General features: G+C 56.3%; 11 protein-coding genes, 3 long non-coding RNA genes, 1 other non-coding gene and 2 pseudogenes across 53 annotated transcripts; 8 read left to right on the top strand and 9 right to left on the bottom strand.

Moving 5' to 3' along the window:
- The first annotated feature begins 11,573 nt into the window (after nt 1-11,573).
- On the top strand, nt 11,574-39,735 carry ARHGEF16 (Rho guanine nucleotide exchange factor 16). Of its 2 annotated transcripts, none has more exons than XM_024355906.3 (15): nt 11,574-11,924; nt 20,159-20,765; nt 23,251-23,296; nt 24,271-24,440; nt 26,019-26,075; nt 26,572-26,732; nt 30,728-30,880; nt 31,039-31,168; nt 32,354-32,428; nt 33,614-33,706; nt 36,505-36,656; nt 37,061-37,249; nt 38,130-38,203; nt 38,425-38,526; nt 39,062-39,735. In XM_024355906.3, the coding sequence occupies exons 2-15, from the start codon at nt 20,178-20,180 to the stop codon at nt 39,199-39,201; spliced, it is 2,130 nt and encodes a 709-aa protein (XP_024211674.1). In that variant the 5' UTR covers nt 11,574-11,924; nt 20,159-20,177; the 3' UTR covers nt 39,202-39,735. The 2 variants fall into 2 exon arrangements, with proteins under 2 accessions (XP_024211674.1, XP_024211676.1); XM_024355908.3 differs by having other exon boundaries at nt 11,683-11,908.
- Nucleotides 39,736-48,467: 8,732 nt separating this feature from the next.
- Nucleotides 48,468-185,132, bottom strand: MEGF6 (multiple EGF like domains 6). Of its 7 annotated transcripts, none has more exons than XM_063805650.1 (37): nt 185,050-185,132; nt 164,127-164,261; nt 156,900-157,009; nt 142,141-142,245; nt 84,421-84,543; nt 75,630-75,755; nt 74,747-74,869; nt 72,238-72,360; nt 71,780-71,917; nt 71,013-71,132; nt 69,923-70,045; nt 69,128-69,298; nt 68,611-68,742; nt 67,843-67,971; nt 66,154-66,282; nt 65,468-65,602; nt 65,258-65,392; nt 60,778-60,903; nt 60,158-60,289; nt 59,947-60,075; nt 59,614-59,745; nt 58,624-58,752; nt 58,416-58,544; nt 57,966-58,094; nt 57,526-57,654; nt 57,199-57,327; nt 55,602-55,730; nt 55,357-55,488; nt 55,024-55,152; nt 54,259-54,387; nt 52,967-53,095; nt 52,716-52,844; nt 52,341-52,469; nt 52,116-52,244; nt 51,194-51,322; nt 49,460-49,507; nt 48,468-49,137 (listed from the first exon to the last, which is right to left on the bottom strand). In XM_063805650.1, exons 3-37 carry the CDS (start codon nt 156,994-156,996, stop codon nt 49,076-49,078), a joined length of 4,347 nt encoding a protein of 1,448 aa, XP_063661720.1. In that variant the 5' UTR covers nt 156,997-157,009; nt 164,127-164,261; nt 185,050-185,132; the 3' UTR covers nt 48,468-49,075. The 7 variants fall into 7 exon arrangements, with proteins under 7 accessions (XP_063661720.1, XP_024211677.1, XP_063661718.1 ...); XM_024355909.3 differs by lacking the exon at nt 185,050-185,132 and adding an exon at nt 172,791-173,180; XM_063805648.1 differs by lacking the exons at nt 57,966-58,094; nt 185,050-185,132 and adding an exon at nt 172,791-173,143.
- Nucleotides 120,931-121,025, bottom strand: MIR551A (microRNA mir-551a). The gene has a single exon (NR_035900.1). It is a non-coding gene; the product is annotated as a microRNA mir-551a (primary transcript).
- On the top strand, nt 120,979-123,826 carry LOC134809442 (uncharacterized). Its single transcript, XR_010155194.1, has 3 exons — nt 120,979-122,058; nt 122,187-122,292; nt 122,969-123,826. It is a non-coding gene; the product is annotated as an uncharacterized LOC134809442 (long non-coding RNA).
- Nucleotides 181,333-191,812, top strand: TPRG1L (tumor protein p63 regulated 1 like). Of its 2 annotated transcripts, none has more exons than XM_016952810.2 (5): nt 181,333-181,404; nt 187,130-187,221; nt 187,419-187,595; nt 189,203-189,356; nt 190,111-191,812. In XM_016952810.2, exons 1-5 carry the CDS (start codon nt 181,363-181,365, stop codon nt 190,303-190,305), a joined length of 660 nt encoding a protein of 219 aa, XP_016808299.1. In that variant the 5' UTR covers nt 181,333-181,362; the 3' UTR covers nt 190,306-191,812. The 2 variants fall into 2 exon arrangements, with proteins under 2 accessions (XP_016808299.1, XP_016808297.1); XM_016952808.4 differs by lacking the exon at nt 181,333-181,404 and adding an exon at nt 186,684-186,979.
- LOC134809441 (uncharacterized) lies at nt 184,911-185,794 on the bottom strand (annotated as a pseudogene).
- Nucleotides 191,813-192,455: 643 nt separating the features above from the next.
- On the bottom strand, nt 192,456-213,740 carry WRAP73 (WD repeat containing, antisense to TP73). Of its 3 annotated transcripts, XM_001151905.8 has the most exons (12): nt 211,411-213,740; nt 208,918-209,070; nt 208,164-208,280; nt 200,547-200,619; nt 198,792-198,895; nt 197,745-197,831; nt 196,837-196,971; nt 196,674-196,751; nt 195,070-195,175; nt 193,903-194,028; nt 193,152-193,343; nt 192,456-192,803 (listed from the first exon to the last, which is right to left on the bottom strand). In XM_001151905.8, exons 1-12 carry the CDS (start codon nt 211,477-211,479, stop codon nt 192,661-192,663), a joined length of 1,383 nt encoding a protein of 460 aa, XP_001151905.1. In that variant the 5' UTR covers nt 211,480-213,740; the 3' UTR covers nt 192,456-192,660. The 3 variants fall into 3 exon arrangements, with proteins under 3 accessions (XP_001151905.1, XP_016808294.1, XP_016808296.1); XM_016952805.2 differs by lacking the exon at nt 193,903-194,028 and having other exon boundaries at nt 211,411-211,766; XM_016952807.4 differs by lacking the exon at nt 196,837-196,971 and having other exon boundaries at nt 211,411-211,766.
- Nucleotides 213,741-213,771: 31 nt separating this feature from the next.
- On the top strand, nt 213,772-293,885 carry TP73 (tumor protein p73). 4 transcript variants are annotated; one of them, XM_016952814.4, is made up of 14 exons: nt 213,834-214,117; nt 243,506-243,603; nt 244,233-244,353; nt 267,806-268,048; nt 282,413-282,599; nt 283,887-284,002; nt 287,105-287,214; nt 287,618-287,760; nt 288,119-288,207; nt 289,307-289,428; nt 289,980-290,128; nt 290,907-291,045; nt 291,443-291,536; nt 292,727-293,885. In XM_016952814.4, the coding sequence occupies exons 2-14, from the start codon at nt 243,539-243,541 to the stop codon at nt 293,057-293,059; spliced, it is 1,911 nt and encodes a 636-aa protein (XP_016808303.1). In that variant the 5' UTR covers nt 213,834-214,117; nt 243,506-243,538; the 3' UTR covers nt 293,060-293,885. The 4 variants fall into 4 exon arrangements, with proteins under 4 accessions (XP_016808312.1, XP_016808303.1, XP_063661776.1 ...); XM_016952823.4 differs by lacking the exon at nt 291,443-291,536 and having other exon boundaries at nt 213,772-214,117; XM_063805706.1 differs by lacking the exon at nt 289,980-290,128 and having other exon boundaries at nt 213,985-214,117.
- A 3,248-nt stretch (nt 293,886-297,133) lies between these two features.
- On the bottom strand, nt 297,134-309,348 carry TP73-AS1 (TP73 antisense RNA 1; annotated as a pseudogene). 7 transcript variants are annotated; one of them, XR_010155188.1, is made up of 6 exons: nt 307,597-309,348; nt 305,066-305,195; nt 304,809-304,965; nt 304,434-304,521; nt 302,167-302,393; nt 297,134-298,499 (listed from the first exon to the last, which is right to left on the bottom strand). The product of XR_010155188.1 is annotated as a TP73 antisense RNA 1, transcript variant X1 (transcript). The 7 variants fall into 7 exon arrangements; XR_010155189.1 differs by having other exon boundaries at nt 304,809-304,962; XR_010155190.1 differs by lacking the exon at nt 304,434-304,521 and having other exon boundaries at nt 307,597-308,332.
- Nucleotides 309,349-314,341: 4,993 nt separating this feature from the next.
- CCDC27 (coiled-coil domain containing 27) lies at nt 314,342-333,602 on the top strand. Of its 3 annotated transcripts, NM_001279930.1 has the most exons (13): nt 314,404-314,752; nt 316,076-316,199; nt 317,415-317,525; nt 318,692-318,849; nt 323,234-323,383; nt 324,573-324,665; nt 325,061-325,159; nt 325,253-325,427; nt 325,659-325,789; nt 328,499-328,576; nt 329,190-329,402; nt 331,737-331,841; nt 333,358-333,602. In NM_001279930.1, the coding sequence occupies exons 1-13, from the start codon at nt 314,435-314,437 to the stop codon at nt 333,478-333,480; spliced, it is 1,878 nt and encodes a 625-aa protein (NP_001266859.1). In that variant the 5' UTR covers nt 314,404-314,434; the 3' UTR covers nt 333,481-333,602. The 3 variants fall into 3 exon arrangements, with proteins under 3 accessions (XP_016813861.3, XP_063640157.1, NP_001266859.1); XM_016958372.4 differs by having other exon boundaries at nt 314,342-314,752; nt 325,061-325,427; XM_063784087.1 differs by having other exon boundaries at nt 314,344-314,752; nt 325,061-325,427; nt 328,499-328,625; nt 329,194-329,402.
- Nucleotides 333,603-334,630: 1,028 nt separating this feature from the next.
- Nucleotides 334,631-337,945, top strand: SMIM1 (small integral membrane protein 1). Of its 2 annotated transcripts, none has more exons than XM_003949278.5 (4): nt 334,631-334,745; nt 335,021-335,139; nt 337,288-337,472; nt 337,784-337,945. In XM_003949278.5, exons 3-4 carry the CDS (start codon nt 337,363-337,365, stop codon nt 337,908-337,910), a joined length of 237 nt encoding a protein of 78 aa, XP_003949327.1. In that variant the 5' UTR covers nt 334,631-334,745; nt 335,021-335,139; nt 337,288-337,362; the 3' UTR covers nt 337,911-337,945. The 2 variants fall into 2 exon arrangements, with proteins under 2 accessions (XP_003949327.1, XP_001160630.2); XM_001160630.8 differs by having other exon boundaries at nt 334,706-334,798.
- A 4,278-nt stretch (nt 337,946-342,223) lies between these two features.
- On the bottom strand, nt 342,224-358,556 carry LRRC47 (leucine rich repeat containing 47). Of its 2 annotated transcripts, XM_003307780.5 has the most exons (7): nt 357,857-358,556; nt 348,852-349,313; nt 347,085-347,201; nt 345,991-346,106; nt 344,669-344,771; nt 343,518-343,607; nt 342,224-343,341 (listed from the first exon to the last, which is right to left on the bottom strand). In XM_003307780.5, the coding sequence occupies exons 1-7, from the start codon at nt 358,469-358,471 to the stop codon at nt 343,093-343,095; spliced, it is 1,752 nt and encodes a 583-aa protein (XP_003307828.2). In that variant the 5' UTR covers nt 358,472-358,556; the 3' UTR covers nt 342,224-343,092. The 2 variants fall into 2 exon arrangements, with proteins under 2 accessions (XP_003307828.2, XP_054534820.1); XM_054678845.2 differs by lacking the exon at nt 347,085-347,201.
- An 18,366-nt stretch (nt 358,557-376,922) lies between these two features.
- Nucleotides 376,923-421,171, bottom strand: CEP104 (centrosomal protein 104). Of its 11 annotated transcripts, none has more exons than XM_016952833.3 (22): nt 420,704-421,171; nt 416,130-416,256; nt 412,449-412,622; nt 411,316-411,454; nt 409,128-409,190; nt 408,746-408,822; nt 403,429-403,597; nt 402,785-402,940; nt 401,110-401,337; nt 400,313-400,510; nt 398,752-398,919; nt 397,583-397,756; nt 394,935-395,111; nt 393,682-393,888; nt 393,165-393,272; nt 390,601-390,637; nt 390,246-390,312; nt 389,634-389,742; nt 385,719-385,857; nt 385,469-385,536; nt 378,418-378,508; nt 376,923-377,656 (listed from the first exon to the last, which is right to left on the bottom strand). In XM_016952833.3, the coding sequence occupies exons 2-22, from the start codon at nt 416,240-416,242 to the stop codon at nt 377,541-377,543; spliced, it is 2,778 nt and encodes a 925-aa protein (XP_016808322.2). In that variant the 5' UTR covers nt 416,243-416,256; nt 420,704-421,171; the 3' UTR covers nt 376,923-377,540. The 11 variants fall into 11 exon arrangements, with proteins under 11 accessions (XP_016808322.2, XP_016808325.2, XP_063661674.1 ...); XM_016952836.3 differs by having other exon boundaries at nt 401,110-401,163; nt 420,704-421,060; XM_063805604.1 differs by having other exon boundaries at nt 411,316-411,926; nt 420,704-421,042.
- Nucleotides 421,032-450,479, top strand: DFFB (DNA fragmentation factor subunit beta). 4 transcript variants are annotated; one of them, XR_008546551.2, is made up of 8 exons: nt 421,076-421,532; nt 422,530-422,656; nt 429,659-429,847; nt 431,857-431,936; nt 433,749-433,919; nt 436,616-436,716; nt 437,175-437,298; nt 448,548-450,479. XR_008546551.2 is itself a non-coding variant. In XM_016952850.4 (7 exons), the coding sequence occupies exons 1-7, from the start codon at nt 421,419-421,421 to the stop codon at nt 448,780-448,782; spliced, it is 1,017 nt and encodes a 338-aa protein (XP_016808339.1). In that variant the 5' UTR covers nt 421,032-421,418; the 3' UTR covers nt 448,783-450,479. The 4 variants fall into 4 exon arrangements, 3 of the variants coding, with proteins under 3 accessions (XP_016808339.1, XP_016808366.1, XP_016808362.1); XM_016952850.4 differs by lacking the exon at nt 437,175-437,298 and having other exon boundaries at nt 421,032-421,532; XM_016952877.4 differs by lacking the exon at nt 437,175-437,298 and having other exon boundaries at nt 421,080-421,532; nt 422,530-422,678; nt 429,609-429,847.
- Nucleotides 450,480-454,183: 3,704 nt separating this feature from the next.
- C1H1orf174 (chromosome 1 C1orf174 homolog) lies at nt 454,184-465,797 on the bottom strand. Its single transcript, NM_001251898.3, is given in 4 exon segments — nt 454,184-455,126; nt 455,622-456,110; nt 458,344-458,457; nt 465,676-465,797. Coding segments are annotated over 4 exon segments (732 nt in total). The 5' UTR covers nt 465,691-465,797; the 3' UTR covers nt 454,184-455,012.
- A 39,991-nt stretch (nt 465,798-505,788) lies between these two features.
- Nucleotides 505,789-518,018, top strand: LOC104005916 (uncharacterized). The gene is made up of 3 exons (XR_679413.3): nt 505,789-506,163; nt 506,459-506,608; nt 517,688-518,018. It is a non-coding gene; the product is annotated as an uncharacterized LOC104005916 (long non-coding RNA).
- Nucleotides 510,034-514,471, bottom strand: LOC107974589 (uncharacterized). 2 transcript variants are annotated; one of them, XR_001717408.3, is made up of 6 exons: nt 514,266-514,471; nt 513,419-514,053; nt 512,737-512,790; nt 511,782-511,925; nt 510,967-511,145; nt 510,034-510,614 (listed from the first exon to the last, which is right to left on the bottom strand). It is a non-coding gene; the product is annotated as an uncharacterized LOC107974589 (long non-coding RNA). The 2 variants fall into 2 exon arrangements; XR_010155162.1 differs by having other exon boundaries at nt 510,967-511,055; nt 514,266-514,469.
- Nucleotides 518,019-535,666: the final 17,648 nt, after the last annotated feature.

Below are 535,666 nucleotides of genomic sequence, written 5' to 3'. Positions count from 1 at the left end.
GCCTCTTCATCCCTCCCGCCCTGCAACCCAGGCAACCCGACCTTTTTATTCTCCACAGTGTTGCCCTGGCCAGAATGTCACGTCGTTGGAATCACAGTGTGTAGCCCTTTCAGATTGGCCTCTTTCACTTAGAAATATCCATTTAAGCTGCCTTCATGTATTTTATTTTTCTTTTTTTGAGGGAGTCTCGCTCTGTGGCCCAGGCTGGAGTGCAGTGGGGTGATCTCAGCTCACTGCAGCCTCTGCTTCCCAGGTTCCAGTGATTCTCCTGCCTCAGCCTCCTGGGTAGCTGGGATTGCAGGCGTGCTCCACCATGCCTGGCTAATTTTTGTATTTTTAGCGGAGATGGGGTTTCACCACGTTGGTCAGGCTGGTCTCGAACTCCCAACCTCAGGTGATCCACCTGCCTCGGCCTCCCAAAGTGCTGGGATTACAGGCGTGAGCCACCCCACCCGGCCTCCTTCATGTCTTTTCATGGGTTGACCACTCACGTCTTTTAGCACTGAATGATATTCCACTGTCTGGATGGACCACAGTTTATTTAACCTCTCACCTACTGAAGAACATTGTGCTAGCTTCCAAGTTTCGGAAGCCATGAATAAAGCCACTATAAAGGTTTTTGTTTGGATACGTTTTCAACTCCTTTGGGTGAACAAGGACTGTGGTTTCTGTGTCATACAATGAAAGCGTGTTTACATTTGTAAGCAAACACCAAACCCTTCCAGAATAGCTGTACTGCTTTGCATTCCCATCAGTAACGAAGGAGGGTTCCTGCTGCTCCACATCCTTGCCAGCACTTGGCATCACCTGTGTTCTGGATTTAGGCCGTTCTAAGAGACGTGTAGCAGCATCGCAATGGGGCTTTAATTTGCAGCTCCCTAATGGTGCCATGTGGAGTGTCTCCCCGCTGCTTCCTTGCCTTCTGCAGATCTCCTCTGTGAGGGGTGTGTTCAGGTAGCCACTTTCTTATTACTGAGTGTGTTCTGGTTCTGCACATGGTCCGGACTTTGGTCCATTTCACCTCTGAAAACAGTGATCCATCCATTGGAAGGAAGACCGCTCAGCAATGATGGGACAGCCGCTGGAGCAGGCCTCAAAGCCACGTGACTGAATCTCTAAGCCAGTGTGCCAGTGAAGGGAGCCACGTGCTGGATGGTTCTGTACAACTGACGTCTGGAAAAGGCAAAGCTACAGGATGGGGTGCAGATCCACGCTGGGGGCGCAGACGCAGGGGACTGACTGCGATGGGCACGGCAAGACTTCTAGGGGTGACGGACGCGTCCTATATCACGACCGTGGTTACACAGGTATACATTCATTAAAACTCACCTCGCTGTATATTTTAAAAGGATGATTTTATTGCACGTAAATTGTGCCTTGATTAACCTCATTTGTCAAAAACTGTGTGTCCCACCCATCCCCACTTTAAGGCTGGGGTCTGTCATGGAGCTGCCGTTCCTGGAGGCCCTGGTGCAGCTGAAAGCAGCACTTTACACCCAGGCTCCCCCCCTTCCCGCGACCTACACTGCTAGGCTCACCCAGGCTCCCCCCGCCCCCAGACCTACACTTCTAGGCCAGCTGGCCACCCCACCCTTGGAGAGACTCTTCCCCCACTAAAGCACAAGCTGACCAGCTGCAAGCCCAGTGGGTCCTCGTGACTGGGGGCATGGGGCGGGGTGGAAGGGTGGGTGGCAAGGAGCAGAAAGGGTCTGTGGCTTTGCTGAGGGCCAGTGCCGTGGGCTCCCAGCCTTGCCTGGCCCCAAGCCTTTGGCGTATGCCTACTTCCAGCCCCTCCCAGTCAGCACAGAGCTTCTGAGCAGATTTTCTGCTTGGTATCATTCACAGAGTTTAAAAACACACAGAGCAGCACTGTAGGCTTTGATGGTTACATATGCCCGTAGCAAGGGAACAAAAACGTGGTATGAGATGGATAAATATCAAATTCTGAGTTGTGGTTTCTTCTGGGAAGAAAGGGAGGTGGTGGGCTGGGGGCCGGCGGGAGTGAAGAGGTTTGGAGGGTGGGCTTCAATTTCATGTGCCGTTGTAGATGCTTCAGGGTCCTCTGAATCACATTCAGGTCATCTGCAGAGTGACAGAGACAGAGACAGGAGAGAGAGAACGAGACAGAGAGAGAGTCACTGTTACATCCTGTTTTACGTTTTGTTGCCTCACTGCACAAGCCAGGCCAATGTTGAGTGGCAGTGCTCAGAGTGGACTTACTTGCCAGGCTCAAGATCCCAAAAAGAAAATCATCCATTCTCCAGCGTCAGGTCTGCTGTGAGCTATCGGGTGCCCTTTATGACATGGAGCAAGTGACCTTCCGATTCTACATCACTGAGATTTTTATTTTAATAGGCGTTGTTGGGTTGGAGCGAATGCTTTCTCTTCACCTGTTGAAAAGTTATATGATTTTTCTCCTTCACTCTGTTAATGTGGCAAATTACACTGACTGAATTTCTTTTCTTTTTCTTTTTTTTTTTTTTGAGACGGAGTTTTTATCACCCAGGCTGGAGTGCAGTGACTCCATCTTGGCTCACTGCAACCTCCGCCTCCCAGGTTCAAGTGATTCTCCTGCCTCAGCCTCCTGAGCAGCTGGGATTACAGGTGCTCACCACCATGCCTGGCTAATTTTTTGTATTTTTAGTAGAGATGGGTTTTCGTCATGTTGGGTAGGCTGGTCTTGAACTCCTGACCTCAGGTGATCCATCTGCCTCGGCCTCCCAAAGTGCTAGCCACTGACTGATTTTCAAATATTAAACCAACCTTGCATTCCTAAGATAAGCATCATTCGATCATGAGATGTTACTGATGATATAATAGCTGGATTTGATTTAATATTTTATAAAATAATTCCGTACCTATATCCATGAGGAATATTAGTCTATAATTTTGTTTTCTGGTGACTCTTTAGTATTGGTGTCAGGGCAATACTGGCCTCATGAAATGAATTGAGAAATGTTTCTTCTTCCTCGTGTTTCTGAAAGAGGTTATGCGAGATTGGTATTATTTCTTCCTTTTGATTGAATGTTTAACTGAATTCACCAGTGTTGTCACTAGGGCCTGGAGTATTCTTTGTGTAAAGGTTTTTTTGTTTGTTTGTTTTTTAATTAAGAATTCTTACCATAAGTTTAGGGATTAAAAAAATTTAAAAAACAGGCTCTGTGCAGTGGCTGTCATCTGTAATCCCAGCACTTTGGGAGGCTGAGACTGGCAGATCACTTGAGTTCAGGAGATCAGCCTGGACAACAAGGCAAAACCCCATCTCTACAACAAATTTAAAAATTAGCTGGGTGTGGTGCATGCCTGTGGTCCCAGCTACTCAGGAGGCTTGAGGCAGGAGAATTGCTTGAGTCCGGAAGGTTGAGGCTGCAGTGAGCCATGATTGCACCACTGCACTCTCGCCTGGGTGACACAGTGAGACCCTGTCTCAAAAAATAATAGTAAATAATAAACAAAATATAAAATTGTATGTTTTCAATAGATACAGTGCTATTTTGATTTTCTATTTGTTCTTATGCTAGTTTTGATGATTTGTGTCTTTTAAGGAACATGGCCATTCCATCTAAGTGATTGAATATATTGGCAAAAGGTTACTCAGAATATTTTCGTATCATTTTAACATCTGCAAGATCAGTAGTCGTGGCCCTCTTTCTCTCCTGATATTGGTAATTTGAGCCTTATCTCTTTCTTTTCTAACCTCGTATTATCAATTGTATTGATCTTTTCAAAGATAACCTTTTATTTTATTGGTTTTCTCTATTATTGTCTATGGTACTGATTTCCATTGATTTCTTATTTTTTAATTTACTTTGGTTTTAATTTGCACTAATTTTTTTTCACTTAAAGATGGAAGCTTAGATCAACTTTCAACATGTCTTCTTTTCTAATAAGCATTCAAAGTCAACAGTTTCCCTCTAAGCACGTTAAGGGCAGTCCATACATTTTCATATTACGTATTTTCATTATAATTCAGTTAAAATACTTTCTAATTTCTCCTGCAATTTCTTCTTTGACCTTCAGGTTACTTAAAAGTTCATTGTTTAATTTCCAAATATTTAAGAATTTTTCAGATATCATTTTGTGATTGTTTTCTAATTTAATTGTGTTGTCAGAAAACATACTCTGTGGGATTTCAGTCATTTTAAATGTATGCAGGCATGTTTTATGGCCTAATACGTGGTCTGTCTTGGTGTATATTTCATGTGTACTTGAAAAGAATACGAATTCTGGAGTTGTTGGGCACAGTGCTCTATAAATGTCAATTAGGTCAAGTTGGTTGATAGTGTTGGTCAAGTGTTTTATACCCTTGGTGATTTTGCTATCTAGCGTCCTATCAGTTGTTGAGAGCAAGTGTTGAAACTTTCAACTATACCTGTGGGTCTGGTTTCCTTTCAGCCTGGTCAGTGGTCATCTGCTTGTGTGTATTTTGAAACTGTTATTATGTGGATATGCACTTAGGACTGTCTTCTTGACCAACTGAATCCTTTATTATTACAAACTGTCCCTTTTCCCCATGGCAATATTCTTATTCTGAAACCCGCTTTTGTCTAATATCAGCATTGCCATGCCTGCTTTCTTGTGACTAATAGTTGCATGCGTATCTCTTACTTTCTTTTTACTCTCATCCTATCTATCCTTTTACTCTCATCAAATATAAAGATGATGAATCTTTATATTTGAATCACCCTATCTAATAAGCATCATGTCACTGGGTCTTGCTTTTTATCCAGTCTGACAATCTCTATCTTTTAATTGGGGTGTTTAATCCATTCACATTTAATAAATTATTGGTATGGTTAGATATAGGCTACCATCTTGCTATTTGTTTTCTATTTGTCAGATCTGGTTTTTGTCTTTTTTTCTGTTCCTCTGCCCTCTTTTGGATGAGTATTTTCTAGGATTCAATTCTCTCTTCTCCCTGGACTTATTAGCTGTAGCTCCTCACCTTAATTTTTAGTGTCTGATCTAGAGTTTTCAGTATTTATCGTCATCATTGTCTATGTTTAAGTGATATTATACTCACTGTAAAATATACAAACTTTACTCTGGTATATTTCTATTCTCTCCTGCCTTTTGTACTTTTACTGTAATATATTTCACTTTTACATATAAATTTGATAATACACTGTCGTTATTTTCACATTAGTCTCTGATCTTTTAAAGAACTTTTTTGGGCCGGGTGCAGTGGCTCACACCTGTAATCCCAGCACTTTGGGAGGCCAAGGCGGGCAGATCACAAGGTCAAGAGTTCAAGACCCGCCTGGCCAAAATGGTGAAACCCCATCTCTCCTAAAAAGATACAAAAATTAGCCAGGCATGGTGGTGTGTGCTTGTAGTCCCAGCTACTGGGGAGGCTGAGGCAGGAGGATCACTTGAACCCAGGAGGTGGAGGTTGCAGTGAGCTGAGATCGTGCCACTACACTCCAGTCTGGGCGACAGAGTGAGACTCCATTTCAAAAAAAAAAAAAAAGGAATGCTTTGAAGCACAGAAGAAAAGCCTCTCACATTTATCGACATATTTCCCATTTCCAATGGGTTTCTACTCCTTGTGCAGACCTGAATTTATATCTGGCATCATTTTCCTTTCGCCTGAAAAAATTCCTGTGACATTTCTTATAGTGTAGGCCTACTGGTGATGAATTTTCTCAGCGTTTGCCTTAACATGTCTTTATTTTCCTTTCATTTTTGAAGGATATTTTCAAGAGAAACGGACATCTTGGTTGACAGTTTTGTTTTCTTTCAGCACTTTAAAGATGTTGTTGTAGTTCTCTCAGCTTTCAGTGTTTCTGATGACAAGCCAGCAGTTATTTTTGTCTTTATTCCCTTACGATTTTTCCCTCTGTCACTGGTTTTCAGCCATTTCATTATGAGGTACCTTGGTGTGGTCTGCTATGTACGTATGCTGCCTTGACATCTTTGTACTTATTCTACTTCATTTTAAGGTCCTTGAATCTGTGGATCTATGAGTTTTTATTACATCTGAAAAATTTTCAGCCATTCTTCCTTTTTTTTTTTTAATAAGACAGAGTCTTGGTCTGTCACCCAGGCTGGAGTACAGTGGTTCAATCACAGCTCACTGGAGCCTTGACCTCCCTGGGCTCAAGCAATCCTCCCACCTCAGCCTCCCAAGTAGCTGGGACTATAGGCATGCACCACCATGCCTGGCTAATTTTTGTACTTTTAGTAGAGACAGGGTTTCACCATGTTGCCCAGACTTGTCTCGAACTTCTGGCCTCAAGTGATCCGCCCGCCTCAGTCATGCAAAGTTCTGGGATTACAGGCGTGAGCCACTGTGCCCAGCCATTGCTTTAAACATATGTTCTTCCCTCCCCACTCCCTCCTTTCTGGACCTCCAGTTACACATATTGTTAGACTGCCTGACACCCGATGCCGTCTCAAGGTGGGCAAGGCTCGGTTTCTGCCTTTTCCCTAGGTTTTTCATCTGTGTGCTTCAGTCTGAGTAACTTGTCCTGGCTTCAAGTTTACTGATTGTTTTCCTCTGTAGTTTCATCTGCTGTTAATCTCATCCAATAGATTTTTTGTTTCCTACACTGTATATTTTCATCTTTAGGATTTCCATTTGATTCATTATTATACTTTCCATCTCTCCTTTGACTGTGATCATAGTTTCCTATAAATCCTTGGGTGGTGTGTGTGTATATATTATATATATATATATGTGTGCGTGTATATGTGTGTCCGTGTGTCTGTGTATATGTGTGTCCGTGTGTGTGTGTGTGTGTGTATACAGAGAGAGAGAGAGAGAGACACGGTCTGGCTCTGTTGCCCAGGCTGGAGTGCAGTGGTGCGAGCTCAGCTCACTGCAGCCTCCAAATCCTGGGCTCAAGTGATCCTCCCACCCCAGTCTCCTGAGTAGCTCACCTAGCTAATTTTTTGTATTTTTTGTAGAGATGGGGTTTCACCACGTTGCCCAGGCTGGTCTTGAACTCCTGGACTCAAGCAACTCACCATCTCAGCCTTCCCAAGTGCTGGGATTACAGGCATGCGGCACCACGCCCAGCTGATCCTTTGGGGTATTTTTGATTGTTGTTTTAAATGCCTTCTCTGCGAATCCTGTCATCCGTGTCATTTCTGGGTCTGCTTCTACTGACTGATTTTTTTCCTAGTTATTTGTCACAGGTTCCTGTTCCTGCTTCTTCACAAGTCTAGTAATTTTGCATTGGGTGCTGGAGGTCGTAAATGTGTAATTTTGCATTGGGTGCTGGAGGTCGTAAATGTGTAATTTTGCATTGGGTGCTGGAGGTCGTAAATGTGTAATTTTGCATTGGGTGCTGGAGGTCGTAAATGTGTAATTTTGCATTGGGTGCTGGAGGTCGTAAATGTGTAATTTTGCATTGGGTGCTGGAGGTCGTAAATGTGTAATTTTGCATTGGGTGCTGGAGGTCGTGAATGTGTAATTTTGCATTGGGTGCTGGAGGTCGTGAATGTGTAATTTTGCATTGGGTGCTGGAGGTCGTGAATGTGTAATTTTGCATTGGGTGCTGGAGGTCGTGAATGTGTAATTTTGCATTGGGTGCTGGAGGTCGTGAATGTGTAATTTTGCATTGGGTGCTGGAGGTCGTGAATGTGTAATTTTGCATTGGGTGCTGGAGGTTGTGAATGTGTAATTTTGCATTGGGTGCTGGAGGTTGTGAATGTGTAATTTTGCATTGGGTGCTGGAGGTCGTAAATGTCAAATTGTTTGAGTTTCTGGATTTTACTGGCCTTCTTTTCAAGCATGTTGAGTGTTATGCTGATGCACAGTTAACGTACTTGTGGATCAGCCTGGTCCTCTCAGGACTTGCTTTGAACCTCTGTTAGGTCATGTCTAGAGGAGCTGTCACCCTAGGATTACTTCAGCCCTTCACCTAGGACATGGCCTTCTTTGGTATCTACTGAATATTCTGGGTGGTCAGGATTTTTTCCCTCTGTCCCTGGTTTTCAGCCATTTCATTATGAGGTACTGTGGAGGGGTCTGCTTTGTACGTATGCTGCTTTGACTTCTTTGTACTTCTCCATTGCTTCGAGGTTCTTGGATCTGTGCATCTACAAGTTTTTATCACATTTGGAAATTTTTCAGACATTCTTTTTTTGAGACAGAGTCTTGGTACAGTGGCTGGAGTACACTGGCTCGATCATAGCTCACTGGAGACTTGTCCTCCCCAGGCTCAAGCAATCCTCCCACCTCAGACTCCCAAGCGGCTGAGGTCAACGAGGGATAGTCAGCGAGGGTGCTTCCTTCCTGGTGGCTGGCGTTCCAGCGTCCCCTGGCCTGGTGTGAACTCTGGTTCCCGGGGGCTGGCATTCCAGCGTCCCCTGGCCTGGTGTGAACTCTGGTGTCACTCTGCTCACAGAGCTCCCTGGTCGCCGTTGGTCCCTGGCTTCATGGGATCTTACTCTGCTTATGCACAGTTCAGTATTCAGCCAAAGGCTCAAGTGGACCCCTGTGGGGATTTTGGGGGCTCCACTACGTTGCTGCCTTCTCTCCAGGACTCTTTCGGGGCTCCCCTGCACTGCTGCCTTCTCTCCAGGACTCTGTCCATAGTCCTTGGCCTCCTTGGCTCCCCAACTCTGTCCCCTGCAGCCCAGTGAGGCCACCAGCCTCTCTTGGCCAAAGGCTTATTTGCCTCTTTCTCCAGGAATGTCTGTCTCTGCACCTGTGGTCCAGTGTTAGAAAGAGTTGTTTCTCATATTTTTTGTTCCATGTTTGAGTTGTTTGTGGTGACAGACAAGTCTGGTACCGACTACTTCGTCATGGCCAAAACACCTGACATGTTTTAAATTCTCAATTTGGGGAAGATACATGGGGTTGCTTTTATATATTTTTATATAAAAATATAAATACTATATGCATGTCTTTGTAAACCAGAAATGGTCCCTAATGATGACTAGGGATCCTGGGCTTTGGCGTCAGACAGACCTGGGCTCTAACTGTGGCTGGGCCACTTACCAGCCAGGTAACAAGGGGCAAAACATTTCTCCTCTCAGTTAAGAGGGGGGCATCTGAGGGGGTTTCTGTAAGAATTCATTAAGATGATGCATGCAAGGCCCCCAGCATGAGGCTGGCACATAGTAGGTGCTTAACGGGAAGTAATGACCTGCTATTTTAGGGTACAAGGAGGAGGGGCATTTGCTCCTCAAACCCAACCTTCTTCCCACCAGCCCAGCCCCCCCAGCCATGGGCCTCCACCCACCCAGCAGAGGCGTCTCTGTCCTCCATCCCACTCACAGCCGCGCCCTTGGGGCCCTTTCCCAGCTGCCTACGGGCTGGACAGGACACCCATGGAACTGCAGTGGGTAACAGGGCAGCCCAGCGTTGAGGGCCTGAGAACTGAGGGCTGTCTTGGCCTTCCCTCCACCCCATGTGCTCCTTAGGGCCCCAGGGAGGGAGGGGAGCAGGTGGGAGCACCGCCCACTCGGCCTGGCAGGGAGGACAAACCTGCCCAGCAGCCTCAGCTCACCCTCAGCCCTGGACATCTACCCTGGAAGGTCGAGCCAAAAGGCCTCCCGAGGGGCTGCTGGCCTCAGGTACCACCTAAGGCCGCGGGCTGTCTGTGCTGTGGCCCCAGTGGCTGAGTAAAAGCTTGGAAAACTTAAAGCAAGGCCCGCAGGAGCTCAGGCCACCTCAAGCCGCAGGAAAGGAACTCTGCTCCCGCAGATAGAGGTGTGCTTTCTGGCTGGCACACTGGTGCTCGGCCAGAGCGCTGCCCACCCTACAGCAATGCACAGTGGCTGTTAAGCTTGGGGGATCCACATCTTCTCCCCTGCCAGTAATGTGGGAGGGGAAGGCCCCCAGGGCAGGCTGAGCCACAGGCTCGGGATCCCACCACAGAGGTGCAGGAAGTGCCACGGGCCGACCCCGCTGACAGGCCTCCCCGGAGTCTCTGTCTCCTTGCGAGCCCCTTAGGTCTCCAAGCTGGTTCCTTCCAACCTCTCCCTTAGGCCTCATGCCAGGGCGATCTCCTGCGTCAGCATGAGGCCCTCATTTACAGCGGAGGTGACAGAGGCACAGAGAGGTCCTGCCGCCAGCTCAGGTGACATCCCCAGCAAAGGGACTGACCCAAGCACACGCTGAGTGGCCTCTGGAAGCCAGCAGGACATGGGGAGACGAAGCCAGACCCAGGGTGGCTGAACGGGCCCAGCAGGGGCTGGACAGAAGGTGTGGGGTTGGGGGTAACGTGGAGGCAGCCACTGAAAGAGGGTTTTACAGGAAAGCACTCAGTGGGAATCAGGAACCTGGGTCCTGCTGACTGGCCTGGTGCAAGGCTTCTGTCCCCTCACTGGGCCTCAGTGACCCCACCGCACCTCAGTCCCCTCACGGGTCAAGGCTCCGGGACACCCCAGCTCCCTCCGGCAGGCCGGGCCTCGTCGGTGCAGTACCCATCATGGACTCAGGAGGGCAGCAGCCACCTGCCTTTCCCAAGAGCTGCCTGGAAGTGGAGCCTCCCCACAGGCGCCTCCAGGTGGAGGCTGCAGCCCACAGGGGTCAACTCTTAGCTCCTCCCTCATCCCCCCTCCCCCCCGGGGGGATGGATGGCCCACGGGACCCATCCCTGAGGCCAGCCTGTGCCCTGCCCAGATGGCACCTGACACCCAGGCAGCCCCAGCCACAGGGCAGACATTGGGGGACTAGTGGGTAGGGCGACCAGTGCAGGAGGGGCAGGGCAGGCCGCCCCTCTACCTATGACACCTGAGAAAATGCCAAGTGACAGCCCCAGAGCCTGTGGTGTCTCCTCAACCCGCAACGGGATCTCACGGCCGCCCAGGCCAGGGAGGCAGGTCCTGGGAGGAGGGTGGTCAGAGCCTCTGGCTGGCGCACCGGTGCCCGGCCCACGACCCCAAGGCCTGGGGTCAGTGAGGGGACGCTGGTAGAAGCTGACCCAAAGCCCAGTGTGGATGTTCACATGGAGGCCTTTGGCAACAGGCCTTTCCTGAAAAGGGGATGATGGAGGCAGGTCAGAAGTGGGTCTGAGCCCTGGGACCTCAGGTCACATTCCTGAATGGCCAGGCCCAAGCTTGGGAGGCTTGGCTCAGCCCCCAGCCCCTCCCACGGCACCAGGTGGCCTGATTCCTGAACCCCCAGCTGGGGGGCTGCTGCAGGCTCTGCCCGGGGCCCCCCCTCACTTTCACACGGGTTCCCAGCAGGCGGAGCAAGGAAAGGCCAGGCTCGGAGTCCAGGCTCAGCCTTGTGCACGAGGGCGAGCGCCTTCCTTTCCAGGACTCGGTCCTTCTCTGTGAAATGGGGATGACCGCGACTCAACCACACCAAAAAAGTGGCCAGAGTGCTTTGCGCCCTCTTGGCTGTCTTTGGCCGCCTGGCTTCCAAGAATCCAGAGGGCCGGGCCTTTCTACAGCAAACATCGGTCCCCGCAGGGCTGGTCTCCTTCCCCGAAGGCTTCCTGGAGGAGGCAGTGGAGCGGGGCCTGGAAGGACAGTGACGCAGGAGGGAGCCGAGCCGCTCTGGCCCCACGCCTGGCAGGCGACGCCCGGGCCGGCCTCGAGGGGGCGTGGGCGCGGGGAGGGAAGGCGCAGGCACCGGGCGGCGGCGGCTCGGCGGGAATCGAGAGGCGCGATCCAGTCCGGGCGATCACGTGGGCTCCAGCCGGCCCAGGTGGGGCTGTGACCTGTGACGCAGGCGGCGCCGCCACAGGTGCCCGGGACGCGCCCCGCCCCCTCCCCGGCCCTCCCCGCCCGGGCCCTCGGACCCGGAGCAGCCCCGCCCGCCCAGCGCCCACCTGCGGGGCCGCAGCCGCCGCCCTCCAGCCAGACCGCGCAGGAAGTGGAGGAGGCGCCCCGGGCCGCACCGCGCGGCCGGAGGAGAGAAGCGGCTGCAGGACAGGACAGGACCCGGCGCTGGAAGCTGCACCGCCAGCGCGCCGCCCCTCCGTCCCTCCGCCCCGCGGCGCAGGTGAGCCGGGGGACAGGTGAGTCGGGGCTCGGGGGAGCCGGGTGGGGGGATTAGCCCGGGGGAGGCGCCAGGAACCCGGGGCGCTTCTCCTCCCCCTCGCTTTTCCCGCAAGCCCCGCCCCGGCAGCCGCAACAACTTCGCGACCCTCCTGGGGCTCCGCCGGGGCGGGAGAGGCGGGGCTCGCGGGCTGAGCCGGATGCGACTTTGGACCCGCCCCCCCCCACACACGAGGCAGCCCCCTGCTTGCCCCCGCCCGCTCGCTCGCTGCCCTCTCTCGACCCCGAGTGGCCGCTTCCTCTTCCTAAAGGAAAACTTCCATGCAACCGGAACCTGGGTTCAGACTTGAGCGCGGAGGACTCTGGAAGCCCCAGGGAGTTTGAAAGAGCATGGGCTGGGGGGCGGAACAGAACGACCCTCCCGGGAGCTCTTTGGGGAATCTGACACCCAAACCTGCTTTGGCCCCAAAATTTCAGAAAAGCCCCGAGAAGGAAGAACCCCACACCCAAGACAAACCCAAACCATACGCCCGTCCCCCACCCTTGGCCTTGGTGGGCGGTGGCAGGGAGGGACCTGCTTTGTCTCACCTGAGAAGGGAGATGGGGAGGGGTGCGTCCCACCTACCAGGGAGCCGTGGCCGCTTGTCTTGGCCGCTCAGCCTCTTTCTGCGCCTGTGAAATGGGAACAGTATCCCTTTTGAGATTTGAGTAGGTGGGGGGACTGAGGGAGTGGCAGCGATGGCAGGTCTTGGTGACCTGCATCTGACCTGAATCAAGGCCTGAATCTTCTCTGTGTCCTTGAGGGGAACAGTCTGTGCACCACCTAACATGGGGGCCTAGGGGGTGCGTGTGGGCCTGGCTGGGACCAGCAAGAGGGTCCAGGTGCTGTGCCTGGCTGCAGGCCCTGACCCCTCCGTGGCATAGTTCCCAGGCGTGTGGGTTTCAGGCTCACATCCTGGCTCTCTGTGAACTAAGCAGCTCTTGGGGCCTCGGTTTCCTCATCCGTAAAATGGGACTAGTAGGAGTGTTGAGTTAGAAGATGTTGACCCACAAGTGTGCCAGGCAGACGTGGCCCCTGCTGTGCGATGCCCACAGCCAGCAGAGGGGAACAGGGTGAGATGAAAGGCACTGTCCAGAGCAGGAGCCATGGGCTGAAGGTGGGCACTCCTCACCCACCCCAGTCCTGCTGGAAGGGAGGTGTCTTGGGGGCTTCCTGGAAGAAGTAAGTCACCTGGACCAAAGTCACCTGGAGGGTGGGATGGGCCCTCCCCCCACCTGGACACTGGGGAGAAACCCTTGTTGGGGGGGCCTCCCTGAGGTCGCTGGCTCTTCAGGGGCCATCTCTGACCCACAGGACCACCCTATGTGGGAGGCACTTTCTACCTACACATGAGGAAACTGAGGCACAGAGGTGAAGCAGTGAGAAGCGGCGTGCCAGGGTCCCCCCAGCTCACATGTGGCGTGCAGGTCCCCATCCTGAGGATGACCGTCTGTGTTCACGTTGTGATCCAGGCGCAGGCGCTCCCCGCGAGTTTGGGTCTGAGTTTTCGTTTTGGTTTCCAGATGGATCTGGGCTGCTCCTGTCCTTAGCACAGGGGACCATCCGTCTGGAGCAGCGTCCTTATTTCTAGTGACTCCCTGGCTGAGGCCAGAACCCCCACTCCCCCCGGTCCCCATTTGGGGACAGCCATCCAGGTCAGGACAGGGCCTGGCCAGCAGTCCCACCCCCGCAGGCCACATTCCCTCTGCACCTGGTTTCCTTACCTGCCCTGGAAAATACCCACCTTCCAGAAGTTTGGGGAGGGGCAGAAGACAGTGGATGACGGGGCATTCAGAGGGCACTGTCTGTGTGTCTGTCCTACAGCGGGTGAACGGGTGGCAGGAGACCTGTCACCCACATGGGCACCTGTCAGAGGCAGGCTCTGATTCCCACCCTTTGGGGGAACCCCGTGAGTGGCAGCAGAGCCAGGGACAGCAGCTGGGTTTATGGGATGTCTCATTCAGAGCCGGAGCTGGGGAGTGACTGGAATGCACTTTGGGCTGAACCAGCTATGTCCAGGTGGGAGGGCCAGGTGCACTTCCCCGCCCCCACCGCGCAGGGTGGCTCTCTGCTTAGCTGCCTAGGGTTTCCCTACCACAGCCCTAGGGACCTTGATCCAGATAACAGGTCTCTCCAGCAGCCTTGCCAACCAGTAGCCAGGACTCCTGACTACCAGCAGTGTCCCCAGACGTTGCCAAATGTGCCCTGGGGGGGCAAAACTGCCCCAGTGAAGGCCGCAGAGCCAAATCCCTGGCCACCTTGCAAACGGAGCTGGCTGATGTGTGCTGCATGATTTGCAAAAGCAAGCCCTCCCCCCGATTATGTGACTGAGTCCGAAGTTTGACGGGCAGAATTACCGGAGTACAAGGGCATCATTGTAGCTTGAGTTTGCCTTCACTGAGGTTGGATGGACAGGTGCTAGAGAGGCCGCGCCCCACTGGGCCGAGTGGGGTCAGCCAGACCTAGAGGCCAGGGTAGGAGGGACAGAAATGCCTGAGGGTGGGACCACATGAAGCTGGAGGCCTGTGCAGCATCCTAACCGGAGGGGCAGCAAACTTGGGGCAATTGGGTCCTGGTGGCCGTGACAGCAGCTGTGCCCAGAGCCCAAGGCGCTGGCTGGGAGATTGTACTGCTATGGGGATGCAGGAGGCACGGGGCTGGCGCCCACTAGACTCACTAGAGGCCCATCTCTCCGGAAGGATAAGGGGGCAGGAGGGCGGGGCTACAGAGCGGCCCACCCAACCAACACTGGGTCCGAGATCCAGCAGATCAGCCAAGGCCAAGTACGGACAGGAACGGACAGGCTGGGCAGGGGGCCCTGAGACTGGCCAGCGACCACAGATTCCACATGCTCGGACAGGCCAGGCGGGGGCCCCTGAGACTGCCCAGAGACCATGGATTCCGCCTGCCCGCCTCTGCTGCACGCCTCCTCCTGGCAAGTCCCTCGTGCCCCATAACTATATGTGTCGGGGATACCAGGTGGGGTATTTAGTGGTAAAGAGAAAAGAGAGAGTTCTGGGCCCCAGGGCTCAGCCATGGGAGGTCCTTTCCAGCCCACCCTGAGCAGAAGCAGCAGGAAGTCGCCCAAAAAGTGGCACAGATGGGCCCAGAACCTCTATGGGGCTGCCCTGGCCCAGCCTCTGCTCATTTTGAGCCAAGTCCCCTTGCAAGTTGGTTCTTGGCACGGAACACCAGGGCCTCTCTGGGAAGACACAGAATCAAGGTACTAGGAGACCAGGGCAGAGCACGTGCCGAGGCAGGCATTTGCTCTTCAGTGTGGAATCTGAGCCCGACTGTGGGGACACGAACAGGAAACTGTCCCTGCCCCGCAAGGGCTCACAGACATGGGGAGATAGGACAGACAGCCAGCCAGCCTGCGGCTCCCTCTGCCCTGTGCATGCCCTGTGCTGAGCCCCCGCTCAGCAAGTCAGGGCTGCCTTTGCTGGGGAGCAGGTCTGCCACTGGCCCGCGTGGCTGCTGCAGGAAATCGGACCTCTCTCTGCGGCGCTGCAGCCGGGACAGCATGGCCAGCTGCTGAAAGGAGTCTGCCCTCTCAGCCCCTCCCCTTCACTGGCTCCACCAGGAGCAGACCAGCATCTCAGTGAGGAAATGGAAAGAGGCCACTGTAGAAACCAGCCGGCCTGCAGGAGGGGCTTCAGGATACAGACCTGGCATGGGGCTGGGGGTCCCATTGGGCCCTCCTAGTCAGACACCTGTGCTCAGGGTGTGTGCACTTGGACCTCCCGCCATCATAAGGCCTGTCTCCTCAATAGAAGCAGAAACAATCAACCACCAGCAGCAGATGTTTGAGGAAAGCCCTGTGCCTGAGAGACAGAGGCCAGCAGAGGCGGAGACAGGAGGAAGTATGTGGCAGGGGCGCAGCTCCAGCAGCCAGCGACAGAAAGAAAGAAACTCGCTCCAGAGAAAACGTAATCCTTCCTAAGACAATAGAAGATGTTACACCCATAAAGCAAGAGCAGGATGCCAGGAATGAAGAGCAGAGGGCTCTTTGAGGATAATGAAAATGATAAGACCAGGGGCCAATAAGAAGTCCAAGTAGAGAAAACCTCACACAGAGAACAAAGTAGGGGAGGAAAGGTAAGGAATTAGGAGAAAACACCAGAGCTTAATACTCATTAGTGGGTATTCCAAAAAGAGAAAACAGAGTGGAAGAGATAATATGAAAATCTGCGCAGCCCTAGACAAGAGTGACCGCCTGGCAGGGTTCCACCCAGTGCCTGGCTCAGTGGACTAACATGGACCCTATGGAGGCACATCAGCACGACAATCAGAGCTCCCAGGCTGGCTCAGTGAATGAATGTGGACCCTACCGAGGCACATCACCAAGACAGCCAGAGCTCCCAGGCTCCAGCAGGTGCGCCAGACCCTCAGTGGGGCCAGGGAGAACCACACACCAGTTGTGATCCGAGAAAGAGATCGAGACACTGGGGCCCTTCCCCAGCAACTCTGACAACAAGGGAAGGGCGCTGCCCGACTCTGGGAGAAAACCATCTACAGTGGGAATGCTCGTCTCCTCACCAGTCAGGGGAGAGGAAGAAACAAGACATTTTCAGGCAGTCCAAAAGATGGCTCCCATGTGGCTTCCTGGGACAGTGCCTGGGGATGTCCTTCAGGGCAGTGAGGGCCGGGAGCAGGTGAGAGGGGCCCCGGAAGCAGCAGAGGAGGTCCTGGGATCCGCCCAGGGTGAGGCCCAGAGCACTGGGCCCTCTGGAGAGGGAGGATGGGGGGTGTTTGGGAAAAACACTGAGCTGGCCTGCCAGACGTATAGAATATATTCTCAAGAAGCACATGGCAGAGACGCCGGAACACTCGGAAAAATTAACTGGGGAAACCAGGCTGGTCAAATGAGAGAAAATCATTAACAAGACGTGGACAAGGCCCTGCCCTGGGGCTCAGCGCCTTGTGCCGGCACAGACATTGTGTGATGGGGCCGGCCGTGATGGAGTCCTCGTCCAACAGGCAGGGAGGGGGTAGGAATGCCCATAGGTGGGGGTCACTGAGAGCAGGCTGTGCCTTTTTCTGGGAAAAGCTGAGGAGCCCAGAGCAGTGGACTCCGGGGATCAGGGCAGCGTGGAAGAGGGGACGCTGGGCTTTCATGCTAAGTCTTTGGTGCTCGTTGACTTTTGAAACGGTGTCTGTGTCTTCATAGTTCTTTAGAAAAACTGAAAAACAGAAGGCAACGGGTGCCTGCCAGGGCCACAGCTCCCGAGAGCCGGCTCCTGGAGGGCTCTGGACTGCCCACACCCCTCAGGCTCTCTGTTAGGCCTGTGGGTGCGGCTGCCTCGCGGGGAGCGGAGGTCACGCCCAGCAATGGCTCAGGCTCTGGCTCGCCTGACAGGTTCCCGTTTGGGCGCCTTCTGGCAGTGGGGCAGACTTTGACCTCTCCTGGGACAGCCGCTGCCAGCCAGGGAGTGCTGCCAGCCAGGGAGTGCTGCCAGCCAGGGCCAGGACACCGTCTCAGAGGACGTGGTCAGGGACAGTCAGGCCTGGGCAGTCTGACCCCATTAGGAAGGAGGAAGGCCTCTATGAGAGTCAGAAGGCTGAGACAGTGCAGGCTGGGGTCTCTGTATTTGGGGGCTGTGGGGTCTTGGGGACATTTGTTTGGTGGGAGATGGGGCACAGTGATGGTGTGGGCATGTCAACCCACATCAAATGCCCCCCAGGTAAAGTAATCACATTTAGAATAAAAGGACTGCAGGGCCGTAGACCGCCTACGCTGGCCACCCGCTGGAGTGCGCTCTGCTTGGCGTGTAGACAGAAGCCTAAAAGAAACGGATTTCTCGGCCAGGCCTGGGTAAAACGCAGACACGCTACTGTGAGCGGGTGATCCTGGGATGGTGCAGACCAGCGTCACTCTGGTCGGTGTCATGGACACCAGCCCCGGGGGAGGCCTGTTGTGTCTGCCGCTGTCCTCGACCAGTGATTCGGAATGTCCTGAGGAATGTACCCTCCCGGCCAGCGTGGGGGCCGTCCCTCCCTGGGGCCTGGGAGGCTCAGCCGCACGTGCCTTCCTGGGATGGTTTTAGCAGAGAATTTGTGTCCTGGGAGAGTTTGGTGGCTCCTGGGGCTGAGCAGGGACAGAGGGGTGTCCCAGGTGCCCTGTGGACACTCCAAAGGTGCTAATCCAGGTCAGTTGTGTGGCTGACTGTAGGCAACCTCCCTGCAGGAAGTGACTTTGGGCGAGTGACTCAGCCTTGTTTTCCCATCAGAAAAATCAGTTTCCACCCGCAAGAGACTCCGGTCATTTTCATGTGTGTGACGTTCTGGGTGTATAGGAGGCATACTGAGTGGTGGTGGTTGTTGTTTTTATTTTTATTTTTTAAAAGGGAAAGAATGAAAGCAGTGAGTTTTCTCCATGTCGTTACCTTTTGAACCTACGAAGCTCCCTCAGCATAGGTAGCATGAGCTTGTCTGTGATTCGGCAAGGCCTTGGTCACTGCGGCGCAGACGCAGGCCTCACGCCGGCCAGGCCTGTTACACACTTTGCACGCTTTACACTTCCCACCGTACCTTCAGGAGGTGGACCTTGCTCTTATCATGCCCATTTTGCAGATTTTGAAACTGAGGCACGGAGAGGCAGCGTCACTTGCTCATTGATCACATGCCTGGGTCAGGGCTGCTCCCTGACACGTGTGGGGAGCCCCTGAGCAGCAGAGGGGAAAGCTGGGAGGCCTGAGAGACCAGACCCTTGGAATCCATTGCTCAGTGGCCTGAGGGTTGCAAGTGCCCAGGGGGGTTGCAAGCAGCCCGGGGCGTGAAAGCTCGCTGTGGGCCTGACCGCTGTGGCCGAGCAATGCGCCGTCACTCAGGAGGTGATGTGTAGCCACAACAGCCCCGCAAAGTGCCTGGAAACAGACCTCTGGGCCCGGCTCCTGGAGGCCGTGTCGGCTGGGGGCTCTGCACATCTCGGTCACACGGGGTCCAGGCCATTGGGGCTCTGCCTGGCCACGCGTGCCTATAGTCATGGCAGCCAGGGAAGACGCAGAGGCAGGTCGAGAGCTGGCTCTCCACATTCCTACCTGGCAGGCACGCATGTCCCAAAGCCAGTCTCAGGACTGTGCCATTCCCAAGGGGCAGAAGGGCAGCCCTGCCTCGGGTCTGGAAGGAGGAAAGTGAGAAATGGGAAGCAGCAGTGTCAGGGGCAGGGTGCCAGCCCCGGACCATGAAGGGAACAGTGGGGTAGAGATGGGCTCGGGGGCACGCGCTGCCAGGAGGGGCGGGCAGGAGTGTGGCGGGGGCGGGGCAGCCCACGGGGTGTGGGGATCAGGCTACAGAGATGTCTACAGGGCAGCTCCCGCTCTCTGCTGGGTGGTGTACGTGGGCTGCCACCCCTGCCACCACCACACCTGCCCAGTGGCCAGGTGTCATACCGGACTCTCGGGCTGGTGACTGGTGGGGCTCCTGAGACCAGAATTGTCAGCTTTATGCCCAGTTCAGAAACGTGGAAAAATGCAAGCGTGTTGCCTGGTGTGTGGAAAGTTCCATGGACAGTCCGCGACAGTCATGTCACTGTGTGGCTAAGAGAGGGGAATCACACTGGCCTGGGCTCGGGCCGGGAGCATGTGGGCAAATGCACCTGCCCCCCCCCCCCAACCCAGCAGAGCCTGGCTCAGGTGCCTGGAAGACCCCAATGAGGCAGAGGCTGTGGTCACTGCCGCTGTGGCTGATGCCGGCCTCAGGAAGCCCCCCAGTGCAACGCCATGACCCTTGCACTCACCATGAGGAAGTGGTTCCAGGAGGCTGCATGGCTGCCAGGTGTGAGCCAGGATTCCAGGCCAGGTCTTCAGGGCTCCAGGGCCATGCACCTGAGCTGCCCCACCTGCCTCCAGGCTCAGGAATGTGTCCTCAGCGCATGCTGCCCATCAGAGGAAGCAGTGTGGCCTCCCAGCCTCCAAGGTCCAGCCTACCCCCATAGGCTGTGCCCACCTGGTCCCTTGGAGCTCGGAGAACCAGCGCCTGCCCAGTCCCATCCTGTGTCCAGCCTCTGGCCTCAGACATGGCTGGCTCCCGGTGATCAGGACTGGCTGTGCCGCTGACCCACTGTGCTCCTGGCTGCGTCGCTGTCCTTGCCCGCTGTGTCCTGGGAGCTGTACTGGAGCCCCGGCCAGACATATGCAAAGGAGTAGGGGGGTGGACACCCGCGGGGGCAGGGGAGAGCAGCCTCACGAGACCTCACTTCTGCCCTTCCCCCAGGACCCCACAGCCGCCCAGCATGGCCCAGCGGCACTCAGACAGCTCCTTGGAGGAGAAGCTCCTGGGACACCGCTTCCACTCGGAGCTCCGGCTCGATGCCGGGGGGAACCCAGCCTCCGGGCTCCCAATGGTCCGTGGCTCCCCGCGTGTTAGAGACGATGCCGCCTTCCAGCCCGAGGTCCCGGCACCCCCACAGCCTCGGCCCCCGGGGCACGAGGAGCCATGGCCCATCGTCCTGAGCACAGAGAGCCCGGCGGCCCTCAAGCTGGGCACCCAACAGCTGATCCCTAAGAGCCTGGCTGTGGCCAGCAAGGCGAAGACCCCAGCCCGCCACCAGAGCTTCGGGGCGGCTGTACTTAGCAGGGAGGCCGCCCGGCGGGACCCTAAGCTCCTCCCAGCCCCCAGCTTCTCCCTGGATGACATGGACGTGGACAAGGACCCCGGGGGCATGCTGAGGCGGAACCTGCGGAACCAATCCTACCGGGCGGCCATGAAGGGCCTGGGGAAGCCAGGTGGCCAGGGAGACGCCATCCAGCTAAGCCCTAAGCTCCAGGCTCTGGCTGAGGAACCCAGCCAGCCTCATACTCGGAGCCCGGCCAAAAACAAGGTAGGGGCCTGCTCGTGTGGACCGTGGGGAGGGGGCTGCTAGGCAGAGGGGCGGCCTGGCCGTCTCCACCACCGTCATCTTCTGCATCATGGCAGCTGCCGTTAGTAAGCACCTGCTGCATGAGGGCTCTCGACTGGTTTATTCCAGTTCAGCCCAGTCTGTGAGTGTGAAGATCCCACCTTACAGATGAGGCAGCAGAGGCTCGGAAAGGTCGAGGGTTCTACCGAGGCCCCCAGACTCTGGTGTCCCCGCTCCCAGCCTTGGTGGAGGGCAGATCCCTGGAAGGGCCCAGTCCCTGTTTCCGAGCTCCGGACAGGAGCCGGCCTGCCTGGATGATAGGGTTCAGGGTGACCTGGCTGCAGTGACTGGCCTGGGCTCCATCTGCCCCGGCAGCTCCAGACAGGGACTCAGGCGGGAGGGACTGAGGCGGGGCAGCTGTGCGGTGGCCTGGGGCTTAGGAGAAGTCTGCACATTCCCTCTGTACACAGAGCCCTGCTTCCCTGCCTGCTGGTGGTGGCTCTAGGTCTGGGGCATGGTGGCGGCAGACCCTTTGCTGGGCAGGGTGTAGCCTGACTGCATGTGTCACTAGGGCCCAGGGGACAGAGCGTCCAGCTGGGGCTCCTGGGCCCAGTGTCCCTCATCCTCGGAGTCACCATCCCCTGTGGCTGGGGGCCAGGCCTTCATTTCAGGCAGCCCTGGAGCTGGAAGCCACGTTCAGGGAGAGTTGCGTGGTACCTGGACACCCACCCAGCCAGGACTGCGACTCTGGCCACCCTGCTTGGTCTCTTTAGCTGGTGGGTCTGGGCTCAGGCAGGGCTGGGGTAGGGGAGGCGAGCTGCCCTGGAACCGCCCATCAGGAGGCCCTGGCAGCCCGAGCACCCTCAGGAATGCAGAGCAGATGCAGGGCTGGCCCCAGGGGCGTCCTTCTTGTTGGGCGCCTTGCTCAGACGTGTTGGAAAACAGGCCCCAAGCATATGGGCTGCCTCAGTGAAGGACGAGGGTGGGGGCAGGTGCTGTGTGACCCAGATGAGTTCCTGAACCTTCCTGAGCCTTGGCTTCCCCATGTGGAAACAAAAATCACAGCCGCCCTCTGGGCATCCTCTGGGCAGTGTCCACGGAAGGCGCGTGCCAGAGCGTCTTCTTCACTGGTTGCCGTCCCAGCTGCCTCCTCAGGCCCAGCTCCTGCCCAGACTGGGAGTGGCAGTGCCAGCCTCAGGAGATGCCAAGACCACCTGTCAGAATGTCCCATGGGCGTCCACTGCAGGCCCATGGTGGCTGAGGTGGGGTCCCCCGTGTCCCCAGCACCAGCCACTGTCCTCGGTCACAGCTCTCTCTTGTTGTGCCTACCTGAGACGCCCAGGACTCAGAAATGCCTCGGCACCTCTGCCGCAGGCCCCTGCACCCCAGCAGCTGGAAGGGCCCCAGCACTCTCTACACCCACCAGGCCCAGGCCCATGGGGCACCATTCATTCATTCACTGTTTATTTCATGCAGTCAGCAGACACTTCCTGGGCACCTGCCACATGCTTGGTGCTGGGGTTCCAAAGTGAGCCCACGGGCGTGGGCCTGGTTCTCAGAGGGCCTCCAGCGCAGGGAGAATGCCGAGGGCTGGGCTGAGGGCAGCTCGGGGGTGCTGGGAGCACAGAGGAGGGGGCTCCCCATGGCCTCGGGTCAGGGTAGGGTCCTGGAGGAAGGAGGGTTAGCGCAGAGGCAGACAGGAGGAGAGGACAGGGTCAGGGGGTGGGGGAAGCAACAGCTCCAGCCAGACCTGGAGGCTGAAAGGGGGCTGGGGGAGTCCTTGAGGTGGGGTGCGGGGCACGGGGCTGAGGGTGCCAGGCCAGGTGCAGCTGGGAGCACCACACACTCCCAACCAGTAAGGGGAGTTTACAGGCCCCAACTCGTTCTGAGAAATCAGCCCCTTTCCTTCCGGGAACCAGCATACCTGTGGCGTCAGGAAAGTGTGGTGTCCCAGCCAAGGAGGGTGGGCTCCAAGTCGGGCACCTGAGCGTGGGGGCTTCCCAGGAGCCCAGCCCTCCCATCACTTCTGCCATCGCGGCCTCCTGCTGGGGCCCCCAGGCCCATGCTTGGGGCTGGACACTGACTGGCCAATCCTTGCTCATCTGCCCCACCAGGTCCTAGTCCCCAGGGGCCTGTGTCCTGCCCCACTGTCCCTTCACAGCCCTCTCCCAACCTCACCTGCCCTGCCATGGGCCTGCTCAAAACTCTTCTGAGCATCCCCTCACGATGAGTTCAACCCTTCCTCCTCCTCCAAGCAGCCCTCAGTCACGTGTCCTGCCTGCTCTGAGCCCTCCTCCCACCTGTCTTGGCCTCTGCTTGGCGGCCGTGAGGCCCTGTGGAGCTGACATCTATTGGGCACAGCTTTGCATGTGGAGCCGAGAGGTCTCTGGGGTCCCAGGGCAGAATCGCTGTGGGCCACACCTGCCCCGGCTGACAGCTGCTGTTTCTGTGTCTCTCTTTTGTGCAGAAGACGCTGGGGAGGAAACGTGGGCACAAGGGTTCCTTCAAGGACGGTGAGTGTGGCTTTGGGAGGCACCGCGGGCTGGGCTCCAGTTGAAACTGGTCTCACTGGGGCACCCTGGGGTTCGGGTGGGCCTCAGTTTGGTGTCTCGGGGTCACCAAAGCTGCTTGACAGGGTCCTTCCAGAGGCTGAGGTCCCAGTGGCTGGTCTGATCATGTAGCCCTGATGAGTCTAGAAAGGTCTAGAAAGTTCCCTTGGACTCTATTCTGTGTGTTCTGAAGGGCAGGGTACAGACAGAGCCCCCAGTCTTGCCCTGAACACCCCATGTGTGTGCTGGGCCCAGCCTACAGTGGCCGTGTTGGGGGACCAAGGCCAGATCAGAGGGCTCCGGCCCCACACCGCGGGCTCTGCCCGGACTCTTCGAGGCTGAAGGGGAGCCATGTGTTGGGGCCTCCAGCATGGGTGGCGGTGGTGCACGCTCAGCCTGCTCGGGGGAGATGAGAACATCCCACAGGGAGGTTGACATAGGGAGGTGCCTGCTACCTGGGTCCAAGTCCCCGGGGGTGTAAAGAGATTAGAGGCAATGAGGCCCGGGGAGGGCTAAGGCCTCGAGTGCCCAGCTCCAGGCCTGAGGCTCCAAGACACAATGGCCCCTTCCAGCCCCCAGAAGCTTTGTGGACAGGCATGGGCCCAGGAGGGGGTACCCAGGTCTCCTCTACAGAAATCCCTGGGAAGTGTCCCCAGGAGGCAGCAGCGATGCCCCACGTCTCAGGGTAAGGCTGGATGGGGGCTGCTGTGAGGGTTTGGAGGCACCCTGAGCCGGGACCAGCCCATTTCAGGTGGGGCTTGTGGCATACGAGAGGTCTTGGGACTGGCGCCCAGCCTGGGGCAGTCCCCTCCCAAAGCCTCTCTCTCCCACACAGCCGTGAGAGCCTGTGGGCCTAGAGGACTCAGCCAGCGGGTTGCAGGGAGGCGCAGCCTTTTGCAATCCCCCAGGGCCACAGGTTACCCTCCTTCTCTGTCTAGACCCCCAGCTCTACCAGGAGATCCAGGAGCGGGGCCTGAACACCAGCCAGGAGTCTGATGACGACATCCTTGATGAGTCCTCCAGCCCCGAGGGAACCCAGAAGGTGGACACCACCATTGTGGTCAAGAGCTACCGGCCCGCCCAGGTCACCTGGAGCCAGCTCCCGGAGGTAGCGCCGGAGGGTGGGTGAGGCTGCCCCACAGAGGCGGGGAGAAGCCACAGGGGTCCCCCTGCTGTTCCTTCCCCAAGCCCAGGTGGCTGGTCCCCAGCAGCAGCCCAGTCCTCCCAGGGAGGGTGGGCAGCCTTCCCAGAAGCCCCTCGGCTGTGGGTGGCAGACCTGGGGGTCTCCCTCCTGTGCCCTCAGAGTCGCCCTGCCCATGCAGGGCCCTGCCGTCGTGCGTGCGAGGGCCAGGCCTGCTCAGACTGCCCTGCAGGGAGCTGCGGGCACCAGGAGTCCCTTCCCAGGGCCCCCGCCCCAGGAGAGGGCTGAGTGGTCTGCGTAGGGAGACAGCTGGGATGGGAGGGGCCGGGACTTGGAGCTGGGGCCAGGGCCAAGACACTCCTTCACTTTCCATACCTGAAATTGGGGGCCCGTCCCTGCCCTGCGGGGGTCTCAGTGGAGAGCGTGGCCCGGCAGTGGTCCCCATGCTTGGGGGAGATGGCTGCTCCTACTCCAGGTGGACCGGCATGTGACCCGCACCCTGAGGCCCAAGGGAGGGGACCATGTGGCCGTGGGCGTGGCGGGCAGCGGGGAGGGCGGGCCCCCACCTGTGGTACAATGGGGCTCCTTGTTCGCCATTCAGAGGGGCTGGCACTGCAACCACCCACCACACACCATGGTGCTGCGTACCCCGGGACCCCGGCCAGGGCAGGCCCAGCGTGGGGTGAGGGCAGGCAGCGGGCAGCCTCCCCACAGATAGAAAGGCCTAGAAGTGCAGTCTTACTCTCCTGCTGGGAGCTGGGGGCGTGTGGTCTCCCTCTGTCGGGGATGGAGTCCAGTACTGCACCCTGGTAACTGCCAGAGATTCTGACCCTGCATGGGAAGGAGGCACTGGTTTGGGGAATGGGGGACTCACCCTTGGCCCAGGCGCTGTTGGCGGCCTTTTTGCCCAGCCCAGTGAGGAGCAGAGCACGAATCAGGGTGGCCTGAGTCCTGCAGAGGGGACCCCTGGGCGGTGTGGCAGCCCTCCTGGTCCTGACGTGCTCTACCAATCGAGCCACACTCCCGCCAAGGCGACCCGCCAGCTGTGGGCCCCGAGGAGGAGGGAGCCCGGGCGGAAACAGCGTCACCCATAGCTTCCAGGCAGGGCACTGACTCGCCTCGCCCAGGTGGGGTCTGAGTCACAGTCCTGCCCTCCACACTCTCTCCCTGGGTGGGCTCCGCACCTCTCCATCTGCCAGGAAGATCTTTGGGACAAGATCCCTCCCGCCCTCTGGCCTCTCCCTCTGGATGCCCCATGCTCTTTCTGGGCTGCTCTGGGGCTCTTTGGCGGCTTGGGGGAGCGGGGGGCTGACCCAAGGAGGGTTGCACAGAGAGGAAGGTGACGGGGATAGGCCCTCGGCAGGACAGGCCTACTCCAGGATCGTACCTCCCTGAGCCCTGGGGGGTGGCTGTGGGTGTTCTGCCCGGGTCCCCGCCTCTGCTGTCCATGTTGGCCCTGGTCCATCAGGAGGAGGAAAGAAGGGAGACTTTGGCCCAGGCTTCTAGGACCTGTGACCGAGAGCTCCTGGGCCTGTGTCCCCCCAGGTGGTGGAATTGGGCATCCTGGACCAGCTCTCCACTGAGGAGCGGAAAAGGCAGGAGGTAAAAGGGCCCTGGGCGGGAGGGCTGTCCCCCATGGCCTGGGCCATGCAACACCCGGGGAGGGGCAGCAGCCACGGTGGCACCACCCAGCCATCCCTCTGCGGCCACCTCCAGCGCCAGGCCCTGTCACGCTGACCAGCGCCTCACACAGCCCCGGGCTGTGCTTCCACCTGCGCCAGGCCCTGACGGAGCCCCTTCGCGTCACCGGGTGAATCCTCGGAGTCCAGGGGCTGCCATCACCCCCTTCTCTGACGAGGACGGGGGTTGTTGCCCAGCTTCATGCGGCTCATAAGGCACCCAGCCAGGGGCATCCAGGGACGTCGGGCTGGCATCTCCAAGCTGGCCATTCTGACAGCCCCATCCAGGGGTGTGTCTGGGGTTCCTGTCCCCACCTGCCCCTGCCACCCGGGTCACGTCCTCCTGTTCCAAGCATTGGTCACCGAGGCACGCCCGTGTCCAGCGTCACTGTGGGGCTCACCCAGGCCCCTCTCCACAGGCCATGTTCGAGATCCTCACGTCGGAGTTCTCCTACCAGCACAGCCTGGGCATCCTGGTGGAGGAGTTCCTGCAGTCCAAGGAGCTGCGGGCGACCGTGACCCAGATGGAGCACCACCACCTCTTCTCCAACATCCTGGATGTCCTGGGTGCCAGTCAGAGGTGAGGCCACGCCACAGCCTTCCACACAGGGTCCTCTGCCAGGAAGGTGCCTCCCCCCGTGGGCACCGCACTGTCATCAGCAGGCCCCGGGGAGCCTGCGCTGCACCTTGATGTGGATGGTTTAGAGCAGCTGCTGGCTCCCGCGGAGTGTGATGACCTCTGAGGGTCCTTGAGGCCACCAAGAGGTGGCCCCAGGGCCGGGCTAAGCACTGGGGCTGTGGCATCCTGGTCGTTCATAAGACGTGGAGCACTTCCCAGGGGTACAACCCTGCCCCACTGCCAAGCACCACCCCACCAGGACGTCCAGGCACAGAGGGCTGCATGACCCAGGCAGCGGTGGCCACAAGCTGCTCACCTGTAGGCAGGAAGCCTCGAGTTGCAGCTCTGGGTCATGTTCCACCCAAAGGTGTCTGGTGGCTGGACCTCAGCTCTGGTTGCAGGGCCTGGGGGTAGAGAGGCTGGACGTGCAGCTGCAGCCATGCACGGGGGTATGTGCGTGGGGTGGGGTGGGGTGTGTGTGCGTGGGTGTGTGTGTGGGGTGGGGTGTCTGTGCATGGCTGTGTGTGCATGGTCAGTGGTGTGTGTGAGTGGGCTGGCCCTGAGGCCTGGAGGGTGGCTCGGGAGCATCCAGCACCCTGGTGTGTATGCATGGGTGTGTGGGGGCAAGGGTGTGTATGCATGGGCAGGGGTGTCTGCACGGGTGTGTGTGCATGAGTGTGTGTGTGGACAGGGTTGTGTGTGCGTGGGCAGGTATGTGTGTGTGTAGGTGTGCATGGGTTTGTGTGCCTGGGCAGCAGTGTGTGTGCATGGGTGTGGGGCAGGGGTGTGTATGCATGGTTGTGTGTGCGCGGGTGTGTGCATGGGTGTGTGTGCATGGACGGGTGTGTGCACAGGCAGGGATGTGTGTGCGTGGGAAGGGGTGTGTATGCGTGGTCAGGGTTATGTGTGAGTGGGTAGGGGTGTGTGTGAGTGGCTGTTTTCGGTCAGGTGTGTGTGAGTGGGTGTGTGTGCGTGGGCAGGGATGTCTGTGTATCTGCGTGGTCAGGGATGTGTGTGAGTAGGTGTGTGTGCGTGGGTGTGTGTGCGTGGGCAAGGGTGTCTGTGCATGGCTGTGTGTGCGTGGTCAGGGGTGTGTGTGAGTGGGCTGGCCCCAAGGCCCGGAGGGTGGCTCGGGAGCATCCGGCACCCTGGTGTGTATGCATGGGTGTATGTGCATGGATGTGTGTGTGGGCAGGGGTGTGTGTGCGTGGACAGGTGTGTGTGCATGGACAGGGGTATGTGTGTGTGGGCAGGGGTGTGTGTGCCTGGCCAGGGGTGTGTGTGTGGGCAGGGGTGTGTGTGCGTGGGCAGGGGTGTATGTGCATGGGTGTGTGTGCCTGGCCAGGGGTGTGTGTGCCTGGGCAGGGGTGTGTGTGCCTGGCCAGGGGTGTGTGTGTCTGGCCAGGGGTATGTGTGTGGGCAGGGGTGTGTGTGCGTGGACAGGTGTGTGTGCATGGACAGGGGTATGTGTGTGTGGGCAGGGGTGTGTGTGCCTGGCCAGGGGTGTGTGTGTGGGCAGGGGTGTGTGTGCCTGGCCAGGGGTGTGTGTGTCTGGCCAGGGGTATGTGTGTGGGCAGGGGTGTGTGTGCGTGGACAGGTGTGTGTGCATGGACAGGGGTATGTGTGTGTGGGCAGGGGTGTGTGTGCCTGGCCAGGGGTGTGTGTGTGGGCAGGGGTGTGTGTGCCTGGCCAGGGGTGTGTGTGTCTGGCCAGGGGTATGTGTGTGGGCAGGGGTGTGTGTGCGTGGGTGTGTGTGCCTGGCCAGGGGTGTGTGTGCGTGGGCAGGGGTGTGCGTTGGTGTGTGTGCCTGGCCAGGGGTGTGTGTGCATGGGCAGGGATGTGTGTGTGCATGGACAGGTATGTGTGCATGGGCAGGGGTGTGTGTGCGTGGGCAGGGGTGTGTGTGCGTGGGCAGGGGTGTGTGTGCGTGGGCAGGGGTGTGTGTGCATGAGTGTGTGTGCCTGGGCAGGGGTGTGTGTGCCTGGCCACGGGTGTGTGTGTGGGCAGGGGTATGTGTGGGTGGGCAGGGGTGTGTGTGTGCGTGGACAGGTATGTGTGCGTGGGCAGGGGTGTGTGGGCAGGGGTGTGTGTGCGTGGGTGTGTGTGCCTGGGCAGGGGTATGTGTGGTCTCGACCCTGTGCTGCTCCCTATATGCAGGAGGACCCCGGAGCATCGAGTCTCCTGAGCCTCAGCCTCAATGCTAACCTGAGGGGCGGTGCCTCTGGTCCCCTCGTGGGTTTGGGTGGCGCTGGGAGATGATTAGGGACCTGTAGTGCCTGGCACAGGGCTGCCCCAACAGTGGTGGTTGCTGGCGCATTCTTATATCAGCCCCGTCCCTGGCGAGTCCCACCCATCTGCTGCCTGTGGGGTGCCCTTCCGGAACTTTGGGGCCCTGAGGGTGGGCAGGGATGGGGCTGGGGGAGGGGGAGGGGTCTGGGATAGCGGCTGCCCCTCCCCCAGCTCTGCCCCCAGCCAGGCAGGCTTTGTGTTCTCTGAGCTCTGTGTCCTCCGGTCCCCTCTGCCTCAGGCAGCTGCATGTTTGCCTCTGACCTCCTCAGGGCTTTAGATTGCTGCCCTGGGGGGGGAAGCTCCGGCCTCCTCCCTCAGCTGGGCCCCCGACAGCTCCTGGCATTCACAGTGAACTGTCTGGGGAATCATCGCTATTTGGGGTCAGCGGCTGGTGGGCGGCTCTCCCAGACCTTTCTCAGAACCTGCAGTCGCCCATGTGAGCTGCTGACCGGCCTGGCCGGCCTGGGCACGTACGCATGTCGTGGCCCTGCTCATCCAGCAACCGAGGCCTCCCATGGCCTGCTGTGTCCTCGTCCACGGGGACTGCAGCTCCATCTGCTGGGGATTCTCAAGGGCAAGCAGCTGTCAGGACACTCTCCCTGCAGGAAGCGTGGCTCCTGCGTGGGTGTCAGGCCCAGTCGGGCCCCGTGAGCAGGGGGAGGAGGGACTCCCGCCCACCTCCACGCTGGGCAAGGGAGTCCTCCGAAGGACAGAGCTCTTGGGCTGGCGGCGGCCTGGAGACACGGATGTGGTCTCGGGTTGGGTGTTCTGAGGGTCTGCAGGATGGACGAGGCTCCAGCCACCGCCTCACACACCAGGTGACCATCGTGGGTCCAGCCAAGCCCAGCCTTGGTGGCTGTGGCCGCCCATGGGGGCAGAGTCCTGGCAGCCCTGGCCTAGCTCTGACCAAGTGTTAACTCCCTTCATCCTGATCACCCTGGGCCAAGGCCTGGGTCATGGAGGAGGTGAGGGGCTGGTAGTCCCTTCCAGGGAGTCTGCCAAGAGCCCACACCTGGTCCCCCCGGCCTTGACTGTTCCTTCAGAACGGGGTGGGGGACCTAGTGAAAGTAAACAGTTCATGAACCCAGCTGGGAGCTTGACCAGCAGAGCTGCCTCGGATTTGGGACTCATCCTTGGAAGGGGTGGCCCCAGGCATCGCCCCTCTTTGTGACCCAGAGGCTGGGCTCTTGTGCCTGTCCCCTGAGTCTCCGTCCTTGAGTTTCTTCCCAGGGGCAAGCTGGTGCAGCAGCGGGGGCCCGGGCCTGTGTGGAGGCCCAGTTGTGTTAGCTGGAAGGAGCTTGAAGGGCGAAGGGCACCAACTGGACAGGGCACCAGGACAGGAGGTCCAAATGGGCCTGCCTTTGGGGACAGTCCCTGGGGCTGCCCCTGGACAACAGAGGGACGGCACCAGTGCGTGGGATTGTGGCAGGGGGCTCTGTAAGGAGCCCCAGGCCTCTGACCACTTCCCACCCGCCCTCCCTGCTGTCCTGCATCCCAGGTCCGGGTCCCGCCCCAAGTGCTTGCTGCGTGCTGCCTCTGGGAGCTGAGCTCAGCTCCTGCCATGTCCATGTATGTGTGAGTGTGCATGCAGATGCATGTCTGTGTGTGCACACATGGGGCCCAACCACCAGGCCCGTGGCACCCTCCTCACCCCTCCTTGCCTTCAGGTTCTTCGAGGACCTGGAGCAGCGGCACAAGGCCCAGGTGCTGGTCGAGGACATCAGTGACATCCTGGAGGAGCACGCCGAGAAGCACTTCCACCCCTACATCGCCTACTGCTCCAACGAGGTCTACCAACAGCGCACGCTGCAGAAGCTGATGTGAGTGGGCGGCCCCGAGGCCCAGAGGCTCAGGAGCATCCTGCACCCTGGTCTCCCAAAGCACATTCCTGCTCCCAGCCCAGCTTCTGCAGGTCCCGCCTGATTTTGGTACAGGCGGGCCATGCAGAGCCTGGAAGGACAGCCTTGTCCTCTTGCAGAAGCAGCAACGCCGCCTTCCGAGAGGTCCTGAGAGAGATTGAGAGGCGGCCGGCGTGCGGGGGCCTGCCCATGCTCTCCTTCCTGATCCTCCCCATGCAGCGGGTGACCCGGCTGCCCCTTCTGACGGATGTGAGTCCACGGCCTGAGGGTGGGGCCGGGCACACCATCCTGGGGTCCCACGGCCAGAGCCCTGCCCCGGATGGAGCATTACGTGCTTGTGACCTTCTCCTCCAGGCTTGGCCTATGATATTGTAATAGTTATGATCCTAAGATGGCTTTAATAACCAGAATAACTTTGTGGTCGCCGCCACCCACAGAGCTCACTGTGCTGGGAGCTGTTCCAGCCCTTGGCGGATTTGTGTTCACTTACTCAATGGTTCATGAGGTTCAGGCACACTGACGAGTTGGAACTGGCATCACCCAGAGCCCTGCTGAGCCTCCTCCCAGCCCCTGCCCCACCAGTCCTCCTAGACGTGGTAGCCCTGTCCCTGGCACCTACTCTCCCCATTCTGTGGATGCAGAGAGGGGCTCAGAGAGGCTCACCAGCATGGGCTGTGTGTGTGGGATGCCAGCCCACAGGGCAGAGGGTACATGAGGGTGAAAGGTGTACACACACACGCACACATGTATATACAGTGCACATGCACTCAGGCATGTATGTGCCCATGTGCACACAATGCATATGTGTGGATGCACGCCAATACACACATGCATGCACACTTGCACACACTGCATTGCACCGATACATGCACATGCGCACACAATGCACACGTTTGCATACATGCACACACAGGCACTGCACACACATGCACCCGGTGCACACACATACACGTGGATGCACACACATGCATGCATATGGTGCACAGGCATATTCACACGTGTGCATGCTGCCCATACACACAGCCCCGCACATGGCAGGACTGAGCTAAGCTCCCTGAGGCTACACATGGCAGGGTTGCCCAAGCCAAACAGAACCTCAAACTCCTGGGGGCCCCAGGGATGTGCAGAAATGGGGCTGCCAGGGGGCCTCCACTGACGATTCCCCAAGTTGGATGGAGATGGCCAAGGATGGGAAGGGAAGGGTTCCAGGCAGGGGTGCTAGCTCCTGTTCCCACTCAACCTGGCCTGACCTGGCAGAGCTCCAGGTGGTGCAGAGGCCGTTCAGGGGCTGTACGTGCTGTGGGACCCTGCAGGAGCCCTCTGGGGGAAGCTGTTGACCACCCTGCAGCCCCACACAGGGTCTGGTGTTGGTGGGAGCCTCCACACCTGGGATGCCAGAGGGGACTTTCTGTCCCATGTCTGTTGTCCATCCAGACGCTCTGCCTCAAGACCCAGGGCCACTCCGAAAGGTACAAGGCTGCCAGCCGTGCACTGAAGGCCATCAGCAAGGTAAGATGGGGCCTGGCCCCAGCCCTACCCGAGTCCTATACCCCGACCCTGTCCCCACCCAACCCCACCCTACCCGATGGCATAGGGCTGGCTACCCCTACCTTCCAGGGCAGCGAGTGTTCTCAGATTATCCATCCCAAGCCTTTCACAGTGCTGACAGGGAAACTGAGGCCCAGAGGTTCCCAGATTATCCATCCCAAGCCTTTCACAGTGCTGACAGGGAAACTGAGGCCCAGAGGTTCCCAGATTATCCATCCCAAGCCTTTCACAGCGCTGACAGGGAAACTGAGGCCCAGAGGTTCCCAGATTATCCATCCCAAGCCTTTCACAGCGCTGACAGGGAAACTGAGGCCCAGAGGTTCCCAGATTATCCATCCCAAGCCTTTCACAGCGCTGACAGGGAAACTGAGGCCCAGAGGTTCCCAGATTATCCATCCCAAGCCTTTCACAGCGCTGACAGGGAAACTGAGGCCCAGAGGTTCCCAGATTATCCATCCCAAGCCTTTCACAGCGCTGACAGGGAAACTGAGGCCCAGAGGTTCCCAGATTATCCATCCCAAGCCTTTCACAGCACTAACAGGGAAACTGAGGCCCAGAGGTTCCCAGATTATCCATCCCAAGCCTTTCACAGCGCTGACAGGGAAACTGAGGCCCAGAGGTTCCCAGATTATCCATCCCAAGCCTTTCAATGCTGACAGGGAAACTGAGGCCCAGAGGTTCCCAGATTATCCATCCCAAGCCTTTCACAGCACTGACAGGGAAACTGAGGCCCAGAGGGTCCCAGATTATCCATCCCAAGCCTTTCACAGCGCTGACAGGGAAACTGAGGCCCAGAGGTTCCCAGATTATCCATCCCAAGCCTTTCACAGCGCTGACAGGGAAACTGAGGCCCAGAGGTTCCCAGATTATCCATCCCAAGCTTTTCACAGCGCTGACAGGGAAACTGAGGCCCAGAGGTTCCCAGATTATCCATCCCAAACCTTTCACAGTGCTGACAAGGAAACTGAGGCCTAGAGCCAGTGGAGCTCTCACACAGTTGATGAGCCCGTGGCACGGCTGGTCCAGGGCGGGCACTGTGGGCAGCCAGAGGCTGGCTGGGCAGGGGTCCTGGGCACACTGTGGGCCGTGTGGGCTGTGCCAGGGCCCTGTAGCACCAGCCTCTCACACGGGAACCATGCCCTGCAGCTGGTGAGGCAGTGCAACGAGGGGGCCCACAGGATGGAGCGCATGGAGCAGATGTACACGCTGCACACACAGCTGGACTTCAGCAAGGTCAAGGTAGGTGGCCCCGGACATCAGGCCACTGGGACCACTTCTCACTCAGCCCTCCCTGCTGGCCTGCGTGTGAGGTCACACCCCTGAGCCTGAGGGCTGGAGAGTGGGTGCCTGCCCCCATGAGGCCTGGGGGCTGGGCCTCCTAGGGCTGGTGGCTTTGGTCTCTCCAGGCCTCAGTCTCCCGATCTGGGAGCGTCCCTTGTGTACCCCTCCCCTAATCCCACTGGGTGGGCCTCTGTGGCCCTTGCCCCATCCCCAGGACTGCACCGGCAAAGGGCAGACCCTAGGCCCTGAGTGACCAAGTTGAGGGGGCAACAGGAGTGGCCCTGTCAGTGCACTTGCCTGGGGCCAGCGCTCCTTGCTGGCCCCTCAGGGGCTGGGCAGGGCCTGAGGACAGAAGGGAGGGGACAGGGTGATTTCAGGGCTGGCCCAGATTTCATGTTTCCCAGTGAGGCTTGGATTCTGGGTAGGGTGAAATATTTCCAGCCCAGGCCCGGGCAGCCCTAATCCCTGCCACAAACGGGCAGGGCTCATACCTCTCCCTCCAGAGCCCCCCACCCATGATCCCACACACTGGCCGCATCCTCTGTTGTCCTGGGACAGCCCAGGGCCCCTCCCCTAAGGCGGGCCCAGGTGGGTCTCCTGTCCTGGTGCCCCATCCAGGGGGTGCCCTTCAGGGTGGAGCAAGGAGTGGGTGACAGGCCACCAGCCACCCTCACTCAGGGCCACGGACAACCAAGTAAGGGTGCAGGGTCCCAGCTGTGGGAGGGGGCTCCCGGGGTGGGTCAGGGCGGGCTGCCTGGAACAGGTGTCAGGGCGGTGACTTCGCGCCGCTGTCACTGAGCCCACACCTGTGCAGGCCTCACGCTTGTCTCCCTGATCCTCTCCAGTCTGGGGTGTAACACCTGCCCCTGCCAGAGCAAGGACCCCCTCCCAGGCCTGGTCCACCCCCGAGTGGGGCTCTCACCCCCACATGGTCTTGAAATTGGTCTTGGAAACGGGTGTGGGGGTGGGGAGAACAGGCCCATCCAGGAGGGAGGGTGGTGGCAGAGGCCGGGAGCAGGAGGTGCCAGGGGCTCTGAGTCTGTAGTGGGCACAGTGGGGAAGCCGGGGCCCACAGGGAGCAGGTGGAGAGGTGTCAACAGTGGCTGAGGAGCGGGGGCTGGTGGGCAGGCTCCTCATTCCCACTCTGCCCACCCCCCCACCCTGTACTGCCACCCCCTACTGCAACGCCCATCCCCGTCACCCCCACACTACCCACCCCCATCACCCCACTACCCACCCCATCACCCCACTACCCACCCCCATCACCCCACTACCCACCCCCATCACCCCACCACCCACCCCCATCACCCCCACACTACCCACCCCCATCACCCCCACACTACCCACCCCATCACCCCACACTACCCACCCCCATCACCCCCACACTACCCACCCCATCACCCCCACACTACCCACCCCCATCACCCCCACACTACCCACCCCATCACCCCCACACTACCCACCCCATCACCCCACACTACCCACCCCCATCACCCCCGCTACCCACCCCCATCACCCCCACTACCCACCCCATCACCCCCACGCTACCCACCCCCATCACCCCCACTCTACCCACCCCATCACCCCCACGCTACCCACCCCATCACCCCCACGCTACCCACCCCATCACCCCCACGCTACCCACCCCATCACCCCCACGCTACCCACCCCATCACCCCCACGCTACCCACCCCATCACCCCCACGCTACCCACCCCCATCACCCCCACGCTACCCACCCCATCACCCCCACGCTACCCACCCCATCACCCCCACGCTACCCACCCCATCACCCCCACGCTACCCACCCCCATCACCCCACACTACCCACCCCCATCACCCCCACTACCCACCCCATCACCCCCACGCTACCCACCCCCATCACCCCCACGCTACCCACCCCATCACCCCCACGCTACCCACCCCATCACCCCCACGCTACCCACCCCATCACCCCCACGCTACCCACCCCCATCACCCCACACTACCCACCCCCATCACCCCCACGCCACCCACCCCCATCACCCCGCCACCCACCCCATCACCCCCACGCCACCCACCATCACCCCCACGCCACCCAGCCCCCATCACCCCCACGCCACCCGCCCCCATCACCCCCACGCCACCCGCCCCCATCACCCCCACGCCACCCGCCCCCATCACCCCCACGCTACCCGCCCCCATCACCCCCACGCCACCCGCCCCCATCACCCCCACACTGGCCACCCCCTGGCCTTTGCCATCCCTCTGCCCCCCACTGACTCCAGCAACTCAGCACCAGGCAGCAGGGAGGATGTTCTGTGGTTCAGGAGCCAGGAAAGGCCCCAGACGTGGAGCATGGCCATCACGGGTGGGCCTGCCCCTGCCAACCCTCCCTTGGGGCTGAGCAGGCCCTTGTGCCTAGGAGGCCCAGCGTCTGCGTAATTGCCACGGAGGGGTGAGGTGTGTGTGGAGGCTTCCCCAGCACTGGCCTTCGAGTCCTGGCTTGGGTGAAATGTTCAGTGGTCACCCAGCCCTGGGCTGTCGGGCAGGGTCTGGTCCGGGGCCTGGCGCACCTCGATTTGAGGCCTGGACACATTGTGCCCCTTTCCTCTGTCCAGCCCCGACTGGGGGCAGCCAGCTGGTCACCCAGTCCAGAGGCAGGGGTCAGTCCCACCTGGTGCTATGCGTCCTTGACCCCCTGGGGACCTGCTCACCCCGGCTCTGTCCCCCCCAGTCCCTCGCACTGATCTCCGCCTCCCGGCTCTGTCCCCCAAGTCCCTCCCACTGATCTCCGCCTCCCGGTGGCTGCTGAAGCGCGGAGAGCTGTTCTTAGTGGAAGAAACCGGACTTTTTCGAAAAATCGCCAGCCGGCCAACGTGCTACCTGTTCCTGTTCAACGATGTCCTGGTTGTGACCAAGAAGAAGAGGTGGCCTTAGGGCAGGAGGGTGTGGGGAGCCCCACTCCATGGACACTGGGCCGCTGGCCCTGGGGCAGGAGGGTGCAGGGAGTCGGCCCTGAGCCCCTCTGACCTCAGAGCTGAGGCGCGGCTTCCACTCGGCACATGCTCTACGTGACACTCGGGGGCAGGTGGCGCTCGCTGTGCAGCCTCTGACCTCCTCTGCAGACCTGCGTCTGCCTGTGATAGCCACGAGGAGGACGCGAAAGCCGTGGCCTCTGTTCTGTGGGACACGGGAACTCTTGGAGCCCGTCCAAGAGTGGTGGCTGCCTCCCCACCACTGCAGGGGAGCCGGGTGGGACCTGGACGGGAGCCCAGCAGCACTGGGTAGGAGCTGGGGGGGACCGTCCCACCGACTGCCCGTGTCCCCACAGCGAGGAGAGCTACATGGTCCAGGACTACGCCCAGATGAACCACATCCAGGTGGAGAAGATAGAGCCGTCTGAGCTCCCTCTGCCCGGGGGCGGCAACCGCAGCTCCTCCGTGCCCCACCCCTTCCAGGTGACCCTGCTTCGCAACAGCGAGGGTCGCCAGGAGCAGCTCCTGCTCTCCTCGGACTCCGCGTAAGTGGGCTCCCGGGAGGGCTGTTCCCAGGCCACAGGCACATCAGCTCCACAGGGACCGGGTTGTCCCCCTGCCTTGCTCGCTGTGGCATGGCTGGCTCTGAACGCCCACCGTGCACCTGGCCCTGCTGTAGGTGCTGAGGTAGAGCCGGGAACAACAGAAACGGCCTTGTCCTCATGGAGTTTATGTTCCCGGGAGGGGACGCACCAACAGTTGGGCCACCAGGAGTGGGAACAAGGGAGGAAACGAGGTGGGGGGTGGGGTGTGGGGGGGTGCCATGAGGAAAGCTCAGCCCATGTGAGCAGAGGGAGGTGGGGCCGGAGTGTGGGGTTGCTCAGCAGAGGCCCCGAGGGCACAGCTGCAGGTGGACAGCAGTGATGCTGGGGTGCGGCAAGCCTGGCCGGTAGGGGCCAGTTCAGACAGCAGGGTGGTCCTGGCACTCAGAATGGGAGGGGGCACTGATGGGGTCTCTGCGGGCCCCCCGTGGAAGGCAGGCACACAGGTGCGCCTGTCTCCATATTCCCTCTCAGCTCGTCTTGACTGAGGACAGCTCTGGGCCCTGTTTCCAGATGAGGACGCTGGGGCTGAGTCTGTCACAGCAAATGGAGGGGCAGGGAGCTGGGGCCCAGTGCCAGGAAACGGGGTGGCCTCAGGTCCAGCAGGCTGGGGTCTGGGTGTGTGGCCACTACCCAACTCTGTGACCCGGGGCTGGGGTGACTTGGGGGTTAGCCTGCCTGGCACAGTCTGCCCAGCCACTCCTGCCCACCCCCACCACCCATCTCCTTGCCACGGCCCCCATGGGTGGCTGTCAGAAGTCAAGGAACATCAGACAGGCAGGATCGGTCTCCAGGCCTGGCTCACACTGTCTCTGGTCCCCAGGAGTGACCGGGCACGGTGGATCGTGGCGCTCACACACAGTGAGAGACAGTGGCAGGGCCTCTCCAGCAAAGGAGGTGAGTGCGGGCTGGGGCCTGCAGGGCTGGCCCTCTGCCGTGGCTGGCACTTTGGCCCCCACTGTAGCCCAAGTGAGCCTGGCACCTGGCCTTGTGCTGGGGCCTGGCAGTCGGGGGATGGGGTGCCCCGGCCCCGGGGGATGTGTCTGCTGGAGGCCGTTGGGGAGTGGAGCCTGGCCCATGCCTCCCGACAGCCCTGTGATGGCCACTGCCCTATGCAGACCTGCCCCAGGTGGAGATCACCAAGGCCTTCTTCGCGAAGCAAGCAGATGAGGTCACACTGCAGCAGGCGGATGTGGTCCTGGTTCTGCAGCAGGAGGATGGTGAGTGCAGGGGCGTTGGGCACAGATGGGTGGGAACGGACAGGCGGGCGTGAGTCAGCGTCCAGCCTGGCCAGGTCCAGAGCATGCCGGGCTGCAGGCTGACCATGTGCTCACCCTCTCTCAAGGGCTTCCTCAAAGGGAGCACTCCCACATCCCCGAACCCCAGAATCAAAAGCAGGTTCATGGTCACTGTGTCCCACGTGGGGAGGAGGAGGTGTCTCTGCCCTCCCAGGGGATCCCCTCTCAGCCAGGCCCAGCACGAGCTTGCAGAGGGCAGGCAGGGCTCCTCCTCATGCCGGGCAGAGCTGTGTGGGGTGTGCTCAGCCCAGCACCCTTCTCAGTGGCGAGCACCTGAGCAGGGGCTGGGTGCCCGGTGACCATGAGCAAGGCCTCAGCAGCTGTCTGCTCTGAGGCAGGAGCAGGTGGTCAGTTCTAGGAGAAGCCTGGCCCTGGTGTGCTCAGGCACAGCAGCTCAGAGGGGCCGGGGGACCCACGGCCTTCCCCTCACCTCCCTCCCACCCCTATCCGGGTTCAGGGTGGCTCTATGGCGAGAGGCTCCGGGACGGAGAGACGGGATGGTTCCCCGAGGACTTTGCCCGCTTCATCACCAGCCGTGTGGCCGTGGAGGGCAATGTCCGCAGGATGGAGCGTCTGCGGGTGGAGACGGACGTGTAGCCCTGGCAAGGCCAGCCGGCGGCAGCACAGCCTGTCCCCGATCAGCAAGTGGCCGTGCCTGGCTCCAGAGAGCGTGGGGAGCTGGTCTCAAGGACCCAGCATGGTTCCCTGGGGCTTCCCAAGAGCCTGTGGCTGTGGTGCCGGGCTCCAGACACTTCACGGAAGGAAGATCACATGTCCCCAGAGAGGCACCCCCAGGCAAGCTCGAGGGGGCCACACCGTGTCCCAGGGAGCCCAGCCTATTCCCATTGGCCGGCTGGGCCCCTCTCAGCTGCTGGGCCCCACCTCCCCACTGCAACCAGGGGGCAACTCCACCCGGACTGATGGGCACAGGAGGCACCAATAGCGATTATTGGGGGCAATGCGAGGTCTCCTCCTGTGCCCTTCCTACCCCTGAGTGGGACAAGAAGGGCCCTGAGTGCCCAGGAGTGCCCCACGTTCTGAGAGGGGGCCGGCCGGAGGGAGGGGACCCGGCAGGGAGATTTCGGTTTTGAGGTTTCTAAATACATTAAAGTTATTTCTTAAGAACCTGGATTTTCACAGTGACTCTGAGCCCAGGCAAAGACCGTGGTCACACATTTTCCAGGGACATACTCAGGATGCCGCGGGCCGGCACCAGGCCCCCTGTGCATGGCCCCCTTGTGTTGGGTGCCGTGTCATGTGTGGTCGCCCCAAGCTCGCCCCTGGTGTGGCCAGTCTGCCCACCGGCTGGAGCACTGGAGCAGGGCCAGTGGCCCCTGATCGTGTACTGAGAACCCAGGGGCGGCACAGCTGCGCCTTGCAGGGCCCAGGCTGGCCAGTGGTTTAGAAGACTCCGGGATTCAGTAGAGCTTTTGGGGATCCCTCTGCAGTGTCCCCAGGGTTGGAAACAGGCCCCACCTCCCTCCCAGTTTTTCCTCCCAGCCATCTCGTCCTGGGAGCTGCAGGCAGAAGAGGCAGTCCCTGAGCCAGTCGGCTGACCTGGGATGGCACAGCAAGAGGAGGACTGGTCCTCTGTCCCAGGAAGCCCCCACCAGCCCTCCTGGGTCCCACACCAATGCCTGTTGCCTTTGTGGGCTTGGGTAATGCTGTCCTCAGGGAGGGAGCACCCAGCATACACCTGAGAATCTGCCCTGATCCTCCTGGGTCTGGGGCCCTGGCTTCTGCAGGAAAGTCAGGGGTGCATCTACCCCATATGCCAACCAGAAATGGTGATAGGAGGCTGCCCTCCACCCCTCCCAGGCCTGGGGCAGCTGCAGGACCTGGTGCATGAGAGGTGGGGTGGGCTGAAAGAACACGCTGCTCCCAGCCCCGCCTGCTGGACCAGGGCTTAGGGGAGGAGGCGAGGTCTGGAGGGCCGTGCAGTGCGAGGAGGGCCAGCTCGTCTCCCGGTCACCTCCATGGCCTTGGGCAGCAGCAATGGCCCAGTCCAGGCTCGGAGCCCACGCAGGACTGTCCTGGGCAGGGCTTTGGTCAGCGGCCGCCTCGCAGGGTGGGGCACAGCCAGGGCTCTGGGAAAGAGGAGGCACCTGGGAGCAGAATCCCCTGAGATGGGGCCAGCCCCTCCACGCCCAGCGTGGCATCTCCAGCCTCCGCTGTCCTGCCTGTGAACTGGTTACTCCCTGGGCTTTTCCTGGAGCGCCTGTGGGAGCAAACTGGCAGCCAGGGCAGGGCATTGTGTGGGCAGGTGGTGTGTGCACACGTGCTAGCATGTCTGTCTCTGTGTGGGGGGGGGGGGGGTAGCCAGGGGGCAGCAGTTTCGTGTAAACCCAGCTGCCTTGCAGCCTCCAGGCAGTTCTCACTGCTAAGTTCACGCTCAGCTCACGGAGCAAGGCGGATCCGGAAAGCCTGGCCTCTGACTCTGTGACCTCACTCTCACGTATGTGACCTGGGGCAGGTGACTCAGCCTCTGCGCCTCAGTTCCGTCTGCAAGTGGCTACAGCAGCCTCTGCATTTTAGCGGGCAGTGAGAATGCTCAGCCTGCAGGGAGGGGGGTCCGGGCCCAGGCTGCGTGGCTGTCCTGCTATGGCAGTGGCCAGGCTGTTGTTGGGGGCATCTGGGGCAACCGGGGGAGGGCCCGGTTCAGGCCTTCTCAGGACGAGAGCCCCTCCCGGCAGAGTCAGGAAGCGCAGGCCTGGGCTGCCAGTGAGGTGTGGGGGCCCAGGCAGGGGTGAGACCTATGGGCAGGAGGGGTGTCAGGAGAGGGGGCCACAGGCTTGTGTAGCCCCGCCCCCAGCACCAGTGCCAGCTCACGCCCGTCCGAGGGCCCCTGCTCAGCCTGGGGTGCCACCTTCACTGGCCCAGGTGCCATGGCCCCCTCAGCAGGACAGAGCCAGCCTGGACCCCCAGGACGATCACCCCCTCCCCGGGGTCTTCTTGCTCACTCTCCTCATGGAACCTCAGCCTGTCCCGTACTTCCAGTGTTGGGGTCCAGGGACACTTCCCCGCCCACAGTCCTCAGATATTAGGGCTCCTGCGGGGGCTCTGCCACACTGGCTCAGCTGGAGAGGGGTCCCAGGAGACAGGGCTTGCCTTGCTCAGCCCTCCTGTGCAGCCACATAGCCTGGGTAGCTCTCTGGCTGCACAGACCCTCCTGTTGCAGGGGGTGAAACTGAGGCCCAAAGACCCTCTTCCCACTGCAGGGGGCTATCAGGGCTCTAAAGACACCCGTCTAGCCAACAAGGCCTGTGCCCCGAGTAGGTTGCCAGGGTGCCCACAGTGCTTGGTGTCCCAGCCCATCCTTCAGGCCATTGTTGGCCTGGGGTGCTGTGGGGGCTGTGTGGCTGCAGGGCAGTGGGAGGGGGCTGCTGCTGAGGCCTTGCGCCCAAGCCCAGTCCCCAAGGCCACCCTGGGCAGGATAGCCCAGGCTTGGGGCAGCCCAGGCCGAGGGCTGGGGTTCATCTTGGCAAACTTCAGTGCCCAGCCCTGGGCGGGCACAGAGTGGACACTGCTGGGTCCAGACAGGCACCACCTAACCTTTCCTGCGGCCAGGGGAGCGAGGGGGGTGTGGTTCACAGGGGCACAGAAGCCAGGCGGGAGTGGCCGCCCCAGCTAGGCCGGGACAACCATCAGAGACTCGACAGGCCACCGGTCCCTCCGTACAGCCAGAGATGGGACAGGCCACCAGTCCCTCTGTCCAGGCACGGAGTTGGGTCTGTCACCTGTCAGGTCCAGAGCCCCACGGTGAGCACATCCCTCCATCCCACCCCCGTGTCCCCGCCACCCCGTCCCGTGTGCCATGTGCATCCTCAGCCCACAGAGCCCCTGCTGCTGTCCTGTGACCGGGAATTTCTACACAGGGTGCGCACTCACATGACCTCATCCTAGTTCCTGCTGTTGCCCAACCACGTTTTAGGATCTATCTGAACGGCTCTGCTCATCTTTCCCCTCCGGAACATTCCAGAACATGCCCCACCCTGGCGGTGTCCTCTGCAGGGACTCCCCTTCCCCAGCCTGCTGCACACCTTCCTCTCACGCCACCTGGTGTCTGGCAAAGGCACTGCTGGCCGGGCCCCGGGGCCTCCGATGACCGGACTGCCGCCGGCTCCAGGGCTGGCCCTGGGACCCTGGCGGTTCATGGGGGGTCCTCACCCCACATTCACTCAGAGCCCTTGGCCTCCAACTTTTGCTGGTGGGCGTAAGCCGTAGACCGGTGTTTTGATGTGCAGATCTCTGGTCTTTGCGAGATGGGCCTTCTCCGTACACTTGGCCTTGGCTGTGGGGTCTCCGTGAATTCTGCCCACCTCCTCCTCTCTCCGGCTAGGCTCGGTCCTCCTCTGGCTCGGCTCGGTCCTCCTCTCTCTAGCTCAGCTCTGCCATTCTTGACCCCAGACCTTTGTCCATTTCAGACATGGCAGGTTGCCCACCAGATGCCACCTGTGGGCTCTGTCGCTGGGCCTTTCCAGCAAACTGGAATGCATCTGACATAGCTGGGAAGTGACATTTTTCATGACACATTTGCCTTCCAGTTGTCATTTGTCAGGCCTTTTGAGGTCTTTATAAACTGTATCAGAAGAATTGAAAGAATCCAGAAATTCTTTCGCCAGATACATTCTCATAGATTTCCAGGTTTTGTTGCCATGTTGAACGGTGTCTTATTTTGTAGTTTTCTTGTCGGTTATTGTTGGTGTTGAAGCACTATCGATGTTATAGGTTTTATACATGTTGTACATTTTCCATGCTTTATAGGATTTTATTGCCAACCTTGCTGAATCCTTATCAGCTATAGCAATGTCTGTTAGCCCTTTGGGGTTTTCCGTGGAGATAATCCTGTCCCCTGAGAACCACGGCAGGTATGTCTTCCCCTGAGATCCTTATACCTCAGTTGCTTCTCCTCATCTGAAGATACTGCCTGCTGGGGCGGTGGGGGGGGCAGTGAGACTGATGCAGGCATCTTCTGATTTGACTTTATTCACTCTTGTGACGACACTCAGCGCGCTCTACCCAGGTCCGGTTCCAGGTGGTCCAGGTATACAGCAAAGCCCCTGCCTCCCGAGTTTGTGCTCTGATGGGGAAGGCCTAGCACAGACGTGGGATGTCACGGCAGGGCTCTGAAGAGCAGAAGGCTGGGAGGAGGTATAGCAGGACCAGACGACTGTCACCCCAGTGGGCATGGCAGGCCCCGCTGGGCGGCATCTTTTGCACAGACCTGAATTCATCGGTTTCTCCCCTCAACATGACTCTTGCACCTAACCACTATCAAAAGAGGTCCTTTCTCAGGTTTCCAAGAATGCCTATCCCAAACAGGCACTGAACTCTGTCCAACGTTCTTTCTGCTGCCATCAATACAGTCATCTGATTTCTCTTCTCACCCAAATGCACCGACGCATTTTCTGATGTGAAACCGTCCTTGCATTCGATCCAGTCCATTCGGTCAGGCCGGTGTTCTTGGTAAAATACTCTTATTTGGATAGCTAGTATTTGATCTAGGATTTTTGCCTACATGGAATGAGTCTGCAGTTACCTTTACTTGTTACTGTCCTCCTTGGTTTTAGAACCAAGTTTCCGCTGCCTTTGTGGGATGAGGTGAGCTGTTTTTCTCCATTTAAAATTTCTGGGCCAGGTGCAGTGGCTCACGCCTGTAATCCCAGCACTTTGGGAGGCCGAGGCGGGCGGATCGTGAGGTCAAGAGATCGAGACCATCCTGGCTAACACAGTGAAACCCCGTCTCTACTAAAAATAAAAAAAAAAAATTAGCTGGGCGTGGTGGCAGGCACCTGTAGTCCCAGCTACTCAAGAGGCTGAGGCAGGAGAATGGCATGAACCCGGGAGGCGGAGCCTGCAGTGAGCCAAGATCGAGCCACTGCACTCCAGCCTGGGCGACAGAGCGAGACTCTGTCTCAAAAAAAAAAAAAAAAAAAAAAAAAAAAAATTTCTGGAACGAGTCCTGGTTGACAAATGGATGGTATACACCTGGTGTAACCATGCATGCTACAGCTGTGCCAGGATTCCTGGGGCTGAGCAGAGGGAAGGAGTGGCTCTCCCATGGCTCTTCACCTCTTCTTAGGCCACTGCCTGATTCGCATTTTTAACCTCTGTTTACACCAGTCTCGGCATTTTTCCCCCAGTTTATCATTTTTCTAAGTGTTTTCCAAGTTATTGGTACATAGCTGCTCATAATTTTTTATACCTTCTTCTCTATTGTGTTTGTAGTTAACTCTTGTGTAGTTTTTTCTCTCGTGTTTAAAAAATCAGTCTTGCAAGGTGTTTTCTTGCTTCTTAGTCTTCAAAGAAGGAAATTTTGGTTTTCTTAAGCGTTCCGTTATTCTGCACCTGCTGAATGTAAAGTTTATACACAGAAATGTAAGTGTGAGTATCACTCACTCATCATCAGAGAAATGTGAATTAAAGCCACGAGGCTGAGTGCAGTGGTTCGCACCTGTAATCCCAGCACTTTGGAAAGCTGAAGCAGTCAGATCGCATGAGCTCAGGAGTTCGAGACCAGCCTGGGCAACATGGCAAAATCCCATCTCTACAAAAAGAAAATACAAAAATTAGCTGGGCGTGGTGGCTTGCACCTGTAGTTAGCTTCCTGGGAGGCTAAAGTGGGAGGATTGCTTGAACCCTGGAAGCGGAGGTTGCAGTGAGTCGAGATGGCGCCACTGCACTCCAACACGGGTGGCAGACTGAGACCCTGTCTTTAAAAAAAAAAAAAATCCACAATGAGATATCATCTCACACCGTCAGAATGGCTATTATTAAAAAGAAGTCAAAAATATAACATGTTGAGGATGCAGACAAAACGAAATGCATATACACTGTTGGTGGGAATGTGAACTCAGCCTCTATGGAAAAGGCTATGGTTTTTCTCAAAGAACTAAAAATGGAACTCCCATTCCATCCAGCAATCACACCACAGGGCACCTGTGCAAAGGAAAGGAATTCATTATATCAAAAAGATGCTCACACTTATGTGTTTATCACAGCACTGTTCACACTAGCAAAGATATGGAATTAACCTGTGTCCATCAGTGGATGACTGGATAAAGGTGTGTGTGGAGGTGTGTGTGTGTGCACGCATGTGTGAATTTTACATATATATATATATCTGCATTCCATGTAGTACGGACATGCAGTATTGCATGCACACACACCATGGACGACTACTCAGCCATAAAGAAGAATGAAATCATGACTGTTCCAGCAACATGGATGGAACTGAAGACCACTATCTTAGGTGAAATAACTCAGAAACAAAGTCAAATACTGCATGCTCTCCCTCATATGTGGGAGCTAAATAACGTGTACAGACAGACAGAGAGGGGAATAACAGACACTGGAGACTGGAAGGGTGGGAGGGTGGCAGGGAGGGATGAGAAATTACTTCATGGGCAGAATGTACACTACTCAGTAATGGTAACACTAAAGCCCAGACTCTTCCACCATACGATATGTCCATGTAACAAAACTGCATGTGTACCCCATAATTTTATATTGTTAAGCTGAAAAGGTGTGTGTATGTGAACACAGTAAACATGTAAGTATAAACACAGATGTACCATGTGTGTCCAAGCTTATTCAGGTTATCATTGCTATGTCTTACTTGCTTAAACTATTGGTTTTTGTAAAGCGCACGTTCAAATCACCCATGACAGCGATTTTTTTCTACCTGCTCTATCCATCACTGCTGGATGAATGTTCGAGCCTCATTGTTGGGTGCGTGTATGTGTATGTATATTTACAGACTGTTACGATGCTTCTTACCCTGAAATATTCAAACGCCTGCCCTAATTCTCCTTTGGTTTACTCTGCATGTCTGTGTTTCTACCCTTTGAAGCATGTCTTTTATAGTAAAAATACTATTTAGTATATTTTTAATGCAGTCGTCTGTTTTTAATGTTTTTAATTGACAAATAATAATTGTAGATATTCATCGGATACACAGTGATGTTTTGATACATGGGATGTCTAGTGATCAAATCAGGGTAATGAGCATATCATCATCTCAAGCGTTTATTATGTGTGTTGAGAATGTTCAATATCCTCCTTCTTGCTGCTTGAAACTATATAATATATGGTCAGGAGTTTGTTTTTCCATCGTCATTTGTAACCGTTAACATTAGGATCTGTGAGCGTGTTTTCTAGTTATTCTGCTTTATTTTCCTCTGCTCCTGACTGCCATTGGATAGCTGAGATTTCCTCCGGATGGGCAGAAGCTCAGCCTGCCTTATGGCTTCCGTAGCTGAACACTGTGTCTTCACTGAGCGGGATGAGTGATTGGTACCTGCCAGGTCCCCCATCCACACCCTCACACCATGCTGAGACTGTCGGGGGTTCCCACTGGGGAGTAATGGTGATATTTTGACTCTCTGAATTCCTAGGCCATTTGGGAACTGTGGTGACTGAATATCTCAGAGCACCCTCCTGGCTTCTTTCTCTTCTGGCTGGAGAACGTCTCTAAGAGCATTTTTAAATCAGGCTTTTCTGTAGAAAAATGGCCGAGGCCTTGAAGGCCTAAGAATAACATGGACTTTGCATGCCTTTGATAGTTTAGCTGGATGTAAAATTCAGCCTTCAAATATTTCCTTCAAACTCTGAGGATGGAACATCACAGTTTTCTGGCTCTCCGTGTTTCTCACGTAAAGTCTGAGGTCAATTCGATTCCCATTCTTTTTTCTCTGGGACTTTAGAATATATCTTTGACATTGATGTTCTTCAAGGTCTTATGGCTTTTTTATGTTATTTTTCCACCTTGTGCATTTCCAGGCTGACTGAGATCATTCACCTTTAGATCTGAGAACGTCTTGGTCATTGTTGCTTCATGTCAATGACTTCTTACTTTTGTATTTTGCAGTTAGATGGATGTGAATGAACACCTCCCTTACCCATTTCCATTCATCTATTTTCTGTACGTTGTCTCTCTTTACGCCTCCCTGCTATTCCTGGGAGAATCTCCTGAGCTGTATCCACTCACCCCATCTGCTGGATGCTTCATTTCAAGGTATGTGTTTTCCACACTCCGTCTGCACCCCAGTCCGTCTCTCTCTGGCTGCTGCTTCTGCATCCCCACCATCCTGCCCTCCCTTATCACTGTTTTACTTTAAAGTCTCCCCACAGCAGTCCATTCATCAGCTTCCTCTGTGACAGCTCCCTTGCTGTCTGTGAGCAACCAAGCTCACTGGACTCCTCCTCCTCCTGCTGGTGAAATCGTCTGCCCTGGGGCCTCAGCTACCTTGGCTGGTTTTAGGGTGATGGGGGGCGGCAGCCCAGACCCTAAGGGGGCCTTCTTAAGGGAGAGAGAGTCCTGTGTTGCGGTGTGAGTGCAGCCCTCTCCATTGGCCACCCCACTCTGCAGAGGAGCCCCCAGCCACCACCTCTACCCTCTGCCTCTTCCGTCCACTCTGGGCCCTTCTTCCAGGAGAAGTCAGCCTCAGCCCATGAGTGCCAGGTGCTCGGGAGGGCTGGTCTGTCCTCACCCAGGGAGTCCCTGCCCCTGCGATGCTGCCCTCCCCCGACTGCTGATGCTCAGGTAGGGGTGGGTGGGGTGAGCCCAAGGGAGTTCGGCCTCAGTCCAGGTTGCCCCTCCACACCAGCCCTCCTCCCCCTGGGCCATTCTCCGGGAACAGCCAGTCTCTGGGTCTCTGAGGTAATGAATGCAGCCCCAGCGTTCTCCTCAATAGCACTGGGAACTGAGATGAGTCCCAACTTCTTCACTTGTGTGGCACCCCCACCCCTGCAAAGGGCCCCGGGTGCACTGGGAGGTCCCTGGGTGCACCGTTATGCTGGCCGGGCCCCAGGGAGGAGCCCACACAGAGTCCATGTAACGCAGCAAACACACAGGCCACGAGGAGGTTGCCTGCTCCTTTACCTTCCTAGGTTTACATGGTACCGGAGCCAGCAGCCTGGTGAGCCCGCAGGAGCCTGCAGACCTGAATCAGGGTTTCTGGGGATTGGGCAGGAGATGACAGGCAGCTTCCAGCTGATCCCAGGGCTGCAGCAGGCATGTGCAGTGGCCCATAAATACCTTTACATAAATACGGGCTGGGCGACTTCCAGTCCCAGGGCCTAGCACCAAAAAGCCTGCCTGGAGGACAGTGGCCCTGTGCCTGCACCTGCACCTGCACCCACACTGGCACCCACACCTGTCCTCAGTCCGACTCAGAGCCGCGGGGAGAGCGGGGCTTCCTCAGCCCAGGCCCAGAGCGTGCCCCTGGGTTCTGCAGAGCCAGGCCAGGAGGCGCCTCTCTTCCAGCGGCCATGCGAGGCTTCCCTCCTCAAGGCCACACCAGCCTCCAAGAGTGACAGGTTGCTGGGCTGTCCACAGCCCTCCACGGCCCTCAAAGGAAGGGCAGTACCAGGAGCTCTGGGCCCATGAAGTGTCCTTCTCAGTGGTCACCAAAGGCCAGGGTCCCCTCTGGCTGGGACTGGAGAGGCGGGCTCCACGGGACTGCCTCTACTAGTGCCTCGCTGGTCCACCGCTCCGGGATGTGGGTCTGCTGGAGGCGGGCAGTGTGCCCGCTGGGGAAAAGGAGAAAAGAGGGCCAGTCCAGGGTGGGGTGGGTGCTCCCAAAACAGACTGGGTTCTGGGTTGGCACCTCTCCCTCCCACCCCTCCCCTCAGCAGCTCAGCCCAGCAGGTGGGCGGGGCCCACCCATCCTTCCCAGCCTGTCCTTCCCAGCTCTGGCCCCAGCCTTGGTCTCTGAGCTCCAGATTCCTGGGGCCCAAGGCCCCAGGTGCAGCCGCTGCCCTGTGGGGCCCAGATTATACTTAAGCACTCTTCGTTGACTTTGCCATAACCCACCCTCCTGGCAAGCCCACGGGCATTCCCCACACCCCTTACCTGAGCCCTGGGCTAAGGACAGGTTCTCGGGGAGCCGGAGGGGCCCACCTGGAGGGGAGAGAGAGCAGGCCATGTTAGTACCCCCAGCCTTGAGTGAGCCACAGTAATGGCAGCAAGGCGTGACCCCATCCAGGCCTTCAGGGACCTCCACTTCCCCCGCACAGTCTCCTTCCCTTCTCAGTCCTTTGCACTCGGGGAAGGAACGGGGGCGGGAGCCGGGGGGAGGGCTCTCCCTCTCCCCAAAGGAAAGCTCTCAGCCCCTCCAAGCCTCTACTACCCGCGACATCAGGGGCTTTACCGAACGCCAAGCCAAGTCCACTCCAGGGGAGGGCGCAGGACCCAGGACTACCCACGCCCAGCAAGACACTGCCCATGGGGCCCCAGGCTCCTGAGGCCTCCAGCTCAATGTCAAGGCACTGCCCCCGGCACCCGGCACCCAGCGCAGGTGCCGGCAGCCGGCGGTGCAGTACCACAGCTGACCACTAGATGCCGCTGCCGGGCAGCCTTTTGTCCCTGCACCAGCGCACAGGCTGCTGGCCCCGCCCCTCCTCTCCTCGCCCCGCTCCACCGAGATGGGGGCTCCCCTGTCTTAAGGCTCTGAACCATCTGCAGCCAGGACTGCCTTAGAAAGGCACAAACAGATGAACACATACACAGAGTCAAGACTATTTGCGGGCCTCCAAGCGGAGGACCCCAAGTGTGAAATCCCCAGTTAGCCAAAAGGCAGAGCCTGCAGCCTGGCGCCCGGCCTTTGCCCCGCCCACATGTCCTGCCCCGCACAGGCCCCAAGCCTGCCTCCCACTTCCCTCTGCAGAGACAACCTTTCCCAACACCGCTGGCGGGTACACGGTGCGGGCGCGGGGGGGGGAGGGGGGTGCGGGCAGCAAAGTCTGAGCTGGCCAGAGGGGTGGGGGCATCCCAAAAGCACTGCCTGCAGGCAGAGAGCACATTCCAGGACAGCCTCAGGGTCCTGAAGGTGGTGCTAAGGAGCCACCTTCACACAGGTGCTGGAGCACGCTCACACATGCCCGGCACACACGCCTGTGCCCCCTGCCGCACATGCATGCACTATTGCGCAGACGCACTGGCTACATTCACACACTGATGCACACGTAACACACAGGCACTAGCACGCACAGGTGCCTGCTGCCCGTGCAGGACTGCGTGCGTGGACTGGCACACACAGGTGCCTGCTGCCCGTGCAGGACTGCGTGCGTGGACTGGCACACACTGGGTGCCACACACATGTACTGGCACACATGCACACACACCCTGCTGCTCGCACTGTTGCATGTGCGTGCACAGACACACCCTCACACCCTGGTGCACGTGTATGGGGGGCAGGAGGGGCAGGGATGGCCAGCGTCCATCCATACTCTGGATGGTCCAGCCCAGCCATGGGGTCATGACCCTCTTCAGGCCCCCGGTGCAGTTTGCAGCCCACCCTTGCAGCTGTTGGGGCTGGGAAGGATGGGCTGTTTCCAGCTGGCAGCATGGCCCACCCCTGTCCCCTGTCCCCTGGTTAAGTGACTGTGAAGCTCACACTCCACCCATCAGAAGCCAAGTGACACTCTGGGTACCGGGTGGGGACAGATGACATTTGCTATGTCTGAATAGCCATAGGGTGACCCGGCCAACTCTGCAGTGGGCGAGAAAGGGATCCTCTGCCAGGGTGGAGCTGAGGCTGATTGGGGGATGGTGCCTTCCCGCCCTTCCCCAGGAAGCCCAGCTCACCTTCCCGGCACGTGGGCCCCATGTAGCCATCCACACAGTGACACTGCCCACTGACAGGGTCGCAGTCAGCCCCACCCCCGCAGTCACAGTGCAGGGTGCAGCTAGGCCCAAACTGGCCCCTTCTGCAATCTGCAAGGCGGAGGGGGCGGGAGACAAACCTGAGCATCATCCCTGCCTTCCCCGAGCCAAGGAGCCTGGGTCTAGGGGCCCGCGGCAGAGCCCAGGTGGAGTGAAGCCTTCCGCCTGGGTGTGTGTGGGAGCTAAGACCTTGGGCCTCGGTTTCCCCTGAGGAGTAAACAGTCCCTGCCCTGCCTTCCTCAGCTACATTCTGCAGCCAGTGAACTCCTGCATGAGAAAGCCCAGGCCCCAGGCATACGTCCAGAGTCACCACCGAGTTCCTGTCCCGCCCCAGGAGGGCAAACAGGAGCCAGTGTTCAGGGATGCCCCCTCAGGGCACAACAGGCCTGAGAGCCACAAGGCCAGGTAAGCAGCCCCAGCAGGTGAGCCCCTCCTATCCTCAGGTGGGTCCCTCCTATCCTCAGGTGAGCCCCTCCTATCCTCAGGTGGGGCCCTCTGGGCTGGAGGGGCCACAGCCCCCTTGATGTCCCCCCATCCACAGCTGGCAGATCAGGGAAGTCTTTCCACCCAACCAGAGCCCCCTCCCATGACCATGGCCTTCCTGGGACGTTGTGGGGGCCACACGGCAGGGCCTGGCCTAAGGCTCCAGCAGGGGGGCCATGCTTGGTACCGCATGTCCCAGCAGCTGACTCCAGCCCCCCCAGGGGGCACAGTCCAGGTGCACAGGCAACAGGAGGGGTTGGTGCCCAGCCCAGGACTGGCACAGGTAGGGCCCAACCAATCAATATTGGTCACTGATGGAGACCCACACCCACGCCCTTCCTGGGCAGGACCCCAGACTCACCCAGGTTACAGGTGGCTCCCGAGCGCCCTGGTGGGCAAAGGCAGAGACCGGTGACAGGGTCACAGGGTGCCCCCCCGTCGCAGTCACAGCGCTGGTGGCAGCCCTCTCCAAATGAACCTGGCTCACACCCTGGTGGGGGTAGTGGGCTCAGTGGCCCCCTCCTGTCCTGCACCCAGACGGGATGGGGCCAGGGAGCGGGGGTTCAGGGAGGCACCAAGCACTCACCCCTCTCACAGAAGTGGCCGTGGAGGCCAGCAGGGCAGAGGCATCGGCCACTGATGGGGTCGCAGGGGGCTCCATGTTGACACCGGCACACCCCCTGGCAGCCAGCCCCGTGGAAGCCAGGGGGACAGGCTGAAGGATGCCGGTTACCACGAGACAAGGGCACACGGTGGCAGAAATGTCCAGTTTGCCCAGAGTGAGTAAAACCCGCCAATTCAGGGACCCGTGAAAAGCCCCCTCCTGCCCGTCCTCGTCCCTCCCCACTGCTGCTGGCTCCCCACCTCCCCACCACTTCACTGCTGCCTGGATCACCCACACGGGAAGAGTGGACAGTGGCTCAAAGGGGCCCCAGCCCAGCTGCACAGGCCCCCAACTCACGGTGCTCGCAGGCCTGGCCATAGAAGCCGGGGCCGCAGCGGCAGGTGCCTGTGGCAGGCTCACACGTGCTGTTGTTGTGGCAGGAGCACTCCAGACGGCAGGCAGCTCCGTAGCGCCCACGGGGACAGGCTGGGGACAGAGCAGGGTGGACAGGGTGGGCAGTCCTTCAGCACCAGCCTTGCCCAGCCCTATGGCAGCCCAGGGCACCTCCCTGAGGGGATGCTGGGGTCCCGCTGGCCCCACACACTCACCCAGCTCGCAGTGCCGCCCCGTCCAGCCCAGGCCACAGGAGCAGCTGCCGTTGCTGGCATGGCACAGGCCCCCGTTTCTGCAGGAGCAGGTGTGCTCGCAGCCCACGCCAAACCGGTTCTGGGGGCAGCCTGGGGACAGAAGGCAGGTGCTGCCTGGAGCTCTGGCCGAGGGCTGGGCTCCCTCTGGGGACATGTCCCCACAGGCTGACAGTCACTCGGTAAATGCTTCCTGAGGCCCGTCAGTGCCAGTCTCTGCCTACTGGGCGGGCACATGCCAGGGAGTGGCACCAGCCACATCTTCTCATTCCTTGGTCATCTCAGGATGCCAAGTGCCAGACCTGGTCTAGGAACTGAGGGTGGCTCAGTCATGAAGGGGCTGGGTGAGCGGCTGCCCAGCCTGTAGGAAGGGGTTCACAGAAGGCTTCATGGAGGCAGCGGCCCACTGTGAACCAGCTGTCTCCCGCTTGGGAGTGAGTGCACATCCTTCAGGCCTGAGAAGTAGCGTGGCTGGGCTGCCGTGGGCTCAGAGGTGGCTGGCTGTAGCCCTGCTGTTACAGCCAGATGCCTGATGACCGGCCCGAAGGCACTATCCTTCCTGGGAGTGAGGCGGGGCCAAGCTACATTCCAGCTGGGGCCTGAGCCCTGGGATCCTGAACCCTGGGATTCTGAACCCTCTGCTGCCACAGGCTCCCAATGAGCCCAGAAGGCCAAGAACTGCTGTGGGGGCAGCCAGTCCCTTGATGCAGACTAAGGGTGGGACCAGGCCAAGAGGCTGTGGCTGTGTTCATGAGCACTGGGCCTGTCCGAGCAGGAGCCACTACGCCTGTCTCCTGGGTCCAGCCCATCTCTCTACTCTTGACTGTGCTCTAGGCCCACCTCCACTTTGGTCCCTGAGCCCTGGGCCTGGCAGAAAGGGCCAGAAGGACTCCACCCTCGGGCAGAAGACAGCCACCCAATCCCTTCTGCAAGGGGCCAGGCAGGTGCTGGGTAGGAACGTGCAGCCCCCACGGCCACCTCTGTGAGGATGGGGTCACTGGGTGGCCTAAGCCTCGGGGGCTGAGTGTCGAGGTAGGGGCTGGGGTGGCATGGGACGGTCCATTCCCCCAAGCAGGGCAGCGTAGTCAACACAAGCTACAGCACTCTCATCTCAGCCCCAGGGTCAAGTGGGGAGCTGGTAGCAGCCAGGATGTGCGGGTGTCTGGGCTGAGCCCACCCCTCCAGCGTCCCCACGGCTAATCCAGTGACATCTCTGTGAAGGGCCCGTGAGCATGCCCTCCGGAGTGAACACTCACCTCGCTCACAGCGGACGCCGGCTCTCCCCGGGGGGCAGAGGCAGGTGCCGGTCACAGGGTCGCAGGCCGCCCCCTGCCCACACCCACACACGTGGGTGCAGTTGGGGCCGAAGCGGCCCTGCGGACAGGCTGCCGGGGAGGAAGTGGTGATCGTGGCTGGCTTCCCTTCTCTCCCTGCCCGGTCAACCCCGGAGTGGGGATAGGACAGGATGGGATGGGGTGAGGGGACCCTGGGTCTGCCCCAGACAGGGTGGGGCCAGCCAACTCTCATGCACCCACCCTGGCATCTCCCTTCCACCCGCAGGCCTGCTGGGGGCCAGGCCACTGCCGCCTGCTCTGCAGTGACTCACTGCCACCCCCGCCCACCCCGCCAGCTCTGCCAGGGTCCCAGAAGGGGAAAGTCCCTGCATGACTGAGGGAAGAGGCCCGTTTCCCGGCAGGACGCTTGGCCACAGCTGAGCTGCCTGGCTGACCTCTGTGCCTGGCTGTGCTCAAGCCCCTGGCAGACATGGCGCAGGTCGCCAGGCACAGCAGGTGCAGGGGCAGAGCTAGCAGAAGCCTGTGGGACCTGGGGCCACATAGACACCCCCAGCGCTGCAGGTCCTTTCTGCCCCTCTGGCTTAGCCCCACTTGGGGCCAGGCCCAGCCAGAGGGGGCTGAAGGGCAGGGAGGTGGGCAGTCGGGGGCCATCCTCCTGCAGGCTGGCTGGCCCTACCCTGGAGACACAGGAGGCACCACTCAGCCCTGCTGCCACCAGCCACTCACTGAGGTTGCAGTCCGCCCCGAGGAACCCAGCGGGGCAGCGGCAGGCCCCCGTGGCCGCATCACAGGAGCCCCCGTTGAGACACCCACACAGCTGTTCACAGCCTGGCCCATACCGCCCGGGCGGACATCCTGCAGGGAGAGGGGCTAGCTACAGGGGCTGGGGCTGGAGGCTTCCCCAGTGCCCCTGAACACAGCAAGGCAGCTCTCCTGAGGCCCCCACACCCTCCATCTTCCACCCCCTCAGATGAGGGCCTTCCCAGGGACAAGGGGAACTGGGACCCAGCATGCCAGGCAGGACTCCCGAGCCCCTGGGTGGGCACGGGCAGCACTCACGTTGCTGGCAGCTGGGGCCGTGGTAGCCAGCAGCACATAAGCAGGTCCCGGTGGCAGGGTGGCAGGCCGGGTTCTCACCGGGACAACGGCACATCCGCGCACAGTCCTCCCCAAAGCTGCCGGGTGGGCAGGCTGGGTGGAGACAGGCAGGGTCGGTCCTGGCCCAGCCCAGCCAAGGAACAGGCAGCCTCTCTGGAATCCCCCTGCCCAGACGCTCCTCGGGGTGGGGGCTTGGGAGCACCTACCCTGCTCGCAGCCGGAGCCAGTGAAGCCAGGGGGACAGCGGCAGGCCCCAGTGACGTGGTGGCAGGCAGCGCCAGGCGGGCAGCTGCAGCGCTGGGCACAGGCCTCTCCAAACCAGCCCCGCAGGCAGGCTGCAGAAAGATGAGGGCTGCGGAGGCTTCTGGGAGGGGCCCGTGGGGATCTGTGGGCCAGGACAGGCCCGGAGCAGGTGCTGTGGGTACGACTCACCCAATGCTGGCTGAACTGGGGACTGTGCTCACCATTCTCACGCCTGGAGCCCCCCACCACCCCGGAGGGCAGAGGCAGGCCCCGGTGGCAAGGTGGCAGGGGCCTCCCCACCGGCAGGCACAGCGCCCCTCGCAGTGAGGCCCGAATGTGCCCTTGGCACAGGCTGCAGGGACCAGACAGATAGGGCTGAGAGCTCAGCCTCTGGCAGCCCCGCCCGATGGAAGGCGAAGGAGCCGGGAGACAGCAGCCGGGGCTCAGCACTGAGGCGACGGGAGCCAGTGACAGCCCTGAGGCCAGCCGAGTGCCCAGGCCCCCCTCAGACAGCAGACCCAAGGCTCCCGAGGCCAGCCGAGTGCCCAGGCCCCCCTCAGACAGCAGACCCAAGGCTCCCGAGGCCAGCCGAGTGCCCAGGCCCCCCTCAGACAGCAGACCCAAGGCTCCCGAGGCCAGCCGAGTGCCCAGGCCCCCCTCAGACAGCAGACCCAAGGCTCCCGAGGCCAGCCGAGTGCCCAGGCCCCCCTCAGACAGCAGACCCAAGGCTCCCGAGGCCAGCCGAGTGCCCAGGCCCCCCTCAGACAGCAGACCCAAGGCTCCCGAGGCCAGCCGAGTGCCCAGGCCCCCCTCAGACAGCAGACCCAAGGCTCCCGAGGCCAGCCGAGTGCCCAGGCCCCCCTCAGACAGCAGACCCAAGGCTCCCGAGGCCAGCCGAGTGCCCAGGCCCCCCTCAGACAGCAGACCCAAGGCTCCCGAGGCCAGCCGAGTGCCCAGGCCCCCCTCAGACAGCAGACCCAAGGCTCCGGACCTGAGCAAGGGACCGCTCAAGTTGCACCCCAAGCAGTGGGGACGGCGCCTCTGCTGGAAGGGGGGCTGGTGTCAGGGGCTTGGGTGGGAGGCTGGGGCTTTGAGGAATGAGGCAGTGTTGCCCTTGCATGTCTGGGCTCTGGAGGGGCTGAGGCCCCGCTGGGTGGACCAGGCCCCGCCGGCACAGCAGCCACAGCCAGACTCCCACTGGCAGGAGGCCCCCAGCCAGCACAGGCTCCAGGACAAGGGGTGAAGGGGCCCCTCTCTGCATGCAAGAAACAGGAACGGCCCCCTGAGCCGCAAAGCATCCTCCGTTTCACCCACCACAGGGCTGACTGGGGCTACCCCTGCCAAGGCAAAGCAGCAGCACTCTGTCCCCACAGGCCAGCTTCCTAGGCTGAGACCCTCCCAACAGGGTCTTAGTGCTCCGACAGCAGCTCTTGCATTCACAGGACAACAAGTGCCCTGGTGAGGCCCCAAACCGGGCACAGTCCTCAGCCCTGCAGTGAGGCTGATACCACCCCTTCCCAGCAAGGCCTGCAGACCCCCCTGCTGCCCCGCCCCACTCACGGCTCTGACACTTGTCCCCAGTCCAGCCAGCTGGGCAGAGGCAGCGGCCCGTGTGCGGGTCACACAGGCCCCCGTTGAGGCAACTGCAGCTGTGCCAGCAGCCAGCTCCGACGTCCCCAGGAAGGCACTCTATGGGAGCAGAGACAGGCACAAGGGTGAGGGTCCTGCCTCCTGGGCCCAGGAGACCCTGACCCATGCTTCCTGCACACAGAGCTGAAGCCTACACCTCAGGGTGCTGCCCCCTGACCCGGGAGCCCTCCTAGGCCTGCAGGCGGGGCTGCACCAAGCATGCTGGGGTATGTCCCTCCTCTGCCGCCCAGCGCTCACCCTTCTCACAGTCCAGGCCGGCCCAGCCCTCTGGGCACGCACAGTGGCCTGAGACAGGGTCACAGGTCCCTCCATTCTGGCAGAGGCAGGAATGCCAACAGTTGTCGCCGTACAAGCCGGCAGGGCAGGCTGGGGCCAGGGAAGAGGGAGCAACCTGCATCCCCCAGCCAGCTGGCCCCACAGGGTCTGTCTGGCTTTCCAGCCCCATGTTGGACTTTGGGGTCAGGGATCTTGCAGGGGGCTGCCTCTAGGATGACCTGCCAGCCCAGCCTGACTCACCATCCCTGCCTGGAGAGGGGCACAGGTGAAAGGCACGGTCCTCAGTCCTAACAGCCCCTTCCTCCCTCCCCCAGGCACCAAGTGTCCTGTGGGCCCCGCAAGAGGCCAGCACCCTCGCTCAGGCCTGGACCCCGGTCCCTGGACTCCTAGGTGTGGCTTACCCTGCAGGCAGGAGGGCCCCATCCAGCCAGGGGCACAGTGGCACTGCCCGTGGACAGGGTCACAGGAGGCCCCGTTAAAGCAGGCACAGGCCTGGCTGCAATTGTGCCCGTAGGTGTGGGCTGGGCAGGCTGCAGGTGGAGAGGGCTGGTCAGAGCCAGGGGTGGGCAGGACCCCAGGGGTTGGCAGCAGATCACAGCCAGCTGGGCAGATCTGCCGGGGTCCCCTCGGCTGCTGTGGCCAACTCTCCCCTCCCTCTGGCTCAGGCCACCCACTCAGCAGAGTGGCCACAAAAAAGGACCAACGCTCTGGCCCGAGTGAGCAAAGCATCACTCTCAGGGGGGTTGCCTGGTAGCTTCAGACACTCAGGACAGGTAGCAGGAGGGAGTCTCCTACGGAGGACCCGGCACCCCCTCCTGCAGCACCCTGGGCTGAGCAGGGACCTCACGCACTCTCGGCACAGCGGGGGCCCCGGCGGCCAGCGGGGCAGAGGCAGGAGCCATTCACGGCATCACAGGCAGCTCCAGCGGTGCAGTTGCAGGCACTGCGACAGTCCAATCCAAAGAAGCCGGCTGGGCAGGCTGCAGACAGCGGGCAGTGATGTGGAGGGGCCCACACTGGAGGCCACCCAGCCTAGCCCCCGCCTGTGCCGTAACTCACCATGCTCGCAGAAGGTGCCCCTCCAGCCGGCCGGGCAGGTGCAGGCCCCGCTGACGTGGTCACAGGCTGCTCCATGCTGACACTGGCACCGCTGCTCACAGCCGGGCCCAAAGTGGCCCTGGGGACACTCTGAGATATGCAGCCCCGGCCCACAGTCAGCCAGAGGGCCAGGAGCCTGACCCAGCCGTGCCCGGGCCTTGCCACCATCCCCAGGACTGTGGGACAGGCCTGGCTCATGAGAAGCCCCTTCCTGCCCAAGGGAGACTGGGCTCACTCACATGCTTCATCCCCCACCTAGGTGGGGCCATGGGAGGCTTGAGGGAGCTCCAGGCATCAGCTTTAGGGATGGGAACCTCCCCAGGGGCTGCCCCTAGGACACCCAACCCAGGCCTCCCCCGGTTCCACCAACCAAGCCTCGGGGGCACACACTGAGGGATACCAGCCTCAGTCCTAAGCAGACCCCTTCTCCATCCCCCAGGTGCCAGGCCTCCCACAGTGGGGGACAGGCCCTGCCCCTTCCTGCTGCGGCTCCAAGTGAGCCTGGTGCAGGTCGGTGAGAGGGTGGGACCTTGGTCCAGGCTGTGAAGCAGAGCAGTGGGGGCTGGGAAAGCTCAGGGAAGGCAGAGGAAGCCAGGCCAGGGCCCAGCCGCAGTGCGCATGTGTGTGCCTGCACGTTTTGGTGGGTGTGTGTGCGCACAGGAGGGGGCACGGCCAAAGGCTTCGTGTGTGTGTCCACACAGGAGGGAGTATTGCCAAAGGCTTTGTACGTGTGTGTGTGTGTGTGCGCGTGCACGTGTGCAGGAGGGAGTACTGCCAAAAGCTTTGTGTGTGTGTGTGCGCGCGCGCGCGCACAGAAGGGGGTGTGGCCAAAGGCTTCGTGTGTGTGTGCAGGAGGGAGTATGGCCAAAGGCTCTGTGTGTGTGCACGTGTGCATATGTGTGTGTGCACGCACTCAGGAGGGTGGCAGCCAAAGGCAGGGCCGGGACTCACGCTGCTCGCACCGCGGGCCCACGTAGCCAGCCTCACACAGACACAGGCCGCTGATGGCATCACAGCTCCCGTGGCCAGCACTGCAGTTGCAGGGGTGGCTGCAGTCAGGTCCCCAGTGCCCAGAATCACAGGCTGCAACAGAACTCAGGGTCACCCGGCGCAGGCCCAAGCGCGGGCCACGGGCACCACAGCCGAGTCAGGCACAGGGGCGTCTCAGGACTGGGGCACGGCCTCCTGCAAGCCCCTAGTCCTCGGGGGCCCTGGGCGGAGGCCTCTCCAGGGGCTAGGAAAGGAGGGGTGTCTGGACAAAGGGCAAGCCAAGGGCCCCCGTACCTCTCTGGCAGCTAAAGCCGGTCCACCCGGGGGCACAGCTGCAGTGTCCGGTGGCTGGGTGGCAGTGCCCATCATTGGCACAAGAGCACCTTGTCTGGCAGCTGGGACCATACCAGCCTGCTGGGCACACTACAGGCAGGCGAGAGAGGGTGAGTGGGGCCTGGCCGCCTACCCCAGCTCAAAGGCTCAGGGGCAGCTCCAGCTCACTCACCGTCCTGGCAGCGGCTGCCGACGAAGCCAGGGAGGCACAGGCAGGCTCCGGTCTCAGGGTCGCAGCGGGCAGCATGCTGGCATGCTGGGCAGATCTCCTGGCAGCCCAGCCCCCAGCGGCCCTCGGGACAATCTAGTGCCCACCCCCATGGCCAGTCAGTGCCCAAGCTGCCCTTGCTCAACACATCAACATAACATGGCACAATGCCCCTGGAGCCACGGCTGAGGAGGCGGAACCACTGTTACCATCTCAGCCTGCCCCGGGGAGGGGAGAGGGCCCGGGCGCCTCCTGGGGCTGCAGGCTGCGGGGTGCGCACCCACAGTAGAGGACCCCCAGCCCCAAGCACCGTTCAGCTGGCAACACAAGGAGCCGAGCCCATTAGAGACGGAGCCTTGTGCAGAGAGGCAGCAGCCCGAGAGGGCAGCCTGGAGGCCCCAGGAACTTGGTGGGGCAGCCACAGACCCCCCCATCCCTACCCCAGGGGAGTGCACTGTGAGCTCTCACACCTGCTATGGACGGGCCTGGGATCCGCAGGGCTGGGGCCCCCACAGTTCACGGCCCCACCAGCTCGGAGCCGTGCAGCCTGGGGAGGCAGAACTGGGGCTGCGGCTGACACTCACCTGCCGCACAGTCTTCCCCGGTCCTCCCCGGCGGACACCGGCACTGCCCCGTGACCCCGTGGCAGGGGGCCCCCCCACAGGAGCAGGAGCCCGAGCAGTTCACGCCAAACGTCCCCACCGGGCACTCTGCAGGAGGAAGCACGAGGGGCCTCAGCCGCACCACGTGGAGTGGACTGACCAGAGCCTTTCCCCCGGGGGCTCCTGGCGAGTGTGCCCCCGACGCCTCCTCACATGGGCTCCTGGCAAGTGTGCCCCCCCGACACCTCCTCACATGGGCTCCTGGCGAGTGTGCCCCCCATGTCTCACATGGGCTCCTGGCGAGTGTGCCCCCCGCGCCTCACATGGGCTCCGGGCGACTATGCCACCGACGCCTCCTCACATGGGCTCCTGGCGAGTGTGCCCCCCGCACCTCACATGGGCTCCTGGCGAGTGTGCCCCCGACGCCTCCTCACATGGGCTCCTGGCGAGTGTGCCCCCCGCGCCTCCTCACATGGGCTCCTGGCGAGTGTGCCCCCCGCGCCTCACATGGGCTCCTGGCGAGTGTGCCCCCCGACACCTCCTCACATGGGCTCTTGGCGAGTGTGCCCCCCGCGCCTCCTCATATGGGCTCCTGGCGAGTGTGCCCCCCGCCTCCTCACATGGGCTCTTGGCGAGTGTGCCCCCCGCACCACCTCACATGGGCTCCTGGCGAGTGTGCCCCCCGCGCCTCCTCACATGGGCTCCTGGCGAGTGTGCCCCCCGCGCCTCCTCACATGGGCTCCTGGCGAGTGTGCCCCCCGCACCTCCTCACATGGGCTCCTGGCGAGTGTGCCCCCCGCGCCTCCTCACATGGGCTCCTGGCGAGTGTGCCCCCCGCGTCTCCTCACATGGGCTCCTGGCGAGTGTGCCCCCCGCGTCTCCTCACATGGGCTCCTGGCGAGTGTGCCCCCCGCGTCTCCTCACATGGGCTCCTGGCGAGTGTGCCCCCCGCGTCTCCTCACATGGGCTCCTGGCGAGTGTGCCCCCCGTGCCTCACATGGGCTCCCGGCGAGTGTGCCCCCCACGCCTCCTCACATGGGCTCCCGGCGAGTGTGCCCCCCGTGCCTCCTCACATGGGCTCCTGGCGAGTGTGCCCCCCGCGCCTCCTCACATGGGCTCCCGGCGAGTGTGCCGCCCCCGCCTCCTCACATGGGCTCCTGGCGAGTGTGCCCCCCGCACCGCCTCACATGGGCTCCTGGCGAGTGTGCCCCCCGCGCCTCCTCACATGGGCTCCTGGCGAGTGTGCCCCCCGTGCCTCCTCACATGGGCTCCTGGCGAGTGTGCCCCCCGTGCCTCACATGGGCTCCTGGCGAGTGTGCCCTGCACGCCTCCTCACATGGGCTCCTGGCGAGTGTGCCCCCCGCGCCTCCTCACATGGGCTCTGGCTCTAGCCCCCGGGGGTGGGGCTGCTGGGCACACCTGGGGTCCCCAGAGTGGCCAGGCAGGTCACAGGCACAGGCAAGGGAGGAGTGAAAGGGGAGCTGACGGATGGGAGGAGAGGGGAGGGGCAGGGCTGCTGGGGCAGCCTAGGAGAGGCTGAAGCAGATCCCTCGGCCATCCAGGACCCTGGAGAGCTCCCGGGAGCCCGAGGTAGGGCCTGCTCTTCCTCCGCCACCGTAGTCACCAGAGGACCTGTCCTGGTCAGGCCAGTGTGTCCCCGGTCCAACCTGGCGATGCTGATCCAGTCTCTCCCACTCCCCTCCACCCAGCTGGGAGCCCCTCCAGGGACTCGGCCCGAGGGCTGGGGAGGCTGTGCACCCACTCACTCCACCCCCAGAGTCACTGCCCTTTCCCTGTGGGATGGGGCTAGAATGGGGAGGGCAGGGGGCCTCCTGGAGGCCTAGGGTCCCCCCTGCTCCACCCAGCAGGTGAATGAGACCCCAGGGAGCACAGAGGCCAGGGAGTCACAGCATCCCAGGAAGGGGGACCTGGGGAGAGAACGTGGGGGCTGAGGATTGGGACCTCTGGAGAGGGCCTGCAGGGGCTGCTCTCCATGGCCTGGCAGAGCCGTGGGTGCTGGAAGCCCTGGAGTGGCCTCCCTGGCAGAGCTTTCCTCTGCCCTCCCACACCTGCCCTGACCTTAAGGGCCCGGCCTTGGCCTCTCCGGTGAGGACAACAGAGCATGAGGCTAGCCGGGAGCTCGGGTAGCAGCGAAGCCTCCCTGCCTCCCCCAGCGAGGCGCAGCCACTCTGATGCCCTGCCTGCTGCTGGAACTAAACCTCTCCCCGGGCTCACAATGGCATCACAGCAGCCCCAAGAAGGCAGTTGACAGAGACCCCGTGCTGCACGCCAAAGATCCACAGAGCCCACGTGTCAGAAGGCCCACAGTGGGGCTGAGAGCCAGGATGTGCCCTGCCTGGGGAGGAGCACCGGTAATACAGGCAGAGCACCAGGCCTGACCCCGCTGAGGCCCTGAGGACACACCCTGGTGAACCCTTGTCACCAGGGCCCATCCCCAGGGGCACCCGCCCATAGGGACACAGGCACGTCCCTGGGACTACAGGCCTGGCACTCACCATGCCCTAGGGCACTGGGCAGTGTGCACAGGGCTGGATGGCCTCAGGGAACCCCCCTCCACTAACTGGAGCAGATGAGTGCTGGGCAGGAACAGTTTCCAGACCCAACAAGAGGGGATGTTATCTTTATAAAGAGTGTTGATCTTTCTATCAACACTCGGATGTCATCGCCTGTGGCTTATCCTCGGAGCACCACAGGCTCTTAAAGAAAAGAGGGGAAGGGGCAGAGGAGGAGCAGAGGAGGGGCAGGGGAGGAGCCTTCCTCCTCTCAGGAACTGGGGGCTCCAGGAGTGATGGAGGTGCTTCTCTGGCGAGGCCTGTTCACTGTCTCTGGTGTAGAGAGCAGGGACTGGAAGGAGGGTCACAGGCATCAGGGGAGGGTGAGCTGCTGGTGTGTGTCTGCATGCACCTGCCTGCATTCATGTGTATGTGTGTGTAAGCAGTGTGTGCATGTATGTGTGTATGTGTGTGTAAGTGGTGTGTGCATGTATGTGTGTACACGTTTGGGGGTGGGGAGCGGGAGGAAGGGTGGGGAGGGGATGCCGGGGAGTCAGGAGGAGCTGAGTCCCATGTCCGCGCACTGATGAAGCCCTAGGGCTTGTGCACAGATGGGAAGTGGGCGCTCAGAGCTGCTGCACGCCGGCCTGAGACCACAGAGCTTCTGCCAGTCCAGGTCAGGAGTCTTGGCCTAGAGTGCTCTGGCCCTCAGTGGCTGAGACCAGGGTGGCCTAAGAGCTGGCTGGTGGGTCCTCGGGTGGACGTTGCTCCCTCTGCGGACCCCTTCTCATTCCCCAGATGGAGGTGGGGAGGGGAAGGGCCCATGCTGGGGGGGCTTGAGTCCAGAGAGCCCCCTGGTATGGCCCCAGGGGAGGCAGAGGAGGGGGCTGGCCCCAGGGGAGGCAGAGGAAGGGGCTGGCGCCGGGCTTCTCGCTCTCTCCAGCCCAGGCCATGGTCATGCTGGTCACACAGCAGGCCCTTGTGGCTCCCGTCTCTCCCGGCCAATGGGCGTGGACAGCATGCGCCGTGCCAAGGGAGGCTCCGACCTGCCCAGGCCCTGTTGGCGGCCGCTGCGGCAGCTCCGTTACTCATGCCGAGGGCGTCTTCCTTCCCCTCATAAGCCGATGACACACTCGGGTATTTCCTATCCTGGTCATGAGACTGAGGAATGACCATCCCGCTGAGCCTCAGACCAGCTTGGTCAGCTTTCTGCTTGGCCAGGACCACACACCGTTGTCCTGGTTATTGCACCTCCCACCAGTGCAAGCTGGGGCAGCCAGGACACCCCCACCTTCCCAGCCCTCTTGGCAAAGCCCCCAGCCCCACGCACGCTGGGCTGGAATCGCGTCGGGCAGTTGGTCCCCGGGTCTCCCAGGAATACCTAAGCATGGACTCGGCTGGTCCATCTCTCAGCCAGCTCCTAACAGCCTCCTCCCCTGCCTGCTATGTGAGCATGGGGCTCCCAGGCTCTGTGCCTGCTCACACCCAGGCCAAAGCATCCACGTGCAGGGGCCTGCAGCCACGACTCCAGGCCGGCACTGCACCCAGACCACTCTCCGAACCGCCACCTCCAGGGGCAGCCTCTGCTGCCGGCTCACATGTGAGGAGGGAGCTGCTGCCCTGGCCTCTGAGAGAAGCCCAGTCTATTCTGGTCAAGCAAGAAGCGAGTGGACCAGGGAGGAGTTTGGAGAGGAACTGGCCCCTCCCCAGGTCAGGCCCTGGGCAGACAGCAGCTCCTGCCCTGAGCAGACCAGACTGAGACTAGCAGCCGCACCACTGCTATGTGACAGGCCCTCAAGGCAACACCGGTAGCAAGGCAGCACCTGGGCTTAGGCTAAGGGGGCCGATAGTGACAGCTGTGCAGCCCTTCTGAAGCCCACCCTCCAGCCAGGCAGGCAGCCTACACCCCACAATGAGACTGCCGGGAGCCCCAGGGGCCGGCCACTCACCTTGGCCACAGTCCTCTCCCTGGAAGCCAGCGGGACACCGCTTCCCACACTCGCCGCTCACGGAGTCACAGGCCACGCCCACTGGGCAGGTGCATGCCTGCCGGCACCCCGGCCCAAAGTAGCCCGGCTCACACTCTGCAGGGCGTGAGAGAGGGGTGGGTGGGGTTAACCGACCCTGGCGCCCCCCCCAGACCCCATGCCTGGACTCACCTGCCTGACAGCGTTCGCCCCAGAAGCCAGCCTTGCAGGAGCAGCTGCCATCCCTCTTGTCACAGGACTGCGTGTGGGGCTGCACACACTGGCACTCCTCCGAGCAGCCCGGCCCAAAGGCCCACGGCGGGCAGGCTGCACCCACAGAACCGTTGAGGGGGGCTCCCGTCTGAAGCCCCGCCCTCCCAGACCGCTTCCACCAGCCCTGGGTCAGCCAGGACGACAGCCAAGATCATGCAGGGAGCTGTCCTCCTCCACCTCTCCCCCTGCAGCCCACCGCCCCTTCCCTGAGTGTCTGAACCCCAGGGATGGGTGACCCCACCAGAGACTCAGAGCTTGGCCTTGCTGCCAGGAATCTCCAAAAGCCAAGATAGGCCTCATCCCCCGGAGGCTTCTGCAAAAGGCCTGGCCCTGCCCTCATCTGCAGCCCTACCACCCATCAAGGCTGGGAGGCACAAGGTTGGGGACCATCCACCCAGCCGCCCTGGATGCCAGCACAGTCACAGTCGAGAGGATGTGGCTTGGAGTCCACAGACTCATGGCGGACCCCAGACCTACATCCCAGTGGGTGACCTGGCTGGGCCCCGATAGCCTCATCCTAACCCAGACTACAGGTACCAGGACATAGACCATCCCTTCCACCCGCTGCCACCACCATGGACACTGGAAGGGGCAGTGAGACTCACTGAGGTGGCAGAAGCGGCCGTAGAGCCCTGGGTCGCAGAGGCAGGCCCCGTAGAGGCGGTGGCACCGGCCCCGGTTGGCACAGTTGCATTTCTTGCGACAGTGCTTGCCATAGTAGCCCTTGGGGCAGCCTGGGGGCAGCGGGGCTCCATGTGAACCTTGGTGGCAGCCAGCCTACCACGTGTGGTCCCCCCATGTGGTAGGATGCGCGGGGGCCCAGGGCCCAGCACAGGAGCTGGGAGCAGCCCCCGCCAGGGCACTAGGTGAGCCTTCTGGATGTGGCCGTCTGCCCTGGCTGGTCTGTCCCCTACATCCCCTGCCCCCAGGGTTTGTGGCAAGGGCGGGTGGAAGAGCACATTCCTCGGCCCACACTGGAGAGATGCACAAAGCTTACGCCCCACTCTCCCCAAAGTCTGGCTCCCATCAGGAGCTGCCTGACTTCTGTCCCCTGGTGGTCACTAAGCTTGATCTCAGAACCTCAAAGCGGGAAGGACATGTGGCCCCAGTAGACAAGGTCCCAGGCCCAAGCCGCAGGTGGCCCCAGAGCTAGAAAGGTCCTCGTCTTTCTTCCCCAAACAATTCTCTCTGGCTGGGTCCTGCCCCACGGTCCTTCCTCCTACTGAAGGCGGTAGTCAGCTGAAGGTACCCCCACAACTACATATACGTCCTAGTCCCCAGGACCTGGAGACTAGGCACAGTTGCATTTGTTGCAACAGTGCTTGCCATAGTAGCCCTACATTATCCAGGCTGGCCCTGAATCCAAAGACAAACATCCTCATCTGAGAGGCAGGCGGAAGCTGAGACAGAAAGAGGAGGCCTGGAGAAGGGGAGGTGACCCCTCAACGCTGCAGGCAGCCTGGAGGGTACAGCACGATCCCAGGGGTGCAGCACCCAGGAATGAATACGGGGGTTCCCCAGCCCCCTGTAGAATAGAAAGGGCAGACAAAGTGGGGAAGGGAGGCACGCTGACAGGGAAGAGGTAGGAAGCCCTGTGCGGCTGCCTGGGGTCCCCACCACCACCAGGCAACCAGCCCTGCAGAGCCCAGCACATACGGCCAGGAAAGCTCACAGGGCCACCTGGGGGACAGGTTCAGGGCTGGCTGTCTTCCTCTCACAAAGGCAGAAAGTTTATGATACGTTAGCTGCACTCTCCATCGAAAGAAGCAGAAATGATGAAGTCTGAAGACTTAAAGATGAAGCTTTAGCCACCTGGGAAACATTTCCTGGACTAATTCCTCCAGAAAGGCTGAAACGTCAGAGTTAATAAGGGAGTCAACATCATCCCTTGCAGCCACTGGCCCCCAAGTAATCCCTTCTGCAAACCTCCCCCAGCCATCACCAGCTCTACTTGAATGCTTCCAGGAACAGGGACCTCACTGCCTCTCAAGGGAACCCATTCCAAAAGTGCTGCTCTGTAAAGTCTTATCATCTGCTACAGTTAGGCCCTGGGAAAATTAGCAACAGTGAAAAAGCAATACCCCTCTCATTCAAGGGCCTCATTCTCTCTCAAGCACAGCCTAAAGCTCTGGAGACAGGGAGGCAGGAAGGAAAGGGAGTCTAGGAAAAGTTTGGTAGCAGTTTCCCTGCTCCAGTGGGAGGAAGGAGACAAGGAGGACATGGAGGGGTGGTGTCTCCCACTTCCCTTACAGCCCAGGGGTAATTCCAGAAGCACCAGAAGAGGCTGCACGCACCATCCTCACAGTTAGTTCCACTGACACCCGGGGGGCAGCGGCAGGCCCCCGTGACAGAGTCGCAGGTCCCACCATTCTGACAGCTGCAGGAGAAGCTGCAGTTCTTCCCAAAGGTGTCCGGAGGACAAGCTACAAACAGTGACAGGGAAGCGTCAGGGTCACCAGCCAGCATGACACTCTGAGACCCCTTCCTAGGGTTGGAGGCTCTGGGTTTAGAAGCAATTACCTAGAGATAAAATGATGGCACTTGTACCACATCACCCCTGCCCATGCTCATGGCAGACATCACTAATCGATCACTGACTCCTCTCTCTCTCTGAACACCAGCAGAGAGAGGAGTCTCCTCCTTCTGAACCAGCTCTTTCAAACAGGCAGAGCCTCACTGACAGTTATGACGGGTCCCTGGCCATCTGAGCTAGAGGAACCCCACCTGCCGGCTGCCCTTCAGCAGACACCCCTTACTGTCTTAGTTATTTGCTGGCTTGCTTGTTGCTGGACCATGAAGACTGATATTTAGGAAGGACAAACACTTTGGCTTGCTTGTTCCCAGGGAATCCTTACTGCCTGGAACAGTGCCTGGCATAGAGTGGACAGTCAGGGGATGTTTATCAAAGGAATTAACAAATGGATGAATGAATGGCTCTGCACAGAGCCCCCTGCCCAGGGCCAGCAGGCAGGAGTAAAACTGAATGGGCTCAAAGGGCTGTCCCCAGGTCTTGGGGCTCAGAGGCCCCTTCCCAGCCCCCAGCCCCTGCCCAGCTGCCTCACTCTCATTGCAGATGAGCCCAGTCCAGCCCTCGGGGCAATCACAGCCATCCAGGCCTGGGAGGCAGGTCCCTCCGTTCCTGCAGTCATCACAGGTCAAGCTGCAGTCATGGCCAAAGGAGTCATCCAGGCAGACTGGGGGCAGACCAGGATGGGGGGATTCAGAGCCTGACCCCTGGCCTCAGCAGGCACAGAGGCCTGGCTCAGACCCTCAGGCCAGGGAAGGGGCATAAGGGGCATCCTCGGCCCATGAGGGCCCCCAAAGGGTGACATGGGGACAGATGCTAGGGCCAGAAGGAGCCCTAACCTGGGAGCTGTGAGCCCGGTCCCGCCCGGCTCAGCCCGCACGAGCTGCGCAAACTGAGCCAGTGGCTCAACCTCTCTGGGCCTTGGTCTAACATGGCATTGCAGGGGTCCTTCCTCACGTCCCCAGCCTCTGATTGGATGGCAGCCTAGCCCGAGGGGTCGCTGGCTGCCGGCCCTGCGAGCAGGAGCCCCCAGGGGCTGGGCCCGCGCTCACCAAACTTCTCTGTGAGCGTGTGTTCGCCCCGCAACTCTGCCTCTTCCTCATCGGCCCCGACATCGTCATCCTGGAAGAGTTGCGGCAGCTCGTCCTGGAGCACGGCAATGTGGGGCAGGGGCCGCACGAAAGGCAGCTCGCCGTCCAGGTCCACCACCGGCTCCTCCAGGGCTGCCAGGGGCACAGAGGCGCCTTAGCCCCTGCCACCCACCTGCCTGCTCCAGCGACTCCCCGGTGGGTAGGGCTGGGCCTGAGCCCCACCCCAGGGCCCCCCACCACCCTCCTACTGCCTCCACTACCCCCACCTCCTCAGCCTGGTCCCAGGGGTCATCCCAGCTGCACCCGACCCTCCTTCTCAGGAAAGAGAAGGCTCTGGGCCCTGAGGACCTGAACCCGGCCCCTCTGCCCCCAGCCTCATCCCAACTCTAGGGACTCTGGGGCCTAGAGGGGTAGGGGTGGGAGCAGCTGCCATCAGTCCCAGGGACAACATCACCTTAGGTCTTGGTCCCTTCTCTCACCTGGTCAGGACAGGTGCTGGGCTCCAGGAGGATGCCTGTCTCACCAGCTTCCCCCACCCCACTGTCCCCAACCCCCACACGGCCCTCAGAAGAGGCAGGACCTCAGTGGGTCCCCAAGGGCCCAAGAGCCTCTGAGGTGTGTTGGCCCAGAGAGGCCAGGGGGCAAAGGACCCCAAGCAGGTGGGGATGGGGTGGGCCAGGCCTGCGGGACGCAGGGTCAGCTGGGGCAAACTCGAGAAGGCAGAGGCCGGTGCTCCGCGGAGGGTGGGAGACTTACGGCTGCAGCCCCTACGGTCCTCGTGCAGCCGGTAGCCGGCCTCGCAGGAGCACTGGAAGGAGCCGGCCAGGTTGGTGCAGTGGTGCTCGCAGCCGCCACGGCTGGAGGCGCACTCATCCACATCTATGGGCGACCCGGGGCCACTGAGGCCTGTGCTCCCGGGTGGGGAACCAGGAAGGCCCCTGCCCACCCAGTCCTACCCACAGGACTGAAGCCCTGGTGGCCCTGCCAGAGCTGAGTAGCATCTCTTCAACCAGCCAGTAAAACTCACCCTCAGCCACAGCGGCCACTCTGGCCATCCTCCCAGCCCAGGGTCAGAGCCATGGCAGACACCTGCTAGAGGGGGCCAGGCTGGGAGGGGCCGGCCAGGCAGCAGCCAGGGGGACAGGCCCAGCTCCAGGAGAGAGCGGCCAGTGACCTCAGGCCAGAGGGAGGGAGGGGGCAGGTCAGCACAGCCCTCCAGGCAGCAGGCACTCAACTAACACCCACAGCCCTGCACACAGCAGGTGCTCAACCAACGCCCACAGCCCTGCACTCAGCAGGCGCTCAGCCAACACCCACAGCCCTGCACGCAGCAGGTGCTCAACCAATGCCCACAGCCCTGCACTCAGCAGGCGCTCAGCCAACACCCACAGCCCTGCACGCGGCAGGTGCTCAACCAACGCCCACAGCCCTGAACTCAGCAGGGGCTCAGCGAACACCCACAGCCCTGCACGCAGCAGGTGCTCAACCAACGCCCACAGCCCTGCATTCAGCAGGCGCTCAGCCAACACCCACAGCCCTGCACGCGGCAGGTGCTCAACCAACGCCCACAGCCCTGAACTCAGCAGGGGCTCAGCGAACACCCACAGCCCTGCACGCGGCAGGTGCTCAACCAACGCCCACAGCCCTGAACTCAGCAGGGGCTCAGCCAACACCCACAGCCCTGCACGCAGCAGGCGCTCAACCAACACCCACAGCCCCAAAGCAAAGCACAGAGCAGGCCGACCCCATGCCCACCATGGGGGTACCAGAGCCAGCCCCGTGTCCTTCCTTAGGGCAGCCCTGCTCCCAGGCCACCCCAGCTGTGCAGTGGCAGGGCAGTGCTCACCCTCACAGCCGCAGCCATCGGCACTGAGCCGGTAGCCGGCGTAGCAGCCGCACTCGTACCCGCCAGGGTTGTTGGTGCACACCTGCTGGCAGCACGGGCTGTCTGCACAGTCGTCGACATCTGTGGAGCACACGCCACGGGCCCCCTGGTACCAGGAACCTGCATGTGCACACGCCCCCACCCACACACAACTGCATACGACCACACACAACCCACGCGCCCGACTGCACCTGCAGCTGCCCACAGCCTCACGTGTGCACACCGACATTCATGGCACCTGCAGACAATCGCACCCACCACACAATCACACCCACGCACATGCACGTTCCTGGTCCCGCATATGTGCACACACAGGACACATGTCACAGCCCCAGGGCCACCCGCCTGTCTGCTGTGGACAAGGTGTTGGGACTGGGGCTAGAGGGTGGGGACTCCATCTGGGAGTCAGGGTCTGGGGTGTGACTTCCAGGACACTGGGTCCTTCCCAGGTGAAGGGGTGGTACTGAGGAGGTGCTGATGGGGCTAAGGGGGTGCCATGAACATGGGTATGGGCCTGGCGGGCCGATGTGGGCACCAAGGTCTTTCCCGGCCAGGATGCTGCCTCTGTCAGACCTGCCCTACCACCCCGCCAGGGCCCAGGCAGCCAGACCAGGACTCAGGGAGACTGACGAGGACCTCCAAGTCATGGCATGGAACTGATCCCAGACCCAGGGCAGCAGCGGGTCCCTGGAGTGGGGTGCAGGCATCTGGGAGGAGCCAGTGCGCACCGATGCAGGTCCTCTGATCTGTGTCCAGCTCGTAGCCGCGGGGACAGGTGCACAGGGGCCCAGCACTGGTGTGGCTGCAGCCATGGGAGCAGCCGCCGTTGTTGGCCTCACAGCTGTTCACGATTTCCATCTCAATCCCTGTGGTGAGACCAGCCACCCGGGGTGTGGGATGGCAGCTAGGATGACCCCCACCTACCTTAGTTCCCCCCCTACCTCCACCCAGCAGCCAGCCTCAGGCCTGGGGACACCCGTGGGAAGCAGCAACATGGAGCTCCCAGGCCTTGTCGGGTCTGGGACTCCCTGCTCTCCCTCGACCCTCTGCTCACCAAGGGCTCATACCCAGGGCTGCCCCTGATTGACAAGGAAGCCCTGCCCTTCAGCCAAAGCAGGCCTCGGGGTCCTGGGGAGCAGCATGGCCATCCCTGGCACCTTCAGCCTGTTGCCGGCTGCCCACTCACGGTAGCACTGCCGGCCATCGGCGCCCAGCTCATAGCCCGCGTGACACACGCACTTGAAGGACCCCTGGGTGTTGAGGCAGCCATGGGCACACTGGGCCAGCCCTGCGGCACATTCGTCCACATCTGGAGGGGAGAGACCACAGGGAGGGCTCAGAGGTGCCGGGAAGGGCCTTTGCATGGGACCAGTGGAAGACAGCGCACGGCCTGCTGACACCCAGGGACTGTGGCCGCATGACACAGGCATTCAAGGCCAATCCCACTGTCCCTGATGACCACTAGTCACAGCTCCGCAGGTCCCCTGGGTTGAAGAAGTTGGCACCCACACGGATCTCACACTAAGCCCGTTGCATGACCAGGTGCCGGTGCCCAGGCAGCACTTTCCTGGTGTCAGTGAGGACGTGGAACCACACACCACGACACCCCGTGGCCATCCGGCGGGGGCCTGACGATATGGTCTGGCTGTGTCCCCACCCAAATCTCACCTTGAACTGTAACTCCCACAATTCCCACGTGTGGTGGCAGGAGCCCGGCGGGAGGTGATTGAATCATGGGGGTGGGTCTTTCCTGCGCTGTTCTCATGATAGTGAGTAAGTCTCATGAGATCTGATGGTTTTAAAAACGGGAGTTTCCCTGCACAAGCCCTCTCTTTTCCTACCGCTATCGACGTGAGGTGTGACTTGCTCCTCCTGGCCTTCCACCATGATTGTGAGGCCGCCCCAAGCCATGTGGAACTGTAAGTCCATTAAACCTCTTTCTTTAGTAAATTGCCCAGTCTTGGGTATGTCTTTATCGGCAGCGTGAAAATGGACTAATACCATTGGAAACTGACCACTGCCTGGTCCGGATACACGCCGCTGCCTCAGAGACTCACCCTGTGGACCACTGGGGCAGTGGCAGCCCGACCCCTCCCCAAGGCTGCTTGGCCCAGGGAAGAGTCAGGAACACCCAGACGTGCAGGGACAGGGTTAACAAATAAACGTTGCCCAGCCATGCTGCAGAGGATGGTGTGGTGTGGCAGAGGGGGCAGCGGTGTGTTCCAAACAATGGCACCTGCCTGCAACCTGACTCTAAGCAAGCACATTCACAAACAGCCCCAGTGAAGCAGCAGCAGAAGCCCATCCCATACGTCCAGGTGTTTCCTGGGCTCAGGAACAATGTCTCCTTTCTTCTTGAGTTCTATTTTTTTTTTATTATTTTACTTATTCATTTATTTATTTATTTATTTTTAGACAGGGTCTCATTCTGTCACCCAGGCTGTAGCACACTGGTGCAATCATGGCTCACTGTAGCGTCAACCTCCTGGGCTCAAGTGATTCTCCTGCCTCAGCCTCCCAAGTAGCTGGGACTCCTGCCTCGGCCTCCTGAGTAGCTGGGACCACAGGTGTGCACCATCATGCTCAGCTAGTTGGGTTTTCTTATTTTTTTGTACATACAGGATCTCGCTATGTTGCCCAGGCTGGTCTTGAACTCCTAAACTCAAGTGATCTGCCCACCTTGGCCTCTCAAAGTTCTGGGATTACAGGTGTGAGCCACCATGCCTGGGCTTTTTTTTTTTTAAGAGACAGAATCTTGCTCTGCCACCCAGGCTGGAGTGCAGTGGCGTGATCATAGCTCACTGCAGCCTTGACCTCCTGGGCTCAAGTGATCCTCCTGCCTCAGATTCCGGAGTAGCTAGGACTCCAGACAGCACCACCACACCTGGCTAATTAAAAAAAAAAATTGTTTAGAGACAGGGTCTCGCCATGCTGCCTAGGCTGGTCTTGAGCAACTTGGCTTAAGTGGTCCTCCCTCCTTGGCCTACCAAAGTGCTGGGATTACAGGTGTGAGCCACAGCGCCTGGCTCATTTCTCCTTTTCTCTTATTCATCTCTTCAGTTTTCCTGCTGGGCAGGCACTACTTAGGAAATACAATAGTTTAGGCCGGGTGCAGTGGCTCACGCCTGTAATCCCAGCACTTTGGGAGGCCGAGGCGGGCGGATCACAAGGTCAGGAGATTGAGAGCATCCTGGCCAACATGGTGAAACCCCATCTCTACTAAAAATAAGAAAAATTAGCCAGGCCTGGCGGCAGGCACCTGTAGTCCCAGCTGCTGGGGAGGCCAAGGCAAGAGAATGGCGTGAGCCCAGGAGGTGGAGATTGCAGTGAGCTGAGATCACGCCACTGTACTCCAGCCTGGGCGATAGAGCGAGGCTCCGTCTCAAAAAAAAAAAAAAAAAAAAAAAAGGAAATACAATAGTTTAAAAACTATAAGCAACACCTGGGCTCCCTGGCTCACTCCTAGTGAAATGAGCCTCGGGCTGGGAGCAGCTTTTGCGAGCCTTCCTACCCTCGCCCCTCAGCCCCCAGCAAGGGAGATGAGACTGCCATATCCCAGGTCACCCAAGGGGGCAAGGCCAAAGGGCCTGGTCTCATGGGAGGCCACGGCCCCAGAGTTAGACACGGGTCCCTCCACAGCACCTGGGTGCGCTTTCTGACCCTGGGCAGGGCGGAGCAGGGGAGGGGCGTCCTACCTTCACAGGCCTTGCCGTCCGCTGCTAGCTGATAGCCCACGTGGCACTCACAGCGGGCGAGGCCCCGGACCACCTGGCACCTGTGCATGCAGCCGCCGTTCCTGTCGGCACACGGACTTCTCCCTGCAGCCACGGGCCCGAGGAGGGGGTTGGGGAGAGGGGACCCCAGTGGCTGCAGGGCGCCTGCCCCCAGGCTTCTTGTGAGACCCCTCACCCAGTGCTCTCCCCACTCTGTGCTCCAGGCTGATGGGCTGGGCAGCGGGTCTCCCTCCTCCCAGGTGCGGGAAGCCCCCAAGACGCTGAGAAGACTCTGCAGTCTCAGGATGCGGCCAGCCAGCCCAGGTCAGGCGGCGGCACAGGCCAGCTCCTCCCACCACCCTTCTTAGCCCAGGTGCTGGTGCTGACAAGAAGGCGGTGGCCCCCCAGCTCTGTGACTCCGGCCCCTTCATGCCCACACTGGGGAGGACCCAGAGGCCAGGTGGGGGCATTCTCTCAGCACCTGCCCCACCCACAGCCCCCATTTCCATATTCTGGAGGACCACTGAGTCTGCCGCACCGTCACCATCAGCAAAGCCCCCCCTTTCCACGCAAGCAGCCCTGAGGACTCAGAGCAAAGTGCCAAACCGGACTGGCCTGCCTCCTCCCAAGGGCAGCAAGCCTCAGGTGGGCACCTATGGAAGTGAGGTGGCCCCCATCAGGTGGGCACCTACAGCAGTGAGGTGGCCCCCATCCTGAGCTTCCTGGCCCCAAATGTGCCATCCCTACCAGGCCTCTCAGCAGCCTTGGGGGCCTCCTGAAGACCCACTTCCCCCCAACAGCCCAGGCAAGGCAGCTTGTCCTGCCTCCACCCCCAGGTCCTCCCTCCCAGGCTGGCAGCACTCACGGACACAGCGCCTGCCGTCCTCCTGGAGCTGGAACCCGGGCCGGCACTGGCAGCGATGCCGAGTGATCGTGAGCTGGACACAGTGGTGCTGGCAGCCGCCATTGCCCAGGGCGCAGGAGTTAATGGCTGGGGACACGGGGAGGACCCCAAGTCAGCCCAAGAGGACGCCTGGCCGACAGTCTGTCCCTGGCTGGCATGGAGCGGGGAGTGGCACGGCCACTTCCTCCTGCTGTAGGACCCCTCCTGGCCACTCCGAGCCCCTCCGCCTTTTCATCTCCATCGTCACACGCTGCTCCCTGCCTGGCTCACAGGCCTGGTTTTGCCTTCTCTGCTGCCTACAGGATCCTCAGGCCTGTGGGGGATTCACTGGATCCTCCAGCCCCGGCCTGATCGAGGGCTGGACACAGAAGGGGACCCCACCCAGACAGAAGCCCAGCACCCCCCAGCACAGAACACTAAGCACCAGGGGTCTCTGAGAAGCTGCGAGCGAGGGCTCAGTGCCCCAGCAGGCTGCATCTCCCTGGAGGAGGATGCAGGCTGGCAGGGGGTGACTGAGACCCAGGCATCTCACCATCGTGGTCCTTAGGCCAGGGTGGGGGCAGATGTGGGGACGCCGTGGACAGCTGCCATGGGCCACAGGCTTGGCCCCCAGTTCCCAAGGGACCAGCACAGCTCCTACCCACCCCAGGCCAGGCCACACCTCACGCCTGTCCCCACGCATTGCCCATGCCCCCATTCCTTCATGCACATTCCTGCAGAGCACGGACTGTGGGGTCAGGTTGGCCCAGTGGGTGCCTGTACCCCGTGGATGGATGGGGCTGTGCCCTGAGCTGGCGCAGGGAGGCGGGGACAGGGCGCTGGGCCAGGCTGGGCACCCAGGGTGGGCACTGGACCTCTGCCAAAAGCGGCAGCCAGCCCCTCAGTGGGGGTTTGGTTACTGTCAAGTCTGGCAGTTGCCTTGTGGTTAGGGAGGGAGTCAGCCCCGAGCTCAGAGGGAAGCCGCAAGAATGTGCTGTTGCCTGTGCCCGGGCAGGGGAGGCCGTCTGCCCAGGCCTGTGCCCAGAGCAATCCCAAACCCCATTACCAAAGCGCCAAGACTCTCTCGGAGTGGGGAGGCTTGAGATGCCGCCTCCTCCGGGGCACCTCCTGGGGGACTGCCACCATCCCTGGGAGGTGGCTGGGCCTGGGGCCGAGACTGGGGAACCCGTCTACTGTTGCTGCATAGCGGATGGGAAGCCCGGCACCATGGAGGGGAGGGCGGTCAGAGGTCAACAGAGCAGGCAGCGGCTGGAGCAGCGGTGTTGCTTCTGGGCCCTGAGAAGGCAAAGCCCCCTCAGAGCAAGCTGGCTTAAAAACCCACCGTGCTCGCTGTACCTGTCCCACAGGGGAGCAGGCGCTGAGGGTCCCCTCCTGGGGCAGAGCCAGCCTTGGGAGGCTGTTGGGGGTCGCAGTGATGGCTCTGTCTCCTGCCCCACGTGTCCCTGGCACGTGCAGGCTGTGGGGAACCCAGGGCAGAACTCAGGTAAGCCCGTCTGCCTCTGAGCCCCTCACCCCATCCACCTAACTGCCCAGACAAGATGGGAGCTGTCCTGGCCCCCAGGCCCGGCCTGCCTCACCTGAGATGGCCCTGCTGAAGCCACTACCGTGGCTCCAGGGGCCTCTGAGCATGGCCTGCGCCGGCACCGCCTTCCCGGGGGCCCTGTTTATTGTGTTCACCGCAGCAACAGCACCCCTGTCTGGAACACGTAATAGGAAACAGACCCCCTCCTGGCAGGGCCAGGCAGGCACAGGGGGCACAGAGCCCATGGCAGGGAAGCTGGGCCGTCAGGACCCAGGCGCCACAAGGGCCCAGGAGGCTGTGGCAGGGCTGGGAAAGAAAGAGGCTTCTCATCACCCCCTCCAGACAGGCAGAGCCCTGAGATGCACCCAGGGACCACCGGGCATGGCGCCCACTGGAGCCCACCAGGGCGGGGGGATCAGAGGCAGGGATCCCCCCAGAGCCTGACCTCTTGCCACTCCAGTCCACACAGTTCTAACACCCCAGATGCTCCCAAGCTGTGCGCAGCCGGGAGCCAAGCCCAGTGTCGTCGCATATATCCTGTGCCACGGATTCCCGGAAAGCTGAACCAGGCATATTTTCGCCAGCGCTGGGATATGCAGCTCAGGAGGGGCCACCCCTGCGTTGCCAGTGCCCAGCACTGCTAGGGATGTGTCCAGACCCCTCGGGACACTGAGACCCAGCTGCAAAACACACAGCCCAGCCACCCCTGCCCAGGCCACAGCCAAAGGCTCACACCTGCTACAGCCTGCAAAGTGGACCAAGCTCAGACCCGGCAAAGCTGAGTGTGCCCATCAGACGTGGACTGGGGATTTGCCTCCCAGTGGGGGAAGACCCTCCCTGTCTGTGCTCCACAGCCCTCACCTGGCTCACCTGCGGACAGATGCGGGCTCGACAGCAAGCCCTACTGTGTCTTTCACTTCTTTAATACTGAAGTGGTGTTTTCTCAAAGGAAAAAATCCCCACCCAGTGAGGGTTTGATGGTCAGCGTGCATAATTGCACCAGGTGCTTCCGCAATCCAGCCCAATGTTTCTGCCCCTTCCTGACTCTGGAGTCTTGTTCTGCCAAGGCCTAACTTCGGTCCTTGTCCACTTCCAGATCAGATGCAACTGACTGTTGTTGGGGGACACTCTGTTATGAATGGAATGTGTCCCCCCTAAAAAATCCTATGTTGGCGCCTTAATCTCCAAGGTGAATGTATTTGGAGATAGGGTCTCTGAGAGGGAAGAGGGTGGGGCCCTGACCAGGTAGGATTCATGTCCTTGTAGAAAGAGACACAGAGCACTCTCTCCATTATGGCAGCCAGAGCTGCCTGGGTCACCCTAACTCCCCAGTTTGCCAATTCTAGGAGACATCACTCCAGCCCAGCCACATGCAGGTCCACTCGGGCTGGGGTGCAATTCCAACCTCTGCCAGCAGGAGGCGGCACCACCCAGGATTCTGCCAAATGTGAGGCTGAAGCTCTGCAAAGGTAAAGGGGCCTCCTTCCGTCTGAGCTGGCTTGGTCTCTGCTTGAGGCACAGCATCCTGGGTGGCGGAGGGAGTGGAGGGTGGGGCATCAGCAGCCAGGCCCAGCCTCTGAGCTCGTTGGCTGACTGCGGGCTGCACCGAGGCAGGGGCTGGATGCAGGCCCACCAGCTCTTCTGCCCAAGCCTCCAAACCCAGCCCAGTGGTTTCCAGGCCAGCTCTACAGGGTGGTTCTGGTCCCACTGGTTTCTGGTTCTGGTCCCTGCTGGTTTCACGAGGCTTGTAATTACTGCCCTCAGATTGGGATGGTTTCTAGATCTTGAGTCTCCTGCCACGTGTGGTCAGTAGTCACCCACAGCCCTGCCTTCTAGGAAGCCCTCTGTTGGGGACAGGGCCAGGATGGCAGGCTGGGGTGCGTGTTCATCCCCCAGCTCCCCTCCAGGCGGCCCTGCCCTGTACACCTGCCCCCATCCCCTGCCCTCTCAATGGGGCCTCCTTGTTGCACAGGGGCACTAGTGACTCACAGCCTGTGAGAGCAGCTGTCCTCGTCCACACGCCAAGGGGTCTGAGCCCATGATGTCACCCCAACAACACAGAGCACCAGGCAAACACTGGCCCTTCAGCATGGCCACCAGGCGTCCAGAAATGGAGCAGGGAGGGAAACGCCCGCCACCCCCCTTCCATGGACCAGGCTAAGCTGACCCCACAACCCACACCCCAGCAAGGCCCCCACCCCTGGCCAGGGCCAGATCATCCTGCCCAGCGCCAGATCATCCTGCCCAGCGCCCGCCTTTCTGGGTGGTCAGCTCGGCCCATGCTTGGCTGCAGTGGTCCAGACCCACTGGCCAAGGTGACAGGTGGGTCCCTATAGACAAGTGCTAGCAGTGCCCTATTGGCCTACCAGGGGCACCGGGTGCTTTAGGGAATGGCGGGCGGCAGTTGGACCACACACATGGAATGAAGGAGGCCAGACGGCGGGGGCCAACGGGGGCACTCCCAGGTGGGAGCTACAGGGCGCACCATGGGCACCCAATGCCCGCGGTGCCTGCACCGCCACACGCGCCTACTCGCTGCTGAGCGTCAGCTCCGAACTGCCCTCCTGGGGGAGGCCCTGACCCAGGGCTGCGTGAGCATCACACGGGTTCAGCTTCTCCAGAGCGTTTAGGAAGGCGCCTTACTTGTCACCAGAGTCCCGGGAGGGCAGGCCTGGTCTATATCGACAGGGCAGCAACCCACTGCCTATGCAGTGCCCGGCACCAGCACACCAGGCGGCGGTCAGAGGGCAGCAAGGCGGCCAGCCCTGGCCCTTCAGCACAAGCCAACGGCCTGCCAGCAGCCTCCCCTCCCGGGCCGGGCCTCCCCTCCAAGAAGGAACCAAGGGGCCAGGGGAGGGGGTCTATGCAGCCTCTCACTGCTGTGATGGGGAGACCCAGGCCTGGGTAGGGAAGAGTCTGCCCCAGGGCACACAGCACACCCATGGCAGAGCCAGGTGGGGAGGCAGGGCTGGGAGGCTACCCCCAGCCGTGTGCACATGAGTCCATCCAACTCTGGGGGACACAGGGAGGGGATGGCCAGGCCACCAGGGTGTGACAACAGAGTCCCCTCTCCAACAGTGTCCATCCCAAAGGCCTGATGGGCATGGGCCGAGAAGGGGAGAAGGACAGCTGGCCCACCTCTTCCCTGGGGTGGCACAGCGTGTTTCATCTGGAGGGACCTCTGCTGGTAAAGCCAGTGACATCTGTGGCCCTCAGACAGGGCCCAGGAGTGCTGCTCAACCCAGGGCACATGAGGGAACAGCCATGTCCAAGGCTAGGGTCCAGAGTCAGCCAGGCCGCCTCCGGGGTCATGCGCGGGCATCGTGCTGGCTCAGAGCAGCCCAGGTACACAGAGGCGGAGGCCTCCAGTGCAGTGTTAGACCACATGGGAGCTGCTCTCCTCTCTGAGTGTTGCACGCTGGCACTCTGCAGGGTGTCAGGGAAAACCAAGAATGATGCCCCCAGACACTCGGGCCAGACCACTGCTCCCTACACCACCGGGGAAGGCAAGGGCGGGCTCAGGTTTAGGGGCTGAGAATGAGAAGCAGGCTTGGCCCCACCCTCGGGCCTCACTAGGCCCTGCTCTTCCCACCCCAGAGACCGGGCGCCCTGGGCAATGGGGCACACCAGGACTGGGCGGCCAGGGCAATGGGGCACACCAGGACTGGGCGGCCAGGGCAATGGGGCACACCAGGACTGGGTGGCCAGGGCAATGGGGCACACCAGCACTGGGCGGGCAGGGCTGGGGAACGGGGACCCACACTCTCACAGTGTGGGAGCCATTGGCAAAGTCCTTCTTGTAGATTCTCGCTTTTGAGAGGGGAACCCTTTTGGTGTCTGATTTCCGTAAGATCATCTAGAAGGCAGGGAGGTGTGGAGGTTGTACCTTTCCTGCCCTCTCTCTGCCTCAGAGACAAGTTCAAGTATGTTTCAAGGCCCCTCTGGAGTGTTTTAAGGCCCCCCTCAGGTGCAGCCTCCTCTGGGGCCTTCCCAGATTGCTCTGGGCCCTGGAGGTGTCAGCCCCCTGAGAGCTCTGGCCCCATGCTGGGGAAGGAAGGGTGGATTTTTAGGCAGCTTCTCCACCAGCCTCTCCGCAAGCCTCACTCCAAGCTGCTAGTGGGGAGTCTAACCGCAGAGCCTCAAGCCCGTGGGGGCATGTTCCTTGTCCCCCTGCAAAGCCCCAGGAGGGGTCACGACACCCTCCCGGCCAGGAGGACCCTGGCAGGCCTGGGGGAGGGGCTCCACGGCAGCCCCAGGTTCCAGCTGAGCAGCCCCGGGTTCCCGCTGAGCAGCCCACCCTCAACTGGCCCATGGGGGTGGGAGAGGCCACTCCTGAGGACCGAGGCCTGGGCAGAGGGTGCCAGTGTGAACCAGAAGATGCCCCCACACTGAGGCAGGAAGGTAAGGCAGTGGAGGGCGAAGGGTCCCAAACTCCCCAGGGGCCAGAAATCCAGCCCTATCCCCATCAAGCCCTCACAGAGTCCCGGCAGCCTGGAACGGACTGGGTGGGCAGTGCCCTCTAACAGGCCCAGGCCGAGCTGCCGCAGGAGACCCCCCACAGGGCAGCCCTTGGCCAGGAGCTGAGATGCCCCAACACCCTCTGCATCCCAGGCCAGCGTCTCAGGCCCACAGCCTGGCCGGGTCCCTCAGCAACAAGAAGCGGCTTGAGACGGTGAGGCACCCCTCAAACAAACACGCCTGGCTTTGCCTGGGAGGTGGCCCCCAGGGGACTCCGTCCCCGGTCTAGAAGCTTTTCAGGCCCCCACAGAGAGCAGCTCCCGCTGGGCCCAGGCTGACAAACCCATGCCTATCCTGGAAACTCCTGGGAGACCGAGGAACCGGCCCCGCCCTTGCAGGCGTCAGCTCCCAGGAACTCGCCATCTGGTATCCCCCACCCACAGCTCGCACACAGAGGCCACCATGGGCAAGGGACAAGGGGGGACAACATGCCCCAGAGAGTGCCAGGAAGGGGGTATGGATGGTGCCCAGGCAGGGTGGCCTAGGAATGGGGCTAGTCCTCACGTGTTCCCAGGCCAGGGGTCGCCAGGCCACCACCAGGGACTTCAGGGAGAGGAAGGCATTTCTCCAACTCAACTAGCCAAAGGCTAGTGGGACCCAAGTCACTCTTGTTGCCAAAGCGAGGGTCACCACCTGTTCCCAGGGGGTGAAACCCCCAGCATCTTCTGTGGCGAAACAGACACATCACAGCTCCGGGGCTGTATTTCCTGAAGCTTCAGCGTAAAGGCCTTGCTGGGAGCCTCAGTCAAGTGAAAGAGAAGGTGCGCTCCGAGGTCACTGCTCTGCCTCCAGCAGACCCCTGAGTAGGTGAACGCACTTAGGTGACAGGCTGGCACACAGGCGAGAGTCTCACCTGGGCCCTCCATGGGGCGAGGAGGCCAGGAGCCGGGCACCAGCCCTGGAGAAGGCTGTGGAGGCACCGGGAGCCCAGCACTCACACAGGGGACACCCTGAGGGGGTGACAGCCAGAGGGGCCCCGAGGTCCCAGGAGCCTCCTGCCAGGCTGTGCAGGCCCTGCCCAGGGGCCCTGGCATCTGGCCCGGAGAAGACCTTTAAAATGGGCGAGCACCGCAAATTAAGCCTTCTGGGGCCCCAAGTGTGCAGACATCCCCAGGACGGCCTACTGGGAGGCAAATCCCAGAAGGCCCGGCTATAGGAGGAGACTCCAGCCGGGTGAGTGATGGGTGGGTGGGCAGTGGGTTGTGGTGGGTGGGGTGGTCCTTGTCCCTTTTGAGGGTTTCAGGGAAGGTCACCATCACACAGATGGTGAAACAAAGCCTAGGAGAGTGAGTGTCCCAAGGCCCCCCCACTCACAGTAGGAGGCCAGGAGAGGGGATTAGAGGCCAGGAGAGGCCCCACTGGGCTGACACCTGGGCTGCCCTTCTACAAGGAATACCCTGCCTGAGAGGAGGGTCGAGAAAAGGACGTGCCCCCCAAGAGCTGCCTCTTCCAGGGGGCCTGAGGGGACCAGGGGGTGCAAGGCTAAAGTGCCCCAGGCTCCCAGAAGCCCCCGCAGGGCAGCGGGCTGGGGCCGCACCCCCGTCTCCGTTGTCCGGAAGTACATCACAACATTCCTGCATCTGTTTCTACTTTCAGACCCAGGGAAACTTTACAGAGCGGCTGCCTGGATCCCCATGGTGGCCGGGACATGTGAGTGTGTGCCGGGGGGGGCCCCCAGGGCTGGCGAGCTGCTCTGCCACATCACAGGCAGGACCGGGAGGGAGGCTGCTCAGAGCCGGCCTGGGCCCTGCTCCGGGCCTCCAAGGCAGAAAGAAGGGGCGTCCTGACGCCCATCACCCAGAGAATGACCCCCCATGCCGCCCAGACAGAGGCCAGCAAGAGGGTCAGTCCCGTCCTTGCTTGGGGCACCTGTGCCCAGAGCCAGCCAGGAGCAGGGGTGCCGAAGGGTAAGGGTGGCTGACTGGCTACTTACTCTTCACCCCACATTCCTGGGCTCCAGCCCCCTGCTCAGCCCTGTGCCGGTTCCTAGAGGCCTGGCACCTCCCTTGCTTCCCTCTAACCCTCCCTCCCTGCGGCCACAGTCCGTGTCCCCGACACCTCCTCCAGCCCATTCCATAGCCAAGAGACCCCGCAGAGGAAGCTGAGGGACAGGGTCCCGCTTCTTCGTCACCCCTACCCTACCTGCCACAGCCCACACCCTCCAGGCTCCCCAAGCTGGGCAGGGATTACCTGGGCCCACAAAGCCTGGCTCTGCAGGCGAAGGGTGGCCTCACGCAGCCCCTGCCCTGGACCAGGCCTCCTCGGCCAGCGTCCCCCACCACCTAGCAAGTGACCTAGGTCTCCCTCAAATCAAATGTAGGGGACATCACAACCAGGCCAGGTCCCTGCTGATCAACCACGGCAGCTTCTGTTGTAGAGAGTCTTTAATAGGATCTCCACCCACGGGCTCACTCCCCTGTCCACTGGGAGGGGCCTCAGCATCACAGCGGGGCTTAGTGTGGCTGCAGAGGGTCTGCAGCCAGGGTCCTGGGGACCTGGCAACTTGGCATTCAGTCCTTTTACCGGCCTGAGCCTGGGGCAAGGTGCGGGCAGGATTCCATAGAGCCATGCTCCGCAGGAAGGAGCCACCGCCAGAGCGGCCTCTGCCTCTCCATGTCCACAGCCACCCTCTCAGGCCAGGCCTGGGCACACCCCAGAGGGTAGGGATGGCCGAAGCCAGGAGCCCAGGCAGGGTCTCCAGGCGACACTCACCCAGGCAGGTCCTGCTGTCAGTGTGGAGCCGGAAGCCGGGCTTGCACTCACAGAGGTAGGAGCCTGGGGTGTTCACGCACCGGTGCTGGCAGCCACCGTTGTGGGTTCGGCATTCGTCCACATCTGAGCAGGAATGGGGAAGGATCAGCAGCTGGGCACCTGCGCCTTCCTGCTTTGCCAACACAGCCCCCCAGGTGCCGGGGGCCCAGACCCAGGTCCCTCCTGTGCCTCGAGGGCACCACCCATGACCCCTCACCCACATCTGCCGGAGCCGGAGCAGAAGAGACAGGGTCTGTGCTCCCACCTTGGACACCTGCTCAAGAAGGAAGAGCCACCGCCTTGAGGGCCGGCCAGAAGGTGGGGAGTAGCAGAGGGCTCCAAGGACAGGCTGGGCCTCTAGCGCCTTTCAAGACTGAACCGGGAGCGCACGCGGTTTTCTTAAGTCCAAATCCACAAAGTGCTTCCTGGGCGGTGTCAACCGCTCCACCAGGACCCACAAGCCCAAAAAGAGAAACTGACAGCTTTTGAGACGGCCATGCCCAGGCTGTGGGGGGGAAGCCTGAGAAAGGGGAGGGCATGCTGGCTTCAAGAGTGTCCCCGCAGTTCATGGCCATCTGGAGCCTCCCAGTGAGGCCTTGTCTGGAAACAGGGTCTTTGCAGCTGTCCTAAGTTCAGGCTCGAGATGAGATTGTTCCGGATGAGGGTGAGCCCTAAATCCAGTGCGCCTATCCCAACAAGAGACACACAGAGAGGGCCATGTGGAGACCAGGCAGATTGTGGTGACGAGGCTACGGGCTAAGGACGGCCAGAAGGAAGAGGCCAGGAAGGTCCTCTCTACGGGTTCACAGGGAGCGTGGCCCCGCGGACACCTTGGGTTCAGAATCCTGGCCTCCAGATGGTGACAGAAGAAACTTCTATTGTTTGTAGCCACCCCGTTTGCCGTGTTTGTTCCAGCAGCCCTGGGAAACCAATGCAGCTGGGGTCAGCCTGGGCCCCCCACACCCACAGGCTCCCCGTGCAAGGACCCAGAAGGCCACCACATCCCAGGGCAGAAGCCCTCACTGTGCCGCTGCCCTCCCCCATGAAGTGCCACCCGCCATCCCAGAGCAGCCCAGACCCCATCAGACCCTCCCTGCCCAAGGGCCAGCTTGGTTGAGAACCACGTGTCCTCAGGTTCCAGACTTAGCTGACGCCCCACTCAAAGGCGGTAGAGGGGAGTAGGAGAGCAGGAAGGGGTCGAGAGCAGCCTGGTCCTGAGGCCTCTCCCCGCATCTGCACTGCCTGGACTTCCACAGCCTGGGGACCAGCCAAGGGGGGCAGAGCAGCAGTCCAAGGCCACAGACACCTCGCAGGACCCTTGTCCCTCCCACTGCTTACCAAGCCCCCTGAACAAGCGTGGCTGAAGAGAGCAGGGAGGGATCCAAGGGCAGGTCCACTTTTGAGAGGACGCCTCCCATCACAGGACACCTGGGCCTACCTGCTCCTGTCCCCAGCCTCGTGGCACAGGCCACAGGGAAAGTGCTGGCTGGAAGCCCAGAGGCCCAGCAGGACCCCCGGGATGCACCATGAGCTGAGAGCCGGTGGTGCTCCAGGCATCCTTCCCCTGAGACCCTGCCAGGGCTGGAGACCCAGGGGGCTGCACCCAGGCCCATCACCACCCTCTGCAGGAACTCAGCGGGAAAGCACAGATGTGGAGATGGCTTCGGGCTGCCCAGCCTCTCATGCCACCCTCCAGGCCCACGTCGCCAAGCTGGGCCTCAGGGGAATCCAGGCAGCGATCGAGGCAAACAGAACAGAGCAGACAGGCAGGAGGCCACAGGCTTCCTGGACACCTGTGTGTGCGGCCCCTGGGCTAACCTGGGTCAGAAGCCCTGCAGCTGCTGGGCCCCTGCCAGCTGGCCAGAGCACCCGGCACACAGGGGCTCTCAGAGGAGAAGCCAGTGGTGGGGACAGACGGAGCTGTGCAGCCTCAGCACTGCCCAGAGAACACGCCATGACCCCCACCAGAGAGACTTCCAGAAGCACTCCAGGAGGACTCTCCTAGGGGTCCAGGGCCTCTGGGCATGGTGGAAGCTTTGGAAGTGCCAGTAGTGCCCCGGCCAGAGAGGCCAAGGCTAACATGAGGGAGAGACCACACGGGCCACATGGACAACACAGACCAACTACAGGAGGTGCCAGGAGAGGAGGGCAAGAGCCCGGTACCCAGGCCAGGGCAGACATGGGCATTGCCCCAGTCACCGCAGTCCACGCCTGCTACTCAGGCCAGGTGACACCTATTTTTTGTTTTTTTTTTTTTGAGACAGTCTCGCTCTGTCGCCCAGGCTGGAGTGCAATGGTGCAACCTCAGCTCATTGCAACCTCCGCCTCCCGGGTTCAAGCGGTTCTCCCTGCCTCAGCCTCCTTAGTAGCTGGGATTATAGGCACCCACCACCACGCCCGGCTAATTTTTGTATTTTTAATAGAGATAGGGTTTTGCCATGTTGGCCAGGCTGGTCTCAAACTCCTGACCTCAGGTGATCCGCCCGCCTTGGCCTCCCAAAGTGCCGAGATTACAGGCATGAGCCACCATGCCCAGCCCAGGTGACACCTTTTATCTGACAACCTCACCCACCCCGCAGCCGGATTCACAGATCTGAAGGGAGGGAGGGGCTGCTGAGAGCTGCCAAAGAGTCACCACGGGGAGAAAGACACACAGGTGCTCTTCCAAAAGCTATGAGCCAAGCATCTGGGGCCCTCTGGCCAGGGTGACAACGGAGGCCCCGCCTGCTGACCTTGCCTTGAGAGGGAAGGCAACATTTAGCTGAAAATGCCACCAGCAGACTCCCACTGGGCTTGGCCTCTCTGGGAGAAAATATTATGATTTCAAAAGACAAGTCCTCGACCGTGTGGGAAACATGGCTGGCCTCATCCCTCGCTTCCAGGGGCTGCACAGAGCCAAGGTCTCCCTAATTCTGCTTAACAATCGCCAGGTCCACGATCGGCTGTGACCACCAAGGCCTTCCCACCACCCTCCAGTTCCCACCCACGGTCCCTGTGAAAATGCCCACCTTCCGGGCTCCATCCTAAAACTCCGGCGTCGGAGCACTGTTGACAGGTGCAAGCAGCCAGCGCCAGCACACACCAAGAAGCTCTTCATAGCTGTCTCCAAGCCTGAGTCAACGGATGGTACCCACCCACCAGGCTGTGCCCGCCACCTATGGAAACCCTGCTGCCCATCCACGCTCTGAGAATGTGCCTGCAACCCAGAGATGACATGAACAGCCCCAGGAGGCCAGGGTCTCTGCCTGGGACCTCCAGGGCCATCCACTGGAGGCACGAGACACACCCACTCTGGGGAGACCCCAAGGGTCCCTAAGCCCTGAGGCTGCCCCCCAGAGGGGGCTGCAAATGAGACCAGGAGCCCCTCTCCACCTGCACCATGAAGTTGCCACCACAACCTTCACAAAGGCCAGGATGGTTTGCGGGAAGACGCTGGAAAGCAAAGGGTTAACGGGCCCCCAACAGCGCCCCAAAGAAGCTGGAGGGACAGAGGGACCTGGTGCCCTCCAATGAGAGTCAGCTGGGGGCAGACTCATGCCCACTGGGCAGGGCAGTGTGGGTGGCACCCACCTGAAGGGCTCAGGAAGGAGACCCTTTCCCCCTGAGCTCAGATCCCTCCATCCAAGACCCCCGAGAGGGTCTCTGAAAAGTAACGATGTAAGTGTCCTCCTGCTACGTGGACAGGAACACTGGGACTCCAGCATCCCAGCCGGGTTCGGCCCCGCCTCTCTCAGCCACTAGTCCCTCCAGAAATTCCACGCTCTCTCTGAAAATGCACAGGCCCAGGTCGGCTAGGCCAAGCCCTTCTCACCCCAGCTGCACCATCTGGCAGTGGCAGGGGGCTGTGGTGGGAGAGACAGGGCCTGGGTGGGGGTGCTGAAGCGCACCCAGGCTTCCGGTGCCTGCTATTTGCTGTCAGCCAGGATCAGCTTCTGGACACAGCGAGCCAGCTCAAGGGTGAAGGATTTGGGGCCTCCCACTTGGACGACAGAGGCCTACAGGGACAGGCACTGGGCCAGACAACCTCCTGCTGGGGTCCCCTCCACTCTGAGATCTCAGCCCCTTTGAACTGAGCAAATCCCCTTAATAGAAATGATTTTCACTCAGAAAGCAAGGTAGGAATGCGTCACCTAAACCCTCTCTGCCCCACTCCCAAGGCACCCCACGTGATGGCAGGGCTGAGCTGTTCTCAGACGGCTCCAAGGACCCCGCAGGTGCTGAGCCGGTGACCCTGGCTGCGGCTGTGATCTGAAGAGCCGTAGGTGCAGTGGCCTTTCAGGACAATGTGGTCAGCTGAGTAATGAATGTCCCCCAGAAATGTCCACATCCTCATCCCCAGACCCTCATATGGCAGAGGGACCTACCTTTGCAGATGGGACTGAATTGAGGATCTGGATGGGAGGTTATCCTGGCATATCCAGGTGGGCCCAACATGATCACAGGGTCCTTATAAGAGGGAGGCAGGAGGGTCAGAGGGCAGGGAGGAGGAGATGTGAGCGTGGAAGCAGAGGTCGGAGGGAGGCAGGGATTGGCAGGTGCTGTGCTATAGGCTTTGAGGATGGAGGAGGGGCCACAAGACCAGGAATGCAGGCGGCCTCTATAAAGCTGAAAGGGGCAAGAGACAGACTCTCCCCTAGAGCCTCCAGAAGGAGCACAGCCCTGCCCACGCCTTGATTTTAGCCCACTTTGGACTGGGCCTCGCAGGACTGTCAGGTAATAAATCCGTGCTGTCCTAAGTGCTGAGTATGTGGTTATTTGTTACCGCACCCACGGGGCACAACTGCAGAAGACACCACTGTCGTCTCAGGAGTCACAGACGCTCGGACCATCTGGGCTGGAAATCGGGGCTCCCAGTGCCAGCTCTGCCAGACCGGCCCCCCGACTCCTGTGCCTCTGTGGGGCTGGTCACACAGCCAGGTTCACGGGAGCCGCGTGCCCTGCAGAAGCTTGCTCCCTGGGTTCCCTCCTTTGCAGACCTGTGATCCAGGACCATCCCGTGCCGCCTACACACAGACCATGCTGCCCACTGAGCCCTGTAGTGGGACCAGGGCCCCCAGGAAGCACTGGCCCCCGAGACTCAGAGGCCAGTGTGGGGGCCTGAGCCTGAGGTTAGCGGGGCCCCAGCAAAGGCCGAAAGGAGCTTGGAGGCCCCTATGAGTCAGGCGACAAAACCTGCTCATTCCAGGGACAACGGCCCACCCTGGAGGCAAATCCACTGTCCCTGTCCAGCCCCAGGCCAAGCCCCACACGGGGCAGGGGGCAGGCCAGAGAGGCCCCAGACAGCTGCGACATGAACCTGGGGGGAGCCATCTGGTGAGAGACGAGTGGGCTCAGAGAGCGGCTATTTTAAGGAACAGCTGGGCCAGGATCCTGCTGCTGCCCTCAGCTAGATATGAGACTATGGACTTTGGCAGCCTCACAACAGAACCGTCAGCACACTGGCACACGGCGACACGGCTGTGCCAACACGGGCTGGTTCACCGGGAGCCTGGCGAGACCTGCAGTGTCTACCAGGCTGGGAGGTGGAGGAGCCTCAGGGAGCCCATGGGGCCCCCAGCGACCACCACCCACGCCCCACAGCTCCCAGCCCAGGACTACACAGGCAGGTGGACAGGCATGGCTGGGCTGCCTCGAACCAGCTGCCTCTGCAGAAACCACCCAAGACGCGCCCCTTCCGAAGCCCACCTGGACTTATAGGAAACTTGGAGGGCTCTGGGCCCCTGCCAGAAAGCTCCGCTCAGGGCAGTTATCAAGTTCCAAGCCCTGCTTTGTCCCCACACTTGCCACGGGGTCCTCACCCCCAGGGAGCACACATCATTACCTATGGGCCTTTCTCCTCTCTCCCCCAAAAGCTGGAGCACGCTTTAGACCAGGACAGGGGCTCCCAGCTCCCGAGCGCCCAGCGACACCCAGCCAGAGGCCTTGGATGCTTCGCAGTCGCAAGGCATTTAGTGGCACTGTGGGTGGACCTGGCCTTGGCTGAGCCGCACAGCCGGAAGGCTGCCTACCCAGTGAAGATGGAGCCTGGGCCACCCTAGGCCAAGTGACCAAGCCAGGGAATGAAGGAAGCCTTTGCCACACTGAGGGCGTGGTGCTTAGTCCTTCACGCAGGAGAGAGGCAGAAGCTCGGCCTGGCACTCGAAACAGCTAAGGAGGGGTGACGTCTCTAAGGAGCCATTTCAGGCCCCCCCCCCGCCAGCCACTGCCTACCCCCGGGTGATGCGGCTGACGACTCACTGGGAGCCACAAACCCCACACCCCCTCCTCCAATTCCACCCCCTCCTCCAATTCCCGAGGGTGCCCAGCTCCAAGCTCTGTGGATCCCAGGGAGTTCAAAGCAACCACCTGGAGGGAGGCGGGCCTAGTGCAGGCGCCAGATCCCAGCTGCAGAGAGAGGCAGGACGGAACGAGAGCAGGGCTGTAACCTGCTTCCCAGGCCACCAGGGTGCTCAGCTGCCCATGCCTGTGGGGCTCCAGGAAGAACGGCACCTGCCACATCCACAGACAGGACCCCAAAGGGGCTGAGCTCTGGGGACCCCGGAGACTCAGCTCCGGGGGTCTCAAAGGGCCTTTCTCTCCAGCCTGCCTTTTCACTTGACCCGCAGAGTCGCCAGTGCCATGGGGAGCGGGGAACCCTGCTCCCACAGACAGTCAGGGGATGTTTTTCTTTCCTCCGGTCAAGGGACCTGGCTGTTAGTAGCCTCTGCCGACAGCCCTGAGAGGGGACGGGGGTGACCGACTCCTCAGCGCCCACGGACCCTGTCCCAGAAGCAGGCGCGCCTGCCGGGCACTGCCTCGCCCTGCTCCCTCCAGCCTAGCTGGCAGCGCCCTGGCGCAAACTTTAAAAAGAGGAAACAAAGGGAGCGCGCCGGGGAGCGCCCTGGCCCCGCCCGCCCTGCCCAGGCTCGCCCGGCGCCCACCTGGCCTCTGGTCACCGGCGCTCACGGGGTAGCCGGCCTGGCCCAGGTGACATGGGTAGCAGCCCCTCCAGAGGTAGCGGTAGTGCGTGCCCGCGACGCGCGCCAGGCCCCCCAGGAGCCCAAGGCACCAGAGCGCGGCCAGCCCGCGGTCCCGGGACGCCCCCATGGCCTGGTAGGCCGGCGGGCGGGAGGGGGCGAGGACCAACCGCGCTGCGCCCTAAGCCGGCGGCCGGGCGACGGGGCAGGCGGCTCGGGCTGGTTCTGGGTTCCGGGCGGGCGCGCAATCCCAGCCCCGGGATCCGCTCCGCTCGGCGCCGCCCGGGAGCCGCTCTGGGCCGGGCGCGCCCCGCCCTTCGCCTTTAAGTTCTCAGCTTTCCCTCCGCCCCGCAGGTAAAGGCCAAGTCCGCAGACACCCGAGGGAGCCACCCCCGGCCCCGCCCCGAGCCCCGCCCCGCCTCCCCCAGGGGGCCGCGCCGGCCCGCCCGCCCCGCGCATTCCAGAGTGCGCGCTCCCGGACCCGGACGCAGATAGGGACCTAGGCACAAACGCAGACATCCACATGTGACCCACAGACACAGGCACACAGACTCACGTGTGCCAACATGCACACAGGAGGTACACAGACACGCAGGACATACGCACAGGCACACACATGCACAAACATGTGTGTTCTTGGAGCCAACACGGAAAAGAAGCCAAAGCAGCAAAGGGAGCCATCCTGGCCGGGCCGCGGGGCGGGGGAGGGGGGCCGCGGGGCGGGGGAGGGGGGCCTGCAGAGGCGGCTGGTGGGGCTGAACTCTGACAAGGGTGAGGAAGATGGGGAACTGGTTTGAAGCTGCAGCACCGATGTGGAAACACGGGCTGAGACACCCCCAGTCCCCACGTCCAGTGCCTGCACTGTCCTGTCCTCCCCTGGCCCAGGACCCCATACTTGGAGGGAGCCTGGGCAAGGGAAAGCTGCCATCCCTGCAGCAGGTGGTGACGGACAGAGAGCAGGGAGAACTTGCCTGCAGGGTGGCCAGCAGTGCCCAGGTGTCAGGCTGCAAAGGCCATGGAGGTGCTTCCAACCCCAGAGCCCTGGGTCCCCACGCTCCTCGAGGGCATAGCCCGGGGGAGGCAGTCCTCCCAGGGTCGGCAGCAGAAGGAACGACAGATTAGAGCCTCGTCAAGCACTTAACCTCTGCAGGAGAGCCAGGGCTGTGATTCCGGCTTGGATCAGAGTCCCCAGAGCCCCCCATCCTCTCTGAGCCCCTTCTCGCACCTATCCTTGGTCGGGGGTCACTGGGCTCCCACTCCTAGCCTCCATGGAGATGGAAGAGCTGTGACCAGCAAGCTGTGGTGCTCAGTGACCCTCAGCAGTGATCCCTGCCTGGGACCAGCCCAGCACCACCTCCAGCACTGGCGGTGGGGGTCCACAGAAGGACTGGGCACCCGCCCACACTGTTCCCGGCCTTTCCAGGAAGGCCCGAAAATCTCCCTCCGAAATGCAGTGGAAGTGTCCCTGGAGCTCAGCCTGTTCCCAGAGATGCAGCCTGTGTCTCCTCTCAGAGGACAATAGGTGAGCGTTGGGCACAAAGCCACATGACTGGGGCCACTGCAGAGACAGAAAGCTTGGGGATACCTTCCAGCTGTCAGGAAGGAGGAGGGTGCATGCTCCCTGGGCCAGCAGGCCCTGTATGTGGGCAAGCCTAGGTCAGGAGCATAGCCACGGGTAGAGCTGTGGGGAAGAAGGACTGCCAACCTCAGCTGTGGCCGCTGTGCCAGGCCCTGGGGTCTGGGAATGCAGTGCCATCCTCACCATTCCCTGCAGGGGAGGGCTACTGTCCCCATTTTAGAGGTGAGGAAACTGAGGCCCAGACAGACTAAGATGCTGTCCTCAGGTCAAATTCAATTGAGCAGAACTCCAGCCCCAGCAACTCAGGGAAGCAGGCGGCCCATCACGGCAGAGCCTCCACCTTCTCTCCACTCTCCACTACAGCCAGGGGCCCACCTGCTGGCCGAGACCCACCCCTCAGAAGCCTGCCCAGTGCTAAGATGTGGCAGAGAGCAGTCTCTGCTGATCCAGGGCACCTGGGAGCAAGGGCTGAGGGGCCATCCTTGAGCGCGTGGGAAAGAAGAGGCCCCACCCAGTCCCAGCCTGTCTCACCTTGCCCCGTCCTGTCTGCCATCCAGAGGCCAGCCCGCCCCCTTGGCCCCCAACACTCTGCAGAAACGGGCCTGCCTGGGCCCTGCCTGTCTGCGGGGCCTCCTGGGGAGCCCCTCCCATCAGCCTCTGAGCCCTTGCCGTGAGGAGCCTCTGTAAATCTCACGGATAGACAGGCTGACAGGTCTGTTTGAAGGCACCTTCCATGCAGGGCAACATCATTTATGACCGTAATGTGCAACTCATTGCCAACAACTCACCAGTTAGTGCCAACAGAAGCTCGAGGGTCCCGCCCTCCGCAGCCACAGCCCAACAGGGCCTCAGCCCAGCAGTTTCCATGGAGGTAGGGGCCAGGCTTGAGAGGGGTGCAGGGGAAGACACCAGAGGCCAGGCCTGCAAGGGCACGGGCTGCGGAGGCAGCATCCATCCTCCGGGAGGTGCACGGCCGGCCACCCTGTGAGCGAGCTCTCCCTGGTCTCTGTCCCTCTCCGCCTGCTACAGGACGGGGCCCAGTACTCGGCGGGAGCCTGGGCAACAGAATCCCTGCACCTCCGACTCCAGTCACCCTCACCAACAGGCGACGGGGCTGGGGTCCTCCATCAGCACCCCATCTGGGGAAGGTCCCTCAAGAGGCCCTTGAAGGGATGCTGTCTCCCAGCTCAGGCAGGCCCCACTCTGACACCCTCCAGGCTCCGGGGTCTTGGGAGGAGGAAGAAGCCCACAGGAAGCGGGAGGCACCAGTCACACCCTCAGGATCCCATGCTGTCCCCCAAGTCTTGCCCACCCTGGGAAAGGGCTCCTGCCTCGTGCTGTCTTGAGGAGGAGGGAGGAGCCCAGGAGCCGCTGCGCGAGGCCCCAAGCAGGGAAGGTCAGGCACCCGGAGTCTACGGCCAGCTGGAGCCCACAAGCCCCAAAGGCCACCGAGCCATGCACCGTGGCTTGTCCCAGTGGACCTGCGTGCTAGCATCACACATGTCACCTTCTCAGTCAGTATGTTCTTAGCAAGAAAGAATAGAACTACCCAGTGAGCCATTTTTATATGGACTGCATGCTGACAAGGATCATATTTGCACCTATTATGTTAAATAAAATATACTATTAAAATCAATTTCACCTATTTGTTTTTGCTTTTCCGACGTGGCCCTGAGAAACTGTGAGACAGCATGTATGGCTTGCGTGTGTGGCTCACATTCTGTTTCTGTTGGACAGCCCCAGCTTTGCTAGTAAGAACTGAGGCCCCAGGCAAGCTGGGGAAACGCTCTGTGCCTCAGTTTCCCCATCTGTAACACTAGCACCTCCCTCCTGTGGGAAAGGCGCTTGATTGAGGATCCATAAAAGTCAACAAACGTGGGAGTGGGAGGCCGAGTCTGGAGGCCTGACCATGCCCCTTCCCGGCCCTTTGCTCCAGCAGACACCCCAAGGCCATGCAGAGACCCATGGCAAAGACAGTGTCCAGAGCTGATTCCCAGAGGGCGGGGGACGTCCTGGGAACTGTCCACCTCCTAAGCCATGGTGGACACAGCCATGCTCCGGAGGCATCCTGGAAGCCAGCCCCCTGGCCTGAGACCTGAGCCCTGGCCCTCTCCCTTGATAGCCATCACCTCCATACCCCCACCTCAGCACCCTGCCAGAGCCATCTGGAGGCCACCACTCCAGCCCCTCCATTCCCCTTGGGGCTGCCATCACCCATTCCATTCATCTGGACTCCAAATCCCGCGTCCATCCAGGGTGAGGGCTGGGCTACCACAGCCCGTGTGCCCAGTACCCAGTGCGGGACTGGGGCCACAGAGGCAGCTCCTGGCCCACTGAGGGGCTGTATGGCATGGCCACGTCCCGGGGCATCTCTGGCCTCAGTTTCCTCATCTGTGCATGGGCAGAGGCCTGAATGAGACTAGCTCAGGGGCCCTGAAGCAATGAGACACGTGACTCGGGAAGGAGAACCAGGGCCAGGTGTGTCACCGCAACGGTGCCCATGGGATCCAGGCAGAGGAGGGCAGCCAACAGAGCAGGGCGAGCCTCCAGGAAGCAGCTGTCACAGCGCAGCGAGGCCTTCGGGAAGCTTCCTGACAACAAGTTCAGGCAAAGGAAATTGTCTTTTCTGCCCCAAAACCCCCAAGAGCTATGGGAGCCTCCTGGTATCACATCCCCATCTCACCCTCAGGGTCATTCGCATCAGACACCGTCATCTGACAGGCAGCAGGGAGGCTGCCCCTCTCCAGAAGGCTGCATCCAACCCTCTGGTCCCCCACACAGACCACCCTGGCCCTACACAGGCTCCTCCTATCCCGTAGCCGGGAGTCCCCCACTTCTGCTCCTCTTCTCATCTGCTGCCCCATGCCCACCCGCCCACCTCCCCTCTGCCCTCACATACAGACCATGATTAAATCCTCATTCTGCCCAGCTGGAACCCCAGTGTGGGGGCCCCCCAGCGGCCCTGGGTCCTGCCTTCTGCCCACGGCTCCTGGGACATTCTCCTGGGGTTTCGCTAAGCCAGTTTCCAGAGGAGAAATGACTTCCCCAGGGTCACGCAGGGAAGAGAAGTGCAGCCCAGGGGAACCAGGTCTGACTCTCCCCCAAATCCTGTCCTCGCTGGGCCACCTCCTTCGGGTTCCTCCAGGGGAGTGGCTCTGGTGGGCACCCACAGGCACCCCTCTAATTGGGCACATGGTCTCTCCTGCTCATCACCCTCCCCAGGCCATGGCAGGCGCCAGGCAGACTGTCGGGCAGGGCTCAGTGCTGCAACTCTCCAAGGGGGCATCCCTGGGGCCTGGACAAAGAGTTTCTAGGCAGCTCCGGCTTCGCACCCTGGCTCTGGCCGTCCTCTGGTGGCCTCGGCTTCCCTGAATGAGCCTTCCCTGGCAGTCTAGACACTCACCCTTCCTCCCGCCCAACAGACCATGACCTCCGATGCATCCTTCAAAGACACCAACTCAGAGGTCACCTCTGCAAAGCCTCCCCAGCTGGCCGGCCCACCCTAGGCTGGACCCCCCTACCCCTGCCCACCCTCCTCTACGACACCCCTTCATTGGCTCATTCATTTAGTTTTTTTATGCAACAACGATGTGTGTGCCCACCACAGGCAGGACATGGCTCTGGGGTACAGTGGCATCGCCCCACCCAACTGAGACGTCCGTCCAGGTCCCCACAACCTGGGAGAGCTGGAGTATAAATGAGCCCCAGCTGAAGCTCTGGGGTGCGGAGGGCTCTGGGCTGTCCCTCCTGCTAGGCTAGGGAGGAGCCTGGGCGTGGCCGTGGGGGGCAGCAGCCCACCGGTAGAGAGCGCCTCTGAGGCCCAGGCTGCACCCACAACACCCCCTCCCCCACTCACTGCCGCCACCAAGCACGTCCCGGCCGGAGGCTGTGGGGTCTGGAAGCTGCTTGGGAAATGCTTTCCCGATGTGGAAATGCAGCCGGCGTCTGTGCCTGGGAATGTGTGTGTGTCAGCAGAAGGCTCTCCCAGCCCCCAGCGGCTGGCTCCAGCTTCTCCCCTCTCCAAGCTGGGTGGCCACCAGGCTCCTGCCAGGACCCAGGCCAGATCGAGGGCCAGTGCCACCCCGAAATGTCACAGCTCCCCCTTGGGGCTGGGCCCTGACTCCGGAACTTCAGGCAAAACCAGAGCCTGGAAGTGGACGAGATCCAGCCAACACCCCCCGACTGCTGCGTGTGTCTGTCCCTCAGTGCTCACCTCCGACACCCGCTCCACAAGGCCCCCCTCCGGCCTTGCGGCTCAGGCGCCTGGACACGTGCCTCTACCTCCCTGAGAGGGAGATGATGCCGGGCTGTCCACACTGCCCTGGCCTCTGAATGCAGAGCTAGTGTTGGGCGAAGCTGGGCTGGGTGTGGGAGCCAGAGAGGCTGTGGGCATAGTGGGGGCTGCCTTCACCCAGGTTCCTAGGGGCTCAGGCATGGCGTGAGGGGGCCACCAGTGGGGCCCAAGGGGGCCAAGGCCCCAGGCAGCCCAGTGCCCAGCCCAGTCTACCTCCTCAGCGGGCAATCTCCCACCTAGCCAGGCCCCTGGGGATGGCATCACAGACCCAGCACCTGGCATGAAACAGGGGGAAGGAGCTAAGCCCTTGGCTGGTGGTGGGGGGTTAAGGGTATGAAAGAAAGGAGTGACACTCAGAGAAGCTACCAGGAGCCACGGCCCATAGTCCTGTCCGAGGTGGCCATGTTGCAGGGAGAAGGTTACAGGCCCAGCAGGCACCCAGGTGGAGCGGTGATCACCACCGCCCACAACTACCTGTGTGTGCTCTGTGTGCCAGGCCAGGGGTGCTCCTAGGTGGGCAGATGGACCCTGAACGAGTGGCCGGGGGGCACCGGGCCCTGGGCTCTGCCCTCATGGACACCTGCAGCTCACTCTTCCCCGCTCCCACAGAAGGCGGGAGAAGGCGGGTGTGGCCACATGAGCAGAGGGCACAGTCATCACTTCCGGCCATGATATTTAAAAGCAACTGTGAGATTCTTGGTCTTCTCATCCCACCCCTGCCCTGGGCACATGCATTGGTAAGGGGACCTGGCCTGGGGTCTGGATGGGATGATGGGGTGGGCCATGGACACCGGAAGGTAAGGGCGTGTCCCCCGCAAAAGTGCTAGTCCATGCACAGGTGGAGACCATCCCAGCTAATGCAGGGAGAGGGTGGAGATGGGTGGCCTGGGAGGGGCTGGGACCAGGCTTGGAGTGGGGGAAAGGAGCCACCCAGAGCAGCAAGGGGTACAGGGCTGCAAGGACAGGGCAGTGGTCAGTGTGCACCTGCTGGCCCCCACTGCAGAGAGCATGGCCCAGAAGGTACTAGAAGGAGGCCACTCTCAAGCTTCTCTTTAATCTGCCTTCGTGGGCTCAAGGCTCCTAAGCCCCAAAGCCATCCCATGCCACCCCGCCCCTGCAAGTGGCACGTGGATCTGCCTGGCGGTTTCCAACCGTTGACTTCCAGAGCCCAGGCCAGAGCAGGAGGTCCATTTGTGGTCTGGGGTCTCACACAGTCCAAGCTGCCTCCCTGCGGAGACAGAGCAGAACGGCCTCCCCAACGTTCCTCGCACCCCTTCTCCCACTGTTGCCACCACAGAGCTTCTATCAGGAGCAGGGGGGCCCCCACCCGGCCTCAGAGCACACAGGGCCTGGCAGGGGCCTCCCCGAACCGTTCCAATGTCAGCCTCATGGTAAACCCATTACCCTGTCTCCACTCCTCGCCCAAGCCAAAGGAAGGAAAATTGAAACCACCGCTGTTTCCGTGAGCCCAGCTGCCATTCCTGACTGCAGCTGTCCCTGGCTGGGGCCAGGCAGAAACAGAGGGGAGCCCCCTTCTCTTGTACACACCAGCCCCCAGGTGAGCCCAGGATGGAGTGGCCCTGTCTCCTGGCTCTGAGGGAGGCATCAGACTCCCAGAGCAGCCCCCGCGAGCCTGAGGCCTGGTCTGTCCCCGTGAGGCTCTGCTGCCGGCCAGCAGAGCATGTGTGCGTGTGCGTGTGCGTGTGTGTGTGTGTGTGTGTGTGTGTGTGACCGCGCTGTCTGTGGGTTCTCTGTTGCTGTTTCCCACCCAGCCGTGCAAGGCCCGGGGGCACCTGAGCCCTCGAGGGCTGACACAGCACCCGCTGGGGATGTAGCCCCCAGGCAAGGCCAGCCCCACGCCCCGGGGCCCAGACTCTCGCTGGGACATCAGAGCTGCCAGGGGAGCGGAGAATGCAGACAGGCAAGAGGATGCCCCAGGTCTCACACTGTACTCAGAGGAGTGATCCGGGAGGCTTCCTGGAGGAGGTGGCACTCAGCTGGCCTTTGGACATGACATTTTCAGGGACATGAACAGGCCTCAGTGGGGTCAAGAGCCCAGTAGGATCCCAGGGGGTGAGGGGTAGAGGATCAGGGAAAGGCCTGGGCCGAATCCAGTGATCAAGGGTGCCCTGGGGAAGAGATGGGGCGTGGTGGGGAGGCGGCCCAGGGCACGGGGTCTAAGGTGCAGTGTCACTACAGACCCAAGGCCCAGAGATGAGCAGGGGCCGGGGACACAGGCAGCAGCGGCCTCCCATCAGGAGGCTGGCCCCCCGACAGAAAGGCCAGGCGGGGCCAGCAGAGATGCATGGGGGAGGGGCCGGGGTGGCTGTGGGAGATAAAAGTAGAGGGAACACGACGGGAGAAGGGGAGGCTCAGGGGGCTCAGCGGGATCTCTCCTTCCTAGGAACACGGCCCCACCTGCACATGCCTGGCTCAGCACCTCAGCCCTGCCAGGAGGGAATGGTGGGTTCCACTCTTAGGAGGCACAGGGGGAACGTGACTTGGCCCGGGTCATGCAGGAGGCACCTGCCCTCCCGAGGCATCCGCAGTTCTGAGAGTTCACAGCCCCTGACTCTGGGGCACAATCGCCCCAACCTCCTCATGAGTAGCCCCTGGGAAACCAAGCTGGGGCCACTGGGGCTTCCGGGAGGACTGGAGAAAAGTGGCTACCTGGGCGCCTCGGTTTCCCCAGCCCAGGAGGCCCTTGGCTTGGTGACAGAAGCTTCTAGGACAAGGGCAAGGCCTTGCCTGAAGCATCCACTAGTCACCTTCCCAGGCCCAGGCTTATCTTCCCAACAGATGGCTCCCGGGCCAGGCCAGGGTCCCAGGGTGCGCTGAGCTTTGCCATGTGAAGGTGTCCACTGAGCCTCCCCAAGCTCCAAGTCTGAGGACTGCAGGCTCCGAGAGTTATGCAGGCCCCCAGGGTCGCACCTGTCCAGCATCGAGGCTGGGATCCAAACCCAGGCCTTCTGGGCTGCTGCCTAAACCCACCAGCCCTTCAGCCCTCCGTGTTTATCTGGAGCACAGCCACAGATGCCTGCAGGCTGCCCAGCTCGGGGTGTCCTCCAGGAAACTGCCCCAGCGTCCTGGTTCTGGGCAGTCAGAGAAAGCCTCTTGTCTTTCTGTTGCTGGGCTGGCTCTCACCGCTGACGCTGAAGGCTATTATTTTCCCGGCTTGGCCTTAACTGAGAACGTGCCTGCCAGGGTCTGCTCATTAGAGTCGGAAATGAAAGCTTTTCACTCACAGCGCCTCGGACGGAGCAGGCCTCTGACCACAGACGCCCTGTCGGAAATGCTGCCATCCTGCCTGGAAGGAACACACTTTGCAGCCGGGTTTCCCGCTGCACTGGGAAGACAGCCAGCTGAAGAATGTTGGCCTGGGGAGGCCCAGATTCAGCCACCCACAGGAACGTGGCCCCAGCTTTGCAACCGGAAGGCCCAGGTTCAGGCCTGGGCTCCAGGGTCCATGGGCGAGGGACGCTGAGGCCTCACCACACCTCCATCTCTTTCCCTGCGAGGACAGCCTTCCCCACAGCTGTGTTTGCTTGTTCACTCCTGCTGCTCCTACAGGATGCCTTAGTCTGGGTAATTTACAAACCCCTGGATGTATGTCTTACAGCTCCAGAGGCTGGGAAGTCCAAGATCCAGGCACGGCAGACCAGCCCTGTGGCTCCTCCAGGGCGGCTTTTCAGGGCAGCTTCACAGGGCAGAAGGGGAACCACTCCCTCCGATCTTTTCTGGGGCAGTCATCCCATTCCCCAGGGCAGAGCCTTCCTGGCCTCCTCACTGCCTACAAGGCCCCACCTCTTCACACCATCCCACTGGGTAGTCCACTCGAACGCAGGAATTTTGCAGGGACACCGACATTCAGGTCACGGCTCCAGATGTTTGTGGAATACCCACTAAGTGCTGGGCGCTTCTGGCATGGGGACTGGGAATGAGTAAGAAGCCTCTTCCACATCCAGAGAAGCCACCAGCTAGAAAGGGGAGATGGCATCCTGGGGCCAAACAGTCAGCAGCCCAGGCGTCAGGGCTGGGTGGGGCCAGGCGCAGGCTGGGGCCCTGAAGGTTGCCCTGGACTTCAAGGGGCTCTGGGCACCTGCCCCCTCTGCCACCCTCCAGCTCTGACTCCGCAAATGCTCCTGCGCTCTCTGGGCCTCTTGCTCCATTCTCTAACTCCCCCATGGCACTGCCCCATGGGGGGCCTCAGCACTGAGCGTCATGGAGCGGGGCTGCCACCCAGGCTTGGCATGGAGTGTGGGTCGCACAGGGCTTGCAGAGGCTTTCGGCCACCATGACCACTCTTCCAGTTCAGCAAGAGCACATTGTCCCAGGAAGCAACAAAGTCCTGGAAGCATTAAAGCCTCCTGGGAGACTCCCGTGGAAATGCCGTTCTCCTGGGTGGAGGCCCTGCCATGGGTGGGACAAAGTGTTGCTCCCACAGGAAGGTCAGAGAAAAAGCTCCAGCACCAAGGGGTTCATGGAGTGCAGGTGGACATGCAGGCACCTGGCCTGGGTGCCAGGACCAGGGTCCAAATCAGGCCCCCTTGCCCACTCGTTTCTCCCGTGCCTGGGCTCCGCGGGAGAGGCACAGCTGGCCCGAGGGGGGCAGCCGGTCAGCGCCCAGGCTTCCTAGCCCGCAGCCCTCGGTCACTTCCCACATGCCTTCCTCTCCCTGGGGACAGTGGGAACCTGGCAGTGCCCTCAGGCAGCAGGCGAGGGTGTGAAAGGCCGAGCCCACAGTGGCAGCAGAGAGTGGGCGGGGATGGGTGGGAAGGGCAGAGCGACAGACTCCCGGGCACAGGGGCTCCCTGGGGGCACCGTGGGGGGAGTCTCTGGTGGTCCCTGCTACCGTGAGCTCACCCCCTTATAGCAGGTCCCTTTGCTCTTGAGAAGGGTGGCATCCCACAGAGCCCACCCGCATCCCACAGACACTCCGATGAAAACCCAGCTCTACCCTGGAAGCCCCCGCCGCCAAGTAGCAGCTGAGAGCCGGGTCCGGCACCGAGAAGGAAGAGCTGCCACTTCCACCAGAGAAGGCGCCTGCTTCCGCCCAGCCCCGGCCTGGCCGCCTCCCCCCACCCCCGGCTGCCCCCTTTCCCGTGATCCCTCCTTATCTCCTGGAAGGAGGGGTCAGCCGGGGTGGGAGCAGCACAGTGTCGGGGCTGAATCCAGCCCCAGTGTGGGAAGGCAGCCCTCGGGCCTGGATGGGTGGAGTCCACCCAGCCTGGAGGCCAAAGGCAGCACTGCTTCCTCCTTCTGAACAGCACAGAACACCTCTGCCCATTACATTGTCACTGTGGTCTTCCAGCCAAACCATGGGCTTAATGCCAGGGTTGGACCCATTTTATAGGTGGGAATGTTCACAGGACTGAACTCCAACCCAGCTGGCAGTGGAGGGAGGAAGCTGGGCTTGCATGGAGACCTGCCAGGGGTCCCCAGGCCTGGATGTAGGGTCCTGGCCGCCCCCCACTCAGCCTGATGTGGGATCCTGGTCCCCGAGGACTGTGGTCAAGAGGAGGCAGAGGAAGGCAGGTGGAGAGAGTGGGGAGCCCAGGCCGAGGGGAAGATGGGCCACACGAGTGGGGCAGCTCTCCTCTCTGTCCGGGGTTTCTCTGCAGCCCGGGCCGTGGGCCCCGAGCATTTTCCCCAAATCCTCTAGATTGCTGTAAGGGCTGAGAGCAGGACTTGCCGCATCTTACAGAGAGAGACTGGAGTTCAGAGTGGCAGAGCTACTCGCCCAAGACCACACAATAAGGAGCTAAGGGAAGTTCAAACCTGGCCCTCGCTGACACCAATGGCTGGTTCTGCGGTGGCATCCCCAAAGCGGCTTCCCTGGAAGGCCTGGGCCATCCTGGAGGTGAGCTCGGGGCCAGGCAGCCCGGGCAGGAGCTCTACAGAGGAGCCTGAATTCCTCCCTAGGGCCTGCCAGCTCTGGCATGCACAGGCCTGAGCCCACCTGCCCAGGGGCCTGGGAGGAGGGTGGGCACATGTCAGAGGCTGCACCCTGCCCAGGAAATGGCAGAAGCAGCGGCAGGCATCCAGCCTCCCCTGGGAGATGAGCCCACTACGGACTGCCCAGCCCAGCAGAGCAGAGCTCAGCTCCTGCCCCAGGCCAGTCTCCCAGAACATGACAAACACACTGGCCTGGAGACGCTCCCAGGGCCGGGGCCAGGGCACTCTGAGGCCAGTTTCCTGCGCCAGCACTCACTCAGAGCTTGATGGGGCCGAGTCATCACTGCAAGCAGGTTCCGGGCCCACCCCATCAACTTGGCACACACTGCCCTGCCAGGGGTCCCCAGGCCCTGCGGGTGACCAAGCAACGTGGCCCTTCCCTGCTCCGAGGGGCCCGAACCCTGCGTTCGTGCTCACGCTCGGCTGCCGGCACCCCCTGAGCCATGCACTCACTCACTCGCTCGGCAAGACTACATTTTCGGGGGAGGCTGGGCTGGCAGAGGGACAGAGAAAACACAGCAGGCTCCTGGCCTTTGGCAGGGCCCCCTCGGCCACACGGTGACTCGGAGCCCCAGCCATCCCAAACACGCAGAGCTGGGGGTGAGAACCCCCGGGCGGGAGGCGGGGCGAGGCCAGGGACAGGGCAGGAGAGGAAGCGTCGGCACTGCTGGGAGGCAGAGTCTGTGGCCCGGTCCCTGGCCGAGATGCCGTCTAGCCTCCTGGCTGGCCCCGGGTCATCCGGTCCACGCCTCTGCCTCTGGCCAGCTCTGCCAGATGGCAAAGACCTTTTCTGTCCATAGGGACCCCTGGCAGAGAGATTCCAACACCTCCTGAAGGGATACGGGTCGAGGCCCGGGCCTAATGTGTTTGCCGTCACCATGCTGGGCTCTGCAGTGTCTGTCATGGAGTTGACATTCCAGAGGCACACCACCTGCCGTGCCTGGACGCCCAGCCCGCGTCAGCCCTGGAGGGGCATAAACACGGCCAGCAGCCCCAGAGCACGAATCAGGAGACCCCCGGCTCTGGCCATGGGCAGTGGGAAGCGCATTCACCACCCGGAGCCGCTCTATCGCGGGAGAGCCTCTGCGCACCGCACCACTCACTGACACAGGAGGCGGGAGTGTGGTCAGTCTGTCTTCCGGGGCCTGACACACACCTGCCAGGGACCCCATTACAGGGCCCACCACCACCCCAGGCTGAGAGAGACATGGAAGGCCCAAGCATCAGGCTAACCCTCTCCCCCCAGCATCGCAGCGGCATCAGGCTAACCCTCTCCCCCCAGCATCGCAGCGGCATCAGGCTAACCCTCTACCCTCAGCATCGCAGCGGCATCAGGCTAACCCTCTCCCCTCAGCATGACAGCAGCCAGCCTGACCAGGCTCTGGAGCCCACCTGAACAGGGGCTCCTGGGGCTGCAGGGCGGCACCTGTCCCCTCTGCCCCCGAGCACCGTCTGCACCCTGTAACAGGTGCTCTCAACCCCGCAGCACAGCCTTTGTGCAGGGGCCCCCGGGGCCTCTCCGTTGGCTTCCCTGGGCCGGCCTGGGTCAGTGGAGCTCCTCCTAGGAGGGACCCCCACGCAGCATCCTGGGTCACCTCAAGAGCCTGCCCTCATGCAGGGGCTGCTGGAACAGGCCCTGACACCAGCAGACGCTGGTCAGCCTGGGGAGTGCTCCACACACCGCAGCCCTGGAGCATCGGGAACCTGCCAGGCAGCCCCCAGCCCAGCCCCCCAGCAGGGTCTTGGGCCTCTCACTCTGCTCTGCCTGGTGTTCCCAGCCACAGGCACTGAGACCACACCACGCCCCACCAAGACCCGGCACCAGCCCTGGCCTGGCAGACCCAGGGCTTCCCACACACCATCGAGTGGGGTTTCAGACCCCACACAGCAACTGGGGAGACGAGTGGGCTTGGGTCGGGGAACAGCGGGGCAGAGGAGCCTATCTGGAGCTGGGGGCAGGGTGGCCGAGGGGGCAGGTGGCACTCAGGGCTGGGTCCATGCTGACCTCGGGAGGATGACTCGGGTCACCGGACAGTGACCCTCCCTTTGCCTCCTACTCCAGCTGGGCGAGCACCCCCACTTTAAAGGGGGGCATATACAAGGATCTTGGGGGAGAAGGAAGCTGCCTGGGTACCATGGCTTGGCGGCGGGGCCAGCCCTCCCCCTAGGACACACAGGCCCCCACCCCGTCAGTTACAACAGGGGAGTTTCAGGGGCCGGGGAAGGTGCCTGTGTCCGCTGCGGGTCTTCGTGCTGCCTCCGCAGGGACTCCCAGCCCCAGGGACACCAGCCCGAGAGGGGTGCACTTCTTTCCCAGGGTTGAGGTGAAATCGGTTCAGCACAGGCCCCCCACAATGCCAGAGACCAGGTAGGGGGGTCTGGTCTTAACTCTGACACCTCAGTCCCTGCCAGGGAGCAGCCCTGGGTGGGGGCTGAGTGGACCCTTCTGAGGGACTGCACAGGCAGCCGCGGGTGGGGAAATGTAAGCTGCCCCGTGCCTCCTGCGTCCCACCTGGGACAGGCTCCTCGGTGGGTCGGAACCTCCAGCTCCAACGTGTGGAGGTGGCCAAGTCCTGGGGCCATCCCATACCTGGAGTGGACAAGGGTGGGGGCCCTGCAGGAGAGAAGGCATGGCAGCTGGGCCCCTCCTCATCCCGGGTCTGGGGGGGGTTCTCCTCCCCTCATCCTGCCCAACTCCACCTGCACCTGGCTCATCCTGGAGCCTCTGGGGCTTTCCGCCACCCCAGTGGAGCCCCTTTCACAGAAACCAAGGCAAGAGCCAGAATGGAGCGGGGGTCCGGGAGCTGGCGGGGACTGTGCCGCAGGTGGAGCCATCTTCCCTCCTCACTGAGCCGGGGCTCCCAAGCCTCCCAGGCCCCGCGGGTCACAGCAGCTTCTCCTCTCCCCCAGCCTCCCGCTGGCCACAAGCACAGGCTGGAGAGGAGCACACAGAATCTGTTTCTAGAACATCCCAGACAGAGCAGATGCCCCTCCCACCTCCCCCGACCCCAAGTCCAGCAGGCTGGCCCCTGCCTCCCTCCAGACGGCTCGCAGCTGGACAGCTGGAGACAGCGTTGCGTTTGGCAAGGGAAGTTCTGGGAGATGATGACAGTAAGTGTCTGACCCGGGACAGCAGAGCAGAGGCCTGAGGACTCTCCCAGGGGCCAGGCTGCCCAGATCCACCCCAGGGTCAGATGCCAGGGCAGAGGCTGGAGCAGGCAAAGGAGTGTGAGTGGGAGATGGGGACAGCTTGGGGCCCCCACTGCCACCCTCCTCGGCCTCCTCCCCCACCTCAATCCTAATCTGTTCTCATCTCTCCCAGTGGGTTTTCCTTCTGTCTGTCCTTGACTTTGCTGCCAGCCTGCCAGCCATGGTGGGGCTGAGCTACAGGGTCTGCTTAGAGCTCGCAAACGCTTCTAGCCCCAGGCCTTGCCTGAGCCGTCCCTGCCCGCCCCTCCTTCCTCCCGCATGGCCCCCAAGGTGCCTCCCACCAACACCAGGTCCTCTGAGTCCCCACAGAGGCAATGTCAGGAGTGGGGAGTGAGTTGGGTGAGGAGTGCCCCGAGTGGAGCCCTTGGAGAAGCCTGTGGGCTGGGAAGGAGGGTGCCAGGGAGGCCACCGAGGCGGGGTGGCAATGGGCTGGGAAGGGGGCTGCCAGGGAGGCCGAGGTGGGGTGGCAGTGGGCTGGGAAGGGGGCTGCCAGGGAGGCCGCTGAGGCAGGGTGGCAGCGGGCTGGGAAGGAGGGTGCCAGGGAGGCCGCCATGGCGGGGTGGCAATGGGCTGGGAAGGGGGCTGCCAGGGAGGCCGAGGTGGGGTGGCAGTGGGCTGGGAAGGGGGCTGCCAAGGAGGACGCCAAGGCGGGGTGGCAGCGGGCTGGGAAGGAGGGTGCCAGGGAGGCCACCGAGGCGGGGTGGCAGTGGGCTGGGAAGGGGGCTGCCAGGGAGGCCGCCAAGGCGGGGTGGCAATGGGCTGGGAAGGGGGCTGCCAGGCGGGGTGGCAGTGGGCTGTGAAGGGAGGCCGAGGCAGGGTGGCAGTGGGCTGGGCCATGCCCTACCTTGGCAAGTCTCGCCATCACCCTGCAGCTGGTGTCTGGGGGAGGGGCAGCGGCAGTAGAAGCCCCCCACGGTGTCCCGGCACCGACCCGCACAGCCCCCATTGGTGCTGGCACACTCGCCCACATCTGCGAGGGGAGAAGCAGGTGAGGTGCCAGCCACGCGGCCACCTCCTCCCTCCAGCCTCGGCCCACCCGAGGCCTCAGAGGGATAATGCTCAGGGTTCCCCTCCAGAACAGGCCTCGAAGGAGGGAGGCCTGGGTGTGGAAACCCAGCAGCAGGGGAGCCGCACTGCAAAATGGAGCAACATTTGGGTATGGCTTGGCAGAGGGGGTGGCCCTCCTCCCGTAAAGCAGCCACACCCTTTTTGTGAGTCCCCAGAGATCGGCTGCCGTGTGTGTGTGTGTGTGTGTGTGTGTGTGTGTGTGTGTGTGTGTTCCGGTCAAGCGGTCTGCCACAGCTGTGGGTTTTCAGGAAAAACCCGGCTTCCCTCGGCTCTGAGGCCAGGAGGAGTTTCACCGTCACCTGCACAGCCACACCCCCTCCCGCCTTAAGACAGCCCCAGGCCCCATCCTCCCTTCCTGGCACGTCTCTGGGGATCACGTGGCATCTGAGTCGGGCCTGGAGAGCAAGTTAGGAGCCCTGAACACCACACCATGTTGCTGAGCCCAGCCCGCCAGGACCCAGAGCCCATGCTCTAGCCCGCCCTCCGTCTTTGCGGGCGCGGGAATGTGGCAGTTCTCCCGGGGTGCGCCTCTGCCTGGTTCAGGCAGCAGGACTCCCCCCGGGACTTGGTCCTGGGCAGAGGCAGCGTCACTGCCTCCCCACACAAGTGACTGGGCCGGCAGGAGCATCGAGGGAAGAAGGGAATCAAGTGACCTGCCTTGAGAAGGTGTGGGACCCAACTTGAGGTGACGCAGGGACCAGGCGCCTCTGCCCACCCACCCCTGCTGAGCTGCACCATCCAAGGTTCCAGGAATGTTCAGTCCCCTGTGCCCCCGCCTCTAGAGGCCAAAGGCCAGGCCCTCCCCAGCTGCATGGGGATCAGAACCTGGAGGCAGGCTCAGAGCCAGTGGAGCCCCCAGCATGCTGAGGACGCAGATGGCCAGACGCCAGCCCAGCCCACAGGGTGCTGTTCCCAGAAGATGAGGCCGACCTTTCCCACCAGCACCCCAGACAGACGGAACACAGCGCTGGCCTTTCCGGACCTGAGCTGGCCCAAAGCTCCCCAGTGCCAGGGGCATTTCTCTCTGTACCTTAGGACGGGCCCTGGAAGAGCCCTGGGCGGGGCCAAAGGCCTCGGGGCGGCCACAGTCCCATGAGAACGGGCCAAGCGGAATGCAGGCCAGCCGTCTCCGGACTGTTGGAATGCAGCTGTCAGCACAGCCCTGCGGAGGTCCATGGTGGGAATTTTTTGGGAATTCCTAGAGAGTTACACAGGGCGAGACGGAGGCTGGCCAAGACCAGGGGTCAGAGCCAGAGTGCCCAGGGTCCCCTGTCTGCCTGGCCCCAACAGACTGCCCTGGCAGGCAAGCAACAGCCCCTTCTCCGGTGTGGGGCAGGCACCCAAGCTCTGGGACCTGTCCTGACACTCGGGCCTTGAGGCCAGGTGGCTGGGAGGGCGGTGTCCAGGCAGGTGGGGCTGGATGCCAGATGAGCTTCCACACAGCTGCTGGCACAGCTGGGTCCCCAGCTTCCCAGGCCTGGAACACAGCTGGCCATGTGAGCACAGGTCCCCAGCACCAGGGCAGCCTCACAGCCCCCCACCCCGACCCTGCTAGGCTACACGGGGAAAGGAGCCCACTGCAGCTGGGGGCCTTCAGGGACCCCCCCCACACCCACAGGAAAAGCCCCTTAGCCTGGCCTGGCACAGGGGCTGCAGGGTCTGGCACTCAGGACAGCCACCGCTGCCTGGTCACCCTCACTGAGGCTGCAATCGCCCCTTGTTCCCCCAAAGCCCCCAACCCCAGCATCTCCATGCTGGCTGAGACCCCGCCTTGGGTACCTGCGGGCGCCGCCTCCACCCCAGGCCGGGCTGAGCTCTAACATCCCCGTGGCTCCGCGCTGGGTGATCTGTCCCCAGCCGGACCAGGCAAGCTCTGGTGGGGACTGGCCCCCCTAGTCTCGGGGCCCCCGTGCTCAGCCCAGAACAAGCCCACAAGGGCCGCAGGAGACCCTTGGTGAATGCTCAAGAAGCTGCAGGTGGACCGGCCACCAGGAGAAAAGCCAGAGCCCGACAAGGCAGCTGGGGCTCCCCCAACCCCTCAGGCTTGGGCTGGAACTCTGGGCACCAGGCAGGCTGATGCCCCATGGCCACAGGCAGACCAGGGCCCAGGACGGAGAAGTTCAGCTCCAGAAGCAGGTGACGGCTCCTCCCCAAAGCCAGCAGAAGCCTCTCTTTCCTCCAAAACCCAGGACCGGGGTGTTCAGGGCTCCAGTCTAGGCGAGAAGATGGGGGGCTGCCTGGGGGCTTCTGGGGGCACATGGTCACGCTCGGGTCTGGGCTGGCTGGCGGCAGGCACCCCATTGGTTGACTGCATGCAGAAGGGTCCATCAATTCACCGAAGACACTGGCATGGGATATCCAGGGCCACTTGGCCCCGCTGCTCCCCACAGCTCACCCCGCTCTCTGGCCCCACAAGGGCTCCAGCTCGGGCTATGGGCGTCACTTACGGCCTGGAATTTACCTAGGCAACACTGCAGCCCAGGGAACCACCCGGAGGCTGACCAGCCTTCTGGTACAAGGTAAGTCTTGAGCAGGGGCCTCTCAAAGCCCAGCTACGTGGGCACCAGACAGGCCCCTTGCTCCAGCTTCTCCCAGGGATGATCCAAGCACAGGCACAGGTGGGCGGTCGAAGGTCAGAACCAGGCTAGGCTCTGAGTCTTCACCTGGAGACTCACAAAGGCCGCCCTCACCACTTCTCGCCAGCCCCAACCCAGGGGTCCCCGCTCTCCCCAGAGCTGAAGTGATCGTGGATGCCACCTGGTGAGTCCAGCCTGAAGGGTGGTGAGGGGAAGGCTCCATGCTCCCCAGCCCTCCCCATCCCGGGAGTTTTCTACCAGCAGAAAGTAACGGCTCCCGACACAAGACAAACCCAGAGGCGCCACAGACCCAGCAGTCCCACCCCTAAGCACCTGCCCAAGATAAATAGAAAGAGGGACTCAAACCACGGTGTGTGCACACGCTCACAGCAGACTTGTCCACAGCCATCAGAAGGGGGAGGCCACCCGGGTGCCCACCAGCGGGTGATGAAGACAGACACGGAGGATGACAGCGAGGAGGAGCCTCAAGCCTCGTGCTGTGTGAAAGGAGCCCCATCTCGAGAGGTCACACAGTGTAGGATGGGGCGTACCTGCTGGCGGGTCTGGGGTCTCCTGGGAGGGTGAGGAAAATGTCTCGGAATGAGATAAAGGTGATGGCTGCACAGCACGATGAATGCACAAAGGGTCGCTATGTTTCAAAGGGGGTTATTTTATGCAATGTGAATTTCACCTTCATTTAAGAAAAAAGAGAAAAATGTCATCCCAAGACTGGATTCTGCACCTCACTTCTCCAGCAGTTTTGATACAGAAAGAAGCGGCCGTGCCCAGGCCTCCGGGGTGCTCCGTGCCAGATCTGGCCCCATGCCAGGGGCCTAACGCAGCAGCAGTGACTGCAATGTCACAAGTGCCCAGCAGCCACCCAACCGGGGCAGGGCTCCGAAGACCCAACCCTTGCAGCCGATCCAGCAAGCACAGGCTGCAGAGTGAGAACCCAAGGGGAGCAAGAGGGGGCCCACACCCCCACCGCCCGTGCGCTCACCCTGGGGGAGCCAGTGTCCCCCGTGTGCTGGTCCATTGGCAGGAGACCCTAACGGGTGTGTGACAGTGGGGCTCTCAGATCAGCCGCCAGGTGTGGACAGGGCCAGGATCCGAGGCTCCAGCCGGCCAGGGCTGGGCAGCTGCCTGTGTGCCTGGGGGCCCCGGAGTGTGAGGCAGGTGAGGAAGAAGATGTGGATCCCAGCTCTGAGAGCCGGGCCTGTGTGGCCATGTGGCCAGGCAGCTCCCCGCTAGCGATGCCAGCCTCCTGGCCTATACCAGGCCAGATGCCCCACAGATGTGAGGCTGCCAGACCCAGCCCCCGTGGTGGTGAGACACCAGAGGCTCCGCTTGGGGGTGGCCCCGCCCCATGCAGGTGACAAAGTGTTTCCTAGGATCACACCTGGGGATGGAGCAGCTGGTGTCAGCCTGCTCCTGCGTGCAGACCCCAGGGGTCTCAGCCAGCATGAATCACTCTGGGAGAGGCTGCTGGGGACGACAGGACCTAAGGGGCCAAAGGGGTGGGATGTGGGGAGCCTCCACCAGGGGAAACTCTCGCCAAATTCCAAGTCAACGGGCAGCATCAGGCCCTGAGCCAATCCAGCTCCACACATCACTCTGGGCAGTGCCTCCCCTGGGACCAGGCACTGGCCATGTGGCCAATACAACCCCCTAGCAGGCTGGCTGGAAACCCTCCCTGGCCAGACACAAGGTCAACACAGACCCAACACATGCTCCCAGGATGCGGGCCAGCTCCCACCCTCTCAGTGGTCACAGGCTGGCTCTGACTTATATTGCCACAGCCACAGGGGACAGGAGACAGCACCCCGCCAACCCTCCCCACACACCCCTCTGCCCAGACACACCACACTGCACGGGAGCCCGAGATGGGGGAGCTGGATGGGGGAGCTGGATGGGGGCATCCAGAAACCAGTAGGGCTGCGACTTCCATCAGGAAAACCAGCCACTCAGGTGATCACCCTGCCTGAGGCCACCCTCTGGGAGCCTCGGGCACTTGTAAAACCCCTGTCACCTCCCAATCCAAGCTTCCACGCAGAAGCCTGAGAGCTGAGCTCCCTCTGGTGCCTCTGTTCGACCAAGCCTTGCTGGGTGCCCAGGTGGGCTGTTCAGACATCAGCAATCCCAGCCCCTTGAACCACACTTGTCCCCAAGTCAACGTTACCATCAGCCCAGGCACGGGAGGGGACCCCTGCTCTGGACACGCCAAACTGTGGCTCAACTCTGGGTGCATTTTCTCACCCAACCCTCAGGACCCCAGCGGTGGCTCCCCTCAGGATTGCCACTCCACCGACGAGCACATAGCCTCCCTATGCCCCTGAGCCCCGGGCACAGAATGCAAACCTGGCCACAGAGGAGCCTTAGCACTCAACCCCGCCCACCAGGGCCAGCCTCCCAGTCAGGACCTTCTCCCTGCTCCAGGCTGTGGGGACATGGCGAGGGCAGGTGTCCAGGCCCCCACAGGAACACAAGCTGCCTGGGGCTGCGCCCGATGCCAGGAGGGCAGCAGGACTGGGGTCTAGGACAGAGCCAAGAAAGCGCTGAGGCATCCTGGTAAGACCACACGTGGCGGCTCACACCCGTAATCCCAGCACTCTGGGAGGCCCAGGCCGGAGGATCTATTGAGGCCAGGACTTTGAGACCAGCCTGGGCAACATATGAGATCCCGTCTCTACAAAAAATAACAAATTAGCTAGGTGTGGTGGCGCACGCCTGTCATCCCAGCTACTCGGAGGCTAAGGCAGGAGGATCGACGGCCTGAGCCCGGGAGTTCAAGGCTGCAGTACGGTATGGTCACACCACTGCACTCCAGCCTCGGTAGCAAAGCAAGATTCTGTCTCTAAAAAAAGAAAAGAAACCCTGGGAGGCTCCCTTGGAAATGAGGAGGCCACAGCCTGCCAGGGTGGCTTGAGGGAAAGGGCCGCTGTGCTCACCCACCGGGCCCAGACCCCCCACTTTTCTCTGCAGCCACCTTGCCCTCCAAGCCCAGCTGGGTCTTCCAGTCCCCCACCAGGTAAGACTGCTGCTTCATCCCGAGGCCCCACCAGTGGACAGATCAGATGCTGCTGCCCAGGTCCCCCCCAGAGCTCAGGCTCAGTCCAAGGCTCAGGGCCCGGCCAGGCCCCAAGGACATCTTGCGAGGTGCCCAGCCCCTAATCCCCTCCAGACAGACCTAGCTGCCACTAGGGCTGGTGGCCAGGGGCCTCAGAGGTAATGCATAGCCCTGTTCTGAGGGTACAGGGAGGCCCCAAGCTCCGCCTAACTACCAGGGCCTCGGAGCCAGGCTGCCCCATCACATGCCCCCGCCCCACTGACCCCCCCCCCCATCCTCTTCCTTCCCTCCCTGGCTCCAGCCTGAGGATGGGGATCCACGGCCAATCGGCTTTCCCACCAGGGGCCCAGCCTGCCCAGCTCCCCCCACCCTAGGGTACTCCGGGTACCCTGTGAGCCTGGCGCCTCCAGCAGGACCCCCGCTGCCTACCCCTGGGCGTGCTGGGTCTTTTCCTGAGAGTCTTCAGGAACAGGCGGAACGGGAACACAGGCAAGAGACCCTCCCCACCCCCGCCAGCCCCAGGAGGAAGAGCTGACGAGGAGGGGGAGCCTCACAATGCAGGATAGAGGCTGGAGCCACGGGAGAGAGGCCGCCCCACACCCCAGGCAGGGGAGCTGTCCTCAGAGATGGTGATCCCTGAGCCAAGTCCGCCCACTGGGCCTCAGGCTACGGCAGGAGCAGGATTTACGAGACCCTGCCTGCCCGAGAGGCCACGAATCTTCCCAGCCTGCAGTACTGGTGTCACCCAGGCAGGTCAGGGCTGGTCCCAAAACCTCAGCCAGGAGCACTGACAAAAACCAGCTGGCCGGGAGTCCGCCACGAGTGGCTCCAGAGGAGAGGCAGGGCAGCGGCAAGCATCGGGGGCTTCACAGGGGGCCCTGCACTGGAAAGGCACCCCTTCAGGAAGGGTGGGCAGCCTCTCACCCCGCTGTGCCTCAGAGGTCCAACCTCTGGGAACAGGTGGGCCCGGGAGCACCCCGTTGGCCAGCATACCAGAAAGTGCCGACGTGGGTGGGTGGCACGGCTGGGGCCTGCCTGGTCTTCCTCCCCAGGAATGTTCTGCCTGGAACCCAGCTGCTCCCCCCCGCCAACACCTCAGGGGCAGGGACAAGCGGGGGGCCCTGTGCGAGCTTGCTCTGTGGGGCCCACACGCCTCCCGGTGTCCTGCGGGGAACAAGCTTGGCGCCTGCTTCCAGAACGCCTACTTGGGGTGGGGAAGAGCACATGCACCCCATCCCGCCCCCGGCAGCCACCGTGACCCCCTTGCCATGCACCCTGCTGCATGCCGTGGGCAGGGGCACTAAGACGACACCTCAGGAGGAGACGGTGAGGACTCTGGGTTGCAACACTGGGCTGGGAGCATCAACCAGCGCCCAGACCAGGCAGCTCCGAGAGAGGGCCGCTGGGGGATGGCAGGGACACTGGAAAAGCCAGCGGGGTCTAACAAGGGGTGGGGACCCAGCCGGGCCAGGCGGGAGGAGGACAGCACTCCAGGGGTCCCGGTGAGAGGGGAGGGTGGCTTCAGCCTGGGGGAAGAGGGGCAGGTAATTCACCTGGAGTCAGGTAAGGGCCCCAGGGTCCCAGCTACTACAGGAGGCAGCTATATCCCTTTCCTGGGGCTGATGTACCAGAGTGTCACTAACCAGGTGGCTTAAACAACAGAAGCCTCTCTTAAAGTTTTAGAGGCCAGAAGTCCAAAGTGAGAATGTCTGGGCCCCCCAGGCAGGTGCTCCAGAGCCTCTCCCACAACCGGATCCTCTCACTCTAGCCTCTGTCTCTGAGGTCCCGCTGCCCCTCCTCTCCTGTGCCAGCCTCTCTCCCTCCATGAGAACATGAGTGACAGTATGCAGGGTCCACCTGGGCAACCCAGGGCCACCTTCCCATCTCAAATTCCTGAAAGTGATCACATCTACAAAGTCGTTGCCATTCAAGGTAAAGGTCACAGGTTCCTGAGATTAGGCTGTGGACATCGTGGGGCCACTATTCTGGAAACCACAGTGTGGAGGCTAGGGCCACTGATTTGGGGGTTGGCCTCTTCCAGCTCCCTCAGGGAAAAGACAGGGCGGCTGGCAGGGGAGTGGGGCAAGGGCTGATCCCAGGCCCTGCCCGGCCCTCTCCTGTCCTGGAACCCAGCCACACCCTCTTGTCCAGGGCAATGGGAGAAAGCAGGAAAGATCAAAGCCCGGATCCCACCAGGCCAACACCCCACGCACGGGGCCTGCTGGCCAGAGAGAAGCACAGGTGGTCCCCACCACCCACCCACCCACCCACCCAGGGCTATGGATCAGGGCCAAGAAGGGGCCTCTTCTGCCCAAAAAGACAGCAAGCAGGAGGAGCTGGGCACGAGGAGGGTGTGAGCTGCAGGAGGCCTCTCCCTGCGCCTCCACCCATGCTCAGCTGGAAGCCAGGTGCCCAAAGGCAGGGCAGAGGCCCTGAGGGCCAGGTTCCAGGCTGGCATGGCCTCAGGCCGCTGGGTGTGGCTGACCCCCAAGCCGCTCTGGGCCTCCACCACCCATGTCCAGACAAGACAGGAAAGTACAGGCAGGATGAGAGCTGGGGCAAGGCGACTCCTGTAAGCACTGAGGGCGCTGTGTTTAATGTGGGCGGCTCAGAAATGAAAGCAGGAGACGGCAGAGCTCCTGGGGTCTGGCCTGCGGCCCCCATCCTCCACAACTAGAACCAAGACCCCTGTGGTTCTCATGGCTGCAAAGGGGGCCCCAGGGAGCTGAACCCGTCAGTAAAACAGCAGGAGCCTGCAGGGCCGAGAGGAGCCTTCTCCAGCCCGCCCTGCCCCGCAGGGCTGCCAGGTCAGGTGCCTGCTGCCGCTCATGCCAGAAGCTCCTCCTGGGGTCTCAGGCCAAGACCTGGAAAGCCGGGCCAGCGGCGGCATCCAAAGGCAGAACTTGCCCCTGCCCCCAGCCGAGGAAGCGAGGTATCCTGGAAGACTGAGCTGGCATCCTTCTGAGCACCTGTCCAAGAAGAAAGTGCCCCAAATCAGTCCCCGACTCAAGCTGTCCCATCATCTCTGGGGGAGGGACTGTGGCTGCAAGTCCACCTAGGACTGGCTACATCTCCAGTCTGCCCGCCCACCCACAGGACTCACGGGATCCTGGCTGGCCCTGGAACCAGCTGGAGTCCGTGGCCACGGGAGCCCCTCTCCAAGGTGGGCTGGGTTCAGAGACCTTGGGGGTGGGCTCCACCTGTCACAGCAGGAGTGGCCTTCCGTGGCCCAGGTGCTAAGTGAACCACGTCCCTGTTGCTGGGCCACCCTGTGAGTCCATGCTCTGCTCCCCAAGCCCCGTCAGGATTTCCCAGGATGGGGAGTGGGGCAGGGTCCCCACACATAACCTAGAGCTCTGTGTGAGGCCCGCAGGCCAGGTCAGAATTAAACTCCATGATCTTGGCACAAAGACACCCCCATGAGCTCCCAGAGGTGACAACGTCACACTCATTACACGAAGTTTCATGGTAAGTGGCGCATCCAAAACCGCTGGCCGGCTGAACCAAATTGGCCCGGGACCTCCTCACGGAGCCACAGCCAGCAGGGGTAGGAGAAACCTCGGCAAAGCAAGAGACGCCCTGGGCCTCCTCTCGGCCGCCCACCAGGTTTTCTGCCTGCTTCCCACTCCAGTGAGTCAGGAGCGGGTCACGGAGGCTGCAGCAGCAGAACTACCTGCAAATGAGAGGACAGAGGACCCGGTGACTGCCTGAGGCCGGGACACACTGGAGACGAATAGGACCGACCACCAAGCAGACTGCAGGCAGCTTAAGAGCTCCACTGTGGACAAGGGGTGGCACGTACATTATCCTTCAAAAAAGGACACTGGAGAGCAGAAGAGGCTCCGGTGAAAACACAAGGATGCAGGTACTTCATGTCCCTGTCCCAACCACATGTGCTCACAGGCCGGAGAATGTTAAAAACTGCCGAGCCTGCCGGGTGAGGATGGTGAGGCTGCTTCATGGTACAGGGGAGCCAGGGCTGTGGAAAGAACGAAGGCTGCCCCTCAGCCGACCTGACCTAGGAAGCCGATCCCGGCTTATCTGGGGGGCCTGGTGGAATCACATGGAGTTTCGTGGGTGCTGGGGATGCGGGGAAGGCAGGAGGGAAGGTCGGAGTCAGAGAGAGAGGCAAGGACATCGCAGCAGCCGGGAGAGACGGGCGCTGCTGCCTTGGAAGGACGAGGAAGGAGCCACGAGCCAAGGAATGTGTGAGCTCCCCAAAAGCTGGAAAAGGCAGGGAGACGGCAAGACTCTCCCTGGGTCCCCAGAAGGGACCAGCCCTGACAAGACCTTGGCGTAAGCCCAGGGAGACCTGAGCTGGGATTCTACCTTCTACGACTAGAGATCACAGATCTGTGCTGTTTGAAGCATTACACTTCTAACCATTTGTCACGGCAGCAAAAGAAAAATTGAACCTTTACCATGAAAAACAAACAGAACGCAGCTTCCCCCGCAGAGCTCTGCAGGCTGCTCCTGGCTGCAGCTGCCCTTGGCTCCCAGGGTGGCGAGGGCATCCTGCCCGGCCAGGCTGGCCTGGAGGGGTCTTGAGGAGGAGCCACTGTCTAAGCAAGCCCAGCGTCCAGGCTACGTGCCCACCTCGCTGGGCAGTTATCTCTGCGCCTGCAGCTCAGAAGCCCTGCCAGCCTGCGGTAGCCAGAACATTCCAACCCCAATTCCCATCAGAGCCCGCCCCACCTTGGCACAGGCCACAGGGAGCCGGACACAGGGCCCGCTCATCCCTCGCTCACTCCCACAGCCAGCGCTGCGGAGCACCGAGGGATGCCCAGCCCTGGCAAGGAGAGACGGGGGGCCCAGGAAGCACCGGCAGCAGGGGGAGTTCAGGGGATAAAGTGCAGAAGGGCACATCAGGGAAGGCCTCCCAGAAGAAGCGGCCTGTGGGCAGACGTCGTTCGCACAGGCTCAGGGAAAACCGTCTAATCTATGAGGCGCCGTCCGGGTGGGCACAGCAGTCAAGAGGGCTGGGTATCTCCACAGGCTCTCAGGAAACAAACATCGAAAGCTCAGCCCTATCATGAGTGTTCTTGGGTGGTCTGCTGTCTAAAGGAGCCACACAGAGCCCTCTGCATAGGAAGCATGCTTCCGCGGTGCAGCCGGCCTTCCCCTCCCCGCTCCGTGCGGTGGTTCAGCCGGGCCAGTGGTCACGGTCTGGATGTGCTAAGTTCAGAGTCTCCTTCAGACCCTCAGCACTCACTGCCTGCAGGACACACATCACCCAGCTGTCCTGGTCCAATGTCACCGAGGTGACAGCTCCAGGAACTGCCTGACCAGCTTTTCTCCTTTCTCCCCTCTGAGGACTGTGCAGTGCCACTGTCCCTGCCTCTCTCGTCCCCTCCTCTCTCTCCCACTCCACCAACTGGTCATGCATAAATGTACATGTGACTGTGTCGACCTCCTTTCTAATTTTCTTCTAAAACTGAACATCTAGGTCTGGTGCGGTGGCTCACACCTGTAATCCTATCATTTTGGGAGGCCAAGGCAGGAGGATCACTTGAGGCCAGGAGTTCAATATGTTGGGACAACTAAGGTCCTCTTCAAAGACTCAACTTCCTGGTCATAAGTTGTAAGGTTGTAAATCAACCCTACCCCCTTCTTGCCCCCACTTCCCTTTTTCTTGCTCGCAAGACGTGCGTTTTCCCTATTTGGAAAGAGTTTCATTCTAAGCCAACTGGGATCAGCTTAGGTTGTGCGGTCCAGCTGCAGCCAACAGGGGAAAGACACAGAAACCAGAACTGCGTTAGGGATAAAAACCCCTTCCTTTCTCTGTTCAGTGTGCTCTTGCGATCGTGATGGATGCGAGCAGCACCCTTCTGCCTTGCTGAGAAGTAAAGTTGCCTTGCTGAGAAATTTTGGTCTAAGTACTGGCTCTTGTTTGCAGCGCTGAGCACCTGCTTCTAACAAATACTAGCCTGGGCAACACAGCAAGACCCCATCTCTACAATTTTTTTTTTAAATTGGTTGGGCATAATGGGGTACCTGTGGTCCCAGCTACTCCGGGGGCTGAGGGGGAGGATCACTTGAGCCCAAGAGTTCAAGGCTGCAGTGAGCCATCACTGTGCCCCTGCACTCCAGCCTGGGTGACAGAGTGAGACCCTCTCTCAAAACAAAACAAACACAAATAAAAATGAAAAATAAAACCGAATATCTTAGAAGATTCTTCTCCATCACTCATCCCCTCCCTCTGCACTGGGAGCTCTGGGAGCTCTGGGAGGCAGCTCACTCTGCAAGGTGGTTGGAGGAGGAGCCCTGGGGGCCTCTGCAGTGCACTAAGGCCATTCGGCATGGCAGCCACTTGCCCCGTCCTTAAACCTCAGGCCCTGAGAAGTCATTCCAAAACCACTACCTTCCATTAGGTTACTGGTCTCGCAACAGAATAGCTTCCTCACACCGCTAGGAACCTCGACATTTGACCATTCAAACATCAACTTGCAGCCCAGCAAGGTAGCACACACCTATAATCCCAGTGCTTTGGGAGGCTGAGACAGGAGGATCACGTGAGCCCAGGAGTTTGAGGCTGCAGTGAGCTATGACTGTGCCACCGCACTCCAACCTGGACAAAGAGCTAGACCTTGTCTCTTAAAAAAAAAAAAAAAAAAAAGAAGAAGAAGTCTACTTGCAAACACTTGTGACAATCACACTTACACACCCAGTGGCTTGGGAGTGGGACGGTGGGAGTATGAAGCCCAGACACTGAAAGCGCAGAGCCATCCTCTGCGGAAGACACAGGAAAGGAGGCGTCTGGACATGCACCAAGCAAGAAAGCACCAAAATAAGCACTCGCCCGGCCGGGTGTGGTGGCTCAAGCCTGTAATCCCAACACTTCGGGAGACCGAGGCGGGCAAATCACGAGGTCAGGAGTTCAAGACCAGCCTGGCCAACATGGTGAAACCCCATCTCTACTAAAAATAAAAAAAATTAGCTGGGCATGGTGGCAAGTGCCTATAATCCCAGCTACTCGGGGGGCTGAGGCAGGAGAATGGCATGAACCAGGGAGGCGGAGGTTGCAGTGAGCCGAGATCACACCATGGCACTCAGCCTGGGCAACAGTATGAGAGTCCGTCTCAAAATAAAAGAGAAAAAAAAAAAAAAAGGAAACACGATGAGCCCGTCTCCTGGGAGTCGGGAGGTGCTCTCGGGGCAGGAGAGGGCCTGGCAAGGTTAGTCCCAGAGGGCAAAGAAGGCTGGGCTTTTTTTTTTCTTTTAACTAATAGATTTTATTTTTTAAAGCACTTTTAGGCTTATGGAAAAACTGGACAGAAAGTACAGAGTTTCCTTCTCCCAACACACATAATTTCCTGTATCATTCAATCCTCCATTGGAATGACCGCTTGGTACGGCGGACGAGCCCACGTTGACACATTGTTGTTAACTGAGTCCAGGGTTCCTTTCAGGGCCCGCTAGGGGCTGTGCATTCCATGGACTTGGACAAGTGTCTCATGGCCTGGATCCACCATTGTAAGATCACGCAGAGGAGTTCCTGCCCTAAAAATCCTCTGTGCTCCGCCTATTCACCCCTTCCTCCCCCCTTCCTCACCCCTGGCACCTCTGCTGTCTCTACGGTGTGGCCTTTCCCAGCAGTGTGTGGCCTTGGACTGCTGTCCTCACTCAGCAACTTGCATTGAGGGGCTGAGAGGCCCCCCTGTTCTCCAAGAGGAACGCTCCATAGGCAGGGAAAGGCTCTGGGGATCCGGGGTCCCTTCCCAGGCTTGGGGGAGGCTGGGTGCCATCAACCCCTCCCCATCTGTGGTTTCCAGGGCAACCCTGGAAACCAAGAGTGGGTCGCCTAGAAACGGTCAGACAGGCCCCACCCACTCTGGATTTCCAGGGTCACCCGGCAGTCCCCTCTGGCAGCCACCGGAGCAGCCAGGAACAGCCTCAGGCGTCGGCTGCGAGGGGATTGCTGGGCTGGTCCCCCAGGTCTCTACGCGAAGGGGGTGCTGGGCTCTACCCCCAGGCCTCTACTACCCTCTGGCACACATCCTTCTAGTGCCCCAGGGGCTTCGGAGGGCAGGGGTCAGCTCTAGGCCCTTCTGTACTCCCAGAGCCAGGCATACAGGAGTCTCTGGGTCACATGAAGCTGAAGGTTCTCCCCCAAGTCTGCCCTGGTCTCTGGCAGGAGATGCTACAAGGGTAAAGGACCCGCTGGCAGGAGAGACGGCCTTTCCAAGGGGAGGCGGCACGGCAGGTCGGGTGGAGGCTGCACGCTGACCTGAGGCTGATGGAAGGGGGAGATGCAGGCTTTGAGCTGAGCTCCAGGCAATGGGCAAGGGAGGGCCCCTCCACACTCAGCTGAGGAGCAAGGGCTATGGGGGCACTCAGAGCTTCCTGTCCAGCCAGGAGCCCCCTGGGGACCCAAGCTGGAGAGGGACTCAGGCATCTGGAAGGGCCGGCAAGTTGGCAACGGGAGGCCCTGAAGGTTCCCACACAGGACCCCAGGGTGAAGAAGTCACTAACACTGTTTCCAGAAGTGGGGTCACCCCGCTGGACCAGAAGGGCCCCATCACCTTCTGCCATCAGCCCAGGACGCAACGCCCTCACCATCACTGCTGGTGGAGAGACCCTTCCTGCAGACACCAGGCCTGGATGGTCGGGGACCATGCACCCTGCAGGGACAGAGTCACAGACCCGGGGGAGCTTGTGGGAGGCCCAGGAGCCAGGTCTGGATTCAAAGTCAGGTGCGGCTGATGACAAAGACCGTTCCCGCCCGCATCCTGGGTGTGCCCTAGGAAAGCTGCCTCTTCCAGAAACGCAGAAGCAGCAACAGAAAACACGGGGTGGGGTGGCGGGGCACACAGCATGGAAGCCTGTCCTGCCAGGCCGTCTGACTTCGCTCTCCTGACTTCTGACAGTTTCTCTGCTTACTCTGAAGTTACCAGGTTTGTCCTGTTTCTACAAACCAGCCTCCAAAACGTGGGAGGGGGCTTTTCGTTCCCATTTGTTTCCCAGAAAACGAGACAAAATGTCAAAGGAAGGAAGCCAAGAACATTCCTTGGTTCCCCCAAAGATCCAGGTCTTCACTCCCCTCCGTGGCCGAGTTCCTGGGACGTTTCATTCTTTGGCGGTGCTGGTGGGAGGCCAGCGCCATGCTTAGCGGCTGCCCCAAACCAAGGGTAAGGGGTAGGGGTAGGGGGCTGGTGTGGGCGAGCCAGGCAGTCTCTCTGCCCTCTCCTCTGTGTCTCTCTCAGTCGCTCTATTTCTGTGTCTCTGTCTCTTTTTGTGTCTCTCTCTGTCCTTTCTCTGTGTCTCTATTTCTCTGCGTGTTTGTCTCTTTTCCTCCATCTCTATCTTTTTCTATCTCTCTATGTCTCTTTGTCTCTGTCTCTCTTCATCCCGGTCCCTCGCTGTGTCTCTGTCTCTTGCTGTCTCTCAATATCTGTTTCTCTGTCTCTTTGTCTGTCTCTCCATCTCTCTTTGTGTCTCCCTCTCTGTCTTTGTCTTTCCCCCAAGGGCACTGATTTCTGACTCATGTGGGGTCCACCCAGATCCCCAAACCCTCGCATAGTCAATACCCACAGGAAGGAACCCAGAGGCTCAGAGGGCCTGGCCCCTGGCATCCCCCTCAGTCTGGACACAGGCTGTGACACTCCCTGCGCCTCTGGCTCAGCCTCTGAGTGCAGATCAAGAAGAATAAGAATCTGGGGCTCAGCACTTTTCTATGATTTCCTTAAGCAGAGCTCAGACCCCCGCCAGGGGAGGGCTGGAGCCTTGCTGGGAACCCCCCAGGTCGGAGAGCCACTACCAGGCTGGACCAGCCAAACGCTCACATCTCTCCGGTCTGAAACCAAGGGTTGGACAGGCTCAAGCCTCTGTTGGTCAAGCACCTGCTGAACAGCCCCTCGACCAGACCACCCCGTCCAGCACTCAAGGCCGGCAGCAACACCTCCCTCTGGGCCAGCTCCGGACAGGGCCTTGGTAACAGTGGAGGTGAGGACCTTGCTGGGCCAGCCCCTCTGTACACCCACCCACAGGAAGGACGGTGGGCTGTCCTCAGGCGCCCCCAGGCCATGGCTGGAGGAAGGCTTTCAGGCACCTCTCTGCCCACCGAGGCAGCCCCCATCCTGGACTGCTGTCATCCCCTTGCTGGTCCTGCCCACACCCCTTCTTGGTCCAGTACAAGGGTCCCTCCCTGGAGGCTGCCTGCTCTGTTGAGCAGCCCTGCCCCTGCCCCCTGTGTGCGAGCCCAGCGCCGGCCCCTCACAGTGAGTCACACACATCGCACCTGCACCTTGTAGGTGGCCTGTCCCACCTGCCCAAACCTTCATCAGGACCATGGTTTCCTGGGGTCCAAGCCCATCTGCCTGTCACTCACATATGGCCACGAGGCTGGGCACTGCAGGCCCCAGAGTCAAGCCCCATGCCTGGCACCTATGGCAGCCCAGGTGTCTGGGCTTGGTGGACAGAGCCTCCCACCGCCCAGAGTACCTGCCCTGTCCACGGACCAGGCCACGCCCCAGCTACAGGTCCGTCCCCTCGTCATAGCTGGAGTCACAGCTGGGGCAGGGGATGTCTGCCTCCCCACTGGACTGTAGGTCCCTGAAAACAGGCCATGCCTGCTCGGCCACCATGGTGTGGCCAGCCCCCGATTGTGCCTGGCACCCGGGAAAGGCCAGCAGACATTTTGGAAGAACGCACTTTGCTGACGGACATGGAGTGAGGAATGTTTCACTCATGAGCTGGGTTTGGCGTCGGTTCTATGGTTTTCTGCAAAGAGTCCCCCTCTGGCTCCCCTGACACCCCTAAGAAAGAGAGACGAGGCTGATGTTCAGGTTGTTTGAATTAAGGAGGCCCTGGGGTCAGCAAGTCCTGCTCCCATTCTACAGCTGGGAACACTGAGACGGAGAGGCTGGCACAGACACCCGAGTGTGGGAGGTGCAGGCCCTGTGGTGTCTGCCTGTCTGGGGAGGGAAGTCAGACCTGCCAGGTGCCCTGAGAGGCCAGAGCCTGCCCCTTCCCAAGGCAATAGCAAAACCCTGCGACCTGAGGGCACTTGTCCTGCCAGGCCAGCCCCTCCTGGGCATAGGCACAAACAGCAACTGCTCGTTGTAAGGGATAATTGGAAGGACAGCCGAGAAAGGAATGAGGCCAGTAGACCCAAGTTCAGGCAAGCTGATTTACCGTCAGTCCTGCCGGGCTACCTCCTGACAAAAGCAGAGGAGGCAGCCCCACTTACAGACTATGGCAGGACTTTATAGGGCGAGGAACTGGGTCAGGGTCGGGGAGCTGAGCTGGGTGTGCAGGAGGGCTGAGTCAGGGTTGGGGAGCTGAGTTGGGGGTGCAGAAGGGCTGAGTCGGGGTGGGGAAGCTGAGTCAGGGGTGCAGGAGGGCTGAGTCGGGGGTGCAGGAGGGCTGAGTCGGGATGGGGGAGCTGAGTCGGGGATGCAGGAGGGCTGAGTCGGGATGGGGGAGCTGAGTCAGGGGTGCAGAAGGGCTGAGTCGGGATGGGGGAGCTGAGTCGGGGGTGCAGGAGGGCTGAGTCGGGGTAGGGGAGCTGAGTCGAGGGTGCAGGAGGGCTGAGTCGGGGTGGGGGAGCTGAGTCAGGGGTGCAGGTGTCTTGACTGTATCCTAGAGATGTTTTTTGCCAGCTTTGTTATGCGAGGTGAACAGATGTTAACCTCATCTTGTAACTGCCTGGACAAACAGCTACTGGAGGGGTCAGTAAAGCGGGGGGTTGTCTTTAGCCCTGGGGGAGCTGTGCAGAGGTCACAAAAGACTGCATTGTAAGACCCATGGGAAGGGAGAGGGAACAGTCTGGCCAGGGTGACCCTAATACTCGTGTTCCTTCCCTCACACCTACTGGAGCCCAAGCTTCCCCTCCCTCTCCTGTGCCCAGCACTGGCCTCCTCTCCCCACTGTGCTGGTCTAAGGTTGCCCTGGCCACCAGCCCAGCCCTGGCAAGAACCACCATCTCCCCTGGTGGCCACACAACCTCCTCACTAGACTGCCTTCCTCGACCTCCAATGTCCAGAGGGAGCTCCCCAAAGCAGGGGTATGGCCCCCACTCCCTTAAAACCCTCAGCCATGCAACAGGGGTGAGTGTCCCACTGGACAAACCCACTCTGCACCAGGCTCCCCCAAAGCCGGGGACGGGCCCCCTTCATCCCCATCTGGGCCCCCCCAGGTCCTCACACAGACAGACCTCCCCTCCTGTGAGGCCCCGCCATCCCCACTACCACGGTCCCGCTCTGGCCGAGGCATTTTCCAGCCTGTATCCTGACATTTTCCACGGCCCCGCTCCAGCCGAGGCATTCTCCAGCCCCATATCCTGACATTCTCTACGGCAGGCACCACCACTGAATTACACCTTTCCTTCCAATTCTGTCCCAGCACCAGGACACGGACCCAGGAGGGCAGGGGTTTTGCTGGACTGGCTGGTGGGTTCCAAGCACGGGGCCTGGCACGCAGTGGGGTCCGGCGATGGACGCATGAATGAAGCCCCCTAGGTACCCCCTTCTTACCCTGGAACCCCCTGCCTGGGTCTCGTCCTCTCTCCCACTGTGTCCCCGAGGCCTGGGCAGTTGGGCGTCCCCAGGCGCCTCCTTGTTTATCAGACATGGCACCAAGATGGCATCAGCAGTGGGTGAGAAACACACGTGCAGAGCCCATCCCCAGACCCCACTCTGCCCCAGAGTTCACCAAGTTCCCTTCCTAGCTGGACCTTAAACCCCCCGGGTCCTGGTGCCTGCTCTGGCGTCTCATGGCCACCAGGGGGTGCCAGCGCCCCACCCTGAGCACGCGGCGAGAAGGGAGGTGGGGACCCCTTGATTGCAGGAGGCCCCTTCCAGGAGGGGTCCAGGGAGCAGGACCAGGAGCCTATCGGTGCCTGGCTTGAGAGGAGGACGCTTCGTGCGAGGCTGCCTGGCCTGGCCCTGGACGGTCCCCATGATAGGACCTGGGGCACAGCACCAGGGTGCCCGGTGTCCAAGAACCTCCTGAATTGCCCAGTTAAACAGAGTGGCATGGGGCTGTCCAGGATTCCCTGTCCCAGGGGTTCAGGGGCCTGTGTGTGCCAAAGCCCACTGCAGTTTCCCAGGAGGGCAGGGGACTCCCAAGTGGAGGTGGCCACGTCACCAAGAACAGAAGTGCGCGTGGACATCCGGGTGCCTTCCAACTCTGCTCCAGCCACACTCGGCATTCGTCCAGGGCAGGCACTGTGGACCCTGACACCCAGCGGCACAGGGACTCTCACAGGGTGCAGTGGGGATCCAGCTTCCTCCTCCCTGAGACCTCAGGGTCAGCTGCTATAGGACCCGCCGTGGACCACTGCCCTGCAGGTTCGTAGAGCCCTGATCCCACCACGGTGGGTGACCTCCCCCAGCGCTCTCAGCAGAGAAGACATTGACCCCTGAGGCTGACCTGGGTAGCAGACCCCTGAGGCCAGCACCGGCTGGAGACTTTAGGAGGCTGTCAGCACCTCAGTCACCTCCTTCTCCTGCAGTCACTGTCCTGTTCTTGGCTAGCCTGGCCTCAGTGATGCTGCCCAGGCCCCCGGCTTGACCGGGCCAGAGGGCCGGGCCCTGCTCTGGAATGCCTGGGGCAGCCACATCAGAGAACAGATTCCAGAAGCACGCAGCCCCTTGCTTGCAGAGCCTCATTCATTACTCCATGGGAAGGGGGGCATGGGTACCGCCCCAGGAATCTTAAAAATGGGCAAAATCAGCAGAGGTCCTGGCATCTGCCTCCCTGAACAGGGTTGGCACTGGGCAGCCAGCGCTAAGGCAGGGTAGGCACAGGACGCCGGCCAACCTGGGGCCCACTTTGGCAGCCAGGCCAAGAACCGAGCTGTTCACAGGCCGCTCTGGAAGACCTGGGTGTTCCCTTGCTGGAAGGAACCCCGCAGGGCCAGCAAGCCCTACCTGTCTCTGGACAGCGTCACAGATAGACCTCGAGGACCAGCTGCTCGGCCCATCAGAGGGACCCCGGGGCCCTTCCCCCAACGCACTTCACGCTATGAGCCCCCCGGCGCCCCATCAAACAGCTGGAAATGGCTGGGGCTGGAGAGGCCACAGAGTCCAGGTCAGCTGCCCAGGCACATGAGGGCACGCCCTAGAGGGGCTTTGCAGGGATCCCAGGAGACACCTGGGCTGGCTGGGTCCTCGGTGCTGCAAAGCGATGGCCCCCAGAGCTCACCCAGACTCAGGAGGCAGCAGTGCCTCTCTCCTCCAGCCTCAAAAATAACTGGGTGCTAGGCTGAGTGCATCCTGTGGAGCCTCCTATCTGACTCTCACCACGGCCCCTACAGCGGCCCTCACTACCACACCTGTTTTCCCAGGGTGGAAACTGAGGCATAGTGAGGCCGTCCTGGCCAGGTGTAGCACCCAGACCCACCAGGGCCCCACACCCCAGCGGCAGGTGCACTTGGGGCCTGCTGCTGCCCTGTGGTGGCCAGAAGGGCCCCAGCCCTGGTCGCACGGTGCTGGCAGATGGGCAACGCCGCATCTACCCTGCCAGAGTGCTAGAGGCAAAGATGTGAGCAGGAGCCGGGCCACACGGTGAGACGGAGCCCTGGTCCCTCCCAGGGATGCACTGGACATGGGCAGGGCCTGGACACGCTTCCTCCCTTCCTACCCGCCAGGGCTCACCCAGCCCAGACCTGCCCCTGAGGCCACAGCTCCAGAAGGCCCAGGCCCTGCCTCCTCGCCTCTCCTGGGACCCTCCCCTCCCTACAAAGGCCCCAGTCTTGGGCATAGCTCCCCAAAGCAGGGCTGTCAGTGGACTGGCACTGCCAGAGGTCAGGTGGGACCTGCAGACCCTGCGTGTTTATTGATTGCACGTGGGCTGCGTGTGGTGGGGATCCCTCCTGCACCCCCAGCATGGACATGCCCCCCCCCCAGGCTCTCCCAGGACAAGCCACCTGCCAGCCAGCACCGCGCAGCCCTGCAGGCTCTGACCACAGGTCCTGTTTGCCGGGGACATGGCCAGCCTGGCCTAGCTCCTTGGCCATCACACCGTGGGCCCTCGGTCCCTATGAGCACCTGGGACCCAGAGCGTCACCCTGCAGGCCGGGGTTGTCCAGCCAGGGGCAGGGGGGCCTGGGAGGCTGCAGGGACCTCGAAGGAGACGGCCCTCCACCGACCTGTCCTCCGGGACCTGGTGCAGGCAGGACAGGCCTGTGTTTCTATGACAGGTTCATGGCAGGACCTTGGCATAGGAAACCCCTCCCCTCTTTCCTCACTTAGGTGGCTGAGACCTGCCAGGAGCCCAGAAACCAGCCTCAGGCTCCCCCAGGCTGCTGCCCGCCACGCTGGACCCTTCTTCCCAAGGGTCTCACAGGCACTGCCATGCTGTGGGACAGGCCCAGCCACGGGGCCCAGCTGCTGAGGAGGCAGAACCCGTCCCATAAACGCCAGAGAGGCCTGGCGTGCAGGATCGCCTGCAGGAATTCCCCAGGAATTTGCACCCGGAGTCTCCACAGCTCAGCCACAGGCTGCAATTTGACTCGTCAACATGTCTACTGCAACCAGGGCCTGGGGTGCAGAGGCTCCCAGAGATTCCTGGAGTGATGAGGGGGTGAAGTGTGCAGGACCTGCCATGAATGTGTCAGACACACTGGGCCTTAGCCCTCAGTGCACCCAGTGTGTGCTTGGGTAAAAACCAAGGCCCCTGAGGGCTCTGGCCTCCAGGAACACGGCAGGGGAATGGGGGCTTTGGTAGTGGTCCTAGGTCCCACATGGGGGCTTCAGTAGTGGTCCTAGGCCCCTCATGGGGCCCACGGAGGCCACCCCTTTGGCTAGAGCAGGACAGGGAGGCTCAAGCAGCAACTCAGCCCAGCAGGCTCCTCAGGAGTCCCAGCATGCACCCACTTTCTTCAGGATGGGGGCCCATCACCTGCACCCCAAGCAGCTCTCCCCAGCACTCAGGCTAAGAGCCCCCCAAATGCAAGGACACCCACAAACCATCCCCTGCCTGGCCCCTTCGAGCTACCTCTGTTGCCCCCATGCCCTGCCCTGGATGCCAGCCAGTGCCCTATGACCTTGCTGGCCAGCCCTTTAGCCCCTCCTGACGGTGGGTTTCTCTACATCAGCAGGATAGGCCGTGAGCACCGCAGGGGACACCTGTGTCCTCTGCACCTTACAGAAGCCCTGTGGGTGAGGTTTGCCCCTCTGCTCCCTCCACCAGCCAAACACAGCCTAAACCCACAAGGGCCTGCAGAGCGTGTTCACAGGGTGCAGGTCTGCACCCCAGCTCCATGCAGCTTGGCCTAGCCTCTCTACCCAGAAAAGAACATGCCAAACCCTCAGTGTGGCCCATGAGAGCTGTCAGGCTGGGCACTGCAGCTTCCAGGCGAGTGGGCAGAGCCTGGCTTCACTCAGCTGGCAGCTGCCCGGTACGGGTCTGCCAGAGGCCAGGGCACAACCCATAGCCCCAGACACTCCCAGAGGGAGCTCCTGCAGCCGACTCCATCCGCCATAGCCACCTCCAGCCCACACCCTAGAGACCCCCGCCGCCAGCCGCCTGTTCGGGGGGGAGACCGAGGCTCCTTCAAAGATGCAGGACCCAAAGAAGCAGGGACAGCCTCTGGGACCCATCACAGGGCACCCAGGCCACACCAATGCCCAGACACCACCCCGCCGCCCCTCAGCCGGGGCTCCCAAAGGCCCTCAGCCTTGCCCTGGGCAGGCGGTCAAGGGCCAAAGGCCAATACCAAATCCATCACTGACTCCAAGCAACTCAAGAACCGCCAGGGGCTCAGTATCCCCATGTGTGAAGTGGAACAGGCCCAGCCCCACACCCGGATGCCGTGGTCAGCCCCAGTGCTGCCCTGAAGTCCAGGGAATCTGGATGGGACAGGATGGCCGAGGCAAGGATCAGGGGACTCAAAGGATCCTGGAGGCTGAAGGTCTCTGACGCACCCAGCTAGTGGGAAGAGCTGTCCAAGGAGACCATCCAGGAGACTGGGGGGCCACGGGGTCTCCGGCCTGGGGCAGGCACAGGGAGCCAAGAGGCCTGGTCGTCCTCTGAACAGTGTTGAAGTGGCCTGCCACCGGGCTCAGTGGCTGCCTGGACAGCCGTCCGTGCTATGGGCAGGAAGACTTGAGGTGCCCACTCACCAGGCAGCATGGGGGCAGTTGGGGGAGCCCACAGAAGCCCCCCACCCCGCAATGCCTGGGTGGGTCCGCCTCTTAATGTCTCCTGCTGTAATTATGTCATTAAAACACCACCCTGTCTGTGAAGCCAGCATGGGAGAGGCCACACAACCCCACTGTGCACAGAGCCAAGGCCCGGGAGGATAGCACTATCCCAGGAGGAAGACAGAGGCCCTTTTGTGGGTGGCAGGAAAGGGGGAGAACAAACCTGGTAATTAAACAATTCACTGCACAGACAGGAATCCCCTTCCCAGAGTCAGCCCTTTGAAAGACAGGCTGGATTCTGCAGGCGGTCTCAGTCTCCCCAGCTGTCCTGTCGAGGAGGTGGCCCAGCCTGAGCATAGCAAGATGGTCGTGGAGGTGCCACACCTGTCCCAGCCGACTGTCATGCAGGGACTGAGGCCAGAGAAGCCAAAGTCAGGCACCTGCCCCACCCACTCAACCCACTGCAGGCGGAAGGGGCCGCCTGGGACTGAGGCCAGTGAAGCCAAAGTCAAGCACCTGCCCTGCCCGCTCAACCCACTGCAGGCAGAAGGGGCCTCCCGGCAGGCACTGGCTCCCACGGGGAAGCGGGACTCGGGGGATTTCCAGGGGCTCAGTGCAGTTAAAGAGGATGTGTGTGGAAAAGCCGAAGGCCACAGGGAAAGGATAGCCAGGCAGGCCGCTGGGCATGGGGTTTTCTGATTACCCAGAAACCAGGCAGAGCTCCTCAAAGCCTGGGACCTGAGGGCAACCAGACAGGGTGAGAGTCAAGGAGGCATCTTCCGGCCCAGGTGCCAGGTGCTCTGTCCACCCGCCGGGGCACACCCGCTGCTCCAGCCCTGCTCAGCGGACAACCACTGCACCACCAACCTTGCCTCCAAGAAAGACCACGTGGGCCTGGGAATGTGAGGATAGGAGGCTGCCCCTGCCCTGCCCCTGTGCCGGGCCCTCACTGCCTGCAGGGCGTGAAGCCCACAACTGGCCTAGCAGGAAATCATCCTGCCCCCTCCACCGCCCAGCCTGGTACCAGGCACAGAGCCTGCCCAGGAGGCTAGTCATCCTCCCCGTTCACACGGCAGAGGCTCAGCCCTCCCTCCAGCCATCCCCTGGGGCCACCCAGTCTCTCCCCTCCACCAATCCCCAGGGACAGGGCCCCAGGGAGGCTGTGGCACACGGGGACACACACACCACAGCCCTATCTCCCCCTCTGAGCCGGCTCAGCACCAGCTTGTCTTCATGGCTGACACCTCCATGTTCCTCGGGGGCCTCCAGGGACCCCATTAACTGTGAGCACAGACAGCCATCAGCCTGGGGAGCAGGACACAGAGAGAGGGTCTGGGGGACCAGGGGTGGCCCTGGACCATCCCACAAGGAGGGGACAGCCATGGCCAGTGGCTGGGTTTTCTGATGGTCCAGAAACCAGAGAGTGCTCCTCCAAGCCTGGAACCCAGAACAGCCAGGAAGGGCAGGAGTCAATGAGGCATCTCCCGGCCCAGGTGTCAGGTGTCCGGTGCTCATAGGACACGACCCCACCATGGAGACCAGAAGCCTGTTCTTGCTCTCAGAGGACTCCCACCCCCGAGCACAGAGAGCAGGAAAACACCGAGACCAAGGCCAGCCTGCCCCAAAGGCCAGAGAGCAAGGTTCCAGAGTAAGGACATCCCCCCCAGACATGCTGGGTCCTCCCCAAGGGTGTTGGGTCCTCCCGGCTCCAAAGGCCAGAGAGCAAGGTTCCTGGGTGAGGGTGTCCCCCCAGACACACTGAGTCCTCCCCAATGGTGCTGGGTCTTCCCCCCAAGTGTGCTGGGTCCTTCCTGCATATGCTGAGTCATTTCCTGGTATGCTGGTCCTGCTGGGTATGCTGGGTCCTTCCTGGGTGTGCTAGGTCCTTCCTGCATATGCTGGCTCCTTCCTGGTGTGCTGGGTTCTCCTGGGTGTGCTGAGTCCTTTCCAGGTGTGCTGGGTCCTTGCGGGTACGCTGGGTCTTCCCTGGTGTGCTGGGTCCCCGTGGGTGTGCTGGGTCCTTCCTTCTCCGATTGGCAGGCACATAGCAGGTACTGGGAGCACCTGCCAGCCAGCCCTGGGCAGGCTCCATCTGGCCGAGAGAGGCCAAGGACCCTTTAGAAGCCTGGCTGATCCTTCCCTTGGTCCCTACCTGGGTGTGCTGGGTTCTCCTGGGTGTACTGGGTCCTTCCTGGGTGTGCTGGGTCCTCCCGGGTGTGCTGGGTTCTCCCGGGTGTGCTGGGTCCTTCCTGGGTGTGCTGGGTCCTCCCGGGTGTGCTGGGTCCTCCCAGGTGTGCTGGGTCCTTCCTGGGTGTGCTGGGTCCTTCCTGGTGTGCTGGGTTCTCCTGGGTGTGTTAGGTTCTCCCAGCTATGCTGGGTTCTCTCAGGTGTGCTGGGTCCTCCTGGGTGTACTGGGTTCTCCTGGGTGTGCTGGGTCCTTCCTGGGTGTGCTGGGTCCTCCCGGGTGTGCTGGGTCCTTCGTGGGTGTGCTGGGTTCTCCCGGGTGTGCTGGGTCCTTCCTGGGTGTGCTGGGTCCTCCCTGTGTGTGCTGGGTCCTTCCTGGGTGTGCTGGGTCCTCCCTGTGTGTGCTGGGTTCTCCTGGGTGTACTGGGTCCTTCCTGGGTGTGCTGGGTTCTTCCTGGTGTGCTGGGTCCTCCCGGGTGTGCTGGGTCTTTCCTGGGCGTGCTGCGTTCTCCTGGGTGTGCTGGGTCCTTCCTGGTGTGCTGGGTCCTCCCTGGGTGTGCTGGGTCCTTCCTGGGTGTGCTGGGTCCTCCCTGTGTGTGCTGGGTTCTCCTGGGTGTACTGGGTCCTTCCTGGGTGTGCTGGGTCCTCCCGGGTGTGCTGGGTCTTTCCTGGGCGTGCTGCGTTCTCCTGGGTGTGCTGGGTCCTTCCTGGTGTGCTGGGTCCTCCCTGGGTGTGCTGGGTCCTTCCTGGGTGTGCTGGGTCCTCCCTGTGTGTGCTGGGTTCTCCTGGGTGTACTGGGTCCTTCCTGGTGTGCTGGGTCCTCCCGGGTGTGCTGGGTCTTTCCTGGGCGTGCTGCGTTCTCCTGGGTGTGCTGGCTCCTTCCTGGTGTGCTGGGTCCTCCCTGGGTGTGCTGGGTCCTTCCTGGGTGTGCTGGGTCCTCCCTGTGTGTGCTGGGTTCTCCTGGGTGTACTGGGTCCTTCCTGGGTGTGCTGGGTCCTTCCTGGTGTGCTGGGTCCTCCCAGGTGTGCTGGGTTCTCTCAGGTATGCTGGGTCCTTCCTGGGTGTGCTGGGTTCTCCCGGGTATGCTGGGTTCTCCTGGGTGTGCTGGGTCCTTCCTGGGTGTGCTGGGTCCTTCCTGGGTGTGCTGGGTTCTCCTGGGTGTGCTGGGTCCTCCTGGGTGTGCTGGGTCCTCCCAGGTGTGCTGGGTCCTTCCTGGTGTGCTAGGTCCTTCCCGGGTGTGCTGGGTCTTTGCTGGGTGTGCTGGGTCCTTCCTGAGTGTGCTAGGTTCTCCCAGGTATGCTGGGTTCTCTCAGGTATGCTGGGTCCTTCCTGTGTGTGCTGGGTTCTCCTGAGTATGCTGGGTCCTTCCTGGGTGTGCTGGGTTCTCCTGGGTATGCTGGGTCCTCCCAGGTGTGCTGGGTCCTTCCTGGGTGTGCTGGGTCCTCCCTGTGTGTGCTGGGTTCTACTGGGTGTGCTGGGTCCTTCCTGGGTGTGCTGGGTTCTCCTGGGTGTGCTGGGTTCTCTCAGGTGTGCTGGGTCCTTCCTGTGTGTGCTGGGTTCTCCTGGGTGTGCTGGGTCCTCCTGGGTGTGCTGGGTCCTCCCAGGTGTGCTGGGTCCTTCCTGGTGTGCTAGGTCCTTCCCGGGTGTGCTGGGTCTTTGCTGGGTGTGCTGGGTCCTTCCTGAGTGTGCTAGGTTCTCCCAGGTATGCTGGGTTCTCTCAGGTATGCTGGGTCCTTCCTGTGTGTGCTGGGTTCTCCTGAGTATGCTGGGTCCTTCCTGGGTGTGCTGGGTTCTCCTGGGTATGCTGGGTCCTCCCAGGTGTGCTGGGTCCTTCCTGGGTGTGCTGGGTCCTCCCTGTGTGTGCTGGGTTCTACTGGGTGTGCTGGGTCCTTCCTGGGTGTGCTGGGTTCTCCTGAGTATGCTGGGTCCTTCCTGGGTGTACTGGGTCCTTCCTGGGTGTGCTGGATTCTCCTGGGTGTGCTGGGTTCTCCTAGGTATGCTGGGTTCTCTCAGGTATGCTGGGTCCTTCCTGGGTGTGCTGGGTTCTCCCAGGTATGCTGGGTCCTTCCTGTGTGTGCTGGGTTCTCCTGAGTATGCTGGGTCCTTCCTGGGTGTGCTGGGTTCTCCTGGGTATGCTGGGTCCTTCCTGGGTGTGCTGGGTCCTTCCTGGGTGTGCTGGGTTCTCCTGAGTATGCTGGGTCCTTCCTGGGTGTACTGGGTCCTTCCTGGGTGTGCTGGGTTCTCCTGGGTGTGCTGGGTTCTCCTAGGTATGCTGGGTTCTCTCAGGCATGCTGGGTCCTTCCTGGGTGTGCTGGGTTCTCCCAGGTATGCTGGGTCCTCCCGGGTGTGCTGGGTCCTTCCTGAGTGTGCTGGGTCCTTCCTGAGTGTGCTGGGTCCTTCCTGGGTGTACAGGGTCCTTCCTGGGTGTGCTGGGTTCTCCTGGGTGTGCTGGGTCCTTCCTGAGTGTGCTAGGTTCTCCCAGGTATGCTGGGTTCTCTCAGGTATGCTGGGTCCTTCCTGGGTGTGCTGGGTTCTCCCAGGTATGCTGGGTTCTCCTGGGTGTGCTGGGTCCTTCCTGGGTGTGCTGGGTCCTCCCTGTGTGTGCTGGGTTCTACTGGGTGTGCTGGGTCCTTCCTGGGTGTGCTGGGTTCTCCTGGGTGTGCTGGGTTCTCTCAGGTGTGCTGGGTCCTTCCTGTGTGTGCTGGGTTCTCCTGGGTGTGCTGGGTCCTTCCTGGGTGTGCTGGGTCCTTCCTGGGTGTGCTGGGTTCTCCTAGGTATGCTGAGTCCTCTTGGGTGTGCTGGGTCCTCCCTGGTGGGCTGTGTTCCCTCAGGTGTGCTGGGTCCTCCCTGGTATGCTGGGTCCTCCTGCGTGTGCTGCGTCCTTCCTGTGTGTGCTGGGTTCCCCCAGGTTTGCTGGGTCCTCCCGGGTGTGCTGGGTCCCCCCGCCAGGTAACCCCTAGTCCTCCCGGGGCATGCTAGGATCATTTCTCACACCAGACACAAAAAGCCTCCCCCAGGGTGGCCTCCTGGCTGAGCCAGCTCCAGGCCCAGATGGAAACCTTCTGCTTGTCTGCGCCTAAAGGTAAGCACGGGAAACAGTGCGGGGAGCCTGGAACTACAGCCCAGGACCAGGGTCAGGTTAACCCGAGGCCACGTCCACAGGACAAAGCTGAGATGCCTCCCCAGGAATCAGCCCAGGCTGGGGCTGCTGCAGGCTGCAGGCCTCTGGACAAGGTCCCATGGCAGGGAGCAGGACCGGAGACAGCCCCAGCTCCAGCTCCAGCCAGGGAGTGCACAACATGGAGAGAGGCCGTGAAAAGAACATCCCTGCCCCAGAGCCCGCCCTTCCAGGAGCCCCGTCCTCCCCTCCCACCACTCCCTGGGGCACAGAGTCTGAGTGCAGCAGCGGCAGCTCCCAGGCCTGGCCGTGGCTGGTCGCCAAGAGCAGCCCTGGGTGGCGTCTGGAGCTCGGGCGAGGGGTCAGACTCCCACCCTCAGACACAGTGGGCAGCATTGAAAGGCAGCGGGGAGGGCCGCTTCCTCTCCATTAATCAATGGTCCCGGTTTAGAAACAGTCGCCCTGAGCCAACGCCAAGGGCTAAACGGGCTCAGGACACCACCCAGTCCTAGCCACCCAATCTTCTCTAAGGCTCTGCTTCCTGGCATAGCCTCAGGGCCCCAACAGCTGCCAGAGCCACCTCCAGCCCACACCCGAGAGGCCCACACCCGAGAGACCCCCACTGAGGGCCTCCTGCTCAAGGCAGGGAAACCGAGGTTTCCTTCAAAGGTGCAGGACTCAAGAGTGGGCCTGGGTGCTGAGGCTCCAGGCAGGACCACTGATGTCTCCCCCGGCTTGGCAGGCACACGGCAGGTACCCGGGAGCACCTGCCAGCTGGCCCCCAGCAACGCCTGGCTCCATCTCACCGAGAGAGGCCGAGGACCTTCTAGAAGCTTGGCTGACCCTTCCTTCATTCCCGACCCCGTACCTCAGGGCCAAAATGACTTTCTCCTCCGCTCTGCTCCTCTGCTTCTGTCTCTGTCCTGTCTGGAAACTTGTCCGGAACAAATTGCACCTCCCAAACCTTCCCCAGCCCACAGGCCCACCTCCTCCAGGAAGCCCTTGGGGCAGCCAAGCCTCTGATGGGCATCACTGGAACCCTGACCACTCACCTGGACCCAGGAGTGAGGGTGGCAACACTCTAGTGTGGTGGTGCCGGAGACCCGTCTGATCTGCCCCTTTGACTGGTGCCGGTGGGGGGGGGCGGGAACTGAGGCCCGAAAGGGAATCAGAGCCAAAGTTACTATTTATTTATTTATTTACTTATTTATCTATTGAGACAGGGTCTTGCTCTGTCAGCTAGGCTGGAGTCCAGTGGCGCAATCTTGGCTCACTGCAACCTCCACCTCCCAGGTTCAATCAATCCTCCTGCCTCAGCCTCCTCGGTAGCTGGAATTAGAGGTGCCCGCCACCACGCCTGGCTAATTTTTGTATTTTTGGTAGAAATGGGGTTTCACTATGTTGCTCAGGCTGGTCTCGAACTCCTGAGCTGAAGTGATACACGTGCCTTGGCCTCCCAAAGGACTGGGATTACAGGTGTGAGCCACCATGCCTGGCTTGAGCCAAAGTTTCTTGAACCAAGAAAGTACCTAGAGGTGACCCAGGCCTCATTTCTCAGAGCCTGCCCTTGTCCCATGAGGTCAGCTGAGACCAGATCAAGAGATCTGTAGAGACTTTTGTGACTTCGTGTACTACAAAAGACAAATCTATTAGGAGGTCATTTGTTCTCAGTAACTTTTTCTTGCTGGTCTTTTCATTACCAATTCTGAGCCAAGCCCAGGTCACCAGTGGGTGTTGGGGAAGGGGTGAGGGCATCCATCCACGCTTGCCAGAGCAGCGCACACAGGTGGGACCCGGGTGCAAAGGCAGGACGAGGCCAGGTTTTCAGCTGTGAAAACTGTTCCTGGTTGGTCTGATGAAACTGATACTCTGATGGGACCCCAAAGTCCTCCCAGGGACAGGGCAGGGGGTCTTTAGAGTCCCCCTCGCTCCTTTGCAGACCCACAGGGCAAGGAAACTGGCAGTCCTGGGGGATCTTCCAAACCCTGGACCACTCTGGGAGACTCCACATGGCAGCTGGGTGCTCTTGTGTAATTACCCCAAGAGCCAGGGTATTAGTCCGTTTTCCAACTGCTGACATACCCTAGACTGGGCAATTTACAAAAGAAAGAGGTTTAATGGACTTACAGTTCCACGTGGCTGGGGAGGCCTCACAATCATGGCAGAAGGCAAGGAGGAGCAAGTCACGTCTTACATCTTACATGGATGGCAGCAGGCAAAGAGAGAGAGCTTGTGTGGGGAAACTCCCCCTTATAAACCATCAGATCTCATGAGACTTATTCACTATCACGAGAACAGCACGGGAAAGACCTGCCCCCATGACTCAACCACCTTCCACTGGGTTCCTCCCATGACACGTGGGAATTATGGGACATACAAGATGAGATTTCGGTAGGGACACAGCCAAACCATATCAGCTGGGGACAAAGTCTGCACCTGAGCCATCACAATGGTTGTCCCTGCCATGAGCCCCACTTCCCGACCCTTCTGCCAGGCCCACTCCGGGCCTCACCTACGTGGACTCATGCAACCTGCACAAAACATCGCCAAATCTCCTCCCTGCTGAACAGAAGGGGGACTGAGGTCCAAGAGGTGGAGTAGGTTACCCCGGTCACACAGGCACAGGCCTGGGGAACACCAAAGCCAGCCCTGGACAAAATGAGCGGCTGGCCCTGACTGTGACTGCACCGAGGCCTGCACTGGGCCGGGGAAGCCTTCACTGCAGGGCCTGCCCAGGGCCGGGCCCTCCACCTTCCGGGCAGACAGGCCCGCTTTGTGCTCCCACGGCTCCCGCTGCTTCTGCGGAAGGGCTCCCAGGGCCTCAGGGAAACACTGCTGCAAAGTCCCCGCCCGCTGCAGACCCGAGACTTGCCATCTGGGCCAAGGAGGGAGAGCTGGGGCTGTGGGGAGCGGGGAGGGCTCCTTCCCCCCACTGCCCTCCATAGCTGCCCAGAGAGTTCCTGTCTCCCTCCCCCACTCCTTTGTTCAAATGAAATAATTTGGGGGAACCAGAAAATATGGCTTTTATTTTCAAAACTGGAATCAATTATAATTGGGGGGTTAGTTAAATATTCCCAACTGCGTTTGAGCTCAGGTCTGCAGTCCCCAGACCCAGAGTGGAGGAGGGACAGGAAGGTGATGGTGAGAGATCTAGGTGGGAGCACTATGGGCAGGGGCTACACCTGCAGGCAGCACCGCCTCACCCCTGGTCCTGCACACCTGGCCCTGCAAACCCGGCCTGCACACTCAGCCCTGCACACTCAGTCCTGTACACTCAGCCCTGCACCCTCAGCCCTGCACACTCCACCCTGCATGCCCAGCCCTGCACATTCCACCCCTGCACACCTGGCCCTGCACACTCCACCCCTGCAGGCCTGGCCCTGCACACCCAGCTCTACACACTCCATCCTGCATGCCCGGCCCTGCACACTCCACCCCTGCACACCTGGCCCTGCACACTCCACCCTTGCATACCTGGCCCTGCACAATCCACCCCTGCACACCTGGCCCTGCACACTCCACCCCTGCACACCTGGCCCTGCACACCCAGCTCTACACACTCCATCCTGAATGTCCAGCCCTGCATAATTGAGCCCCGCACCCTCGGCTCTGCACACCCAGCCTCCACACCCTCCCCTTCTTCCGAGAGAGTGACCAGCGAGGAGGCCGGGCAGCCACCCTCCAGCTTGTCAACTGCCCCCTGTGAAGGCCACGTCTGCCCCAACTGGCCACTCTCCCAGGAGGCCCGCTACCCAAGGGCCACAAGCCAGCCACAGGTGAGGATGCTCCTGCCCCGCAGGGGACCCTGCTCCCCTCTCCTCCAAAGCAAATCTCAACAGCTCCCCCGGGACCAAGGCTTGTCCCTGCACCAGGTGGCAGCATGGCCAGAAGGGAGCACATGGCACTCCTCAGACAGACCTGGCTTCAGCCCCAACTAGGCTGCTTGTGAGCTGAGCACCAGCAGCTGCTGGGTCTCCTCAACCTTGCTTTCCTCTTTCATGAAGCAAATGAAGTGTGGAGTTGATGAGGTGATGCAGGCAGAGAGTGGCCCAGAGCCAGGAGGGAGCTCCCAGCCTCCAGCCTCCCTGCTCTGCGGTGCGTTCCCACGGTGACTGGGGCATGGGGCTGCTGCTGTGGATGCTGAGCCCCGGGCCCAGGCACCGTGAGAGTCTGTGACACAGAAGTCAGAGCCAAGAGGCTGGTGGGGCGCAGGGAACCTGAGTGCACCCCACCCCCAAGCACCCAAGCATGGGCATCTGAGCCCACTCCGCAGTGCTGGCCTGGGCCTGGGGAAGACAGGCCCCTCCCACTGGGCATGGAGCCCCCCCAACAATGCCAAACCCCCAAAGATGCAGAGCCCTCGCCCCACGCTGGACACTGAGCCTCCATGAGACGCCGAGTTCCCCCACAGGGTGTGCAGCCCGCAGTGAGCCTCCTGCAAGCCCTGTGCCTGCCGGTGCCCCGGGGTCCACGCGTCAGGGTCTCAAGGAGCAGGGGGCTTGGAGCTGGCTCCTGACAAAGATGAGGTGGGAGGAGGGGACTGACGGTGGGCAGAAGGCCAGCCCTGAGGGGGCAGGTCAGGTGTCCTCCCTCCCCTCCCAGAGGACACGGCCAGGAAAGGCCACCCCGCAAGGCAACCTCCTCCTCGCCCTCCCCTAGGAACAGAGACCACAGGAGGCTCTGCTTGGCCGACCAGTGAGCCACAGCCCCGTCCCGGAAACCTCCCCAGCCTGCCCAGTCAGCCCTGGTATTTCCGCGTGAAACCAAAGTCAAGCGGCGCACATTGCCAAAAGATTAGACAAATGAGACGGAAAGGCCCTCGGGACATTTCTCAACTCCCACCTGTGGCCAAATGACAGCTCCCAAGAAGCCAAACGTGACAGTGGAGCCCACTCCATCCTGTGTGGACCCCACCTGTCCTTGGAGCAGGGATGGGTCACCTCTGACCAGCCCGCAGAGGGACCACAGGGAGGCCTGGCCAAGGCCTGCAGCCTGGATGTCACAGGGCAATGACAGGGCAGGGGCCCTGGCGGGGGGGCCCTTTTGTCCACACGAGACAGACAGATCTCAGTCCCTGGTCACTACAGCAGCCCTCCCAGCCACCCAGCATCCAGGAAGCAGCAGGCACTCGCGGTGACTCGGCAGGGGCCGTCCCAGCTAACAGACGACATTCAATAAACCCTCCAGCACCAACCGTCCGCCTTTCCAACAATGGCCAATGCCCCAGGCTGCTGGCACCCAGCTCAGAACTCTGGGGAGACCCAGCACCTCTGCAGAACCCCTCCTCAGCCCGGCCCCCAGCGGAACGTGGAGTGGGCAGGAGTGTCACCCAGCTCAGAACGCTGGGGAGACCCAGCACCTCCGCAGAACCCCTCCTCAGCCCGGCCCCCAGCGGAACGTGGAGTGGGCAGGAGTGTCACCCAGCTCAGAACGCTGGGGAGACCCAGCACCTCTGCAGAACCCCTCCTCAGCCCGGTCCCCAGCGGAACGTGGAGTGGGCAGGAGTGTCACCCAGCTCAGAACGCTGGGGAGACCCAGCACCTCCGCAGAACCCCTCCTCAGCCCGGCCCCCAGCGGAACGTGGAGTGGGCAGGGGTGTCACCCAGCTCAGAACGCTGGGGAGACCCAGCACCTCCGCAGAACCCCTCCTCAGCCCGGCCCCCAGCGGAACGTGGAGTGGGCAGGGGTGTCCTTCACAAACACGGGGACCTCCTGATTCATCCGATTTCCTCGAATCGCCTCCTGCTGCCTGCCTGGGCACCGGAGCGCATCTCTCACTCTGCCCTGGCATCTGCCTGGCATGGAGCCCCGGTGGCAACCACACGAGCAGTCCCAAAGCCCCAGGGCCACTGGGAGTGTTTCATGCCATCGGGACGGCCGTGGCTCAGGCTGCCTGAGGCCAGGATGAAGAAACCCGGGACAGAGCAGGAAGCCACAGAGGAAGGGAAGACTCCCGCTTCCCATGGCCCAAAGGAATCAGGACGAGGCTCTGCCGCTTTTCCCCGCATTGGCACACACTTTTCTTTACAGAAATCCCATCACCGCAGTAGCTTGCTTTCAGCCCATCCCCACTCCCTGCAAGCATCTCCTTCGCCACCAGCTCCTGCTTCAACCTGGTCTTCAGGGCCTGTGCGGGAGTCCCATTTACAGCTGTGCTGCGGTTACTCAACCAGTCACCTCGGCTAAGACCCCCGGGTGTCCCCCATCTTTTAACACTGAGGACAACAACAATTCGGCAAGGTGGCAGCACAGCTGGAGACCCTGGGACCTGGCCACCCCCTGCCTTTCTAGGGGGCCAGCGTCCCCATTTATAAACAGCAGGGCTGGACGCAGTGGGCGCTGAGATGATATGCTTCAGCGCCACCCACTGACGGGGGGTCTCTCAGGGTCACCCTTCCCCTCGACACCCTCAGAGGGGCTGCAGGGAACTGGTGGAGGGATTGCAGAACATCCTCAGAAGAATGCCCGTTCACTCGGGGTGTCCCCTACACAGCTGTGCTGGGGACGGCCAGTGGCCGACACATCCCCGCCCCTTGCCCACAGGCTGGCCATGGCCAGGGTCTTGGTCCCCCAGGGGCTCCACTCACCATACTGACAGCGGGGTCCCTGGAAGCCGGGGGGACAGTGACACGGCTGGGCTGAGCCTGGCACACAACGGCCACCGTGAAAACAGAGGCCGGCGCTGCATTCAGCTGCGGAGGGAAGGAGAAAATCGGTGAGAGGGGCAAGGAGGGGTGAGGCAGGGGGAGGTGAGGCCTGAGGGTCTCTCGGGCAGGCAGCCCACCCAGCCTGCCAGGTCCCCAGCCCCGTTCTCTCTGTCCTAGGTCACACATTGCCCGGCCACCAATGGAGGCTGGCGTGTCCCCAAACTCCAGCCACGGCCACATACAGTTGGGGTTAGGCGGAACCCCTCTGGAGGGCAGTAAAGCCCTAACTCACTTCACCTAGATGGGGAGGAACCAAGGGCATTTCCTGGGGAAGGTGGGCAGGGAGTGGGGTCTGGGAGGGGTGGGAGGAGGGAAGGTGGGGGTGCAGGGGTGAGGGGTGGGCTGCCCAGTGATGAGCGCTGCACAGCTGCAAGGGCCGGCTGAGGACCCCCCTCAAGACCCTGATGGTAGAACCTACTAGGTTGGCCCCAGCCCCGGGAGGGGATGCTCTGGCCCAGGCCGGCCAGACCCCAGGGAGGGGAGGCTCCGGCCCAGGCCAGTCAGACCCCAGGGAGGGGAGGAGATAAGGTCCTGGCAGGTGGGGAGCCACGTGATGACAGCGGCTGCCCTGGGGCTCCCCTGCGAAAGCGAGGCCAGGGTGTGAGGGTGGAGGAGGCCACAGCTGGACCTGAGAGGCGAGGCAGGGGCTCTGGAGAGAGAGGGGCGCCTTGTGGCTTGGCAGGCAGCCCCGTTACTGACAGACCCACACTGCCTCGCTGCCCCCTCCACAGCAGGTGCCCCCCAGGCTGGACCAGGTGCCCCCCGGGGGCTCCAATACCAACTTCCTTCACCGGGCAGCCCCTACCCTGCACGTTACTACTTGGGAGGGCAGGGCCAGGGTGGGAGGGCAGGGCCAGGGTGGGTGGGCTGCACCTCACCCCTGAGGGGTGCTTGCTGGGTGACTGCATGGTCAGCACAGTGACCTGAGACCCCCTGCCCCACCCCGGAGCCTGTGTGACCTGTGGGCTCAGTGAGTTTGTGTGTCACTCACAGCACCCCTGCCAGTAGCAGGGAGGGAAGCTCTAGACAGGGGGGCCCTGCCGGTGGCTGGGCTGGGGCTCCTGGGATTCCCAGGCATAGGTCGTGTCAGCTGAGAGGAAGAAGGACACTCAGGCACTCGTCGTCTAAGCAGCCCCAGACCAGGGGCTGTGCCCGGTGGGGAAACTGAGGCTCAGAGACTTCATTACCTGGCCTGGACCACAGAGTGAGCCATGACCGGCTCGGGCTTCAGGGCCTATGTGGCCATCCTGTTTACAGATATGCCCAAGGCCAGCACCCAAACCTGGACTTGGGGTCAGGAGGACCCGGCCTGGGCTGGCACAGAGAAACACGGGTCCCTGTGAATGCTTCTTCCCCCCACCCTCCTGCAATCACAGCCACTACCACTGCCCCAGGCATGGCGGCATCCCCTCCCCGCCTGGGCCCTCACACACATCTGGCCACATTCAGGCCCCACCAGCCTCTTCCCTCCAGCCAAACACCTGCAGCCTGAGGATGTGTCCGAACGCGATAGGGTGGGGGCCGGGGGGCTGCAGGGAAGCCGGATGGAAGTTGCCATGACCCTGGAGGAAGCACAGGAAATTCCCCAGGGACCGGGGACCAACCCGGGGCCCAGTAACAGGAAACATCCGTGTCCCAAGTGTTGAGGCCTGATGCCTGCTGACTTGTGCAACTGCAGCAGCAAGCCAGCTGTGTTTAGTTCCCACCATGAGGAAGGTTTTAGGTTTTCCTTGTCCTGAAGACCTCTAGCCCCAAATAGCCAAGACCAATCACCCCTGGGTGGGGAGCAGGTGCCGGCCTGGAGACCACCCCTAGGATGCTGCCCTCCCCAGGCTCTGCTGAAGGACGGAAGGCAGGACCTGCCCAGATCTCGGAGCCTGGGGAAAAGCAGCCACTCACTGCCTCCCTCCTCCCACCCTGTTTCCCATGGGCTGGGCCCCACCCTCCTGTTCTCAGGGCCCCTCTCCCGGAGCCCGTGCCCACCACCCTGTGTCCCTCCCATAAACCCCACACCCTTGCCTCCCTCCCTGCCCTCCCAGGAAGCATCTGCCTAAATCTGAAACAAAGGGGAAAAGGAGTGTGCTTCTGAAAATCCCAGCCAGACCCAGCATCCCTGCTGTCCCGGCTGAGGACACCATCTCTCAAGGCAGGCGGAGCTGACTCTGCCGGCGGAGAGGGGCACACGGACCCTACCACAGGCGCACCCAGCAGGGCACCAGGCCCGGGGCAGCCACTGCCCTCTCTTCAGTGTCCAGGACAGACATTAATCGTTGGTCTTCGTCCTGGGCTAGAAGGAGGACACGGAGACCAATGATTAACGTCTGTCCCAGGCTGGGAGGGTACGGCCACAAGATGTTCCCCGGACCCCGGGTCAGTCACTGGGATGCGCACACAGCGAATCCTCCTAGCAGCTCACCTAGCGGCTCAGACCAGGGGTCTGGGAGATAGCCGCGTACGCACTGGATCATTCACCTGCATCCTGTCCAAAGCCAGTCCAGTCGGGTCCACCCTCAGGGTATCTTGAACACACCCACGTCTCTCCACCTCGTCTCCGCCATGACACCAAGGCCACCGTCATCTCCTGCCCTCTGCAGACGCCTCTTAGCTGGCCCCAGCTTCTCCTGCTCACTCTATTTCCATTCTCTACCCTCCTGCCATAGTGACTTTTTAGAATACAACTCAGATCTTTGTTCCCCGGTTGCAAACCCTTCACTGGCTTTCCATTGACTTGGCACAAAATGCCGCGGCCCCCAGATCCTCCCTATCAGACCCCCGTCCGGCTCCTGGCCTCACCCCAGACTCAGCTCTCCCTGCTTGGGGGCCTCCCATGAGAAAGCTGCTCTCTGTGTGGACAACTCTTCTCTTCCCCAAATGTCACTTCCACAGGGAGGCTCCCTAACCCATCTCCAAATCAGAGCCCACAGCGCCCCGCTCTTGCCCCCTCTAGTGCCTCTCAACTGTGATTAGGCACTCAGTTGGGGTGACAGCTCACTTCCCATGCCAGGCCCTGGGCTCCCTGAGAGCAGCCCCCAACTCCATCTTGATCGCTGTCACGTACCCAGTTCCGACACGCAGGTGCACCGGCAAGCTTGTTGATGAAGGGGTGAATGAATGAACAAACCACCGCATGGCCAGGCCAGCCAGGTGTGAGGGACCTGTGGATGCTCCTTGGGGAAAGGGAGGGCGCAAGGGGACGGAGGAGGAGGGCTGCCCACGGACTTGCTCCCAAGGGGTGGAAAAACACTAGGAGGCTCTAAAACAAAGATGCGCAAAGCTGCGCTCCAAACCGAGAGCAGGTGTTCCTGGTAGACACCCCCATGCCGTCAGCATCCCCTCCGCACTGCAGCGTGTGCTGACAACGCACAGCCACCTGACAACGCACAGCCACCTGACAACGCACAGCCACCAGACAACGCACAGCCACCTGACAACCCACAGCCACCAGACAACGCACAGCCACCTGACAACGCACAGCCACCAGACAACGCACAGCCACCTGACAACGCACAGCCACCTGACAACGCACAGCCACCAGACAACCCACAGCCACCAGACAACGCACAGCCACCTGACAACGCACAGCCACCTGACAACCCACAGCCACCAGACAACGCACAGCCACCTGACAACGCACAGCCACCAGACAACCCACAGCCACCAGACAACGCACAGCCACCTGACAACCCACAGCCACCTGACAATGCACAGCCACCTGCAGCAGCCCGGCCTTCAGAGCTGTCGAGGGCCACGCCTCTCCCTCGTTCACAGAACGGGAACTGGCAGTGAGGACCGTGGCCATTTGCCAGCTGCCCAGCTTCCCAGGCATCTGCTCTAGGGTGAAACTGGGCAGGTCTGCCTCAAATTCCTAGACCTAAGGCTGGGAGGGCCCTTAGAGGCATCCGGGGTACCACCGGCGCGGGACGGCAGGTTTGGGGAGGGCATGGCGGCATGTCCAGGCCATGTCTGTAGCCTCTTTAACGCCCCCCACTTTCTCACATTGGACTGAACCACAAGCAAACGCCTCTCCCAGTGGCTGGAGCTCATTTCCAGAATCGGGTTAACTGTGGAAAGGGGACTGGATTCCTCTCCAGGGACTCGGTTCCTGCAGGTGAAGACCTTGGGCCACTTCTCTGGAGCTGCCGCTTGGCCAGAGCCCTTGGCAACTTTTCTTCCTGCCCCGTGAACAACCCAGCCATCCTTTGGGAAGTTGGGGTGACCACCAGGCGGATCAAGCCTTCCTCTCCTCCTTCCTCGCCCACCACCCTGGCTCTCCAAAGGTGATCGCTGGAGCAGGGGCAGTGCACCCAGAACCTTCCAGAAGAAGGAGCTCCAGCTGCCACTAAGCATCACTCTGGACTCCGGTGACTGGCGCCACGTCTGTGCCTCATGGCCTGTGTTCCCCCGCACCAGAGTCCCAGGGCAGGCCCACGTCCCCTCACCATGCACCAGCAGAAACCTCCAGGGGACAGGGACGGAGCCGAGGATCAGGGACTCCTGCCCCTTCTGCTGAGGACATTCAGCAGTCCCCAGGCCTGCATCTGAGACGGTAACCACAGAATCCAGGGTAGGTCTCTGCCCGCAAGCACCGGAGAGGCATGGGCGGGCGGTAAGGCCGCTGCCCTCAGCACCTGCACACCCCCTGGATGGGGCTCCCAGCCCGGAGGTGCCTGGGGACTCTAAGGCGTCACAGGGCTCCCCACCCAGCACCCTACAGGGCAGCTCTTGTGCTGAAGAGGGAACAGAAGGAAGTTCTGGGCCAGGTGTGAGGATGGGGCTGCAGCCATGAATGGGAGCGGGTGTAGGTGTGAGTGACACACATCCTGTGTGTGGGAGTGAGTGACACGTGTCCTATGTGTGTGAGTGAGGACACATGTCCTGTGTGAGGACGTATGTCCTGTGTGTGGGTGTGAGTGACACATGTCCTGTGTGTGGGTGTGTGGACACGTGCTGTGTGTGGGTGTGAGTGACACATGTCCTATGTGTGAGTGTGAGCGAGGACACTTGTCCTGTGTGTGGGTGTGAGTGACATATGTCCTGTGTGTGGGTGTGTGGACGCATGTCCTGTGTGTGGGTGTGTGGACGCATGTCCTGTGTGTGTGAGTGAGGACACACGTCCTGTGTGTGGGTGTCTGGACGCATGTCCTGTGTGTGGGTGTGAGTAACACATGTCCTGTGTGTGAGGACACTTGTCCTGTGTGTGGGTGTGACACATGTCCTGTTGTGGGTGTGACACATGTCCTGTGTGTGGGTGTGAATGAGGACACTTGTCCTGTGTGTGGGTGTGAGGACACATGTCCTGTGTGTGGGTGTGTGGACACATCCTGTGTGTGGGTGTGAGTGACACATGTCCTGTGTGTGGGTGTGTGGACGCATGTCCTGTGTGTGGGTGTGAGGACGCATGTCCTGTGTGTGGGTGCGAGTGTGGACACGCGTGCTGTGTGTGGGTGTGAGGACACATGTCCTGTGTGTGGGTGAGGACACATGTCCTGTGTGAGTGACACGTGTCCTGTGTGTGGGTGTGACACATGTCCTGTGTGTGGGTGTGAGTGTGGACACATGTGCTGTGTGTGAGGACACATGTCCTGTGTGTGGGTGTGAGCGAGGAGACATGTCCTGTGCATATGATTGAGCACGGTGTGTGAGCATATGTCTGCACATAAGCATGCATGTGGCGTGTGGCCTTGTGCACGCTCGAGTGAGCATGTATGGGCATGATCGTGAATAGGTGCTCACAGATGTGTGTGCGTATGCGTGTGTGTGTGCCAATCTGTGCAAGGCAGTGCATGAGTGAGCTCGTCTGGTGGGCGGCGGGTGCAGATGCAAACGTGTGCCTGGCACAGGGGTCTGTGAGTCTGGATGTGACTCCATAGGAGAGACCTGGGGTGTAGGGGTGGGGGTCACAGTGGGACAGCAGGTCCCGCCGGGCCATTTGTGAAGCCCGTGCTGTGTCTGCATGGAGGAAAAGGGAGCCCAGAGCCTGGGGCGCCAGCTCAGCCAATTCCCACGCTGGGACTCGGGGCTGGCATGTGGCCCGAACGGAAAAGGAAAAGCAAACGGCGGAGGCAGGAAAATGGAGAGCGGCCCGGGGTCCACAGAGGGCCCTGCAGCCCCTTCCCAGCAGGCCCAGCCAACCAGGTGGGCAGAGGCCACAGGGCCCAGATGACCCAGGAGGGGAGGGAGACCTGCCGGGCCCGCCGACCTGATGGTCCAACAGCTGGACATGGGGCCCCAAGCCCAGGCCTCACCCTGGCACCCCTGACTATAGGTGCCAAGGCCGCAGGTGCACCAGAGCCCAGATCCAGGGCAGTGTCCAGCAGCCTGGACCCCCATCGATTCTGCCAACCCCACCTGTGTGCAAGGAGGAAGGCCACCACCCCCGTCCGGGGTTTCTGCAGCACCACAAGCTGTATATAGCACCCCTGACATAAGTAACTCCATCTTAGAGTCAGACTCTATTTCACATCTCACAGGGCACTTTGCCAACAAGGACAAGATGTCTGTTGCTTAAGAAACAAATTTTAAAAATAAAGATTGCATGCAACACAAACAAGCACACTCTCCACTCTCAGGCCTCACCGAGGACTCCGCGGTCATAACACCAGCGGGCCTTCAGCTGCTGGAAAGGGCTGTCCTCGTGGAAAGAAGTCAGCATCTGCCCCGAAGGCTCTGCCACATCAGAGGCCCTTGTAAGGCCCACGGAGGCCGCCAGGGCCAGACCAGGAGATGCTTTTTGTCTTTGTTTGTCTTTTGTCTTTTCTCCCGTTGACCCTTTCTCCTATCTCTTTTTCTCCCGGTGTTCAATGTGACTTTGTTTGTTGTGAAATGTTTAACCTATAGCATTTATATATTGACTAAGTACACTGTGATATATAGTTTGCAATGTTGACGGGCGTGTGGAGCGGCGGGAGCCTGCGTGCCTGCGGCTCTGACTACAGAGTGAACCGGAAGCACGAAGAACCGCCTCCTCACGAACTTCATGGAGCCCACAGCCTCTGTGATAGAAATAGCATCAATAAAGTCTGACATTGTGGAAAGACAGGATCATGCTCATGCGTGGACCTGGCTATCTCTGAGCCTGCACTGCTCATGAGACAAACCATCGCAACCCCTCCCTGCAGACTCAAAGCCTGCGCAGGCCATGGATTTCCTGAGAATGTGTTTGTCCTCCCTGGACAGCTCAGCATCCCCCAGGTAGCAAGGGGACAGGAGGGGCCAGGAGGGGACAGGAGGGGACAGGAGGGGGCAGGAGGGGACAGGAGGGGGCAGGAGTGGCCAGGAGGGGGCCGGACGGGGCAGGAGGGGACAGGAGTGGCCAGGAGGGGGCAGGAGTGGCCAGGAGGGGGCAGGAGTGGCCAGGAGGGGGCAGGAGGGGGCAGGAGGGGGCAGGAGGCGGCAGGAGGGGACAGGAGGGGACAGGAGGGGACAGGAGGGGGCAGGAGGGGGCAGGAGGGGGCAGGAGTGGCCAGGAGGGGGCAGGAGGGGACAGGAGGGACAGGAGGGGACAGGAGGGGGCAGGAGGGGGCAGGAGGGGACAGGAGGGGGCAGGAGGGGGCAGGAGTGGCCAGGAGGGGGCAGGAGTGGCCAGGAGGGGGCAGGAGGGGGCAGGAGGGGGAAGGAGAGGATAGGAGGGGACAGGAGGGACAGGAGGGGGCAGGAGGGGGCAGGAGTGGCCAGGAGGGGGCAGGAGTGGCCAGGAGGGGGCAGGAGGGGGCAGGAGGGGGCAGGAGGGGGAAGGAGAGGATAGGAGGGGACAGGAGGGACAGGAGGGGGCAGGAGGGGGCAGGAGTGGCCAGGAGGGGGCAGGAGGGGGCAGGAGGGGACAGGAGGGGGCAGGAGGGGACAGGAGGGGGCAGGAGGGGACAGGAGGGGGCAGGAGGGGACAGGAGGGGACAGGAGGGGGCAGGAGGGGACAGGAGGGGACAGGACAGCCTGGAGAGAAGCTCTGGGTAGTCACACTGAAGCGTCCTCCCTGGGCCGTGGGTGCCTGGGGGTCTGCCCCAGAGTCGAGGGCCAGGCAGGCTGGGCACAGAGAAGGGCTCCAAGGTCCTGCAGCCCCAGCCTTCACAGAGGCAGGGCCGGGCCCAAGCTCTCTAGACTCAGTTCTTGCTCCATCTGCAAATCCAGAATCCCACCCCTTCTCTCTGCCCCTCCTGACCCCCCTGAACTGAGTGAGCCCTGTCACCTCTCACAAGGGCCACCATGAAGCAGCCCTCACTCCCACCTCTGCCCTGCACAGCAGGCCCAGCCCCTCCTTTGCACAGACTCTGCCCCTGCCCTCATGAGGGCCCCAGGCCTATCCCCCTGTGGTGGGGTGGAAATCCTGTCCCCCAAATATTCCTGCCTTCCTGTGACCTCTAAATGTGACCCTGCTTGGAAATGGGGTCTTTGCAGATGTGATGAACACCACGACTGAGATGAGGCCCTGCCGGATTAGGGTGGGCCCTAGGGCCTGCAGAAAAGGCCCCAGAGACACACAGAGGGGAGATGACCATGTAGAGACGGAGGCAGAGCGGGCAATGAGGCGTCTACGACCATGGAACGCCGCGGAAGCTGGAAGAGACAGGAAGGACCCTCCCCTAGAGCCTCAGGAGCAGGCACAGCCTTGCTGACACCTTGATCTGAGGCTTCTCTCCTCCAGAACTGTGAGAGAGTAAATTCGCATTGGTTTCAGTGCTTGGCTCGTGGTCCCTTGCTGCAGCAGCCCCGGGAGCTCATACCTGCGCCCCCCACCCCACGCCCGTCCCATTTGCTCCAGCCACAAGATCCTGCCTCAGGGCCCCGCACCTTCTGTTCCCTACTCAGTGACCTCTTCCCAGGGACGTGCAAGGCCCACCCCTCACATCAGTAGACCACCACCACCTGGACAGAGGAGCCTTCCTGGACCCCCATCCAAGCCAGCACCACCCAGCCCCTCTGCCCCTTCCTCCTGCCTCACTTTACTCCGTAGCATTTCTCACTGGAGGCTTCATCCTTTCCTGAGTGTCTCCTGCAAGGACAGGAGCCCCAGGAGGTCAGGGCAGGTGCAGGTTTCTGCTCACTGCTACCCTCTGGGTCCTGAGCACCGCGGCTGGGCCTCCATGACCGTATGTCAAGTGGATCGCCTGCATCGGCCCCGTTCAACACATTTTAGGGCACTGTTTTATCTCTGTGACTTTGTGGCTTCTTTATTTTCCTTTTCTAAGATGGCCTCAAGATTCAAGGTGCAATTAGTTTGGGAAAGCCTGTATAGTCTGTCTCAGGAATCCACAGGGCACATTCGCATATTAAAGGCTCTGAAAATTCCTGCAAAAGAAGAAATCTGCTGAACTATGGTTTAGGAAACGCTTACTGGACCACAGAATCCCTTCCCAGTGCCCATCACAGCCCATGGAGCTGGTGCAGCTCCTAACTGTACGCTGAGGCCCTGCCTCTCCGTCCAGTGGCCTCCCCCTCCCCTGGGCCAGGCCAGCACAGCCCATATGAGGAGGTGCAGGGTACAGGGGGCTGCAGGCAGGGTATTCCTGGGCTTTGTTCCTCCACGGTTCCACCTCAGGGTGTGCATGTGGAAGGACCGGCGAGTCAGCTGCTCCAGGCTGGCGCTCATCTGCCACTCTGCCCACCGGGGAGCCCGGCTTGGAGGAGGGGTGCCCAAGGTAAATGGTGTTGCCAGGACCAGGGAGACTCCGGCTGAAACATGGGCAGTGTCTGGGAAAAACCTGGCACCGGACCAGGATAAAAGTGGAATTCAGAGAATCCATGAGCAGGAAGGACACCCCCCAGCAAGAGGAGTGGGTCCGAACCCCACTGCACCCGGGCCACAGGCTCTGCAGGGCATTGTGGGCTCTGGAAGCCCCGGTCATGAGGCCCCACCGCCCCGCCCGGCACTACGTAAGTGGCTCTCAGGGAAATCATAACACTATGAGCAGCTTCCGGCCAGTCTCACGGGCGTTAGCCTACTCCTCGCTCCTACACAAACACGGCAGGGCTCCCAGGCCCTGACATTGTCCTCCACGGCTGGGTGTCCAGGTCACACAGAAGCAAGGAAATTTCACAATGGCTGGGGGCTGGGGGGCATCATCGGCTCAGGGGCCTCCCCTGTCCCTCCCCTGCCAGCAGGGGCTGGAGGGCGATGGAGAAACAAGGAAGGGGGCAAAGGGTGAGAAAAGAGAGGGCAGAGACAGAGCCAAGCCCTGACCCACAGGGCCCTCTAAAGAGTGAGCGTCTGTCCTGCACAGGGGCCGTGTAAAGAGCGAGCATCTGTCCTGCACAGGGGCCGTGCACCCCACCATCATCCTCCAGCTCACAGGGACAGCGGTGCCCTGGTCTAGGAAGCAGGGAGGACCCTGGCTGGGCGCGGCCCCAGTGCCCACAGGCACACTGGCTGGGGAGACCGTGAGCAGCCGTGTGTGACTCTCAGCAGACCCCACAGAGGCAGAGCCTCCCAGGGGCTGAGGGGCTCCAGCACCTGCAGGGACCTTGAGACTCCCACCCAACACAAGCCCCCGACCCCACCAGCAGCCGCGCCCCGCCCTCCTCGCATGAGCCAGCAGAGATGGGAAGCGCACGGCAGAGCTGGAATGTGGCGTCGGAAACGCTCGGCTAACCCAGGGTGGGAAGGCAGAGCCTCAGCTGAGCACGGGGAGGCAGGAAGAGATATCCCAGAACCACCGAGCAGGGGGTAAGGCCCTGGGCTCGGTCCCCAGAGACCCCTGCTCACAAGCCCTTGCACCAAGCCCTTGGCCAAGGGATGCCATGACCAAGGTGCCCAATCACCGTGTGTGCCACTGTCACTGTCACTGCTACTAACAGGAGTCACCACAGGCCAAGCAGACTTCACCCAGGCCTCCTCCTCTAAGAACAAGAGCTGGCATTGCTTGAGCGCTTACTGTATACAGGCACCAAGCAAAGGCTCCACATGAAGTGACTCATTTAATCCCAGGTTTTCAGGTGGGTGTTGTCACACCTAAGTCCTGGAGCCTGAGGCCTGATGGGGGCGCGGGCGAGGGGGCTGTTGGGGGCTGCTACCAAGGTCTCAGAGCTCACAAGGGACCTGATGGGGGCGCCAGCGAGGCAGCTGCTGGGGGCTGCTACCAAGGTCTCAGAGCTCACAAGGGACCTGATGGGGGCACCGGCAAGGGGGCTGTTGGGGGCTGCTACCAAGGTCTTGTAGCTCACAGGGGACCGGATGGGGGCACCAGCGAGGGGGCTGGTGGGGGCTGCTACCAAGGTCTCGTAGCTCACAGGCGACCTGGAGGGAACTGAGCCCAGTACTGAGCCATGTTTTCCACTCTTGGCTGCTTGGACGGGCATCGGCATCCGGCCCATCAGCGAACACTTGCTCCACATGCTGGCTCAGGTCAGGCCAGGCCAGGGTCCCTGAGGCCACCCATTCTGCCCTGCCAGGGCACTACTGTGGGATGCAGAGAAGCCCCCAGCCCCAGCCAGCCCAACAACCTCACACAGTGGCCCCAGGAGAGCAGCCGGTCTAGAGAGAGGCTGGCACGGTGCCCCCAGGCCTGCGGGTCCCGGCGTGCAGCCCACTGCCCTGAGAGGGGCAGCTTGAGGAAGGGCCTGCAGGCTTCCCTGCCTAGACTGGAGGCCTCGTGGTGTGGGGAGGTCCAAAAGCCTTGGCCAGGCCCCCCGCTGACCCTGACTCACTGCTCCCTCTCTGACGTTCCGGGCTCCCAGGCAGCCCCCCAGACACTCCCACAGTCCCCAGCACCACCCTCCAGGCCCCCAATGGCCCTCATCTGCTCATCCTCACTCCTGCAGGCCTCGTCACACCCTGGCCACAGGAGAAGCATCTGCTCACAGTCAGCATCCCAGCCACGAGCTCCACATGGGCAAGCACCCGCTGCCAGGGTCCCCGAACCCCCAGGACTGGGCAGCAGCTGAGCCAAAACCCAGTAAACAATTGAGTGACCAAATAAATGAATGACTCCGTGGATAGCACAGGACGCGCCAGGCAGCACCCCTCCCACCCTTGGGGCTCAGGCGTAGCCCGTGTGAACCCTGACTCCTACCCACCCACCGCCCCCCTCACTCGCTGGGACCCAGCCATGGGGTTGAACAGGGAGCGGCCGGAGAAGGAGATCACAGGGATTCCCCGGACCATGAAAACAAGCAAAAGTAAAAGGTACAAACAAGCAAATCTTGCGCTAAAAACGAATGTTTAAAAACAAGAAGAAAGCCAAAGCTCAAGTCCAGGATCTGTGTGGAGACCCCACCGACGTGACAACCAGGACCCCCACCCTCCCCTGCTCCCTGCCCCCAGCCTCAGCCCAGCCCGGGTTGCCCCGGGGAGGGTCTCAGCCAAGATGCCCTCCACCCCACTCCGGCCAGCAGGGCTAGGCCAGGGCAGAGCCACCACGTTCTTCTAAGGCTCCAGGGTCCCACATGCAGATGGCGGCCTAGTGCCTGGCCACAGCACAGGCAGGCAGAGCTGGCAGGACGGGCCCAAAGCTCACCTCGAGCCAGGCTGGTGATAGAGATGGGCACACTCACTAGGCCCTGCTGGGACCATCGAGACACTGAGATCCCCACAGCGGGGAGCGGCTGAACCAGCCTCGGGGGACGACCCAGCAGCCCCTGCCCTCAAGCCTGACTCTGAGACAGTTACTGCTGACGCAGGTGAACACAGGGGCACACGAGGATAGCCAGAGCCCAGCTCGGGGCTCGGAGGGGACGGCATCGGGGGAACGCGGCTGCGCGCACCTCTACCTGCAGTTGCCTTCCCTGCCTGGGCTCTCCACCCCCGCCCCACCCAGGACCCCAGGCCCAGGGGCACCCCCACCCCCGCCCCAGCCATTAATGCGGCTGTGCCTTCAAGTCCCCTCCTGGGAACAAAAAGCCCGCTCTCCCCCAGTAAACCCTGGGGACTCGGGCTGGCAGCCCCACTTCCTCTCCCCGCCCCCGGCCTGCTCCAAGCTGCCTATTGTTTCCCCCCATTATTAGAATCCCCTTTGGCAGGCCCCAGAACCCCTGCCTCGGAGTGGAAACCCGGGGGAGCCTTGGCTTTGATGTCTGCCCCCTCCCCACTAAAAGGACCCCTTTGTTCCTCCCAGACGACAGGAGCAAAGAAACAGGCACATCTCAGGTGCCATCAGCAACAGTGGGGGCTGGGACCCCCTCCGAGGGACGGCTGGCCAGCACCCCCCTCCCTGCTGCCAGCAGTGGCCCCATCTCCTCCTTCTTCCTTGTTACTCTCCTCCCTTCCTGGAGAGAATTACCCACTTCCTCTACTGGAAAAACATGGCCATCATCCCTTCTCTTCCCCTTTTCCTGCTGGAGCTCGAGCCAGGACGGGCAACTTCAGCCCCGGTTTGCAGCCCGCATGCTTCCTGTGTGAGAAGAGCCCCTGCGGCTCCAGGCAACTACCCGCCATAAGGACCCCTAGAGCTGGGTTCTGTTCCTGTCACCGGAGCCCAGGGGAGCCCACTGTCCATTAAACCTCAACGTGGAGCGTGCTGGCCGGACATGGTGGCTCACACCTGTAATCCCAGCACTTTGGAAGGCCGAGGTGGAAGGATCGCTTGAGCCTAGGAGCTCAAGACCAGCCTGGGCAACATGGTGAGACCCTGTCTCTACAAAAAATACAATAATTATTCAAGCGTGGTGGTGCACACCTACAGTCTCAGCCACTCGGGAGGCTGAGGTGGGAGGATTGCTTGAGTCCAGGATTTTGAGGCTGCAGTGAGCTATGGTGGTGCCACTGCACTCCAGCCTGGTTGACAGAGTAAGACCTTACCTCTAAAAAATAAACATAAAAAGTAACAAAATAAAAATGTGGGGAGTGCGTGACTCCCGGCCACACTCCACGGCGCAGCCTGTCCCTCACTGGCAGGATGCCACCTCGATTTTTTAGGGGAGGCCGGCTTTATGAGACAGGGTCCCATGACCTCTGGACTGACCCCTCCCAGGGAGGGACACTGACCCCTTTGCCCAGGCGGTTTCACCGGCGGGGCTTCTGTCCCCATGCCTGAAACCCTTCCCAAACATCTCTGTAGCTGTGAGCCCCATTCCTTTTACAAAGCAGAGGCTTGAGAGCCGCCCACTCAGCTCAGACCACCCAATTCCAGTCCTGGGCCCCCATCTCTGAGCCCCAGCACATCAGCACCTGCCCAGGTCAGGTCGTATGCAGCACGGGCCTCTCCAATTGTGCTGGCTACATAACGGAGAGAGGAAGGAGCGGCTCCCTTACACCCACTGAAGCTGAGGCCCGCCACCCGGCCCAGATTGGCCTTGGGAGAACATGGTATAGGGAAACAGGGCAGGGAGAGGGACTCAGGGAGCTGGGGGTGAGCGTGGTGTGGCAGGTAAACCCCGAACTAGGCTCAGGAGTACATGAACCACAGACACCAATGCATGGCCCCAGGAAACCCTCAGACACCCTGCCAATGGCAGGCTCCTGTCCTCCGGCAGAGCCAGCAAAGTGGACTGACCCCACCCAGCCCCAGCTCTCTCTTTCCGGAGCTCTGCCAGCCTCGCTGACGTCGCTTTTGCAGCCTTTGGCAAACGGCGTTGCTGAGCGAGTGGCCCCTGAGTCTCTCGTGTTGCTGGGGAAGGGCGATCCCCACCAGGCCCGGGGCAGATTCATGGCTCTGCTGAGTCCTCTGGGGTGGAGGTGGAGGGGAGGGCAGGGAGGCGCAGGCGGCACTCACCCGAGAGGCAGCCCTTCTCGCCGGGCTGCTGCGTCCACCCTCGGCAGCACCTGAGCACAGTCCGGGCCTCCGTGGTATACACCTGCCTGTAGCCCATGTAGTAGACGGTTCTAGAAAGAAAGAGAGAAGGGAAGTGCTTACCGTCGCGGGACTGGCTGTATTCGGCTCTCACTGCACCCCTGGGGAGACTGACTCTGCGTCAGCCGGGTTCCCGGTGGCACAGGCTGCAGCACCAAGGTTCCTGGGTGGGGTGGCTGATGCCAATGCCCAGCCAGGTTCTTCTGAATGAGGGGGCAGCATGGAGGCAGCAGGGGCCGTGCTGGAGCCAGCGACAGTGGCCTCGTGCTGCATGCAACCTGGGAACACGCTACCTCACTGCCCCTGCCTGGCCCCCTCCCTCCCGACGGTGGTCCTGGCTCCAGGCTGGCGTTGGGATGCACATCTCACCGCTCACTCGGCTCTCAGTGCCAGGCAGGTCTGTGAGCATCTCGGGGAGTTGGAAGTGCCCAGCCCTGGAGCCAGAATGGCTTCTGGGATGAGCCAAGTGGGCCCATGGTGCCCGGGACCGGGTGGGCTGTGCCAGGCAGGGGAGGTGCCAGTTCAAACTCCATATTCTGAGTCCATCAGTGAAGCAGACGGCCCCAGTAGGAGCCCCACACACAGGTGCGATGGCCACTGCCCCCTACACCTAGGAGGACAAAGCTGAGCTGGGGAGACAGAGGAGACCTGGAGGAAGCAGTTAGGGGAGCAGCAGGAGGACCTGTGTGGGCCCAGGTCAGAGAGGAGGCACCATGACGGGCAGGCAGGGAGGGCTTCCTGGAGGCAGTGTGGCCAGGGCAGCCTTGGTTCACAGGCTGGCTCCTGCTCAGATGGGACGGGCTGCGGCTGTCACTAAGGCTGAGCAGAAAATGGTAAGGCCCCCCAGGAGACGGCAGTGTCCTGCTGGGAATGGGCAGCCCGATCTGGCCAGCCTGAGAAGGTGCCCACAGCCAGAGAGACCCCAGCTACCCAGAGGACACGACGTCCCCCTCCCCAAGTCCAGACGCTGCCTCAGGCCACCAGCACCGTGCAGTCCACAAAGCCCGGCCACCTCAGGGCACCCTGCGCCATCCCCTGCCCAGCCCCCGTCTCCACCCCAGGGCACCCCGCGCCATCCCCTGCCCAGACCCCGTCTCCACCCCAGGGCACCCCGCGCCATCCCCTGCCCAGACCCCGTCTCCACCCCAGGGCACCCCGCGCCATCCCCTGCCCAGCCCCCGTCTCCACCCCAGGGCACCCTGCGCCATCCCCTGCCCAGACCCCGTCTCCACCCCAGGGCACCCTGCGCCATCCCCTGCCCAGCCCCCGTCTCCACCCCAGGGCACCCTGCGCCATCCCCTGCCCAGCCCCCGTCTCCACCCCAGGGCACCCTGCGCCATCCCCTGCCCAGACCCTGTCTCCACCCCAGGGCACCCCGCGCCATCCCCTGCCCAGCCCCCGTCTCCACCCTGCTCCTACAGGCATCACCAGCCCCCACGCATGGGAAGTCTTGGCAGAGCATTTGGCAAGGGGCCTGCCTCTCCCACTCTGGGACTCGCCCTGAGTGGGACAGCTACAAACCTAGAGCAGAGGGAAGGTGGGAGGTGGGGGCACCCCAGCCCACACAGCCCCAGCAAGCCTCCCACCATCACAGCCCCATCCCGGGGCTCCTAAGTCTCAGTTCCTCCTTGTCTGGGCCTCTTCCAACTCGAGCTGCCCCCAGCAGGCCGCCAACCACCCACTCCATGCCCCCTAAAGTGAAAGACCCTTGGAGAGGGCTGGTCGGCCCGCGGACCCCGCAGCCCCTGTGAGGACCGACCGCTCATTGCCCTGCAGCCACCAGCAGCTCACACAGCTCCACTGCCACCAGGGAGCTGGTTCACGCAGGGCTGGGGTCATCAGGGGAACGAGGCCTTGGCCACACGGGTGTCTACTCCTCTGCCTTCTGGAAGGTTCGCTGCCTCTCGAGGAAAACTCCTTTCCTGCTTCCTCAGAGCATGGGTCACATGAGCCCCAGGATCCGCCTGCCCACCCTGCCGTCCTTCCTCGGGGAGCCGCCCTGACGCCTGGGTCCTCACCCCTCCACTGCCCAAACAGCCTCCACCCTCACTCTAGCAAGGACTACTAGCAAGACAGACAGCCACCTGTGCCACCTGCCCACCCTGACGCCCTGTCTCCCGCTGCTTGTTCTGCAGTGACTAATGTCCCCACAAACTCAGGTCCACCCGGCTGTGACCTTACTTCTTGGAAATAGGGTCTCTGCTTCACCTGCAGTCAAGTTAACATGAGGTCATTCACAGTGGATGGGGGACCCTAATCCAGTGACGGGCGCCCTTATAAGAAGAGGGAAATTTGGACGCAGGCACAGGGGATGGCTGTGTGAACAGGAAGGCAGAGACGGAAGTGGCGGCCACAAGCCAAGGCACTCCCAGACAGCCGGCAGCAGAAGCTGGGGGCTGTGACAGACGCCCCCTCAGAGCCCCTGCAGGGGCCCAGCCTGCCCACACCTTGATCTCGGACTTCTGGCCTCTGGAGCTGGGAGAGAATAAAGCCCTGCTGTTTTGAAGCCACCTGGTTTGTCGGGGCTCACTGCAGCAGTGGCAGGAAACTCTTGCACAGCTCACCGCGTGGTACCTGCCCAGGGGTCCCAAGGCTCTGAGGCCTTTGTGTTTGCAAGGACAACTGCTCACGTGCATGTGAGCAGCGGGAGGATGGAGAGAGAGGCAGAGAGGGACAGAGGCAAGACAGAGAGACATAGAAAGAGAAATCAAAGGAGTAGAAGATGCGCCCGCCCCGGGCCTGCCCTGCAGCCTGCAGACCCCACAGCCAGCCACCCTCCCCCATCTCTGCCGCTGTCTGCAGGGGCGGTGACCAGGGGCCCAGCCAACAGCCTGGGATCAAGGGCCCTTGAGCCTCTGGGAGTGGCCAGGGCAGCCGGGCTGCCGTCTCTGGGTAACAAAACACCCCCAGCTTGCCGGGGCTGCTGCATGGGAAGCCGGAGGTGGGCCCTGGGGACCCTGATCCAACAAACAAGCGGGGCCAGTGGCCGGCCGGCGGGCGGGCCGCTTCCCGGAAGCACGTGCTCATGCACGCGCACTGCACAGAGACGCTCTGGGAGCGCCTTGCAAACCCCGTCTTGGCAGGACATGAAACCACTTGCCCAGACAGAAACCGACCACCACGGCAAACAATATTTGGCAGAGCTGAGAGTGTTTGGGCCTGTGCATGGTAAATATTTATCCCCTCTCCCAGGCTGCAGCAGTGCCGGGCTACGTGCTGCTTCCCCGGGCCACTGACCACCCCCTCCATCCCCCCAAAAGGGAATGACCCTTGCAGCCCCTGCAGCCCCGTGAAGACCAGCCCTTCGTTCTCCTGCAGCCAGCACCAGCTCACACGGGCTCCAACGCTGGGGAGCTGGTTCACGCAGGGCGGGGGTCGTCATGGTAACGAGGCCCCCCCGCCCGGTGCCCACTCCTCTGCCTTCTGCAGCCACCAGCTCACAGTGGAGGCCACGGCTCAGGGAGTGTGGGCCTGGCAGGAGGGACCTGAGCGGCAGCTCCACCATCAGAGCCCCTCCCCCACCCCTTCCTTCTCAGGGACCTTGCTCCGCAGAGCGCGGGAGCCCCTTTATTCAAAGGGCCCCCGGCCGGGTTTGTCAGGGAAGTACCCACTGAGGGGGCTGAGGGCAAGACCCCTGAATACCCGGGCGCCCTCTCAGCTGTACTCACAGCCTCACCTACTCTGGGCCGGGCCGGACTGGAGCACCCATCACCCCACGGCCCTGCCTGAGGCAGGCAGCAGGCTCCACAGCCCCAGAAGCCAGATGAGGGGCTGACACCTGCTGCCCTTCTGACCGCAGCCACCACCACACCACAACACAGCCACTGCGGGGCCAGCCCGGGGAGGGGGCTCATCTAATCCTCACCGCTGCTGTGAGCCAGGTGGGGAAACTGAGGCTTTGGCGGGTTCCCACCCTACTGGGTCTCATCCAGCCTGCTGGCCTCCCCCCCAGAGCTCAGGAGAGGAGGTGTCTCCTTGTCTGTCCAGGGCAGGAGGGTGACCCTGCACCAGGCAAGCCAGGGTGCCCTCGGGCTGTGGGGTGCGCAGCTGCTGCCTTTCGCCCTCGGCTCTCAGCCACCCTGCATCCTGCTCCAACCAACTGGAGAATTACCAGTGGAAAAGAATCACCACAAAAAGAGAAGGCCAGAAGCCAAGCCCTCAGGGACACTGTCCTGACAATGAGGCCCCAACAACCTGGCACAGGCACACCGCAGGCAAAGCTGGACATTCAGAGCCACATGTGGCACCCTTCTGGCCTGGGCAGGGTGCCTGCCACCAAGGCTAGCTGTGGCCTCACAGCCCGAGTCACCAGTCACCCAGTCGTGTGACGGTGGAGGGCTTGGCGGCAGTCTCGGCCCGGCTGGCGAGGTGGCAGATGGAGGTGCGTAGAGGCTGAGGGGCGTGCGTGGTGCCCTGCCGGCCAGCACTCATGCTTGCTCCTCACTCCAGGGCCTGAGGAAGCCCAGGCCAGCCCCTGACCCTGCCCTGCTGGGGCTGTTCTGCGCATGGGCACCCCGTTTCTGTGCCCCGTTTCTGGGCTGTGCCAGGCAGCCCAGAAAGGGTTAGGCTCTGACAGGCATGACCCCAGGCCCAGGAAATACTGTCAGCTCAGTTCACGGGTGAGAAAAAGGAGGCTGACGTCGCCAGGCTGGTAGGGGTGGAACCAGTGATGAAACCACGAGCCTCCCATGGCACCAGCTCACCCTTGAGTCACCCCTCAGTGCCACAGTGCTGTGGGGTCCCGCCTCAGCTGCCCCGGCCTGGGCTGCAGCGCCAGGAGCCTGCCCAGCCCTCGCCCCTCTGCGCCCTCCTAAGGTCAGCCCGGGCTGCCTTCCCTGCATCTCCCCAGAACCCTGGGGCCTCAAATGCTCAGTGCCCCGACTGAATGGTGGCCAAGCCAATGAGCAGCGCTGCCCTTGCTGAGCCCAGCCACACATACCCAGGTGTCTGCTGTGTGGCAGAGCTGTCCCTGTGGGCACAGGAGGAGTGGCCTGTGCCCACCTCCACGATGGCACCCAGAGACCAGCTGGGACGCTGGGGTCCCCACCAGTTCCACAGTGAGTTGGGAACCTGGTCATAAGCACTGGGGGCTCGAGGGCAAATGGGCAAGGGCTCAGGGTTAGGGACGGAGACTCCTGCTGGCAGAGGAGGAGAAGCAATGCTCTGAAGGAGGACAGGCGGGAGCTGGAGGGCGGGGAACAGGGCTGGCTCCTGGGAGGGATGAAGGGAGCAGGCCCCAGGCCGGTGCTCCAGGTACCACCCAAAGTCTCGCCGCGTGGAGTGATATCTGGACCTGGCATCTGAGGAGACTCCCCCGAGGCTGCACAGCTGGATTCAGCCTCCAGCAGCTTGGGAGGGGACACAAATTGGAAACGTGGGATTTGGGAGCACCCTGTGCCCACGAACAGCCCCAGAAGCATCCCAAAGGGACAGGGGCCCAGGCTGCGTGTCACCACCTCACTTGGGGCTGGTTCCAGTACAGCACACAGGACGCCCATCCCCCCGGCACCAGGGTGGTAAGAGGCCTCTGGTTCCCCCAGGAGCGGGGGCCAGGTGAGAACAGCCCAGGGTCCTCAGAGGTGGACCTCGGCCCCTCCCCCATGACAAGCCCAGGACCTTGAGGCAGAATGGCCACCTTTCGGGAGGGAGGGTTGGTGAAGAGGCCCGGACACCCTGCATTGGGTAATGCCGGGAGGGGATCCCCTGCCAGTGCCCCCCACTCCAGGCAGGGGGACTTTGTCCACGGCTGCCCCCAGTGCCCTGCCAGGAGGCTGAGGACCCCGGCACATCAGCAATGCTGCTCCCACCCTGCCTTCAGGCCAGCCTAGAGACCACAATGGAGAAATCATGCCCCCATAGCGAGGAGACTTCCTCAGCCCGGCCACCAGCACTCTCTCCAGCCCTGGGCTCAGATGGCTTCTGGCTGCTTCTAGAAACAGAGCTCTTCCACCACGAGCTGTTGGCGGGAGACCTGGCTGATGCAAACAAATTCCCGCAGGGAAATCCACCTGCATCCATGCACGCATGACATCCACAGGGCAGGCCCGCATCCACGCATGGGTAACAGTCAGGACAGACTGCAAGCTGCTATTTTGGGGAAAACAATGAGAGGAGATTTCTTCTTTTTGCTCAGGGTCCCTGAACCTCAGCCCTCCTGAGATCTCTTGTTTTGGGGGCTCAGGATCCCTGAACCTCAGCCCTCCCGGTACTGGGCCGGGTCGTCTGTTCGGGGGGTCGTCCTGTGTGCTGAGATGCTCAGCAGCACCCCTGGCCCCCTCAGCCTGCCCAGCTCACCTGTCACCAAACCTGACTCCACATCTCCACTGTCCCGGGGTAGGAAGACAGAACTGCCCCTCAGTGAGAACCACCATTATTGCTTAACAGTTTTTTTTCTCCTCTACTCTGAACACATCTGAATTGCGCAGCAAACACACATTGACCAGAAAGCTGCCAGAGCCCCCTGGAGCAGGTACAGCAGGTGCAGGTGTCCCGCGTGGACCCCACGCCCAAGAGAGCAGCGCAGAGCAGGGCCTCGGCTCCTCCGCAGATCCCAGGCTGAGAAGCTAGCCACGATCTTCTCTGAGAATGCGTTCCTGCCTTCCCTCCCGCAGACACACGGAAACTCTCCACCTGACACGGGGGCTGCCAGTTCCCCGCACAGCCCGCTTTGCGGCAGGGCTGGCTCTGCAGAGCCTGAGTCTATAAAAGGCGGAGAGGCGTGCACAGGCACTCAAGTTCGGTGTTGAAATAAAATCTTGATTAGTAAAAAGTTTCACGTGTGTTGGGGAACAAGGCCCTAGGGTCAAGAAGCAGCAGCCTCCCACCAGGCCCCTGGCAGGCTGAGACCACTCTCCCCTTCCTGCGTGGCCAGCATCCTCCCGGGCTGGGCCCCTCCTCCTCCACACACCCCTCACAAAGGACTCAGGTGCTCGGCTAAACAGGAGGGGGCTACAGCATGTGAGCAGCCCTGTGGCAGCCCCACCCTGAGGGTGGGAGAGGCCTCATGCTCAGATGAGGGCTTCAGGCGGGGGGTGCGTGTGGCCCCGAGACCAGGACGGGGTCCCGGCCTCAGCTGCCCAGCTCCCGGGTGGTCAGTGCCGCCCTTTGTGTGAATGGAGCCCCTCCCCCAACACGGGCCCCTGCACTTACCTCCGCTCATGGCCCACGCACCACGCCTGCCACCCGCAGCCGGCCTTCCACACCGGCACCGTGTGGCTTAAGGCCTGCACGCACGGCTGGCGGCGGCCCACCAGGGTCAGCTCCTGCTCAGCACACACGTGGGGCCTGGAACAGAGACACGGAGAGTCAGCGCCTCGGCCACCCCCAGCTGGCAACACCCACCCCTCCTGCACCCCCAGCCTTGGGTGTCAGCTCATCTGGAGTGAGGTCCAGACCCGTGGCCAGGCCTCCACGGCACAGTGCCCATGCCAGTGCCCCAGGCCAGCCGTGGGACCCAGGCTTGAGGGCACAGGAGCTCAGGGGAAAAGGCAAGATGACCGCAACATCCCCCATGCGTGGGCCACAGCGTGGATCCTAGTGCCCTAAGACCTTGCGACACAGCCACCAACGACGCTGCCTCAACAGACAGGAACTGTGGCCTCAAGGCACAGTCACACCTCGTCCAGAATCCAGGACCAAGCGCGGGCCCATTCTGTCCTCTCCACCCCAGCCCTCCCCACCTCGCTTCAGAGATGTCCCCAGGCCTGATGTTGCTGGGGCACACGGCTGGGGTGAACCCGGGCCCATCCCCTGTGAAGTCAGCGGCTCCCCGGCATCCTATGACCCACACTGGTGAGTGTTTGCTCTTGGAGGAGGAGGTGAAAACCCCAGCCCCATCCCTACCAAGCTCCTTCAGGTCCCTCCAAGGCCTCTCCAGCCCAGAGGCTGCATAAACCAGGGGAGGGGGCATGCCAGGGACAGGCGCCTTAAGCCAGCCATCCAGACCCCACCGGGCTCAGAGCAGGTGGAGAAAGGACTCAGGCCCTGCAGGGGGAAGGGTCAGAGGGAGGGACCCTCCAAAGACAGCCACACAGGCCAGCACCCCCAGAGCAGGGGCTCGCCCCTGGCCTGCCCTGACCGAGGGGTGAGGCGGGCTCCCTCCACAGAGGCAAATTCGGGGGTAGAGGACAAGGCTCCAGTGCTCGTGTCCCACTGCATCAGGTGATGTCTGGGGGGCCTCAGAGGAAAGAAGAGGCTTGTCCTGCTCTCCCAGCTCTGGACTTGCTCCCCAGAACCAGGGCCAGGCACAGCTGGTGCGGGCCGGTGTCTCCCCTCCAGCCTCAGGTGCAGCAAGCCTGGCAGATCCCACCACAGCCCCTCCCACCTCCTGGGGGCAAGCAGGTGGCATGGGTTCCCCCAGCCTCCTCATCAGAGGTCCCCACCCCACCGGGAATATTGTCCAGGCTCAGTACCGCCCTCCGCCCAGGCCTTGCCAGGAGCTCCTAACCCGCCGCCGCCTGGTGGGCTGGACCCTGGCTCAGCACTCGGAGACTGCCCGCCCCGTCCAGCCACCCTGGCCCCAGGCCAGCTGCCCCCAGATGGAGGCTCTTGCAATGGAGGACTTATTTTTCCTCTTTCCTGGGGCTTGTGCTGTGTGGGAAGCCCTGTGTCCCCTCTGACTTCAGCCCACCCCCTTGTGCTGAACAAATCCAGAAAGCACAGACCCAACATAGCGGTGGCAAAAACTGAGAAGGACAAATGGCAGGGCCTCACCAGCCGGGACAGCAGAGGCTCCACCAGGCTGCTGTGGTACCCAGAGGAGGGACCCTGGCCTCCAGCTGCCCACCCACGAAGGGGCAGACGAAGGCTGGGACCAGAGTCCAGCTCCAGGTCTCCAGTCAAGTCCGAGAGGGGCTGGGGCTGCTGCTGGACATGTCCTGCCCGTGACCTCCTGCCGAGAGGTTCTGCCCACACTCTCCCGCAGTTTCCCAAACGTCCCATCCCAGGGCTGAGGCTTGCCCACCCGAGGTAGCGTTGATTCCTGGAGTCCAAGCCCAGGTGACTGCAGGGCGGGGCACAAGGCAGGGCACGAGGCAGGGCAGAGCTCCTCCTGGCCATGAGCAGGGTCCAGGTTCCCCACCAACTCCCAGACAGACCGGCAGCTGCAGCCGAGAAGCCTCCGCAGCAATGGGGACCCTCCAGCTAGGCGGGATCAGCTGCACGAACCCAGGACAGGTGGAAAGGCTCTGCCATTGCCTCTTCCTACACCAGGAAGACAACTCTCACCTGGGTGGAGAGCGAGACTTCCAAAAACCCCGACTATTTCTACCTGGGAGCTGGGGAAGAGGTGACTCGTTCAGGAGTGCCTCCTCCGTGCCCAGCACCAGGTCCTTTCCTGACATTACATAATCGAATCTCTCCCCTCCCAGGGAGGAAGTGACAGTGACCCCCTGATCTGCTCAAGATCACCAGCTAATGGTGATGACTAAGGGCCAGGTCTCTCCCACCTTCCCCCAGCACTGTTGGGCCTCTGTGTCCCAAGGGCCACGGATCCCAGAGTGAGAATAGGGGAGGGGGCAGGACAGAGGTTGGATCAGGGACAGAGGGTCACATCTCCAGGGAGAGCCCTCCTCAGCCTCCCTGGGGCTGGGTCCTGACCTCATTCCTGACCCCCAGACTACAGCACCCATGGGGGATGGTCTCACAGCCCCCAGGGCCACTGCCCCACCCCACCCTGCTGTGACCCAAGGCTGACCTCTGTGGATCACATCCTCCCAGCACCTGCACACACACACACACACACACCCTCACACTCACACTCTCAGTCACACACAAACTCACACTCAATCACACACATTCACAACCACTCATACACACACCCGCACAGTCACACACTCACAGTCACATACACCCTTACTCATACTCAGTCACACCACACACACAGTCACACACACTTTACATGGACTCGAACACAATCACACTAACACAAGGCACTCACACATACTCTCACACCCAATCACACAAACGCAATCACACACATTCACATTCATATGCATGCTTATACACTCAACATGCTCATACACTCACACACGTTCACACACTCAATCACACTCACTACCATACCCACAATTACATACACACAACTCACAATCACTTCCACACTCAAAATCACACACCCTCATACACACATACACTTACCTATACACACATATACACAATTACACACCTACACAATTACACACATACACACACAATCACACACATACACATTCACACTCACACACAATCATATACTCTCATACACACTCATACTCACATACACACACATACACACACTCAATGACACACAATCACATACATACACTCATGCACACACACACTTCTGTACTCTCACGCATGCAAGCTCACAAACTCTCACACACTCGCACACACATATGCACTCTCAAACTCCCATTCACACACACTCACAGATACACACACAGGCACACACACACTCACACACTTACACACTTTGCCTTCTGGCTGCCAGGTGGGTTTAGTCAATGGGAGGACCAGGAAGAGATGTGGAAGAGGCACTGGGGTGTGGCCCTCCTGTCAGGGGCGGGGGCCGTGCCCACTCTCTCCAGGTTCCAGGACCCGGCCCCCACCCAAGGGATGGCCTTGGCTCCACGGTGGCACCCCCGTGCTTCCTGCGCCCCTTCGTGAAGATCCCTCCCCAACCCCTCTCGGGACAGTGCCACCCTGTCCTCCTCCTACTGACAGATACTCTGTCCCCCTGAAACTTCAAAAATTCACACTTTCATGTAACAGTGTCAAATCTGGGATCAGAGACCGGTGTTTTAAAGAACTAGCACATCTTGGAGGGCAGAACTCGTGATGAACGCACCCACCCCACCAACCGTCGGGCTCTAGGGCTGCAAAGCGTCATGCAGTGGTTCTCAAAGTGGGGTCCCCCGGCCAGGACCAGCAGCCTCTCCTGGGAACCTGCAGAAATGCACACTCCTGGGCCCCACCCTGGACCACTGAATCCAGGACTCTGGGGGTGGGGCCCAGCATTCCTCGGGGTGGGAAGGATTGCGTGTGTTTGCCCAAGCCCACCAGGGGATGCTGGAGCACACTCAAGCTTGTAACCCCAGGCCTAGCGGTTTGAAGCAAGGTCTCACCACCAAGCAGCCTGGGTTTGAATCTCAGCTCCCCACGCCCCATCTTTAAGACGCACAGGTTACTGAACCTCTGCCTCAGTTTCCTCACCTGTAAAATGAGGACTCACAGCAGTGACCTTGCCAGGTTGTCATGAGGGTTAGATGAGCCTGCACAGAAAAGGGCTCCCGACAGCCCTCAGGAGGTGTGAGCTAGTGTTACTGCAGATACTGGGACTGTTTATTCCGGAAAAAGTGTCACTTGTACCTGGAAAGTGGGCCATAGGAACTGCTATAGGCATTGAACGCTTTTGCCGTCCCTGTGCCTTGCAACGCACTTACCCACGGCGAGCCCTGGGCACAGGTGACCTTGAACTCCTTGCCATAAAAAAACGGAAGCCGGGGGGAATAGGCCAATGATCCCTGAGCTTCTGGGCTACAGGGTCCAGCCCCTGACTCTGTGATGGCCCCTGTGCTGAGGGCAGCCACTGTGAAGGGACTCTGTCACCATCTCAGGATGGAGATGACACAGAGAGGGCAGAGCTGTGAGCTTGGGTTTTCAACAGACACCCCAGGCCTGGGGCCTGCTGTGCAGCCTGGAGTCACTGACCATCTCTGAGCCCTCAATTCAGCATCTGGAAAGCAGGCGTGATGACAGCTCGGGCCTCCGGGGCTTAGAGACATCAGGGACACGGCCGGGGTTAGGGGTACTGAGGGGCTGGGTGCTCCCCTCAGAAGGGCCTTCTTGTCCTTCCTGGCCCTCCTCAGACCTCAGCAATCTCAGCTGCCACTAACCAGCAAGACGACAATGCTGAAGGACTCACCGAGACCCCTTGCCAACCCCACCCTGGACCACCCAGCAGCCCTTCCCGCACGTCACACCCGTCACTCTCCCGGCCCCTGCCCGCCTGGTGCGCCCTATGTCTCCCCAATAACTCCTCCCCCTCACGGCTCTCCCCAAGGCCAGAGGGCCCTTGCCCTGCCCAGCCAGGCTGTGGTCCCTGAAAGCAGCTCCTGGATGGCTCTTGCAGTGACCCCCAACAGAATTGATTGATCATCAATCAAGCCAGCCTTCAAGGAGGGGGTGAGTGTGGGAACGACCGTCCCCTCTGGGGACTTCAGCACCGCACCCGCGGCCCCGGCGGCCTTCCCACCTGTGAGGATGGAGAAGGTGGCAGGGGAAGGGCAGGCAGAAGAATGGACAAAAAGAAACCTCCCACTGCTGCACATGGGTCTGAGGAGAACCCAATAAAGCACCTGGTGACCTTTGACAGGACCAGAGTCCCAGGCCTTTCTGTTCCTTGCGGCTGGATCCTGCCTCCCATCTGGGGGCGTGGAACAGGAATTCCCAAACTACAAAGTGGACCCGGCGCAGTCGGAGGCGGAATGCTCCCAGCTGGTGGGCCATCTGCTCCCGAGCAGAGCTGGGGCTCCACGGGCAAGAGATGGGCGGGCATGCTGCAGGGTCCCTCCAGGGCAGGCAGCGACAGTCTGGGCCCAGCGACGGCATCACCAGGTTGGGGAGGGCGGGGATCCAGAAAGCAGGCAGCCAGCCTGGCTCAGCTCCCCAGCCTGGCTGAATGCAGCCCCTGAACAAACCCCTGTGGGCGGCGGGGGTGAGGGGAGTTTGGGGGGCTCGTTCAGGACAGCAGCCCTGGAGGGCGGGGCTCGCTCAGGCCAACGGCCTCGCGGTTATTTTTAAAGGCTCGTTTTTACCCCCATGGTTCTCCTCTGCTTATGCTTCCCAGGGCCCCATGCAGCCAGCATGGGGGGAATCTCAAGGCCCTGGGGTTGGGGGAGCCCAGCTCCTGCCCTGGGGCCCCTCGGACTCTCAGGTACCTTCTTGTAGACAAGGAGACAATGAACAATGTCACTCAAAGCCCCAAAGGCAGCAGCTCACAGAAGTGAGAGCTCCTTCCCCTCCAGGTCACGTGCTGTGAAACTCATGGCCCTAAGGGGAGGCTGAGAACAGCTGCCTTCTACACCCTGGGGTCGGGGAGCAGGCCTGCTGACAACCTGCAGGCCTCAGGCTCACGAATGGGGCCCTTGGAGCCCATGGCCCCAGTGGATCCAAAGAGCTACTTGCAAGATTGGACTTGAGCTTGCAGGGCCCGACCCGCCCTGGAGGGAAGGCATCATATCATTAGCTGATTCCAGAACACTGGCCATTTTTGTAGCACAGCTGCCCAGAGGGGACTCCATCAGAGAGAACCTGAGCCCCGCGAAGCAGACACTCCTCTCTGTAGCCCAGCAGCACCTCTCAGGGTCTCCAAAATGTGGAGCTTCCAACCATGGCTGGTCCGAGCCCTGCGGGTCCATGCCTTAGCAGTTGGGCAATTGGCCCCCCTCTCCCAGACCCCATTCCCAGATGCCCAGCCAGCAGCCTAGGCCTCCTGCATGAGGCCCCAGGAAGGAGGCCAGCCATCCTTCCTCATAGTGGAAATTCACTTTGGAATGACCTGAATCAGCAGATAGATCAGTTCTGCCCGCTCCAGGGATGGGGCAAAGCACCTGGATCTGCGAGTTGGAGGGCACACCCCTCGCTGCCCCCGACAGCGTCTCCTAGAGGCCCCGGCTTCTAGCATTAACAGGAGGTTGGCAGTAACGCTTCAACTCAGCAGCCAGTGGTTCAGGAACACTCAGCCAGAGGGGGTGCCGCTGCCCCGTGCCAAGCCCTGCCTGCTCATCAGATTCCCAGGAGGAAAGGGTAATGGGGAGGACAGGATCAGCAGGGACTGAGCACTCTCTGGGATCTGGCCTGCTCCTCTGGGGTAAGGGAGCCAACAGCGCCCTTGCCCCACCCCCGTACCAGAGCCCACAGCTTCCTTCTCCTTTCTGCTCCACAGAGTGAGCCTCAGAACAGGCCCTGCACTCCACAGCCCAGTGGGAACCTCTCCAGGGTCCAGCGCAGGGTCCCCGCACTCACTCAGCCCGCCAACTCCGGCCCACTGCGGCCTGGCTGCATGTCCAGGCACATGCCAGGTGCTTACAGAACAACAGGCCTGTGGAAGGCACGCCTGCCACCATCACAGAACTCAGACTCTCGCTGGTGGACGATCTGTGAGCAGAGGCCTCCAGTGGATATGCCTGCAGCCAAGAAGATAAACCAGGGGCACAGGCCCCCAGCGCAGCCACCGCCACTTACTGCAGCCAGGGAGGCTCCCCAGGAGAAGAGCAGGATGTGAAGGACAGAAGGGAGAGGAGGGAAGGCTTGGAGAAAGGATGAGCAGAGAGAGCCAACTCTGCTGCAACCCATTTCCACCATTTCAAACAGCTTTGCCCCAGGGTCACACAGGGCCTCCCGAGCCCAGGTGCAGAGGCAGAACACAGGAAGCAGACCCTCCACTCCTCTCCTGGAGACCCCAGCAAGTCTGAGTCCGGCAGGGGGCCCAGGAAGGTCGCTGACAGTTTCCGCAGTGCACTGGTGGCAGAGGCCCCTCGCAAGAGCAGGGACATCCGAGCAGAGACAGCGGGACATCCACCTCCGCCGAGCAGCAGCCCACCCCTGGGACTCTGGGGAGCCTATGCCCCTGGAAGCCCCTGGCTGGTCCCGGGAGGAGGTGGCTGGCTGAGCAGCGAAGGCCACTGTGGTGTCCCTTCTGAGCCTGCAGCTCTCCTCGGACAAAGGCATTGGAATCACAGGAAAGAGGAATGTCCCGCCGTCATGTGGAGTCAGGACTAGGGCCGTTCACACTGCGGATGCCAAGGCCCCCAACCCAGGGACAGCATGGCTTTGAAAAGGCCTCCACTTTCTGGAGTAAAGCCAGACCCAGGGTGGGGTCTTGGGAGCTTGGACCCCCTCCTCTTCACCAGCTCGACGTGGCAGCTTCTTCTGTCAGTCCCCAGCCAGCTGCAGCTTGGTCCTGCACCGCCAGGTTTGTGGTGGGCCCTTGAGCACCAGGCCCTGCTGGGGAGTGCTGGACAGGAACAGCCTGAGGGCCCCTCTGTGGCCCCTGGACGGGGAGGCTGTCAGACAGGAGGCCTTCACCTGGACCTGGCCCTCGCCCACCCACCCCTGCCAGCAAGGCCAGGGAGTGCTGGGTGGGGGCGCCAGCGACTCCCCTCCTCCTCCTCCTCCTCCTCCACTGCCGCACCAGTTTTCCTTTGAGGCCAACACAAGGATTGATTTGCTGTTCATGAGAGACCGCTAAACGGCCCGTTGGGGAATCATCTTTCAAAATTAAATTCATCTCGGCTGGCTCCCTGACCCTCTCTTCCTGCCCATTCTGGCACTCAATTCCTTCTCCAACAGCCCAAAGCACACATGTTTACCACACAGACCAACTCCATTCAGCTCCCCCATCTGGGCACTGCTCGCCCCTGCGAAGGCCCCCAGACCCCAGGAGACAGGCTTTGGAGGGAAGCGGGAACAGACGGCTTCCTCTCTGCCTTCTCCCAGCCGGGCTCTGGGGCCAGACCCTGCCCGGAAAGGGGCCCAGATTCCTCACCGCTTCCAAGTACAGTATCTGCCTGAGCCTGCAGGACCCACATCACGGAGCAAAAGAAGGGGAGAGTGGGAGGGGGGGAGGGGACACGGCGAGGGGCCCTGCCACAGAAGGGCCCCAGACTCGACCCTGGAGCCCTGTGTCTCAGCCACCTCCTCCCCAGTTAACGCAAACAGCCCATTGTTCTGGAGCCCCAGGGACAAAGCCTCGGAGCTCGGTCCACCACGGGCCTCCAGAGGCCCCGGGGTCCCTGGACGACCGGCCGAGCCCTCCCAGCTCCTGCTACTCACATGCTGGGCTGCAGCGGGAGCAGGGGCCGCGGCGGAACGCTGGCGCCCACGGGCACGGCGGGGAGCAGCAGCAGCACCAGCGCCAGGACCACCGCGCGCCCCGCTACCCTCGCCTCTTCAAGGAACGACATCGTGCGCGCCGGTGCCTCCTCCGCCTTCCGGCTCACAGGCGGCCCCGGCGGCTCCCCGGAGCCTCCGCCTCCACGTGCGCCATAGGACGCAGCCACAGGTGCCCGCGCCCGGTCCGCGGAGCCCAAGGTCGCTGCAGGTGCGGAGCGTCCCGGCTTCCCGCCCGCGCCCAAAGTGGCACCGCGGAGACCTGATCGCCGGGTCCACCCTGCAGGAACTCGCCCCAGCGCGTTGAGCACAGTGCCCCCGGCCCAGAGCCTGGAAAGCCGCCACGCCCCCGGCCCGCCCCCAGCCCGGACCCCAGTCCCGACCCGCCCTGGCTCGCCCACCCCGTGCGCCCTCGGCCCCGCCCTTTCCCCCCTCCCCATCTCCTACCCCACCAGCGCCCCGCCCCCGGCACGGCCCCTGTACTTGCCCGTATCCCTCACCCCAGCCCAGGCTCCTGCTTCCAGCCCCGCCCCTAGCCCCTCCCCTCTCCGGTCCCGGCCCCGCCCACAGCCTTCCCGAGTCCCGCCCCAGACCCCGCGGGCCTGGCGCAGCCCCTTTGCGCTCCCTGCTCGTCTCATGCGGAAAGTCCAAGTCCTAACCGACTCCAGTGACCAATCCAGGAGGGGCCGGGCGCCAGGGGGCCACACCCCGCAAAGGCAGCTCTCTGGGATCCCGGACCCCAGACCTCGATCTCAGGAGACAGCCCTCAGCCTCCCTCACTTCTCAAGTCCCACGGGGAAGCCAGCCTCGGCTTGTCCTGCCCGTGGACGCTCCGTCCACCTTCGCCCTGACACCTCACCCACTTCCCGCAGGGCAGGGGTCGGGGAAGGGCTTGAGGAGGGCGTGGCCAGCCTCTGCAGCCCGCGTGCACCCTGGACACCCCTGCTTCGGGGACCTGCATTGTTGGTTCCCAACCACCTTCTGGGCATCCCCGTTCCTCTTTCTGTGCTGCATGTTCTTGGACAGTGGCCTGGAGTGGGTGGGCGCGGGGTCCCAGCAGCCACAGACAGGAGGAGGCGCTAACTTCTAGGGTGCCCATGGGCACAGAGGCACTGTCTAGGGTGCTAACTTCTAGGGTGCCCATGGGCAGAGAGGCACTGTCTAGGGTGAGGCTTCTGCGAAGCAAGATTCACTTGTCTCCTTTGAAACCTGGTTTTGGTTTGAAATTGACTCCAGGGGCCAGGACCAGGTAGTCTCAGGGATGGAGATGGAGTCTCTGGCGTCAGAGCTACCAGACACTCAGGAGAGTCTCTTTTTGAATAGCGGAGGGAGGTGCAACCTGGGTGAGACCGGATGGGGGCCAGGTGTGGCCCCCTCATTAGCCACACAAAGAGCCAGCCATGCCGGTCCCTGCTAGAGAGGTGGGCTGACCATCAGCTCAGCCACTGAAGCCTGGCCAGGCCCTGTTCCTTGGAACCTTCCCCCTCCAAGGCTTCGTGTGGTTTGGGGGAGGAACTTCGCTAATAGGGAGCACTGGAGGGAGCCCTGGCTAGGAGGGGCTTGGGAAGGGAGCACCCCCTGACTGTCCCGATAGGAGGGACAACAGTACCCCCAACACACACAGGCTGTCTGTGCCTCCACACCACCTGGAGGCTACAGTCCTCTGGGGGGGGGGGGGGGGGTGGCCGTCTGGCCAGCCTTGCTGTCACCCCAGCTTTACAAAAGGGGAGACCTAGGTCACAGGAGGGGGAGCACCCCAAATCACCCAGCTTGTGAACTGCAGATCCGAGAACTGAACATAGGGGTCTGGCTCTGGGGACCTTCGCCTAACCCTGTAATCTGTTGCTTATAAACAACAACAACAACCATTGACAGGCACAAAATAGCCAGGAATCCCCAAGAGGTGAGCTAGTTCACTGTCTTCTAAAACCCCAGCTACCAGTTGGTGCCCCTGTTGCTGATGCTCCAAACACTGCCCTACTCTGTCCTACGGGGTTCTCAATTCTGCCTCTCACCCACCCCCACTGACCACCCTTCCCGGGATCTCGGCTGCAGGGGCTGCCCCAAGCCTGGGTTTGGGGGCTACTTTCCTCCTGGCCTCCCAAGAGCCTACACCCAAGAAAACCTCCCCAGTGCCCCACTTCTGCGCTGGGCCCCTGTCCTCGGGTGGAGGTGCAAGCCCGTGAGTGTCTCCCCCACCCTGAGAGCTGTGGAATGGCTTCCCCATCTTTACATCTGATTCCTGCTCTTTGAGAGCTGGCTTGGCACCCATGGGTGGTCAACAAGTGTGTGTCAAGTGAATGAATTAACACCTTGAAGAAGTTCACCTGCTTCTCTGCTGAATTCCAGCCGGCCCTGGGACGGGGGTGGAGGAGGATGACTCACTGTTTGAGAACATTCTCCAGCTTATCAGAGGAAGAAGGAAAGAATGTGGATGGATCCTGTGGGTTCAAAAGGAGGTCTCTGGGCAGGGGAGGGTTCAGGTTTCAAGCAGCCTGAAACGTATAAAATGAGGGGCCCTCTGGAAAAAAAATCATATAAAAGTAAGTTATTTTACAAAAATACTCGGCCTCGTGTATGCATTTCTAGGGCCCTGAAACATGACCTCTGCTGGCCCCGCAGAACCCTGCCGCTGTGCTCTCCCCTGTCCCAGGCACTGCCGCTGTGCTCTCCCCTGTCCCAGGCACTGCCGCTGTGCTCTCCCCTGTCCCAGGCACTGCCGCTGTGCTCTCCCCTGTCCCAGGCACTGCCGCTGTGCTCTCCCCTGTCCCAGGCACTGCCGCTGTGCTCTCCCCTGTCCCAGGCATTGTGTTGAGCAGCTGGGGGAAGAGTCCTGGGTAGGCCCCAGGTGGGGAGGCAGGCAGGAAGGGGATATGTCCTTCCTGCTGGAAATCCCTGTGGTCAGGACACCTGCCATGCCCTCCCAGGCCATGCATAGCTTTTTCCCACGCCATTCAGGGTGATGGGGGCAATCCACTGGGGAGGTCTGTGGTCTTCCCCCACTGCGCTCGCTCATCCGTAGACAGAACCCTCATTCTCAGGCACAGCAGGCAGCTCACTTCTCTGACAGGCAGGCCCCTGGGGCTGTCCGTGCCTCTATATCTCACCCCCTCCACCCTAAGCCCAGGTCCTCTGCCCAGCCTGGTACTGGAGGGCATGGGCGTCACTCAGACATGTGACTGTCTCAGTCCCAAAGTGTGTCTTCCTGCCCACAAGACAGCCGAGCGCCAAAGAGGGTGCCTAGACTTCATATATGAAAAAAGGCATCAGCCTGGCGTGTGTGTTTAATACACTTCTATATGCAGATTGAACTCATGGTAGACAAGGTTTCTTTTGTAGCAAAAAATAAACTACGCAGAGCACAGTAAATATTCTCCAAGAATGATCTTTGTCCATTTTCATAATAAAGTGACAGTCTGTGGGACAGTTACTGCAAACATTTTCCCAGTCTGTAGTTTTGGTTTTAATATGGTTACTGAGGTTGTCAGACTATATAAGCTTTGAATTTCATGTACTAAGATGTATGTAGTTTTTTCTCTGCAGTTCCCTCCATTGCTTAGAAGTAAGCACTAAGCTTAGAAGGTTCACTAATGTTTATTCTTTTTTGTTGCTTCCATTGCATTTATTCTGCTGTCCGCCGTGAAGGAGGAATCTCCCTGGTTAACCAGTGGTTCAGGCACCAGCAGCCAGCCCAGCTCCTTCCACTGATGCGAGGCAGCCTCTTCATCCCGAACTCATCACAAACAGACTCTGTCTCTGGGTATTTCCACTGGGTCTTAGCTCAGCCCCAGACCGTTTAACCTCCTTGCCCTGCGTTCCCAGGATGAGACAGAAGGGCCTGCCATGTTGATTCTCATGACAGCTTATCGGGAGCTTGTCTAAACGACGGCACAGCCAGTACCTCCCCACTACTCTCATCTTTCCCCTGAAAATTATACTGATAATTCCCATCCGTCATTCTTCCAAATGAATTTTGGAGTCACTCTGCCCAGTCCCTTCAAAGTTGCATTGGACTTCTCATTGCAATTGCCTTAAATGTATGCATGGAGAAAAAAGGACATTTTCAGAGTCGTCAAACTTTGGGAAGGGCAGGGACCGCAGCAGGGGGTGCACTTTCTGACCCCCAAGGAGGCAAAGGAGAGAAAGGGCGGCTGCAGAGATTGTTGCAGGGCACTGCCCCCTGGTGCAGAGCACAGGTATTAGAACCCGCTGGTCCCATGGCTGGACCCACTGGCCTCCCTCTGGTCCTCTTTCCAAGTGGGGGCTTCCCATGGCTTCAGAGACCTGTTGGGTTACAGCTGCAGCTCAGGCCTCAGCTCCCAGACCAAGTTCCATCCTAAACACCTTTCAGGAAATCGTAGCCAAACATCCCAATTCCACTGTTAGGTATGCCAACTCCACTTAGGAAGTACAGACCCGGTGAGTCATCACACCCCTGCGTGTTCTTGGGAAGGCACCAGGTGGGAAGCAGGCCGAATGGAGGTCTATATTAGACCCCAAATGTAGATGCCCGCACCCGGGCCTGCAAGAGGGCCCTGAGCGACAGCACCTGGCATGGAAGCCCGCGTGTGGGCCCCACCCACCTGGTCCCAGCCTCTCCACCCCCCACCCTATCCAGTGGGCTCAGCCCTCCTGCTTCTCCCCTCTTTATCCCACCTGGCCTCGACTGCTTCAGGCCTGGTGGGGCACCCAGGCCACCACTCCTGGGTTACACGCAGAACTGGGCTTGGCTCAGAGCCTCTCCCCAATAGACACGAGGAGTGGACAGGCTTCCATTTCTTCCATTTTTAAATCTGGCAAACAATTCCTCTAGCTTGCCTGAAAAGCATTACTAAAAGACACTACCTTTCCATGTTTTTGTCTCATTCTCTGCTGGAAATAATAAAAACAGCCTTTGGATGGAGGAGAAATAACGTAGGGAGAAAGAAGAATCAAACTACCAGCTCAGTGGATAACTCAAGGTGCTAATTTCCAAAGCAAACTGCTCCCCGTGTCCAGTCCACGGGCTGGCGGTTGCACGCTCCTTCCCTGCAGCCTGACTTTAATCCTTCCAGAGCTGAGAGTCCCACAGAGAGATGCAAAACATCCCTGAAAGCTCCCCGAACGAACATTTCTGTCAATCCAAGAAAATAATCCAGCATCTTTTCTGAATTTTCACAGACATTTCTCCTGATAGGAGAGTGAGCAAAGTCATTGATGCTAAAGGCGTTTTCTGACCCTCAGATGCAAGGTGCCCGCAGCAGTCCTCACGTCAACACCAACGACTGCCCCGTACCGCCCCGGTCTGTTCCTCACATCAACACCAACGACCGCCCCGGACCGCCCCAGTCTGTGCCAGCACCCCCAGTGTGAGATGACCACAAAATCCAGCAACACCCAGCACGTGCAGGTGATGGCCAGAGACGGGGGTGAGAGAGGGGGTGGGAGGCCGGGGGTGAGAGACGGGGTGGGAGTCTCTCCAGATAGCAAAGGATCGCACCAGAAACCCTGCACCAAATACGTAACTGAGTCTATGGCCAGCCTTTGGGTAGCCGACTCTGAATTCATTTCTAAGCCTCTGAATTTGCCCCAAAAGAGAAAGTAAAGTGAAAAGATCAATCTGTGGCATACCTAAGGTGGGCTGTGTGATGTGGCCCCAAGCGTGGCGGGGGAGAACGGGAATCCCGGAGCAGATGGCCCGGTCAGAACCCCAGTGTCCCAACTGCCGCCTGGCCGGGATGTCTTCCTTCCTGGTTCTGTGCCTGTGTCCTCCTGAGTGACAATGGAGACAGGAGAGGGGCAACCTCCGGTTCCGGTTCCTGCTCAGCGTTTGAACCATGGTACCAGCAAGCACAGCTGCTGCTCTGAGGACCAGACAGTGGCCAGACACACAGGCCTGGGCTGCGGTGTGCAGGCTTCCCCCTCTACACCGCGCTCCCGCCATCCCTCCCTCCAACCCTCCAACCCCAGACACACAGGCCTGGGCTGTGCCATGCAGGCCCCCACAACTGCCCGCCCTCCCACCCCCGGCTCCTGCCATCCCTCCCTCCAACCTCGGGGGCAGCGTCAGGATGGAGCTAGGTCTGGAAATATGAAGGTGTTTCAGACCAGGCGCTGACACTCAGATGGAAAACTGTACCTACTCCCGCCACCATGCTAGCAGCTCAGGACACAGCCTAGTGGGTTGAAGAGCGGCCTCCAAAGACATTGGCTCACATCCTCCCCTGCCACCGGCTCCCATGAATGTGACCTTATTTGAAAAAAGGGTGTTTGCCCCATGTTCTCACTTATGAGTGGGAGCTGAATGATGAGAACACATGGACACATGCGGGGAACAGCACTCGCTGGGGCCTGTGGAGGGGTGGTGGGGAGGGAGAGCATCAGGAAGAAGAGCTGATGGATGCTGGGCTGAATAACCAGGCGACGGCTGACCCGTGCAGCAAACCACCACGGCACACATGTACCTGTGTCACAAACCTGCACATCCTGCACATGGACCCCTGCACTTAAAACAAAATTTGAAGAAAAAGTAAATTAAACTGGGAAAGAAAAAAAGGTGTTTGCAGATATAATCAAGTAAAGGATCTCCGGATGAGAGCATCTTGGATTTTCCCGGCAGGCTGTAAATCCTCGGACAGGCGTCCTTGTAAGAGAAAGCAGAGGGAGATTTGAGACAGAGCCACAGGGAGAGCGCAGCGTGAAGAGACCGAGGCCATGTGTCCATGAGCCAAGGGGAACCGGGGGTTGCTGGAGCTGCCAGAAGCTGGGAGAGAGACAGGCCGGCCTGGTCCTCGGTCACTTGTTACAGCACTGCAGGAAACTCCTGAGTGAGGCACCCGAGGCCCTGTCCCTGGGGAGCCCCCGGCCCAGAGAGGAGCGGGGCCTCCACAGTGGATGCTGCCCTGCCCTGCCCTGGGGCAGCGACACCCTGCAGGCCCCTGGCCCCAGCCACCTTAGCAGCACCTACACACAGGAATAGACAGAGGCTCCCCCGTCACCCCGGCGCCATCCCCAGCAAGGCCGAGCCTGGGAGGCAGGGCGCCCTGCTGTCCAGCAGGCTTTGTGCAGTGCAGCCCTTGCATTTCTCAAGGTCAGAGCGGTGTGGGCCCCACCCTGCCTGCCACACTGACCAGAACCAGAACCGACACACAGTCCCCAGCAACATTCTGTTTAAGACCTTCTGGCCCCCAAGTTAACCTGAAGTCTCCCAGCCTCCTCCTGGGTCCCACTCACCCAAAGGAAGCCCACCCCTCGAGACCAGGCCTTCCCACTGGATCCACGGCAGAGAGACCACCTGGGGACCCTGGGCCCCACACGGCGAGGGGCAGGTGGGAAGCAGCGCAAAACCATCCTCCTGCTGGGGTGCAGAGGTGGAGGAAATTACCATCAACGCGACTCAGCCTTTGAGAACTGCACGAGAATGACACCCCTGCTACTTCCCCGCAGCCTGCTCTTGATCCTCAAACCCATCCGAAAGGCCCCTTCCCCGCCTGCAGGGAGAGGCATTTATTTGTGGAAGTTGCTTCTGCTTCTGTCATGACTTGCCAAAGAGTAAGGGCTGTGTCTGCAAGACACCACCTGAGCGCTCACGACTGCCCCAAGCACTGCCAGCCCTCGCACACAGCCCTGGGACCCGCCAAGCCCCAGCCCTGGCTCCATGGAGAAGGGAGAGGCTGAGAAACATTCCTCAGCCCAAAGTGCATCCCCCAAAGCACAGCTGTCTCTGGAAGCCCAGGACCCTGCCTGCGGGAAAAGCCTCCAGGCTGCACACTGACCTCCAGCCTGGGGGAGCTGGTGCAGGCACCTAGAGGGCCCAAACCCTTGGGCTGCCCTTTGGCACGTGGCCCCCTGACTCCCACATCCATCAGAGAATGAGGGCACAGGCAGGACCCACTGATTTTGTAAAATGCAAAACCATAACATGTGGAAATTAAGATAAAAACCCACACTTCCCAGCTGAGATTTCCAGTGGCAGGAAGATAAATAATGACTTCATCTAGGGCTAGAATACACACATCCAGCATGAAGCTGTGCCCTCTGATTGGAAGACCTCGCATGGGTGATGCTGCCACCTGCTGACAGAAATGGAAATAGCTTCTTCAAAGCCCCAAGAAATAGACAAACTCAGGGGCTCCCCTCCCGGGACCTCACAGCCACACCCCAATCACGAACCATCTTCCCTGCCCCACGACCAGTGTGTGTGGAGCGAGCAGCCATCCGGCTGGACGTTCCATCATGCACGTGTGACACATCATTACATGTGTCCCCCAGAAAGGCACAGTCCAGTCTTAACCCCAGTGCGTGTGATATGACTGGTATGGTGGTTTGGCTGTATGCCCCCACCCAAATGTCATCTCCAATTGTAATTCCCCACGTGTCGAGAGAGGGGCCTGGTGGGAAGAGATTGCATCATGGGGGCAGATTTCTCCCTTGCTGTTCTCGTGATAGTCAGTTCTCAGGAGATCTGATGGTTTAAATGTGTGGCACTTCCCGCCCCCCTCACCCCTGCCGCCATGCTTCCCCTTCATCTTCCGCCATGACTGTAAGTTTCCTGAGGCCTCCCCAGCCAGGTGTAATGGTGAGTCAATTGAACCTCTTTCCTTTATAAATTACCCAGGCTCAGGTAGTTCTTTATAGGAGTGTGAAAATGGACGAATACAGAAAATTGGTAGCAGGATAGTGGGCACTGATATTAAGATACCTGAAAATGTGGAGGTGACTTTGGAACTGGGTAATGGGCAGAGGTTGGAACAGTTTGGAGGGCTCAGAAGACAGGAAGATGTGGGAAAGTTTGGAACTTCCTAGAGACTTGTTGAATGATTCTGACCGAAATGCTGATAGTGATACGGACAATGTCCAGGCTGATGTGGTCTCAGACGAAGACGGGGAACTTACTGGGAACTGGAGCAAAGCTATATTTTAGTAAAGAGACTAGGAGCATTTTGTCCCTGCCCTAGAGATCCGTGGAACTTTGAATTTGAGAGAGATGATTTAGGGTATCTGGCAGAAGAAATTTCTAAGCGGCAAAGCATTTGAGATGTGAGCTGGCTTTTTCTGAAAGTGTACAGTCATGTGCGCTCACAAGGAGATGAAATTGGAACTTATGTTTAAAAGCAAAGCAGGACATAAAAGTTTGGGAAATTTGCAGCCTGACTATGTGGTAGAAAACCCATTGTCTGGGGGAGAAATTCAAGCCATCAGCTGTAGAAATGTCTCCAAGACATTTCAGAGAGCTTCACGGCAGACCCTCCCATCACAGGCCCAGAGGCCTTGGGGGCAAAATCAGCTCCAGTCAGGGCCAAAAGGGGTCAAGGTACAGCCCAGGCAGAGCCCGTAGGTGTGTAGAAGACAAGAGTTGAACTTTGGGAGACTCTGCCTAGATTTCAGAGGATGTATGGAAACACCTAGAAGTCCAGGCTGAAGGCTGCTGCAGGGGCAGAGCCCTCATGGAGAACCTCTGCTAGGGCAATGCAGAGGGGAAATGTGGGGTGGGAGCCTCCACACACAGAGTCCCCACTGGGGCACTTGTAGGGACCAGCCCTACAGGGTCAGTGGGTCTTTCTCCCCATGTGCAGAGATGAGAGATCGTAGAAATAAAGACACAAGAGAAAGAGATAGAAGAAAAGACAGCTGGGCCCTGGGGGACCACTATTACCAAGGCGCGGAGACCGGTAGTGGCCCCGAATGCCTGGCTGCGCTGTTATTTATTGGGTACAAGACTAGGGGGCAGGGTAAGGAGTGTGACTCATCTCCAATGATAGGTAAGGTCACGTGGTTCACATGTCCACTGGACAGGGGGCCCTTCCCTGTTTGGCAGCTGAGGCGGAGAGAGAGAGGAGAGACAGCTTACGCCATTATTTCTGCATATCAGAGACTTCTGGTACTTTCACTAATTTTGCACCTGCTATCTAAAAGGCAGAGCCAGGTGTACAGGATGGAACATGAAAGCGGACTAGGAGCATGACCACTGAAGCACAGCATCACAGGGAGACAGGCCTCCAGATAACTGTGGGCAAGCCTGACTAATGTCAGGCCCCTCCACAAGAGGTGGAGGAGTAGAGTCTTCTCTAAACTCCCCTGGGGAAAGGGAGACTCCTTTTCCTGGTCTGCTCAGTAGTGGGTGCTTTTCCCTTGGCACTGACGCTGCCACTAGACCACGGTCCGCTTGGTAACGGGTGTCTTCCCAGACGCTGGTGTTACCGCTAGACCAAGAAGCCCTCTGGTGGCCCTGTCCGGGCATAACAGAAGGCTCGCACTCATCTTCTGGTCACTTCTCACCATGTCCCCTCAGCTCCCATCTCTGTACGGCCTGGTTTTTTCTAGGTTATGATTGTAGAGCGAGGATTATTATAATATTGGAATAAAGAGCAATTACTACAAATTAATGATTAATGATATTTACATATAATCATATCTATGATCTAGATCTAGTATAACTCTTGTTATTTTATATATCTTATTACACTGGAACAGCTCGTGCCCTTGGTCTCTTGCCTCAGCACCGGGGTGGCTTGCTGTCCACAGGCACTGACTAGTGGAGCTATGAGAAGGGGGACACTGTCCTCCAGCCCCCAGAATGGTAGATCTACCAACAGCTTGCACCCTGCACCTGGAAAAGCCGCAGGCACTCAGGGGCAGAGCTTCCCAAGGCCTTGGAAGCCCACCCCTTGCATCAGTGTGGCCCTGGATGTGGGACATGCAGTCAAAGGAGATTATTTTGGAGCTGTAAGATATAATGACTAACCCACTAGATTTTGGACTTGCATGGGGCTTTTAGCCCCTTTGTTTTGGCCAATTTCTCCCTTTTGGAATGGGACCATTTACCGAGTGCCAGTACCTCCATTATACCTTGGAAGTAACTAACTTGTTTTTGATTTTACAGGTTCATAGGCAGAAGGGACTTTGTCTCAGATGAGACTTTGGACTGTGGACTTTTGAGTTAATGCTGAAATAAGACTTTGGGGGACTGTTGGGAGGGCATGATTGGTTTTGAAATGTAAAAAGGACATGAGATTTAGGAGCGGCCGGGGTAGAATGATATGGTTTAGCTGTGTCCCCACCCAAATCTCATCTCGAATTGTAATCCCCACATGTCGAGGGAGGGACCTGGTGGGAGGTGACTGGAGCATGGGGGCGATTTCCCCCATGCTGTTCTTGTCATAGTTCTCACAAGATCTGATGGTTTAAGTGTGGCACATCCCACTACCCCTGCCGCCATGTAAGACGTGCCTTGCTTCCCCTTTGCCTTCCGCCATGATTGTAAGTTTCCTAAGGTCTCCCCAGTCATGTGTAACTGTGAGTCAATGAAACCTCTTTTCTTTATAAATTACCCAGATTCAGGTAAGTTCTTCATATTAATAGCAGTGGGAAAACAAACAAACACAGTGACCTTATTTGGTCAAACATGCTGATGATCGACTAAAGATGAGGTCACTAGGGTGGTCCCTAATCCAACGGGGATGTTGCAGAAGAGACCCACCTGGAGAAGGTCGTGTGAAGATGGAGGCAGGGATGGGAGCAGTGCATGAGCAAGCCCAGGACACCAAGCAGGCCTGGCAGAGCAAGACATGCGTCAACCCTCAGGGCTGCAGAGGGAGCATGGCCCTGCACACCCCTTGATTTTGGACTTCTGGCCTCCAGGGCTATGAGGAAACACGTTTCTGTTGTTTTTAAAACAGTTGTTGTTTTTAAAACCAGTTTGTGATGCATTGTGACAGAAGCCCCAGGAAACTCATCCATATTGAGTGAAATTTGTTTATTGTCTAAAATACAGTCCCTCCATCATCTATCCCTCCTGTCATTTCTGGAATTTATAGACATCCAAGTCACTCCCCATATCCACAGAAGGCTCAGGCACCTGGTTCAGAATCCTCATTGTCCTGCCAGCTCCCGCCAGCAGTCTGCAGCCTCGGCCCCAGCCAGTGTCACTTCATCCCATTCCCTGGACATCTGGTTCCAGGACCACGGCTCCATCCTTGGCGTGGTCCAGAACTTGCTCCTACCTCTCTCCCTCATTCTCCCTCTTTCTCCCCCCCATTCTCTCTCCCTCTCTTTCTCATTCTTCCTTCTCCTCCCTCTTTCTCCCTCCCTCTCTCTGGAATCTCTGGTTCCAGTTGCCCATCACTGACCACAGCTTGCAGCTGCCCAGGTATTTCTCATCTACATCCGCTCAGCTCCCTCCCGGCCTCTGGTCTTCCTCCCTCAGGGGTATTCTCCCACTCACCAGCACCTGTTGGATCCGCGGCCATTTCTAACCGGACTGGATACTTGGACCTCAAGGTCCCCGCTGGTGAGATAGCTGGGAGACGCTCGTCTGTAGGTCCCTCTGGCCGGTCTTGCTGGGCGTGCCAAGAACACATTGCCCTGACCACTCTTTTCTGGGCCATTTCTCACGCCTGTGCTTGCAGTGGGCACCCTTGCCGGGGAGACAGCCTCCCTGTGGGACAAAGACCACATTGGTCCACAGGCTCCGGGGTCCTGTTTTGTAGCGCACCCGCTGTGGTGCAACATGCGTCTGGGCACACCAGCGTCGCCCGTTTCCTGTTGTAGTCTTTCCTCTCTGACTCCAGGGGTATTGCGTCTTTCTGCCAGCGCCCATGCAACTTTGGCAGCCTGGCCTGTCTGCTGGCAAGTGGGGCAGAATCCCTGCACTCCGCCATTCTTGGGCAACACTCCCTCTAGGATTTTGGCCTCCCTTTTCTCTCTGGTCTTTGACCACCGCTACCCAGCAAACTCCTCCATCTAGACCAGCCAGCATTGGTTTCTTCCACTCCCCCAGCTGCCGCGTGGGAGGCGCCACTGCAAACTTCCCTGGGGTCTCCCAGCTGCTCAGAGATCCCCATGCCCTTCCCTGATCAGCTCCCTGCCCGGTTCTCATCCCGGCGATTCTAAACCGTCCATCTTTACAAATACTCCGCTCCATCCCCACTCCCTGACTGAAGTAAACAGATGTATCCTGAACTCCTCATTCTCCCCCCATCTCACTCTCCTCGCCTGTGTGCACCTCGCCTCGTGTGTCTTCCTCACCTCCGAGCAGAGGGATCTGTCCTCCTGCCCGAAGGTAACTCTGACCCCTGGACTCTGCGCCTCCTTCCCGCAGCCTCCACCAGATTGCGGGTCCGTTCACCGCCCCCCTCCACACGCGCTGGGGGCACCTCCGGGAGCTGGGGCTAGCGCAGGGCACACACATGTTCCACCTCGAACTGCGAGCGCTGACCGGGATCTCTGGGCAGCCCTCTCTGTGTGCACTGGCTTGCTGAAGGCTCGCGACAGCCTGGGCCTGGGCGCGCATTCCAGCACTTTCTACCCTCCCGCTTCAGAGTGCATTGCTCTGTGGATCCGTCACGAATAAGCCGTGTGTGAAGAACGCCAGGTCCCGGCAGCAGATCGCTGCCCGGCGTGCGAACTCCCCCACGGTGCACCAGGGCCGCCGCCCTGCATCCTCCAACCTCAGCTCCCCGGCACCGCGACCCTCCGTGCAGTGCGAGCCCCCGTTGGGCGCGCGCCCCCACCTGCGCTCCAGAAGGCCGAAGGGGGCATCCCACTTGCAGGGCGGGTCACCCGCTTTCCCCGCGGGCCAAGGGGCTCCAAGATTCCCAGCCCCTCCTTCCCAGCCGCTCCGCGACACCCTGGCAACCGGCTTCGGTCCCGCCCCTTCTCGTTGTGTAAACAGGAAGTGAGCCTGCGCGTGACGGTCGCTTCCGGCCCGGCGAGGGGCGGGAGCGATTGTGAACGGCGGCGGGGCAGAGCCAATCGCGGAAAACGGCAGGAGGAGAGCCAATCCCGAGGGTCGGCGGACGCGGGAAGGGGCGGAGCCAGAGGCGGGGCCGGCAAGGCGGAGCCAATCGCGGCGGTTCGCGGGGCGGGGCCGGGGGCGCGGCCGGGTGGTGGCGGTGGCTGCGGCGACAGCGGTCGCGTCGGCGTCAGGGTCGGGGTCGGTAAGGGGTGCAGCAATGCTGCAACTACGGGACTCGGTGGACTCGGCCGGCACGAGCCCCACGGCGGTGCTGGCGGCCGGCGAGGAGGTGGGGGCAGGCGGCGGCCCGGGCGGGGGGCGGCCGGGGGCGGGGACGCCGCTGCGCCAGACACTCTGGCCCCTCAGCATCCACGACCCCACGCGCCGCGCCCGCGTCAAGGAGTACTTCGTGTTCCGGGTGAGGCAGGGGCCGGGGCCGGGGCGGGGGCCGAGGGCGCGGGGCGGGATGGGGGCGGGTGGGGTCGGAGGCGGGCGCCGGGCGGTCCCGCAGGGAGCGAGCTGTGACCTGTGATCTTTGTCCCCGTCCCCCACCCCGCAACCCGCCCAGCCTGGCAGCATCGAGCAGGCAGTGGAGGAGATCCGCGTGGTGGTGCGGCCCGTGGAGGACGGCGAGATCCAGGGAGTGTGGCTGCTTACCGAGTAAGCCGGGGCTGCGCTCTCCTTGGTGGGGGGACTCGCCCCGAGCCGCCGCGCAGCACCTTGCGAGGACTTCCCGGGGTGCTCGTGCCACGCTCAGGCGCCCCGTGCTGCCCCTGCTGCCCTTCCAGGCGGGCTGGCCTTGGCTAAGTCGAGACAGCCGCGTCCAGTGTGGACTGAGGCCCCTCCTCTGCCTACAGGGTGGATCACTGGAACAATGAGAAGGAGCGGCTGGTGCTGGTCACGGAGCAGTCCCTGCTTATCTGTAAATACGACTTCATCAGTCTCCAGTGCCAGCAGGTGGTGCGGATAGCGCTCAACGCAGTAGACACCATTTCCTACGGAGAATTCCAGTTTCCCCCTAAATCGCTCAACAAGTAAGCCTGTTCAGAGTCCAGTATCACTGGACCTAAGCGCCAGAGTGGACCTTACAATTCAGCCCTTTTAAATCAGCCCCCCAAGCGGTGTGTCTTCTCTGTCATTAATTATAAGCATAAAGGCTCCAGCTCCAAATATCAATGGGAAGTTCCTTAAAAAGAAGCGACTTCTGGGCAATTGAGTGCATTAAAAGGAATTCTGGCACAGAAGGCAGCTATTAGGCTGGTAGTAAAAAGACTTACATGAGTTCAAGATGCATTGAAGTAGAGCCCAGCGTGTTAAAAAGGAACTTGGATGTTCTTCAGGAAAAGTCCAAACTCTGCATTTTTCTCCAGCCAGGGACAGATTGCATATGACACATCAAGTCTTGCTCTGGCTAATTTTTTAAAGAGAAATGGAGGGTCCCGTTGTAATTTATAGATACCACTAAAAGACAAATTTGGAAATATTTAATGACCAGCTTTCAGGAGTTGATCTTTTTGCTGTAGGATAATTTTCTGACGTGAGGAACCTAGACATTACTACAGTCAGTTAAGCTGTAGAACTTAGGTTTTTGATGGAGAGATTTGGATGGGGGATTCAGGAAGCTAAAATAAAAATTTTACCTTTTGGTTAAAACATTTAATATGACATAAGGAAAAGGAAGATTGCACTTCCTTTTCATTCATTTGGCTAGCCTATCTATAATTATTCCCTTTTTTTTTTTTTTTTTGAGACGGAGTCGCACTCTGTCACCCAGGCACCAGTGGTGCAGCCTTGGTTCACTGCATCCTCCACCTCCTAGGCTTAAGTGATCCTCTCACCTCAGCCTCCCAAGTAGCTAGGACTACAGGTGCCCGCCACCACACCCAGCTAATTTTTGTATTTTTTGTAGAGATGGGGTTTTGCTAGGTTGCCCAGGCTGTTCTCAAACTCCTGGGCTCAAGAGATCCGCCCATTTTGGCCTCCCAAAGCGCTGGGATTATAGATGTCAGCCACCGTGCCCAGCCAGTATTCCTGTTTATTTTTAATCATGTAAAGATTACCAAAATAATACATTTAATAACCAAAATATACCTAATTTGTCATATTTATACCCACAGTATTTAAAGCAATTGTTAGTGGAGATTGAAGTTACTACTAAAAACCACAGGCCGGCCAGGCGTGGTGGCTCACGCCTGTAATCCCAGCACCTTGGGAGGCTGAGGCGGGCGGATCACCTGAGGTCAGGAGTTTGAGACCAGCCTGACCAACATGGAGAAACCCTGTCTCTACTAAAAATACAAAATTAGCTGGGTGTGGTGGTGCATGCCTGTAATCCCAGCTACTCCGGAGGCTGAGGTGGGAGAATCGCTTGAACCCAGGAGGTGGAGGATGCAGCGAGCCAACATCAGGCCACTACACTCAAGCCTGGGCAACAAGAGCAAGACTCCATCTCAAAAAATAAAAATAAATAAAAATAAAAATAAAAACTACAAGCCATTTTCCATTGTGATATGTCATAGGTCTTTTCTGTAAATGTGTGCTTTTTGCTGTCATATTCTCCTAACTGATGAGACTGTCAGATTGTCCATGAGAGCACTGTGGCCTGCCATGCTAAGTCTGGCTATTTCTTCTGACTTTTCAGGCGAGAAGGTTTTGGGATTCGAATTCAGTGGGACAAGCAAAGTCGTCCTTCCTTCATAAACAGATGGAATCCCTGGTCTACCAACGTGCCCTATGCCACTTTCACAGAACACCCGATGGCTGGCGCAGATGAGAAGACAGCATCTCTGTGTCAGGTAAGAAGACAGGCACGTAATAGCCACGCCCCCCGCAGTGATGGAAACACCCCCCGCAGTCACGGAGACACTTCAGGTCTGCACTGTCCGGCGGCCATGCGGAGCTGCCGAGCACTTGAGGCGTGGCTAGAAATGAGAGCGGAAGCTCTCATTTTAGAGTTGATTCCCTAAGTTGTCAGAAATTCTGGTTAATTTATGTTAAAGTAGCCGCATGTGGCCAGTGGCTGCTGGTTAGCAAAGCTCCATAATGTGGCCTCCTGATGGTGATCTGGGTAGGGAAGGGCCCCAGCTGGGCTTCAGAGAGTGGCAGCAGACCCAGCCGTGCCAGATGACCAGTGCGGATGCGCACCAGGAGAGGAGGCCTCGGGGCTGCGGTTAGAGCAGAGCCCAGAGCCCAGAGCCTGGCGGGGGTCCTGCACTTCCTCAGCTGTGTGCCTCGGCCTGGTTACTGACCTGGTAGGTTGGGTGACGGCAAAGCCACTCAGCCCTGTATACAGGAAGGGTTCTGCAGGTGCTGGCTGCCATTGGCCACAGGAGAGCATGGTGGCAAGATTTCCACACACCTAGAGAGCTCCATGGGGACGAGAGTTGAGGGACCCCCAGGATGTGGCAGAGGCAGCCCTTTCAAGTGAAGGGACGAAGAGATAGGCGGCATTTGGAGGGATTTAAGTGTCTCAGAATGCTAATTTTTTCAAGTAATAGACATTCTTATCTTGCCTGACAGTTAAAGCTCCATGTTTTTCTCTCTTTAAAGTTGGAAAGCTTCAAGGCTCTGTTAATCCAAGCTGTCAAAAAAGCCCAAAAAGAAAGCCCTTTGCCAGGACAGGCGAATGGCGTGCTGATCCTGGAGCGCCCCCTGCTCATCGAGACCTACGTGGGACTCATGTCCTTCATTAACAACGAGGCGAAACTGGGCTACTCTATGACCAGGGGCAAAATAGGCTTTTAGCCGCTGCGTTCTGGGAGCTCCTCCCCCTCCCCAGAAGGCCAAGGGATGTGGGGGCTGGGGACTGGGAGGCCTGGCAGTCTTCATGCTGCCCTGCTGCTGCTGGAAGGATGGGGATCTTTCACCTTTAGGGATCTCAGCACAATTAGAATCGTAAAGTGAATTCTATCTATTTAATTGGATATTGGACTCTGCTCATATAAGCTACAGACAAAAGCCAAAAGACTCTCGCTGTCCCTGTGCTGCTGGTATTTCATTCTCTGTAACTTCAGTTCTGGTGTTTTCCTTGAGTATCTACTTGGCTTCTCGTGGTTTTTCCCACCCCAGCTGCCCCAGCACGCGGGACCCATAGCACGCCCCTTAGCGCTTTCCTAGGTTGCTGAAAACAGGGAGGCACCTGGTATCTCGAGTGCCTGCAGTTGCAAGTACGTTTACACTTGGTGTCCAATTTTGTATTTTAAAATGTAATCCATTTTTACTTCAGCTCATCCAAAAGCAGCCAGCAGACTGGTTGACTGAGACCGGTCTGTGGCTGTGGGCCCCTTGGTGACCCGCTGCTCTTTTGGAAATGGGTGACCTGAAGTGACACTTTTTCCACAATTAACCCAAGTTGTGTTAATACTTCAGGTCTGTTTCCCAGACCCAGAAAGCTTTACAGAAAATCATTGTAAGACAATTTATTAATTTGAGAAAGTCACCTTGATAGTTCTTTGCACACAAGTTTTACAACTTTCTGGATTCTAAGTTTGTATTGTATTCATATTTAAAGGGAATTGGGTACTCTGCTTTTTGAATAATGCACTTTAAACAAGGAACTGTATCAGGCCAGCATGGTGGCTCATGCCTGTAATCCCAGCATTTTGCGAGGCTCAGGCAGACAGATCGCTCTAGCTCAGAAGTTGCAGAGCAGCCTGGGCAAGATGGTGAAACCCGTCTCTACCAAATAGACAAAAAGCAGCCAGGCGTGGTGGCACATCTGTGGTCCCAGCTACTTGAGAGGCTGAGCCAGGAGGATCACTTGAGCCCAGGAGGCGGGGGTTGCAGTGAGCTGAGATGGCACCACTGACTGCACTCCAGCCCGGGCGACAGAGCGAGACTCCGTCTATCAGATCCTTATGACGCAGCTGATGCCTGCCTTGGTTCCTACCACTCTGGTGCAGACAGAGGGCTTTGTCCAAGTCTCGCACTAAACATGCCCGGGCTTCGATGTGCCTGGAGGATTTCCCCACAGGGACCCACGCACCTCCCTGTATCTGCGCAGCTTGCTCGTGTGGCTGGAAGCGCTGTCAATAAGCTTCACGCGCTGGCTTGCCAGTTCTTCAGCTCTAGGACTTGTAGCTTTAAGCAAATGGTGTGGCATGGGTTGAGTGTGGCCACCTGCAGGATGTGCAGGGCTGCCTCAGAAGCTGGCTGGGGACTCCAGCCTCTGTGTTCATAAAGACATTAAGAAGTGGATGGATGTTGTTCCTTTTTTGAAGTTGTCATTAAAGTAGGTGCAACAACCAAGAAAGTGTCTCTTCCCTCTTTGAAAGCCTGCCCCATCCCTGCCGGCTCTGCACCTGTGGGCCTGTTCTGCCTGTACCATGCGGACTGCCTGTCACAGCAGTGCCGAGTATGGTTCTCTGCAGAAAGAGATCACGATATGCAACAACCTAGGTTTGCAACCCTGATCCCCCAACCTGTGGTGCCAACTAAGCCTGGCTGCCTGCCGAGCACCAGCTGGAGAGATTGATGGAATGGTTCTGGGTGGTTCTAGGCACTTCCTGCAAATAGCCAAGGTGGAGACCCACGCACACTGGTTCCGAAACCAGAGTAGACATGAGACTTCCTGAGGAACTGACTCAGCTGGTCGGGGACCTGCAGCTCCCATCCCGAGGGGACTGGACCTGGGGGTGGCCCTGCGCTCAGGTGCCAGGGCTCCCTGCCCACACTTCAGAGCAGACCCACCGTGGGGAGGCTGGACGTGCCCCACAGAGATGCCCCCTCGTTGTCCTAACACATCCAAACAGAGAACCCAGAGCAGGCCGGGTGTCTGGCGGGAGCTAGTGGCCCGGGGCTCAGTTACTGTAGGGCTGTCCATCTTCCCTAAGACTGACCAGAACCTCGAACCTAGAAAACCTGCCTGTGACTAAACGTTTCAAGAAGAGAAGTAGTTGTATAAATCAGCAAGTATTTATTTTAAATAATGAAACTACAGTTTTATACCATACATATTTACAAAAATGCTTTGCTATAGAAAAATAGAATCAATCACTGAATCCAGACCACCACAGTGGAGAACCTCCTGGTGAAGCTGTGTTTTTTCCCACACTGGAAACACAGAGTAGTCCCGTTTCTGCACACATTAGTGCCCCGCTGCTACGTGTGGCCGCCCAGCTGTCTGCAGGCTGTGCCGACCACTGCCTCTGTCTCCAGGAAGCAGAGGCAGAAGTGATCCTTGCTGAGGAGGGCCATCGAATCTCCGCTTAAATGCCAGCACAGAGAAAGCACTGCAAAGTCGCCTAGAGAGAGACAGGTGGCCAGAGGATTACAGCGGGAGAGGCCCAGATTCTGGGGGATGGGCACCCCCTTGTCCTGCAGGCCAGCACAGTGCCTGGAGTGACCCACATAGGCAGAGCCAGGGTGGAGCCCCAGAGCTGCCTCAAGTCAGGGAGAGGCTGCTTCTAACCCATAAAGCTGAGGGCAGCGGGTCCCCTGTGTGTCCGTCTTGAGGTTTACGCAAAGACTCTGAGGGCAGTTTCCCTGGAGTGCTGCCGGAGACAGCAGCTGGGCTTCAACAGTTCAGCCCGTGTGATGCCAGACTGCACACAGTAAGGCTGCCACGTCCGTGGCCTCGGGGATGTGCTTACCTTCCCCAGGCACCTGCACCGACATGCAGCCCGCTGGGGACCACAGGTAGAGCCTGCTGCCTCCCGTGCAGATGGCCAGCCGCGGCTGCTGCGGGTCCCACTGAAACGTGCGCACTGGGGACAGCTGCTCGAGCACCGCGAACAGCCTCAGCTTCTGAATGTCCCAGACCCAGACGGCATTGGGGATGTTGTCTGAGGAAGGAAGGACAGGGCACCGGTGTCATCCCTGCCTGGCTCCTCTGTGTTGGCCCTGCCCCTCTGCTCTGCTGTTGACACCACAGGAGGGGAGGGGAAGAACCGGTGGGGTGGGGCGGCTGCACCCTGCAGTCTGGGTTCAGTTGGGCCCTGTAGGGCTCCTGGCCAGGGCCAGGGTGGCCATCACAGGCTGTAAGGGGCCCAAATGTGTTTCTTTCTTTGGTGTTTTTTTTTTTTTTTTTTTTAGCCCTTTACAAATGGAGAAACTCTTAACAAAAGACGGGCTGCAGTGTGCCCAGCCCTGCTTTCTACTCAGCAGAGCGGAGCAAGTGAGCAGGGTGGAGGCCTCCTGACTCATGCGCCGGCCTGCGGCTGCTGCAGGACAAAGGCCCAGCGCCTCCAAGGAGCTTCTGTGAGCACCTCGGCTACTGCAGAAACGTGAAAGGAGGTGACGTGTCGGAAACCCCCAACTTCATTTTCTTTTCCAGTCGCTTCTACACCTGGGGCCACAGGACACAGTAAGGGGTGAGACAGCACCTGCGTCAGCACAACTGACCGTTCCTTGTCGCCAGGAAGTAGCTGTCAGGACTAAATGCCAGCATTCCTATGCCGATTTTCGGGTTTGCTCTGTCGGTAACAGGTTTCAGTGTCTGTAAGGAGACTGGGACAGAGGCGATCTCATCTAGAACACCAACAGGAAGAACACGCCACTGTCACCCTTTCGGGAAGTACGCACGCGGCCGAGAGGCTGCTGTGCCTGCATCGGGCATCGCGAACCCAGCTCCTCTGTTCAAAGGGGAGGAAAGTGCGGCCCAAGGGCAGGAAGAGCTAAGCAAAGCCTGGCAGCCACAGCGAGGGGCCTGCCCGCAAGTGCCCCGGATGAGAGTGGCACCATCACCTGCCAGGCCCTACTAGGTGGGGGGTGGACCCCACGTGCCAGGGGCTGACTGGAGAGGGACATGGACAGGTCCTAGCTGCAATCTCAGCAGCTCCAACTCCTCAGCACTTTTCTGTCGACTACCAGCATCTGAGTTCACAATCCCTTCCACCTCAGCGTCAGTACCCTTAGACTTTCCGGCTGTGGAAGAACCATCATCACAGCAGAAGCAGGGGCTGTGGAGCAAGGACGCCCCTGGGCTCCTGGGGAGCGCCTCCTGTGTGCCAGGCTGCACCTGTCCTGACCCCCATCCTGAGCACACACCGAGCCCCGGGGTGGGCCCGTCGGCACTCGGGGCACCGCTTCCTCTACCTGCAACCTTCAGATGCCCTCATGCCCCTGTGGGGTGGGTGCTTTTACTATGCCCATTTCAGCGATGAGGAAACAGACACATAGGAAATGCCCAGAGTCAAGAGGCTGCATCAGAACCGGGCCTCAAGCCGGAGACAGCGCTCAGGAGCACCGCCGGCTTCCAGACCCACTCTGAGCACCACCCACGGAAAAGTGTTTCTTTGAAAAACATCCATCCCCTCGGAGCTCCCGCTGTCAGATCCGGGTCTCCAGGGCTCATATTCAGTAACAGAAGCTGCACCTTCACGGCCCACTGTGCAATTCAGACCCCAGTCAACCTCCAGCCCACAGGCTGAGGGGCACGCTGGCTGGAAGCATGGAAAGGAAAAAAAGTGTTTTTTTTTTTTAAACAGAAGGAACATCCGAAGTTTATCTGGACAACGAGGAATCTTGCATTAAAAAAGGAAAACAAATGACATCACATGTGCTACTTACATTTACTCTCTGAGCTCGGGAGAGGGCCGGCCCCGGCCCTGGGGGGCGGGAAGGAGAGGCAGCCCAGTCCCAGCTGTGGGCTCTTCTCGGCCTCCTTATACACCACCTGAAAGACACAAGGTGGCCACGCCCGGCTCAGGACAGGGACCCGGAAGCCAAGGATGGACGTGGCAAATGCCCATGACAGCGCATGGTCAACAGGCGTGCCTGCCATGACAGCTGGTCCTGCTGCCACCGGGAGAGATGGAAGCACGAACCCCGCAGTCCCGAGAGCTGAGATCACCCAGCCACCCTCTCTCGTGTCCTGCTGAGGAGCCCACCCTTTGAGACACAGGCAGCAAATATGTGCCCTGTGATTACAGACGGGAGACCACTGCAGCCACCATCATCCAGCAAGGGAGCGGGCTCAGCCTTCCCTCCGTGATTAGAGGATACAGAGAACACTTGCACCAACACAGCAGAGGCCCCAGGAGCAGCAGACACAGACCGGAAGTGGGGGCATCTGTGCCCAAGAGCCTGGCAAGCAAAGGACAGCGGCCCAGGCTCAGTGGAAGGCGGGCAGCCCCCACGCCCCTGAAGAGCCCCAGGTAAGGGAGTCACCTGGCCTGGTTCATGCCTTTAAAGCATGCTCTGCTGCTGTGTGGCAAAGGGATTTGGAGAATGCAGGAATCGCAGGCAAACCTTCAGGACCTGTGTGGCCAGCCCTGCTCGGGCTCACCTGTCCAGACGCCCTGGCCTCCAGCCACACAAGCCACTGGCCACGTCAGGAGGCCCCTTTGCCTGAAACACCCTTTCTGCCCAGACACCACGCGGCTCCTCAGCTCCTCCTCCTGGTCTTCACTTAAACACCCCTCCAGGATGCATCCCCGGCAGTGGCTGATCTGGCACGCGCAGCCCCAGCCACTCACTGGCCTCTTCATCGAATCCAAGCCGCCTTTCCCTCAGCTCTGTCGGTTACAGGTCAACACCAGGAGGGCAGCATTTGTCTCCGGCTCCCAGCGCAGTGCCCGCTGCACACATGGATGCGTGGCCCACTCCTCGGGGCCTTTGCATTTCCTGTTCCCTTGGCCTGGAACGCTCCCTCCCCGAGTCCCTGATCACTGGTGCAGCATCTGTGCCTGCGATCCCTCGCTGGTGGCCACTCCCTGCCACCCCGTGGAGACACCCAGCTCTCCAGCCCCTTCCCTGTCTCTCCAGCCGCACTCTGCAAGTACAGGGGTCTGTCTCTTCTCTGGCTGCAGCCCAGAGCACAGTGCCTGGCACGACAGCAGATGCCCAGTGTTTGGGGGCAGGAGACCCTGGCCACTCTGTACAGCACAGGGATCTGCATCCAGACAGACCACAAAGGAGACAACTGGACTGGGGTGGCGGCGGCAGAGGACAGGCCAGGGCAAGGCCCACCTCAGACCCTTTGGGCGGTGTGGAGGAGGAAGAACAAAGGCCAGGGCAGGGCCAGACGCGTGAAATGTCACAGTAGCAAGTTTACAGTGATGGACGTGCCCGGTTAAATAATAAACCACAATCAAGAAAGCAAAGTGAAGGAGCAGTTTCCCACCGCCCTCCCCAACAGCCTGCTCAGGCAGAAACACGTGTTCCAGACTTACTGTCTTGGGATCATTAATGGTTGCAGGATGCCCAAACTCCGTGATCATTTTCCAAGTCACGTGATGAAGGATGCGCACCTGAGGAAGGAAACCACGCACAGCTGAGGCAGGGCCCGGCCCGCTGGGCGGTCGGACTTCCTGAGTGCCCTGCACTGCTTCCCACCTTTCCATCGTAGCTCCCAACTGCCAGGAACTGACTGCTGGGGCTCCAGGCCACAGACTTGATGCCCAGGGACCACTCGTAAGCGCTGTACGTGGACAACAACCGGCCGTCCAATGAGTACAGCAGAATCTTGTACTGCAGATGAGACATTTCAGTTAATAATGAATACACCCCAGTCGCCGGGAACGCACCACAGACGCGGGTGCTGCAGAGTGACATTGGTGCAGATAGCACAGAGCTGGCAGGACTGTCTGCGTGGCCGTGGAAAAGCTGGAACTGCCAGCTAGAACTGAGACAGTCACGGAGAGGCAGTGAGAGCATGAGGAAAAAGGGGAAATTGGGAGGTCAAGCTAATGGCTCGCTGATAAAAGTTCAGCTCGGCCGGGCGCGGTGGCTCACGCCTGTAATCCCAGCACTTTGGGAGGCCGAAGCTGTCAACTCGGCCGGGCGCGGTGGCTCACACCTGTAATCCCAGCACTTTGGGAGGCCGAAGCTGGCAACTCGGCCGGGCGCGGTGGCTCACGCCTGTAATCCCAGCACTTTGGGAGGCCGAAGCTGGCAGATCACTTGAACACAGAAGCTCAAGAGCAGTCTGGGCAACACGGTGAAACCCCATCTCTACAAAGAATACAAAAATTAGCCGGGCGTGGTGGTGCATGCTTGTGGTCCCAGCTACTTGGGAGGCTGAGGTAGGAGGATCACTTGAGTCCAGGAGGTCGAGGCTGCAGTGGGCCGTGATCACACCACTGCACTCCAGCCTGGGTGACAGAGCAAGACCCTGTCTTTTAAAACAAAGCTCAACTTGTTATCTGAAATAAGATAAAGCAAACTATATTGCAGCATTCAGAAAGCATGAAATTCCGGGAAAAGCTCTCGAAAGCAAACATGTCACCTGGTCATCTTCATACCTCCAAGCAGGTGTCCCACACTGCCAGCACACAGCCGTTTGGGGCCCACTCAATCCCTGTGAGATCCTGGGTGTCCGTATCAAAATGCTTCCAAAGGAAGGGGGGGAAACATTAAATTTGGAAAATATTTTCGTAAATAAATTGCATTTATGACTGATGTTCTTAACGCACTTAATTTCCTTATATAGAAATTGACAAAATCTCAACAGCTCTATCCTGGAAATGCATGAAATCCCTGTAGAGCTGCTGCTGGGGCTGCACCGCCACAGGTGCCAGCGTCAGTGCCTGGCCAGCACCCGAGGGCGGCTTGGTCTCCCCGCGCCTGCACTCGTGTGCACACTCTCCCCCTTACCTTTCCTTGCCTGGCCAGCCCCCGAGGGCGGCTTGGTCTCCCCACGCCTGCACTCATGTGCACTCTCCCCCTCACCTTTCCTTGCCTGGCCAGCCCCCGAAGGTGGCTTGGTCTCCCCGCACCTGCACTCATGTGCACACTCTCCCCCTCACCTTTCCTTGCCTGGCCAGGCTCACTCCTTTAGACCCAGCTCAGACAAGTCCCTTCCAGAGCACTGCCTGGATCCCGGGTTCTGCGCTCTGACAGCATTCCAGAGGTTGCTCTACCTTAATGATGGATTGTGCTGGAATCGTGTTCATATGTCTGCTGTGGGGGCAGTGCCCTCTGTGCCTGGGCACCTGGCAGAGCACCCTGCCTAATGCAGGCCCTCAGTCAAGGTGAACTTCCACGTCCCCCCCCACTCCCGACGTGGCACACACATGCGCAAACACCATCACAAAGGACAAGGAAAAGGGCTCAGATGTGACAGCATATTCACTTTTAAAACACCTGGGCATGTGTCCTTTTCACCAAGTCTCCTGAACACACAAGCGGGTGCCACTGGAAGTGATTCGCAGTGCACCTGCCCTTTGTTAATACAACATCACCTTGCTCCATATCCTACCAAAGATCCCCTGGAATCTGGAAGGATCTACTTCACTCGATCCCTCCGCAGTCAGCAGGACAACTTTATTCCAGTCTGGGGGACGCCTTACCCGCAGGAGCTGCCAATCACTGCAGACGAAGATGCTCACGTAATCTTTGCAGTCGCGCCGTTCTGCCAGCGCCATGTAGCGGCCGTCCCTGGTGAAGGTGATTCCTGCAGGAAGAGGCAAATGCACTGAAATCAAGCGGCCACAAAATCAAGCAAGAGAAACCACAGTAGTAATTCACCAGGAAGGAGGAGGAAAAGAAAGCAGAGGTGAAAAGAAGGGAAATGGCACAACGCCGAGCACTGCTCCTCAGACAGACAAGAACATTCTAGTGCAGAGGAGAAACCCAAGGCACGGTGGCTTCACCCTCACAACGCAGTGTGTGCTGGGGGAAGCTGTACACACACAGGAGCCGGTTTGGAAGGCTCTGTCAAAAATACCAAGTGGTGTGACCTCTGATTAATCACAAATATGAGTGAGAAACACAGGCCTTCGAGTCCCCCCATGTCTAAGCTGCGGGACACCCAGGGCTATCTCCAGCTAGGCAAAAGGCAGCTGGTTCCTACCATATTTATTTTACCTTTAAATTTAATTATTTGGAAGAAGTAAACTGAAGATGAAAATGTGTGGCCAGGCATGGTGGCTCACGCCTGTAATCCCAGCACTTTGGGAGGCTGAAGCAGGTGAATCGCTTGAGCCTAGGAATTTGAAAGGAGCCCAGACAACTTGGTGAAACCCCGTCTCTACAAAATATCAGCCGGCTGTGGTGGTGTGTGCCTGTAGTCCCAGCTACTCAGGAGGCTGAGGTGAGAGGATCACTTAAGCCCAGGAGGTCGAGGCTGCACTGAGCTGTGATCGTGTCACTGCACTCCAGCCTGGGTGACAGAGCAAGACCCTGTTTCAAAAAAGTAATAATAAGATGAAAATTTGGAAGAAACTTTAGTTGAAAATGTTAAACTCTTATTTTCCAGTTCTGTATTAGCTTAAAAAGCCCTAGGCCAGAATTCATCATTCATGAGTGAAAAGAATACCTCAAATGACGAAACCACGGTGTCCACTCCTATCAAGAGATATGTATCTCATCTGGAGGGACGCTAATATTCCAACTATAAGAATAAGAGTGTGATTGCATTGCATTCAAATGCAATTTCCAAACCGCTGGCAGCAACGGAGAAAAATGAAAGCATCATTCCAACTGTGTATGTTTCATTCCGCAAAAAGACAGTGCGGTGTCGTCCAGGACTCAGGAGTGGCACCTCCCACTAGCTCTGCGCGGTCCAGTTAGACGCGCTGGCAGTGGGCCACCCTGCGCCGGCCCCCTTTCTTCCAGATGGCTCACAGGCTTCCACAAGGAAGGGACACTGGTCACATATCCCTCTGGGATGCCCAGAGATGACAGGCAAGACCTCCCCCTTTCGCAGACATCATATTTAGTCCACAGAAGAGAGAAAGCTCAGAACTGGATGCCTGAGGTGGGCCTCTCAACAGGCATCGGCTGGAAGGGGTCTGAACGCCCAGCTCTGCCACCAAGGTCAAGGGGACCGGCATCAACGCCACCGTTCTTCCATGTCTTAGGCCACGTTGTCTTGAGTCACTGTGGTCATGTTTTAAAAGGGGACTCTTGCCTTTTTGAGACACATATGGAAATATTTACAGATGAAGCATGAGGAGACCTAAGGTCTCCTTTAGAAGAGCCCAAGGGGGTTGGCTATGTGTTGATATGCTGCTGAAGCTACTTCTGCCTCTCTGAAACTTCCCGTGACAAAAAAGTCAAACAGCTGCAAAGAAATGGCTTTTGCGTGGCTCCGATCGACTCACCCTGCAGACAAGCTTTCGGGTATTTGATGTAAGACACGGATTTTGTGCACAAGGACCAGACGGTTATCCGCAGCTGTTGGGGGAAAGGGGAAAGAGAAAGGAAACACTTCTTTAGCATCATCAGAGACCGTCTCAATCCTCAACCCGCCCACGCGTCCCCAAGCACAGGCCTGACTGCTGGAGTGGATCTATCAGGACCTGGGGGATGCCTGCCCTCCTACCGGAATATTCAAATGCGTATTTTACTGTGGTTACGGTAAATTTGGTGTTCTTGGTTTTCTGTTGTTGTTGTTTTATACCAAAATTGAGTGACATAAAGTTAAATCCAAGTGCTTTTTCATTAGCTTTTTCAAAGTGACCACAGGTTGCATGTTATAATAACCCTGAGTTACTCAGAGAAAAATCTTGATCTAGAAACCACCACGGATTCAGTCTCCTTTATGGGAAGACAGAGGATCTGGAGATTGGATGCAGCCACTCCGGGGCTCACCAGGGGGCTGTGAGCCTGCATCTGCAGCCCTGAGGCAGGAGCAGCCACTCAACACCCAAGAAGGTGGCCGTCTGCCTCCTGCATGTGCTCGCTGGCCTGGCTGCATCTGCAGAGGGTTCTAGAACATGCGCTGCTGGACTGTCCACTTTTCCACCCCTTTCCCTGACTCAGGGAGCTGAGAGCTGACTAGGCTGGCACAGTGAGGCCAAAAGATGATTTTCTAACCAGGCCGACGAGGGCGTGCCTGCTGAGGGAGAGGCACCGCAGTGGGTGGTCCAGCCCTCCCCGTGGCAGCGCCGCGGGACTTCCAGGGCTGCTGCGTCCCTCCACCTGCATTTCCCACTGAGACCCCGTGGAGCCTACCAGGGAATCATCTTGCTTCCCACATCCCCGGCCCACTGATGAATCTGGTAGTTAACTGAAATGTGGCCGAGGTGCGGGGACACAAGGTGCGGGGTGGGGTGCTGACTGCCAGCTCCATGTGTGGGGACACAGGGCTGCGCAGCTCCATGCGGGGTGGGGTGCTGACTGCCAGCTCCGTGTGTGGGGACACAGGGCTGCGCAGCTCCATGCGGGGTGGGGTGCTGACTGCCAGCTCCGTGTGTGTCAGGCAGGGGTCCTCGCTGAGGATGAGGCCCGGGGTGGGGGACCGCCTCCAGCAGCGTAAGTGGGGCCGCAGCATGTGGGGCACAGCGTGTCCACAGTGTCACTCCTGCAAACGCTGCCAGGCTGTCACTATAGGATATTAACAAATGGTTTAATTTAAATGTCTACACATCATCTCTTCTTACAAGAGAAAAGAAAATCTGATGTCTGTAATTGTTTCTCCAAACAACATATACAGCGTTCAGGAGAGAAGTCCTGAACACACAGGTAGTGGATCAACGAGCTCCAGGGGTCACGTGGCAGCACGGAAGGGCTCCTGTGCTGATGCTGAACCCGAAACACACTGGCCGTTCTGGGGACCATGCCTCGGAACTCCAGCTGCACAGAGCACTTGCTCCTCTAACAGCTCTGCAAGCTGAGGCCAAGGAGGGCGCTGGGGCCTGAGCGAGGAAGCGTGCTACTTCCCACCAGCGTGTCTGAGGCTGAAACCTTGCCCGAGCCTCTCAGCATCAGCAGGGTGGGTGCAGCGCCTGAGGCTCTGAGCATCAGCAGGGCGGGGTGGAGCGCCCGAGCATCTCAGCATCAGCAGGGCGGGGTGGAGCGCCCGAGGCTCTGAGCATCAGCAGGGCGGGGTGGAGCGCCCGAGGCTCTGAGCATCAGCAGGGCAGGGTGGAACGCCCGAGGCTCTGAGCATCAGCAGGGCGGGGTGCAGCGCCCGAGGCTCTGAGCATCAGCAGGGCAGAGTGGAACGCCCGAGGCTCTGAGCATCAGCAGGGCGGGGTGGAGCGCCCGAGGCTCTGAGCATCAGCAGGGCGGGGTGGAGCGCCCGAGCATCTCAGCATCAGCAGGGCAGGGTGCAGCAACCGAGCATCTCAGCATCAGCAGGGCAGGGTGCAGCAACCGAGCATCTCAGCATCAGCAGGGCAGGGTGCAGCAACCGAGCATCTCAGCATCAGCAGGGCGGGGTGCAGCGCCCGAGCCTCTCAGCATCAGGAGAGTCCATGTGCCACCCAGGGCAGAGACCTGCCCTCCAGAGCCTACTGCAGAGTCACAGGAGAAAAGCACATCTCCCACCTGTGGCCCTGCATCCCTGTGGGGTGCACCTGGCCGAGGCTCCCCACTCAGGCACATCTTAGGAAACACACGGAGCACTTTAAGCCTGATTTTTACCTTCATCTCACAAAAACAAAGAAACAAAAACCTTTAAAAGATAACTGTTTGCAACTTTTAAAAACCCAATAAGAAAAAAAGGTAGTTAAATATACACCTTCATCAGCGCTGTTACCTTCCACTGACCACTGGAGAAGCCAGCGGAGGAGACCCGTGGGATGGGCTCCACAGCACTCAGCAGCAGGAAGAAAGGACCAGAGGGATCCACATGACCCAGAGCACTCAGGAGGGAAGGAAGGGCCGCTGATCCACGCTACGACCCAGTGTGCTGAAGACGGAAGGAACGGGCCACCGATCCACACCACAACTCAGCATGCTCAGGGTGAGAGGAATGGGCCACGGATCCAAGCCATGACCCAGTACACTCAAGACGGGAGGAACAGGCCACTGATCCATGCCACGACCCAGCACTCTCTCCACGCCATGACCCAGCACTCTCAAGATGGAGGAACAGGCCACCGATCCACCCCACAACCCAGCACACTCAAAACCAGCAACATGCCAGGGGAAAGGAAGCAGACGCACAGCTCCACGCACCATGGCTCTGTGCAGATGGGATTCCGAGTAGGCAGTGCTGCTCGCCCCGCAGCAGGCACCGGCTGCCGGACACAGGTGGGAGACGGACTGAGCACAAGGGGCACGAGGAGCCCCATACCACCGGTGAACAGTCTTGGTCCTGATTGTGGTGGCAACGACGTGCAAAGTGACTCACTCAACTGTACTGTTAAAGTGGGTGAATTATATTGCTTATAAATTGTTTTAATTGCCTTTATTCAGATATAAGAAAAAGTTTTCAGTCTGGATATATTTTTAAAGCTAACTATAGACTATTTACAACATACACACTCAAGTTTAAGGATGCAGAAATGTAGAAGGTAAAAGGATAGAAAAAGACATATCAAGAAAATCCTAACCAAGAGAAAGGTGGCACTGCTGCATTCGTACGGGATAAATCAGACTCTGAAACAAAAAGAACCGTGAGACATAAAGAGGAATACTTTACAACAAAAGGCCTGGGCCACCGCGAAATCATGAAAACTGCTTCACTAGGAAATCTGTTTACAAACAGTTAAAAGTTTGTATGCAGCTAACAACAAAGTCTCAAAAATCCACTTAAAAATCTGGCAGAGCCGGGCGCACTGTTGTGCACCTGTAATGCCAGCTATACAGGAGGCTGGGAAGGAAGGATTGCGTGAGTTTAGGAGCTCAAGACCAGCCTGGGAAACAAAGGGAGACCCCAACTCTACAAAAAAATTGTTTTTAAAAAATCTGACAGACTACAAGAGCAATGAAGAGGAATCAGTCCCATCAGATATTCAAACACACCATAGAACCTCAATAATGTAGACAGTGTGGTGCTGGCACATACGTGGACCAACAGTGGACTGGAATGGAAACCAGAAGTGATCCTGCAGGTATAATGGAACTGAGTTCCTGCTATAGCTGGTGAAGACAGTCTTCTAAATAAATGCTGCTGGGAGCTGGGCACAGTGGCTCACACCTGTAATCCCAGCACTTTGGGAGGCCGAGGCAGGCAGATCAACTGAGGTCGAGAGTTTGAGACCAGCCTGACCAACATGAGAAACCCCATCTCTACTAAAAATACAAAATTAGCCAGGCGTGGTGGCGCATGCCTGTAATCCCAGCTACTCGGGAGGCTGAGGCGGGAAAATCGCTTGAACCTGGGAGGCGGAGGTTGCGGTGAGCTTGGATCACACCATTGCACTACAGCCTGGGGGACAAGAGCGAAACTCCATCTCAAAAAAAAAAAAAATGCTGCTGGGAAAAGGTAGAAATGGATTCAGACCCCACAGTGTGCCCCACCACGTGAACCTGCTTCATTTAAATGGAGCATGTGTGAGCGTCTGTGTGTAATGAAACAAGATAGGAAAGCACTCAACCTCACCGAGAATTAGGGAAACGTAAACTAAATCCGAACTGCAGTATCATTTAGTCGCCTGGATGGAATCATTGTAATCCTGCCACAAAAGCCTTGGCAAATGAAACCTCTCCATCTGCTACGGCCAAGCAAGGCTCTCCTAGAGAGGCTCTCCGGGTATGTGCCCAGGAGACGGGGACAACACGTTCACAGCCACACCGTCCGTGGCGACGCACACGTCCAGCAGGCGAGGACTGAATGGCGTTCCTCACGAGGAAGGGAAGGCCCAGCGATGCCTGTCAACACGGAGGAGTCTAAAAGCAGTGACGGGGAACAGCAACAGCAGAGACTGCAAAGTACAAGCCCCCATAAATCAACTTTACACTGCACAGCAAGCAATGTGGTGTTTAGAGACTCTATGCAGTGAGACTCAAGAACAGTGAGGATGTGATTCACGCAAGACGTGGGGCAAAGGTGCCCTCGGGTGGGGAGGGCATTGCTACGAGGAAGAGAAGGGCTCTGAAAGCGTGGCGGTGCTCCGCTGCAGGCCTCGGGCTGAGCCGCTTTTGATGCCTCACTGAACCTCGTCTAAAGGGCGCAAGCTCGCCTTTTCACGTTAAAACGCAAGAGGCAGGGACGTCTCCCATGCTCCACAGCACCCTCACGTGGGGTGGTGCCTTCACAAGTGGATCCAGTGGCCCCACTAAGCCCCAGACATGGGGTTGCGCCTTCGGAAGGGGACCCAGTGGCCCCACTAAGCCCCGGACATGGGGTTGCGCCTTCGGAAGGGGACCCAGTGGCCCCGCTAAGCCCCGGACATGGGGTTGCGCCTTCGGAAGGGGACCCAGTGGCCCCGCTAAGCCCCGGACATGGGGTTGCGCCTTCGGAAGGGGACCCAGTGGCCCCGCTAAGCCCCGGACATGGGGTGGTGCCTTCGGAAGGGGACCCAGTGGCCCCGCTGAGCCCCGGACATGGGGTGGTGCCTTCAGAAGGGGACCCAGTGGCCCCGCTAAGCCCCGGACATGAGGTGGTGCCTTCGGAAGGGGATCCAGTGGCCCCGCTAAGCCCCGGACATGGGGTTGCGCCTTCGGAAGGGGACCCAGTGGCCCCGCTAAGCCCCGGACATGGGGTCGCACCTTCGGAAGGGGATCCAGTGGCCCCGCTAATCCTCGAACGGGCCTGGTCCTTGCTCTTGTGAATGAGACTGATGGATGGTGCCCGCAGCTCACTTCCTGGCCAGCACGTCTGGAATTCCGGTTTTGTTTCCTCACTTGCAACCATTAAAGTTCGCATGCAAAGTTGGAGACGCATTTTGACATCTTGGTCAAGATGCCCCATGCCTTGAGGTTACCGGTCCTCGTCCACCACCTGGTCTTAACGTTTCCTCTAAGGCCACCAGCAAAGTGGTCATGACCTTAGTCTTAGGTTGAACAATGTCATCTAAATGTACTCTATGAAAAATCAGTTTGTTCTGTAGCAAAGGTGTTTTCAATATTGGTGTGTGTGACATGGGATGCTCAACAAAACCAGGCTTTAATCCATCTTTTAAGGTTTCTAAACTCTATAGATGGTAGTTTTCCTTCTGGGCCATTTAATAAGATAATACAACAAGGCTGACCCCACGACATGAGCCCTTCTCAAGGGCAGATTTGGGCCCAAAGCATTACAGGCCTGAAGACTGTTAGACACGGCTGCGTGAAAAGCTCAAATTATCCTCTCTGAAACACTCAGGCCGAAAGTGCCTTCCAATGTCAATACATAGTGCGGAGACATTGGTGGGCCTTTGTTTCCTGTCTTATTCTCTGACAGCCCATAATAGCAGACATCAGATTTGGAGTATTTTTTAAAATCGAAACTGAAAAATATGTAAAGCCAGCCAGCCATCTGAAGCAGTTGATTCAGCAACCCTCATGGCTGGATAAAACTTTATCCCAGCCGATGCCAGCTTGAAAAAAGCCGAATGAAACCCTACAGAGCATCTGCAGCCACACGCTGGGAGAAATCCTCCCAGGTGCCATCATCTACGTGGTGTGCGCGGCGCAGCGGGATGGGCGGGTTGCCCCGTGGTGTGCGCGGCGCAGCGGGATGGGCGGGTTGCCCCGTGGTGTGCGCGGCGCAGCGGGATGGGCGGGTTGCCGCGTGGTGTGCGCGGCGCAGCGGGATGGGCGGGTTGCCCCGTGGTGTGCGCGGCGCAGCGGGATGGGCGGGTTGCCCCGTGGTGTGCGCGGCGCAGCGGGATGGGCGGGTTGCAGCGTGGTGTGCGCGGCGCAGCGGGATGGGCGGGTTGCAGCGTGGTGTGCGCGGCGCAGCGGGATGGGCGGGTTGCAGCGTGGTGTGCGCGGCGCAGCGGGATGGGCGGGTTGCCGAGGTGCAGCCAGCAGCCCAGACAGCTATGAGCAGTCAGTGGACTTGGGCCCAAACACTGGGATCCAACTCCATCAGAAAAGCACATTATTAAAGGAATTCGTCCATTTTTCTGTATCTTAAAAAGACACTGCGGACACCAAAGACCTGGTATCTAAACACTTGACATATGCCTAATTTTAACTTAAAATGCAGTCTCCTATCTCAGATCCCTCTGATTTATTCTCGGATGTCAACATTCCCCTCCGCATTGAGCTCAGCACGGAGGCTGTTGTGCGGTACCTACAGCAGGTGAATGGGCGGCTGCCGACCGCCCCGAGCCACGCCCCCAGGCCAGGCTCCTGAAGGAAAGGTGCGAGCCGGCTCATATCACAGCGCATTTTCTATCGTTGAATTAAAGGGACTGCCGAAATCCTAAAAAATCTAAATTAAGATTTTTAAAATGTTTTTTCTTCAAAACTGGACAAAAGATCAGACAATAATACTTAGTGGCTTATAATGCTCTGACCTAAAATATACACACCACTATATACGCTCCCCGGCTCCCTCCAACCCCGCCAATCTACCAGCCACTCGGGAGCCACCTCAGTCATCAGCCCCAGGGCAGCAGACAGTGCCTGTGTTCACGACACCCTTATCTGACTCAGTAGCAGCCCAAAGCACGGGCGGTGGGGCTCGCAATCTGGATACGCCAAAGAGAAGCCGCAAAGTGCTTCCTTTAAATGACAAGCTGAAAGTTCTTGACGCAACAAGGAAAGAAAAAATCCTATGCTGAGGTTGTTGCTCAGATCTTCAGTAAGACCAAATCTTCTATCCATGCAATTATAAACAGTATATTGTTATCCTTGTTCTATACTATGATTGTTGCTAATCTCTTACTGTATCTAATTTATAAATTAAATGTATCACAGGTATGCTGTATAGGAAAAAACACAGGAAATACAGGGTTTGGTACGATCTGAATCCCCTGGTGGTCTTAGAATGAATCCCCTGAGGATAAGGGGAGACTAGCATACTCCAAACACACCCCCTCTCGCACTCCCCAGCTGTTTCGGGAGCAGAGGACAGGATCACATGGCCAATAAGGTGTCTTGGGGCTGACACTTACATGGAATTCCGTGGTGTTGAGAATGTGGCGCCCGTCCGGGCTCCAGCACGAGGCCACCAGCCCGGCTGAGCCCTCGTCTATTTTGCAGTGCCATTCGGGCTGCTCTAAAGACCAGACCTGGATTGAGAGAAGAAAGAAACACGCAAGTGCAAACTCATCAGCACCGAGAGACAGCGAGGCCTCGCCGAGAGACAGCTCGCTTAAACGCAGCGGAGACCCGACCGCACAGGGTGTCTTCAAACTCATCAGCAGTCTATAGCGAGGCCTCGCCGAGAGACAACTCCCTTTAAACCAACGGAGACCCGATCGCACAGGGTGTCTTTTAGAACCTTTCATGATGAAGGGCTGGTGCTGGATTCCACTGTAAAAGTAAGCCACGCTTCTTGGTGATTTCATTTCGTTGTCGTTTTAAAACTGTTTATTCACATTGTCATTCCTAAGACCTCATTCAGTTAAGCTTTGGACACAGAAGAAAACACGACTTCTTAGGACTTCCTGAAACACACCACATCCGAGTGGCTAGATTGCTGTCAACACCTCCGTTTCTCAACTATATTGCTTAGAAATTAAGACGACATTGGAGTTTCCTTAGTTTAAATGTTCTTAAACTTTAGAGAACATTATAATTTCAAAAGAAAACTGGCTTTGAGCTGCACGGACTTTTTTTTCAAACTAGAAAGGCACAGAACAAAACCCCTCCTTCCCAGGGGCCCTCAGAAGGTGTCCAGATTCTAAGCGACACGGCAGCACACACCTGCACCAGCCCTCGCTTGTACATGGCGCACAGGATGAAGAGCGAGTCTGCCGACCACTCGATGTGCTGGATCTGATCTAGGCACGTGTACAGCTGAAGGATCTGAAGGGTGTTCACATCCCGGACCACTAACCGGTACTGGACACAGGAAGCCTAAAAAATATGAGAAAGCAAGCACCTGACATTCTCCACTCCAAAAGAGGGGGGCCTTCGGAATGCTACTGCCCTGGCCTTCAGTGACTGTGGCCTTCTCTCCTGCCAGAGGTTTCATGTCTAGATCACCAGTGACATCCCCAGCCCCTAAAGATCAGTTCAGTTCATACAAGGGTAATGTTGAAATATACAAGCCAGGTTTTAAAATTGCTATACTCTATTGTAAAGTATAAAAGTATGTTTTAACTCGCTACTTAAAGCTTTAAGACATTTTAAAGTCCCTTCTTATCTGTATGTTAAAAACTAAACTTAAATGGGAAGTAGCATTGGGAGAAAGCTCTTCTGTGAACTAATAACCAAAATCCTCTGCTAGTTTTATAAACACTTTTGGACAATTTCCTCAAATTTATAAAGGGTAAGAATTGAGGCTTCACAGATGACAACGAAAATGGCAAGGAATGCATCAATCTTCTTATGCAGTGCCGAACTCAGAGCCAAAACAACAGAAGATCAAAAGACAGGCTTTCACTTCTGCACACGTAAAGACGCTTCACAAATGCTCATTTATGTCCATTAACCTATTCCTAACACGAAACGGGAAATGTTTAAGTGTTAGTACTATTTTCTTAAAGATAGTTTCTTCTTGTCCATATTTGTTCATTATGTCCCTATCCAAGCAAACAATTTCAAGTATAAATAACGCCTGAGTACTCACCTGCTGAATGTATATTATACTACAGTTTCAAGATCAAGAACTGATGTTTAAATGTTAACTGCTTCGTTAGTTTTACTTATCAAGGTCAAAGTAGTTTGTGTTTTATGAACCGATATCAAAAAAGAAAGCCACATTAGTTTTCCATGGGAAAAAAGAGAGATGGGCGGGTGACAGCAGATTGGAACAAGGAGCTACCACAGCACTTACTTTCTCACACTGTAGCTTTGAAAACTGTGATCAGTTACAGTGAATTCCTTATGAAATGGAATATTTTTACCAACACCTTGAGGAACCATATAAACTCTACTGCAAGATATGAAAACTAGAAACATGGACCTGCTCTCCCCAGTCCTCAGGGCTTTCAAGAAGGTGATTCCAGTAACAGATCATTACCAAGTGTTTCAGGGTATTTTGACCAGAGTGTACAAGCTGGAAAAAAACACCCAAGTTAAGCAAGCAGATGTAATCTTTCTCCTTATAATTCACTGAAATTTTCATAAATGGTAAAAACAAAAAACAAACCTCTCATTTAATTGAGGAGGGGGGCACATTGAAAATATACCAAGGCTGAGATGCCATTTAAACTAATGAGGTTTTCTGTTTTGTAGCTGATGCTATTTTATGTGATTTGGAATAAAACCTCCCTGAAGAGGTAAAAAACGTAATTTGAGAGTTAAACTCTCAAAAGCTAGACAGAGCACAGGAATGTCAGGAGAGGCAAAACCCGAAAAAGCATCATGATACATCAGTCAGTTAGTACAAGTGGTGGATAAGGAAAATGAAGCCCACTTTTTACGAGGCATGTTTCTTCTTAGTGGCTTTCCAATGTCAATTGTCCCCCTCTTCTGAGGACATACGTACTAGGCATCCGGGTTATCCCTCTCTTCTGAGGATATACACTACTAGGCATCCAGGTACATACACTATATGTTTTGAAGCTTAAAGTTATAGCTCTGTGATTTAAGCACCCTTCTGCCACCCATGGAACGAAGACCTCAAATCCCAGCCATGAGGACAACTATTTCCTTACCTGGGGATAGAATACTAGTATTTAAATCATTTATTCGGCATGTGGTAGAGGAGAAGAGAATTAGAGGAGAAGTAGAGATGACAAAGTAGCCACACCACTTACCAGTTTACAGGCAACAGAATGATCAATTTGCCTTTTGTGACAAAGTAACAACAAAGAGCCGACATCTCCTATACCCTCACCTGTGTGCAGTCGGCACTGCCGATACCCACCTTTCCAAGGGCACCTCCCCAGACCCCCCACCTGTCTAGGGTATCTTCCTGGGTCCCGCACCTGCCCGGGCACCTGCCGGGGTCCTGCACCTGTCCGGCCCCCATATCTGCTTGGGGTACCTGCCTGGGCCCCGCACCTGCTTGGGGCACCTCCCCGGGCCCTCCACCTGTCTAGGGTATCTTCTTGGGTCCCGCACCTGTCTGGGGCACTTGCTCAGACCCTGCACCTGCCCCGGGTACCTGCCCGGGCCCCGCACCTGTCCGGGCACCGCACCTGCAGGATCCCCAAGCTGCCTCCACCCACGCGGCCGCCCCCGGCCCTGCCCGCCGGGGACGCTGGCACCGAGGATGTCCTGCCCGTAGCCCAGGTCCCCGCCGCTCACCAGGTACTTGCCGTCCGGGGAGAACTTGCAGAGTAAGCTGGAGAGCTTGAATACCTCGGAGAAGTTCATGGCCGCCGCCTGCCGCGGGCGCCACCCTGCGCCCGAAAACCCGCGGGACCCCTGGGCGCGCAGCAGTCTGCAACAGCCGACGCCGGCCTCCGAGGCCGGAAGTCAGAAGGCGGAAGTGAACTGCAGCCTATCAGCGCCGCCGGCGTCCGCGCGGCATTGTGGGGCTTGTAGTTCTTCTGCCGCAGGGCTTTAAAGGAAACGCCCACGTTTCTTCCGACCAGGGATTTCCGACCCGAGAACCTTACCTCAAAGGCCGGCAGGCCTTTGAGCACCTCCAGCTAGGGCTGCTGATAAAAACGTAGAAAGCACAGTAAAATGTGAATTTCAGATTCACAACAAATCTAGTTATAAGTATGTTCCCAAATATTGCACGGGACATGCTAATACGGAAAAATTACTCGCTAATCTGAAATTCAAATTTAATTGAGCGACCTGTGTGTCTGCGTGTGTATACACATGCATATATATTTATATTTATATGTAAATGTATGTTTACATGTAAATATATGTTTGCCTACAAATATATCTTTAATAAGTAATACGGTGTCTGTCGCACATATATCATATCGTGTATGTAATGTATAAGTATTTATTTCGTTTGGTTGGGGTTTTGTTTGCTTTTGCTGAGTCCGACCCCTCTACCTGCCGCCTGGCCCTTGCCTCACGCTCCAGTGCCACTGAGATCAAGGAGAGAACGAATTTGCCGCTGACTGGGCAGAGCGAGCGCGTGGATCGCGGGCACCGCCCGTTCATCACCCGCGCGCATCTGGGCTGGCACCGGGCGAAGAATCGTGCGGGTCTGGGACCTGGGGGCCCAGAGGGAGCGAGCTCCTGCGCGGGCGCTCGGTCCGCAGGTTTCGCAGGCTCAGGGGCGTGCCTCGTTCTCACCCCGACTCCGGACCCCGGTCCTCTTCCCTAGACAGCGGCCCCCTCCACCCCTGGCTCCCGCAGGCCGCTAGTAGTCCGCGCCAGGCCCCGCCGGCGCCTCTAGGGCCCCCCAGATCGCGCAGACCCTGACATCCCCGCCTGGCCCTGGGTTCTGGGAGCTGAGAGCCGGCCAGGGTCCTGCTCGTACCTCCGGGCGCCCAGCCTCGGGTCTGCTCCCCGCGGACGCCCCAACCTCCCCGGCCGAATGGATGGTGGTGCGCGCGCGTCCTACTCCGGCGGTGCCGGCCTTTTCTGTTGCCAAAACTAGACCCAAACCTCTGCATGGGATTCGTCTTTGGGTCCCCACCCCGTGCGCCCAGCAAACAGTGGGTGAGCCATAAAGATGTGCGAGTCAGCCGGACCCTCCCCGTCAGGCGCGGACCCGCTGCGGCCAGAGAACCCAGTCTGCGCCAGCCCGGCTCGCTCGCGACGCCACGGGCTTCACTGACGCGACCTTCCGAGACGTGGGGGTCACCATGGGCAGAGGACATCGGTTCGGAACCAGATCACGGGCCCCATAAGCATTAGACCATAAGCAGCGCCGCCACTGAGAGCCTCTCGGAACTCGCCCAGCATGTCCGGTCCCCTAGCCAGGGCCTGGTGTACGTGGTCGAGGGCTCTGGAAGCCCCGATGGCCTAGGAGGAGCAGGCGGGCGGGGCGGCGGGTGTCGCTGGCCGGTAGAGAGCTTCGGCCTGACCTAGCGCAGGTCTGGTGCGCGCAGAGAGCAACTCCAAGCGCACCGACGCCCGCGAGCTCCTTCCAAACACCGAACGGGATCCAGAGCCCGAGCCCACAGGCGGCGGCCGGGGGAGGGAGCAGGGTGCTGGCCGCCGCCCGGGAGTGTTCGCGTCCTGAGTGACCCCTGGAAGGACGTGGGGCCCAAACTCCGGCTGGGGTTGGGAGAGCAGCCCCCAGAGGCTCTCCGCGGGATCCTCTGCCGGGCGGGACCGTGGCTCCACAGGAGGAGTGGGTGGCAGGCCCTGCTTGGCGGAAAGCAGCCGTTCCCCTCCTCCTGGGCCTGGGGCGGCGCCCCTCACCCCTGTTCCCCGCCCCTCACCCCTGTTCCCCGCCGGCCACATCCCCTGCCCCTTGGATTCCAAGCGCCCCGCGCGCCGAGGAGCCCAGCGCTAGTGGCGGCGGCCGGGAGAGACCCGGGTGTCAGGAAAGATGGGCCGTCTGGGGGACAGCAGGGAGTCCGGGGGAAACGCAGGCGTCGGGCACAGAGTCGGCACCGGCGTCCCCAGCTCTGCCGAAGATCGCGGTCGGGTCTGGCCCGCGGGAGGGGCCCTGGCGCCGGACCTGCTTCGGCCCTGCGTGGGCGGCCTCGCCGGGCTCTGCAGGAGCGACGCGCGCCAAAAGGCGGCGGGAAGGAGGCGGGGCAGAGCGCGCCCGGGACCCCGACTTGGACGCGGCCAGCTGGAGAGGCGGAGCGCCGGGAGGAGACCTTGGCCCCGCCGCGACTCGGTGGCCCGCGCTGCCTTCCCGCGCGCCGGGCTAAAAAGGCGCTAACGCCCGCGGCCGCCTACTCCCCGCGGCGCCTCCCCTCCCCGCGCCCATATAACCCGCCTAGGGGCCGGGCAGCCCGCCCTGCCTCCCCGCCCGCGCACCCGCCCAGAGGCTCGCGCGCCCGCGAAGGGGACGCAGCGAAGCCGGGGCCCGCGCCAGGCCGGCCGGGACGGACGCCGATGCCCGGGGCTGCGACGGCTGCAGGTAGGAGGCCCAGGGCCGGGGGGCGGTTCGGCTCCGCGGGCGGGGGCTGGAACGCAGCACTGGGCAGGCACCTGGGCTCGCAGCTCCGAAGCTGGGAGGTGAGGGGAGGGCGATCGGGGACGAGCTGGGACAAGGCGACACAGGGGCTCCCTCGGAGTTGGATCGGCCCCTGGGACTTGGCGCTCGCGAGAGGCTGGAGCGGCCAGAGTCGAGCCTGCGAGGAGACGCGGGTCCTGCCCTCAGCGCCGGCCGCCTTTGGCGCCAAAGACAGCCCCGCAGGGGTTCCGGGAGGGCCCTCCTCCTGCTGTCCCCTCTCCACCCCGGGCTCCGAGGGCCGTTGGGAGGGTAACCCCGGGAAGAGGCCGGGGTGCGGGGCGCGGGTGCAGGTGGAAATCGCCAGCAAGCTCCTCCCCGCCCGCGCGCTCCCTGCAGGGCTGTGCCAATCCCGAGGCCTCAGCTTCCCTGAGGAGCCAGGGCCAGGCCCTCCTCTGGACAGGGAGAAGGATCTGGGCGGGGGCCTTGACCCATGGAGTTGGTTACTAAGCGGTTTCGATGGTTTCCCGAGGGACAGCTCCCTGTGACTCTGAGTTTGTCTGTCGAGGGCTCCTGGCCTGTCTCCGGAGCGGTCCCAGGTAGAGAAAGCCCGTGAAGAAATGGCCCGGGCCGGCCTGGAGGGAGACACCTCACGCCCCCTTAGCTCCTGGGCCGCCTCCTCCTGCAGCCCCTGCCTTTCCCGGGGCTTGGACTTGGGGAGCGATGATTACCTTTGCTCAGCTTGTATTTTGGCCTGGACGCTAGGAGATAGATAAGCCCATGTAGTATGCACACGTCTGCTACATAAACAGGGGACAGATAGACGATCTTCAACCAGCAAGGGTGCAGGGAAAAGCAATGCACCCCAAACTTCTGACCAGAGGTCATTTGCTTCCAAAGATGCTGCCATCTGTTTATCCACTGTCTGGACATTTGGAAATGGCTCAGGCTCATTAACACAATGCTTTGGTTTTTGTTGTTTTGTTTTTTGTTGCTGTCATTGCTGTTTATTTGTTCAGCCTTAGCTCTCGGGGAGGAGTAAACAAAGCGCGTGGCCTCTGGCACTTACTGAGCGCTGAGCCACCCCTCTTTGGATTTATTCGGGAAAAGATTAAAAAGCATTAAGAACAGGACACAGTGTTTGAAATGTTGCCATATATGAATGTATGCATTACGTCTGTAGTTTTTAAAATAAGATAAAAAGTTGGCTGGGCACGGTAGCTCACGCCTGTCATCCCTCACAGCCTTTGGGAGGCCGAGGTGGGTGGATCACCTGAGGTCAGGAGTTCGAGACCAGCCTGGCCAACATGGTGAAACCCAGTCTCTACTTAAAATACAAAAATTAGCTGGGCATGGTGGCAGGCACCTGTACTCCCAGCTACTCGGGAGGCTGAGGCACAAGAATTGCTTGAACCTGGGATGGAGAGGTTGCAGCGAGCTGCTATCATGCCACTGCACTCCAGCCTGGGCAACAGAGCAAGACTCTGTCTCAAAAAATAAGATAAAATAAGATAAAAGTTGGTGTCAGAGGCTGCAGTGTGGCAGCTGCCTATTGTCAATCAGAGGTAGCCTGGGGTGAACGGAAGGTGGACCTGAGCTGGGCTTGTCTATGCGCCGCGGCCACCAGAGAATGGCTAGGGATGTGAGCCCTGCCTTGCAGTCCTTCTCGTGAAAGCTACAGCGAACAGGTAGCTGTCTCCAAATCCCGAAGGCCAGTCGCATGGAGAAGCTGGTCTGGCACAGTGGTTAATGGGGTAGTGTGGAAGTCAGAATGCTGGGGTTCAAATCTCCTCTTCCCCGTTTACTCCAGCAAGTCACTTAACCACTTGGAGCCTCAGGTTACCCATCTGCAGAGTCGGGTAATAGTAGTTCCTGCCTCAGAGGCTTGGAGAACAGTCAGTGAGGTGCCGTCCGAAGGGCTTGGGAGAGTGCCTGGCACCCACTCAGTGTCCTCACACATGATGGCCTCGGGTCCCAGGTGCTGTTCCAGAGCTGGGAGAGCCAGGAGCCCTGGGGAGAGAGCTGGCTCCTTAGTATCTGGTAGGTATCTCCAGGGCAGGAGGGATGGCAGCGAGGCAGGCATCTGCCCAAGGCGTGGGTGGAAGCTGATGGCATCTGTCAGAAGTATGCACTGGGGCAAGGATGCCTGGTTTAGTATTTATTTATAGGGCAAGCCCCACCCAGGTCCAAGAATGGATGGATAACACTGAGCACGTGTGAAAGGCACAGCTAAAGCGGAGAGAAGAGAAGAGGCTGAGGGCCGAGAGAGGAGCCGCGCACCCACTCCAGAACCCGGACGAGGCCCTGCCCTTGCCCAGCGGCGGTATTAACCCTGAGATTCCGAGCATGCCAAAGTGACATTGCATACACGGTGAACCCTGTGTTTGCAAAAAGTCAGAAAAAGTCTTCAAAACATCCTTTAAGGCCAGGCACCGTGGCCCACGCCTGTAATCTCAGCCCTTTGGGAGGCCGAGGTGGGTGGATCACTTGAGATCAGGAGTTCAAGACCAGCCTGGGCAAAATGGTGAAATCTTGTCCCCACCAAAAATACAAAAATTAGCCGGGGGTGGTGTCTGGTGCCTGTAGTCTCAGCTACTCAGGAGGCTGAGGCAGGAGAATTGCTTGAACTTGGGAGGCAGAGGTTGCAGTGAGCCAAGATCACCCCACTGCACTCCAGCCCGGGCAACAGAGCGAGACTCTGTCTCAAAAAAACACACAAAAAATACTTTTGGTGTGTGTTTCATGTAACGAGCTGCCATTTTGCGGCTTGCCTTTGTTTTCCAGTGTGGGGAGGGCTAAGGCAACCTTTTAAGATATCTGTATGTTATTTCCTCGTGATTTTGCTTTAAAAGCAAAAAAGAAAAAAGCTGAGATGAGTTACTAAATGACAATAACGCCTACTTTTCTTTTGAATTCCCGTGTTATTTGTATCTGAATGTGGTGAAAGTTTTCTAAATGTAATGTTTTATCACCAGTAAGTAGGCTGAGTGATCACTTACTCCTACCAGTATTTAATACTTCCATGTTCTGCCCAGATTCCTTTAACAAATACACAAAACACACTTGTAGCTGGCAACATCCACTCGTGTATAACGAAAACACACAATGGCTTTCTTAGAAGTTTGCCTTCTTAAGTGGGTTACACAGGATGCCTCGAAAATCCTTCTCTGTGGGTCGTGCAGAAGGTATTTTATTCTAAAAATTCCGTCTACTCGGCCGGGCACAGTGGCTCACGCCTGTAATCCCAGCACTTTGGGAGGCTGAGGCGGGTGGATCACGAGGTCAGGAGATCAAGACCATCCTGGCTAACACAGTGAAACCCCGTCTCTACTAAAAATACAAAAAATTAGTCGGGTGTGGTGCGGGCGACTGTAGTCCCAGCTACCCAGGAGGCTGAGGCAGGAGAATGGCGTGAACCCGGAAGGTGGAGCTTGCAGTGAGCCGAGATCGCGCCACTGCACTCCAGCCTGGGCGACAGAGCGAGACTACGTCTCAAAAAAAAAAAAAAAAAATCCGTCTGCTCATTGGCATTTGAGTGTAAGACAGCTTATACCAAAGTGAGCTCAGACAGACATGTGCACGTGTTTATAGACTTCCTGCCTGCCCCCTGGCAGTCCACTCTGTGCTCAGTATTTCTTTGCAGGCTAAACACTCGCTCATCCAAAGTGCTTTCTTTTCCTGGACAAGTTGCACATCAGAGACCCAAAGAAGAAAAAGAGAATCCAGCCCAACTCTTGTTTTAATGTTTCCTGTAATAACTCACATTTAGCCCATGGTGGCTGTGAGCTGGTACTTGGCTAAAAAGTTTACATTTTTTTCCCTGTAATCCCCACAATAGCCCGTTGAAGTAGATACTATAATTATGCCCACTTACAGATGAGGAAACTGAGGCTTCAACTGGCTATTCTACTTACACAGGGTCACACAGCTGCAAAGTACGGGAGAGGGGACTCCAGCTATGACCACGAAGCTGGGACTGGGACTGCCAAACCATCCTTTGCCTGGGTCTGCCGTTGGCTCAGACACGGCCCCCAGACACTTAGGACCGTGGAACATTCAGGCCGGAAGGGCCCTTCCAGACCATCTAAGCCAGGGGTAGAGAGTCCGGGGTGCTGTGAGCCTGGATGGGGAAAAATGGCACCTTGTATTAACCTCAAAGCAAATTTCAGCATTTCCTCCAGTTTTGAATGTAGGCAGCAAACTACAGTCATAGCAGTACCTGTGACCTCACCAGTGGGAACCACTGATATTTTCATGGTGTCCGGTAATCGCTGCAGCATCTTAAAAAGTGGTTTGTGCTTGTCGCTCAGTTGCAATTCTGGTGGTGATTAGATCTGCTCTCAGGCTTACGACTTAATGTATGAACAAAGAAGCGCACATATGATCACCTCCCACTTTTGCTTTTTAAATATTAGGGTCACTTTGTAAGTTTTCTCAGGCTGCTGTTACAAATGACCACAAATTAAGTGGCTGGAAACAATAGAGAGTGTTGTCTCACGGTTGTGGAGGCAGGAATCTGAAGCCAGGTGTGGGCAGGGTCGGGTTCCCTCGGAGGCTCTGAGAGGGGGCTCGCCTCCTGCCTCCCTCCTAGGATCTGGGGGCTGCCGGCCATCCTGTGGTTCCCAGGCATGCAGATGCGCCACCCAGTCTCTGCCACCATCTCCCCATGGCCTTCTCCTCTGTGTCCCTGTGTGTCTCTCCTTTTTTGTCCCTTAGATGGACACCTGTCCTTGGATTTCGGGCCCACCTGGAAAATCCAGAATGATCTTATCTTCAGACCCTTACCTAAGTGGCATCTGCAAAGACCCTGATTCCAAATAACATCACATTCTGAGGCTCGTTCCGGGAGGCTGCATCCAACCCACTAGAGTGGCTATGTTTCAGTAACTCGTGATCCTGTGTATTTTGCTTCATGTATTTAAAACATTCTCCCGGACAAGGCGTCTGAGATTCCCCAGGCTGCCAGAGGGGCCATGGCGCAAACGGGGAAGAAACCTGGTCTAAGCCACGCCCCTCTTTTCAGGACGAGGATCTGGAACCCGGACACTGAAGGTTGGGGTTGGGCACAGCCGGGGATGGGCAGCCCGCCTCTCCCCCGGCACCTCCCGCCTGGCGCCTCCTCCACAGCCCCTGCATCCTGGAAAACAGACTGTTCCACACTCTCCAGCAGCTCCTCTACCTGGGGACTGCTTGGGCCGCATAGCCCCCAGTTAGGGAGAGAAACCAGACATGTATTGAACAAGAAGCCCCACCGGGAGAGGCGAGACCCGGGCCCCAGCCCTGGACCTGGCCGTGGGTGCTACAGAAGGTCGGGGGGCATCGGTCTGCGCGGAAGGGTCTGGAGAGGCACCTCTCGGGGAGTTGGACAGAGAGGAGACGCCGTCCCAGTGGTGGCCTCCAGTGAGGCCTGGAGAGACCAGGTGGCAGGAAGGGCCCTGCTGGGGCCAGAGCAAGGGCACGGAAGGCAGGTCTCATGGAGCAGGGACCGTAGAGGGGACATGGGGGACACTAGGGATGGACAGTGGCCGGAAGATTCCGTGGGCCTTGGAGATTAAATCGGGTTCCCCAAAGAGCAAGCTGTGGAGAGGGGAAGGGAAAGTTGCCTCCCTCTTCCCTACGGGGTTCTTGTCAATAAACGATTGACAAAAGACAGACTCACAAGAGACAACAGTTTTAAGGCTGTGCCTACGCCCGGAAGTGCCATAAAAACAGGAGACTCAGCAGTAACCAGATGGGAGCAGTGCAGATGTCCGTCCTCTGTGACAGAAAGGAAACGGGGCCTGGGCTTCTGGGGAGCGGTAGAGACAAATGAGGAGAGGGTGAGGGAGGAAACGTCTGGGCATAAAGGCTGCCTCGTGGTGCAGCTATCAGTCTCATGGCGAGAAAATGCGTCTTGGCGTGGCTCTCTTCCTGGCACACAGACCATTACTAATGAAAATGTCCTTTATAGATGTCAATTTTCTTTAGAAAAGAGTTTTTTACTTTATTTTAGGGAGCTGAAGAGCTTTTTTTCTGTTGGCTGGTTCTCAGTTGCTTTTAGCTCAAAGTAATCAACATGTCAACATGGCATATTTTGGGGTGACGTATTCTGGTCTCCTACAGTCATATTTTGGGGTGACGTATTCTGGTCTCCTACAGTCATATTTAGGGGTGGCGTATTCTGGTCTCCTACAGTCATATTTTGGGGTGGCGTATTCTGGTCTCCTACAGTCATATTTTGGGGTGGTGTATTCTGGTCTCCTACAGTCATATTTTGGGGTGACGTATTCTGGTCTCCTATAGTCATATTTAGGGGTGGCGTATTCTGGTCTCCTACAGTCGTATTTTGGGGTGATGTGTCCTGAGCCCCATTGTTTCCTAGTCTGAGACTTCCCCAAGAAGCTCCACGGTACAGAAACTGGGTGGGTGTGTTGTCCCATAATGCTTTGAAGAGGCATTTCTATGGAAACAAAAGAAAAAAAAAAGCTAATCATTGGAGCTGACTAAAAACCAGTTTCTGAGCCTGGGGGCCGTGGCGGGGCAGGTTTGTAGATGTTGGGCTCCGAGCGTCTTCTGTGGTTTGGTCTCTGGCGATGTCTGGGCGGCCCACGCAGCAACAGGTGTGAGGGTCCCTCGCACCTGGGCTTCGTGGTAATCTCGCTGATGAGTATTTCAAGTCGTCCAGCCTCACTTTGCAGGATTTCTGGGCAAAGGGCAGTTTTGTTCTTCATGATTTCAATAAGAACGGTGGGAGAAAATTGAAAGTGTTAGTTTGGGAGTTGCAGCCAGATACTGCAGGAAACTAGAAACATCAGGAACCCGTCCAGTTTGTAGACATCAATAGATAACAAAATCCCAAAGACGTTAAACAGGACAAGAATCTAATATGGGGCGCACAATATGGCTTTCTACTGAAATATAGGTTCGCTCTACATCACCCCTCTTTCTACTAAAAATAATCTCAGTAAGATTATTATTATTATTATTATTTTTGAGACAGAGTTCCACTCCGTCGCTCAAGGCTAGAGTGTAGTGGCACGATCTCGACTCACTGCAAACTCTGCCTCCCGGGTTCAAGTGATTCTCCTGCCTCAGCCTCCTGGAGTTACAGGCATGCACCACCACGTCCAGCTAATTTTTGTATTATTATTACTTTTTTTAGTAGAGACAGGGTTTTGCCATGTTAGCCAGGCTGGTCTTGAACTCCTGACCTCACGGGATCCACCCACTTCGGCCTCTCAAAGTGCTAGGATTACAGACGTGAGCCACTGTGCCCAGCCTAGTCAGATTAACTTGTTTGTAAAGTAAGTCTAGCCTCATTAAAATTGGCCTGATTATTTGCACAAGTGCAGCAAGAATAGAAAGTGGCCAGCTAGGCTTTCTTTAGGTCAGCTTTGCTGGAACTTTTAATAAATCTCAGGTTAGGCTTTCAAAAGCCTCTTGAGGCTAAGAAGTCAAGCCAAGGACTTGATATCAGACTTCACCTGCAATACCTATAGATTTGGGTGGATTCCTCTTTCTCAAGGTTCCCAACGTATTCTTGAGAATTACTGCCAAAAAATGACAGTCTTTCCTCAACCCGTGAGGCTGCAGAAGCCCTTTAATCCAGGTACAAGGGCAATTTTGTTTTCCTCCAACGGGTTTCATTGGCTCCATAAAGTCAACCTTAGTTCCTTAAAGCTACTCACATCTGATTTTATGCACATCACTCTCAAATATGATATTCCGGTCAAACACTTGGTGAGCTAACCAATATTTCCAGTTGTTTCCTATTACAAGGCAGCAGATTCATCTTGAACTTAAGCAAATAACTCTATGGCCGTAAAAATAAAAATGCTAATAGTTTCTAAATTCTGGAGAGATCAGGTAGGGAGAAAAGTCATCATTTCAATTTTGCTTATAAAAGTGTAATGTACCAGAATGCTGTAAGTTATAAATAGTTTCTTCATTTACATTCTGGAAATTCTTGCCATCCAGTGGTGTGATCTTAATGTATCAGAAACCTGTACTGGTCAAAGTCTTCCCCATGAAATCTTCTCGAAGACACAACATTTTAGGATTATAGTTGCTTGCAAAAGCTTTCGGGAAAGCATCAGAGCCAAACAGTTAACTGTGTATGACAGAAAGGCTTAAAATGGCCTTGGCTAAAGATGTGATGACATCATTACAATGTAACTGATGAGGAAGTTTGGTTATTCCTGTGGTGTATACTTTCACATAATAACTAGAATTACAACTAATATAGAATGTATCAGATTTCTAAGAATTTCATATAATTTCTGGAACTCTTATATGACTATATATCCATGCAAATATAACTCACCCAGAGAAGGTTAATCATCACTTCATATTTTACAGTGCTTCCATGCAAATTTAGTTGATCAAATAAGCCCAATTTATTTAATATCTTTTTATTTTATTTAAAAAAATTTTCCCTTTAACATTGGCAAAATAATCTATGTTTTTATAAGGAAAGAAAATAAATCCTTTTGAGATATTCCAGGGGCCAATCTAGGAAATCCCAAACGTTAATTCAGGGTCAAAAAGACTTAATTTAGAGTGTGTGATTTTGGAAAGTTGTCAAAATGTCAAAAGGTTGAAAGCACTTGATTAAATAGAATCCCAGATCATTATGAAATAATACTTAATTCTCATTTAATCAAAGTAACAATGAAATATTCAAAGAGAAATGCAGAAAGTTAGATAGTTTAAAATACTCTTAGATCTGGCCAGGCATGGTGGGTCATGCCTGTAATTCCGGCACTTTGAGAGGCTGACATGAGCGGATCACTAGAGCCCAGGAGTTCGAGACCAGCCTGGGCAACATGGCAAAACCCCATCTCTACAAAAAATACAAAAATTAGCCAGGCATAGTGGCACATGCCTGTAATCTCAGCTACTCGGGAAGCTGAGATAGGAGGATCCCTTGAACCCAGGGAGATTCATGCCACAGTGAGCTGAGATCGCACCATTGTACTCCAGCCTGAGCAACAAACTGTATATACACACACACGTATTTTGTGTATATATATATATATATAAAAAATATGTATTATATATATACACACACTATATATATAATATGTATTATATATACACACACTATATGTATGTATTATATATATACACACACACTATATAATATATGTATTATATATATACACACACAATATTTTTTTATTTTATTTTTTATTTTTTTTAATTAGCTGGGTGTGGTGGTGCCCACCTGTCTCCCAGCTACTCAGGAGGCTGAGGTGGGAGGATCCCTTGAAGCCCAGGAGTTGAGGCTGCGATGAACTATGATGGTGCCACTGCACTCTAGCCTGGGTGACAGAGTGAGACCCTGTCTCAAAAAAAAAGAACTAGTTCACACCCATGTTTCCTCCTGCTGCCCCAAATTACCACTCTCCTTGAGCAGTCCCTGAAGGTGGAGACCAGGCACCTGCTGGAGCAGGAATTCTTCCTTCACCGGCTTCTGTTGGGGCCCCAGGATCCTGCAGCTGTGGCATCCACAGGGAGTAAGGCCAGCCACGGAGTTCCTTTCATGTCACCAAGCTGCAGGGGAGGAAAAGTGACATCAGACAGATCAACAGGAGAAAACCCATTTTAATGATATGTCCACGAATGGGAGTCCCACACGGAGATGAAACTGGGGGAAGGGGCCAGATGGCGGAGGCGTCTGCGTCATCCTCAGCTGCAGGAAGATACAGGACTGTGGGGCTGCTGCAGGCTGAACCAGCTATAGCAGGGGAGTTGACTGGTGAATGAAGGTGGTTTCGTCACGCGGACATGCGTCTCTCAGGCGATCAGAGTTACCTGGAGCCGCTCTCCTCCCGGCATAGAGACCTTTACGAATGGAAATGTCTTTCATTTCTCTCCCAGACAGGCAGCTGGGCAGAGCCACTCCTGTGTCTGCAGTTACTCGAAATAATTGATATACCCAAGGCATGTTTGGGGTGGCACATTCTGCCCCCTCAAGCCATGTTTTGGGGTGGGGTGGGGTGGCGTGTCCTGAGCCCCAACGCAGGTGTCAGGGCTATGGAGGGGACATTGCAAGGGGGCCTAGAGGGGCCTCTACGGGCCTTGGAGATGGAATCAGCTCCCCACCAGGCCCCAGGACAGACCTGGCTGGGGAGCGCAGGGAGGGGTCCCCAGTGTGAGGACAGCATGGGGCTGCCTCTTCCAGCAGCTCCGAGGGCTCTCAGAGAAAAACGAAATTCTCTTTTATAAGAGAAACTTGTCTCTGGGCCCACGTGTTGCCCTCTGGGCACTGGCATGAGTAATCTGAGGGCGGCGCTTTCCTCACTGCAGTGGCATCATACAGATGAGGGCTTTGCTGACCATTATCTGGAAACAGTGATCATTGTCCCCTTCACAGATGGGGAGGCTGAAGCCTGGGAGATCAATTCATGCCACCAAGATCAGCTGCAGGCCGGGCCACCCATGCCTGAGGGGAGAAGGGGCCTCTCTTCTTCACGAGGCTGGTGGCTGCGGCACCTACAAAGACAGGTTATCAAGAGGACCCTCTGCCTATCACGAGCCTGGTGGCTGCCGTACCTGTAATGAAAGACAAGTTAACAAGAGGGCCGTGCAGGCTTATTTACGAGAAGTTCCATGTGACACAGGAGCCTTGAGAATGGAACACCCATCGAACCGGGGAACTCTGCATATTTTCCTCCTGGGTTTGTGGGGTGTGGACAGCACGGAGCGTGATGAAAGGATACAGGCGGCTGGGCGTGGTGGCTCACGCCTGTAATCCCAGCACTTTGGGAGGCCGAGTCGGGCGGATCACTAGGTCAGGAGATCGAGACTATACTGGCTCACACGGTGAAACCCCATCTCTACTAAAAAATATAAAAAATTAGCCAGGCGTGGTGGCAGGCGCCTGTAGTCCCAGCTACTCGGGAGGCTGAGGCAGGAGAATGGCGTGAACCAGGAAGGTGGAGCTTGCAGTGAGCCGAGATTGTGCAACAGTGCGAGACTCCATCTCAAAAAAAAAAAAAAAAGAAAGAAAGAAAGGATACAGACATCCTGAACCGGGGGCTGGGGCCAGGCCTGAAGGCTCTGGTCTTCCTTTCCTCTGGGTCTAGGGCACATGAGGGTCTGTGACCTAATTCAGAGGAAGGCCCGATAACTCTTTCATGGCCTGCCTCAGGGTGACAGGGAGCAGGAGAGAGCATACCTGCTTTCCCTGGCTTCTCAGATGCCACCGTGCCAGGTTTTGGGGTAGTGGTATGTCTTGAGCCCAATCAGTACCCTGGGGGTCGTGGCCGGCCCCCCTCCCTCCATGCCACAGGCTCTCTGGGGAGGCCACTGCTGTATCCCCACTGTGCGCTCGATCTGAGCTGCCTATGGGACCACACCTGAGAACCCCCAAGGGTGGCACTGGCAGACTTGAGGTGCCCAAGTGAGGCTGGTGCAGCCCCTCTGCCCTGCCAGTCTGGGCACGGGCCCCTGGGCATCACGACTCCTACCTTCCTACCAGCCCAGATGCAGGGCCTGAGCCGGCAGGGCTTCCACCCAGCCCAGGGTGTGTCCCCCTACCAGGGGCGCTGCATTGGATAGGAAGGACCCACCTGTTTCCCTGCCCAGTACCAGCTGGCAGGCCCCCCGTGGCTCAGGGTGCCTGTGAGGAGGGGTGGGGGCTCTAATTGCTCACCTGCTGCTCTGAGGTGTCAGGCAGGGTTGGGGGTGGCACCTGGGGAAGGCTGGGCTGAGGGGGCAGGCTGCCCCTCCTGCAGGAGAGGTGCAGTATTTCACTGGGTCCTTTGGAAAGGGCAGGGAAGCTCCTGCTCGCCCGTACTGCACCATTTCCTGTGATCTTAGCAATGACTTCCTGGCTCCATTTTCTCCACCAGCCCGAATACGTGAGCCAGACCCGCAGCTTTCTCTTCCACAGCCTCCTGGCCTCCGGGTCCACCTGGGTGGTGCCCACCCGCCAGACTGGGGCCTGGTGGTTGTAGGGGACGGGGAGCAGCCTTGCTTCAGTGTGGGTCATTCCTGACTGTGAGATGGTTGGGGGGCAGGGGTTGTAGAGTCTGTGGGAGGCCTCGGCTGGGCCACAGAGAGGGGTATCTCTTCTGCAGAAAACCCAGCCACCCTTACCAGATGCGGTCAGGCTACAAAGGGAAGATGTGCTCCCTCTTTAGAGGCAGGTGATTCCTGTGAATCCGATGACCGAGATAAGGTGCACGATTCAGTGGGCAAGGCAACTCACCATCCTCTCTTTATGGTCCTCGCAATTTGCACCATGCACAATGCAGGGTGAAGTCAGCCCCCAAATTACAGAGGAAAGACTCTGCGGTCTTTGTCAGTTAAACAGGAGATGCAAACTCCAAGCTAGTTAATGAGCTGTGATCGGCCACGCTCACGATTCAGTGCAGGTCTCTCCTTCCTGCTATCACAGTCTTTGCCAGCTGCATCATGACTACCAACCAGTCCCCTCATAATTACAAGAGTCTCCTGTCATGTTTTCTTCTGGAGCGAGGCATGCTCCAACTTGCTTCTGGGTTCTTAATTTTTGATCAGGGACGGCTCCTTGACTAATTATTTGGCAGTAATGAGGGAGGACAGATTGAGTTGTGAAAGTCCCCCCAAGCTTTTAGAAGGAAGCTGCAAATTAAAAAATGAGGTATTGGTAAACAGGATGCTAATTGGATTAATATGAAAATGATGAATTCTGATAAAAATAGCAAAATACACCGTTGTAAGATTGAGGCCAGTATAACGCCAAGAATTCATTGTCTAATGTTCAGCTGGTCAGTCTGGTCTTTGAAAGTATTAGAATAACAGAAAGAGTCTACTCTTGACGATGAAGTATACGGTTAGTAATTTATGCAAAACAGAACTTTAAAACCGGAAGGACTTGATATGAGTGGGGTGCATGGAAATCATTCGTATTTTGAAGTTTCATAACTCTGACCCCTAGGTCCTTTGGTTTGTCTCTCTTTTCTTTTTTTTTTTTTTTTAGACAAAGTCTCTCTCTGTCACCCAGGCTGGAGTGCAGTGGCATGATCTTGGCTCACTGAAACCTCCACCTCCCAGGTTCAAGCGATTCTCCTGCCTCAGCCTCCTGAGTGGCTGGGATTACAGGCATGAACCACCGTGCCCGGCCTTTTTTTTTTTTTTTTTTTTTTTTTTAAGAATACAGAATCACCAGGCAAGGTGGCTCACATCTGTAATCCCAGCACTTTGGGAGGCCAAGGCAGGTGGATCACCAGGTCAGGAGTTTGAGACCAACCTGGCCAACATACAGTGAAACGCCATCTCTACTAAAAATACAAAAATTAGCTGGGTATAGTGGCAGATGCCTGTAATTCCAGGTACTTGGGAGGCTGAGGCAGGAGAATCGCTTTTGAAGCCAGGAGGCGGAGTTTGCGGTAAGCTGAGATCGCACCATTGTACTCCAGCCTGGGCAACAAGAGCAAAACTCTGTCTCAAAAAAAAAAAAAAAAAAAAGAGAGAGAGAGACAGAATCTCACTCTGCAGCCTAGGCTGGTGTGCAGTGGTGCAGTCACAGCTGACCACAGCCTCCAACTGCCGGGCTCAGGCCATCCTCTTGCCTGTGTCCTGAGTAGCTGTGACCATAGACGCACACCACCACATCCAGTTAATTTAGTTTTGTTGTTTCTTGCTTTTAGAGACAGGGTCTTGCTATGTATCCCACACTAATGAATGTAAAATCTTAAAATGGTGCCTGGTGCAGAGTAAGTTGTGTGTTGGTGGGGGGTAATTATGGGTCGTATTGACAGTTTCACTTCTGCGGCATGCCCTCAGGAACTCACTGATGCACACAGAGGGGCCTGCTGGCAAATACTGAAGAGCTGTGGGGAGAAAGGAAGGGGTCTGACAGTGAAGGTGGGTGCGTGGGCGGGGGGCTTTTTAATGGCCCCTCTGCTGGCTCCCTCCCCACCACCTCCTGCCCACCTCCCTGGCCTTGGCTGCAGGCTAGGGTGCCCTTTGACCTCAGAGAGGCCTGTCCTGTGTGTCTCACTGAGCAGGAACAGACCGTCCCAGAAGCCCTTCAGCTCGGAAGTGAGTAAGCATTGACGGTGGGGATGGTGCTCTGAGCAGACGCGACTCAGTGCCATGCGGGTGTCTCTCCCAGGGCGGCTTTCAGACTGACCCCCAAACAGAGGGCTCAGAAAAGATGTTTTTCAATGAGGGACATTTATGGTTGGCAAAAAAAAGTGGCTCCCCAAAGGTCTTCACGTCCCAATCCCCAGAACCCGTGTCTATGTTATTTCCCACGGCAAAGGGGACCGTGATTCAGCTATTTTGAGATGGGGAGGCCATCTGGCAGGATCCAGGTGGGTCCAGTGTCATCAGGGGTCCCCACAAGAGGGGTGAGAGAGGGAGCTGATGATGGAGGCAGAGGTTGGAGGGATGCATTTCAGAGATGGAGGAAAGGGTCACATGCCAAGGAATATGCCTCCGGAAGCAGGAGAGGACGGGGAGGTAAGGATTGTCCCAGGGCCTCCAGAACCAAGAGAAGACAGGGAACTAGGGATTCTCCCAGGGCCCCCCAAAGACAGGAAGAGGGGGAAATGTATTCTCCCGGGGTCTCCAGAAGCAGCCAGCCCTGCCCGCAGTTTGGCTTTAGCTCCCTGGTACCCATCTCGGACTCTGACCTACAGAACTGTAAGAGAGTAAATTTATCTCGTTCTGTGCTGCTCATTGTGTGGTCATTGGTTACGGCAGCCACAGAAAACAGTGCGCACATCCGCATGGTCCCCTCTCCAGCTCTTGCCTGATAGGCATAAACAAGGGCGGCTGGGCGCAGTGGCTCACGCTTGCAATCCCAGCACTTTGGGAGGCCGAGGCGGGTGGATCATGAGGTCAGAAGATTGAAACCATCCTGGCCCACATGGTGAAACCCCGTCTCTACTAAAAATACAAAAAATTAGCCAGGCGTGGTGGCACGTGCCTGTAGTCCCAGCTATTCAGGAGGCTGAGGCATGAGAATCGCTTGAACCTGGGAGGCAAAGGTTGCAGTGAGCCAAGATGGAGCCACTGCACTCCAGCCTGGGCAACAGAGAGAGAGTCTGTCTCAAAAAAAAGAAAGAAAGAAAGAAAGAAAAAAAGTAAAAAAGAAAAGAGAAAGAAAAAAAGTAAAAAAGAAAAGAAAAAGAAAAAAAGGAAATAAACAAGGGCTTGCCCTATAGTTCACATCTGGACCACCCAGCTTAAAATAGGGCAGGAGAGTTCAGAAATAGCTTTGCAACCCTTGTGTTATATGGTGCACAGGTGTGCAAAAATTCTCCTTGAACTCCCCCTTGAGTGTCCCCCCAGGGCTCATGGCCACTGTCACTCTGTGCTAGTTGCTCTTCAGACCAGGGAACAGACTTGGCCATGGCTATGGCCAGGGTCCAGCTGCTATTGCTCCTCCTGTCACCCACCCACCTTTTGTCTCCAACAAGGATGTTGAGAGGAGCCAGGCACCAGCCTCCCTGGGTTCAGGTCTTTCCTCTCCCCTCACTTTCCTATGAACTAGGGGTGGGGGAGGAGGGGTGCCTGCCAGGAGGTCACTGCAGCCAAGGAACCCAGATTGGTGCGCTTGAGAATGAACCATGGGTACACTTTCCAAAGAGTCACCCGGCTGCGATGAGGGGCCATCTCCCCTCCTGGAGCCAACAGCCATGAGTAGCTGTCACACACATCCGTGCAGCACCTAGACACACATCCGTGCTGTCCACTCCGTGCTGCTGCAGTTGTGGGGGAGGAAGGTGGCACAGTGGCAGCGACACACACTTCCCTGTCCAAAATTGGGGCGGGGCTCCTCAAAATCCTCTGACCAGCATTAAAGCTTCAGAATTTGATATTATGGCTGCATATAATGTTGAATTATCTGAACTTGCTGCACGTGTGTGTGTGTGTGTGTGTGTGTGTGTGTGTTGTTGGTAGGACCAAAACGGTTAATTATCAGCAATTTCATGGTTTGACCTAATATTTTAAAAGAGAGGTTCTTACCTGCTGGAAGCATGTACTGGTGTATTACGGATGAGACGGTCTCATAGGTGGAATTTGCTGTGAAATGCCCCAGGAAACAAAAAGCCAGAGGTCAGAGTGATGAGAGCTGGGGACGGGTGGATGGGTTCCTGGGCCGTTCCCTGTAGTGCTGAGTGTGCTTGGAAGTGTCCACAATGAGGAGTAGAAACGAGTGCAAAGCTGGGTGGAGACAGCCCTGTCCTGGCTGCCCTGAGCTCGGCCCTGTCAGTCGCCTTGAGGAGGGTCGGGGGGAGCAGGGATGCAGGGTGGCGCGTGCATGCCAGGTGGCAGGCGGCAGGTGCTGGCTGGCAGGTGCTGGCTCCAGGCCCGTCTCCAGCCCCAGGGCTCCAGGCCATGCTCCGCCCCCAGCTGCCCTGCAGCTCCAGGCCGGCCACACTGCGGCCTAGTTTCGCAACTCCAATGTCATCACCTAGGTGACAGGGACGCTGCTGCCACCGCCCGCCTGTGGGAGCCAGGAGCCAGCCGAGGGCCACTTCCACCTGGCCCCACCGACCCTCCGGGGCCCAGCCTTAGCCAAGGTAGGCTTGGGCTTGGCTCGCCCTCCTCTCGGCCTGAGTCGGGGGGAGTCTCCTTGCCGCCGTGGGTGCAGTGGCTCCGGGGGCCCACCCTGGGGTGCAGAGAGCCCCTCTACGGCCTCCCAGGAGGCGGCTGGGAAATGCAGTACTGTTCAGGCCAGGGTGGGGAGGCCTTGCCCACAGTTCTCCTGATGGGACAAGCCACAGCTCTGGGGAGCCATCTGCCCCAAGTGGCACATCAGGGCTCCTCGTGTGACCCTAGGATCGGGGGCAGAAGTGGCTCTGGTACCGCCACCTCCACCCCTTGGACCCGCCAGGAGCTCTTTCCACTTCCTGCCTAGGAGGCGCAGAGTGACTGCCCCAGCCTGGCACGTCCGGGGGCTTCCCGGCTGGGGGCCGCCATCCTCAGCCTCACACAGCTGATCCAGAACCTCCCAGTTCTCCCCAGCCCCCTCACTCTTTTGTGGCCCCGGAGCCTCTCCCGGCAACAGCAAGCCATGCCCTGGCCTCCCCGGCACTCACGCAGCTACTCCCAAGCCTGACCATGACCTGGACGGCAGGAAGGGGCTGGGCATGTCCTGTTCCTTCTGCCTGGGTCCTGCTTCCAGGGCTGGACTCCCAGGCTGGGGAATCCTCAGGGACCCATCAAACTGGGGGACAGGGGAGGGGCTTGTGGGGATTTGCTGTGAGGAGGGCAGAGTGTGTACGTGGCAGTGCCTGCGGACACATGTGTGCGCATATGTGAATAGGTGTGTCCATGTGCATGTATGTGCAAGTGTGTTGCTAGAGGTGAGAGGGTGGGTAGGGAAACTGAGTGACCAGCTCCTCCCTGAAGCCTTGGGGGAATGTCCGAGGGGCCAGGGCCTCTGGATCCTGTTCCCTTGGCTCTTAGCAAAGTCTCCAGCCTGGCCTCCTGGATGGGCATGTGGCTCAGGGGGCGAGACCATGGGCTCTTCCTGGCTTGCTGTGTCGCTCTGGGTGCGTTTCACACCACTCTGAGGATCTCTCTGCTCATCCCTAAGGCAGGGATGATGTTGGGGCCAGGGGACCACATGGGCACAGGTAAGGCAGGGATGATGATGGGGCCGGGGGACCACATGGGCACAGGCTTCTGGAATGTGGGTGTCGTCTCCCTGGGGTCCCGCAGTCTGAACTTGCTCAAGAGCCCCATGTCCAGGTGGGGATGTACAGGAGCCCCTTAGAAGTGGGGAAGAAGGCCAGGCGTGGTGGCTCACATCTGTAATCCCAGCACTCTGGGAGGCTGAGGCGGGTGGATCAACAGAGGTCAGGAGTTCGAGAGCAACCTGGCCAACATGGTGAACCCTGTCTCTACTGAAAATACAAAAATTAGCTGGGCGTGGTGGCGCACACAGCTGTAATCCCAGCTACTGGGGAGGCTGAGTCAGAAGAATCATTTGAACCTGGAAGGCGGAGGTTGCAGTGAGCTGAGATCGTACCACTGCACTCCAGCCTGGGTGACAGAGCGAGACTCTATCTCAAAAAATAAAAAATAAAATAAAAAAGATAGGAAAAGAAAAAGAAAAAGAAAAGTGAGGAGAAATGAGGAGGAAGTCGAGCAATTTAACCCCAAATGGTGCTTCTCCAGCAGTTACTCTGTTCCTGTCCTGACCTGACCTGCTGGGCCCCGCCAGCTCAAACCAAATCATGGATTCTGTCCTCGCTTCTTCACGGAGCACCTACTGTGTGCCAGGCGGGTGCTGGGGCTGCAGCGCAGAGAGCAGTCAGGGCTTGGTGGTCTGGCCCGCAAAGAGTCAGCACGTGAATGTCTCTCCATGCGATGGGTGCTGGGAGGGAGGAGTCCTGGCAGGTGCGGGGAAGACCAGCGTCTCTTAAATGGGGGTGCGCAAGCCCTGAGGAGTGAGGCTTCCTGACAGCCGTCCCTCGTGGGTGCCGTGCTGGTCAGAGTGGGGTCTGGCTGCACAGCCTCCCTCAGGGCTGGGCTGGGAGCACAGGTCGTCTGGCACCTATCCAGGTTTCAGGGTTCCAGGGCTCCAGCTGGAACTGCCTCAGGGATGGCAGGGGTGGGCCTGTCCCTGGAGAGGCGTGGGGTGTGGGAGCTGGGAGCGTGACAGGAAGCAGCCCCCTCAGACCTGGAGTAGCATGGAGCCTAGGATCCATTGTGACCTTGGTGGTCCTGTACCCTGTCCAGCTCCAGTTGCTGTTCCTGCCTCTCCCTGACCTACTGGCTGCCCAGGCTGCCCCTTGGCCGAGCTCCACCATGGCCAGTGCCCCTCCATTCGCTTGTGAGTCCCACAAGATCACAGCCCTGCCCAGGGCCTAGGCGGCTCTTGGGCTGACCCAGCCATCGTCGGGAGCCCCCTTCATGACGGGGGCAAAGGCTGGATCGTTGTCTGCCCTGCAGGAGCCTGGGCCTCCAAAGGACGGGCTGCCTGGCGGGAAGGTGGAGCTCACCGGAGCCCAGCCTAAGCCAGCTGTGGTGCTTCTGAGATGTGCGGCCCTGGGCAGGCTGCTCGCCCTCTCGGGGCCTCTGGGAACACCTGGGGACTTCCCGCTGGTTCCTCTGAGGATTGAATAGCTTGAAAATATGGAGGATTTGGCACAGGGTGAGGGCTCAGGGAATGCTGGGCAGCAATATCAGAAAGGCAACCCTGAGAGCCAGCGGACAGCCACTCTGAGGAACAGCAGTGGCTGCCTCTGGAAGGAGTGAGGGGTGGGTGGACCCCCGTCATCGCTGCACGGGGGAGGTCACAGGGCTGAGCGGCCACCACTGTGCAGGGGAGGTCACAGGGCTAAGCGGCTGACTCCAGAACAGGAAGGGAACACGCCAGGAGGGAGGATTGCGCATTGAGTCAGGGCGGGACTCAGAGGGACGCATGACAAGTTCAGGGGGTTGACAGCTGTCTGGAAGGGCACGTCTGCTCAGACCGCAGGGTAGGGAGTGGTCAGCAGGGAGACATGGCCACCGGTGCAGCGGGCGCGTCCCAGACCCCTTAGAGAAAAGCCCAGAGCCAGGGGTGAGGGGTATGTGTAGGGTGGGGACATCTCAGAGTGGAGCATCCCCACCAAGGGTGTCCAGAAGAGGGTGGCCAGATGGGGACAGCAGCTTGAGAAGGGTCATGCTCTCTTGGTTGGAGGAGTGGAAGTGCTTGTCTGGGGAAAGAAAGAAGATTCTGGAGGACAGCACAGGCACTTCCAACATGGCGCTGGCCGCACAAAGGCTAGTGACACCCGGTGTGATCCCTTGGGGTAGAAAGGGGGTGTGAGAGGAGGTTCGGAGGGGGCAGGGGACAGGGATGTGTCTGAGCAGAACGAGGCTGTGGCAGCTCCAGCGAAGGTGGCTGCGGCCCCATCAGTCACCTGCCCTGCTGAGGGCAGCGCTGTACTCATCACCTGTGAACACAGGTATCGACTCAGACACCCACTCTGGCCATAAGCTCCACTCTGTCCCAGCCCTGGACCCCTCACCCCCTATCCTCGGCAGTCGGTCCTCTGGGTCTTCTTCCTGTGCCCACTGTGCTGGTCTGAACCTCCCTTAGTGACAGCTCTGCTCCTACCACCCCCGCGGGGGTCGCCCTTCCTCTAACAGGTGGGCTCCTGGCAGGAAACATCGCCAAGCTCAGCGCCCCAGTTCCCTGACAGGGCCCCATTTCCCTCCCGCCGCCAACCTCGTCCCCCCAAGGGCCATGTCCCTGCCCACCCCTTCCACCCCTTTCTTAGAGGAAGCTCAGCCCATCAGGCCGCTCATGCCTCTGACCCCACCTCCAAACCCTCCTGACCCGCTTACCCCCAGGAGCACCGCCCACTCCAAGGCGCAAGCAAGCTGGGGCTGGGGTGCAGACTTCTCTTCCACCACCCACCCTCCTCATACCCAGCCTCTGAGGGCCTCACAGACATACATGATTTGCCTCCAGTGGGCCAGGGTTATCTGTTTACCGCGTTGCACGCCCCCGGGTATGGAGCTGGCACCGGCTGCCGCTGCAACTGGGCACTACCCGTTTCGAGGACGCCTCATTCCCTGAGAGACCGAGGATAGGCTGCTGCTCTATAAAAGGGTGCGGAGGCCACCGTAAAAGTGGGTGAGACACGCCTGCTGACCGTGCAATGGAGAGGCACTCGAAGGAGCCAGGGACCCGGCAGCCAGCAGACCCCACCTTTCCGCCCCCGTATGTGCAGTTCTGTCCCTCAGCCTGGTGCCTTTGGGACCCGGGCCTCATTGGTTCTTTCTCCACTGCCACCACCTGATACTAAATAACCGTCGGTCAATGGCAACTCGATACTGTTTATGGGGCATCCATGGTGCGCCCAGATAGAGGAGTGCTTTTGCTTTTGATATGCGTAGAGTTACTTCATTCCACCTAGCGCTTCTAGGAGGCACTACAATTATCTCCATTTTACAGACAAGGAAACAGAGGCTCAGAATGGGCAAGACATCTATCTGAGGTCACACAGCTAGAGCGCGGCAGAGGTGGGCTGCGTGGGCAGAGCAGGAGAGGGAACTGGAGTGTGTGCCCGGCAGTGCGGGGCTTCAGGGCACGAAGCGGTGGGGCAGGAATCATGTGTCTTGGTTTGGTATGACCCAAACACATATATGACAGCAAGAAGGCCTGGGCAGGCAGCAGAGGACAAGGCGGGCCTCTTGGATGTCTGGATGTGGATTGGGCCTCAATGTACCAGTGAAGAAAGATGGACAGGCAGGGGATTTCCAGAGAGGGGCTTCCCAGGCAGAGTGCGGGGTGTGGCTGTGTGGTGGGAACACGGACTGGGGAGGGGATTGCAGCCGGGCCCGTGCCTCCCTTGCTCAGCTCCAGGTCAGGCCAGGGTAGAGCCAGGCTGCTGGGTTCGACCTCCACCCTGACCAGCTGTGTGCCCATGGAGGGCTGGTCTTCCCTCTCTGTGCATGTCTCCTGGTTGGTAACAGGTGTGTGGCCTCACTGGGCCGTCGTGGGGTGGCTGGAATCCCCGGGAATTAGCCATGCTTTGGTGTTTCTACATTTCACTTGGCTGAGTGTGAACTGACCCAGGAAGCTGGTTGGGGGCACCCCCACCCACGGGGGGTCGGGCATTTTGGTTTGGTCGTGGCCTCAAAGCTTCTGGGGTGAGGCTCAGGGATTCCCCCAGACTGTCCTGGGCATCTGCCTCCCCTCCCCTCCCGCTTCCCGTGGGCCACGGCCCAGGAGAGAGAGGGCAGCTTGCTCAGGCACCTCCAGCTGTCCGCATATTTCACACGGTGCACGCTACCCCACCGTGGGAGGCTGTGTTTGTCTTTCATCCCCATGCTGGGCTTCCCCAAACTAGGGGAGCGGGGCAGCAGGCGTGCCATCTGTGGCGGTGAGGGGGGCTCTCAGCCGCATCCTCCTCACCAGGCCCTGCGGACAGGCCTTCGTCCCTGCCCCTGACCTGCTGACGAAGCCGTCCTGGCAACCCTGTCTGAAGGACCTGGCCCCATCTCACCCACAGAGGGAGGCCACATGGTCCTTAGCCTCTGTCGGGAGGGGCAGGCAATGCTGGCAGAGGGCCTTGCCCCTGAGAGGGAGGCCCTCCTGGCCCTCACTCCGGGGGACCCCTGTCCTTGGCCCCAGCCTGCCAAGCGAGAGTGGCCCCTCTTCTTGCGGTGGCTGGAGGGGAGAGTGAGGCCCCTTGGCACAGAGGGCCCCAGGAGGCTGGGCTCTGATGACGCCCTGCAGGAATTCCGCTGGGCCACTGCCTGGGAGAGCCGCTGTCTCACACAGGGCCAGCCTGCCTGGCTTCATTCTCGTGCGCTGACCGCCCGACCCCTCTGCCCAGGCGGGGGGTCTTCTGGGTTCTGGGTCCTGGGACCTGCCTGAGTCCCTGGGAAAAGGGCACAAGGGGATTGAGACGGTCTCCTCCCACAATGGCCCAGGTGTCTCCTCCCACAATGGCCCAGGTGTCTCCTCCCACAATGGCCTCAGGTTTCTTTGCCACTTCAGATTGGAATCGTTGATTTGCTGAAATAACAGGTAAAATCATTGGTGGTTTGGGAACCACCGGAATCAGAAGTGCATTGAGATGTTTGCTTTAGGGGTGGCCCGGGGCGGGTGGAGTTCCTGGGGGCTTTTCCCTCCTCCCTGAATGGAGGAGGATACCCTGCACCCCTCCTGTGATCCCCCTTAAGAGCCAGTGTCCGGGATGGCTGGGCCAGGCGGGGCAGAGGGGCCTGTGTCTCCTGCCCAGGCTGAGTGCAGATGGCTCGGTCTCAGAGCTCCACAGAGGGGTGGGTAGGTAACAGCAGCCCTGCGGCCAGGGCCCCTGCAGGTGGGAGTGGGTGTCCCCATGGGGAGTGCCTCTTCCAGAGTGGGCTCAGTCAGGGTGGAGTGTCCTGGCTTATCAAAGGTGGTCGTGGAGCCCTGTCTGCCCCAGGCCTGGGCAGAGGTGGAAGGGGTTGGGGAACTGACGAGGCCTTACCTGTGGGCCCATGGCCAAGGAAATGTCTGGGCTCCCACCTCCTGTCAGGTGGTGAGGGGAGAGGATGGGGTGTCAGCTGGAGACGGGGTTCCTGGAGGAGGCTGGGTCCTGGCCTGGCCTGGAGAGATAGGGATGAGATGGGAGGGCAGGAAGGGGGTGGTAGACAAAGGCTGAACACAGAGAGCACATAGCCAGGCATGTGGGGACTGGGGACAGGGGACAAGGAGGGCACCCATGGGGACAAGAGATAGGGAGAGGACAGAGGGACAGGAGACGGGGAGGGACAGAGGATGGGGGACAAGGAGGGGACAGGAGGACGGGGACAGGGAGGGGACACAGAAACAGGAGCTAGGACGGGGACAGAGGATAGGAGAAGGAGAGGTCAAAGGTACAGGGGACAGGGAGGGGACTCATGGGGATAGGGCAGGGATCTATGGGGACAAGGGACAGGGAGGGGACAGAGAAACAGGAGATGGGGAGGGGACAGAGGGATGCAGACAGGGAGGGGATAGAAGATGGGGGGCTAGGGAACGAAGGGAAAGGGGACAGGGAAGGAACCTATGGGGGACAGGGAGACAGGGGGGCAGGGAGAGGACAGAGGAACAGGGGACAGGGAGGGGATGCTTGGGGACAGGGAGGGAATGCTTGGGACAGGGCAGGGGGACAGGGGGCTGTGGCTTTCGTGGGAAGCTATGGAAGACGAGGCCAGAGGGGTTGGGCAGGGTGAGATGAGAGAGGCTGAGAGCCCCTCACCGGCTGCGGACTCCTCCCCACAGGGCAGAGGGGAGCATTCGGGTGCGGCCAGGCCATCAGAGGACCCGGGCTTGGCTGTAGTCCCAGCTCCTCAGCCCTCAGTAGCTTTGGGCAAGCCACTGGGCCTCCCGGCCTCCACTTGCTCATCTCTGAACTGGGGCAGGGTTGGCGTGTGAGCCTGAGGCCCTGCAAAGTGCCCGGCCAGCCTCAGCTCGGAGTCATGGCACAGCACCCCCTCTCCGCCACGGCCCCGACAGCTGGGCGTGCGTTCTGCTGTGGGCAGCTGCCCTGAGCAACGTAGGGTGCTAAGCAGCATCCCTGTCTTGCACACTAGATTCCACAGCACCCTCTGACCCCGTGGAAAATGTCCCCACATGGGAATATCCTCTGGGGGTGGAACTGCCCCTGGTGAGAACCCCTAGGCTGAGACCTCAGAAGGGCCTGAGTCAAACCGAGAAGTCATCAGAGAGCCTTGTTTTCAGCTCCAGGGAGCTTGGGCAGGCTGGTTTTCTGGGCCACACAGTCCCCTCCCCAGCCCACCTGTGCTCCATGGGTCCCGGGGAAGCTGTGGGGGCCTAATTGCTGGTGTGAGTTCCTTTCCTGTTCTGAGTCACACGTGTGTGGGGGCTCTCCCTGTGGTGCGGCTGGTACAGCGGCCCCTGGAGTTGAGGATCCAAGCAGGCTGAGGTCTGGGTTTGCTGGAGGGCCCTCGGTGGCTGGTCTTTGTCCTGCTCCCGCTGCTGTGGGCACTGTAGGACCTGGAACGCTGGTCACCTTTCCAGCCTGGCAAAGGGAGGGGACTTGTCTGAGGCCTCACGGAAGTTGGGGCAGGGTCGAGGTGCCCTGCTTCCTGGGTGTGCCAGCAGCCTATAGCCTGGCTACAGCGTAACCAGGAACACCCAGCACAACTGTCCTTTGCAACTCTGTGCCCTGACTTGATGGTGCCGGGGCTGGGGGGGGTGCCGGCCAGCAGCTCCCCAATGACCACCCCCAAATGCTGTGGCCACACAAAGCCTTCCACTGCAAGACCTGTGGTAATACACACTGGAGGCCCCTGTTACAACTGAGAACTCATTTATTTCATTTCCTTCCTTCCCTTTTTTTTTTTTTTTAGAGTTGGGGTCTAGCTCTGTTGCCCAGACTGGAGTGCAGTGGTGCAATCATGGCTCACTGCAGCCTCGAGCCCCTGGGCTCAAGTGATTCTCCCACCTCAGCACCCTGCGTGGTTTGGACCGCAGGCACATGCCATCATGCCCTCATGCCCAGCTAATATTTTTTTAAGTTTTTGGAGAGCTGAGGTCTCCCTATGTTGCCCAGGCTGGTCTCAAACCCTTGGCCTCCTAAAGTGTTGGGATTACAGTTATGAACCACTGCACCCAGCCCATCCCTCCTAGACTAAATCTTCTTAGAAAAACCTACACTTCCAATCATGTATTTGCATTTTATGATGTTGATAAAACTTCCTAAAGATGTCTTATGAAATTGGTCTCCTTTCCCCATTGATACACATGATTTTTAAAACTATCGGCAACGTTTCAAAAGCAATTTCTGTTTTGTCCCAGAACTGTGTTCCCCTTGTGAACGATTTTTCAAATTAAAAGGCAAATAGTTGGGAAAATTGGATTTAATTGAAAGGCCATTTTATTAGAATTGACTTATTTTTCTCGCCGCTGGGATCCTTGCCTGAAAGGCGGCTGTGGGCAGAGGGCACATACTCCCCCTGCCCCAGCGCAGCGTCCCTGCACCCCCAACAGAGCTTCCTGTTCCTCATGCCCAGTACTCCCAGATGCCTGCAGAGCCAGTCACCAACTCAGGTGTGTGAGGCCGGTTGGGGGAGCCCCTGCCTGGCCCCTGTGCCTGTGACCAGTGTTCCTGTGGGGCCCTGGGACCAGTGCTACCAGCGTTGGCATTTTCCCGGGAAGTTGGGAATCAGGCATCTCGTGGCCTCCGGTTCAAGTTCCTCCGTGTGCTTTAAGTCTGGGCGGGTTTCCGGGTCCTGGTTTTGGCTAATGAGGAACCTGATTCCCATGGGGGAGGCCGGTGGCTGCAGCAGGGCCCCGAGCAGTGGCAAGGCCGGCCCTCATGACAGTGTCCTCCTCGGGGGGCCTGTCCCAGGCTCTTCATGACTCCCCTGGGTGCTTGTTAAAGGTGCAGATTCCCGGGCCCTGCCCCAGCCCCACTGTGGGGAGGGGTGTCCTGGAAGATGCATCTGCCCAGGGCTTCTGGCTGGTCCACACGCCGGCACCTGGAGGCCCACTGCCCACATCTCAGGCAAACAGGCCTGGGGATGTTTGGGGACCCAACTCCTGGCGCGGAGGAAGCCCCTTTCCCACCCCACATGCTCCTGGTGGTGGCCTGTCCTGTGAGCCTGGAGGGCCGGACGGGTGGGATCGGGGACCCACGACCACGCTCGCTGGCCTCTGTCCTGTGCCCAGGCAGGGATGAGAGGCCAAGCTGGTGTCCTGCAGTGCACAGTGGGTGCTGGTCAGGGGATGTGGAAGCTGGGTCTCCGGCAGGCAGGGGCGCGCTGACAAGAAGGGTCGCTGTTCCTCATTCAGGGTTCAGTGGGAAGAGAGGGTGTGGCTTCAGGGGGAGTTCACATGATGCCGACTTGAAAATACAGCCAACGCCCATGTCCCAGGCATAAGATCACAAATCATGTTTTGCCGACCAGTTCCTGTGAGCCCTGCGCGGAGGGATGCCCCGTGCACACCTGTTCACGGAACCCCTGGACCTCCAGTAGGGGTGCGGCGGGATGCCGTCGGCTCCCACGCTGTCTCTTTCCCTGTCTCTCTCTCTTTCCCTCTGTTTCTCTGTCTGTCTCTGTCTCTGTCTCCCTGTCTCTCTCCATCTCTCTCTGTCTCTCTCCCTGTCTCTCTGTCTCTGTCTCTCTCCATCTCTCTCTCTTTGTCCTTGTCTCTCCCTGTCTCTGTCTCTCTCACTCTCTCTGTGTCTCTCTTTGTCCTTGTCTCTCTGTTTTGTCTCTCTTTGTCCCTGTCTCTCTGTCTCTGTCTCTCTCTTTGTCCTTGTATCTCTCTGTCTCTCTTTGTCCCTGTCTCTCTCTGCCTTTGTCTCTCTCCGTCTCTCTTTGTCCCTGTCTCTCTCTGCCTTTGTCTCTCTCCGTCTCTCTTTGTCCTTGTCTCTCTGTTTTGTCTCTCTTTGTTCCTGTCTCTCTGTCTCTGTCTCTGTCTCTCTTTGTCCTTGTATCTCTCTGTCTCTCTTTGTCCCTGTCTCTCTCTGCCTTTGTCTCTCTCCGTCTCTCTGTCTCTCTTCCTGTCTCTCTCTATCTCTTTCCCTGTCTCTTTCTGTCTCTCTTTGTCTCTCTCTTTGTCCCTGTCTCTCTGTCTCTCTTCCTGTCTTTCTCTTTCTTTGTCCTTGTCTCTCTCTCTCTGTCTCTCTCTTCCTGTCTCTATCCCTGTCTCTATGTCTCTGTCTCTCTTTGTCCTTGTTTCTCTCTGTCTCTCTGTCTCTGTCTCTCTCTGTCTTTGTCCCACCTTAGCCTTGGGAGGGGACAGCTCACAGGCTGACAGATGAGGTCATGTGTCCTGAGCATGAGGTTTTCAGGTCTCACCCACGCTGTAGCATGTCAGAGCTCCGTTCCTTTTCATGGCCGCGTAATGTTCCATTGCTTGCTGGCACCACATCTCCTGTGCCCGGCCCTCTGCTGATGGGTGTCTGGGCTATGTGCACCGTTCAGCTACCAGGAATGGTGCTGCTGTGAAGGGAGCTGGGATTTTGTCATCCACCTGCTGTAGATGGCAAGTCCATTTCCATCTCTGGACTCAGGTGGCCCATCTGCAAAATGAAGGGGATGCGACCCAGAGGCCTCTGGCGGCAAAACCTTCCCAGGCTTGTCCTCTTGGATCTAAGGGAATTTCTTTCCTCCGAGTCCAGCCCCTCCAGTGCTCCTGCCCTTCAGGAAACATGCCTGGGACCCCTCACTTGTGCCCACCCAGCCTTGGCCCACATACCTGCACCAAGAGGCTACCCTACTCATACTGCTCAGCCCAAAGGGACCCACCGTGGGGTATGGGCAAGGGCGGGTTCTGCTCTCCCCCAGGGCCCTGTGCCAGCCTCAGCTGGACCTGCAGTTCTGCTTCCTGTCACACCCTCCCATTTTAAATTAACGGAATGGTGCAGTCCCCATGCACACCCTCAGCTCCACTGGGGTTTTAGCCCAGCCCAGGATCGGAGGCCTGCAAGGGCACACCCACCTGGCCACGTGATGGTGAAGTGGGGTGGGGCAGGGCAACCAAATTAACTTCTAATTCTAAGAGCCCCTGGAGCATTCATCACCAGCACTTACAGCCGTGTGACCTCACACAAGTCACTTAACCCCTCTGAGCCTTGGGGCTCCCGAAAAGTGGATGGAGCGGTCACGCCCACCTGGGAGAGGTGGCTTGGGCCAGCACCCTCTAAGCTGCTTGTCCCAGGCCATCATGGCTCACGGACCGCCCCTCAGCCTGGCCTGTGCCACTTCTCCAGGGCCCGGCACGTGGCGGCCACAGGCTTCTATCAGCCCCCGCCTGCCTGGGGAAGGACAAAAGCGACAGGTTCCAGGCCATGGCCTGCACCCCCGCTGGCCGTGGGCAGGTCCAGGCCTGCCTGCCTGAGCATTGCAGGGCGGTGGCCAAGCCTGTCCCATAGCACCTCACCGAGGACCTGGGAGGCTGGCCCAGGGGAGAGGTCACCTCAGCCGGGGCTGGGGGCTGTGGGCAGGGTGGGCTCGGGTTTCCCTGTCCCCTCCCCCAGCTGTGCTCTGCCTGGACACTGCCACCTCCTCATGGGTGTCCAGGGCCACTGGGAGCTGGGCCCAGGGGTTCTCAGGGGAGCAATGGTGGAGACAAAGACCAGCGGACGGGCGCTGGGGTCAGAGCTCTCCAATCCCTGGGTGTCTCCTTCTCAAGGCGTGACCACCCAGGCAGTGGCCGGCTCCAGGACAGGGCAGCTTCAAGTTCCCAGCCTTGCCAGGCTTCCCTGTGGCCCTGGGGTGCAGGAAGGAGCCCCAGCTCAGAAGGTGAGGGGGCGTCTGTGTCCTGCAGCAGTGGGCACAGCTAGGCTCTAGCCAGGGGCTTGGCTGCAGCCTCCAGGGCAGCCCTCACACACACTGTTGCCAAGATGGGGTGACCGGGACCTGAGCCACCTCCAGGTCCCAGGCATCAGGGAGACCCCAAATCTGGCTGCATCCCCCAGGCCAAACCCAGACACAGGGGATCGTAATAGACCACAGGCCTCACACACTTGTTCCGGCCCAAGCATCCCCCAGGCCAAACCTAGACACAGTGGATCATAACAGACCACAGGCCTCACACGCTTGTCCCGGCCCAAGCATCTCAAAGAGTCTGCTCTCCTGAAGGCCCTCAAGGCAGCCCCAGGAGCAGGTGTTGCTGTCACCCCCTCTTCCAAGGCGACGGCTCTGAGAAGCTCCTGCCTGCCCAGGGCACCCCCACGGATGGGTCTGGTCCAGGCCTGCCACCTCCAAGGCAGAGCTGCCCACCTGGCCTTCGGTTTCCAGCCGCGGGGAACAGGGTGGACGAAATGACAGTGGAGAGGGCACAGGGAGGGCAAGGCGGGGGCACCTGCTCAAGGGATGCCCCAGGCAGGCCCACTTGCCTGCCGCCCCCACCGAGGCTGTCACAGGAGGACAGAGCACGAGTTCCCAGGGTGCTCAGGTGTCATTCCTTTCTTCCTGCAGAGCGAGCTGCCCTCGGAGGCCGGCGTGGGGAAGATGGCCCAGTCCACCGCCACCTCCCCTGATGGGGGCACCACGTTTGAGCACCTCTGGAGCTCTCTGTGAGTGCGCTTGGCTGGCCAGAGCTGGGGGCTCCCCTGGGAGGCACTCTGGGCTAGCCTCAGCCACCTTCGCTGGGCTAACTGGGCCAGAGCAGGAGGGGTGGCCCCGGGAGGACTCTGGGCTAGCCCCAGCCACCCTCACTGAGACTTTGGGCTAAACTTGGCAACCCTCACTGGGATTCTGGGCTAGCCTCGACCACCCTTGCTGGGCTAACTGGACCAGAGCAGGAGAGGTGGCTCCACACTAGTCTTGGGCTAGCCTTAGCCACCCTCATCAGCTTAGGGACAGGGCGGGTCGGAGGGGCAGGGAAGAGGGACTGCTGCCCTAGGCCTTCCCTGGGGATGCAGGACCAAAATTCAGACTCTTTTCTCTGGCCGGCTCTGGAGAGGGCCCATGGCCAGCAGAGGCCCAGAATAACAGAGCCCATGACTGACTCTGCCTCTCTGGCACTCACAGCAGCCCTGGAATGGCAGGTGGAGGACAGAGATGGGATGAGAGGGAATGGGAAGGGCAGGAGACGTAGGCCTCACCAGGAGTCTCAGGCTAGCCTTGAGCTCTGAGCCTGGGAGGTATTGGGGTGACACCCAAACTGGGGACTGATGCTTCTATTTTCCTCTCCCTGCCCCAGGGAACCAGACAGCACCTACTTCGACCTTCCCCAGTCAAGCCGGGGGAATAATGAGGTGGTGGGCGGAACGGATTCCAGCATGGACGTCTTCCACCTGGAGGGCATGACCACATCTGTCATGGTGAGTGGGGGGCTGCCCTCTGCAAGAGGACTGGAGTGGGGACAACAAATGTGGCCTGTCCTGTCTTGGGAGCCTGGCAGAACCAGGAGATAGCCTCTTGGTTGTACAGCTTCCCCTGTGGGTTTCTGAGGACACTTCAAATTGCAAAGGAGAAAATGTATCAGCTCATGTAACTGTCAATCCAGAGATAGGAATGGATTCAGGCATGGCTGGATCCAGGTGTAGGAAGGGCTTCAGGCATGGCTAGATCCAGGTGTAGGAAGGGCTTCAGGCACGGCTAGATCCAGATGTAGGAAGGGCTTTGGACATGGGTGGGTCCAGGTGTAGGAAGGGCTTCTACTGGTGGATCCAGGTATAGAAAGGGCTTTGGGCATGGCTGTGTCCAGGTGCTTCACAGCTGCCTCGCTCAGTCTCTTGGTCTGCTTTCCCCTGCAGTGACTTTGTTTTTAGGCCGCATCTCCTCTCATGGTGAAGAGTACCAGGCTCCACCAGCATGCCCTATCCCTGTGGAGAGGAGATCCCTCTTTTCCCATAGTCCAGCAGTCCTGCGTCCCGTTGATCTGAATGTGGTCATGGGCCCATCTCTGAGCCACATCTGTGCCTCTGATTGGCCTGGGCTCCACCATCAGTGGAACAGGGTGACAATGGAATGGAGTGGGGTGGGCCTCCCCACACAGGGACCCCCAAAGGAAGATGGAGGTGCTGTTTCCAGGAGAAGAGGACTGGATAGGGGGCAGGCAGGGCCAGTGAGGCCTCCGGCACCCCATCTTGGCAGGCTCCCCCATTCCTGGGAGTCTCAAGCCCTGCCCCATTGGCTGCTCCTCTGGGGGAAAAGGCCAGGCTGTGGGAGCTGGTGGGGGCCACGCTCCTGCCTACCTCTCTGGCTGCCCATAGCCAGGCCTCGACTGTGCCAGGAGGTGGATGGCAGGTGGGCACCACACGTGAGGAGAGAGCAAAGATCCCGACCTGGGAGGCCCAGCGAGGCCCGCCGTCCTCCGGCCTGCCCCGCTGGACTCGTCAGCTGCTCGGCCCGCCCACAGGCTGGCTGCCCCGCCGCGCAGGGATTCGTAGGTGGGGAATTTGTGCGCACTGCGGAGAACCAGCCCGAACTGTGGGGATACGCGGAACAGCGCGTCTGGGGCAGGGTCGGGCCTCCCTCACTTATGCTCAGCCCGAAAGGGAGGGAGGCGATGCTGGGCCTCTGGGGGCCTGAGAGCACCCAGCCTGGCCCTCCTCCTCCCTCAAGGCCCCATTCCAGGAGCTGGAGCCCCTTCCTTGCCCCTGCGCACGACTGTCTGAGGCATGGGGGTGGGCGGCCCAGCCACCCTGAGCACTGGAGGGAGTGGGGGCTGTGGGGCTCCAGTCAGAACGAGCAGAGTGAAGCGGGGTGGGGGAGTGTGGAGGTGGAGGGGCCGTGTTGCTCATTCCGTCTCCATTGCGGAGGCTGGGCTGGCCCAGAGCCATGTGGGGCCAGAGAAGGCACCTCCTTGGGCAGCCACAGTCCCAGGGGGGTCGATTCCTCCGAGGAGCCCCTCAGCCTGTATCTGAGGGTTCGACCGCCTGCCCCTGCCCTCCCACCTCTGCTCAGGAGACCGTCCCAGTGGAAACACTCGACAGTGTCCGCGCGTGCTCTAGTCCCGTGTTATGGGTGAGGAAACCGAGGCAGATGCTGGGAAAGGGTGGGCTGGGGATGGGGCCGGGTAGTGCAAGAAAGTGAGACTGCGACCTCTCCCCTCTCTCCCTTTGGAACAGTTCTGCCGGCTGCTCTCTGGGGACAAGGGTCCTGACCCCACCCCCTCCAGGTCCCCTTCTGGACATCCGTGTCCTCCAATCTGGGGAGGGGCAGGAACTGGCTGCTGGACCCCAGGGAGGGAGGGAGGAAGACCCATAAGATTGTCCCCTGAGATCCAGAAGCCACCTCCCAACCCCAAGTTGCTCAGCCACTCCCCCTGCAGAGGGCAGAAGGCCCCTAAGATGGCACAGACCCACCCTGCGTCGGGAGGAGGACCTGGGCTCAGGGAGGCAGAAGGAGCAGTTCTACATTCCTGTGGGTGGAGCGTGCTTGTCCCCCCCAGCCCCGGAGGGTTCCCTGAGCTCCATATCGGGGTCTGGTCCGAGCCCCCGCCTGCTGGAACGTGCCACTCCCCAGCCACAGGGTGACAGTGGGAGCCTCGAACCTCCGCAAAGAGCAAGGTGGCTGGATCTGTCTGGCAGCGACATGCCTTCTCCCAAAGCCATGTATGAAATTCCTAGGTGCACAGCTCGGCTCACGGAGATGGGGGATTCCCTGGAATGAAGGCTGGCCCAGGCCTGCGTGGGGAGAGCCAAGCCTCATTCTGACCCCAGGGCCCAGCCCTCTCACGACAGCGGCTGCTGGGCCAAGAGCATGCTGTCCCCTACCCCTGACTCCCATGGGAGCGCCAGGTACAAAGACAGAGACTCCAAGGGCACCAACGGGTGGGCTCAGGCAGCCCGGCACAGGACCCAGGGCTTAGCTGCCTTGAGAATGGCCCCTGGCCCGCTAACTCCAGGGGTCCCAGAGTGGGGCTGGAGCTGAACTGGGGGGCATTGTTTTAAAGTTCAGCCCGGGAGCTCAGGGAAGCTGCTGTGCTGGGGCTGGGGACCTGGACCCGGTTCAGTGTGGATGCGGGCATGGGGGGCTCTGAGTGCCCCCCGGAAAACTGCCACCTGCAGCTCAGGGGCCCAGTTCTAGCCCCACCATGAGGCTGGTGACCTTGGACAAGAAACACCACACAGACCCGGCCTCGGGTCAGACAGGCGGTTCTAGTGCCGGATGTTTCCGGGGCTACCGACAGTCCTGAGTTCGTGGCTCAGGTGGGGGGCCTGCTTGTGGAAGTGGCTGCACACGCACCCGCCCCCACCTGCCCCTGGCGGCTCCCTCTGGCCACCTGTCCCTGGGTGTTGGTGGCATCTGGCCGCTCCCATACTCAGGGGCGGGTCTGGGACTCATCCAGCAAAGGGGCCTCAGTTCGGGCAGGCACAGTGCTTGAGCGCAGGACGCTGGTCCTCTGCAGTGGGGCGTGCCTTCCGCATCTGGGGGACGTGGGTCTCCCCGAACCACGAGCAGGCAGATTGGTTCCCATTGGACACAGGGTGTCTGAGGGATGCCTTAGCCTCCTGCTTAGCAGCTGTGGGAGACAGGCGGAGCAGGTGGTTTCAAGCTCCCACAATTCTCTGAGCCTCCATGTCCTTGCTGGTGAAGTTGGGGTGACAGGGGGTAGGAGCCCAGAGCAGAGAGCCCTTTGGGAGGTGGCATAGACTCTGGGATGCCAGGTGCTGGGTGCTGGCTCTGCCCAACCCCGTGGGCCTCGGACAACCCTCCTGCCACACTGGCCCCTGCAGAGGAGGCTGAGTTTAGGCAGTTCGGGAGAGTGGGGCGTGGACAAGAGCAGTTGAACCCTCAGTGGGCTCTAGAGGAGTCCCAGGCCACAGACTTATTGGGGAGACTGTGAGCTCTGTGTGGCCACAGCAGGAAACAGACCCCGTGGTCACTGTGGCCATCTGACTGAGGTGGCCCAGAAAGTCCAGCAGGCCGAGGTGGGTGTGGCTGGAGGCTCCGAGGTGGGCGTGGCTGGGGGCTCCGAGGTGGGCGTGGCTGGGGGGAGCCGAGGTGGGCGTGGCTGGGGGCTCCGAGGTGGGCGTGGCTGGGGGCTCCGAGGTGGGCGTGGCTGGGGGAGCCGAGGTGGGCGTGGCTGGGGGCGCCGAGGTGGGCGTGGCTGGGGGCGCGAGGCCAGGTTTGCTGAGCTCAGGACCCACCCCTTCCCTTCTGAGCTGGGCAACTCTTAAAGAATTATGTAGCTCTCTGGGCCTCAGTTTCCTGTCTATACATGGCGCTACTGAGAGGCTCCAAGTCACCCACGATGTGAGGATGTCCAGTGGTGCCGGGCCCATCGGGAGTATGTGACAAACGCTAGGTGTGAGGGTGAGGGCAGGGAGGAGGCCCTGTGTTTAAGAAAGCTGCTCCTCGGACACCAGAACAGCAGAGCCAGGAGGGCCTAGGATAGGATCAGGGACCAGGGCCTGCTGCCTTTGCCTGGCACAGTTCCTGCCTGAGCTGCCCCATGCCTTAGGCTCTGGCTGTCCCTGAAGACCCTACATGGCTCACAGGGACCTCACTCTAAAATAGGGCCCTGTTCTGCAAGAGGAGAGCAGGGGGAAGCCTATGGCCCTGGCCTCCCCGTGGGCTGGGGAGGGTGGGCCGAGGAGCCACAGCTAAAACTGGCCCAGCCCCTGCCCTCTCAGGACCCTGGCTGGTTCCCTGAATGAGGAAGGCTTGACGGGCTTCTGGATGCCACCTGGGTGGGGTCTGCCCTGGCCACCCCCACACCGTCTGGGAAGAGCTGCAGAGGATAAAGCTCCCTCGTAGGCTCTCAGGCTGCGAGGAGGCAGTGTGCGTGTGACGGTGGGGGCGGGGGTCCTAATCCTCACCCGGACCCACCCGAGGAGTCTCTGCAGTGCTGGGCCTGGGCTTGGAAGCGAATCCCCGCCCCTCTGAGCGCCAGCGTCCCCTCGGACAAAACCAGCGCAGGGCAATGAGACCTGCGGCCCTTGCTGGCTCTCGGGATGCTCCACAAGGAGGGAGGACACAGGAGAGGAGAAAAGGGGAGAGAGGCAAGTGTCTCCTCCCTCCCCTCCCCTCCACTCTGCTCCCCTCCCGTCCTCTCCCCTCCCCTCTCCGTCCCTAGAGCCTCCTCCAGGGCTGGCCCCTCCCCTGTGCCCCTTCCTGCCTCTCCTGGCGCCTTTCTCTGACAACAGGTGTTGTGGGCAGGTGGGCCACAGAGTGGGGTCTACAGCTGGTGGGGCAGAAGGCAGGCTGATCTACCCTGGGGGCCCCGGGAACCCAGTGGCAGGACAGACACCCGGGGTCAGAACCTTCGGACACTTGGGGGCTTGAGACCCTAGAGGTCACCCCAGATAGGCCTTGGTGACTTCAGGGAGAGGCATTCTCCCCAGGCCCAGGAGAAGGAAGGGCGCAGGTCCGGTGCATGTGTGGCCCCCAGGAAAGGGCAGGCGGACAGAGGGAGAACAACACCCCTCCCTTCCAGGGAGGATCTGTAGCTGGAGGAAGGGTGGGGTCATGGGTGGGAGCAGGGAGGGGGCTCAACTCACCACGGTCAGCTCTGAGACTCCAGCCCCCCCATTACCCCCTCCCAGAGAGCCCCCACTCAGCCTTTCCTTCGGTGGGCTTTCGTGACAAAGCACTTTGGGGCTGCACAGAAGTGAACCCCACCCAGCACCCAGGTCTCAGAGCCTTTCAGCTTTTGCGGCCTCTTCCGTGGGGTGGGATGAAGCCAGCTGCCCAGCAGGGACCCTGTGCTGTGAGTTTGGCCTTGAACTGACACATCACTGGCACCAGGAAACGAAGTCCCCCTGTCTGTTCTGGCACATAACCCCTCCCACGAACTCGTTCCTGAAGAGTGCTGTGGCCTGCGGCAGCGTCGTTCCCCCCTGTCCTGCGGCCCAGGGTCCTGCGGACAGTCAGGCGGAATCCCGTGAGTCAGAAGCAGAATGAAAGCAGAATGGAGGACCCAGCAGGGAGGGAACCTGGAGGAGGCGCTAAGGGCCACGCCAAGGGGGTGTGGCCCCGGATCCCCTGTCCCTGTCCTCTGCAAGGCCGGGCCTTGGGAACGTTTGCAGAAAGCTGGGTGCCACTCTGGGGCAGAGGCCAGTGGTTTTGGGTGCTTTTGAGTTGGAAACGTGTAGCTCAGCCACACTGGGATCCCCGCAGCCTGGCCCAGATGCTAAGGGTGGAGAGATGCGGGGTCTCAGGCACGGTGCCCTGGGCATGAGTGGGGCTCATGCTGAAGGCAGCCTGGCTGTCTTCCTTCCTCACGTCCTTCCACTTGGCACTCTCCTTTTGGCTATTTATAAAACCATCAGGCCGGCCCTGTGCATGGGACTCGCCTGAGTCTCCTTTTCAATGCATCATTCCCTTTGGCAGGCGAGGACACCGCCTGCAGAGGCTGAGAATGTGCCCTGTGGGGGTGGGGAGCGGAACCCAGGCCCCGCCTCGGCCCGGCTCTGAGGGTCTCTCCATCCCTGGGGAGCCCGCCGCCAACCCAAGAGGGGTCCCAGGCTCAGAAGCAGAAGGCATCCCCACCCCCAGGGCATCCCCGATCCCAGCAGGAGTCTCCTGGTGCTTGCCCTGGGCTCTCCTGCAAGGAGGCTGCTGCTTTCCCCAGAACATCCAGTCTGGGCCCCAGCTGACCCCCTGCAGGGGGCTTCCCAGAGACACCCTTCCTGAACCTGATCTACCAAACAAAACTGTCTTTTTCTCAGTCGTCTCCTCCTGAGTGCTGCTGCCCTTCCTGTTGGGGGCTGAGATCCTCTGCCACAGGAAGAGACGGGCGTCCAGGACTCACCTGCTGCCTCCCGGCCCTAGGGCCCTGAGCTGGGCTCTCCAGGCCCCAGCCCCTTGGGGCACAGCACCTGGAATCGTCCTTTCGTCCTCAGCCCGGCCTGCTGGTGGGGCAGGGCGGGTCCCCAGGGCTCCTCAGGCAGCTGCAGTCCAAACCTCCCCTGCCCTCACCCAGCTCTGCCTGCTCTCCCGGGGGTGGGGGTGGGGAGCGATGAGGCCCCTGCCGGCTCTCGGTGGGGACAGGACGACAGGGAGGAAGGAAGCTGGGGAGATGGAGACAAGAGAAAGCAGGCAGGTGGTTTGGGATTTGGCAGGAAAAGGTTGGAAGGAAAGGGGAAAGGGTCTCCGCATGGATTTCTCAGCTCCCCGTGGATTTCTCAGCCCTCGTGAGAGCCACGGCGCCCTGGGGACTGGAAGTGTGGGTCCGCAGGCCCCAGTCCCCGGGTTTGTCTGAGCATAGATGCCCTGCCTGCTTCCGGGGGGACTCGGGCCCCTCTGCCAGGGTCAACTTTGTACCCAAGACGGCTGAAATACAATGGAAATTCAGACGGCCCAACAGGGAGTGGCAGTCACCTCAAAGGCCCCACTAGGCGGGTGCGGGGCACCACTGCAGAGCCCCTCCCTGGCTGTGCCAAGGCCGTCCACGCCTGCAGTGGGCCCCACCGCCGGGCTGTTCTTTGGCAACAGTGGCTTGTCCCTGTTTCCTGGGGGCTTGGCCAGTGCCAGGGTGGGCTCCAAACGCACGGCTCTGGGCTCTTGGACTCACCCCTGCTTTGGGCAGGCAGTGGAAGGCAGGCCCCACAAGAGCTGCTCACTCCCGTCGCCCGTCTCCCTCGGGGGTTTAGGGTCGAACCTCCTGTGAGCCCCTCCTCTCCATGCAGCCCTTGGACTGGTCCCGGCGGACCACCGAGTTCCCCGCGCAGGGGGCAGGTGCGCCCCACCTGGGTGCCAAGGGAGGCGACACCATCTCTCCCCCTTGGGGTGGCCCAGCCTTGCGTACCACGATCTCCAGGGCCGGGGCTCAGCCCTCATGCCTGGGAACAGAGACTGCTTTACGGGGTGAGGGCCTGGGGCCCCCCGAGCCTTCCCCAGGCAGGCAGCATCTCGGAAGGAGCCCTGGTGGGTTTAATTATGGAGCCGGCGCTGACCGGCGTCCCCGCCCTCCCCGCGCAGCCTCCTTGGTGCGGTCCAACACATCACCGGGCAAGCTGAGGCCTGCCCCGGACTTGGATGAATACTCATGAGGAATAAAGGGGTGGGCCGCGGGTTTTGTTGTTGGATTCAGCCAGTTGACAGAACTAAGGGAGATGGGAAAAGCGAAAATGCCAACAAACGGCCCGCATGTTCCCGAGCATCCTCGGCTCCTGCCTCACTAGCTGCAGAGCCTCTCCCGCTCGGTCCACGCTGCCGGGCGGCCACGACCGTGACCCTTCCCCTCGGGCTGCCCAGATCCATGCCTCGTCCCACGGGACACCAGTTCCCTGGCGTGTGCAGACCCCCTGGCGCCTACCATGCTGTACGTCGGTGACCCCGCACGGCACCTCGCCACGGTAGGTGTGACGCGCCATTCATAGGAGCTCTTCGGGGACTTTGCGGGGGATTTTGCTGCGGTGTAGGGTTCAGAGGGGCATCCTTCTGCCTGCCTTCCTGGCCCAGAGTCTGCTGCCAGTTGGGGTGAGCAGAGGTAGGAAGGGAGGCATTGAGGGGCTAGAGGCAGGTCCCAGGCATGGAGGCAAGCAGATTCGGGCTCCAACAGCCTGTGCCCACCTGCTGGGCAGGGACCCGCAGCCAGGGAGAGGAGGCCGGGTCCATGCCGATGGGGCTGCTGGTGTTTCTGCCTCGTGCTCGGGGGTCTCTGATGCTCCTTGGCTTTGGGGCTGGCGGCTTGGTCCAGGCTCAGAGTTTCCGAGCTGCCCTGCCCTGCCCCAGCTGCCAGGAGCTCAGTGCACCCTAGAAGTCATCTTTGCTCCTGGGCTTGGGTGTGAAGCTGCCCCCGCCCTCACCAGGGAATTTGCTCATTTGACAGCAGTGGCACACGGTGCTTCTTGTCAGTCCCACGGGCTCTTCTCGGTGTGGGTCTGAGCTCCAGGGCCAGGACCTGTGGCAAACTGGGCTTGAGGCCTCTTGCGCCACCCGCCCCCTGCAGTGGGCTGCTGGCTTGGTAGAGGGGAAGGAAGGGTCTGCAGCTTGTGGTTGGCCCCTGCAGCCTGAGCCCTGGGGACCTGGCCTCACTTCCAGACTTGCCAGGTCCCTGGGGGCCAGGCAGGCACCAGCTGCTAATTGAGAAGGTGGAAGGCTCGGCACAGCTGCTCCACGTGGGGCCGTTCCTCCTCCCAGGGAAGCAGACAGCTGGGACCATGGGTACCTGTGCCACACGGGAAACTCAGCCATGGGCAGGGGGCAGCGGGCAGATAGGCAGAGTCCAAGTGCCCCCAAGCTCTGCTGGCACTGGGATGTAGAGGCCCAAAGATCTGGGGACAGAGGCCTTTGGAGCCGTGGGCTCCCCAGGCAGTGTGACCAGGGTGTGTGTGACAGCGATGTGTGTGAGCGTGCACATCAATGTGCATGTGGCGGGTGGGTATTGGTGTGCGTGCATGTGTGTGTCTAAGCGTGGATGTGCATGCAATACGCAGGCGAGGATATGTGCAGGTGTGTGTGTGTGTTATGGGTGTGTGTACAGGCTGGTGTGTGTGTGTACACGTGTTTGCCTGTGTGTTGTGGTGTGTGTACGTGTGAGCAGATTGGTACTGTAGGTGTGATTGTGTGATTTGGGTGGGTAGGTGCTCACGTGTGTCTGTGTGTGTGTTGCAATGGGTACATGGATGTCTGTGCCTGTGGCTGTGTGTTCCCAGGCAAGGCTTTGAGAAGAGAGGCAGTGTGTGTGTGTGGCCCAGAGGGTGGGTGAGGGTGTGGGTGACCCAGCCCCACAGCCTGCCCAGATGCTGGGTCCATGCACGTGAGTCTGGCGGCACCATGGCCTCTCCACACGCCTGCGTGATCTTTTTATCTGAAACCCAGTGCTGGGACTGTAGCCCAGAGCGTGCAATGGCTACATCAGGCATGGGGTATCCCTCTCTCCCTTGTCTGGCTGTCACCCACTTGTGCATTGATACATGTATCCACCAACACGTTGCTATTAGAAACGCACAGCAGGCCTGGGGCTCCTGGGGGGCTGCCTTGTACCCCCAGACTCTCCCAGGAGGTGTGTGAGCTGGGAGGGGCTATCTCCCGGCTGCTGGACCGCCTGGAACCCAAGGTGGATCCAGAAGCCTCGGGTGGAGAGGCCAGTGTTGCTGCCTGGCCAGCCGAGAAGCCTGGGGACCTGGGGGACTCTAGTACAATCTCTTCCCTTGAATGGAGCAGATGTCACCATGTGACTCACCCTCTCGGGGGACTCCACCAAGGTTCAGTATGTGGTCGCGCAGACGCCATTCCCGGGAGGGGTGGGGAGGTGAACCCTCACTGCCTGCAGGAGCTGCTGGTGTCCACTCGGCTGCTGCTGCCCGGTGCCCTGGGCGTCAGCAATGGCCAGCTGTGCCATCACTGTTTCTTTTTACACCAAGGATTACTGTGGTTCGTTCATTTGTTCATTCATTCGTCCCATCAGCAAGTGTTAACTGGGCACGTTTTGTGTGTTAGGCTGAGTGCCAGGAGCAGGTGGAGGCAGTGCCCAGAGCCAGCCATGTCTCCAGCACCTCTTCCCTCTCGGGGGGAGGTGGGCTAGGCTGGGCCATCCTAATGGGCTGAGTGGTGACTCAGTTTCCCTGTTTCTGTGCCAGAGAGAGTATTCATGACCTCATCTTACTGCAGGAACGTGTTTTGAGAGAGAAAGTGGTATTCGGCCCAAAGGGTTTTAAACCCAAAGTGAGCGAATAGAGTTGTATTGGAGTTGGTGGCTTTGTGAGGCCCTGGTTATTCCCATCAAAGTACAGTGGCTGCTCTGGAGCCCGCTGGGCCAGCCTGGCCCTGGGAAGAGGCCTCTGGGTTGCAGGACACTGTCTGAGCCCCCAGCTGGGCCTGCCAATTGCCCCCAGCCTGGCACAGGGTTCCAGGTGTGGGCTTGGAGTCTGTCTCTCTGGCATCTGCCAGCTGAGTCTTTGGGCAGTGACACCGCTCTCTGAGCCTCAGTCTCCTCTATGATCAGGACGGTGTTCACCGTAGCTGCTCGGCTGTGGGGCCCAATGGGAGCCACTGGCTACTTGCTGCAGATGGGGACGCAGGGAGGCCTGGCCTGGAGAGCTGCCGCCTCAGCCCCTTCCTCCCACAATCCCAGCCATGCAGCCTCAGCCCCTCCTCCCACAATCCCAGCCATGCAGCCTCAGCCCCCTCCTCCCGCAATCCCACCCATGCAGCCTCAGCCCCTCCTCCCGCAATCCCACCCATGCATCTTCAGCCCCTCCTCCTGCAATCCCAGCCACGCAGCCTCAGCCCCTCCTCCCGCAATCCCAGCCATGCAGCCTCAGCCTCCTCCTCCCGCAATCCCACATGCAGCCTCAGCCCCCTCCTCCCACAATCCCACCCATGCAGCCTCAGCCCCCTCCTCCCGCAATCCCACCCATGCAGCCTCAGCCCCTCCTCCCGCAATCCCAGCCATGCAGCCTCAGCCCCTCCTCCCGCAATCCCAGCCATGCTCTTCACTTGCTTCCCACACTGTCCTTCCGCATGGGGCACTGGATAATCCTGTGGTGGCTCTGGCCAAACAAGGCCACGTTCTGAGTCTGCGGCTGCCACGGACTGGGGTTGATCAATGCCCAACCCCGAGGTGGACACAGAGACATTACCCACTTCTGCCTGTAGCAAGGAAGGAGCCGATGGCTGGATGAGTGGGGCCCCCCTAGAAGAGGCTGAGCGCTGGAGACGTCGGAGCTGGGTGCTGTCTACCAACACCCGGGAGTCTCCCTGACTTCCCAGATGTCCAGTTCATGGCCCCTTGCCCCCCACTTCCTCCTGGGGCCGCTGTTCTTCAGCTTTAGGGTCTCAGGAGGTTAGCCAGGGTGATGGGAGACACCCCTAGCTCTCCTGCACCCTCTCTATGGAGGGGCTCGAGCCTGTCTTGCCGCAGGGCCTGGGCTGTGCACCCTTGGGCCTGGCCTGTTCCCACCCTGCCCCTCCGCATGGTGGGCATCCATGCGTTGCGGGAACGTGGTCACCCCTGTGCCGAGGAGCAGCACGGACAGGTCTGGAGCTTTGGACACCCCCACTCCCGTGCGCCCCATGGAGCCAGTGTCCACTCTGTTCCTGCATAAAGTGAAACCTCTGGGCGGGATGGGCCTCCAGGACAGGGCCCTGGGGCGGGGGGAAGCCAATCAGTGCAGCAAGCTGCAGTTACTAGGCACCTACTCTGTACGTGGGGCTACGGAACCAAGGGACGCAGCTGGCAGACGTTCTGGGAGGGCCCCCGGCTGCAGTGCTGGGGATAGACCACAGGGGGGCAGGGCCGAGGCCAGGAGCCGCCTGCAGGCTGGGACGATCCAGGGAATGGGGCAGCCCCGCCGGCCAGGTGGTACCACACCGTGGGATTCTGGGCAAGATTTGCTGATGGGCTGGATATGAGGGGAGGGGTGGGGGGGACCCCAAGTTTTCTGCCCTGAGATTGGTAGAACTGCAGCAGGGCAGGGGTGAAAACGCCGCGGTCAGCCGTGGCTGTGTTGGAGATGCCCGGCAGCCATTGCATAGCTGAGAAGGAGCCGCATGCAGGGAGGAGGACAACGAGCGAGCAGTTCCCAAAGCCCCATGAGGGAGGGGTTTCCAGTGGTCCTGGGGCCTGAGAAGTGTGGCCACCTGGTGGCTCAGGCCTGTGTGCATCAGAGGAGGTGGTGGGTGGTGGTCAGGGGTAGGGTGGAGTTTGAAGGTGACCTTAGAGGAAGAGCAGGGGAGGATTCCAGAAAGATGCTGAGGTTCCATTTGCAGCCTTGCAGGAGGCTCTGCTGCTCCCCAAGGCAGGAAAGGCCGGCAGGGTCCGGATGTGAGGTGGGTAGGGAGTCGGGGCCACACTGGCAGGAGCGGCCATGTGGACACTCAGTTGCTGGTGTGGGCAGGCAGGCTGTGGAGACGACCTCTAGGGAGTCCTGCACATGGGCACTTACAGTCAGGGCTTTGGAGGATCTGCACGGAGGCAGGGAGAGACAGCGGCTGGAGCTGAGCACTGGGCAGTACGACATCTGAGACACCAAGCAGAGGGGGAGATGCAGAGGGGCAGCCTGGGAGGCCAGGAGGCACGAGAGGCTGGCTGAGAGAACAGAAAAGGGACTGGGGCTTGGCAACCTAGAGGCTGCTGAGTTCCCACGGTTTGGAGAGGGCAGGGCCCAACTGGGAATGGCTCATGGGACTGCTGAGCATGGCCAAGGGAGCCCTCAGCATCCTCTCCAGGCCTTGTGTCATGAAAGACCCCGAGCAGCGGTGGGGCTCAGGCCATGTGGGGCCAGGGGAGGGACCAGTTGTCCTAACTGGAGATCCAGGGATCAGAGGAGCCACCCCACTCACCTGCCCGCTGTGCCTAGTGCACGCCCGCCTCCGGCCCCCCTGCCACCCTCGGCCAGCTGCTATTTCTGTCTCCTTCGTTCTGTCCCCCATTGGACCTCCCCCCAGTCACCAGCCTAATAGGACCTCAACTTGCTAAACCCAAACTAAACTTATCTTCCCCTGAGAGGGGATGGTGCGGCGTCTCAGCCAGCAGGAAATCCACTCTCCCAGTTGCTCAGGCCAGAGCCCTGGAGGCACTCTCCATGCCTGAGGTCCTGTGAATCCTGCCTGCAAATGTGCCTGGGGCCCCTGCGCGGCCTACCTCGCACCCGCGGCCCACCTCGCACCCGCTGCTCAGGTACATCTCACAATTGCTGCCTTTGCTGACGCCCGCCCTGTGTTCTCAACACCGGAGCCAGAGGGAGCGCTTTGCAGCCCCGGGCGTCTCTGCTCAGCTCCGACCACCTCTCCCGCTATCCCCCTGGGCTCCGTCTCTCCCTGCACGGGCCCTCGGCCCTTCCTCTGGCTGCAGGCTCTCTGCCCTACTGGTCCCCAGCCTGGAAACACCCCCAGGCCCACCCAATACCTGGGGTAGATCTTTCCCTTCCTACAGGCCCACCTTCACCTTTTCCCGAGCCCGTCCTTGCCTGGACACCAGCCGTGGCCCCTGTGCCTGGCTCTGTGTTTCCGAGACCACTTTTGATCCCAAGCCCCTGCACGCTTGCTGGCTGGTTTGTTTACTGTCGTCAGCATGGAGGGCCAGGGTCGTGTCTCGTGCCGGCTGCCATCTTCCTGCACCTGGGAGGGTGCTAGGATGTCAAGCCTAGGAAATGGGTGGGAAGAGGAGACCTGCCTTTGCAGGAGCTGACCAAGGCCAGTGCACTGGGCGGGACCATCCGTCACTCCTGAGCCCACTAACTGGGGAGGGGACAGGCAGAGCGGGGCTGGGCGATTCCTGAGCAAGCATGCTGCTGTCTCTCTGGCTCTGGGGCCTCTGCCCTCTGCCTCCATGGCCCCCCACAGCCGTTCTGGACCGCCTTCTTCACCTTTGGGCTCCTGCTCCAATGTCCGCTTATCACCGAGGGCCATCGGAGGTGGCACGCCCCGTGACTGCCTCCCCCTCCCTGTACCCTGCACTGCACTTGTCATAATTCAGGTTCTCGGCTCAGCCACCCATTCTCGGCTCAGCCACTAATGTGTGCTGGAAGGTGTCCAGGAAGCCCTGCTAAGCACCCGTCAGTGTCTCCAGCACAGCAGGAGGCTGTTACAGGTGGCACCTGATTCACATCTGCAGGACAGGTGGATGGATGGGCAGACAGATGGGCAGGGGCATGTGTGCAAGGACACAGGATGTCAGGGCTGACACCTGGGTTGGGCTCTGGGGTGCTGGCAGCAGGGTTCGGAGAGGGGAGAGAAGCGTGTGTGAGCTGTGCCTTCCCCCTCGTCTTCCCGGGCACTCGGCATTCTGGGTGGGAGGGCCTGGACCAGCCCATTTCCAGGTGGTTAAATAAAGTCTGTGCATCCTGTTGGCCACCTGCCTCTCATAGGCAGCAGCACAGGGCCTGATGGGGATACGGCCTGGATACCCCACTGGGGCCTCCCGCAGACACTCAGGGTCCAGGCTGCCCCTCGCCATGACCTGGAAGGGAGGGGCTGGTGGGCCAGGCCTCTGGAGGAGGCCTCTCAGGGGAGGTGGGCTTTGAGCGGGATCCGGGAGGCAGGGGGCAGAAGCTGAGGGACGTGGAGAAGGGTCTGGGGGAGGAGGCGGCGGCACCGTGAGTGGACTCCGGGGCGGTTAGCAGGTGGAAGGCAGTGAGGGTTGAGGAGAGGGTGGGGCGAGGCCCTTGCACCAGGCCACAGTGGGCGGCTCAAATGTGGGTCCGTGGAGGCCCGGGGGGCACCAGGCTATCCTGGAGTCATCTGAAGTCACCTGGGAGTGTGGAGGGACACGCGTCTGCAAGGCCCCCATGTGGTGCTAAACACAGAGTGGGTGCTGCAGACGGGCTCAGCCGCTGCAGGCAGGTGCAGGCAGGATAGCAGCGGTGGCCCTGGGCCTCGCAGTCCTGCAGACACACGTCTGGGCAGCCGTGCGGGGCTTCTGGGGGCGCGTTTCTCCGGTGTGAGGTGTGGAAAGTTCCACATGGCCCTGGCACGGGATTGGGCAAGGCCTCGCCTCAGCCCCGGGTGAGAGCAGAGGGTGCTGTGGGTGAGAGCACAGGGTGCTGTGGGTGAGAGCAGAGGGTGCTGTGTGCACATTGTCGGGAGAGGGAGGCTTCCCCCCAGCCGCATGTCGAATCTTGTTGGCATTTCCATTCGTTTAATCACGGGCTCCGGGAGATGCTGTGGGAAGCACCAGCAGGACGGAGGTCTTGCCCCGGTGGGATGGGCTCTCTTCCTCCGAAGCCCAGGCTGCTTTTCAGTCACTCACCCCTGGGCGAGGTTGGGGCCCAAGTTCAGACATGCCCGCGAGAGATCAGGGAGTTTGAGGAGCGGCATACTCTCAAAAAACCACAACAGTCTGGTCTCAATATTCTCCAGGGAACGAGGACACGGACCTCCTTGTTCTACAAGAGCTGGGGTCACAGCTCAGAGCCCCTGTCCAGGCTGGAGGGAGAAGGCCAGGAGGCCAGAGGGAGGCCAGCTGAGCCCTCAGGAGACTCCAGGCAGACCCCGATGCCAGACTCCAGCCCTCAAACATGCTGCCTTCTGGAAACGTCTGTCACGGGCACACCATGCACCATGCCATGGCTGCCAGTGGTGGATGAAGAAGAGCATGTCTCTGCCCCGTCTGGAGCTCCCGGTTCCTGTCCTAGTTGAACAGAATGAACGAGAGTGCGGGATAAATGCCGGGCGGGGAGCAGGGATGCTCGGGCGGGGGCAGGAGCTGGAGAGGTGACAGGAGCGAGGGAGGCGGAGGTGGAGCTGGGGAGGGGCCAGCGGGGCGTCAGGATTTCAGCTGACGTCCCAACTACGCTTTTTCACGTGCCTCCCTCTCTGACTCGGATCCTAAGTGATTAGGATCAGAGGAATCTCTGTTTCCAAGAGAAGGGGGACTGCACGGCCAGACCGTGGGCTCGGGCCCCAGTCTCCTGATCTCCACCAAGCCCGGGGCCCCAGGAAGCAGCCCCATCCTTGGGAGCTGTCCTGGCCTCAGCTCCCAAGGATGGGGTCCCTCGGGAAGCTGTTATTGCTGTCTACGGGGCAGGAGCTCCATCTTTCGAGCCTCTGCACTTGTGGAGACAAAGGTTTCCGAATGAGCATTTGTGCCCCGCCCTCCCCACCACCCCTGCCAGGCCCAATGCAGGGACCAGGCTGGAGGTGCCTTCCCCGCCCCACATCTCCTCCGCTGGAGGAGTCAGCCGAAACCATGGCCTTTGGAGATGTGGCCAGAGTCATTGTGAATTTTGCTGGCAGGTTTCTCTGTTGTCATTTCCACTAAAAAATACGTTCCGTTCTGGACAGTACCACATCTGTCCCCTGTCATCCGATGGCACGGTTGTGACCTCCCATGCCTTGCTTTGCATTGTGTCTTAAATATCCTAGGCTCTGATAAAAGGCACTGTGGATACCGGGAAGCGAGAGGAGCGGACTAGGGGGGAACAGGGACACAAACTTGAAAAAGATTTATTTCCCATCTACTTGTAAAAAAAATCACTCAAATGCCCCACGCCTGTAATCCCAGCACTTTGGGAGGCTGAGGTGGGCAGATCACCTGAGGTCAGGAGTTCGAGACCAGCCTGGCCAACGTGGTGAAACCCCCGTCTCTACTAAAAATACAAAAATTAGCGTCTGTAATCCCAGCTACTGGGGAGGCTGAGGCAAGATAATCGCTTGAACCCAGGAGGTGGAAGTTGCAGTGAGCCGAGATCCCACCACTGCACTCCAGCCTGGGCGACACAGTGAGACTTCGTCTCAAAAAAAAAAAAAAAGTCACTTGAGACGGTTTACACATTTTAAACAGTCAACAGGTGCAATGGGAATCTTTTAACAAAACCACAAAATCCAACTTAATCTGAAATAGGACAGAACCCATGCGGCGGGAGGGTGATGATGGGGCCCAGCTCCCCTCCAGCTCCTGGCCGGTGAGGACAAAGAGTCTTTCAAGGGGCTGTCCCCGCCCTCCACATTCTGAGAAAGGCAGCCTGGACCCTGGGCACTGTCTGGGCTTGGGGCTGTGGCCGACATGGCGGGCGGTGGCACACCGTGGCCACTTCCCCCAGTTGGATGGCCCGCGTGGATTTCAGGGTCTGTTTCATCCAACCAAGAGTTTCTGAGCGTCCTGTCGGTACTGGCTATCTGGACACCTCGGGGAACAGGAGAGACCCCGACCCCTGTGAGCACCTGCCCCCGAGAGCACCTGCTCTTCCCCATCCGTCCCTGTGCCCAGGGCTTAGCGACTGTCCTCTGAGTAGTGAATCTGGATTCCCGTCCCTGTTCCTCGGCGGAGCCTGCCCAGCCGTCGTTCCTCCTGGCTGGGTTTTTGTGCCAAGGCGTGGAGGTCATGCCTCGTGCATGGGAGCTTCCTGGACATTGGTTCCAGGAGGGCTCCCGGGCGAGAGTCGCTTCCGATGAAGTCTCAGGTTACCATACTTCTGGACCCTCTTGATCCCCACAACCATCCTACGAAGTCCACGTTGATTTCTTTTTTGGTTTTTTTCGAGACAGAGTCTTGCTCTGTCACCCAGGCCGGAGTGCTGTGGCGTGATCTCAGCTCACTGCAACCTCTGCCTCCCGGGTTCAAGCAATTCTCCTTGCTCATCCTCCCAAGTAGCTGGGATTACAGGTGCCCACCACCACGCCCAGCTAATTTGTTTTTGTAGTTTTAGTAGAGACGGGGTTTCACCATATTGGCTAGGCCAGTCTTGAACTCCGGACCTCAGGTGATCCGCCTGCCTCGTCCTCCCAAATTGCTGGGATGACAGGCATGAGCCACCACGCCTGGCCAGTACATGTTGATTTCATCCCCACTCTGCAGATGAGAAAACGAAGACCTAGGGAGGTGGAGCGATGAGACTTGGCCCCAGGACTCCTGACCTCAGAGCCCTGCTTGGCCCCCCAGGTCCCTGGGAGGTCTCTCCTGCCCCTCTCCTGGATGGGCAGAGAGGCCTGGTTCCCAGGATGGTGGCGTGGGGGCATCAGTAGACCCAGAAGAACCTGCTGTTCTGGGATGGGCAGCCCTGGCCACCACTTCCTGCCCACCTGGTGGGAACCCCCAGACCTCAGCCATCACTGTCCCCAGCTTGGCCGACGGTAGATGCTGGGGCTTGGATTGGGGTGTCCAGCCAGTGGGATGGGGCTTCAGGGCTGGGCTGAGCTCTGGCCTCCCCCACGCTGCTCCTCTCTGCTCTCAGACAGGCAGGCCAGGGGGCAGGCGGGACCCTCCACAGCCCTCCTGGAGGGAGCCCAGCTACTGGGTGGCCTCTCAGTCTCTGACCCCTCATTTTGGAGCAAGGTCACTGGCCTGCTGCCACCCCAGGGGCATGGGTGGATCAAACCAGTGAGGTCTGGGAACTGTGTTGATACCTGTGACTGGCCAAGGCTAGAGAGTAGCCCCATTTACCACTGCCTGCTGCCCACACCCCAGCCCCCAGCCCCCAGCCCCCAGCCCAGAGCTAATCTCCAGCACAGGTGCACCCAGGGAGGTCCCCAACCCATCTGCAGGGAGGAGAGATGAGGCCTCCTGGGTGGGTGCGTGGGGGCTGCAGTATTTCCCCTGGCAGAGCACTCCTGCCCCGCAACAAGGCCCTGGGGCCCCAGCAGGGCCTGGTGCGTCCGCGGCCTGGAGGCTGGCGGGAAGGCCACCCGCTGGCTCTCTGGCTCCCGCGCACTCCTTGGGTCAGGCCCAGGAGCCCTGCACACACATGTAGGCACTTGTGGCCGCCGCGGGCCGGGCGTGTCCTAATTAGCCCACTATCTTGGGAGCTCTTGTTGAAAGCAAAACAAACCAAAAAAGTCCTGGTTGTGCCCGGGTTCCTCCCCGTGGCTTCCGGGGGCCCTCTGGTTGTGGGAGACCCCAGGCCCCTGTGCAGGCCTGTGTTAGGTTCAGGGTTCCCTGTTTCAGCAGCTTGACCCCGAGCAGGAGCCAGGCCCCAGGGAAAGCTCCTTGCCGCCAGGCAGGAAGCGAAAGGAAAGACCAGAGTCCCCCGAGCCAGGTGGAGGGGCTTGTGGAGGATGCCTGGGGAGGCCTAAGGGGGAGGTCAGAGACCCAGAAAGCCCCCTACACTTCCCAGATGCTGCGTTCCCAGCTGCATTCAAAACTGCAGCTGCAAAGCCTGTGCCACCCACTGGGGGTGCGACAGGGGCGGTGACCACAGGCAGGGCCAGCGTGCAGGGAGAGAGGTCCCCTGGAAGCAGGAGGAGAGGACAGCGTCCCCTGGGCAGAGGACAGGCCCAGTAACCCTGGGGAGGAGGGGGCTTCAGAGGCCCCCACCCCGTGTCACTGAGCCTGAGGATGAGAGGGGACCAGAGGGAGAGGCCGACATCGGGGCCCTGCCCGAGGAAGGCCTGCTAAGGGAGCCTGCCTGGGGCCCTGGGCCACAGAGGACGGCACCGAGAGGGCTTCAGGCCTGCTGTCCGGACACTTATCCACTAATTAGGATTCCCGCGTGTGGCCGCCTGCCGCAAGGGCCTGGCTCACTCCCGCTGGGCTGTGCTAGGTGCAGAGATCCTATCAGTTCTTCTCCTCTTGCCTCAATGACTAATTCCTTGGCACCTTCCTCAGATCATTCAAGAATGTGGACAAGTTAAAATATGAAACACGTTGTCGTGGGTCTGCGTCCTGCTTCTCCCAAACAAGGGAGGCGTGGGCTTTTTGCCCCACTGGCTGTCCTGTTCTCAGGGATGGAGCAGGGATGGGAGTCGGGCAGGGGGACCCTGGAGCCTGCCCTTGCCTGTCATCCTGACCTGAGAAGCCTCAGCTGGGCAGCCCGTGAGCCCCGGGATGTTCTTGCCCGGGGGACTCAAATGAGTCAGGAATGGGGAAGTCGTGCATCCCTGAGGCCATCCCAGGGCCCAAAACAGGGAAGACCTTTCCAGGAAGGCCACCGCTGGTCACCTGGAAGAGAGAGGGCACCACGGAGAGGGGAGGGTGGGCAGGCTGGCACCCGGTACCCGGTGATGGGAGGAGCTGGCTCCTGTCCCACACTCACTCCTGGGCAGCTGGACTGGGGGAGCCGTCCTGCATTCGCTTGTTCGTTTGTTCTGCCAGCTCGCTTGTTCAGCGAGCCTTTCAAGCAGCCACGCTGTAATAGGAGCACGGACTGAGGGTGTCGGCTCCGAGCCGTGTGTGTAATTCTGCTTTTTCTAGTAGCCGCATTCAAAAAGGTGGAAAGGAGCTGCAGAAGTCATTTAATTATTTCCTGTATTCACCCGTAACTGTGATCGTTTCAGCCTGTAATCAGTAGGAAATGGTGAGTGAGGTGTTTTCCATTCTTTCCGTGGTCCTGAGCCCTTGGAATCGGGGTGCGCTCACACACGGGGCTCAGGTCCATCCACATTTCACACACCCCCACCCTGTGTGGCCAGTGGCCACCATATCCAGGGTCCTCGTGGGTTCACAGTCGAGTAGGGGAGACAGAAGCCATGGGGGACATGTGAGCCTACCCTTCAGGAGAATGGCTAGAAAGATGCTCAAACCGGGTGACAAAAGAGAATACCTGAGGCCTGGGCGCTGCTCCTGCCCGTGTGGCCAGGGCTGACCCCTCGGAACAGTGACCTCTGAGCCCGGACAGGGCTGGTGAAGGGTCGTGTGCAGACCACAAGTGCAGGCTTCCAGGCAGGGCCTGGGCCCGTGGTCGTAAGCAGGTCTCAGACACCTCAGAGGCCTCTTGGGCCTTGGTGAGGAGTCTGGGAGCCGGGGACTCTGGGGCGGGGCCTGGGCTGTGCGACCAGAGCCTGGCACTGCCCCTTGTCACCCCCACCATCACCCAACCTCCCATGTGTGTAGCTGAGGCAGGGGTCCATCCTCTGTGCCAGAAGCCTACTGGCAGCTCGCCGGTGCCCAGGGTGACACCCAACCAGACACCAGGAGGAGCAGGAGTAGCCTTTCTACATCTTTCTCTGAGGGGGCCAGTGGCTGCTTCCCCAGACCCCCTCACAATAGCCCAGGAGCCAGGAGAGGCAAGGGTCACCCTTCCCTGGGATGTTATATTTTGTTTCGTTTTTTGAGACAAAGTCTTGCCCTGTCTCCCAGGCTGGAGGGCAGTGGCGTGATCTTGGCTCTCTGCCGTCTCAGATTCCTGGGCTCAAGAGATCCTCCCGCCTCTGCCCCCCAGAATGCTGGGATTACGGGCGTCCCCCCGTGACGTTTTTAAGCTGGCACCATGGCTTATCCACGTGGCAGCGTGTGGGAGCTTCCTTCTGTCTCATGGCCGAGGAAGAGGCCACTGTACAGACACACTGTTTCTTTATCCATTTGCCATTCAGTGAACCCTGGGCTCCTGGGAAGGACCTGTGGTGCAGGAAGTTAGGAAGGTTGTGGGGAGTGCGACAGACCAGGAAGGAGGCTGCAGTGGTGCCGGAGAGGTGGGCAGGGCCCGTGCTGCAGGGGGTCCCCGTTCCACTGGTGGGTGGGCTCCCCAGGTTGACAGCTCACAGCCAGCTTAATGGTGCCAGATGATGGCAGCTTCAGCCGAGGCCTCGTGCCAAGACCCTTGCAGTGGAGCCAGGGCACGGGTCGCCCCTGACGGCTCAGGCCTGCTGGGGCTGTTGGCTGTCCTGGGCTGGAGCACACAGGGAGAGGGCCTGCCTGGCCTTTGGTGGCCCTGGGAACAGTGGTGATGGCTCTGGTGAGCAGCAGTCCCCTGCCTCCTGCCCCTCCGGCATCCCAGGCTGAGCTGCCTCCACGTCAGACGGCACTCAGTGGAGGACTCAGTAGAGGACTCAGAGAGGACGCAAACTCTGGACTTGCCTGGCGTCCTTCTCCATTGGATGCTGGAGGGGCCGGGGGATGCGGCCCTCGTCAGGGACCTCAGTGGATGTGTGTCCTAGGACCTGCAGAGCCGGGGGCCTCTGGGTCACTAAACCCAACCACCTCTGATGGAGAAGGCTGAGGTGCAGGAAGGGGCTGAGCCTGGGAGTCCCGGCGAGGCCCCTGCACCCTTGTGTGCGGGCAGTGCACGTTTTGTGTTTTGGATTGGAGGGGGCAGGCTGGTGGGAGGGAAGAGTGTGCTCACAGCACACCACAGCTTCTCTAAAGAGGGACACAGGGCAGAATGACCGCCCCCCGCCCCGCCCGCCTCCGCCTGGCTCTGCCCCTTCCTGCCCTGCAATCCCAGTTCACGGTCTGGGGGTCTCAGCCTGCACCTTGCTGACTGCCGGTGACCTTTGTGCCGTCTGCTGGGGCCGCTAGATCACTGGGGTCAATCGTTTCCCCAGCCCCATAGCTCAGTTTCCTCACCTGTAAAATGGGGACAATCACGGTGCCCGCCGCAGGCCTGGGGAGAGGGGTAATAGGGACAATCACGGTGCCCGCCACAGGCCCGGGGAGAGGGGTAATAGGGACAATCACGGTGCCCGCCGCAGGCCTGGGGAGAGGGGTAATAGGGACAATCACGGTGCCCACTGCAGGCCCAGGGAGAGGGGGGTAAAGGCGTTTGTTTGCGTTGAGCCTCGGGGGTCGCAGGGAAAGCGCTGTTTATACATGTGCAGTCTTCCTCCAGCACCCGCCTCTGGATTTGGAAGGAGGGTCTTCCTCGGCAGCCCACCAAGTGAGGTCTGCCCTGCCCTGGATCTGAGACATCGAGGCCGGACCAGCACCCCCTCCCTCAGCTGGGGCCTCCCTTAAGCTCCTGGCAGACGCTGATCCATGCTGGGGTCCCGGGGCCCCACAGAGGGTGGCGCAGGGGACACACCCACAGGGGTTCCTGTTCCTTGGTGTGTGGTCCTGGCGGGGGAGCTGCGGGTAGGGGCCTAGCAAGAGAACCCCGGGCCAGGGGGCAGCAGGGGTGAGGCTTTGCCGGCCCCTGAGCGTGGAGCGGCCTTTCCAGTCGGGGTGAGGCCGTTCACCAAGAGACGAGGCCGCCCAACTGGGAAAATTGGGCTCAGCCATTGAATAGCAGTCCCACCTTATCCCACCACCTAGAGGGCCAGACCTAGTGAGAGCCCGGATCTGGTCTCCAGCACCTCAGGGGCACCCACGCACCCAAGCCCAGGTGTGCGCACCCTGCACTCAGGGCCCACTTGTGCCCAGCCCACCTCCCCCACTGCCTGGCTCCCTGGGGCTGGATCTCCCCACTTTGAGCTGTGAGGTCCAGACCCCGATGCCGCCCGGAGGGTGCAGTGAAGCCCGTGTGGGCATCAGGGCCTGGGAGCCTCCCCCACCCGACGCCTCCCCTCCAGGTGTGCAGAGAGTCTATTCCGCCTCAGCAACGGCTGGGTGGATCCCCAGAAACCCTGGCACCGGGAGGCTGATGGAGGGGAGGGCGAGGTGAATATGTCAGTTTATCCCAATGCAAGTAGTGGCCTGTTGGGATGGGGGAGAGACCCGGGGAAATATTTGGGATGACTGGAGCCGCTGGCCCTTTAAGGCTCCTGTAACAGGACACCTCCTAGACGGGACAGGACGACTGACTGTGTGTGTTTCCCCCTCCCTCCTCCCCTTTCCCGCGCCAGGCCCAGTTCAATCTGCTGAGCAGCACCATGGACCAGATGAGCAGCCGCGCGGCCTCGGCCAGTCCCTACACCCCAGAGCACGCCGCCAGCGTGCCCACCCACTCGCCCTACGCACAGCCCAGCTCCACCTTCGACACCATGTCGCCGGCGCCTGTCATCCCCTCCAACACCGACTACCCCGGCCCCCACCACTTCGAGGTCACTTTCCAGCAGTCCAGCACGGCCAAGTCAGCCACCTGGACGGTGAGTTCCCCTAGTCCCTGAGGGCTGCGGGCTGCGGGCTGGAGAGGAGGTGGCTGCGTTCCCCGCACCTCAAGAGGTCTGAGCTCGCCCCACTGTCTGCTCGGGGTTCCCACCTGGCCCGGGCCAGGAGGAGCATCGGGCAGGAGGCGGGCCTCAGGGCCGGGCAGTCTGGGTGTGTGCCCACCCCTCTAGACGTGAGTGGCCAGAGCCAGTCAGCCTCCAAAGGGCCGCAGAGGGGACGGACTTGGCCCTGCTGGTGAGATCTCTGCCAAGACTGGCCAGCGGCTTCCCCATGCTCAGGTGGGATCTTTGGTTTGAAATCCTGTCCTGGACAGAGGCGTGGGCTCTGCTGCCAAGAGTTGTCTGTCCAAGACAGGCCCACAGCCCTAGGGTCTGCAGAACCTGCCTCCTCCACGCAGCGAGACGCATCTGCGGGCAGGTGGATTTGGGCTTTGCTGGCACTGTCTCTGGAGTGTCATTTCCAGGAATTGGCATGCACCAAGGAGATGGGGTGGAACCACCATGCCAAGGGCTCAGGTCCTCACCGCGGTGCCCCTGGGGACAGACTGGCCCACAGTGGGGATCTTGCTAACTCTGATAACATCACCTGTGCAGAAGGCCAGTCTCCTCGAGCCAGGCACCATGTTCAGGGCTTTGAGTTGAGCTAACTCTTGCACCCACCAACAACGCACAGGGCTGACTCCATCACTGCTCCCCTTTTACAGCCAAGGAGGCTGAGGCTCGGGGAGGGAAGTGGTTCGCCCAGAGTTCTGCTCATAGTAAGTGGGGGCAGCCACCTCTGCATCTGTATTCCTAACCACTGAGCTGCCCTGCCCAGACAGCTTCAGGGGACGGGGTCTGTCAGGAGGGGCAAGGTGAAGGCTGCGTGACCCCAGCCAGGAGTGGAGGGCACGCAGGGGCTGGGCGGGAAAAGCAGCCCCAAGAGCCCTCCGGGTCTCCCCTCCTGCACCGAGGAGGGGGCAAGTGAGCCCTGCCTGGGCACCCAGGCCGTGGCTGCAGGAGGGGCTCTATGGGACACATGTTGGTCCGGCCCACTGGGCAGCGTCCCCTCCCCCACGAGGCCCCGCCTCCCCGGGCACAGCTCAGTGCTGGCCCCCTGAAGTCCATGCAGGGCGGCTGCATTCCCACCCCCTGTCGGGAGTGCTGAGCAAGGGGCCCCTCAGGTTTTTCCGCTTTAAGAATCGGGTCCCACTGCCCTGCTGGCCATAGCTGCGGTTTTCCCACGCTCCTGGAGGGCCGAGGGGCAGGGCGGAGCCTAAGGTGGCCTGTCAGGCTCTGCAGGTAGCCGGACAGTCCTGCCGGGCTGGTCTGGGGTCTGGGTTCCAGGCCCCGCCCGCCCCCACCTGCGGTTGTTTCTGATTCTCACTCCAGCCACGGGCTCCCCCAGCTGCTGGCTCCGGGCTAAGAGAAGGCTCAGCCCGGACTCCCTGGGCTTGATGGGAAGGGGCTCTGTGGGCTGTTGGGCTGAGGGGCAGAGGACCTGGCACCTCCTCCAGGGCCTCCCACCTCCATCTGGCAGGCAATGCCGACCCCAGTGCTAACACCCCGTTTTCTCCATTTGGAAATTACTCCTCCACGCACCTTACTGCACGATGGAGATAAGGATGGGAAGACCGTGCCAGGGCTGTGGCCAGCACGGTGCTTAGCTCGCAGCAGGAGGCCCATGCGTTGTCTTAATTGTGGTGGTGGTGTGCTGGCCTGGGCCTCCCAAATGAGTGGTTCCGCGGCAGCTGCACCTGCCTGTGGGGCAAGGGGGACCAGGCCTATCCTTCCACCCCACTTGGAGGTCTGAAGCCAGGTCAGAAAGCCCCAAGGCATCCTCACCTGCACACCTCCAGCAGCAGGAGACTCACCACTGCTTCTCTCCCACACTCAGGCTTGTTGCCTAAGTCCACTCTCTCCCCTCTAAGGACACTGACCTCCTGCCCTGGGGTTTATGATGCTGGTGGTTTCTGGAGAGTGTCTCCCTGGAGTCCTGGCAGGCAGCTTGTGGGAGCTCTGCCTCCCTTCCTCCCATGGTCTGAGGATGCTGATGGGGTCTTCACCATGCTTGGAATGCACTGCATGTGGTCTGAGCTGATCCTCATGGAAGGACAGGAGCAACCCCCTCTCTGGCTGGCTTCCCCCAACTGGGGTGTCTGCCACCCCCACCCCCTGCCAGGTGTGTGGCATCAGGTTCAAGGGACTTCATGGTTTTGTCTCAACTGCCTTGTCCTGGGGGACGGGGTGGCCTTGCCCTGTGGGATGGGCTGGTCAGCTGCACCAGCGGGAGGGGAAAGCTGTGCCTGGTGCCCAGCAGAGGAGCAGTGACACCTCCTCGCTCCCTCCCTGCTGGGCTCTGTGGATGCTGGGGCGGGGGGGGGTGGGGGGGCGCGAACTGGGGAGGAAAATGCTGTCGCCTGCACCCAGGGCTCCTCCTCCGAAGCCCTGTGGATCCAGGGGGTGGAGGTGGGACAAACATTGATAATGAGATTTTTGGCACCTCAGCTCTCTGGGGCCAGAACCCCCTCCACCGGGGCTTCTTTCCTTGCCCAGGGAGGGGCAGGCAAGTGGTCGGCTCACAGTGCGGAACGGGGCCGCCGGGCAGCCCGCTTGCTCCCAGCTCTGGGGTCCCACCATGCGGGTGCTGCCCAGCCCTGCTGCCTGTGCTTGCGTCCGGCCTCTGCGCCGTGACTCCTGGGGCTCCCGGCATGCCAGCCGGCTGGTAACTGATAGATAATTCCTATTTTTCTCAAGTACAAGTCCACATTGACTGCCGCCCTCCTTTCTCCCCGATCAGGAAAAACACCCTCACCAGCCCCCAAGTGACCACAGCTGCTAATGGGGTCTTTGACCTCTGCTTTGCTGAGGCCCACGGTGGGTCTCCCCAGCCCCGGGGCGGGGGGTCCATCTGTCCTGAGCAGCTTCCCTCAGACCTCAGATCTCCTTGGGCACTGAGGGGTCTGGAGGCTGCGGTTCACAGGTCTGTGCATATGTGTGCATACACACGCATGTGCACACACACAGACACAGCACCCTCCCACATGCATGCACACACGTGGATACACAAGTACCTTATGCACACGCAGACACATGTAAACACACAGGCATGCGTGTACATGCACAGGCCTCCCCCCATCACTGCCCAGGGTTCTAGTAGCTCCCACCCCATGGAAACCCAGGAGGAAGAGGAGGCGAGTCGTGGGTAACCAAGCAGCCAGAGGAAGGATTTGTGTTTAGCCACGAGAGTGTAACCAGTGACCAGTGACAGGGCAAGGCCGGCATTTGGTGAGAGGGACCCTGCATGGTGAGAGGGGTGGAGCTGGTGTCTGCTGGGGTCCCAATCCCAGAGCTGCCCGTGAGCACCTTCTGCTTCGCCCCTCTGCCCTGGCATCCTCACCTGCAAAGAGAGGTATGGCCTGCCAGCCATGGTGGGGACAAAGGAGCTGGCTCTTGGGACTTCTTAGGTCAGGGCAGGGTACCTGGGGAGCGCTCCACACACGTGAGCCCTGAGTGCAGTGCTGATGGTGACACCAGTGCCCTTCTCCCAGTTCAACATCCTCTGTGGGACAGTGTGGGCTCAGAGCGTGGGCAGAGCTCTCTGCAGGGCATGCATGACCTGGCCTCTGAGCCCTGCTGGCCACTCCTGTCCTGGGAGCCCTGCGGGTTGGCAGTGGTGTGGACAGCTGGTTCCAGGAGGCCCTCGGGGCAGAGAATGAACAGGAGTTCCTCTAGCTGTCAGAACAGCCCGACGCGATGGGCATCGGGTGCTGTGACACCCCGGCTCAGCCGTTCTGCCCCCAGCTCAGCCTCATCAGGGAAGGTGGCTGTCCTTGGTGTTTGGGAAGTTTGGGGACGGGGCTCTGAGGTCAGGCAAGAAGGCAGTGTGGGGTTGGAAGCCCTGGCCCAGCACAGCATCTGTGGGCACCTCAGGGCATGCTGAGTGACGCCACCCACAGCCCACGAGGCAGGCTGCCATGGCAGGATGGTGAGGACACACACACAGGTGCGATGGCCAGCTGCCCCAGCATTCCTCCAGACAGAAAGATGGCCCGGACACAGCCCCCTGAGTGCCCTCCAGCTGCTCTCAGACTCAGCGTGTGTGTGTGCGCGAGCGTGTGTGTGTGTGTGTGCGTGCGCGAGCGTGTGCACCCATGTTTGTCTTAGGGGAGAGCTGGCTCCACGGGTAGGAAAGCCCCCCGGTCCAGGAGGGACATATGGAGGGACGGCCAGGGAAGCACAAAGGCTCTGCATGGGATTCCTGGGGAGAATGAGGCTGAGTCAACACTAATGGGTCTGGAGCAACCTTCCCAGCGCCTCGGAGGCTTGCAAGCAGGAGAATAATAGCGGAGGTGTCCCAACACGATCGTGGTATCAATTGCGTTATCCTAAAAGTTTATGGAATGCATGAGTGGAATTAATACCTTTTACTGGCACCAGAAGCAATTATATGTGCGTAAAGCTGAGGGAAGAGTTCTAACGATGTTTATTGTGGAGATGAAACGTGGATTATTAGGGGAAACAAGAGTACTTAGGGCGAAATTGCAGCAATTGCTGATATCATGCGGCGCGGATCTGCGGCAGGGACGGAGCTTCCAGCAGGCCTGCTCTGGCTGTGGTCAGCGCCTCGGGGCTCGTGGCCCGAGCCGGGGTTGGCTCTTCTCTCTTCACTTTCTGGAGCAGCCAGAGGAACTCACTCTTGGGCCCTGGAGGTCACAGAACTTAGCCTTGGAGGCCCCAAGTGAGGCTGGGGAGGCCCCAGCTCTGAGACCCCGGGTCCTGCTGTCCCACCCCACACTGCCTGGTTCTTGGAGGAGACAGGAGGGAGAACCCCTTGGGGGACAGGATTCCCTTCCATAGGCATGAGACTGTTGGGGGAGAGGCATGATCCAATTTACGTCTTAGGAAGAATCATCTACTTTCTAGGACTTCTTTCCAGTTTGGGGACAGCCCTGTGGACCCAGCAAGTCTGATTAGTAGCGTTGGCAGCAGCATTGCCCCTATGTGCAGGGCCTCCCACACTCCCCATTTTACAGATGAGGAAACTGAGGCTCCCAGAGGGCACACCAAGGTCACCTGTCAGCAGAGGGCAGAGCCGGGCCTGGCCCCAGAAGCCAGACCCCTAACCTTGCCCTTGCAGCCCGTGTGGTGCCCCACCCCGGCCCCTACAGGTCCCTGGACAGGTCCCCACGAGCAGCCCCTGCCCCCTGCCCCACCCTCTGCTTCCAGCTCTGTGGGGCAGGTCCCTGTGACCCTTGGGGCCCCCAGGGGAACCAATGATAAGGAGGTGCTGACGCCTCAGAGGGACCTGCCTGTCCCTAGGGGAGAAAGCCTTGGACCGAGTGGGGTGTTGGGGGAGCCCAGGCTGTACCTTGGCCCCCATGAGCCTTCCACTGCTGTTTGCCAGTGAATCAAACTGGGACTGGGGGTGGAGAGCTGTCCCTGTCTGCTTTCACTGCTTGGTTTTGTTGACAAAGGAAAATCCCTCAAGAACGCTTTATCACTGGAGTGCTCCGAGGCTGGCGAGCCTCACGGGCGAGAAGCCAGGCAGCTGGGCTTGGGGACCGGCCTCTCCTGGTGCCTCCCTGCCCCCTCTGCCTTCACCCCCCCCCAGGCCTGGCCTCACTGCCACTAACTCCCGTTGACAGGGGGAAAGAGAGGCCCGCAGGGGAGGGCCATCCCCGGCTTCTCCTGGACCCAGTGCTGACGCCAAGATGCGGTCATAGGTGACCCGGACCTTGGGCCACGTGGGACTCGGGGCAAGGTGGGGGGCTCAGCTGGGCAGTGAGTTAGTTTTGCTTCCCGGTCTGGTGGGTTTCTGCCACCCCAGGCCAGTGGTCACTTCTGGGATTTTCTGAGATTCCAAAAGCTGAAGCCACGGACCCTGGAGACCCGGACCCTGGAGGCCCAGCCCCTGTCTCTGGGTAGAGAAGGCCCTGAGCGATCTCCAGACCTTCTGTCCCTTTTCTGAGGAGCCTCAGGAAGAGGGGGGACAGACAATTCCAGGGTGTCCCGGCTGGAAAGAAAAGCATCTTCTCTGCACTCCAGGCGGACAGCGTGAGGCTCAGAGATTACGTGGCGGCTGAGGCTGGTGTCCACAGCCAGGGGTTACGATGGGGCTGCAGAGGCCGTGAGCGGAACAGGGCATTTTAGGGCAGAAAGACCCTTTTGGAGAAGGTAACAGCACTCCAGGCTTCAGTGAGGCAGAAGTCAGAGCCCATGGGGAAACCGCACAGGGGGATTACCTAAAGCCCAGAGCCACCCCAAGGGTTGCAAACCCACCCCTCCCCCAGCCATGCCACTGGAGCGAGGCACCCAGCTCCTTGCACCTGGCGTTGGGGAGACACCACTCTCTGCAGGGGTCAGAGATTCGGAGGCCAAAATTCTCCTTCCCCCAGGCATTTCACTGAAGATTTACAAAGTTTAGCAAAAACCTAGATTCTAGCCAACTGTTACCTTTAAAGCTGAAGAGGGACCACCCCACCATGTCCACAGCTTACTCCCCTCCCTCCGCTGTCCCCGGCCACCTCCAGCTGCTGCCAGTTCCAGCCCCCAAGGCTGTCCCAGGAAGCTGTGGCCAGAGACTCCGGGACTGTCCTGTGAGCAGAGGGCACCCACTGACCCTGGGGCACCCTTCCAATCCCCACAGCTGACAAAGCCGGGCCTCAAAAGGCTGGGTTAATCCTGCCTTCTCCTCAAAGCCACCAGTCAGGGTGGGGGTGAGGATGGTGGGGGCAAGGAAGGTGGGGGCTTCCTCCCCAGGAGTCAAGGGGCCCTCTCTGCAGTGAGCAGAGCAGGCCTGTTGCCAGCCTGCTGGGCCCCTTGTGGGACAGCTCCAGGGCCTGGCCCACAGCCCCGCTAGCTAGGTCCTTGCCAGAGGCCGGAGGAGAGGCCAGGCTACTGGCACGGGCCCTCCAGCTGGCGCTGTCAAAAAGCAAGTTACGGGCAGAGGACCCTGCGCTTGGTCCCGGCCCAGGGCAGAGGCTGAGTGTGGTGCTTTGAACACTCCGTGTCTTCAGAGCGGAGGGGCAGCTGCTGGTGGGCATTCCGGGGCCCTCTGCAAGCCCCAGCTTTTGTCTCTGTGGACCCAGGGCACTGCCCTGCCACCCCCTCTGTCCCCAAGGCCCCAGATGGGGTACCTGGGTCCTGGAATAAGAGCAGATGGAGTTCCTCGCCCTGCCTGGGCAGCTCATTCCTTCCCGGGCTTGGGCAGAGTGACAGTGAGAGTAGCAGCCACCAGGCACCCGCACGCGGTCTCAGTGAATTAGGACAGCGGCGACCGGGTGGGGACTGGGCCCTGAGCTCCTCACACAGCATCTCGGCAGCAAAGCAGAGGCTGGAGCTGTCCAGGCTGGGCCACCCAATCCCAGCCAGACACAAGGCAGTCTGTGTGAGTCTCAGTCTCTATTGTCCATGGAGACCCATCCCCAGCAGGACCAGGGCAGGTGAGGCCCCTGGCTGTTGTTCCCCTTACCCCTGAGGGGCGTAAGCCCGGCCACGGGGTAAGAAGCCCATGTCCCACCTGACACCTCTGTAGTACCGTCTTCCTGGAACCCAGGGGTGACGCCTCTGCAGTGCCCAGTCTTCCTGGAACCCAGGGGTGCTTGAGGCGGGTCTGACACCTCTGCAGTGCCCAGTCTTCCTGGAACCCAGGGTGACGCCTCTGCAGTGCCCAGTCTTCCTGGAACCCAGGGGTGACGCCTCTGCAGTGCCGTCTTCCTGGAACCCAGGGGTGCTTAGGGCGGGTCTCTGCCTAGACCCCGACTCCAGGCCCCAGGACCCAAGTCAAGCCCAGCAGTGACAAAGGGCTGGGAGATGGAGCTTGGGGGTCAGACAGCTCTGGTCTGGGTGCTGGTCCACCCCAGCTTAGCAGGCAGGTTTGGGTCACTAAACGGAGTGACAGTGCCTGACCTCCCAGGGCCAAGGTCAGGTGAGGGCCCCGCGCAGGGCAGGCACCAGTGGGCAGTGGATGTGGCCATGAGGGTGGACCCAGGTGCCCCATTCCCTGGCAGGTGGACAGCACTCACTGTCTCCCCAGGTCTCCACACCAACAGAGGCAGACACCTTGGGCAAACGCTGCCTCGCAGCCTCCCCCAACACTAGGCCCCTCTTACCCCCTCTGCCTGTGGCCCTCGTCTCCTACTGGACCCCTGGGCCTTCACTATGCACTGGAGACAAAGCCACCGAGTCTATCCTGGGCTCAGCACATACCTGCTTCCCTCCCCTACCCCGATCATAGCCCAGGATGGAGATCCCTGGAGGCAGCCGTGCATGGGACGAGGACCGAGCAGGCCCCAGCTCCTGTGGTCTGGGTGCACTCAGTGTCTCCTAGGGAGCTGCACTTCCAGGCCGTGAGAGTCCCCCGTGTGGCTCCTGCTCACCTGTTTAGGACATGGCTCAAGGTCGTGGTGGGGCAGGCTGCCCAGCTCCTCAGGGTTCCCACTTGCCCCTGGCCTGCCCTCCCCAGTGAGCAGTTTCTCGTCCACAGCCTCTGGGGCTCTAGCAGGCCTCCATCAGGGCTGAGGATCGCTTGGCATCTGCAGAGGATGTTTCTGCCTCTGGTTCATCCTCCATAGAGCTCCTGGCCTGGGAGCCCTGGCTGGCCAGCATGGGGGTGCCAGCAGACACATCTGTCCCCTGCAGCCCCCCAGCCAGGAGCTCTTTCACAGCAGCCTCTTTTCTTGGACAGCGCTGGGCCTGGCACTGGCTGTGGCCTCACAGGCATTCTGAAGCTTGCTTGGGCCTCTCATCTGCCTGGCCCGTGGGCTGTGGATGTCCTGGTGAGTGAGCCATCACTGCCTTGACCATGGGAGCCCCAGCTTAACACCAAGGTGTTCTGAAACAGGGGCGATTGCCACATGTGTCCTTTCCCCCTCCCCAGGCTAGTGGCTTCTCTGGGGCAGGGAGGGACCAGCCCTGTGACATCCTGCCAGGCCTCCCCGACATCTGTCAGAGCCCAGCCTGTGCTCCCAGCAGCTCTCTGAGGGCGACAGTGACTGTGCACCAGTGAAGGCCACAGCCTCCCACGAAGGGGGCTGTCACCAAGGGGGCCCTGTGGCTGCCAACTGAGGATACCCTTCCTCTCTCAGGAGAAAGGGACCCAGGAGGACCCTAATCCACAGGCTGTTGACCCTGGCTCATGCATGTGTTTTAGGGGGTCCATCTGTGAACCCACGAATTTAATGGCAAGGGTTCTGTGGCTCAGCCCCAGGAGCTTTTCTAGGGAGAGGAAGGGTCCAGGGCCTTGGCAGAGGGTGGGCTCAAAGAGACCCGTAACCCCAGAGAGGAGAGAGATGCACCCCTAAACACACAGACGCACACACAAGCAAGGAAAGTGGATAAAAGTGAGCAATAAAAAAAATCGTTTAAAAAATAAAAGCCCCCACTGCAGGCCCCATCTTCCAGAATCTGTTGCAACAGATTCACCCACGCTGGTTAACGGTATTTGCGGTTTGCAAGATGCTACACGTCCCAGGAAAATGACAGACAAGTTATTATCACCTCTCCGCTGTCCTCCTGCCCAAACCTGCCCGTGCCGGGCACCCAGCTGCCGGGGAGCGAGGAGCGGGCACAAGGAAATTAGCAGCCCCCGCCGCACCCGCCCCTCGCCCACCCCCGCACCAGCCCTGCCAGGCCCAGGGCTCCCAGCCAGGCCGGGCCCATGTTGTACTGGGGCGGGGGAGGAGGGGAAGGAGAGGAGGGTCGGAGAGGAGCCGGCAGCGTGGGGAGGGATGGGCACAGTGGCGTTTGGGCAAACCCTTTCCTGCAAGCAGGACGGTGCACGCACCCTGGGCAGGCAAGTCCAGGCGGCTCCGTGTCAACAGCCGAAGATAAATACGATTTTATCAGCTCGGAATCTGTTGAAACACATCCATCTAGCGGTTCTAGGGAAGGAGAAGGCAGGAGGGGGCGGCGGAGGGGAAGTGTCTCCACGTGACCTTTCCTATAGAATACGCTCCACCGGACTCCTCCTCCTCCTGCCCGTTTTCCACAGAGCCAAGCCCAGGCCTGAAGCCTAGAGGCCTGCTGGGGAGACAGGAGGAAGGAGCTGGGGGAGCGCTGGAGCCGTCCTGGGCTCAGCCACCCTCTAGAAGGACCTGGATCTCTCAGGGCTCCCTTCCCTCCTGTGGCCACCTGTGTCACCCACCCCCAGATGCTGCCAGGGCAGGGGACGTCACAGACATCCTCCCTGAGGCCACCCAGGTCCGGCCCGGCTGGGCACCTGGGGTCCAGTTAGTGCCAGGGTGAGGTCTGCCAGGCATGTATGCCCCAAAGGCCATGTGAGCACTGCACTGGGGACACCTGTGGGGAGGAGAACCAGGCCCAGGACCTTGGTGGCCTTACTGGCCAGAGGGGAGGAGAAGTGCTCACATCGCCTGAGGACAGGGGCCTCCTTGCTCTCCACCCTGAGGCCTGGGCCTCCCTCCGCCACTGGCCCAGGTCGAAGACCTGCCGATTCTAGGCCGCTCCACACTCCAGTCCCAGCCCCCACTTCCCGGGGTGGGTGGTCCGGCCGCCGCCTGCACTGGGTACCAGGGACAGCTCCCGGCGCGCCCAAGCTCCTCCCCGAGGCGGGGCGGGGCGGGGCATCCACAGTGCTCCCCGCGCCTGGGCCCCCAGGACCTCTTGCAGACGGGAGTCCCTCAGACAGTGCAGAGACGGGAGCACGCACTGGGCCCTGCACCCACTTCGTGCGCCCTGGCCTGGGACGCCCCACCACGCAGCTTCCAGAGCAAGGATCGCCACTTCACCCTGCCCGGAGACCCAGAGGGAGTGGGGCGGGCTCAGCAGGGCGCTGCTGAGAGGCCGCTGCCTAGGTCTGCGAAATGGGAGCACTGCTGACCCTGAGGCCCAGGCGGGCGGGAGCTGAGGCTCCGCAGAGGACTATGGCCGGGGGTGCTGGGGCAGGGGCCTAGGGGAAGGGCTGCGGGGGCCAGGCAGGAGCTGTGAAACCCCTCACGCTGTTGAGACTCCATGGGGCTGTCAGGGAGCGATGGCTGCCGGGGCCTCTGCCCGCAGGCTTGGTCGCACCCAGAGCCTTACTCCATCTGTGTCCAACTGGCTGAGGAGCCCAGGCGGCCTCCCCTCCCCCGAGTGTCTGGGGCTCCTTGGTGGATCTAATGACCCCCATCTCAGGCCATGGGCTGGGGCACTAGGGTGGAAGAAGCCTCGGGGGACTCAGCCCCGGAAAGGGAACTGTAGGGAAGCGGGGCCTGTGTGGCTCCAGCTCCCCGCAACCAACACCTCCTCACCTGGTGCTGAGAATAACGAGGGCGCAGTAGCCACTAACACCTGCAGGCCACTGTGTTCCCAGGGGACACGCAGTGAGTCAGAGATGCAGGTGGAGAGGCTTGTGCAGTGGCTAGAGGCATCCCAGCTGACGAGCACAAAGCCAAAACTGCCACCCACATGGCCGGACCTCAGAGGCCCTTCTCCTTTTGCTGCCCCTGAGACTCTGACCTGAGCCACCCCGGCCGGGGTCTGTTTCAAGGGGGGTCTGCCGCGCCCTCCCTGCTCTGTGGTTTCCCTAGGGAGCGGCTAGGATGGATGGCATTTATTGAGTACCACCTGTGTACCTCCATCTGCTACACGTTACTGAGGAGAGACGAGGGGGACAGAGCCAGGTGCCTAAATTCCAGGGGGCCTGTGTGCTCTGCACACAAGAGGTGCTCCATAAATGCTCAGCAATGGGCAGCTCGCCCTGCAGGCTGCCCTGGCCTCGGAGAAGCCTGGCGACACGGCTGCCAGCCCTGTGTTCCTCTCCCCTGCTCGGGGCACGGGCAGACAAGAGCCTGCCACCACCTGGCCCCTCCTCCTTCTGTCCCCAACCAGCACAGATGGAGACCAGGCGTGGTGTGCAGCTTCAGGCAGGGCCTTTGTCCAAGAGACCAGTGCCTGGACACAGGCCACTGCAAGTTTGGGCCAAGAGCCCTGTCTGAGTCTCCTGAGGGTCCGAGTCCCGGAGGGTCTATGCTGCGAGCTGTTCCCATGTGCCCTGGGGGCAGGGCTACCCGCTTATCCTTCCAAGTGATGCTGTGGGGAGCAAAGGGGGCATTTGTAATGGTGGGGACACTGTACATCAGTGGTCACCTCCAGGGAAGCCAGACTGACCCCACAACAAGGAGACTGCCGTCCTTCCCGCTGTGCCGAAGCCTGCAGCTCCGACAGTCCAGGGCAGGCGCCCGCACAGGGGTGGGCTGCTAGCTCTGCAAGGCTGTTTCTGCTTTTCTTTTTTTCTCCTTTGTGTGTGTGTGTGTGTGTGTGTGTGTGTGTGTGTGTGTGTGTGTGTGTGACGGATTCTCACTTTGTCACCCAGGCTGGAGTGCAATGGCGCGATCTCGGCTCACTGCAACCTCCACCTCCCGAGTTCAAGCGATTCTCCTGCCTCAGCTTCCTGAGTAGCTGGGACTCCAGGCGCCCGCTACCTTGCCTGGCTAATATTTGTATTTTTGGTAGAGACAGGGTTTCACCGTATTGGCCAGGCTGGTCGAACTCCTGACCTCAGCTGCCTGCCTTGGCCTCCCAAAGTGCTGGGATTACAGGCGTGAGCCACCGCCCTCAGCCCGTTTCCTGCTTTTCTAAACAGCGCCCAGCCTCCCCTGCAGGGCTGTGCATGATGGTTCCTTCCTGTGTTTTAAACAGGACTGGGGATGGGCGGCTTCCTGCCTAAGGCCCTGTGCCCAAGGCGGGGGTCGCAGGCAGGGGCAGTGGAGACACTCTGGCTCCAGGGGCTCCAGGTGGACGGAGGACCTAGGAGGGGCCAGCTCTTTGGTATCCAATTCCCATCCTGAGGAGGCCACTGAAGGACCCCCTTCCACTTGTCCCTCCAGCCCCCTCACACCCATGGCAGGGACAGACCAGCGTTCCTGGCTGGGTCTCATTCGGGGAGCCCAAGTAGCTCACCAGAGAGGGGACCGCTCCCACTGCGCAGGAACAAGGGCACTCGGGGTGCCGGGGACCCAGGCCCCACCCACCATGGCTCGCAGGCTCCGTCAGCTCCATCTCCCCCGTCTCTTTCCTTTTTCCTTCCTCGCTTTTCGCGTGCCTGCACCTGCCAAGGACCTATGTGGCTCCTGAGAGCCCCTCATGTCCCTCGATGGCCAGAGAGGCAGTGCTGGTGGCCAGTGGGGGTCAGGGGGTCAGGGCCCCTAACTTCCTTGGCAAAGGGAAGACTCCACCTGCAGCTTCCCTGGTTCTGCCAGTAGCTCCCTGTCTCTGACCTCAGTTTCCCCAACTGTTCCATGGTGGAGTGTGATGGGACATTCTCCAGGGCACTTGCGGCTGCAGTGATGATTCTGAGTCATCGGGGGCTGGTGAGAGGCACAGAGGGCATGGGGTGGCAGCAGAAGTCATTCTCTGAGCCTGAGACTGGGGATCATTCCTGATGGCCCTGTGGGGAGAGGGCATGAGGACTCCCAGCAGGTGACCAGAAGCCAGACGCTTGGGAAATCAGCCAGCTTGGAAGTGAGTGGACGCCCCTGCAGCGGCCTCAGCGGGGTCACTTTTAGAACTCATGAGAGCCGGCCTGGGTCCTCAGATGGGCAGCCGGACCCTGTGAGGCAAAGACGCTGGAGGCCTCTGCAGGGGCTGGATCAGGAAGGGTGTCATCCAGTCCTCCTGCAGCAGGGCCCACGCCAGCTCCAGACAGACCCATTAGCTCCTCGAGTCCCAAGCTGGGGATACTGGGGCTGTGAGCCCAGAGGGGCCCCCAGAGTGGCCAAGACCAAGCCACACAGCTCGGCTGCTCAGACTTGGTGGCCCCAGCAGGAGAGGGTGTCAGAGTCACCAGGGCTGCTGAGGCCGTGAGAGGCCTTCACACCAACCCAGAGAGCTCTCTATGGAAGCTTGAATGCATAGTGGGCAACCAGCCCATCACACATTAACCACTTGCTCTGTGCAAATGCCAGAGAAGCCTAGCTCTGGTCTTAAAAACAGATTCAATGCTGCAAACCCACCTCTTCAAAATGCCGCAGTCAGGGACATGGCTTCCGCAGGCCTGGCTCCCAGCCCCCGTTCCCGCCCTCACTCTCCAGCAGCCCCTTCTTGCTCTCCTGGCCTTTCTTGTCCCCATCCATAAACCTAAAGCCTCTCTGCCTGACTGCCACCGGCACTCACACCCCTGCTGTCATGGAGCCCAAATGACCCGATGGCTGTGGAGTGGGTGCCAGGGCAGCTGTGCCTGGATTCACGCCTCAAAGGACAGACACCTGGAGGGATTCAGCAGAGGGGCTGCTCGGGGCAGTCTTCATCTGGGGGTTGTGGAAGGGGCACCCATGGGGAGGACGTGGCTCCCAATGGGGGGTGGCCTGGACAGGGGTGCAGTTGGGACCACTGGTCTCACCCGCTCCCTCTCCCCCACTCCAGTACTCCCCGCTCTTGAAGAAACTCTACTGCCAGATCGCCAAGACATGCCCCATCCAGATCAAGGTGTCCACCCCGCCACCCCCAGGCACCGCCATCCGGGCCATGCCTGTTTACAAGAAAGCGGAGCACGTGACCGACGTCGTGAAACGCTGCCCCAACCATGAGCTCGGGAGGGACTTCAACGAAGGTGAGGGCCCCCAGCTCCTCTGCCCACGGTGGCACTTTGCCCAGCATCCCAGACAGCACAGCCGGGGGCTGCCTAACTGGGAGAGAGTGGGGCTGACAGCATGGGCTTAGCCATTCCCCTGGGGAGGGCTTTCAGTGCCTCCACCAGCCCCCATTTTCCCAGTTCTGAGTGGGACCTGGGGGGGCCCATGCTCCTGGGCAGGGGCAAGTGGTCTGGGCAAAGTCTGAGGGGCAGCGGCCTTCTGGGGCCCCAGAGATCCTATGAGTCATAGCCCCTCTCTCCAGTGTGCCTGGCAGGGCCTACGGGCTACCCCAAGGATTAGCAGGAGAATCAGGGGGCAGAGCCACTGGGCAGGCACCCCCAGAGCACAAGGGCTGCCAGCTGGCCTGAGCCTCACCTGGAAGCCCACAGGACTGGGCCTGGTGGTCTCAGTTCTGCTGCGATGCACCTGGCACAGCTGGGTGCCTCTCTGCACCTGGCACAGGGGTGGGTGCCTCTCTGCACCTGGCACAGGGCTGGGCACCTCTCTTCACCTGGCATGGGGCTGGGCACCTTTCTTCACCTGGCATAGGACTGGGCACCTCTCTGCATGTGACAGAGGTGGGCACCTGGCATGGGGCTGGGCACCTCTCTGCACCTGGCATGGGGCTGGGCACCTCTTTGCACCTGGCACAGGGTGGGCACCTCTGCACCTAGCACAGGAGTGGGCACCTCTCTGCACCTGGCATGGGGCTGGACACCTCTCTGTGCCTGGCACAGGGCTGGGCACCTCTGCATCTGGCATGGGGCTGGGCATCTCTGCACCTGACACCGGGGTGGGCACCTCTTTGCACCTGGCATGCAGCTGGGCACCTCTCTGCACCTGGCACAGGGCTGGGAACCTCTGCACCTAACGGGTGGGCACCTCTGCAGGTGGCACAGAGCTGGGCACCTCTCTGTGCCTGGCACGGGGCCAGCACCTCTCTGCACCTGACATGGGGCTGGGCACTTCTTTGAACCTGGCACGGGGCTGGGTACCTCTCTGCACCTGACATGGGGCTGGGCACCTCTTTGAACCCAGCACAGGGCTGGGCACCTCTCTGTGCCTGGCACGGGGCCAGCACCTCTCTGCACCTGACATGGGGCTGGGCACTTCTTTGAACCTGGCACGGGGCTGGGTACCTCTCTGCGCCTGACATGGGGCTGGGCACCTCTTTGAACCCGGCACAGGGCTGGGCACCTCTCTGCACCTAGCACAGGGGTGGGCACCTCTATGCACCTCTCTGAAGTGTCGACCCCTCCCGGCAGGACAGTCTGCTCCAGCCAGCCACCTCATCCGCGTGGAAGGCAATAATCTCTCGCAGTATGTGGATGACCCTGTCACGGGCAGGCAGAGCGTCGTGGTGCCCTATGAGCCACCACAGGTAGGCCAGGAGCCAGGCTGTGCCCAGGGCCCTGCAGTCAGCTGTACGGGCGGGGGGAGGGGTCCCCTGAGGCAGCCCCTGTCCCTCCTCAGTTGGCTGATCTGCCTGTCCCGTCGGCGTCTGTCCAGGACTCCCTGCTCTGTGATAAGTCTGTGTCGGCGGCTCCTTCCTCAACCACACCCGCCCCACTGTGCACACTGCTGCTCTGTCCCCACATCCGCCTCGGGCACTCTCGGGGCCTCAGTGTGCCCAGCTCCATAGTGGGGAGTGGGTCTTCAGCCTTGCCCTCTGTTGGTGCCCAACACTGGTTCCGGCCTGGGGCTCCCAGACACAGGGATTTGGGAGATGGGGAGGTCCCCGCCCATTTAGACCCTGGATTGGCTGGGGCAGAACCAAACCAGCAACAGCGCCTGAAGGGGTGGCAAATTCTACAAAGGGGGTTGAGGGATGGTGGAAAGACTCCTAGGCCAGGCCAGGGGCCCAGGAGAGGTGGCCTGCAGGAGGCTGAGGCTGGTCAGCAGGGTGGAGAGCCGGGAGGCCCCGCTGGGCACCACGTGGGTGCGGGGTGCAGGGGACTGGGGGGCATATAGGCTGGAGGGGAGGGGACACGGAGAGGCTGGGGGCTTTGACTTTTGGCCCAAAGGCAGCATAAGTTTCTGGGACACCATTCTGGAGCTGATGTGGGGCCCAACTGGTGTGAAAGGCTGGGGTAGGGGGAAACAGAGGGTTTGAAGTTACTGCAGGATGGTGGGGCAGGGGCAGAACAGGAGGTGAGGAGTGGGTACCAGGCCCCCAGGGGAAGGCAGGCAATGGCAGGCCTCTGCCTTCCCTGTACCTGGTTCTGAGACCAGGCTCCATGCTGTACCCAGCCCCAGCCTCCCCCACCAGGTCCCCATCCCTGTACCAGGCCCCCAGGACACCCCAGACTCCTGTACCCAGTCTCCAGGTCCTCCACAAGCCTCTACCCTGTACCCAGGCCCCCTTCGACATCCCCATCCCACCATCCTCTAAGAGCAGCCCCTTATGTCAGCAGAACCAGGGCCCGGGAGGGCTCCCTGAAACCCATGTCCCACCCTCACCTGCCTCGGCCTGCCAGGAAGGCAGAGCTCTCTCGCCCCCTGGTGGCTGCCGTGTGACAGCAGTTCTGAGAAAGGCCAAGATTTTCCCAAACCCCTAATAGCTTTTGTATTTGTCCCCAGGGTGACATGAAAACTGCCCACATTGTGGTCTGGGGACACTCATTGATCAACGGTTTTGGTTCATGGCTGGGTGCAGTGGCTCACGCCTGTAATCCAAGCACTTTGGGAGGCCAAGGCGGGTGGATCACTTGAGGTTAGGAGTTCAAGACCAGCCTGGCCCACAGGGCGAAACCCTGTCTGTACTAAAAACACAAGTTAGCCGAGCCTCGTGAAGCATGCCTGTAATTCCAGCTACTTGGGAGGCTGAGGCAAGAGAATCGCTTGAACCCGGGAGGCAGAGGTTGCAGTGAGCCAAGATCGCGCCATTGCACTCCAGCCTGGGGGACAGAGAGAGACTCCGTCTCAAAAAAAAAAAAAAAAGAGTTTTGGTTCATGTCTCAGCTGTACTGCAAAATCCCTGGGAAACAGGAGTGTGCTGGGGGTGGGTTCGCTGGGGACAGCTCTGGTTCCTCTTTCTGCCCAGGCGAGCCCGCAGCATGCAACACACACATAGGGCCACAAAATCCGTGCAGGCACACTCACACCCAGCATCTGGGCTTGACCTCCAGCCTGTGTCAGGGGAGAAGGTTGGGGCAAACAGACCACAGGACTCTGTGCTTCTCTGAGAGCAGAGACCAGGTCTGAGCCCTCCCAGAACCCAGAACCAGCCCAGTGCTTGGGGTTCAGTGATCTTCATGAATGGGTGGCTGGATGGGGTGAGTGGGTGGATGGGTGGATGGATGGGGGTGGGTGGGGTGGATGGATGGATGGATGGGTAGGTAGGTGGGTGGATGGATGGATGGATAAGTGGGGTGGGTGGGTGAGTGGATGAATGGATGGAGTGGTGAATGGGTGAATGGATGGGTGGGTGGACAGATGGATGAATAGGGTGGGCGGATGGATGGGGTGGGTGGGTGAATGGATGGATGGGTGGGTGGATGGGTGGGTGAATGGATGGTTGGGTGGAGGGATGTTGAATGGATGGGTGGGTAGAGGGATGGGTAGATGGGGTGGGTGGATGGATGGATAGACTGATATTGTTGAATGGATGAGTGGGTGGATGGATGTTTAGATGGATGGATAGATAATAAATGGGGGAGTGGATGGATGGATGGATGGATAGGATGATGGATGGATGGATGGGGTGGGTGTGGGGGGTGGATGTGTGGGTGGGTGAGTGGATGGATGGAGTGGGTGGATGGATGGATGGATGGATTGACTGATATTGAATGGATGGGTGGGTGAATGGATGGTTGGATGGATGGACAGATAATGGGGGGAGTGGATGAATGGATGGATGGATGGATGGGGTGGATGGGTGGATGGATGGGTGGATGGATGGGATGGGTGGATGGATGGGGTGGGTGTGGGGGTGGATGTGTGGGTGGATGGATGGATGGATTTATTGATATTGAATGGGTGGGTGGGTGGATGGATGGATGGATTTATTGATATTGAATGGATGGGTGGGTGGATGGATGGATAGATAATAAATGGGGGGAGTGGATGGATGGATGGGGTGGGTGGGTGGATGGATGGATGGATGGATGGATAGGATGGATGGATGGATGAGGTGGGTGTGGGGGGTGGATGTGTGGGTGGGTGGGTGGATGGATGGATGGATGGATAGACGGGTGGGTGGATGGATGGGGTTGGTGGATGGATGGATGGATGGATGGATGAATAGATAAATGGGTTCGATGGATGGGTGGATGGATGGATGGATGGACGGATGGATGGATGGATGGGGTGGGTTGGTGGGTGGATGAATGAGTGGACAGATATACAAATGGCAACAACTATAGAGCAGGGCATCCCCCTGCCTACGTGGAGCCAGGACCAGACATGGAGCTGGGGGCTGCCACCTTAATGGATTGGGGCTGCGTGCTGATGCTAGCCCCTCTCCCTGCTCCCCCATGTGCAGGTGGGGACGGAATTCACCACCATCCTGTACAACTTCATGTGTAACAGCAGCTGTGTAGGGGGCATGAACCGGCGGCCCATCCTCATCATCATCACCCTGGAGATGCGGGAGTGAGTCCCGGGCACACGGGGTGGAGGTGGGACAGGGCTGGGCAGGCACGGCCGGGGGAGAAGGGGAGCTGTCATGGAGACCTGCAGGCCAAGGCTAGCTTGGGGAAGAGACTTTGGGGTGTGCTGCTGGAGGAAGGAACCGCCCCCTGGCCTGCAGGGCCTGCCTGGGCAGAAGCTGGGCCTCCGGAGGGAGGTGGGAGTCCCCGGCAAGGTCTCAGGGCAGCCTCGCAGCTTTGACCCTCTGGCTCCCTCTAGCGGGAACACTCGCTGCCGGCACTGGGTGCTCTGTGGTGACCGAGGGCTCTCAAGGCCGGTCCTGCAGGGTCCAAGGTGGGTGGGGAAGGTGGGCAGGTTGAGGGTGGGCAGGGTTGAGCTCACAATTCTGGCTGTGCCCACCCGACAGTGGGCAGGTGCTGGGCCGCCGGTCCTTTGAGGGCCGCATCTGCGCCTGTCCTGGCCGCGACCGAAAAGCCGATGAGGACCACTACCGGGAGCAGCAGGCCCTGAACGAAAGCTCCGCCAAGAACGGGGCCGCCAGCAAGCGTGGTGAGCGGCCGGCCAGGGGACCTGGACGCGTGTGGGAGGGGAAGGGGACACATTGGCAGGACACAATGTGAGCCCGCGTCCCAGGGACAGGGCCAGCCCCTGAACGGCCCCCCACGCCCAGACTCCTCCCTGACGGAGCCTGAGAGCAGCCCCCATATAAGTCACTTGTCCTGGGCCAAGGGCACCTCAGAGGCCTGGGTGGCACCGCAGGTTTGCCCGTCCCTGTGGGTTGCTCACCACCGGACCCACCTGGAGAATTGATTGGCCCCAAGGGTGGGGCAGGTCTCCCTCCTCCCGGAAGGAGGCCTCACCCTCTGGTCCTGCCTGCTCACCCCGCCCGCCCTGCCTGGCCTTCCAGCCTTCAAGCAGAGCCCCCCTGCCGTCCCCGCCCTTGGCGCCGGCGTGAAGAAGCGGCGGCATGGAGACGAGGACACGTACTACCTGCAGGTGAGTGTGTGCTCCTGCACGGCGGCCGGGAGACCTGCCTCGCCTCTGTCGTCTGCTGAGCCCAGGCTGGGCCATGGGGAGGGACTCTGGAGACCATGGTGGAGGGGGCGGGAGGAGCCCAGCCCTGTGTGAGAGGGTCCAGAGGGCAGAACCTGCTTGCAAGAGCCAGACCAGCAGGACCCACTGCAGGGCATTCCTGAGAGTCCCCTCAGTCCCAAAAACCCAGCGTCATGCCATTTACAATGAAGCCACGTGCACATAGCACAGGTGGGGTGGTGCGGAGTGCCACCAGGGTAGAAGTTCAGCAAGAATCCAGGACCCTAACGTTGGCCAGGACCCGTGGCCACAGCCGGCCCCCATGAGTGTGCCTCTCACATGTGGCCTCCAACAGGTGAATTAAATCGGCACAGGCTTGGCTGGGAGTCATCTTCCATGATGTGAACTTTCTGTTTTTTGAGCTCCAGAATGAGCCCCAGTTGGGGGCGGTGGCTCATGCCTGTAATCCCGGCATTTTGGGAGGCTGAGGCGGGTGGATCACTTGAGCCCAGGAGTTTGAGACCAAAGTGGGCAACATGGTGAGAACCCATCTCTACAAAAATTAGCTGGGCGTGGTGGTGGCGTGCAGCTGCAGTCCCAGCTACTCAGAAGACTGAGGCAGGAGGATCACCTGAGGGCAGAAGGATCGCCTGAGCCCAGGAGTCCAAGGCTGCAGCGAGCTATGATGATGCCACTGCACTCTAGCCTAGGCGACAGAGCAAGACGCTGTCGAAAGAAAGAGAGAGAGAGACAGAGAGAGACAGACTTGGTTTCTAAAAACCCAGTATCTGTTGGTAGGGGAGGAAGAGGGAGGCTTGGGGGCCACAAGCAGCAGGCATGGTTCTTGGGGACAGGAGACCTGCCCACTGAGTCAGGGGCTCTGGTTAGACCTGCTTCTTGGGAAGAGGAAAGAAGATCAGGGGATCCTGAGCCTCTGGGGTGCTGGGGAACCCCCAGAAAGGACAGATGCTTTGCCAAGCCCAGGTCCTCCTGAGGCTGCGGCCACCCCCCTCCCATGGGGGTCTGGGGCACGTGGGCAGAGCATCTGCTCCTCTGTGGTCAGGTGCGAGGCCGGGAGAACTTTGAGATCCTGATGAAGCTGAAAGAGAGCCTGGAGCTGATGGAGTTGGTGCCGCAGCCACTGGTGGACTCCTATCGGCAGCAGCAGCAGCTCCTACAGAGGCCGTGAGTCAACCCTAGCCCACCATCAGTGTGGGGAAGGAGGACATGGCTTAACCCCCCAGGAGAAGGCCAGGAGGACCAGAAACCCCTCTAGAAGGCATCATCTGCCAGGGACAGGCAGCAGGGTCCAGAGCAGAGCCCACCCCACATCTCCTCCTCCAGGAAGCCTTCTAGCACTTGGGGCTGCCCCAGGACCCTGGGTCACGGCCCTTGCTATGCCTCTGCCACTGAGGGGCCTTGTCAATGTCTGCTGAGTGGAAAGGCCAGGAGGGGTGGCCAGAGTGACCATGACCCACCAAGACCAGAGTCCGATTCCAGTGGCACAGGTCATCCCCCTGCCTCCCGGCCCCGCCATGGCCAGTGTCCTTCTCAGGCGCAGGCCCAGTGGCCGTGCATGGCCATGGTTGGGGACAGGGAGGCTGGGGGAGGATGAAGCCACTCTCTGACATCAGAGGCTCCACCCATTCACAGCATGGGGGCATCACGGGCATGGGTGGTCGGTGGGCACGAGGCTGCCTTGCTTCCCACCCATGCGAGCCGTTGCTTCTGAGCAGGAGTCACCTACAGCCCCCGTCCTACGGGCCGGTCCTCTCGCCCATGAACAAGGTGCACGGGGGCATGAACAAGCTGCCCTCCGTCAACCAGCTGGTGGGCCAGCCTCCCCCGCACAGTTCGGCAGCTACACCCAACCTGGGGCCCGTGGGTGAGTCCCTTGGGCAGTGCGGGCCCACGGGCAGGGCGGGGAGGCCCACTGGGGGCGCCTGGCTCAGGACACACCACCCAGCTTGGGACCCAGGGCAGGTGTCTCTGTGGCTGGCTCCTTCCAGCGGTTCCACCCTCTGGGCAGGAGGCGCAGCCACAGACAGCCCTCTCTGCCCACTCCTGGCTGTGGGAGGTGGAGGGGGGCGTGGTTAAGAGCGTGGAACCCACATGCATGCACTGCCTCTTGGCAGGCGAGGGAGCTTGGAGAAGGCTCTTAACATTAGACAGCCTGTTTCCCCATCAGCAAATGGCCACAGAAGTACCAGGCTCACTCCTTGTGAGGATTAAATGGTGCAAGACCTCATCAGGGGCCCCAGCACAAGCCGGGGGCTCCATTGGATAGAGTTTGGGCCCCCTTCCCCTGGAAGGTCCTCATGTGGGCAGGACCAAGCATGTTCCCAGTGCCGTGAGCAAGCACCCCCAGGTGTTTCCTGAGGCCCTGGGATGTGGCCAGCACTCCAGTGCCAGCTGTGATTGCCCTTACAACCCAGCGCCCCGTACGCACGGTCACCCCCGTCCCTACTAGGCGGGGCGAGGAGACAGGGCCCCAGGTGTTCAGCCCTTGCTCAAGCCTCTAGCTGTTAGGGGTGATGCCCAGCGTCACATCGCCAGGCCTTGGGATGGCTCCCTGGTGTCCAGAGGTGTCTGGAGCCTGGGTGGAGGCTGCACCTGGATGCCCAGCCTGGCTGCCCTGATGGCCCCACCTGCCTCTCACCCAGGCCCTGGGATGCTCAACAACCATGGCCACGCAGTGCCAGCCAACGGCGAGATGGGCAGCAGCCACAGCGCCCAGTCCATGGTCTCGGGGTCCCACTGCACTCCGCCACCCCCGTACCACGCCGACCCCAGCCTCGTCAGGTGCGTGGGCTGCCGAGGGCCTGAGCATGTGCTGTCACCCTGTCTGTTTGCCTCTGTCCTTCTGGCCATGTCAGCTGCCCTGCCCCACCCTGTGTGCTCACCACTCGCAACCCTGGATCAGACAGGCGGGCGGGGGCAGTCAGGCCAGGAGCATCTGCAGATGCTGGGGAAATGGCCCACTTAGAGGAAAAGCACAAAAAGCCGGGGTCCTCCACTGACCTGTCCCCAGCTGAGCACGTCCCCTCCCCGAGGGATGCCGTGGCCACCTGTGGGCTGGAGCCACCCTTCGGAGACAGTGGCAGTCTCCGCCCCAGCCAGGCCACTCTCAGAGACGGGGGCTCGCGCAGCCCTGTGCTTGGAAGCTAATGCTGCTTCCTTTCTCAAATTCTCTCTGCAGTTTTTTAACAGGATTGGGGTGTCCAAACTGCATCGAGTATTTCACCTCCCAAGGGTTACAGAGCATTTACCACCTGCAGAACCTGACCATTGAGGTAACGCCCGGGTGGACCCCGCTCTGCAGAGGCAGTAGCTGGAGGGGCCCCTGTCCGGAGGGCAAAGAGCCTTCTCTTCCTTGCTCTCGTGGCTGGGAAACTTGGAAACCCTTTCCCACGGGCAAGCAGATGCGATGATTTGACTCTCGAGAGCTTAGGCAGATGCAGCCAGGCACGTGGCTGGTGGCGCGGGACACAGGTCCAGGCCTCCGGATGCTGAACTGGTCATTTGAGCCTTTTTGGACTCCCAGCAGCCAGTGTGCCTTTGATTTTAGGGGATGGACTGTTTCCAAGGCACAAAGAACAGAAGAATGTAAGGCCCCGAGGGAGTCAGTCCAGTTCAGTGCCATTTACAGAGAGGTCAGCGCCATTTACACAGACAGGAAAGGGGACCTAGGGAAGGCAAGCACCTGGCCCGAGGCCACACAGCTCTTGGCACCCATGGCAGCTGACTGCAGGCACCATGATTAAACAGCCACGGCTTGTCTTTGGGTTAGAGACTAGTGGAGTACAAAGCCTGCTGGTAGCCTAGGACGGTGTGAACCACAGGGCACTGTCAGTCAAGGAAGAGCAAGCCCTCTGGTGGGAATCTGCCCCCCAGCCAGTGCCGCGGCCCAGGTCCAAGGCCCGTCCCAGACCATCCCCAGCCTGGGGTTGCAGACAGAGATGAGAGTCAGTGCAAGCTAGGGCCAGCTGCTCAGGCTAACTGTCCCTCGTGCAGAGAGTGGCCGCGTCTGTGTCCACTAACCGCCCTCCCCGCAACCTGTCCCCAGTGACCCACGCTGAGCCAGCTCCAGGTCACGTTAACCCTTGCCTCCCCTGAGTGATGTGTGTGCTTGGTGTGGTGCCCAGAGGGTGTTGGGAGCTCAGGGATGAGCTGGGGGTCCGCTCCAGGGGGCAGGGACATGGAGACCAAGGAGGGCCCTGCCCTGAGGCTGGGAGGCAGTTCCTCCCCCAGGGCCAGGTAGATGCTCAGGGGGCTCCATGTGTAACACTCCCAGGTCAGGGCCCAGGCCCCGCACAGGCCAGGAGTGACCCTGGTGGGCTCTCCCCCTCCCCCGTCTCCTGCCTACTCTGGTTGGGGGTGTAGGGGCCAGGGTGTGGTGTGGCCGGACCTCCAGGCCCAGGGCGGCCCCCCCTGCTCTCCCTGCTCCACTGCCCCCTGCCCCTAATGCGCCGGCCTCTCGCAGGACCTGGGGGCCCTGAAGATCCCCGAGCAGTACCGCATGACCATCTGGCGGGGCCTGCAGGACCTGAAGCAGGGCCACGACTACAGCACCACGCAGCAGCTGCTCCGCTCCAGCAACGCGGCCACCATCTCCATCGGCGGCTCAGGGGAACTGCAGCGCCAGCGGGTCATGGAGGCCGTGCACTTCCGCGTGCGCCACACCATCACCATCCCCAACCGCGGCGGCCCAGGCGGCGGCCCTGACGAGTGGGCAGACTTCGGCTTCGACCTGCCCGACTGCAAGGCCCGCAAGCAGCCCATCAAGGAGGAGTTCACGGAGGCCGAGATCCATTGAGGGCCTCGCCTGGCCGCAGCCTGCGCCACCGCCCAGAGACCCAAGCCGCCTCCCCTCTCCTTCCTGTGTGTCCAAAACTGCCTCAGGAGGCAGGACCTTCGGGCTGTGCCCGGGGAAAGGCAAGGTCCGGCCCATCCCCAGGCACCTCACCGGCCCCAGGAGAGGCCCAGCCACCGAAGCCGCCTGTGGACAGCCTGAGTCACCTGCAGAACCTTCTGGAGCTGCCCTAGCGCTGGGCTTGTGGGGCAGGGGCTGGCCCACTCTCAGCCCTGCCACTGCCCCGGCGTGCTCCATGGCAGGCGTGGGTGGGGACCGCAGTGTCGGCTCCGACTTCCAGGCTTCATCCTAGAGACTGTCATCTCCTGACCAGGCGAGGTCCTTCCAAAGGAAAGGATCCTCTTCACTGATGGACTGCCAAAAAGTATTTTGCGACATCTTTTGGTTCTGGATAGTAGTGAGCAGCCAAGTGACTGTGTCTGAAACACCAGTGTATTTTCAGGGAATGTCCCTAACTGCATCTTGCCCGCGCCGGGGGCTGGGGACTCTCTCTGCTGGACTTGGGACTGGCCTCTGCCCCCAGCACGCTGTATTCTGCAGGACCGCCTCCTTCCTGCCCCTAACAACAACCACAGTGTTGCTGAAATTGGAGAAAACTGGGGAGGGCGCAACCCCTCCCAGGCGCGGGGAAGCATCTGGTACCGCCTCAGCCAGTGCCCCTCAGCCTGGCCACAGTCACCTCTCCTCGGGGACCCCTCAGCAGAAGGGGACAGCCTGTCCTTAGAGGACTGGAAATTGTCAATATTTGATAAAATGATACCCTTTTCTACATGGTGGGTCAGCTTTTTTTTTTTTTTTTTTTTTTTTAACTTTCTTTCTCAGCATTCTCTTTGGAGTTCAACCTAGCGCCCGTGAGCCAGGCTGAGGAAGCTGAGTGAGAAGCCAGGTGGGCGGGACTTGTTCCCAGGAAGGCCGGGTGGGGAGGAAGCCTAGAGGGAACCCCAGGAAGGGCAAATCCAGGCAAATCCGCAGGAATGCTCTGCCATGGGAGCAGCTCCTCCCTTGCCACGGCCACCTTCTCTAGCACTGCAAGGTCCAGAGGGCACTGCTTTCCTTTCTAGGCGGCGGCAGTCAGGGAACAGACTGAGGTAGGTGTAGGGGGGTCTAGGCCTTCGTGGAGCACCGCAGGGAGTTAGTAGGCCCCGGGGAGACAGAGTCTGCACAGGCCCTTTCTGGGGCCACCTCCATCCACGAGGAGCAGCCTGAGCCTCGGTGGCCGAACCTTGACCGTCCCGGAGCACAGCTTCAGGGCAGGGAACCGGAGCCCCTGGGGGGCCTCACGGGTGTGACGAGGCCCTTCACTGCGGGCAGGTGGGCCAATGGGAGCCCTCACCCACGCAAGCCGAGACGCCACCCAGAGTGCAGGCTGCCTGGCCCCTTCTGGCACGGCCAGCTCCACACCCCCTGCCTAGGGTATGTGTGGTCCTAAGGGCTAGGAGCTTCCCCCACTAACATCTCCCAGAAAAAGCAGTTAAGCCCCCCAGGGCACAGCAAGGTTAGACACAGCCCCCATCCCCAGATCAGGACTCCATCTTGCTAAGTGGCATCACCGTCACCAGCCTCCTCTTATTTAAAAGCAGCGACTGGTGTTGCCGCAGGTACCTGGTCTATGAAGACGCAGGCATCTCTCTCCCACCGTCCACCTCCCCGGGGGCCGCTGACAGCACAGTCACCTGGGTGCACGCTTGTGGGGGCAGCAGGAACGGGGCTGTCGGCTCTCAGGGGATCTGGCTGCAGCCAGGGCGAGGGCCTGGCCCTTCCTTCCAGCTCCTTCCGGCTCCTTCCAGCTGAAGGGCAGGAAGCTCTGGCCGCTTAGCTTCTAGGGTTCCATCTCCCTAGAAAGGTGCCCACGCCCAGGGCATCAGTCAGTAGCGGCAGCAGCAGCAGACTCGGGGTTTCCCAGGGTGGCACAGCCACCCCAGCTGCATGTCACCTCAGCTCTCCATCTTATTGCCATTTCGTAGATGAGGAAGCTGAGACCAGAAAGGCTAAGACCCATGCCCCAGGCACCACACCCATCTCTTGGGGGCTGGGCACCTGCTACCCGAGGCCACCTCCTGAAGCCCCCACTCTTCCCCCATGTTCCACTTCAGGAGCCGCGGGGGCCCATCCCGACACCCGGGGTTCCTCAGCCCAGCGCAGATGTGCTTCAGTTCCAGAGGGCTTGTTGATTTGTTTCTTAGGTACGTTACCTGTCCACCCTGAGTCCAGTGAGGCTGTCCCAAGAGCCCCTGTAGTGTGCTCCTGGGAAGGGCTGGGGGAGCTGGGGGGGCTGGGAGAGGCCCAAGGACAGCTGTCACTGGAACCCCAGCCAGATGTCCAAGGAAGCCGGCCAGAACACGGAGCAGCCAGATGGCCCCAGCTGCACCTGTCCAGGGAGCCCAAGCAGCCTCCTTGCACTGGAGAAGCAGCTGTGAAAGTAGACAGAGTTGAGACTTCGCCATGGTCAGGAGAAAATGCAAATTCCCAGGAACAAGAATCCTTTAAGCGATATGTTTTTATAAAACTAAACAAATCAACAAATAAATCTTGAAGGCGGATGGTTTTCCCAGCAGTGCAGGGGTGGGAGGGAGGCCGCTGGCACTCCTGGGGCCAAGGGGGACAGGCAGTGGTCCTGAGTCTGCTCAGAGAGGCAAGGCAGAAGGAGCTCGCCAGGCAGGTCAGCTCACATCTGTCCAAGTCGCTCTGGTCAGAAACAGCGACTCTCCCCCATTCCCCCAGCGTTCCCACCAGGCCTGGGCTGCTGGGAAGCCCTTGCTGTACCCAGGAGCCCGACCCGCAGTATCCTGGCACAGAGCCACTTGTCACTCAGAACAGTCAGTGTCTCCAACGCACAAACATCCACTCCTCTGTTACCAGTTAAAGCACTTTAATGCTTTAAGATGAAAACGAAATCCCATCCGTGTTTTTCGTGTAAGATCGTGCTTCTCCGAGCAGTATTAATGGACGCCCTCCAATGACATAACAACTGTTTTTGGTAATGTAATCTTGGGAAAATGTGTTATTTTTTTAGCTGTGTTTCAGTGGGGATTTTTGTTTTTGTAACACAATAAAGTGTATGTTCCAATGACCGGTTCTCATGACTCAACCTAAATCTCCAAAGGGCTCAGACAAACAGGGCGGCTCCTCACAGGCAGGAAGCCCGTGGCCTCTGTGGCCGGCCCTGGCACCCCACTTGAGTTTCTCTGTGTCGTGAGTCTGATGGGTCCCTGGGGTGTCCCTCTGCCCTGTGCCTCGGAGGACCTGCGGGCCAAGCCGAGTAGCCTCATGGGACTGACCGGGCCCCTCAGGCCTCCTGAAGTACAGGCCCATGAGCCCTCATCCAAGCCCTGTGGGGCCCAGGCCTTCTGGACTTTAGCTAGGCCAAGCAGGGTCTCAGGGCGTCACAAACACCGACACAGAACGCACTCCCGTTTCTCAGCAAAACCTAAGAAAACAAAAGGCAGCAGAGAGCCTCATGTTGGCTCAAGCCAGGCTGAGACCAACGGGTTTCATTTCAGTTCTCTTGGTTCTCAGGTTTCTTGGTTTCAGAGTTGTGAACAGGGACTAGGGACCTGTCACAGCAAAAACAAGGCTCTAGAAATCTGTTCAACCTTGAAGGAGGCCTCAGTCTTTTTAGAAATTGGCCTAAAACAAAGATAGAAAGGACCAAGGCAAGAGGGGGAGATGCCGCCAGGAAGCTCCGCCGAGTTCCCCCACAGGTGAGGTGCCATGCCCGGCCCTGGCCCCACCTTCCTGGCTAGCGCTCACGCCGTCACACCAGAGCCCGCTCACCCCTTTCCCTAGGCTCCTACCTGTCCCCACGTCCACCAAGGAGGGCTGGGCGGCGGTGGGCCCACCCCCTCATAGCCACAGGACTCTGGATCATGAAGGTGTTGAGGCCTCAAACTAGACAGGAAGTGGAGGGATTCTGGATGTTCCCTCGGCAAGAGGGTGCCACATAGAACGTAGAAACGGGGACTCTAAAACGCCCTTTCAGGAATGAACACAGAAATGTGAGTGCTTTCAGCACAAGGGTGAGTTTGAATATCTTTGTTTAAAAGGTTAGTTATTTTTTTAAGTATAGCGTGAGAAATACAGGCCATTATTTTCAAATATATAAAAACATCTCCAGTAAGTTCCACACAGAATTTTGGAAAGCTAAGCTGGACTCAGAGCAGGTCTGCTGCTCCCCAAGGCACTACCCTTCGAAGGAAGGTTTCCACCCGCCCCCAGCTGCAAAATGGAAAGGAGAAAGCCCGTTTCCAAAAGGTCTCCACGCCCCTTTGGGTGGAAAACAGCCACTGTTCATTCCCGCGTTCACATCCAAAGAGGAAGCCTTTAGATTCAGGTGACAAGAACAGAATATGGGCTTTTCATACCACACACATATATTTCCTATTTCTCAGGAATGGTGCTGTGTCATTACTATGCACAAATCGGATTCTTCAAGAAAATTGTTTTTTAGGCCAAGCATGGTGGCTCACGCCTGTAATCCCAGCACTTTGGGAGGCCGTGGCAGGTGGATCACGAGGTCAGTAGTTCGAGACCAGCCTGGCCAACATGGTGAAATCCCATCTCTACTAAAAATACAAAAATTAGCCGAGCGTGGTGGCACACGCGTGTAATCCCAGCTACTCAGAAGGCTGAGGCAGAAGAATCGCTTGAACCCGGGAGACGGAGGTTGCAGTGAGCCGAGATCGCACCATTGCACTCCAGCCTGGGTGACAGGGCAAGACTCCGTCTCAAAACAAACAAACAAAAAATGTTTTTAAATACTGGTGTAATTACCCCAAAAAAGGCCTAAGGAGGCCTGCAGCCCGCCTCATGCATGCGACATTTAGCCTTAACAGCTTCACCAGCCCTCGGCCCTGTTTGCCACAGAAAAGCTGAAACCGCAGGTTTCTGAGTCAATTTACAGCGCCCAATCCCTGACCTGCCCTCTTCCTGAGAGAGCCAACCAGAGGCCTCCAAGGCCCTGCCAAGGGAACTCTGACCGGAAGAGCATCTCTGAGGCCTGCGCACAACACAAAACACCTAAGCAAGCCCAACTTGTGTCCTTGGTCTGAAGTCACATCCTGAAAAGCCTGGTTAAACCAGAAATGAAACATACATGGTTTCCCAATGCTTCCCCTTCTGAGTCTCCAGTGAGGACAAGATCGCCATGAGGTTTTGTCTCCCTCTCCCAGTAACAGTAACAAGTGAAACAGGCAACTGGATATCCGGCAGGATCTTGGCTCCAGCCTCGGGTTGGTTCACGGAGCTTCTGTCTTCACCACGGAGGCCTCTGCCGATTCGCAGGGCAGGTCCACATCTGACCGGTTCCACCACGACTGCTCCACAGCCACGGTCACCCGGGAGGCCCTGAGGAACTGCTCTTTGGTGATTTCAGGAGGTTATTTCCCTGCACATTTGCACAGATTCAGGACAAAACCCAACACTGCGGAGCCAGACAGTCTTCCTCTTGTTGGGGCATGTGAAGGGGCCACTGGCCTCTGGGTGGGACACTGATCCTAGAGAGGCCCACCTGCCCCTCTTGGACAAGCCCCACCCAGGTCCAGGAATTCTGCTCAACCTCTCTGGTTCCCAGTCACCCCCAGGACTGACAGAGGGTAGAAAGTGTCCTATCTTCCAGGACACATGGTATCCACTAGATCTCAGGAGTTCAGAAGTAGTTATTTTATAAACTCAGAGTTTAAGAAGATTTCTCAGGACGTGTCAGGCAACATGGTACACGCACAGAACCCCAAAGGAGCATCTCTCAGAATCTCCCTCAAGTACACGCAACGTAAATGATCACTGAGATGGACAATTTCAAATCTGAACCCAGTATCTGGAATGCAATTTTCCACCTGAAATTGGCATATCATCTGCACTCACTGCAGCCTGGAAGGCATCTACCCATTGAGCATCAGGACATCCCAGGTTCCTCCTGAAAACGTCACCCACCTTTAAGGGTTCTGACAAAGTGTCTGAAGAGCTCTCGATAGGAGTCCTGGTAGCGGCTAGCCTGGGTCTGGGAGCGAAGGGACAGGGACATGCCGCGCCCGGTGATGCCCAAGGAATTCTGATTCTCCATCTGCAGCATGCCTTGGGACCCACACACCCAGCTAACGACCTCTATCTAACCTGCGGAATCAACCCGGCTGACGACCTCTATCTAACCCGTACAATCAACCCAGCTGATGACCTCTATCTAACCCATACAATCAACCCAGCTGATGACCTCTATCTAACCCACACAATTAACCCAGCTGATGACCTCTATCTAACCCACACAATCAACCCAGCTGATGACCTCTATCTAACCCACACAATCAACCCAGCTGATGATCTCTATCTAACCCACACAATCAACCCGGCTGATGACCTCTATCTAACCCGCAGAATCAACCCAGCTGATGACCTCTGTCTAACCCACACAATCAACCCAGCTGACGACCTCTATCTAACCCACACATTCAACCCAGCTGATGACCTCTATCTAACCCGCAGAATCAACCCGGCTGATGATCTCTATCTAACCCACACAATCAACCAAGCTGATGACCTCTATCTAACCCGCACAATCAACCCGGCTGACGATCTCTATCTAACCCGTACAATCAAACCGGCTGATGACCTCTATCTAACCCGCACAATCAACCCGGCTGACGACCTCTATCTAACCTGTAGAATCAACCAAGCTGATGATCTCTATCTAACCCGCACAATCAACCCGGCTGATGACCTCTATCTAACCCACACAATCAACCTGGCTGATGATCTCTATCTAACCCACACAATCAACCAAGCTGATGACCTCTATCTAACCCGCACAATCAACCCAGCTGATGACCTCTATCTAACCCACACAATCAACCAAGCTGATGACCTCTATCTAACCCGCACAATCAACCCAGCTGATGATCTCTATCTAACCCACACAATCAACCCAGCTGATGACCTCTATCTAACCCACACAATCAACCCAGCTGATGACCTCTGTCTAACCCACATAATCAACCAAGCTGATGACCTCTATCCAACCCACACAATCGACCAAGCTGATGACCTCTATCTAACCCGCACAATCAACCCAGCTGATGACCTCTATCTAACCCACACAATCAACCCAGCTGATGACCTCTATCTAACCTACAGAATCAACCCGGCTGATGATCTCTATCTAACCCATACAATCAACCCGGCTGATGATCTCTATCTAACCCATACAATCAACCCGGCTGATGACCTCTATCTAACCCACACAATTAACCCGGCTGATGACCTCTATCTAACCCACACAATCAACCCAGCTGATGATCTCTATCTAACCCACACAATCAACCCGGCTGATGACCTCTATCTAACCCGCACAATCAACCCAGCTGATGACCTCTGTCTAACCCACACAATCAACCCGGCTGATGATCTCTATCTAACCCACACAATCAACCAAGCTGATGACCTCTATCTAACCCGCACAATCAACCCAGCTGATGATCTCTATCTAACCCGTACAATCAACCCGGCTGATGACCTCTATCTAACCCGCACAATCAACCCGGCTGATGACCTCTATCTAACCTGTAGAATCAACCTGGCTGATGACCTCTGTCTAACCCACACAATCAACCCGGCTGATGACCTCTATCTAACCCACACAATCAACCAAGCTGATGACCTCTATCTAACCCACACAATCAACCCAGCTGATGACCTCTATCTAACCCACACAATCAACCCAGCTGATGACCTCTATCTAACCCACAGAATCAACCCGGCTGATGACCTCTATCTAACCCACACAATCAACCCGGCTGATGACCTCTATCTAACCCACACAATCAACCCAGCTGATGATCTCTATCTAACCCACACAATCAACCCGGCTGATGACCTCTATCTAACCCGCACAATCAACCCAGCTGATGACCTCTGTCTAACCCACACAATCAACCCGGCTGACGACCTCTATCTAACCCACACAATCAACCAAGCTGATGACCTCTATCTAACCCGCACAATCAACCCGGCTGATGATCTCTATCTAACCCGTACAATCAACCCGGCTGATGACCTCTATCTAACCCGCACAATCAACCCAGCTGATGACCTCTATCTAACCTGTAGAATCAACCCGGCTGATGACCTCTGTCTAACCCACACAATCAACCCGGCTGATGACCTCTATCTAACCCACACAATCAACCAAGCTGATGACCTCTATCTAACCCACACAATCAACCCAGCTGATGACCTCTATCTAACCCACACAATCAACCCAGCTGATGACCTCTATCTAACCCACAGAATCAACCCGGCTGATGACCTCTATCTAACCCGCACAATCAACCCGGCTGATGATCTCTATCTAACCCGCACAATCAACCCGGCTGACGATCTCTATCTAACCCACACAATCAACCCGGCTGACGACCTCTATCTAACCCACACAATCAACCCGGCTGATGACCTCTATCTAACCCACACAATCAACCAAGCTGATGATCTCTATCTAACCCACACAATCAACCCGGCTGATGATCTCTATCTAACCCACACAATCAACCCTGCTGATGATCTCTATCTAACCCACACAGTCAACCCGGCTGATGACCTCTATCTAACCCGCACAATCAACCCGGCTGATGATCTCTATCTAACCCACACAATCAACCCGGCTGATGATCTCTATCTAACCCACACAATCAACCCGGCTGATGATCTCTATCTAACCCGCACAATCAACCCGGCTGACGACCTCTATCTAACCCGCACAATCAACCAAGCTGATGATCTCTATCTAACCCACACAATAAACCCAGCTGATGATCTCTATCTAACCTGTAGAATCAACCAGGCTGATGATCTCTATCTAACCCGCACAATCAACCAAGCTGATGACCTCTATCTAACCCGCACAATCAACCCAGCTGATGATCTCTATCTAACCCACACAATCCACCAGGCTGATGATCTCTATCTAACCCACACAATCAACCTGGCTGATGACCTCTATCTAACCTGCACAATCAACCCAGCTTTTCACAGTGGACTGGCGAAGGGTGGAAAAGGGCAGGCGTCACCTCCAGTCTCTGGTTGCAGCTGTCTGTGCAGTGCTGGCTGACATCCTGGTCGCAGCTGTCTGTGCAGTGCTGGCTGACGTCCTGGTTGCAGCTGTCTGTGCAGTGCTGGCTGACGTCCTGGTCGCAGCTGTCTGTGCAGTGCTGGCTGATGTCCACGCTGACCACAGCCTCACAGGGAAACTTCATGCTGATCACAACAGCATCTGCATCTTTTAAGGCGGCCATATCTAAGCAGAAGAAAACTTTAGATGATACAAAAGTTGATTTAGGCAAATGAGAAACTGTTTTGTTTGGTTTTGTTTTTGAGAGAATCTTGCCGTAACCCAGGCTGGAGTGCAGTGGCACGATCTTGGCTCACTGCAAACTCTGCCTCCCAGGTTCAAGCAATTCTCCTGCCTCAGCCTCTCAAGTAGCTGGGATTACAGGCATTCACTACCACACCCGGCTGATTTTTTTGTATTTTTAGTAGAGACGGGTTTCACCATGTTGGCCAGGCTGGTTTCGAACTCCTGACCTCAAGTGATCCTGCAGCCTGGGCCTCCCAAAGTGCTGGGATTACCACCACACCCGGCCTGAACTCACGGCTTTAACTGAAGCAGTGGGCGGAAGGCATAGCCAAGTAGTGACACAGAAACTGGTCCTTAATAGAAAATTAAATTGTTCCAAAATGGGTCCCTGAGAGGCACGGGGACGCTGCCCAGCAAGCAGTCCAATTCCGTGTTTGCTAAGCTTCTGTAGCGTTGGCGGTCCCAGGCCCAGGCACCTTCTGGACCCTGGGAGTACAGCCATGAGCCTAGCAGAGCCAGTCCCCATGTCCCACCCGGGAAGCGGGCCCCAGACAGGTACTTGTCTGGCCTTCTGAGGAAGAGCGAGAAGTGGACAAGAGGACAGTGGGGTTGCGGGGGGCGGCACCCGTGAGCCTGAGGCAGGAGATTAGGGTCTGGAGGCAGGGAACCTAAGGCTGTTTCACAACTTCCTTGCACTATGTTGAAGGGAAAACCCTAACTTTCCACTCCTAAGTAACAAAAGGACCAGAGGCCTTTGCAAACCCCACTCACGTTTCTGCCTGGCAGATGGGAAACTGGCTGTCTGCAACAAATCAGACTGATTGTGGGTCAAGTCTTCGTTTGCAACTTTGTAACTTCACTCACTCCAGCCTCTGAATGGTCGCTGTTCACACCAATCAGACTGATTACAGGCTGAGTTTTCATCTGCATAGAAGTATAACTTTGTAACTTCACTCCAGCCTCTGACTGGTTGCTTTTTGCAACCACTTCGTTTACATGAGGTGAGCATAAAGTGGCCAATGGGAAACTTCTAGGGGGTATTTGGGCCCAAGAAGATTCTGTATCCGGCCCTAGAGCTGCTGCTCGGGCCACTCCCACACTGTGGAGTGTGTTTCATTTTCAATAAATCCCTGCTTTCGTACTTTTGCTGCTTCATCCTTTCTTTGCTTTGCTGGGTGTTTTGTCCAATTCTTTGTTCAAAAGGCCAAGAACCTGGACAATGTGCAGTCAAGACCCTCAACCCGTGACAGGCCTGCGGGGTCTGCGGAGACCATGGCCTCCACCCGTGCTCTGGAGAGCTCAGAGCAGGCGGGCACCTGGTCCAACTGAGGTCTTACAGGGAAGAGATTGCAGGCAGATGGCCACAGCCAGGATGAGGACATGGCTGGGATCGGGGTGGTGGCCAGCGGAGCAGGGTGGGTGGGTGAACTTTGGGCAGACGGAGGAGGCAGTGCCAAAAGGGGGTGCTGACGAGACAGAGTGAAGCGGGCACTGAGAGAAGTCAGCGCTGGCACTGGCTGGGCCTGGACTTGCCCCAGTACACAAAGTGTGGTGTGAGCGTTACCACGTCAGTCCCGGCCCAAGCCTCAGGATGTCTCAGTGCTTCTACTTTGGTCCCCTGAGACCATCAAATGTGTGGCCACGCTGCTGTGGGGACCTGAGGAGGCGTGGGGACGACACGGAAGAGAACCCAGGTGACAGCGGGGCCTGGCCCTGGGACCCTGGTGGGGCTGTTCCAGGCAGGCCGCTGACCAGCTGGCTGTAGTCACGTGAGTGACCACCGGGCAGACCAGAAGAGGGACTCCAGCCAAGCCCAGTCCAGGCTGCAAAATCCTAACTACCCAGTGGCTGTTGTTTCAAGTGTGTGGTGTGTCATAAAGCAACAGATAATCTGTCCTCTTCAGCAGCCCTCAGGACCCACCCTGAGCTTCTGCTGCCAGGCCAGGACCTAGGAACCAGCATCCCCAGCCCCGCCTTCACCTGGTGCTCGCTGATGATCTGCTAATCTGTGTGCATCCCACCCTGGCTGTGACTTCCAGCCGGGACTGTGTTTCTTCACCTTTGCAACCTGAGAAACGACAGGGGGCCTGTCACATCGCAGGGGCTGGAGAAATGGTTACTACAACAGTGACTCTTAAAGTTCATCAAATGTGAAACACTTCCTGCATGATGCCTGAGGGATTCAGTGACGCGACCATTTAGTCATCTGTTTTACATGTGCTCCATGTTACTTTATCTGCTCCCCAAAGCTGGGAGTGGGGGAGGAATCCTGAACAGGGGCCCCAGCCTGTGCTACATCTTCAACCAGCCTCGGTGGCCATAGGAGCACCTTGCAACAGTGAAGCCCACTCTTACCTGGGCAGAAGACATGTCCCAGAGAAAACACAGTGTCCGGAGTGGCTTCCCCCAGCAACATGCATACGGCATCCGCGTCGTGCATAGCAGCGTTGTAGAAAGTCCCACCTGGACACAAGGGAGGGTGAGCTCTGGCTTCTGGTCTCCAGGGAAGCTACTGGCGAGAAGCATTGGAGGGTTCTGGGTCACAGGGAACCACGTGACATGGACACAGATGCCACAACGCTGTGCATTCCCCCAACAACGCAGATGCCCACCTGCTCTCTTTAGGGAAGCCGGAGAGGCCACCGGGAACAGGCTGTGACGGCGGTGATCCAGTGGATCCTCCCCAGGGCGTGGCTGACAAAAACTTGCTTGTGCAAGAACTGGAAAACCGGATCAAAGTGCCTAGGAGAGGAGTCAGGAGATGAAGCAGGCAAGCCTATTCCCCGAAGCCCATTCTCCCTGACACCTGGGCACGGGGGCAGACATCACCTCAGCCAGCCCAGCCCACAGCTGCTCGGAGAGCATCCCTCACGATTTCAGAAGCTGCCTCCGGCAGGCAGCAAACAACTACTCCAGAGACACTGCAGGAGTAAAGTGGAATGTTAAGAGCGTGCTTTGAGACCTAGAACATTCCAGAATCCATGCTGCTAACACCACTCTATAAACCATCTCAGGCACGAGAATAACAGAATTTGAAAAAGGCCTCAACAAAGTAAATTGTGAAAACATTTCTGGTATGACTTATTTCAGAATTTAACCTGCTAATTTTGAGGAACAAAATACAGATCCCAGCCAAGTCACAGAATAGGCTTCTGTGAGTCAAATTCTATTAAGATCCTCAGGGACAGATGCGGTGGCTCACGCCTGTAATCCCAGCACTTTGAGATTTGGCTGAGGCAGGAGGATCACTTGAGCCCAGGAGTTCAAGACCAGCCTGGGAAACATGGCAAAAACCAATCTCTAGAAAAAATACTAAAAACAATTAGCCAAGCTTGGTGTCGCACACCTGTAGTCCCAGCTACTCAGGAGGCTGAGGTAGGAGGATCACTCGAGCCCAGGAGGTTGAGGCTGCAGTGAGCCATGATCGTGCCACTGCACTCCAGCCCGGGTGACAAAGCAAGACTCTTTCAAAAAAAAGATGCTCCCTTCCTCAGCCTACAGAGGTCAGCCTCAGGTGTGGGCTGGACAGGAGCCCGGGGACTTCCGAGGACTGTGATCTCCAGGCTGGCCACACAGGTGTGTGCAGTTCGTAAAAAACACACCGACTCGGGCACTTTGCTGTGTGTATCATGTATGAACATGTGCATTCTGTGAATGTGATACCCGAGTGAAAAGTGTGAAAACCTGCCTAAAGCAGATGCCACAGATAACTGAAAACTAAAATTTGCAGGCCGGGCGCAGTGGCTCACGTCTGTAGTCCCAGCATTTTGGGAGGCCGAGGCAGGCAGATCACAAGGTCAGGAGATCGAGACCATCCTGGCTAACACAGTGAAACCCTGTCTCTACTAAAAACACAAATTAGCCGGGCGCGGTGGCAGGTGCCTGTAGTCCCAGCTACTCGGGAGGCTGAGGCAGGAGAATGGCGTGAACCCAGCGGTGGAGGTTGCAGTGAGCCAAGATCGCGCCACTGCACTCCAGCCTGGCGACAGAGTGAGACTCCGTCAGGGTAAGACTCCGTCAGAGGAGTGAGACTCCGTCTCAAAAGATAAATAAATAAATACATAAAATTTGCCAACTTTCCAAAAACACACAAAGCATTAACATTCACGAACGTTCTTCTGCAGTGGCAATGGGCTTTGCTGAGACACAACACCGTCCGCTGATACGTTCAGAGCCCTCCACATGCGTTAACAACCTGGGGTCAAACTCTCCCCTTGCTACGCTAGTAAGAGCATGTCCAAACCTGGACACACCAAAGGTGAGCCAGGCCTGCCCTGTGAGCAGCACCGGCCAGCTCTGCGAAACACCAGGCAGTGCCCAGCCCAGGCCTGAACACAGTGGCTGCGCCTGACCCCAGGGCTGGGTGGCTGCCCTCGAGCCCGTTTACCTGCTGTGGCTGTCCACACCCTGTGGACAGCAAGTATAGATGCTGCTCTAGCTGCTGGAGACACCGCTCATGAACAGGGTGGACGTGTCACACCCAGCTGCTCCAGTGAAGGGAGGAAGCCAGGACCCCATTGCAAAGGCTGTACATTCAAAATATCCCAAATCCAGCCATACTGCTGCCCTGGTCCGGGCCCATCATGCCCCATTGGCCCCCCAATACCCCTCACTGGTGTCCCTGCGTCCTTCTCCTCCGCCCCCTGAGTGTGAGCTCAAACCAAACCAACCCCTGGCGGCTTTCAAAGCCTCCGGGTGGCCCCCAGGCTCCTTGGGCCTGGGACCTCGTTGCCTAGCCCTCACCCCATTCACTCCGTTCCTGCCAGCACGGCCACTCGGCTACATCAAGGCCTGGAGAAGACTCAGTGTCCTCTTTGTAGAGTGTGCTCGTCCCCGGATGCCCCCACGGCCATCTCACTCACCCACCTAGGTCCCTGCTCCAATGCCCCCTCCTCAAGTCTTCCCCAGCCATCTCACCTAAAACAGCACTCCCACCAGCCTCCCTCTCCCGACTCAGCGTGAGTTCTCTCCACAGAGCTTATTGCTACTGATGTGTTGAGATCTACTCATCTGCCTCTGCCCCCAATTCAGCAGCACAAGGATGGGGACTTTGCAGCATTCAGAGCCATTTCTCCAGCCCCCAGGACGGTGCCCGGCACACAGCAGGTGTTCAGTGAACCTCTGCTGACAACTGAAACCGTACCGCTGGTCGTTGAGGACAATGTCTGCATCCTGTTCCCGAACCACTCTGGTGTTGGCCCAAATGCTCAGCTCTGAAGGCTCGCTCCACATCACACAGCTGGTCCTCCACCACGTACAGCAAGCAGCAGCTGTTCTCATCCACCACACTCTGCAGCAGTGCCGGGCTCCCGAAGCCCATCCCAAAGATGCCCAGGCCAAGGTGGCCAGCCACCCCGGCTCCAAAGTCACGAGAGCATCTCGGGCCTCCTCCGGGGAGCACCCTGTGGGAGGCTTCAGAAAATCTCTGGCTGGTCTGCTCTGCGGGCACTGCTGGTATCTTTACTTGGAAAGCAGGAAACACTGAAAGGTGGCCGGTGGAGGCAGATGGTGTTGCATCCTCCTGGGCAGACAAGTCGCTGGTGGTGGTGCTGATGGCAGTAGGGTTGACAGGGAGCAGAGACGTGTGGCCCACAGCGGGAGGAGGTACCGTGCCAATGCTGGGACTGCCTGAGAGAATGAGCTGAGGCTGAGGCTGACGGGGCAAGGGCGGGTGGCACGGGTGTGCAGTAAGGCTGGTGGCAGCGAGATCCGAGGCGGCTGAGCTGGACAAAAGACACATTCACTTAAACAAAGTGGCAGGACTCACAGCACCCAGTCCACAATCATCTCAGAGGATCAACAGTGGGGAGTTACCCTGCAGACCAGTATGTATCTGGCTTGTGATAAGGCAGCATTCAGGTGGCCACGCACACTTTAATAAAACTGCGAGACTTCACAGGGTTTACTCCCTAAGTAGGCAAGCCACTAGCAGATCCCGTAAACGTAGTGTCATCAGGCGGCCTGTCCACGCACTTTGGAAACGTTTGCAGGGCAGAGAATCCTAAAATAGCCCGCAGCCCGCTGGGATGTCTCCTGAAACACCAGCGTTGGCACTGACATTTACATGAGAATGGGCGTCCGCAGGCCGTGCTGCCTGCCCGAGGACAGGTGTTCCAGGATGCGGTCCCTCCGCACGCGCACGGGCAGCTCGCAGGCCCTGCAGTAAAGGGTCTCCACCACAGACGTGTCCCCAGAGTCACTGTGCTCAATCAGGTGCTTCACCACCAGGTCGGTGAACTCCGCCGCGTAGTCGTGTAAAGCCTTCTTTTTCCCGCCCATTGTCGGGTCCGGGATGGAAACGGAAGCAGCCTCGACCCCCGACCGAGGGACCCGTGGGATCTGCGCTCACCGCCCTGCGAGCAGAGGCGTTCGTGTCGGAGCCCCCACACCTGGGGAGCGGGGAGCTGTGGTCCCTGGTTGTCGCACAGGAGAAGGGGGAGGGAACGGGGCAGGCGGGGAGGATGAGCGCTTCCGCGTGCAGCGGGGGCTGGAGTGGCTCCGTCCGAGCTGGAGTGGTCTCCGAGGGGCGGCGGATGCTCGGAGGGGGCGGATCCCTTAGGGCTGGGGGCCAGGACGATCCCACCCGGAGAAGCCTCGCGGGCGAGAAGAGGGTCCCTTCCTGCGGGGGCAGATGGAGGCGCGGGAGCCTTCCCCGGGAGGTGACCGAGGCCAGTCAGCGGCCCCGGGGACCCAAGGCCGGGGACTCTCGCGGCCGGTGGACGGGCAGGGCCGGCCCGCCTGGGCAGGCGGCGGGGTGAAGGTGTCCAGGGCCCGAGGCGGTCGGCCCCGACTGCCACCCGCCAGGCACCCGGCCCATCCCCGGCTCCCATCTAGGGATCCACACCCGAGCGCCGCGGCGCCGCGGTTTAAAGCCTGTGAGATCCCGCAACAACCCGGATCCGGAAGCGCGGGGTCGCGGCTGGGCGAGGGCAGGGGTGGGGCCTTCGGTGCAGACCCAGGGCCAAGTCGAGGGAGGCTCCGGGCGCGGGGCGGGGTCTTGGGCGTGGGGGCGGAGCCTGCGCGGGGCGTAGAGATCTGACGGGTCCCAGATGCACCTGCACCCAGGTGCTGACTGCCCCACCTTAGGCGGTTTCTCTGGGCCCGTTATCTCCAAGTGGAGCCGCTCTCCCCACAGGATTTCCCTGATTGGCAAGAAGGTTTTATTTTCTTATTAAGAAAATAAAATTGACTTTGCAATTTACAATTTTTTTTTACAGTAACCAAAAATCTTAGGCTTGTTAGTGTTTGACTTTCCACTCAGTTTTTGTTGTTTTGTTTTTGGTTTTTGGTTTTTGGTTTTTTTTTGAGACCGAGTCTCCCTCTGTCACCCAGGTTGGAGTGCAGTGGCGTGATCTCGGCTCACTGCCACCTCCGCCTCCCAGATTCAAGCAATTCTCCTGCCTCAGCCCCCCAAGTAGCTGGGACTACAGGCGCGAGTTTTATCAATAAAGGCCCTGAAGGCCCAGGTTGCTTTTCCGTGAGTACAAGAACACAACACCTGTGGGAGGTGTGGGCCCAGGCGAGGGATGCCGAGCTCACACGACCCCTAGGTAGCAAATAGACGCACGTGTGCCTTTCACACTCCACCCTCACTTCACACTGGCCCACCCACTCCTTGTTCTGGGAAATGAGGACGCAGCAGGAGATACCTGTAGCTAACACCCACACACCTTGCCCCCCGCGATGGCCAGACTTCCAGGGCTGCCTCGCTTCCCAGATACATTTTCTGGTGCCACTTGTAGGGTCCAGCCCTATGGGGCTTAGCGGGTGTTCTCCCCGTGTGCAGAGATGAGAGATTGTAATAAATAAAGGCACAAGACAAAGAGATAGAAAGCAGCTGGCCCCAGGGACAACTACCATCAAGACGTGGAGACTGGTAGTGGCCCCAAACGGCTGGGCTCGCTGATATTTATTGCATACAAGACAAGGGGGCAGGGTAAGGAGGGTGAATCTTCTAAGTGATTGACAAGGTGAAGCAAGTCATGTGATTACAGGATGCATTTTAGGTAGGCAAGGCAGAGAGAGAAGGCAGCATACGTCAGCGTTTTCTTCTCTGCACTTATAAGAAAGACTTTAAGACTTTCACTATTCCTTCTACCGCTATCTGCTACGAACTTCAAAGAGGAACCAGGAGTACGGGAGGGACATGAAAGTGGACAAGGAGCATGAGCATTGAAGCACCACAGGGAGGGGTTAGGCCTCCGGATGACTGTGGGCAGGCCTGGATGATATCCAGCCTTCCATAAGAAGCTGGTGGAGCAGAGTGTTCCCTGACTCCTCCAAGGAAAGGAGATTCCCTTTCATGGTCTGCTAAGTAACGGGTGCCTTCCCAGGCACTGTCATTACCACTTGACCAAGGAACCCTAAAGTGGCCCTTATGCGGGTGTGACAGAAGGCTCACCTCTTGCCTTCTATTCACTTCTCACAATGTCCCTTCAGCACCTGACCCTACACCCGCTGGTTATTACTAGATTATGTTAGTAATGCAACAAAGAGTAATATTAAAAGCTAATGATTAATAATGATTGATAATTGTTCATTATCTCTATATCTAATTTGTATCATGACTATTCTTATTCTAACTATTTTCTTTATTATGCTGAAACAGTTTGTGCCTTCAGTCTCTTGCCTCGGCACCTAGGTAACCCTCCGCCCACAGCCACTGGTCTGCATTTAAGCCAACTCCAAACATACCTTCTAGATCTGGGGGAAATCTAGCCATTTTCATAGGAAGTGACAAGACGAGAAGCTTTGATTTGTTTGTATAGATTGAATGTCGGTCCCAAGATAAGCTTTCTATTTAATATTGGCTTCTCTATCGATCAAATTGTCACCATGAGTTTCTGTTAACTGAACCAGAAATTTACTTGAGTGTTTTAATAGACAAGGAGTCTGTTGAACAGCGTTTCAGAGACCAATGTAAAAACAAAGCATAATACATGTGATTTTCAAACATGCTGGACCTCAGGCCAATGTGACAACATTTCCTGTGGTCCAAGTCCCCAAAACAATTAGAAATTCATATGGAAGGCTACAAAATAATCACCAAAAGAGAAATTGGCAAGGCAAGAATTCTTTCTCAGTATTTGAGGCTGGTAAAAGTGCTTTATTTCTTATTAAAATACAGTATGTGTCACTTAATAACAGGGATATGTTCTGAGAAGTGCATCATTAGGCAATTTCACCATCCTGCAGACGTCATACCGTGTGCTCGCACAAACCTACGTGGTTTACAGCCCAGTCTATGCCTAGGCTATATGCTATACCTGTTGCTGAGGCTGCAAACCCGTGCAGCATGTTCCTGAGTACTGCAGGCAGTTGGAACACAACGTATGTGTGTATCTACACATGTCTAAGCACAGAAAAGCTACAGTGAAAATACACTATTAGATTTTTTTTTTTTTTGAGATGGAGTCTCGCTCTGTCGCCCAGGCTGGAGTGCAGTGGCGCAATCTGGGCTCATTGCAAGCTCCGCCTCTCGGGATCACGCCATTCTCCTGCCCCAGCCTCCCGAGTAGCTGGGACTACAGGTGCCCACCACCACGCCCAGCTAATTTTTGTATTTTTAGTAGAGATGGGGTTTCGCCATATTAGCCAGGATGGTCTCAATCTCCTGACCTTGGGATCCACCCACCTCGGCCTCCCAAAGTGCTGGGATTATAGGCGTGAGCCACCACACCCGGCCAAAATACAGTATTAGATTCTTAAGAGACTACCATTGTATTGGTCTGTCATTTGGTCTATGATTGACCAAAATTTCATTATTTGGTATATGACTGTAGGTCAAAAATTCAAATATATACTAGGCTTGTTTTGTACTTTAGATGCAAAAAACTGAAGAGATTTTTGGATGATAAATATTTTTTATAAAGTCATATTGGAAAGGATGGGGTCATGAATTTCTGTGGGGAAAAGAAAGAGAGATCAGATTGTAACTGTGTCTATGCAGAAAAGGAAGACATAAGAAACTCCATTTCGATCTGTACGAAGAAAAATTGTTCTGCTTTGAGATGCTGTTAATCTGTAACTTTAGCCCCAACCCTGTGTCACAGAAGCATGTGCTGTATTGAATCAAGGTTTAATGGATTTAGGGCTGTGCAGGGTATGCCTTGTTAACAATCCGTTTGCAGGCAGCATGCCTGGTAAAAGTCACCGCCATCCTCCATTCTCTATTAACCAGGGACACAATACACTGAGGAAAGCTGCAGGGACCTCTGCCCCAGAAAGCCTGTCCAAGGTTTCCCCCCACTGAGACAGCCTGAGATGTGGCCTTGTGGGAAAGGAAAGACCTTACATCCCCCAGCCCGATACCCATGAAGGGTCTGTGCTGAGGAGGAGGAGTTAAAGAGGGAGGCCTCTTTGCAGCAGTTGAGATAAGAGGAAGATTTCTATCTCCTGCTCATCCCTCGGAACAGAATGTCTTGGTGTAAAGCCGACCATTCGTTCTACTCTTAGATAGGAGAAAACCAGCCTGTGGCTGGAGGCGAGATATGCTGGCAGCAATACTGCTCTGTTCCTCTTTGCTACACTGAGATGTTTGTGTAAAGTGAAACATAAATCTAGCCTACGTGCACATCCAGGCACGGTACCTTTCCTTGAACTTATTCATGATACAGATTCCTTTGCTCACGTTTCCCTTCTGACCTTCTCCCCACCATCACCCTGTTGCCCTGCCACACTCCCCTCACCAAGGTAGTAAAAACAGTGATCCATAAATACTGAGGAAACTCAGAGACCAGCGCCGATGCAGGTCCTTGCATGCTGAGTGTGCCGGTCCCCTGGGCTCACTGTTCTTTCTCTATACTTTGTCTCTGCGTCTTATTTCTTTTCTCAGTCTCTCATTTCCACCTGAAGAGAAATACCCACAGGTGTGGATGGGGCAGGCCCCCTTCAAATTTCCTTCAGTCAGCAAGCAGAGAAGCCTTTCTTCCCACTCAGACCCCAATCAAGGCTTCTGAAGGTAGGGGTTTTGTCTTTCTCTCCTTAAAAGATGTCTTGAGGTAGGCATTTGAAGCCTGGAAAATCATTCCCAGGGAGTCAGGCTACTCTTATCTACTCTTCTAGGTATTTCTTGGCCAAATGGTTCTAATCCCAGAGCCCACCCCCTAAACCTTTTTTTTTTGAGACGGAGTCTCACTCTGTTGCCCAGGCTGGAGTGCTCTGGTGTGATCTCTGCTCACTGCAAGCTCCGCCTCCTGGGTTCACGCCATTCTCCTGCCTCAGCCTCCCGAGTAGCTGGGACTACAGGTGCCTGCCACCATGCCCGGCTAATTTTTTGTACTTTTAGTAGAGACGGGATTTCACTATGTTAGCCAGGATGGTCTCGATCTCCTGACCTCATGATCCGCCCACCTCGGCCTCCCAAAGTGCTGGGATGACAGGCGTGAGCCACCACGCCCAGCCTAACCTTTTCTAATACAATTACTGTCTTCAAGCCAGCACATGGAGACATTTGAGCTGGACTCCTGTGTCCTTGGGAGCTGAATTTTTTTCTTTTCTTTTTTTTTTTTCTTTTTTTCTTTTTTCTTTTGTTTTGGAGATAGGGTCTCACTCTGTAGTCCAGGCTGGAGTGCAGTGATGTGAACACAGCTCACTGGAACCTCGACCTCCCCAGGCTCAGGTGATCCTCTCACCTCAGCCTCCTGAGGAGCTGGGACTACAGGTGCACGCCACCATGCCTGGCTAATTAAAATGTTTAACTCCTGGGCTCAAGCATTCCTCCCACCTGGGCATCCCAACGTGCTGGGATTACAGGTGTAAGCCACCACACCCAGCCCAGAAGGCAATCTTCAATATTGAGCTTTGCTCTTCTCAAAAACCTGGTGTCACAGCACTGGCCTCCAGCGCATCCAGCCGCGGGCCCCTTTTGCTCAATAATGGTTTCTATGGAGACATCTGTGATGCCACCACTGCTCCCAGGAGCCCACAGGACCTGGAGCTCTGGAAGCTGATCTCCTCCCACTGCACCAGCCAGCAGGTTCATGTTCGAGGCCATCTTCCCCTCCACACCCCAAGCCAGGCTGAAGAGAGATCCACGGGAAAAGCCGGGCCTGTCCTCATTCAGGTCCACATTCAGGCAACAAAGCTCACTTGGTCTTTGCATCCCACGCCTCGTGTTACCTAAGGAGGCCAGCCCATCTGAGAGGCACAGTTCAATGTCCAGCTCGATGGCCAGGGCCCTGGTGCTCCTCCAGAGCATGGCCAGCCGGGACGCCCGGTGCCCAGAATGGAAACTGCACCAAAAGCCACACACGCTCAGCAAGTCGGTCCAGACCATCAGCCGCTACTACAGGAAGACGGTATGGGGTCCCGGGAGGAGGGCTGCCACGAGCCTTGAGGTGACCTGTTTCTTCTCCTCCCCAAAGGCCCATAGAGCTGTCAGCCCACAAAGCATTCCACAGGCTTTCTGGTGATGGGTTACCAAAGAGGGATTCCAGGCAGGCAACGAATTGAGCGCTAGGGGTGGAAAGAGCCCTGCGGTCCTCCCCTTTCTGAAGGGCCTGGTGCCTTAGTCCCCACATGCCACCGGCTTCTTCTGGGTTAGCTGCTTTGGGCCGGTCCTCCCCTCTTGCAGACCTTGGCTCCCGGTGTCTCTGGTTGGCCAAGGGGAGAAGATGTACAGTTTGCCCCAAGACTCCCAAGGTGCATCTTGAAAAGGAGAGTGAAGGGGAGAAAACGTGAAAGGGGACCTCAGCCGGTCAGGTACACTGTGCCACCGTGTACTGGGGGAGCCCGAGATGGTCACCCCGGCTCCTGGCAGCTTCCTGGGTGAATGCATTGCCTGGACCTAGTGGACTATGGTTTCTTTTTTTCTTTTTCTTTTTTTTTTTTTTTTTGAGACGGAGTTTCACTCTTGTCACCCGGGCTGGAGTGCAATGGTGCGATCTTGGCTCACCGCAACCTCCACCTCCCGGGTTCAAGTGATTCTCCAGCCTCAGCCTCCAGAGTAGCTGGGATTACAATGTGCCACCATGCCCGGCTAATTTTGTTTGTTTGTTTGTTTGTATTTTTGTATTTTTAATAGAGATGGGGTTTCTCCATGTTGGTCAGGCTGGTCTCAAACTCCCAACCTCATGTGATCTGCCCGCCTTGGCCTCCCAAAGTGCTGGGATTACAGGCATGAGCCACCATGCCCAGCTGGACTATGGTTTCCAAAGTGGGTCTGCATGGCTCTTGCTGAGCATCCAGTGTGCTGGAGAGGGGACAGAGGGGACACACTGCTGCAGCCTGCACACACGCAGGCCCTTTCAACCCCAATGGGAGAGTGGCTTAGTGCCTGTGACCAGCAGCATGTGTGGGTGGGGTGGGGGGGCCTGTCTGTGAATCTCAGCCGGCAGTCAGGCAGAGGCAGGGCCCCCGTCTGTCTAGGCTTCAGGATGCCTAAGAAGCTCTCGGTGGGCAGCCAGTGCTCCAGAACCAGGGGGTTGTTGTGGGCAGGTCTCTGGGGAGGCCTGAGGGGCCACACGGTGTCCTGGGTGTGGGGTCTGCATCTACATACGACTCATAGGCACCTGCCATTGGGGTGATTTGTGATGGTTTAGGGAAAACAGGGTCTGCCCTTGGATGGGCTGGCCTACAGTCAGGGGCCTTCCGTGTCTGTCTTATTTTCCCCACTCTGCCAGAGTGAACCCAAGGATGCCGCCAGCCTCACCGGCTTCATGTCCAAAATGGAACTTCGAAGGGTCTTCCCCACGCGTCCTGACTGCCCCCAGTTCAGCAGCAGGGCCACATCCATGTCCCACTGTGGTAAGAGCCCCCGACCAGGACCGCCTGTGAAACTGCCTGTCAGAGTCGAGGGGCCGGGGGAGGTCTTCCTGCACCCTTCAGCCTGCGAGCAGCCGCCAGAGTTGGCCTCCACAGTGGCCCCAGCTGCTGCTTTTGAAATCCGCTCTGTGCTCAGGGAGCCAGGGCAGCAATGAAGCTGGGGATGGAGGGGGGCCCGCTTCTCCTGGCCACTATGATTATGATTTGTCTTCCCAGCCTTCTTGCTTTTCTATTGTTTCACCCACTAAAAATTCAGTAGGGTCAGGGGCTAGGGGAGTGGAAATGGTTGAAGATTCTGGAAGCTTCAGGAAAGAACCCCACAAAGCCAGATAGCTCATTAGGGACAGTGCCCCTGGGGAGCCCTAGCAGCTATCCGGTCCAAACCCTTCACTGCTCTGATGAGAACAGGAGGCTTGGAGCAGGCAGCTGCCGAGCTCCATGGGCATCTGGGGGATGCTGCCCAGAGCCAAGGCTTCATCCCAGCATCTGCTCCTGGACCTGGACTGGTTCCATGTCCCCACACAAGACACCATTCTTAGGGATGGCGAGCTTGAGCTAAATTCCTATAACCAGTAGCAAGGGTGGGGTGGGGGGTGGAGGAGGGGGTCCCGTGCTGTCCACTAATCTCAGCCAGCATCAGGTAGAAGCAGGGCCCCCACCTTTCTAGGCTTCAGGCCCCCACTGCCTCAGCAAGAGGGTCTCCGCGGTGGCCAGGGCTCCAGGACCAGGCATTTTTGTGGGCAGGTCTCTGGGGAGGCCGAGGGGCCACACGGTGTCCTGGGCGTGGGGTCTGCGTCTACATACTGCTCATAGGCACCTGCCATTGGGGCAATTTGTGATGGTTTAGGGGAAACAGGGTCTGCCTTGGATGGGCTGGTCTGGAGGCAGGGGAGCTTCCGCTCGACTTTTAGGAGGCACATTTTTACCGAAGGAAAGTAGGGTCTGCCCCTCCGGGGGAAAGGGGGCATCAGCTAGAGAAATTCAGCCACACCCGGGTCTGCTGAGGTGGAGACACCAGGGCAGGCAGGAGGATGAAGCCCACCCTTTGGTTCAGCCCTTGCTCAGTCCCATGCATCCATTAAAAAAAAGCCACCTGTGTCCCTACCTGGTGTTTAAGGATAAATAAGAGTCTGCCCTGGAGATCTTGGGGAGACAAGACCGCAGCAGTCACCAGATGGCATCTTTAACACTCTACAGGTTCACCCACTGAGGCCGATTTGTCCGGAGAGATTGACAACAGCTCGGAGACCTGGAGAGGCACCCAGGACCTGTTCTTGGCCAGGCGGGGCTCAGACACGAACGTGGACGGTGAGGGAGCCCCTAGGGCCTCTGCCTGCGCCTGCTGGGCCCCTGAGCTCGAGGCCTGCTTCTTGCAGGGTCACTGCTCGTGCCCTGCGGAATTCCCTCCCGGGACTGCCTGCCTCCTGAGGACTCACACAGAAAGGCCTCCGGGCCTCCCTTGTGCAGAACTAGCCCTGCCTTCCCTGACAGCATAGGCTGCAGTCCCCCCAGGACCGTGGCCCCTTGTCTTTAGTAAAAATCGTCGTTGAAAGTTTTGTCCCCTTGGCCTTTACCCAGAGGCTGATGGGTGCCTCCCTCACTGTGGGTAGAGACCCCCCGGGACACTGCTCCCGCAGACAGGTGTGCCTGTTTCCATTTACCAAGAGGAAATTCCCAGCACCGTGTCTCCTTTCTTGCCTTAACTGGAGGAAACCTAGAGTCTGTAGTGACCAGCTCCCCTCGACCTCAGGAAGGTGGAGAATCTCCTCCCTCCTCTCAGTTTAAAGATGGAGAAACTGGGCCGGGCGCAGTGGCTCACGCCTGTAATCACAGCACTTTGGGAGGCCAAGGTGGGTGGATCACGAGGTTCAGGAGTTCAAGACCAGCCTGGCCAAGATGGTGAAACCCCGTCTCTACTAAAAACACAAAAAAATTAGCCGGGCATGTGGTGGGCACCTGTAATCCCAGCTACTTGGGAGGCTGAGGCAGAGAATTGCTTGAATTTGGTAGGCAGAGGTTACAGTGAGCTGAAATCGTGCCACTGCACTCCAGCTTGGGAGATAGAGCAAGACTCCATCTCAAAAAGAAAAAAAAAAAAGAGAGAGATGGGAAAACTGAGGCTCCAGGAGGGGACAAGCAACCAGGTGTGCAGAGACAGCATCAGGATGACCCCCTCGTCCCGACTCCCAGCTCCGGCTCATTTGTCCTGGGTGTCTCGGCCAGAGCTTCCGCACCTTCCTGCCCTCCGTCAGCACGCGCTGTGCTGGGTGTGGGCGCCCCATCGTGTTCACAGCAGCACCACACTGTGTCCTCAAAATGAGGGTGGCAAGAGTTAGGAGACAGATTGGAGTCCGTCTGGGCAGATAGGGGTTTCTGAGGGAAGTCTCGGAAGGGTGGATGTCGTCATCGAAGACGCCAGAGGAGCTCGGCAGGGAAGGGTCTCATTTCTCACTCGGCCTCCGCTGTCGCCACAGGGTACCTCCTTCCCTTCAGTAAAAGCATCTGCGAGTTCGATTACTTGCGGACGAGGAGAAAATCCCAGACTTTGAGTCCGGTCACCAGCAGCTCAGTCGCATCTCAGAGCTGCCCGAGAAAGAGGATGCCCTGGTACCTCTCAGTCATCCACGAGAAGGTACTGGCGGAGGGGGTGCAAATCCCGGCCCCCCACCCCTCGCTCTGCGTCCGGCTGGGAGGACAGCCCTGCTCCCTGACAGGCTCTGGTTCTAGTATCTGGTTAGCTGCATCAAGCAGGTCCCCATGGCCTAAAATACCTCCAGACCCCCTGCTTTGACAAAGCTCCTCACCCCTGTCCATCCTCACCCCAGTGGGTGGCAGTTACGCCGGCATGGAACTCAGACTCACCGGCACGCATGACTTCCAACCGTCCACACATCTTTGCACCCACAGTATCTGCTTCAGAGAATGTATTCTAAGTAATAAAAATCATAACAGGAATAACCAGCTTGATTTATGCACAAGTTGATTCATTGTAGTGTTATTCTTTTTTAAATCTATAAGAAAGACTAACCTATATTTTCACTGTCTTATAATTCCGTCATCAAATTTTAGTATCAAAGTTATTCTGGCCTCATTAAAATGAAAGAAAGAAAAGGCTGGAAAACAGTTCCTTTTTTCTTTTTATTTCTTTTTTTTTTTATTTTATTATTATTAGTAGTAGTATTTTTTGAGACGGGGTCTCACTCTGTCACCCAGGCTGGAGTGTGGTGGTGTGATCCCAGCTCACCGAAGCCTTAAGCTCCCTGAGCTCAAGCAGTCCTCCCACTTCAGCCTCCCAAGCAGCTGGGACTACAGGTGTGCGCCACCACACCTGGCTACTTTTTGTATTTTTGTAGAAATGGGGTTTCCCCGGCCAGGCGCGGTGGCACACGCCTGTAATCCCAGCACTTTGGGAGGCAGAGGTGGACAGATCCACGAGGTCAGGAGATCGAGACCATCCTGGCTAACACGTGAAACCCCGTCTCTACTAAAAATACAAAAAATTAGCCAGGCGTGGTGGTGGGTGCCTGTAGTCCCAGCTACTTGGGAGGCTGAGGCAGGAGAATGGTGTGAACCAGGGAGGCGGAGCTTGCAGTGGGCTGAGATGGCGCCATTGCACTCCAGCCTGGGTGACAGAGTGAGACTCCGTCTCAAAAAAAAAAAAAAAAATGGGGTTTCCCCATGTTGCCCAGGCAGGTCTCGAACTCCTGGGCTCAAGTGATCCACTCGCCTTGGCCTCCCAAAGTGCTGTGATTAGGGGTGTGAGCCACTGCACCCAGCACCTTTTTTCTTTTTCTATTCTCTGGAAGAGTTTGTATAAGACTGATGTGATTTCTTCCTTGAATTCTGAAGAATTTGCCATTGAAGGCTTCTGTGTCTGGGGATTCCTCACAGGAACACTCTTATTTTATTAATTAATTTATTTATTTATTTTTGAGACGGAGTCTCTCTCTGTTGCCAGGCTGGAGTGCAGTGGCGCCATTCAGCTCGCTGCCACCTCTGCCTCCCGGGTTCAAGCAATTCTCCTGCCTCAGCCTCCCAAGTAGCTGGGATTACAGGCACGCACCACCACACCCAGCTAATTTTTGTATTTTTAGTAGAGATGGGTTTCACCATGTCGGACAGGATGGTCTTGATCTCTTGACTTCGTGATCTACCCGCCTCGGCCTCCCAAAGTGCTGGGATTACAGGCATGAGCCACTGCGCTCAGCCTTTATTTTTTAGAGAAAGGGTCTCATTCTGTTGCCCAGGCTGGAGTGCAATGGCACGATCAGAGCTCACGGCAGCCTCTATCTAGAGGGGCACTTTTATTTTTTAATTTGTTTATTTAATTTATTATGAGACAAGGTCTCATTTTGTCACCCAGGTTGGAGTGCAGTGAAGTGATCCCAGTTCCCTACAGCCTTGACCTCCCAGGGTTCAAGCAATCTTCCCACCTCAGCCTCTCGAATAGCTGGGACCACAGGCACACGCCACCATGCCCATTAATTTTTTTCATTTTTTTGTGGAGACGAGGTTTCTCCATGTTGCTCAGGTTTGCCTCGAACTCCTGAGCTCAAGTGATCCTCTTGCCTCAGCCTCCCAAAGTGCTAGGATAGCAGGTGTGAACCACTGTACTGGGCCCCTACAGGAGCAGTTTTAAAAATCACAAATCAGGCCAGGCACAGTGGCTCACCCTTATAATCCCAGCACTTTGGGAGGCTGAGGTGGGTGGATCATGAGGTCAGGAGTTCAAGACCAGCCTGGCCAAAATAGTGAAACCTCATCTGTACTAAAAATACAAAAAAGAAAAAAAAAAAAAGCTGGACGTGGTGGCAGGTGCCAGTAATCCCAGCTACTTGGGAGGCTGAGGCAGGAGAATCACTTGAATCCAGGAGGCGGAGGTTTCAGTGAGCTGAGATCGAGCCACTGCACGCCAGCCCAGGCGACAGTGCGAGACTTTGTCTCAAAAAAAAAAAAAAAAAAAAATCACAAATTCAATTATTTAAAAATATATCCAGATTTTGTTTTTCCTCTAGTTCCAGTTTTGGTGTTCTGTGTTTTTCTAGGAATGCATCTATTTCACATAAGATTTTTTATGTATCAGCCTAAGGCTGTACGTGGTACAAGGATAATTACTAGCTTTGATGCAGTGTGGGCAGGGTGGGGACGGCCTCTGTCTCATTCCCGACGTGGCTGCCTTGTGCCTCCTTTCTTTTTCCCCATTGGTCTCATTGGAGTTTTATCAATTTTAATAACCTTCTCTTAGAATCAGCTTTAGATTTTGTGGATTTTTCTCTAGTGTCTGTTTCCTTCTTTCTCTGCATTCTTTTGAAACTGGTAAAGTTTTGATGAAAATTATGGACATGAGTCACAAAATGTTGGTGAGTTGGTGCAGGGCACAGAAGCGTTGGGGGGTCATATGACTGAACGGAGACACAAGGGGGCTTGCCAGTCCCAGCTCCTGGGGGTCCATGATCTTCATTTTGTTTACTCCTGCAACTCTACCTGTACATTATTATAGATTTCACTGCTTTAAGAGTGTTCCTACCCTTTAACCAAGTAATTTCATTTCTGAGAAATAGGCTGAGCATATCATTAGCCAAGAGTCAGGCAGATATGCTGTTGTTATTCATGCAGGCAGCAGGGAGGGGATTTACCAGGTCGTGTGTATGAACCATCCAAGGGAAGGGCTGCAGGCTTGGCTGCCTCCAGGAGCTCCAAGGGGCTCATCAGGCTTTTCTTTATCTCCTCTCTGCCTTCGTCTGGGCTGTCATAGATAAACTCTTCTCATTTGGTGGCAAGAGAGCCACCTGCAGCAACAAGTTTGCAGCTGGCATTGTGTAAACTCGGCAGCTCTAACAGGAAATCGGATCTCCCTTCCAGCAGTCCTTGCACTATTTTGAGACGTGCGAGTGTCTCGGGACCATGGCTTGGGTGATGAAATGTGATTTCTGCACTTTTTTTTCCCTTTAACTTTGTATTTCAGGCATAAAGTGGTAAGAATCCATACTACAAAGATTCCCATGTACCTTTCCATTCCCCAAATGTTAAATGTGGCCACGTTTGCTTTATCCTTCTCTCTTCTCTCTCCCCCTTGCTCCTCTCTCCCTCTCTCCCTTCCTATATCATAAATTTTCACACCTATCTTTATTCCTTTTCTTCTACTTTCTGCGGGATTAATTTTAGTTCTTTTTCTGAACTCTTGAGATAGATACTTGGGTCATGATTTTCCATTTCCCTCCTGGTATATGCATTTTAAGGCTATAAATTTGCCGTTAATCACAACTTTAACTGCATCCCACGAGCTTTGATGTGTCCGGATGTTCATTATCAGTTTAAAATGTTTCTAGCTTTCCTTGTGATTTCTTTTTTGACCCATTGGCTACACAGAAGCCTATCACTTACTTTCCAAACATTTAGGGGACTTTCTAGTTATCTTTCCTTCCAGAATATTCTGTTGGGATCATTTTCCTTCCACCTGAAGAACTCCCTTTAGTATTTCTCTAAGTTCAGATCTGCTGGTCACAGATTCTTTCAATTTCTGTTTGCCTGAAAACATCTTTATTTTTGTCTTTAATTTTGAAGAATTGAGGGAGTTGAGATTCTGAGAACAAAAGTTTGAGGAGCTCCCTGACAGGCCCCTAGGGAAGCTTGGAGGGTGTTGCCGGTTAAGTGTCGGGGCTGCAAAGAAGACTGGTGTCCTGTGGTATAGTGGGGTGCAGGGACACACCACGGGCCAGGTCCGAAAGGGAAGCTGCCTTGCAACTCCTCGGACGAGGATTTAGGATCTGTTCTTAGGATGGGTGCAGAGGCGCTGGAGGTGCCAGGCATGGCTGCAGTAAAGAGCTGGCACATCTTGATCTCCAGATGTGTAGTGCTAGCTCTTTACCGCAGTACATATCTTGAAATCCCTGGGACCCTAGGGTTTTGGGGTACCACAACAGCAGATCTGCTCCTCCTGGGTGGGCTGGAGGCAGGTCAGGGGAAGAGTGTGTGGCTGCATGGCCCACGGGGGCTGCCCTTGGTTTTCTGCCCAGGATCACTGCCTGTCTGAGCTGGAGATACAGGTTCAGAAGAAAGACAGGGAGATCCTGCTGCTCCAGGAGGAGAGGGAGGCCCTGAAGACGCAGCTGAAATGCCTTCTGAAAGGCAAAGGCCAAGAGACATCCATGTCCCCAGGCAGGAGGGTGAGCCAGCCCCAGCGGGGCACAGCGCAGAGCTCTAAGACGGTTGTTTTCAAAGCGTCCAAAGCTGCTAGTGACACACAGGCCCCTGGCAAACCCCCAGGCCCCCTGGATCCTATCAGGTCCTCACTGGAACGTGGACCGGTTCTCAGGGTTCTGATCAACAGGCAGGGGAGAGGCAAACAGAGGCACGAAATGACAAATGAGAGCCATGAGCTGATGCAACAGGTGGGGGAGAGGTGAATGGAGGCGCAAAATGACAAATGAGAGCCGTGAGCCAATGTCTAGGCACCTGCACCTGGCTTCTGACTTGCTTTCTGAATGGGGCAAGGCACAACGCTGTCGGGGCTCAGGGTCCTTATCCATAAAATGAGGGCTGAGTTCACCTCTGAAATCCTGGGGCATGGAGGCCACCCTGCAGGCAGATTCCCCAGGCCTGGCTCTGTGCATCATCTGCAGTGGTAGCTTGTATTACCCTGCCCTGGCCAGGAATCCCTTCTCCCCACTCTCTGGCTGTGAGGCCCCCTGTGAGGTTGGGCATGGGGTTGGGGTGGGGGTGGGGTAGGGGTGGGGATGCAGGTGGGGATGCTACCCCACCTCTAGGTGTGGGCAGAGGACTGGACGAGGCAGGTCTGTGTTGTGCCCAGGGGCGGTCACCTGATCTTCCTAAGATTTCTTTCACACCTGAGGAGACAGCCTGAGTTTATGCTGGGGGCCAGAGATGAAGCAGCAACCAGGGGGAAGGCCCCTGACCATGCCAACTGCCCTAAATGCCTCAAGGGAAGGCTGCCTAGACACACAGGGCGGGGGCAGGGAAAGGTGGCCAGCCGGGGGCTTCCACTCTCTGTCCTCCCCAGGCTGCTGGGTGGGTGTCTGAGGGTGGGCCACCCAGGCAATGACATGCACGGTGGGCGTGTCTAAGGCTGGCTGGCCTTGTCCTTTACTGCAAGGCCGCTTGCTGGGGGCTGCTCTGGGGGTGCCTAGAGCCCCACTGCCCCCCAGAGCTGCCCATCCGCAGGTTCCTGTGCCCTCCACTGCCACAGCACCCACATCCCCCAGCCCCTTGGCAGGAGGATGCAGGTCCCCTCCCCAGACATGAGAGGCCGCTGTCCCTTCTAGGACAGGCAGTGGGCTGTCCCTGGGGTGCCGCAGGAGGGGCTGGAAAGCTGAGGGTCCCACGGGCGTCTTGCAGGAGCAGATCTTAGACGCTTCGCTGAAGCCGGGCAGGCTGAGCCTCCTGAAGGCCTTCTCCAGACATGAGGAGGAGCTGCAGCACTGGTGGCAGGTGCGGGCCGCCTGGAGAGCAGGCACGCAGCGGGGGACCCGGGCCCAGGAGCCACCTAGGCTGCTTAACTAAGAGGCCCAGGCCCCAAATGTCCCTGCTGCAGCCCTGACCTGGGGTGCCCCACTCCAGGGGAGCAGGTGAGGTGGGTGGGTCGTTAGCCCCCTTGAAGGCACAGGTCAGGTGCAGTCTCCTGACAGAGGGAGGACCCGTGACAGAGGCCACAGTGCCTGGGCCACTGTTGGTGACCTTGCCAGGCAGATGCTCCCCCACTCCCTGGACCCTGCAGCAGCCTGGAAGGAGACGCCCTCCCTAGTGCCCCCGCCATGAGCATTAGAGCCCCCTGCCCTGGGGGTGCCCCGCAGCCCTGCCCAGCCCCTGCCCTACCCATCTTACAGATGCAGGAGGAGTCTGCGGCACCGGAGAGGGGCAAGGAGCCCGACCTGGGAGGTGGCGAGGAGGACCAGGGCCTGGAAGGGGAGCCCGATGGGGTGGAGGACGCGGGTGCCAGGGGAGGTGTGAGCCAGATGGGATCCGTGCATGAGGAGGGAAGCGAGGAGGAGGAAGAGGAGGAAGGGGAGAAGGATGAGGACTCAGAGGAAAGGGAGCTGCCGGAGGAAGAGGGGATCCTCAGGAGAAGGGCCTCCTCCCTGGCCGAGTCGTTTGAGGAGGAGCTGCTGGCCCAGCTGGAGGAGTACGAGCGGGTCATCCTGGACTTCCAGTCCGACCTGGAGGCCACCAGGACCAGATACTCCCTTGCAACAGGTAGGGCCTCGGCGGGGGGCACTGGGCTTTGGCCACTCAGTGGTTCCCGGCCCAGGAGCTGGGACGCCCAGACGCTGCCTGCTCTGGTCAGTGAGCTGGAGCAGGGGCAGGTGTCGGCAGCCTCACCCAGGCTGGCAGAGCCCTCCCAGCTGCCGCAGTGGCCCGGCCCTCTCCTTCTGTCCCTCACTGCCCCTGCTTGCTCCTGCTCACCGCCTCTGCCTCTGTGCCCAGGAGTGATTGCGTCTTTACAACAACAAGTGGATTTCCAAGAAACCCAGCTGCGAAAGATCAATACGGAAAATGAGACGCTGCAGAAGGAGCTCCGAGAGCGGAGGCAGCAGCTACAAGCCATGACCGACAAGGTGGCCGTGCGCTCAGTACCGGCCTCCGCTCCACGAGCACGGGCCCCAGGCTTCATTAACCCCCGGCAGCTCGGGGCAGGCGCTGCCCGTCCCATCTACTGATGGAGACTTTGAGCCTGGGGCGTCCAGGCAGCTGGCCCAGGGTTGTGCAGCTGATAGCAGCCCCGCTAGGATTCCCCAAGGTGTGTGGGAGGCTGGAGCCCATGTGCCCAGCCACAGCTCTGCCCTGCCCCTGGGCTGGAAGCACGTGTCCCTGTCTCCTGAGCTGCTGTGCTCTTGGCCACTCCTCAAGCATCTCCTGGCCCCGGAGTCCTGGGGGTCAGAACGCTCTATCCGTGCTTAGAGAGACTGCTACTCCACTGAGCCCACTCTTGTCGTTTTTGTTGAGCGTTTTAGGTTTTTACTCTTATCGAAGTTATTCATGCACATCGCTTAAAGAATCAAATAGTTCCACGAGGCCTGTCATGAAAACCAGGAGCCTCTGACCTCCTCCCTCTCATTCGCCCTCTCCTAAGGCATCATTTTAAATTCTTCCAGCACATTCTTTATGAATCTATCTCCAAATCTCTAAATAGCATGCTCATAATGGCCATTCTAGATTGTTCTCCATCTTAACATTATTTAATGCTTCCTTTTTTTCCTCCCTTGCCACCGCCCCCCAACACACACAAGGGCAGCCTTTCCATCCACCCTTCTCCTCATATCATTCTATCACAATCAATGTTGCACCGACATCATTAGGACAGTTATTTGTCTCACACACATACATAAATAAAATAAGTTTTACAGAACAGTACTAAGATTCATAAACCACAACTTTAAAACTGCTGCATCCCATCCCTTTTGCTTTCTTGCCCTCTTCACTTATTTTTGGTGGAGCACATCCTCCAGTAGTTTTATCAAAAAGGATAAATGAGGCTGAGCACGATGGCTCACACCTGTAATCCCAGCACTTTGGGAGGCTGAGGCAGGTGGATCACCTCAGGTCAGGAGTTCAAGACCCGCCTGACCAGTATGGTGAAACCCCAGCTCTACTAAAAATACAAAAATTAACCGGTGTGATGGTGGATGCCTGTAATCCCAGCTACTCAGGAGGCCAAGGCAGGAGAATTGCTTGAACCCAGGAGAAGGAGGTTGCAGTGAGCCAAGATTGCACCATTGCACTCCAGTCTGGGCGACAAGAGCAAAACTCCATCTCAAAAAAAAAAAAAAAGGATGAACAGGGGTAAAGTTTTGGGGACAGGATATGTTGGCAAATGTCCTTACTCTACACCCTCATAACATCTGGGTTGGATATAGCATCCCTGTTTGAAAACCATTTTCCTTCAGCATCACAGAGGCCTTCCTCTGTTGTCTTCCAGGTTGGCCGATGATAAGTCCAAAGGCGTTCATGGTTCCTTCTGTGTTGGTTGTTCCTCTCTGGAAAGTTGTAAGATCCTATCTTTGTCCCAGGTGATCTGAAACCTCCCAGAGTTGTGCTTTATTGAGGGCGTGTTTTCATCTGTTGTATTGGGCACTCAGCAGCCATCTGGAAACTCATGTCCTTTAGTTCTGGAATTTTCTTTGGTTTTATTGTTTTTTTTATGGCCTTCTCTCACACTATTGGACCTCCTGTCCTGCTCTTGTTTTATCTGTTATCTCAACCTTTTTGTCTCTTTGTCTCTTACAGATACTTTCTAGAAGATTTCCTTAACTTTATCAACAGCTCTTTTCATTTTGTTATAATATTTTACTCTGATGTTCTCTGAATGTTCCATTTTTCTTTTTTTGAAGCGCACTCTTGTTTGGCTTCACAATTGCAGTGTTTTCCCTTGATGACAGAGTTCATCATACTGTTAGTTTTCTAACTTCTTGCACCACTTCTATTTCCTACAAGTTCCCTTTTAAAGTTTGCTTTTGGTGTCTGTCATTCATCTGAGAGCTTTGCTCCAATGTTCGAGTTGACTGGACTCTGAGCACACAGTTGACCACTCTGTGCTCCCTGGCAGAGCAGTGTGCTTTGCTTTGGCATTTTAATGGAGAGTTTCTTTTCTTTTCTTTTCTCCTTTTTTTTTTTTTTCTGAGATGGGTTCTCACTCTGTCACCCAGGCTGGAGTTCAGTGGTGTGATCACAGCTCACTGCAGCCTCAGCCTCTCCAGAGTCGGGTGATCCCCTCGCCTCAGCCTCCTGAGGAGCTGGGACCACAGGTGCACACCACCACACCCAACCAATGTTCTTATTTTTTGTAGAGATAGGATCTATGTTACCCATGCTTCTCTCAAATTCCCGACCTCAAGTGATCCACCCACCTCAGCCTTCTAAAGTGCTGGGATTACAGGTGTGAGCCACTGCACGTGGCCTAGGGCTCTTCATTTCTGAAATAACATTCCACCAATCATCCTCATTTTAGCCTCCATGTTTAGAAGAACCCGGACCAACAATGTCTGAGACTTTTAGGAACTCAAGTGTGAATTGGGCTTATTTTCTGCTTTTCCTACTGCCGGCTATTTGGCTTTCTTGGATCTGGGATGTCAGATACCACTCAGCCACCTTCAAACTCTCCAAAATATTTTTAGTCCTTTTTCTTCTCCTCTTCTCCCTGCCTTCAATAGAAATCCCGCTGCTATTATTTTAGGGAGCTTTGGGGAAGGAAAAAAGTTAGATGCCGGAATTCAGTCTGTTATCTAAACCTGGGAGTCCCCCAAGCCAACCCTTCTGTCTCCTTCCAGTTCTCCAACCTCCGAGAAGATAAGAAACACCAAGAGATGATGGGGCTCATTGAAAAGGACAACCAGCTCCTCCGACAGGTGACAGCCTGGGTGTCGTTAAATGATCAGCCAGGCCACTGTTCTTGCTGTAAGTCCCAACACAGCGAAGGGCAAGACGGGGCTGGAGCATCTTCACAGCCGAGCCAGGGCCCCTTCGGTAGCATGCCACTCGACACATCTCTGCACCCCATGTCCACACAGAAGGCTCCTCGCAATTGCTGGGTCCAGACTGGACTGGAGGGACCCAGCAAGCGTTGCCAGTCCTTTTTTTTTTTTTTTGAGACAGAGTCCTGCTCCGTCACCAGGCTGGAGTGCAGTGGTGTGATCTCAGCTCACTGCAACCTCCGCCTCCTGGGTTCAAGTGATTCTCCTGCCTCAGTCTCCCGAGTAGCTGGGACTACCAGCACTTGCCATCATGCCCAGCTAATTTTTGTATTTTTAGTAGAGACAGGGTTTCACCATGTTGGTCAGGCTGGTCTCAATCTCTTAACCTCATGATCCGCCCACCGCAGCTTCCCAAAGTGCTGGGATTACAGGCGTGAGCCACTGCACCTGGCCGCCGGCCATCTTTTAGGAAAAAGTGGATGGGTACCACACATACTCAGGTTGGGCGAAATGACCCCACCTCTTTTTTCTCCCCGGCTGTCCCCAGCAAGTGTCGGAACTGGAGAGAAAGCTCACCAAGCGGGACCGCGTCATCTCAGAGTTGGACACCAAGGTCAGCCAGCTGCAGGAGCAGGTGGAACTGGACCAGAACCACCTGCAGAGGTGGAAGCAGCTGCAGGAGGATTTGCAGAGCAAGAAGGAGATGATTCAGCAGGCAGAGCAGCACACCCGCGTGGCCCTGGAGAGCTCCCAGTCCAGGGTATGCCCAGCCCTTCCTCCTGAGGGTCTGTCCCAGCAGCTGGCGGCCGAGCACCCGGGCCTCTGCCCACCGTCCACCGAGGTAGAACCGGGGTCTGAGTACGCTGGGGCTTGGGCTGGTTCTGCCGTGTACACCAGCATCCACACAGAGTTGACACTCAAGAAATGTGGGTAGAGGACGGAGTGAGAGTGCAACAGAGTAGCCCGGAAATGTTTGTCAATGGCAGTGGTGGGCGGAGCCCCATGGGCAGGGCTGCGGGTCTTGGGTTGCATTGCAAAGGGGTTGGATCACTGGCTGGAAAGGAGGAGGGTGCCTGGATAGGGAGGCATGGTGTTGCCCTCCCTATCTCTGAATCATAGCGTGCTTGCTGGGCCAGGCACCATTCTAAGTACCTTCTTGGTATCAAAGTCATGTAGCTCCTTTAACCAGACTGCGAAGTAGTTATCATGATCCTCACTTAGTAGACAAATAGGAAAGGATGAACAGTCCCCCTGGACAGCAGACCTGCTTTGCGGTGGTGCTGGGATTTGGCAGTCTCAACTGCAGGGCTCCACTGGGGTGTCATATGAAACGTGAGCAAGGCCAGAGTGTGCCCTGCTTGTGAGGGCCCCGTGCCAAAAAGGAAATCAATAAAGAGCTGACCATTTTTTTTTTTTTTTTTCTGAGACAGGGTCTTTCTCTGTCATCCAGTCTGGAGTGCAGTGGGGTGATAACAGCTCACTGCAGCCCTGCCCTCCCAGGCTCAAGCTGTCATCATCCCACCTCAGCCTCCTGAGTAGCTGGGACCACAGGCATGTGCCACCATACCTGGCCAATTTTAAAAGGTTTTTGTAGAGACGGTCTCACTATGCTGTCCAGGCTGGTCTTGAACTCCTGGGCTCCAGCAATCTGCCTGCCTTGGCCTCCCGAAGTGTTGGGAATACAGGTGTGAGCCACCGTGCCTGGCCCTGACCTTGATTTAGAATCCAAAATTAAGCAAAGGTCAAGGTCATGTATGGAGGCTTTTGAAGTCAGGTCCCCACCAGAAATGCCAACTGCAACTCAACTGCGTCCTCTTTCCTGCTTGAGTCCACCTCCTTCCGGCTGGGTCAGACTGAGGCACCCACCCCTGGTATCCCTTGATAAAACAGTTTGGGATCCAGCCGTAGTCCTGGTGAAAACGTTAGACTAGAGGTGGTCTAGGTGTGTCCATTTGTGCACCAGCCTGCACTGACCTGGTCGAGCCTGGAAAAGCTGAGCTGAGAAATATTGTGAAGCTAAGTCCGGGTGAGCAGGAACTAGCGCCAAGCCTGATGGTGAGGCCCCACGGGTGTGGGGAAGTGAGGCTGGACACCCCGGGTAGCTGCCAACCTCTACCCTAGGGAGGCACCCCCAGTACAGAGGCCCAGCCCCTTGTGACCTCACGACCTCCAGCACCTGGCACGGTGTTTGTACAAAGTTGGGCGCTCAATAAATACTGGAAAGAAGGAAAGGATTCCACTCCTCACACAGGCCAGGGGCCCATGACATTCCTGCTGTCACTTAAACCTGTCCGAGCGGCAGTGTGGACATGCTTCCACTCGGAGGCAAGGCTGAACCTCTTGGGCCCGGCTCCTGTGGGGCACCTCTGCGTCGTCAGGGTTTCTGGACGAGGAACTCGTGCTGAGCGTGCCGCATAACTCGAGGGGTTCCTGTCTGAGGCTCCTGGGGTGCAGATTGGAGGGGTTTCCTCTGCAGCTTCCTGGGAGGCACGATTAGCTACCTCTGGGGAGGCGGCTGTGGGTGTACAGGCAGACAAGGATCTTCATGGCAGCAGAAGACGAGAACGCCTTCCGGGTCTGTGCGCGGGGGCCAGGTTCAACGCTGCTGTCCATGGCACAGACACCTCCTAGTCAGCATGGAAAGGAGAAAGCACCAGCAGCACACTGTTAAATGCCTAAAGTGAGAGTGTCCCCAAGGGCCAGGAAGTCCGCTCACTGCAGCTCCCCTGGGCAGTGGAGGATGGTCCAGGGGTTACGTGCGGCTTCTGTACCATTTTGGTTTGTTGGTTTAAAAATATATATATGTGTGTGTGTAGGTTTTACTTTCCAATTAGAAAAGCCCACCTGGTGTAGGAGAGTCTTTGGGCTTTGGGGCTGGGCCGCACAGGGTCAGGGGTTGGATCCGGCACCTCCTAGCTCTCAGACAATCCACATTGACTTCTCTGGCACCTGTTTCCAGTTTCTAAAGCCATGAAAAGTGAGGGTGAGCTGTTCCTTCCAGGTCCATAAAAAATAAGGTGGTGGGGGGTGCAGCCCACTGGCCAGGTGCCTTCTTGGGTAAAGGCGAATGATGGTGTTGTCCCTTTGCTCATAGCTCGAGAGGTTAAGGAATAACATCATCCAGGCCACCTTTAGCATCTCCGGGACCAAGTCCTTGGCCAACGAGATCTCTGACAATGACATCCTGGAAGCCCTGCAGGTATACCCCTAAGCTCAGCTGCCTCTATCTGGGCCCCAGCCCCCCAGGCCAGAGCTGTGGTAGGGGGTTTTGGGGGGCCTAGACTAGATTCAAGGGACTCTGTTCTCATCCTACCTGTGTCACCTATTCACCTGGACTCCAGGACCCTCCTTTCTCTCTGCTCAGGCAGAGGGGATCAAATCATCCTAAGGCAGGTGGGGGCATGGCACAGAGTCTTAGCTACTCTCAGCAAAACGGGGGACGGGCATCAGAGACCAGCAGTAACTGCCACAACCCATCCTGAGCGCTGTGGAGAGGGGACAAGCCGCTCAGGTCACAAAGATTCTCCCACAGCAGGAGCCCAGCCCTGGCTTTGTCCAGCTTGGTCCCCTCCGCTGGTATCACCACCCACTGATCCAGGGCCCTGGTGCAGACCCCTCCCACCCCGGCCACAGCCTCCTGGGCTCCTTCCTGACCAGGGGTCCCCAAGCAGGGGCCTCGGAGAAGTAGAGGGGTATAGGAGAATTCAGGCCTTGGGGTCACTGGGCATGAGGGGGTCACCACCCACCAGCTGGGGGCCACACACTCACTTTTCTGAGCCATAGATGCCTCCCTCTGTGATGGAGAGCGCATGCTCACCTGCAAGGTGTCGTAAGACTCAGAGCTCTGGGAGCCGGGCACCGGCTATGGCTCTGTGTGGGGCCGTGTGCTACGAAGGGGTCACCTCTCACCAGGAGCTGCTTTTGTTCCCAAGACCCACACTTCACCCTCTGGGGCTGCCCTTAAACCCCAGTGTGTGCCCCTGACCTTCGAGCACCCACGTTCCTGGGGCCTGGTTCCCTTCCTCTGCAGAGTGTGGGGGCCCTGGACAGTGCCTCTCCTGCAGAGCTGTAATGTGGAGAGAGGTCTCTTCGGCCTTGGTACTGTTGTCTGGGGGAGGGGAGGAGGAAGGGGAGAGAAAGAGGAAGAGAAGAGGGAAGACAGAGGATGGAGGGAGTTATTCCCACCGCACAGTAGCCAGGGAAGAGCACCTTTGCTTGCTTGCCATAGCCTGACATGAACCAGCAACGGCCCAGAGAGGAGAATGGAAGAGAGGTGGGGACAACATTCCCTCTGTACAGGACAAGGGACTTGAGGGACAGATGTGACGACCTCAAAGATCTCTAGGAGTCTGGGGCTCCTCACAACTCTAAGAGGGCTGAAGAAGGGACTTAGTGCAGGTTTCTGCGGGCTGGTGGTGTGCACCTGCCCCCGGCTCCGCATTCTGTGACTTCACTTCCGTGGCTGAAAATCAGCCACTGTGGGAATATTCCCACCACAGAAACTGGCAACGCCACAAAGCCGAGCGTTGTTTGTTTTTTCTCCCCCTGGAGAGCCGGTTGTAAGTATTCACCAGCACACCCCTGCTGCAGCAAGCCCCTCTGGAGGAGGAGGAGAGGGTGGCGTCCCGGGCAGCTGGCATGGACTGTGCAGACCGGCCTCAAGGCCAAGGTGAGGAACTGGGAAGGCCACCTCGACGGCTGTGTTTCTTGTGTAGAGAATTATCTCAGAGAGAAGCGACTACTATAATCAGCTGAAGCAGAAAGGCGTCAAAGTGCCCCCCCTGCAACAGTCAGAGGCCTTCCTGACCAGCAAATCCAAGAAGGGGACCTCCAAGTAGGCCCAGCCAGGCCCCCAAATACGGTCAGCCCAGCAGAGGCCGGGGCCCAGCTCCAGAACCACCCACCCCCACCATGCGTCCTGCTCTCAGACTCAGAATTAAACCCCGTTGTTGGCACTGTCCCACCTTTTTCTTCTCTGGGATCCACGCGGGGGCCTACTCTCCTCTGCGACCTTGAGCTACAGGGACACTCCCCATTCCAAAGCTCACTCACAGGGAGTCAGCACACCAGCCTGTGCCCCTAGCTCCTAACAGGTCCCCTTGAGGCACCAGGCTGCCAGAGGCCTGAGCCGGGTGTCCGCCCAGCACTCAGCACAGACCTCACGCCTACTGAGCAGAGCGGGTCTGTGACCTTCTGCCCCGGGGGCTCTCCTGGCTGGGGCACTCTGTTGCTGGAGGACCCCTCTGGAAGATGGTGAGGGTGGGGGGCTCTGTTCCCATCCCCCCGCTCCTGGAAGGAAAGCTTTACGCACGGGAACGGTGCCTGTGGTCCCTGACGCTTCCCCGGCGCCTCTGAGGCTCTGGGCGCCTGAACACCTTCGGAAGGGACTCTCCCCATCACCCTTCTCTGCTCCCCACCCACACCTGCTTCCCTTCCCGCCGCGAGCACCGAGCGTGGGCCACGTGCGGGCGCCACGCCCCTCAAGCCCCGGAGGAGGACGGTCCCCGCTGCCGGGTCCCCGAACCCAGCATTCAGGCCCAGACGCGCCCAGAGCCTCCCGCAGTCTCGTCGGCGCTGCAGCCGGGTCCCCGCGGGGCTGGGGGGCTCGTGGCGTCGGAGGGGCTCCAGCAGGGGTGAAGGAGGTCGGGGACCCTGGAGGCCCCAAGGGCGAGCCGTCTGGGGGCAGAAAGTGCAGCCCTCTGCAGACCTTGCCCGGCCCCCCTGCACCTTCTGGCCCCGGGGCTGGGCGGCCTAGAGCCCCGGCCCCTTCCGGACGAGGGGTCTCCCGGCCCCACTCGCCCCGCCCCCAGCCCCTTCTGGATTAGGCACCTCCCCGCTGCGGCCCTAGCCCTTCCCCGCATGGCCCCGCCCCCTCTCGCCCCGCCCCCTCTCGCCCCGCCCCCGGCCCCTTCTGGACCAGGCGCCTCCCCGCTGCGGCCCTAGCCCTTCCCCGCATGGCCCCGCCCACCACTCTAGCCCCGCCACCTTCCGGACCAGACACCTCCCCGCTGCTGGCTCCAGCCCTTCCCCGCGTGGCCCCGCCCCCGCCCTCGCTCCCTGCCCAGGCCCGACCCCTGCGGAGCCCAGAGACGCGGGGACACAGGTGAGGCGCGCGGGGTCCGGGCTGCGGCTTCCCGGTGCGGCCGCAGTGGGCAGGTGCGACTGTGCGCGGCCTCGCTGGCTGAGAACTGGCGGGGGCTGGGGGCGTGCCCTGGACTGACCCCCACCGGCCTAACCCGCGGTGCGGGGCCAGGGCCGGAACTGCCCGCCCGGCTCCTTGCCCGGCTCCTTGTGGCTGCTGGGGACCCCCGACACCAGCCACTTTCCCTTCCCGGCCCATAGCAAGATTGGCTTCTCCGGTCACCTTTATTTTTTTAGGCTCGAGGCGTCTGCCGCACCTCAGCCCACGACCTGCCCCGCTGGGAGGTGCGGGCCGCTGGCCAGGCCCTGACCGCAACCTGGCCCAGAGGCCCCAGCCCTCAGGCAAGGTTCTCCGGGTAAGTGTGGGGCCCTGAGGCGCTGTGGGGTGAAGAGGTCTATGGAGGGGCGCCTGTGTACCTAGGGCCTTCCTGCACTCACAAGCCCCCAGGAGGTGCCAGGATCCGGGAGCCTCCCAGGGCCTGGAGGGGAGTCCCTGATGGGTTCCTGCCGCCACACCTGTGACCATCACATGAGTGTGGAGAGACGTTTACTGAGCAAGTGAGGGAGGCCAGCCTCAAGGGCCGGCTCTGGTGGCTGTGCACCGGGGTGACTTGGGAACAACGTGTTCTACGTCAGCAAGACAGGAACCCATGATCCCAGAGTTGAACACACTGGGCTTGACCCCTCCCACCGGGAGGCCCATGGTGGGCTGCTGCTGTGGACTTGGAGACTCAGCACTCCGGAGACTAATGCTGCGTGGATGTCGGGTTGCAAGGCGGCTGCTGCAGCTCCAGCAGCTCCAGCCATCACGTCGAGGCTGGAAGAAGGAGGTGGCTGCTGCTGCTTTCACAGAAGCAAAAACTCTCCCATCCCCTGCTGCACCCTGGCTCCTGGACCCCAGCTGGGTGACTTGGGAAAGCAGGGGTGGTGGTATTAAGCTTGTCTTACCCTGGTCATGGCTGTTACCTGGGGCTGGCACATTGCTGCTGGGACCAGAATGGGATTCTGCACACCAGGCAAGAGGGCGTGAACCTCGGGTAGGCAGCTGACCGCTCCACATGCTCCGGGAAAACAGCACCCATACTCCAGTAGAGGCTGGGCCTCTCCGGGCCTGAGTGCCAGGCTGCACTGAGCCAGGGCTCCCACCGAAGGCACACTTTATGGCTTTGAGACAGCTCCTTCTGCCTCTCTGGGCTTTGGGGAAAGGCAGACACAGAAGTGCCACGAGTCTCAGAACTGCCTGGGGCCTGAGTTTCTGAGCTGGCTTCTCTGGGCCTGAGTTTCTGAGCTGGCTTCTTGCAGGGGAGTGGCTGCTGTGCCTTTCGGCCTCTGTGCCGATGACCTGGGAGGAAGGTCAGCCTTCCCCGCTGGAGGGGGCCCAGCAAAGCCTCAGCCCCTAGAAGTGAGGGGCCTGCCATTGCCTGCCCGAGTACCCCACTCCTGGGGGCCAGATGCTGAGAGGGGACACTGGGGGCCCAGCAGACCAGAGAGCTGACCCCAGTCCCACAGCCTGGGTGGCTTGTCAACTTCTCGTGCCCCCTCCAACTCCTCCACCCCCACACCCCCTTAGGTAAATAGGAGGTCGAAACAGAGGCCAGAGGGTAAAGGAGGTGCTTAGAGTCCGGGCTGGCTCAGGCCGGCCGGGCAGCTGTGCTAGTGCTTGGAGTTCCTGCTCAGTCCCCGTGGTCTCCTCGCCCCTCTGGGCACTTGGGCTGCCAGGCACCGAGCTGAGTGCTGAGATGCAAAGATGAGTCCCAGGTCTGCAGGAGTTGGAGCCCAGCAGGGAGCTGGCCTTGGGGCTGGGCCCCTCCTGCTCTGGGCAGCCACCCAGCCCTACGACCCTCCTGTCTCTGTAGGGCCTCCCCAAGGCCTTGAATCCACCCTGGCCCCGTGCTCAGTGCATCGTGCCCCCCAAGCCCCAGCCCTCCTAGAGGTGTGGGTGGGGGAGGGGCTGCAACCCACACAGGCTGAGGACACAGCTGCTGCCACTGCCTGGGGCCAGCCACGCATCCTCCCCAGACAGGGACCGGTCTAGCTGTACCAGCCGTTGCCCCGGACCTGCTGCCCTGCCCCACCCACCCCCTCCCCTGGCCAGCCTCCCCAGAGGCCAGCAGGCGCCTTATCGGGCAGGGTTAAGGAGGGGGACAGTTATCAGGGGCTGCAGCCTAGGTTGGGCCACAATGTCCTCGTCTCTTGAGGGTGGCAGGCTGTGCAGGCTCTCTGATAAAAGCACCGGGGAAGGGAGGCTCCTGGAGTGTGCTGGAAGGAAACACTGGCCTCCCACATGCCTGAGGTCAGGGCTTGGCCTGAGATGGAATTCTCGCTTGGTCCCATCCTCCCGGCCTGACCCTGGGCAAATGACTCTACCACTTTGTGTCTAGGTCACCTGTTAAGTCAGGCGACAGACCCGGTGAGGGAGTCAGCCCCCGACCCTTAGTGCCCCTCCCCTAACAGCAGCCCCAGAGGGGGTCTTGACTGCCGCCCTCCATCCGCTTGTTTTACAGTGAAGCCACAGCCTGGCCACCTGTCTCGATCTCCCCACCGAGAAGGCCCCGCCCCTCCCGCTGCAGCCCCACAGCATGCAGCCCCAGGAGAGCCACGTCCACTATAGTAGGTGGGGGGACGGCAGCACGGACGGAGTCAGCCTAGGGGCTGTGTCCAGCACAGAAGAGGCCTCGCGCTGCCGCAGGTGAGGGGCCTGAGGGCAGCCTGCCAGCCATAGCAGGCTGGTGTCTCCCTCCAGAGACGCCTGCCCTAACCCCTGCTACCGGCCCCATCACCCTCCACCCCATCCTGGCTGGGAGCCCACGGTCCAGCGGCTCAGCAAACCGCAGCCTTTGGCCTTCCCTCTGGTTGGCTGTGGGCGGGGAGAGCTTCCTCTTGACTCCAGCAGAGCGCCCAGGCCCCTCCCCCTGACCCAGACCAACGGCCACAGTCCACTTAGGGGGCCCCTCATGCGGCCCTGGCCTGGGGCTCACCTCCAGTTGGTTCTCACCCCAGGATCTCCCAGAGGCTGTGCACGGGCAAGCTGGGCATCGCCATGAAGGTGCTGGGCGGCGTGGCCCTCTTCTGGATCATCTTCATCCTGGGCTACCTCACAGGCTACTATGTGCACAAGTGCAAATAAATGCTGCCCCGCATGCACGCGGGGGGCTGGCCGCACACATGAGAGCACAGGCCTGGAGACACACCCCTTGTACACAGGGACCCCCCCACAGACACGGACCCCGCGGCACACACAGCGCACAGGGCACACGCGCTGGCAGCCAGGCACACGAAGACACCAGGTGCACAGCTGTCATCGGCCCCACACGGGGGCGCACAAACACCTGGCACACAGCCCTTCAAAGGACCTACAAACAGCTGGGCACACGTGGCTGGGAGGCCTGGGCCCAGCCTCAGCAGGAGCTGCAGGACACACCCAGGCTGGGCCCTGCGGCCTGGAGCCCCCAGCTACAGCCTCCTCTCTCCCAGGGCCCAGCCCCTTCCCTTGTGAAGGCCAGGATGAGGGGTTCCTTCAGCGGACAAACCGAGCCCACCTCCCTGGCAGCCCCCCGGGGTGGGATCCTTCCGGCTGCTTTCCTCCGTGGGAGCAGTGTGCAGAGCTGTGTGGCCCTGGGCAGGCCCCTGTCCTCTCTGGGCCTTTCTGACTCCTGGTTTTGTAAGGGTGGCTATGTGTCCCCCGCCCTTGTCTCAGATGCACCATATCTTCCTTAGTAAGTGGGCACAGTTCTTCCTAGGCAGCCCACCACGCGCAGGGGCTGGGTGTGTCCTCTTGGGGCCAGCGGCTGCCAGGGAGGACCCGGGTCTACCCTCCCTCCCCCAGGGATGGGCCTGGTCCCTCCAAGTACTCCTTGTGGGCCAAGAGCCTGTGTACAGAGGCATTAAGTGTCTGTTGAATGAACGGTGGATGACAGCCCTTGCCATAGTTACCTGGCCAGGCGTGACACCCAGGAAGGCTGTGGGAAGGGCTTGTTTCCCCGGGGCAGGCCCCCCTCCCATGTGGCTCTAGGAATGCACCCCTACCAATTGGGCCCTCTGGCGAGGACACCCGGCAGGCCTGGGGACCCGGATGTGGCTGGACCTCAGCTGTGTCCCAGGGACTTCGGTCCCATTCCCCCCACCCCCATCCTGGCCTCCAGTCCCAGCCTCCCGTCCCAACTTCCATTCTCTTGGTAGATGCTTTCCTGGGTCATGTGTTCGGCCCTCACCTACCACAAAAGACCCCAAAAAGCCTTGCCAGAAACACCCCCTTAGGGAAGGGGTCCTCACCCCAGGGCTGGGGGTGGGAGACACGGGCAGTCACTATCCTCACGGGCACAGAGAAGGGAGGCCACAGGGCCAGATGAGGTTATTGGAGGGCTGAGGCTGCGCCTGCCCCAGGCCAGGTCCCGCCAAAAGCATCAAGTCAGGTAAACAGGAGGGGCTGCGCCAGTCTTGGTGGGGAGGCAGACTCCACATCATCCGCCTTTGGGGCGAGCAGGCTCACTTGAGATCTGCCTGGGCCAGGCGGTGGCAGGTGGAGCTGCATGGCTGATTGCACACTGCCCCAAGGCTCCTGGCTCCAAACCCAAGGAGGGAGCCCAAGGGCCTGTCCTGGGCTGGGGTCTGAAGCAATGATGCTTTCCTGGGAACCTGTTGTTGGGTGGGCTGCTGCCTGCCCCAGCCCCATGACAGCCTGGATCTCGGCACAAGTCTTCAAAAAGAGATCCCTACCTCTGACCTGCCACTCCCAAGGAGGGAAAGGAGTAGCCAGCTGGTACCCTCCCTGAAGCCCAGCTTCACAGGACAGCACTGCCTTGGGGCTGCTGTAAGGAAGTGGTAGAGGCCGCTGGGCCCAGCAGTTTGGCTGCATGGGCCCCAGAAGGCAGCACTCCGACCTGGGGGTCCCGGGGCTGGGCCTCCCCAAGAACTGGTGCGGCCCAGGAGACAGGCGAGGGCACAGGATGGGGATGGGAGCTGTCCCAGTTCTACAGTCAGAGGGGAAGTGGCCCTGGTGCTTCTGCCGCGGGTCCCGCATGCCAGTGATGCCCACGCACCCCCACAAATGCTCCTTCCCACCTGTCAGGGGCTGGCATCAGATGGCACAGGCACATGTCGGGGTCTGCCCTGGATCTGTCTGGCTACATCTGGGCCCGCCCTGGCAGGGGCCCAGCATCTTCAGCCAGGGGCTCCACCAGCAGCCCTGCCAGCCCCCGCAGGGGAGGCTACAGGCAGACACCCATGGGTGCTCATTGGGCCAGGCACTCAAGTAACCCACAGCCGCCTCTCGGGCACACCACTTGTCCCCTAAGTGGCCATGGTGGAGACAGCAGCTCCAGCCCCAGGACCCCCAGGGTCATGGACCTAGGCTGAGCTGAGCAGTGTCCTTACAGATCTGGGAGGGTTGGGGAGAGGATGGGACAGGACCCTGCTGAGTGGCCGCCTGGCCTACCCTCCCAGAGACTCATGAACAGGAGGATCTGCTGTGGATGCGTCTGGGGCCTGGGCTCCTCTGACTGTGCACCTGGGGTATCCAGGCAGCCCGACACCTCTGGTCCACCTTGTGCTCCAGGCAGGGGCCCAGCAGGGTGAGGCCAGTTCCCAGGACCCCTGGTCAAGGGCACCAGCTTCCCCATGACAGTGGCAGGTGCCTCTTGCTCCCTGCTGGCAAGATCTGGGTGGGGACAGGAGGCCCTCAGCCTCCCCACATAGAAGCCACCACTGGGCTAGAGTGAGCTTTGTGACACTTCGAGCAACAACCTCTGTCAGTGCCGGTGGGAAAGGATCTGCTGGGCCAGGTGCGGAGCTGTTTTTATTAGTGAGTCGGGGGGTGGGGTGGGGTGAAGAAAACATCAGAGACACCTGTGCTGCAAGTTAAATACATTTCCAGCATCTCACGCATCACAAGCTGCATCAGGAAAGGGCACAGCATGTGGCAGCCTCATCCACACCCACGCAGTGACAGATGTGTTACAGCGTGGACACCAAGTCCCCGGGAGCCAAGATGGCAGCTCCAGCATCCCTCCCTTCCTCCCTTCCTCCTTCCCGGGCTGGGCCGGGCCATGCAGAGAAAGGGCAGCCTCTGCCATGGCAGCCCCAAATCACCTCTCAGAGCAACTGTCTGGGGTCCCCAGCCCCAGAACTCCAGCAGAGTCCTGGCCTGGGGAAGCCCCCGTGCCGCCTCAAGCCTCCAGCAGGGCAGGCCCCTGGCCAACTGTGGCATCTGCCTTGACTGCCCAGAGCAGCAGGAATCAGGTTTTGGGAGGACACAAGGCAAGGCAGTCATCTGACACACCCACGGCAGTCCAGCTGGCACTGAGTGTGTGGGCCTCGTCCTGTCTGGAGTCCCCTCCCTCCCACAGTGGGCGAGACGGGAAGGCCTGGCGGTGACCAGACAAGTGGGTCCAGGTCTCAAGGCAGCCTGGCCCGTGTCCTGCAAGGCTCTGAAGAGCCACCCAGCTGTTAGTCTGCCCACTGCACAGGGCCCCGGGCCTCTCAGGTTGACAACTAAAGGTGTGTGGGCTGTGGGGCTCTTGCAGATGCTTCCCAAAATCGCCAGTCATTTCTATAGACACAGAAATCGAGACACTGAACAGAGAACAAATGGTGTCATTCGATAAAGCTGATGAGTCTGCTTCTCACATGGCACCCAGATCGTAAGGCAGTGGGGTCCGTGAAATCATCGCGGTGGCTGGCCGTGTCCTCATCAGCCAAGCGCACTGACTCCCGGGAGTGGTGTGCATGCACATGTGGTGCCTGGACATACACGAAGACACACGGACGTGGGGGTCTGACCTGGACATTCACAACAGAAACGTCTACAACAGAAGGCGCCCAGGACCCACCTATCTGGCCCATAAATGAAGATTTTTGGCTCAAAAACCTAAGCGTCCTCCAGCTTTTGCTACCATCTGTCCCTCGGCTGGCTGAGGACTGCCGATGCTTCCCAAGCAGAGGCGTCTGGTCCACTCCTGGGGCTCCACCTGCCTGTCACTGCGGCACCAGCGTGCACACGACGGAAACCCCACTGATGCCGCTCTCCTCCGCTTGGCCCCGCTGAGCCAGGGTGAGGTGCTGCCACTGCCTTCAGCCTACAGGCTGCTCGCCTGAAGGGGTCTCCACATCTCTACCCCCACAAAGCAATCCAACAGCACTATGAAGAGACGCAATTCTGCCAATTCTAAGGTCACATTAAAACTTTTCCCCCCGAGATTATGATCACTGCCAGCTGGAGAACCCAATGCCCTTGCACATGCCAAGCCACATCCTGGCATGATATGGTTTTACAAGATGCTGCGTCATAGAAAGTGACTGTGCCGTTCAAGGAAACGCACATCGGTTGGCTTCCCAAGTTTTCGGGTCTCCGAACCAGTGACAGTCACGTGTCGCTCAGTGACACATGAGAAACGTGTGCTTAGCCACTGCTGTGTGATTACAGAGAGTCCTTACACAAGCCTCGATGGTGCATGTAGTTTTATTTATGTGTTTTCATCTGGAAAACCAAGTGTCCCAGCAGCATGACTGAACATCACTCACTTCCCCTACTTGATCTACAAGGCCAACGCCGAGAGCCCAGACCGGGATTCCAAACACACTGCACGAGAATATTGTGGATCCGCTGTCAGGTAAGTGTCCGTCACTGACCCTGACGCTGTTACGTGGCACATGACTGTACAGTGCCACGTAACAGCTCTGTACTTTTCTCCCATAAACAGTTACCTGCCATGTATCTACATGATTCAGAACATTTTGAACAGTTAATTCTGACATTTGAATAATCCCATCAAAAACCGTAAAATCACTTTGATGTTGTAACGACAACATAGCATCACTTTACGACAGAATCATCTGGAAAAACAGAACAACGAATACATACATCTTAAAAAATGCTGGGGTGGGCCAGGCACAGCTCACGCCTGTAATCCCAGCACTTTGGGAGGCTGAGGCGGGTGGATCACGTAATCCCAGCACTTTGAGGGGCAGAGGTGGACAGATCATGAGGTCAAGAGATCAAGACCATCCTGGTCAAAATGGTGAAACCCCGTCTCTACTAAAAATACAAAAATTAGCTGAGCGTAGTGGCACACACCTGTAGTCCCAGCTACTTGGGAGGCTGAGGCAGGAGAATCGCTTGAACCCAGGAGACACAGGTTGCAGTGAGTCGAGATCACGCCACTGCACTCCAGCCTGGCGACAGAGCGAGACTCCATCTCAAAAAAAAAAAACCAACAAAAAAACTGGGGTGAAAATCTAACGGATAATTCAGCATTGCTGCATAGAAACCTCCGCAAAACCGGCCAAACAAACGCGGACAGGCGGCCCTGGCGTCAGCGCACGACAGTCACGTGGGGAGGGGCAGTGGCCAGGTCGGCCTTGGATGGGTACACCACCTTCAGGCTCCCTTCCAGGTCCACCACCCGGACCTGCTCCACCACCAGAAGGGAGGGCCCGTCCTTTCCAGCACTGGGATTCGTTCTGGGATCTGGAAGTTGTCCAGAGACTGCATCGGCTTCAGTATCTGAGAGTGATCCTTCCTCTTTATTTTCTAAAGTGTACTTGTTCATTTCTGCCATTTTCTGCAAATAAAAAATACCTTTTTTAACCTGGAGATGAGAGGTGACCCAGGGAAGACATGCTGCTGTCTGCCAACACAGTAAGCAAGAAAGAGGCAAGCAGGACGGGTGGGAAGTCAAAGAGCAGAGCACCACTCACGCTCAAAAGCGTTTCTCAGGAGGAGCCACCCCACACTCACCAGAATGAGGGCATCCATGACATCCTTGCAAATCTGCAGACTGGTGGCACTTGTTACTTCCAAAAACAAATCAGAAGTCGTTTTCTTAACCTTAAAAGAAAAAAACATTTCAGAAAAGAACAGTTATCAAATGTAGACATCAGCAACTGCAACATTTGTTCTCAGGAAAAATCTACAAAACTGTGTGGCCAGGCACAGTGGCTCACACCTGTAAATCCAGCACTTTGGGAGGTTGATGTGGGAGGATTGCTTGAGCTCAGGAGTTCAAGACCAGCCTGGACAACACAGCAAGACCCCATCTCTACAAAAAAATACAAAAATTAGCCGGGTGTGGTGCCATGCACCTGTGGTCCCAGCTACTCAGGAGGCTGACATGGGAGGATCGCCTAAGCCCAAGAGTTTGAGGCTGCAGTGAGCTATGATCTTGCCACTGCACTCCAACTTTGGCAACAGAGCAAGACCTATCTCAATCAATCAATTAAGCAGATGGCGTCACACACACCAAGCCCACTCCTTACAGAGGAAGACTGCAGTGCTGCACACAGCATCCCGGGCCGTCACGCAGCACCGAGCATGAACAGTGAGCTGTAGCTCTGAGAAGCCAGGGGGCCCTTTGACCCCTCTGGGCTGCGTTTTCTATTGCACACAATGAAACCTCACAATGCAGCAGATACTTGTGTGTGTTAATTCTTTTTCTTTCTTCCTCTTCTTTTTTTTTTTTTCTGGAGACAGAGTTTCACTCTTGTTGTCCAGGCTGGAGTGCAATGGCGTGATCTCGACTCACTGCAACCTCTGTCTCCTGGGGTTCAAGCGATTCTCCTGCCTCAGCCTCCCGAGTAGCTGGGACTACAGGTGTGTGCCACTACGCTCAGCCTTCCAGGTTCAAGTGATTCTCCTGCCTCAGCCTCCCGAGTAGCTGGGATTACAGGCATGCACCGCCACGCCCGGCGAATTTTGTATTTTTACTAAAGACAGGGTTTCTCCATATTGGTCAGGCTGGTCTTGAACTCCCGACCTCAGGTGATCTGCCCACCTCGGTCTCCCAAAATGCTGGGATTACCAGCGTTGAGCCACCACGCCCCGCAGACTTGTGTTAATTCTACAGGGAACAGCCTAGAAGACACACCATGTTCACACACATGCCACCCTACCTTTGTCTTCTCACTGTTGGTTATTGGTGGGAAGGAAATCACATCACCGTCTGCATCCACAAGACACGGGTAATTTTCATTTCCATCCAGCAAGTGAAGGTATCTGTATGGGAAGAAATACAAATTCCAGGCATAATTATAAAAGATACCCTGTGCTGGGTGTGGTGGCATGTGCCTGTGGTCCCAGCACTCAGGAGGCTGAGACAGGAGGGCTGCACGGGCCCAGGAGTTGGCTGGGGTGTGCTGTGCCAATGGAGTGTCTACGCTAAGTCTGTCATCACTATGGTGAGCTCCTGGGAGTGGAGGACCACCAGGCTGCCAGCCCAGGTCACAAACAGAGCAGGACAAAAAGCTCCGGTGCTGATCAGTAGTGGGACTGCGCCTATGATTAGCCACCTCACTCCAGCCTGGGCAACATGGCACGACCACATCTTAAAAAAAAAAAAAAAAAAAAAAAGGCACAGCTGGGCGTGGTGGCTCACGCCTGTAATCCTAGCAGTTTGGGAGGCTGAGGCAGGCGGACTGCTTGAGGTCAGGAGTTCAGGACCAGCCTGGCTAACATGGCGAAACCCCGTCTCTACTAAAAACACAAATATTAGCCAGGCATGGTGGCAGGCGCCTGTAATCCCAGCTACTCGGGAGGCTGAGGCGGCAGAATCGCTTGAACCTAGGAGGTGGAGGTTGCAGTGAGCCAAGATCGTGCCATTGCACTCCAGCCTGGGTGACAAGAGTGAGACCCCATCTCAAAAAAAAAAAAAAAAAAAAGCACACACCTGAAAACATACCTAAAGGGTAAAATGGACGACTCAAAAAGTTCTTTACACAAATTAAGTGTAATATCAAGGGCCCAAGCATAACAAGCTTCAAAGAACAAAGTATTCTGAAGCCTGTTTACAGAAATCACTGGGCTAGTTACGGATGATCATCTTGCTCAGAGCAGCGCCAAGGACCCTGACTTGGATGATACCCAACCGTGCACGGTATGGATAAAATGCTGTGGGTTGGGCTGGCATTTATGTCTGTTTCCTAATGGCTAGTTTATATCCTGTCCTGTCCCATCCTGAGGGCCACCCGCCCCCTGTGGAATGGCCAATACCTCCGCTCCTAACACCTTCCACTTCCCTCACGTCAGGGCCATCTAGATGACAGACTGGTTCCACAACGTCTCCTTTGGAAAGAGAATGCTTTCTTTTTACCCTGTTAAGAAGCTTCTGGGTTCTGGTAGCATTAGGCGGTTCCTGAGGAGCACAGACTAACTCAGCTGAGGCCAGCATGCGGCACTCCCCCGGGCCTGGCTCCACCCCACCAGGCACGCTGCCCACCTGTGCAGGCCCGACACACTCTGCCGCTTCTTCTGCTTCCTCTGCTCCTCGGCCTCCAGCTGCAGCTGCCGCACCAGCTCCTTGGCCTTGGCTTCTTTCCGCCCCAAGGGGACAATCTATCGGGCAGAAACCCACAAACTCCACTAGGGTCACAGCCACAGAACTCGTCCATCCTGTCGATTACGGCCTTAAGCCTCAATGAGCCCTCCCGACTCCCGCCCTCATTCATCTCTACAGCAGGCAGGGAGCATCCCACGGGACCACGCAGCAAGAAGCTGCATGTGGGCTGCCACTGCAGCGTCCCGGGGAGACCTGACGCCCAAACACACCGATCCTACTGAGGCAGGGCTTAACCTTAAAGCCAGCTCATGCACAACTGTTTCCAGAGGTCTGCCATCCTCAGAAGGCCAAAAGAGGAGAGAAAGGCTGAGCAGCCGGGACCTCGTGCACTCCACAGATTCAACAGCCCAGGACAGCACCACGACACAGCAACTCACCCTACTGCCAACCCCACGCAAACGGTTTTACTATCGGGACAGAGACCAAAATTTCTGATTAAAAGGTAGTGAGCGAGTGAAGGAAACCATTTTCCCACGACTGCTCCTCCGCCGAGTCCTCTCACAGCTGTGCACCGCTTCGAGTAACCGCAAACGCGGTCTGTTTCATCATTTCATGTCTTTGCAAGAACAGCATCGGATCCTACTCTAAAGAAAATGTTCAGGCCGGGTGCGGTGGCTCAGGCCTGTAATCCTAGCGCTTTGGGAGGCCAAGTTGGGCGGATCACCTGAGGCCTGGAGTTCGAGACCAGCCTGACCAACATGGAGAAACCTCGTCTCTACTAAAAATACAAAATTAGCTGGGTGTGGTGGCGCATGCCTGTAAACTCAGCTATTCGGGAGGCTGAAGCAGGAGAATCGCTTCAACCCAGGAGGCGGAGGGTGCAGTGAGCCGAGATTGTGCCATTGCACTCTAGCCTCAGCAACAACGGAACTCCATCTCCAAAAAAAAAAAAAAGTTCAGGCTCCAGTAGCAGCATGGCGTCTTTCGACACCAAGGAGACTCTTGAGCAGACCCTGCAAAGGAGGCTGCAGCACCTTGAGGTCCTGCGGGGGCCGGGCGCAGTACAGCAGGGGCCCTTTGACGGCACGGAGCTCGTGGGTGGCAAGGGTGGCAGCCGTCCTCTTCTCACAGAGATCTTCGTGGAGCTTGGTCTGTAACACAGAAGCAGTGATGAGCAAGGTCTCTTGTGCCCTGAAGCCCAGCGAGGTGTCCACACTTCACCCTTGGCTGGGCTGTGTGCCAGGAAACCCTCCCGGTCCAAGGTCTTCACAACCCCGCCACGCCCCTTTCCGAGACAGGGCTCCCCTCCAACTCCTCTCCACCCGGCCAGCCAGGCACTCACTTTGTGGAATCACCATCAGGAAAACTATCTTAACCTATCAATCAGCAGACTTTCTTCCTTCTCTAATTCTGACATAATATTTGAGATTTCAAAGAACCCATCTTGAACTAAAATGTAAATAAAGGCTGAGCTTTAAGTTTTAAAGCCCTGGCTGTGGTGCCTGTTCCCTTCCTCCCCAAGCTGCAGGCAGGACTCTCATGACAGTCACTCTCGGCCCGCCATGCTCTGTCGCTGCCACTGCGGGGCGCACGAGACTTTCCCCTGGGCACAGAAGTGCTTCATATTTTAAAAGTTGGTCAGGTGTCACAGAAGAGCAACTGGCAAGTTAGTCTTGCCAAAACCTAAACAATTCACAGAAGAATGTGCTGGCAAGAGTTGATGACTTTAATACTGTCTTACATAAAACAAAATGTGTGATTTACTGCAGAAGTCAGAAAACCCACCAAAATATCAAAAAATCAAGGAACCCCGATTTTCCTTTTTTTTTTTTTTTTTTTTTGAGATGGAGTCTTGCTGTGTCACCCAGGCTGGAATGCGGTGGTGCAATCTTGGCTCACTGCAACCTCCACCTCCCAGGTTCAAGTGATTCTCCTTCCTCGGCCTCCCCAGTAGCTGGGATTAAAGGTGCTCGCCACCACGCCTGGCTAATTTTTGTGTTTTCGGTAGAGATGTGCTTTCACCATGTTGTCCAGGCTGGTCTCAAACTCCTGACCTCAGGTGATGCACCTGCCTCGGCCTCCTGAAGTGCTGGGATTACAGGTGTGAGCCACCGCACCAGCTGGAACCCTGATTTTCAACTGCAATAAAGCTATCCAGAAATTAGGATAGGCCAGGTGTGGTGGCTGACACCCGTAATCCCCACACTTTGGGAGGCCAAGGCGGGTGGACTGCTTGAGGTCAGGAGTTCAAGACCAACCTGGCCAACATGGTGAAACCTCGTCTCTTTTAAAAATACAAAAACATTAGCCAGACATGATGGTGGGCACCTGTAATGCCAGCTACTCAGCAGGCTGAGGCAGGAGAATCACTTGAACCCAGGAGGCGGACGCTACAGTGAGATTAGACTGTGCCACTGTACTCCAGCCTGGGAGACAAAGCGAGACTCCTTAAAAAAAAAAATCAGGATAAACCGTTAACGCCGTATGTGGAGGAGCAAGGGATAGGACCAGTGACCAGGACCAACCAGGCCAGGGTGCAGGCGTCTGTGAAGAGGCCATCTCCACGCTGGGGACACCTGCCTCCCGGAGGCGACTGAGGCCTTACCCCCTCCTCAGCAACACCTGAGCCAGAACCTGCTCTATTCCCTTTTTGGAGCTGAGGAAACTGAAGCACACAGACACCTGGCTGGGCCCCATACTCCACTGCTGCTCCTTCGGACACGCTCGCCTCAGGATGTGTCCCAGCTTGCGGCGTCTCACACCTCTGTCCCAGTCATCTGAGGACCCCCACGGGCACCCACCTGCGAGGTGAGGAAGCGCTTGAGTGCATTCCCCGGCTGCAGGTCCATGCCTCGCACCACGGCCCCCACAATGTAGGGCCGCACATCCCGGACCTCGGGGCTCACTCTGACTGTCAGAGGTGCGGGGTTTTCGGAGACGTGCAGGACCCTGAGCAGCAGCCGGCCGGCATCTCCCACGTCCTGCTCCTCCCCATCACCACCTTCCCGCCTCTGCTTCCTCTCCCTCCTCTTCCTCCGGCTCTCTTCCTTCTCCGAGCCCTCGGCACGGCCCTTGCCCTTCCCGCCACCACGGCCTCCGACGCGCAGGTACTCCAGGATGGATCTGGTCTGGCAGCCGCTGACCATCTTCTCCAGGCGCTTGTCCCTCAGCTTGTTCCCGCGGAAATTGATCTCCTTGAGCTTGGGGCAGTCCGCAAGCTCTGCAGGGATCTCGTTCAGCTGGTTGTTCGAGAGGTCCAACGTCTGCAAAGAGAAACATGGACGCGTCAGACCCCCGGACTCTGGGAAGAGAGTCCAAGGTCATGCTCGAGAGGCAGGGAGACCACTCATCACTCACAAGAGCCACCACTGGCCTGTCTGTGGGGACGCGTCCCTGGGGAGCCACAAGTCATTCACCTTTGAGTCACTTCCCCAGCTCTGCACCCCACATCAAAGGCACTATCCGAGGAGCCTCTCCGAGGAGAAGGCGTCAGCCATGGTTAACAGTGATCTCTGCAAAAGCTTCTGACTCAAACATGTCACCCTCTTTAACAACCACAGCAGCCCTGCAGCTCACTCATCACGTTAGAGAACAGAAAGGTGACAAGAGACAGGGGATGTCTGGGTGTGAAACGTGACCTCATGTCAGGACCTAGCCAGGACTGCTCAGGTGAGAAGCAGGTTCCCCAAAAGTGGTGGTATTTTTTTTAATTAAATGAGCTAAAAAAAAAAAATACAGCAAAATCTCTAAGAGCATTCTTCTTCATAATGAAGTGCAAAGTTGCCCGCAGTGACACACAGAGTGCTCTCAGGGTTCACGCAGGAAGGAAAGGGGAAAGCCAACTTCAACGGCGATGGGTTCTCAGCCTTCGTCTGACCCAGGACAGGTGCATCGGGGCCACCACTGTGTGCCACAAAGATGCCCAGGAAGCCCCGTGGCCCACGGGAAAGCGCTTTCTATGACCGTGACTGATCAGACTTTGGCAAAACGTGCAGGTGACCTCACTGAAAGGATGGAAGGGTACAGTGGCACCTGATGCACTCTTAGGATGTCTTTCCCAGGGTCTAGGCAGCGCAGGGAACGTGCATGTGAGGGCAGCCACTTCCATGACGTGAGGCGGCCGCTGCAGGTTCAGGCAAAAGGGGCCCCTCTGCCTCCACTCTGCTCTTTCCTGGCTTGGTACCCAGGCCCCACAGCCTTGCCCGGGTGGTGGGGCAGGCACTGCGAGCAAACCCTTCTGCCCCAGCTTCCTCTAGGGCTGGAGGAAGACCCTGCTCAGGATGCAAAGCCTGACCCTCGGGGATCTCTGGCAGCCTTGGTGCCGGCTCTGCCCCCAGAGAGGAGGCAACAGCATGTGGGCCCCCTGGAAGCCAGCACTCACCCTTGGTCAGTGTGGCTGGTGAGTCCTAGTCACACTGGGTGTGCAGACAGGTAGGGCTGGACTTGATAGACTCTGAAAAGAGTTGGGGACGGGCTGATTACCCAGAGGACACCTCCTGCTTCGCCTGGAATGGATGGCAGGGGTGATGGAATTTCTCAAGCCCCAAGTTGTGAAGGAAATGAAAAAAGGAACCTGCTGGAATCCTCCGGCTCAAGCAATCAAGCTGCTCAGAGACGGGTAAGGGCAGCATGGCTCAGAAATGGGATGGTGCTCAGAAGCGGGAAGGGTGGCACGGCTCAGACATGGGAGGGTGCACTGGATGCGTTCCCACAGGGAGAACAGAGACCCAGGGAGGAAGCGACAACTTAACAGTCAAGCAGGAACAGCATGTGTAAAAGAAATAAAAGGGCTCGCGTGCCCTCCGGGAGAGAATGGGGCAGTCTAAGCAGCCGTGACACCTGCTGGGGAAGAACACAAGGCAGGGGCTGAGACCAAGCCCAGCTGCTGGGCACTACCTGAGCCACGCGTCCATCGGATCTAACAGAACTGCCACAGTTTTGTGCTTCTCAGCACAGGGTGGGCTGGGCTGGGATAGGCTGGACTGGTGGCTCCAGCCCAGACCTCCCTTCCGGCCCCACATGGGACGAGAGCCAATCTACTCCTGGAATCCAGGTGGCCTCACAAAGTACCAGGAGCCGTATCACCAATGCTGTCGCCAGCCTGCAGCACCAGGAACAGTGCGGCCGTGAGCTCAGCCTTCTAGAGCTCCTCGCCTCCCTGTCAGAGCCCTGGCTCCAGCGTTAGAACCAGCCTGGGCCACCAGCCCAGGGCACAGCCTGCCTGGCAGAGGCCAAGGGAAGCTCTGAGGTTGGAAGGTGGGGGGCGCGGGCGTCTGAGGTTCTGCTCTGTGGGTTTCTGCGCTGCCCTAAGGGGCTTTGGTCAAAAAGCTTGAGAGTTCCCCTCAAGTGGAACCTCCTTTCTGCCTGCAAACACGCAGTGGGGCGTCTCCCTCCGCTGACAAAGAGCAAGTTCCTTCAGACCCAGGAGCAGCAGCACAGGCGAAGGAGGCGGGCGGGGCCCCACCGGGGTGCCCAGAGCAGCCACAGCCAGTTCAGCCTGCAGCCTGCAGTGAGTCCCCGAAAGGACGATGGCGGGCACTCGGAGAAGGGTCTTCCTTCCAGGCAAAGACTGTCAGAGAAAGGGCATCTGAGCAGCTCAGGACCTGCCTGGAGGCTCTGTGGGGAGTCAGGGGACAGGAAGGGAAGCGGGGGAAGGAGAGCAAGAGGGAGGGCAAGAGAGTCATCATCTGGGTGGGGCGCAAAGCCGCAGATGTTGGGGAGTCCTTGTCAGAAATGCAAGGCCCTGCTGATGAGGTCGCATGCTGGCCCCTCAGGCCAGCACTGGGCACCCAGTGGCAGCCTCAGCAGGAAATGAAGCCAGAGATTTCACACATGAAGGGTGGATGAGGGTGGCGTCAGTTTTCACTTGTGCGAGGGAGCAAGCTGGCGCGCCCACAAGGATGTGAGGTGCACACTGGCTTTGGGGAGAATGAGTTACACAGGGGGTGGCTAGGGGTCCTCCTGACACCTGATGGGATGAAATGCCGTCACCTGTCACCCGGAGCTGACACTCGACTGCAGGAAACACAACCCTTGCAGTGGCTAAGCTGACGGCAGCAACGTGGGTCCTGACTCTGGCCTGGCATACCGGCTGCCTTCCGGGCCCATGGCTTTTGCAGGGGACCTGCTGCCGGGGAAGGATCCTAACTTCATGGTGGTGACAGGCTGACATAAACCAACCCAATAAGGAGCGCCAGCCCCTGAGTGAACCCCCCTCCCTCCGGCAGCAACTGAGAAACTCGGAAGCTGGGGGAGAGCCTTTGGCTTCAGGAGGGTTCACATTGAGGCTGAACTCCCCTGTGCAGCTTGGCCTTGGGAGGGGAGTGGCCCAGGGCCTGAAAGGATGTCTTTACTAAGGCACCATCCTGCCCACATCAGCTGTTCAGGTAACATCTGTCCCATCCGTCCCTCATTCCCACACGGACAACACCACAGGCCTGCGTGATGGCCACTTACAATGCAGTCAGGAGAGGTGTGACGTGCCCCCATCCTCGGCTCACCACAGCGCTGCCAGCTGAGCCCCACGGGCCACAGCAGCGCGAAGCAGCCAGGGAGGGCCGGCCGGGTGCTCTCAGGTCTCAGCAAGCCACGTGGCTCTGAGGCCAGGACACTGAGGAAGCCAGGCTCCCATGCAGGCAGAGCTACTGGTGAGGCCATAGGACAGCAGAGGCCTCGTCCCCAGTGGCTGGGAGGAAAGAGGGTCAGGGCCTTTGCACTGCACGTCCCAGCCCAGGCTTGGGGGTGCTCCCTGGGGAATGGCTGTGGGGATGGGCACTAGGAGCCAGGCCGAGCTGCTTCCATTTGCAGTCTCGCCCCTCTGGGGAGGGAAAGGACAGGCAGAAGCCTCTGTGCTGTTATTTTGGCGGCCCCTAAACAGCCAGTCCTCCCAAAGAACCGGAACTGGGCTCGCACTTAGTTAACCCACGGAACACAGGAAAGTGGCAGGAGGCATGTTCCAGGTTGATGCCTGAAGAAGGGCTGGCAGCTGCTGCTTTTGTACTGAGGAGCCCTGAGCCCTGTGAAAGAAGGGGAGGGAGAGGCCCCGAGACGACACACGGAGAAGCCCACCCACCCCGGCAGCCCAGCCCTGAGCCCACGCCAGCTGAGCACAGCCACGCGAGCGACCAGCAGCAAGAGCTGCAGCACTGTCCACTGTTCACTGTCCACTGTCCGGCGGAGCCAGCCCAGAGCGCAGAGCCGCTGCTGCTTTAAGCCTCGTGGTTTCGGAGTCAAGCAGCCACAATGACCAGCACCACCTCCCCCATGTCTTTCCCTCTTCGTGTACTGCGTTACCCTCCCAGTCTTCCTACAGAGGAGCAAAGACCTTCAAGAGCCAACGGCACGCAGCCACAGAGAGACAGGGCTGGAGCCCGTGCCTTCTGTTTTTTTTCCTTTCCTCCCCCTTCTTTCTCTCCTTTTTTCTTGAGACGAAGTTTCACTCTTGTTGCCCAGACTGGAGTGCAACAGCACCATCTTGGCTCACCGAAACCTCCGCCTCCCAGGTTCAAGCAATTCTCCTGCCTCAGCTTCCCGAGTAGCTGGGATTACAGGCATGCGCCACCACGCGCGGCTAATTTTGTATTTTTAGTAGCGACGGGGTTTCTCCATGTTGGTCAGGCTGGTCTTCAACTCCCAACCTCAGGTGATCCGCCCGCCTCAGCCTCCCAAAGTGCTGGGATAATAGGCATGAGCCACCGCACCCGGCCTCTCTCTCCTTTCTTTAAGACAGGGTCTAGCTCTGTTGCCCAGGCTGGAGTGCAGTGGTGTGATCATGGCTCACTGCAGCCTCAACCTCCCAGGTTTAAGCGTTCACCCCACCTCAGCCTCCTGAGTAGCTGGGACTACAGGTGCACACCACCACACCCAGCTAATTTTTGTATTTTTTATAGAGACAGGTTTTCACCACGTTGCCCAGGCTGGTCTCAAACTCCTGGGCTCAAGTGATGCGCCCGCCTCAGCCTCCTGAAGGGCTGGGATGCCAGGCATGAACCACTGCGCCCCAGCCTGCCTTCTGTTTCTGAGCTCAGTTTTCTGGTTTTCTACACTCCCCATCTCCCCACAGCACCAGGAAGGACATCAAATGCATTCGCCTTTGTGTGCAAAACTCCAATGTGCATAGCTACATTGCTGGGCATAGTTCTGGTAGCCATTCCTCAGAAAGGTACCCAAAAGGACATCTGAGTCCAACAAGGGATTCCAATAGCTCTTGCACGACCCTCCAAGAAACAGGTCTCCTGATAGAGAGCCACTGGACGCCTAAAATTTACGAACAGAATGGCCCAGGGGAAAGGGAACTTGGCCACCTCTTTTGGGATTTAGAAAACAAGACACACTCTTTGACTTGAATGACATTGTTTTGGGCACCATAAAGAGGAATGCTTTACCAGGCAGGTGCTACAGAGAGCTGGATGCACATTTTTTTTTTTTTTTTTTTTGAGACGCAGTCTCACTTTCTCACCCAGGCTGGAGTGCAGTGGCGCAATCTCGGTTCACTGCAACCTCTGCCTCCTGGGTTCAAGCGATTCTCCTGCCTCGGCCTCCCGAGTAGCTGGGACTACAGGCATGCACCACCACACCCAGCTAATTTTTGTATTTTTAGTAGAAACGGGGTTTCACCATGTTGGCCAGGATGGTCTCGATCTCTTGACCTCGTGATTCGCCCGCCTTGGCCTCCTAAAGTGCTGGGATAACAAGCGTGGGCCTGGCCCACAACACTTTAAGAACTTGAATACTGAAAGACATCTATGAATTTGAAGAGAAATATTGCAACTGACTGGACACTTACATGATGTAAGGCACAATGTTAAGATACATGCCTAGTACATCAACACTCTGGAAAACCAAAAGTATCTGTCAGGTGGGAAGGTGGGAGTAGACCGTGCTGTACCCAACATCACACCTTAGTCCTAGAGGGATGCCTACAGCCCCAAGGACCAAGGAAAATGCCAGTGAACTCGCCTCTTCCAGGAAATGCCAATGAAACCACCTTTGCAAAAACTGTAACAGTGAGAAAATTATGGTGGTGAAAGAGATCTGATCTAACCAATCCCCATCTTTGGCCTTCAAACTATCTTTTTTTTTTTTAAATGGAGTTTCGCTCTTGTTGCCCAGGCTGGAGTGCAATGGTATCATCTTGGCTCACTGCAACCTCCGCCTCCCGGGTTTAAGCGATTCTCCTGCCTCGGCTTCCTGAGTAGCTGGGATTACAGGCATGTGCCACCATGCCCAGCTAGAGATGGGTTTCTCCATGTTGGTCAGGCTGGTTTAGAACTCCCGACCTCAGGTGACCCGCCTGCCTCAGCCTCCCAAACTGCTGCGATTACAGGCAGGAGCCACCGCGCCTGGCCCTTCAAACTACCTTTAATTATTCCTGGGCTTGGGCCAAGCTAACTTTGGGAGACATTTGTAATTTAAATGATAATACTCCTTCCGTAAAACTCAACTGCCTTTGTAAAGCTAATGAGGGTCCATGAGGATAGGAGGATGGAGGAACCTGAATTCTGCTAAGGGGTAGACATAAACAACTGCCAGCTATTCTTCTGGAGGTCACAAGATATGTGACTTCCCCAGTGACTCCTGCAGATAACAGCACTAGCAGCACTGTGGAACCTAAGACCGGCCTTCTGAGCTGTGTCTTTTCAGGGTTTTTGCATGTCTGATCAATGGCTCTACCTGAAACCAAAAAGAGCTCCCTGCCGCCCCAGCCAGAAGTGACTCAGTAAGCAGGACCGGTTCCCACACCCCTATGATTGCACCTCAACCAATCAGCAGCAAGCACCCGTTGCCTAGCCACCATCCCCTTTCCCCAAACTATCCTTGAAAAACCCCGCCTCCAAATTTTTGGGGAAGCTGATTTAGTAATAAAACTCGGCCGGGCGCGGTGGCTCATGCCTGTAATCTCAGCACCTTGAAGGCCGAGACGGCAGATCATGAGGTCAGGAGATCGAGACCATCCTGGCTAACACAGTGAAACTCCATCTCTACTAAAAATACGAAAAATTAGCTGGGTGTTGTGGCGGGCGCTTGTAGTCCCAGCTACTCGGGAGGCTGAGGCAGGAGAATGGCGTGAACCCGGGAAGCGGAGCTTGCAGTGAGCCAAGATTGCACCACTGCACATCTGCCTGGGAGACAGAGCGAGACTCCATCTCAAACAACAATAATAATAATAATAGTAAAACTCCAGTCTCCCCTTTAGCTGACTCTACATGTGTAAAACTTTCTCTATTGCAATCCTCCTGCCCTGATAAATCAGCTCTATCCGGGTAGTGGACAAAATGAACCCATTGGGCAGTTACATCAGTAACCATGTGTCACTCTACAGTGGGTTTGTTTTTTTTGCCACAGGGTCTCGCTCTGTTCAGGCTGGTATCACAGGTCACTGCAACCTCCACTTCCTGGGCTCAAGTGATCCTCCCACCTCAGCCTCCCGAGTAGCTGGGACTACAGGCACGCGCCACCAGGCCCAGCTAATTTTTGTATTTTTGTAGAGATGGGGTTTCACCATGTTGGCCAGGCTGGTGTTGTGACCTCAAGTGATCTGCCCGCCTCAGCTTCCCAAAGTGCTGGGATTATAGGTGTGAGCCACCGCGCCCGGCCAGGGTTTGTCTATATATCCTTATATAGATATGTTACTTGTAAAATGAGTTGCAATGTCTTGAGGAATTGCTACAGCAAATAAATAGATAAGCTGCTAAAGTGTATACGTATTTTATTAAGAAATGTCCACATAGGCCAGGCGCGGTGGCTCACACCTGTAATCCTAGCACTTTGGAAGGCCGAGACAGGTGGATCACGTGAGGTCAGGAGTTCGAGACCAGCCTGACCAACACAGTGAAACCCGTCTCTACTAAAAACACAAAAATTAGCTGGGCGTGGTGTTGTGCGCCTGTAAGCCCAGCTACTCAGGAGGCTGAGGCAGAAGAACCGCTCGAACCTGGGAGGCGGAGGTTGAAGTGAGCCAAGATCGCGCCACTGCACTCCAGCCTGGGTGACAGGGCCAGACTCCATCTCAAAAAAAAAAAAAAAAGAAATGTCTGCATAAATTCAAAGACGAAAAATGGGGGAAGAAATGCAGGACTGCCTTAAGGATGAAACCAAAAGAGAAGATGGAGAGAACATCTGGCTGGGTTTAGGTCGTGGTTCTGCCATGTGGCTTCCCTACTATCTTTTAGGCAACAGATTCAATGGGCACCTGTTATAGGCCAAGCATTATCGCGGGGCCTGGGGATCCAAGATTAATTAGTAAACAGACGCTGGACAATATAGTCTGGAGAAAAACCCAAGTTACCTGCTGCTTACTTTGGGCAGGCCCTTTGGCTTTCTGTAAAACAGGAATAACCACCCCTACCTTGGAAAGCTGCTATTAGGATGAAGTGAAATATAATCTTCAAGATCACAGCATGTGGCATTATGCAAAATCCAGGGTGCCCCTTCACCACCAGACTCACTCTCAAGTCACTTCACAAGTATTAGATACAAAAAAGACAGGTCTCTACGCTCGATCTACAGAAGCCAAGTTTGCTAACAATTACAAAATAGCGTACCACGTGTAAAACTCCAGTTAACAGAATGCGGGGGAGTTCAGAGGCCACCTAGTATGTTGGTGTGGCCAGAAGGGGGAGTTGGAAGGCGGCATCTGCTTCCCAGGGGTGATCCCCCCGCAGCTGGCTCCTTTCAGCCTTGTAGGAATTCCCTGGGCCCAGTGCCCCAGGGGGCGTCACTAGGAACTGCTCGGCCCCGAGAGGGGTTCCTTCTCCAGGGCTACTCCAAGGCCCCATCCCGCCCCGCCCGGGCAGCCCCCGCTGACCTTGAGCGAGGCCAGGTGGGCGATGTCGGGGCTGAGTTCTCGGAGGCAGTTGTCAGCAGCCGCCAGTTCACTGAGCAGGGGCAGCGCGCCGGGGCGAAAGAGCTCGGCGGGAAAGGAGTCTAGGCAATTGCCGGTGAGGTTGAGGCTCTGCAGGCGCGGGGCGCAGCGCGCCAGGTCGGCTGGCAGCTCGCGCAGCCGGTTGCCGCTGAGGTTGAGGCTCTGCAGCTGCGGAAGGCCCGGCGGCTCGGCGGGGCCCAGGCCTTGGCCCGGCGGCAGCGCCTCCAGCGCGTTGCCCGACAGGTCGAGCACCCGAAGGGCAGGCAGCGGCCCGAGCTCGGGGCTCAGGCCGGGCCCCAGCGCGTTGCGCCGCAGCACGAGGCTGTGCAGCTGCGGCAGGCCCTGCGCCAGGCCAGGCCCCGGCGCGCGCAGGCTCCCGCAGCCGCTCACTTCCAAGTAGTGCAGCAGCGGCAGGGTGAAAAGCCGCGGCGGCAGCTGCCCACCCGCCGCCCGCACTCGCTCCTCCAGCCCGGGCCCCGTCAGCAGCAGCTCCCGCCGCCGCTCCCGCTCAGCCAGCTCTAGCTCCGGCCAAGATTCTGACACCGCTGCCGCCGCCATGGCGCCTCAGCTGCTGGCAGGCACCCACCCACCAGGGTGCTTCCGGGGCAGCGCGCGCCACTTCCGACCTGTGCCGGAAAAGCCCATAGAGAAGCCACCTGGCTGCTAGAGTGCCGCCGCGCGTGCCATAGAGGAGAGTGGCCTCTCCTGCGGAGAGCCGGGGAGAGGCTGGAGAGCGGCTCGCTCTCTCCGCGGGTAGGGGTGAGGGTGGGGGTTATGAACCCAAAAGTATCTGAGACAGGACTCAGTGAAATGTAAAAAGTTTATCTTGCCAAGGTTAAGGACACGCCAGTGTCACAACCCTAGGAGATCGTGACGATGGTGCCCAGGGAAGTTGGGATGCAGCTTGGTTTTGTACATTTTAGGGAGACGTGAGACATCAATCAACACGTGCAAGTGTACCTTGGTTCAGCCCAGAAAAGCTGGACAATTCCAGGAGAGGGCTTTCAGGTCACAGGTACAGAAGAGACCGGAGGGTGCATTCTTTTGAGTCTTTGTTCAGCCTTTCGCTGACTACACAATTTATTATGCATGTGAGACGCGGGTAGAGGAATAGTCGCTTATGCTTTAGTCTGGCTTACTGAATCTGCATTTCTACGTAAACAGTAGAGCAAAGGAAGCGATCAGATATGCATTTGTCTAGGTGAGCAGAGGGATGGCTTTGAGTTCAGTCCTTTGTCTCGCACCTGTGAAGGGAAGCTATCAATTTGCATTGCCAGGGTGAAATTCAACAGAACTGTTTTAGGGTAAATATCTTGAGGCCCACAGAGAATTTCTTTGTGGGCAAATTGTGAGGGAGGTGTGTAGCTTTAAAAATATGTATTTGTAACTATCTTATTTAGGAATAAGACGGGAGGCCGATTTGCCCGAAGCAGTTCCCAGCTTGACTTTTTCCTTTGACTTAGTGATTGTGGGGTTTTGAGATTTATTTTCCTTTCACAGGGTGGGGTGCGGGCGGATGGAGGAGCCAGAGTCTGTGCTCTACTGTGCCCCGGCCGGCTTGTTTTGGAATTTCTGCACTTTTGAGTGGTGTAAACCAAAACCAAAATTCTTTTTTTTTTTCTTGAGACGGAGTCTCGCTCTGTCACCCAGGCTGGAGTGCAGTGATGCTATCTTGGTTCACTGCAACCTCCGCCTCCTGGGTTCAAGCAATTCTCCTGCCTCAGCCTCCCGCTGGAACTACAGGTGCATGCCACCGTGGCCGGTTAATTTTTATATTAACTGTGTTAGTATAATTTTTATATTAACCGGTTTTCACCATGTTGGCCAGGCTGGTCTTGAACACCTGACCTCGGGTGATCTGCTCGCCTCAGCCCCCCAAAGTGCTGGGCTCACAGGCACAAGCCACCGCACCCAGCCCCCAAATTCTTATTTATTTATTTATTTATTTATTTATTTATTTATTTATTGAGACAGAGTCTTGCTCTGTTACCCAGGCTGGAGTGCAGTGGTGCCAGCTCGGCTCATTGCAGCTTCAACTTCCCTGGCTCCAGTGATCCTCCCACCTCAGCCCCTGAGTAGCTGGTACCACAGGCATGTGCCACCACGCCTGGCTAATTTTTGTATTTTTTGTAGAGCTGGGGTTTTGCCATGTTGCCTAGGCTGGTCTCAAACCCATGAACTCAAGCAATCCACCTGCCTCAACCTCCCAAATTGCTAGGATTACAGGTGTGAGTCACCAAACCTGGCCAAAAAATAAAATTCTAGAGGCTGGGCACGGTGGCTCATGCCTGTAATCCCAGCACTTTGGAAGGCCGAGGCGGGCGGATCACGAGGTCAGGAGATCGAGACCATCCTGGTGAACATGGTGAAACCCCGTCTCTACTAAAAATACAAAAAAAATGAGCCGGGCTTGGTGGCAGGCACCTGTAGTCCCAGCTACTCGGGAAGCTGAGGCAGGAGAATGGCAAGAACCCAGAGGGCGGAGCTTGCAGTGAGCGGAGATCGCGCCACTGCACTCCAGCCTGGGCGACACAGCGAGACTCCGTCTCAAAATAAATAAATAAAAACATAAATAAATAAAAATAAAATAAAATTCTAAGCCCCTCAACCATCTGAGTGGACCCCTCCTCTGGGCCAAGGGCATTCCCTAGTTAATCTGAAAAACTAGTTCAGGCCATGATGGGAAGGGTCGGATGTGGAGGAGTAGGGGTTGGACATGCCTCATTATATTCTCCTCCCTTTGGGAATTCAGGCCCACCTGACCATCATTAATATCAACACAGACTTTAAGACTGACGAAGCCAGGCCAGGTGTGGTGGCTCATGGCTGTAATCCCAGCACTTTGAGAGGCCATGGCGGGTGGATCACTTGAGGTCAGGAGTTCGAGACCAGCCTGACCAACATGGTGAAAACCCATCCCTACTAAAAATACAAAAATTAGCTGGGCGTGGTGGCGGGCGCCTGTAATCCAAGCTACTTGGGAGGCTGAGGCAGGAGAATTGCTTAAACCTAGGAGGCGGAGGTTGCAGTGAGCCAAGATTGCACCACTGCATTCCAGCCTGGGCGACAGAGCGAGACTCCATCTCAAAATAACAACAAAAAAAGACTGACAAAGCTGACTCTTTGTAGCAATGATACCAAATTCTAGCCTGTTTCTAGTAGAGCATTATGTGACTGATAAAGGCCCTGAAGGAAATTGAAGTATTTTACCCCAAATTATATTTCCTTGCTGTATCTTAAAACAATCCTGCAAGGCTGCCTATTGTGGGGGAAATCCACATTCTGAAGATAGTCTCCTTGCTTTGCTAGGCCTTTTTCCTGATCCAGGAGAGAATCAACTCTGATAATAAATAAATAAACGAACAAACAAACAAAAACCATTTACAGGCCGGGCGTGGTGGCTCACTCCTGTAATCCCAACACTTTGGGAGGCTGAGGCAGGCGGATCACCTGAGGTCAGGAGTTCGAGACCAGCCTAGCCAACATGGTGAAACCCCGTCTTAACTAAAAATACAAAAATTAGCCAGGTGGGGGTGGTGGGCGCCCGTAATCCCAGCTACTTGGAGGCTAGGGCAGGAGCTTCAACCCAGGAGGCAGAAGTTGCACTGAGCTGAGATTGCACCATTACACTCCAGCCTGGGCAACAGAGGGAGGCTCCATCTCAAAAAAAAAAAAAAAAAAAAAAAAAAAAAAAAAAAAAAAAAAAAAAAAGAACCTCCAGGGGCTAATTTTGAAGGAAACCAGGCTCAGAGACCCACATGTGGATCCTACTGCTCTGGGGCAGTTAGGAAGAGTGAGCCCACCACTACTGGGCCAAAGTCAGGATGACGCAAGCTGGACCTTCAGACAGGTTGTTACTCGAGATCACCTTCGGAACAAGACATGCAGCCCTGCACCCCCTTGCACCCTTCTGCATCCTCCTGCACCACCCCCACATGTTTCCCACACCAAGTTTTCCTTCCAAAACCTCTCACTCAGCCCAGAAGACAGAGGGTCTCTTGGAGGCATGAGCCCAGCCATGTCCCATCGGCTGGCATTTGTTTAATAAACGGCTTTCCTTCCACCACACCTCGCTTCTCGTGTTTTTGGTCTTTGAGCAGCCACGCTTGAGCTGGTTGCAGATCTGGTGCCTTGTGTGAGGCACTGTGTTGTGAGTGGCTCAGCCTGTGTGCCTGGTTTCCAATGAAGGCAGAGATCGGCCACAGCAGTCCCAGGATTTACCCACTCTTGCTGTCAGGCAGGACAGCAGCCGCTTGAAAATGCCAGCTGCTCATGGCCAGCTGACCCCAGGGCTAGGACCTTAGGGAATTCCTAGTGGCTGCCGAGACTGCCTTTGTCTTGGGGATTTTCCCCTCCCTCTCCTTCATGACATCAGCATCTCTCATGCTCTGCTGGTGGGAGGGAAGCAGCAGGTGGGATGTGAACTGAAGTGCACCTGGAAATCCTCTGCGTCTGCCATCTGGGGCTCTAGCCATCTAGAGCTAGTATTGGTAGTCTGTGGTGCCACCTGGGTCTCTGTGCCATCTGGACCTAGCGCAGGTCACTCTGTGGTGCCGCCTGGGTCTCTGTGCCATCTGGACCTAACGCAGGTCACTCTGTGGTGCCGCCTGGGTCTCTGTGCCATCTGGACCTAGCGCAGGTCACTCTGTGGTGCCGCCTGGGTCTCTGTGCCATCTGGACCTAGCGCAGGTCACTCTGTGGTGCCGCCTGGGTCTCTGTGCCATCTGGACCTAACGCAGGTCACTCTGTGGTGCCGCCTGGGTCTCTGTGCCATCTGGACCTAATGCAGGTCACTCTGGTGCCGCCTGGGTCTCTGTGCCATCTGGACCTAACGCAGGTCACTCCATGGTGCTGTCTGGGTCTGGGACAGGACCTCGGGACTTCGCTCCAATCTCCCCTCTGTTTGGAGGGATCTGTTTGGAGGGCTGTGTCTACATTGGATCTGTTTGTGTTTGTGTCTCTGTTTAGTGTTGCACCCCCCTCTGAGGGTGCTTAGGCACAGTCTGCATCCCAATGGCCAAGACTAGGTCCATCTGGTTGTCAGAAAGTAGCAAGATAGGCTGCCCCTCTCCTCACTAGGTGTATTTGTATATTTTCATGCTGCTGATAAAAACATACCTGAGACTAAGAAGAAAAAGAGGTTTAATTGGGCTTACAGTTCCACATGGCTGGGGAGACCTCAGAATCATGACGGGAGGTGAAAGGCACTTCTTACAAGGCGGTGGCAAGAGAAAATGAAGAAGATGCAAAAGCAGAAACCCCTGATAAAACCATCGGGTCTCATGAGACTTATTCACTACCTTGAGAACGGTGTGGGGGAAACTGCCCCCATGATTCAAATTACCTCCCACCTTCTCCCTCCCACAACTTGTGGGAATTATGGGAGTACAATTCAAGATGAGATTTGTGCTGTTATGACCGTCCTTGAAGATTTCCCTGAACCAGTTAACATTGTCTCTGATTCAGCATAGGTAGTACATGTTGCTCACAACAATTGAAACTGCCTTAATCCAATTTCTGCCTGATGATGACCTATTCTTTCTTTTTCAAAGGTTTCAGTCTGTGCCCAGAGCAAGGTCTTCTCCTTTCTACATTACTCACATTTGGGCCCACACACCCCTCCCCGGACTCCTCTCGCAGCAAATGCCAGAGCTGATACATTAGTTACTCCCGTTTTTACAGATGCAGGTGGAGGAGTAGAGTCTTCTCTAAACTCCCCCAGGGAAAGGGAGACTCCCTTTCCCGGTCTGCTAAGTAGCAGGTGTTTTCCCTTGACACTAACACTACTGCTAGACCACGGTCTGCTTGGCAATGGGCATCTTCCCAGACGCTGGTGTTACCGCTAGACCAAGGAGCCCTCTGGTGGCCCTGTCCGGGCATAACAGAAGGCTCGCACTTGTCTTCTGGTCACTTCTCACCATGTCCCCTCAGCTCCCATCTCTGTATGGCCTGGTTTTTCCTAGGTTATGATTATAGAGCAAGGATTATTATAATATTGGAATAAAGAGTAATTGCTACAAACTAATGATTAATGATATTCATGTATAATCATGTCTATGATCTAGATCTAGCATAACTCTTGTTGTTTTATATATTTTATTATACTGGGATAGCTTATGCCCTCAGTCTCTTGCCTCGGCACCTGGGTGGCTTGCTGCCCACATCTCCCCCCTTTTTATTAACTAGGATCACCATCACCATCATTGCTTGTCATTGACTTCAGACTTGTTTTCGGACTCCTTGGAGGCATCTGCAGACTAAAAGGAGACAACATAAACATACCAATACTAATAATGCCAGTGACAACAATGATCCTCCAAGGGGTTTGATCCATTTAAAGGGATTGAGATCAGATAATTCTTTAGTTATTCCTTCAAAAATGTCTGAGCCAGGAACAGTGGATGAATGAGCTTGTGAAGCCTCAAAAATTTGCTCTTTAAGTTTTGAAATATCCAAGGTTAAGTTATCATCCCAGGCTTTTAAATGTCTTGAGACCTTTTCCCAGCTATGTTGATCTTTATTATAAGCATAAGGCATTATGCAATAGTCAGAAGTATTCCAATCACACTGTAATTGCATAAGGTGTTCCAAATTCATAACTCTGTCTCTGAGCCACATTACACTTTGATGGAGATCATTAATTTGATTGGCTAATTTTTTATCAATTTGAGCCTGAGAATTCCAAAGTCTGGAGGAGTTTTTCTGCCATGCTTTAACATATTGAGCGGTTTGAACAGAATTGTGCATGGCAACTCCAGCAGTTGCTGCTGCAGTAACTGCAATTAGACCTGCAATGACGGCAATAAGAGTAAAAATAAATCTCTTTGTTCTTTTGAGGATAACTTTAAGAACTTCATTGACTATGTGAATAGAGGGGGAAGACTCCCAAGGACGATGTAGAGAAACTGGTATCCATACCTCCTCCCTAGCCCTTACCAAGAGAATACTTGTAGTGGGATTGAAAGTAGCATCAATGCATGTGAACAGCTGACAGTTATCACATTCTACAGTTTGTGTACTGGGAATGATAATTATATTTCCAACCAACAGCATGTAAGGGGGTTTGACACAGCTCCTGATGGGTATCACCTGTTCAGATATCAAGGTGATGTTGAATGTGTGTGTTTTGGTATTAGTGTGAAGGAGTTGATAGGTAGTGTTCCGTATCCTTATTCCTGTCATAGCTGCAGCAATTTCCATAATTCAGGATGTTCTGGGGTAACAATGGGATGAATCATTTTTGGTGTAGGGGGAACAATGCCTGCGTCCACCCATTTAAATGGGTAAGGAGACACCCATTGTCTCAACCTGTATGACTGCCATCCATCCTCTATATGATCTTTTTTCTTTTCTTTCTTTTTTTTTTGAGATGGAGTCTTGCTTTGTTGCCCAGGCTGGAGTGCAGTGGCGTGATCTTGGCTCACTGCAAGCTCCGCCTCCTGGGTTTACGCCATTCTCCTACCTCAGCCTCCCGAGTAGCTGGGACTACAGGCGCCTGCCACCACGCCCAGCTAATTTTTTGTTTTTTAGTAGAGACGGGTTTTCACTGTGTTAGCCAGGATGATCTTGATCTCCTGACCTTGTGATCCACCCGCCTCGGCCTCCCAAAGTGCTGGGATTACAGGCATGAGCCACTGTGCCCAGCCCATCCTCTATATAATCTAACAAATAGTTAAACTCCGAGCATTTTGTATTTTGGGTGGAGCAATTTCGCCAATAATGCCCTTTTGGAGCCCAGTCAATAACAACACCCGTAGGTAGGGTTTGGAACAGTATGGCTTTTGGAGTATTAGAATCATTTCATATGATTGAATTTAGTTAAAAAAAGAAAAAAAAAAGGCCCCTTTGTATGTTTCTTGGAGCAGGCTGGCAGTCCTTTTGTTTCTTAGAGTGCCTCATCCTTGGAGTTATAATGCAATTTCAGTTGCTGGGAGGGAACCCACGCGGGTTGTTGTCCTTTTCCTGGGGAAACACAAGCGAAACCCCTAGCCCAAGTTATGACTCTGTCTAATTCCCATTTGTTGGTTTTTGCGTCCTTTCACCATACCCGCATTCGTTTTTGCGGATCAAATTTGTTTCCAGTGAAATGTGGTTCTGCGGCTGTAAAGTTTGGTTTCTTGCTGGGTTTAAGAAAGCTCGTGTAAAAAGAGGCAGGTTTAACTGAGCGTGAGGAGTGGTGACATCCCCCTTTGTTTTAGTGTCCTGCTTTCAAAGTTGATCTTTGAGTGTTTTATTGGCTCGTTCCACCGAGGCATGTCCTCAAGAGTTACAGGGGATGCCGGTTGTGTGAGCAATTGCCCATGTCTGAGTGAACTTTTTAAAAGCAGCACTAGTGTAGCCGGGGCTGTTATCAGTTTTCAGTTTCTCGGGACAGCCCATAACCGAGAAACAGGAACGCATACGTCGTTTACCATGAGCTGTACTTTCCCCTGGGTGACAAGTGGCCCAGATAAAATGAGAAAAAGTGTCGATAGTTACATGTATAAAAGAAAGCTTGCCAAAAGCAGGATAATGAGTCACGTCCATTTGCCAGAGAGCATTCTGTGAAAGTTATCTAGGGTTAACTCCTGGGGAAAGTGGCTGTAAGATTAACACTTGGCAAGTAGGACGGTGACGGACAATGGTTTTAGCTTGTTTCCATGTAAGGGGGAACTTTTTCTGGAGTCCTGCAGCATTGACAGGTGTTAAAGCATGAAAATTTTCTCCATCTGTAAAAACGGGAGTAACTAATGTATCAGCTCTGGCATTTGCTGCCGAGAGGGGTCCGGGGAGGGGTGTGTGGGCCCGAATGTGAGCAATGTAGAAAGGAGAAGACCTTGCTCTGGGCACAGACTGAAACCTTTGAAAAAGAAAGAATAGGTTATTATCGGGCAGAAATTGGATTAAGGCAGTTTCAATGTTGCGAGCAACATGTACTACATATGCTGAGTCAGAGACAATGTTAACTGGTTCAGGGAAATCTTCAAAGACGGTCATAACAGCAGGCAGTTCAGCTCGTTGTGCTGAAATAGCCCCTGTGTTAAGAACGCGTTCTCTGGGCCCTGTATATGCTGCTCGGCCATTACAGGAAGCATCAGTGAAAACAGTGACAGCTTCAGCTAATGGGGTGTTTCTAGTAATGTTAGGTAAAATCCAAGAAGTGAGTTTAAGGAACTGAAATAATTTTACATTAGGATAGTGATTGTCAGTTATACCTGGGAAACCTGCCAAATGTACTTGCCAAGTGATACAGGTTGCAAAAGCCTGTTGAACTTCTAATCGGGTGAGGGGAACAATGATTTTTTTGGGCTTAATAACCTGACTTCTAGCTGCATTGCTAAATAGTGATAAGGAGAAATCTGGATTTTTTTTGCTGAGGGGGGGCAGTAACCAAACCGGCTGCTGCAACTGTTTGTTGTCCTGCAGAAAAACAAGATATTAACACGGAGCGTGAAGGTGATGCAAGATCAGCTGCCTGCTGAGTAAGATCAGCGGGCTGTGGCTGATTTTGTGCCGCAGGGACGGCAGGTATTGGAGGTTGTAAAATTACAGGAAATTGCCAGGTGTTGGGATCCCCATATTTTCTTGCCTGTGCTATAGCCCTCATAAGAGGAGTGTCATTTTGAGGAATGTATGTAACTTGTTGCTTGTGAGCAGCAAGGGTAGACGAGATTACCTGCCGAGCATGTCCTTCATGGGCCTGAAATTCAGGCTGCTGTGGCAACTGCAGACCAGGCTTCAAGGGAGTCTGTGACTCCAGGGGAGTCGGATTAGTAGGAAAGGAACCAGGTTTCAAGGGAGCCTGTGACTCTAACCAAGTCCGATTAGGAGGAAAGGAAACAGGCGTGAGAAAACCAGGCTATGGAGGGATAGGGTTGAGGGCCTCATTACCGGGCAGAACAGGCAGAAGGTTGAGACCCCTACAGCAGGGCTGAACAGGGACAGGGTTGAGATAATACAGGAGGGTTTTTATAAAGTTTATATAAGCTGAGTACTTAGTACTGGCTTGTCCCATGGTGTCCCCGGAATACTCTGAGTGCTCTAGCTTACCACCAAGCTTACTGACCGCAATCCTCAGGAATCTCTGGTCAAAATCCTCTGCTGAATCCCACACTCAGGGTGCAACTTCACACAGCGAGAGAGAGCCGCACGTCGGAGCGCCGGATGTAGGGACCAGCCCCACAGTGTCGGTGGGTTCTGCTCCCCATGTGCGGAGATGAGAGACTGTAGAAATAAAGACACAAGACAAAGAGATAAAAGAAAAGACAGCTGGGCCTGGGGGACCACCACCACCAAGACGTGGAGACCGGTAGTGGCCCCGAATGCCTGGCTGCACTGTTATTTATTGGATACAAAGCAAAAGGGACAGGGTAAAGAGTGTGAGTCATCTCCAATGATAGGTAAGGTCACGTGGGTCACATGTCCACTGGACAGGGGGCCCTTTCCTGCCTGGCAGCCGAGGCAGAGAGAGATGGGGAGAGAGAGAGAGACAGCTTACACCATTATTTCTGCTTATCAGAGACTTTTAGTACTTTGACTAATTTGCTACTGTTATCTAAAAGGCAAAGCCAGGTGTACAGGATGGAACCTGAAGGCGGACCAGGAGCGTGACCACTGAAGCACAGCATCACAGGGAGACGGTTAGGCCTCCGGATAACTGCAGGCGAGCCTGACTGACGTCAGGCTCTCCACAAGAGGTGGAGGAGCAGAGTCTTCTCTAAACTCCCCTGGGGAAAGGGAGACTCCCTTTCCCGGTCTGCTAAGTAGCAGGTGTTTTTCCTTGACACTGATGCTACTGCTAGACCATGGTCTGCCTGGCAACGGGCATCTTCCCAGACGCTGGTGTTACCGCTAGACCAAGGAGCCCTCTGGTGGCCCTGTCCGGGCATAACAGAAGGCTCGCACTTGTCTTCTGGTCACTTCTTACCATGTCCCCTCAGCCCCCATCTCTGTATGGCCTGGTTTTTCCTAGGTTATGATTATAGAGCAAGGATTATTATAATATTGGAATAAAGAGCAATTGCTACAAACTAATGATTAATGATATTCATATATAATCATGTCTGTGATCTAGATCTAGTATAACTCTTATTGTTTTATATATTTTATTATACTGGAATAGCTCGTGCCCTTGGTCTCTTGTCTCGGCACCTGGATGGCTTGCTGCCCACAGATGTCTGGGTCATTTCCAATTAAGAAAAGACTGTGCTATGGGAAAATGTGTTTCTAAAAATTATGGAATTGTTTCATTTACAAAATAACATCTGATAGTTCAAGATTTCTTGCTTCCTGGGTTTTCACTAAAATTTAAGGTTACTAAGAATAGGAATTCTAATTAATATATAATTCTGTAAATTGCGTTGAGAGAAAAAATAATTTTATGTAATTTGAAAGTTGTTTAAAAGTTATTTATGAAGAAAGATAAAAAGAAACTAATAAGTAGGGGAGAGAGTAATAAAACAAGTTTTGGCTATGAAGATGCATTTTTGGTAAGGATATGAAGAAAATAAAATAATTTTATATAAGAAAGGATATTATGTGGTAAATTCTTATCCTAAAGTAAAATGACTAGAAAAGAGAGAAGTATCAGACAAGTCAGAAAGTCCAAACATGTTGTAGATGGTCAGTATAGGTTGTGATAAGGTTTGTAAAGGGCAATTACCTGAGACTGGGTAATTTATTTTTATTTATTTATTTATTTATTTATTTATTTATTTATTTTTTGAGACAGAGTCTCGCTCTGTCGCCCAGGCTGGAGTGCAGTGGTGCGATCTCGGCTCACTGCAAGCTCCACCTCCTGGGTTCATGCCATTCTCCTGCCTCAGCCTCCTGAGTAGCTGGGACTACAGGTGCCTGCCACCATGCCCGGCTAATTTGTTTGTTTGTTTGTTTGTTTTGTATTTTTAGTAGAAACGGGGTTTCACCATGTTAGACAGGATGGTCTCGATCTCCTGACCTCGTGATCAGCCCGCCTCAGCCTCCCAAAGTGCTGGGATTACAGGTGTGAGCCACTGTGCCCGGCTGAGACTGGGTAATTTATAAAGAGGTTTGATTGGCTCAAGGTTCTACAGGCTGTGGAGGAAGTATGGCCATGAGCATCTTCTTGGGGAGGCATCAGGGAGCTTTTACTCAGGGCGGAGGCGAAGCAGGAGCTAGAGAGTGAGGGGGAGGTGCCACACACTTTCAAACAAGCAGATCTCATGATAACTCTCTATTATCAGGACAGGACCAAGGGGATGGTGCTAACCTCTTCATGAGAAATCCGCCCCCTTGATCCAGTCACCTCCCACCAGGCCCCTCCTCCAACACTGAGGATTACATTTCATTATGAGATGTGGGCAGGGACACAGATCCAAACCATATCAAACTCACCACTGCACTCCAGCCTGGGTGGCAGAGCCCAGCAGACTCCCAGAGTTGAGGAGACAGCTGAGAAGCCAAGGTCAGGGTGGCTAGGGTCAGGGGACAGGGCACCCTTAGCTTGAGCGCCTCCACTGAGCACCAGCCACTCTCTTCTTATGGGGCAACTCCCAGCACTGGACACTTTTTTTTTTGAGATGGAGTCTCACTCTGTCATCCAGGCTGGAGTTTAGTGGCGCAATCCTGGCTCGTTGCAACCTCCGCCTCCTGGGTTCAAGCAATTCTTCTGCCTCAGCCTCCAACTAGCTGGGATTACTGACACCTGCCACCACACCTGACTGATTTTTGTATTTTTACTAGAGACAGGGTTTCACCATGTTGCCTAGGCTGGTCTCGAACTCCTGACCTCAAGTAATCTGCCTGCCTTGGCCTCCCAAAGTGCTGGGATTACAGGTGTAAGCCACCACGCCTGGCCACTGGATGCATTTTAGACAGGACCACTCAGGTGGTGTGGTAGCTCACACCTGTAATCCCAGCACTTTGGGAGGCTGAGGTGGGAGGATCAGTTGAGCTCAGGAGTTCCAGACCAGCCTGGGCAACATAGTGAGATTCCCCTGTACAAAAATGTAAAAGTTAGCTGGGTGTGGTGGCATGTGCCTGTAGTTCCAGCTACTGAGGAGGCTGAGGCAGGGGGATCAGCTGAGCCCAGGAGGTTGAAGGTTGCAATGAGCTGAGATCGCACCACTGCACTGCAGTCTGGATGACAGAGCAAGACCCTATCTCAAACAATAATAAACAAAGAGGATCAGGTGTCTTAGTCTGCTTGTTATAACAAAATAGCTGAGACAGGGTAATTTATAGAAAGCAGAGGTTTCTTTCTAACAGCCGTGGAGGCTGGGAGTCCAAGCATCCTCTGGAGGGAGAGAGGGAAGGCAGGCTGTGTCCTCACAGGGTGGAAGGTGGAGGGGGATACCACACCCAAGACCCCCCACCCACTTTTTTTTTTTTGAGATGGAGTTTCACTCTTGTTGCCCAGGCTGGAGTGCAATGGCACGATCGCGGCTCACCGCAACCTCCACCTCCTGGGTTCAAGTGATTCTCCTGCCTCAGCCTCCCAAGTAGCTGGGATTACAGGCATGTGCCACCACGCCCGGCTAATTTTGTATTTTTAGTAGAGACGGGGTTTCTCCATGTTGGTCAGGCTAGTCTCGAACTCCCGACCTCAGGTGATCTGCCTGCCTTGGCCTCCCAAAGTGCTGGGATTACAGGCATGAGCCACTGCGCCCAGCCGACTTTTTTTTTTTGAGACAGGGTCTCACTCTGTCACCCAGGCTGAGTGCACTGGCATGATCATGGCTCACTTCAGCCTCGACCTCCAGGGCTCATGTGATCTTCCTGCCTCTGCTATCCAAATAGGTGGCACTACAGGCAAATGCCACCATGCCCAGCTAATTTTTTATTTTTTGTAGAGATGGGGTCTCACTATGTTGCCCAGGTTGGTCTTGAACTCCTGGACGCCGGTGATCCTCTCATCTCAGTCTCCCAAAGGCTGGGTTTATAGGTGTGAGCCACTGTGTCTGGCCCCAAGTCCTTTTACTGTTGCACAAATCCAACCATGAGGGCAGGGCCTATGGTCAGGCCCCACCTGTCTATACTGTTCCACCGGGCAGTGAGTTTCCAGCCTGTGAATTTGTGGGGCACATTCATCTCCCAGCACCAGGCAACAGAATGCTGCCTGACGCTGCTACCTAGAGTAACACAGTGTTGCATGCTGAAAGAGTGAGGGTCGTGATCAACTCAGTATACCACTGGAGGCGACGTGAGTAAACAGCAAACTGTTTCTCATACATGCAGAATGTTGGCAAACAAACTGCGTCTGCCACCTAGAAGGAATGCTGAGGGCAGTCACGCCTCAAGCACAGTGTTTCTTGTGATTAGGTACATCTGAACCTGTTAGTAACAATATGAACCTGTGATCAATTAAGCAGCTGACCGATTGTTACCTCCTCCTCCCTCCTCCTGCTACCCAATAAATAGGAAGGGCTGTGGAAGCTCGGGCGGTGCCTTTGCTCACTAGAAGCAGGGAGCTCTCTTCTTCTTCCCCGTGTTACCCTTCTGTTAAAATAGTTACTTTTGTTTTAAGTTTTCATTTCTATGTTTGTCCCTCTTCGTTCAGTCTCATAATGACGGTCTCAAGTAGTAACAGCAGTCTGCCACAACACAGGAGGTGTGAAATCCACATTACAGAGGCAAATGGGTTGCTGAGGACACTGATGTTGGTGATCAAATAGTTTGTGGGGGGCCTGGGCAACATGGTGAGAACCCACCTCTACTATACATATATATACAAAAATTAGCTGGGGGTGGTGGCTTGTGCCTGTAGTCCCAGCTACTCAGGAGACTGACGTGGGAAGATGGCTTGAGCCCTGGAGTTGGAGACTGCAGTGAGTCATGGTAGCACCACTGCACTCCAGCCTGGGCAACAGAGTGAGACCCTGTCTCTGGAATTAAAAAAAAAAAGGTCCAGGCTGGGCGTAGTGGCTCACGCCTGTAATCCCAGCACTTTGGGAAGCCGAGGTGGGTGGATCACCTGAGGTTGGGAGTTTGAGACCAGCCTGGCCAATATAGTAAAACCCTGTCTCTACTAAAATTACAAAAATTAGCCAGGTGTGGTGGCAGGTGCCTGTAGTCCCAGCTACTTGGGAGGCTGAGGCAGGAGAATCCCTTGAACCCGGGAGGTGGAGGTTGCAATGAGCCGAGATTGCACCACTGCACTCCAGCCTGGGTGACAGAGTGAGACTCCGTCTCAAAAAAAAAAAAAGTTCCCCTGCCTGGCCCTGCTCCAGGGCTTCATTCTCAGGAAGCATGGATGCCCTGGGAACAGCAGAGTTTGGAAGATGCTCTGGTGGGAGTTTGCAGCTGGGTGGGTGGGCAGTGGGGGCTCCCCTGCCTTCAGGCTGCCCACTGCCCTCTGCTGGCTGGGCCCCACCTCAGCTGACCCTCAGAAGTGCTCCCCATTTAGGGGCAGGTGCCTGACACCCTGAGGCCAGCTGTGCAGAGGGCTGGAAAGTGCCTAGAGTGTGTGTCCTCTTCAGTGCACAGCAAAGGGACCCTCAGTTCCATTTTACAGGTGAGGAAACTGAGGCAGAGGCAAGCTGTGGTCAAACACTCCCTGGTAACTGATCCATCAGTGGAGTCAGGATCCCCCATACTATTTTCAAGATCCAGAGAGTGCCAAGGTTCCTCTGTACCAGCACCTTCCTCCCTGCAGTCAGAGGGCAGCGGGGTCAGCTTTGTCCTGCAGCTGTGGCTGTGTGTGCCTGACCGCTAACTCTCTACTCTGTTGTTGAGGATGACAACACCAGCCTTGCATGGTTGTGGTGAGGATTCCGTGGACCCGCCTCCGTCCCGCTGGGTAGTCTAAGGCCACACCTCCCCGCAGGGTAGGCTCACAGGCTCACTGCCCGAGCCCTGGCCATTACCCTCCTCCCACGGCTCAGCCCACCCAGCTTTCCAATCAAGGGTGCCACAGCCACTGCCCCCGGCTTTCCTGGGCAGTAGGTGGGTGACCATGGTACAGTGCTTAGTTGAAAAGCAAAACAGCCTTGAGGGCTGGTAAAATCCCTCTTTCAAAGGGGGGAAAACCCATGAAGAGACTAGAAAGTATAATCCTCTACTGGGCACAATTAGAGAACTTAGAGAACATTCTGAATTTATTTCACAGGATGAAACTGGTCAATCATTTTCTCTAATCTCCATGTGGCTTCAAATTGTCCAGTTTCTTCAGCAGTGAACTTGTTTTGACAAATTACTTATTCTAGGGACCAAACCCTCAGGGCAACTTCATATTTGCTGTGTCTTTTTTCAGCAATTTTCAATCTACTTTCTAAGGTTTCAGGGCTGGGCTACACTTCCATGTTTATTAAAGTAAATGTAATTGACAAATTACTTTTTAATTGTAATGTTGAAATAAAGTGACAAAACATTTAGTGATCTTTTTATTATATTAATATACTCAGGGTGAATTAACCCTTAAGCCCTAAAACAACAACAAAAATATATTACTTAGATATTTTGTAATTCTGGTACTTGAAATAAAGACAAATAGAAAACTATGTTAAAATATTAAAAAGTTGCAAAATTTCATTAAAAATATTTACATTTGTATCCTAATGCCAATTTATACATACAATTCTTTTAAGTTAGATTTAATGGAATATCTTAACATATGAAAATAATAGAAATAAATATTAAATATTCAGAACATACTCATGAGTGAAAATTCAATTATTAATTAGTATTCCTAATTTAGATATTTATTTATGAATGACCAAGGGATTTTACAGTTCCTTTTAAATTTTTTGTACTTGATTCTTGGTCCCTTAACAATGTATAACCCTGTAAAACTCTCAATAGCCACTAATCACTGGTAGGATCATTTCAACAAAAACACATGATTGGGCCGGGCGCGGTGGCTCATGCCTGTAATTCCAGCACTTTGGGAGGCCGAGGTGGGTGGATCACAAGGTCAGGAGTTTGAGACCAGCCTGGCCAATATGGTGAAACCCCGTCTCTACTAAAAATACAAAAAAATTAGCCAGGCATGGTGACACACGCCTGTAATCCCAGCTACTCGGGAGGCTGAGGCAGGAGAATTGCTCGAACCCGGGAGGCGGAGGTTGCAGGGGGCCAAGATCGTGCCACTGCACTCCAGCCTAGGCAACAGAGCAAGACTCCGTCTCAAACCCCACCACCCCCGCAAAACAAAAACAAAAACAAAAAAAACCCCTGTAACTAACAAAACAGGAACCTGTTTTAAATGAACCCGTTTGCTTGTCAATTACTAAAAATGAAGTCTTTTTATAAGTATTTTAAGTTACAATATATAGAAGGCATGTGTATATGTGTATATATATATATATATTTCTTAAAAGCGTTGATTGGTGAGAAAAGAATAATTCCTTGGTTAACTTTTCTCATTCTTGTTCTGTTTAAAGAAGTGTTTTGTCTGTATTTTAAAAATGGATTAGAAAATAATGGCCAACATCTCTTTAAAACCAGAAAAAATCATTTTACAGACATCTTGGCATCTATACTCTGTTTTGTCTAATAAACTTTAAAGTTATTTCTCTCCTTATACTTTTTTTTTTTTTGAGACGGAGTCTCGCTCTGTCGCCTGGGCTGGCTGGAGTGCAATGGCATGATGTGGGCTCAATGCAACCTCCACCTCCCGGGTTCAAGCAATTTTCCTGCCTCAGCCTCTCAAGTAGCTGGGACTACAGGCCACCACGCCTGGCTCATTTTTGTATTTTTAGTAGAGATGGGGTTTCACCATGTTGGCCAGGCTGGTCTCGAACTCCTGACCTCAGGTGGTCCACCCGCCTCGGCCTCCCAAAGTGCTGGGATTACAGCGTGAGCCACCGCACCTGGCCTCCTCTCTCCTTATAAACACATTTAACCTGGGCGTGGTGGCTCACGCCTGTAATCCCAGCACTTTGGGAGGCCGAGGTGGGCAGATTATGAGGTCACGAGTTCGAGACCAGCCTGGCCAACATGGTGAAACCCCATCTCTACTAAAAATAGAAAAAATTAGCCGAGCATGGTGGTGTGCACCTGTCATCCCAGCTACTAGGGAGGCTGAGGCAGGAGAATTGCTTGAACCCAGGAGGTGGAGGTTACTGTGAGCCAAGATCACGCCATTGCACTGCAGCCCGGGTGACACAGTGAGACTCCGTCGCAAACAAGCAGACAAACAACATTTAGCGAGCATATTCTTAAAGGTTCCTGGTAGGTCTCATATCTTACTCAGTATTCTCAGTCAACCAGAGGTATTAGTTTACCAAACGTGGAGATTAATTCATGCAAATTTATGGTTATTAATGTTTCCAGGCCAGGGAGTACATTGTTCAAATCGGGATTAGTTTTTAGATATTTTGTTGTTTCACACGGTTGGCAATTAAAACATATTTATACACTAATTGCATTAATGCAAACTCCATCAACCCAAACCTTTCTAACTATCCTTTTTGAAGTCTGCCCATGCAACATCAGCGAGGCAAGCAGAAGCCCTGGGCACCAGGTGGGAGGGGACTGCCCTTCAGTCCATGGTAGCCTAGGCCCCTGGGAGCACAGGCTGGGGCAGCGAGAGGGTGGATGCTTCCAGACAGACCCTGACTCCCTCCACATGGCTGCCTGGATGTGACACAGGCCCAACCAAAGCTATGGACAAAACCCCCAGCTCACTCCCACAGGAGGGGATGGCTGGTTAGGAGACGGTTTTTGGAGGGTTGGTTTCATCATTTTAAGCAATGTGTTGATGTTTTAAACATCCTATCAACTCTTTGAAGAAAGTAAACTTACGGATCCAATCACAACATGGATGTGGAAGGGGCGGGAGGCCCCTGCCAGTGGGCTTCTGCCTGCTGTGAACACAGGGTGAGCAGGTGGAAATTCATTTAGCAGTGGCTTCCTCCACGTCTTTAGGAATTCCAAAGTGTGGAGAAAGTGAAGCGCCTCTGAGCAAAGGCACGGGAAGGGCCCACACCTGTGTCTACCTCAGTTCCAGCAGGGAGCTGACGCCTGTCACAGGGGCAGCACTACTGGAGAAGCATCCAGCAAGGTGCGGCTGAGGTGGGACCAATTCTCAAAAAAACTACGATTGAAAAAAAGATGTTCTCTTTTGCCTTTATTTCTTGCTATAGTGGGAACGTGAGTTCTGCTACCCGGGGCTGAGTGCACTGGGCAGCAGGCCCAGCAGACGGGGCCTGCAGGGAGAAGGCACGGCTGGAGGCCCGTGCGCACCGCCACTCTCCTGGAACCACCGCTGGCCGAGCCACAGCCCTGCGGAAATTCTACTGCGTGTGGCAGAGACCGATGTGCAAAAGGTTTCTGGTGAATGTTTTATGGAAATTGCTCCAAGCACTAAGGAGAGCGGGACCGTGCCTGTGCTGGCCGTGGCCTTGCGCGAGCGCCTCCCTGGCGGTGCTCTCTGGCTCTCTCCAAACAGGACGCTTCCTCCTCTGATTCTAAGGAAGGCCTGAGACAGCCCTGAAGGCTTAATGTACAGTGCGGCCACGTCCTGGCACTGCATGCGGGATCTTTGGTTAGCTGCATCCATATCGTTTGCACGAGAGCTGACGGCACAGACGCGTAAGAGGCGTGCACGGCGGGGAGCTGGGGACAGCAGCCACGGCATGGGGCCACCAAGGCCAGAGAGTGCTGGAGAGATGGTGTAGAATCAGGAGACCTGCTCCATCCCTCACAGAGACCAAGGAGCCCGAGCGCCGCGTCAGCGCTTGGCGTGCGTCCTGCTGGAGCTCTTGCTCAGTCCGCCCTTCGGGGTGGGGATCTTGCTTCCGGCCTTTGACCCCGAGGGGCCTGATGCGACCACAGCTGAGCTTTTCCCTGCAGAGCAAGCACAGGACTCGCATTAGGAGGGGCGTTCCTACCCATGGACCAGGTGCAGAACCTGTGGCCACAGACACCCAGCAACAACGTCCCAGGCCCATGCTGATGGCCGTCACCCGACTACAGGAGCCAGGGCTGAGCCTGGTAGGGTCTACTCTTCAGCTTCCTATTCTTTTTTTGTTGTTGAGACAGAATCTCACTCTGTCACCCAGGCTGGAGGGCAGTGGCGCAATATTGGCTCACCACAACCTCCACCTCCCGGGTTCAAGCAATTCTCCTGCTTCAGCCTCCTGAGTAGCTGGACTATAGGTGCCTGCCACTGTGCCCGGCCAATTTTTTATAGGGTTTCACCATGTTGGCCAGGCTGATCTCGAACTCCTGACCTCAAGTGATCTGCCTGCCTTAGCCCCCAAAGTGCTGGGATTATAGGCGTGAGCCACTGTGCCTGGCCAGCTTCCTGATTCTAAACACTTGAGTCAGTGATGTAGAAAGAGCGGAGGACGGGAGTGTGAATCCTAGGCCACCCGTGGAGCCTTCGCACTGCACAGCCAGTTTGCAGGTGGAGAAGGATTTTGGTCACACGATTATGATTATTAGCCTGCTTACTAAGGAACCAGAACATGAAGACAGGCTTGGATGCTTTATTTTGCTTTTAAAGGGATGGGGTCTTGCCATGTTGCCCTGGCCGGGGATGCTCTTTTGAATAAGTCAAAATGCAGAGATGCAGACTACACCTGCTCAGCGGTGCTGGCCCTCACCTGGCTGCAGTGCCGGGGCCTTCTGCAGAATGTGTGTCTTGCGCAGGTTCATCGTGCAGCCGGCTGGGCCCATCAGGTGAGCTTTCCATGCCTGCAGCAGAGGAGGTACACAGAGTGTTAATCAGGCGAGACAGACCTGGCACGCTACCTGAGACCCAAAAGGACTCGCTGTGTAAGCTGAAAACGAGGGCGGCCGCTCCAGCAAGAGCCGCAGAAGAATGGCTCCCTCACCTGGGCACCTCCCTTCAGATATGTTATGATAGCCTCTGCAGTCTGTGCAGGGTACAACTCAGGAAGCAAGAAGTCCTGTCACCAGGCAAGCCTGCATCTCACATCCCCACCCAGCCACACAGGGCCCTTGGCGTCAGTGACTCTGAGCACAGCAGAGCGTGCACGCAAATGCAAGGGTGAGAAGCAGAGTGCCTGTGTGATTACGTTCCAGGCCAGAAGACAGAACGCGCCAGGCACCGCGGGCTCCCCGCCAGCCTGCTGCCCACGGTTCCTCGTGGGGTTCCCACTCTCTTCATCCCTGCTCTTCCTGAGCCACGCCACATGCACTTGCCCTGCAGAATGTGGGGCTTATGTAGGCCTGACTGCCTGGGCAGCCAGCTTCTTTCCTTTACGACCAGCTGTGGGACCGTCTGCATGGGGACAGGGAGCTCATCCCGTCCTCCTGTTGGATATAAACGCGGGATCGCTGATTCCCTGAGTCTTCTGGACATTCGGGTTGTTCCTGGTTCCTTCCCTTCTATTTAAACAACACTCACGAGGCTGGGCGCGGTGGCTCACGCCTGTAATCCCAACACTTTGGGAGGCAGAGGTGGGTGGATCACCTGAGGTCAGGATTTTGAGACCAGCCTGGCCAGCTTGGTGAAACCCCGTCTCTACTAAAAACACAAAATTAGCTGGGTGTGGTGGCGCATCTCGTGTCCCCAACAGCTAATCCCAGCTACTCAGGAGGCTGAGGCAGGAGAATTGCTTGAACGTGGGAGGCGGAGGTTGCAGTGAGCCAAGATCACATCAGTGCACTCCAGCCCGGGCGACAGGGTGAGACTCCATCTCAAAAACAAACAACGCTTCCCAGGGACACTGCTCCAGCCGCTCTCCCATTCTCTGGTGGACCAGTATCTCCACCAGACACAGCCCTGCTTCTCCCTGGTTCCTCTCTCACTCTCACCAGTGGCTGTCAGTTTCTGGCCGCCTGCGGCAGCCCTCAAGATACTAGAGCACTTGCAGCCCCAGCCCAGCCCACTCCTGTCCCGCTTTAGCTGCTCCCGGCAGGCCTGGGTTCTGGTCTCTCCAGGCCACTGGCAACCTTCGTGTCCCTAAAGCTGGGGCGCCTTCTCACCAGAATGTGGCCCACCGGCACATGGGGTGCAGTTGCTTCCCCCTCCCCCGTGGAGGGACACGGCCTGCTCTAAGGCTCCAATTCCTCCCTCCCCAGCACAGAGGTGGCGGGTCCCTCCCCATCCCTTGAATCTGGGTGACTGTGGCTTGCTTTGGCCAATGGGACAGTGGCAGACATGTGGCAGGGCAGGCTGAAATGAACTCATGCGCCTGGGCTTGTCTTGCTGTTGCCCTCTGCCGCTGTCGCGAGAACACCATGCCCAGGCTGGCGTGCTGGGCTCAGACACAGAAAGCAAAGCTGAGGTGCCGCAGCTGCCTCCAAGACCATTCTCAATCAGTCTCCGGCTGCGGACCCCAGGCACACGTGTGTGTGAGCCCAGTCAGGGCCAGCAGAGCCGCCTGGCCGCCCTACGGCCAAGTGCAGGTGCAAGAGGCAGGCGGCTGCGATCAGCTGAGCCCAGCCAGGCCAGCAGGGCATCCTCTCTGACGGGCTGCGCTCTGGGGCCTCCAGGACGCCACCCTCGTCAGGCTTCCTCCCCAGTGCATTTCTTCCCCAGCGCCTGGTTTGCCTTCTTCCACTCTGCCTGGGGCTTCTCGTCTGTCTACACTTGCTCTTTAGAAGAGTGCTCCCAGTATCATGACCTTAAACCCACTTCTTATACACGCTTACAAACCCCACATTTCCACCTGCAGCCACCTGTCTACCGGCCTGCGCGTCTGACAGGGATTTTAACTCCACAGCTCCAGGCTAAGCTCCTGAGCGCCCTGGATTCCTGACCGCAGTTACTTCCTCGCCATGTTGTGAGGACTCCACCGGCCAAGTCCTGGGTCTGCCTGCAGTGCGTGTCCAGAATCTGACCACTTCTCGCCACTTAGCTCTCTGCTACTACCCGATCTCTCTGTCCCACAGGCTGCCCTCAACAGAGCAGCAGAAGTGGCTGGCGTAGGGCCCGCCAGGTCATGCCCACTCTTCCGCTCAAACCCTGCAGGGACATTACCTTCCACTCACTTTGAAGAATAATGGTCAATGATTTTTCATCCCCAGCATTGTCTTTCAGTCTATTTATGTCCTTTGATGACGAGGAGGTTCTCACCTTTCACAATTGAATAGTTTTATTATAAAATGAGTGTGCAGTTCAGTAGTGTTAAGCGTGTTCATGATGCTTAACTCCAGAACTCTTTTCATTTTACAAAACCCAAACTCTGCCCCAAGGTTCTTCATTTTAATCTAATTGAATTGATCCGCCTCTTCCATCAAGGCTTAAGCTTTCTGTGTCCTGTTTGAGAAATCCCTTCCTATTCTGAAGGCTATTCTCTTATCTCTAGCATCTCCTGAGAGATTCATAATTGGGCCTTTCACATTTGAATCTCAGATCCACTCGGAGCTTTCTTCTGAGCAGTGTGGAGGGTGTCGAACTTCACTGTTTACCCCCCTTCACATTCAGAAAAATTCCAGATGTTAGAATTAGCACAAAAGGACTTTAAAGCAGATACCTAGTATGTTCAAGGACTTGAACGTGCAATGAAGTGCTACTGATCTATTAGAACCTGGGCGAACCTTGAAAACACATTAAGTCAAAGACACAAAGGCCGCATAGTGTCCGATTCCATTTACAGGAAATGTCCACAGTAGGCAAATCCATGGAGACCAAAACTAGACACATGGTCGCCAGGGGCTGGAGAGGGGGCTGGGGAGAAAAGGGGCGGCATGTAGGCAGTGTTGTCTTTGGGTGATGGAAAAGTTCCACACATGTGCGGATGGTTGCAGAACCCTGAATACATGAAAACCCACTATCTGTCCACGGGGAGAGGCTGTGCAGACTAGATCTCCGTGAAGCTGTTAAAAACAGGTGATCTTAATGAGTGAACAGAGGTGAATCTCAGCAGAGAAATGAAACCTGTAAAGAAATCCCAGCCAAACACAAATACTAGAATTGGAAAGTACCAGATTGAAAATGAATTCACTTAACAGAGGACTGGAGATGGAAGGAGAAAGGGCGGGGGCCATTCAACTAGAACAGAAAGGAAACACTGGACAAAGCCCAGTGACCCACAGAAGATTGAGCAGTCTTCACACTCACGAGCCTGCAGGCAGGAGAGAAGGGAGGGAACGCTGAAGAGAGGAAAAATATTTGAAGAACGAACGGCAAAACAATTCACACGAAATTAGAAAGACGTGTCTCAGCAGGCTGGAGTGGCAGAGTCTCCTGCTGGCCTCGAGGAAGTGAGCTGCCAGCAGAGAGGCCCCCGGTGCTGACGGTGGGGGCCTCTAGGAGTTGAGTGGCTCCGGGTTGACAGCCCCCAAGAACATATTACTGCCAGCTGCTGGGATGAGCCTGGAAGTGAGTCCTTCCCTAGCAGGGCCGACAGATGAGAATGAAGCCTGGCTCCGGACCCAGGGAACCCGTGAGGTAATGAGTGAGTGTGTGTTTTCTGCTTATGCTGAAGGGTGTGTGGTGATGTGTAAGGCAGTGCAGATAATGAGATACAGGGAAAGCAGATGACACATGAGATACGCCTGGTGACAGCCTTACAGGTACTACCTGTAAGAGGATGTCAATTCAAATCAGATGTTGGGAACAAGAAGGGAAGGAAGAAAAGGCGGTTACAGGAGAATCTGAGTACTGCTCCTAGTAGGAAACCAATGGCAATAACTGAAATCAGAGGGGACGATGGGCATTGCACGGGAGGACGAGTAAAGGTAACAACTCAAATGCAAACACAAAGGCTCCTACATTCTGGAGATAACCAGGGGAAAAGATGTATGTTCAGTGAGAACTGCTTCTATTGGGTAGAAAAGGGGCAGGATGCCCTGTGGGAAAAGCAGCGCCTGGAGGAAGGCGGATGGAAGCGGGGCAGGACGGTGCCTCTGTCTGGGGTGGAGGAAGGCGGATGGAAGCGGGGCAGGACAGCGGCCTCTGTCTGGGGTGGAGGAAGGCGGATGGAAGCGGGGCAGGACAGCGGCCTCTGTCTGGGGTGGAGGAAGGCGGATGGAAGCGGGGCAGGACAGCGGCCTCTGTCTGGGGTGGAGGAAGGCGGATGGAAGTGGGGCAGGATGGCGGCCTCTGTCCAGGGTTCTTCCAAGATGCCTGATTCTATCGACCCGGAAACATGTCTTCTGTAATTACAGAACTTAATTCTTTAAAGTCCCCTAGAAATGTAATATAAAATGAATGTATTTACAGTTGGTGGCACTGCTAGCCAGGGCTCACCCAAGTCCCTCCAACACAGGGCCACTGGGACCCCCGTCACCAGTGGCAGATGTGGTCAGGACAAGAACTGGGAACAGATCTAATTTCCAGTGGCATCTCCTGCTGGCGGTGCAGGTGCCACTGTGCTGGGGCTGCCCCAGGTGCAGTGGGGGCCAAGGTGAACTGGTCGCCTCCAATACCTGAATTCTGTCTCCTGGGCCTTTGGGAACCGGGGCCCATGGATGTAAGAAAGGAGACACAGATGTTGGGAGAGACAAGGTTAAATAAAGCCTGCAGCTCAGGACAGGAAGGGGAAGTGTGTGTGCATGAGTGATGGAGCTTACTTCCCTTGATTTCTCCTGGCTGTGTCCACTGAGAGTCCAGCCACAGCGACCCACCCAGCAGCAGTGGGCATGAGGCCCCCAGCGCTGTCCTGAGACATCCATTCCTGCTAATGGGAACCAGGCCTCTGTGACCAGATGACTGATTCCAGGTCCGGGGCAGGAAGGCACCAAACAGGAGGGAGCTCTCTGAGGCTGCGTGGCTCTCATCCAGGCCTCAGGAGCCCAGCTGAAGAGTCTGCCATAGGCCAGAGCTGGGATAATTCACGCATCACTAAGCATGGTAACTGCTGTGGCTGGAACACATTGAATAATTTAAATCCATGGTTCATAACGACGCTACAGACAAAACAAAACAAATTAGCTGCCATGGAAGATGCTAGTGACCCAGCTTACTATTCTGAAAACCAGTAAACCAAGGAAAAAAATTAAACCTTCATTCTGCCTTTCCAATAGAAAGTCTAACCTAGGGTCACCACAGAGTGGACGAGCTTCTGCTTAGAGGAATATCCCAGCAGATGAATGAAGGAGGGATGACAGAATGAGGCCCCTCCTGAGTCAGTGGGTTAGGCCTTGAGCATCAGCAGCTGCCACCGTCATACATATCACGCGCCTCCCGGGGGACACACCAGCATTGCCTGTGAAGCGGCCACACCCACACTGAGCCTGTGCACACCTGATGAGGCCCAGAGATCCCACCTCCTGTTTACAGGAAATACAGGGACAGAGAAACAGGTTAAGCGCCCCCAAGGGGATGTAGTCAGCAGATCCAGACGATGACAAGCCCTACAGAGCAAACAGCTCCTTCCTTCACCAAGTGAATCATAAGGAAAAAGAACGAGAGAATGAACCTGTTCAAAACAGACCAACCAGGCACCGGGGCCTTCTATGGATCCTGGTAATCAGATGCTTCTGACCTGATGAGATGGCGGCAATGTGACTGACGTCTGGAAGGCTGAGGCTGCTGCTGTGGCTGTGTAAAGAAGTCCCGATTCCGAAAGCTCCGACAGGAACATTTACAGATGCAACAACGTGCTGTCTGGGTTGGCTTCAACATTACACGAGAGGGGAGCACGTGGGGGCACGGGAGAAACAAGACGGGCTGAGTTGCTAGTTGCGCAAGCTCAGTGACCACGACAAGGGAGAGTCCTGAGGGTTTCTGTCACTTTTCTGTGTACTCTGTGATGCATTTCAAACTCTGAGAGAGAGAGACTGACAGACAGACAGAGGGACAGACAGACAGACAGACAGACAGAGGGACACAGAGAGCCAGATAACTGGGTAGACACCAGGGCTGAGAGCGGCTGGGGGCTGTCTTCTCTGTTTGGTGTGTGAGTTTTCTGTGGTCAAGAGAAAGCTACAGTGGCTGGGTTGGAGCCATTTTGCTGGTACCATATCCCAGAAGGCTGGGACAAGGGGAGCCAGCAGCAGGACACAGTGACACACTGCAGGTGGCAGGAGCTAAGGAGGTTGGAGTGGAAATGGCTGAGCCAGATTCCCAAACTGGGTCCTGAGCAGGGCCCCAGGGCTCAGCATTCGCTGCCTGGCATAAAGAGGGCACCGCCAGCCCATCGTGTTGGACAGGGCCAGAATAATTGCCACGGAGCCTTGCACGCCCATGTTCCTCCTCGTCGCCTCCAATGCCAGAGGAGCCGAGCACGTGGGGAAGTGGAGGGTGGGCGTGTACGAGGTGGCCGTCCCCACTAAGCCTGCTGAGTCACTGCGTAGTGCACTGGGGCAGGGAGGAGAGCTTGGAATCAGGTAGGAAAGAGAATCGTTTAACCAAATAGGGCTGGGTTTTATTAGGCAAAAGGGACCGCAGTGTTACAGAATCTGGGCAAGATGCCACTGAGGGTCTCATTATCTAGATAAAGGCAATGACCAGAACAAAATAAAACCATTTCATGCTGTATCCCAGTGACACAGGCTGGGCCTCAGTGAGTTGAGGCTCCTCGATAAACCATTCATAAATGTACGGAAGGAAATCATGTGAACACGTAGGTAAACGGAACAACTGCTCAGACAGGACTCACTAGACGCTGTCCACTCCCTGAACACTCATGTACTGTACTCTGTGGCTATGGTCCCGCACTGACACCACCACTGTCACCACCACCGCCATCCACAGGTGTGTCACCTACTTCACTGGCCCCTTCCCCCCAGGCCCCTCACCTCGTCTCCAGGGCTGAAGTTCTCATGACACAGAGGACACCGGTTCGCCAGCTTCTCTGGTTTGGCAGCTGAAATGATTTTAAAAAGACTCAGTCGCTCCCTGAATGACAGGTGACAAGACATGCTGCTGGCCTGCCCGCAGGTGCCCTTTAATTCACCAAGCCCTTGCACAGGCTCAAGGGCAGTGGCACTTCCTCCAAGAGGACCCCTGGTGACCCGAGGGCACGGGAGCCTGGGAAGGGGCACTCACGGTTGCAATCCTTGTGTTTTATGTGTCTGGGCAGCTCTTCCTTGAAAACAGCCTCACTGCAACGGTAACACTTTCCAAACCCGTCTTTTTCGTCACATTCTGTCAGCAAGTGCTCCGTCAGACTGGATATCTCGACCACCTGGATTTCGAAATACAGAGCAAAGCATGTTGCTGAGAAAGCGGCAGCGCCCTCCAGCCAGCCTGCAGAGCCTGAGAGCGCCTCCCCTGCCCAGGGAGGTCTGTGCCGCCTGCACATGAAGTAAGCCACAGGCTTCTATCTTCGGCATTTGCCCACAGACTGTCTGGAGTCACTTGTGATACTTTGCTGAAGACCCCACGTCCTTCCTTTCCTGTCATCTTAGCATCGGGCAGGGGCCACTGTCAAGGATGGGGAAGCTATGGTCGGCCTGAGTGTGAAGCTTGGATGAGGGCGCAGAGCGGCTCAGTGGTTACAGTGTGGCCCAGGGTTGAAATCGTGGCTCCCTGCTATTTCTAAGAACGCACACAGAAACAGGACCACAGAAAAGAATGTTAAGAGATTCTCTCGCTACGTTGGTGTCTCTGGCAGGAATGACTTGTATATACTCTATAACTTCAGGCCACAGGACTTGACACACTGTGAGCCAGTTCAACCTCTTTTCTTCATAAATTACCCAGTCTTAGGGATATATATATTTTTTGAGATGGAGTTTTGCTCCTGTTGCCCAGGCTGGAGTGCAATGGTGTGATCTCAGCTCACCGCAACCTCTACCTCCCGGGTTCAAGTGATTCTCCTGCCTCAGCCTCCCGTGTAGCTGGGATTACAGGCATACACCACCACGCCTGGCTAATTCTGTATTTTTAGTAGAGACGGGGTTTCTCCGTGTTGGTCAGGCTGGTCTTGAACTCCTGACCTCAGGTGATCCGCCCGCCTCAGCCTCCCCAAGTGCTAGGATTACAGGCGTGAGCCACCTGCCCAGCCAGGTATTTCTTTATAGTAATGCAAGAAAGGCCTAATATAGGGGATGGGGAAGACTTACACAGGACATGAATAGCATGAACCATGAAAAAGACTGGCAAGGTGGGCAATGCTAACATTAAAAATGCGTCTCTTCCTCAAGACACTTCAGACAGCGAAGACTGCACGCTGTGGAGTGGGAGCAGGTGGTCACAATTCACGCGACTGACCAACCACTCACATCCACGTGTATAAAGAACGGCCCCAAATCAATAAAAACAGATGGACAACCCGAGGGAAACGGGTGAGAAACCAGGTGCTTTGCAGGACAGCCAAGGCCTGCAGACAAAAGGACAGGCACTCCACCTCATCTTCACCAGGGACAGGCACAGGGGGAACTCACCAAGACAGCAGGAAGCATGGCCGCAGTGCCACTGTGGGAAGGGGGCAGCGGCACGGTGGGAAGGGGGCAGTAGCATCATGGGAAGGGGGCAGTGGCACCGTGGGAAGGGCGGCAGTGGCACCGTGGGAAGGGGGACAGTGGCACCGTGGGAAGGGGGACAGTGGCACGGTGGGAAGGGGGACAGTGGCACCGTGGGAAGGGGGCAGTGGCACCGTGGGAAGGGGGGCAGTGGCACCGTGGGAAGGGGGGCAGTGGCACCGTGGGAAGGGGGGCAGTGGCACCGTGGGAAGGGGGGCAGTGGCACCGTGGGAAGGGGGGCAGTGGCACCGTGGGAAGGGGGGCAGTGGCACCGTGGGAAGGGGGGCAGTGGCACCGTGGGAAGGGGGGCAGTGGCACCGTGGGAAGGGGGGCAGTGGCACCGTGGGAAGGGGGGCAGTGGCACCGTGGGAAGGGGGCAGTGGCACCGTGGGAAGGGGGACAGTGGCACGGTGGGAAGGGGGCAGTGGCACGGTGGGAAGGGGGCAGTGGCACGGTGGGAAGGGGGGCAGTGGCACCGTGGGAAGGGGGCAGTGGCACCGTGGGAAGGGGGCAGTGGCACCGTGGGAAGGGGGCAGTGGCACCGTGGGAAGGGGGACAGTGGCACCGTGGGAAGGGGACAGTGGCACCGTGGGAAGGGGACAGTGGCACCGTGGGAAGGGGGCAGTGGCACCGTGGGAAGGGGGGCAGTGGCACCGTGGGAAGGGGGGCAGTGGCACCGTGGGAAGGGGGGCAGTGGCACCGTGGGAAGGGGGGCAGTGGCACCGTGGGAAGGGGGGCAGTGGCACCGTGGGAAGGGGGCAGTGGCACCGTGGGAAGGGGGCAGTGGCACCGTGGGAAGGGGGACAGTGGCACCGTGGGAAGGGGGACAGTGGCACCGTGGGAAGGGAGCAGTGGCACCGTGGGAAGGGAGCAGTGGCACCGTGGGAAGGGGGCAGTGGCACCGTGGGAAGGGGGGCAGTGGCACCGTGGGAAGGGGGCAGTGGCACCGTGGGAAGGGGGGCAGTGGCACCGTGGGAGGGGGGCAGTGGCACGGTGGGAGGGGGGCAGTGGCACGGTGGGAAGGGGGCAGTGGCACGGTGGGAAGGGGGCAGTGGCACGGTGGGAAGGGGGGCAGTGGCACCGTGGGAAGGGGGGCAGTGGCACCGTGGGAAGGGGGGCAGTGGCACCGTGGGAAGGGGGGCAGTGGCACCGTGGGAAGGGGGGCAGTGGCACCGTGGGAAGGGGGGCAGTGGCACCGTGGGAAGGGGGCAGTGGCACCGTGGGAAGGGGGCAGTGGCACCGTGGGAAGGGGGCAGTGGCACCGTGGGAAGGGGGACAGTGGCACCGTGGGAAGGGGGGCAGTGGCACCGTGGGAAGGGGGCAGTGGCACCGTGGGAAGGGAGCAGTGGCACCGTGGGAAGGGGGCAGTGGCACCGTGGGAAGGGGGACAGTGGCACCGTGGGAAGGGGGGCAGTGGCACCGTGGGAAGGGGGCAGTGGCACCGTGGGAAGGGGGGCAGTGGCACCGTGGGAAGGGGGGCAGTGGCACCGTGGGAAGGGCGGCAGTGGCACCGTGGGAAGGGGGGCAGTGGCACCGTGGGAAGGGCGGCAGTGGCACCGTGGGAAGGGGGCAGTGGCACCGTGGGAAGGGGGCAGTGGCACCGTGGGAAGGGGGGCAGTGGCACCGTGGGAAGGGGGCAGTGGCACCGTGGGAAGGGGGGCAGTGGCACCGTGGGAAGGGGGACAGTGGCACCGTGGGAAGGGGGGCAGTGGCACCGTGGGAAGGGGGGCAGTGGCACCGTGGGAAGGGGGGCAGTGGCACCATGGGAAGGGGGGCAGTGGCACCGTGGGAAGGGGGGCAGTGGCACCGTGGGAAGGGGGGCAGTGGCACTGTGGGAAGGGGACAGTGGCACAGTGGGAAGGGGGCAGTGGCACTGTGGGAAGGGGGCAGTGGCACTGTGGGATGGGGGCAGTGCCTGTGCTGCTGGCAGTGGTGCCCAGGCACAACCCCTTTGGAGCACTCCTGGGCAGCGCCACTGAGCATCAGCACACCTGGCAATCCCACAACACATTGTGAACCCAAGAAAGTGTATTCCTGTGCATCCTGGAAGACACCAGAACGCTGTGGCAACATCGTTTATCATGGTCCCAAACTGGACGCAGCCCTGGTGCACAGCAGTAGGTGGATGAAGGTGCTGCGGTCCATTCAAGCAGTGGACACTATAAAGCAAGAAATCCAACATGACGCCACATGGTTCCGTTTCTACAAAGCTCAAAGAGCAAGGAGGACCCATTTGTGGTGTCAGAAATCAGACCCCTGCTGACTCTGGAAGGAGCCCTGAGGGGAGGTGGCAGCACAGCATGTTTCCGGTTCACTGGGCTGTCTGTCATATGGAATGACTCGCACGCATTTTCAGGTGTGTGCTCGGCTTCAGTTACTTTTCTCGCAACCTCTCCTCTGAAAATACTAAGACTTGGGACAGCTTTTTGACTCGGCCTTTCAATAGCCAGGTGTTCCCGCTCATGCAAGTAGCTGGCTGCTGCGCCGCTGGCCTGACCTGTTTGCAGTGGTCACATCTTGTCAGCATGAGACAGTGCTTCCAGTAGTGGAGATCCAGACCTTCCTCTGTGAAGGATTCACTCCTTTCCCCACAAAAAATACACAAACTGAAAGCAAAGCAAAGCAGGAAATAAAGGTAAGGATCTAGTTCCACTGATGGCCGTTCCGCTCCCACGTCACGAGGAAATTCTGAATTTCCCCAGTCCCTGTGATGTGTGCACTTTCCCTCTCATCTGGAACTGCCTCAGTTTGCTCTGCAGGGCCCGGGCTGGGCCTCCCTTGCAGGTGGCAGAGGAGGCCGGGTGTGCCATGTGTTAAAGCACGATAGGAAAGCCCTCACCAAGGAGGTGCCTGAAATCAACGGGCGAACGATCCTTCTGAAATTTCACTCAGCATCGTCAAGCAGAAAGGATATTTTAAGTTACAATAAACAGAGGGAAAGTTGTCTTGACTGACTCGGAGTGGATGCTGGTTAGCGCAGAAGGCACATTTCCTACCTTTTATGATGACTACGAAGGGCCAACTAGGGAGGACGCATTCCCTTTCCAGGGTTTCTGTGTGGCTGGTTGCCCTGACCATCGTACAATGGGTGGAAGACAGCGCGACTTACTTATCTAGATAGTGCTCATCCGGGATTCCCAGAGCTTCAGCAGGGGCTGCTTTCCCTCCTTGAATGTCTGAAGAGATTAAAACAATTTAAATAACTTTTTATAGAAATTATTTTCAAAATTTTAGTAAGCAGTTTGATGTGAGCTCTAAAACGATTATACAAGTGAAAAGGTAGCGTGTTTTCCATTCAGCTGGGAGATGGCTGAGGTGCAGCAGGCGTGCAGTGATACTTGCTGAATGGACAGAAGCCGTTTCCACATGGAGCTTCCATGACATGCATTTACACATCCTGATTCTTTACACACCCCGATTCTTTACACACCCCAATTCTTTGTGCACCCCAATTCTTTACATACCCTGATTCTTTGGCTTCACAGCATCACTTTCTTTTTCCTAAGACACAAAAACAGTAAGGTCAGGGACAAAGGGCTGCAGTGTGAGTGAGTGAGAGCCTGTTGAAGATATGTTTTGATCATGAAAGCACATTTCTGGGTTTTGTTTTAGAATTTCTACTGGCTGGGCAAGGTGGCTCATGCCCGTAATCCCAGCACTTTGGGAGGCCAAGGTGAGTGGTGGATTGCTTGAGCTCAGGAGTTAAGACCAGCCTGGGCAACATGGCAAACAAAACCCTGTCTCTACAAAAAATACAAAACTTAGCTGGGTGTGGTGGCGTGCCCTGTAGTCCCAGCTACTCAGGAGGCTGGGGAGGGAGGATCACTTGAGCCTGGGAGGTGGAGGCTGCAGTGAGCTGAGATCATGCCACTGCAGTTTCTCTCAAACTCAACCACTGACTGTGGAAAACACATGCAGAAGTGCAATTCTAGTTCCACAGACACCCACCCCGCCCCTAAAAAGAGCACAATTTTGTTCTTATTATCATTATTTTTAGACAGGGTCTCACTCTGTTGCCTAGGTTGGAAGTGGTACAAACACAACTCACTGCAGCTTTGGCCTCCTGGGTGCAAGCCATCCTCCTGCCCCAGCCTCCTGAGTAGCTGGGATTACAGGTGCTCACCACCATGTCTGGCTAAGTTTTTTTTTTAAGTTTTAGTAGAGATGAGGTCTCACTATGTTGCCCAGGCTGGTCTTGAACTTCTGAAATCAAGTGATCCTCCTGCCTCGGCCTCCCAAAGTGCTGCAATTACAGGCATGAGTCACTGCGTCTGGCCAAGAGTATGATTTTAGAACCAGAAAAGGACTTAATATGTAAATTCTGAAAGTTCTGGAGATGGATGGTGGCGATGGTTGCACAACAATGTGAGAGCACTCCATGCCACCACAGTGTGCACTGAAAATGGTAAGATTTACACTCTGTGCATTTTACCCCAACAAAAAAAGAGAAAAATCCATCCCATCCCGTCATTCTCCTGGGAGAGGCCTTCACCAGGCCCTGTGTGGGGCGCAGGCCTGCGCTGGCCTCGAGGCGCCCACAACCCGTGGCCCCCAGCACCCCGCAGCACGGACCCACTGCCTGGGTCTTTCTCCCTCGTCTGCTCCTCCCTGGAGCCCCAGCTCCATGAGGGCGGGACTTTGCTTTGCTGCCTGCTGTATTTCCACAGCCAGATGGTGCCTGGCACGGAGAGGCGCTCCATAAACACCGAGCCAATGAGCAAGAGCTGCAGGCTCTCAGGATGGCTGTGTGGAGGCTGTGCAGCCCATCAGCATAGGCGACCCCGGGACAGACAGTGCTGTGTGCCCATGAGCGTAGGCGACCCCAGGATGGACAGTGGTGGGAACAACAGCTCCTGGGCGGCTGCTGCTTCTGGAGCCACTGCCACCAGGTCCTGGGCTGTGGTGAGGGAGGCGGGAGGCAGGCGCCTGGCAATGGGCTTAGTACGTGCTAGCTCATGACTGGAGGGAAATCCCTTCAGTTTGCGACATCCGTGTCCTCGTTTGTGTACTAATCACAATGAGTGTGTGCTGAGCCACCCAGGGTCACTGAGCACACGAGTCACCCACACCACGATGCGGACCTGAGCCAGAGGCTCACTCCTCATCCCAGGGTCTGCCTGCCTCCTTCCGCCTCCTGTGTCCTTTTCTGATTGTGACTCTGACGTTCCAGCATTTGGTGGAAATGTCACGGTGACTTTTTGCCATAGGAAGTTCAGCCTATATTCAGCCACATTTGATCTTTTTTCCCCATTTGTACCCATTTCTTCTTTTAAAAATCTGTGGTAAGAACACTTGACATGAGCTCTGCCCTCTGAATAGCTCTGCGTGCGCTGTGCAGCCACGTGGGCTGCAGGCCTGAGGTGCCAGCAGGTCCCAGAACTCATTCACCCGGCACGGCTGAAATCTCAGGTCTGCGGAACGGAAACTCCCTGTGTTCTGCCACCTTTATTTCTTTTTTTTAAGGAAATTTTCTTTCAACTGAAGGAAACTTCATCATAAAATTAGTGTTATGAAGCTAATTCATATCCCAGAAGCTGGGAGGCTGAAGAGGAACACATTTATATTCAACCAAATAGTATTTGTTCCCAGTACATATGACACCCCCACAGGCTTAAAGAGTAAGGGCTCATAGAAACAGAATGTTTACCTGAAACCTTCCCTTTTTAATGCGCTGAAGTCAGACCTTTATAGTCAAGCTGATTTTTCTCCTTTGCCTCTGAAGGTGGCTGGAGAGCTGTGGAGGAGAGCAGCTCTGTGCCCACAGCCCCTGGTCCCTCCCTAAACCTCGGCAGCAGCTCACATCAGTTCTGACAGAGGATGGAGGGGCAGGAAGAGTATCTGCCACCCAATTCCACCTCTCCATGGAGGGCTTCTGTCATCCACCCCAAAACTAACCTAAAAAACCAAAAGGAATCAAGACGCTCATTTGCATAATCCCATGAAAAATAAGTCAAGTATGATGTGGATCTATACAGCAAAATACATCTTAGCTAAAAGCACACAGGTGAAAGACGTGTTAACTTCCAACCTGAACTTCAGCCTGAATTTCTTTCAGTGCTGCCAGCTGCCCTTGTAAAGCTTTTATTTCTTCTTTCTTTTGTTTTTCTGCTTCTTCTGTAGCCGCTTTTCTCCGTGCCTGGTAAGAAAATTATTTTTCCATTAGAACAGCTTGTTAGGGTAATCTTAGAAACTGGGAGACAAATTATGGCATATCAACTATATTTCTTATAAATTATAATATTCACTAAGACTAATAACAAGTTAGAATAAGTCTTTTCCATTGATTTCATTGGTGTTTATTGATAGATAAACCCGCTGTGTCCTCACGGCTATCGTTATTCCGTTTGCAGCCTGGGAACCTAAGGGTCTCACTGGCAGAAAGTGGAGCAGCCGGGATCTGAATGGGGGAACCTGTGTTCTTTCTTAGCCAGGACGCCGGGGCTTCCCATACACGTGGCTCCTTCGAATGACGTATTTACTTATTTACGTACTGAGTAACTTCTTCAATACAGGATGACGTCACAACTTCACCAACGTTAACTCACCCTCATCTCAGCATCTGTAGGTCTGCCATCTATTTTAGCAAATCCCTCAAAAATGGTTTTGTAGAGAATGTTCCTGCGTGTGTTGCTGTCGTCTGGAGGAAGGTACTCCAGGATGGAAGCCTGGTGCTGTCTGTACATGTCCAAAATAATTCGAACCGCCGTCTCGCGGACCTCATACACTCTATGCTCCAGGGCACTCACTGAAAACTAAAGTTGGGAGGGGCTCTTGTTACTGATTCTTAAAATAAAACTAATTTCTTCCAGCTTACAAACAAGGTACATTATAAACATGTGAAAAATAAAAGAGAAAACATCCGTATTAAGTATTATGAAATACTTTAAACATAAAACCTCACGGATCTACCGTCTCATCGTAAGCCGTGTTATACTTTCATCACGCTTGTTTTGGATCTTTTTTAAGAAACAGAACGCTGTGGCTATAGTGCAATTTCATCCCCGCTGTGCGTCTCGGGGGCCCACAGTTTCTCATCCTCCTCGGAGGTGTGCGCTCCTGCGTAGCCGATGTGCAGATTTCAGGTTTTTGGATTTGGGATCCAAACCAGTAAGTATAATGGAAGTATTCCAGAATCCGAAAACAATCTGAAATCCTAAACACTTCTGGTCTTAAGCATTCCAGATAAGGGGCTTCAACCTGTACCTGATATTCTCCATCACACTGCTGTTATTGTCTCTTAAAGACAGGCCGGGCGCAGTGGCTCACGCCTGTAATCCCAGCACTTTGGGAGGCTGAGGCGGGCGGATCACGAGGTCAGGAGATCGAGACCATCCTGGCTAACACAGTGAAACCCCGTCTCTACTAAAATACACGAAAAAATTAGCCGGGCATGGTGGTGGGCGTCCTGTAGTACCAGCTACTTGGGAGGCTGAGGCAGGAGAATGGCATGAACCCAGGAGGCACGGCTTGCAGTGAGCCGAGATGGCACCACTGCACCTCCAGCCTGGGCGACAGAACGAGACCCCATCTCAAAAAAAAAAAAAAAAAGACAAAGAAATGTTTTTTATGATTTGTTTCTCTCCACGGATAAAGATCTGCACACACCATGCACCACCGAGTAGGATTAGACAGCAGGACGCATGTGGGGGCCCCCATTTGTTGGATGAAACACTGGCTATTTTTCTGAAATCACTGCCTCAGTCATTCCTTCAACAAATGCCGATGAGACCCTCGCCACGCTCCAGGCACGGTGGTGAGTGCCGGGCCGCGTGGTGTGTCACACGCGAGGTCCGCTTACCTTCATCACGTTGTCAATGGTGAAGCCCGAGCTGCCAGTGCCCAGGTCTTTCAGCAGCCGGGCCAGGAGGCCCATCTGACTCATTGCCAGGTGAACTGAAGAGTTTGCTTTCAATGGCTGCACCAGGTAGGATGGAATAATTTGGAGAGACGTAACTTCTTTAAACAAGGCCATTTCCTATGAAAGCCAAGGTAATTTGTTAATTTTTACTGGAAAATGCTGGAGGCAGTTTAGTACAATTCAGCATGATCTTAAACTAAACACTGAAGGGAAATACAGATTGATAGTGACAAGGAGCAATGAGAGCACTGATCTGTAAGCTTGTATTTCTATTTAAAGTGTAACAACCATTAGAAATGAAAATCTGAGCCACAGGAAATAAAATCATGAAGAATACAACGATTTTATGTCTACTGAAAGCTTTTCAGAAGCGTAATTGAAAACTTGAAGGTTTCTGTTCTCAGTATTCTCAGCTTCAAGGAAAAGGTTTTCTCATTTCTAAAATTCTAAAAGAAATTAGAGCTGCTGCTAGAATCACCGTTATTTTAGTATTTATTAAATGTCAGCCAAGAGTGTATGATTCTGCAGTGATACGGTCACCAGTGGGTTAAGATGGAAAAAATGTAAGTACCATTACATATTTGAATGTCTCTAAACAAACAAGTCTTTACGTAATTAAGATATTTATCACTTAATTAACCGGATATAGAGAAAAAAATAAGATGTTGAATCATTAAGTTACAATCAGAAATAAACCTGTTTCCAATAGGTCTGCAGGTCCTATCACCTAAAATAATCCCTTATTGTGCTGGTCTGACTCACTCTGGATTTGGGCCTGTGAGTGACTCTGTACAAATCTAAAAGCTAAGAGAAGAAGAGCATTCTCCAGGGAAGTTTGGACAGTAAACTCCTTAACTACAAACAGATGCTGTTGAGTGTGTATTTCGTCCGCTAACCGGCACACTGGTGCACAACAATTGTAACCCTCGATAGATTGCCTTAAGGTTGTCTCACATAGAGAGAACATGTGAGCACCACCAAACTGCTCAGAAATTAATGTGGCTTAAAAATAATTAAATGAAGCAATAACATGTGCTCATTTGCAACATATCTTTTGAAAGATGAACCCTCCTCACCCCCAAATTCTAGCTGTCATAACCAGGAGTGTATTGTAGCACATTAGGTCGTAACCAGGAGTGTATTGTAACCAGGAGTGTATTGTAGGTCGTAACCAGGAGTGTAGTGTAGGTCGTAACCAGGAGTGTAGTGTAGGTCGTAACCAGGAGTGTAGTGTAGGTCGTAACCAGGAGTGTAGTGTAGGTCGTAACCAGGAGTATACTGTAGCACATTAGCATGACAGCATTTCTTCTTACCTTTTTATTAGCATTCCTTTTCCTTATTTACTCTGAAAATTTAGGTTTATTAAATGAAACTAGATCTGTGGTTCCTCATATTTTGGAGAAATGACCCCTTTGGATTCTTCTTTTTGAGACACAGTCTTTCTCTGTCACCCAGGCTAGAGTACAGTGGCGAGATCACGGCTCACTGCAGCCTCAACCACCTGGGCTCAAGCCTCTCACCTCGGCCTTCCAAGTAGCTGGGACTACAGGGGTGTATCAGCATGCCCGGCTAATTTTTGTATTTTTTGCAGAGATAGAGTCTCACTATGTTGGCCAGGCTGGTCTCAAACTCCTGGGCCCAAATGATCTGCCTGCCTTGGTCTCCCAAAGTGCTGGGATTATGGGCGTGAGCCACCCCGCCTGGCCTGGATTTTTTTTTTTTTTTTTTAAGATGGAGTCTCACTCTGTCGCCAGGCTGGAGTGCAGTGGCGTGATCTCGGCTCACTGAAAACTCTGCCTCCCGGGTTCGATTCTCCTGCCTCAGCCTCCCAAGTACCTGGGACGACAGGCACGCGCCACCACACCTGGCTAATTTTTGGATTTTTAGTACAGAAGGGGTTTCACCAGGTTGGCTAGGATAGTCTCGATCTCCTGACCTTGTGATCCACTTGCCTGAGCCTCCCAAAGTGCTGGGATTACAGGTGTGAGCCACCGTGCCCAGTCTGGCCTGGATTCTTTTTTAAGAAGGATCTGCACATCACAAAATTTTGTGTAAAACTTAACGTAATTCATAAGCTTTCTTAAGCCCAAAGGAGGACTCTTAAGAACTCCTAGACTAGATGAATTCATTAGCTAGTTTAAAGATTTTCAAATTATGGTGCATAACTGTGTGCCCCAAAACTCATACATTTATCTCTATCTCAATATTTCCCATAATATCTAGCCTAGAGGAGGCACATTTGGTGAAAGAATGAAAATATTTCTATTAAGACAGTTATATTTTTTATTTCTTTACCCTCAGATTTTCTCTTTTGATATCGTTTTCTGTATGTTTTTATTTATTTAAAAAATTAATGGCATATGTTGGATAAAAAAAACATTGGAAAAACCCAACTGTAGATTTTAACTGAAGTTTATGTCTAAGACAAAACTGACCTTTTAGAGCATAAGGAAAGTGTGATGGTGAATCCCTGAGAATAATGTTAACTGAGTAGAGACAGAATCTTGTAAAAGGTGTTAAGAAAGCCAGAGAGCTACAGGAATTATGTTTATCATCTATGGTTTCAAATGCCGTGGTGAAGTTCAGACCTGAATAAAATTTGCAGCTGTGACGCGGAGGCGGGCAGAAGAATCTCCAGTTCTGGTGAGCAAAACGGGAATGGTCCTCTCCACACAGTGAGCTGTTTCAAGTTTACTCAGCTTATGTTTAGGAATATATTGTGTAATGATCATTTTCAACAATTTCAAAGAAGCCTGAAAAACCTTAGAGAAAAGTGATGAACACGGATGAGTTACTACGGTGCAATTCCACCAAGAGGAAACATGGCATTTACTATCAGTAACACATATGAACATTATATCGAAAATGACATCTCGTCTGAAAGGCTGAAAATGGCAAACTGAAAACTGCTTTCTAAACACAGCACCTTGCATATAGAGGACATATGCTCTTACTTCACTCTGTCAGAAATCACTCCCCATCTTCCCTTCATACCGAGTATCTAACATCCCTGCTTCAATTGGTAAGCCCAAATCTTCCCTTCATACTGAGTATCTAACAGCCCTGCTTCAATGGGTAAGCCCAAATCTTCCCTTCATACTGAGTATCTAACAGCCCTGCTTCAATGGGTAAGCCCAAATCTTCCCTTCATACTGAGTATCTAACATCCCTGCTTCAATTGGTAAGCCCAAATCTTCCCTTCATACTGAGTATCTAACAGCCCTGCTTCAATGGGTAAGCCCAAATCTTCCCTTCATACCAAGTATCTAACAGCCCTGCTTCAATGGGTAAGCCCAAATCTTCCCTTCATACTGAGTATCTAACAGCCCTGCTTCAGTGGGCTGTTAGAAGCCCAACTGTGCAATGTCCATTCTTAAGGCCCATTCAGCATTAGAAAAAACAGTAATTCTCAACCTCATCAGGTTTCACGCAAAGTGAAAACACAAACTGAAGATGTGGTAGCACTGAACTAGGCCTCTACAAACGCCTGGCTTTGCAGACCATGGAAAAGCTAACACTGCTGGAGACCAGAGACAATGACCCAAGCAAAGGCAGATTTCCCAGACCCTTCATGTAAGATCAGTTGCACAGTATAGCTCTTGCTAGAGAACCTCATTTCTTAGTGATTCTATTGAGTTACAGTTGGTGACCACGTCAATGACCAACTGGTCCTCTCTCAAGCTGCTCTGGTCTTCTGTGGTATGGCGCATGATCTCATCCATGCACGCTGGAGCCAGCGCCAGCTGAGGGCACTCACGGAGGTCACAATGTCCTTTATGGCTCTTCTAACGAGAAAGACGGATGCTCTCAGTGTGTTCTTTAAATCTTCTTTTGGGGTTCCAACAGGCATTTCCATCAACTTCTTAGACAAGGCAAGCAGTGCGTCCTCTCGGTAGGACCACGTCTTACAATAGGCCCCAGCAACCTACCACAAAACAGGCAGCATTTCATGACATCACACAACCATCCTCCAACACTACACAACTTGAAGGCTTTGTTTTTTTTTCAAACTAAAATGATTCATTTCTAAGAACAGAACTTTTATAAATGAAAATGATTCATTTCTAATAATAGAACTTTTACAAATAAATATGTGTATTTAGAGAAATAATTTTCTCTGATAAGGAAATTTAAGACTATGTTAAAATATAAAAAGTATTAAATTCTCCAAGAGAAATATTTTAAAGCTGAGAACGAGGGGAAAACCCTACTCATTTCTTTTTATTTTGAGACAAAGTCTCACTCTGTCGCCCAGGCTGGAGTGCAGTGGCTCGGCTCACTGCAACCTGTCCCCCTGTGGGTTCAAGCAATTCTCCTGCCTCAGTCTTCCAACTAGCTGGGATTACAGGTGCCTGACACCATGCCCAGCTAATTTTTGTATTTTTAGTAGAGATGGGGTTTCACCATCTTGGCCAGGCTGGTCTTGAACTCCTGACCTCGTGATCCACCCGCCTTGGCCTCCCAAAGTGCTGGGATTATAGGCGTGAGCCACTGCGCCTGGCCAACTCTACTCATTTCTATAAGGAGATACTTCCATCTTTTGCTATGCCATCCTTTTGCGCTGGAATTAGCTGGTATTCAGAAGGGAGCAGTTGTTTAATACAAGCTCCATGAATGCCAGAAGGAAACACCCAGGCTGAAATGAGTACTCACTGATACATCTTAGCTCATGTTTTTGCTGTTTCACATAATTTATAATTTACAGAAGGGCAGGCACGGTGGCTAATGTTTGTAATCCCAGCACTTTGGGAGGCCAAGGCCAGGAGTTCAAGGCTATAGTGAGTTATGATCACGCCACTGTACTCCACCCTGGGTGACAGAGTGACACTCTGTTTCATAAAAAAAAAAAAAGGCCGGGCGCAGTGGCTCATGCCTGTAATCCCAGCACTTTGGGAGGCCAAGGTGAGTGGATCACAAGATCAGGAGATCAAGACCATCCTGGCTAATGTGGTGAAACTCTATCTCTACTAAAAAAAAATTACAAAAAATTAGCCAGGCGTGGTGGCGGGCGCCTGTAGTCTCAGCTACTCAGGAGGCTGAGGTAGGAGAACAGGGTGAAGCCAGGAGGCGGAGCTTGCAGTGAGCGGAGATCTTGCCACTGCACTCCAGCCTGGTTGAAGAGCAAGACTCCGTCTCAAAAAAAAAAAAAAAAGTTAACAAAAGACTTTCCAATTCAGGAAGAACAAAGGAAGTCAACAATATTACAAATGCAAAGCTGTGGGCGTTTTCCCTCCTTTATGTGTAAGTACACAGAGGTGTGCGTACCATATAGACTACCCTCCCCTCTGCCACCCCGTTTTTTTTCTTTTTTTTTTTACCAAGGTTTCTCCCAACACATCGATGGCAGAGCTGGCTTCTCTCAAGGCCTTCTCGGTTAAGGGCTCTGGCTCCCCTAACATGCCTCCCCTCCGAGCATCGCTGATGTCTGCATTACTCATTTCCGGCTCCACCACTGCCTCCCCATAATGCTTACGAATAGCTGGAAGAGGCCGCTCATCGTAGGGCAGGGACTCTGCCTGCAGTGAGTGAAGGAGAGAGGAAAGTGCTGGGGAGCTCCATAGGTCACATTCTCCAGTGCAACTCTCACTGGCAGGCTTACTGCGCTTACTTACCTGATCTGAAAGATGTTATTTTGCTAAATATCAGTATCATCAGATTAGAATAATTTATACAACAAATAGGATGTAATTGAAAAGATTAGATGAGACTTTCTATTACTTTCTAAACTCATTACAGACCTAATAAAAAAAAGCAAGGTAGATTCCACCTCAATGACTGTTTACTGGTAGCAATTTCAGTTCAATTGACATGGAGACTACTAAAGTAAAGGCTATTACATCTTTTTTTCTGACAAGATCTCTGATATTTTCTTAGTTTATTGCTTAGAAATAAGCATCAAGCCTGATTTTAATAAACATGCTCACAAGGTGTCTTTAGGCCTATTCCTTATGTGGCTATGCTCTCACTCAGCACTATGGCTCCTAGAATGGAACAGAGGTGGGTCTGGCTGGGGTGCACTCATGCACCCCATGCATGGGAACAGCACCTGGCACAACACATGTCCTTTACAAATACCCAAATAAATTGAACGCCAATCTGAAACAGAATTACCTACATTGATCTTTGGATGAGGATCTGTGGCAGGGAGTAACGGGTCTACTGCAGAATGCTGAGGAGAAATAGTTAGAGAATATGATGAAGGCTTTTCCTGAAGGAAAGGTTCTGCAAACTGGTTTTCTGTTCCTCTTTCTTCCAGTTGTGGTAGTGAGGGCATTGGCTTTTGGTGGCAAGGACTGCCAGAACGAGCGAGGGGCTGGAGGGGCAAATCAAAAGGTCTTCGCATCTAGAGAACGAAAAGGAACATTTAATTTCAAATGCCACTGCCACGCCAGATATATCTATCTCATTCCTTCAGATGAATAAGACTTTAGAAAGCTGTGCTGGAAGAGGCTCCTTGGCACAATGAAAAATTTCAGCACCAAAGAGAAACTTCCACAGAGTGAAATCTACTTGAAAGTCCCACACAATCAAGTTGCACTCATCTCAGTTGTCTCTCCACATTTCTGTGTTGACTACAAAAGTGACATACACATCCAAAATGCTAGTGAAGGAATGAGCATTTGTGCATGGAGCATGTCCACACATATGTGCCCCTGCAGGAGCACGGTGGTGTGGAGAAAGCACCTGGGCTGGACCCAAGTGGACTTTTATTCAAAATCTGGCACTGCTATTCACTGTGTGTACAAAGGAAAGTGATGTTGTGTCATCCCAACAAGCAAAGCTGACTGACCAATTGCTGCACACTAGGCATGGTACTGAGTGTTTTGGACAGGTAGGCTCATTAATGCTTACTCTTTTTACCCCCATTTGAAAGCTGATGGAAAACTGAGGCATAAAGCTGATAAGAATTAGTCTGTGATCACAGAGCTGGAATGGTGGTGCCTGGATTTGAACCCAGACAGTCCAGCTCCAGAGTGTGCTCTCTCGTTTTTCAGAGGCAGGGTCTCGCTCCATCACCAAGGCTGGAGTGCAGTGGTGCGATCGTAGCTCACTGCAGCCTCGAACTTCTAGGCCCAAGTGATCCTCCTGTCTCACTCTCCTGAGTAGCTAGGACTACAGGTGTGTGCCACCAGGCCTGGCTATTATTTACTTTTTGTAGAGACAGGGTCTCTCTATGTTGCCCAGGCTGGTCTCGAACTCCTGGGCTCAAACAATCCTCCAGCCTTGGCCTCCCAAAGTGATGGGATTACAGGCGTGAGCCACCATGCCTGGCCTTGAGAGTGTGCACTCTCAATCACTATTCCGTATCTCAGAACCTTCATTTCCTAATCTGTCACGTGGGCTGAGTGCCCCATTTGCATGAGTTCTAAAATCAGAGGCAGAGCACCTTATGGGAAGTATGTTCTCAATACACCGAAGCTGTTAGCATTACATTCTCACTTGATCCTTACAACACTGAGGGGTCAGTGGGGCAGGGTCATCACTGCCTTTTCCAAATAAGGAAGCAGCTGGAGAGATGAAGGGATGCAGCAGAAAAGCAGCAGGGCCTCGGTTTTCCTGACCCCGGTTCGTTCCCTTTCCCACGACTGTGAGTCTCCTGAAAGAACATGCTGAGGCAAAGCCTCCCTGACGTAGGCACAGAGCTGAGGCCATCCATGATAACTGTCCCCTGAGCACTGCAGAGTGTTTTACACTACACTTCAAAGACATCTATCCACTGTTGTGAACCACACAGTTGAATCTCTGTTCTCCTAGGCTTTCCTCCACCCCGTCCAGGCTCCTGCACCCACCAGCTCGGCATCCAGGAGGCTGTGCAGCTCCAGCTGCTCGTACACCTCGGCACGATACTGCTCCATCTGCTGCTTCTTCTCCTTGGCGAGATCGTAGTCTTCCTTCTCCACGGCACAGCGTTTCTCTACCTCATACCTCCCAAGGCGCTCACCAACCTGAAGCACAAAATATTTGCTTTTTCTTTCAAATTTGGATCAACTCACATCAAATGCAAAGCTAATTTTTAAGAATCATGCTTGAACCGTCTTGCAAGGAGAGGGAGCGAGCACAGGGAAATGGAAGGAATGGGCCACACTCAGCAAAGGTCTGGCTGCTGTTGCTGTACGGGCATTTAATAAGCCCATGGGTTGGTCATGACTTTCAGGATAGCTGGTTTTCCTATTTTCCCATTGGGCTCAGGGTCCTAGTAACGAGGTGGCTGACCCTGACACCTGAACGTGAGTCTGAAGAGGTAAAGCTTCTGCTTCCATTTACATTTTTAAAGTGCTTATCTGTCTCCATAACTTTATTTTGCTGAGATCTTTGAACTCACACTAACTTCACGGCTGTTAGTAACTGGTTTCTTTTACCATGTAGTTATTCTAAGTATACATAAAACCTATTACAGGCATAAATTAGGAACTGTTTTCTCCAAAGGCAATACCTTTTGCAAATCAGCAATGGCTTGTTTTAGTTTCTTGGCATAATCATAGCGTTCCTTTTGGACAGCTTCCCGTTTTCTTTCATCTAATTTTCGTATGATCTGTGCAACTTCTGGATCTTGGTACATATCAAAAGCTAAGTCATCTAGCGGAGAAATATAGTCAGATTTCCTAAAGGGAAGAAATGCATATTTTAGAGATAATTTCACGCCCTAGGAGTTCAGTGCTGAAGATGCACGGTTGAGAAGATGCCCCTCCCCATCCTGCCCCATCATGGTTCACAGAGCATTTCCTGCATGAGAAAACGGGTCTCAGAGAAGTAACGGGCCTCAGGTCACAAAGCTCTTAATTGCAAGCAGGCCGTTCTGACTCCAAAGCTCACGCTCTTGACCATGGACCAAACTGCACTTCAGGGCATCTGAGCCTCCAGTGCATTCGCTCAGAGTGCAGACTCTGGGCCTCGCCTCGTTATGGGCCCTGGGAATAGGACAGTGAATGTGAATCAACTGCAGAACAAGGAGAAAAACAAAAACAAAGACAAATGGATGACCAGGCCCCACCCTAAGAAATGTGACTAGTGGGCCCAAGATGGAGTCCAGGCGCCATATTTTATAACAACACAGTATTTTTTTCTTCTTTTCTTTTTTCGGAGGCGGAGTCTCACTCTGTTGCCTAGGCTGGAGTGCAGTGGCGCAATCTTGGCTCACTGCAACCTCCACCTCCCCGGTTCAGGCGATTCTCCTGCCTCAGCCTCCTGAGTAGCTAGGATTATAGGTGTGTGGCACCACACCTGGCTAATTTTTGTATTTTTTAGTATAGACGGGTTTTCATCATGTTGGCCAGGCTGGTCTCAAACTCCTGACCTCAAGTGATCCACCAGTCTCAGCCTCCCAAAGTGTTGGGATTATAGGCCTGAGCCACTGCGCCCAGCCTGTATTTTTTTATTTTTTTCTTTGAGACAGAGTTCTGTTGACCAGGCTGGAGTGCAGTGGCATGATCTTGGGCTCACTGCAACCTCTGCCTCCTGGGTTCAAGCAATTCTCATGCCTCAGCCTCCCAAACAGCTGGGACTACAGGCGTGAGCCAGAATGCCTGGCTAATTTTTTGTATTTTTAGTAGAGATGGAGTTTCACCATGTTAGCCAGGTTGGTCTGGAACTCCTGACGTCAGATGACCCACCCATCTCGGACTCCCAAAGTGCTGAGGTTACAGGTGTGAGCCACTGCACCCAGCCAGCATCACAGTATTTTTGATGAACATGATAGGTTAAGAATTGCTACCACTGAGGTTTTACTCAAAGGGTTAAGTTGTATGATGTCAACCATCATATCCTAGAGGAGATCAAAAACATTCCTTCAGAAATAAGTGATCTTTTGTAGTCACCTGAATAGCTCATTTCTGATTAAATATGACCTCTATTCCTCCTTTCCAGCTCTACAGTAGGGTCTAGAATGTAAACAGTAAAGTTAGTCTCACCAAGCAACGAGAGGATGAGGATGGAAGTGTCCCAGCTGCTGTATCAACCCCATTAAACAAGCCAGCTGCTTAAGGCGACTTGAACATCCTTTGAGACAGGTACGTTTTAATGAAAACACTTGTCGTAAAAGTGTACTTGGTGAATCTGCATTATAATGAATTCAAGTGGGGCATAGGAATAGGCCCCCTTTAAGCACTCACAGCCCCCCTCTGGCATCTCCCCACCCGTGAGGTCATGGTACTTCGCTCACAGCAGCACCACAGGCTGGCGGCTGGGACGGCACCAGCAGCTCTGAACTGTGTCTAATCCCAGGGGTGACTAAACAGCGAAACATTTTGGGGTGTCTACAAGATCACATTAACTATTTTTAGTGTAACACATATGACACTTTAAGTCACGTTGCCTTGCTGTCCCAGAGATGAACACAAAGACTTCATTTGATTATAAAAATCCTTCAAAGTGAACATCATGTCCTGTGGCACCCAGTCCCAGCTCCTGTTGATTCAGCAGCAGCGTGGGGTGCCATCTACCCACTTTGGTACAGAACCCCCAGCGGCAATGACCGGATTCCATGTCCAGCACAGGCCCGCACGTGCCAGTCACACAGCTTTTCCCAGTCCTTGCACTTAACCTTCATAAAACCCCGGGCGTGGGGCAGGACAGGCAAACCACAGCCTGCCATCCCACCTGGCTGATTGGATTAAGGCAACAGATTTAAAGTCTAAATCAAAATAACAGAAAGAAGCTTTATTGGAGATACTGAGAAACTAAAGACTTAATCAGTTTGGTTGTTCCTGCCCTACTGCACTTGCTTCAGTAAGGGCAGAGCCCCAGCTGCGGTCTTTGTGGAGAGGCTGGCAGGAGGGAGGTAGCCATCCACTCTCAGCGCTCCTTCCCCACAGTGCTTCCATCCAATTGCCAGCTTGAAGGATGGGAAGAGTACTGTGATTTTTCTATTACACAAAGGAGGCATCTAAGGGAGAGACTGAGAAGCTGGTGTTATTTTTTTATTTTTATTTTTTGAGACGGAGTCTCGCTCTTGTCGCCCAGGCTGGAGTGCAGTGGTGCGATCTTGGCTCACCGCAAGCTCCGCCTCACGCCATTCTCCCGCCTCAGCCTTCTGAGTAGCTGGGACTACGGGTGCCCGCCAGCACGCCTGGCTAATTTTTTGTATTTTTTAGTAGAGACGGGGTTTCACTGTGTTAGCCAGGATGGTCTTGATCTCCTGACCTCGTGATCCGCCTGCCTCGGCCTCCTAAAGTGCTGGGATTACAGGCGTGAGCCACCGCGCCCGGCCTTGGTGTTATTTTTTTATAGACATTACATGAATAGCCTCTACTCTCTGAGCACTCCACACTCACAAGTGCCTGTGACAGCTCTGGTCTGCACCAGGCCTGTGGGGAGGCGGTGTAGCCTCTGCAGGAGGGAAGGCTCGCTGTCCACCAGTGCACATGCTCAGCAAATCGCATGTGGCTCCTGAGCAACTGCAGAGAGAATCTGATCCAGGTTGTGTGCAAATAGAAGAGCCTGGATCAAGAATTAATCACTTTCTGCGAGCAGTCTGTATGCAGGTAAAAGTGAAATTACACCAAACACGGACAAATTTGAAATTTCTATTAAAGTTTAAAAAGTTGATCTTTTCTTTATTGGGAAGCTGCTGTCAGAGAAGAGCCAAGGATTATTTGGAATTCCTCTTTATTTAAAATTTTTTTTGTGCGTGTGTGAGATGGAGTCTTGCTCTGTCCCCCAGGCTGTAGTGCAGTGGCATGACCTTGGCTCACTGCAACCTCCACCTCCCAGGTTCAAGGGATTCTCCTGCCTCAGCCTCCCAAGTAGCTGGGACTACAGGTGTGCGCCACCACGCCTGGCTAATTTTTGTGTTTTTATTAGAGAAGGAGTTTTACCATGCTGGCCAGGCTGGTCTTGAATTCCTGACCTCAAGTGATCTGCCCAACTCAGCCTCCCAAAGTGCTGGGATTACAGGCGTGCGACATAACGCTCAGCCTAAAAAACATTTCAATTCCTCTTTTTTTCTCACTGCGGCAACTATGGCAGCCCTTCCCTTCTTTCCTTTAGACCAGGCACCTCTGGAATGGAGTCCCCTCATTGTCATCCACAGCAGGCAGGTGGCAAGGGAGCCACTGTCCCAAAGAGGTGTCCAGGACAGAGAGGGTGACCGAGGATGGCACAGCAGGGCCCTTTAGCTCCCCCAAAGTGGATTCACCCCCGGTTCTTACACTGCTAAAAAAAAAAAAAAAAAGAGGAAGCGGCAACAGCAGCAGAAAAATATGTATAATTTTTTTTTTTTTGAGACAGGGTCTCACTCTGTCACCCAGCCTGGAATACAGTGGCATGATCTCGGCTCAAGCGATCTTCCTGCCTCAATTTCCTGAGTAGTTGAGACTACAAGCGTGCACCACCATGCCCAGCTAATTTTTGTATTTTTAGTAGAGATGGGGTTTTGGCATGTTCCCCAGGCTGGTTTCAAACTCCTGATCTCAAGCAATCCTCCTGCCTTGGCCTCCCAAAGTGGTGAAATTATAGGCGTTAGCCACCACACCCGGCCTACAATTGTTAACATGAAGAACTTTCCCCATACCCATTTTTTTTTTTTTTAGCCAAATTTAGCAGTGAGAAAAAATATTTTTAATGGGTAGAGAGAGATTGGTAAAAATTGTGGTGTGTGTTTTTTTTTTTTGAGATGGAGTCTCGCTCTATTGCCCAGGTTGGAGTGCAGTGGCACAATCTCGGCTCACCACAACCTTCACCTCCCGGATTCAAGTCATTCTCCTGCCTCAGCCTCCCAAGTAGCTGGGATTACAGGTGCGCGCCACCACGCCTGGCTAATTTTTGTATTTTGAGTAGAGACAGGGTTTCACCATGTTGGCCAGGCTGGTCTTGAACTCCTGACCTCGTGATCCACCCGCCTTTGGCCTCCCAAAGTGCTGGGATTACAGGCGTGAGCCACTGCACCCGGCAAAATTGTGTTTTTAAAAACGTGTGTGATACATATTTTTCACTCCTCTAAAGAATAAACTTTTGAAGAGGCCATAAGGTGATGTCTCTAGAACTGATAACCTGGGTCCATTAATATCTTTGATTTTTACCATGAATTTGCTTGTGCTGATAAAATATCAAAGGATGGCTGACAGATCTTTGTTCTAAACACATTTTAGGAAACTTCTAGTAATACCTGAACACAAGAAAGGAAGTAGTCTCTGCTGAGCAATAAATGAAGGTGTGTGGCTGGGCATGGTGGCTCACGTCTGTAATCCCATCACTTTGGGAGGCTGAGGCAGGTGGATCACCTGAGGTCAGGCTCAGGAGAATTGCTTGAACGCAGGAAGCAGAGTTTGCAGTGAGCCGAGATCATGCCACTGCACTCCAGCCTGGCGACAGAGCAAGACTCCATCGAGACCAGCCTGGCCAACCTGATGAAACCCCATCTCTGTTAAAAATACAAAAAATTAGCTGGGCATGGTGGCAGGCACCTGTAATCCCAGCTACTCAGGAGACTGAGGCAGGAGAATCCCTTGAACTCAGGAGGTAGAAGTTATAGTGAGCCGAGATTGTGCCATTACACTCCGGCCTGGGCAGCAAGAGTGAAATTCTGTCTCAAAAAAAAAAAAAAAAAAAAAAAAAAGGAAAAAAATAAATGAAGGTGTGCTAAATAAAACAGTGACCTTAATCTTTATGTAAATTTCAGACAATCCAATCAGTGGCTTATCCAGCTCTAAACTGAATTTAGAGGCTCTAAGTCCAGAATCCTTTGGAAATGACTGACCCTTTCAGGATTCTGAGGAAAGTAAAAGAAGTTCATTGCTGGGGAGCAGGACTCTTACCTGGCGTACGTTCCTTCTAGAGCAGGGTCCTCGCTGTTGTGCCCAAGGTAGTGGTCAATTAACTTCTCTCGAGAGGCCTTTGGGGGCAAAACATCTGCTTAGTGTCTCAGAGAGAAAGAGGAACAACACAAAACCTTAACTACAAGATTTATTTCATATAAAGCTGTCAGCAAGGTTCAGTGATCCTCATCTTTTGGAGAGACAGCTAAAACTGTTAAAGAAAAGTTTCATATGCTACAGCTCCTAAAAATCATCTGAAAGTTATTCACTAGTCAATTTTATGCAGATTATAAAAATGACACATTTTTTGGGTGAAAATAAATGACTCCCTCCCATTATAAATAGATTTACTTCCTTAGGAATTAAAACTTTCCAAACTTACAGTATTGCTTTCATCACTGAAATCTGCAGGGTCTCCAATGATATTTATGGCAACCAAAGCAACCTAACAAAGTGTTAAAATAACAGAATTAAATATACAATGTTTGAAATGACTTAACCCTTTTATTTACTTATTTTGAGACAGGGTCTTGTCTGTCACCCAGGCTGGAGTGCAGTGGTGTGATCATGGCTCACTGCAGCCTTGACCTCCCGGGCTCAAGGGATCCTCCACCTTAGCTGCCCTGGTAGCTGGGACTACAGGTGTGAGCCACCATACCCTGCTAATTTTTGTGTTTTTTTGCAGAGATAGGATTTCACCATGTTGCCCAGGCTGGACTTAACCCCTTTATAACAAACTCTGACCTACACTGTTATCAAATAGGATGATGTATATCAAAGTGTATTAATTGTTAAAATGTTATGCCAATATAAATAATTTTTAATAATTAACAAAGAATTTTAAATAAATTATGTTAGTATTCTAATGCTAACCAAATGGTTATTTTTAACCATTTAAAGCCTGGGCGTGGTGGCTCATGCCTGTAATCCCATCACTATGGGAGGCCAAGGTGGAAGGATCACCTGAAGTCGGGAGTTTGAGACCAGCCTGACCAACATGGAGAAACTCCGTCTCTACTAAAAATACAAAATTAGCCAGGCACATGCCTGTAATCCCAGCTACTCAGGAGGCTGAGGCAGGAGAATTGTTTGAACCTGTGAGACAGAGGTTGCAGTGAGCCGAGATTGCACCATTGCACTTCAGCCTAGGCAACAAGAGTCAAGAGTGAAACTCCGTCTCAAAAAAAAAAAAAAAAAAAAAAAAGTTCAAATCATAATAGCTAAAAACTCCCAGAGTTTTAACATAGCCTCATAATGAGACATCCACGTGAGATTCAGTATGGAGCTCATCTTTGAAGGATCTTGGGAAATTAGACAATGAAAAGTTAACACAGCTCAGTTCCCAGTTGGTGAGTCTCACCTGAGGTGGGGAGTCACTTTTCCATCCTGCACCCCCAACCACTGTAGACTAACCCCACACCGCTTCCAAAAATGCAAAGGTTCAAGACAGGCACATTTGGGGCAGGAGGGCAGCTGGCACAAACTGGGAAACCGAGCAACTTTTGAAATGAAATTTTTTAGTCTTTCATGTCAGTAAAGTGCTGCTTTAGATAGTTACTGCTTTTAAATGCAGGGCACATATATTATCATTCATGACGAGATCATCTGAACATAAGGACAATAAATAATCTATTATTTAAAAATCTTCATTAAAAAAACAAAACAAAACTCCAAACTGTTTAAAGAAAACCAAGACAACAGCCAGGTCATTGCTGGTAAATACATGCAGGTGGGTGGAGGAAGGAACAGGGTTAAGACTCATTCTTCTGGCTTCCTGGCGTGTTATGCTGCAAGGGGCCAGGCAGCTTAATTGGACCTTTGCGCTCTTGTCCAGCTCACCCGCTTGGTCTAGAGATTTGATTTGCTGGGTGCTCGCATTCCTCTTGGAGGGGGCAGGGAGAGTTGTAAATGCTTGTGCTAATTAACAAGATTGCTTTGGACACAATTGATTTCTACTACACTAATCATGTGAGAAAAAGAAAAAAAGAAGGAAAGAAAGGGAGGGAGGAAGGAAGAGATGAAGAATTAGCAGCCTGAAGCTGGAGAGATTCTGGATTACATGCAACATTCATGTGTCCGCAATTTCCACCAGGGAATTTACCTTGTGCACGTTGGGAGGGTTTATTTAGAACTGTGCTGTCCTACACAAATAGGATGTGAGCCACATGTGTCATTAAGGTTAAGTAGGCACATTAAAAAATTTAAAAATGCAATTAATTTTAAAAATATAGGTTAACACAACATATCCAAAATATTATCATTTCATCACATACAATTGACATAAAAGTTCTCAGGAACTCTTTCGCGTTCTCCTTTTGTACTGAGTCTCTGAAGCCCACTGTCTGGTGATGCTGGCAGCAGCTCTGGGCACTAGGCCAGTTCGTGGTGGGCACTGGCCACGTGTGCCCAGAGGCTGCTGGATCAGACAGCACAGCTCAGAGAGCTCAGCAGTCTCCCAGAAGAGATCCTCTAAGATCCCCTTGAAAATGCATCTAAGAAAAGATACGTGACCACATAATCCCACAAAGAAGGTAGGGGCAGAATCAAAGGCGAAGCTGCATGCATCTTACCTGATTATATATGTTGTATTTGTTGACATGGTTTTGGTGAAAAATCAGTTTAAGAAATTGTCCTACTGCATCCACATAAACTGATTTTAGTTCCCGGGCTTTGCAACCTGTCTTTTCATTATCACAGAGAGACACGTAGCTGAAAAACAAAACACAACTGAAGAATTTGAAAATGTGCTGTTCAATAAAACTGCTCCCTACTCTGATTGAACTCAATAGGCTCATTTATGTTTATTGTTTTATTTTTTAAAGCTAGACTACCCCTATGCAGGATCAACAGGTTTGAATAAAAGCTAAGTCTAGAATGAAAAACCTAGGAAAAACCCCTAGAACTCAAATTCTAATTAGTATTCTTCTTTTGTTGTTGTTGTTGTTGTTGAGATGGAGTCTTGTTCTGCTACCCAGGCTGGAGTGCAGTGGCGCGATCTTGGCTCATTCCAACCTCCACCTCCCAAGTTCAAGCAATTCTTCTGCCTCAGCTTCCCAAGTAGCTGGGATTATAGACGCTCACCACCATGCCCGGCTAATTTTTGTATTTTCAGTAGAGACACGGTTTCACCATGTTGGCCAGATTGGTCATCTAATTAGCATTCTTAAGAAAATTTCCACATCTGAAAAGTAGAGTTGAATAGCAGAATTCACAGAAATTATAACGCTGCTTTTTAAGCACATTCAATAAGAGGCAGGTGTTAAGAAACTGTGTACTCTTGAACCAAATAGAAGTACATAACACAGGACCAAAAGTTAAGGGACAATTCATTTTTAAGAGCTTTCAGGGCCGAGCGCGGTGGCTCACGCCTGTAATCCCAGCACTTTGGGAGGTCGAGGCGGGCGGATCACGAGGTCAGGAGATCGAGACCATCCTGGCTAACATGGTGAAACCCCGTCTCAACTAAAAATACAAAAAATTAGCCGGGCGTGATGGCGGGCACCTGTAGTCCCAGCTACTCGGGAGGCTGAGGCAGGAGAATGGCGTGAACCCGGGAGGCGGAGGCTGCAGTGAGCTGAGATTGCACCACTGCACTCCAGCCTGGGTGACACAGCGAGACTCCATCTCAAAAAAAAAAAAAAAAGAGCTTTCAGGTAGAATTAGCCTAAAAGCTGCCATGATACATTTTAAATTTCATTCTTACCCAAGTCTTCGAAACCGCTCTGCTTGATAGGGTGCAAAATATTCAGGCAAGCTTTCACTAATGTAGAACTCAATTTTACTTGAAATCATATACTGGTGAGCAAGTAACTGTAGTTTCCTTATTCGACATCTCTCCACCATTTGAAGGACAATTTCTTGTGGAAATTGGCAAAATCTGAAAGCAAACACATTTTTATATTTTCTGAACAACTTCTGCAGAGGGTTTCTAGATGCTAGCATCTCATTCTTGCAGGTAAGAAGCATTAACCACACCCCCACTTTGAACAGGACAGTCTGTAGGTACTGATGGCACAAAGATGCCTGCGACATGATTCCTGTTCTCTCGAGCTTTTCTTGTTGGAGCTGAAGCTGGGAATTAAAATTTGACTTGATCTGCCTGTAACCCTATAGGAATCATACTCTTGGCAGCTAGTAAATGGTCTGATGTGAAACCTGCAGTTTTTCATAAGATAAATCAATCTTATGAGGCGGCACTAGTGGGCAGGACGGAGCCAAAGGATTTTCCACAGGAACTCAAATGCTTAAGGGCCCCAAGGTATCAATATTTAAGGAGTGCCTGCCTTTCACGCACAGTGGTCTAGGGAGACAAGCCTATGCTATGGGCCATGCTGGAGCTTCTTTGCTCAAAAGTGACATAACTTTTTTTTTTTTGGGAAAAGGTCTCGCTCTGTCACCCAGGCTGCAGTGGTGTGATTATGGCTCACTGCATCTTCGATCTCTGGGCTCAAGTGACCCTCCTACCTCAGCCTCCTGAGGAGTTGGGACCACAGGCGTGTGCCACTGTGCCTGGCTAAAATTTTGCCCAGGCTGGTCTTGAACTCCTGGGCTCAGGGGATCCTCCCCCTTCGGCCTCCCAAAGTGCTGTGATTACAGGTGTGAGCCACTGGGCCCAGCCCAAAAGTAACACAACGTATTAAATAACTAAGAGTTGGGTAGAGAATCACAGCAGTCAGCAAAGACCCCACACTGCTTCCAAAAATGCAAAAGTTCAAGACAGGCACATTTGGAGCAGGAGGGCAGCTGGCACAAATTGGGAAACCAAGCAACTTTTGAAATGAAATTCTTTAGTCTTTCATGTCAGTAAAGTGCTGCTTTAGACAGTTACTGCTTTTAAATACAGGGCACATATATTATCATTCATGGCGAGATTATCTGAACATAAGGACAATAAGTAATCCATTAGTTAAAAATCTTTATTAAAAAAAAAAAAAAACTCCAAAACTGTTTAAAGAAAACCAAGACAACCGGCAAAGCTTTGAAGTTGTATACAGTCATGCACTGCATGAGACAGCGGTCCCATAAGATGACAACACTGTATTTTGACTTAGCTTTTCTATGTTTAGATATACAGATACCTACTTGTGTTACACTTGCTACCGTGTTCAGCACTGTCACGTGCTGTACAGGTTTGCAGCCCAGGAGCAATAGGCTATGCCACAGAGCCTAGGTGTGTAGGAGTAGGCTGTACCATCTGGGTTTGAGGGCACTCTAGGTGTTCGATGAAATCGACTGATGATGCATTTCTCAGAAAGAATGTCCCCATGATTGAGTGATGTAGGACTGTACTTTAAAAAATCCTTCCAAAAAGGGCCTATGATTTAGCTACTCAAATGTAGCTGATGAACACTTTATAGATGAATCAAAAATACCTTTCAAGCTGCATATGAAAAGAAACCACAAGCTAAAAAGGCTAGTATGCATTTATCCCTTCAAGATAAATTGACAGATACAGATTTTTTAAACTAAAAATAATTTGACAACCAAAAAAATGGATGCCCAGGGGATACGGTTGGTGCAAACTTTACGGTTTCTTGGAAAAACGTCTTGCTCTGAAGACTTCAGGCTCTCTGAATTCTGAGGTCACATGAACGGCACTGGGGGTCTCCCTAGATCTCTTTAACTGCCCCGTCAGTGTCTCTCCTGGAAGTGCATCAATCTATGCCCTGAGCTCCGACGTAGAGGGTCCCACATTTTCTATGACCTGTGGTAACAGGGTGCCTTGTACTGTCATTGGGAGGCTCGGCTTCAGGGTATCCTCCTTTGTCTTTCTGCGATGTGCCTGACCTCAGGGAAGTCAAGAGACCCCGAGCCAAACCCAGTGGGAGTCTGTGGTGACCAAGGGCACACAGATCCTTTTCTTGGGTACATCCTCTGAAAGCACGTTACTGAAGTGAGTGTAGGTTATGCCCTTTAAAGCAATACCATGTCAATGCACAAGAGAACCATACTGGTGTGATTTTTATAACTACTACCAAAAAGGGTGGCTGTGTGTATACTTGAGAATCTTCAATCCCCAAATAACACGGAACATGTGCTGTGAGCGTACAGGACCTCTGCAGAGGGATGCTCCTGCCTGGGAGAGGCATGAGCAGGGTCATGGGGAGTCTGGGAGGAGAGGGCGGAGCGCTGGGCTGCCCCCGTGGGTGTGCTCCTCCTCCTGCCCTCCAGCCACAGGCTGGACCCTGTTAATGCTGCCTGCATGGGCAGTGCATCGGCCATGGCCTGGGCAGTATCAGGACGCTGGCTCGCCTGCAATCCCAGCTCTGCGGGTGACAAAGGCGCTGTCTGGCCCCTTCTGCTTGACTCTTGCTTCATTTCTCAGTTCATTCAGAACTCACTTCCGGGAAATGCAGGGACAGGGGGTCTTATTTGTTGCATCTCCTCAAAAACTCCAAAAGGAAAATACATTTTAATTGTAAATGAGATTTACATTCAATTTTCAGCAACTTGACTTCTGAATAAAAGCAAGACAGAATTATATCACTGAATTTAAAATGCCATACATATTTACGCGTTCGCGGGTTAGGAATAAATAGTAACTTCTCAGGCTTGAAAGCAAGTCATGAAAAGCACAGAGCTGACGAGGTGGGATGGGGTGGAGGGTGGGTTTTTATTCACATGACTGAGGGCGGAGGGCAGATGCCAAGTGAGTGCATGAAGGGGCTCAGCTGTAAAGACCAAAGCAGCAGAGGCAAAAATACTTCAATGTTTTAGGAAAATAATCAAGCAAAACACTCATCTAATGAACATTTGTTTTGAGACAGCATCTTACTTGGTCATTCAGGCTGGAGTGCATGGCTATCACAGCTCATGGCAGCCTTGGACTTCTGGGCTCAAGGAATCCTCCTGCCTCAGCATCCTGAGTAGCTGGGACTACAGGCGGGAGCCACTGTGCCCAATTGAACATTTTAATAAAGTATACGTGTGTTTAAGAGAAATGTGAAAGACATATCTTTTGGTTAAAGCTTGGTGTCATATAAAAACAGTTAGACACACACTCTTTCAGCACAGGAGCCCAACTGTAAAAGCAAAAAAACCTGCACTCACAATCTCTGCACAGAAACTTGATGAGAATGTGCAGCCCAGCGTGTGATCAGGGAGTATGGTTAGACAGTTACGGGGCCTCATTTCTCTTCCTTCTCCTCCACATTTGCACATCTTCTTAAGGGAGTGTGGGTGAATGTTATAAGGGAAAGAGGGTCAACATATTTTCTTTAAAAATATAAACAGAAAGAGATGCCCGACACTGCACGCTGACATCCTTGGTCCTGATGTCCGAGTGATAGTAAAATCTGAGGCTCTGAATGAAAGGAGCCCCTGTACCCTCCTCAGGGACCCGAGGCTGCCTCCCAGCCCAAGCCCCGCCCCGTCCAGTCCTCACCTAGGTGACCGCCACCCACTGACAGTTGGCGCGTGGATCATGAGCTCCCGGGCACTGAAGCCGTCTTCGTGTCCAGATGAGCTGACGACTACAAATCCAATCTTGTGGGGCATTCTGCACGTTTGGGCTGTTTATAAGAGCAGGAAAAACTTCTTTAAAACAAAGGAATTCACTAACACATGGACATTTAAAGGGTTGGTTCATGCCTTGCTAACACACACAATAATGCACTAAGTATTCAGAATTTTCCCATCTCTTTGAAAAGAGTCTATTTTTTTTTTGTTAAACACTTTTATAGATGCTTCTGATTCTGCTTAAGATATCATTTAAGTTATCTTGACTTTTCCCAAATACGTGTCCAAAAAGTTTGACCAGTGCTGTGGATTGTGCTCCCCAAAAGGATACGCTGAAGTTCCACCTGTGGTACCTGTGAAGGAGACCTCATTTGAAAATAGGGTCTTTGTGGGTGTGATCTAGTTAAAATGAGGTCCTCGGGGTGGGCCCAATCCAATGTGACTTTTAAGAAGGGAAGAGACACAGCCACACAAAGGGAGAGCGCCATGTGGTGACACAGGCAGAGACCGGAGCAACGCATCTCTAAGCGGGCCAGCCAAGGACGGCCGAGGATGGCCAGCAGGCGCCCAAGGTTAGGAAGAAGCCAGAAGGGATCCTGCCCTACAGCCTCCAGAGCGAGAGTGCAGCCCTGTCCATGCAGCCATCTGACTTCTGCCTCCAGAATGAACTTCTGGTGTTTTAAGCCATCTAGTTTATGATATTTTGCTATGTCTAGAATATAAACACAAACTTCTTTCTATTAGTTAGGAAACTAATACAACCAGTACGTTAATTAGTTATACAATACCAAGGGGAAAAAGGCAACGTATGCGCTAGCATAACAACTGCTAAATGAATGTGTATGACCAGAAGGAAGAGCAGGAATGACAGGCAGGCATATTAAGTACAAAAAGGTTCATGCAGAGTCAGGTTGAGGGACTGACTCACAGGACATTGAGCCCAATTTGCTCAGGGACTCTGGGTTACTTTTCAGTTACTAAGCCAGTCAGATTCCTCCTAAGTAAGCCAATTTGGGTTAGGTCTAAATCATCGGGGGAAAAAAAAAGGCTCCTCACTAAACCAGGATAAAGAAGACTCCATCAGAAAGTTCTCTGGGATAAGATATACTATTAATTGAAATTCCCAATAGGAGGTAACATATAAATATACCCCCACATAAAACTGTCCGTATTTTGACATGCTTGATGCATGATCTAGATCTTTCTTTTACTTTCATTGAGCATTTGAAGAGGACCACTTCAATATATTAATTATTGGCTGGCATTATTGCTAATGTTTCTTGGAATGTATGAACAAAAGCACTAAAATAGAATGATAAACCATCATTGAGATTCTAGTTATTTTTTGCACAAAGTTCACTGCAAGATGTTACTGTATATTAAACAAAAACAAAACTAAACCAACCCAGAAAATAATTTTTAAAAAGCCCCCTAGAACAGGATGAGGCTGGGTGTGGTGGTTCATGCCTATAATCTCAGCACTTTGGGAGACCGAGGTGGAAGGATCACTTGAGCCCAGGAGTTCGAGACCAGCCTGGGTAAGAGAGTGAGACCCCGTTTCTACAAAAGCAAACAAAAAAAGAATTTTGAAAGGATGTGTGTGATTTAACCCACTGTTAGCCGCACGGCCCCACCTGCACTCTGGGCACCCTATGCCAGAAACGCACAGCCCATGGCTCCTACTCCTTCGTGACCTGGCACTTCTGGGTCGCATGGGCTCTGAGCCCAGAGGTACTTTTCCCTTGGCCACAGCATCTCTCTTCACCCACTCCCCACCCAACGGTGTGCCAGGTCTTATCAGGCCTGCCCTTCCTTCTGATCCCACTGTCTTTTCTAGACAGCAACCACCTGGTGTCCCCACCTGAAGCGCCTCCCTCAGACAAGTCCTAAGTTCCTATTGTGTGAACGCGCCTCAGGCCCAGCTCCAGTCATCTCCATCCATGTCCTAACTCCAGAGCTCTCGGTGGGCTCCCCATCTAGGGATCAATGCGCCAACTCTCCCCTGACCCTCACTTCTTGTCCTGAATTCTGAAGTCCAGCCAAACAATCAAAGCTCAAAGTTAATACCCTTCAGCTCTGAAGCCCTCCAATCCTTTCATCAGCTTTTTTTCCTTTTTTGAGACAAGAGTCTCAATCTATCACCCAGGCTGGAGTGCAGTGGCATGATCTGGGCTCACTGCAACCTCTGTCTCCCTGATTCATGTGATTCTTGTGGTTCAGCCTCTCAAGTAGCTGGGATTACAGGCATGCACCACCATGCCTGGCTAATTTTTTTTTTTTTTTTTTTGGTATTTTAGTAGAGACCGGGTTTTGCCATGTTGGCCAGGCTGGTCTCGAACTCCTGGCCAATCTGCCCGCCTTGGCCTCCCAAAGTGCTGGGATTACAGGCATGAGCCACCATGCCAGGCCCCTTTCATCATCTTTCAGGGCAGGGCCTGTCACTCCCTATTCCACCTTGAAAATACCTCTTGTGCCCAGGCTGTTGGGTTCCAGTCTCCAAATTTTTTTTTTTTTTTTTTTTGAGAGAGGGTCTCACTCTGTCACCCAGGCTGGAGTGCAGTGGCGTGATCTCGGCTCACTGTGACCTCTGCCTCCTGGGTTCAAGTGATTCTCCCGCCTCAGCCTCCCAAGTAGCTAGTATTACAGGTGCGCACCACCACACCCAGCTAATTTTTGTATTTTTAGTAGAGATGGGGTTTCACCATGTTGGCCAGGCTGGTCTCGAACTCCTGACTTTAGGTGATCCACCCGCCTCAGCCTCCCAAAGTGTTGGGATTACAGGCGTGGCCATTAAGCCCAGCCCCGATTTTTTTTTTTTTTTTTTATACAGGTTCTCGCTCTGTTGCCCAGGCTGTACTGCTGCAGTGGCATGATCATAGCTCACTGTAACCATGAACTCTCGGGCTCAAATGATCCTCTTGTCTCAGCCTCCTGAGCAGCTAGGACTACAGGCACATGCCACCATGCACAGCTACTTTTTTTTCTTTTTTTTTTTTTTGTAGGGATGGGGTTTCACTGTGTTGTCTCGGCTGCTCTTGAACTCCTTCCATCTTAGTGTCCCAAAGTGTTGGGATTACAGGCGTGAGCTGCCGAGCCTGGCTAGTCTCTGAACCTAACCAACACTCTCTGTTATGGCTCGAAGACATAAATATAGGACCTTTTCAGTCAAACAGAAGGGTGTTTCCAGTATGCTATACTGCCCCCAACAAATCTAAAACAAAGTACTGGCATTTAAGAACCAGCTAAGAGAAATGCATAGGGACTGTGGAGGCAACGCTATTACCTCAGTCTGGTATTTGAAAAGGATTCCTTTTTTAGTCTACCCCCTCCCAAAGACCTTCCAGTTGTACCCTAGGGTCCCCTCTGTGTAAACCTTCAAGTGTTACATAAGATACTTGGAATGTCACTGAAGGATGCCACTTTTAGGCTCTATAAAAATCACCATTAACAATTTGGGAAGAAGCAAAGCTCTGTTGAACATCCAGTTATTGGCTGGTCTTCCTCACCAGAGGCATGAGGGACCCTGTTGTCCCAGGGGCAGCCATCGACATCCCGACAAATGCCAGAGTACATCTCTCCCCAGGCAGCGATGACTCCATGGCGGTCTCATCCCTCACTACACTTTTCCTAGTGCGGGCATGGTAAAAGGCAATTAACTATAAATTAAACGGAAACTCAGTGTAGCAACTTCCATTTTGTTACAAGACTAGGAAACAAAACTTGTCTCTGATTTTCTTTTTAAGAAGACTTTTAAGTGTGACCGCGCTCGGTGGCTCATGCCTGTAATCCCAGCACTTCGGGAGGCCGAGGAGGGCGTATTACTTGAGGTCAGGAGTTCGAGACCAGCCTGGCCAACATGGTGAAACCCCGTCTCTACTAAAAATAAAAAAATTAGTCGGGCTACTCGGGAGGCTGAGGCAGGAGAATCGCTTGAACCTGGGAGGCGGAGGCTGTAGTGAGCTGAGATCGTGCCATTGCACTCCAGCCTGGGCGACAGAGCGAGACCGTCTCAAAGGCTTATGGGTTTCTGATCAAGTCTTCTTAGCGACTGAAAGGGCTTCAGAGAAATCTGAACCTAAGTGCAAACAAAACAAAACAAACCCCAAAACAAAAAACAACCAACCATCAGACTTTAATCTCTATAGGGACAGAGCAACTTTCCTCAAACTTTTGCTCAGCAGAACACATCTGAAACTGGCCCGCTATGTGCTACGCATCCAGAAGAGGAAAAGCCGGATCTGAAAACAATATTCCACGCTAAATGGGCCGTCCCGGCCGGGGCAGGCGGTCCCAGCACCCGTGCTGAGCTCTCCGGCATCCGGCACGACGGGGCCGCGCCGGCTCTTCGGCGACAGCAAGGCCGGCATCTAACTCCACACCGTCCGCGCTTGCACCGCGCACCCAGGCTTCGTACCCAGCTCCCAGGTGGGGACCGCGCCCCCGCGGCGCCCCGCTCCCCACTCCGGCCCTGGGCCGGCGCCGCAGCGGCCCGGAAGGTACCTGCTTAGAGGGAAGGGCCCCGACTGGCGCTGCCGCGGCCCCGGTGGAGAGGGCGGCTGGGTCGGAGCGGTGCCGCGGCCCGGGGAGGCGGCCAGGCGGCGCCTCAGCACCCGGACCCCAGGGGCGTGCGGGACCTGGCTCTCGTGGACTTCCTCGGCAGCCGCCGCTTCCTCAGACGGAACTCGGGGGGCGTCCCTTCCGCCGCCCCAGGCCGCCTTGCACCCCAAGCTGCTGCGGCAGTGACAGAGAAGAAGCAGACCCGGCCGCCTCTGCCCATCGCCCCGGCCGCAGCCTCCACTCTCATGACAACCAAGCCCAGCCCTGGGCCAGGGCCTCTGCGCGTGCGCGACCCCGCCCCACCCCAGGCCGCGCCTGCGCACAAGGGGAGGGCTCCGCTACCCTGGCCCTCAGGGTCGTGTAGTTTCCGGGGCCACGGCACCTGGGCACACCAGGTGGCGTCGCGCCTTTGCTTTCCTGAGCCTTCTGAGTAAGGTAATGTGGTGTCCGTGGGGCGACGCCTGCGCACAAGACCGCGTCGGGCCTCACTTTTCCCAGGCCTTCTGGGTAATGTAGTTTCCGGGATCGGCGCCCGGCCTGTGCCAGCTTGCAGAGCTCACCAGGTGCAGACCCCTGCGGCCAGGGCGAGGACGGATCTGAGCAGCCGGGCAGCGGGTGCCGCCGCCTGCAGGACCCAGAGGGCTTGAGGACATCTGCAATGCTCCAGAAGCCCAAGAGCGTGAAGCTGCGGGCCCTGCGCAGCCCGAGGAAGTTCGGCGTGGCTGGCCGGAGCTGCCAGGAGGTGCTGCGCAAGGGCTGTCTCCGCTTCCAGGTGCCCGCTGGGCTGGGCGGGGATGGCCCGCCGGGGAGGCGTGTGGGGAGAATAGGAGGTGCCGCTTCTCCTCTTCCAAAACGGAGGGTGCAGGCGGCGCCCGGGGCGGGTAGTTTTCTTTCGCCTCAGCCGCTAGGACCCCGGCCCCCGCAGCCTGGGGTTCCTGAGCGTGGCTTCAGAACGCAGGGGGTTTGGGGGACGACCTGGATCACCCCTTCCCTCTGCCCACCTCTCGGGCAGGACAGCCCTGCATCAGAGCTAGGAGACCCGGGTAGAGTGCCAGGTACTGGCACGCGGGGTCACGGCTGCTCTGCCTGTCCGGCCTCAGCTTCCCCTTGCGTAAAGTGAAAGGCTTGGCTAGGTGGGCTCTGCAGGCCCTTCCAGCCCTCGCAGCTGGCGATTGCAATCGTCACCTTATTCTAGGTTGGTTTTCTTTTTAGACCAGTACTAGGGTTACCAGGTGTGCATTGCCGGGGTCGGTGCCGGTGGGGTGGGAGTTGCCATAAAATGCCTAAAACTGACCAGTGCAGAGTAACAGGGAACCGGACTCCAACAAATTAACAGTGCCACGTGCCGGTCACACTCGTGCACAGAGGCAACCAACCGTTCTCCTTCGTGTGCCAGCACCGCTCTGGCGGCTGTGTGCTGGGGATGGTGGTGTTCAGCTCCTGGCAGCAGGGAGGCGGCGCTGTCAAAGACAGGCTCTATTTGAAGCGCCCTCAGGAGCTCATTTAAAAAGGGTGAATCCTGCAGAGCCAGCAGTCACCCCCGATGTATGTTTTTCCTGACTCTTCGTATTTTAGAACGGCCCGCAGTCAGGCGCCCTTGCTCCCGCTCCCTCATCCTTGCCTGGGCGTTGGAGCGACTGTGGCATACAGGCGGCAGCCTGAGCCTGCTTCTTTAAGCACAGCTCATTCCGGTCGTTTGTGAGGCCTGCAGATGCAAAGCCCTCGTCTTGAGACCCTTCCTCCTCCTGTTGCTTCTCCCGTCCCTGCAGCTCCCTGAGCGCGGTTCCCGGCTGTGCCTGTACGAGGATGGCACGGAGCTGACGGAAGATTACTTCCCCAGTGTTCCCGACAACGCCGAGCTGGTGCTGCTCACCTCGGGCCAGGCCTGGCAGGGCTGTGAGTGGCAAGGACTTTGGAGGTGGGCGGGAAGCTGGCACTCTCGGAGGTCCTGGGGGCTTAGCTCCAGGTGCCCATCAGGGTGGGGAAGGGTCCCCCTTACTATGAACTCTCGGGTCTCAAGGAGGAAGCCCTCTGGAGGTAGAACTGGTCAGCGTCGCTTAGGTGGCAGAGTCCTCAGTCCTCTCGTTCATGAACCCAGCTGTTCAATTGGTCGTCTTTTTCTTCAAAAAATCTTTTAATTTTATTTGCGTTCATTTGAGGTGTCCTAGCAATTCCCAAGAGCAGAGGGAGGGCTTTGGGGTTGGGGCCTGCACAGTTTCATGGGGAAGGTGGAGCCAGGAAGAGATGCTGTTCTGTTCTGCTGGGCTGAGCACCCTTCTGGAAGGACGAGGTGGTGGTTCGTGGGATGCTCTCACATTGTTCTCGGTTGGTGTTTGCTAAGATGCTGTCCTCAGGGCTCAAGTTTGGGGGCAATTTCTTTGAGAGGTGGTTCTTTCGGGGCATCTGTATTGAAGCCTCAGGACACAAAGTCCTACCTTTCAGAACCAGCCGAATGCCAAGGTCTGCGCTTGTTTGACTCCCGTAAAAGAGAGCTTTTGGCCGCTGGGGCAGGAGATGCCATCATGTGCCTTTACCTGGGAGGGTCGGCCAGTGTTGTGCAAATGGGGTCAGGCTCCAGGAGATGCTTCTGGCGGCCCAGGAAGGACATGGGTGCTCTGAGGGATGGAGCTGTGGCTCCTTGGCCTAAGGGGCAGAAAGAGAGAAGTCAAAGAGTAACGTCCATGTGGCCACCTCCCCGGCTACAGTGTTGGGGGCTCCACTGTCAGCATTGAGGGGTGACGCCTCTGGTGTGTGCTCCAAGGTTGCAAGCCCCCTTTCTCCACTGGGCCTTGTGCTTTTAGAGGAGGCAGCCGGAAAATGTATCACTGTGATGCCCCCTGGGGTGGCCCCTGCAGGAGGTGGGGGCTGGGCAGGGGTGTGCTCAGGGTATGCCTCATCTTTGGATGTTATCTTTCTTTCCCATTTCAGGGCATAGTTGAAAGACAGCAGAGCACGTTGCTCTCTCTCTGTCTCTCCCTGCATCTCGCAGTCTCTGTCTCTCTCCTCTGGCTGTCTCTGTCTCTGGCTCTCTCTGTCCGTCTCTGTCTCTCTCTCTCTGTCCTTCCTTTCTCTGGCGCTTTATCCTCCTCTCTTCCCTGAGACCACCAGTCCTCCTCCTTGTTAGACTTAAAAAAATTTTTTTTCTTTTCTTTTATGAAAACATTGAGATGGGGTCTCCCTCTGTTGCACAGGCTGGCCTCAAACTCCTGGGCTCAAGAAGTCCTCCTACCTTGGCTTCCCAAAGTGCTGGGATTACAGGCATGAGCCACTGTGCCTGGCCAAAATATTTTTGTTTTATTATATTTTGAGACTTTGTTGCCCAGGCTGGAGTGCAGTGGCACAAACCTGGCTCACTGTAGCCTCGACCTCCGTGTTTCAAGTGAGCCCGTCGCCTCAGCCTCCCAAGTAGCTGGGACCACAGGCATGCACTACCACGTCTGGCTAATTGTTTTGTATTTTTTGTAGAGATAGGGTTTCGCCATGTTTCCCAGGATAGTCTCACACTCCTGGGCTCAAGCTGTCCTCCTGCCTTGGTCTCCTAAAGTGCTGGGATTACAGGTATGAGCCACTGTGCCTGGCCTAAACCGTTTATTTAGAAATAATGACAGATTCCCAGGAAGTTGCACAGATAGGAAGGTCCCATGTACCTCTACCCTTTCCCTCAAAGGCAACATCAGATACAACCGTGGTACAATATAAAACAGGAACACCGACACTAGTGCAATGTGCATGTTGTTCTGTCATTTCTCCCCATGTAGATTCCTGTGACCAGCATCAGGGTCAAGGTACAGACCTCTCCCATCCATCACTCAAGGTTCTCCCCTTTATACTCCTGCCTACCCCTGCCCACCAGCAATCCCTAGCCTGTAGCAACTGCTGATATGTTCTCCATGTCTATAATTTTGTCATTTAAAGAATATTAGGGGCCAGGTGCAGTGGCTTACACCTGTAATCCCAGCACTTTGGGAGGCCGAGGTGGGTGGATCACCTGAGATCAGGAGTTCAAGACCAGCCTGGGCAACATGGTGAAACCCCGTCTCTACTAAAAATACAAAAATTAGCTGGGCATGGTGGCGGGCGCTTGTAATCTCGCTATTCGGGAGGCTGAGGCAGGAGAATCGCTTGAGCCCAGGAGGTGGAGGTTGCAGTGAGCTGAGATTGTGCCATTGCACTCTAGCCTGGGTGACAGGCTGAGACTCTGTCTCAAAAAAAAAAAAAAAAAAAAGAATATTAGGTAAGTGGAATCATAAAGTATGTGGCCTTTTGAGATGAGCCTTTTTCACTCTACATAAGGCTCCCGAGATGCATGTAAGTTGTGTGTATCCATAGTCCGTTCCTTTTCATTGCTGAGTAGCATTCCATGGTTTGGTTTTACCACAGTTTGTTCAGCCATTCGCCTGTGGAAAGATATTTTGTTTGTTTCCAGTTTTTGACTATTACAAATGAAGCTGCTCTGGCCAATTATGTACAAGTTTTTCTTTTTTCTTTCTTGTTTTCTTTTGACACAGGGTCTCACCCTGTCGCCCAGGCTGGAGTGCAGTGGTGCAATCATAGCTCACTCTAGCTTTCACTTCCTGGGCTCAAGCGATCCTCCTACCTCCGCCCCTGAGTAGCTGGGACTACAGGGGTGCACCACCATGCCTGGCTAATTTTCGTATTTTCTGTAGAAACAGGGCTTCATCATGTTGCCCAGGGTGGCCTATAACTCCTAGGCTCAAGCAATCTACCCGCCTTGGCCTCCCAAAGTGTTGGGATTACAGGCGTGAGCCACCGCACCTGGCCATCTTGACAGGTTTTTGCGGGATGTAGGTTTTCATTCTTCTGGGGAGAATGCCCAGGAGTACAGTGCTGCATTGTGTGGTGTGTGTTTAGTTTCTGAAGACAAGGATGTCCACTCTTGCTGCTTCTGTTTAACATGGCATTGCAGGGTCTAGCCAGGACATTTAGGCAAGAAAAATAAAAAGCATCCAGATTGGAAAGGAAGAAGTGAAGCTATTTCCATTTGCAGATCATACGAACTTGTATGTAGAAAACTCTAAGGAATCCACTAAAAAGTGATTAGAACTAATCATCAAGTTTAGCAAGGTTGAAGGATATAAGATCATATGCAAATATAGAAATACACTTCCAATGAACAATCTGAAAATGAAGCAGAAAATCATCCTATTTACACTGGCATCAAAAAGAATAAAATACTTAGGATAAGTGTAACAAAAAATTATAATACTTGTATTCTGAAAACTGCAAAATGTTGTTGAAAGAAATTAAAGTTTTGAATAAATGGATTAACATCCCATGTTCATGGATTGGAAAGCTTAACATTGTTAAGATGGTGGGACTCCCCAAACTGACCTACAAATTCAACACAATCCCTATGAAAATTCCAGCTGGTTTCGTTGTAGAAATTGACATGCTGATTCTAATCCACAGTTCATATGGAATTGCAAGAGACCCAGAATAGCCAAAACGACTGTGAAAAAGAAGATAGTAGGAGGACCCACATATTCTGATTTCAAAACTTCGTACAAAGCCACAGTAATCAAGACTGACACTGGTACAAGGACAGATATATAGATCAATGGAATAGAATAGAGCACCCAGAAATCTACGTATCTGTGGTCAGGATGCCAGGACCATTCAATGGAGGGGGAAGAGTAGTATCTTCAACAAATAGTGCTGGGACAACTGCATATTCACATACAAAAGAATGAAGTTGGACTCTTAGCTGGTACCTTATACAAAAAGTACAATAAATGAAAGACCTAAATGTAAAGGTTAAAAATATAAAAGCCCTTAGAAGAAAACATAGGGATAAGTCCTCATCGCCTTGGATTTGGCAAAAGATTCTTAGATTTGACACCAAAAACATGAGCAGCAGAAGAAAAAACAGATAAATTGGGCTTCATCAACATTAAGAACTCTGGGCCGGGCACGGTGGCTCACGCCTGTAATCCCAGCACTTTGGGAGGCCGAGACGGGCAGATCACTTGAGGTCAGGAGTTGAGACCAGCCTGGCCAACATGGTGAAACCCCGTCTCTACTAAAAATACAAAAATTAGCCGGGCGTGGTGGCAGGCGCCTGTAATTCCAGCTACTCAGGAGGCTGAGGCAGGAGAATTGCTTGAACCCGGGAGGCAGAGGCTGAGGCAGGAGAATTGCTTGAACCCAGGAGGCGGAGGCTGCAGTGAACGACAGTCCACAGAATAGGAGAAAATAGTTGCCAATCATGTATCTAATATGGAACTTGCATCAGAATATATAAAGAATCCTTATAACTTAATAGTAAAAAGATAACCCAATTAAACATGGGCAAAGGTTCTGAAAAGAAAGAAATGTCTCCAAGGAAGATATTCAAGTGGTCGTCAGCACATGAAAAGGTGCTTGAGATCATCAGTCGTCAGGGAACTGCAAATCAAAACCACAGTGAGATGCTACTTCACACCCACTAGGATAACAACCAGTGTGGGCGAGGATGCGGAGCGGCTGGAACCCTCAGGTCCCATTGATGGGAAGGGAAAACGGTGCAGCTGCTGTGGAAAATAGTCTGGCAGTTTCTCAACAATTACACAGAATCGCCACGTGACCCAGCAGCTCCACTCCTAGGTATGTACCCAAGAGAAATGAAAACATGTCCACACCAAAACTCGTCCGTGAGCGTTTACAGTAGCTTTATTCATAATAGCCAAAAGGTAGAAACCACCTAAGTCTCCAATGATGAACACTTGGATAAATAGAGTGTGGCACATCCATACAATGGAATTACTCACCATGAAGAGGAATGAAACACAGCATGGCCGAGCCTTGAAACCATGCCAAGTCAAGAAGCCTGCACATACAGTAGGGTTCCATTCATAGGAAACATCCAGAACGGGGATGTTAGAGAGATGGAAAATAGATTAGTGGTTGTTTAGGGTTGGGGGTAGGGTAGAGGGGAGGGAGGTTGGTAGCTAAAGAGTATGAGGTTTCTTTTTGAGGTGGTGAAAATGTTCTGAAGTTGACTGTGGATGTGGCTGCACAACTCTGGGAATATAACAAAACCCATTGTATTGTACACTTTATTTATTTTATTTATTTTTTTTTGAGATGGAGTCTTGCTCTCTCCCCCGGCTGGAGTACAGTGGCACGATCTCGGCTCACTGCAACCTCTGCCTCCTGGGTTCAAGCGATTCTCTTGCCTCAGCCTCCCGAGTAGCTGGGGTTACAGGCATGCACCACCGCGCCCGGCTAATTTTTGTGTTTTTAGTAGAGACAGGGTTTCACCATGTTGGCCAGGATGGTCACAATCTCCTGACCTTGTGATCTGCCTGCCTTGGCCTCCGAAAGTGCTGGGATTACAGGCGTGAGCCACCGCGCCCGGCCTCTGAATTGTACACTTTAAATGGGTGAATTGTAAGGAGTGTGAATTATATTTCAATAAAGCTACTTAAAATAAAGAAAAGAAACTGCCAAGTTGTGTGCTAGAGTGGCCGTCTTACCTTTCCACTGCGCAGTTTCTGTGCAGCCTCGCCAGCTTTCGGCGCTGTTGCTGTTTTTAATTTTAGCCATTCTGATTGCAGTGTGGTGATGTCTCATTGTGCCCTTAATATGCATTTCCCTAATGGCTAACAATGCTGACTATCTGAATATCTTTTATAAAAACAGAGACAGGGTCTCACTCTGTTGCCCAGGTTGGAGTGCAGTGGCAATCATGGCTCACTGCAACCCTGAACTCCTGGGCTCAAGCGATCCCCCTACCTCAGCCTCCCAAGTAACTGGGACTACAGGTGTGCACCCCCATGTGCCGCTAATTATTATGATTTTTTTTAGAGATGGGGGTCTTGCTTTTTTTTTTAGAGATGGGGTCTTGGTTGCCAGGTTGGTCTCAAACTCCTGCCCTTAAGTGATTCTCCCACCTCGGTCTCTGAAAGTGCTGATTACAGGCGTGAGCCACCGTGCCCAGCCCTAAATATCTTCTTATGTGCTTATTTGCCATCTGTAGATTCTCCTTGGTGAAGTGTTTCTTCGTGTCTCTTGTCCATTTTCTAATTGGATTATTTATCTATTTTTTTACTGTTGAGTTTTGAAAGTCACCCCCCCCCAACCAAAATACCTGGACATGAGTTCTTTGTCAGACATGTGGTTTGCAAATATTTACCCTGTGGCTTTTCATTCTCTTAAGAGCATTTTTTTTTTGTGGAGTAAGAGTTTTTAGTTTTGAGGAAGCTCAGTGTGTTGATTTTCTCTTTTACGCAGTGCTTTTGATGTTAGGTCTAAGGACTTCCACCAAGTCCTCACTCCCCAGCATGTCCTCCTGTCTTCTTCTGACCTACTGATGTGATCGTGAGGCTTTTCTCATATGGTGGATTGCACTGATCGATTTGCAGGTGTGAACCAGCCTTGCGTTCCCACTTGGCCGTGGTGATATTTCTTTGTGCATGTTACTGAGTTCTCTTTGCTAACATTTTGTTAAGGTCCTGGGTAGACTTTGCTTTAACTTCCTATTAAGAGCCTGCCCGGAGAGCTCGCTGCTTCAGGGAGTTGTGAAAAGGCTCCAGGAGAGAGTAGGAAAAGTGATAGGAAGGATCTGAAAGCAAGGTCTCCAGGAAGGGCCAAAGTGGGGGGCGCATGGTTTGGAGGGGAGGAGGCCAAATGGGAAAGCAGCCGTCTCTTGGTGCGCTTTCATCTGTCCTCTAAAGCACACCCCGCCCCTTCCTCCTCTGTCCTCATGCCGCCTTGTGCGTGGTCCCCAGCTGTTGGTGTCAGGGCAAGGACAAAGACCCGGGACACCTCGAGTCTGAGTCCTGGTGATTGCCAGGCCCTGGGGAATGGGGGAAGATGTGGTCAGAGGCTCTTCTTGTGACCGGGGCAGGATGTGTCTTCTGCTGGACCGGCACCTTTTGTTTGTCCCATTGGTGGCAGATGTGAGCGACATCGGGCGCTTCCTCAGTGCGTTTCACGAGCCGCAGGTGGGGCTCATCCAGGCCGCCCAGCAGCTGCTGTGTGATGAGCAGGCCCCGCAGAGGCAGAGGCTGCTGGCTGACCTCCTGCACAACGTCAGCCAGAACATCGCGGCCGAGACCCGGGCTGAGGACCCGCCGTGGTTTGAAGGTGCGTGGGGGCTGCAGCCGGCAGGGGAGAGGCTTCTTCGGAGCCTGAGGTGCCAGGAGAAGTTGGGTTCCAAAAAGCCCCCAGTGAAGGGCTGGCCTGTACCCTCGTGGGTTGAGGTGGAGGACTTGGAAGAAAATGTGCTCATTTCCCAGCATTTCCCAGCCTCGTGGGAAAGGCACCCAGCAAGGACTCAGGTGGGGCCAGAGTCCAGGGCAGCCCTCGGATGGGACTTTTTATATTTTTATAGATATTTTTTGAGATGGAGTCTTGCTCTGTCCCCCAGGCTGGAGTGCAGTGGCGTGATCTTGGCTCACCGCAACCTCTGCCTCCCTGCACCCTCTGCCTCCCAGGTTAAAGCGATTCTCCTGCCTCAGCCTCCCGAGTAGCTGGGATTACAGGCAAGTGCAACCACGCCCTGCCAATTTTTGTATTTTTAGTAGAGATGAGGTTTCACCATGTTGGCCAGGCTGGTCTCAAACTTCGGACCTCAGCCTCCCAAAGTGCTAGGATTACAGGTGGGAGCCACCGCGCCTGGCCTATTATAATTATTTTAAAAATTGTGCTAAAGTACATATGACATAAAATTTACCTTCTCAATCATTTTTTTAGTGCACAGGTCATTGGCATTAGGTACAGTCACATTGTATGCGGCCATCCCCACCGTCATCTCCGGAACTCCTTCCACCTTGCAAAGCTGAACCTGTGTCCCCGTTACATCACTCCCCCTTCCCCCTCCGCCAGCCCCTGGCAACCACCATTCCGGTTTCTGTCTCTCTGATTTGATGACTCTAGGGACCTCATATGAATGCAGTCACATAGTATTTGTCCTTGTGTAACTGGCTTATTGCACTCAGCACAGTGTCCTCAAGGTTCATCTATATCGTAGCGTATATCAAAAGTTCCTTCTTTTTTTGAGACAGAGTCTTGCTCTGTTGCCCAGGCTGGAGTGCAGTGGTGCGATCTTGGCTCACTGCAAGCTCCACCTCCCGGGTTCATGCCATTCTCCAGCCTCAGCCTCCCGAGTAGCTGGGATTACAGGTGCCCGCCACCACACCTGGCTAATTTTTTTGTATTTTCAGTAGAGACGGAGTTTCACTGTGTTAGCCAGGATGGTCTCAACCTCCTGACCTCGTGATCCGCCCGCCTCGGCCTCCCAAAGTGCTGGGATCACAGGCGTGAGTCACCACCTTCAGCCAATTTCCTTCTTTTTAAGGCCAAATGACAGTCCACTGCGTGTACATACCATGCCATCTATTCACTCCACTGCGTGTACATACCCCACTCTGTCCACTCACTTCACTGCATGTACATGCCACGCTCCGTCTGTTCACTCCGCTGCGTGTACATGCCACGCTCCATCTGTTCACTCTGCTGTGTGTAGATACCACACTGTCTATTCACTGACACTTGGGTTGCTTCCACCTTTTGGCCTGGCCTTGTAAGCCCATCAGAGGCGATGCTGAGAGATTGTAGCCTTTTTGGGAAAGCAGGGCTTGAGGGCCAGGCAGAAGCTCCTTGGTGGTATTTGAGATGCTTCTAAAAACAGAAACCAAACAGGGACGCTGTCTGTGTCACCATTAGAATACTTCTCAAGATGATGCAATCTGGCCAGGTGTGGTTGCTCACACCTATAATCCTAGCACTTTGGGAGGCCGAGGCTGGAAGACAGCTTGAGCCCTGGAGTTCAAGATCAGCCTAGGTAACAAAGTGAGACCTCATCTCTAAAAACATTTAAAAAGTTAGCCAGGTGTGGTGGTGCGTACCTGTAGTCTTAGCCACTTGGGAGTCTGAGGCAGGAGGATTCCCTGAGCCCAGGAGGTTAAGGCTGTAGTAAGCTGTGTTCGTGCCACTGTACTCCAGCCTGGAGGACAGAGCAAGACCCTGTCAAAAAGATGAAGCAGTATGACCCTCATATTCTGCCCTGCTTGGCACCTGAGCTGGGCAGGACACAGACCCAGAGGCCCCTGGCCTGCCCTGTGGACTCGGGGGTCTTCTCGTTTTCCTTGCAGGCTTGGAGTCCCGATTTCAGAGTAAGTCTGGCTATCTGAGATACAGCTGTGAGAGCCGGATCCGGAGTTACCTGAGGGAGGTGAGCCTGAGTGAAGACCGGGTATGCTGGGCGGGTTTTTGAAGCCAGGCTCTGTGGGCTCTGGAAGCCTGTGGTCCTCACGATGGGCAGTTGGTAGGACCACACTCCGTGCTTGCGTGGATCTGGTGGGGCTGCTCTGGTGAGGGAAGCTAGCGCACGGACCCTGTGCCTCCTCCCTTCACGGGGGTGAACACCCATCGGGCCTTTTCAGCTGCACTTGAGGTCACGGGTTGGGGAGCGGGGAGGTGGTGGCTCCTGCCTGCCTCCCCTCCTCTCCTCCTCTCCCCCCGAGGCTTCTTCCTGGGCAGCAGTGGCAAGTGTCAGGGCAGACACAGAGCCTGAGCTGTCATTTGCCCAACTGTGACCAAGGTCAGCAGGTGCTACAGGGATCTGAGGCCCTTCTCATGAGCCCATCCTTGGTCTGCAAACCTCTCCACCTCTCCCTCCTCCCTCCCAAAGGTGGAGTCAGCTCTGCCCTCATTTCCATCCACCCCATCTGAATGTGGATTTCCTCATCACATAGCATGACATGCCACGCTACACCATACCACACCACACCACACCAGGCCACGCCACACCAGGCCACACCACACCATACCACACCACACCAGGCCACACCACACCAGGCCACACCACACCATACCACACCACACCAGGCCACACCACACCATACCACACCACACCAGGCCACACCACACCAGGCCACACCACACCACACCACACCACACCAGGCCACACCACATCAGGCCATACCACACCAGGCCACACCACACTAGGCCACACCACACCACACCACACCAGGCCACACCACACCACACCACACCATACCACACCAGGCCACACCACACCACACCAGGCCACACCACACCACTCCACACCACACCAGGCCACACTACACCAGGCCACACCACACCAGGCCACACCACGTCATTCCACACCATGCCACACCGCATCATTAGCACGTGGAGGGTGCTGTGGAGGCCCCTGCAATGGGTGTCCTGTCCTAGTGCTGCCCTGCGTGGTCGGCCCCCACGCCCTCGGCCCACTCCTGTCTGTGGCACAATTGCTAATGCTGCACTGCACCCCGTTTTTCTGCATCTCTTCTAGGTCCTGGCGACTTGCCATGTTCCCTTGCATTTCCCAGCCTGCTCCCTGTAGTGGAGCTAACTGATCCTGATACTCTTCCCTGCAAGTGCAATGACCAGGCCCTTCCACGCACCACTGCCTGCCTGACCAGGGTGGGATGGCCGTGCCTGCCTGACTTTATTAGCTCATCTTCTTTTTTGAGACGGAGTCTCACTCTGTTGCTCAGGCTGGAGTACAGTGGTACAATCTCAGCTCACTGCAACCTCTGCCTTCCAGGTTCAAGTAATCCTCCTGCCTCAGCCTCCCAAGTAGCTGGGATTACAGGCATGTGCCACCATGCCCAGCTAATTTTTTGTATTTCTAGTAGAAATGGGGTTTCACCATGTTGGTCAGGCTGGTCTCAAACTCCTGACCTCAAGTGATCCGCCCACCTCGGCCTCCCAGAGTGCTGGGATTACAGACGTGAGCCACCACACCCAGCCTGTTATCTCATCTAAGTCTCACCCAGCCTGGGGGCTGGTGTGGTTCCCTCCATTTCACAGGTCAGAGTCTCCCAGGGTGGGACAGCCCAGCAGTGGCCGAGAGGCCACGTGAACTCAGACCCTCTGACCACAGGACTGGGCTTGGGCAGGGTCTCAGAGGGCCATGGAGTGAGATGGATCGAGAGCCAGTGCGTGTTTTGGGGCGCTGTGCACCAGGCTCAGCGACGTTCCTTGGTTCCTCCAGGTGAGCTCCTACCCCTCCACGGTGGGTGCGGAGGCTCAGGAGGAATTCCTGCGGGTCCTCGGCTCCATGTGCCAGAAGCTCCGGTCCGTGCAGTACAATGGCAGCTACTTCGACAGAGGAGCCAAGGGCGGCAGCCGCCTCTGCACACCGGAAGGCTGGTTCTCCTGCCAGGTGAGCTGTGTGCCCTTTATCCTGGGGCCACCCGGCTGGCCTGTGGAACACAGCCCGCCTGGGGCGAGGCGGGTGGGGACCTTCAGCCCTTGCCCTGCCTGGGCAAAGCCTTGTGAAGAGGTACAGCCCTCACATTCCCAGGGAGGGTGGCAGTGTCTCAGCCAGTGCCTCTCAAGCTGCAGTGCACACAGGAATCCCTGGGGAGCTTGCAGAGGGCTGCAGGGCCCCGCCCCAGGGCTTGTCTCGGTAGGGCTGGGCGGTGTCTCAGTCAGCCCCGGCTGCCATAACAGGTGACCCCTGCTGGGGAGGCTGGAATGGCAGCTGGTTAGTGCTCAAAGTTCTGGAGGCTGGAAGCTGAGATCAGGTCCGCAATCCCCCGCTGCCTTCCCAGGTGTCCCTGCTGCACCGTGCTAGGCGTGGTCTGGCCTTTAGTGGTGATGCGTCTGTGTCTCTGGCGAGTCCTGGGCACACCCCTCCCCCTCCCATGGTGTGGGGAGCAACTTGAGGCGCCTCTTGGCGTTTGCACACTGCAGTTGCATTCCCGGTAAGGTCCACTGATGCCCGTGATCTTCCGAGTGCCACTCAGTGGGTCCAGCAGCAGGGGCCAGGTGGTGGGCATGGCCTGCGGTGCTTCTTCCCATGGGACAGGGCTCCTTGCTGCTCCTGCCAGGCAGATCCTTCTGGGGTGATGGGCTCTGGCCATAAAAACGCTTCTTCCAAGTTAGCTTAACATTTAGACTTTGCGGTGCGCTCGCTCACCACTCACTGAGTACTTACTTTGTGCCTGGCACTGTGGGAGGGGTTGGGACACAAAGATGAAAAATCCTTCATCCCTGATGGCAGGGTGAGTCCTGCACAATGGAAGGTGAAAGACACATAAATGAGCGAGACAGAGGAGGCCGTGGGGCTGCAGGAGCCACAGCCAGCATCCTGGGAGCCAGGGCCAGTCAGAAGCGGCCCCAAGGAGGGGGTGGGGCCTTACAGCAGGTTGACTGATAGGTGGGGGCGCAAGAGTGAGCTGGGAGGGACCAGGTGCTCCGGGCATGGCAGTGGGAAGCAGTGGGCTCTGCTGGGGAGGCTGTGAGTCCCCAGGGTGATGGGGGCACAGAGTGCAAGTAGGCACTGGGGCTCCAGGCACGTGCTCTGCAGATGTCTGTTCACGAATGAGTGTGTTGAGTGCTGGGCTGCGGACCACAGAGAAGACGGAAGCTGTGGCCACGGCACCTTCAGTGAGGCAGCCCTGCCTCTGCATTGGGATCACAGGGAAACATCAGGAAGCCACGGGCAATGGCTGGAAAGGGAGCCTCTGGGACATGGGTCCTTGCTTCTCACGCGCTGGCCCTGCCCTGGCAAGTCAGTACCTTCCTGGCCTCACTTCCCTTGAGGTGGGGGTGCTGGTGTGTGATCACAGGGGTAACAGTGACAATAACTACCTTGTCCTCTGTGGGAACTCAGAACATATTGTTAGGGGTAATGAGGGAAAAAGAAGGATCTGATTCCAAAGGCGGAGCTTTTTTTTTTTTTTTTTTTTTTTTGAGACGAGTCTTGCTCTGTCACCAAGCTGGAATGCAGTGGTGCGATCTCGGCTCACTGCAACCTCTGCCTCCCAGGTTCAAGTGATTCTCCTGCCTCAGCCTCCCAAGTAGCTGGGATTACAGGCGCCCGCCACCATGCCCGGCTAATTTTTGTATTTTTAGTAGAGATGGGGTTTCACCATATTGGCCAGGCTGGTCTGGAACTCCTGACCTCAGGTGATCCACCCACATTGACCTCCCAAAGTGCTGGGATTCCAGGCATGAGTCACCGTGCCCGGCCAAGGCAGAACTCTGAATCTCCCTAAAGCAGCACACCCTGGATCAGGGACCAACCCCCACGGGGTGTGCCTCTCAGTAAGATCGCCTGACTTGGTGTGTTAGGCCATTCTTGCATTGCTATAAAGAAATAGAGAGTGGGTAATTTATAAAGAAAAGAGGTGTAATTGGCTTCCGGTTCAGCAGGCTGTACAGGAAGCATGGTGCTGGCATCTGCTCAGCTGCCGGGGAGGCCTCAGGAAACTCACACTTGTGGTGGAAGGGGAGGCAGGAGCAGGCACATCTCACGTGGGGGGAGCAGGAACGAGAGGGAGATTGAGGGGTGGGTGCTACTTTTAAGCCAGATCTCAGGAGGACTCACACTGGCGTGGGCAGCACCCAGGGGATGGTGCTAAACCCTTCATGAGAAATCCACCCCCAGGATCCATCACCTCCCACCAGGCCCCACCTCCCACACTAGTGCTGACATTTCAACATGAGCTCTGGGTGGATCTGCACGTCCAAAGCATGTCACTTGGTGACTGAGATTGTATGAGACTCACTTCTGGCCGGGCGCAGTGGCTCAACGCCTGTAATCCCAGCACTTTGGGAGGCCAAGGCGGGCGGATCACGAGGTCAAGAGATCGAGACCATCCTGGCCAACAAGGTGAAACCCTGTCTCTACTGAAAATACAAAAATTAGCTGGGCCTGATGGCGGGCACCTGTAGTCCCAGCTACTCGGGAGGCTGAGGCAGGAGAATCGCTTCAACACGGGAGGTGGAGGTTGTAGTAAGCCGAGATCGGGCCACTGCACTCCAGCCTGGCGACAGAGCGAGGCGCTGTCTCAAAAAAAAAAAAAAAGAGACTCACTTTCTGGCCTTCCCTCATTGTCTTTTGGCCCCCAGGGTCCCTTTGACATGGACAGCTGCTTATCAAGACACTCCATCAACCCCTACAGTAACAGGGAGAGCAGGATCCTCTTCAGCACCTGGAACCTGGATCACATGTAAGCTCACAGAGCGAGGTTCAGACCCACGAGTGCCTGCGGGGCCCTGTCCCTGCCGCGGCCCTGTCCCTGCCGCGGCCCTGTCCCTGCCGCGGCCCTGTCCCTGCCACGGCCCTGTCCCTGCCACGGTGTTGCCTCCTTGGGTTTCAAGGGCTGCGCCCGTGTTACAGCCCAGGGAAGGGGTACCTGATGGCAGCATGGGGGGCTGCTGAGCGGGCACACACCATTCCCTCCACTGTCAGTATGTGTGCCTGACCCGGAGCCAGCCCTCCTGTCCCCTCCAGTCCTCCCTGTGGATGGAGCTGGTGGGCAGCGTCCTTCCCCAGAACACAGGTCCCAGCCCTTGGCTGTCAGAGGTTCTGAACCTCTGTGAGTTTGAACCAGGGTGAGCTCAGACAGCGGGAGCTTCTGGTGTTATGATAGGTAAGGGTGTTTTTCCCTTTTTCTTTTTCTTTTAGAGACGGAGTCTTGCTCTGTGGCCCAGGCTAAAGTGCGGTGGCAGGATCATGGCTCACTGAAGCCCTGAACTCCTGGCCTCAAGCGATCCTCCTGCCTCAGCCTCCTGAGTCGCTGGGACTACAGGTGCTCGCCACCATGCCTGGCTGGCTTATTTTGTGGAACCAGCATGAGCAGAAGTCTCAGCAGGCAGGAGTGTTTCACAGCCGTACGAGCTCTATGGCTCTAACAAATGGGCAGGATGGAAAACTTCATTCTTTTAAACTGAGATGCATTCCTTGAATATAATTGTAGCCTTGCCCTTGCTTTTTGAAGACAGAAGCCTTCAAATGCCCTTAAAATGGCTGTACAGGATGAGCATCCCTAATCTGAAAACCTGAAATCCGAAGTGCTCCAAAATTCAAAACGTTTTGCGACCAACATGACGCTCAGAGGAGATGCTCATCCGGGCATTTAGGATTTGGGATTTTTTTTTTTTTTTTTTTTTTCCGAGATGGAGTTTTGCTCTTGTTGCCCAGGCTGGAGTGCAATGATGTGATCTCGGCTCACCGCAACCTCCGCCTCCCGGGTTCAAGTGATTCTCCTGCTTTAGCTTCCCCAGTAGCTGGGATTACAGGCACGTGGCACCACGTCCAGCTAATTTTGTATTTTTAGTAGAGACGGGATTTCTCCATGTTGGTCAGGCTGGTCTTGAACTCCTGACCTCAGGTGATCTGCCCGCCTCAGTCTCCCAAAGTTCTGGGGTTACAGGCGTGAGCCACTGCATCCGGCCAGATGTGGGATTTTTTTAAGGATGCTCAGCTAGTCAGTATAATGTAAATATTCCAAAATCCTAAAAAAATCCCAAATCCAAAACACTTCTGGTCCCCAGCATTTCAGATGGGGACATTCAACCTGTATTGCTTTCGGAGTGAGATTTTTTTAAAGTATGTAAAACACTATGGTCATAGTTGAGCTTTTACCCTGTCCATACTCAGCCTCTACACCTTGCCCTGAGGGAAAACACTTGTGAAAGGTGTGTGTGCCCTTCAGAGCCCTCTCACTGCACCTTTACCACAAGCGTGTGAGTTTAACATGTATATACATGGTGGCCCACGCTGTCATCTGCAGAGCCGTGTAGCCGCACCTTTACCACACGCATGTGAGTTTAACATGTACATATGTGGCCTCCCATGCTGTGGCCTGCAGAGTCGTGTAGCTGCACCTTTACCACACGTGTGTGAGTTTAACGTGTACATACGTGGCCTCCCATGCTGTGGTCTGCAGAGCCGTGTAGCTGCACCTTTACCACACGTGTGTGAGTTTAATATGCACATACGTGGCCTCCCATGCTGTGGTCTGCAGAGCCATGTAGCTGCACCTTTACCACACGTGTGTGAGTTTAACATGCACATATGTGGCCTCCCACGCTGTGGTCTGCAGAGCCGTGTAGCTGCACCTTTACCACACGCGTGTGGGTTTAACATGCACATATGTGGCCTCCCACGCTGTGGTCTGCAGAGCCGTGTAGCTGCACCTTTACCACACACATGTGGGTTTAACATGCACATATGTGGCCTCCCATGCTGTGGTCTGCAGAGCCGTGTAGCTGCACCTTTACCACACGCGTGTGGGTTTAACATGCACATATGTGGCCTCCCATGCTGTGGTATGCAGAGCCGTGTAGCTGCACGTTTACCACACGTGTGTGAGTTTAACATGCACATATGTGGCCTCCCATGCTGTGGTCTGCAGAGCCGTGTAGCTGCACCTTTACCACACGCGTGTGGGTTTAACATGCACATATGTGGCCTCCCACGCTGTGGTCTGCAGAGCCGTGTAGCTGCACCTTTACCACACGCGTGTGGGTTTAACATGCACATATGTGGCCTCCCACGCTGTGGTCTGCAGAGCCGTGTAGCTGCACCTTTACCACACGTGTGTGGGTTTAACATGCACATATGTGGCCTCCCACGCTGTGGTCTGCAGAGCCGTGTAGCTGCACGTTTACCACACGTGTGTGGGTTTAACATGCACATATGTGGCCTCCCATGCTGTGGTCTGCAGAGCCGTGTAGCTGCACGTTTACCACACGTGTGTGGGTTTAACATGCACATATGTGGCCTCCCATGCTGTGGTCTGCAGAGCCGTGTAGCTGCACCTTTACCACACACATGTGGGTTTAACATGCACATATGTGGCCTCCCACGCTGTGGTCTGCAGAGCCGTGTAGCTGCACCTTTACCACACGCGTGTGAGTTTAATGTGTACATACGTGGCCTCCCATGCTGTGGTCTGCAGAGCTGTGTAGCTGCACCTTTACCACGTGCGTGTGGGTTTAACATGCACATACGTGGCGGCCCACGCTGTGGTCTGCAGAGCCGTGTAGCTGCACCTTTACCACACGCATGTGAGTTTAACGTGTACATACGTGGCCTCCCACGCTGTGGTCTGCAGAGCCGTGTAGCTGCACCTTTACCACACGCATGCGGGTTTAACGTGTACATACGTGGCGGCCCACGTTGTCGTCTGCAGAGCCGTGTAGCTGCACCTTTACCACACGCGTGTGGGTTGAACGTGTACATACGTGGCGGCCCACGCTGTCGTGTGCAGTGTACCTGTTCGTTGCATGCTGTGCTTAGATTCGGCATATTCGTTTCAGCAGGTGCAGAACACTTCACTTTTTGAATAGGCTCTGATTTTAACATCTTTCCATACTGGGAGGCATTTAGGTTATTTCTAATTTCTCATCATTATAAAAATCCCTGGGATGAACACTCTATGGAATGAACCCATATGGTCTGGTTCTGTGCTATTTAAAGTGTGGTTACTTTCAAGCATTAGCAACATCTGGGAGATGGGAATTCAGATTCTCAGGCCCCATCCAGACATAACCCAGGTGCCTGGGGATTGGGGTGTGTGTCCCAGCATGGACAAGATGCCCCAGTGTCTGAGCTTGCGTCCCTCTAGTGAGTGTGCTGGGTCCTAATGACACCTCTGTTCCCTCTCTGAGCCTGGCCAGGCTGCTCTCGAGTGTCCCAGCCTACACGCTCGCCATCCGTGTGAGTTCATGCTTTCCCGGGTTCTTGCTGACACTTGGTGTCATTGTACTTTTTTGCATTTTCCCAACCCGATAGGTGAGACACAGATTCTCTTTCTCTAATTTTCATTTTCCTGATGACTAGGAAGGTTGAGCTTCTCTTTCCACGTCTGTGGCCGCTTGTGTCTTCTGTGTTTCTTTCCTTTGCTCGTTCTGTCTTGGGCTATGGTCTTATTTGTGGGCATGCTTTACACATTCTGGATACGTTAATCCTATGATATCTTTTATCACAAGTTTTATTTATTTATTTTTTGAGATGGAGTCTCACTCTGTCGCCCAGGCTGGAGTGCAGTTGTGTGATTTCGGCTCACTGCCACCTCCACCTCCTAGATTCAAGCGATTCTCCTGCCTCAGCTTCCCGAGTAGCTGGGACTACAGGTGTGCACCACCACACCCGGCTAATTTTTGCGTTTTTTTAGTAGAGATGGGGTTTTGCCATGTTGGCCAGGCTGGTCTCAAACTCTGACCTCAGGTGATCTGCCCACCTCGGCTTTCCAAAGTGCCGAGATTATAGGCATGAGCCACTGTGCCTGGCCCACAACAAGTTTTCAATGTTAATGTGCTCAGATGTTCCCTTTGTGTGTTAAGAAATCCTGCCCTACCCTGTCTATCCGAAAGAGATTCTCCTACTCTTTTCTCTGCTGTTTGCTGAACCCCTTGCCACATGTAACAAGTACCCAAAAATGTTTTCTCCCGGCCGTCCAAATGCTCTTGTCCTTTTCAAGACCATTGCAGGTGGGGACATCAATCTAGGGGACACAACCAGCATTTACAGAATGAAATAGGCCATCCTAGAACAGAGTACAGATGAAAATAGCAGAAGGGACAGCTTGAGTCAGAGGAATGTTTCACCAAGTGTTTGCTGCGGTTATATTTTCTCTCACGCTTCCTAAATATGTATACTCACACACAGATCAGTGTGTTGGGTTTTAATTAACAATGTAGTTTTTAGCACCGGTCTTCGGAAAGTTGCAGAGACAGTGGTCTGTTTGCCACAGGCCTGTCCTGACGTTTGTGGGGGTTGACACCACGTGCCACATGTTTAATTATTTAAGAATTAAAAGCTAATGAACAATGAAATAAAATGCATGCTGTCCCCTTACCTGGACTTACGTAGCATCATGGCTGGGAAGGTTCGAGAAGAATTTGCAGGCCTTCCCCAGTTCCGGGATGTGCACAGCAGTGGAGCCTAAACATGGCCTGCCACCTGCTGCCTGCGCCTTCTCTTTCCACCCTTAGTGCCACCTCACACCAGGGGCCTGCACAGAGAGCATCCAGGCTTGGAACACCTTCCCTCTCGGGCTGAAGGGCGCGGGCCCTGGGGCTCAGCCTGTCCGAGGAAGATGGCCTGGCCCAGAGCCCATGCGGTTCAGGGGCCCCTGGGCAGAAGGTGGCACGAGGAGCGTCCGTGTGGGCTCTGGGTGGACCTGACTCCTCAGCCCAGAAGAATCCTGCCTGCCGTGGGAGGGCTGTGGCGGGTGGGGCCTGGAAAGCTCCCCTTTCCTGGAGCCCTGGGGACGTTTCTTTTAACACCATAGCGGGGTCCTCATGGCTTGTGTGAGCCCTGCCGCTGGGGAACTTTCCTTTCTGTCTCATCACAGCTGTCTTTGGCCGTCTTTGGCCCTTTACTTCACTTTATTAACGTTTGCTTTTTTGTAAAATTTATTCCTACCTTCTACCTTTGTGGGTTTCTTCTTGCTTATTCATTTGTTCGTGTCTCTTTTGTATCTAATCTATACTTAAGGTAGTTTCTCCTAGGCTGCATGAGGTGTGTCTTGGGAGTTCAGTTTTTTTTTTTTTTTTTTTTTTTGAGGCAGAGTCTCACTCTGTACTCAGGCTGGAGTGCAGTGGCATGATCTCGACTCACTGCAACCTCTGCCTCCCAGGTCCAAGCGGTTTTTCATGCCTCAGCCTCCCAAGTAGCTGGGATTACAGGTGCGTGCCACCCCGCCTGGCTAATTTTTGTATTTTTGGTAGAGACGGGGTTTCACCATGTTGGCCGAGCTGGTCTCGAACTTCTGACCTCAAGTAATCCACCCGCCTCAGCCTCCCAAAGTGCTGGGATCACAGGTGTGAGCCCCCGCGCCTGGCTGGAGTTGTTTTGAGACTGCATGATTTACATTATGATTTTGTTTTTGATCCATGGATTTTACGGAAGTCTTTTTTAGTTTCTGAACATGTTTTCGTGTTTATGTTCGGTGTCTTGTGTTCCTGCCTGCCTTTCGTTGTGGTCTGTTTCCTTGTAACTGGTCAGCGTTTGTAGATGTTCATAACACTCAGCACCTCAGTTCCACTGTGCCGGCTTTCTATTCTGTGCCGGATTTCTATTCTGTGCTGGATTTCTATTCTGTGCCAGCTTTCTCTCGGTCCTGTGGCGTTTCCACCCCTTTCCTTTGGCCTTTATGTGTCATTAGGTTTGGGCTTATCTCTTGTTAGCCAAGGGTAACAGCCTTTCGTCTTCATCTAACCTGAGATTCTGTCATTCAGCCAGCCACAGCTTGAACCTCCTGCTGCAGGTGTTGTGACAGCTGCTGTCTCCTAGAACGTGACTCTGTGGGGTCCCTCGCTGTCAGCTGTGTCCCCAGTGTGTGGGACGTGGGACAGAGTTTGGCCATGATGGCTACTCAGTGAACATCTTTTTTTTTGAGACGGAGTCTTGCTGTGTCGCCCGGGCTAGAGTCCAGTGGCGCAATCTCCTCTGACTGCAACCTCCGCCTCCTGGGTTCAAGTGATTCTTTTTTTTTTTTTTTTTTTTTTTGAGACGGAGTCTCGCTCTGTCGCCCAGGCTGGAGTGCAGTGGCGCGATCTCGGCTCACTGCAAGCTCCGCCTCCCGGGTTCACGCCATTCTCCTGCCTCAGCCTCCCGAGTAGCTGGGACTACAGGCGCCCGCTACCACGCCCGGCTAATTTTTTGTATTTTTAGTAGAGACGGGTTTTCACCATGTTAGCCAGGATGGTCTCGATCTCCTGACCTCGTGATCCGCCCGCCTCGGCCTCCCAAAGTGCTGGGATTACAGGCGTGAGCCACCGCGCCCGGCTCAAGTGATTCTTGTGCCTCAGCCTCCAGAGTAGCTGGGATCACAGGCACCTGCCACCATGCCTGGCTAATTTTTGTATTTTTAATAGAGACAGGGTTTCACTGTGTTGGCCAGGCTGGTCTCGAGCTCCTGACCTCAAGTGATCTGCCCACCTCAGCCTCCCAAAGCGCTGGGGTTACAGGCGTGAGCCACCATGCTGAGCCCACTCAGTGAACCTCTGTTGACCGTTTTGTTGAGTGAATACAGATTGGATTTTAGCTGCTTTACTCTGGGTTTGTATCCACCATGCCGCATCTTCACTTTCTTCTGGTCTCTTCTGTGCCTTCTGTTGACTTACTTGAGTTGCCTTCTCTCCCTTGCCCATCACCCCACCCTTTTGTGGTTTGGCGTTCATGGTGTCCCTAATGTTAGTGATACTGGAAGACGGCACTGCTGCTGTCCCCTCTCCCGGGTCGGCCTCGCTGTGACCCTCTGCGGTATTCTTTAGTGTTCGTGTCTCACCTTATTTTAATCCTGCACAAAATGCTGGTGTGGTTTTATGGCCAACACTTCCATTTATTTATTAACAGATTCACCCGCGTCTGTGTTTGCCAGTGCTTCTTGCATCTCACCTCTGGGTTCAATTTCTGATTACTGATGTGTAGCCCTTAGTGTTTCTTCCACGAGTGGCTGTGAGGGGTAAACTCTACTCAGCATTTGAAAAGGTCCGTTCAACTTCCACTCTTGAGTAATTATTTAGTTAGTACTGAATTCTAGGATGACAGATACCTACCTTCAGTACTTTGAAGAATAACTCCATTGTCTTCTGGAATCTGTGAGAAATCTGTTGGCAGCCTAATTTTCTGCCTTTTTAATGGTAGTTTTAGATTTTTCTCCTCCTCTTGGAAAATGATAAGTATCTAGGTAGAGCTCTTTCCTTTGGATTCTGCCTGGGACTTGTATTCCTTGTTCTGAGGACACACTTTTCTTTGGTTTTGGAAAATGCTTCTGCGTTGATGAGGTGTGGCTTCTCTTTGATCCTGCCTGTGCAGTTTTCTGGGAGTGCCTGTTAGCTGTGTGTTGGACCTTCTCATTCTGCTCTCCTCATGCTGTGCCTGCGTCTGGGCTGCTGTCTCACTGGGACTTTCTGCTGTGGACTCCATCATGTCCCCCAAGATTCGTATGTTGAAACCCTAATCCCCAGTGTGACTGCATCAGGCGATAAGGTCTTTGGGAGATAATGAAGGTCATGAGGGTGGGGCCCTAATCCACTAGGACTGGTGTCCTTAGAAAATGGGAAAGGAGCTCACTCTCCCTCTGTCTCTGCCACGTGGGGACACAGCGAGAAGGCGGCCGTCTACCAGCCAGGAGGAGAGCCCTTACTAGCACCCGGCGTGCGGCCACCTGTTCTTCCAGCCTCCAGGAGGGTGAGAAAGTAAATACTCAGTCTGTGGTATTTTCCTCTGGCAGCTGGAGCACACTAAGACACTCCTGTATTGTTCAGGAATTCTCTCTTCAGCTGTTCATATGTTCATTCTGTCCGCTGAGTACATGCTTCCTTTTTTGGGTTCCTGAAGAGCCCAAAAGAAGTGCTTTTGGGTTCTTTATAAAATGAGCCTTTTTTATGCCAGTCTGTTTTCATTATTTCCATTTCTTTTTCATCACTTTAATCATTAATCATCCATTTTAAGCATATTTGTTTTACGGTCACATGCTAAAGCATTCAACCTTGCCCACAGAGAGGTCTGGCATTTGTTCTTGAGCCCTGGGAGGTAAACTCCAATGCCTTCAAATGTCCTGCCTGGTAGGAGTGTCTTTGTTCACCTGGGGGCCTTGGGTCACTGGATAGTTTAATGGGGTGATTTAGGATGGGGTCTTTGGGTCAGCTTGACCTCTAGAGGGTTTGAGGTGGAGGTTGGCCCCGTGGGCCATCAGCCATGTCTGTGTGAGCCCCAGTAAAGGCTGGCACCCAGGCCTGGTGAGCTTTCCGGTTGGCAGTGTCGTCACAGAGGGCTGTGGAAGTTAGTGCTTGGGGAAGGTAGGGCTGGCCATGACCCCACAGGGAGGGGACAGCTGGAAGCTCTGGGATTGGAACCTTCCTGGACCGGCCCCTCTGTGCCTCTTAACCTTGGCTGATTTTCATCTGCAGCTATAAGAAACGATAACCTTGAGTCCAACGGCTCACTGGGGGATCTGCGAGTCCTTTCAGAGAGTTATGGAGTCTGAGGTGGTCTCAGGGACCCCTCCCTGCTGTAGTTGGTGTCAGGAGTGAGGGTCCTTGTGGACTGTGCTGGGCTCCTGAAGGGCCTGTCACGTGGGCAGCCCTCTGCCGCTGCTGGGTCTGCCTCTCCTGCTGGTGGAGCCTTCTGCTGCTGTGTGTTTGGGCCCAGAGCTCGCTTCAGTGGGAAGTGCTTCCCATAGGCCTCCTCTGTGCTCCAGTGTGTCACGGCGCCTTCAGTGTGGCTCTGGTGGAGCCTTCTGCTGCTGTGTGTTTGGGCCTGGAGCTCGCTTGGGCCTGGAGCTCGCTTTAGTGGGAAGTGTTTCCTGTAGGCCTCCTCTGTGCTCCGGTGTGTCACGGTGCCCTTTCAGCATGGCTCTTCATGGGTTCGGATTTGATTCCTGCGGATGGCCAGGGTATCCCTGTGACTTGGAAGCAACTTCCTGCCATTTCTTGCTTGTGGTTCCCTGCCTTGTTGGTCGTGTACTTTGGGCCGTACACCCTGCGTTCTGCGGATGACTGTGAAGGTGGGGACAGGAACACACTCCCAATGTCCACACCCTGTGTGCTCCCCTGCCTTCTCTCCCCACGCTGAATTCAGGCTTGTCCACGTGACACCAGCGAAGGCAACACTGAGCTAACAGAGGCCTGCTTGCGTGGGGGACTTGTACCCTCTGAACACTGCCATGGCCATGTGAGGGAGCCTGTCCTGGCTCCTTCAGGATGGGGGAGGACAGGGGAGAAGGGCCCAGCCCTAGGCCACCCTCCATCAGACACAGCCCCGGTGTACACCAGGCAACACCAGCAGAAGGCCCCCCAGGCCAACCCCCGGAAGCCACTGCATTTTGTGGTGGCTGCTTCTGCAGCATTAGATAACGGGCTCAGTGGGGTTCCCTTCCTCTTGCCCAAGCCCCGGGCTCCGCTCAAGCTTTTCTATCCCCCTTAATGGCTATGGCAGGGGTCTCGGTCCCACCTCCCTGTCTTTCTAGGGTCCCCTGGGCCTATATCAGGGACTGGAACCCTGGTGAGCCCCTGGACCATAGCTTGCCTGTGTGCACTAATTTCTCTTTGGTTTCTGGCAGCTGGGGAGCCCCTTTCTTTTGATCTCAACTACGTATTTTAACAAGGTGACTTTTGGCTGGGTGTGGTGGCTCATGCCTATAATCTCAGCACTGTGGGAGGCCAAGGTCAGGAGTTCAAGGCCAGCCTGGCCAACACGGTGAAACCCCATCTACTAAAAATACAAAATACAAATACAAAAATTAGCTGGGTGTGGTGGCGCACGCCTGTAATCCCAGCTACTCAGGAGGCTGAGGCAGGAGAATGACTTGAACCCAGGAGGCGGACATTGCCGTGAGCTGAGATCGTGCCACTGCACTCCAGCCTGGGTGACAGAGCAAGACTGTTTCAAAAAAAAAAAAAAAGGCAACTTTTGCTCAGCATTTTGTGGGTTGTAGGGAGAGGGGTCTGCACCAGTTTAGCTCACTCACCACCCACCATAAGCCCTCCTGGCCATGGGGTCTCTACACCCCACTTGTTACTGCACAGTCTTCCAAATGGTTTATAAGTGAAACAATATCATGTTGTGTGTGTGTGTGTATGTGTGTGCGTGTGTGTTTGGGACAGTTTCACTCCAACCAGGCTAGAATGCAGTGGCACGATCTTGGCTCACTGCAACCTCCACCTCCTGGGTTCAAGTGATTTTCGTGCCTCAGCCTCCTGAGTAGTAGCTGGGATTACAGGCGTGCGCCACTATGCCTGGCTAATTTTTTTGTCATTTTTGTAGAGGTGGGGTTTCACCATGTTGGCCAGGCTGGTCTCAAACTCCTGGCCTCAAGTGATCACCCACCTCATCCTCTCAAAGTGTTAGAATTACAGACGTGAGCCACCACGCCTAGCCTCATGTAGTTTTTTGTTTTCTTTTTTTTTCAGACAGAATCTCACTCTGTTGCCCAGGCTGGAGTGCGGTGGCACAATCTTTCTCTCTGCAACCTCTGCCTCCAGGGTTCAAGCAGTTCTCCTGCTTCAGCCTCCTGGGCAGCTGGGATTACAGGCATGCATCACCATGCCCAGCTAATTTTTGTATTTTTAGTAGAGATGAGGTTTTGCCATCTTGTCCAGGCTGGTCTTGAACTCCTGACCTCAGGTGATCCGCCCGCCTCAGCCTCCCGAAGTGCTGGGATTACAGGTGTGAGCCGCTGCGCCTGGCCTCATTTGTTTCTTAAACAGATACGCATATATGCATATAACGGTATAAGATTAGGATTGGAAAGATCAATAGCAAACCCTTAATAGTGATTACCTCTGAGGGGAAGGAGGGACATAAGATAACAAGTGGCATCAAAAGTGACTTCAGCTTCCTTTGTAAGGCTCTGTTTGTAAAACTTTCATGTCCTGTCATGTAATTTTTTGGGGGTAAATCTATACGTAGATGAAATGTGGAGGCATTTAAGCCAGTTGTTGATGGTGGGTGACTGTAAGTGATGGAAAGGTGGTTGACCCCCTTTATTTTCTGCGTACTTTTCAGTATTCTGAACAGTGACACAAGTCTTTTTTTTTTTTTTTTTTTTTTTTTGAGATGGTGTTTTGCTTTTGTTGCCTAGGCTGGAGTGTGGTGGCGTGATCTTGGCTCACTGCAACCTCCACCTCCAGGGTTCAAGTGATTCTCCTGCCTCAGCCTCCCAAGTAGCTGGGATAACAGGTACCCACCACCAAGCCCAGCCAATTTTTTGTATTTTTAGTAGAGACAGGGTTTCACTATGTTGGCCAAGCTGGTCTTGAACTCCCAACCTCAAGTGATCCGCCCGCCTTGGCCTCCCAAAGTGTTGGGATGACAGGCGTGAGCCGCCGTGCCCGGCCACAAGTCAAGTTTTAAAAAGTAAGAGGAGCAAGGCTGCTTGCCTCAGGCTCTGCTCAACAAACCTGGCCAGTAGGTGCGGCCGTGTGTCCGTGATGGCACTTAGGGGAATTTGTGAAGAGCTGTGACTGCAATACGCTGCTGTGACCTGTTGCCTGTGGCACTGTGACCACAGAAAATGATGTCTCTAACCTTACTTTGCAGAATAGAAAAGAAACGCACCATCATTCCTACACTGGTGGAAGCAATTAAGGAACAAGATGGAAGAGAAGTGGACTGGGAGTATTTTTATGGCCTGCTTTTTACCTCAGAGAACCTAAAACTAGTGCACATTGTCTGCCATAAGAAAACCACCCACAAGCTCAACTGTGACCCAAGCAGAATCTACAAACCCCAGACAAGGCTGAAGCGGAAGCGGCCTGTGCGGAAACGCCAGTGACACGTACACACCACGTTCTGGTCTTTGTTTGAGGCCTGACGTGGGCATCATTTTAACAGGTGCCTTTTTTGTTGTTTTGTTTTTCGTTTTTTTGGTCACTCCAGTAGCTCCTGGAAAAAACCTTAAAATATGTTTCCTCCAAATCTGATTTCATTACATTTATGAATTGTTGGTTTTTTTTGTTTTGTTTTGTTTTGTAGATGGAGTTTCACTTTTGTTGCCCAGGCTGGAGTGTAGTGGCGCGATCTCGGCTCAGCCTCCCGAGTAGCTGGGATTACAGGCATGTGCCACCACGCCCGGCTAATGTTTGTATTTTTAGTAGAGACGGGGGTTTCACCATGTTGGTCAGGCTGGTCTCGAACTCCTGACCTCAGGTGATCCGCCCACCTCAGCCTCCCAAAGTGCTGGGATGACAGGTGTGAGCCACTGCGCCCAGCCTGAATCATTTCTTATACCTTCTGACAGCCCAACTTCCAGAGGACAGCTCTGGGGTACTCATTGGATGTCTGTGAGTTCCTGGTCATACGGGTCAGTAGGGATAAGAATTGTCTCTGGGCTGAGGAATTCTTCTGTTCTCTGGTTTCACCAGCGTTAGGTTTGCTCATGTAATGTGGTCACCATACTCGAATGGTGTCATGGCTGAAGTTGGCCACCTTGCTTGAGGGACAAGTTGTTTATGCATCAGCTCTCTGCTGGGTCTCCCTTTCCATGGCAAATGGGCAGCTCCATCCTCTTGACTCTTCTAAATGCCCAAAAGAGGTGTCATGCTTTGGGGTTACGATGTTTATACTCCGTAAAGAACATACAAGGATATTCACTGCTGATTTTTGTTTGTTTGTTTGTTTGTTTGAGACAGGGTCTCACTCTGTCACTCAGGCTGGAGTGCAGTGATGCAATCTTGGCTCACTGCAACCTCCGCCTCTCAGGTTAAAGTGATTCTCCTGCCTCAGCCTCCCAAGTAGCTGGGATTACAGGCACCTACCACCACGGCCGGCTAATTTTTGTATGTTTAGTAGAAACGGGGTTTCACCATGTTGGCCAGGCTGTTCTCGAACTCCTGACCTCAGGTGATCTGCCCACCTCGGCCTCCCAAAGTGCTGGGATTACAGGCATGAGCCACTGCGCCTGACCTGCTGAATTGTTTATAATGGCAAGAAATAGGAAACCCCCCAATGTCTGTGAGTAGAGCCACAGCTATCATGTTGAACCACATGAAACTGCTGTTTTCTAGGCCAAAAATGGTGAGCGATCATTTATTTCATGATTCAACCTGATACATTTACATAGTGCAAAACTGTGTCGCAGTTTCAGGCTTTTAGGAGGAAAGTGTTTCTGTGTAGAAACTGGAAGCTGTTCAGGGCATCGGCAGCTGAACCCTGCTCCGTTGGTCAGTGTTACTATCATCTCAGATCATATGGAGCTCATGTCAGCCGTGTGGGTGGCGGGTGCACAGAGACGGTCTGGAAGGAAACACGCGGATCTGAACAGCAGTAATCCTGGGGGATACGGGGGTTGGGCTGGATTACAGAGGGCTCATTTTCTACGTCATGTATTTTATGATACTTGAATTTTTTGAAATGGGCATTTATTTTATAACATGTTAAAATGTACTTTTTAAATTAAGTCATTTTGTAATATTTGAATTTTTACATTTGTTGTACAATCAGGAAAAGCAATAAAGATTTTTCAAAAATAGACATGTCAAGAAAGTTTGCACTCATTGAGGATGCTGAAAATAAGGATAAAAATAAGGAGTCTGTGATATTTTACAAATTGACTTCATTTACAAATTGAGTCATTTTACAAATTGGCTTCAATTTTACAAATTGACTACATTTTCTTCACAGAGCTAAAGCAATACCTTAGAATTAACCCAGTCCTGTGTGGGGAATTTCTAGAAGTCCCATCTATGGTACGGTGATGTTTATCTGCTCTGATCAGGGAAGGACAAACAGTGGGAGAGTCAGGGCCTGGGAACCGGGGGGCCTGGTCCCTCTTCTCAGATCCCTCTTGCAGGGTCTGAAGAACTCTCTGGAGCCAGCAGATCCCACCTGTGCAGCAAGGAGCCTGGCCCGGACAGCTGTGAGGCCCTTCCAGCTCCATCGCTCCAGCCTCAGGAGATGAGCTGCTCTGTTTAACAGCCACAGACGTGGGCCTTTTTCAGAGACACATTCTTTCATTGTCTTGTTTGTTTTTTAAGACAGGGTCTTGTTCTGTCATCCAGGCTGGAGTGCAGTGGTGTGATCTCAGCTCACTGCAGCCTTGAACTCCTGGGTTTAAGTGATTCTCCTGCCTCAGCCTCTGCAGTAACTGAGACCCCGGGCATGTGCCACCATGCCTAGCTAATTTATTTTTATGTTTGTAGAGATGGTCTCACTATGTTGTCCAGGTTGGTCTCAAACTCCTGGGCTCAGGCGATCCACCCACCCTGGCCTCCTGAAGTGCTGGGATTACAGGCGTGAGCCCCTGCACCCGGCACAAGACACATTCTTGAGGGAAGTCCTTCCTTCTCAGCGGTCCAGGCATGCTGTGCCACCTTGCCCTGGACACACAGGGCGGCTATCCCTCTACCACGTGGCTCCACGGTGCTGCCCCACTGCCTACGACTAGGCCTAGAAGGTTTTGTGTCCCTCAGGCTTTCTGCGCCATCCTGCTGCCGTTGGGCCTCGTCCGTGCCCCTCCTCACCCTTCCTGACTTGAGGCTTCATTTCTGCAGGAGTTGAGACACCGGAAACCCAGGCTTGTTGAGCTGTGTGTGAAGCGTGCAAGGCTCTCCTGGCTGTGACATGGTGTTTTGGTTGTTTTTTTCTTGCTTCCGGGCCCTTGGCTGGGCAAGGTGCTGGTGATTGTTACAAAGAGCTATCACCTATCAGGAGTTATGTCACTCAGAGTCTCAGGTTAGAAAAGGTGGCTGAACCTCTGCAACAAAGAAAGAGTATGTGGTCTGTGCATTCTCACACAAGAGGGAGAAAAGTTCTAGGAGCTAAGAGTGTGGAATTCTGTGATCTGTGGGGCTGAGGGTCACCCGCTGGGAGGTCCTGGCATCAGTAAGAAGCTTCCAAGGGAAGAGCCCAGTAAAGGCCTGCAGACGGCCTCAACCAGCTCAGTGCCAGGCTCCATCCAGATGGCAAAGCTGCAGCAAACACGACCACAAGACATGGCCCTCCTGCAGCTGAGGAGGAAGCGCTGTAGGCAGAGCCACAGTCGGCCTGCGCCAGGGGCTGTGCGTGAGCACAAATATACTCTTTTGTATCTTATCTTTTATTCCCTCATTCGCCCCCCTTTGGTCAGTCCCCCTAGGTCTGTGCAGGCTACAGTCCACATGTAGACTAGGAAGTGTTTCTACCTGGCAGTGCTTGTTAGTGCAGGTTAACCACTGTGAGTGAATAGGGGTGGCCCCAGGAACGCACACACTTTCCACTCTGCGTGCTGCGTCTCCTCTGCAGGTGTATCATCATTCGGGACAGTGCACCTCACTGAAGTCTGCTTAGAGGATGGCAAAATTCTCGTCACCACCAGGATAGGTGCTGTCATTAAAAAAAAATTTTTTTTTTAATTTTTTGAGACGGAGTCTCGCTCTGTCACCCAGGCTGGAGTGCAGTGGCGTGATCTTGGCTCACTACAAGCTCCGCCTCCTGGGTTCACGCCATTCTCCTGCCTCAGCCTCCCGAGTAGCTGGGACTACAGGCACCTGCCACCACGCCCGGTTAATTTTTTTTGTGTGTTTTTAGTAGAGAGGGGGTTTCACCAGGTTAGCCAGGATGGTCTCGATCTCCTGACCTCATGATCTGCCCGCCTCAGCCTCCCAAAGTGCTGGCATTACAGGCGTGAGCCACCGCGCCCGGCCAGGTGCTGTTATTAATAGTTATTCACGCAGCAATCTAAAGTTGTACTTTATTTATTTATTTTAGAGGCAGAGTCTCGCTCTGTTGCCCAGGCTGGAGTGCAATGGCGTGATCTCAGCTCACTGCAACCTCGGCTTCCTGGGTTCAAGTGATTCCCCTGCCTTAGCCTCCCAGGTAGCTGGGATTATAGGCGCCCACCACCACGCCCGGCTAATTTTTGTATTTTTAGTGGAGACGGGGTTTCACTATGTTGGCCAGGCTATTCTCGAACTCCTGACCTCAAGTGATCTGCCTGCCTCAGCCTCCCAAAGCGTTGGGATTATAGGCGTGAGCCACTGTGCCCGGCAAAAGTTGTAAATTATTTTCCCTGGCTATCATAAAATGACTTTATAAGCCACATTTCCAAATTATAGTTTGTTGATCAATAAATCACAAAGTTATTCAAAGCAGGTGAAGGTCACAGCTCATGAGAAAAGGATCACATTAGAAGTGGAAAATGACACCTTCAGGGAGGGCAGTGTTTGAATAGTAAAGAGCGGAAACACTTCTTACAGGGCACTTCAACTATATTTTGCTTCCAATTTATCTGTTGTAGAAAATCCTTCCTGTGCTTCATAGGACATTTTCACAGGGTTAATTCTAGCTGCTCTTGTAATTAAACCAGAAACGTATAAAAGCTCAAAACCAGCAAGACTCACTTGTTCCCTCATGAAAAGGCCCACAGTCTTCCCACATCGCAGGCAACTTCTCCTTGTCCTTGGTCACCCGGGGACCCCAGCTTGCTCCTGGTTGGTCCACTCGGCTTCTAAGTGCAGGCGGCGGCAGGAAGAGGCCATGGAGAGAGCACTCCCAATGGCTTGTCTCCACTGCCCTGGGCGAGAACACACGGTGAGGTGCTCCCTGACGCCGCTGGGGCTGGGGAGTGCAGTTCTTGTCAGGCAGCTGCACACGGACCTCTCTATGGCCTGGAGGAGAGCATGGCCTTCGCTGGACGGCTGACCGTCTCCACCACACAGGATAGGAAAGCCCGACACTTCTGCGGCAGACAAGTGGGAGCAGAAGTACACTTGAGAGAAGGGAAGAGGCGCTGTCCCGGGGGCCTCAGTGGTTAACGGGTCTAAAAGATGGACCTGTGCCGGGCGCGGTGGCTCACGCCTGTCATCCCAGCACTGTGGGAGGCAGAGGCAGGCGGATCACCTGAGGCCAGGAGTTCGAGACCAGCCTGGCCAACATGGTGAAACCCCGGCTCTACTAAAAATACGAAAAATTAGCCAGGCATGGTGGTACATGCCTGTAATTCCAGCTACCTGGGAGGCTGAGCCTGGAGAATCGCTTGAACCCGGGAGGCAGAGGTTGCAGTGAGCCGAGATTGTGCCACTGCACTCCAGCCTGGGCAACAGAGTGAGACTCAGTCTCAGAAAAAAAAAAAAAAAAAGATGGACCCAGCGTTATGAGCATTTGGGAGCATGAGACTGAGGCAGGATGTGTTTCCTCCACTTGGCTCCCAGGCATTGAGAAAGGAATCCGGTTTTACGAACATACAACTGCTTTCAAAATATTTTCAAAATATATTTTATTTCTTTCTTACATGTATTTTGCAAAATTTCCAAGGTAAACATTAGCTCCACATACAGAAGTAAAAGAGTTCTTTAAGAACTAGCACTGAATTCATCAAAAGAATCATCAAATTAGGATAATGGAAAACAAACTTGCCTATGACCAAAGCTACTGAGCTGAAGTGAAGAGCTGTCTTTACAAAGATCCCTCTCATGAAGCCCACTGCCCTGCAGCTGACTCAAGCCATCATCATGTATGGACGTGTATAAGAAAGGACACTGGCCGGGCATGGTGGCTCACGCCTGTAATCCCAGCACTTTGGGAGGCTGAGGCGGGCGTATCACGAGGTCAGGAGTTTGAGACCAGCCTGGCCAACATGGAGAAATCCCCGTGTCTACTAATAATACAAAAACTAGCTGGGTGTGGTGGCGTATGCCTGTAATCCCAGCTACTCAGGAGGCTGAGGCAGGAGAATCGCTTGAACCCAGGAGGTGGAGGTTGCAGTGAGCCGAGATCGCACCATTGCACTCCAGCCTGGGCGACAAGAGAGAAACTCTGTCTCCAAGGAAAAAAAAAAAAAAAAAAAAAAAGAAAGGGCATTGGCGCAGCACAGCAGCTTTGCAACCTCAAAGACGGTTCGAGTTTTCGTTCCCATGAGCACATCCTCCACAGGTACTGGGTGCTTGGCACTGTTGACTTAGATGGGTCAGTTCTGAAGTTTGATTAAGACATTCTCTTGGAGATACATTTTATATAAATCTTGTAATGTGCTAAACTGTCACATTGTTAATGGTACTGAACACTCAAGGACATTATTTTGCATGGCCCCTACATTTCTGCATCATCGCCGTCATCGTCGTCATCATCTTTGGCTCTGAAATGCATTTTTCTGAACTCTCGTCTGCTCATTGAAGGACAAGATGAAGACGCAGGTGGGAGGTCCTTAGAGGAGAAGAAAACATGACTTCGGTCATAAGCAATACATATCTGCATCCGCATTTGCAATGTGCCCCACCCAGCGGCTCTAGGGCTGGCAGAGCGCTCTTCCCTTTCAGACGCGTGAAAATGCCTGAGTCCCAGCGCTCGCCTCTACATGAGAGCTTGCTCCCTACTGGGCTGATCGAGTAAAGAGGAGGAAAGGTGCTGGGTTCAAAACAAAAGAAAGCAACAGCAAGCGTGGGGTGGATGTTCAAAAAAACCACAAACCTGATTTCATGGAAACACATCTTTCCCAAGAGCAGTGATTCTCAGCTCGGGAGATGCAGGGAGGGCCCCCAATTAGCCAACGGTTTCATTTTCTCCTCGTGGGTTAAAATGATTAGTTTATGTTTAATGTTGTGTCGAGGCATTATTTACCTGCACTGAGTGGGGAGTGTGTGACCTGAATGTGCAGCTGCTGCCTGAGTACCCACGGGAGGAGGAAGGCGCCGCTCTTACCTGCATGAGCTCAACGTTTCCAAAGAACCGGCTCACGGGCATTGGCTGATTGCTGTCGTCATCTAGAAAGACGCTGTTGTCCATCTGAAGTGGTGGCTTCTGCACATCCTCTGTCTGTAGCCCTGGCTCATTCTGCTTCTGCACAGTGGAGCTGCTGTTGGATTCTTCTGCTCCGGACCCGGCACTGTGTTTTGGCACGGACAGGCCATCTTTAGTCTTTGCTAAGCGAGAGTCACTCACAACTCTGCAGCCACCGAGAGGAAGACCTGCAGCCCCCTGCTGCACAGAAACGCCAGCCTCGCTGCCTGGAAGCAAGGCACTGCCTGCAGCAAACTCATTTTCACAAGGGGTCTCAGGTGTCACTTTTGGCAAAGAAGCGCTGTCATTCTTAGGGACAAGCTTCTGTAATTCTGACTTCACAAGATGTCCTTTGTCACATTTGAACTTCTTGGACGTTCGCCTGTCTGTGGCTTTGTGGGATGAGGAAGTCTGTCAAGAAAAAAAATGTAAGGGGAACCAGACATATCTAGCAAATAAAACAGGCCTCAATCCAGAGGCTAGTATTTCTTCTCACATCGGAAATGATAAAGATGCTGTGACCACAACTTTCACAGATCGTCATTTCACTGTTTTGCCACCAAGGGACAAAATACAAGTGAGACTGAATCTAGACACACCCCACATCACTCCTACACTTTCAGTTTTCCCCAGTGGTGTTACAGCTCCTGAGGTGAATTCTGAAGCATATATTTATATATTATACAATTACAGTAAAAGAATCCAGCTTTCATTCATTTCTGCTAGGGCATAAGCTCTGTGAAGGCAGGGGTCTTTGCTTTATTCACCGATTAGTGCCTGGCACACAGTAGGTGCTCAAGAAATATTTGTTAAATTGACTTCGACAAAATTTTACCAAGCACCTCATCATGAGCAAAGCTCTGTGCTACACGCTGGCATACGGCCAAGTCCTAACCCCTCAGCTGTAGGCTCCGGGAAGTGGCTCTACTTCACCGGTAAGTTCAGGAACTCGCTCCTCGGAATCGATGGCTGGGCTAGGGTGAACGGCAGACGGCATGAGATTCCTTTCCCCACCCACTCTGCCTTTCTCTTCAAGCCTCTGGCGGTGAGGCTGCACGGCAATGGGCCAGCATGACTCGACAGCACGCTAAGAGCAGAGTGATGAGCACAAGTGGCCTCAGAGCCTGGTCTAGACACACACACGGGTGGGTGGGTGCTAGGATCAGGGCCCCGGTCTAGACACAGGCAAGGGTGGGCAGGTGCTACGATCAGGGCCCGGGTCTAGACACACATGGGTGGGCGGGTGCTAGGATCAGAGCCCGGGTCTAGACACACACGGGTGGGCGGGTGCTAGGATCAGAGCCCGGGTCTAGACACACACACGGGTGGGCGGGTGCTAGGATCAGAGCCCGGGTCTAGACACACACACGGGTGGGCGGGTGCTAGGATCAGAGCCCGGGTCTAGACACACACACGGGTGGGCGGGTGCTAGGATCAGAGCCCGGGTCTAGACACACACACGGGTGGGCGGGTGCTAGGATCAGAGCCCGGGTCTAGACACACACACGGGTGGGCGGGTGCTAGGATCAGAGCCCGGGTCTAGACACACACACGGGTGGGCGGGTGCTAGGATCAGGGCCCGGGTCTAGACACACACACGGGTGGGCGGGTGCTAGGATCAGGGCCCGGGTCTAGACACACACACGGGTGGGCGGGTGCTAGGATCAGGGCCCGGGTCTAGACACACACACGGGTGGGCGGGTGCTAGGATCAGGGCCCGGGTCTAGACACACACACGGGTGGGCGGGTGCTAGGATCAGGGCCCGGGTCTAGACACACACACGGGTGGGCGGGTGCTAGGATCAGGGCCCGGGTCTAGACACACACACGGGTGGGCGGGTGCTAGGATCAGAGCCCGGGTCTAGACACACACACGGGTGGGCGGGTGCTAGGATCAGAGCCCGGGTCTAGACACACACACGGGTGGGCGGGTGCTAGGATCAGAGCCCGGGTCTAGACACACACACGGGTGGGCGGGTGCTAGGATCAGAGCCCGGGTCTAGACACACACACGGGTGGGCGGGTGCTAGGATCAGAGCCCGGGTCTAGAGACACACACGGGTGGGCGGGTGCTAGGATCAGAGCCCGGGTCTAGAGACACACACGGGTGGGCGGGTGCTAGGATCAGAGCCCGGGTCTAGACACACACACGGGTGGGCGGGTGCTAGGATCAGAGCCCGGGTCTAGACACACACACGGGTGGGCGGGTGCTAGGATCAGAGCCCGGGTCTAGACACACACACGGGTGGGCGGGTGCTAGGATCAGAGCCCGGGTCTAGAGACACACACGGGTGGGCGGGTGCTAGGATCAGAGCCCGGGTCTAGACACACACACGGGTGGGCGGGTGCTAGGATCAGAGCCCGGGTCTAGACACACATGGGTGGGCGGGTGCTAGGATCAGGGCCCGGGTCTAGACACACACACGGGTGGGCAGTTGCTAGGAGAGCCAGCCCCGGCCTGCAGAGTGTGTCTTTCTCTGAAGGCAATTACAGTGCTGTCACCTTTTCATCTGCAATAGTCCCCCTCTGGCAGATAAGTAACATTCGATATTTTTCTAAAGCAACACATCTTGGAGTGGCAATTTTGTATAAAAATGGACCCTCGAGTCAGGATCTTGGCATTCTCCATGGTAACAGGGCTCACCAGACATGCTGTCTTGGCAGACGTGGAACCAGCGACTTCCTGGGCAGAGGCCAACCTGGCTGCCGAACAACTTCGTGCTTTCAAGCGCGCTGAAGACCGCACTGCACCTGTGAGCTAGACAGACAGATTGAGAGCCACTCAGAGAGCGCTCTCAGGAAGGGAGCATGAACGTGTAGACGAGAATTTCCCACCTAAAGAACACCCGAAGACAGCCCCTCCCGCTCCCAGGATTTTATCATCTTTGTGGAGACAGCTGTGGCCCGAATGTGTAAATCCAAACGACATTGTGACTGGGTTTAGGATACAGGATCTACTATTTCCACGATTTTGGAGGCTTGGGACGATCTGTCCCCCTTATCTTGTATATTTCTAGTAGCCACCATTTGTCCTTTAGTGGAAATTAAGTCTAAACACTTCAAAGTGTTTAGAATAAGCAGCACATGCCCTTCCTTAGAAGGCTCTCCAACTTTCATACGTTGTCAAAGTTCTTAAAAAAAGGTAACATGAGGAAACCAAAGTTTCTCTTCCTCAAATTAGAGTCCTATTCTATTAGCTGAATGCAGCTAGCGACTGTCTCACAAATTTTAATATTAACAAACTGGTCCACCTCTCTTTTATCCTGAATGCAAAGCAAACTCTTCTAATAACAAGAAAGAAATTAATTAAAGACATAACATTTAAAATAACTATTTAGGAATAATTTTCGGCATTCAGAAAAGTTGCAAAAAATAGTGCAAAGAAACTGGTGTGATAGCTCACACCTGTAATCCCAGCTACTTGGGAAGCTGAGGTAGGAGGATCGCTCGAGCCCAGGAGTTCAAGACCAGCCTGGGCAACACAGCGAGAGCCCATCTTTAAAAAATTTTTTAAAAAATTAGCCAGGTGTGGTGGTGTGCACCTGTAGTCCCAGCTATGTGGGAGGCTGAGGTGAGAGGATCGCTTGATCCCAGGAGTCTAAGGCTGCAGTGAGCTATGACTGCACCACTGCACTCCACCTGGGTGACAGAGTGAGACCGTGTCTCTGAAAAAATAATAATAATAAAATAGTACCGGGAGTTGCCATGTAGCCTTCACTCAGCTTCCACTAATGTTAAACAACTACAGGACATTGTCAACATTAAGAAATTAGTGACATTACGGTACTCTTCACTAAACTATAGATTTTATTTGTATTTTATCGGTTTCTCCATGAACTGTTTTTCTGTTCCAGAATCCAGTCTACAATACCACACCGCACTTAGAAAACTCGAAAGCAATGAGTGTGAGTAGTAGAAGCAACAAACAGGAGCGATGCAGGTTGACATGGCCAGGAAAGGCCCAAGAGCTGCTGCCAAGAGGCCCTAGAACTGGAACCCAGAAGGGGACGGATGAAGAGTGCCCTGCCCAACAGCAGATAAGAGAAATTAAAAAAGGAAAAAAACAAAAAAATAAAACACAGAAATAATCTGTCTCGGCTGGGCGCGGTGGCTCACGCCTGTAATCCCAGCACTTTGGGAGGCTGAGGCAGGTGGATCACGAGGTCAGGAGATCGAGACCATCCCGGCTAACACAGTGAAACCCCGTCTCTACTAAAAACACAAAAAATTAGCCGGGCGTGGTGGCGGGCGCCTGTAGTCCCAGCTACTTGGGAGGCTGAGGCAGGAGAATGGCGTGAACCCAGGAGGCGGAGCTTGCAGTGAGCCGAGATTGCGCCACTGCACTCCAGCCTGGGTGACAGAGCGAGACTCCGTCTCAAAAAAAAAAAAAAAAAAGAAATAATCTGTCTCTGCCATGCACCCCGTAGCCCAAGACAGCTCCAGAAGCCCTGTGGGGTGGCAGCTCCAAGGTCCTGTGATACTGTGGCAGTCAGAGTGTGTGTCTGAAACAGGAGGGAGAAGAGCAGGCAGCAGCCCACCAGAGGCCAGGATGCCCGCCTGCTGTACACAGGACACGCCAGTTGCCCACAGGCTGGGTGAAGTGCCTGCTACCACAGCACACCGGGGGCTGGGCCTCCGTCCTCTCACAAGGGCAGGGCTTTGCTGAGAGCCCCGGCAGACGTCATGGTCACAGTTACACCAAGGGGACTGAGGCAACAGAGATTACAGAACTTGCTAAGAGTTGCCATAAACATCTCTCATCAAAATTCTCCCACTGGGTCTTAAACAAGCCCATCTCCCTAAAACGCCATCACGTGCCTCGTAGGGAAAAGACATCTCTGACCTAGAAAGCCACTGCCCCACCTCTCCTCCCTGCTGTGAGCCCTCCTCCGGGCGCTTTGCTGCTCTGTGCTGGAGTATGCTGTGTGGGGAGCCCAGCTCAGTGCCTGAACAGCTTTAAAGGAGTGGCACACCCATTTCAGATGAGGACAACTTGGGTAAGGAGCTTATGAGGTTATACGAGTGATGCCTGGCTTCCAAATCTCTATTCCATCACCACAGCTCACCCTAGATATGACCCCCAACAACTGCCTGAGGTGGGGATTGAACTGAAGAAGCTGCCACCCACTCTGTGTTCTACGCCTGCACGTCTTTTCCCACAGCAGGTGCTTCTCAAGGCTTCTGTCAGCATCTTGGCAGCAGTGGTTCTGAACTTTTCACGTGCAACAGGTTCATCAGGTGGACCTTTTGGCCCCTTCTGCAGAGAAAAGCCAGATGATCTGGTGGGCCTGGAAGCGCTGGCTGTTAACAGACACCTGAGCAGGCCATTTGCTGTCCACTCCGGATTGACAGGAGTCAAAACATGAGAGCGGCTTAGCTTCAGTTTCATCATGGATTAACCACCTCCAAGGTGTCAACTCCAAAATGTCAAGAATTGGTCACAGTCTCACTTGCAGATTCCTGCTTTGCAGCTGGGCAGCTTGGACTGCTCCCACAGTCCAAAAAAGGAAAGACTTTCTCATCATTGAGATTCTCCTCATTCCAGTAGATTGTTTAATAACTGGTATGTCAGAAGCACAAACATGGTTTCTCCAAAAGGGCTGGCCGAGACTGACTTCAACATGACAGCTCGAGCTTCACTGACCTTCTACTCAGAGAGTGATGAGCAGTCCCAAAACAGCCATTTAGAGAGCCTTTGGAAATGGTCCTATGGGCACCCAGCAAATGAAGAAACACTTGCTCCAGAACACCTACATACATTTGGTAAGGACACGGAGAGTCTGTGGCACTTGAGCTCCGTCCTGCTGCAGCCAAGAACACAGGGCCACCTCCCTAGCTCCCAGGCAGCGGGGTGTCTTCCCAGGAGAGGCAGGACAGCAGTGCTTCCCTTTCTGCTCTCATCCCACCTGTGACTGAGACCAGGTCCTGAGTGAGTAGGATTGAGAAGAGGGGCCCTCCTTTCTGCTCAGACCCTATTTGTAGAATGAAGGCTTCACCTTGGCTCCATTCTACAAGTAGGGTTTGAGCCTCTGCAAGAGGCTCCGCCCAGTGAACCAAGAAGACTGGGGCCCCATCAACCCTGTCCTAGATACGAGGTGGTTCCAGGCTGGGGAAGACACATTTGGAGGATCTCAGGCTGCTGCTAGCTCCCCCAGCCCCCATTCAGAGAGGAGCCCATTACTGTCCTCAGCTGCAGGCCCTGGCTCAGAGGCTCTGCCTGGGATGAGAGGCAGGCAACTAAACAGACAGCTCTTACATCTGCCCAAAGGCACCAAATTCCCTGCCATGGAATGTGGAGAAGTTCCGGCCTAAGGGAGCTGTTCAAGTACCGTGGAGGCTGTGATGAAGGGGGTGGAGGCAGTGGAGAATCAAGCAATAGGCCAAACTGTAGGCCAACCAGTTCGCAGGAGAGAGCCAGAGACTAACACAGCTGGGAGGAGGCCTCTTGGACACCGAACAAACTAACCAAACACTGACCTTAGAAAGTATCCCTTCGAAGAAGCCACAATTTGATTGGATTAGTTTGTAGAGCAACTTATGCCCAGGCTGTTGCTGAGAACAGCATAATAACCTGGCATTAGCGAAGTTCAACAGCTGGATGTGGTCAGGGAAAGAGGAAAAGGACCTCACTAAAACCACTGTCATCCAGAGTGGCTGGGAGCCACCCCCCACCAGCAACATCACAGGCTGAACACTGTGGCAGGGGAAATATACTTTATCAAAACAATCTACCCAGTTGCTAAACAAATAAGCATATTAACAATGACAAGCCCCAGGGTTGGGGACAGTACCCAGAATTGCTAAAATGTATTATCTAAATGTCAAAAAAATTATGAAGGCATAATCCCAACAAAAAATTATGAAGCACTCAAAGAAAAAGAAAAGTAGGCTCATACACTGGAATAAAAGCAGGCCACAGAAGCTGTCTGTGAGAGTGACCAGATGTTGGATTTATACATATATAAAGGACCAAGGTAGCCATGATAAACAATATCAAGATCATGAATAAAGAAGAAACATAAGATAATGCTGCATCAAAGAGACTATCAATAAAGAGAAATTACTTAAAAACCAAATGGAAATTCTGGAGTAGAAAAGTACAAAACCTGAAATAACAAAATTCACTAGAAGGGCTTAATAGTAGAACTGAACTGGCAGGATAAGCAAACTTGAAGACAGATCGATAGATTATGCATGCTGAAGAACACAGAGAAAAAAAGAACGAAGAAAAATAAAGCAAGCTGCAGAGAAATGCTGGACATCAAGTACACTAACATACACAAAATAAGAACCACCAGGAATGCAGAGAGAAAGGAGCAGAAAAAATATTTGAAGAAATAATGGCTGAGAACTTCTCAAATTTACAGAAAAACATTAACCTACATATCCAGGAATCTTTTTTTTTTTTGAGATGGAGTCTCACTCTGTCGCCCAGGCTGGAGTACAGTGGCACAATCTTGGCTCACTGCAAGCTCCGCCTCCCAGGTTCATGCCATTCTCCCACCTCAGCCTCCCAAGTAGCTGGGACTACAGGCGCCCGCCACCACGCCCAGCTAATTTTTTGTATTTTTAGTAGAGATAGGGTTTCACTGTGTTAGCCAGGATGGTATCAATCTCCCGACCTCGTGATCCGCCTGCCTCAGCCTCCCAAAGTGCTGGGATTACAGGCGTGAGCCACTGCGCCTGGCCCCATATCCAGGAATCTTAATGAACAGAACTCCAAATAGGATACATGCAAAGAGATCCACAGACACATCACTGTAAAAATACAAAGATCAAAGGCAAAATCTTGAAAGAGAACAAAATCTTGAAAGCCCCAAGAAGAAAGCCACTTAGAAGGGAACCTCAATAAATGAACTGACTGAAACAATGGAGAATATTCAAACATATTCAACATGCTCAAACAAACCTGTCAACCAAGAATCCTATATCCAGCAAAGCTATACTTCAAAAATGGGCTGGGCATGGTGGCTCATGCCTGTAATCCCACCACTTTGGGAGGCTGAGGCAGTGATCACCTGAGGTCAGGAGTTTTAGACCAGCCTGGCCAACATGGTGAAAACCTGTCTCCAGTAAAAACACAAAAATTAGCCGGGCGTAGTGGCAGGCTCCTGTAATCCCAGCCATTCCAGAGGCTGAGGCGAGAATCACTTGAACCCGGGAGGCAGAGGTTGCAGTGGGCCGAGATCACACCTCTGCACTCCAGCCTGGGCAACAGAGTGAGACTCTGGTCTCAAAGCAAAAACAACAACAACAACAACAAACTCACTTTACGAGAAACACTAAAAGAAGTTCATCAGGCTGAAAGCAAGTGACCCCAGACAGTAATTCAAAACCACACACACACACAAACAGCACCAGTAAAGGTAATTATGTTCTTATATAGTTTAAATGCCTATTCCTCTACCTCCTTCTCTTAATTTAAAAAGCAATTGTATACAATAATATGTGTATAATATATACAGACATGTACTATATTTGCCAATAACAAAACAAAGAAAGTGGGTGAAAGCAAACCCCTACTGGCTAAGGAAATGACCACAGACAGCAAGTAATAATAATAACACAGTACTGTTGAGTTTGTAACATTATCAGATGTAATACATATAACAAAATACCACAAAAATAACCATATAAGAGTAACATTTCTGTATCACTTGGAATTAACCTAGTACAAATCTGAAGCTTAAGATGTATATGGAGAATATGAAGATTAAGATGTATACGGTAAAACATAGAGCAAGCACTGGAAAAAACCCGAAAAAGTTGTGAAAAAAAATCATTAAATTAAAATGCTACATTAGGAAATATTCACTTTAATCCACTTAAAGAAGGAACGGGAAGAAAAAGACAGACTTGTATAAAGAAAAGAAAAAGTAAAACGGCAAATGTAAACCTAACTACAGTGTATCAATAATATTAAATGTGCATGGGCTAAACAATTCAATCAAAAGGCAGAAACTACCAGACTGGATTTTAAAAAAGATCCAAGTATATGTGCCTACAGGAGACAAGTTTTGGTTCAAAGATAAAAATAGTAAAAGGAGTTGGAATTCACAAGTGGCCACTCCCATTTGAACAAACCAGGAGAGCCTCCATGCAGCTCAGAGCCTCCCAAGTGGACCTGGACCCGCGCCGGGTCCACTGTGAAAAGGGTCCTTCGCCTTAAATGTTACACCCACGCAATGAGCACTTGCCCCTTGCCAGACACTGGCACCCCCCTTCAATCCTCACCACCCTCTTGGTGGATCCCTCATCACCCCACTTTTAGCACATTAAGTAGATGGGGCCAAGCTGAGGTCACTTGCTGTGTGACCTCCATTGGAGTGGCAGCAGTTGAGGGGCACAAACTCAGCTCTGCAGCATCCAGCACTACCAGGAATTGAAACCAGTTCTGGAGAGGGTGCCCCACCTTCCTAGGAAAGCAGCCTGAAACCTCTCTTCAAGGGGGCGTGACCTGGGAGCCCCCTGTTGCCCAGGACGTGAACTGTGAGCTCTACTTCTCCCGAGGGCGTGGACCGGAGCCCCCCTTCTCCCGGGGGCATGGCCTGGGAGCTCCCCTTCTCCCGGGGGTGTGGCCCAGAGCCCCCCTTCTGCGGGAGTGGGTAACCTGGGAGCCCCCTTCTCCCGGGGACGTGACCTGTGAGCTCCACTTCTCCCGAGGGCGTGGCCCGGAGCCCCCATTCTCCCGGGGGCATGGCCTGGGAACGCCCCTTCTCCCGGGGGCGTGGCCTGGGAGCTCCCCTTCTCCCGGGGGCGTGGCCCGGAGCCCCCTTTTCACAGGGGCGTGACCTCGGAGCCCTCCTTCTCCCGGGAGCGTGGCCTGGAGCCCCCAACTCCTGCCGGGGGCGAGGCCCAAGCGGAGGCCGCTCCTAGGCCACAGGCACCCCGTGACCCCGCCCCGGTTCTCCAGACAGCAGGTGGCCCAGAGTCCCCGCCCTGCCCGGCGCAGCTGCTGCCGGGACCCAGCCCTCACCTTCCGGCTCCTCATGAGTGTGAGCACCGCAGCCAAGCACCGCGCGCCCCGGCCAACGCGTCCCGGCGGAGCGGCGACCCGGAGTCTGCAGAGCGCGCCGCGGCGGCGTCCGACGTCAGCACAGCCAATCACAGTGCAGCACCCTCGTCATGTGACCACACAGTGTTGGCTCTTTCGTAAGCGGCGGTCGAAGGTCACAGGCCTTGGGCCAGTGGTGGGACACTGGAGCAGGCAGTCGGCCTGTGGCTGGCCATGTTCATGAGGGCGCGTCCCTTGGCACCCCTGTAGCCGCTATGTTTCCCACGCCCGTGGCAGGCCTGAGAGATTATGTTTGCGGGGGGTGCTTTTTTGGTAGCTTCTGTGTTCGCCATATTTGAAAGGGGCAGACGGCCATGTTCGTGAACGGCGCTTCCCTTGGTGCACCTGTGGCCGCCATGTTTGAGCGGGGCGAGCAACCATGTTCTTGAGGGGTGCTTCCCTTGAAGCCTCTTTGGCCACCATGTTTGAGAGGGGCAGGCGGCCATGTTTGTAAGGGGCGCTTCTCTTGGTGCACCTGTGGCCGCTATGTTTGAGAGGGGCAGGCAACCATGTTCGTGAGGGGTGCTTCCCTTGAAGCCTCTTTGGCGCCATGTATGAGAGGGGCGGACGGCCATGTTTGTGAGGGGCTCTTCCCTTGGTGCGCCTGTGGCCGCCATGTTTGAGAGGGGCGGGCGGGGCGTCCGTGAGGGGCCCCTCCCCTTGCATCCCCTGGCTAACAGCCTGCAGGAGGGCGGGAAGTGCTTTCTCCAGTGCCGCAGAGCGCTGGTTTCTGAGTGCCGGTTAGCGGCCTTGAGCAGCGCGAGGGACTCCCAGGCCTGCCCTTGCTGCGGCCCCGCTGGGGAGCTTTGCGCGCTTGTCGCAGGCTGTGCTGCCCCGCGACATGCCGCTTTGGGTTGGGGTGGCCCGCCCGGGAAGTGGCCTCAGCTGTCCCCCCACGTTGCGGGCGGGAGGGGGCCTTAGTGGAGGCCGTCGGTGGGCCCAGAAGCCCAGGGTCCGGCGTCGGGCTGGGGGCCGGTTTTCGCCCCCCGTTACGTGCACGGCGGGAAATGACCCCTCCGCCGTCCCGTTACTCTCCGCGGCCAAAGTGGACTCGCAGCGGCCACGCCTTTTCCAATGGCCACGCCCCTAGCAGGCCTGGGCGGACCCGCAGCGGCCACGCCTCCTCCAATGGCCACGCCCTATCAGGTCTGGATGGACACACGGCGGCCACGCCTCCTCCAGCAAACACGCCCCTAGCAGGCCTGGGCTGCTGTGATGTGTCCTCTTTGGCTGCCGCTGAGGGAGGTGTTTGTAAAGCTGAGGACCACTGTTCTGTTGTGGGTTTTTTTGTTTGTTTGTTTGTTTTTTGAGACGGAGTCTCGCTCTGTCACCCAGGCTGGAGTGCAGTGGCGCGATCTCAGCTCACTGCAACCTCTGCCTCATGGGCTCAAGCGATTCTCCTGCCTCAGCCTCCTGAGTAGCTGGGATTACAGGCAGGCGCCACCACACCTGGCTAATTTTTGTATTTTTAGTAGAGATGGGGTTTCATCATGTTGGTCAGGCTGGTCTCGAACTCCTGACCTCAAATAATCCGCCCACCTTGGCCTCCCAAAGTACTGGGATTACAGGCGTGAGCCACCGTGCCAGGCCCACTGTTCTTTTGTTTTCTTTTTTTTTTTTTTTTTGACGGGAGTCTCGCTATGTCGCCCAGGCTGGAGTGCAGTGACGCAATCTCGGCTCACTGCAAGCTCTGCCTCCCGGGTTCACGCCATTCTCCTGCCTCAGCCTGCCGAGTAGCTGGGACTACAGGCTCCCGCCACCACACCCGGCTAATTTTTTTGTATTTTTAGTAGAGGCGGGGTTTCACCGTGTTAGCCTGGATGGTCTCGATCTCCTGACCTCGTGGTCCACCTGCCGCGACCTCCCAAAATGCTGGGATTACAGGCGTGAGCCACCGCGCCCGGCACACTGTTCTGTTCTTAAGAATTTCAACATAGAAATGAAATCCAGCCTTGCCTTAAACCCTCCAGCCCTCAAGTTCTCTGGGCTCTAGGATGTGTGTCTTCAGAAAAGGGCGCAGGGTGGAAACCACATCAGAGGCCGAGGACACCTGGCCCCTCCCCTCTCCGCCCGCAGGTGGCTGCGCAGTCTAGGGCTGGCTCCCAGGTGCTTGGGCACAGGGCACACCCAGCAGCCCGTACTGTGCTTTGCAAATAAATGGGAGTCTTATTTCCTTTTTAAATCATTATTATTTTTTTTCAAGTGAGAACATTTAAATCAGGCAGTTTTGTCAGAAGCATTAGGTTTTCCACTTAAACTACAAAGGTTGAAAAGTGAACTGCATTGCATTGTGGCTTCATGGCCCGCTCAGGGTCCCTCTGTGCACTGTTCCAAGGCAGGGTGTGATTCATAATCTCTTCCAAAAGCATCAGTGTGCCTGCTCTTACGGTATGACTCTCTCAAAGCCCAGACATGCAGCTGATGCCTCCTTTTAGTGCCTGAGAAGGGAGAGTATTTAAGGATCCTGCCAGCTTGAGCTCTATGCAGCCTCCACTCTCTTTAGAAGTGTGACGTTTGGTAATTAGGTGGAGCCCTCAAATTAGACTGCACGTGGGGTTTTGCTTTCGGCAGTGAGTGAAGATGCTTGCAGCCCTGGTGTACACACACACACACACACATGTCCTACCTGGCTGTTGTACCCTCTCTCTTCCTAGACCTGCGCTTCTCCCGTGTTATTATCCATGTTGTACAGAAGGGGAGGAGACAAATGTGTAACTGGCAGGAAATGCGTTTGAAATGGAAACTTAATATAATCGCTGCCAGCTGTTCAGAAAAAAATGAGAGCGAGCGATACTTTGTTAAACACCTAGCCTGTCCCATTTTCGCAGAGATTGATTTCATAATAAGCTTGGTTCAGTGGTTTTATTTCCCAGTCCTTGGGAGCTCAAAGTTTTCATCCACTGGGGCTTGGCTGGTGTTGGCCTGTCTTGTTTGTGGTTGGTGCCAGTTGATGTAAATGCCTCACTGCCTGGCCTCGCCTGCCCGATGGGGGGCTCTGGGCTCCGAGCCATGTGGACTTTTAACATCCCAAAGGGCACTCTCCTTCCCTTCACCACTGTGGTCTGTCCTCTCCCCGGGTCTGGGATGAGCATGGTTTCCAGCCTCCCAGCTGTAAGGCCTGACACCCAGGCCATTGGTGAATGTCTCTCTCTCCCTGCCCACATCCTATCAGATGCCGGTTGCTGTTAATTCTAGACTTTGAAGCCTCACGGCTGGTCTCTCCTTTTCCTCTGGCCTGGGCAGCCCACAGCTGTTGGGGTGATCCCCTGCTTCTGGGATCCAGAGCCACAGTCTTAGAGCGGCCTGTAAGTCCTGGCATGGTGCCTGGCACACTGTGGGTGCCCAGCAGGTGTTTGTTCAGTGAATGTGCGGAAGGGCTTCTGAGCTTGCTCACCGTTGCCGCTCCCTGCTCCAGCCGCACAGAGTCCCAGCACCTGTTCCCCTGCCCCTCTGCTATCCACAGTGCCTCCCTCAGCTCCTGACCACTGCAAAGCCTCTTCCCCACTTCCCTGTGCCTGAAAACCTTCTTTCCCCAGCTCCCCAACCCACGTTTTGCCTGGCTAATCCATTTGTTAAACCTCAACTCAGCTTATATCTCCTGTCCTCAGGGGGGCCCTTCCTGGATGCTCCCCCGCCCCCTACATTCAATCTGCCGGTTGCTGCTTTTTTAGTGTTCTGCACTCTTCTACCAGGACCCCGTGGCAGGCCAGGACTGTTTCTCCGGTGCTATCCCAGAGCATGGCGCATCCACTCATTCACTCAAGGTATCAAGCTCCACTGTGTTCTGGGGACTGGGCCAGGCGCGAGCCCAGGCATGGAATCATCACACAGAATTGTACATTTGCAGTGTGATGGGAGCCACGGGGGAGAGGCCACATGGGCAACAGCACAGAGCTGGGGGTGTCGGGTGAGGATCCTGGGAGGAAGTGGCTGGGGCCCCCTCTCCCTCCCTCATCCTGTAGGATGCAGGCCCCTTTCAGGCCCCCCTGGGGGAAACAGAGCCTCCTAGTCAAGGCTGGATGTGCAGTGGAGCCCTGTCTGGACAGGCTACCCCTCCTGACGAGGTGGGAGGTGTTGGCGTGGGCAGAGGAGCCAATCTTGAATTCTCTCCCCCGCTCCACCTTAAGCTGCCATGTGGAATTGCAGGAGACCCTGGAGGGAGCAGAAAACCAGGCTCGGCCGAAGCCACCTCCACACCACGGTTTCCCGGGTTCCCCAAAACCAGGCTCGGCCGAAGCCACCTCCACACCATGGCTTCCCGGGTTCGCCGTGTCTGCTTCTGTTCTTATTCCTGATTAGCTGTGCCCCCACCCGGCCAGGTCAGGGCACAGTGAGACTCCCCATGGTGGCAGGCATGTGAAGTCTGTGCAGGCTTGTACGTGGCTGGCCCCCCACCTGAACTGTACGCCCCCGGAAGGCAGGGTCCGTGTTTTGTTCACAGAGGCTGGTGATACCCAGAGGACATTGGCTGGCTGGCTGGCTGGCCGGGGGTGAGACACACACAGAGAACTTGAGGATTGTGGATTGGAGGAAACTTTGCATTCTTGCCCATACCACAAATTTCTGACTTAAAACACTGCTGTGCCCCAGTTCAGTATTTGCCTTTGACAAACACTGTAGGGCCAGTGAGAAAGTTGAAGAGATTTCTCAACTGACTAGCAGTCAGTCGGTAGACCCGTTAACTGAGACCACCCCGGCCAGAGCACATTGCATTCCTGCCAACAGATGGTGGCCTGTATGATGACGGGGCCTCTCTTGCATACTGGCCTTTTATAATTAAAAGAAAGAAGTAATAGGTAGAAAGAGAGAGAGAGAGAGAGGGAGAAGGCAGGGGAAAAAAAGCTTGCAGCATGCTTTTAAAATGTCATCGCACCACTGCACTCCAGCCTGGGTGACAGAGTGAAACTTTGTCAAAAAAAAAAAAAAAAAAGTTCCCTTTGAATTGACCTAAACTAATGTTTTCTTAATAGCCCGCCCTCTCCTATCCTCTCAGTCCACCCGACTTAGCTGGGCAAAAATAACCCTGCGGTAGGACAGCCGTCTGCTGTTGGAAAGTATCGCAGCTCCTCCCGTGTCTGCCCCGTGCACATGTGCCAAGGTCCTGCCTTGAATGAAGGACACAGCGGAGAAGGATGTAGGCTCTGAGCCTGCTAGGGTGCCTGAGAGACTCACAGGGCTACCCCTGGGGCAGTTGGAAGATGCCCAGAAACTTCAGGGAGCCACCAGCATGGGGCAGAGGGTCTCTTCTGGAGTTGGTGGCATCAGAATCAGGTGTAGAGTACATAGGAACTGTTCGCGCCGTGCAGAGATGGGGAAGCAGGTGCCGGTGGAAGGGCCCAATGCCTGCGCCCCTGGGGCCCTCACTGGAGGCTGAGCATCCACTGGACTCTTGTAGCCCGCTTTGTAGACTGATCAGTAGTCTGTGACATGACGATGTTTGAGTAGAGTAGACCATTTTCTGCTTCATATATCCTACAACGTGCTGGGATCAGGAGGCAGTGGTGGGTCCATGGCATCTGCCCCAGCCCGACGCCCTTGTGGTCTCCAGGCGGTCATGACCCATGGCCTGACCCGGCTTGGTCAGCCCGGCCTGGCTGTGTCTTCCCAGGTTCACGCCCAGCCCTGGCCCCTCTCTGCCCCCTTGCCAGGAAATTTGAGCCCTCCTTAATGTTTCTCAATATTGTGGTTATGTTTTGTTCTTTCTCATTCATTTGTCTTTTAATTTTTGGCTTCTGTTTTTTATGGGCACCTAATTGTGTGTGTTCTAAAAATTGAATTGTGCTTCCGTTCTTGTTGATGGCAGCTCACCATCACTGTGTAAGTAGGCAGGATGTGGAGGTCTACCTAGGAGAACTCGCTTGCATCTGCTTTTCACCGACGCAGGCCCGGTGGAGATGCTCCAGCGGAAGCCAGGACTTGTCTCCTGGTGGAGTCCACCGGTTTCATTCATCAAAAGTTTGTTGGGCTCTCTGCACACACGTTGTAAAGAGCACTGCAGGCAGTGCACAGGCAGGGCCGTGGGAGCTGTGGGCGTGGCTCCCGCCAGGGTGGAGCTGCACCCTCCATGGGGAGTCATGGTGCATGTGCACAGCTGCAGAGAGAGGCTGCAGGGCAGGAGAACCTCGGGAACCCCGTAGTCTCCGCTTGCCCTGACTGTATGAAGAACACGCTCCATTTGGGTATCAGTGAAACTGCACACCAGGGGGGAACATTCAAATCGTGAACTCCAACATCATCCAGCATAAAAGCTCCGAGCGATGGGCCACTTTGTGCCTTGCTGCCAGCCCTCCGCTGAGATCACGCTGCAGTGTCCTTTGAAGAAAAGGCCTGGGATTTGTAGAGCCTGGAGAAGGCTAAATTTCCAACTAGATGAAAAAAAAAAATTGCCATTTTATGAGAACCTTTGGGCAGTCTGGAAGAAAAACACCAAGATGAAAAGCCCTATTTTGAGAGCTCCCTTGCCTTCAAGCAGGGGCCGCTGGCAGTGGAAACCGGCTGAGGATCGGGCTGATGGCAGAGTGAGGTTCAGGCTGGGAGCGGGCATGTGGACAGGTCCTTCCCTGCAGATCCACATCTGCCTCCCACTCGCAGATGCCCCTGTGCCCAGCGCACCATAGGCTCACTTGGTCAAACATCAGGGGCATGGCAGGGCCAACAGATAAATGGATTTTCCCGCAAACGTACTAGTCATTGATGGGCAGCTGTTTTTCCCTCTGTGGCCGTGTAGCCATGCTCAGGCCATGTGCAGGATGAGGAATTCCTGAAGAACTGTCTGCACCCAGGGCAGAGATTACGGGGTTCTGAGGTTCCCCCGCCCCGCGGCCTCTCTTGGCGGCTGTGCGTGTTCAGTTGCCTTCATTGAAACCCAAGCATCCGTCCTCGGCTGCCACCGACACAGGTCAAGGCCACCCAGGAGGAGACACTGTGGGGCCCTGCCCAGTTCTCACGGGTATCGCATTTTGGCAGGACATGGACCCAGGCAGGACTGGGAACGATGGCCCTCAAGTCCAGGTCGCTTCCCATGTGTGGCCTTTAGGAGCTAAAATCATCAGCTTTCAAATCAAACAGGTTTCATCTGAGCTACTGAGACGTCACGGGCTGTCAGTAAAGGCCATGAGGGCCCCCTAGGGGCAGCAAAGGCCGTGGGAAGATGCAGGAAAGAGTGAGTGGGAAGGCAGGGGTGTGGCCGGAAGGCAGGGGTGCGGCCGGAGGGCGGGGTGGGGCTTGCAGGCTCTCCCGCCTAGTGTCTCAGCCACTTGAAAGTGAGCCGTGAATAGGCATCACTCCACTTTTAGGGATGCAGGACAGTAGAGACTGTGTGTTGGTGGCATGTTTCAGAAACGAGACTTCTCCACGTCGGTGGGGAGGGGTCTGCCCTGCTCATGGGCCCTGGGAGTGGAATGGCCGACGGCCGGTCTCTGCTCACCCAGGCTCGCTCCGCCCCACGGAGGATTCCCCAGTTTCCTCGAAGGGCACTTGCCTACCGAGGTCCCTGCGGCTGTGACTTCCCTGTCATGCTGCTTCCTAAGAATCCAGAACAGATTCAGGTCAGTGCGTTTCGAGGCAGCTAAGTACAACGGCAGCGTCCGTCCTTAAACTTGAGTGCAGAGCCAGGGTCACCGCCACCCGCTCGCAGCAGCTGACTGGTGTGAACTGATGGGGTGGACATAACCTGGCTTCTCAGGTGGGGCTTTGCAGGGCTGGCTTGCTCCAGGCTCCCTCCAGGCCACCTTGTGCAATGGTTTCACCTCGTCTTATTCTAGTGCAGGTTCGCCCCCTGCCTGGCTCCATCCTTCTTTTCAAAGTCTGGGCACAGAATGGAGGCCAGCCCACGTGGTTGTCTGGTCTCCACACGTGTCTCTTGGTTTGTGGGGGTGTTGGCTTGCGGACCAGGAGCAGCTAACAAGGTCTGTACCTTGTTCGAATTTTGGACTGAACTGTCTGGAATTCTTGGATGTTATCAAGCTAACTCAGTTGCATGAATTTAGAGGCAAAAGGGTGGGGATAATTTTTCCCTTGGATTTGTCAGTTCCAAGATGTATAACTTTAGTATTCCAGAAAATAGATTTATACCAGATCGGGGATTTCTCTATTTCTCTCTCTCTCTCTTTGCTCTCTCTCTGTCTCTCCTCTCTCTCTCTCTTTCTCTCTGTCTCTCTCTCTGTCTCTCTTTCTCTCTCTCTCTCACACACACACACACACACACACACACACACACACACACACACTCAGTAAGAGTTCAGGCCAGTTACAAAGGTCAAGGACATAGTCCATGCAAGGCCTCACCCTGGTACGAATCACAAGTTCAGGTGCCCAAGGCCACCCTCAGTTTGATGATTCTGGAAGGACTCCCAGAACTCCTTGAAAGCTATTACACTCACAGTTGTGGTTTCTGTATTAGTCCATTCTTGAATTGCTGTGAAGAAATACCTGTGACTGGGTAATTTATGAAGAAAAGAGGTGTAATTGGCTCCTGGGTCCACAGGCTGTACAGGGGCATGGTGGCACCTGCTCGGCTGCTGGGGAGGCCTCAGGAAGCCTCCAGTCGTGGCAGAAGCCAGAGGGGGAGCCAGCCTGTCTGGGTGGGAACAACATCTACATAAATCAGTTCCTTACCGGGAAAGGATACAGATTAAGATTGGCCAAAGGAGGGGAGGCAGGGGGCCGAGTCCAGGAAAAGTGCCCCAAGCGGAGCTCTTGCTGTCCCTTTCCTGCGGGACTGGGACTTGTGACTCTCCTGCGTCAATGTGGTAGCACGAGCGAGGGCCAGCCTCAAGCCACAGTGTCCAGGTTCTCACTGGGGCTCCATTCCATGGGCATGGCTGATTGACCACCCAAATGGTCAGTCCCCGTCCTGCGGCCGATTGCCACCGTGTGGTCCCCATCTCCCACCCTCCATGACACCGTTGGTCTTTCTGGCATGGCCAGCCCCACCCTGAGACCATCATGGTGGCTCTCCTCCACCCTAAGTCACATCACTGGACTCTCCTGTGTAACCCAAGGCCCTGGGCAAACAGTGACTCCTATCAGGCAGGACATCGTGGAGGTCACCTCCCAGTGGCTGAGGACAAAGGTCAGGCCTCTTTGGGGCAGGATTCAATTCTTACCGCAGACCTTCCTCCCCCCACACACAAGTGAGCTACGGAGAAAAGGGAATAGAATATCTCTCTGGTGGGTCTGGAATGCCCGTTTTCGGAGGCTGGTTGGAACTTTCTTATCTCCTTTTATTTCTGATTTTTGTTGAAATTCCCGGGAACTAATGCCTATTATATGAACCTGATTACAAAGAGAGAGATTTTACAGAGCATGTTTCCTCTCAGGAAAAAGGAGGCACCCTGCTTTTTTCTCAGTGAGAGAGAAATATTCTTTGAATAATTTTTTAATTTACTAAAAAATTTTTGATCCTACTGCTAAGGGGATGCAACCTTCCTGCAGAGAGGCGTGCAGATAAAGTTGTCTTAATATTTGCATTTCTGCAGAGCATGGGCTGCTGCAGCCCGGGGGGTGTGTACCGTGGTGATTTGTAAAGTGACTTCTACCCTGTCACTGGGGTGAGGAAAATGGGTCCCCAGGCTGTGAAGGCCTCGTCCCTCCCCACGGCCATGGGAACCGGACTGAGGTTCCTGACTTGGCTGGACACAGTTTGACCCAGACTCTTCTCCAAACCAGAGGCCAGCCTTCCCACTTAGTAAAAAATTCGTTATCCTTCCCCTAGATGTTTTTATTAATTTCTTCCTGGGGTTTTAAAGAAGTCAGTGCATTTTACAGCCAGCGGAGTGTTGATGGTTCGGTGCACATAGCACCTGCGTCTGTGAGTGGAGTGTTGATGGTTCGGTGCACATAGCACCTGCGTCTGCGGTGATCAGCACCCTCGGGGCAGAGCGTTGCATCCAAACGGGCATTTTCGGCGTGATGTTCCCAGTGGGGCTTTTCCTAGCAATGGCTTTTTAAACTCTGCTGCGAGGACGCCCAGCATCAGCGACATCCAACTCCCTGGAACGGCAGGGCTGCCACTGAACTTGTGTGGTCCAGGCCTGGAGTGTCCAGTTCTCTCTTAAGCTGGGCACTGGGTCCCCGAGAGTCTCCCAAGGACAATGGAGAAGCAGGATGCGCGGGCTCAGAAGCAATGCGGCCCCCCAGCACTGCATGCCCAGTCACCCCAACTTCTAGGCAACTGCAGGCTCCCACCTGCGCAGAGAATAGGCTGTTCACCTGCAACGGAGGCTGGCGCCGGGGGAGGCAGGCGTTCTGGGAGAGGAGGAGCCCCTGGCTGCATGGCTGTGCCGTGGGTGGTGCCGTGGACCTGCTGGTGGCCGAGCCCCTCTGAGGGCTGCATGTTTTGAGGGGACCCTGGCTTTGGCCTGGCACGGACCCTCTTGCGCAGATCATCTCGTGATTCTCCTGGCAACCCTGTGAGACGGACGGGTTCTTTCATTGCCCACTGTTGGCACCTGGGGAGATGGAGGAGCACAGAGGGGACACACCTTGCTCAGGATCACACAGCAAGGAGGTGCCAAGGTCGAGTTGGACCTGGACTCCCCACCTTCACGGCCATGTGGGTCTCTGCAGGGCACCCTTCCTGGAGGAGGACCGGTGCAGACCCCTGTTTAGTAGGGGCGGCCGCCTGGAGAGCCACCCTTGGCCGCCTTAGGTAGGTGCCAGCGCAGGTGTCTGCAGTCCCGACGCCAGGGGGCAGGATGAGACAGGGGAACGAAGTCGGTGCGGCAGGCGTGGCGGCCTCGCCGGTCTTTTCCTGGGACGCTCTCAGGATGGCTCTCGGAGGGTGCCCGGGCGGCAGGCAGGGCTCAGAATGCGGCTCCGTTGCTCACTAACGGCCTTCAGAGTCTTCTGAGCAGTCCAGGATGGGGGCAGCAGCTGCCTCTGTAGAGAATGTGAATCTTTGGCTTCTCAGGTATCCAACACCTTGGCAAGCACCAGGGAGTGAAATCACTGAATTAAGAATGTGTTTGTGAGAAGCGGCAGCTGCTTCCCGCTGGGGCTCAGGGAGGGAGTTGCGGGCTGGGCCGGGGGCCGCTGAGCTCCGTGTCCACTGCTGTCTGGTCCGGAAACAGCGTGAATCCTGGTGACCGCCGCTCCCTCCCAGGCTGTCCCGGCAGGTTCTGAGCTGGTGAGGGGATTTCAGGGTGGTGGGTGCTGTGCTGAGGCTTTGCTCCCACCCTGGGTTGAGTGTCTGCGGCCGCCCCCCGCATCCCCCACTTTGCTAGTCTTTTCCTTCACGCAGCCTTTGCTGCCCAGGGGGACCCACCCCAGCTGTTCTCGGGAGCCCAGCCCCTCTGCAGAGTTCTTTAGGCTGCTCCTACCCAGAGGGACCTTCCCAGCAGGTGGGCCTAGCTTCAGATCTCCAAGTCTGTGGTGGCCTCCACCCACTGAGACCCAGGAGGCCCAGCGGGACTTGGGGTTCAGGCCAAGGTTCGTCTGGCTGCCTCCTTTCTCCTTCCAGGCACGTTGTCTAGAAATCACCTCATCTCTTACAGGTCACCAGTTAATCGTGTTGGAGGAAGCTCTGGGATGCACGGGTCTGAATGGCCCGCAACAGTTCAGGCCCTGGACTGAGCCTGGAACCCGCCCCCAGGGCTGGGTCCTGGCCTCGCCCATCTGTCTCCCTTGAGGGGAGGGCTGGGTTCTTCTCTTGGCCTCTGTTCCCTCCTGTTTGCCATTCCAAATACTTTTTATTCCCTCCCCCTTCCCCCAGCATCTCCTTTCTCTTCCTTTGTCTCCAGCCTTGTCTGTCGCTTTGCTTCTGGGCCTTGGCATCTGGGCATGAACCCACCGCCTCCAGCCAGTGGGAAGAGTGGGCGCCACTGGCCGGGTTCATCTTGCTGTGGCGGCGTGTTTGGGGGACCTGGGGGGGGACTGATGGGTCCCCAGGGTTTCTGAGGATGTGTGCCTTGGAGCGCTCCCAAGAGGCCAGTCTTCGTTTAACGTGGGTGGTCCCCACAAATGCTGGGGATGGGGGGTTTCCAGCCGCCCTCTGGGCATGAACTTTGGGCCTTTATCCCAAGTCTTCGGGGCAAGGAAGGGGAGTGGGAATTAAACCGGTGCCGGCCGTTAGGTCCACCCAGCAGATCTACCCGGCAGGCACAGCACCGCGGTCCGGAGAGCGCCAGTGCCTGTCACCAGGAGCAGAGTGAATCCCGTGTGGGTGCCAGCTCCTCCTGCCCCTCCTGAGCCTGACGGGGCTACGGTTTTCGGTGGCTGCGACGCCACAGGACCTGTGAGGAGAGACTGCACCCTGAAGGTCTGGCGGCGAGCGGATCCTAAACGAAGTGAGGCCCAGGAGCGCCGTCCTGAAGGCCCTGCTCTCCCCAGGGCCAGCTGCTGGCCATGGGGTCAGACAGGTCGCTGGGTCCCCACAGCCAGCGCAAACACAGATCCAGGCATGGTCGTCCCGTGTCCAGGGAGCTGCTACCTTGTGCTGCTGGGACCTGGCATCGAGTGGGTATAGCCAAGCCCACAGGAATGGAGCCGTGGCTTCCAGGGTCGTGCAACCCTGGCCTGCCCTGGGCTGGCTGAGGGGCCCACCACCCTGGGCTGGCACTTGGGCTCCCCTCAAGCAGAGACCGCCTGTCTGCAGCCTCATCTCCTGAGAGCGGAGCCTCAGCCAGCCTAGTCACCCTCACACGTGGCCACACCAAGGCCACCTCACAATCACAGCCATACCACATGCTGAGCCCCCGAGATGTGCGGGCCACAGGCCAGCTGGCTGCTTCTGTTGTGTTTCTGCGGGAGCTGCATGAGGCTGAAGGAGAGGCCCAGGCAGAGAGAGGCTGAGCCTCTTGCTCTTGGAGGCAGATGTGGGTTTCGGTGCTGCCCCCCTCTGACACCCTGGTCGACATTTCTGTTCCTGCCTCAGGCCTCCTCCTTGAACCTGCCTCTGACCTCACCAGGAGTGGGTTTGTCTGGCGACCAGACCCTGGTGGCCTTCTGCTCAAGCCTCTGCAATCGTTCCGCACTGGGGGCTCGGTGACCGCAGGTGGACCCTGCTCTGTGGGAAGCAGCCTGGGGGCTACGGGAGGCAGTGAGAGGGTCACCCCATCTCTCTGGAGTTTGACACAGTCTCCCATCTGGCCTCAACTGTACTGACCCCTGACCTCTGACCTTCAAGCCCCCAGGCCCAGTCGAACTGGTACCTTAAAAGGACACGGCCTGTTGGTGTCTGGGTGAGGCCACTGGGTCGGTGTGGATGGAGGGTGGCTGGATGTGCTTTCTGGGGGTCCTCTGGACACAGGGGGTGCTGTAACCCCCTCCCCTTCCTGGAGACCCGGTGGGGACGCCTCCTCCGAGGGACGCCCAGGCAGGTGAAGCCCAGGTCCACAGGTCGCCCTCTCTCTTCCAAGCATTTGAAAGACACTGACAGATGATAATACTTTTTTTTTTTTTTTTTTTTCCATTTAGGGAAAGGCCTGAAAGTAAAATTGTATCAACCTTAGGTTTGGCTAATGTTGCCATTAGGCAAACCTAATGTTAACGAAGCCAGGAGGTTCTCGTTTTGGGCCTTGACTGGACAGGTTTGAGCTAGAAACCACTCGAAGTATTGATCATCCATCTGATCATCAAGTTTTTTTTTTTTTTTGAGTTGGAGTCTCACTCTGTTGCTCACGCTGGAGTGCAGTGGCACGATCTCAGCTCCCTGCAACCTCCACCTCCCGGGTTCTCCTGCCTCAGCCTTCCAAGTAGCTGGGATTATAAGCTTGTGCCACCATGCCTGGCTAATTTTTTATATTTTCGGTTGAGATGGGGTTTCACCGTGTGGCCAGGCTGGTCTCAAACTCCTAACCTCAAGTGATCCGCCTGCCTCGGCCTCCCAAAGTGCTGGGATTACAGGCGTGAGCCGCCACTCCCAGCTTGTTCATCCAGTTTTTATTGAGCATCTATTATGTGCCGATATTGAGGTAGACTCTGGGAGTCACAGCAGTGAATGCAGCTGCCTGGATGCCTCCTGAGGGCCGGAGCCTCACTGGGGAGATGGACATGAACAGCAAAATGCACAGCGAGGTTGGTCCCAGCACCTGAGACCACAGTGAGGCTGAAGGAGGGGCTGGCAGTGCTAGGGCAGGGCTGCGGCTCTCAGCATCCTGATGTGAAACTGTCTCCAGCAGGAAAGCCAGGGGTCTCTGCGGGGATGCTGCAGGACACGAGAGCCAGCCAAGACCTATGGCCCCTGCAGCCACCGAGGGCTCGAGAGCGCCCCTGTGGACTTGGCTGGGCCCTTCATGGTGACATCCAGGAATGCGGCTGAGCGCGGGTGTTGACCTCGCTGTTTGCTGGAATGTTTGGGTTCTTGGACCATGTCAGTGACGGCTGTGTCACCATGGCCTCGCTATCCCCAGGAAAACCTAACGTGCACCCCGCGCCTGTCCTCTGGGACTCCTGTCCTCCTCCTTTGTCTGACCCCTGAGAGGCTTACCGTTTCCCCAGGGCAGCCCCGGCTGTGGCCCTCGGCCCTGCTCCAGGCGGCCATGTCAGTGTCCTCCCTCGGCGCTCCCAACACCCTACCTGGCTCTGCGATGGCCACCCTGGACTCCTAAACACCCCAGAAAGGGAAGAGATTTAAGAGGAACCTTGACTCCTGCCATTCTGCGCAGTCGTGGGTCCCTCCTCCACCCGGGGCCCTCAAGGGGATTTCTGTCCACACTCCCAGCCAGCGACCCCTCCCAGTTCCGCAGCTGGAGCGGCCCTCTCTCCTGAACATTCGGGCACCTGCGTCTGTCACTGCAGCCAGAGGGCTGGAGTGTCTTCGGTCAACTCGCCATCCCTGCCACGGCTGGAGGCCACATGTCCCAGAACCTACCTTGCTGGGATGGGGGTTGGGGTGGCAGAGGCTGAACGCATGTGAGGTTTGGGGGAGGACAAGCGGAGCGGGGATGTGTGGGAGGTCCTGGTGTCCACCGTGAGGACGGTCACACCCCATAGCTTTGTTGATGCTGTGGCTGTAGCAGGCCCAGTGGCTCCGCTGAGCCTCCCTAGCACCAGTGCCCAGTGAAGTGTGGGGGGCTGGACATAGGTGGCCTCAGTTCCTGGGACTCCCCCAAAGCTCTGGTTTCCCCCCTGCTCCCAGGCTTCAGGTGGACGAGTTAGTGACCACCCCCACTCCAGACCTCCCTCCCCCAGCCACCCCCACAGTTATAAAAACCTTCATTCTCATATGGAACCCCCTTTCCTGAAATCCGTAGAGTGACTGACTGCTTTCTTGAGTGAATCTGGACTGGGCCACATGATGATCGCTGTACAGAGCAGCTCAGCTCCTCTGTCTCAGCCTCCCTGAGTTCACAGCAGGCTCTGGGCATCATCTCCGTGTCATCCTAAGGCCACGGGCGGGGTTCCCACCAAACAGGAGAGCAGCTCTCCCGAGATGAAGCCTTCTGATAGCCCTAAACCAAGAGGAACCGTGTGGGGTTGGGTGGGGTGTTTACGGTGCACTCCTGATGTTCCCTCCCAGTGAAGGACACCCACCTGGGACACTGTGGCCCCTGGCCCTCCCTCCCTCCCCTCGGTGGCAGAGAGAACTTCCTGGTGGGTGACAGCCCATGGTCCACCCCTTGCCAGGTGGATTCAGGCAAAATACGCCAGGCTGTGTGCTGAAGGCATCCCATCTCTTCCTCGTCCCCTCTCGGCTGGATCGGGGTGGGGCAGCGGGTGGTGAGTGTGTCTGTCCTGCCAGTTCAGCCTCCAACTGGTCTGCTGTGGGGCAGGAGCCCACCTGGCTCTCCTGCAGAGCTGCATGGCATGCCTTGCCTCACCCGTGACAACAGAGACTTTGGTTCTCCATCTGCAGACGCATTTGTCTTGTTTCTTATTCGGTCCAGAACTCGGGTGGGAAGAAGGGTGATGTTATTTGGGTCCCCTCAAGACCTTGACAACAGATAGTTTTTAATATCACATTTTAAAGCTGCCAACTTTCTCTCCTCCACTTTGGTATTTCCCTGATTTTTAAACAGAATGTCGGCTCTGGAGGCAGAAAGCTTGGGCTTGGATCTGGGCCCTGCCACGCAGTAGCTATGTGGCCAGGGAATACATAGCTTCCGGATCTCCGATCCCTACAGTAAAGTACAGATAAAAATACTTTTCATTGATGTGTTTGAAATCGAATGAGATAGTTAATGAATGAGTAAGTGCTCTGCAAACTCCAGAGCGGGGTGCGCGTTCTGATCTGTTTCATAGAATCTGACACGTACCCTTTCCCACCCCAGCGTCTCTGAATTGGGATGCATCTGACAGCAAGTGTGGCATCCGGGCTGCAGTTGCCGTTGTCTGCTCACATGTGAATTAAAAAAACAATCTCAGCATATGAAATCTCTAATCGCGTATGAACTTGGTGGTTATTCCTGGTGCCGTGTGGATAACTGCAGCCTCAACACCCCAGTCCACAAACCACGTACGGACCAACTGAGGAAGGAGTAGGGGTTCTTGTTGTTGCAGAAAACCCTCCCTCAACTTGCTCTAGAAGATACCAGCATTCACACTTGGAGTGGGCATCAGCAGCTTGGAAGACACAGCAGTGGGCCCCTCTTAGCAGGAGCGCCCCATCTCATGGCTCCCAACGACGACCCAGAGGGTGATGCTGCGTAGGGGCTCACGGACATTGGCACTCTAAGTCAGAGATGCTCAGGTGAAGGGGGCTCTGATGGTGAGGACATTCAGAAATAACAGAGATTGGCTGGGTACGGTGGCTCACACCTGTAATCCCAGCACTTTGGGAGGGAAGCTGAGGCAGGTGGATCACTGGAGGTCAGCCTGGCCAACATGGTGAAACCCCGTCTCTACTAAAAATACAAAAATTAGCTGGGCGTGGCGGCATGTGTCTGTAATCCCAGTTACTCGGGAGGCTGAGGCAGGAGAATTGCTTGAACCTGGGAGGCAGAGGTTGCAGTGAGCCAAGAGTGCGCCACTGCACTCCAGCCTGGGCAACAGAGCGAGACTCTTTGTCTCAAAAAAGAAAAAAAAAAAGAAATAACAGAGACTTATTTTACTTATGTTTTCCTCTTTTCTGTGTGTATAATGAGAGAAATTAGGATGCCAAAAAAAAAAAAAAAAAAAAAAGAAAAGAAAAACCAAGGCCTTCTAAGTCTATAAAAATTTTTTAAGTAATTTTTTTTTTATTTAAGAGACAGGGTCTTGCTCTGTAGCCCAGGCTGGGGTGCAGCAGTGCAATCCCAGCTCACTGCAGCCTTGAGCTCCTGGGCTCAAATGATCCTCCCACGTTGGCCTCCCAAAGCATAACACATTTTAAAATAAAATTATAGATAATAAGAAAGCATTGTGTTAAAGTTTAATTGGCAGTATTTTAAATTCTTTCTTACTGGTCCATTAGATAATGGTCTCTGCCTTTGATGTGATGAACTGAATGTTTCATTCTAGGCAGATGCAGTCAGGTCTGAGTTCCAGTTTTAAGCTCAGCTCTGCAGGTAAACAGCGGCACAAACCTGATTGCATTGCCTGGTCCCTCTGAGCCTCGGTTCCCTTATCTGACAGCAGGGCTGTATCTATTCTAGCTCTCTGGGTTGCAGGTGATGAGGAGAAGCAACCCTAATCGGCTGAAGCCAAAGAAAGGACTTCAGATCTCGTAACTGCAAATCCTGGGGTCTAGCCTCATAACTGCAAATCCTGGGGTCTAGCCTCCCTCTCTGGTTCTTGTCACCTCCTCGTGGGCTTCAGTCCCAAGTTCCAGATCGGGGCAAGACACGGCCGAAGCCCAGGGCCCGCATCCTCCCAGATTCCAGCCACCTGGGAGTGTGTCTGTGGTCCCTGGTCTCTGATGAGGTCCCGTGCCCTGCCATTGGTTCCAGAGGACTGCTGGAGCTGATGGGTCAGGCCTGCACTGGAGCTGGGTGGAGTTGGCTCCATCCTGAGGTTACCCCTCTGCCAGAGGGGCATGGGTGGTCCCCAGGGTAGGGAAAATGTGTGCTGGGTACCCAGACATCGAAGCCTACTGTGCCTCCTTCTGTGACAAGGCATGTGTGATGTGTGGCTCCAGGATGGGCATGTACTCATAGAAGGGGCTCAACAGGTTGAATTCTCCTTTCCCTCCTTTCCTCTGGCTTATGGTCATCCACTCTTTGGAGCTAGCCAGGCCAAGTTGGAGGGTGCAAAGGTGAATGGGGACACTGGCATTCCAAAGGGGACCCGATATAGTTTGGCTGTGTCCCCACCCAAATCTTACCTTGAATTCCCACATGTTGTGGGAGGGACCTGGTGGGAGGTGATTGAATCATGGGGGCAGGTCTTTCCCATGCTGTTCTCATGATAGTGAATAAGTCTCAGGAGATCTGATGGTTTTATAAGGGGGAGTTTCCCCACATAAACTCTTTTTTTGCCTGCCGCCATCCATGTAAGATGGGACTTGCTCCTCCTTGCCTTCCGCCATGATTGTGAGGCCTCCCCAGCCACGTGGAACTGTAAGTCCATTAAATCTGTTTCTTTAGTAAATTGCCCAGTTTCGGGTATGTCTTTATCAGCAGTGTGAAAATGGACTAATACAGGGCCGCTTTGCAAATATGATGGAGCCTCACATCCCACAGAGCCAGGCTCGGGCAGATCTCTGAGGCAGGCTTTCTTTGTGAAGAGCTGCCTTGTAAGGGAGCCACAGAAAACACCTGGATTACGTAGAAGTCTTTGCCTGGGGGTGGGGAGTCAGCACGTAACCTCCTTATTTTTGGAATAAGCTCATGTGTTTCTGCTCATGGGGGATGAAAAACAACCCGCAGAGGCGCTTCGCTGTGTTCACGCAGTAGAGTTCCCAGGAAACCCTGGAGCTAATTCCAGGTCAAATTCTCTTCCAAAACACTGGCTGCAAACGGCCCTGAATGCTGGAGTGATGGCAGGTCGTGACCAGACAGAGAAGACCAAGAACCCTCCCGGGTTAATAGCGTAGGGGATTTATTTCCAGGATCACCACCCCCGGACTTGCCAGGCAGAGGGCTGTTCCGAGCAGTGCTGGAGGACAGGGTGCCTGAGGGCATCTCATTCTCCCAGCAGGACACCCTGGTTGCTTCCTTCCCACCTCCGGACCTTTATTGGCAATTCACCCGCTACAAAGGGCTCGCCCTCCCCAGTGCTATTTGTGGCTTTGCTGCTCATGTGGGTCCCCTGCTTGGTTCGGAGGAAACCTTTGTGTGCCAGGAAGGCCACCAATGGAGGCCAGCAAATGCTGCCATTTCGCCCCAGCCCACAGTGCCAGCTGCTCTTGTGGGGACAGTCTTTTCCCTTTTCCAGATAGGGGCTGAAAGTCATCTGCGTCTGGACCCCTCCCTTTCTCAAGGACAGTGGCGGTGGAAGGGGATGCTCTGCCCTGCTCCAGGAAACGATCCTTCATGAGTGGGCACACAGGCCGTCTCCTGAGACATCCACATTCTCTCTCTGGCCACTTTGCCTGGTGATGAAGGCCCAGGTTGGCAAGGTGTCGGGGACATCAGGGAGCCTAGGGTTCCTAGGGTTAGTGAGCATTGGCAACAGTGGCTACTCACATCCCAGGGATCAGGAGGCCTATGGGGAAAGACCCAGCGCAAGCCCCCTCCCATGCACGACAAGGGGCTGCCCCCAGTTCCATGGAGTGATAAAAATGCCCAGTTGTCCAGTCCCTGAGGCACTTTAACCACGCAGGACCAGCTCCATTTCCAGGACTTGCTCTAGGTATCTTCTCCCAGCCTGCAGCCCTGGGCTGTCTTGGTCTCTGGGCCCCTCACCCTATGAATGCCATGGGGCTGGGTGCACTCTGCATATCTACATGTCATGGCCACCATGCCCCCATCCCCAGGTATTCACTGGCTGGCACTTTCCCCTGCTCTGTTCTGCAGGTTTCAGGCTGACAATGGGCACTGAAGTTCCAAGGGCATTGGAAATAGCAACTAGCTCGCTTGCCCACCAGCCCGCCCTCCCTCCCTCCCTCCTTCCCCCCTCCCTCCCTCCCTTCCTTCCCTCCCTTCCTTCTTTCCTCTCTCTCTCCATCCCTCCCTCCCTTCCTTCTTTTCTTTGTCTTTCCCTCCCTCCCCCTTCCCCTTTTTCTCTCCTTCCTTCCTTCCTCCCTCCCTCCCTTCCTCCCTTCCCTCCCTCCTCCCTCCCTCCCTCTCTTTTTCTCTCCCTCTCCCTCCCTCCCTCTGTCCCTCCCTCCCTTCCTTCTCTTCTTTGTCTTACCCTCCCTCCCTCCCCCTTCCCCTCTTTTTCTCTCCTTCCTTCCTTCCTCCCTCCCTCCCTTCCTCCCTTCCCTCCCTCCTCCCTCCCTCTCTTTTTCTCTCCCTCTCCCTCCCTCCCTTTTTCTCTCCCTCTCCCTCCCTCCGTCCCTCCCTCCCTTCCTTCTCTTCTTTGTCTTACCCTACCTCCCTCCCCCTTCCCCTCTTTTTCTCTCCTTCCTTCCTTCCTTCCCCCCTCCCTCCCTCCCTTCCTTCCCTCCCTCCTCCCTCCCTCCCTCTCTTTTTCTCTCCCTCTCCCTCTCTTCTTCTCACCCTGTCACCCTGGCTAGAGTGCAGTATCTCACTGCAGCCTCGATGTCCTGGGATCAAGTGATCCCTGCCCCTCAGCCCCTATGTAGCTGGGGATACAGGTGCATGCCACCACCACACATGGCTGATTTTTGTATTTTTTGTAGAGATGGGGTTTCATCATGTTGCCCAGGCTGGTCTCGAACTCCTGGGCTCAAGTGATCACCCGCCTCGGCCTCCCAAAATGCTGGGATTACAGGCATGAGCCACTGCGCCCAGCCCTGGCCCCTGCTTTAGGGAAAGGTACAGCCAGATTATGACAGAAAGGCCTCTTAAAGCTGCCTCGATCATTTCTCAACATGCAAGCCCTGGCCTCTGATGGGGAGGTGATGGACTGGAATGGGGACTCAGAAACCTTTCTAGGGCTGAAAAAATCCAGCTTTACCTCTTCTTTTGGGTGGTGATTACATGGGTGTATACAGTTGTCAAAACTCATTAAAATGAGCACTTCAAACGTCTATTAAAAAATGTCTTATGACACCAGCTAGCAGTTCTTGCTGTTGTTTTTTTCATGTGTGGGACTGGGATTGTTATGAGAATTGAATGAGATATCCATCTCAGGCCCTTAGTAGAAGGCCTGCACCATGGCTGTGGGTCAGCAGAGGCTGGCTGGCGGCACCGTTACTGCTTTTAATTCTTCCTGGTGTTTAGCCCCATCCTTCAGACACATGCAGGAGCCGTTCTGCCATCAGTGGAAATGGAGACTCTTCTGGTTCAATATCCAGACTTAGGGTCCCCTTTTCACCCTTGTGCTGCTTGCGCTGGAGTAATGTGGTCACTTTTGTGTTTCTCGTGTGGACAGATTGTTCCCTGCTCACCGCCCACCCACGCCAGGTGGTAAGTTTCACGAGGACACCTGTTTTTTTCATCATCGAATTCTTGGCATACAGCACAGTGCTGGGCACTTGGAGCTCTTTGAGAATATTTGTGAAAGGATAGAAGGATGATGGTGAAGACGATGATAATTTTTAATAATAATTACAACAGTTTAAAAAATTTTTAAATGTTTTTATTATTTGTCTTCCCTTTTCCCTCCTTGAGAAAACCAGTTCCCTAGTTAACTTTTGAAATCTTTTCATTGTAAGTAAAACACACACACAGAAAACTACACTAACAAATATTTGGCTTAATGGATTATGATAAGGCAGACATCCCTGAAACCACCACCCACATCGAGAAAGGGAACTTGGTTTCCTGCCCATGCTTTTCTTTTCCTCAAGCTTTATCTGATGACCAGCCCCACATCTGGCTGTAGAGATGCCATCCTTGAGGCTTTGCTGAAGCCTCTGCGGGGTGCTGCCATGTTCCTCTGTCCTCCGCACTTCCTAGCAAGGGGCAGCTGGAACCGGAGGCTGCATCGGACTCTGCCTTCATTACCAGTAGAGGGTCTTGACTACGAGTCATCTAGGTTCTTGGCATTTTGAACAAAGGATTAGACAAGATGCACAAACAAAGCAATGAAAGAATGAAGCAACGAAAACACAGATTTACCGAAATGAAAGTGCACTTCACAGAGTGGGAGCGGCCTCCAGGAAGCCACTCAAGAGTGCTGGTTACAGAATTTTCTGGGGTTTAAATAGCCTTGAGGGGTTTCCCATTGGTTACCTGGTTTACACCCTGTGTAAATGAAGTAGCGACCTGCAACCAGTCTGATTGGTTGCACAAGGCGACCGACTACAGGCTGAACTGAAGTTACGAAATTACACCTTATGCAAACACCTGGTTGGTTGTGGGAGGGGACCAATCAGAGGCTGAAGTGAAGTTACAAAGTTATACCCATATGCAAACGAAGACTAGACCCGTGACCAGTCTGATTGGTTGCAGGAGGGGACCAATCAGAGCTACTTTCCATTTCTCATCTACGATATAGAAAAGGGGGTGGTGGCAAAGGGAGGAGCTTTTGTTCTCTTGTTACTTGGGTGTGGAAAGTTGGGGTTTTCCTTTTGATTCAGTTCTAGAAAGTCAGTGCAAATCAGCCTTAGGTTCCCTGCCTCTAGACCCTATTCTCCTGCCTCACTTTGGTCCTTTTGACAAGATTGCAGATGGTGCTGGTTTCTGTCATCAGGAGGCATGTAACAATGTCTGGTTTCATTCTTTTTTGATGGTAGCAGCTGTAGTGGGTGTAACTGTGTCCACTAAAAAGAGATGTCAAGTCCAAACCCCTGGTACCTGTGAACAGGCTCTTATTTGGAAATCGGGTCTTTGCAGATACAATCAAGATGAGATCATACTTGCTTAGGCTGGGCCCTAAGCCAGTCGCTGGTGTCCTTATAAGAGAGGCAAATTTGGACACATAGAAGATGCAGCAATGCACTCACAGGGAGAATGCCACGTGAAGGCAGAGGTCAGGGCAGAGGTCAAGGCGGAGGTCAGGGTGGTGCCTCCGTGAGCCCAGGAATGCCAAGGATGGGTGACTGATGACACTGGAGGCTGGGAGACAGATTCTCCCTTAGAGCCTCTGGAAGGAGCCAGCCCTGCCAACGCCTGGGTTTGACTTCTGGCCTCCAGGACTTCGAGAGAATACCTTTCTGTGGTTCTGAGTCACCCCATCTGTGGGACTTGGTCACAGAAACCAACAGGGCTGCCATGATCCATTCACCCACTGGGCATTGCAAAACAGCGGTGTGCTAGTTCTCAATTCATTTCCATCCATTACCAGATTCACCGTATCTGGAGATGCCTCCTCCCATCCTTTATCCTTCCCACGGTAGCTGTACTTGAGTTTTATCCAGAACTTGACCTTTTAAGCCACAATTCCCGGCCTTCTGCACCCTTTAATCTCCTCGAGTCTTTGCAGGGACACAGTGGAGTCGTCACTGCTGTTCTGAGAGGCAGTGCAGCCGGACGCCGCCACTCAAGTCCCGTTTCTGCCACTGGCTCCTTGGGGACCTGGGATGAACCGTGGCCCGGCTCCCTAATCAACTAAATGCTGGCTCTGCCTCCATAAGGCCCTTCCAGGGGAAAGGAGCAGAGGCTGTGAAGCGCCTGGAACTGTATCTGGCACACACCAGGGCTCACACATGGCCAGTCCCTGTCGTGAGGAAAGTGAGGCACGAAGGGGTTAAGCAGCTTACCCCAGGCCCTGGCCCTCGGCACCAGCACCCTCCAGGACACCTCGTCCTGAACCTTCTCTGGATCACAGCCCTGGGGCCCATCAGGATCTGTGTCCTGCCAGGTGGGCCTTCTGCTCCCCCACTCCTCACGCTTCCCAGTGACACGCCAGGGTCTGGGCCCAATTCCTCGACATCACACAATGTGAGTCAGTGGGTGGACCTCACGGGAGGAACGAGAGACAGACACAGGCCTGGGGTCAAGCCATGGACAGAGGGGTGTGCCGGGCGGGCCTGTGTCCCAGAGGGGAGATGGCACCACCCCTGTCATTCCAACTTTCCATGGGGGCATGGGAGAAATCAGCTTGGTCATTTTTTGGGCACTAGGCGGTGTCTGGAAATGACAGTTGCCCGCACTTGAGGCCCCGGGCCTGTGGAGTTTGTGGCCCCCTAGCCTGGGAGGAGTCTGTTTGCTGGGAGAAGGGGAGCCGCTGTCTCAGCTGGTATGGGGTCCAGGGTCATTTGGGGACAGTCCTTCTCATTGCACTCCATGCTTCCCTGGTGATAGACGGATGGATTATGTAAGGAACTTGCAGAGTCTGAGGGATTAAGAAAAAGTCTGAAGTCATTACAGACACTCTGACAGCACTGGCTGAGCCATGGATGGGCTTCCTGATGGGGCCCCTTTGAAGCTGGCCCTCCTGAGGGCTTTTTGCTGGAGAGGCGGTCCTCCGGGCTGAGGTGGGGAGCCCACCCAGGTGGATTCATGTGAGGACCTAACCCCGTGGCCTCCTTCCTCCTTCCCAGGGTCCCTGCCTCCCTGCCCAGCGATGGTCTTAACTCAGGTGCACCCACCCCCACCAGGGAGGTGCCCCTGCAAATCCTCCCAATGCTTTGCTAAGCAGCGCCCCCGTGCCTGGCCTTGCCTGCCAGTGTGGGTGGGAGAATGACAGGTAACTCCTCCAGCTGTCAGCACCCAGGAGAAGAACAAGGGATGGGGAGGATTCAGTTCTGAGCCGGCAGGAGGAATGTGGTCTGCTCTTTCAGGGGGGTTTCAGCCACTTGGCAGCCTCTGTCTGGTTTGTTCTTAATGAAAACTATCTTCCCAGTGAGCTGCCTGCCTCCAAAGTCCACAGCTTCAAGCCAGGTTCACAGCTGCACTCCCTGGCCCTGACCCTGGTCCTGGCCCTGGCCGCACCCCTCCCCTGACTGAGGGTGCTCTGTTCTCCCAGATACCCCAGCCAGGGCCAGAGGAGTCCCTTGGCAGTCCCTCCCTTCCCGGCCCATCAGCAACTCAGCTGCTGCATAAATCATGTCTGTGTGCTTCCTAACGGGCCTCTGAATCTGCTCCATCCCTCCCTCCAGCCCCGCCACCCTGGGTGGCCCTGAGCACCTGCTCACTCATCTCCTGACTCATAGCGGTTTGTGCAACATCTCCCTCCAACCAGATGACAAATGCCTTTCTTAGCTGGGACCATCTGGAGTCCTTTCCTAAGTCCCAATGGCTTGTAACCAGGTGCTACATACCTCGAAGGTGCTTAATGCTCACCAAACCTAGCTCCATCACTGTCTCTTTTGGGAAACCTGTCCCAGCCCTCTGGGGAGGTGGGATCTGGCCTGCCACCCTACCTGGGCCTGCTTTGGGAGGGAGTGCCCGACGCACAGGTGACCCCGGTGCCTTGCTCCTGCTTTGGGAGGGAGTGCCTGCCGCACAGGTGACCTTGGTACGTTGCTGAAGGCTTTTTCTGCCTCCAGGCTTTGGTCTCTTCTGGAGGGCAGGGGTTGATTTTCATTCCTGGTGTCCTTGCCAGGGCCCAGCCAGGGCCATGTCTCTGCCGGCCCACAGAATGCTGGATGCAGGAATCGGAATTTCCTGGGGAGCTTGGCTGTCTTCTCTGAGATGGGTGCTGTGATTGGGAGGTGGAGGCATCTCTGCCTTCTTTCTGTCCCCCCAAGGCTGTTATGTCACATGAGTCCCATATATGGCTTTGCCAGCCCAAAGCCTCCCTTCACTCAGCACCAGGTCTACACCCTGCAGCCTTAAGTTTTCCTACCTGGGATGTGGGAGCTGCTTTTGGTCTAGCTCGTCTTTCCTCTGACACAGGGTCATGCAACTGTGGAGCGGCTCTCCTGTGGCCTGAGTGTCCTCTGTGCAGGCACCGTGGCCAGTGCCTTCTGTGTCTAACGTATCAGTGCATGCCATCCTCATGCAGCCCTGACTGGAGGGCTGTTGGCAGCTCCAGGGCACCCTTCACAGAGAACGCTGTGTTGTCCTAATTTTGGAGGTGAATTCGGGCACCGAGAGGACAAGCCACCTGCCCACAGAGCTAAGAAGTGGTGGGGGAGAGTTTGAAGCCAGGCTTTGTAGGGATCCCGTGTGGCCAGTGTTGACCAATGGTTGGGGGAAAGCTGGAAAAGAAGTCACTGCATTCATTTCCCCTCACTCCTGCCAAAAGAAATCACCAGCAGCTCAGTGGCTGCAAGCCATACACATCTTTCCTCCCGTGGTCTGCATGTCAGAAGTCTAAAATGGGTACTCGGGGGCCTGTTCCTTCTGGAGACTGAGGGACAATCAATTTCCTTCCCTTTTGCAGCTTCTCCAGGCTGCCTGCATGCCCACGGCTCCTTCCTCCATCTGCAAAGCCAGCGTGCAGCGTCTTCTCTCACACTCTGCCCCCTGCCTCATTCTCAGAAGGACGCTTCGGGACCACATTGGGCCCACCCAGACAATCCAGGAAAATCTTCCTGCATTAGTCAAAGTTCTCCAAAGAAATAGAACCAACAGAATATATACGTTTATATCTCTATACACCTCTATTATCTATCTATCATCTGTCTATCTACCCATCCATCCATCCACCCATCTATTTGTAATTATCTATGTAATCTATCTATCTATGTATCTATCTATCTGCCTATCTGTCCATCCATCCATCCATCTATTCATCCATCCATTCATCCATCCATCTATCAATCATTATCTATGTAATCTATCTTTATCTAGCTGTCTATCTAATATATCATCTATCATGTATCTAATCAATCTACTTAATATATCAATCGATCAATTAGTCAATCTAGTCTATCTTATCTATGTATGTATGTAATCTATCTAATCTATCATCTAGTCAGTCAATCTATCATCTTTTATCTAATCATCTATCTTATCTATCTACTATCTATCTAGTCTATCATCTATCTAATCAATCAGTCTACCTATCTATCATCTATCTGTCTGTCATCTATATAATCAGTCAGTCAGCCTATCTATCTATCTATCTACCTGGATCTATCTATCTATCTATCTATCTATCTATCTATCTACTATCTAATCAGTCAATCAGTATTATCTATCTATCTATATCTATCTATCTGGATCTATCTATCATCTATCTATCTAATCAATCAGTCTATCTATCTGGATCCATCTATCATCTATCTATCTATCATCTAATCAATCAGTCTATCATCTATCTAATCAGTCAATCAGTCTTGTCTGTCTATCTATCTATCTATCTATCTATCATCGATCTGGATCTATCTATCATCTATCTATCTGGATCTATCTATATCTATCTATCTAATCAGTCAGTCTGTCTATCTATCTATCTGGATCCATCTATCATCTATCTAATCAATCAGTCTATCATCTATCTAATCAGTCAGTCAGTCTTGTCTGTCTATCTATCTATCTATCTATCTATCTATCTATCTATCTATCTAGACATATAAGAGGAGATTTGGTGTGGGAACTGGCCCACATGATGATGGAGGCTGAGAAGTCCCATGATCTGCTGTTTGCAAGCTGGAGACCTAGGGAAGCCGGGGTAGTGAGTCCAAGACTCGAAGCCTGAGATCTGTGGGGGCCACTGGCATAAGTCCCCAAGTCTGAAGGCCTGAGACCAGGAGCTGTGATGTCCTGGCCAGCGGAAGATGGATGTTTCAGTTCAAGGAGAGAATGGATTCCCCCTTCCTCTGCCTTTGCGTTCTACTCAGGGCCTCAGGAGATTGGATGCTGCCCACATGGCTGAGGGCAGGTCTTCCGCACTCGGTGCACTGATTCAAAAGCTAATCTCTTCCAGAAACACCCTCCTACACACACCCAGAAATGAGGCCTTATCAGCTATCTGGGCATCCTTGGCCCAGTTAAGTTGACACACAGAATTAACATCTTTGGGGTCATGATTCAGCTGGCCACAGCCCTGTGAGCTCTGCTTAATAGACATCCAGCATTCTCCCGTGTTCAGAGAGAATAGGGGACCAGGGAGGAGGCACCAGACTCTGAACCTCTGTGGCAAATGCCAGGCTTGCCTGGGCTAAAGGGCCCAACCTTCCCCGCAGCCTTAGGCAAAGCCCTTGCAAACCTGGTGCATTATTCAGCATTGTTTGTGGAGGGAGATTAAAATTGCATCTGGCTGTGGAAGCTCCTGCCCCCAACACCTGCCAGTGACAGAAGAGGCTGCTTCACAGAAGGCTCATTAAATATGAAAACATGATGTTGATTTCTAGCAAACTTAAATTACTTAAGCTGGTGTAAGTGGATAAATATTTCATGCTTCAGTTTATTAAGTTCCCACCAACAGTACATCTGGCTGTACAGCCAGGGACCTCTCCGAATGCCTGTCTGTGGTCTTGGCCAGCAGACCTGAGGGGGAACCCACTCCTGGCTCCCCCAATGGGTCTGCTGCACTTTCGGGGTCATGTTTGGGCCCAGCTGCGAGTCACTGGGGTACTAAAGGCTGCCCTCTGGTGCAGTTCCTGGCACAGTGGGTAATACCAAGAACCAGAGAAAAATACAGTGAGCAGAGAATAACGAGGGAGCAATTGCCTGCTGGTTTTGTTTTTCTTGGTGAGGGAAATTAGAACCACAACAATTTGGGAACTTAGCTTCTGCCTTGCTCCTCCTCAGCAGATGTGCGGAAGCTGTAGTGCCTGTGGCTGCCAGGCCGTGTGATGGCAGGGGGCGAGCCCACCTGGGCTTCACTTGCGATGTGTCTGGATCTGCTGGCTTCAGAGGTGCCTGGACAGGGATGCCCATCGCCGGCCCTCCCCAGCCCTCCCCAGCCCCTGCTCTGCTAGACCTCCAGATGCAGCCAGGAAGAGCCGTCTGTGTCCTAAAAACTGTACAAAGGACTGGTACAGCAGGGAGTAAGAAATGGACACACGAGCATGAGTTGTGTCCCCCAAATCTATGTGTGGAAGGTCCTAACCCCCAGGACCCATGGGCGTGACCTCATTTGCAAATGGCCTTTCAGAGGCGAGCAAGTTAAGACGAAGCCATTAGAGTGGGTCCCAAGCCGGTGGGGTGGGGTCCTTATGCGAGGAGGAGATTTGGAGATACACACAGAACACGAACACACAACACACAACATACACATAACACACACACAGCACACACCACACACAATACACACAACAACACATACACCACACACGCAACACACAACATACAAATACACACAATACACAGCTCACAACACAACACACAACTCACCACATACACATCACACACCACACACACCACACACAATACACAAACACAACACATACATCACACACATGCAACACACACAACACGCTACACACAATACACAAAACAAACACCACATGCACCCCACCCACACTACATACACACACAACACACCACACACAACACACACAACAAACGCAACACGTACACACACCACACATGCAACACACAACTACACACAGTACACAACTCACATCATACAACTCACCACACACATCACACACCACACAATACACACAACAAACACAACACATACACATACCACACACACAACACACAACAAACAGTACATGCAATACACACAAAACACACCATACCACACACAAACACACCACACATGCACCACACATCACATACACCACACACGCCACACACATACACACAACACACAATGAACACACCACACACAATACACACAACAAACACAAGACATACACCACACATGCAACACATGCAACACACAACACACACATACACAAATATACAACTCACACCACACACACCACACACCACACACACCACATACATACACCAGAAACACCACACATATACACACCACACACAATACACACACGATACCACACACACTACACACATTCACCACACACCCACACCACACACATACACATAACACACATCACATGAACACATCACACACACCACACACACCACACACCACGCACACCATACACACAACACACACACCACACACACCACACATGCAACACACATGGAACACACACAACACACACGTACACACAATACACAACTCACAACATACAACTCACCACACACCACACCCACCACACACATACACACACCACACAGCACATGAACACATCACACAAAATACAAACAACAAACACAACACATACACCACACATGCAACACACATGCAACACACAACTACACACAATACACAACTCACAACATACACCACACAACTCAACACACACACACCACACAACACACACAACAAACATAACGCATACACCACACATATGCAACGCACACAATACACTACACACAATGCACACAATAAACAATTCACAACACACATCACACACACAACACACATCACACACAACAAACACAGCACATACACACCACACACATCACACAACAAACACAATACACACAAAAGACACCACACACACCACACACCACATACACCACACACACAACACACCACATACACCACACACACAACACACCACACAAACGCACAACACACGAACACACCACACACAATACACACGACAAACACAACACATACACCACATATGCAACACACAACACACACATACAATACAAAACTCACAATACAATACACACACACAATACCACACAACAAACACACCACACCACACACACCACACACAACAAACACCACACACACACCACACACAAACACACCACACACACGCACACACACACCTCACACACAGGGAGGGTGCCGGGTGAAGATGGAGGTAGACACCGTGGCGAAGCCTCTGTGAGCCAGGTAGTGCTGCCGTTGCCAGCAGCCCCGGGAGCTGGAGAGGGGCCCGGGACAGCCTCTCCCTCCTGCCTCAGGAGGTAGCAGCCCTGCACATGCCTGGACCTTGGGCTTCTGGCCTCAGGCCTGGGAGAGGACAGGCTCCTGCTGCTTGACCCCCCAGTGTGTGGTGCATTGTTGCAGCAACCCCGGCAGGTGGAAACAGCTGGTTTTGTTCCTTCTGGGAGGAACAGAGGGGCGGAGGGGATGTGGTGGTTGAGTGTGTAGAGGGCTGGCTGGGATTTGAGCAGCACCTTTGGGTTTGAGAAGCTGAGGCAGGTCCATTGTTCCTCACAGCCACTGGGCTGTTGCGTTCTGGGTACCAAACCGTGTCCAAGGTGCTTCAGGGACTCAGACAGCCTGAGTGGCACTGCCATTCCCCACTTGACTGGCACAGAGAGAGGCGGAGATTTGCCCAAGGTCACAAAGCTGGCAAAACACAGCTGGGATTTGAACCCAGCCTGCCCAACTCTGGGAGCCCTGCTCTTGTAGGGCACAGTGGAGAATGTCCCCGAGGGCATTTTCTGTTCCAGGAGGCAGAGGTGACTTGTTAGCCACATGGTCCCGATGGCCGCCAGGCTCTGCAGCCTCAGCTCACCTGGAGAGTGGTTCAGTGTCCTGTGGCTCTGTGGGCTACACTGGATGCAGGGACCACTCCCTCCTGCCCCAAGGGTGAGGCCACATGGGGACCTCTACCCATGCAGGCTGCAATTCCTTCCCCGCAAGAAAGAGGACTAGCAATCACCTTGGTCTCAGAGTCCAGCCCATTTCCAGCCGGGGCCGTTCCATTCTCCTGAGGTCCCTCTAGCAGCTTCCATCTGTCCATGGAGCTGTCACTGGGTGACTCCCTACGCTCAGCTTCTGCAGAAGCTCCTCCCAGGAATAAGTGGCCTCTCTCTGCTCCTTCGGCTCCATCTGAAAGCTAGAAACACATTGCTCCTAAAAGAAGCGTTTAGATCAGTCAGTTGTTGGGAGACAATTCTCCATGAATATTTCACAGTTCTGCATGGTCAGTCCGGGCCGTCTGAGCAAAGGGCATTGTCAAACTAATGGAGTAGCAAGACATTCACTTACATTCCCGATGAATCAACCTAAAAGCCTTCCCCTCCCGTGCTCAGAGAGGATTTGTTTGCTTCCAGAGTCGAGATAAGGTCTCTGTATCAGGAGGGGACAGTGGGCAGATAAGCCGGCCACCCTATATAAGCCCCAAGTCTCATAATTTTGGGGCTCCTCTTTGGGGTGAACCCTCTGCACGTGTGGGGAGCAGCCTGGTCTGGCCACATCACTCTGCGGGCATCGGGACTGGGGAACTGGTGTTAAGATGCTGCTTTTGCTATGGGTAATAAATGTCTTGTTTCTCTAGCCCAAGGATCTTGTGCCTTTCTGCCCAACGTGCGTGTAAAACTGGCAAGTTAACAGATTAGCTTGCAAACAGGGTAGCCACTGAAAGAGAAAGACGGGGGTCCTCTGGGCTGGTGAGAACTTGAGAGAGCTCCATGGAAATTAGTAGCAGATGTTTTGGCCAAACCGTATAGTCAGCAGCGGGGTATGGGGGTACGTGGCCCCTGACTTTGTTGTCTGTTAATTAGCAAGGGTTTGGGAAGTAGATGAACACTGGATGTTGGGATGTGGGGTTACAACAAGAAGCCTAAATGGCGTATTTGGGGTTTGTTTTCTTCTCCAGTTGGGGGAGAAAAGGTCTTGGAGTCCCCACAGCTGATACTGGGCTTGGGATGAGGCTGAAAAGATTAGAAGCTCGTTTGTTGGTTGCTTTCTCCTCCAGGTGGGAGGAGAAAGGATTAAGTGTTTCCTAAAGCTGTGACGGGCCAAAAGCTGGGCCACAGACGTCCATGGTTGAGCCGCAGGCATCTGCCGTGCTGCTCAAACCTGAAAGTCAGTCAGTCTTGCACAATGGCACGGAGATGTTTCCTCTGCATCTCCCTGATTCACTGATGCCCCTCCAGCCTGACCTCAGCTATTGTGAGGGTTAGGGAGGAGATCAAGGTCTCTGTTCCCAAGTGGGAACCAAAGGCCCTACACGCTCATCCAAATATCCTGGGGAACTTCAGGGAGGAGAGGGATGCAGATGTTTATAGTTCTGTTGGATGTGGGCACACAAGTCCCCCTCCTGCATGGTCCCGTGGAGGAACGGGATACTGCCTGCAGGGGTGGCTAAAGGTGCCACGGAACGTCAGCTGAAGCTCTGGTGGCATGTGAGGGGCAGGAAGAGCTCTGAGCCAGGACACTCCCTGGATTCTGCGAGGAGCACCGGCGAGGAGGCAGACCCTGGGATGAGGCGCCAAAGAGGAAAGTATCTCTTGACTCTTCCTTTCCCCTCTCCATCTCCTCTGCCCAGCCTGGAGGTAACGTGGTCTCCTGGAAGCTACAAGTATAACTCTTTTTTTTGTTTTTGTTTTTTATTTTGTTTTGAGACGGAGTCCTGCTCTGTCGCCCAGGCTGAAGTGCAGTGGCGCGATCTCGGCTCACTACAACTTCCACCTCCCAGGTTCAAGTGATTCTCTCACCTCAGCCTCCTGAGCAGCTGGGATTACAGGCACATACCACCATGCCTGACTAATTTTTTTGTATTTTTAGTAGAGATGGGGTTTCGCCATGTTGGCCAGGCTGGTCTCAAACCCCTGACCTCAAGCCATTCTCCCACCTCAGCTTCCCAAAGTGCTGGGATTACAGGCGTGAGCCACCATGCCCGGCCAACTATAGCTCTTGAAGTGCTGAATTTAGTTAATAGGGTTTGAGAGAGAATTGCAGTAAAGAAAAAAAAAAAGAGGCCAGGCATAGTGGCTCACACCTGTAATATCCCAGTGCTTTGGGAGGCCAAGGTGGGAGGATTGCTTGAGGCTTGGAGTTGGAGACCAGCCTGGGCAACACAGCCAGAGGAAAATCCTGTCTCTCTCTATTAAAAAAAAAAAGGAGATAAAAAGGTCTGAGGGACGTTGCACATGCTGCCTTTTGGGCCCATTTACCGTTTCTGCTGCTTCTGCTACATCAGGAACTGCCGTGGGAGCTGTGTTGCGTTGCGTTATGTGGTTGTCATTTTCCATCTCATAAGTGCCAGAGGGGATTATCTGGATCAGCGGAGAGCTGCATTTCTTTCTTTCTTTTTCTTTTTTTTTTTTTTTTTTTGAGACGGAGTCTTGCTCTGTCACCCAGGCTGGAGTGCAGTGGCACGATCTCAGCTCACTGCAGCCTCCACCTCCCAGGTTCAAGTGATTCTCTGCCTCAGCCTCCCAAGTAGCTGCATGCGCCACCACGCCCGGCTATTTCTTTTGTATTTTTAGTAGAGATGGGGTTTCACCATGTTGGCCAGGCTGGTCTTGATCTCCTGACCTCAGGTGATCCGCCTGCCTCGGCCTCCCAAAGTGCTGGGATTACCAGCGTGAACCACCGCACCCAGCTGGAGAGCTGCATTTCTTTGTGTTTGTCCTGTTTGCAGAGCTCTCAGTTTCTTCAATCTGTAGATTTGTCTTCCACCAAATTTAGGAAGCTTCACCAAATACCATTACTTCCTCAAATTTTGCTTCAGCACTGCGTGCTTACTCCTCCCGTCCTGCAACCCCAGAGGACACAAATGTTTGGCCTTTTTCCGTTTATCATCCCAGGGGTTCCTGAATCTCTGTTTTTTCATGATTATACTCTCTGTTAAGAATTGACAATTCCTGTTGATCTAGCTTCAAGTTCAATGACTCTTTCATTTATATTTTCTGATCTCCTTTTAGCTCATCCAGTAAGTTTTTAAAACAAATTTTCAGTTGTTGTATTTTCCAGTTCTAAAATTTCCCTTTGGGTCTTCCTCATATCCTCTGTGTTGCCAAGGCTTTATATTTTTCCTTTTGTGTTAGGGGAGTGTGCCATTGTTACTGCAGCATTTTTGTAACAGCGGCTTTAAAGTATTTGTCAGACAATCCTGACACTCACGTTACCCTTTCATTGGCAATGGTGGTCTTTGTTCGTGTGAATTGAGATTTTCCTGGTTCTTTGTATGCCGTGTAATTTTGGATTGTATCCTGGACATTTTAAATATTCTCTTATGAGATTCTGAGCTTTCATTAAATCCTTTGGAAAAGGTTGAGATTTTTGTTTAAGCAAGCAGGAAACTTAGTTGAGTTCCAGCTGCATGTTTCTGCCCACCTTCTGTGGGTTGTGCTTCCACGGGCAGCTCAGTTTTCAGTGCCTTCAGAGCACTTTTTTTATTTTGAGACGGGGTCTCGCTCTGTTGCCCAGGCTGGAGTGCAGTGGCACGATCTCGGCTCACTGCAAGCTCCACCTCTCAGGTTCACTCCATTCTCCTGCCTCAGCCTCCGGAGTAGCTGAGACTACAGGCGCCCGCCACCACGCCTGGCTAATTTTTTGTATTTTTAGTAGAGACGGGGTTTCACCGTGTTAACCAGGATGATCTCGTTTTTCTGACCTCATGATCCACCCGCCTCGGCCTCCCAAAGTGCTGGGATTACAGGCGTGAGCCACCGCGCCCGGCCCTTTGGAGCAGTTTTTAGGTCCATCCCACATGTGCGCCATTGAGTAGCGGGCCTTTGGGCCGAAAGGTGGTTCAGTTCTCGAAGTCTTTGCCGTGCGGTTTAGGGTCAGATTCATGCCACATGCAGCTTTCAGGGTGGCGATAGGACCAGGAATTTATAGGTAATGTTAGGTGGTTGCTTTCCGAAGCTTCTCCAGCTCTGCAATCGTCCTGATACACTTTGGCCCACTTTGGTCCTTTGGCCAAAAACCTAGGGCTCTGGTGACCCTGCTGTGACATGCACCTCTGTGAGTGTGCCCTTGTCTGGTGTCAAATGGTGGAGAAAAGAAAGAGGGAAAAGAGCAATGAGGTTTGCTGTGCTCTCTTGGGATCGCAGATCCACTAATCAGGGAGAAAGCTCTCCTCCCTTACTGTTTCAGCTCTTGTGGGTTCCTGTTGGGGTCTCTGCCGACACTGTCACAGGGTTTATTGGGGGCTGGAGTGTGAGAATAGAAAAAATGTGGAATTTCCATATTTTCCCTGAGCATTGGGAGGCCTCTTTCATGTTTCTTGAACCAGAATTAGAGGGCTTCCCCTGGAGATTTCTCTGTGCCAGCACCTACCTTTGTTTTTCAAACTGCATTGTGTTCAGGCCAGGTGATCCTGGAGAAGAACATGGTAAATCACCACCAGTTTGGTGGTACTTTGACATCTGGTTTTCTTTTGCAATCTGCCTGCTGCAATTTACTTTTCAGAGTCCTCCAATAACTGGTCCGTGCGTATGTTCAGGTGTCACAGTTGTGTCCAGAGGGAGAGACCGGGTGGAATGTGCTTACTTCATCACTTCTGAAGTTGGAATCCTTCCCTTTATTTTTTTAAAGATAACTTCACTGGGCCAGGTGCAGTGGCTCACACCTGTAATCCCAGCACTTTGGGAGGCCAAGGTGGGTGGATCACTTGAGTCCAGGAGTTTGAGACCAGCCTGGCCAACATGGTGAAACCCCATCTCTACCAAAAATACAACAAATTGGCCAGGCATGGTGGTGCACTCTTGTAATCCCAGCTACTCCAGAGGCTGAAGTGGAAGAATCATTTGAACCTGGGAGGTGGAGGTTGCAGTGAGCCGAGATTGTGCCACTGCACTCCAGCCTGGGTGACAGAGTGAGACCCTTTCTCAAAAAAAAAAAGAAAAAAAAAATGTCACTGTATGGAATTGTAGGTTGACTTTATTTATTTATTTATTTATTTTTTGGGACAGAGTCTCACTTCTTACTCTGTCACCCAGTCTGGAGTGCAGTGGCACAATCTCGGCTCACTGCATAGGTTGGCAGTTTTTTTGTTCCTTCAGTACTTTAAAGATGTTGATCCACTGTCTTCTTGCTTGAATCATTTCCCCTAAGAAATCGGCTGTCATTTTAATCTTTGTTTCTCTGTATGCAACATATCTTTTTCCTCAGGCTGCTTTCAGGATATTCTCCTTCTCACTGGGGTTAAGCAGTTTGATTGGGATGTGCCTGTATGTTTCTTGTTTTTGAGGTTCATTGAGCTTCTTGAATTGGTGGGTTTCTGGTTTCTGTCAAATTTGAAACATTTTCAGCCATTATTTCTTCAAATAGTATTTCTGCTCTGCTCTCCTCCTTTGGAGATTCCAATTACATGTATATTAGGCTGCTTGACATTATTCCCAAACGAATTCTCTGTTAGTTTTTTAAAATTATTTTTTTCTCTTTGTGTTTTGTTTTGGATACTTTGTATTGCTATGTCCTTATGTTCACTGATCTTTTCTTCTGCAATGTCTAACCTGCTATTAATTCTATCCAATGCATTTTTCTTTTTTTTCTTTTTATTTATTTATTTATTTATTTTTTTGAGACAGAGTCTTGCTCTGTTGCCCAGGCTAGAGTGCAGTGGTGCAATCTCAGCTCACTGCAACCTCCACCTCCCAGGTTCAAGTGATTCTCCTGCTTCAGCCTCCCAAGTAGCTGGGATTAAAGGCATGTGCCACCATGCCTGGCTAATTTTGTATTTTTAGTAGAGATGGGGTTTCTCCATGTTGGTCAGGCTGGTCTTGAACTCCCAATCTCAGGTGATCCGCCTGCCTTGGCCTCCCAAAGTGCTGGGATTACAGGTGTGAGCCACCCTGCCTGGCCAAAGTTGTAATAACGTTTTAAACATTCTTGTCTGCTAATTCTAGCATCTATGTCCATTCTGAGTCAGTTTTGATTGATCTTTCTTCTTACCATGGGTCGTGTTTTCATGCTTCTTTGCATGCGTAGACTGTTTTGATTGGATGTGAGACATTGACATTTTATTTATCTATTTACTTTTTGAGATGGAGTCTTGCTCTGTGGCCCAGGCTGGAGTGCAGTGGCACAATCTCAGCTCACTGCAGCCTCTGTCTCCCAGGTTCAAGTGATTCTCTGCCTCAGCCTCCTGAATAGCTCGAATTACAGGTGTGTGCCACCAGGCCCGGCTAACTTTTGTATTTTTAGTAGAGATGGGGTTTCACCACATTGGCCAGGCTGGTCTCGAACTCCTGGCCTCAAGTGATCCGCCTGCCTCGGCCTCCCAAAATGCTGGGATCACAGGCATGAGCCACCATGTCCGGCCGACATTGACATTTTATATTGTTGGTTGCTAGATTTTTGCTGTTGTTGTGATCATTTCTAAAGTATTCTTGAGCTTTGTTCGGGGATGCAGTTAAGTTCCTTGGGAACATTTTGATCTATTCAGAGCTTGTTTTTAAAAACTTCAAATCAGTGTTTGGTCTAGGGATAATTATTTCCATGACGGAGGCAAGACCCTTCTGAGTAGTTTACCCGATGCCATGTGAATTCTAAGATTTTCCCGTCTGGCTGGTAGGAGCAGTAACAACCCCCACCCTGTGTGAACACGGGGAGCTGCTTCCTCCAATCTTTTTGGGTGCTTCTTTGCCCAGCCTTGAGTCGTTTCCCTGCCTACATGCACTAATTGTTGCTTTGCTGAGTGCCTGGAGGGGACCCTCTGCACGTCTCCAGAGCTCTCTGTGCAGCTCTCTCCTGTTGTGTCCTGTGAACCTTCCTGCCTTGTCTTCCCTGGACTCGGCTCTGTCTCTTCCACTCGGGGAGTCCATTGGTCTCAACCTGGGTTCCCCATCCCTGCACCACAGCCTGGAAACTCACCCGATGGGAGAAGCTTGGGGAATGTTAGGGCTCACCTTGCTAGTTTTCCTCCTCTCAGGAATGTCTGTCCTTTGCTGCCTGGTGTCTCATGGCCTGAAAACCATTGCTTCATACTTTTTTTTGTTGTTGTTTTGGTTGTTTGGTTGGGAGGGTACATCCAATCTCTGTTACTCCACTTGGCCAGAAGCATTAGTCTCTGCCTAATCATTTAATCAGGGTGAAAATGTCAAGAAAATAACACTAACATTTACTGAGCACTCCCAACATGCCAGATGCAGTGCTAAGAACTTCATTTTTCTTATCCGTAGAATCCTCGCATTGATTTGCATAAGCTGGTGATATTATGACACCATTTTCCACATGAGGTCCCTGAGTTTTGCAGAGGCCATGGAGCTAGTTAGTGGTATAATCGCCACTCAAGCCCTGGTCAGTGGGGCTCTTGGCCACACCGCTGTCCTGCCCTATTGGTGGGCAGGTGTCATGCTGCAATAGGAAGCTCCAGGAGGCTCTTTTCAGGGGCCATTCCAGGACACTGAGGGCTGTCTTTGAATGGAATTTGACAGTACTTTCTGTGTGTCTTCAAAAACAGAGGTGACCCTTCTCAAGAAGCTTAAACTTCTGGTGATAACCTTAATTTAGTCATTAACTTTTTACTTCCTTATCCCATTGTGTTGTCTTCCATTGACTTGAATTTCTCCCAGGGTTGGACATATGAAGGGGCCATAAGTCTGGCCACAGTGGAGACCCTCTAACTTTACATGTGGGGGCATTTCTCTGGAGTTAGTAGCAGAAGGTCCAACGTGCACTAGCTTAACCACAGAGATCTATTATCTCATGTGAGCACAGGTTCTGAGGCAAGGTGGGCTGCAGGCACCATGTGATCAGGGCTGCATCTCCCTTCCTTTGACTCTGCCTCCCCTTGTCCTGAGGCCCCCTCCCTCATGGCTTTAGGATGGCCGCCTGCCTGCTGCAATGAGAGGAGCTTGCTCATTCACACCTGGTGGGAGAAGGACAGGTGGAGTGAAAGTCCTTCTCACCTCTCTGATTGGCCAGCCTAAGGCATGTGCCTGCTCCTGGACCTATTAGAGTCACCAGAGGGAGTCTGTGTGCTGATTGGCTGAAATAATCCCTGGCAAGGAGGATGACATACTGTGATTGGCTAATTGGGATCCGTCCAGAGTGAGAGATGCGCTCAGCCTCCCAAGTCCATGGGCAGCGCAGAGAAGGGGCCAGTCCTTTTGGTTTTGGGTGCCAAACCCAGAGCTGGTTCCTATAGGGAAGGAGGGAGTGGAGAAGGCAAACGGAATGGCTGGCGAAGCTGTCAACCAGGCAGAGGTGGACGGTGCAGCGGGTGGAGAGCCAGGCCTTGTCCTGGGTCCTCCAGCACGTCACTGTGGGCAACGGGCAGCTCCCAGCCCAGGCTCCCTTCCTGCTCCTGCAGACTGGGAGGACTGCAGGACTAGCTGCACAAGACAACTGGCATTTCTCGGGTGCACGCTTGGTGCTGCCTCAGCACGATGTGAAGGCTGCGTGTGCACCGTCCCATCCCGGAGCCTCCCGACTTCCCTTGGGGAGGGGATCATGATCACTTCAGTTTAGAGATAAGGAAACAGGCGTAGAGAGGTTAAGAAACTTGCTCCAAGTCAAACAGCTGGTGAGCAGCAGAGCCAGTGCTGACGCCTGTGTCCCTGGGACAGGCCATGTCCCTGGCAGCCCTAAACCAGGACACCCACCTGGCTGGGACAGGAAGGGCAGCGCCAGGTTCTGGGGTCTCCTCCATCCCCTCCCTCAGGACCTGCCTAGAGCGGCTGACTGAGAAATCCTCAGGAGGATGTGACGATGACTGATGCCTTCAAGCTCCCACTGGGCACACACAGGCAATTCCTCCATGAAAAGAGATGAATTCACAAAGGAGAAAGTGTATAAAATATTAAGAAGACATTAAGCTGAGGACACGTGAACCCCTGGGCAGCGAATGCAGGAGGCGGGGGCTGTGCCTCTGGACGCTGCAGCTGGGCTGGAGCCCTCTCCCTGCCACCATGGAAACAGCAATATCAGAAAGCACAGTCCTGGTTAGCGGCGTGCTCGTGCCATGTGCCTGTCAGTTCTGCAAGCATTTATTGGATGTGAAGGTTGGTGTGATGACCACGCTGCCCACAACAGGTCAGTACATTCCCAGGACAGTCCTGAAAGGTGGGTTCTCTTTTTTCCATTATCCAAATAAGGTCAAGGACTCAGAGAAGCCACATAACCTAGCTAGGAGGAGGGTTCAAGCTGGGTCTCCCTGTCCCCAAGCCACACTCTGGACCCCCCCTCCTGACGCTGAATAACTGAGGTCTCCTTCTGGCCCCCTCCCCACCTCACTCTGCTCGGGACACGTGGCTGCATAGGGCTTCTATGCCCCAGAAACCAGGTGGCTCCTTTCCTCCTAGTCCCTCTCCTAATTGTTGTGTTGCAGGCAAAAGAGTGCAGACAGCTGAGGCTCCTCACTTCCCGCTCCAAAGCTCAGAACCTCCCTTCCCTCCTGGATCCAACAGAAGCAGTGGCCACTGCTGCCTGTGCCTCTCAAACTTGTCACCCACGGATGCTGGGAAAAATGCACATAAAAGTAAGATTATGATATTTTTTGTAAATGAGTGATGCAGCAACTCAGATCTGATTTGGGCCGTCAGCCCAATCCAGCAGAGAGAGAGATGGCTGCTGAAGCATTTGCGTGTGTTCTCAGGGAACATTTATTGTGGAAAGCTGGGCTCCGATAAAACTTTCATATAAATTATTCATTATGGAATTCAGATGAAATGCCAAACACCCTCCCACTAAGGGACTGCCTTTTTTATTTTTATTTTTATTTTTTATTACTTCTGAAGAGAGAGTTTTAGCATCTAACGCCATCAGATGCTACTTAGTGGGGAGAAATGGATTGGTCTGCTGAGAGAGTACTGACCTTATGTGCGGGTCTCTGAGGACACCTGGCTTTTCTTAAAGGAGCCAGTGGACCACAGGCCAACATCCTGCCCGGGACCTCTGATTTTCTGAGGGGCACTGGGAGGTGAGAGTCCCTGTCTCTCTTGCTGACTGTACTTGAGAGGAAAGTGGGTGGCGCCTACAGCACAGCCCTCTGAAGCTCACAGGGCACCCTTTGGGCCCAATCCAGTGGGTCTGCTCTGGGAGAGAGTTGGGGCAGGTGCTATCTCTCTCTCTCTCTCCCTTTTTTTTTTTTTTTTTTTTTTTTGAGACAGGGTGTCACTATCGCCCAGCCTGGAGTGCAGTGGCACTATCAGCTCACTGCAGCCTCCATCTCTGGGGCTCAAGTGATCCTGTCACCTCAGCCTCCCGAGCAGCTAGGACTACAGGCATGAGCCACCACGCCTGGCTAATTTATGTATTTTTTTTGTAGAGATAGGGTTTCACCATGTTGCCCAGGTTGGTCTCAAACTCCTGGGTTCAAGTGATCTGCCTGCCTCAACCTCCTAAAGTGCTGGGATTACAGGCATGAGCCAACACGCCTGGCCTGTCTCTCTCTCTCTCTTTTTAAGATAGAGTCTCACTCTATCACCCAGGCTGGAGTGCAGTGGCTCGATCTCAGCTCACTGCAACCTCCTGGGTTCAAACAATTCTCCTGCCTCAGCCTCCTAGGTAGCTGGGACTATAGAGTCATATGCCGCCATGCCCTGCTATGTATTTTTTTTTTTTGTATTTTTAGTAGAGATAGGGTTTCAAGAAGTTGGCCAGGCTAGTCTTGAACTCTTGACCTCAAATGATCCGCTGGCCGCAGCCTTCCAAAGTGCTGGGATTATGGGCGTGAGCCACTGTGCCCGGCCTTTTTTTTTTTTTTTTTTTTTAAATGAGAAGATGAAGGCTCAGCGATTGTCATGGGCTGAATTGTGTATCCCCTTACCAAATCCACATGCTGAAGTCCTTACCCCCAGAACCTGTGAGTGCGACCTTATTTGGGGATAGGGTCTTGGCAGAATTAAGTTAACATGAAGTCATTCAGATGGGCCCTAATCTCACAGGACTGGTGTCCTTCTAAGAAGGGGAGGTTTGGACACAGGCATGCGCAAGCACACACAGAGGCCATGTGACAGTGAAAAAAGCCATCTGGGAGTCAAGGGGAGAGGCCTCAGAAAGAACTAGCCCTGTCCACACCTTCTTCTTGGACTTCTGGCCTCCGGGACGGGGAGAGAATAAGTTTCTGTTGTTGAAGCTGCCCAGTTTGTGGCTTCAGGAAACCAACAGAGATGGAGGCACTTTTCAAGATTTGCCTTAGTGGAGCGGGACTCACCGCCTTGGCCATGTGATCCTGCCTGCTGGTGTTTTTCGGTTGGAGGAAGTGGGAGCTCACTTTGCCAAGTCACCCTGAGGCCCCACATGACGCCAGGACGCAATGAGAGCGAAGCTTAAACAGGAACTCTGCTAACGTCTTTATTTCTTCCCTTTGAAGAACCCTGGAAAGCTCTCTGTAAATATTTGCGAAGTTAATTTCACAACCCACAGATGAATACATGAATGAATGAGTGAGTGAGTGCCAAACACAGCGCTGTCCCGACACCTGCCTTGTGTGTTCAATGACCAGATGTGACTTCCTCTAGGGCCCCGAGCCAGCCATAGCCTCAAGTCACTCCTGTGCCCTGAGGGCAGGGGTGCCAAGGGGTGAGGTCCAGTGGGCTGCTACGCCCTCAGCGCCGGGGCCTCTCGGACTCAGCCTTCGGGAAGAGTTGAGGTCTGCCCTCCGAGGCAGTCACTGGTGGGAGAGGAGGGTGAGGAACACGCCGCCCAGAGCTGTAGCCGCCGGGCAGCCTGGGCTTTCCTTTTCCCTTCCAAGGCTTTCCCTGCATGGCGAAGTGGCTGGCTCTGTTCACATTCAGGCATGGCCCAGAACAGCTTCACATGCACCTCAGATGATCTTTTAGGGGTTTTTAAATGTTCATTTTTTAGCAGTAGTTATCATTTTCTTTTCCCATAGGGAGAAACAGGTGGTGCATAAACAAACAAACAAAAAAACCCCAAAAAACCTCTGACATTTATTGGATTTCTGCTGAAAATATTGAACAGTTCACAAAGGGGTCTTTGATCAGAGAACCTTTCAGATCTTTGGTGCTTTTGTGCTCACCGATTCCAGGCCAGGACACCAATGCTCCCACAGCCTTGAAGCCCAGCGGGAATGGGCCGGTCCAGGCTCAGCAGCCCCATGGCTCTCCCTCTCCTTTCTTCATTTTCCACCAGCTCAACGTCCCTTGCCCCGCCCCACTGCATCCATACACATGTTTTGGTTTTGATTGTTTGCTGACACTTTTTTGTTAGCAGCTCATTGAAGATTTCCAGTCTGCAGTAAAGACTCAGCCATAGAACCTTCTGGAGTCCCTGCAGCCTGGCTGAACCACGAGCTGTCCCATGTGCTGCCCATCCTACGTTCTGTCTGCAGGGAACGTTCTTTCCCTCCACACCCTCACGTCCCCGAGACCAGCCCGGTCCAGGCTTTGGGGTCTGCCTGGCTGTCTCCTTGTCCTCCGCTGCCCCGCCACTCCTGTCCCCAGCCTGGACCCAGAGCACTGTGTCTTGGCCTTTGTCAGGCTCCGTCTATCCCCGCACCTCAGGGCCTGGTCCCTGAACCAGTGCCTGACTTTGAGGGTCCACTCTGGCCTCAGTGAGTGACAGGCTTTCAGATCACCACGTAAATGAATCAACTTCTGGAAGAAATAATGACAACATGGGTGTTTAAAAACATTTGTTCATTCAGCGTCTACCCTATCTTTGGAATGATGCCTTTTTTTCCCCTCTGAAAAGAGCAGCATTTGGGGAGAGAGGGAGGCCTCGCCGGCGGCATTGGCGGAACCCAGGATGGGAGCCTGCCATGCCAGACGCCAGACACCCCAGGGTTCCCGCACACCTGTTCCCGATTGCATGAAGCGGAGGGGCCTCCTCCTCCCTCTTTGTTTGTGTTTTCCCCCTCCCTCTGTCCCTCCCACATGCCCCCACCCTGAGTCGGGATCTGTGCCGCGGTATAGACTGCAGTGAGTTTTGACCTCCTCCTCGCCATCCTCCTTGTCTTTTATTTAAAAGGCAGCAGAAATGGGACTCTGGTCTCTCTCCCCGCCCCTCCCGCCAACAGCTGCACAGTGTGGAGTTCACTGTTCTGTGGCTCTGGGCCTTTGTGTCTGGGCGCCCGTAGTCCTGAGTCCTGCACAGTGGGGAGAGGTGAGGGCAGAGACAAGAGCGAGGTGACGGGACAGCCGCCTTGTCCTCAGCGTCCCTCCAGGAGCCCCTCAAGGTTGGAATGGCAGGCACCAGGTCCCTCCTGGAGCCTCTCGTCTCTGCTAGGCCGTGATGTGTTGTAACATGTTCCTGGAGCACTTCCTCACCATCTGTCTCCCTAGCTGGATTATCACTCCACTCCGAGAGAGGGGTTCCAATTTGCAATTGTAAATTGTCTTTTTTCCCCCTTTTCACTCCACATGCAGGGACTCTGACAGCTTGAAGGGCCTGTCGTGGTGTGCAGTGAGCATGGCTTGTTTTCCACACGGCACAAAACACATTCCCTCTGGAGTCCCTGGGGGGATGGGGACAGTCCCCAGGGGTGCTGGGTGGGCGGTGGAGGCCAGGCGAGTAGGAGGCTGCGAGGGAGGGAGGCAGACGCTAGACACACGGTCTTTCTCCAAGTTGACCTCGGGCTGATTCCTGGACTCGACCCTGGACTCCTCCAGAGAATCGAGAGCCCATCCTGATGAGCTCATGTGTGCAATGAGGTAAGAGCGGATGGCACTGGTGGCACCTGACCTCTCGCCTCTGTTCCTTTCCCGTGAAAGCCTTTACACCACAGGGCAGGGGCCAGAGGGCTTCCTTGCTACACAGCCGGGCCCTGTCACTTCCCCCACATGGCACCCTTCACTCTCCTCACCCTGCTGGGCCCTGCATAAGGCCTGCTGCCCACCACCTGCTGCCCTCTCTGTCCCGGGGGACACCGACCTCGTCATCATTGTGCCTCGAACACACCAGGGGGCCTTTCACAGGCATCTGCCCCGCAGACAGCTTCACTGCTGAATTCTACCAAACACCTGAAGAGGAGTTAATATCAGATCTTCACAAACACCTCCAAAAGACGGGAGGAGAAAATGCTTCTCAGCGCCTCTTGAGTCCAGTGATCCCTAGGTGCCAAAGCCGGGCAAAGATACCACAGGACAAGGAGCTGGCAGGCACAGCCTCTCCCAGGTCTCACCCTCCCCGGAGGCTCCCTCCCGCCGCTGACCAGGGCCTCCGCTTGAATGCCTGCCTGGGAGGTTTCCTGATTGTTCTAGCACCGGCTGCTCAGTGCCCCATCCCTCCCCCAGCCTTGCTCCCCTCCCTGTGGGGTCCTGCTGGGCACATGTGCCTGGCCCACCTGTCCGACGCCACCCCCCTCTCTCTGTCCCTGGGCCGATGATCCCATCTGGTTGACGCTTTCTCTCGTGTTTGCATCGGCTGTACCCAGAGCGGCACCTGGTTGCCAGAGGGCACCTCTGCTTGCATGGCGTGTAGCAGAGATAATGGCTCCCAAGATCCTTGGCCATGGACTTGTCCCCTCATAGTCAGGGTGGGGTGGGCCTTGCCTCTGTTCCTGGAGCCGTCCCTCCCATGGCCTTCGATGGCACCCCTGCTTGGGTCTTCACCTCCCGCACCCTTTCATGGATACTTACCTCCCGCACCCCTGTGTGGATCCTCACCTCCTGCACCCCTGCGTGGGTCCTCACCTCCTGCGCCCCTGCGTGGGTCCTCACCTCCCGCACCCCTGTGTGAGTCCTCACCTCCTGCACCCCTGCAGAGTCGGCTGCATCAACAAGGTGCATGGATCTGGCATGTTGCTGGCTACAAAGCCCCTTTGGTGCCTCTTCTGCACCTTGTTGCAGGGTTGATCTGCACCGAGGTCAGCAAAATGCTTTTGGCTCCTCCTGTACAGAGAAGGAAATCGAGGCTGGCACATCCCAAGATGGAGATGGCGTTCACAACAGCCAGGGGCCAGGGGATGATGAGCTGGTTTGTCCCAAGAAAGGGTGAAGCTTGTGACATGTATGAAGCATGGGTGGGCAAGGTGGCACGCGGGCACCCAGTTCCAGTCCAGTTAATCCTCAGGGTTGAGCTCAGGACCAGCAAAGCAAGGGCCAGACCTGGTGCATGGACCTGCAGGCCTATAGGGCATCTAGTGAGGGGGTCCCTTTCAGGCGATACAGGGACCGTTCTCCAGGGGCCACTAGGAAATCTCAAACCCACAGTTGGGCCCAGGGCAGCAGCAAGGTCGAGTTCAAGAATAATGTCCAGTGGGAGGCTGAGCTTTGTCTAAGGCCTGCAGAGGATCCCTGGGGATGCTGTGGGGTTTTCATAGGACCTGGAAGGAGTGTGGGATCTGGGAACTTGAAGCCCAAGGTACAGCCATTCAGCACCATAGGTGTGGCCCAATTTCTAGGGTAAAGATGACAGTTTGGCCTGGGAAACATAACCCTGCTTGCTCAATTTTGAGGTCCAGGGTGTTTTTTCACCGGCTCTGCTTCCCAGAAGGGCCCCGTTCCTTTTTGGGGTTTCCTAAAGGCATCGGGGCCTGTTTCTTAGACTTGAGATCCGAGGCAAAGGGGCCTTTGCTCACTTTAAAAAATTTCTTTTTTATTGGTGCATAATAGGTGTACAGAGTTTCTGCATACATGTAATAACTTAATACATTAATATAATTTGTAAAGATCCAATCAGCGTAATTAAGGCATCCATCACCTTCAATACTGGTCTTTTCTTGATGCTGGAGACATTCAGATTATTCTCTTCTGGCTGTTTTGAAATGTACAATAGATTATTGTGAACTATAGTCACCCTGCTGCTCTAACACTAGGACTTATTTCTTCTATCCAACCGTATATTTGTACCCATCAATCACCCTGTCTTCATCCCCCCACTCCCTTCCCCTTCCCGGTCTCTGGTACCCACAATCTACTGTCTACCTCTGTGAGATCCACCTTTTAGCTCCCCTGTGTGAGTGAGAACATGCCGTATTTGCTCTGCTTTGCTCATTTCACTTAACATGGTGGCCTCCAGCTCCTCCATCTTGCTGACTTTCAGGACCTCATTCTATGGTAGCTCCATCCACTCCCCCAAAAAAATCCTCTGCCGTCCTTATGTGCCCTGAGAAGACTGTTTCCCAAATAATGCTACGGTCCCCCTTCTTCCCCCCTGCCCCAGGGCCTGAGTCCACTCCCGCACACCAGCTCCCACCTGCTCCCAGCCTCCCCCTCCCATCTGCGCCGGCTGGGTTTTGGCTTTAATTTCAGCAAACACAGGCAATTCTTCTTCCCACTGGGGATGAGAACTTGCAGAAATATCACAGCGAAGGCAGCCTCCTCGGCTCCTACCAGCCAAGGAAAAGCAAAAATCCATAGGCGCTGCGCAGGGTGTGATTTACCTCCTGAGAAGCGCACATTCCCTCCACCCGGCATCATCATCGTGTTGATCTCCGCCCGGAGCGTCCACAGCGCTCCTGACAATGCGAGTCTTCCCCAAATGGCACCTCTTTCATAAAGCGAGACACAGGTCCTGCAGTCCAGGGAGGAGGCAGAGGGGAGTGCTCGGCCCCACACCTGGGCCGTGGGACCGGTGTGAGTTCAGGTAAAGCCACACGGATGGAGAAATCACTCATACACTCAGTGAAAGCAGTGTTCTTGATGAGTTTGAGTCAGCGCTGGGAAATTAGGGTCAGAGTCAACTGCAGCAAATCAACATCGTCTCTGCCCCTCAGTCTTCTCCTCCGCAGAGTGGGCTGGAAGGTCAGTGCTTGCTGGAACTGTCATCTCTGTGCTCAATGGTGATTGCAGTGACTGGTGTGAACAGCCTTCAAACGGGTCCTTGGCGGGGGTGGGAAAGTGGAGGGGGGCACGCCGTCACACAGGCTCCTTATTAGGGATTTCTTTCCCTTTCTGACCTTAGAAGGATGCCAGAGATCTGGAGCTTTGGCGGTGGATGGACCTGGGTGTGAGTCATGGCTCAGCCATTTGCCAGCTGTGCAAACTCAGACAAGCTGCTTAAGCCGCGTCACACTTACTGTAAAGGGAAGGTAGATGGGGGATCAGGTATCGTACAGGGTGCGTGGCCCTTAGGAGTGTCTGGTCCATAGTGAGGGCCCCGTGCATGGAAGACATAGCAACCAGGATGTGTGCTTTCTCTGAGCAGTGGCTTTGCTCTGTGGTGTCCACCGCTTGTTCACTAATTTTGAGGACCTGGAGCTGGTTTTGAGGACCCTCCCTAGCAAGTACCTAGGAGTTCTGCCACACACAGGTTGAGCATGGATTCATCTCTGGCTTCAACTCACAGCTTTCCCACTGCTTTCCTTAGGCCGGTGGTTGACGTGGTCTCCATGAGCTGTGTGCATCCTTCAGTGACAAGACAAGATTTGTGCCCCCCGGGAAGGTCCCCAGCCTCCCCCAACCTGCCCTCTGAAAATCTTCCTTGATTTCCTCTCATCCGTCCCTCAGGGGTCCTGTCTTTGTGATGTCAGCGTGAAGTGGAATTCACAGAATGGCTAAAGTGGAGGGAAGACTTAAAATGCATTGGATGATGATAGCAGCCTCATTTACAATCACCACGACTTGGAAGCAGCCGAGATGTCCTTTGGCAGATGATTGGAGAAATGAACTGTGGCACATCCATGCAGACCATGGAATACTATTCAGTGCTAAAAATGAGTGAGCTTTCCATCCTTGTAAAGACATAGAGAAACCTGAAATGCAGATCACAAAGTGAAAGGCCAATCTGGAAAGGCTACACACCCTATGACTCCAACCCTGTGACATTCCCAAAGAGGAAAAATTATGGGGACAGTAAAAAGAGGAGCTGCCATCATTAGGGAAGCAGGAGCTGAGGAGAGTCAGAGTGACACCATTGAAAAATCTTCTCTGTCTTGAGACTAACAAGGTACCTTCCTTGCCAGTCACAACCCATGGTCCTAAGATGGTCGCAGCTAAGGAGGCAGCTTGGTACTGCCTGCAAGGACAAACTCCTAAAACAACAGAAAGCCCAGATGTCCCAATACCCATAGCAATATGTGCTTTCAAGATAATTATAGATATGCTTTGATGTACTCATGTACTAGACTGTTAAGGATAGTTTTCTTTAAACCAGTAGCATAATCAATTTTGTCGTGCTGTCTGCTCCCCCTCACAGAGTCGCAGCTTGGTTTAGTCATTATGTAGACAAGACCCCTATATAAGAAAAACTTAAAACAAAGACGGTGCATTCTCTCGGAAGGTCCCGTGATCTGTAATGGAGTAGGTTTTAATAAACGTGCTTCCTTCACTGCACCTTGTGACTCGCCTTGAATTCCTTCGTGCGTGAGATCCAGAAACCCTCTCTTGGGGTCTGGATCAAGACCCCTTTTCCGGTAACACCATGGGTTGGGGAGATGGAGGGATGAATAGGTGAAGCACAGGACTTTTTTGGGGCAGTGAAACTCCTCTGTATCATACTGTCACAGTGGGTCCATGTCATTAAACATTTGTCTAAACTCATAGACTGTACAACACCAACGGTGAGTCCTAATGTGGACTATGGACTTGGGGTGATTGATATGGTTTGACCATGTCCCCACCCAAATCTCATCTTGAATTTCCATGTGTTTGGGGAGGGACCCAGTGGAAGGTAATTGAATCATGGGGCGGGTCTTTCCTATGCTGTTCTCCTGATAGTGAATAAGTCTCAAGATATATGATGGTTTCATAAACAGGAGTTTCCCTGCACATGCTCTCTTCTCTTGTCTGCCACCATGATTATGAAGCCTCCCCAGCCATGTGGAACCATAAGTCCAAAAAGCCTCTACTGTAAATTGCCCAGTCTCAGATATGTGTTTATCAGCAGCGTGAAAATGGACTAATACAGTGATAATGACATGTTAATGTAGGTTCATCAGTTGTAATAAATGTACTATTTGGTGGGGGATATTAATAGTTGGGGAGGCTGTGTGTGTGGGGGTGGGACAGAGAGTACATGTGAACTCTCTGTACCTTCTGTTGGATTTTGCTGTGAGCCTAAAACTGCTCTAAAACCATATAAAGTCCATTTACAAAAGTATCTGAGAGGCTAAATCTATCTCTATAAGAAATATGAGGAAAGAAGTAGTGGGGGAGATGCAAAAGGTGAATGGGGTGGGGGTATTAGAGAGGATTTCTGGAATTTGCCCTGTGAGAGGCTCTGAGACAGATATAGGAGGAAGAGAATTAGGGAAGGGAGAAAAGAAGTATGGCTGTGGGCTCTAAATTAGATCCATGCTGAGGCAGGAGGATTGCTTCAGGCCAGGAGTTTGAGACTAGCCTGGGCAACATAGCAAGACCTTATCTCTATCAAAAAAAATAATAAAAAACAGGGCATGGCGGCACATACCTGTAGTCCCAGCTACAAGAGGCTGAGCAGGGAGGATTGCTTGCACCCAGGAGGTCAAGGCTGCAGTGAGCCGAGATCGTGCCACTGCACTCCAGCCTGGGCCACAGAGTGAGACTGTCTCAAAAAAAAAAAAAGTTAGATCCATGATCATTTTCCTGAAGAGATTCGAGGACAGCTTAGTGCTACCTTTGATGCTGTATTCTACTTTTTTTTTTTTTTTTTTTGAGATGGAGTCTCGTTCCGTTGCTCAGGCTGGAGTGCAGTGGCATGATTGCAAGCTCCGCCTCTCGGGTTCACGCCATTCTCCTGCCTCGGCCTCCTGAGTAGCTGGGACTACAGGCACCTGCCACCACGCCTGGCTAATTTTTTGTATTTTTAGTAGAGACAGGGTTTCACTGTGTTAGCCAGGATGGCCTCGATCTCCTGACCTCATGATCCGCCTGCCTCGGCCTCCCAAAGTGCTGGGATTACAGGTGAGAGCCACTGCGCCTGGCCTATTCTTCTTTGAATTTAATTTCTCATTGAGACTGGACCACACGGGACCCTAGCTTACATCTGGGTTACATTTGTAGATTAAGTTTAACCTATTTATGCCTAGTGTTCCATTATTGGAACGCTAAGCTTGTGGGAGTAATTTATATCCGGCTGCTCAAGGTCATCCACAAGGTCTGATTTTTCACAAAAAATATTTGCTTCTGGACAAGACAGAATTAGGATGAAAATGAAGAGATTACGTGAACTGGAGAACCCCTTCTAGCTTGAAAATGCCTGTAGTGACCACAATCTGATTTCTCCCTCCTCACATGAACGTTTTGGGCATTCGATGAAGGAGCAGTCACTCCCTTCCTTCCCCAGTGGGGAACAGCAACAGATTCTGGCAGGTGAGTCTGCTGCAGAAGAGACAAGTTCTTATTTCAGCTGCGTGGAGCTGTGTCTGGGGCAGGTCGTTGCCTTTGTCTCCTTAGGGTAAATAGCAGAACATGGATGGTGTTTGGTGCCCGCATAAGTGAATGTACTCTTATTTTTACACAGCTATTTTTGACCATAAATTGCTGGATCTGCTGTAGAGCTCTCTGCAGTCATGACACACAGCTATTGATCCACCAAAGATCTATGCTCTCCATCCAAGCTGTAGGGATGTAATTGGGAATTGGCATTTCAGGTGGGGATCACATTTCCAGCCTCTATTATGTCTAGTAGGGCCATGTGACTGAGTTATGGATGAGAAATGTGGGCGGAAGTGTTGTGTGCCCCTTCCAGGCCTCACGTCTAAGGTGTTTCCTTCTCTCCCTTCCCCAACTAGTGACTGGATGGAGATGACCCAGGAAGGGGCCCTGTTGCCCAGGAAATGGGCTTGTCCTGAACCACAGCTTGAAGGAGAACCACCGACTGATCAGGAATACCCAACTGGACTTTATTCCAGCAACATACAAAGCATTACTGTGCTGGGCCATGGTATATTCTTGGGTTTCTTTTATTAGAACACTTGGCATTACCTTCACTAATATACACTCATCAGAGTAGACATTTTCACTAGTTATAGATGATATGCACTATTTTCCCTTCTGAAACAGAAATTTGCAGCAGCACTGCCAAAGGACAATAGATTTTTAAAAATCATAGAATGACTGGAGTTCATGTCTCTGCAAAGAACATCTAAGCCCTAAGCCATCCAGAGTGGATGAGGCATCTCTGCATGAGTTAAATTACACACTCCAGCTGCTGTAACCAAGAATGAGTTTCACAGTGGTCAAAACGACATAGAAGTTTAGTTCTCATGCATGTAACAGTCCAAATGCAGCTCCACAGTGGCAAGGAGCCAGCGTCCTTTCTCTTGCTGTCCTGCTGTGCTCAACAGGTGGCTTCTGTCTTTGAGTCCCACGTGGCTGCTCTGGCCCCAGCCATCATTTCTATACTCCAGCAGGTGGCAAGTGGGAAGAAGAAAGGGAGAGCTTATGCCTTTCACTTTAGGGACACTTGGCCTAGTGCTGCTCACATCACCCTGCTCACCTTGTGTTGGGACCAGAATCTAGTCACATGGCAGCAAATAGCTGTGAGGAATATTGGGAAAGGTTGTCTTTGGCTACTTGGCCTCATGACCATCGGAAACTGCTGTACTACAAAAGGTGGGTTCTGATCATCTTAGTTGGGAATGCTGTGACAAATGACCATAGCCTGGGGGCTTAAACAACAAACATTTATTTCACACAGTCCTGGAGGCTGGAGATCCAAGATCAAAATGCTGGCTGGCTTGGTGTCTGGTGAGGGCTTGCAGAAAGCCACTTGTTGTATCCTCAAATGGTAGAGAGAGAGAGAGAGACAGAGAGAGACAGAGAGAGGCAGAGAGAGAGAGAGAGGGAGCAAGCTCTCTTGAGCCTCTTATCAGGGCACTAATCCCATCTTGAGGGGTCCCTCCTCATGGCCTAATCAATCATCTCCCAAACGCCTCAACTCCCAACACCATCATGTTTTGGGTGAGGGTTTCAGCACATGAATTTGGAGGGGACACAGACATTCAGTGTGCAGAGGCTGCCACTGTGCCTCTCTGTCCCCATCCCTTTCCTGACACCTTAGGGTGTGTGTCCCCACAGGCAAGCAATGTCCTTCAGCATCTCTTCCCAGGAGCCCCTGAGCACCCGCTTCCCTCTCACTTTATTACTGCTCCTATCCATACAGGTTTGGGCAGGAGAACAGGAGCCACACTCAGTATTTAGAGAAAAGAGAGACAGAGAGCACAAGCGAGAGAGATTGACTTAATCCAGGAAATTAGAGGCTCACACAGACATTGGAAGGGAGCGGTGAAGGTTAGTTTTAGGAAACCCAGAAGTGCAGAGATGATGAGGAAGCCCCGAAATGCCCCTGGCAGCCCGCAGTGCCCAGTGAGCCATTCCCAGGGAACGCCTGGGAACCGCCAGAGGCTGACAAGCCTGGAACCACTGGGGGAGGGGACCTGGGAAACTGGGGAGAACATGGAGGTGACGGGATGATGCTGAGTTGAAACGGACAACCCAATGCAGGCTTCCTCTCCTTGCTTCTCAGCCCAGCAGGGCGGCTGGCTCATTTGTGGGATTTATCATCAACCAAGGGTTTTCAGGGGGTTGAAAATGGCTCATTATCCCTCCTAGATAATGTTGCCTCTTAGTAGAGGATTTGATGCTTTGACCCAGACATGATTCCTCCTGTGGGCATGACAATATATATTTTTTCTTTTCAACTTTTAGTCTAAGTTCCAGGGTACATGTGCAGGATGTGCAGGTTTGTTACATAGGTAGATGTGTGCCATGGTGGTTTGCTTTGAAGCAGAGACTGGTGGGTGCGTAGCAAGGCCAGCTCCGCCCTGCTCCAGCCTCTCCTGGCTCTGCCCCCTGCCCTCCACTCAGCACTTGGTTTCTGCAGTCACCTCCCCTCTCCGGTCTCTCCGGGTATGGCCCCTCTCTGGGTCACTCCCATCAGCATTCATCCTCGTCTCCAGGCATGGGAGGCCTCCGTGACCCCATGCCCCTGAGCACCGCTGCCCTATTTCTCTGGTCCCTTTTGTGGCCAGAGTCCTCAGAAGAGCTGGCTGCCCACCGCCTCTCCTCCCGCCCCTCTGCTGAGGCTGTATCGTGACCACGCCACCCCCCTGCCACATCAGGGGGCCTGCCCTCTGTCCTCCTCTTTTGTTTCCTCTTCGTTGCTTTTCTCACGCTTGGCCCTTCATCCCTTCTCTCCTGGGCTCCCCGGACCTCTGCGCATGGGTTTCTTTCTGCCCCTGTCTCTTTCCCTGCATTCTTGTCCTCTTCTCGGCATTCTGTTTTCAGTCTGTCCCTCTGCCATGTGACTGATCAGTACACGTGAGTACATGGGATATGTTCCCCAAACCATGGAGGCTGGGCTTAGCCATGTGACCTGCTTTGGCCAAGGATGTTTTGACAGCACTGCACAAGCAGAGGTCTCCGCTGTGCTTCTGCAGTGGCGGGGCTCCCCCCCGGGGCTCCTGTCACCTGCCTGGGGAGAACGTGCCCCAGGCATGGCCCTTCCAGAGAGTGTGGAATCCCCGGGGAAGCCCAGATGATCCACAGCCAGACGCTGGCTGAGGTTGAGAAACTGGCACTTGTTGATGTCAGCCACCGAGTTTGGAGTTTTGGAGTGGCTTGTCAGACAGCAGCATTGTAGCAATGGCCGAATCATCCATGAAGACGCTGAATTTCATTTTTGTTTTTTGTTACGGCAGCATAACTTTGCTGATCTGGTCTGTGACAAAATAACTTTTTCCTCTGTCAGTCTTTCTCTTTTCATTAAAAAAAAAATGTAGAGTCATTATTTACTCCTCCTCCACTCCCTCTCCGCTCCCATCTCTACGTCACAGTAAGTCCTGAGTTTGTGTCTCCACTGCCACCGCCGCCCTGGCTTACGCCTGCACCTGCTCCTGCCTGGACGGTGTTATAGCCCCCAGCGGTGGTGTCCCCGCTGCTGCCCAGGGCGGTGCAGACGCTGGGTGAAATTCTTCTGCACACTCCCTGCCTGCGTCCCCCAGGCCTCCTGGCTTCTTGTCGCTCTCCCCTCACACCCACCCTACTCCTCTTCCCTGTTTCCATTTGCAAACGGCGCCCACCTCACTCTGCCTGGAACGCTCTTTCTGCCTTGGGGCTGCCCACGGCCGGCTCCTCCTTATTGGCTCCTTTCCCACAGGCCACGCCCTGGGGAGAACTGCGGTTCCACCAATAAAACCGGAATCTGGACCTAGGAAGGACAGACTCCATTCAAAAGGATGACTGCAAAGAAGAGTGGTTGACTGCAGTGGGGAAGGGGCTATTGCAATGGGGGAGGGGACTATTGCTTGGGGGAGGGGAATATTTCTTTAGGGGAGGGGACTATTGCAGTGGGGGAAGGGACTATTGACGTGGAGATAGGAGACTCTCGCAGTGGGGATAGGGGCTACTGAATGGGGAGGGGATCATTGCAATGAGGAGAATGATGTGTGTCAAAAGTAAAAGTTCCCCTTCAAAGTTTCCCTTCTTGTTAAAGAATAAATCATAAGTGTTAGAAATGATAGTTTCTTTTAAAGACTAACTTCCTTTAAGCCTCCTTACTTTATGCTAATAACTGTTTGTTGGGCCCTATCCTATGTAGCTGTTAACCATGCTCACAGGCACGTAGTACATCCTATGTCCTTGTACCTTAACCAAAATATTTGTGCTGGACCTGCTCACAGGCACGCTCCAGCTTGCAGTCTATGCCCCTTCCCTATTTGGCATAAGCAACTTTCTCTTTTCCTTTGTCTTTCCATTACTTTTACCTATTTAAAAAAGTTTTAAACTGTTAGCCAATCAGGTTTTAGTTTAGATTGTGCAGTCTGGCTCCAGCCAATAGAGACAGGACACAGTAGCAGGGACAAACCGCCTAAGGGATAAAAATTGCTTCCCTCTTTGTTCAGGTGTGCTCTTGCCATTGTTTCATCTGTGATGCGCACCCTTTCTGCAGAAAGTAAAAAATGGCCTTGCTGAGAGAATTAAATTTTTGTTCAAGTACTATTTCTTTGTGGCACCGGGGAACAAGCATTCTATTTCTAAATAAACATTTTTACATATAAGAGTGTGACCATAAGCTCTGCGAGCTCTCAAGAGTTTGGCAGAAGGGGTTTTCTTTCAGCGTGGAGTCAACAAGGCTAAGCCATTCTTCTGTCTGCAGTTCCCAACCCAAAGGCTGACTCAGCATAGGCACTCTCTAAATGTTTTTTGAGTGAGTGAATGGGCGGATGTTCACGGTCTCAGGCTGCACGGCTGAAAGGACAGGCCTGGCTGGGAATGAAGTGTGGTTGCAGCAGAGCCCATGGGCTCTTGGGACTGCTCTACTGGCCTGAGTGGCAGGGTCCTGTGTGAGTGTGGCAGAGGCCATGGGCTCTTGGGACTGCTCTACCGGCCTGAGTGGCAGGGTTCTGCTACCTGGAGCCCAGTCAGGCCCTGGCTGTCAGAAAAGCTCTCAGGGAAGTCCCAGCTGGAGGGGCTTAGTGGGGCTGAGGAAGAACTTCCTGTTAAGCAAGATAGGAGCTGAGGGTGAGGAAGTGGGGAATTCCCTTCGCCAAGGATAACTTCAGGAACTCAAAGGGGACTGGGAGAGAGGCTTAGGGCACATGACCTTGAGCTCCTCACCTCTCCTGGCCTCAGTTTGCCCATCTAGAAATCGGTGGTGTGGCATTAGAGGAGGATCTTTCTCTCCGCTGACTGCTGCTGTGCCCAGCGTGGCTGGGAAGGGTGTCCCTGGCCACCTCGCTGTTTGTCCTAGTCAGAGTCTGCAGGGTTCCTCATTTCATTTTCTCCCAATGTAACAAAGTAGGAGGCCTGGGACCTTGGACCAGCATCATGTAGACTCATTGGATTCTGGAATCCTTGCTCCCTCCATCCTGGAATCTCTGCCCTATATCCCATGCTGCAGGCATCCATGCCCTGTCCTGCAACATGGTTTATATTCAACTTTCCCTGTCTCTTCTCCCCTGAGCTTGTCATTTCTGGAGGGCAGGGGCTGTGTGTGAGCTAGGCTTCCTCCCAATGGCTCAAGACAAAGCCTTGTATTCAGTAGGTACTCAGTATGCTCACGTAGATTCTGTTTGATCAAAACTGCATGTTCAGTCTGTAAGCCAGAATGGTGAGAAGTGGGTTGTGTGCAGGGAGGACGCGCTTATACTGTCAGTAGTGGTTGACTGGGCAGGAGTCTGTGGGGGTCTTCATTGCATCTGAGCTCCTTCTTTCTCCTTAGTCCTTTGGGGTATAATTTGATACCCAGACACTTAGCAGACACCTTCTGTTGTCGCCTTCACAGTGTGGGGTGTGGGAGGGGTCCTGCCTGTCAGCTGGGCTGGGCTTGAAAGGATTCAGCCACGAGAATCCATATTCTGTCATCTCCCAGCCTCGAGGGGCAGGTGCATTACCCACACTTTACAGATGAGGAATTGAAGGCTCGGAAAAGCTTTAGAAACTTGCCCAAAGCCACATGGTTAGTGTGTGTTCGGAGCAAGATTTGAACTCTCTCTTCAAGTCCCTGTGCCTGCTTGTGTGTGTGTGCGTTCATGGGTGTGCACCCACACAGACGTGTGTACACACATGCATAAGCATGAGCATGTGTGCCTGCGAGTGTGTACATGGATGTGTCTGTAAACCACACTGCTTGCCACGGTATGTCCCTCACTGAGTGGCTGGCCTGGCTGCATGGGCAACAGCATGGATTAGGATATCCCAGGAAGCTCCTGGATCCAGGGCCATGAGGAGACTCTGGAGGGAATTCTTTCAGGCAGGAAGCCCTTGGAGCAGGAGGAGCTTGGCAGGAAGAGGCTGTGCCCTCCTTGCACTTTGAGCCGCCTTTTCCCCCAGTGCCCCAGGCCCTGGCATGGGTAAAGTCCCCTTCCCCAGCCCCTAAGTGGCCTGTGGCTACTGCCGAGCCTCTGACCTGGTGTCCCAGCTCACCACCTCTCAGGAGGCCTGGGTCCCCCCAGTGCCACTCCAGGCCCGGAGGCGATGCAGCCTGGGGTCTGCAGGGACTCTCTAGGGGTCTCCTCTACCCGGACACCATCTTAACCAAGCCCCTCCTTCCACCCTGTGCTATTCATTATTTTGTGTCCTTCAACATGGGACTAAGCTGGCTGAAGGGGGCAGAGGTTTGGGGTCACAACTCCAAGCTCTGAGAAGCCGGTTGGGTGGAAGCAGGTGGCCCCTGGTGTGTATCTCACAACACTTCCCTCCCCAGCCCCAGGGTGACCTGATTACCCGATTGTATTATTTAGGTTCAGAACATTCATCCACCCAACCCCTGGGGGCTGAATCCCAGCCTGGAGCCTCTGCTTCCCCAAACTTGGGGGGGAAACCTGGTCTTCTCTCTGTCCTTTCCCCACCAGCCAAACATCTTAAATCACCCTCATTTATTTGGCTAATTGAGGAGGAATGGTAGCAATGAGTTGGGCAGGTTGGTGAGTTTCTCTGAGACATTAATATTCTGATTCTGAGAGGGATCTGTCTGAATTCCTCAGTTACAGATAATACAATTATATTTCTAAATTCTTCCCCTAAATTAGTACAGATGGTTAAAAATACTCGCCTTTTAATTAATCGTTGGAACAATAGTCTTATAAATACAAATGAATCATTATCCCCTTCTACAGATGGCAGGGGAGGGGCAGGGGAGGGGCAGCTGCGGATTTGTCCGTGGTCCTGTCCCTGGAGGTCGAAGGTTGTGGGGCCTCAGCGGGATGGCAGGGCTGGGCCTCAGTGAAATTGGGAGTTGTAGCCCCCAGGGATAGAAGCAGGGGCCCCCCAGCCCATTCTTTTTAGTCCTGCCTCTTTGTTTTTTGAGACAGGGTCTCACTCTGTCACCCAGGCTGGAGTGCAGTGGTGCTATCTCGGCTCACTGCCACCTCTGCCTCCTGGGTTCAAGCGATTCTCGTCCCTCAGCCACCCAAGTAGCTGGGACCATAGGTACACCCCACCCCACCCGGCTAATTTTTGCATTTTTAGTAGAGACGGGGTTTCACCATGTTGGCCAGGCTGGTCGCGAACTCCTGACCTCAGGTGAACTGCTGAGCTCCTGAACTCTGCCTCCCTCTCTCAAAGTGCTGGGATTACAGGCATGAGCCACCACGTCCCGCCGTCCTGCCTCTTAAATCCTGTTAGGCTTTGGTTGTGACTTTTGTTTCCCAGGCGGGACTGAGAGAGCTGCCCTCTGCCTGAGGAGCCCTTTTGGTTGAGAAGAGTCTGGAAAGGAAAGATCTTAGTCTTTCAAGCAGGATGCCGTGTCTCTGTCCTCTCCTTCCGGATCTGGTTAGGAACTCCCTTGTCCTCCTTCCAGGCTCAGCCCCAGTGTTCCCTCTGATGTGAGGCTGGCGTGACCTCTCAGGCAGTTTTCCTCGCATTTTCCTCTGTGTGTGTGTGCATGGGTGTGCGCTTTCTAGAGGGTGTGTTCGGTGCCATCACTGAGATGTGACTGTTGCTGTTGTGTGTCTGTCCATCCCACAGGCAGCCCCGAGTTTTCTTTTGTGTCCCTAGATTCTAGCACAGGGCTGGCCTTGGAGAAGGCCAATCACCATTGAAATCACTGTGCTTTAAAATTCAAAGCCAAATTCAATCCTGGACTTCATAAAAATTAAAAACTTTTGTGCATCAATGAACACTACCAACAGAATGAAAAGGCAACCCATGGACTGGGAGAAAACACTGGCAAACCATATATCTAATAAGGAGTTAAAATCCAGAATATTTAAAGACCTATATTTCAACAACAAAAACAAACAGGCCAATTCAAAAATGAACAAAGGACTTCAATAGGCATTTATTCAAAGAATATATACAAATGGCCAACAAGCACATGAAAAATGCTCAACATTGCTGGTCATTAGCAAAATGCAAAGCAAAACCACAATGTGATACCACTTCACAGCCATTAGGATGACTATTTAAAAACAACAAACAGGCCAAGTGCTATGGCTCAGGCCTGTAATCCCAGAATTTTGGGAGGCCAAGCTGGGTGGATCACCTGAGGTCAGGAGTTTGAGATCAGCCTGGCCAACATGGTGAAACCCTGTCTCTACTAAAACTACAAAAATTAGCCAGGTGTGTTGGCAGCACCTGTAGTCCCAGCCACTCAGGAGGCTGAGGGAGGAGAATCGCTTGAACCTGGGAGGCGGAGGTTGCAGTGAGCTGAGATCGCGCCACTGCACTCCAGCCTGGGCAACAGGGTGAGACTCGGTCTCAAAAATAAATAAATAAATAAATAAATAAATAAATAAATAAATAAATACAACAAACAGAGAATACCAAGTGTTGGCAAGGATGTGAAGAAATCGGTACCATTGTGCGTTGCTGGTGGGAAAGACAAATGGTTCAGCCACTGTGCAAAACAGTATGGCAACTCCTCAAACATTAGAAACAGAATTACTGTATTATCCAGCAGTGCCACTTCTGGGTATATACCTCAAAAGAGCTGAAAGCAGGGGCTGAAACTGGTATCTGCACACCTGTGTTCACAGCAGCCTTGTTCACAAGAGCCAAAAGAAAGGTGGAAGCAATGCATGTGTCCATGGATGGATGAATGCGTAAACAAAACGTGGTCTACCCGCACAATGGAATGTTATTCAGTCTTAAAAAGGAAGGAGATCCTGACACGGGGGTCAACGCAGATGAACCTTGAGGACAATATATCTGCTATAGGCTAAGTGATGTAAGCCAGCCACAACAGGACAAATACTATACAATCCCACTTATATGAGGTCCCTAGAGTCATCCAATTCAGAGAGACAGAAAGCCTAATGGTGGGTGCCAGGGACTAGGGGAGGGGGAATGGGGAGTGAGTGTTGGATGGGGACAGAGGTTCATCTTGGGAAGAGGAAGGAAGTTCTGCAGATGGATGGTGGTGATGGTTGTGTGACACTGTGAAAGTGCTTAATGCCACTGAAGTGGACACTTAAAAAATAGTTCAGATGGTATAGGGGAGCACAAATTCCTCCTCTGCTCTTTTAGGGTCTCTGTTTGGGCCTAAGAATTAAACCAATTTAAGACAGATTAACAACAGAAAAGGAAACAAATTTTACATGTACATGGGAATCCTTAAAAGAAAATGAAGAGGCCGGGCACGGTGACTCATGCCTGAATCCCAGCACTTTGGGAGGCCGAGGCGGGCGGATCACTTGAGGTCAGTTGTTAGAGACCAGCCTGGCCAACATGGTGAAACCCCATATCTACTAAAAATATAACAGTCAGCTGGGTGTGATGGTGGGTGCCTGTAATCTCAGCTACTCAAGAGGCTGAGGCAGGAGAATTGCTTAAACCTGGGAGGTGGAGGTTGCAGTGAGCCAAGATTATGCCACTGCACTCCAGCCTTGGCAACAGAGCGAGACTCCATCTCAAAAAAAGAAAAAAAAAAAAAAAAAAGAAAGAAAGAAGAAAAAGAAAATGAAGACCTGAAGTGACCAGAACAGACAGCGTATTTACCTTTTAGACAAAGAAGTTTGTGAGAAAGTGGCAAGACAAAGAGGTTTGGGCTAGGGGTAGTAAAGTGTGGGGAAGAGAGAGGAGCTGGGGTGCAGGAGGCTCTGGAAGATGGGGGTTATTTGGTAGGCTGGTTTATAGGTTAATTTCAGCACAGAGTCCCTGTCTCTGGTGATGGGGATGCTCTTCTCTTCTTGGTAACAGGGAGGTCACCTTTCTCAGGGAGAAAGGTTATGACCTGCTTTTAGGTAGAAAAGGGGAGGCCAGAGAGGCCTTCTTGCACCTGCTGTTTCCCAAGTGTCTTCAGCTCAAAATAACCGATGTGCCAAAGCGGTATATTTTGGGGTGGCATGTCCTGACCTCTTTCAATGATAAGTTTTGTGTTTCACATATTTTACCATATTTTTTTAAAAAAAGCCAAGTTTCCTTGGCCAGACAGCCTAACACCGGACATCGGTCAGGTTGGTATCCCCCAGCCTGGAACTCGCTCAGTGGAGGGTGAGAGTAGAGGCTGTCAAAGAAAATGGGAGTCATTAAAGTGCTAAAATAAGTTTTTTGCTTTTTTTTTTTGAGACAGAGTCTCGCTCTGTTGGCTAGGCTGGAGTACAGTGGCGCAACCTCAGCTCACTGCAACCTCCGCCTCCCGGGTTCAAGAGATTCTCCTGCCTCAGCCTCCCGAGTAGCTGGGACTACAGACGCACAGCACTATTCCCGGCTAATTTTTATATTTTTAGTAGTGACGGGGTTTCACCATATTGGTAGGCTGGTCTTGAACTCCTGACCTCGTGATGCACACACCTCGGCCTTCCAAAATGCTGGGATTACAGGCGTGAGCTGCTGCACCCGGCCTAAAATCAGATTTTATTTGGGACCATTACAATGGGAGAAAGGGGACTTTAGTATAGAACTGAGCTCGATTTTTTTTTTTTTTTGAGACAGTCTCACCCTGTCGCCCAGGCTGGAGTGCAGTGATGCAATCTCAGCTCATTGTAACCTCTGTCTCCTGGGTTCAAGCGATTCTCTAGTCTCAGCTTTATAAGTAGCTGGGATTACAGGTGCACACTACCGCTTGGCTAATTTTTTTTTTTTTTTTTGGTATTTTTAGTAGAGATGGGGTTTTGCCATATTGGCCAGGCTTGTCTCAAACTCCTGACTTCAGGTGATCTGCCCACATCAGCCTCCTAAAGTGCTGGGATTACATGTGTGAGCCACTGCGTCTGGCCCTGAGCTTGATTTTGAACACAGCATCGGCAAGTGAAGATTTACAGCTAAGGAGCAGGGTGGGGTCTGTGGATGGAAAACAACTAAGAGGAAACCTCAGGGGTTGGGGGGATTCTGGCTCAACCCGCCTAACAGGATTCTTGTTGAAACCAGGCCAGGAGATCAGACATCACCTGCGGGATGTTGAGGATGAAGAACCCAACCGGATGTAGAGGGTGGTGGGGGGAGTCTCGCTCACCTGGCTTAACAGGGTTTTTGCTGAAACTGGGTGAGCCAGGCCTGTGAAGGACCGATGTAAAGGTCAGGCCTAGAGGGCTGAGAGAAGCCACAGCAGAGTCAGGTCCAGGAGAGGACTTGTCAAGGACCAGGAGCTGGAAAAGAGGCTTCCCTGCTGCAGCCCAGGTCAACCTAAATGCGCCTACCCAGGGGAGGTCCCACTGATGCGTTCAGGCTCAGGGCTGACACCGCCGTTACTGACACTTCCTTTTGGTAACTGGTCCCATAGACAAATTCCTCTGTCTGGTAAGGCCTGAGTCTTTAGCTGGGGCTTTCAGAGCCTCACGCCCAGCAGTGCCTAGTCCTGCTGTTGTTTGCTCTTCAGGGTCCGTGTGGCCAAGGCCAGCCATGGCTGCATTTTGTAGGCCCAAGGCTGAGCTTTGGCCACATGCAGCGAAAGCGTGGGAAAGGCTGAGGATTCAGAAGGTCAAGGTTGGCCTTAGCTGGGAGACAGTGCTGTGCTGGTGATGCTCAACAACCGGCTCTCTGATAAAATGCGCAGACGTTATTACTGATATAAAGGATACAGATCACACGATTGTCATTAACATCTACAATACTGTGTATTTTAAATTCCATATGATGAATTCATTCTCAAAGGTCACGTTTGTTGATTTTTTGTCAAACTCTTGTATCCGTTGTAGTGAAAGCTTGCAATTGATGAACAAGTATAGTTCTGACGTGAATGTCAGTTTGTATTTTTGTTTATATTAATGAGTAAGACAGAAATGAAAAAACAGAGATATATTTCTAAACATCATCATTTTGTCAATTATGTGAGTGGCTCCTTTGCTGAATTGGATGATACTTTCCAAATAGTCAAAGAATATTTCCTCATTTTTTCTGTGCTCATCACAGTGCAATGAACGGCCAGAAACACAACAATGTACTTTAGAGTTTAGTCCTCATTATTAGCAATTGCTCTCTTTTCTAAGACTAGGCGATCTATGGAACAGTAAATCTAACCTTGATTGACAGCGTTTGCCTACTTCCGTGGTGTAAACACTGCAACTATGGCTGATTTGAAGCCCATGACTGTGCCATCACCGAATGAGGGCTGAGAAGGGACCGGTGGTGCCACCACACACTCCCCACCGTGCAGCTGCTGCAGACAAGAGCCACCTGGTGTACGTGGTATGCAGTCAGATGCAGTCAAGTGACAGGGAAGAGATGAATTGTGAGTACTTAATATGTTCATTTTTATAATTTACTTAATTGAAAGTTTACATAGTTTAATTTTTAATAATGGCTGTGTTTAACTACTGGCTCCTAAAATTCCTGAAAATTTAACACGAGCGCCTGCCAGGTGGAGGGCCATGCACACCGCAGAAGGCTGGTGGCTTCTGTAGTGCCCAGGAGATGCATGTACAGCTGGGCCCTGAGATGTGCACAGGCTCAGCCCTCCTACTGTGGGGCCCTGAGCTCACCAGGAAGAGCGGCCTGACCCTGGGCTTCTCAGGCTAAGGGGCTCGGTTTCCAGGTCTGCTCAAAACCACATGAGGTTTCAGGGCCCTGGATGGTGGAATACTTTTGCCCAATCCTGCTGCCATCTTTAAACAAGGAATGGGGGAAAGAATACTTTCCTATAGATCACATTCCGAATATTTGGGAAACTTGGGTTGGATGCAGCGGCTCAGGCCTGTAATCCCAGCACTTTGGGAAGGCCAAGTGGGTGAATCGCTTGAGGCCAAGAGTTCAAGACTAGCCTGGCCAACGTGGTAAAACCCTGTCCCTACCAAAAAACACAAAAATTAACCAGGTGTGGTGGTGCAGGCCTACAATCCCAGCTACTGAGGAGGCTGAGGCAGGAGAATTGCTTGAACCCAGGAGGCAGAGGTTGCAGTGAGCCAAGATCATGCCACTGCACCCCAGCCTGGGTGACAGAGTGAGATCCTGTCTCAAAAAAAAAAATTGAGAAACTTAACACACTGTTAATCTTCCTGGGTGGTCTCAACATGCAACAACCAGCTCTGAGGTTCACAGGGTCCCCTATGAACATGTCCTAGGCAGTACCTCTCACTGTCCCTCAGAGCAGGGTGATTTGGGGGAAGTTACTGAAGCTTCCTGGGGTTCAGGCATCAGTGATATTGAGGTAGGAGGTGGGACTCAACTCTGGAGGTGGGGCTTGGACACTGGACCAAATTGAGGACTAGATAAAACAGGGCCAGGGCAGAAGCAGGTTTCCATAAGATATGCCCACCATTGTGCCATGTCAGTTTACCATTGCCATGGCAACACCTGGAAGTTACTACCTCTTTCCATGGCAACGACCCTGACAACCGGGAAGTTGCCAGGCTTTTCCTAGAAATTTCTGCATAAACTGCCCCTTAATTTGCATGTCATTAAAAGCAGGTATAAATGTGAGTACAGAAGTAGTTCTGGGCAGCTACCCTGGCCACACTGCCTATGTGGTAGCCCTGGTTCTCAAGGAGCTGTACCTCTGCTGCTGCTGTGCGCTGCCACTTCAATAAAAGTCGCTGTCTAACGCTACTGGCTCACCCTTGAATTCTCTCCTGGGTGAAGCCAAGAACCCTCCTGGGCTAAGCCCCAATTTTAGGGCTTGCCTGTCCTGCATCAATATGGTGTGACAATAATAGGGAGGGATGAAGATTGCACTGTGAGCCTATTGTGTCCCCAGCGTTCAGCATAAGGCCCAGCCCATGATGCTCCAAAGCTGCAGCAAATGAATAGATGATTGAGGCCATGGCTGCAGGCAGTTGGTACAGGGAAAGGTTCTGGGCAGTCAGCTGGTGCCAGTGTGGCTCCTGCAGAGGGGCTGATTTGCCAGTGCTATGGCCCTGGGCTTGGGGTAGTGTCCTGGGGCTGTGGTAGCAAAGTACCACAGACTGCTGTGGAGGTTCATCATGGCAGGAGCTGGCCCCTGCACCACTCTGCAGGCTGGGAGCCTGGGACCAAGGTGTCTGCATGGCTGCACTCTCTCTGAAGTCTATAGGGAGGATCCTTCCTGCTTCCTCTGGCTTCTGGTTGCTGCCAACAGTCCTTGGCATTCCTCGGCTTGCAGGTGCATTGTCCCTTGGCCATCTTTTCCCTGTGCCTCTGTCTTCCCATGGCTGTCTTCTCAGATGGACCCCAGCCATATTGGATTAGGGCCCACCCTACTCCAGCATGAGCTGTTCTGAACTAATAACATCTGCAATGGCCTTATTTCCAAATAGGGTCACATTCCAAAGTATTTGGGGTCAGGTCTTCAACATATCTTTTTTAGAAGGATGCAATTCATCCCATACCAGAGTGAGAGTGGAGATCCGTCATTCATTCGGTCATTTGGTGCATTGACTGAGCACCTTTCTTCTCCCTTGTCTTTGTGCTGATGTCTGGTGATGCTTGAGACAGGTGCAGTTCCTGCCTGCATGGAGCTCTGGGTCTAACAGACAGGATGGCGGCAAACACCTCATCAGATGGCCTGTTGGTTGTGCCCTGTCGTCAGAGGTATGAGAGGGAAAGCACAAGTGGAGGCCTCTCCCATGTGGCCCCTTGCCCCGTGGGCCCTGCCCAGGTGTGGCCACAAGGCTCCTGGATACCCACAGTCACCTGTATGTGTGCCACCATCCTTTTCCTGTCCCACTTGGAATGTGGGTGGGACCGGAATGTCAGCTCTGGACGTCCTGGGACCTCCCCAGGGCCAAGCTCCACACAAGTGATCCCAGATTGATCCTTGAGGTGATGGTGGGAGGTGCTGTCCCAGGCAAATATGGAAGGAGAGCTACCTGGTGACTCAAAAATTCCATTTAAATTAGAAGCATCAGGGGACCGGGAACCTGCATTGTTGGGACCTGACCACACTGAGACTCTGCAGGCAAGTCTTGGACCTCATGCCAATTTCTCAAAGGTTGGGTAGTCACTCACATACCTGTGTCCAGCCCAACCTCCACTTTCACTAGCAGATTGATCTTGGGTCAAGTTTTTAACTTCTCAGCCTCCTTCCTCATCTGAAAAATGGGTGACAACAGCTTCTACCTTGAAGGTTTTCAGTGAAGTTTGAATGCAGAGCAGCCGAGTCTTCCCTGTAAGGAGACACATGGGTGTTTTCTAACCCCCAGATGAGAACTGTGCAGTTGCATTATCCAGTGATGTGTCAGTTAGGCTAAGGGAAGGCTGGCTGCTACAATAAATAAATCTTGATCTTATTGGTGACTTTGCACAAGTTTACACACAGAGAGAATGCCTTGAGATAATAAAGGCAGAGAGATCAGAGTGATGCAGCTGCCAGCTGAGGAATGCCGACGGTTAATGACCACACCAGAAATTGGAGGAGGCAAGGAAGGATTCTACCTAGAGTATCTGAGTGACAGTGACCCTGCTCAGATGTTGATCTTAAACTTGTAGCTTCCAGAGCCACAAGAGAATAAACTTCTGTTGTTCTACTAAACTGCTCTATTTGTGGTACGTTGTTACAGCAGCCCCATTAAAATAACACGTGCATGAATGGACTATTATGACATCTTGTAGATATGACTTTTGTACCAACCTAACTTTTTAAAAAACAAACATTACTAAACACCTGATACATGCCCTAAAAGGTGCTAGGTTTTGAGGTTACAAGAATGGGTGAGACATAGTTCTTGTTCTCATAAAGCTCATAATACCATGGTTTATATGCACAAGGCAATAGAGAAAGTCAAAAGATTGTTATAGTTACGACAGACAGGCTAGGCATGAGGAGTCCCTGGAGCACCTAGGAGGGATGCCCAGCACAAGCTGGCAAAGAGAGTGACAGGGCACTGGAAAGATAGTTAGGTTAGAATAGGTCTAGGATGGGATCAGGGCTCAGGTGGGGAGAGACAGAGTTCCTCCAGGTAGCTAAGTCCTGGGGCTTGGACCAGAAGAAGTGTGTGAGGCATGACAGGAATGGAGTCACTCTACATGACTGGATGTGGAGTGTCTCGGTGGCACTGGGAAGGAGACATGAGGTCATAGAGGTCACAAGGAGCCACTTCAGGAGGGATCTTATGAGCCAAAGTAAACTGAGGCAACCTAAGAACTTTATACCCCCAGAAAGTGGGGATGATCAATAATTATTATGATTTAAATCATGGACAATTAAAGCCAATGCAATGGATACAAATTGGATATCTCTGGAATCATTCACATATCCATGTCTGGCCTAACCACAGAGTGGGCTACCCAAGGGCTCCTGCCTTTCCTCTACCCTGGGCAGAATTTTACACATTGTGAGTGGCCCCTGGCTAATGGACAAAGCAAAAACATTACCCGATGTCTCTGGCTGTCCCACTTGCAATGCCTGAGGCAAGGGCTGCAGCACAGGGAGCTTAATGGAGAGTAGATTCCCAGGAAGGTGGAGAGTAGATTGATGGTAGTGGGACAGGAGGGGAAGGAAGAATAAATCAAGGATTCATTGTTGAGCTAGTTACTGCTGTGGACAGCTAGATCTTAATTCTGCTGGAGACCCTGTGAGGAATTTTGTAGAAGGCATTTTAGAATTGCTCTCCGAAGGATGCAAGGTGGGAGCATTTATCCACCAACTCTCAATTTCATTTGAAGGTTGTCTCTGTGTGTGGGACATTCTGCAGCTTTGGAGAAAGCCCTGGTGCAGAAAAGCAGGGAGTCAAGGCAGCACAGGTTTGAAGGAAGACCCCATCAACATGCACGGAACTGTCCACGATAGCAGTGCTGAAATCGGGCGGGCCAAGGGGAGCCTGCTACAGTCAGCCCCTTAACTGTTAATCTGCACGTACCTCATCTTATGTTCCCTTTATCACTGAATCTTCAACATAGTGGCCAGTTGAACTCCCTAATGAAAGGCTTAAGCCGGAGGGATCTGTCAAACATAGCTAGTATTGCTGCTGTAGCAGGCCCTGAGAGGTCATAACTGAAATTCAGCAGCTCTTTCCTTCACCACTCATCCTAGATTTCTCAGAGCCTGCTTGGAATATGCTGATCACTGACACTAGTTATTGGTCTGGAGGTAATGAGGAGCAGAAGAGGGAACCCGAGGATAAGAAGCATCACCTTATGGAGCATTATCAGATGAAGGCTTGCCTTTTCATAGTCACCAATTAAGAGGGTTTTCCTCTCTAGAAAGGGGGAGAAAGTTCCCTCTTTCAGTTTGGAGGGGTCAATGGATAAGGTCCCAAATTCTCAGGTGCATTCTTCCACATGTCTCCATTCCTGGACTCAGGGTCCCACTCTTTCTATATTGATCCCTGACATTAGCCTTGAAGACCTGTCAAGGCTATGCATTCAGTCTCTTTTATGGTTTCTCCACCTTTAGATTTAATTACAGTCCTGATTTTCAGCACCATCTGCCCTCTGGCTGCAAGAGATGAGGGTCACTGTAAATGCTGCTATGGAGGCGTTCTGGCTTTGACAGCATAGCCTGAGCTGATAATTGGCTGACCTGAGCTTGTCATTCTCTTTCATCAAATCTAAGGCAGTTAACAAAACCCAGCAAACTCTCCCATCATTATAACTACTACTGCTTTCATACACTTCAAGTGCTAGTTAGTGTATAAGCCAATGCTTTCCTTTTGCCTGGACCTCATCCCAACACACTACAGGCAAAATATTTTATAGTTTAGAGGGATTATTGTCACACTTAACATCATCTAGGAATTTATCCATCAACTCCCAATCTTCAACATTTGAGGGTTGTCCCTGTGTGGGGGATATTCTGCAGTTTTGGAGAAAGTCTTGGGGCAGAAAAGCAGAGAGTCAAGGCAGCACAGACTTGAAGCAAGATCCCATCAATGTGCATTGAACTGCTCATGAGGAAGTGCTTAACATGTTAACTTAAGTGATTAACATCCCTGAAGACCCTGTCATGAAGTCTTTGTTGCTGTCTTTCCAGGGAACAG

Source organism: Pan troglodytes, chromosome 1 (assembly GCF_028858775.2).
Source record: "Pan troglodytes isolate AG18354 chromosome 1, NHGRI_mPanTro3-v2.0_pri, whole genome shotgun sequence".
Taxonomy (NCBI): Eukaryota; Metazoa; Chordata; class Mammalia; order Primates; family Hominidae; genus Pan; species Pan troglodytes.
Note: the sequence above shows the minus strand (reverse complement) of the source record. Positions and strands in the feature narration are given on the sequence as shown.

What these genes read in the sequence shown, in the direction of transcription:
- ARHGEF16 (XM_024355906.3), top strand. Translation starts at nt 20,178, where the DNA reads ATGGCCCAGCGGCACTCAGACAGCTCCTTGGAGGAGAAGCTCCTGGGA. An exon ending in CCTGGAGCCAGCTCCCGGAG is followed by an intron (nt 24,441 to 26,018) that starts GTAGCGCCGGAG and finishes GTGTCCCCCCAG; the next exon opens with GTGGTGGAATTGGGCATCCT. An exon ending in TGGACTTCAGCAAGGTCAAG is followed by an intron (nt 33,707 to 36,504) that starts GTAGGTGGCCCC and finishes CTGTCCCCCAAG; the next exon opens with TCCCTCCCACTGATCTCCGC.
- MEGF6 (XM_024355909.3), bottom strand. Translation starts at nt 172,921, where the DNA reads ATGTCGTTCCTTGAAGAGGCGAGGGTAGCGGGGCGCGCGGTGGTCCTG. An exon ending in GGACGGCAAGGCCTGTGAAG is followed by an intron (nt 72,361 to 74,746) that starts GTAGGACGCCCC and finishes TCTCCCCTCCAG; the next exon opens with ATGTGGACGAATGTGCCGCA. An exon ending in CGGCCACTTCTGTGAGAGGG is followed by an intron (nt 52,245 to 52,340) that starts GTGAGTGCTTGG and finishes TACCCCCACCAG; the next exon opens with GGTGTGAGCCAGGTTCATTT.
- TPRG1L (XM_016952808.4), top strand. Translation starts at nt 186,779, where the DNA reads ATGCTGCAACTACGGGACTCGGTGGACTCGGCCGGCACGAGCCCCACG. An exon ending in CCCCCTAAATCGCTCAACAA is followed by an intron (nt 187,596 to 189,202) that starts GTAAGCCTGTTC and finishes CTGACTTTTCAG; the next exon opens with GCGAGAAGGTTTTGGGATTC. An exon ending in AGACAGCATCTCTGTGTCAG is followed by an intron (nt 189,357 to 190,110) that starts GTAAGAAGACAG and finishes CTCTCTTTAAAG; the next exon opens with TTGGAAAGCTTCAAGGCTCT.
- WRAP73 (XM_001151905.8), bottom strand. Translation starts at nt 211,479, where the DNA reads ATGAACTTCTCCGAGGTATTCAAGCTCTCCAGCTTACTCTGCAAGTTC. An exon ending in CCCGAAAGCTTGTCTGCAGG is followed by an intron (nt 198,896 to 200,546) that starts GTGAGTCGATCG and finishes CTCTTCCTGCAG; the next exon opens with GAATCACCTTCACCAGGGAC. An exon ending in TTGGGAGCTACGATGGAAAG is followed by an intron (nt 196,752 to 196,836) that starts GTGGGAAGCAGT and finishes TTCCTTCCTCAG; the next exon opens with GTGCGCATCCTTCATCACGT.
- TP73 (XM_016952814.4), top strand. Translation starts at nt 243,539, where the DNA reads ATGGCCCAGTCCACCGCCACCTCCCCTGATGGGGGCACCACGTTTGAG. An exon ending in CGGGGCCGCCAGCAAGCGTG is followed by an intron (nt 287,761 to 288,118) that starts GTGAGCGGCCGG and finishes CTGGCCTTCCAG; the next exon opens with CCTTCAAGCAGAGCCCCCCT. An exon ending in ACCCAACCTGGGGCCCGTGG is followed by an intron (nt 290,129 to 290,906) that starts GTGAGTCCCTTG and finishes CCTCTCACCCAG; the next exon opens with GCCCTGGGATGCTCAACAAC.
- CCDC27 (XM_063784087.1), top strand. Translation starts at nt 314,435, where the DNA reads ATGTTCGAGGCCATCTTCCCCTCCACACCCCAAGCCAGGCTGAAGAGA. An exon ending in TCTCAGTCATCCACGAGAAG is followed by an intron (nt 318,850 to 323,233) that starts GTACTGGCGGAG and finishes TTTTCTGCCCAG; the next exon opens with GATCACTGCCTGTCTGAGCT. An exon ending in CCATGTCCCCAGGCAGGAGG is followed by an intron (nt 323,384 to 324,572) that starts GTGAGCCAGCCC and finishes GGCGTCTTGCAG; the next exon opens with GAGCAGATCTTAGACGCTTC.
- SMIM1 (XM_003949278.5), top strand. Translation starts at nt 337,363, where the DNA reads ATGCAGCCCCAGGAGAGCCACGTCCACTATAGTAGGTGGGGGGACGGC. An exon ending in GAGGCCTCGCGCTGCCGCAG is followed by an intron (nt 337,473 to 337,783) that starts GTGAGGGGCCTG and finishes TTCTCACCCCAG; the next exon opens with GATCTCCCAGAGGCTGTGCA.
- LRRC47 (XM_003307780.5), bottom strand. Translation starts at nt 358,471, where the DNA reads ATGGCGGCGGCAGCGGTGTCAGAATCTTGGCCGGAGCTAGAGCTGGCT. An exon ending in AGCGCTTCCTCACCTCGCAG is followed by an intron (nt 347,202 to 348,851) that starts GTGGGTGCCCGT and finishes TCTGTGTTACAG; the next exon opens with ACCAAGCTCCACGAAGATCT. An exon ending in TCATGGATGCCCTCATTCTG is followed by an intron (nt 343,342 to 343,517) that starts GTGAGTGTGGGG and finishes TTTTATTTGCAG; the next exon opens with AAAATGGCAGAAATGAACAA.
- CEP104 (XM_063805588.1), bottom strand. Translation starts at nt 419,776, where the DNA reads ATGTACTCTGGCATTTGTCGGGATGTCGATGGCTGCCCCTGGGACAAC. An exon ending in GCCTCCTGGATGCCGAGCTG is followed by an intron (nt 401,338 to 402,784) that starts GTGGGTGCAGGA and finishes TTCGTTCTCTAG; the next exon opens with ATGCGAAGACCTTTTGATTT. An exon ending in ATCCTCATCCAAAGATCAAT is followed by an intron (nt 400,511 to 401,109) that starts GTAGGTAATTCT and finishes CACTCACTGCAG; the next exon opens with GCAGAGTCCCTGCCCTACGA.
- DFFB (XM_016952877.4), top strand. Translation starts at nt 421,419, where the DNA reads ATGCTCCAGAAGCCCAAGAGCGTGAAGCTGCGGGCCCTGCGCAGCCCG. An exon ending in AGGGCTGTCTCCGCTTCCAG is followed by an intron (nt 421,533 to 422,529) that starts GTGCCCGCTGGG and finishes CCGTCCCTGCAG; the next exon opens with CTCCCTGAGCGCGGTTCCCG. An exon ending in ACCTGGAACCTGGATCACAT is followed by an intron (nt 436,717 to 448,547) that starts GTAAGCTCACAG and finishes CTTACTTTGCAG; the next exon opens with AATAGAAAAGAAACGCACCA.